General features: G+C 43.5%; 1 protein-coding gene, 2 non-coding genes and 2 pseudogenes across 3 annotated transcripts; 4 read left to right on the top strand and 1 right to left on the bottom strand.

Moving 5' to 3' along the window:
• Positions 1-32,822: 32,822 nt before the first annotated feature.
• Positions 32,823-32,897, bottom strand: Trnat-ugu (transfer RNA threonine (anticodon UGU)). Its single transcript has one exon. It is a non-coding gene; the product is annotated as a tRNA-Thr (tRNA).
• Positions 32,898-33,082: 185 nt separating this feature from the next.
• Trnai-uau (transfer RNA isoleucine (anticodon UAU)) lies at positions 33,083-33,157 on the top strand. Its single transcript has one exon. It is a non-coding gene; the product is annotated as a tRNA-Ile (tRNA).
• Positions 33,158-110,946: 77,789 nt separating this feature from the next.
• Positions 110,947-459,616, top strand: LOC126249133 (motor neuron and pancreas homeobox protein 1-like). The gene is made up of 4 exons (XM_049950786.1): positions 110,947-111,036; positions 367,364-367,530; positions 420,460-420,568; positions 459,576-459,616. Exons 1-4 carry the CDS (start codon positions 110,982-110,984, stop codon positions 459,614-459,616), a joined length of 372 nt encoding a protein of 123 aa, XP_049806743.1. The 5' UTR covers positions 110,947-110,981.
• On the top strand, positions 281,968-282,085 carry LOC126249922 (5S ribosomal RNA; annotated as a pseudogene).
• A 107,780-nt stretch (positions 459,617-567,396) lies between the features above and the next one.
• Positions 567,397-567,514, top strand: LOC126250059 (5S ribosomal RNA; annotated as a pseudogene).
• Positions 567,515-576,716: the final 9,202 nt, after the last annotated feature.

Here is a 576,716-nt window from a genome sequence, read left to right as displayed (position 1 = left end):
CTCCGACGGGGGAAGCCACCCGCACCGTGACAAGACGCCCTAGACCGCGCGGCTTGAAACTTTAAGAATGCGATTTTATGTGTGCTAACATAGACATTTGTTAGTGTGAATTGCATTGGTGAATTAATTATTCAAACAGACTGTTGCATTAACATGGACCCTATCCGACATATCTATGTCGGTTTGGGAAAAGGGCAACCCCCGTGTGTTACTGTGGCGTGGCGGAGGGAACTCCCGACCATGTGGTTTTCGAGTGCCCTCTCTTCAATGACGTCGCGACAACACTCCGAGACAGACTTCCGAACAACGACACATACAATCTACTTAGACATGAAGACACTTTTCATGCTTTGAATGCTCTGGCAGATGAGGTATCACGAAAAGTGTTAACAGACTACCTGAGGGACCAAGAATAGGTACCAATTCATAGACCAGCCGATCAAGACCTGATCCCATTCCCATACCGCCTGTGCGTGGAATGGCCGACTTCCATCAGTTGGAAACCGCCACGTACGGGATTAGGGGGGGGGGGGGGGTCAATTACACCGATTGTGGCCAAAAGCACCGATGATGACGTAGGTTAAGTTAGTATTTAGCAGGACTTAGATTAGAACACTAATATAGGAAACTGCAGCGAATACTAACTTTGGCCAGCCCAGTGCCAGGGGCATGCTCTTCGGGGTTAGCTCGAGGAGCCTGGCTATTCTAAGTAGGTTTGTATTTTACTGGCACACCTGTGATGCTGCAGGTAATAGTCATTTCTAGGTTAGATAATTAACAAAAGTAGGTTAAACTAAACTGCCCATTGTTGTAGAAAACTAACCTTACTGTAGTAACTTTAAACTGTAGTTCACTAACGTAACTGTAATATCAAGCTGCCTTATAACTCAATTCTATGTAACAATGAATGGCCCACTAATCATGTTAGGAGGTGGGTTAAATATCTATAATTAGTATTGTTGTGGTAATAAAGATTTTTTTTTTTAAAAAAAAAGCAGACTACGTTGAACTGTTTCGATATGGGGAATTTGTTCAGGTTAACGGTTTGGTGCATTGCACAATGCCATTGGCACGAGTTAAACACTGCTTGTGCAGCCACTACTTGCTCTAATAGGACTGTTATTCCAAAGTGAATTTGTTCCACTCTCAATAATATTAGTCTTTGTGCGGCCATCATTCGGTATAATTTATTTTCTTGCGACAAATAAAACTGAGAGTGAATCTTAATACTGTTGTCAGGATATATCCTTTTCACATTTGTTTGTGCTTTTCAATTTGTTCATTGACTGTTCCTTGGCTAGGCTCTCATGATTTAAAAGGTCTCGTCAGGGCACAACGCAACAGCGCACAACCAATCCCCTAGGTTAGCAGACGCGCCACTAAATTAATGTATGGTTGGGTAGTTGCATGCCGGTCGTTGGGTGGCAACAGACTGGTTTCATTTGAGGACTATTTTCAATTCATTTATATGTTGTCATATAACACTTGATATGTTGCAATTCGCGTTGCAAATAACGATTTTTTTCGCCGCTTCAGCAGTTCTGCGGAATGTTCCTTCTCGAATTTGTTGCCAAGGTGCAGTCGCAAGAATTTAACATTGTCAATCACCTCTCTCTGCTTGTCGTAATGTTATAGACATATACTGGGCGAAAACTGTTACAGGTTCTGACTACATGTACTGCCTTTTTTTAAAAAGGTTGGGAGACAAATGTTTGTCTAGGAACCATTACTGATCTTTCTAAAACTATTCTCGATTTGGTATTTACTGCAATCTTCGTATCATCTGCAAACAAAACGAACATAGCATACAGTAATGTTTCTGATAGCCAACGTGTGTCGTGTTTGTCAACAAAACGTTCCCATTGACTTCTAGCACACCCTTTGTATAATAAAGGTAAATATTCTCTTATGTTTTTGTTTCGAGGCTCGAACTCGGCCAATGGTATTACGTCAACAAGTTGTAATATCGCTGTACAGGCTTTAGGTACAAGAATCTGATGTCTGTAACTTTGCTTCAATAACATGCACAGTGGTATTTTAATATTTAGCATAGTTAATTTGTATGGCATTAGCATTATGCTAAGAGTTCCAATTAATTCACTGAACTAGATGCCAGGCTAACTGCGACAAGCCGATTAAAACGTGCTACATTCCAGAAAGAGAGATGATATGCTCACCAAACAAAATACTAGTCATCAACATAAAAGAACACACTGGTCTTTAGGCCGGCCGCTGGTGGCAGGGCGGTTCTGGCGCTACAGTCTGGAACCGCGCGACCGCTACGGTCGCAGGTTCGAATCCCGCCTCGGGCATGGATGTGTGTGTTGTCCTTAGGTTAGTTAGGTTTAAGTAGTTCTAAGTTCTAGGGGACTTATGACCTCAGCAGTTGAGTCCCATAGTGCTCAGAGCCATTTGAACCATTTGAACACTGGTCTTTATGGAGCGCTGTAGACGGTATAGGCGGACGTGCGACCCTCCATTGCGGCAATGGTGTGTTATCTACACTCCTGGAAATTGAAATAAGAACACCGTGAATTCATTGTCCCAGGAAGGGGAAACTTTATTGACACATTCCTGGGGTCAGATACATCACATGATCACACTGACAGAACCACAGGCACATAGACACAGGCAACAGAGCATGCACAATGTCGGCACTAGTACAGTGTATATCCACCTTTCGCAGCAATGCAGGCTGCTATTCTCCCATGGAGACGATCGTAGAGATGCTGGATGTAGTCCTGTGGAACGGCTTGCCATGCCATTTCCACCTGGCGCCTCAGTAGGACCAGCGTTCGTGCTGGACGTGCAGACCGCGTGAGACGACGCTTCATCCAGTCCCAAACATGCTCAATGGGGGACAGATCCGGAGATCTTGCTGGCCAGGGTAGTTGACTTACACCTTCTAGAGCACGTTGGGTGGCACGGGATACGTGCGGACGTGCATTGTCCTGTTGGAACAGCAAGTTCCCTTGCCGGTCTAGGAATGGTAGAACGATGGGTTCGATGACGGTTTGGATGTACCGTGCACTATTCAGTGTCCCCTCGACGATCACCAGTGGTGTACGGCCAGTGTAGGAGATCGCTCCCCACACCATGATGCCGGGTGTTGGCCCTGTGTGCCTCGGTCGTATGCAGTCCTGATTGTGGCGCTCACCTGCACGGCGCCAAACACGCATACGACCATCATTGGCACCAAGGCAGAAGCGACTCGCATCGCTGACGACGACACGTCTCCATTCGTCCCTCCATTCACGCCTGTCGCGACACCACTGGAGGCGGGCTGCACGATGTTGGGGCGTGAGCGGAAGACGGCCTAACGGTGTGCGGGACCGTAGCCCAGCTTCATGGAGACGGTTGCGAATGGTCCTCGCCGATACCCCAGGAGCAACAGTGTCCCTAATTTGCTGGGAAGTGGCGGTGCGGTCCCCTACGGCACTGCGTAGGATCCTACGGTCTTGGCGTGCATCCGTGCGTCGCTGCGGTCCGGTCCCAGGTCGACGGGCACGTGCACCTTCCGCCGACCACTGGCGACAACATCGATGTACTGTGGAGACCTCACGCCCCACGTGTTGAGCAATTCGGCGGTACGTCCACCCGGCCTCCCGCATGCCCACTATACGCCCTTGCTCAAAGTCCGTCAACTGCACATACGGTTCACGTCCACGCTGTCGCGGCATACTACCAGTGTTAAAGACTGCGATGGAGCTCCGTATGCCACGGCAAACTGGCTGACACTGACGGCGGCGGTGCACAAATGCTGCGCAGCTAGCGCCATTCGACGGCCAACACCGCGGTTCCTGGTGCGTCCGCTGTGCGGTGCGTGTGATCATTGCTTGTACAGCCCTCTCGCAGTGTCCGGAGCAAGTATGGTGGGTCTGACACACCGATGTCAATGTGTTCTTTTTTCCATTTCCAGGAGTGTATGTGCAGCCTGTAGTATGGAGTCAGCATTGTAAGGTGGGTTGACGCAGAGACGTGACGGAATGGGAGAAAGGGTATATCGTGTTTATACGTGGCCATAACGACATCGTGAAGGAAATTGACCGATTTGTTTGTGTATTAACGTGGACTCTTAAGTGGTCTACAGGGAATGGTGTACCACTCGCCGCCATGTAACATGCCGGCCGAAGTGGCCGTGCGGTTAAAGGCGCTGCAGTCTGGAACCGCAAGACCGCTACGGTCGCAGGTTCGAATCCTGCCTCGGGCATGGATGTTTGTGATGTCCTTAGGTTAGTTAGGTTTAACTAGTTCTAAGTTCTAGGGGACTAATGACCTCAGCAGTTGAGTCCCATAGTGCTCAGAGCCATTTGAACCATTTGAACCATGTAACATGGAGCAAGAACAATGGTTTGTAAAAAGATAGCCCGCCGCGGTGGTCTCGCGGTTCTAGGCGCGCAGTCCGGAACCGTGCGACTGCTGCGGTCGCAGGTTCGAATCCTGCCTCGGGCATGGATGTGTGTGATGTCCTTAGGTTAGTTAGGTTTAAGTAGTTCTACGTTCTAGGGGACTGATTACCACAGCAGTTGAGTCCCATAGTGCTCAGAGCCATTTGAACCATATTTTGTAAAAAGATACAAATAGAGAGCTACAGAAGACGAGTGATTCCTCTTATCAGTTACAATCGGTTACAAACCTAACAGGAATTTACAAATGCATGGTTTCGCGGCGATACTTACTGATAAAATTCTCTCGAGCTCCCAGCCGTGTCAGGTGGTTTAAAGTCCACGTACTTTCGCAGCCATTGTCGAGTGGTGACTATCACTTCGTTGCTGCTACTGTCCTCATGCAGGATAATTTTTTCCATCGTGTACAAACTCTAGGGACTGATCGATGAGAGGATATGGAATAAAAAAGGTCTAATGAACTTACGCCCGGAAATTCATGGTTTCCATCCTAGAAACCATTTAGTCAATCATACTCTGTTACATATACTGCGGTCTAATACGCGCTGTACTATGCAGCCACAGTTACAGTATGCATGGTTTCCTTCTACAGGGTGGTACTGTTCCTCATATGGCATGCCCCTAGCGCCCTCGCCTGCCAACCTGCCACAGTATTTGGTAATGCTGTGTCCGATTGACTTCTCTTGCTGACTCACCTTGAAGTGGATGTGATACAGCGATGTACACAGTGGTTCCGTATCCGAATCGACAGCTTGCCGACACGGTGTTTACTTACGGAAGGGGAAATGGCAACGGGCAGCGGACAGCAAGGTTGTATAAGGAGACCTATCCCCGCCGACAACAACCTCAGCACTCAATGTTTGCAACAATGTTTCGCCGTTTGTCTGAGACAGGGTAGTTCCAGGAAGCAGGAATCATGAAGGACGTACTCGAAATGTTCGGACAGCAGAAGAAAATGGTCAGTACCAGGCAGTTGGCCCGCCAGTACAGGGTAAGCCAGACTACCGCGTGGAACATTCTCCATGGCAACTTTTGCTATTCTTATCACTTGCAGCGTGTGCAGGTCTTACTAGCGACAGCCTTTCCACATCAGGAGCAGTTTTCTCACTGGTTTCTTCACCAGGGAACCACGATCCCGGGATTTGTGTTATCCATACTATTCACAGATGAGGCCATCTTTACGCGCAGTGATATGGTTCAAATGGCTCTGAGCACTATGGGACTTAACATCTGAGGTCATCAGTCCCCTAGAACTTAGAACTACTTAAACCTAACCAACCTAAGGACATGACACACATCCATGCCCGAGGCAGGATTCGAACCTGCGACCGTCGCGGTCTCGCGGTTTCAGACTGAAGCGCCTAGAACCGCTCGGCCACACCGGCCGGCGCGCAGTGATATCTTCAGATTTCGTAATAGACATCTGTGGCATAGCATCCAGAACCCCCCGTGGTATGGTGACAGCGAATCATCAGCATCGGTGCAGCCGGAATGTGCGGGCCGGGATAATTGGCGACCGTATTTTGGGACCAGTCTTCCTTCCACATCGCGTAACAGGCCGAAAATATTGCCATTTCTTGCGGATGACTTTGCCTCCCCTGCTGGAAGAAGTGCCATTGATGATTTGAAGGGTTATGTGGCTGCTACAAGATGGTGCTCCAGCCTACTTCGCCGTTAACATCTGGACGCATCTGAATCGCGTCTTCCCTGGTCGATGGATCGGACGAGGCGGTCCAGTTACGTTGCTTGCTCGTTCACCGGAACTCAAACCGAGGGATATCTGGTTGTGGGGTCATCTCAAAAGTATCGTGTATGGAGAGCCCATTCCAGATGTGAAGACAATGGAGCAGCGTATTCATGCTGCCTTTGACACTGTTCGGATACAACCTGACCGATGTGAACGTGTGAGACAGAACATGCTACGGCCCGTACACGCAAGCGTTGAGGCACATGGAAACAATTTTCAACACATAATATGGCTGCATGGTGCAGCGCGTACTAGACCACAGTCTCTGTAACAATGTATGATTGAACAAATGGTCTCTAGCATTGAAACCATGCATTTCCGGGCATATGTTCTAATGGGCCTAAGCACTATGGGACTTGAACACCTCAGGTCATCAGTCCCCTAGACTTAGAACTACTTAAACCTAACTAACCTAACGACATCACACACATCCATGCCCGAGGCAGGATTCGAACCTGCGACCGAAGCAGCAGCGAGGTTCCGGACCGAAGCACCTAGAACCGCTCGGCCACAGCGGCCGGCCAGGACATAAGGTTATTAAATCTATTTTGTTCCGTATCCTCTCATTGATCAGTTCCTAGAGTTTGAACACGGTGGAAGAAATTACCCTGTATAGCCGCACTGCCTGCTGTGACGTTACTTGTGCTCGCTTCAATGCCATATACGGTAATGTTTTCTTTGCTCAACCGCTGCGCCCGCTTCCATCTTCCAATGGCTGCGTCCCAAGCCGTGCTTAGCTGTAGGCCGCCGTCTTTATTGAGGGTGTTATCACAAATTTTGATCTCGATCGCTTCTTTTATTACGCTGTTAGTCCGTGTAATAACAGACGGCTCGTCGAATGTTTCAAATGGTTCAAATGGCTCTGAGCACTATGGGACTTAACATCTGAGGTCATCAGTCCCCTAGAACTTAGAACTACTTAAACCTAACTAACCTAAGGAAATCACACACATCCATGCCCGAGACAGGATTCGAACCTGCGACCGTAGCAGTCGCGCGGTTCCGGACTGAGCGCCTAGAACCGCGAGACCATCGCGGCCGGCGGCTCGTCGAATGCAGTGGGATGTTTGTTTTCTAGAGTATGCTCTGCTATCGCTAATTTCTCAGGACCTGAAAGCGAAAACATGTCTCGTATTCTACACAGCGCTGTTTAGTAGTACTCACCGTCTGTCCGACATAAAACTCTCCATATCCACACGTTATTTTATATACACGTGGCATTCAAAGGTCTTCATCGTCTCTCACAGGCCTCATCAGTTGTTGAATTTCTGCTGGAGCCCTGAAAACCGAATCGATTTTATGCCTCTTTAGGAGCCGTCTAATATTTCCCGTAACTGAGCTACAGAATGGCAGACACGCAAGCTTCTTCGAGTCCTGCTCGGGGTCTTTCTGCTTATGTGTTTTGGGAAAGGTTGATTGCGAAATCTGGCCGTTGTAACCTTTTTCCTTGAATTTTCAGCGTCTGAGACGGTCTCCGCTCCATGCACCGATCCCCTGAACACAATATTTCTGCGACGGATGGTGATAGCTCTTAGCGTGCAGATATCGGTCCGTGTAGGTGGATTTCTGGTAAACATTGTGTCTGAGACTACCATTTGCTTTACGGAAGACGAGGACGCGATGGAACGGCAAGGCACCATCTATCTCTACCTCCATTGTGAATTTGATGTTGTCATGAATATTGTTGATGTGTTCCAAGAGTTACCCAGGAATAATTCGTTAAGTCCTGAGACGTGTGAAAGACGATGAAGGCCTTAGAACGCCAGGACTACATAAAATACCGTGAGCGTGTGGACAGTTTTACCTCAGACGGACTGCGCGTACTATTGAACAGCGCAGCGTAGAACATCAGAGATGTTTTCGCCTTCGGTACCCTGAGAAATCAGCGGTAGCAGAGCATGCTCTAGATACGGACATCGTATTGCATTCGACGAGACATCTGTTATTACACGGATTAATAGTCTCCGGGATAGCGCAATAAAAGAAGCAATCGAGATAAAAATTACGTGACACCCTCAATAACGGCGGCGGCCTGCAGTTAAGTATGGCTTGGGACCCGGCCATCGGAAGACTATAGCAGGCGCGGAGGTTGCACAGTACCTTACACGGCTCTGGAGCGAGCATCAGTGGAGTCACAGAAGGCAGCGCGCCTGTATGAGGACGGTAGTAGCAACCGAAAGACACTCACCGCTCGTGGATTTGAAACCACTTGACGAGACTGGAAGCTGGAGAGAATTTTACCATCGTGAACTGCTGCTCTCTGTGAATGCAGGTCCATCCCTAGCTGTTTCCGAGCGAACACTGCGAAGTGAACGGCATACAATGGACATTTGGAGTCTGGTACCACACAAACGGCATCCCTCAATGTGGCGCATATAGCTGCACGTCTTCAATGGTCTCAAGAACACACACATCGGACAATAAATGACATAAAGCGTGTAGTATGGACCAATGAGTCGCAATTTTGACTCCCTTCAATTCTGAAAGCAGTCGAATGCACTGACGCCCGTGAGACGTTTAATTTGCAGTGTATGTTAATTTGCAGTGTAGTTAGGGCTTGAGGTGATTCTATCTTGTATCGGGGTATTTTTCGTACCATGACTTTTGGGCCAGTCATTCAGGTAACTGTGGACATGACCAACATTCTCGGTGACCAAGTCTTGCTGTATCTTTTCTTCTTCATGTTGATTACATTATGAACCCTGTAGTCTTCCAAAACGACAACAGCCATGTTCACAGAGATGCGAGCACACGTTCCTTGTTTGACGAACTCAGGCACCTTATAGCACTTCCACTGGACTGTTAAATCACCCGATCTTAACCCTACAGGAAATGTCTGGGAGTTTTTGTAACGGTAGGTAAAATATAACAATCAAAATCGCCGCAATTTGGCATGTTTATAGTATAAAATCATCAATGAGTGTCTTCATTTGTACATATTGTTGTGTTGGCAGAAGAGCCAACACCGTGTTACTAGAGGAGGCTGAAATGCACGCGTTTTAGCTCACGCAGGCTGGCCTGAGGAGGGAAGGACTATACTGACGTTAGGTCTGGAACATGACAAGGGATAAGAATTCAGAAAGCGGACGTAATTAGTTCGATACTTAACTTTAATCCATTAATGATGAACGCCGCTCTTGACGGAACATGATTCACAATATTATCTGTTCAGAATACATTCTTGAAGAATATGGCGCCTTGCTAGGTCGTAGCAAATGACGTAGCTGAAGGCTATGCTAAACTGTCGTCTCTGCAAATGAGAGCGTAAGTAGACAGTGAACCGTCGCTAGCAAAGTCGGCTGTACAACTGGGGCGAGTGCTAGGGAGTCTCTCTAGACTAGACCTGCCGTGTGGCGGCGCTCGGTCTGCAATCACTGATAGTGGCGACACGCGGGTCCGACGTATACTAACGGACCGCGGCCGATTTGAAGGCTACCACCTAGCAAGTGTGGTGTCTGGCGGTGACACCATACATATCATAGCTGAAGAAACTTATGGACTCATTTCTTTGTCAAAGTGAGGTCATTATCAACACTAGAAGCGGTGCCACACATTAGTAGCGTCATATCTCATGTGACTGATTAATTTTTAATGCGCTTTGCTTAGGGATGTGATACGGAACTATGGGGCATTGAACAGTGATACATTGACGTTGAAAGTACAGGGGGTTGAGAAAATTATGAAAATGCCAAAATCATAACACATTACCATGCTCAATATGGTATAGGAGCACCTTGGTGGTTCAAAACAGCTTCCAGTAGTATGGGTATGTATAAATACAGACACTGTATGGTTTTCAAGGCAATTTATCCTATTCTTCCTGCAAAATAGTAGCCAATTCAGGGTTCAAAATGGTTCAGATGGCTCTGAGCACTACGGGACTTAACATCTGATGTCATCAGTCCCCTAGACCTTAGAACTACTTAAACCTAACTAACCTAAGGATATCACACACAACCTTGCCCGAGGCGGGAATCGAAACTGCGACCGTAGTGGTCGCGCAGTTCCAGACTGAAGCGCCTAGAACCGCTCGGCCACACCGGACGGCCCAATTCAGGGAACGATGTTGGGTGGTGGCTAGCGATCACGCAAACTTCTCTGCAAAGTAGACCACAAAGGCACAATAATATCGAGTTCTGGTGATTGCAGGCGACAGTTCATCGTCGTGCTTACAAAACTAGCTCTGGGTGATGGGAGCTGTGTGAACAGGAGCCGGTCTTCTTGGAACACAGCATCACCATTGGTGTGCAAACACTGTTCCATGGGATGGACATGATCACATCAGCCAAGGTGCTTAGATAATCCTTGGCTCTAATGTGACCTTGCAGAGTAGCCATGGGACCTAAGGAATGCTATGGAATACCACGATATGGTTGCACAAATCATCACCGAAGACCCGCCGCGTTCCACTCTTGGGCGGTAAACTCGGCCAGAAGTCGGAAACAGTGTGAAACAAGACTTTTCTGATAAAATTACTTTCTTCCATTGCTCCACAGTTCAGGATTTGTGCCTTCGGCCCAATGTTTTCCTGTTACGGACATTTGCGTCAGTGGTGAGAGGTTTTGTAATTCCAGTTCGTTCCGCAATTCCCAGCTTATAGAGCTACATTCGTTTCTTTTCTTTTTTTGTGTGTGTGTGTGTGGGGCGGGGGGGGGGGGGGGGGGGAGGTATTGGCAAGGTTCCAGAGTGCAACATTTAGTTCTGTAGTGACATTTGCAGCTGTCTTCGTATTAGTTTCCGTCAGAATCCTCGTCAATCGCCGCCCATCACGATCACACAACGCATAATTTTGACCACGTCGTGACATACGCAAATTGTTGCAGATTTCACTGCTGGGCCATCAACAAGTGTCAGCGGCGAACCATTCAACGACACATTATTGATATGGGCTTTCGGAACCGGAGACCCACTCCTGTACCCTTGATGACTGCACGACACGAAGCTTTATGCCTCGCCTGGGCCCGTCAACATCGATATTGGTCTGTTGATGACTGGAAACATGTTGCCTGGTCGGACGAGTCTCGTTTCAAAATGTATCGAGCGGATGGACGTGTACTGGTATGGAGACAACCCCATGAACCTATGGACCCTGAATGTCAGCAGGGAAGGCTCTGTAATGGTGTGGGACGTGTGCAGTTGGAGTGATATGGGACCCTTGATAATCTAGGTACGACTCTGACAGGTGACACGTACGTAAGCATCCTGTCTGATCACGTGCATCCATTCCTGTCCATTCTGCATTCCGACGAACTTGGGCAATTCCAGCAGGACCATGCGACACCACACACGTCCAGAATTGCTACGTGGTGGCTCCAGGAACACTGTTCTGAGTTTAAACACTTCCGCTGGCCACCAAACTCCCCAGACATGAACATTATTGAGCGTATCTGTGATGCCTTGCAACGTGCTGTTCAGAAGAGATCCCCAACCCCTCATGGACAGCCCTGCAGGATTCATGGAGTCACTTCCCTCCAGCACTACTTCAGACATTATTCGAGTCCATGCCACGCGGCACTTCTGCCTGCTCGCGAGGGTCCTACACGATATTAAGCAGATGTACCAGTTTCTTTGGCAGAAGTGTAAATACTCACTTAATAAACTGAAAATAACTCCACTATATAAACACAAGGTCAGTGAAGTTGTTTTGTCTACCTATATAAGAGAAATGGAGATGAAAAGCTGTGTATAGTCTGTCTGTGTACTGGTAAGCGAGGAAGTTGCTTTTCCCGGAAGAATAGTGTCCAGGATGACTAAGAATCAATTTCCCCTGTACCAGTGTAGAACAGTGTGCAGAGAATTACATGGAAGCTGTCCATATGGTTTTCCTGCTCTTGTATTAGTAGGAATCATATATGCGTTTAGTGTACTGTTATCAAACTCTATGGAATATAAACACCTCTGTACCAACCTGTTGCACCCCAGTACATAATTTAACTCATAATCTTTTCAGATCTGAATTTTCTCTGGAGAAATGAAAATTTTCATTCCTGTGGTAGTGCTCTTCGGTGATGTTTTTAATGGCTATGAGCACTATGGGACTTAACTTCTGAGGTCATTAGTCCCCTAGAACTTAGAACTACTTAAACCCAACTAACCTAAGGACATCACACACATCTGTGCCCGAGCCAGGATTCAAACCTGCGACTGTAGCGGTCGCGCGGTTCCAGACTGTAGCGCCTAGTACCGCTCGGCCATACCGGCCGGCTTTTAATGATTTTAGATGCAGAATTTATACAAAAATATGTATCCGTTTTCAAAACATACTCTCTACACTTGGCTTCATTTTATCGACTAAAATAACTAATTACGAAATATTCTCTATTGTTATAAACTGTAGAATGATCATTTAATAATTACCATGCAAAATAACATTAACAACATTCAATAATACAGTGTAATTTAGTGAACCAACCACATCCGCATATTCTGAGGGTCACGGGCTGCAGCACAGTAAAAGTTAATCTACACAACTGAAGCCAGAGTGTCTGAAAGGGTTAATACTGTTCTACAGCACTTAGATGTGATTCACACATTTAATGTTTGTTCTTAATCCACTTCATTTAGCAATAAACATCGATTTTATACCATTAAAATACTATTTTAACAATCCGCTGTTTTTCAATCCCCTGCAGTGCGGAAACTATTAACTTCAGAGAAAAATTTAATAGGACCCTTTTTTGCAGGAAATTTAATGTACATTAATTTTGTACTTTTCGCAACGTGCCGCGGGTGTCGAGAAATTCAAGACAAACCTAAAAAAGTTATTACTACACTCCTGGAAATTGAAATAAGAACACCGTGAATTCATTGTCCCAGGAAGGGGAAACTTTATTGACACATTCCTGGGGTCAGATACATCACATGATCACACTGACAGAACCACAGGCACATAGACACAGGCAACAGAGCATGCACAATGTCGGCACTAGTACAGTGTATATCCACCTTTCGCAGCAATGCAGGCTGCTATTCTCCCATGGAGACGATCGTAGAGATGCTGGATGTAGTCCTGTGGAACGGCTTGCCATGCCATTTCCACCTGGCGCCTCAGTTGGACCAGCGTTCGTGCTGGACGTGCAGGGTCGTGAGACGACGCTTCATCCAGTCCCAAACATGCTCAATGGGGGACAGATCCGGAGATCTTGCTGGCCAGGGTAGTTGACTTACACCTTCTAGAGCACGTTGGGTGGCACGGGATACATGCGGACGTGCATTGTCCTGTTGGAACAGCAAGTTCCCTTGCCGGTCTAGGAATGGTAGAACGATGGGTTCGATGACGGTTTGGATGTACCGTGCACTATTCAGTGTCCCCTCGACGATCACCAGTGGTGTACGGCCAGTGTAGGAGATCGCTCCCCACACCATGATGCCGGGTGTTGGCCCTGTGTGCCTCGGTCGTATGCAGTCCTGATTGTGGCGCTCACCTGCACGGCGCCAAACACGCATACGACCATCATTGGCACCAAGGCAGAAGCGACTCTCATCGCTGAAGACGACACGTCTCCATTCGTCCCTCCATTCACGCCTGTCGCGACACCACTGGAGGCGGGCTGCACGATGTTGGGGCGTGAGCGGAAGACGGCCTAACGATGTGCGGGACCGTAGCCCAGCTTCATGGAGACGGTTGCGAATAGTCCTCGCCGATACCCCAGGAGCAACAGTGTCGCTAATTTGCTGGGAAGTGGCGGTGCGGTCCCCTACGGCACTGCGTAGGATCCTACGGTCTTGGCGTGCATCCGTGCGTCGCTGCGGTCCGGTGCCAGGTCGACGGGCACGTGCACCTTCCGCCGACCACTGGCGACAACATCGATGTACTGTTGAGACCTCACGCCCCACGTGTTGAGCAATTCGGCGGTACGTCCACCCGGCCTCCCGCATGCCCACTATACGCCCTTGCTCAAAGTCCGTCAACTGCACATACGGTTCACGTCCACGCTGTCGCGGCATGCTACCAGTGTTAAAGACTGCGATGGAGCTCCGTATGCCACGGCAAACTGGCTGACACTGACGGCGGCGGTGCACAAATGCTGCGCAGCTAGCGCCATTCGACGGCCAACACCGCGGTTCCTGGTGTGTCCGCTGTGCCGTGCGTGTGATCATTGCTTGTACAGCCCTCTCGCAGTGTCCGGAGCAAGTATGGTGGGTCTGACACACCGGTGTCAATGTGTTCTTTTTTCCATTTCCAGGAGTGTATATGCCCCCTCCCTCTTCCTCCCCAAGCTCACACCACACCGGCCAGGATTTTTAATATACCCCCTTATTAATGATACTCCTCCTTCTATTGTATGACCACACGAATTTTTCACCTAGTTTACAGTGTTTGGTCTTCATTGACTGGGCTAATTAGCGCACTATCAGATTCGCACATATTTCCTAGATATCTTTGGTAGTTCCATAAATCTGCGATGCTAACAGCCTATGGGACTCATATATCATGTTATCTGTTTTTATATATAAAGGTACCTGCGTATTTTTCTGTCTGTGTGTTATCGTTAATCTCAGTAACCTCTTTAGCGGTTTTGATATGGTTTTATGTAATAGATAGAATGATTCACGAGGATGGTTTATGTATGTAATTCATTGTTTATAATAATGATGATTGTGCTGTAAATCTGTTATTATCTGTTCCATTTTTAATTGACATTTGGAATGACATCTCTTGGCAATAGTTGGAGCTAAGATCTAGTCAGCTAGAGAGGAGGGAATATCTTCCAGGAAAAGCAATACATTAACAGCCGCTGCCTCGTCAGCACCCAAGTTTGAACAGAAGATCTATCGGGCATGTTGATCTAGCGGTAACGCATGAGCCTGGAATCCAACAGCTTGTGGGGTCGAATCCTAATCAGGCTATGGTTTTTTCAGTCTGTTTTTTAACCTGGCATTCATTTCTCAATAATATAGAGTGTAGCCAGAAATGACACGTAGTTCGGATTCCACATTAAACTGCAGGTCTCCTTTCCTCAGTTGAGTAACTGGGATTGGTTAGGGACACACAGATCGTCAAAGAGTGTCCAATTGCTAGGCTTGCACCAGACTACTGAGCCACACAAAACGATCAGTAAAAGAATCTTGAAATCTATACGTACCTTCTTCTTCTATGCATATTATAAATTTAAGTCCACCGATTTTTTCTGTCTGTATGTTACGTCTTATTTCAGGAACTGCTACAGGAATTCTGGTACGCTTTTCAGTAAGAGATTCAATGATTCACGAGGAAGTTTTGTGGATAAAATTCACTAACGCTACGCCAGACAAGTCGTTTGATCGTACATACTTTATGCTACCCGAGCGAAGCCTAACCAGGCCGATAGTTCTCTATACTTTGAATAAAAATATTACCAAGTACATCCGAGATGTGGTGCTTGACTGGGAATCTATAACACTACCGGCTGCTATTAAAATAATAATATGCCAATAGCGTTACCCTGTGAAAGGATGTGTAATGGAAAGGTGTCGGACTAAATTTGTTTCCCCAAAGATTTATAATGAAGGTAAACAAGTAGCAAGGTAAACGAAAATCGACGCTAGGTTCTATTAGTAATCAAGTAAACTGTAATTACATAAAAAGAAATGGACGCCATACTAATTAGGCAAAATTGTACCCAGCAATAGCATGGTTAATAAAGAAAGTTAACTATGTGGGTTGGCTTTACTTGATACTAAACTTCTGTTTAGCTGGTAATCTGCAAGACAGTAGCATAACTTAAGAAGTCATGTACCAGTGATTTGACGTCTACACCAGAGGAACATTAATGTGCTTAGGCAACAACTGGCTCTCAAAAACACTTACTATCTGTACATTGCAGTAGGAAGATAATGAAAACTATAGGTAAAATGTGTACTAATTGTGGAGCACTGCTGACTTGGACAAGAGGTTCTTTAGTCAGTTTAATTATAGGATCCACCTTTTCTATTCCCGCTTACCCAGTTCAGTTGCGGAGGGTCTTCCCTTCAAGTTTTACATGATTACAAACCTACTTTCCCTATGCATGAACCAGTAAAATATGACAGTTTTATTCTTTTGCAGCACATTACTTCTGACATAACATTCATAGATTAGTTAAAATTAAACGAATTATCATAAATAATCAATAAAACATTTACATGGACATTGAATCAGAGATCGTAGTTGTACAGAAATCAAGTTAAGTAAAAACAGAAAAAGAGGTTAGATAAGACCATTATAGGTAATGTAGATAGCTGTGTTACAAGTCGAACGCAAAATTTTACCGCGGGAGGTGGCACAGTATTTAGCACATTGGACTCGCATTCTTGAGGACCACGTTTCAAACCCGCGTCCGGGCATCCTGATTTAGGTTTCCCGTGATTTCCCTAAATCGCTTCAGGCAAATGCCGGGATGGTTCCTTTGACAGAGCACGGCTGACCTCCTTCCCCATCCTTCCCTAATCCGATGGGACGGATGACCTCGCTGTTTGGTCCCCTCCCCCAAATCAACCAACCAAAAACCCCAAAACTTTACGTTTCTCAGGCAACACTTCTCCCACTCACTTCGTATTGCCTTATTCGAAGGTAGATAAATGTCTGCATTCAGATATGAGTTAGGTACACGGTTGCAATTTATTAGCAAGGCCCATTTAAGCACGCAGCCTTCTGCAGAGACACCCATTCAAGATATCAGACTTCAACTTTGTTCTGCAGTTTCCTCGTAATTAGGCAGGTAGTTCATTATTAATTAGCTGAATTACTGGAAACAGTATCTGACAGGTCTCTCGGAGTGAATCGATACCTGCGTATTTGGTGGTTTATTTTAATTGCTCTCCCCGTACACGCTGCCGGATGAATCGTACTCCAACATTTAAAATTGTGTCAAAACACATGTGAACTCTACGCTCTGGTCTTTCGTCGTTCCGTATGATCCACATGAAGTGCACCGATCCGTCGTAAATTCCCACGAAACCCATAAAACATACTCAGCTAATAGTGCAAGAGCTACGAGGTGCATTCAAGTTCTAAGGCCTCCGATTTTTTTTCTAATTTACTCACCCGAGATCGATGAAACTGGCGTTACTTCTCGACGTAATCGCCCTGCAGACGTACACATTTTTCACAACGCTGACGCCATGATTCCATGGCAGCGGCGAAGGCTTCTTTAGGAGTCTGTTTTGACCACTGGAAAATCGCCGAGGCAATAGCAGCACGGCTGGTGAATGTGCGGCCACGGAGAGTGTCTTTCATTGTTGGAAAAAGCCAAAAGTCACTAGGAGCCAGGTCAGGTGAGTAGGGAGCATGAGGAATCACTTCAAAGTTGTTATCACGAAGAAACTGTTGCGTAACGTTAGCTCGATGTGATGAAACAGCACATGCGCAGCCCTTCCCGGACGTTTTTGTTGCAGTTCAGGAAGAAATTTGATCTTCAAAACATTTTCGTAGGATGCACCTATTACCGTAGTGCCCTTTGGAACGCAATGGGTAAGGATTACGCCCTCGCTGTCCCAGAACATGGACACCATCATTTTTTCAGCACTGGCGGTTACCCGAAATTTTTTTGGTGGCGGTGAATCTGTGTGCTTCCATTGAGCTGACTGGTGCTTTGTTTCTGGATTGAAAAATGGCATCCACGTCTGATCCATTGTCACAACCGACGAAAAGAAAGTCCCATTCATGCTGTCGTTGAGCGTCAACATTGCTTGGCAACATGCCACACGGGCAGCCATGTGGTCGTCCGTCAGCATTCGTGGCACCCATCTGGATGACACTTTTCGCATTTTCAGGTCGTCATGCAGGATTGTGTGCACAGAACCCACAGAAATGCCAACTCTGGAGGCGATCTGTTCAACAGTCATTCGGCGATCCCCCAAAACAATTCTCTCCACTTTCTCGATCATGTCGTCAGACCGGCTTGTGCGAGCTCGAGGTTGTTTCGGTTTGTTGTCACACAATGTTCTGCCTTCATTAAACTGTCGCACCCACGAACGCACTCAACACATCCATAACTCCATCACCACATGTCTCCTTCAACTGTCGATGAATTTCAATTGGTTTTACACCACGCAAATTCAGAAAACGAATGATTGCACGCTATTCAAGTAAGGAAAACGTCGCCATTTTAAGTATTTAAAACAGTTCTCATTCTCGCTGCTGGCGGTAAAATTCCATCTGCCGTACGGTGCTGCCATCTCTGGGATGTATTGACAACGAACGCGGCCTCATTTTAAAACAATGCGCATGTTTCTATCTCTTTCCAGTCCAGAGAAAAAAAATCGGAGGCCTTAGAACTTGAATGCACCTCGTATTGTTTCTCTTCACCTAAACATGTTACATTTCATGAGATTTAATTCATTACAAACATTAATCTGTACTAATAGAAGTATAAGCATCCTAATTATACTACCCAAGACACTTTCAGTTCGTCGTGTCATGGGTACCACTAGACATTGGTTTTTGATTGGAGGTCTAGCTGTTACGGACAGGTTACACACTCCATAAACTTTATGATGAATTGAGTTACAAGCGCTGAGCTGGAATCGAGAACATCTCTAATGTGTTCCTAACGGTTAATGCTGGAGACGACATTTGGAGGTCGGGCTGTCATCTGGAATTCGTTAGCATAATTCCAAAATCACTGCCGCATGCTTAAGGTATAGAAGATATTCTGGTGAAAAATACTTCACCGTGTGAGGAAGATATCACTCTAGAAGGAAAAAAAGTTGTCAATAATATTATGCACATGATTGATAGTTATTATGGTATCTTCTGTAAAACTATAGTTCTGAGCGAGGTTAAGTGGAAGTCTTCGCAGCGTAATACCTGTCCGCCGGTCTGCAACGCATGTGCTGAGCAGGCGTTCTCATAGAAAATGTCATATATTATGACTACCATTGACGTGATGCAGCAAAAAAATGCGAGTCCTCTGGCCAGTGAACACTTTTGCATTGTCCAACTATTCAGTCACCACGTTCCCGTGCTAGTATCATAGTAGCTGACAATACTGTTAATTCAACGAGGGAAAGCGTATGCGTCGTCCATTGCCGATCCCATTTTGCGGAGACACTCGATGAATGGAATGAAAATAAATAGTAGATCGTTACGCAGCATCTCACTACGGTCACAACTACACAATATACTGCCACCTGTTCAATTTTACAGGGTGAACAAGCTTCTGACCTCAGACGCTTAGACTACGCAGGATCGCTCGATACCTTCTTGTCTAGTACTTATAATAGTAGTTTCTCATTCATTCGCTCATTTCCGCGATACGCTCATATCCATAAAGTATCTGATCTTACCAAGAGAGACTGCGCAGTGGTTAAAGGCCTGGATGTGTATTTGTCACGAGAAGGGCTGGTGACATTCTCATATGCCCATTCGGATTTAAGGCTGCTCCCTGGCTTTTCCCTAAATCGATTGATGTGAATGCTAGAACGGTTCCTTTGTTCCATCCGAGCTTGTAATATGTTTCTGGTGACCCCGTCAACATAATGTTGGACGTCAATATTTGTTCTTTAACTGATTTTGGTTGGTTCAAATGGATCTGAGCACTATGGGACTTAACTTCTGAGGTCATCAGTCCCCTAGAACTTAGAACTACTTAAACCTAACTAACCTAAGGACATCACACACATCCATGCCCGAGGCAGGATTCGAACCTGCGACCGTAGCGGTCGCGCGGTTTCCGACTGAGGCGCCTAGAACCGCAGGGCACTGCGGCCGGCTAACTGATTTTCGAGACTTACCAGAAAAAAGAGAAAGAACATTGCATCAAAGCGACACTGAAAGGACTAAACCGTGGTGAGACAATACAGACGTTACATATGCGACACAACCCGCTAGATTAGCCGAGAGCGCTAACGCGCTGCTTCCTGGACTCGGGTAGGCGCGCCGACGCCGGATCGAACGCCTGGCGGATTACCGACGTCGACCGGTGTGCCGGCCAGCCTGGATGTTATTTGTAGGCGGTTTTGCACATCCCACTAGGTGAATATCGGGCTGTCCCCCTCCCCCTCCCCCGTTCTGCCCCAGTTACACGACTCGCAGACATCAGAACACGTTCTCACTATTCCATGGATTTCACTAGACGCAGACAGCTGGGGCACACTAATTCTGTCCCGGGGGGGGGGGGGGGGGGGGCGGGGGGGGGGGGGTACGGGGTGGCGGCAGGAAAGGCATCCAGCCACCCCTTAAAATTCACCTTGCCAAATCCATCCTAACCATGCTGACCCTGCGAAACTGCAGGACAAGGTACCAGGAGAAGAAGAAGAAGAAGTTACATAAGTGACACAACAGCGAGAAATTGGTTTAGAGTGACTGAAAGAACCCATTGTGCCAAATATCTTACCTAGATTGTCCTTAGTGCTCCTGGCGGAGGTTCGAGTCCTCCCTCGGGCATGGGTGTGTGTGTTTGTCCTTAGGATAATTTAGGTTAAGTAGTGTGTAAGCTTAGGGACTGATGACCTTAGCAGTTAAGTCCCATCAGATTTCACACACACGTCCGTAGTGCGCCTCCGCCTCCCCCCCCCCCTCCAAAAACCCTTCCGCTTGTGTGTGCGTGTGTGTGTGAGAGAGGGGGGGGGGGGAGAGAGAGTGTCTGGCACACGATATAGAGTTATGGCCCAATTCTATAAGTAGCACAAGTGATCTGGCTATGATGCAGGCTGTGCTCATATGCCTTGGATTTTGATATCATAGTGCTGTTATAACAAGTGATCTGGCAACCATGCAGACTGTGCTCGAACCCGCTTAGTCCCTACTATTGTGTCATTTTCTAGTTTGCTAGGCCACATAACAAAGCATTTGAGCAAAGAAAGGTCTCAATTTTCCAAAAAGATTTAAATGCATCTCTTCGTTTCTGACCCGAAAAGCCAGACAAGCATTTCTTGTTGCAATTATAATTTTTAACATCCATTTTAGTGTAATGTAGAACTTATTTATTGCTGTTATGCCTAAGATGTTGTACTTTGTATGGTAAACGCTCTCAAACACAAGACACTCTAAACTATCTAGCAATAAGAAAACGAGGAAATGAGAAACACTTGCCTTCAATGCATAACTCTAAATATGATGGTAAGTATTCATCAGTGAACCTATTAAAAAAAAAATAATTGGTTCCCTGATGCTGTCCTCATCGCTATAATATATTATGAATCACACAGAAGACAATCTGAGAAGTCTGTATTTCACATCTTCTCACACTGTTGGGCATTGTTCATACACAATATCTTTCATGCGTCCTCAAAAGAAATAATAAGGGGAGTTACATCTTGCGAGCATAGAGGACAGTCACAGGCCCACCTCTGCCGATCCAGTGACCGGAAAAAATTAAAATACGCATAACTGCTGTAGAAAAATATGCTGAACACTGAACTTGCTGCAGCAATATTAACAACTGTTTTGCTAGTGCAACGTCTTCTAACAGTTGACCTAGGCACGCTCATTCCTGGGGTAAACAGTGACCTTACAATTGTTTGGTCATAATGTTCAGGTTGAATAATATATGTCTCTGCAGAAAATACTCTGGTGTGCAAAGCTTAAGGACGAAAGTAACTTTCGTATGATGAGTAACTGCCAAGTAACATAGCTCGATGGAACTGGCACCATGCATAGAAAGAACTGCTAGAGTATGTTGCAAGAAAGAAATATGCCATGAAACGAACAGAAATGACGCTTTTATACTGTTATTTAAAGACAACAATGCCTCCGCGATTCATGATGGTCCCCTTAATATAATCTCATTTGGCAAGAGGTAGGAACACGTAATTCACCCAGGAATATTGTTGAACATGATCGCATCGACCAGTGCAGATGGGGGAGCTCTTGTAACGAGATGATATTCAGCGAATGGACTGACCTGTCCGTCAACCAACCTCCCCCTCCCCCCCCCTCCCCTCCTCCCCTCCTCCCTTCCTCACGACTTAAATACAGCTGGCCGGGATTGCCGAGTGGTTCTAGGCGCTACAGTCTGGAAGCGCGCGACCGCTACGGTCGCAGGTTCGAATCCCGCCTCGGGCATGGATGTGTGTGATGCCCTTAGGTTAGTTAGGTTTAAGTAGTTCTAAGTTCTAGGGGACTGATGACCTTAGAAGTTTAGTCCCATAGTGCTCAGAGCCATTTGAACCATTTTGAACTTAAATACACTACCGTCCGTAGTGATAACGCACCCTGTTATGAACCATGTCCTGCCTTGTGTAATGTCCAGGGGGCCATAATGAATCACGGTAAGTGTAATTATTTTCTTTGAATAAAAGTGTCGTTTCTGTTCGTCTCATTGCGCATTTTCTTTTTTACAGTTACGTTCTGTACAATACTATAGCAGTTGTTCCTAGTTATAGGCCAAGTTTCATCGAGCTATGTTACTTGGCAATGGCATATCATGCGAAAGTTAAAGTAGCCCTTAAGTTTTGTACATCACTGTATGCAATTGTTAAACCTCTTTACAAGAAAATTGACAAGAAAAACTTAAAAAATTATCGCCCACTTTTCTTACCCACGTTTTCTTCTAAAATATATACTCAAGAGTACTCTCACGTTTAAGTAGAAACAATTTATTTACAAGGGGAAGCCATGACGTTGCGATCACATATTTCCTTCAAACTTTGTGCACCTTCAATAGGCCATTAAAACAACGCAATGTGCAAGTAGTAAGGCGCACTACCCTGGTAATTCCGAGAAAATCGTAAGAAAAGTCTGTTATGTAGCCGATGTATTTGTACGTAGGTGCCAGATGTCAGAGTACATGGCGGTGAACTGGTTGGCGTTAGAGCTTCATAAGACGAACACAGATGTGAGGTGCCAGTTCGACTCCAGCTCAGAGTTACTTTTTAATCTAGGTTTCTTTTTTCAGCAGTGGTCGTATTATTTAATTTGTATGACATTTGAGAAGTAATATAATTAAAAAAATCGCGTGTATTTGCGTGAATTTTTAGTGTATTTCATGTTGTTTGACTACTTAGTATTTTTAATTAAATTTAGTTATTAGAACAAACATATTTATAACTGTCGACAAGTAAATGAAGAAATGCATAGAGTTTTCCTGAAAATTTATGCCTATCGTGATTTGCGAAATCCCTCACACATGTAATCTGTTAGGAACTATATTGCACCTCGACACTTCGAGCTACAGACAGAGGCAGGCCCCATTTGGCAGTTAACCTGTGTAGCGGTGAGATATTGCTTATGTAGCGAGAACGAATAGTGCAGCTGCAAATTTTTTGAATATCACAGAATTTACACCTGCACTACAAAAATGAAAGGTTGGGCGGGACTAGAACCGTCGCGTCGTAGACGTTCGTCTGATGAAGCTCGAACCCTAACCATTTTTTTTTTAATCTCCTTCTGTTCGTTTTCGTTCGTTGCATTTCGTTGGGGGCGGATGTCGCAAGACATCCGTTTCACTTCGTCGTTGACCCATTAACTCAGTTTTTTTTATCACAGAGGGCAGCTACCCCTCTGACCGAACACGCTGAGCTACCGTGCCGCCTATCATTTGACCACCACGAACTCTAACGACTTGACCTACAACAGATACGTAACTTACATAAAAGACGCGCAAAACTTCTCTAGAGATTTTCTCGGGATTGCCAGAGTAGCGCACCTCTACTTGCACGTTATGTTGTTTTAATGGCCGACTAAAGGTGAACAAAGTTTGAAGTAAATACGTAATTCCAACGTCGTGGCCTCCCCTTGTTAGTACATTACAGTTAAGATTTCACTGACCAAATATTACAAGTCTTAAATAAGGAAATATTGGCAGTTGGAATTCTTTGTGTTCTTTCCAAGGCGTTTGGTTGCGTAGATCATATTACTTTCTTGGAAAAACTTAAGTTTTATGAAACCGACGGAGTAACACACAACTGGTCTGAATAACGCTTAACCAAAGTAATGCAAGACATCGTGCTAAAAAATTCAAACATTGTTGAAAGAAGAGAAAATTTCAGTGACTGGGGAGAAATCACGGTTCATGTTTGGGTCCACTTCTATTCCTTATATTTGTGAGTGACCTCCCACTTAACATTCATCAAGCACAGCTGGTACTTTTTACATCAATGCTAGTGATGTAATAAATCCCATTAGAGAAGAAGGAACAGAAGAATTTGTTAATGATGTTTTTCAAAGAATTATTAAGTCATTTTCTCAAAATGGACACTACATCAATTTTGAGAAAACGCATTATATTCAGTTCTGCACACCATTTAGAGACATACAAACAGTTGATGTACCACTTGAACAGGAGTCAGTAAATAGGGTAGAATGGCTCTGAGCACTATGGGACTCAACTGCTGTGGTCATAAGTCCCCTAGAACTTAGAACTACTTAAACCTAACTAACCTAAGGACAGCACACAACACCCAGCCATCACGAGGCAGAGAAAATCCCTGACCCCGCCGGGAATCGAACCCGGGAACCCAGGCGTGGGAAGCGAGAACGCTACCGCACGACCAGGAGATGCGGGCATAGGGTAGAATGCTCCAAATTTTTTGGTGTTCGTAGTGATGGAAACTTGAACTCAAAGAAGAATATGACTGAATTGCTTAGACAGATAAGTTCAGATACTTTTGCTTTTTGTATTATTCCTGGTCTTTGAAACAAACGATCAACCTCCTGACGTATTTTTCATATTTCCACTCAATAACGTGTAATGATATAATTTTCTGAGGTAACTCACCACTTAGAAAGTACTGATTGCACAGAAGTGAGCAGTGCGAATAATATGTATTGTTCACCCACGGCAGACATGTAGGCACATAGGAGTCAGGCATTTTAACTGCATCACAACACATATAGCCACAAGTTGAGAAGAATAGTGGTGCCCATACCTACAATACTAGAGCAAAAGACTAACTTTTGTTATCCATTATTAAAGCTGTCAGTGACTGAAAAGAGTTCAGTATGCAGCAACAAAAATATTTGGTCATTTTCCCAATGCCGTAAAAGCCTGACAGGCAGGGAAGTAAGTTTTCAAAATAACCTAAAATCATTTCTTCTGAACAACTCCTTCTATTCGATGGAAAATTTTTACTTAAATCTGGAAACCTGTAACAAAAGAATTAGTTTTTGAATTTACTTGTATGATTACGACAAAAAAATTATATAGTCATTAATGTTAACACTAAACACGTATAATACATTCTACCAACTGACTGGTCCCACATCATTTCGGAAAGCTCTATCAAAAAGTCACAACCAAGGGACATTACGTTATTACACTGTAACAACACTGAAGCCTTGGTAATGGCTTAAATGTAGCGAGGAAGAGTCCAATAGTTACTTCAGGTATGCCTTATGCAGCTGATGCCACTCTCTAATGATTACATTGCGTAGAGCCACCTAACTGCGAGGATGCTGACTGCAACGTTTCATCTGCTGTTCCAAAACCACCCACTTAATTTTTAAAAGATTAGGAACCGATGATTTAGCAGACCAGTCGAGATGCGGTATATATATATATACTCCTTGAATTTAGTCACCTCTACGCAATGTAATCACCAAAGAGTAGCTACAGCTGAACATTGCATACCTGAAGTAACTACTGGACTCTTACTCGCTGCATTGAAGCGGTTACCAAGGCTACAGGCGTTGTTACACTGTAATAGTATCATGTCTCTTGGTTGTGACTTTTTGCCCGATATACAGGGTGTTTCAAAAATGACCGGTATATTTGAAACGGCAATAAAAACTAAACGAGCAGCGATAGAAATACACCGTTTGTTGCAATATGCTTGGGACAACAGTACATTTTCAGGCAGACAAACTTTCGAAATTACAGTAGTTACACTTTTCAACAACAGATGGCGCTGCGGTCTGGGAAACTCTATAGTACGATATTTTCCACATATCCACCATGCGTAGCAATAATATGGCGTAGTCTCTGAAAGAAATTACCCGAAACTTTTGACAACGTGTCTGGCGGAATGGCTTCACATGCAGATGAGATGTACTGCTTCATCTGTTCAATTGTTTCTGGATTCTGGCGGTACACCTGGTCTTTCAAGTGTCCGCACAGCAAGAAGTCACAGGGGTTCATGTCTGGCGAATAGGGAGGCCAATCCACGCCGCCTCCTGTATGTTTCGGATAGCCCAAAGCAATCACACGATCATCGAAATATTCATTCAGGAAATTAAAGACGTCGGCCGTGCGATGTGGCCGGGCACCATCTTGCATAAACCACGAGGTGTTCGCAGTGTCGTCTAAGGCAGTTTGTACCGCCACAAATTCACGAAGAATGTCCAGATAGCGTGATGCAGTAATCGTTTCGGATCTGACAAATGGGCCAATGATTCCTTTGGAAGAAATGGCGGCCCAGACCAGTACTTTTTGAGGATGCAGGGACGATGGGACTGCAACATGGGGCTTTTCGGTTCCCCATATGCGCCAGTTCTGTTTATTGACGAAGCCGTCCAGGTAAAAACAAGCTTCGTCAGTAAACCAAATGCTGCCCACATGCATATCGCCGTCATCAATCCTGTGCACTATATCGTTAGCGAATGTCTCTCGTGCAGCAATGGTAGCGGCGCTGAGGGGTTGCCGCGTTTGAATTTTGTATGGATAGAGGTGTAAACTCTGGCGCATGAGACGATACGTGGACGTTGGCGTCATTTGGACCGCAGCTGCAACACGGCGAACGGAAACCCGAGGCCGCTGTTGGATCACCTGCTGCACTAGCTGCGCGTTGCCCTCTGTGGTTGCCGTACGCGGTCGCCCTACCTTTCCAGCACGTTCATCCGTCACGTTCCCAGTCTGTTGAAATTTTTCAAACAGATCCTTTATTGTATCGCTTTTCGGTCCTTTGGTTACATTAAACCTCCGTTGAAAACTTCGTCTTGTTGCAACAACACTGTGTTCTAGGCGGTGGAATTCCAACACCAGAAAAATCCTCTGTTCTAAGGAATAAACCATGTTGTCTACAGCACACTTGCACGTTGTGAACAGCACACGCCTACAGCAGAAAGACGACGTACAGAATGGCGCACCCACAGACTGCGTTGTCTTCTATATCGTTCACATCACTTGCAGCGCCATCTGTTGTTGAAAATTGTAACTACTGTAATTTCGAAAGTTTGTCCGCCTGAAAATGTACTGTTGTCCCAAGCATATTGCAACAAACGGTGTATTTCTATCGCTGCTCGTTTAGTTTTTATTGCCGTTTCAAATATACCGGTCATTTTTGAAACACCCTGTATATGCACAGACGAGCCAATCAAACTGGTACACCTGCCTAATATCGTGTGCGACCGTCGCGAGCACCCATAAGTGCCACAACACGACGTGGCATGAACTAGATTAATCTCTGAATTAGTGCTGGAGGGAAGTGACACCATGAATCCTGTAAGGCTGTCCATAAATCCGTAAGAGTACGAGGGGGTGGAGATCTCTTCTGAACAGCACGTTGCAAGGCATCACACATATGCGAAATAATGTTAATGTTTGGGGAGTTTGGTGGCCAGTGGAAGTGTTTAAACACAGAAGAGTGTTCCTCGAACCACTCTCTACCTGTTATGGACACGTGTGGTGTCGCATGGTCCTGCTGGAATTGCCCAAGTCCATCGGAATGCAGAATGGACGTGTAATGGATGCACGTGATCACACAAAATGCTTACGTACTTGTCACCTGTCAGAGTCGTATCTACATTATCAGGGATCCCATATCAGTCCAACTGCACACGCACGACACCATTATAGAGCCTCCACCAGATCGGTCACCCGATTACATGCAGGGTCCATGGGTTCATAAGATTGTCTCCATACCCGTACACGTCCATCCGCTTGATACAATTTTAAACGAGACTCGTCCGACCAGGCAACATGTTTCGAGTCATCAACAGTCCAATGTCGGTGTTAACGGTCCCAAGCGAGGCGTAAAGCTTTGTGTCGTGCAGCCATCAAGCGTACACGAGTGGACTTTCGACTCCGAAAGCCCATATCGATGATGTTTCGTTGAATGGTTCGCACGCAGATAATTGTTGATTGCTCAGCATGGAAGTCTGCAGCAATTTGCGGAAAGTTGCACTTCTGTCACGCTGAACGATTCTCTTCAGTCGTCGTTGGTCCCCTTCTTGCTGGATCTTTTTCTGGCCGCAGTGATGTCGGCGACATGATGTTTAACCGGATTCCTGATATTCACGGTACACTCGTGAAATGGTCGTACGGGAAAATTCCCACTCCATCGCTACATGGGACACGCTGTGTGCCATTGCTCGTGCGCCGACTATAACACCACTTTCAAACTCACTTAAATCTTGATAACCTGCCATTGTAGCAGCAGTAACCGATCTAACAATTGCGCCAGACGCTTGTCTTATATTGGCGTTGCCGACCGCAGCGCCGTATTATGTCTGTTTAAATATCTTTGTATTTGAATACGCATGTCTGTACCAGTTTCTTTGGCGCTTAGTGTATACGTATGATGTTTAACGACCGTATGCGGGTTGAATTCCCACTGACCTTGCACTGTTCATACCGCGTTCGCTGCTTCCCTCGTAGTATTGCGTTGCAACGATACCGGAATATCCCTGCAATGTTCAAACAAGTACTTAGGGGAAATGTTGGGGGCGGGAGGATGCTTCACTACCGATTGACGTCACAGGAGTCTGGTAGAACTTTTATTATTGTTAATTTCTGTGCACTTTACAGGGCTGCAGTGCTCACACTGACATGGTGCGGCGCGGGAGATGTGCAGGAACATCAAATCGTATTTCTGGCTTTTTGATATAATTCACTCATTTCGTGAACTTCTACTACCTTCACGTGATGCTCACGAACGTTTGCACTTTCGTCACTATTTCACAACATTTTTGCCACCCAAGATCTCCGCGGTTTCGTCGCGTTAGACAACTAACCACACACTATTCATCACTTAGCGCTAACCGTTAACAAGACACACCAAACAAATGCAAACCAATAGCGCCACCGCACTATCGATACCAGCGATGGTAGTGTATATAACCTTACAGCCATACCAGGAACGTATGCGTCCAGCCCTATGAACACGATTTTGTCTTCTCGAAAGACGGAAGTGTCCACAGCGCACCTATAATGAAGATTCAGAAGGAACGACAACGTTAGATCACCAAGAGTGTTGAAATGAAAACGGAATCCTGAATGAGGTGGCCCAAACATCAGAGAATCACTCTACCTTGAACTACGCACACCAGACTTAGTGCTTGTAGATGTAGACAGTGGTCCTTCGGTGCACTCGACTTCTTGTGTCATCTGAAAAGAAGCAAAATGATTAATCGTTGGATGACACTGTATGATTACATTCAGCTACTGACCAGTTTGTGTGCTGTTTGGCCCATGGAAGACGTGCGGTTTTATATATCACTCTGAGTAAGAGCAGTTTTCGATTAACCCTACTCCTCGTGTACATTTCATGCAATTTCCTTAGCAATGTCCGCTCGCTAACTGGTTTAGATCCATGACAATAACAATTCCTATCCGATTTGAAATCGATTGTCATTCACAAACTCTGATACTCTTTGCCGGCCTGCCCGCATCTCGTGGTCGTGCGGTAGCGTTCTCGCTTCCCGCGCCCGGGTTCCCGGGTTCGATTCCCGGCGGGGTCAGGGATTTTCTCTGCCTCGTGATGGCTGGGTGTTGTGTGCTGTCCTTAGGTTAGTTAGGTTTAAGTAGTTCTAAGTTCTAGGGGACTTATGACCACAGCAGTTGAGTCCCATAGTGCTCAGAGCCATTTGAACCATTTTTTGCCGGCCTTTGTCAGTTAGGATCTTTGTACGACCACTGTTCTTGCGCCACGTTGTATGGCTACAAGTTGTACACCATTCCTCGTAGACACGTTGGACAGTCCTCGTTGATAGTCCGATAAATCGAGCTTCTTTATCAACGGTGTAGTTATGGACTTGTGCCTACACTATAGCTCGTTTCTGCCATCCTGTCACGTCTCCACCCAACCCATCTTATTGCGCTGATTAGATACTACTGATTAGCGCATACACACTACTTCATTGCCATGGTTTACGTCAGAGATGGACAATTACACGACCCTCTGGTATCATTGTCTACTACTTGTAAGATTTCGTGTCCAGGAACAGCGAGCGCCGGCCGAAGTGGCCGTGCGGTTAAAGGCGCTACAGTCTGGAACCGCAAGACCGCTGCGGTCGCAGGTTCGAATCCTGCCTCGGGCATGGATGTTTGTGATGTCCTTAGGTTAGTTAGGTTTAACTAGTTCTAAGTTCTAGGGGACTAATGACCTCAGCAGTTGAGTCCCATAGTGCTCAGAGCCATTTGAACCATTTTTGAACAGCGAGCAGCGTTTCACACTAGAGATATTTCCCGAAATCGCATCCACTTTTTGAGAAGTTTCTGTTAGGAAATGATTTTCTTGCTGTTTAGAATATGCTCCAGACTCTTGCAGCATAAAGACTTTAGGGATATACTTTGGATTTGGGTTTTTTAAATTCCGCCTTATGGAAAACACAACGTCTTTCTTTTTATTCACCCAGATATGTTTCGACACGTATGTGTCAGCTTCTGTGCGCACAAATTTATATCTGTGAAATATAATACAAATTTCATGGCCATTTATCTATTTTGGGCCTTAAAATTATAACATGAGCATTTTTTTATTTTTTTGGTTTACTTCAATGGTTCAAATGGCTCTGAGCACTATGGGACTTAACTGCTGAGGTCATCGGTCCCCTAGAACTTAGAACTACTTAAACCTAACTAACCTAATGACATCACACACATCCATGCCCGAGGCAGGATTCGAACCTACGACCGTAGCGGTCGCGCGGTTCCAGACTTTAGCGCCTAGAACCGCTCGGACACTCCGGCCGGCTCTTACTTCAATTGCTCACCTGAAAATTATACCACAAACTTAGTGAAAATACATTTTTACAGATCGGCTTTTTATGCCTTTTTTTCCTTTTGACAGCATGTCATCGGCAAAGTAGTCATGAATTAGTGCCTTTTTGAAATACATTTCCGCGGATAGTGATTACGTATGTTACTGTACTTATATCTTCCGTCCTGTTATGTATCTCTGCTAGGTATATCTTTGTATTGCTATTTTGCAAGCTTTTTTCGCATATTTTTTATATAATTTTACCCTCGCCTTTACTTTACACGTATTTCCCCAAAATGCCATTTGAACACTTACGTCTCCAGCTGGAAAGACTTAAGGGGGGCGGGGTGGAGAGGAAGGGAAGGAAATTGAGAGACAGATGTTTTTTGATGTTTGTTGGTGTCACATGTGCAGATGGCGGAAGTATTGTGTGAACAAGGTACGAAACGGCAGTGCATTGGCGGACCTGTCACTTGTACTCGGGTGATTCATCTGAAAAAGTTTCCGACGTGGTTATGGCGTCACGACGGGAAAAAAGACTTTGAAGCGGAGTTGTAGTTGGAGCTAGACGCATGGGACATTCCATTTCGGAAATCGTTAAGAAATTCAATATTCCGAGATCGACAGTGTCAAGAGTGTGCCAAGAATAGCAAATTTCAGGCATTGCCTCTGACCACGGACGAAGCAGTGGCCGATGGCCTTCACTTAACCACCAAGAGCAGCGGCGTTACGTGGAGTTATTAGTGCTAACAGACAAACAACACTGCGTGAAAAACCTCCGAAATCAATGTGGGACGTACGACTAACGTATCCGTTGGAACAGTGCGACGCAATTTGGCGTTAACGGGCCATGGGAGCCGACGACCGACGCGAGTGCCTTTGCTAACAGCGCGATATTGCCCGGAGCGCCTCTCCTGGTCTCATGGCCGTATCGGTTGAACCCTAGACGACTGGAAAGCAGTGGCCTCGGCAGATGAGTACCGATTTCAGTTGGTAAGAGCTGGCTGTAGGTTTCGAGTGTGGCGCAGACTCCACGAAGCCATACACCCAAGTTGTCGAAAAGGCACTGTGAAAGCAAGTGGTGATTCCATAATGGTGTGGGCTGTGCTCGCATGGAATGGACGGGCTCCTCTGGTCCTACTTAACTGATAAATGGCTATAAGTGGTTATGTTCGGCTACTTTGATACCATTTCCAGCCATTCGTGGACTTCGTGTTCCCAAACAACGATCTCATGTCACTGGCACACAATTGTTGGTGGTCGATTTGAAGAACATCCAGGACATTTTGAGCGAATGATTTGGGCACCCAGATCGCCCAACATGAATTCCATTCAACATTTGATGGGACATAATCGAGAGGTCAGTTCGTGCACAATGTCCTGCACCAGCAGTACTGTCACAATTAAGGTCGACTATAGAGGCAGCATGGCTCAGTATTACCGCAGGTGACGTCAAACGACTAGTTGAGTCTATGCCACGTCGGGTTGCTGCACTACGCCGGGCAGAAGGAGGGTCTAGACGATATTAAAAGGTATCCCATGACTTTTGCCACCTCAGCGCATAGTTCACTGAGTGCTCCAAACAGTGTTTTGTTGCATAGTGTTGTATTTTCATTCAAGAAAGTTTTTCTTTGTATCATTGCCTTTTGCATGTTGTAGTCCTCCTCTGTTACGAGTTTTTGATAGAGACTATTTATGGCTTTCTCTAAGGATCTTATGCTCAGTCTCAGTGTTTCTGGGTGGTGGCTTTCATGTAAGCGATGATCCGTGAAAGTGGTGTGTGTACTGTCACTTTTTAAGGCTCTGAGATGTTCAGAATTTCTCGTTGTAGAATTGAAATGATAATTACATAGACACCCTAGCTGCAAACAGGCGTTGATATACTTCACTGGGGACATGTTGAAAATATGTGCCCCGACCGGGACTCGAACCCGGGATCTCCTGCTTACATGGCAGATGCTCTATCCATCTGAGCCACCGAGGGCACAGAGGATAGTGCGTCTGCAGGGACTTATCCCTTGCACGCTCCCCGTGAGATCCACATTCCCAACATGTCCACACCAAACATCTATTAGGCGCACTACGAATGTAGTGGTGTGGACATGTTGGGAATGTGGATCTCACGGGGAGCGTGCAAGGGATAAGTCCCTGCAGACGCACTATCCTCTGTGCCCTCGGTGGCTCAGATGGATAGAGCGTCTGCCATATAAGCAGGAGATCCCGGGTTCGAGTCCCGGTCGGGGCACACATTTTCAACATGTCCCCAGTGAAGTATATCAACGCCTGTTTGCAGCTAGGGTGTCTATTTAATTATCATTTCATTTCTAGCAAAGCTGCATGGTCACCCACGGTATGTGTTCTTTCGGGAACAGATACTACCGTCATATATCGTTGTAGAATTTTAGCGTGTTTGGCCTATGTAGACAGATTGGCATGAACTACAGGTTAGCTGATAGATTCGAAATTGTGTAATTTACGGACGTGTTCTTAGAGTTTAGATTTTCCTGTACTGTTTTGTTGTATTGTATTGTATGGAACTGGGGACCTTGAAGTGACGGAGAGGCTTCGTCCCCGCCGTAGCCCTCAGTGGTTCACAACCCCACAACAGGCTACAGAGGTCCACTCACCCCACCGCCGTCCCACACAAAACCCAGGGCCGGCCGCCGTGGCCGAGCGGTTCTAGGCGCTACAGTCTGGAACCGCGAGACCGCTACGGTCGCAGGTTCGAATCCTGCCTCGGGAATGGGTGTGTGTGATGTCCTTAGGTTAGTTATTTTTAAGTAGTTCTAAGTTCTAGGGGACTGATGACCTCAGGAGTTAAGTCCCATAGTGCTCAGAGCCATTTGAACCGAACCCAGGGTTACTGTGCGGTTCGGCCCCCAGTGGAGCCCCCCGGGAACGTCTCACATCAGACGAGTGTAGCCTCAATGTTTACGTGATTAGTAATTATGATGTAGGCGTACGTGGAGAAAGTGTTTGCGCAGCAATCGCAGATATAGTGTAACTGAGGCAGAATAAGGGGAACCAGCCGCATTTGCCGAGGCTCATGGAAAACCTCGTTAAAAACCACTCATAGACTGGCCGGCACGCCGGACCTCGACACTAATCCGCCGGGCAGATTCGTGCCGGGGCCGGCACGCCTTCCCGCCTAGAAAGCAGTGCGTTAGCCCGCACGGCTAACAGGGCGGACTGTCTGGTTAGTGCGGAATCACATTTATAGTCCTAGTTTCTTCAGAATGTTCTTAACCTTGTGTGCGTTTTTATTGCTGTATGTTAGGACGTGACACGCTGTGTTCTTACTAAGTTGTTCCTGGTTTACTGTGTTGAGGTTATTAATTTGTAATTTTGTGCATCTTCAAGAATTATAAGCTACTTATTTCAGGAATGAACTTCCTGTAGAAAATTATATTCGAAACATACAATCTCCCAAATTCTATAAAGTCTCGAAAGCGGTTCATCGTAATACGAGTCAACGCGTGATCTGTAGACGAGATGCCACTTCATAAAGAACATTTTATATAATCGTTAGTGTCGCATTACACGTGATTGCGGCCGATAAAGTAAAAGATAAATTATTTGTTAGACCACTTCAGCTGCGAAAGGAAGTGGTTTTATCATTTATAATTTTTACAGCGCGAAGAGTAGTACGTGTAACTGCCTTGTACTGTTGTAGCAGTTGCTATGTGAGTCGACGAACGAAGGTCACCCAGAAAGTGACGGACGTTTCATCGTACAGAGATGTTTGTTATTAATACCATGGTGTGCATGCCTAAGGACGAAAGTAATGTGTCACTGTCAAGTAACATAGCTCAATGGAACTTGGACCGTACACAGAAAAAACCGTTACAGTACAGTACAGTTCAGAAGGTTTCTCGACAGAAATACATTATGAGACGAACAGAGAATACCCTTTTATCCAAAGACAATATTTACACTGAACTCACCGCGATTAATTATCGTCCCCTGCACATTAGAAACGGCGGGACATCGTTACTGATAAGGTCTCCTGTGACCAGCTAGGACGGTTGTCCGTGTTCCTCAACGTTCTCCCTTGCCGGCGACAAGGTAAAGTATTTCTTGTGCTTAGGCTGCCCGTTCCTCCACCAGTGCTGCTGACGACTGCTCGAAGGTAATTTGTGCACGTGAACGTGCTATAATACTTCCCTCCAATGCATCCCACATGTTCTCGATAAGATTTAAGGAGGAAAGAGCACACCAGTCAATTCGCGCGATATCTTCTCATTCCAAGAGCTTCTGTACCTGCGCTGTTTGCCTACAAAAATGAATTCTGGGTCGAATGCACCCGTCAAAAGGTTCAGGTGGGAAAGCAACACCGTGACACAATAGCGTTGACCACGGAGTGTATCGTGTTCAAGGCTGAAGGTCAATACACACTTGTAACATTATACAATTCTGTACATATCATTTTGAGGTTGTCCTGGTACCAGAACAATATTAGTGATTTCATGACGTGTGAAGAACGTAAACATTGAAATGACACCTTCTAATTCTACAGGGGAAGTGGCAGACATGGTATTTACACTACTGGCCATTAAATTTGCTACACCACGAGGATGACGTGCTACAGACGTGAAATTTCAACGACAGGAAGAAGATGCTGTGATATGCAAATGATTAGCTTTTCAGAGCATTCACTCAAGATTGGCGCCGATGGCGACACCTACAACGTGCTGACATCAGGGAAGTTTCCAACCTATTTCTCATACACAAACACCAGTTGACCGGCGTTACCTGGTGAAACGTTGTTGTGATGCCTCGTGTGAGGAGGAGAAATGCGTACCATCACGTTTCCGACTTTGATAAAGGTCGGATGGTAGACTATCGAGATTTCGGTTTATCGTATAACGCGTTGGTCGGTATCCAATGACTGTTAGCAGAATATGGAATCGGTGGGTTTAGGAGGGTAATACGGAACACCGTCCTGGATCCCTACGGCCTCGTATCACTAGCAGTCGAGATGAAAGACACCTTATCGGCATGGTTGTAACGGATCTTGCAGCCACGTCTCGATCCCTGAGTCAACAGATTGGGACGTTTGCAAGACAACAACCATCTGCACGAACTGTTCGACGACGTTTACAGCAGCATGGACTATCAGCTCGGAGACCCTGGCTGCGGTTACTCTTGACGCTGCATCACAGACAGGAGCGCCTGCTATGGTGTACTCGACGACGAAACTGGGTGCACGAATGGTAAAACGTCATTTTATCGGATGAATCCAGGCTCTGTTTACAGCATCATGATGATCGCATCCGTGTTTGGCGACATCGTGGTGAACGCACATTGGAAGCGTGTATTAGTCATCGTCATACTGGCGTATCACCCAGCGTGATGGTATGGGGTGCCATTGGTTACACGTCTCGGTCACCTCTTGTTCGCATTGACGGCACTTTGAACAGTGGACGTTACATTTCAGATGTGTTACGACCCGTGGCTCTACCCTTCATTCGATCCCTGCGAAACCCTACATTTCAGCAGGAAAATGCACGACCGCATGTTGCAGGTCCTGCACGAGCCTTCCTGGATACAGAAAATGTTCGACTGCTGCCCTGGCCAGCACATTCTCCAGATCTCTCTCCAACTGAAAACGTCTGTTCAATGGTGGCCGAGCAACTGGCTCGTCACAATACGCCAGTCACTACTCTTGGTGAACTGTGGTATCGTGTTGAAGCTGCATGGGCAGCTGTACCTGTACACGCCATCCAAGCTCTGTTTGACTCAATGCCCAGTCGCATCAAGGCCGTTATTACGGCCAGAGGTGGTTGTTCCGGGTACTGATTTCTCAGGATCTATGCACCCAAATTGCGTGAAAATGTAATCACATGTCAGTTCTAGTACAATATATTTGTCCAATGAATACCCGTTTATCATCTGCATTTCTTCTTGGTGTAGCAATTTTAATGGCCAATAGTGTAGCTGCGGCTTAGCTAACGGCCGTAAACGACAGGCACTTGTCATGTAATCCAAACGATGCCACATTCGAACTGAAAAGAAAATGTTCAGCGGGTTGTTCCACTGGCTGTCCTGTTAACAACCCCCAGTGAAATTTGCGCCCACAAAATATCGAGGGAAGGATCATTAATCCCCAGGCCGAACTCAGTTACTGGCAGGGAGGAGAGTCGAAGGCTGAGACGTGTGTTTGTTTCATTTTTTGAAGTACTGAAGTCTGCATGAATAGCTCATATTTGAAAAAATTGCTTGCACCAGTATTTGAAGATCTCGTTTACTCCCTCGGGCCTCCATTCCTGCTGTTCCACGCCCTGCTTTTTACCCTATTCAAATATTTGGAAGTCAGGACGCCCATGCAGCATTACGCCCCCCCTCACCCCCCCCCCACACTATCCCCCCCACGCGTCCATACACACACACACACACACACACGCACACACACACACACAACTTAACACCTGGACCACCAAAGCGATCAGGTTCGAGAAAGTTTCTGGGTTTATTATGTGTTCCAGTCTCACGCCAAATAGCGGTACGTAATGCACCGGGAACACAACCCATTTCAATCGTGATCCAGCTCATAGCTCTTATCTACTACTACATTCCATTTCAGCACGGTAAAATACACTATTAAAAATTTAAAAATCGATGAACCACCGAGAAATTCTCCGAATTTGGTGAGCACGAAGACATACAGCAGAAGCTCTCGCCGTATCCAGGCGGGTATTATCTTGCTGAAATGTAAGGCCAGGATGGGTTGCCATGAAGGGCAACAAAACGGGGCGTAGAATATTGTCGACAGCTGTGCTGTAAGCATTCCGCGGATAACAACCGAAGGGGTCCAATTGTGAATGAAATGGCATCCCAGACTATCACTCCTGGTTTTCGGGCCGTATGGCATGCGACAGTGGGGTTGGTAGTCACACCGCTGTTTGGGGCGTCTCCAGACATGTTTTCACTAGTCATCGGGGCTCAGTTTGAAGAGCGACTCGTCACTGAGGACAGTCAGTGATATTTCAGGATGAAGACATTCTCCTACTCACCAGTAAGCGCTTTGTCTGACAGTTTATGTCGAAACTAATACGCCCTTGTGTGGTTTTATGTGGTAAATCTGTTTTTAAAAGACCTTCTAGCTCGTTAAAGCCCGATATGACTAACAGTAGCGTTCCATATCATAAGTAATTTACTGGTGATGTGTCGCCTTGAGATAGCAAGAAACAGAGTCGCCGAAAATGTGTGTAAACAGAAAGATATGTTTCGGTTTCAGAGCTGGCAACATATGGAACCGTTTAGTATTGATCACTTCTCAAGTAGTCCAGCGATACATGCTGTGTGTTTGCTGTCGCACATTAATAGCTGACAGGCGCCTGATATATAAAATCTAATCCAAAAATCTGTAGAGCATCTGGCGTCTTCCACCTTGACGTCAATGTTGGGAAACTAATTTTAACGACATTAAACCACTCAGAGATAACAACTTCTCTCATATCGATAGCGACATAAATATCAGTAAATGCGTCAACAGTCTTCTCCAAGAGTGTTTTAATATATTACAATGCTGACGCAAGTTTCACGTAGATAATTTTGAAGTCCACGTACGGAAATAGGCATTTGTACCAGACCAATGTGTGCGATTTTTCTTTTTCGAGTTAGTTTATTGAAGTCCGAGCAACTCAATAAGAGACAACCATCCACTAGCTTACAGCACGCCCTTTCGCCCTGATGATGGTGGTGATGCGTCGACGGATGAATTTCCCGAGACATCGAAAGTAATGGAGAGCCACTAATACCTCGACACGTATACTGGCCGAGCTAGCACAAAGCGAGCACGTCTCTTTCGATAGCGTCCCAAAAGTTCTCAGAAGGTACGAGGTCAGCTGAACAGGTGGGGACGGAAGGCGGGGCACAGAAGCATCTTCGTGTCCATGGAATCTTCCTAAAACAATTCTGATACATTACGTAAGCTAATGGCTGGTGTGTTTTCTTGCTGGAGGCATAATGGCTCTATATAGTGTTGTAGACAACAGAAATTCTAGTCATGTGTAAAGACTTTTAGTGGCACCAAAGTTAGTGTCTAGATACTAATGAACGAGATGGGGACTGGAATTGAGGGTAGCAGAGCTAAATCAGAAACGCTGAACTTCGTTTCCAAATGTTCCTTTACAGATGTAAATCCAGGATTTCTCAGATGATACAGTTTTCTGTAATAAAGTGCAGTCAGAAAAAAAAAAAAACTGCAGATATTCGGCTGGATGTTGATAAGATTTCAGAGTGGTGCAAAAATTGGAAATTTGCTTTCATTGTTCAGGAACGCAGGAATGTAAAATTGTGCAACTCACAAAAAAACCGTAATATCCTATGACTAAAGTGTCAGCGAGCCACATAGCTGTAACAATTTGTAGGGATACGATATGGAACAACCACATAGGCTCAGTCGTAGGTGAAGTAGGTGGCAGGCTTTGGTTCATCGGTAAAATACCACGGAAATGTAATCCATCAACAAAGGAGATTGCTTACAAATCACTCCCGCGACACAACATCGAATATTGCTCATGTGTGTGGGACACGTAGAAAATAGAAGTAACAGTGGATATTGAACATACACAGAGAAGGGTGGAATGAATGGTCACTGATTTGTTTGACCTGTGAGAGAGAGTCGCAGAGATGCTGAAGAACCTGAAGTGGCAGAAATTTGAAGAGAAGCGCAAAATATCCCGAGGAAAAAGATTGCTTACAAAGTTTCAAGAAGCGAATTCAAATGATGAATCCAGCAATATGCTACAACCCTCTACGTATCACTCCTGCGGGAATCGGGAGGACAACATTAGATTAATTACAGGATGCGCGGGGTCATTTAAACAGTCTGTTGCTTAACAGATCCAGTTCCCAGATGCACATATAATTTTTTTAAATCATTAATTGGCGCAGACGGTAGAAAATCAGCTGCCTTATACCGTGTGTAACAGTCGGTACCTGGAGCACGCAAGGTGTGCCAGTGTTGCAGAAGACAGGGTGCTGCTCGTAGCCGAGTCATAATCAGGGTGTGCCAACGGTTCAGTATGACAGCACTCGGTACCCAATACCCATCCGAGCTCAGACGCTCTACGGCTTCCTAGCACTGGCGGGAAGTGCGAAGGAAAGGGGAACTGACAGTAACTGAGACACCGCGGTGAGGACAGGTCTGCTAACACCTCCGGATGAAGAGGGCAAAATGATCACATTGGAGGCCGCGAAGACTTCAAGTCCAGCTTAAATACGACCGTTTCAGGAGTCTCAGTCCCGGTGTTTGGCCATCGCATCTGCATCTCTGATTCCGACGGAACGACAATCTCGCTAGTTACTGAATAACTTTGTTGGCGAATAATGATGTGCTGCCTGCTGCCTAAGTGAAGACTTTGTCTCGGAAACCACAGCTAGCCGGCTGCAGTGGATCTTAGCCGCTACAAGCTGCCACTGCTGTTTGGTCACCACTGTGACTAACAAAAGATGTGAACGAGCCTGGGCCTTCCACTGGTGAAGGAGCATAATAAGTGACTGCAAATAGCCTCTTCAACCTGTTGGGCGAGGCACCCGAGTACTGCCTCTCTGGCTGTACGGTGTGTTGCTGATTAGAGTTCTGGGCTTCTGCCTTCACGACACCCGCTTTCCGTGATATGCTGTTGTCACCTGCTTAAGCACACATCCTTTTTCGAGAGCGCTGGAGCAGGCCGCTTTAATAGGCTTGCACCTATTCCGGCCACCTGCACGACGTCGCTCTTGGATCCTAATTAGGGCTGTTGGTAATATATCGATGTATCGATACTTTTGCCAAAGATAACGATACATATCGCCGATATTTACCGCTAGACCACACCCCTTAACTTCGACATATCGATATCGAATGGCAATATCGAACGCCGATAATTTTATTTTATATTTTTTCCGCAATTTTCGGTAATTATGTGAAACTGTTCTTTTGAAATTGTACTGGAACATAATTTTACTTTCATTGTGTGAAGGAGTCTTAATGTTTTTAGAGCTCCCATCACACCTTTCTCTTTGACTGTGTGAAGCAAGTATAGGTGGCACAAGAATGGTTAAAATGGCTCTAAGCACTATGGGACTTAACATCTGAGGTCATCAGTCCCCTAGAACTTAGAACTACTTAAACCTAACTATCGTAAGGACATCACACACAGCCATGCCCAAGGCCGGATTAGAACCTGCGACCGTAGCAGCAGCGCGGTTCCGGACTAAAGCTCCTAGAACCGCTCGGCCATAACTGCCGGCAGCACAAAGAAGAAACCGATTGCACTGGGGAGCGGCGGTGTGAATGGAATAACAAGATTTCCGATGTGGAGAAATAGCACAGTAGTATATATATATATATATATATATATATATATATATATATATATATATATATACTTTTTTTTAAGCAACTAGTGTACTATTTTTTGACATCTGCATTCTTCAAGAACAGTTTCATAATCTAAATGACAAGACAAGATTGGTTTTTCCGGTGGGCGGAGACGTGTGAGGGTATATGCTGACGTAATCGGCGCTCGCCGCTGACAGCAGAAGCTGCAAAGTTTAACTTCAGAACGCAATTTTGACGCTAGAACTGCTAGGCCGCTGACGTTTGCAGGAATGAAAAAATATGGAAGCCAGCATGAATTGTTCGAGACAAATCGGATATGTGACGAAACCGAACGATGGGCCCATCGGACACCATTTATTGTGCCACTTACGTGCAGTTACCATTGTTAGCAAAGCAGCTATCGCCAAGCGTGAACGTGCATCGTTTTCCTTTCAATTCTTGCTCTAAGAGGGATAAGCAGCTAGCTAGCTCGTTGATGTACAGAATATCTAATAATAACTCAATACTTAAATATGCAGATCTAAAACTGGCAATATGTCTACAATGTGCAGCCGATATTTTTATAAGCTGGTACGTCGTTATTTTTTTTTCTTCGATATATCGATACTCTTCTGCGATATATCTTGCTCTGGTAATGCTTTTTTTAAACATCGATATATCGAATTCAGACTAATATTCTCAACAGTTCTAGTCCTAACCTACACGCTGGCCACAGCCGACAAAGTGTTGCGTCCACATTCCTTGTTCCACTCGACTGTGCCATTCAGCGCGCTTTCCGCCGAACGAGATAAGACTATCCGTACTGTAAAGTCACAAGTAATAAATATGTTTCCAGACCATCGGGCGTATGACTACCACCCACACCAGATCCCGAGCTTGGCCTTCTGCATCTGTAGCGTCACCACCTCAACAACTCAGCTTCCACACCCACTAAAAGTGTCATTCGTCCTGTGTTGCATTCGTGAATGGAACGGGAAGAAGTCATGGGGAGGTACCATCTGCCATGTACTTAACAGTGGTTTGCATGATATAGATATAGATGTGCATAAGGGTACTGTATACGGCCAAAGTTGTCTCAAATTACGAGTGGACTTCAAAAAGTGAGCTACACAGTTCGTCTCACGCTATGGCCATTGCGCAACAAAAGTGGCGGACTGTCAAAAGAGGGTACATGCTCTAGGTTTCCTATATACACAATTCTTCGGCGTCACTGCATCACAGAGTGGGAGTGAAATGGCGTGGCAACTGGATAAATACTCCAAAATTATAGTTCCCTAGACAATACGAGTCTTGAAGGAAGAACTGCCCACAAATTCAGCGTGAAATTCTGGCAGAATATGGACCTAATGCAATGTCGCGTCCAGCCTTAATGAAAGGGTGTCAACAATTTGCCCGAGGCCACTCAGACGTGGATGATGGTGATCGGGAAGGAAGGCCATCGACATTGACCACAGAGGACAACGTGCAGATAATCGTGGAACAGGTTCGCAGGAATTTCTGATTTTACAACGGTGAGTATGTTTACACAGTGGTTCTCGAATAGCTCAGTGACCAAGGAGCAGATTCCTGTCACCGAGGAAATGAACAATTGGTAGAACGTTCCGACTGTTGTTTATGGAGACTGGTCACTATATTGAAAAATAATGTCACGAATTTGTCGCGCTTCGAATTGTATTGCAGCATTCAGTAAAGTTTAATTGGCTTGCCACAATAATGTTCAACTCAATTTTGAAGTCCCCTCATACCTAATGGTACATTGATCTACGTTCAGTTAGGGCGTCAATCCGCCCCCAAACCTTCTCTATCTGTTTCTGTTCCTTTCTGGACCACCCTCCCCCTCCCCCACCCCCACACCCCCCGGCCACCAGTGGGAAAGAGAGCCCTTTCTGGAGATTTCTATTCGCCCTCCCACCATATCACTTAGGGATTTACACCTGGGTAAGTTTTGTATTTTTCGGAACCTTTCAATAACTTCCGCAAGTTACAATGACAGACATGCTTTCCCCGCCCCCTCCCTTCGTACGCACACAAGGGCGGATTTATGACTGACGTATCATGGATTTGTGTCCTAATAACTGAAATTTTTGATATTGTAAATTTTCTATTACTTCGACACTTACGCAGGTGTTGCGTTGGGATTTTTGCGTCTCCGAGATGTAATGGCATTTTGATGGCATATTAACATAAGTCGTGAGTTCGACCTCCAGTGGTGGACGTCTTTCTCCCAAGCCAAAGACCATGGTTCATGCTACCTCAGAGATAGTATTTTCGTACCGACAGTAAGACATTTTGTACAGGTGTTGCTCAGTTCACGTTGTCTATGCTGGATGCACTACTGTCTACCTCTGTGGACAAACTGAATGCCAGCAAATGTCTTCGGAGTGCCAAGTTACTCCGGTAGTAATTGTCGAAAATCCTCATTTCGATGACAGTAGAATTGTGACGAGAGTGACAAGTCGATGCACACTGCCACATTGTTTAATGTTGTTCCTCAGTCACCTGGTGTTATGTGGACAAAGATTTTGTCTTATGCAGAAAATTTGATCAACAACAAGCACAATAGATAATAAGTCCATCTAATGCGTAGTGTATAATAAACACACTGTGCGAAGTAAACAAAAGTTGGTAGGCGTGTTTCTACATATGAAACATAATATTTATTCAGATTTCACGCCAGTCATATCAGAGTGGCGCTAGTAGCGCCCCTATGAGGATGTGCTTTAAATACACACTGTAACGATCATGAGCGTTGGTTACCTATGAGATTGGACATGACGAGTTGATGTTAGGGAATAATGCCTTCAAGGCGACAAAAACGCCATTATAAACACCTCACTGAGTTTGAGCTAGGTCATGTAGTTGGGCTACGAGAAGCTGGATATTCCTCCTGTGGTACAGTAGAAAGACTTGTCAGGAACGTAGTCACTGTATATGATTGCTGGGAGCGGTAGTCACGAGGATGTAGGATCGCAAGAAAATCCTGCTCCGGACGGCCACGTGGCTCTGCCGAGAAGGAAGACCATTGTTTTCGATGTTTCGCTCTGGCGCATCGTACTGCATCTGCAGCAGCAATTGGTACCACACTGACACAACGAACTGTTACAAATCGCTTAGTTCAAGGACAGCTGTTGAGTTTTATGATGAAAGCTCGTTCTGCCTCGGTGACAGTGATGGCGGTTAATTGATTAGAAGGAGGTTAGCTGAGGGCCTACAACCAACCTGTCTGTGTGCTAGATACACTCTGGCCATTACAATTGCTACACCACGAAGATGACGTGCTACAGACGCGAAATTTAACCCACAGGAAGAAGATGCTGTGAATGCAAATGATTAGCTTTTCAGAGCATTCACACAAGGTTGGTGCCGGTGGCGACACCTACAATGTGCTGACATGCGGAAAGTTTCCAACCGATTTCTCCTACACAAACAGCAGTTGACCAGCGTTGCCTGGTGAAACGTTGTTGTGATGCCTCGTGTAAGCAGGAGAAATGCGTACCATCACGTTTCCGACTTTGATAAAGGTCGGATTGTAGCCTATCGCGTTTACGGTTTATCGTATCGCGACATTGGTGCTCGCGATGGTCGAGATACAATGGCTGTTAGCAGAATATGGAATCGGTGGGTTTAGGAGTGTAATACGGAACGCCGTGCTGGATCCCAACGGCCTCGTATCACTAGCAGTCGACATGACAGGCATGTTACCCGCATGGCTGTAACGGATCGTGCAGCCACGTCTCGATCCCTGAGTCAACAGATGGGGACGTTTGCAAGACAACAACCATCTGCACGAACAGTTCGACGAATTTTGCACCAGCATGGACTTTCAGCTCGGAGACCATGGCTGCGGTTACCCTTGACGCTGCATCACAGACAGGAGCGCCTGCGATGGTGTACTCAACGACGAACCTGCGTGCACGAATGGCAAAACGTCATTTTATCGGATGAATCCAGGTTCTGTTAACAGCATCATGATGGTCGCATCCGTGTTTGGCGACATCACGGTGAACGCACATTGGAAGCGTGTATTCGTCATCGCCATAGTGGCTTATCACCTGGAGTGTTGGTATGGGGTGCCAATGGTTACATATCTCCGTCACCTCCTGTTCGCATTGACGGCACTTTGAACAGTGGACGTTACATTTCAGATGTGTTACGACCCGTCGTTCTACCCATCTTTCGATCCCTGCGAATCCCTACATTTCAGCAGGAAAATGCACGACCGCATGTTGCAGCTCCTGTACGGGACTTTCTGGATACAGAAAATGTTCGACTGCTGCCCGGGCCAGCACATTCTCTCACCAATTGAAAACGTCTGGCCGAGCAACTGGCTCGTCACAATACGCCAGTCACTACTCTTGATGAACTGTGGTATCGTGTTGAAGCTGCATGGGCAGATGTACCTGTACACGTCATCCAAGCTCTGTTTGACTCAATGCCCATGCGTATCAAGGCCGTTATTACGGCTAGAGGTTGTTGTTCTGGGTACTGATTTCTCAGGATCTTTGCACCCAAATTGCGTGAAAATGTAATCACATGTCAGTTCAATATATTTGTCCAATGAATTCCCGTTTATCATCTGCATTTCTTCTTGGCGTAGCAATTTTAATGGCCAGTAGTGTACATTGGACCCACACCTGGAGTTATGGTCTGTGCTGCGATGTCATATGACAGAAGGAAAACTCTCGTGGTTATACCACGCACCGTGACTGCAAATTTTTACGTCAATCTGGTGACTCGAACCAGTTGTCTTGCCATTCTTGAACAGCTTTCGAGAGGATGTTTTCTAGCAGGATAACGCTCCCCCACATACCGCTGTTGTAACCCAACAATGTGTCGACATGTTGCCTTGGCCTGCTTGGCAACCAGATCTGTCTCCAATCTAACATGTACGGGTCATCATCGCATGATAACTCCAGTGTCATGCACAAACAGCATTAATCGTTCATGTAATGACCGACCAAGTGCAATCGGCAGGGAACTCCATCCCACAAGCCGGCCGGGGTGGCCGTGCGTTTCTAGGCGCTACAGTCTGGAACCGCGAGACCGCTACGGTCGCAGATTCGAATCCTGCCTCAGGCATGGATGTGTGTGATGTCCTTAGGTTAGTTAGGTTTAAGTAGTTCTAAGTTCTAGGGGACTGATAACCTCAGAAGTTAAGTCCAATAGTGCTCGGAGCCATTTTTTTCCATCCCACAAACTGAAATCCAGCGCCTGTACAACACAATGCATGCGCCTTCACAAGCTTGCATTCAACATTCTGGCGGTTACACCAGTTAGCAGAGTACCAGCTTTCCACGTTTGCAATGGCTTATCTCGCACTTACGTTGACCTGTGACCTTGCAATGTTAATCACTTAAATATGTAACTTCGAAGGTTAGTGTCTTCCTCCCACAGCTGTGCCCTAACGAATAACAATATGTATTTCGAGAGATGCAGATGATGTCGGAAGTACCAGGCATTCTGTCTGTTCCACAGTGAACAAGTGGTGTATTTCTAAAGATAGCAGCTGTGTCGAATTTTCCTGCCACGTGCAGTCGCTTGCCAGCAAACAAAGGATGTTTTCGAAAGTTCCCTCTATCTGTCTGGCCCAGAATTTTTTTCCCTCTCACAGTAGCGTTCTGCCCCTCATCCACCTGAACCAAGCCTGCTTGAACAAAAACAAGGTAAATTATAACTTGCTGGTATGGCATTCTGAGTTTCTATTGGTACTCTGCAAAACAGAGCGTGGAATCTGAAGGTATGTAATGTCCAACCCCCACCACAAACATAATCAGTCTTTGACAATGACTAGCTGTGTCTGAGTGATTCTCGCAACATGAAACAGCCAGCCAATGGCGATACCAGTAGCACTGGTGATGGGAAACGGCCAAACTTGGGGCAACTGCCATGTAAGTGTTTGTAAAAAAACTATGAATTCAAATTGCGACAGTTATAAAATTTCATAGCAAAGTATCCTAATTTTTCGATATTGTGATACATTTTCCTAACAAGTGCAGAGGAATGTACTGGCAGAAGTAAAGCTGTGAGGAAGGGACGTTAGTCGTGCCCGGGTAGCTCAGATGGACCTGTGCCTGAGAAAGGCAAAGGACCAGAGTTCGAGTCTCGGTCCGGATACAGTTTTAATCTGCCAATAAGTTTCATATTAGAGCTCACTCCGCTGCAGAGTAAAAATCTCACTCTGGAGTATAATGCTTGTTTTACATGGTCAATCCTGGCTTGAAAAAGAAAACTTAAAGAGAATCGACAGCGCACATTCCGGTATGGATTAGGTCTTAACATTTGTGGATGTTATAACTTTGATGGTATCGAGCTTCCCGTAAATATTCCGGACATATTAAAATTTGAGGCACAAAATCCCGGAATATTGGTTCACGTTCATGGCCTGAAGAAGCAGAAAAACAAGCCTGAAGAGCAGGACAAGCATACTGTATTTGGACCACTCCATTTTACAAAATATGCGGCTGAGAGTGATCTTCGTGTAAACATGCTGCTATTCTCTCATGGTGATAATCAGCATTACATATGGATGAAAGACACGTCCTGCCTCCTTTATAGCCAAACGTCGAAAAAAGAACATAAAAAGTGTATTTACTTAGGTGTCTAAATACCTTTTCAGAAGAAAAGTATTCAAAAAGACATCTGAAGGACTGTGAATCCAATGAACCGGTATGTGATCTTAAGTATACAGAAGAAAATATTTGCGTTAAATTCAGAAGTGCTCACCACCAAGAATGATGTCCATTTGTTGTATACGCTGACTTCGAATGTCGCCTTGCGCCTATCACCTGCAGTGAAGGGAACCCCTTAGACTCACATACCAGCTTCACACCAGAACACGTACCGTATGCAGCAGCGTACCAACCTGCATGCTCATGTGATTCAAGTCTTAACTGCTATGAATCTTATGTCGGAATAATTCTGCGGTTTGGTTGCTCACTTAGTCTGAAAAACTCTCACGGGATGCTTATAGGCACTACAGCCTTTTAATGGCCAAATTGGAGGAGGATAAAAAGTTATACAATGATGCGGTTAACTGTCATATTAGTGGGCTGTCATTACATAGAAAAACTGGAACTTCCCGTAGATATAATTGTCATTTTATGTGGGAGTTCCGTGGTGCAGCTCACAATGCATGCAATTTGAGCTATAAGTTACCATGACACATAATCGTCTTCTTCCATAATTTAAGTGGGTATGATGCTCACTTTCTAGTTGATTTCGGTGTGAAGAAAGATCAGATCAGTGTCCTGCCTGACAGTGTAGATAAGAATGTCTCTTTCTCGAAACGACTGACGCCAAAAGTTAAGCCCCACGTCCTGGACTCTTTACATTTCAAACAGACTTCACTCCAGAAACTTGTTGACACTCTACCTCAGGAGGATGTTCACATCACCCAATCTGCATACCCCATTGAGGAAAAGTTTCAACTTGTGACTAGGAAAGGAGTTTTCTCTTATGAGTATCTTGATAATAAGGCAAAACTCGATGAAACCAGGCTACAGGACATATCTGCATTTACCACTACTCTCACAGGTGATGCAATAATTAGTGTAGGTTATGAGCATGCTGTGAATGTCTGGCGGGAATTCAACGTTCCCAATTCGGGTAAATATGCAACACTATACATGGACATCCACGAGCGTCCCGACTTTCATTACATGGCACCTCAGTTGCCCTTGGACGTGATGCTCAAGAAAACGAGGCGCAACATCGAACTTTTGACTTACGCTGATACGCTTCTTTTCTTTGAGCGCGGGATCCGTGGAGGACGTGCAAAAAATGGTTCAAATGGCTCTGAGCACTATGGGACTTAACTTCTGAGGTCATGAGTCCCCTAGAACTTAGACCTACTTAAACCTAACTAATCTAAGGACATCACACACATCCATGCCCGAGGCAGGATTCGAACCTGCGACCGTAGCGGTCGCGCGGTTCGAAACTGCAGCGCCTAGAACCGCTCGGCCACCTCGGCCGGCTGGAGGATGTTACTTAAAATATATAACATTAGAGTGTCAATGTAAAATAACTGAATAATTAGTACACTTTGAAACATCAGATGACTGAAAGTAAGTGGAGTGTCCATAGACGTGCCAAGACAAATACTCCACATATGGGTGCGGGGTTCAACACATCCCTTGATTCAAGTTATATTCTATATTTGGATGTGAATAACTTATACGGGTACGCCATGATGCAGCCACTGCCAGTTGCTGGGTTTCAATTCGTGCGCGAAAACGAATTAGAGTTATTAGATGGAAAAATAATGGATCTGGCAGCTGATCTAGGGTATGTGGTAGAGGAAGATCTCATATACTCTGTTAGTATGCATGAAATGACAAGCGATTGGCCATTATGTCCAGAACAACAAGTTCTGTAAAGAAACACTATCCCTAAACTGATGACCACTGTTTGACACAAGCAGAGGAACATAATTCATTGTTGTAATATCCAGCAGTGTCTCATCTTAGGGATGGAGCTACGTAGAATCACACAGGCTATCTCCTTCAATCAGTCCACCAGGCTGAAGGAGTACATTGAATTAAATGCCTAAAGGAATGGTGGGTGTGACTAGTGACTTCGGAAAAGATTTTTATAAGTTAATGACTAATTCCATTTTCGGTAAAAACATGCAGAATATAAGAAATGAACGTGATATTTTGATTAGGACAAAATGGGGTGGGCGTTGGGGCATAAGAAAGTGCACTCTGCCAGACCAGATTTTAAGCGGATCGCTATTTTCAATGAGAACTTTGTTGCTGTGGAGATGTCGAAGGTTTCAGTAGAGTTTACGAAACCTGTCTATTTGAGTATGTACATATTGGACATCTCTAAACTCTTCATGTAACACTTCCACTATGAGTTTGCTAAAACTCATTTGATGGAACCAAAGTTACTTTATGTGGAAACAGATAGCTTCAGCTATTGGGTGAAGAGCTGTGATCCATATGAAGTAACTAGGTGCCACAGTAATGAATTCGACACATAAGGATATGCAGCCGATAGTCATCATGGTACTGTTCCTCAGAACAAGAAGGTTATCGGCTTAATGAAAGATGAGGCGGATGGATTGCCGATTCTGGAATTTGTGAGTCTAAGATCCAAAATGTATGCATATCGTACAATAGGTGGAGTAGCCCAGAGCTGGGGTAAGGGTGTACAACGTGCGGCATCACGTGTCCTCATAGTCGAAGACTACTTAAAGTGCCTGTACGGTCGTGTTCGTGGTGTTCCACCGCAAACCTCTGCATATGGTAGCCTACAACAAACCAGTATTCGGTCTCGATGCCACGAGGTATACACTGTGCTGCAATCTAAAGTCGGATTGTCACCTCATGATGATAAAAGAGCCATTTGTGATGACGGGATCGAAAACCTCCTGTACTCACACTGTTTACTTGAAGCCTGAGAAGGGTTGGAGACTCTGATGGTGTGAATGAGAGAGAGGGAGTGACTGGCTGAGTGAGAGATTATATCGAATAGTATTGCTCTTATCATAGTGTAAATATGGTATGTACTTTATGTAGGTGTGACTGCATGTGTGATTGCTTTTGTGTCTGTGTGGATGCTTGTGAGTGCGTCTGAATGTGGATGCCTCTGTAAATATGTGTTCCTGTGGGTAAATGCATTCTGTTTTTCTTCTTCATAAAAAATGACATGCTATGTACGCATGAATGTATAAACATCATGTGCTGGAAAAAATATAACAATTATAAAAAGTTAAAAATATGCTATGTACACATAATAAAGTTTAAAAATTGGAATAAAATAATGAAAAAAGTTAAAAAATTGTAAATGGAGCAAATAATAGTTTTACGTCATTTTTCTCTTTTTCACTTCATGTGCATGTGTGATTGTGTGAGTGCATGTGTAACTAAAATAGTTTTTAAGTTTCAACTACGCTAGCTGTCCAAGTCGCACTAGTTTTAAATTTGAGTTCCACATAGTTCATTTTAGTGCAACTGTTTGGAACGAACATTTTAGGGCCATCCATTTCACTGTCTTATTCAATTATTTCAGGTGCTTGAGATGGAAAATGTTTATAGCCACGCAGTTCAACTTAAAAATTAAGTTTCCTGTTTGGGTCGTATTTCACTAGTAATAGCAATAGTATTACTGTAAGAAAAACTGTACCTCTGCAATAGCTGCAATCAGTAGTGCAATGTATAATAAAAATGTTTTATCAACCAGTACTATTATTTGTAAAACCAAGAACTGTGAATAAAAAAAGTCAAACAGTAACAAGAATTGTGAATTTGAAAGCATCATACGTTGTGTATTGTAAAAACAACAAGGTTTCTGAATTTAAAGCTGTGTTACTTCTGTGAATATTTATATCTGAATAAAAAATTGTTATTTGTTACGATACGTCTTTGTTGTTATTTCACAAATCCTTACCCTTACAAATGCAGATAAATGCTGCGCAAGATGTACAAGATATTAGTTTGAAGCATGAGAGAGGTAGCGTTTGTATGGGATTTTGCTTATCGTGCTGTGCTTATAGGTTTTTGGGAACAGACTGCGCCTGATCGTGTCTGCTTCCAAAGACATGTGGCATAAATGTCTGAAATTATATCACCTGTGCTTGAACGAAGCTACAGACGTAGGATCTGGGCACATATACCTACTATCTAAATGGTAGCTTTGTAGAAAGAAAGGAAAACACTGACTATGAGGTAAAAAAATTCATTTATTTTCATTAATCCGACTTAAAAGTAATTTTACATTTTCACATGCAGACACAACGCTATTTTCATACATCTTCTTGTTGGCATAATGGGTAGTTGGTCACCCATAGAATTCCAGGTCTTGAACAGATGCAAACTTGAAGATTCGTTGCATCCAAGTGATCTTCTCCTTGCCTTTGACGTTGATGATGGTATCAGGATGATAGAATATTCGAAATGATGTCATCATATCTTTATAAGGTATACCAGGATCGTCCCAGTGGAGCTCATGGAAAAAGCGTGTTAGCCACTTTGCACTCCTCCATGTTTTCGCACAATTCACATTCTTGAAAGGGCTCGGTGATGCTATGCTTACTGAGAATGTCTCTATTATACCAGCATCTTCTGCGTATGCTATGAATGCAACAACTTTAAATCTGAATTTGTGCTCTCATCATCATAGAAATCTTGAATGTTAGCAACGACGTTCACACTTCAAGTTGACTTTGTGAAAAGCACTTGCTCATTTATACAGCACGCTGCACATCAGTAAGTGGGCAATAGTTAATCACACGGTCATGTAGAACTAGATCATACGCTGCAGTGCGTTGGGGGAAATTTGATCAGGATTCAAATTCGATTCGTACATCTACTGGTCCTGATTTAATTATCTCATTCTGCTTACCACACAGTCTTTTACGATTATTGGTGCCAGTTCCTTGAATTTCCGTGGACTGAGTAGGCATCCTTCCTTTTCAACACCTTCATAGTAAGAATCATGGAACCTTGCATACATGTCAAATGCTAGACCGTGTACATTCTGGCCCCAGTGTAGCAGTAAACTGTCATAGCAATAGAATTCTAAATTCAAGTAGACTCTGGCATTAGTTAAATTACAGTTGTCAAATACGGTGGAATCGTTTGCTAAATTCCACCTTCTATGGGTCTGAAATGCAAGTATGATGAATCTCGATGTTTTCAGCTGCACGGAGGTTTTAATAGCCAATGTTTGTCTGCTTTCTGTCAGTAGCTCTGGATACTCATAAACCTCCCATGAACGGAAAGGTAATGACAGATGTGTACCGGTATTCAGAACTTTAAAAGCTTCAGACGCTCCTCGTCTGCCGCAGTGATGTGTGGCGGTTCCCAAGAAACTGTATTGATGATGATCTAATTCTTCTCTTGATCTCCTTGAATGTATGAGTTGCTACCCGTTACACTCCCTACCAGAATAAGTTCCTGTTTAACATTCATAATAATTCGCTGTATGTCATCAAAGTACCCCACAAGCATTTTTAGACGTATGCAGGCAGTAAACTGGCGGTACTCTTCTGCTCTTCTGCCCACAGGCTAGTCTATGAACCATCCCCCATTTATATCCGAGGGTGATGATGAGACACAGGTTTCAAGGGTTGATCCTATGTAAGCATCACGTGTATGATCAATCTCTACCCCATTAAGTTCATATCATATACAGGGTGTTACAAAAACGTACGGCCAAACTTTCAGGAAATATTCCTCACACATAAATAAAGAAAATATGTTATGTGGACATGTGTCCGGAAACGCTTAATTTGCATGTTAGAGCTCATTTTAGTTTCATCGGTATGTACTGTACTTCCTCGATTCACCGCCAGTTGGCCCAATTGAAGGAAGGTAATGTTGACTTCGGTGCTTGTGTTGACATGCGACTCATTGCTTTACAGTACTAGCATCAAGCACATCAGTACGTAGCATCAACAGGTTAGTGTTCATCACGAACGTGGTTTTGCAGTCAGTGCAATGTTTACAAATGCGGAGTTGGCAGATGTCCATTTGATGTATGGATTAGCACGGGGCAATAGCCGTGGCGCGGTACGTTTGTATCGAGAAAGATTTCCAGAACGAAGGTGTCCCGACAGGAAGACTTTCGAAGCAATTGATCGGCGTCTTATGGAGCACGAAACATTCCAGCCTATGGCCTAGAACGACGAGGACACCTGCAATGGACGAGGCGATTCTTCGTGCAGTTGACGATAACCCTAATGTCAGCGTCAGAGAAGTTGCTGCTGTACAAGGTAACGTTCACCACGTCACTGTATGGAGAGTGCTACGGGAGAACCAGTTGTTTCCGTACCATGTACATCGTGTGCAGGCACTGTCAGCAGCTGATTCGCCTCCACGGGTACACTTATGCGAATGGTTCATCCAACAATGTGTCAATCCTCATTTCAGTGCAAATGTTCTCTTTACGGATGAGGCTTCATTCCAACGCTGATCAAATTGTAAATTTTCACAATCAACATGTGTGGGCTGACGAGAATCCGCACGCAATTGTGCAATCACGTCATCAACACAGATTTTCTGTGAACGTTTGGGCAGGCATTGTTGGTGATTTCTTGATTGGACCCCATGTTCTCCCACCTACGCACAATGGAGCACGTTATCACGATTTCATACGGGATACTCTACCTGCATCAAACCAGTCTCAGGACTGAAGACCACAACAACAACAACAACAACTCTACCTGTGCTGCTAGAACATGTGCCTTTACAAGTACGACACAACATGTGGTTCATGCACGATGGAGCTCCTGCACAGTTTAGTCGACGTGTTCGTACGCTTCTCAACAACAGATTCGGTGACCGGTGGATTGGTAGAGGCGGACCAATTCCATGGCCTCCAGGCTCTCCTGACCTCAACCATCTTGACTTTCTTTTATGGGGCCATTTGAAAGCTCTTGTCTACGCAACCCCGGTACCAAATGTAGAGACTCTTCGTGCTCGTATTGTGGACGACTGTAATACAATACGCCATTCTTCAGGGCAGCATCAGCGCATCAGGGATTCTATGCGACGGAGGGTGGATGCATGTATCCTCGCTAACGGAGGACATTTTGAACATTTCCTGTAACAAAGTGTTTGAAGTCACTCTGGTACGTTCTGTTGCTGTGTGTTTCCATTCCATGATTAATGTGATTTGAAGAGAAGTAATAAAATGAGCTCTAACATGGAAAGTAAGCGTTTCCGGACACATGTCCACATAACATACTCTCTTTCTTTGTGTGTGAGGAATGTTTCCTGAAAGTTTGGCCGTACCTTTTTGTAACACCCTGTATAAGCTTTGATCCTACTGTATGATTTCCATCCTGTTTCTTAAATGATCCATCCAAATACGTTAAACTCTTGCCTGGAAGAGTTAGAGAGTGTTGGTGCTGGATGACAGTCCTAATTTAGATTAAAACAACTGTGGAGATCGCAATTTAAGTATACTGATGTTTACACGGAGGTCAGTCCCTTTTCCAGACTGTTTTAAAACTTCGTTTAAATAGTCAGTGTTGTATGGCTGGCGCTGCCGGCTCCTCAGTTCTTCACGTGATACCACGATCGTATCACGTCAGTATTCGCGGAGCCGCCAGCACCAGCCATAGGGTGCCTAAAAAATCTGAAGATGGCTTCAACATAAGCCAAAACCGGTAATAATAAGCAAATGCTACTGCGATCTCGAATGTTGTTTCAATCAAAGTTAGCATCGAACCACTGCGTTCCATAGACAGTAATGTATAAATTATGAATCGTAATTTCGTCGATGTTGTTAAATGTCATTGAAGCGTAAACCTTATGCGAGAAGTATTTCTGGAGAATGATTCGCTCATCATATTCCATTAGGTAAGATACACTGAGTGACGACGTCATTGCGAGGTTTCAAGCCTACTGATTAAAGAAACTCGTAGTTCGCATGTGTTATCACCTTGCGGTTCTGCTGCGACGTGCTGTGCTATGCGCTGTGTGCGCTGGTTTTATGCCTTACGCCCATGCTGTCTTAGATGTAGTCGTACAATGAATTCCTCACCGCGAAAGTCAACAAGTTGATTATTCTGGTCACAATACGCACCTGCAAGTAGTCCAGTGTCTGAACTGTCACTGGGAAGTATATAGCAGTGGTAGGAATCTCAACAATCTTACATCCTGTTCCAACCGATGGGAAGAATCCGGTCACTGAATGAATCAGTCTACCCTTGAGATATGAGATCGTTGCAATGTTACACTCGACATGGATTGCACTGACGGGAAGATTATCCACTGCCTGATCAAATCTGTAACATTTACTAGGATCCGTCTTCAAAACCTGTTCCTTTGTGAAACCCAGTAGTGGGCCTATTGAACCTTTCTGCTTATGCATTCGCCGTCCTTATTTCAGATTCAAGTGTACTGATGTCTGGACAGAGCTCAATTCCTTTTTCAGGTTGTTTTAAAACTTCGTTTAAATCGTCAATATCGTATGAGCCAGGTTCAGTTTCCACAATTTCATATTTACCATTAATTTCCAGATGCAGTTTGTTGTTAGCCTCTGTGGTATTTGGGATGGTGTTTTACGCCTCCAGTCCAAACAGTGCGATCCTCCAATCAATTCGTGGGAAGTAATTCGCACGTAATACAGACGATTGTTCTTTTAAAGTCAAAGCGTACGATATTGCACGTAAACATCAACCGGTGAATGGATGCTTAATGCCCGTCGTTATATGTCATTAGTAAATGTCAGGAGGGCCATGATTCTTAAGTGACCACACAGAAATGCATTAATCTATTCGTCGCCTCGAAAATTGTAGCACACATGTCTTCTACCTGTGAGGCATCGTTTTAGGTCTTCTGGAGGTTGCAGGTCGCCGAATGAGTACAAATAGTAGACGTTATTTGTATTTCTTTTTTTCACATATGCTACCCAGGGAGCCCAGGTCCTTCTGCTACATCTAGATTCACAATTCCGCATCATCCTGATTTCCACATATTCTTTGACAATGTATTGCGCATAAACACACCTTGGAATCTCGAAATATTGAATTTCTTCGTAACGAACTTAAGCAGATATGTATTTGTAAGCGCCCTGTCTGGTAGGACAGCTAGGGGGCTTTTTTTATTTATGAAGAGGCCCAGTCCTTTCTTGAATGGTTTGAAGTATAGTCCTTTTCCGATGGCTACTACCTCCATCATGCGGTTATGTCTTCGTGCCTCCTGCAGTTGCTTCTGAGAGTTTTGTGCAATCTTGCTGTTCTGGCGATAGCCGCAACGCCCCCAGCCAGTGAACCCACCGTCGAGAGACTGGCTAGGGCAGTAATGAGGAAGGGAATAATTCCACCCGACGTCTTAGGTATTGGTGGAACCCTGAGTGGTTTAATCGATCTTCTTTTTCTCATTCCTTTCTGCTTCAGGACGCTTGTAGCTCCACACATCGCTGTTAGGATGCAGTTTTTCATGCGCCCTTTGGCTGTCATCTTCTTCCTTAGCGCCCGACGTGCAGCGCTCATAACGTGGCTAAACTTCTACATACTCAGGCCTAACTCAACTTCACCATGCATAGTTTTTTTCAAATGATAATGCTGCAGTGCGTTGATGTATACCAGTATCCCTTCTCGCACGTATTGCCTTAGCTTTATCAGCTAAACTTCGATCGCCGGTGTGACGATCTTTATATGCTGCATATGAGATGTCATGTTCCACACAGTCTGTTTCGTCGAGCAAATTTATCCTCTTTATCACCACGTGGTTCAAATGGCTCCGAGCTCTATGGGACTCAACTGCTGAGGTCATTATTCCCCTAGAACTTAGAACTAGTTAAACCTAACTAACCTAAGGACATCACAAACATCCATGCCCGCGGCTGGATTCGAACCTGCGACCGTAGCGGTCTCGCGGTTCCAGACTGCAGCGCCTTTAACCGCACGGCCACTTCGGCCGACTGGTAGTTTATCGAGAATAACACCTCCTCTTCTAATGTGTCTCCTATCACTCATGTTGTGCTACTGATGTGGTTGTCGTCTGCTTTCACTGTTCTGTTCAGACATTCCGCAATACTCGCCTTCAGGTGGGTGAATATCGAGTAGTGACGTAATCCATACCGCTCCATCACAGTCTTGAAATATCTATTGTAAAACTCGCCGCCGTGATCTGTTTGAATGTTTTCTGGGCTTCGGTTCGTCCCCATCTGCAGCAATCGCTCAGACACATGCGCGACATCCTTCCCTGTTTTCACCTTCATGGGTAATGCCGAGGAAAATTTTGAATATGTATCATTGACCATTAAAACTTTTTAAGTGAATATTCCCTCATGTCAACAAAATCCACCTGTTGTGATTCTGCTTATTGTTTCATTCATTTTGTAGAGGAACCTCACGCATATTTCTAAGTGCGGTAATGGGAAAACTATGAGTAACACAATCTAATGCTTTCACCGTCCTAAAAAAAAAGTGGTACGTAAAGCTTCCAAATACAATTGGAACACCGCATTCCTATTAGCGCCGAGAGACTGCCATTGTTAATTTAAACGTAATCCACCAGTCGTGCGAGTTTTTAATGCTGGAGTTCAGAATCAAGCATTTCCTGATTCCCATCATCTGTCCTATTCTGTGCTTTAGCCTGCCACACCTTCTCCATATACACAGAGCAATTTCTATTGTCCCAATCTAGACTTTATTCATATTATCGAATGGTAACTGCTCTTGCTGTTTCTTAACAGAGTCCACAAAAAGTCAATAACGTGGTGCCAGTGTGATGGCTGCGGGTCCCGTGTTCTTAAACACAAAAGGGAGGTTTGGCGTCCTGTATCACTCCACTATAGAAATCGTATCTTTGAATGGCTTCGGTCTTGGCGTTTCCCAAAATATCGGCTTCCTGCGGAAGGCGGTGAGCGGCAATACTGTATCGTATGCTTGCGATGCGTCCTCTTGGAGCCAGTTTACTGCACATGTTAAAAACCCAATACAACAGCCTTCCTTCGTGTAGGACAGAAAACAGACGTTGCCACTTTGTCAGAGTTTAGTCTGCACACAATATATTGTTCCTCCTTCCCCTGACGGCGTGTGTCCTTTGACAATGCCTACAGTCCCTCTCAATGGCCCGACACTGGCTGTCCCCCCTACTCGGCTGGCCTCTGCCCAAATTGTACACAGTAAGACTGTCACCTACATTCAGACAGTCCTCCTGAGGAGAATGTAATTAGCTACCTCAGGCACTGATGTTAACTGTAATCATACTTGAAACTTCCTGGCAGATTAAAACTGTGTGCCCGACCGAGACTCGAACTCGGGACCTTTGCCTTTCGCGGGCAAGTGCTCTACCAACTGAGCTACCGAAGCACGACTCACGCCCGGTACTCACAGCTTTACTTCTGCCAGTACCTCGTCTCCTACCTTCCAAACTTTACAGAAGCTCTCCTGCGAACCAGGAGAGCTTCTGTAAAGTTTGGAAGGTAGGAGACGAGGTACTGGCAGAAGTAAAGCTGTGAGTACCGGGCGTGAGTCGTGCTTCGGTAGCTCAGTTGGTAGAGCACTTGCCCGCGAAAGGCAAAGGTCCCGAGTTCGAGTCTCGGTCGGGCACACAGTTTTAATCTGCCAGGAAGTTTCATATCAGCGCACACTCCGCTGCAGAGTGAAAATCTCATTCTGGAAACATCCCCCAGGCTGTGGCTAAGCCATGTCTCCGCAATATCCTTTCTTTCAGGAGTGCTAGTTCTGCAAGGTTCGCAGGAGAGCTTCTGTAAAGTTTGGAAGGTAGGAGACGAGGTACTGGCAGAAGTAAAGCTGTGAGTACCGGGCGTGAGTCGTGCTTCGGTAGCTCAGTTGGTAGAGCACTTGCCCGCGAAAGGCAAAGGTCCCGAGTTCGAGTCTCGGTCGGGCACACAGTTTTAATCTGCCAGGAAGTTTCATATCAGCGCACACTCCGCTGCAGAGTGAAAATCTCATTCTGTAATCATACTTGTACAGTCATTTCTAGCCTGGGGTTAATTTAGATTGGCTGTTTTCACTAATACAGGGTGTTACAAAAAGGTACGGCCAAACTTTCAGGAAACATTCCTCACACACAAATAAAGAAAAGATGTTATGTGGACATGTGTCCGGAAACGCTTAATTTCCATGTTAGAGCTCATTTTAGTTTTGTCAGTATGTACTGTACTTCCTCGATTCACCGCCATGATTTCATACGGGATACTCTACCTGTGCTGCTAGAACATGTGCCTTTACAAGTACGACACAACATGTGGTTCATGCACGATGGAGCTCTTGCACATTTCAGTCGAAGTGTTCGTACGCTTCTCAACAACAGATTCGGTGACCGATGGATTGGTAGAGGCGGACCAATTCCATGGCCTCCACGCTCTCCTGACCTCAACCATCTTGACTTTCTTTTATGGGGCCATTTGAAAGCTCTTGTCTACGCAACCCCGGTACCAAATGTAGAGACTCTTCGTGCTCGTATTGTGGACGACTGTAATACAATACGCCATTCTTCAGGGCAGCATCAGCGCATCAGGGATTCTATGCGACGGAGGGTGGATGCATGTATCCTCGCTAACGGAGGACATTTTGAACATTTCCTGTAACAAAGTGTTTGAAGTCACTCTGGTACGTTCTGTTGCTGTGTGTTTCCATTCCATGATTAATGTGATTTGAAGAGAAGTAATAAAATGAGCTCTAACATGGAAAGTAAGCGTTTCCGGACGCGTGTCCACATAACATATTTTCTTTCTTTGTGTGTGAGGAATGCTTCCTGAAAGTTTGGCCGTACCTTTTTGTAACACCCTGTATATAGTACACGGCAGTTTTGACAAAACTATCGCATAATTGGTGCGCCAAAAGTTGCACAGACCCATTGGTCAATTTCTCTCTTGTGTGTGGATTTCCCACGTCGATTACAAAAAATTACAACACTGACATTTACAAATTTTACCTGGTTATAATTAAAGTATACCTACTGAGGGAGGTCTACGGCAGCGAAACTTGCTACATATGCCTACGTGTTAATGTGGGACCAATTTGTCCTGAAAAAAATAGTTCCAATCTACATCTACATTTATACTCCGCAAGCCACCCAACGGTGTGTGGCGGAGGGCACTTTACGTGCCACTCTCATTACCTCCCTTTCCTGTTCCAGTCGCGTATGGTTCGCGGGAAGAACGACTGTCTGAAAGCCTCCGTGCGCGCTCGAATCTCTCTAATTTTACATTCGTGATCTCCTCGGGAGGTATAAGTAGGGGGAAGCAATATATTCGATACCTCATCGAGATACGCACCCTCTCGAAACCTGGCGAGCAAGCTACACCGCGATGCAGAGCGCCTCTCTTGCAGAGTCTGCCACTTGAGTTTATTAAACATCTCCGTAACGCTATCACGGTTACCAAATAACCCTGTGACGAAACGCGCCGCTCTTCTTTGGATCTTCTCTATCTCCTCCGTCAACCCGATCTGGTACGGATCCCACAATGATGAGCAATACTCAAGTATAGGTCGAACGAGTGTTTTGTAAGCCACCTCCTTTGTTGATGGACTACATTTTCTAAGCACTCTCCCAATGAATCTCAACCTGGTACCCACCTTCCCAACAATTAATTTTATATGATCATTCCACTTCAAATCGTTCCGCACGCATACTCCCAGATATTTTACAGAAGTAACTGCTACCAGTGTTTGTTCCGCTATCATATAATCATACAATAAAGGATCCTTCTTTCTATGTATTCGCAATACATTACATTTGTCTATGTTAAGGGACAGTTGCCACTCCCTGCACCAAGTGCCTATCCGCTGCAGATCTTCCTGCATTTCGCTACAATTTTCTAATGCTGCAACTTCTCTGTATACTACAGCATCATCCGCGAAAAGCCGCATGGAACTTCCGACACTATCTACTAGGTCATTTATATATATATTGTGAAAAGCAATGGTCGCATAACACTCCCTTGTGGCACGCCAGAGGTTACTTTAACGTCCGTAGACGTCTCTCCATTGATAATTTTGGCAACCAGTTGTAATTCTGACGCCTTACAGCAGGGCTTCACAACATACGTGCTCGCGGAGCAAGCTGTGAGCAGCAAGGCGCGAGCACGGAGCAGCGCGAGCACGCTACCCCCACTACCGGACCAGAGCGGAGAGTGGGGAGAGTCATGTGAGGCACACAACAGCTGCCGCCAGTCAATGTAAATCCGCGGCCACCTGCAGTGATATCACTCACGAATTATTACTGTGACAAATGAAACAAATAAAGGAGAATGTACACGTGCCACATAATTTTATTAGCTTAGTGTATGCCTCTACATTCGTATTAATTTGTGAACTGTTACACAATAAAAGGTGTCACTGAAGTGTGGGATTCTCGGTTATCTTGTACTTTTTGCCCTTTACAATTGCGTCTATGTTCGGGGTAATTGTTCTTGTGCATTGTAGGCGCAGCGTGCAGTTTAAATTCCGATCAGACAATGCGTTTCTCAGGCGCGTCTTGTTACATTTCATTGCAGAGAACAGTTGTTCACAAACATACGGGGAACCGAAATTGATGTTATTGTAGCCGCCAGTTTGTGCAAACGAGGAAATCTATCCTGAGGGAAGTATCTGTAGAATTCCAAAATGTTTTTCTTGTTCTGAAATTTGTCTCTGTATTCTCTGTCACACAGCAGGTCAATAATTTCTAGTTGCAGCTCAGGACGAATCTCTTCAATATTCGCTGAATATGGAGAGGAGAACAGATCAGAATCACTGTCTAGTGCTGTCAGATCTTGAAAGCTTTGATCAAATTCTTCCTTAAGGGCAACTAAACTATGTGAATAACGTTCACAGTCTTTGTGAACATCTTGCATGGATGATAATTTAGGAAAATGAGCTAGATTTCGGCCGTCCGTTGTGGCCGTGCGTTTCTAGGCACTTCAGTCTGGAACCGCACGACCACTACGGTCGCAGGTTCGAATCCTGCCTCGGGCATGGATGTGTGTGATGTCCTTAGGTTAGTTAGGTTTAAGTAGTTCTAAGTTCTAGGGGACTGATGACCTCAAATGTTAAGTCCCATAGTGCTCAGAGCCATTTGAACCATTTTGAGCTAGATTTCCTGTTTCCAGTTGACTCACCCAAAGTGTCAATTTTATTTTAAAAGCTCCTATTCGATCTATGAAATGTGTAATTAGCAGATATGTACCTTGTAGTGAAATGTTCAAAGCATTCAGATGGGTAGTTAAATCTGCTAAGAACGCGAGATTAAATTTCCATGAAGGCTCTTTCAATTCAGGAACACACATGTTATTTATTTCCATGAACATATTTATCTCATCTAATAGGCAAAAAAATCGATTTAATAATTCGCCACGACTAAGCCAGTGGACCTCGCTATAATAAGGCAGGCTACCATACTGGCTTTCTACATCCTCAAGAAAGCTTTTAAATTGCCTGTGTTGTAGCCCATGCTTCCTTATATAATTGGTGGTACGAACAACAACACTCATCACATTTTTAGAGTGATACTCTTTGCACATAAGTTTTCCTGGTGGATCACACAGCGAACGCCCCTTTTTTCATTCGGCACGGTCAGTTTTTACATTTTCTGCTTCAACAGCGCAACGAAACCTGATTTTTTCCCTGCCATCGCTGGTGCACCGTCTGTAGACACTGAAACTAAAGAATTCCACGACAATCCTATATTTTCAACACTTTCTTCAACACTACCTAAAATATCACCTCCGGTTGTAGTGTTCTTCATGGCTACTACATCGAGGAGCTCCTCCCTCACCTGAAGATCTCTAATAACACCTCTAATAAGTATTGCAAGCTGCGCTGTTCCAGTGATATCAACACTTTCGTCCAGAGCTAGAGAATACGCCATAAAATCTTTACAGATATTTGCAAGGTGGCTCTGGACGTCGTCTGCAATGTCCTGTATGCGACCCATAATGGTCATGTTAGATAATGGCACTATCCGAAAATGCTCAACTTGAGGTGGACACAAATGTTCCGCTGCAACTACCAAACATTCTTTTATTAAATCGCCATCAGTGAAGGGGCGCAGGGATTTTGCTAAAAGCAAAGCAATTTTGTAACTCACTCTGAGAGCTGCCTCAGTTGATTTTTCTTCGTCGTCCAGATCTTCTTCGGATAGCTTCCTTTTAAGTTTAATAACTTCCTGTGCACGATCTGGTCCATCACATTTTCCACTCCCATAGCCTTTCGCGTGGTACGACATATAATGTCGCTGCAAATGAAATTTCCTAAAAGAATTCGCCGTTTTGTGACATACTAAACATTTTGCAACACCATCTTTTTCTGTAAACAGATACAATTCCTCCCAATGGGGGTTGAACTGCGAAAGCATGGTTGGGGTTACACAACGGCGACTTGACATGATTCTTAATCAGCGAAGTGACTGTTAGAGCTGATCTTAGTACTTTAAACGTTACACAGTCGGCGCGAATTCAATAGGCACGCTGCGGCCCTATTCAAACTTGCGCGCGCATTTCCCCTCCCTCCTCTCCCTCCCTACTCCGCGACCTTGCACCAGCTCGTGAGCACGTGCCTGAGCAGACGCGAGCACTCGCGCTCAAAACCGGCCAGTTGTTAAGCCCTGCCTTACAGCATCTCATCGACGTCTCCAGTGCTCTTCTTTTTTCTTCTTCTTTTAGTGTTCAACCCAGAGGTTGGTTTGCGGCAGAGCGCCATTCCTCTCTTCTATCTGCCTTCCTCTTCATTTCCACGTATGTGTTACATCCAACGTCATTCATGATGTGTTGCATGTATGATATCCTTGGTCGCCCCCGCAGATTCCTTCCCTCAACAGCTCCTTCTGCAACTGTGCCAGTGATGTGTCGTAGGATGTGCCCTACAAGTTTCTCTCTCTTGTTTGGATGTGCCTCCGCAGAGATCTGGTTTCCTGTACTCTTCTAAGCACCTCTTCATTTGTTACTTTTTCCCTCCAGCTGATCTTCATCATCCTTCTATAGCACCACATCTCCTGGGCCTCTAGCCATCTTCTCTTTTCTCTTCCAATTGTCCAAGTTTTTCATATTTTGCTCTTGTACTGCATACCATCACTTTAGTGTTTTTCTTGTTTATTCTCATTCCATAGTGATTGCATAGAATCCTTTCCATTGTTCTGAGGACCTCCTCTAGATCTTCTTTTGTCTCTGTGACTATAGCAATATCATCTGCATAACATAGCATATCTATCTTCTGCCCATTAATTTTTTGATCCCCACCTCATAATGAACAAATTGTAAAAGTGGTGCTTAATAATTATGCCTTTCTCACTTGTTTGACCTTTTCTTACCACGTCCCATTCCTAATCCATTACATATGCGAAACATTTCTATACCTCTTTCTTGTATTAACAGCGCCAGATTTTGACTTGGTGGGCAGAACTGGATCTAATTTTTTTCCAACGTAAATCGCTTCTGCGTGTATACATTAGAATATGTATCATGTTTTGCTGCCATACGATAATTACAGCCAACACTGGACCTCTGTGGTTAGCTGCACTTTGACTATAGTCACCGGACACAAGTACATTAACAGCTATTAGACATTCACAATAGCTCTCTTATGCATCTGAAACCAATCTTTGTATAGATGTATAAGCGCCAATGTGGTGTCTGCGTCACAGTAAGCCTTATCTTGGCTGCTTCCGAGAATGCCGTCAATGATTGCAACATATGCTGTCACGCTGAAGCACACTGGGGAGTGTTGGTATAGCCGAAAATGGTGTCGAAGGAATTTCATCAGCTCTGAAAAATATCATACTCATCTTTGAAATCGGCTCTAAGAGGCGCAACTATCGAAAACTACCATTACATGAAAGCGGCAACTGTACATACTAGACATAGTCATAAAGTCTTGATTATCATCTCGAAAAAAATAAAGTTACGTAATTTTTTTTCAGAACCGTTTCAGCAGTCTTGATAAACATTTCAGTTACCGTGCCAGAGTACCGCAGCACGCCACTACAGGAGCCGAAACGAAATGGCGCAGCCCGTTGAGAAAGCAATATGTTTTCTGCATCTGAAGGGGAACAACGCTGCAACAATGCATGCTGAGTTGATGGAAGTGTACGTCAACAAGGCACCATCATATACCATAGTTATTACGCGGCGCAAACTCTTTCAGTGTGGTCAAACTCGTCTTAATGACGAAGAACGAAGTGAGGAACCTTCTATCTGTAAAGAACCGAGAACCGCTGGAGAAGTGGAGGCCCTGATTCTCAAAGACCGGCGTATTACAATAGAAATGATAGCGTAAAAAGGGAAAATCAGTCATGGATCAGTTTCAAACATATTGCGCGACATTTTTAACATAACAGAAGTCGCTGTCATCTAGGTTCCGCGACTGCTCACAATCATTCAAAAAGCTCCCCGAACAGAGATAGCAACGGAAATTTTGCAGCTGTGTCAGACAAATACAGATTATTTCTTCAACCGCCTAATCGTCATGGAGAAGAGCTGAGTGTATGAATATGAAATCAAAACAAAGCAGCAAAGCAAGCAGAGGAACCGTGGGGATTCAGCACCACAGGAAAACACGAAGACCCTACCATCGCCGGACATGGACATACTAAACTTTTTTTGGGACTACCATAATGTGAAGCTAACATTTTATCCTCGTAAAGGCGAAACCGTCATTGGAGTAACGGTAGTTTTCCTCCACGACAATGCACCAACTCATTCTGCACAGGATATAGTCATACATGCTGCTCCTTTCGACTAGCAAAATTTGCCACAACCCCGTATTCTCCTTACATGGCACCCGCTGCCATCTTTCTTCTCCTCGGATGAAGGAAACATTGCGTAGCAGGCGAATTCAGAACAATTACGAGGTGATTTTCGAGATACACTCCTGGAAATGGAAAAAAGAACACATTGACACCGGTGTGTCAGACCCACCATACTTGCTCCGGACACTGCGAGAGGGCTGTACAAGCAATGATCACACGCACGGCACAGCGGACACACCAGGAACCGCGGTGTTGGCCGTCGAATGGCGCTAGCTGCGCAGCATTTGTGCACCGCCGCCGTCAGTGTCAGCCAGTTTGCCGTGGCATACGGAGCTCCATCGCAGTCTTTAACACTGGTAGCATGCCGCGACAGCGTGGACGTGAACCGTATGTGCAGTTGACGGACTTTGAGCGAGGGCGTATAGTGGGCATGCGGGAGGCCGGGTGGACGTACCGCCGAATTGCTCAACACGTGGGGCGTGAGGTCTCCACAGTACATCGATGTTGTCGCCAGTGGTCGGCGGAAGGTGCACGTGCCCGTCGACCTGGGACCGGACCGCAGCGACGCACGGATGCACGCCAAGACCGTAGGATCCTACGCAGTGCCGTAGGGGACCGCACCGCCACTTCCCAGCAAATTAGGGACACTGTTGCTCCTGGGGTATCGGCGAGGACCATTCGCAACCGTCTCCATGAAGCTGGGCTACGGTCCCGCACACCGTTAGGCCGTCTTCCGCTCACGCCCCAACATCGTGCAGCCCGCCTCCAGTGGTGTCGCGACAGGCGTGAATGGAGGGACGAATGGAGACGTGTCGTCTTCAGCGATGAGAGTCGCTTCTGCCTTGGTGCCAATGATGGTCGTATGCGTGTTTGGCGCCGTGCAGGTGAGCGCCACAATCAGGACTGCATACGACCGAGGCACACAGGGCCAACACCCGGCATCATGGTGTGGGGAGCGATCTCCTACACTGGCCGTACACCACTGGTGATCGTCGAGGGGACACTGAATAGTGCACGGTACATCCAAACCGTCATCGAACCCATCGTTCTACCATTCCTAGACCGGCAAGGGAACTTGCTGTTCCAACAGGACAATGCACGTCCGCATGTATCCCGTGCCACCCAACGTGCTCTAGAAGGTGTAAGTCAACTACCCTGGCCAGCAAGATCTCCGGATCTGTCCCCCATTGAGCATGTTTGGGACTGGATGAAGCGTCGTCTCACGCGGTATGCACGTCCAGCACGAACGCTGGTCCAACTGAGGCGCCAGGTGGAAATGGCATGGCAAGCCGTTCCACAGGACTACATCCAGCATCTCTACGATCGTCTCCATGGGAGAATAGCAGCCTGCATTGCTGCGAAAGGTAGATATACACTGTACTAGTGCCGACATTGTGCATGCTCTGTTGCCTGTGTCTATGTGCCTGTGGTTCTGTCAGTGTGATCATGTGATGTATCTGACCCCAGGAATGTGTCAATAAAGTTTCCCCTTCCTGGGACAATGAATTCACGGTGTTCTTATTTCAATTTCCAGGAGTGTAGAATGGTTTCTGACCACTCAAAATGCAAACTTCTACAACTATTGTCTCCGCTAATTCATCCATCGTTGGGAAAATGTGTCACAATGAAGGGTGAACACGCAGAGAAGGCCGGCCGAAGTGGCCGTGCGGTTAAAGGCGCTGCAGTCTGGAACCGCAAGACCGCTACGTTCGCAGGTTCGAATCCTGCCTCGGGCATGGATGTTTGTGATGTCCTTAGGTTAGTTAGGTTTAACTAGTTCTAAGTTCTAGGGGACTAATGACCTCAGAAGTTGAGTCCCATAGTGCTCAGAGCCATTTGAACCATTTTTGAACGCAGAGAAGGACCAACGTCATCATCAATTTTCACGCCCGCAGCTTGAATCTTTCCAGGTGATAATTAATACTTTATGACTAACTCTGGTCCTTTTTCATCTTCTCTCAAAAAACAACATTCATCTACGAAGATGAAAATTTCTGATAGATCTGCGTGTCCTTATTACCTGTCTTTTTCTCTCCTCCTAAGTGGGAGGGGCTTACCAGTTCCGAGACACGACTTACAACCAAGGGAAAACTCCCGAAAACCCAGCTCAGAAACGGGGAATTGCAACCATATAACTTTATTTCTGGGACATCATCCGTTGTTGAGGATGTTGCCCCCGCCAAAAATTAAATTGTTGTGTGTGTGTAACGAGTGTAAGTGTTTTATGTGTGTGTATATAGCACTGAACACAGTCAAGTGTTGACGAGAGAATGATCACCTGTAAAAGTTCTAAGAGAGGAATTTTTGCAGAGAGAAGAAGTATCGGTATAAACAAAATATCGGTATAATAGAGCAAAAAACGCACATATTTCAATGTCCCGAATTATCGCTATAGTCCCCTCTGATTAAAATAGTTCGGCTATGATACTGAACAACAAACTTTTGCTACTGACCTGATACTGTCGCACGGCTATTCAATCCTCAGAAGTGCAGGTGTGGGATTTCAATGAAGTAATCAAAGCAAGGTGGAACAGAACAATATTCACATCTGACTTAAGCCGTTTCTTCACGTTCACCATCACTTCTGCATTCAAGTAGTCCAGTGGAGATGAGAGTTTTTTACTACTGGACAAGCCATCTTGGGATACGTACTCTTCCTGTTCTTCAAAATCATCATACCTGTCCAGAACATCTTCATGCACACTTACGTCATCCTCACCGTATCTGTGAATTATTAAGCTACGTAAGATATTCACGAATTCCATAACCTCGACCTCGATAAGAAGATTCATAGGATTAATTTGTCTCTCGATACAGACGTACACGCTTTCAAGTACTCGTCTGCCTCCGTAGCTGAGTGGTCAGCGTAGATGGCTCCCATGCGGGGGAGGGACCCCTGCCAAGGACTTTTTTCCTTGGTGGGAGGTTTGGTCCGGTGTTCACTAAGCTTCGAGTCTCCAATGCTCGTTTTGTACTGTCGCGAAATAGGGGAGATAGTGTCACAGACATGATACGTGAATTGGAGTGGCAATCATTAAAACAAAGGCGTTTTTCGTTTCGACGGGATCCTCTCATGAAATTTCAATCACCAGTTTTCTCCTCCGATTGCGAAACAATCTGTTGGCACCCACCTACATAGGGAGAAATTATCATGACGATAAAATAAGAAAAATTGGGGCTCGCACAGAAAAATTTAAGTGCTCGTTTTTCCCGCGCGCCGTTCGAGAGTGGAACGGTAGAGAGGCAGCTTGATGGTGGTTCATTAAACCCTCTGTCAGGCACTTTATTATGAATAGCAGAGTAATCACGTAGATGTAGTTGTAGATACTAGGCAGCAGGACAAATGCTGAACCGAGGTGACTGAAATACTAATCGCTTCTGCAAAAGATACTAATGTACATGTTGTATGAGTAAGAACGTCCTATCTCTAGTCGTTCGAGAGGTGTTCTGTTTTTTCTGAACATTGTGATATTCCTGACTGTAGCCGCCAGTATTTTATCTTTCTAGAAGATGGCCTTGATGCAGCTTGATACACGTGAAGTAGCACATGGTGCAAAAGTGGAGTGAGGTACAAGCACCAGATGGTACAGTATGTACCATTTCCGTAAGAGAGTCCGCCAATTGTACTCAACTTCCTTCTGATTGGTCGGCTCATTCGGGTGTTAGGCACCAAAACGCCTAACTTCTCTTATTAATTATTTATATACTTTTCATTGTATTTTACCCAGTTTTCAGTATGACAATCTCTCATGTTACCCTACGAGTCAACCGTTTTTGTTCATTAAATTTCGCTAGTTTTGAGAAATATAAAAGTAATGATATTACAACCGATGTGCTTCGGACACCTTCGGGTCGCCTTGGCGCCCCTGGGAGACGAAGTACTTCGGCTGCGCTAGTCACTCTGTTTCGGGTGTTCTTCAGAGCCGGGGGGGTATCTCTGTTTCGGACGGACATGTCGGACTCTATACCGAAAGTTATCAGAAAATTTACCGTACTTTTAAGAAAGCTATGTCGAGTGTGGTAGAAGACAATGTAAGAAGTGATGTTTTAAAATATAAACAAACAGGATACATTAATGAGAGTTGTCGCCCACCATCATTGTCAGTCCTACAGGTCTTGCCCTCTGTAGATACAGAGACTAACCTGGGCAAGTGGCAACCCACAAAAAAAGCACAAACACTGGGTCAAGTTCGAGATGAGAGCATAGCAGCCTCCGCCGAAGAAGAGCCCACTATGACAGGTTGGTGCGAAGAACGGTTAGCGACTATTATTCAATATCTACAGATCTCTCCAGCTTCCAGATCTGACTTCCAGCTCGACAACGTATAATTTATAACATTATTACTGAATCTACCTGCAAAATTATATCATTGTACGACACATAGTCGGGAGATATGGCATCTATATTTATGGACCTGAGCCAGAATGTGACCCGAACCTATATCGAAAGGACTAAATTTTACCAGGTCAGCGACAGGATCCAGAGCACCGCTTCAAAACATCCAACCAAGGCGGTTTCCGCGGAAGTCCGTTTTTTTCATTTTTTTTAACGTGGTGGGGCAGGGTCATCTCCTAACTTTCGGCGAGAAAGAGTGGGGAGCACTCTGATACGTAAAGAAGCAGCTTTGCTAGGCCTCTGGTGAAAGCTGTCGATATCATTACTGCACTGCTCAGAGCACACTAGAAAGTCTCTGCTTCCCTCACTGGCAGATTTACAGACGTACATCCACAGATACATGCTTTACAGAGTTTATCCACAGAAACGGAGGGGATATGGAGAGGGTGCTGGTTGACATACAAAATAAATAGTCACATCCTGTGTATAGTGAACAGCCTTGAATCCACTTCAGCAGCATGTGCCATCCACCACTCCACAAGGCTATGACCCAGTGTCTGTACCATGCAAATCTTTCTGCTAAGCCCATCTGCATTACCATGTTTTTTCGTTGATTTGTGAATCACTTCAAAGTCAAATTCACTCGTAAGGAAAACAAGGTAAGAGCCATCGCCCAATTTCCGAGGAACTTCTCTCAGTGGAAGAGGAGTCAAAATAAGGGAACATATGTGTTGGCTTGCCCATATATACTCGACCATTTCTGAAAGAAACGATGGTAAAAATTTTCGAGTTATTTTCGAGGTACTTTATGCGTATTTTACTATACGATATCATCATATGAAGTGGTGACACAGTAGTTAGCGTTGCTGTTTCTTAATTTTGTGCCCCATGTTCTAAACCAAATTATTACTTTTATCTTTGTTTTTCATGTATATACCCATATCTGTAGAAGGCAACTACACGAATGTTTACCGGTATATATTGATATAATGTTGTCACTGTTCATCTATTAACTGTATGTCAGATTAGGGAATTTAAAAACAATGAGAAAATATTTTGAAATAGTTTTTGGTGAAATTCCCGTAGTGTATCTTGATTCATAATCAACTACAAACGCCACTTTTCGGAAAAGTGATCCATTATACATAATTTGCCATGAAATTATTCTAATGAATGAAATATTCAGTGATGTTAACGACATTTCCTTTCCACGTGAGATTCATATGAAGAAATGTCACAGTGGCAAGCGATGCTTGTAGTTTTTGGAATATCTGTTTCAAATGTTTGTATGATTGGTACATCCAAGGTAATCCATGAAGTCTTCCTGATGAATAATCATATGAATAAGATATAAGAATTAATATAAGACTTCATGTGAGAATGAAATACCAGACCATTAGAATTTAAAAATATTGTAACGCCTTAAATACCATAAATACATGTATTATACGATAAATGTATCACACTTGTCGTGAAATCCAGTTGCAATTTTATAGTTAATATGAAGCCCTTCTATCTCCTAAATTGATAAGAAACATTCCTGTAGTAATCTTCTGTGGATGTGTAGATAAATGAAAACAATAACATATAATAAATAAAAATAATAATTGGGTTTTGAACACAGGGCACAAAATTATGAAGCCGCAGCGCTAACCACTATGCCACCATTTCATGTGAGGATATAGCATGGTAAAAAGCGCATAAAATTTCCCAAAAACACCTCAAAAACTGTGACTGTCGATTTTTCAGCAACAGTCAAGTATCTATGGATAAGACGAGATGTGTTCGCTTATTTTGACTCCTCTTCCAGTGAGCGAAGTTCCTGGGGAATCAGATGACAGATACCGTGTTCTCCTCGTAAGGTTTAATGGCCACCATGTAAGTCTGTTCGATGGATCATTTAAACTAAACTACAAGTTTAATGCCATATTATCTGTCAATACCCTGAACTTCTTACAATAAAGGTAAAATCAGAAGTGTACAGAGAATTATATCAAGCTCAACATCTCCTTCTCGGTGGTAGAGTAATTTTTCTCACCTTTGTCCAATAGCCATGAAGAGTAAGCAGCTGGGTGCCCCTTAATTCCGTTTTACAATCTGTAAAATCCACAAAATGGTCGCCGTCCTTGGACAAGCATTACAGTAGAACACATTCGTGTGATTCGAGACGTACCTGAAGGTGATCGTCGGTAGAGAGTATCAGAAATTGCAGAACAGGTCAAAATTAATTATAGAGGCTGTCAAGAGATCAAGAGATTATCAAAAATGACCTACAGTTCCTTAAAGTGTGTTCCAGATGGGTCCCTCGCCTTTTGACCGAAAATCAGAGAGGTGAGGGCTGCATATTGCCTCAAAAGATGAGACCAACCGATTCGACAGGTCCTCTTCCTATACGACAATGCCAGGCCCAATACTGCGGCTCTAATGGTCCCCAAGCAGCAGGAAACGCACTGGACTCAACTTGATCATCCTCCTTACATCCTGGACCTATCACCCTGCGATTCACATTTGTCTGGACCGCTTGAAGAATCTCTAGCAGAGCACCGATTTGAAGATGATGATGGCATGTTTTGTGTCATCTCGTTGTCACTACAGGCTTGTACCACGAAAGCAAGGAGAGGGTGTTGTTTGGTGGCCGGTACCCTCTTTCTATAACACAACTACCTGCATGTATTAGCTGGCTTCTTTATTAACATAAACAGAGAGTTACTTAAGACAGTCCAGGAGTTGTGGTACAAGCTCTTCCACATTAGCCTCACTGCAGGTGGAGCACAAGTCCCGCTATAAACAATACTCTGGTTGCTATGTGCTGCCTTATTCTGATTTAGAGGTTGAGCTAACTGCGACTGCGACTCCCACTGGGCTGAGAATGATGACTCGACTCGTTGACTCACTGAATGACTGACTTGAACTGACTGAGCCCTCCGGTCCGTGGCGGCGATCTAAATACTGGCGGACGATAGGGCGTTGTCGGCTCGTTTCTTGCGAGTCTCTATTTGCCATCTCTCCTGATATGCGCGTTGCTTGCGCCTGCTATCAATCTTTTCGCAAGCTCTTTGCCACCTGGTGTGCTGGCGACAGCTTACGCAGGCACAGCATAGAGGAATTCGTGCGCAATTGGCTACTGATGCACCACCTTCATCTTACGATGCTTTGATAAAAATCTTCCTTCCTCCTGGAAAAAATCTATTTCTAAAGCGGGAAAGTACCCTGAAGAGCCAAAGAAACTGGTACACCCACCTAATATCGTGTAGTACCCCTACGAGCATGCAGAAGTGCCGTAACACGACATGGCATGGACACGACTAATGTCTGAAGTAGTGCTGGAGGGAATTGACACCATGAATCCTGCAGGGCTGTCCATAAATCCGTAAGAGTACGAAGGGGAGGAGATCTCTTCTGAACAGCACGTTGCTAGGCATAACAGATGTGCTCCATAACGTTCATGTCTGGGGAGTTAGATGGCCAGCGGAAGTGTTTAAACTCAGAAGAGTGTTTCTGGAGCCAGTCTGTAGTAGTTCTGGACGTGTGAGGTGTCGCATTGTCCTGCTTGAATTGCCCAAGTCCGTCGGAATTCACAATGGACATGAATCAATGCAGGTGATCAGACAGAATGCTTACGTACTTGTCACCTGTCAGAGTCGTATCTAGATTATCAGGGATCCCATATCAGTCCAACTGCACACGCACGACACCATTACAGAGCCTCCACCAGATCGAACAGTCACCCGATGACATGCAGGGTCCATGGGTTCATAAGGTTGTCTCCATACCCGTACACGTCCATCCGCTCGATACAATTTTAAACGAGACTCGTCCGACCAGGCAACATGTTTCGAGTCGTCAACAGTCCAATGTCGGTGTTAACGGTCCCAAGCGAGGCGTAAAGCTTAGTGTCGTGCAGCCATCAAGCGTACACGAGTGGACCTTCGACTCCGAAAGCCCATATCGATGATGTTTCGTTGAATGGTTCGCACGCTGACACTTGTTGATGGCCCAGCATTGATATCTGCAGCAATTTGAGGAAGGGTTGCATTTCTGTCACGTCGAACGAATCTCTTCAGTCGTCATTGGTCCCATTTTTGCAGGATCTTTTTCCGGCCGCAGCGATGTCGGAGATTTGATGTTTTTTTTTTTTTTTTACCGGATTCCTCATGTTTACGGTACACTCGTGAAATGGTCGTATGGAAAAATCTCCACTTCATCACTACCTCGGAGATTTTGCGTCCCATCGCTCGTGCGCCGACTATAACCGATCTAACAACTGCGCCAGACACTTTTTGTCATAAATAGGCGCTGCCGACCGCAGCGCCGTATCTGCGTGTTCACATATCTTTGTATTTGAATATGCATGCCTATACCACTTCTTTGGCGCTTCAGTGTATATGGAAAAGTATACTGAAACTGCGTTTTGTGTTTCAATAAATGATTTTTTCAAAATAAAGTAACGTTTATATTTGCCTCCCCATCGTATCAACTTTTCAGTGGCATTCTGAAAAATTATTTACATTATCCTTAGTTATCCAGGGACTAGCACTTTCCTCAGCTGTAGCCTGTTTCAGCTGCTAGTAAATAAATTCTTCCATTATTCATTGTAAGCGATGAGGTTCCCTACATTTTTCCGATACAAAGAATGTTTATCTCCAGTCGGAATCCTGTGCAGTGTTACGGAAATTGAACTGTCAAGATCATCCTGGTGTAGAACATCTAAATTGGCAACTAATAATATTTTTGCCGAACTTACGTTGTTGGCGCCAGAGCTACCCACACTGATGGTAACGACTCATGACATCCACTTTATGTACACGTATGACGCTCCTGCGTATACAACATCATGATGCATCAACTCAGCATTCTCCCCTAGTGGTTTTAGCACACACAGTACTTCGACAGGTAATTTATTCCCACGTTTACCCGAAGTAACTTCCCTATGCGTTACAGCCCTAAGACTTTGCGCAAAGGCAATGGGTTCATCCTTCATGATGGATTAACCTTGCGCAGCATGTCATTGGCAATAGATTCCCTAGTTGGAACAATGCCCCATCGAGTTCTACCACGTACTACCGAAGAACCATTTTTGCGTGATCTTCACACAGTAAAATCCGACCCAAGGACCACAGAGCACCCTTCACCTACGTGTGAAAAAACTTCGATAGGCTCTTGGAACTATTTTGCTCCAACCTGAAAACCTAATATCTCTGAATCAAGCCACTCTAGGGCTTAACTATCCCTTCCTCAAGAGGTCCCCAGACTTGCCACCAAAACGTGTGCCCCTGTGTCTAACTATAATATATGCTCTCTACAATGTACTACTCCATTTAGGCAACACTCTACCTCAGAGTACATGTTCGTACCATCAAGCGTTACCAGAGATCATAATCTGGTGGTTATGGAATTTCTGTTGGTGTATAACAATCGATTACCAGTACTCCGTCCTTTCTCACTTTGCTTCTTACTATTACAAAGCTGCTTTAGGTGCCCCACCACTAAACTTTATTTTTACACTGTTGTTGGCAAAACTACCCCTGAATGTGACTCGGACGTCTACATCGATAACAGCTTAAATCAGAAGAGAATACACCCCAAGAATACCATAATCTTGTCAGTATATCTATCTCTTCGAGATCTCTGTCCACCATGTTGGCTCCAGCCAGGTCTTTCGACTTTTCTGGCTGTACCCTTCGTGACATATCGGGCACTAGCAGCCTTGTAAAAGCACCGAGTGCCCTATGTTCCGATTCCTACCAAATAACTTTGTGCACTTCGTCATTTCCTGTCAACTCATAGGTACTAGCTTTAATATTTCTTATTCTATCCACAAAACTTTATTCTGCCTCACTGAGCCTCTGTGATACCCAATTATCTGTTCACGAAATACTGTAGAGCTTCTTTGGTTCTTACGCCACTACAATAGCCCTTGTTCAAGTTGCTCGAATGTAAGTGCATTTTTCAAGTCTTCGTGATACAAAATGTATATCTTTGCTTTCATCTACTGCGACTGCTCATATGTCCAGAAACCCAGCCTTGCAGCTCCCCAATACGTCACCTATAAATGCCAACACATCCTCCATTGCCTTGCCCAAAAAGAGACTAACCAAACTAGCGACAGTTGAGTCTAGTGAGAAAGTAGTCAAAGCGAACGAGACTGTCTTCTTTTACTTCAGGTAGCCTAACTGCTTATGCATTTTCGTGTTATCTGCTCTCAACTGAGCTACCCGATTTAACGGAAATTCAGTCGCTCATTGTATGGTAACACCTGTGTGTCTCAGACTCAGACGTTGTGAGCCTCTAGCCAACCCACAAAAACATAACGGAAAAAGAAACAGCAAAAATACAGGCAACTGTGATATTAACACACTACGTCTAATCCTTCTGTACAATCGTGAGCCATTTTGAACAGGTACACTGATAAGCACTATGGTCACACCTAAAGCGTGTGTGGCATTTTCTGGTACTGACTCTACATATGGCTACGCTGTGATCGAACAGGTTACACTGTATGCATCTTACTGGGTGCATGCCAGCATAAACTTTTCCAGTGTTCCTACGAAACAGTGGAAGGTCAATAAGTTCCTAAGGCCTAACAATCTCCACCCTCCAGTTCCTATGGCAGTATCGTATCCCAGTTAAAAGCCTTGGACACAAACGAGAGAGGGAGAGAAGAAAACGGTCTGTTCACTCAGTCCACTGCATTCTTGGTGCTGCTAACGATGTCGTCCTTGATGTACGTGTGTGGGGCAGGAACATTTCTGACACCACTTGTAGAGGCCAGTGTTGGTTGACCTCTAGGGTAGGCGGTAGAGTTAGTTTGCTAATCGTCAGGACGGCCGTCAGCTATCCAATCGGAACGTGGTTGCAAAAGTGTGGTGGGTAGGTACCAGCTGCATGTCGGACCTCCAGTCTTGAAAACAGTAATTCCATATATCTCTTTATTTCGCAACAGAATACATAAGTCGTGAAGGGGTTAGGTGGCATTCAGTGCCCGCAAGGCAGTTTCTGGTCTCGAATCATGAAGCGTGCTCTTCAGCAGCGGCCTCTTGTCTTGTCCCGTGTGTGGCATCGTCTCCATCCAGTAGACGGCAGGTGAAGCAGCACCCGAGCGGTATAGCGCCCCAACAGCTTCCGGGCTATCAGTCTGTACTCCGTAACGACAGACATCACAAATACATTAAATGTATTCGCAATTGCGACAATGGACAGATATCAGCTGTTGAATGGAATCACAAAAATGAAAATTTGCGCTGGATCGGGACTCGAACCCGGATTTCCTACTTTACGCAGCGGTCACCGTAACCTCTTTGGGTATCCGTGCACGACTCACTGCCAGAACCAAAATTCCGTATGTCGTCGTTCATGCGTCACAACCTGCATTCGTACACATTATGTAATCCCCGCCCAGGACGAAGAAATTTTAATTGAAAGTCGCTACGTGGTATCGATGGATAAATACAATATTGCAGTGACTGTGTTGTTAAGAAGTACGATGCAAGTTTTCTGAAACATACACACTGCAATATCGCCATGATCACGGAGTCTCCGTACGAAAATGAAGTCGATGCAACGAGAGCATCTTTCCGCCCGGTTAAAAAGACTATCGAAAGACTTCAGGTCTAGGCCATAAAAAAGAGTCAAAAGAGGCTGAAGACGTGTGAGAGAAGCAGCTGTTCTGAAGACGAGAATGAAACTCCTTGTCTTCTTTGCTAAGAGACCTACTCGCCAACAAGGAAATCATATGATTGAGTAAAGTATTTAAAGTGTGAGAAGCGGACCCATGAGGATTGTATACGGTGGACTGAAGATGACTCGCGTGAATATCGGTGTTTCCCGTGCCTCAGACGGAAAATAATGCATTATTCGTTTTTGCCCCACAGAGTACTTGCTTCTAGCCCCAAGTATGGGATATAACTGTATGTTGGACAGTGTTGTGTTATATTAAATATAATTTAAACCATAAAAAACAAGATTTCATTGTTCCTACTTGTTATCCGTGCCTTGTTTGTCTTTCACTGAAATAATGTTGAAGTCCCAACAATGAAAATTGACATTGTTATCTAGCTTCCTCCTTAGCTACCCGATAATATCCCAACTTCCCCTAATGTGGTTTATTGCGTCAGTTTGCTATGACGTCTCGTGCTAAGTCGCTCACAGGATATTTTTGCTGGGACAGGAGAAGCCGTGGCGCAAGTCTTCGATATGTTGAAGCAGTGCAGGGTATGACCGTGACAGTGACAGGGTATGACAGCACATTTCGGTCAAGTCTCGTGTCAGAACTACTCTAAGATATCTAGGAGTACCTATACAGAGCAGTCTTAAGTCGACTGACAATATAAAAAAATATTAGGAAAATCAGATGCCACACACAGAGTACTAAGAAGAAACTTAAGGAAATGAACACTACTGGCCATTAAAATCGCTACACCACGAAGATGACGTGCTCCAGACGCGAAATTTAACCCACAGGAAGAAGATGCTGTGATACGCTTTTCAGAGCATTCACACAAGGTTGGCGTCGGTGGCGACACCTACAACGTGCTGACATGAGGAAAGTTTCCAACCGATTTCTCATACACAAACAGCAGTTGACCGGAGTTGCCTGGTGCAACGTCGTTGTGATGCCTCGTGTAACGAGGAGAAATGCGTACCATCACGTTTCCGACTTTGATAAAGGTCGGAATGTAGCCTATCGCGATTGCGGTTTATCGTATCGCGACGTTGCTGCTCGCGTTGGTCGAGATCCAATGACTGTTAGCAGAATATGGAATCGGTGGGTTCAGGAGGGTAATACGGAACGCCGTGCTGGATCCCAACGGCCTCGTATCACTAACAGTCGACATGACAGGCATCTTATCAGCATGGCTGTAACGGATCGTGCAGTCACGTCTCGATCCCTGAGTCAACAGATGGGGACGTTTGCAAGACAACAACCATCTGCACTAACAGTTCGACGACGTTTGCAGCAGCATGGAGACCATGGCTGCGGTTACCCTTGACGCTGCATCACAGACAGGAGAGCCTGCGATGGTGTACTCAACGACGAACCTGGGTGCACGAATGGCAAAACGTCATTTTTTCGGATGAATCCAGGTTCTGTTTACAGCATCATGATGGTCGCATCCGTGTTTGGCGACATCGCGGTGAACGCACATTGGAAGCGTGTATTCGTCATCGCCATACTGGCGTATCACCCGGTGTGATGGTATGGGGTGCCATTGGTTACACGTCTCGGTCACCTCTTGTTCGCATTCACGGCACTTTGAACAGTGGACGTTACATTTCAGATGTGTTACGACCCATGGCTCTACCCTTCATTCGATCCCTGCGAAACCCTACATTTCAGCAGGATAATGCGCGACCGCATGTTGCAGGTCCTGTACGGGCCTTTCTGGATACAGAAAATGTTCGACTGCTGCACTGGCCAGCAAATTCTCCAGATCTCTCACCAACTGAAAACGTCTGGTCAATGGTGGCCGAGCAACTGGCTCGTCACAATACGCCAGTCACTACTCTTGATGAACTGTAGTATCGAGTTGAAGCTGCATGCGCAACTGTACCTGTACACGCCATCCAAGCTCTGTTTGACTCAATGCCCAGGCGTATCAAGGCCGTTATTACGGCCAGAGGTGGTTGTTCTGGGTACTGATTTCTTAGGATCTATGCACCCAAATTGCGTGAAAATGTATTCACATGTCAGTTTTAGTGTAATATATTTATCCAATGAATACCCGTTTTCATCGGCAGTTCTTCTTGGTGTAGCTGTTTTAATCGCCAGTAGTGTAATTCATCTACCATAGAAGTGTGGCGTTTGTTCGACCGATTCTTGATATAACTAATAACCATAAAGTCAATTGTAAATGTTATTCCAGGGCCTTGCATCTTTCTTGTCATATTAATACCTAGGACAGTTGAGAATGTCCATCCGCTACAGTATTAAACCTTTGATGTGATTTATTTCTAATTTAAATTAATGTACGATTAAGATACATGACATTAATTGACTATGAAATGTCCTATTTTCTATTAGAAGTGGTAGGACTTGATGGTCTATGTATGCTATTATTTTCAATCCTCATACCAGAGTTTGAAATTTCTGTAAACTCCAAACAATGACCAACAATTTGTTTTCTGTACCTGTGTAATTCAATTCACGTTTATTAAGGCTTCTACTTGTAAGGCTATCATATTATGTTCTCCTTTTTCAGGATCCCATTTCCCTTGAAAGAATGCATAGCCTAGGCCACATTTCAATTAAAAACCTTGATTAATTTTTGGACGACTTAAAATTTTGGTTTCCAGAATAGCTCACTTAATATTATTAAATGCTTGTGCAGCACCATTGTTCCAAATCCACTTCAGTCATTGTTTCAATAGACGTAGGCATAGGCATAAAGACTCATTCGTGGATTGTCTTTTACAAAACTCCTGTAGAATTTGCTAACCCTAAAAATTAAGGCAATTGCTTACGTTTCGTGGTTCCAGGCAGTCTTTCTATCACTCGAATTCTTTTCGGATCAAGTTGTATCCCCTTAACATTCACTATATGACCAAAAACCTCCGTGCATCCCTTCTGAAATGGAACTTTGCGATTTTTATTGTTATACTTTTTCCTGTAATATTTTTTTAAGTTTTAACTAAGAACATAAATTTTCTTCCCATGTTTTGGAAATACGTGCCAAATCACCTATGAACATACACTACTGGCCATTAAAATTGCTACATCAAAAATATATGCAGATGATAAACGGGTATTCATTGGACAAATATATTATACTAAAACTGACATGTGAATACATTTTCACGCAATTTGGGTGCATAGATCCTAAGAAATCAGTACCCAGAACAACCACCTCTGGCCGTAATAACGGCCTTGATACGCCTGGGCATTGAGTCAAACAGAGCTTGGATGGCGTGTACAGGTACAGTTGCGCATGCAGCTTCAACTCGATACTACAGTTCATCAAGAGTAGTGACTGGCGTATTGTGACGAGCCAGTTGCTCGGCCACCATTGACCAGACGTTTTCAATTGGTGAGAGATCTGGAGAATTTGCTGGCCAGTGCAGCAGTCGAACATTTTCTGTATCCAGAAAGGCCCGTACAGGACCTGCAACATGCGGTCGCGCATTATCCTGCTGAAATGTAGCGTTTCGCAGGGATCGAATGAAGGGTAGAGCCATGGGTCGTAACACATCTGAAATGTAACGTCCACTGTTCAAAGTGCCGTGAATGCGAACAAGAGGTGACCGAGACGTGTAACCAATGGCACCCCATACCATCACACCGGGTGATACGCCAGTATGGCGATGACGAATACACGCTTCCAATGTGCGTTCACCGCGATGTCGCCAAACACGGATGCGACCATCATGATGCTGTAAACAGAACCTGGATTCATCCGAAAAAATGACGTTTTGCCATTCGTGCACCCAGGTTCGTCGTTGAGTACACCATCGCAGGCTCTCCTGTCTGTGATGCAGCGTCAAGGGTAACCGCAGCCATGGTCTCCATGCTGCTGCAAACGTCGTCGAACTGTTAGTGCAGAGCCGGCCGCGGTGGTCTCGCGGTTCTAGGCGCGCAGTCAGGAACCGTGCGAGTGCTACGGTCGCAGGTTCGAATCCTGCCTCGGGCATGGATGTGTGTGATGTCCTTAGGTTAGTTAGGTTTAAGTAGTTCTAAGTTCTAGGGGACTGATGACCACAGCAGTTGAGTCCCATAGTGCTCAGAGCCGCCGGCCGAAATGGCCGTGCGGTTAAAGGCGCTGCAGTCTGGAACCGCAAGACCGCTACGGTCGCAGGTTCGAATCTTGCCTCGGGCATGGATGTTTGTGATGTCCTTAGGTTAGTTAGGTTTAACTAGTTCTAAGTTCTAGGGGACTAATGACCTGAGCAGTTGAGTCCCATAGTGCTCAGAGCCATTTTTTTGCTCAGAGCCATTTGAACCATTTTTTGTTAGTGCAGATGGTTGTTGTCTTGCAAACGTCCCCATCTGTTGACTCATGGATCGAGACGTGACTGCACGATCCGTTACAGCCATGCTGATAAGATGCCTGTCATGTCGACTGTTAGTGATACGAGGCCGTTGGGATCCAGCACGGCGTTCCGTATTACCCTCCTGAACCCACCGATTCCATATTCTGCTAACAGTCGACCAACGCGAGCAGTAATGTCGTGATACGATAAACCGCAATCGCGATAGGCTACAATCCGACCTTTATCAAAGTTAGAAACGTGATGGTACGCATTTTTCCTCTTTACACGAGGCATCAGAACAACGTTTCACCAGGCAACGTCGGTCAACTGCTGAAATGAGAAATCGGTTGGAATCTTTCCTCATGTCAGCACGTTGTAGGTGTCGTCACCGGCGCCAATCTTGTGTGAATGCTCTGAATAGCTAATTATTTGCATATCACGGTATCTTCTTCCTGTCGATTAATTTTCACGTCTGTAGCACGTCATCTTCGTGGTGTAGCAATTTTAATGGCCAGTAGTGTAATTAACTCTTATACTAATTCAATACCTGAGGATCTGTCTGTTAAACACATGAAAACAGCTACAGATATATTCAAATGAAAAGGTAGTACTCGATACTGATAACATTTTCTTTCCGACAGGAATGCTGTATAAGGTATACAGTCTTCATATAAGTGCACCTTTAAATCCATGGAGCTTAAACTATAACAATAATTCCTCTATACTTTTCTTGAGTACTGGATGACCAGTACTTCTTAAAGTTGTCTTCGAAATCATTTCAAGAATTCCATCGCGAATGAGCTATTCCCTATTCAGCAACATCCCCTTTTAAGTAACTCAGGGCAAAATCAATCCCCTTGCAGTCGTCTCACCACTTCGGTAACAACTTCAAAAATACTTTTAAAAAGTGCATATGAACTTGAGTACTGTTCATCAATCTCGGCCACATACCAGGTAAGACTGATAGAAGGGATACAGAGGCCACAACGAAGAGCGGCGCGTTTCATCACGGGATCGCGTAGACCGCGCAAGGGCGTTATAGAGATACTCAACAAACTCCACCCTACTAGAAAGGTGCCGTGCATCAGGGACAGGTTTAGTACTGAAACTGCGAGAGAGTACTTTGCGGGAAGAGAGGGACAACTTATTACTTCCTCCCACAAACATCTCTCGAGATTACCACAACGTGAAAAATCGAGAGGCTGGAGCTAATACAGAGGATTACCGACAACCATTCTTCCCACACGCCTTTCACGAACGGATCAGGGAAGGGATGATCAGGTGATGGTAGCAGAAGTACCCTCCGCCACACACCTTCATGTGGCTTATGGAGTAATCATGTAGATGTAGATATAGACGACGCTATGTTACTGTATAAACGGAAAAGACGTGAGTCCTCGTTAAAACACAACTGCAGCAGACTTATTTTCCCCGGTCAGAGCTTAGGAACCACCTCTAATTACTTCGTCACCGACGGGGCTTTAAACACTGATCTTCCTTCCTTCCTTCTACTGTTGTAACATTGAGATAATTATTTTCTTTTGATGTCTATCCATGTTACAACAAAGGAAGGACGGGAGATTAAGGTTTAGCGACCCGTCGAAGACGAGGTCCTTAGAGGAGGAGCACTAGCACACATTACGGAACTTATAGGGAAGGAGATTGGCCGTGTCCTTTCAAAGGAACCATCTCGGCCTTCACTGTAAGGAATCACGGAAAATGTATATCTGAATGGCCAGATGGGAATTCGGACCTCCGTCAATTCGGATGTAGGTTCAGTGTCTGACAACTGAGCCACCTTGCCCGGTATGTACCTACATAAAAGTAAATTATATGCTGGTAAGTAAACAGTAACTGAATGATAAATTATTGCAGGTAACAGCTATTTTTCAGTTTCGCTCAAACCCATGTATTTTTCATGTATTTATTATAATGTTTATTTCTAGTCATTGTATGTAAAATAAAATTTTATTGACAGTGTTATCATCTAAGAAGCCTGAGAATCTAAAGATTGTGAAGAATGTAAAAGCTCTTGACACGGGTCTCTTCATTTCCAATGGATCCGTCAAGAGAATGACGTTGTGGCGCAATGCTGTGAACACAGCCAGTAATAATATTAACAATATTGACTAGATAACGCGTTCCCTGAGAGCCCTAAATCAGTCTGTAAACACTGTAGCTGCCAAGACAAATCGATTAAATTTCGTTTACAAAATGGACTGAGATAATAAGTTAGCTACAGTCAAGTAACAAGGAAATTTGTTACTGGAGAGCATCCACTGATCAAGAGATAGCTAAGTGACGACATACGGATGTTTTCATTCAAACTAATTCTCAGCAAGATACAGAAGATCGACGCTGAAAGGCAGACTACAACAGTAGCAGGAGTCGTAGCACATACATGTGCACCCGAATACCTAATAAAACAAACGATCGCCAAGCGGACGGAGAATTATCAGCCACCAAAACGAAGCAGCTATCAGCGTCAGAACTGCGTATCCAGTCAATGTCTCCAGACTTTGAACTGAGGTCGACACCCGGAGTGGGAGCGAAACTGAGACTGGAATCGGGACACGGGATATCTGACGAGTATTCTTGTTTTAACTGACACTGAGTGACCAGCACTAAGTGTTTTTTGAAGTGAACGTCGGAGCTAAAATCCACTAAACTCGGATACCATTGGACAATTCTGCCGATGGTCGCTTCAACAAGTCAGCTATTGCACCCTAACTGGTGAACGGAAGTGTCAGTACTACCAACAGAGTCGTCCAATTGAGGAGTGATCATCTAGAATGGGAGTATCCGCGTGTTCCAGTGTTACAGGTGTCACATCTGGGTGCGGCCGGCCGGCACGCGGTGAATCAAAAAGAACGGTTCAAATGGCTCTGAGCACTATGGAACTTAACATCTGAGGTCACCAGTCCCCTAGAACATAGAACTACTTAAACCTAACTAATCTGAGGACATCACACACACCCATGCCCGAGGCAGGATTCGAACCTGCGACCGTAGCAGTCGCGCGGTTCCGGACTGAAGCGCCTAGAACAGCATGGCCACAACGGCCGGCTCACGCGGTGAATCGGACAGGTTTGCGCGACTTTGTTGCGATGATGATAGACGCTTCGTCCAACCACTCACCGTGGTTTTGTTCCCTGTCAGGTCTCCTTAAACATTCTGAAAGCGCCAATGAATATCTGCGATGCTCTGGATTTCCGCCAAAAGAAACTCCATCACAGCTCTTCGTTGGACCGCACTTCCGTTACAGACGCCATTCTGACACGGGTTTCATCAGAAAACAGTATTGTGTCCCACTGGTGCCTAGTCCACAAAGAGTGGTTTCGTGCCCATGAAACTATAGGGTCTGCCGCGGGAATATTCAACGATGTCACGTAACAAATTCCGCATTTTTTTCAACCGAAACTGGCCGAGAAAAATGTGTTACATTACTTATTGAACGTCCCTTGTAAATCAAAAGCCGAGAAAATTCCCTATTCCCATTCATCTCTTGAGATTCCACAGGAAAACTTAACAGGAGAGCTCCAACTGCCCAATCTTATTCTTGTTAAAACGTTGCAAATGTACCGCATCACGATATATAAACTCATAGCAATATCTGTAGCATACAGAAGCAGTTTGTAAAAATAGCTTCTTGGCACTAATATACTTACTGAATCATTCATCATCCACGATAGTTTCATTTCATTTTGTGATCTACAGCACATGTATGAGTGAAGCCATAAAATGGAAGATACAGGAGAAAAATAGAAAAGGAGATTTCCCAACAGCAGTTCAAAAATAGTTCAAATGGCTCTGAGCACTATGGGACTTAACTTCTGAGGTCATCAGTCCACTAGAACTTAGAAATACTTAAACCTAACTAACCTAAGGACATCACACACATCCATGTCCGCGGCAGGATTCGAACCTGCGACCGTAGCGGTCGCGCGGTTCCAGACTGTAGCGCCTAGAACCGCTCGGCCACTCTGGCCGGCCCCAGCAGCACTTGGTCTTTAGTGTAACTATTCTTCTGTGAAAAGCTATGTGCTGTGTGACTTATTGAGTTTGTACTATCATTAACTCGTTACTGCGAGCAGCATTTCCGACTGACCTAAAGAGGTCTCGTGACTAAGTTAAGCGGCGTTCCAATTCAATGTACTGTGCTGCCATCTGCGCGGAAAGTAGTCGCGGAAAATTCTTCGCAGACAGGCACGACATCTTGCCATCAACGCCTCTCATTTTACTGACGCTCAGAAGAAGGATATTGCAACAGACAAGGAGAAAATTGTGTGAAGTTCTTGCGAAATGTTAGAATTGAGTAACTCTACGGAGTTTAAATTACGGTCCAATGTCAGTGTTGACGGGCCCAGGCGAGGCATAAAGCTTTGTGTCGTGCATTCATCAAGGGTACACAAGTTTTCCTTCGGCTCCGAAAGCCCACATCGATGATGTTTCGTTGAATGGTTCGCTCGGTGACACTTGTTCATGGCCCAGAATTGATATCTGCAGCAATTTGCGGAAAGGTTGAACGATTCTCTTCAGTCATCATTGGTCCCGTTCTTGCAGGATCTTTTTCCGGCCACAGCGATGTCAGAGATTTGATGTTTTACCGGATTCCTGACGTTCACGGTACACTCGTGAAATGGTCATACGGGAAAATCCCCATTTCATTGCCACCTTGGAGTCTACAGCAGCGCCGTTTTTTGCCTGTTTACATATATCTGTGTTTGAATACGCATGGCTAAACCAGTTTCTTTGGCGCTTCAGTGTCTTACGGACAGCCTGTGGTTATCAATCTCAGTAAACAGTGCATTGGAATATCGGAGACCAGTCTCTATAAATAACTTCAGTAAAATGGAAGTGACACACACTTCTCCCAAAGAAGTAGCATCCACCATAAAATCCTTAAAATCAAAGTATTCTAGTGGTTATGATAACATATCAAGGAACTTAATCAAAGAGTGTTCATGTGAGTTGAGTTATATCCTAAGTTAGATGTGTAATCAATTTCTTATCTGCGGAATATTTTCAGACTGGCTAAAATATGTTGAGGTTAAAGGGAGATAAAAAGATACCGTAAACTATCGACCAATTTCACTTTTGCGGGCTTTTCCAAACGTATTTGAAAAGGTTATGTTCATGCCCATTCTTAAGCATCTGACTGCAAATAACATATTGTCCAAGTCACAGTTTGGATTCCTTAAGTGTTCCGATATAGAGAAGGTTATTTATACATACAGTGAGAGTGTACTTAATTCATTAGATAACAAATTAGAAGCCACTGGCATTTTCTGTGATCTTTCAAAAGCTCTTGACTGTGTGAGTCACTGCATTCCCTTGAGTAAATTAGAATATTATGGTGTCACTAGTAGTGCTGCAAAACGGTTCGAGTCTTAGATAAGTAACAAGAACCAAAGGGTGTCGTTGCGATATCACTGTGGAATAAGCAATCAGTCTTCATCTGATTGGGAATTAATTACATGTGGTGTTCCTCAAGGTTCCATCTTGGGTACGTTGCTTTTTCTTGTGTAGATTAATGACCTCTCATCAGTTACATTACCAAATGCTAAGTTTTTTTCTTTTTTTTCAGATGATACAAATATTGCAATAAATAGCAAGTCAAGTACAGATTTAGAAATGGCTGCTAATAAAATATTCACTGACATTAATAAATGGTTTAAAGCTAATTCACTGTCATTAAACTTTGAAAAGAACCACTATATGCAGTACAGAACCTATAAGATACTTCCTTCCAGCAACTGTATAACATTTAAAGACATGCAGATGGAAGGGATTAACAGTGTTAAGTTTCTGGGATTACAACTCGATAATAAATTCAGTTTGTAAGGGCATACCTCAGAATTGCAGAAGCATGTAAACAAGTCTGTATTTGCAATGCGAATGATGTCAGATGCAGGATATATAAATATAAATAAACTTGCATACTTTGCTTACTTCTGTTATGTCATATGGGAACATATTCTGGGGTAAAGTTTTTAGAATGCTAAAGTGTGTAATAAGACTCATTTGTGGCATAAATTCAAGAACATCATATAAAAATCAGTTCAAGCAACTGGATATTCCTTAATGAAATTTGTTCCAAATAACATGTCTCTGTTGTTGTTGTGGTCTTCAGTCCTGAGACTGGTTTGATGCAGCTCTCCATGCTACTCTATCCTGTGCAAGCTTCTTCATCTCCCAGTACCTACTGCAGCCTACATCCTTCTGAATCTGCTTAGTGTATACATCTCTTGGTCTCCCTCTGCGATTTTTACCCTCCACGCTGCCCTCCAATGCTAAATTTGTGATCCCTTGATGCCTCAAAACATGTCCTACCAACCGATCCCTTCTTCTAGTCAAGTTGTGCCACAAAATTCTCTTCTCCCCAATCCTATTCAATACCTCCTCATTAGTTACGTGATCTACCCACCTTATCTTCAGCATTCTTCTGTAGCACCACATTTCGAAAGCTTCTATTCTCTTCTTGTCCAAACTAGTTATCGTCCATGTTTCACTTCCATACATGGCTACACTCCACACAAATACTTTCAGAAACGACTTCCTGACACTTAAATCTATACTCGACGTTAACAAATTTCTCTTCTTCAGAAACGATTTCCTTGCCATTGCCAGTCTACATTTTATATCCTCTCTACTTCGACCATCATCAGTTATTTTACTCCCTAAATCGCAAAACTCCTTTACTACTTTAAGTGTCTCATTTCATAATTTAATTCCCTCAGCATCACCCGATTTAATTTGACTACATTCCATTATCCTCGTTTTGCTTTTGTTGATGTTCATCTTATATCCTCCTTTCAAGACACTGTCCATTCCTTTCAACTGCTCTTCCAAGTCCTTTGCTGTCTCTGACAGAATTACAGTGTCATCGGCGAACCTCAAAGTTTTTATCTCTTCTCCATGAATTTTAATACCTACTCCAAATTTTTCTTTTGTTTCCTTTACTGCTTGCTCAATATACAGATTGAATAACATCGGGGAGAGGCTACAACCCTGTCTCACTCCTTTCCCAACCACTGCTTCCCTTTCATGCCCCTCGACTCTTATAACTGCCACCGGGTTTCTGTACACATTGTAAATAGCCTTTCGCTCCCTGTATTTTACCCCTGCCACCTTCAGAATTTGAAAGAGAGTATTCCAGTTAACGTTGTCAAAAGCTTTCTCCAAATCTACAAATGCTAGAAACGTAGGTTTGCCTTTTCTTAATCTTTCTTCTAAGATAAGTCGTAGGGTTAGTATTGGCTCACGTGTTCCAACATTTCTACGGAATCCAAACTGATCTTCCCCGAGGTACGCTTCTACCAGTTTTTCCATTCGTCTGTAAAGAATTCGCGTTAGTATTTTGCAGCTGTGACTTATTAAACTGATAGTTCGGTAATTTTCACATCTGTCAACGCCTGCTTTCTTTGGGATTGGAATTATTATATTCTTCTTGAAGTCTGAGGGTATTTCGCCTGTCTCATACATCTTGCTCACCAGATGGTAGAGTTTTGTCATGACTGGCTCTCCCAAGGCCATCAGTAGTTCTAATGGAATGTTGTCTACTCCCGGGGCCTTGTTTCGACTCAGGTCTTTCAGTGCTCTGTCAAACTCTTCACGCAGTATCTTATCTCCCATTTCGTCTTCATCTACATCCTCTTCCATTTCCATAATATTGTCAACATGTCTCTATTTTCACCCAATAGCTCAATATATAGTATCAATACTAGGAATAAGAACAATCTACATAAAGACCTAAAATAACTTACCTTGGTCCAAAAAGGGGTCTAGTCTTTAAGAACACACATTTCCAATAAATTGCCAGCAACAATTAAAAGCTTGGTTTCAGATAAAGCACAGTTTAAACAGAGTTTGAAGGGTTTTTGGTAGGTAACTCCTTCTACTCAATAGTTGAATACCTTAACAGAGACTATATACTAACTTTAGTAAAACTGTGTGATAGATTTTAGTTTTGACAGCGCTCGGTCGCAACCGTCAAGATTAGGTATTTTGTGTATGATAAATTTATTAAAAGAGCATAACTATGTTTCATTCTGACAGTGTATTAATTCTGGAAGTAATGTTACACTCACACGAAAATCAAATGTTAAAACAACAGATGATTCCTCAAACCGGGGGGCTATCAAGTACGGGGTCCCACAGGGTTCAGTCTTAGGTCCTTTACTGTTCTTGATATACATTAATGACTTACCATTCCACATTGATGAAGATGCAAAGTTAGTTCTTTTTGCTGATGATACAAGTATAGTAATAACATCCAAAAACCAAGAAGTAAGTGATGTAATTGTAAATGATATTTTCACAAAATTATTAAGTGGTTCTCAGCAAACGGACTCTCTTTAAATTTTGATAATACACAGTATATACAGTTCCGTACAGTAAATGGCACAACTCCAGTAATAAATATAGACTTTGAACAGAAGTCTGTAGCTAAGGTAGAATTTTCAAAATTTTTAGGTGTGTCCACTGATGAGAGGTTAAACTGGAAGCAACACATTGATGGTCTGCTGAAACGTCTGAGTTCAGCTACGTATGCTATTAGGGTTATTGCAAATTTTGGTGATAAGAATCTCAGTAAATTAGCTTACTATGCCTGCTTTCATTCACTGCTTTCGTATGGCATTATATTCTGGTGTAATTCATCGTTGAGTAGAAAAGTATTCATCGCTCAAAAACGCGTAATCAGAATAATTGCTGGAGCCCACCCACAGTCATCCTGCAGACATCTATTTAAGGATCTAGGGATCCTCACAGTAACCTCACAGTATATATATTCACTTATGAAATTTGTTGTTAATAATCCAACCCAGTTCAAAAGTAATAGCAGTGTGCATAGCTATAACACCAGGAGAAAGGATGATCTTCACTATGCAGGGTTAAATCTGACTTTGGCACAGAAAGGGCTAAATTATGCTGCCACAAAAGTCTTTGGTCACCTACCAAACAGCATCAAAAGCCTGACAGATAGCCAACTAACATTTAAAAATAAATTAAAGGAATTTCTAGATGACAACTCCTTCTACTCATTGGCTGAATTTTTAGATATAAATTAAGGGAAAAAAACCAACTTAAACATTAGTGACATGCAATATTTTGTGTAATGTAATATCTTGTACAGACATCTTTTATTAACCTGACACGTTCCACATCATTCATGATCTATGGAACAATTATTAATCTAATCTAATCTAATCTAATCTACTCATTTTTGGGTCTATGAACGAAAACTGAATTTGGTCTTATCTAATCTTATTTATAACGTGCGGTCGGAGGCTCCGTATAGTCAGTCTAATGGAGCACGGAATGAGACAGGCGGACATCGCAACGAATGTCACTGTGAGTCCTACTAATGTCTTTAGCATGTGGAACAAGTTAGTAGCTACAGGATCTGTGGTGTCAACATTAGACACCACTCTAGAGGTTGCGATAATCGATAACGGTCCAGCACTTGCAACCTCTTTGGACTCGCAGGCGCATGCAGCGCCGCCGCATGGCACGGACAAAGACTTGCAGATCGAACCGGCCGAGTCAGCTACAGGTCGTGAGCGAAATCAGATTAGAATAGCCTCGAGCTCGCGAGGTTCGCAGCCTCTAGTTGGCGCATCTATTACGCACGTAATACCAGAATTTTGTTATCTTACTTGTTGTATAATCTTGTTAATGTTTGTTTCAAGAAAGATAGTTGTTGTTATGTTCCTGGAGTGCAGTAGCAGCACAAAGGTAAGTAAAAGTTGTTTACTAAAGTATTCCAGTACTAATTATTACAGAATGTTCCAGATTCTTACAACCACCCCACTTGTGCTAGCCTCTCTCATCCCACTGCAAATCCCAGGGGTACCGATCGAAAGCATCCTGCACATGTGTGAGGTCATGACATGCTGCCATCGACCTTCACATCAGGATCAGTCTACGATCGTCACAGAAGTGGCCTAGAAGGAAAACAAGTCTGCATGGCCGATATCAGTGCATAGCAGCAAGCAGATCCCTCAACACAGTGCTGCCAACACCGACTCAAAGGAAGGCCTCGGCGCTTGTTGGTGACGTCACGTCAGCTAGGCACGGCGAACGCCAGGTCTGTTGCACGCAGAAACGCCTGGGCGTGCTTATCACTATAAACCTCTTATTTTTGGACAAACTGGTTGGTATTGTTTTGGATTCTGCAGTTTTATTTAGATGAAAGATTTTCTTACTATCGTAAAGCTACAAATGAAGATCATAGTTCTGTATTACTGAATCCTGTCGAAACAAACGTAGATCAATATGAGAAGATGCTTTGCCCCACTGCAAGCTTCGGAAATTTTACATTCAAGAAACTATATTTACTTGATCCATTTTGTTATCGAACCGCCTTACAATGAACTCGTTTCTTTTATTTATTTATTTATTTATTTTCGTTTGACATCGTCACTGGAAATGTGAACTAATTTACATGTGTAAATGTCCAACTGTTTCCAGTCATTAGATTACAGTCGTTTTCAACGAAAGGAATTCTAAACGGGAACAAAATAGCTTCATACATCGAAAATACTGCTGAGCTTAAACTTTTTTAAACATGCACATTAGAAAAGGTAAATATTCCCCTCCTGCAACTGAAAGGAGAAACTTTATGAGATAAAAAATTTTATTTGTTAAAACAAGTATCTCTCTTTTGCCTCTTCTTCTGTCCCCCACCCCCTCCCCCAACGTGTACAATCGCAAGATAATTCATTAACATTCAGTGCTACTCACCTCATAGTCAACCAAGATACCTAAAGAAGAGCACCAATATGTTCACAGTTTCTTGTAAAAGCAACCCAGTACAAACGTAACTTCCTCAGATTTACAAATAAGGTAAAGGAGCACGTATTCTGTTGCTGCTGGACCATGAAGTTGTTTTTGTATGCCGATCCTTAAAACGGTGAAAATTTAAGTTCAGGAGTACACTATTTGTTAAGAAGTGTAATGAATTGCACAATTAATTGATTGCAGAAATCTCTCAGAACAATGTGTGTTGGTCAACTACCGCCAATAGTTTCACATTTTCCTGTGTCAGAGAGGGAGACACCACCATTATGAGTATGCCTGCAACAGACGTGGCGTTCGCCGTGCCTAGCTGAGGCCTTCCTTTGAGTAGGTGTTGGTGCTGCACGTCTACGATGGCAGCTGTCCGCCCGGTGGCTCAGCGGTCAGCGCAGCGGATCGTTAAGCGAAGGGGCCCAGCTTCGATTCCCGGCCAGATCGGAGATTTTCTCCTCCCGCGGAATGAAAGTTGTTTTGTCCTCACGTTCGTATCGTCATAATTGACATTCAGCTATTGAGATGGCTGTATGGACACGTCACAAAAGCCAATAAAAAATACTGTGGCAATTCCAAACAGCCACAGGAGTGAAAGTCTCAACACACGTGATACGAAATAGGCTCCATGAGCGGGGATTACGTATCAGAAGACCTCTCAAGACTCCTCCTCTAAACCGGGTTCGGAGAGAGGCTTGTGTCTCATGGAAACGAATCCATTCGTTGTAGATTAGGCACCAGTGGAAGACAACGTTCTTTTCTGATGAGGCCCGTATCAGTTTCCACGATGAAAATACTGACATTTGTGTGTGGAGGCAATGATCATAACTTTTACACACTTACTCTTTTGTAGACCGCCACTCTTATCAAGGCGGTTCAGCCACATTTTGGGGTGGAATAATGTATGGCTGCAGGTTATTTCTCGAGCCAATACATCGGAGGATGACTGAAGTATCGGAACGACATCCTTTTACGCGTCATGGCTGCATTTGGTTACCATACCAGAGCAAGATTCACGCTGATGGACGACAGTTCACGTCCCCATCGTCATAACCTTGTGAATACCTTCCTAGTGGAGCATAGAATCACTCGAATGGAATGGCCTCCATAATCTCAAGATCTCAGCTGCATTAAGAATGCATGGGCTATACTAAAACGAGCGGTTTCCGATCGTCCTGTCCCAGCAGAGACCTTACTGGGCATCATAGAGGCTGTGGAGGATTGGGACAATATCCCACAGGAGTATGCCTAACCGCATTCAAAAGTATCTCCAATTACGGGGAAGATCAGTTGGTTCATAAGCAGTGTGTTAGGTGAGATGACAGTGAGACGAATCTATAGTGTTTGCAGTGGAATCTTTTGTAAAGTTTTTTTTTTCATTGTGTTTATCAAATGTAAATGTGTTTATCTTCTTCATTTTTATTTTCTTATGACTGTACCAGACAGAACAAGCTCAATTTTGTTTCCTGTTACGCCTAGTATTGACAATAAAGCAATATGCAACATTTACTTTGACCACACATCAAACAAAGTTTTGCATCACCCCAGTTCCCAGAAATCCTGAAGATAGACGTTGACTGTGGACATTGTATCACAGACACAGTCGCTTTGACTGTTCAGAGATGTCAGTAAACTCGCCCAAAGATGTAAACTACCGTGTACGAGCAGCGCCTATTAGCCGTAGGGGGTTCGACAGCCGATCAGTTCATTCGACGAGGAAAGAGGTACACGGCTCGTGTTGTGTGTAGTTCAACCATGCCTAGTTGGTCAATACCGCGATTCGATCGCGTCCGGATTGTTACTTTGTGCCAAGAAGTGTTCTCAGCAAGGGAAGTGTCCAGGCGTCTCGGAGTGAACCAAAGCGATGTTGTTCGGACATGGAGGAGATACAGAGAGACAGGAAATGTCCATGACACGCCTCGCTCAGGAGGACCAAGGCCTACTGCTGCAGTGCATAACTGCTACCTACGGATTATGGCTCGGAGGAAACCTGACAGTGACGCCACCATGTTGAATAATGCTTTACCTGCAGCCACAGAACGTCGTATTACGACTCAAACTCGCGACGTCCACGGCGAGGTTCATCGCTGACCGTTGTGGCCGAGCGGTTCTAGGCACTTCAGTTTGGACCCGCGCGACCGCTACGGTCGCAGGTTCGAATCCTGCCTCGGGCGTGGATGTGTGATGTCCTTAGGTTAGTTAGGTTTAAGCAGTTCTGAGTTCTAGGGGACTGATGACCTTAGATGTTAAGTCCCGTAGTGCTCAGAGCCATTTGAACCATTTCGAGGTCCATCTTTGCAACCACGACACCATGCAGCGCGATACAGATGGGCCCAACAACATGCCGAATGGACAGCTAGGATTGGCATCACGTTCTCTTCACCGATGAGTGTCGCATATGCCTTCAACCAGACAATTGTCGGAGACGTGTTTGGAGGCAATCCGGTCAGGATGAACGCCTTAGACACACTGTCCAGCGAGTGCAGCAAGGTGCAGATTCCCTGCTGTTTTGGGGTGGCATTATGTGGGACCAACGTACGCCGCTGGTGGTCATGGAAGGCGCCGTAACGGCTGTATGATACGTGAATGGCATCCTCCGACCGATAGTACAACCATATCGGCAGCATATTAGCGAGGCATTGGTCTTCATGGAAGACAATTGGCGACAACATCGTGTACATCTTGTGAATGACTTCCTTCAGGATAACGACATCGCTCGACTAGAGAGGCCAGCATGTTCTCCAGACATGAACAGTATCGAACATGCCTGAGATATATTGAAAAGGGCTGTTTATGGGCGACATGTCCCATCAACCACTCTGAGGGATCTACGCCGAATCACCGCTGAGGAGTGGGACAATCTGGACCAACAGTGCCTTGATGAAATTGTGGATAGTATGCCACGACAAATACAGGCATGCATCAATGCAAGAGGACGTGCTAATGTGTATTAGAGGTACCGGTGTGTACAGCAATCTGGACCACCACCTCTAAAGATCTCGCTGTATGGTGGTACAACATGAAATGTGTGGTTTTCATGAGCAATAAGAAGGGAGGAAATGATGTTTATGTTGATGTCTATTCCAGTTTTCTGTACAGGTTCCGGAACTGTCTGAACCGAGATGATGCAAAACTTTTTTGATTTGTGTAGATTAAGAAATATCGAATCAACTTCCTGCCCGGATTCAGAATTTCCTATCAGAGAGAACTCAATACGTGTTTATTAAAAGTGCAAAATCGTCGCATGTACCACGATGCAGACTGGTGCAAGAAACTTAAAAACAAAAGTAACTTTCGCGTGATGTGTCACTGTCAAGCAACATAGCCCGACGAAACTTGGATCGTGCATAGTAACAACTGCTACAGTATAGTACAGAAAATAAACGAAAGAAATACGCAATGAGACGAACAGAAATGACACTTTTATACGAAGACAAGAATTACACTGAAGTCACCGCGATTAATGACAGTTTTCTGGACATTGCAAAAGTTGGACATTGTTCTTGATAGGGTGTTTCATCACACACAGACAGCAAACAAAGGTTGTTATTTGGAAAGAGACATGTATCAAGCTGTCAGCATCATCCAACTGGGAACTAATTACATGTGGGGTCCCACAAGGTTCCATTTTAGGGCCCTTACTTTTTCTTGTGTATATCAATGACCTTTTATCAGTAACATTACCAGAAGCCAAGTTCGTTTTGTTTGCCGACGATACAAACATTGAAATAAATAGCAAATCAAGTGTAGTCTTAGAAAGGTCAGCAAATAAAATATTTGTGGACATTAATCACTGGTTCCTAGCCAATTCTTTGTCACTAAACTTTGAAAAAACACACTACAAGCAGTTCAGAACTTGTAAGGGGTGTCCCACGAGTATACGCCTAACACACGATGACAAGCAGATAGAAGAAGTGGACAGTGTTAAATTCTTGGGATTACAGCTTGATAATAAATTCAACTGGGAGCGGCACACCACAGAACTGCTGAAGCGTCTTAACAAATCTCTATTTGCAATGCGAATTGTGTCAGACACAGGGGATATAAAAATTAAAAAGCTGGCATACTATGCTTACTTTCATTCCATAACGTCATATGGGATTATTTTTTGGGGCAATTCATCAAGCCAAACTAAAGTTTTCCGGGCATAAAAACGTGCAGTAAGAGTTATATGTGGTGCGAACTCAAGAACATTTTGCAGAAGCCTGTTTAGGGAACTAGGGATACTAACTACTGCTTCCCAATATATTTATTCCTTAATGAAATTTGTCATTAAAAATATATCACTTTTTCAACCATCAACTCAATTCATGGAATCAATACTAGAAATAAGAATAACCTTCACAAGGATTTAAAGTCACTTAGTCTTGTACAAAAAGGTGTGCATTATTCAGGAACACACATTTTCAATAACTTGCCAGCAGCCATAAAAAGCTTAATAACCAATGAAATTCAGTTTAAGAGAAGCCTAAAGGATTTATTGGTGGCCAACTCCTTCTACTCCATTGATGAATTTCTCAGTAGAACCAACTGATTCGTGTGTCTATATATATACATATATAAGTAAAATATAACTTCTGCACAATTTCAGTGCAGTAATGTATTCATTGTAAATAAGTATTTAGTAGTTGTATTACACGTTTATTACCTTATTAATAAATAAAAAACATTTTTATTTTAAATTCAGTGCATTAGTATTTGTAAAATGATTCTTTCATATAGCGTTCATTAAAAAATGACGACCATGCCACTTGGGACCTGTGGAATGTTTGTTGTTGTTGTGGTCTTCAGTCCTGAGACTGGTTTGATGCAGCTCTCCATGCTACTCTATCCTGTGCAAGCTCCTTCATCTCCCAGTACCTACTGCAGCCTACATCCTTCTGAATCTGCTTAGTGTATTCATCTCTTGGTCTCTGTCTACGATTTTTACCCTCCACGCTGCCCTCCAGTACTAAATTGGTGATCCATTGATGCCTCAGAACATGTCCTACCAACCGATCCCTTCTTCTAGTCAAGTTGTGCCAGAAATTTATCTTCTCTCCAATTGTATTCAATACTCCTTCATTAGTTATGTGATCTACCCATCTAACCTTCAGCATTCTTCTGTAGCACCACATTTCGAAAGCTTCTATTCTCTTCTTGCCCAAACTATTTATCGTCCATGTTTCACTTCCAGACATGGCTACACTCCATACAAATACTTTCAGAAACGACTTCCTGACACTTAAATCTATACTCGATGTTAACAAATTTTTCTTCTTCAGAAACTCTTTCCTTGTCATTGCCAGTCTACATTTTATATCTACTCTACTTCGACCATCATCAGTTATTTTTCTCCCCAAATGGTAAAACTCATCTACTACTTTAAGTGTCTCATTTCCTAATCTAAAGTTCTCTGCATCACCCGACTTAATTCAACTACATTTTATTATCCTCGTTTTGCTTTTGTTGATGTTCATCTTATATCCTCCTTTCAAGACACTGTCCATTCCGTTCAACTGATCTTCCAGCTCCTATGTTGTCTCTGACAGAATTACAATGTCATCGGCGAACCTCAAAGTTTTTATTTCTTCTCCATGGATTTTAATACCTACTCCGAACTTTTCTTTTGTTTCCTTTACTGCCTGCTCAATATACAGATTGAATAGCATCGGGGATAGGCTACAACCCTGTCTCACTCCCTTCCCAACCACTGCTTCCCTTTCATGCCCCTCGACTCTTATAACTGCCATCTGCTTTTTATACAAATTGTAAATAGCCTTTCGCTCCCTGTATTATACCCCTGCCACCTTCAGAATTTGCTCCGCCACTTGGGCTGTTCGATGCGGTCACGCATTATCATCCATAAAAAGAAAGTCAGGCCGAATGCTCACCTGGAAAGATGCACGTGGAGAAAGGATACAGTGTCACAATAACACTGACCAGTGGGTATACCGTGTTCCAAGATTTGAAGGGATCAAGGTCTACAATGGAATGCGATTTTCACCCTGCAGCGGAGTGTGCGCTGATATGAAACTTGCTGGCAGATTAAAACTGTGTGCCGGACCGAGACTTTCAGGAGTGCTGGTTCTGCAAGGTTCGCAGGAGAGCTTCTGTAAAGTTTGGAAGGTAGGAGACGAGGTACTGGCAGAAGTAAAGCTGTGGGGAGGGGGCGTGAGTCGTGCTTGGGTAGCTCAGTTGGTAGAGCACTTGCCCGCGAAAGGCAAAGGTCCCGAGTTCGAGTCTCGGTCCGGCACACAGTTTTAATCTGCCAGGAAGTTTCAAGGTCTAGAATGGTTCTTGGTGCATTACGTGTCCCCACCTCACGCCACATGAGGGTGCGTCGAGCCGATTGTGAGACGTCGAGAGTTCATCAAACTAGCAGGGTCTACTAAAAACATGTTCTGTATACTGCCTACCCCATAAAATTATAACGTGATTTTCTACATGAAAACTTTAAGTATGAGTGCCTCTAAGCAGAGAAAGATGTTTTGAAAGTGAATCAGAAAGTTTAAGTTTGCTGGGCCTACCCTGTTTTATACGAAGCAGATGACTGAATTATAGGCAACACACCAGGCATACGTCCACTGCAGAGTGACTACGCTCTGCAGCCTTTCAGGGACATAACCAATACAAAAGTGCGTTTAGCGTCGCAGGGAAGCGCCAGTGAACATTTCGTCTCTAACAAAAGTTAGAATTATATATTAATACATTCAGCTGCTGACGGGCGTTGATATATACCAACGGGGACAGGAGAAAATGTATGCCCCGACCGGGACTCGAACCTCGGATCTCCTGCTTGCATGGCAGACGCTCTATCAATCTTTCTTTTTTTTTTAATTTGTGCTACAACCAGGACCTGAATCTTGGTCCCATAGATTTTTTTATCTCATTTTGTTCTATATTGTTGGTTGAATTTGTTCGTGGCGGACGTCCGATGACACCCGTTCAGGTTATTCGTTGATCCGTTCACTCATTTTTTTTATTATTATTACAGAGGGTAGCTAAACCCTCTGACCGAACACGCTGAGCTACCGTGCCGGCGTCCATCTAAGCCACCGAGGGCGCAGAGGATAGCGCGACTGCAGGGACTATCTCGCGCACGCCTCCCGCGAAACCCACATTCTCACACTATATTTCCACACACTACATTTGTAGTGTCCCTACCCAACACACTCATTACTCGTAGAAGACATTCTTATCAAGTTCCATAAGAGTTCGGGTAATATGTGTGCATCCGCACAGAAGAAGAAGGTCATGGCCGGTATTGCCAGAACTACCGTATATAGTTATATGGATATGGTGTCTGTTCCTTCGGACATGTCCGAAAGAACAGAAACCATATCCATATAACTAACAAAAGTTGTTCCCCATGATGAAATCTATCACCCCCGGAAATTTGATGCAAAAACTTTGATTGGCTATAAATAGTCGGAAACAGTAACAACTAGTGTATATCTACAAGGGCGGGCTGAAACATAATGACACTGAATTTTTATGTCAAAACTCTTAAAGCTTTTTAAATAAAAAAAATGGTTCAAATGGCTCTGAGCACTAAGCACTATGGGACTTAACATCTATGGACATCAGTCCCCTAGAACTTAGAACTACTTAAACCTAACTAACCTAAGGACAGCACACAACACCTAGTCATCACGAGGCAGAGAAAATCCCTGACCCCGCCGGGAATCGAACCCGGGAACCCGGGCGTGTTTTAAATAAAACAAACGTTATTAACGTTCTGTATCTTTAGTATTCATGTCTAAATATCTACTTCTCAACACAGTCTGCCTGACGACGAACACATTTCTCCCAACGAGAGACCAGTTTGTTGATACCATCGCTGTAGAACGTCTGCCTTTGTTGACGGAGCCACAGCCTTACCTTTTCTTGCACTGCTTCATCACTATCGAAGTAATCTGAAGTCGTATGGTATGAATGGCTGGGAGACCCCGAAGGCAGGCGCTACTACTAGAGCATCGAGCATCACGTAGTGAGGTTTTGTTTGTTATAAAATAACATACACTGCTAGTCACGAGTTTTCTTTATTTATTATCTGCCCGACGCGTTACGGGAAATGATTCCTATTTTCAAGTGCGTTTTCGTATATTATGAGATTTTTTGCAGCGATGTTTGCTATATGTGAGCTGTTGCATTATCTTGGTGCCTTTACTCTGATATAATCACAATCAACTACACAAGAGACGCACCTGACAGTGGGATTACTCCCGAGAAACTTTATGTAGAAAATAAATAAAGGAAAACGTGACTAGCAGAAGCAAATGTAATTTTGTAACAAATGAAAACGTTGTTTTCACAATCTCAGGCTTTCACCAAAAATGGATAAAATGACGTTACATTGTGGTTAATTGTTAAAATTCCGAGAATGTTCTAGGACTTAACCATTGGTTATTTTAAGTGGCATTAACTCGAGGTCCCACTACTAACCTGGATTTATAGATTCCCGTTTATATACTTCTCTTGTAGTTTTTGTTATCCGTGGTGCAGCCCATGGCTTCATATGTACTGTATGTTCGAGGTGATCGTACAACTTTATCAACAATAAACAAACACTTGGAATAATTTTGGTTTATTAGCTCTGCTGTTCTGCTCATAAACAACATGAGATTGATGCAATGAATAACTGAAATATACTGCTTTCCCTATGAGTCGGTGCTAGCGTCTTCTCTTTAGGCAGTGGCAATGCAGTGCCATCTCACAAACATGCGCATGGTTGTCATCTGCTAAAGGATCTGCTAAGACTCTCACCACAACGATCGCCCACACAGGGGCTACTGCCAAAAAGAGCCCCCCCCCCTTTTTTATATGAGGCTGCTGATTATCTCCAGGTGGCCAGTGACGGCAATACACAGTGCATGACGTCTATCACGACTCAAATTAAGTGTTGTGTAAATTTAATTTATGTTTGTGGTTAATAATACAGGCCGTTCAGTGCATCCAAAAGAGAATCCCTCACAAACTGGCGGTTCTGGTCACACTGAAATTGTGTTTATATTGTTTTGATTTAACCGAGCTGGAAGGGAGTAAATCAAACAAAAACAAAAACCGCTAGAAAACTGCCAAAACAAGTGATGTACATTGAACGATTTCGTCTGGTCATAGGACTACCCAACTGTAAGTGGATGTTGTCTAGACAAGGTGTTGCGAAAGTTATTGATAATTTACGTCTCTATTATTGTTTTAATTAATAAATAGTAATTAAAACATCGGATTTTAAGTGAAAATAATTGTCAGGAGAGAAGTATTTTGGGCTCCTGCTTTGACTGAAATATAGTACGCCTACATAAATAGCGTCAAAACACTTTTCTTAAATAGTGTCAAAATTGCGCTGAACCGTGCTTTCAGATCAGGCTTTGCAGTATTAGTTGATGGAAATCTTCCACTGCCAATAAGACGTGATTCTGACTGACAGTACATGTTAGTAGCTCACTCCGAACAGGTCTCGGCAGACCCAACGGCACCAGCTGTCCACCGTGTCATTCTCAGACGATAGGCGTCACTGCATGCAGATATGGGGGGCTATGTTGGCCAGCACACCGCTCTCCCGGCCATTATCAGTTTTCGTTGTAGGAGTCATTACTTATCACTCAAGTAGATCCCCAATTGCCTTCATAAGGACTTATTGCACCCCTTTTGCCAGCGGCGATCGACAGACCTGGACGGTCATCCATCCGAGTGCTAGCCGAGCCCGAAAGCGCTTAACTTCGGTAATCCGACAGGAACCGGTGTTACCACTTCGGCAAAACCTTTGTAAAATTGGAGAAAATTTCTAAAACTAAATACGAAAATTTGAGCCACGAGAAGAAAGCTGAAATAAAAGGACCAGTATGAAAAGGGACGGATAGTGCGCGACAGTGTCTGTTATGTTATATCAGAACAAACTTTTATTTCGTATAACTGACGTTATAGCGAACGAATCAGTTTTCGTCTGGAGCAAACGATCTGGAATACAGCGACTAGTGACAATCGATCTCGGGCTTCAGAAAAGCGCGGAGAGTTGAATAGATTTATATTGCAGTACATTCCAAAAATAGCCAGACAAACGTAAAACTCCCATCCACAATGAAAGTAGTAGTAACATTCAGAGAGATTTGAGCCCATAGAGAGGCACAGCAACAGTTGCTCTTCCTGCGCAGGAAGGGGCAAATCGTAGTGGCACCAAAAGAACCCTTCACCACACACCAAAAGGTGGCTCGTGGAATGTAGTTGCAGATAAATATTAGGTAGAAATTCCTCTGGCACTAAAAAGATGGTGTGCAAGATGTATCAGACTGGCGAAAATCCCCCAAACTTCAAGAAGAATATAATAACTCCAGTTGCAAAGAAAGCAGGTGCTGACAGGTGTGAATATTAACGAACCATCAGTTTAATAAGTCATGGTTGCAAAATATTAACACGAATTCCTTTATAAGAATAGGAAGACTGGAAGAAGCCTACCTCAGGGAAGATCAGTTTGGATTTCGGGGAAATCTAGGAACACGCTTGGCAATACTGACACTACGACTTCTCTTGGAAGATAGTTTGAGGAAAGGAAAACCTACGTTTGTAGAAACTGTAGACTTAGAGAAGGCTTTTGACAGTGTTGTATGGAATACTCTCTTTGAAATTGTGAAGATAGCAAGGGTAAATTACAGGAACCGAAAGGCTGTTTGCAACTTGTATAAACACCAGACGACAGTTACAAGAGTCAAGGCACGTGAAAGGGAAGCAGTGGTTGAGAAGAGAGTGAGATAGTGTTGTGGGCTATCACCGACGTTATTCAAATAGTCCATTGAGCAAAAAATAAAGGAAACTAAAAAAAAATTTGGAGTAGGAACTAAAGTCCAAACAGAAGAAATAAAAACTTTAAAACTCGCCAATGATGTGATTCCGTCAGAGAAATCAAAGGACTTGGAACAGCAGATGAACCGAATGGACAGTCTTTAAAGGAGGATATAGGCTAAGATGAACATCAACATGAAGGATAGTGAAGTGTGCCCGAATTAAATCTGGTGATGCTCATGGAATTAGGTTAGGAAACGAGACACGTAAGTAAAGTAAAGTAGCAGATGAGTTTTGCTATTTTGGCAGAAAACTAACTGTTAATGGCCGAAGTAGAGAGAATATAATATGTAGACTGGTAATTGAAAGAAATGCGTATCTGAAGAAAAGAAATTTGCTACCGTCGGATATAGATTTAGGTGAGACCTGAGTTTCTCCTGGCGTATACAACTTTCAAATAACTTCCGGGAATTCAGCCAGGTAACACTTTCAGCGACCGCCGATATTTCGGCGGGAGAACACCCCGCCATTTTCAAGGCAAACTGCAACGGACAGGCGGCGTACATGCAAATTTAATACCTCGGTTCTGCGACAGAAGCAGGAAAGATAACACACACACTGAACACTAGTGCCACCAAAGATGACCAAAGTCAGAGCTATCGATAGTGAGACTATGAATTCACAGGTGAGGCAGCATTGATTCTGTTCCTCTGTTTTTTGACAAGGGAGAGAGCCGAATTCCAAATAGAGTTTAAACAGAAACCTCCATCCCTGTTAACGAGGTTGCTCGCTAGTTTAATCTCAACTGCCTCCCTAATGACACTGTCCCAATAGCTGGACGTGCATGCCAATATCTCGGTGTTATTATATAACATGGGGTGACCAGTATCCAAGCAATGTTCGGCAATAGCAGATCTATTTGGCTGCTGTAATCGTGTGTGCCGTTTATGCTCAGTACATCTGTCCTCCACGGTCCTGATAGTTTGACCAATATATGCCATACCGCAGCTACAGGGAATACGATATACACCCGCCTTACGCAATCCAAGATCATCCTTAACGGAACTCAAAAGTGCTCTAATTTTAGATGGAGGTCGGAAAACACATTTCACATCGTATTTCCGTAAAATACGACCGATCTTATTGGACGTGTTTCCTACGTAAGGCAAAAAGGCAGTAGACTTAGGTGTTGACTCAGAATTATCATCAATCACCCGATGTACAGTTGGTCGATAGCGCAACGCACGTTCAATCTGTCTATCACTATAACCACTTTGACGAAATGTAACTTCAAGATGGGACAGCTCAGCTGGCAAAGTCTCAGCGTCAGAAACGACATGTGCCCTGTGTACCAAGGTACGAAGTACCCCTTCACGCTGAGCCGAATGGTGACAACTATTAGCTTGTAAGTACAAATCGGTGCGAGTACGTTTCCTGTAGACTGCATGTCCCAATGATCCATCATCCTTCCTCCTAACCAACACGTCGAGAAAGGGAAGGCAACCATCCTCTTCCACCTCCATCGTAAAACGAATGTTCGGGTGGATCGAGTTCAGATGTTCTAGAAAGACATTCAAATTCTCCCTACCGTGAGGCCAAACAACGAAGGTATCGTCAACGTATCTAAAGAAACAGGCGGGTTTTAAAGGCGCCGACGCCAATGCACGTTCCTCGAAGTCTTCCATAAATAAATTTGCGATCACAGGAGACAACGGACTACCCATCGCAACTCCATCTGTCTGCTCGTAATACTGGTCATTAAATAAAAAGTAAGTGGATGTCAACACATGCCTAAAGAGATTAGTTAAATCAGCACCAAACCTGGCTTCAATTAACCGCAACGAATCAGACAGAGGAGTTAGTGAGTTTCGATGTGGTCTCTCTCTTCACTCGGCGGTCGCTGAAAGTGTGACCTGGCTGAATTCCCGGAAGTTATTTGAAAATAGATTTAGGTGTCAGGAAGTCTTTTCTAAATGTATTTGTAAGAAGAGTAGCCATGTATGGAAGTGAAACATGGACGATAAACAGTTTAGACAAGAAGACAATAGAAGCTTTTGAAATGTGGTGCTACAGAAGCATGCTGAAGACTAGATGGAAAGATCACGTAACTACCGAGGTGGTACTAAACAGTATTGGAGAGAAAATAAATTGTCCCGCAACCTGATTGGAAGAATGGCTCGGTTGATAGAACGCATTCTGCGACACCAAGGGATCACCAGTTTAGTAGTAGAGGGAAGTGTGAGGAGTAAAAATCGTACCGGGAGACCAAGGGATGAATGCAGTAAACAGATTCAGAAGGATGTATGTTGCAGTAGTTACTCAGAGATGAAAAAGCTTGCACAGGATAGACTAGCATGGAGTGTTGCATCAAACCAGTTTCGGACTGAAGATCACAAAAACATCGACTATAAAAAATAACGTACAGATAATGATTTCATAGTTTTCTGGCACAGAATAGAGTTCTAGCTTCATAGCAAACTATCTTGAAAAATTGTCCTTTGTAGGAGATTCGGGTTCAAAAGTGCCAGCCCAACCGAATGATCATGTATGAACGGCGAAATATAATTTGCAAAGAGGGAATAGCAACGATAGATTCTTACGAAAAAGTTAAATAAATGAGAATGGCCAGTCGTTTATTTTGGTAAGACGCTAATTCACACACGGTGTGCATTGAAGTCAGTCTGCGAGGACTATTGTCGAACAAACGTGCCGGTGAAAATTCAGTATTGTTGTTATACTTTTCGCCCGTGATAGGGCTGCTCTTGTGATAACACAGAAGCGTGAGCTGTTGCTTTTCGTGGTGAAGAGAAGGTCAAGTGCATAGTTCGCGACAACTGGCCCTCTGAACGTGCGTTTTCGACGCACATAGTGGCGGTACGTCTCTTGTACGCCGCGGACTACAAGGTACGGCTGATCCCGCTGATGAAATGCGTGTTATTCCCATCCATTAAGCCCATTTTAACGGCCAAACTGACTCTTATACGCATTCCCGAACTTCTACCGAATTTGTAAATGTACCACCGGTCTCTCCTCTTTGATCGGCAGCCAAATGCGTACAGTGGCTAATCGATTAACGACACTGCTCCCGCGTACAAAACTTGTGCGTTACTCAGTTTTTAATGACCGCCGATAACCGTTAAAAACGAGAAATAGTCGCGGGGAGGATAATATGACAGCTGTCGTCGGAATTTCAAACGAGTTTTTCCCGTTTTATTTTAGAGTTTCTAGTCAGCGAGTTCGTCGTACCTCTGTCAGACGAGCGAATTACAATTTGAGAACTCGCCCGGAAAGTTTGACTCTAATTGAAATAACGAGCGCATTTTCTTTCTGTCCCAGCCGTGTCCTTTTCAGTGCTTCCCCGTACGTATGAAAACATCGCGTTAAGAGCGAACTGCTGCGAGTCGAAAGAAAACGGATTAATTCCCGGCTCCGTCAGCGCCTCCGTATCGTATCCGGCGCTCCTTCTCCAACTACGTTCCCAGAATAAGTGAGCCCACTTCCCCAACAAAACAGTTCCTCGGCGTTACAATGAATTAAATCAGAAACAAAGCGAAACGTTCCGTAAGTGTATTGTAATTACCTGTTAGGCGAGACAGATGTTGACGGGGGCGTGGCCGGGAGCCACGCCCCGCCGGAGGGGTGGGGAGGGGCGGAGTCAGCCAATGGGGAGCGAGCGGCGGGCCCGCGTGGCGGCGCGCCCGGCGGCGGCGCTCAGTCAGCCGCATGTCGCCGCCGCTGTCGCCGCCTGGTGAGTCCGCGGCTTCGCCATTGCCAGCGCGCGCCGCACATAACTGACAATCACATCTGGGCCAGTTATTTCAAAACCGGCGCGCTATTCAAATAATACAATGGCTGCAAATACAGAGCACGCGCTGTAAAATATTTCAAAGTTTTACCGCACGTACCGGATAATTGTTTACAATACGAGTCAGCTGTTCCGTTGAGAAGCTAAGTTTGTGTTGCTACAAATTAAAGAAATATCGCGCTTCTTCATTTTGATGGCGAATAGCTAATACAGCACTTTTATTTATTCCCGTTCTCTCTCAGTAGCTGCAAGCTTCTATAAATAAGAAAGGCATGAATGAATACATGTTCATTTGTAACCGGAGTCGTGCCACTTTCCATTTTCTCTCTGTGCTTTAGCAACTGGTAACAGATCCTAAATTTAGTAGCACTGTCGATGTAGAACAATATTTGTCGCCTCCTTCTGTAGAAATTATATGATTACCTAAATTTTAATACTGAAGGGTCTTGTTAACTGCATGAACAGTGGTAGTAGTCACTAAAAACACCTCTTTCTACGATATGTGAAAAAGTGTTGCCTTTTGATAAATATCACTAGGGTCACGTAGATATTAAGCTAACAGCTTTTTTTGTGAAGTATCCGCTTCACTGTTATTTTTAATACGTTAAATTCAGCTCTAATAAGTGCAAATAGTTTGACAGAATGAAAATGCCACTCTGCAGTGGAATTTGCGTCGCTGGTGACAGATCAAAGCTGCGGGAAATTTACTTAGAGCCTTACTTTCCGCGCGCAGCGCTCATACTATCTAAGTTACCCAGGCAACCACGGCACGCTTTGCAGCTTCCTTCTGGCATTACCTCAGCTCAGAAGCGCTCCTTAATACTTCTCGGTACTATGACTCTCGGGAGGAAGCATACTGCAGAGAACGGCGTATCCCACGGCCTGGAGCTACGGAGTGAACGCTGTTGGGCACTATCCTTCGTCCCAGAGGTGCTAGAGCAGTAAGGTCTGGAGTGTAAGGGAGAGGTATTGCCAGACCGAAATTGTGAAGTCGTGTTTCGGTTACATTACTTGTAGAAGTCGAGGAGCTAAATTCGACTCCAAGTTCAGCACACAATTTAATTTATGCCAAAGTCTCAGTCAATTTATAGCAGTTAAACGATGGTTAATTAGTAATGCGGACTAGAATACAGGGTGTTACAAAAAGGTACGGTCAAACTTTCAGGAAACATTCCTCGCACACAAATAAAGAAAAGATGTTATGTGGACATGTGTCCGGAAACGCTTAATTTCCATGTTAGAGCTCATTTTAGTTTCGTCAGTATGTACTGTACTTCCTCGATTCACCGCCAGTTGGCCCAATTGAAGGAAGGTAATGTTGACTTCGGTGCTTGTGTCATCAACACAGATTTTCTGTGAACGTTTGGGCAGGCATTTTTGGTGATGTCTTGATTGGGCCCCATGTTCTTCCACCTACGCTCAATGGAGCGCGTTATCACGATTTCATACGGGATACTCTACCTGTGCTGCTAGAACATGTGCCTTTACAAGTACGACACAACATGTGGTTCATGCACGATGGAGCTCGTGCACATTTCAGTCGAAGTGTTCGGACGCTTCTCAACAACAGATTCGGTGACCGATGGATTGGTAGAGGCGGACCAATTCCGTGGCCTCCACGCTCTCCTGACCTCAACCCTCTTGACTTTCATTTATGGGGGCATTTGAAAGCTCTTGTCTACGCAACCCCGGTACCAAATGCAGAGATTCTTCGTGCTCTATTGTGGACGGCTGTGATAAAAATACGTCATTCTCCAGGGCTGCATCAGCGCATCAGGGATTCCATGCGATGGAGGGTGGATGCATGTATCCTCGCTAACGGAGGACATTTTGAACATTTCCTGTAACAAAGTGTTTGAAGTCACGCTGGTACGTTCTGTTGCTGTGTGTTTCCATTCCATGATTAATGTGATTTGAAGAGAAGTAATCAAATTAGCTCTAACGTGGAAAGTAAGCGTTTCCGGACACATTTCGACATATATTTTCTTTCTTTGTGTGTGAGGAATGTTTCCTGAAAGTTTGGCCGTAATTTTTTGTAACACCCTGTGTACTTGTGTTTGTTAATGTATATAGGAAGGTTCTAGGGAATGAGTGGGCGTATGAAAATTTCGTGAGATAAATTGTATGTTTATATCGCAGAAGCAAAAATTCCGATCGACGGATATTAGTGAAACTTTCGTTTGCGATTGTTTCAGAATGCCGTCAGAGTGAAGTAAATAGCTGTTACAGTTCAGTGGCCGCTGTGGAGGCACGTCCGGCATCGGTCAGAACGGAAAGAGGACGGTGATCCGTAGACGAAGCCGGCGGAAGAAAACTGAGGCGAAGATCCGGCGAGGAAGACGTCGCACCGAATCGGTTTCCGGCGACGGGCCGGGAGAAGCGCTACGCAGGACTGTGTTATAAGAGGTCAGGACGGAGTGTGAAGTGTGGGCGGCAGTGAGTGTGGAGCGGCAGGGCTCGGGTGCGGGCGTATGGCGCGCTGAGCAGCGGGCGCGCGCCGGCAAGCTGGAGGTGCGCTCCGAGCCCGGCCGCGACGGCCCGCCGGCGAGCCGCGGCCGCACCAGCTTCTGCATCGAGTCGCTGCTGGCGCGCGGCGACTCGGACAGCGGCGGCACCAGCCCGCCCCCGCCGCCCCCGCAGCCGCAGCCGGCCGCCGCCGCCGCCGCCGCCGCGGCCGCCGCGCTCGTGCCGCGGCCGGGCCTGCTGTTCTCGCCGCCGCCGGCGCCGCAGCCGCCGCCGCTGCTCTACACCGTGTCCGGCTCCGCCTTCCGGCCGCCGCGCCAGGACGCGCCGCAGCCGCAGCCGCCCCCGCCGCCCCCGGGCTCCGCCTCCGCCTCGGCCGCCGCCTCCGTGTCGGCCGCCGTGGCCGCCGCCGCCGCCGCCGCCGCTGCCGCCGCCAGCGTGCCGCCCGCGCAGCACGTCCACATGGAGTGGCTGGCGCGAGCTTCGCTGCTCTACCCGCGCATCCCCGACCTCACAGGTCAGTAACCTACACTGCAACGGCTTATATACCATCAACATTTACATACGAACTACGGTCAGTGGCTGAGAGTACCTAGTACTACTCTCTGTATGCTTTCGTACGATGCCTGATAGCTTATCTTCGCGGTCCGTACGCACTATGTACGTTGGCGACAGTAGCATCGTTCTGGAGTCTTCCCCTTACGCCGGTTCTCTTAACTTTCGCAGTAGTGTTTCGCGAAAAAAAGTCGTCTGCCCTCCAGGCTTTACAAGCAAAGCTTGCGTGACATTTACTTCACACTCGAGTGTTGGTCTAACCTACAGATAAAAATCCAGTAGCACGTCTGTGAATCGCTTCGATGTCTTCCTGTAATCCGATCTGGTGGGAATCCCAAACACTAGAGCAGTACTCAAGATTGGATCTCAAACGTGTTCTGTACTCGGCCACCTTTATCGAAGAACTACATTTTCCTAGAATTTTTCCCAGTAACCCGAAGTCCACGCAATCCTTTCCTACAACCGACTTCACGTGCATACACCATTTAATGTCAACGCTACATATTTAATAAACGTGACTATGTTAAGCTGATGAAAATTTCGTCCATAAGGGACGGCATTATGAGGGCTGCGACTGTTGACAAATACAAATAAAACAGTTTCTGCGCCAGTCACTTGTTTATTTGGCCACTACGCGTTTCGATGCTTCACACCATCATCTTCAGGTGGAAAAATGGTTCAAATGGCTCTGAGCACTATGGGACTTAACATCTGAGGTCATCAGTCCCCTCATCTTCAGGTGGAGCACTGTTTATTTACATAGCTGGTGTTGATGAACAGTACAGACGTCACTTCGCAGTAGCAGACCAAGGACAGCGTAGGGTACGTTGCGGCTTTTGCAAGTGACAAAAATTGTTTGTTTAGAAAGGGCACTTTTGAGATTAAAAGCCATGAATTTCTGACGGTGAATTGGATTTACAGGAGCGGTAGAGTCGTAAAATGTGTGCGTAGCTGCTGCCTGATGCAAGTTCTCAGTAGTTATACTGATGTTTTACTACTCTACCGCTCCTGTAAATACAGTGCACTGTCAGAAATTCATGTTTTTAATCTCAAAAGTGCCTCTTCTAAATATACAGTTTTTGTTATTTGCAAAATCCCGCAACATAACCTACACCACCCTTGGTCTGCTACTGTGAAACGACGTCTGCACTCTTCACCAACACCAGCTAAACAATTCTGCACCTGACGATGATGGCGTGAAACATCGAAACGCGTAATGGAAAAATAAACAAGTGACTGACGCAGAAACTGTTTTATTTATATGTATCAAGCAACACAACACTAATACTATTTTAAAACATTATAGAACTGTTTTCTCCTATTCATCTGCATTAATTTTCATTTTTCCACAATTAGACAGCTGCTATTCAGCACACCAAATAGAAATTCTGTCTGAGTCAATCTGTACCCTCCTACATTCACTCAACGACGACATAGTTCCGTACCCAACAATATCAGCAAACAGTCGTAGGTTACTGGTCACCCTGTCCGAGAGATCACTTGCGTTTATGGGAAGAGATTTGCGCTGACAAACGAATTCGCATCCACACCGCATCGGCGAGTCTTTTACCCGCATCCACAGACATTAACATTTTGTAAGTCGTTTTAACTCGTTGTAGCTTTGACGGTCTTTGTCTTAAATATTCGTCTGCAAATTCGGACCTCGTAATTTACATATCATTGACCAAGAATGTAGAGGTCGATCATGACCACATTTTAATACAGCATAGCCTGTCGTTGTATAAGGTATTTTAAATCCGTCTGTGAACCTACAAGAAGGTGCGTATTTTTGTGACCAAACAAGTTTAGCGTGCTTGCTAAATCAAAAGACACTTAACTACAATAAATAATGAGCTTTGATTATACGTGTGGTATTTTATGTCAGATTTTCTCTCACATCGGGAAGTGTCACACACGGCTGTGAGCGAAAATCGGACAAAAAAATGCCGCAAGAAAAGTCAAACTTCAATATTTTTTGTAGCGAACTGCTTTTAGGTCTAAAAAGCAAGCTAAGTTGTAAATATATTTCATTACAAACCACTGAGGATGCTTCATATCAATAAAATATTTAAAAAAAAAACAGTGACAAAAATACGTACCTTCGTGTAGTTGCACAGACGGGTTTCAAAATACCTTTATAACTCTAAAGTAACTACGGACACTACGGCCACACAAATGATGAACAGCCTGTCATATTCTTGATTTATTCCTAAAGTTCTAACGTCCTATCATAATTATTGAAACAGATTTGTGAAATTATCTGCGAAAAACTTGGAAGTCAAATGAAGTCGTGTTACAAGTAGGCGTCACACATTGCATATTGTTTAAAAGTAATTACACAGTTCGTTTATCAAATGTGCGGAATGTGGTGCTACAGAAGAAAGGAGGAAATCAAATGAGTAGATCGAATAACTGATGAGGAGGGAATTAATCGAATTTGGGGGAAAAGAAACTAATGTCACAATCTGACTAAAAGAAAAAATTGATCGCTACGTCACATCTCGAGGCACGAATGAGTCGCCAATTTGGTAAAGAAGGGTAGTGTGCGATGGGGAATGGTTGTGAAAATTGAATTGAGGGACCAAGCAGCGAATACAGTAAGCAAGTTCAAACGGATGTAGGATGCAGTAGTTATACTGAGATAAACACACCTACACAGGATAGACTACCATGAAGAGCTGAATCAAACCAGTCTTCCGACTAAAAATCACAACAACGCGTTAATTCATTATAATGTTGAATCTTTTAAATTGCTACACTTCTCAATGTATTATTTGTGATGTATGTGTACATAAACATGAGTCAGCGTATTAAGTGAAGATTACAGTGGATGGAGTATCCTAGACGAACCTTCACGTAGCTTTGTTGCTGCTTTTGGTAACTGCATAAGTGACTGTTACCGTAGACGAAGCAGGAATGAGTCAGACGTAAAGCAGACGGAAATAGAATGCACCTGTAATTGTCCTGAAACAACTATGAAGGACATACTGCTATATATAGCCTTTTAGATGCCAACAACGAATCTACCCTTTGCAGGACACTGCGCAGTGAAGCAAATGTATTCGCGCTCCGTCCCAAATGGGAAATAATATTGACTTAAAACAATAATCATGATTTTCATCGTTTGCATGCGATGAAAATAGATGAAAATTGAAATATTGACACTGTCCTTCTACTTTTAACGACGAAGTAATTTTCACTGTAGATAGCAGTAGATGCATCCGCAACGGCGTAGGCATTTAATCGCGAAGTGAATATTAGTACGGATATTAGCGGAAATCCGTGTGCACGCAGACCTCTACCCACGTGTTATCTACCTGTGTGAAATAAGACGAACAATAATGTATTTCCGTTACATCCAGATCGAGAGTTGTACTATGAAAGCCACTCACCGTACAGTTGACGGCGAGGCGTACGTAGTCCACCAAAATAATATCCGTTCTTCCTTTTGTATTTGAGAAGAAAGCTTATGTGTATCAGCTAGAATGTCCCTTTATTTACCCACGTGATAATTACGTGACTTGTGTGGTGGTGGAAGTAATAGATTTTTTGAATCATGTCGGAACACGTGCACTCTGAATTTTGAGAGTTGGTTCTTTTCGCGCCTGTCTTGCCGACTCCCCCCTCGCATTTTGTTGAACAGTTCTGAGACGCTCCGCTCCGCACGAAACCGAGGCATAGTGCAAATCTTTCCTCTGATCCTTCTCCGTCTCATCCGTTAATCTAACTTGGCAAGGGTCCCAATTAGGCGAACAGTACTCCAGAATGCGCATTTCTTAAGCGGACTCCTTCGTGGGCAAATTACGCTTTCGTAGGATTATTCCCGAAAATTTCAGCCTGTTACTGCCTTCCCGACGAACTGATTGATGTGGTCGTTCAAGTTTAAATTTCTGCTAGGAGATACTCCAAGACACTTGACGATTGTGACTAAATCATCCGACGAATTGTCACCAGTTTAGCAAAATCGGACCTTTCTGTCTATTTATGCGCATCATAACACATGATCATCTCCAAGTGTTCCCCTAATTCGTAACACTTTTGCAATTACATTAGCTGCTCATATATTTCTGCATCGTTTGCGAAAAGCCTTAGAGAGCTATACGTGTTACTTGTTAGGTCATGCACTACTTTCGTTTCTTATTATGTGTGTTCTTAAACAACGGACTGAGTCCTCTTTCCTCGGAAGTCCAATCAGATGTCTTTTCCTATATCCGTAAGCATGTATGATATTAACTAGGCGACGGTGCGGAACGAGGAACACTGAATAAACCTGGATTTTACTATCGATACCCTTCTGTATCTTGCGAGGGAACGGGGCCCAGTTTCACACGGTCGGTCCTTGTGGAACTCGAGTTGATTCCTATAGAGGAGACTCTCGCTCTCCATAAACTTTATCATACACGAGCACAAAATGTATTCCGTAATTACCAACAAGGCGGGACATCTACAATTACATTTTTATTCCGCATGACACTGTAAGCTGTGTGACGGAGCATAAACTCACACTAGTGTGAATGTCGGTGCACTTGCCGTCACGGACATTAGGTGAAAAGTATGTGAGTTGTGGAAATGAAGACGTGGACACATCGCTACCGAAACGCTGAGAAATAATCCTCACTTGGAATGTTTTCAGACCGTAAACTTATACGCTCTACTGTTAAATGACATGGAAGCTACGTGTAACATTTCTTTAAATAAGATTTGTAACGTGCCCCATCTGAACATCCGTGAGATTTGCGTATTTGTGCGCAGTGAATGTATCGGATGTTGCACCTAAATGCATACATTTCGACCTAAATGGAGTAATCTAGTATCACCTTGCGCTAGTCCAAGTAGGTGATTAATTTAAATATGAATCGAATAGCAACGCAGACAGGACTGAGCCTTGCGCTATCCCCGTGCTCGTTTTCCTTGATCCGATGACCAACGAGATATTTTTATCAGTATTTGTCTATAAGATAGTATTTGTAGTGGGTTGTTGACGAAAGCTTTGGGCAGGCCAAGAACAGTCAGTCTGTTTGATGATACATGTAAGCGCATATTATTATATACACTCGGCAGAAATGTAAATGCAGCAGGTATTCTTTCCGTTAGAGCATTTCTCAAATAGGCCTGTATCAGGATTTCGCTGACGCTGTCCTTTTTGAAATTCGGCGCTGCCCCTTTTGAAATTCAAATTACTGTCTGGTAGCTGCTTTCATTTACCATCCATGCAGCATTTAGCACATTAACTAGACTTTTCTTTTCCTATAGCGGTAGACGGGGGATTATTTATTAACGTATGCTGGTCAGTCTAGTGCAGTGTTTCCGTACAGCAATGCTCTTTCTAATTCTAGCAACAGGAGAGGTTGTAATTTCTCTTGTCTGCTTTCTACGCTGTGTATTTCAACATCGGGATCTGTTGACGGGAGTGTCAACTTCGTGAAAATGATCTGCCGTATTCGCTTGCTCATTCTTGCATTCGTTGGTTGCTAGGGCGTTCTTTTTTTTTTTTTTTCTTTATGTAATTTTTCGTTCCATTTCTCTAGCTATAATGTGTTTGTTTACTGCAGCGCAAAGGTCTTCCCACTTGTATTTTCTTTTTTTCTATTTCAGCCGTTCTATCGCTTTGACCCCTTTGTGCTTCGGGTGCAGGTAGTAGATCCGTAAGCAGGAAGCTTTCTTATGACTAATCATAGCTTACTGATATTCTGCATGACATCAAGTAAAAGGGGTGGCGGGGGGGGGGGGGGGGGCTTCCACGGTATAGTTTTCTCTGCTGCACTTTCAGAAATCCTCGCAAGATTGTGACAATTTTCTTCGGCCTCTATAAAAGAACTCTAATATATGCCAACGTATAGTATGTTCTTTCGGTTTCTATTATTACCTAGTTGGCCTGCAAAACTAGGGCAATCTATAGAGGAATCCGTGTACGTAACACGTGTGAAATACCGAGGGCAGTTTATATTGATATATTGTTATACGATATCGTAGCTATGCGTTGTAGAAATAACAACGGTTGCATCGAACGGTTCCATCGTCTTTTGGAAATACCTGGAAATATGACAGCACTAAAACATAATATGTCTGCATATATATATTTGTAGGCTGCAGCCACCGTACGATTTGTGATTGTGCGCCAGTGAGCCAGGGGAACCAGTAAACATTTCCTACTTCCATATTTCATTCCCGACAGAATAATTGTCATATAAACCCAAACTGTGTCGTCGTAGCTATTACGTGGAATGTGTGCGTTGCTAAGTAACACATTTCTTGAACCTAGGTAGAGCCGAGGAAATATATTTCTTGTGAAATGCGTAGAGCAATCTTTAAACGGGTATTTTGTTTTCTATTTCGAGGTTCTTTTACGCGTCCTCTTCTTCCATGGCGTCATAGACGCGTTTGATAAAAAGAAAAGAAAGGCAAGCGCCGTACGATTCTTTCGAATTCTGTGATTAGCGAGGACTGTATTACTACAACTATCTAGAGATGCGGTTGTTTACTTACTGAAAGGAAAATAGAGAAATTTCTCCGTATATTCAGCCAGCTCTATTTGTTGACCCTAATAAGCCGACATGCCATCCACCTATCCAGAGCATCGATATCTAGGCGCATAGGACTAAATTTGCTGACGTCGGCACCAAGTGGTACAAATGTCACTTGCCTTTGAAATCTCCACAGGGTGAGCGCAGTTCTTTCAACATCTTCTAACATAATCGTAAAACTGGTGCACGATATACGCTTGCGTCTCTTAACAAGTCATTTATATGGATTGATCTGTCTGGGAACTAAATTTTTTGGAAGTTTTACACAGGGGGAAGCTGCAGACTCTGTTCATAGTATTTTAAAAAATCCTAGTGGCTTCTGATAGACTGTCCGATAGAAAATTTCTCTTAGATCAATGTTCCGTGTTAGCTGTGCCTTTGTATAGTAGCTTGCGAACTGCAGACGTTACAGGCCACTTCACTAAAGCAGGTATTGTTGAAATATATCGTGTGCGGCTCACACACACCTGCTTTCAAAGGAGCACAGCTTTCATATATTCAATGAATCATTTTTGTTGAGTTGGTGTTCTGGGTCATCTATGACACAGAATGCGCCATAAGTGACATAAAACAAACTGAAATAACACAAAACAGAATTACAAAACACGGAGCTATGAAATACCACAATTGAAATATCATTGAAAATAATATATGTTACAATAATTTATTTGATTTTGTAACTTTTAATAATGAGAGGGAAAGTGGAGTTCGTTCACTCTAGGAGGAATCAAATGCTTTACGGAAATCGAGTGGTTCAAAATGGTTCAAATGTCTCTGAGCACTATGCGACTTAACTTCTGAGGTCATCAGTCGCCTAGAACTTGGAACTAATTAAACCTAACTAACCTAAGAACATCACACACATCCATGCCCGAGGCAGGATTCGAACCTGCGACCGTAGCGGTCGCTCAGCTCCAGACTGTAGCGCCTAGAACCGCACGGCCACTCCGGCCGGCAAAATCGTGTGAAATACAATGCCGAGTAGCTATTCCAAGTGAACGATACTGAATATTCTTAACATGATCCAGAATCACACTTGGTAATGCGTTTTATTGTTTTACTTTTGCAATAAAAACCAAGACAGTCTTAAACACTTACATATAGATAGTATTGTCTGTTATTCCCTTCACAGAAAATTGGAACTAAGGTATCTATTTAGGAAACAGAATCTGTGTTAATCAAACCACGAAGACGTCTTTCGTAAAAAGAAGTGACGACCACAGATAACGAAGCGCAGGATCGCGCTGAGTTGCCAAGAAAACAAATTCAGTGCCTAGGCGAATTTGTTCAAGTGCGAGCTTTGTACGAGTGTTCACTCACGTCGCCTAATTTAAAACTCAAAACAGAACGGAATACTGTTATTATAATTTTTCAGTTAAATTCCGAACTATGTACCAAGCAATTCCTGGGTCGAAGCGCTATCCAACTGTGGAATTTTTGAGTTAACGTTGTTAATTAATCTATTTGCCATTACCTGTGTCTGACAGCGTTAGAAAAGGACTGCATCTCCGGCGTTTATGAAACTATAAGTGCACAATTTAACAAGAGCTATAGCCAGAGCGGGTAAATTCTGTAGTCAGAATGTTATCTTGCGCGGTTTTTAATTCACTGGATTCCATCCTGCAGGATAACCTTTTGTTGTTACTTACTGTGTGAGGGAAATACGGCGCTTTTTTTCACAATATTTCGCGTAACTTCCTGCTTCTGTCGTGTGTCTGACTTACTAACACTCCAATGTGTTGCACTCGGTTGAAGGTGCTATTCCTTATTATGGCCGGTAGTATCTCATTAGGAAGACGGAATTCTCAAGCGTAGCAGGGCACTGCAAATCGCTCTAATTTCTGCTGCTGCCTCTGACCAGTCGGCGATGCGAGGGGCGTTCCTGATATGTTTGCGCACGCGCCGCATGTTGTATCATGGCCGACGTAGGGAGCTGTTTATAATCTTCCACGCTGTTTCTCCGTTCTATCTCCTCCCGGATTATACGTATGAAGCTCACACTTGCATCCAGTAGCCTACTGTTTGCACTGATTGTACGCATCAATGACGGAGTGCTACCACCACAACAAGAGACGCACTTCCTTTGAATTATCGCTCCGCTGGCATACTAGCGACACAGGAACACTGTCTCCCTGTCTCATGGCACGCTTTCGTGGTCGGTTGTTCATTTGCAGGTCTAATTTAAAACGCCCGATTCCATTATTTATGTTGTATATGCATTAAGACACTGACAGAACTAAAAAAAACTTAAAGAGACTGAATAGCATAAAATTTTTCTTGTACGTAATTATAACAACGTTTCTCACAAGCTAAATAAAAGAAAATCATCGAAAATACTTCCTGTGCAAAACGACTTCCCGGGAATTAAGATTTTTGAAACCACGACTTTAGTTACCACCTAGATAATTCATCGTTTGTCTGGCGATGCTGTTTTTCGCATAGAAGTAGCACTTTCTACCGGTGATCTCATTCAAGCAACTTTATGCACTTAAAGGAGTACTTACAGGACGTAGACTCGCACGAACTAACAGCAAACAAGAATATACTGCTATATTTAAAAACGATGGATATCCAGTCACACGTTCTTTCTTAATGGCCGGCGGATTTGCTTTTTCTTGTCTGGTGTAGTTTACAGGCAAAAAAACAACACCACATTTATTTTGGACAGTAGCTGCCAAGGTAATTCGAGGTAATTTTTTAACCAGATATTTGATTCATATTCGTCAAAGTAATTTCACCAAACTGAAAGCTATAGTACGCCACTCAAAGCACCACCAGTGTTCCTTGTACTGTTATTTGCAAAGAGAACGCCAAGAAGGACGTATACTCAGATATTGAAAATATCTGGCAGACACTAATGGCTCCAACTGAAGAGAAAGAAATGAAATTCTATGTCATATGAAAATTAGGAGAACTGAAATTTTGATAGCAATGGTATATAACGTTAACTTCTCGATGGTAGCTTATACATACTTTTTATGTATCGAACAGAAATGACGAGTAACCTACCAAGCTAGACAGGGAGCGTTCAAAATCAAGTAAGTCAAAGAATGACATTAAAGAAATCCTGCAAGTCTTATGGAAAGAGAAAAATTGCCCTGGTCAAATCTCGATTACATTAAATATTTTAAGCCGCACGGGCAATTCGCGAAAAGACTGTAGACGAGTGCAAACTTTATTGATTCATCGTACTAAAGGTAGCTAGTATTGATGTGCACATAAACTTCCTAAATCGGACTCCGCAAGCGATGGCTTCAAATTAAGATTGAAACAGTGAGACTGGGTTAGCTTTGAGGGTAAATTGTCATAAAAACCATGTCTAGACTTTATAAAACTTATTAAGACTTTTTAAAAGTTTTTGAATATGTCTCTCTAAACTTCAGTATCGTTCAAAGGATGTATTAAAATATCTCGTTAGATTCCGCAAACTAATTCAACAGCAAAGTCTGTGTGGAATACCGTAAAGTATTAAAGATATCCATCGTATTACACGTAACCATACAGTGTCGCTTTCCTTGGTTCACTTTTCAAGAAATCCTCATCCACGATCTCGAATTTCGTTGCCTTCCACCTATAATGAAAATCACGGGTTCGAGACCCCTATCACACGTGAATGTGGATTTTAAATGTACCGTTAATGTGACTACCGCGAACACAATAACAAAGTAAATAAATGGGAAGGGTTAACAATAATATGTCATGCGTGACCACAGAAATTGACAGAACTCAAGGTAACAAGTGCACATGGCTGATTGCACGAATAACACTGCGAAAAAATGTATCAGGAACTTACTTGTTTTCCCGGCGCAATTCTAATTCTCAATATTTCAATATACCGTACATGGTTTCAATCTAAGAATCCGACTAAGCAACGTAATTTCATTTTTACTCGCCTTGTGCCGTAATTCAGGAAAATACTGCGTTCTTTCTCAATTCGTTACATACGGAACGTTAAATTTTAATAAAATGTAACATGAAAAAAACCGACGTTTCTGATGAATGCCACGATTATGGTTACTACGTGAACCACATAATAGCAGGAAACGAAAAGAATCAACTTTAAATATTTTCTTTATAATTTCGTACAGTATTATAAAGATGTGATTCGTCATAACTCCCAGACGCGAGTTATTCTCTAGAAATACAGCAGTGTCTGATCTAAAGGAGGTCAGTAAAATATTTGTGATTTCTAATTGATATTTCCCATAGTTTTTAGAAACATTTCAACTTGTCGTTAAATCCTTCAGAAGCAAACTGCGCAAAAATATCAAGCCAGTACCAACTTGCGTTAAATATTTATTACTGACGTCTTACCAGTGTGGCCGAGCGGTTCTAGGCGCTTCAGTCCGGAACCGCGCGACCGCTACGGTCGCAGGTTCGAATCCTGCCTCGGGCATGGATGTGTGTGATGTCCTTAGGTTAGTTAGGTTTAAGTAGTTCTAAGTTCTAGGGGACTGATGACCACAGCAGTTAAGTCCCATAGTGCTCAGAGCCATTTGAACCATTTTGACCTCTTAACAAATGCCATGACTGCGTTTGTGAAAGTAGATTAATTCCATTGACAGGTGACAGTTCGATATATTATTTTGATCCACGTCTTTTACTTTAAACATATCGAACTCTTGGGAAGTTATCTTCAAGCACTGCATAATTTAAGTGTATGTAGCGCTTGGAGATTCGCTCCCAATATGTGTTCAATAAATTAACGAAAACAATGTTAATCATATGTAGCTGTAGAATGAATGGAATTACTTTTTAAATACATAATATATCTATATAACCACTTACACTGCTAGGAATGTTATTTTTATTTGAACTAGATATCGAGAACATGTTGGACTAAGTGACAATAACCCAGACACCTTTTTCTGCCACATGAAAAATGAACGACACACAGCAGACCTATTGGAAAATGCTGTCGATATATTACGCACAATACCAAAAGGACCTACAGTGAATATATTGGAAAAAATTGACATATATTGACTCACAAGAAATTATCCGCATTTAATCTTCAGTCAACGAATTGACCTAAAATGTAAACAATTTCTCGAAAACTTTGTCGAAATTATCCACCAAGGTCCAGGATAAACCATAACACAACCAAGGACAAAATTTAACTTAATAACACAACACCACATATACCCATTCAATATAACTCAATAACATCGCTGGCAGAATTCTCAACAAGCAGATGTAACCATACAATATCGCTGATCATCTGACATAATTGCTGTCACGAAATTTCAACTGGTAATTAAGTTTATTTCTGACTATTATTAAAGAAATGCCAGACTAGAACATACAACTGATTACTACGTGAATAATGACTAAAGAATATAATCAGTAAACAAATAGCAACAGAAATAACAAAATCGCTGATCAACTGTCAGCTAAAGACTAAAATTTATTTCTAACCACTACTACAAGAAAAGTCAGAATATACTATAGAACTGATTATTACTGCTACAACAACGTAAAATATAATAAGTAATAAATAGACAGCTTCAGAAACAATGATACTGCATGGAAGTCATGATTTGGAAAAGTATGTAAAATCACGTTATTCAAGAGTAACTTACATGTAATGCAACAAATGCACCAACATTTACTCGATGTTCTGTTACAGTTAACCTGATGATGGTTGTAAGGCCGAAATAGGCTCATAGTTCAAATTAAAATAATGTTCATAGCAGCGTAACTGGTTATATAAATATATTACGTCCTTAAAAGGCATTTACTACGCAGCAAGCCCAGGAGTTAAAGAACAGAAATACATCTTCAATAGTAACGAGTTCGCTGTCGGCTGGATTTTAATCCTCGTGTAATACAGAGAAATGGGTACACAAACTATGAATGCTATGAGTATGGCGGGATAAAGACCAATTTTGTAAATTTGTGCACTATTTAGCTGTTTTTCACTAGTAGAGATTGCAGTGATAAGTTATTGGAATAGTGCTAATATTATGTTCAAAATTCTGGTGGCGTAAACGTTCTTGGCTTTGTTGTATGCAAAAGTAGATATTCACGCGTTGGCAGCTGGGCTCCAAGCGACCACGATTGCTTTAGTGTCAGTGAAACAGTGGACATTGAGTGAAGCAGGCGCTCTTCTGTTGAAACCAGTAAAACAGCTCAGTTTACGACGCCACAAACAGTGCACTGACGGTAACTATTGTAGTTCTCTTCCGTATCTGTCGCACTATCGGTGGTAAAGTGGACAGCTGGTATCTCTCTATCCTCTAGGTCAGTGACAGTCAACCTGGTCCCTACCACCGACTAGTGGGCGTTCCAGCTTTCGTAGTGGGTGGTAGGTGCTGGGGGCTTTAAAAAATTTTCGTTAAGGTTTTTGTAAAATTTTGACAAAGTATTTGGTAAGTAATTATTATCATAAAATGCTTTAACTTGCTGTAACTCTGCCCTATAAGTTTTATAAAGTTGCTTACCTACTTTATAAATCACCATTACTGTGGAACTGGTGAGGGGTAGGTGAAAAAGGTTCATTACCCCTGCTCTAGGCTATGTCTTGAAACTATATCCGGCTAGCAAAAAGCTGCGGAGGCACACAAGGAGCGCCGTGTAAACAGCAGATGGCTGAACACCAGTATCAGACTCGCATGTACGATTCAGGACGAGAAATAAAAAGTCTCAAGCATCATAGCTGTAGAATGTACACGTAGACATGATCTGAGCTGTAGTACACACGACAAAGATTCCTCTTTAAGTACAATTTAATTCACTTGTTGGTAGGGAAATGATTAGGGACGTACTTCCTGAGGTCGTACAGTCACCCGGGCTAGTATTTAAGTAACCACTGGGGCAGTGGCTTACTACGATGTAGGGGAACAACAGAGAATTCAAATTTGTACAGACAACAGCTCCGTGCCGCATCAGAACTCGAAGCCATATCTCTACCTAGTGACACGTTGAATATCAGTGTCATGAAGAGAGGAGAGAGGGTCAACTAGGCGTCCTCATAGCTCATTTGGTAGCGCACTGACAGCGCAGGAGGCCGGTCAGGATTCGACTCCCCGACTGGCTCACAGCTTCAACTTCGCAAATGTTTATGAGAGCGTGAAGACTGCTGAAATATAAAAGCATTACGTCTCAGTAACCACACAACATTTACATCAGGATGAAAAACATTAATTTTAACACTGCTCTAGAATACTGGCGCCATTTGAAAAATAACGTGGCTTTAACGAAACCTTTTAAAAACAAGTGGTACTGCGGGCCGATAGAGTAATGTAGTAAATTGTTGTGGAAAGAATCGGAAAGGCCTGAAACCCTGTGTACGTTGAGCCTGCAGTTTTACGGTCATCAAGATCAACAATATAAGTTAAAGTCGCCTAATGGAGAGGGAGAATTTTTGATGCTTGTTAGCTTCTTGAAATGTTAAGTCATGAGAAACATCTACATAGTTACTCCGCAAGCCACCAGATGGTGCAGGGCGGAGGTTATCTTCTACCATTTCCAAACATTCTCTTTCCCCTTCCACTCGCAAATGAAGCGAAGAGAAACGACTGTCTACACGTCTCTGTATGAACCCTAGTTCCACTTGTCTTCGTGGTCCTTACGCGAACTGTACGTTACCAGTGATTCGCCTGTATCGTGTGGATACCTCTCTAAAGCAAAGCCGATAGTGCCAGACACTTACGGAATCGTGCCACACGTTTTTCAGGATGAACAGTGATAACCTCCCATTAAATTTGCTAGTGTCTTGTTGAGATATACTAGGTTTGTTGACTCCAGAAAACAGGTTCACTAATTAAAAAATGATTCAAATGGCTCTGAGCACTATTGGACTTAACATCTGAGGTCATCAGTCCCCTAGAACTTAGAACTACTTAAACCTAACTAACCTAAGGACAGCACACAACACCCAGCCATCACGAGGCAGAGAAAATCCCTGACCCAGCCGGGAATCGAACCCGGGAACCCGGGCGTGGGAAGCGAGAACGCTACCGCACGACCACGAGATGCGGGCTAACGTACGATTCCTCTTTCTATATGAAGAATAATACTGAAATTACACCACACGTTTTATTCGACCTTGCCTCCAATTTTTCAACAAAATGAAAGGAACTTAAGCACGTTTCAGTTGCTGTACCCGCAATGTTTACGTAATTCTGGCATCAGAGTATCTTTACTTCTCTGTACTGTGTAAGAACTACAGTTTAGAAGTATAATTATTTACATTAGGAGGACATCGCATTTGTTCTTTTATCTACTCGTACATTTTGCGTACAAAAAAGCCAAGAACGGTTACATCCCAAGTATTATTGACATAAGTAGTTGCAGTTTTCCAACAACGTTTACCGAAAGAATGCAACAACAGGATCACCTTAAAAAAAATCTTACTATCGAAAGTCATTCGCCAGTTTAGATTCATGAAGCAAATAAGACATTAGTCATTAAGAATATGCCAAAAGATTTCAAAGATTAAATTAATTGGCCACCGAAAATAAAGCTGCCTCCAGTAATTTCATATATATAACGCAAGTAAAAAGGTGCAGAAAGAACTGGTTGCTTCATCTAGGCTATAGAAATATACAGTTGAAGATCGTTCTTTAGAAAGAATCAGAAGAGACATGCAGTCACATAGCCGATGAGGCTGTTAACTTCATTGACTTTATTACAGATGGAGTGGTCCTGAATGATTTGTCAACAAGGTGAAATTGGGTCGCACTGTGGAATAAACGAACCCTAGATATATTTGCTTGAAACGTGGTAGGAAAATTCTGGAAAATTGAAACAAGTGTGACCGCATCGGGAACCGAAACCCAAATAGCGTAGCAGCAGCTATGGGCCGCGCCACCTCATCAAACAATGGTCCGTGTTATTATTGCGGTCATTTAGCGGATCGCAAATATTTTGAAACAATTTTGCATGCTCTGCTGCTACAATATCGTGACTCTGAGCTATAAACGGGAAATGAATGTTTTGTACTTTACAAAAGCACATGAATTTTATAATTCTTCAGTGGTGATTTTTAAAAAATGCATATACTTTGCCATTAAAAGTTTGTGCTTACCAAAGTAAAATAGAATTTAAGAGTGAGAAGCTAATAAATTTCATTTTGTTCCACTGATATTCATTAATTAAAAACCAGATTTCGGCTTAGGTAGTAATCAGTTTCCCTGACGACGGAAAATAAAGCATTTTAGAAAATCGTCAAGCTACCTCCGAAAGATCTAATAAGCTGTAAATTGGTTTATAATAAATAACTAGTTGTGGATCAGATAGCAGTGTGTATGCTTTTCACCCTTTTAGATGAAATTATTCTACTACAAAGAGACGTTAGAATCCATTATTTTAAAATAATATTCACTAGTAAGAACATTTGTTTCTAAAACTTGAGGGACTTACAGGTAAATATCGCGATAATAAACTGAGTATTCTACTTATTACAAATCATTCATTAAATCATGATGATTTTTCTGCTGGATTGACATAATTGTTTTTTAAAGTCCCTAAAATTTATTTTTGCTTATAATGGAGCTCGTTGCCGATTGGACGGCACGCACTAATTTTAGTAGTACCAAGTCATTTATTGCAGAATTATTTTAACTCAAAACATTTTGAAAGTAACAGCGCCGTATCAGGTGATTTGAAAACTTTACATTTAATACTTCTTTCGATATTATACTCATGTTGAATGAGTACAACTACAATCCTAAATTGTTCAGTTAGAAATTTTTTATGCTACAAACTTCGTCCTATGTAGACCACTTTTTTTTTAGTAAAGCAGTTCATAGAGCCACATACAACTACCGAACATCGATGTAACAGACCCGTGAATTGCAAATAAAAAGGGAAGTATGTCTCCAGTAGTAAGAACTTCCGCTTGAAACACCTTATGCCATAATATTTTTCGAATAAATCTGATTGTTGCAGAATGCATGTTTCTTCTAATAAACGTTGAGAATATGCCGGATGTTGAAGTCATCTTTGAAGTCATTCTTATATACACTTTTCTAGAGACAGAGCTCACATTTTTTAAGCTGTATCTTTTCCAGAACCGGTTGAACGGTACGGTAGTAATTGTAGTGAAATGCTGTAAATAAGACCACAGAAGTGATTTCCCGTAAGAGCTACTGACACAGAAGCACCTTTTCTAACTAAAGCCACACGGCTAAAATCAATGTTTATTTGTGTTCTTCTTGGCATTTAAATGCCAGTGGCTGTGATGCAGGATGCAAGTTATTTGTATGACCATACTCATTTGTATAAATTTTTACACTATTTCGTATCAAATTCGTAGAGACATATTCGTTAATAAATAAAGCGTAATGGTACATGTGACAGGTTGCCACCGTGCGAATAGTGGTAATAAACTTTTTCCTTCTCGTGCGAAAGTGCAGACACGGTTAGCTTTCGAGCTTTATTTGTGCTGCCAATCCGTCCAGGTATCAGGTTAGCCGCAAAGATTTGAGCCAGTATCGTGAAGTGCGACTTATCTTACTGAAGTCCTATCTGCCGAGATAGGGCAAGTTCCTGGTACAGCTGCGCGCCAGAGTTGTATGTTTTCTCAAATAAAAAAAAAGTCGCTCGTGGATTACCAAATACTGTCTCTAGATCATTAATCAGCACAAAATTACTCGAATATTTTAATATTACGCCTGCCAATGGATCGTCTCCATCTTGTTTATATTATTATCCCTACATTTCCGTCAGCCTGTTCTTCAGGAAATACAGATATTCTTGGCATTCTGCAACATCGAGTCAGCTCTTTATAATCTCTTCGGAAATTTCGCATGCATACAGATTCACCGTTGTGCGATCTGTAAAATTGTGCCCCAGTCTTGGCTTTAAAATGCTCATACCAGTTGTTTGTTGTATATCTTCACCAGTTTAGTGACATCTATTCGATTCTGTTGTCTGATACCATGACTCTCTATTTTGCGACTGAAGACAGTTAAAATAAATTGGTTGTAGATGCTATCAGCATGGTTTCCAGCTTTAAATCAATATTTCCGCCTTCCAAAATTCCATGTCAAAAGTTATCTCATACGAAATTCATTTATTTCATTATTCGTTTAGTATCTTTAGCGGGGATCTTTCTCGCAGCAGAATATTGCTGCAATCTCAACTGCAATCTGTGTTGAAGCAATTTCTGGACTTTCGTAATACCGAATAACTCCTCAGAAGTACATCAATCTAAACAGACTACTGGACAGACACTTTTCTCCGTTTTTCCTTTCAACATTACGTAGGAGTGAATCCACCTAAAACGAACACGGACACACGTAGAGTAAATTCGCAAATTCCATAACTTCCCCTTAGGAAATATTAACAGCAGCCTTCGTCATCAACACAGCGCCTGATTCATATTTTTTATTTCATGTTTATTATTCCAGTCGCAATTACGTAGGACAATATCGTGGCATTTTTATTTCAACTTTGGAGTAAAATGTGGAAAAAGCTCCAGCAAATCCTGAATACCAGCTTCTTGGGGCAAAGAAACTGATTCATCGCAGGAGGTTATAGCGCCATACTCACATGCGGGAAGAGGGGTATTTAATCTCCTTAGATCATCCACATATAGATCAGTTTATTTAAATTCTCTGAAATGGAACGAATGGGGTGTATGTGGATTAAATCAATGAAGACTTGATGACATGAAATGACATCAGTAAAAACAGTTCAGGAATGCTGAACCTGCAGAATAATGAATATGTTATGACAAATGAACAAATGTGCCAGACTGCAAATCGAACTCGAATCTGTTGCTTGTTACAAGCAACGACGTTTACGTTTTAAGTGGTGTTTTTTTTCCTAAATAGATTACGGTGAACACAGGGGTGGTAGCTTTCAAAGGGCCGCATACAATTTCCTGTCCCATCCTTGTCCAGTCAGTCCCAATGACGTTGTCATGGACGGGACGTTAAACCAAAATATGCCTTTTTTCCCTCGGCACAAACTTATTCACTGCAGGCGTCGTAGGTCGACTACTAGCGTCTTGTGTTTGATACCGGTTTACGGTAATTCACGGCAATTCGTTTCTCTCAGAGGTGTTGCATCTGATTATCACGTCGTCAGTAGTTAAGACCATAGAGTAGGAATATCTATAGAGTGAGCATAATACTATACTGCGCATGTCGCCAACATAAAACTGGTACTGTTACGTGACTTTCGTACAACGCTGTTTGTTTATATTTGCGATGAGACCGACACCATAACATGACAGGCAATTGCTATTTTTTACACATTTCTCTACTAGTAACGGCAATGGTGAATAATTGCTGCTACTACGGATGCAAATTGAAATATGTCAGTGGAGAGAATGTTGTTTTGCGTAGATAAGTATCACAAAAGTCTAATTGTGGTTGTCATATTAGTACGTGGCGCTTTATGTGTTAAAAAATTTCTAGACACAGTGTAATAAAGTGCTGACATTGTACAGCTAATTTATGTGCCTTTACGGCCACATATTTACGAGACAAGTGATAGATAACACTGGAAGTGTGGGATTCAATCTGCAGAATGTATACTCATTTCGAGCAAAGTTCACCTGCAGATAAGCTTTAAATATGACAGTGTCAGTCATTTCCTCGAGATTATACAGATCTCCAAGCCATTGCACTTATTTTAAAGCAGTCGCAGTATGAAACTTTTCTACATGAACCTATGACGCGATGAACGATTAATATTTAGATTTCGCTAAGCATGAACGGAGACTAAATGTATGGCACCAGAAAGTGGAAACGATATACTTTCATTGCTATGTATCAGAAAGCTATTTCGCAATTCCACCGCAGTGTAATTTATTAAAACAGAGATATGATACGGTGCCGTGCAAAACCTATTACATAGAGAAGGATATCCCTTCTTTTCCCATAGCAAAAAATAGCAACATCTGAGCTGTGACACTTACCAAATACAAGCGAAATGCCTTTGCGTTTATTTCTTCAAAGTTTTAAGCCGTGTTCATTCCAGATAACGAATGGAAATTGTTAACATGTCTAAGAATGGGGTGTACAACAGCCATGATATTTCGTAAAACGATTTGTTTATGCTGGCTCTGTACTGACATTCAAAATCTGCAGGGCTGTTACCGGAAAGTCTTACACCGTACCAACGACACGTAACTTTGGAGGCACTGCATGTTGGTGGAAAAATTCCATTCTGCAAATCTGAATGTTCACTCTACAGATATTCTTGCTCTGTGGCTAAAACAACCCTGCAGAGTCTCAACGGAACACATTAATTACCTGTTATACTTAAGGAACAGTATATACGCCCAGAGTTTTGCGATAACGAGCTATTTTAACAACTTGTATGTGTAGAATGTTTTCCCAATTATTGCGTTCATGAAAGGGAGCCTTTCGTGATGTTACCATTCTTCGATATTGCGCGAAATCAGTACGTACTTTATAATTAAGAAACCGGACAACTGCTAGTAGGACACGCGCTCTGACGCTTCCTTACAGACTTGTAGATAATTATAATAATTTCATGTGGCTCAATGGCTTGGTGTAAGTCTTTCTATTGGACGCCACTTCGGCGACTTGGGTGCCCCTAACGTTATCCAAGAGGGAAAGGGGACTTACCAGGTGTTGTTTCTGGCGACTCCTCACATTCTTGAATGGAGAGGGGTAGGTTAAAACTAAGAGTGAAAAACCCGAAATCCGATCGAGATTCGGTCCCGCAACCTCTCGGTTTCCAGGCACGGGCTTTACTGCGTGCTTCTTCTCTCCGTCTTCTTCCTGTGGATGTCACACGACGCCTCTTCAAGTTGATCGTTGAATACTTCGCTGAGTATTTTTTAAATTTATTACAGAGGGCAGTCAGACCTCTGATCGAACACGCTGAGCTACCGTGCCGGCACTGACAGACCACCATGCCCGACGTGTTGTGGTGAGTGAATTTGCTAGTATCGAAATACGTGACATAGATGGCCGTATCTTTGAACTTCATTAATTTAGAAGTTTAAATGCTTTACACCGCCAAGGGACCGTAACCGTTAGTGTTTGACCCAAATTTCAACTTGACACCTCTACCCATTCCTGAGAAAAAGAGGTCTTAACGGTCGAACAGACAGATAGAAAACAAATTATATATATACATAAAAGTATAAATATAAATATATAAATAAGAAATTAACAATTTTGGACGTTTTCTTTTACTTGTAGTATGAAACCTTGATTCTTGCCGAATGTTATGATTCTAGGTCAACGGGAAGAACCTTACAGGTTTTGATGAATGAGTTTACGATTAGCGAAGTATGTGACATAATTTTGATTGCATTGATCTAGGTGCTTAAATGTTTTAGAACGCCGGGGGACCGTAAACCTCAGTACGTGGCGTAAATTTCCATTTGATACATCTACCCGTTCCTGAGAAAAACGGGTTAAGAATCGGATAGACAGACTGAAAGACAGATAGAGAAACAGACCAAAAAGGGGCATTATAAGGATCCCCTTTTTACCGATTGAGGTGCAGAATCCTAAAAATGATTGTGTTCTAGATTTCCAACACAATAATTGATTCAGTTCACGCATTTCACTCTGGAAAAACTCCGTGCTGAAAATAACTTGGCAGAAACCATCAGCGGTTCCTTAAATTATATATTAGTTCAACAGCGATGCGGGAGCAATTCTTTTTCAGCGTCTCGAAGTTTTTCGCAATAACAATCGTTCCATTGTTTTGATGAAGCTTTTTACTAAAGCGCAGGCTTAATTTTCTTCATTTATTAAAGTTGTTGCGAATCTTTCAAATCTTTATACAATACAATATCGAGCATGTGTCCGAACGCAACAGTAGAGGTGTGAGTTTAGGATCTTATGTGGCTGTCACTGTATAGGTTTCCTTATCAGTTAATGAGTACTACTTTTTTTCACTTAGGTTATGATGTCTCAAGGTCATGGGCGTACTCTTCTCCCACCCATCTTAGATCTCGCGGTATTTTTCATTTTTGCGACATCAAAATGGTTAGTTCAGTGTGAAAGTCCACCTTTTATATTGTGCTTCCAAGGAAATTTTCAGAGTAATCTTTCTATTTTCCTTCCGGCTGAAAAATACTGTATTAGCTTCATGGGCCGTCTTTCACCCACACCATTTTAGCAACTGAACTCTCAGTGGTTTTCAGGCTTTGTAGTAAGGCGACATGAGAAGATTTTCAGCTCTGAACGTTGACCAAGAAATTTCCTTCCCTATAGTTTTGGGCATATAAAAATCTTTTACGAACATTTTCTTAAATTACTAAATCTCTGTAGACTTACATCAACCTATCGGTAAACTTACTGAGACTTATCTTAAGGGGAAGGCTGTATAAACAGCAATATTCTCTCTTATTCATTTATTTTTACAGTAACATATTGTTATATTATGGTTCTTTTTATATTTTTGAAGCATAAGGTAATCACACCTTTGTCGAACTGTCTACTGACTAAACGAGATGGAGAGAATTAATTAAAATATATTAGTTCAACAGCGATGCGGGAGCAATTATTTTTCAGCGTCTCGAAGTTTTTCGCAATAATAATCGTTCCATTGTTTTGCTGAAGCTTTTTATTAAAGCGCAGGCTTAATTTTCTCCATTTATTAAATTTGTTGCGAATTACTTACTGGCAGGGATTCTTCGAGAACTACAAATCACATCTGCTGTTTATCTAAAAAAAAGGACAATATCTTCTGTTTGCTTAAATGCAAAGAACCCCTAGAAAAAAAGGAACAAAGATATTTTGAAACTGTATGTAATTTTTGTCTTAGACCAAGATATAGTTATGTGTAAAACAAATGAAATATGTAATATATTCCAGACAGTAGACAGTCTATACGATAGCTGCCCACACAATATACAGTTTTATATTTTCTGTGTGTTGGGTATTTTTAAGCGGGAAAACCACATTAGGAGGCTGTTTGACACTGATTTTTTGGGAAGAATTAATTACAATTTAATCAAATTTTGACATCATTTCATTTATATATCGAACAGTTTTTGTGAATTTTTTTGAATAATTTCAGCCAAAGTTACGCCGTGATGTCCGCTGAAGGTTGTGAATATAGCTCTCCAATTGCGTGCAGTGTAGCCGTTGCGATTATCATCTGAAATCAAAAAGGTTTTCATTTTACATTAATAACTTATTTTCTAAGAATATGAACCTCAATGCACGTGAAAATAATGAAAATTACAAATTTTGCGGGAGCTAGAACAATTTACTTCGATTTTCGCAATTTTTTTCTCTAATTATCCGAAGAAAAATACCCTTAAAATCATGATATCATCTCACAAGTTAGTTCATATAATTCCTAATTTTATAAAGAATCATACTATCAATTTTCATAATGTTAGGTTCTATACTTTTTTAGTTAGACTGCACGTAAATGTGAAAAAAAGTCATTTCGAGATAAACGCGTTTGAAAAATAAATTCTCGGAAACTAGAAATCAAAGGAAGTTAACAATAATGTAAAAAGCTTACCTATTAATCTGCGATTCCAGCTCCATAGAGTAATCTTTATTCTTCCTCAAAGGCTTCATTTTGCGCTTGCAGCAGTGCTTTCTGAGCTTTCCGACGTTCCTTCGGTTTCAATGAACTACGTCGATTCTGCCGGCTCACGCGCTGGTTATCCATTTGTTCGGCATGATTGAAGCTTTGCGTGCCTGCTACAATGCCTCTTTCATGACCATCAGAAGGGATGAATTTCCTTCATTGAATCAGCCCGCTGCAAAATACGATGCCAATTCAACGACTTTTAGTCCGGAGTGCAAGTGTTTAGGAGCTAATCGCCAAGTAGTGTAATTAAAACTTTCATTCGCATTTTGTGTGTGGCCACCTAAACATCCCTCCAGTAATTCATCCCTTGATAAATCTTCATATATTGTAAGACTTTCCTTCTGTATGTCGGTGTGCAGTGGAGTAGGGTGCGGTTCAAGGACTGTTCGTTTCTGCCACTCGCACCAGCTGTCTTCTACCTCTGGGCAATACTCGTGTCGAGGATTTTCATCCGTGGAAATCATATGACAGTATGTTGCCTGTACCCGATGTGCACTCCGTTCTACGCTCATAAAATCCAAACGAATGCGGATTTAACTTTGAAATTTTGACACGTATTCTTGGATAGTTAAGCTAACGATTTATGCACTAAAAAAGTCGGATTTTTTGAACCTCCTAATGTGGTAAAGCTTCCTTCTCCTCATGTACCAGCTTTGAAAGTTCAAATCCCCGTCCGACCATCCACATTTAGGTTTCCCGTGATTTACCTGCATCACTTAAGGTGAATGCTGGGATGGTTCGTTTCAAAAGGGTACCGCCAATTGCCTCCCCTGTCTTTACCCATTGTGAGCTCGTGCCGCCTCTTAGGTCTTGCCTTCGACAGGATCACAAAAATAAACTTTCTTCTTTCCGACTTTAAAAACTGGGAAACATCATGCTAATTTCCTCGTACATCTTCAAATGTATGTCCACCTACTGAATGATCTTCAAGTAGTGCAGAACATTTTCATTCTTAATCTGTAACACACTATAGATTTAACGATGAATAGATCAACGATAAGCTGACCAGATAGGAAATTTGTTGAGAATATGAAGGGAACCCTTAGTACGGATTAGAATAAATGGTTTTTTCACAAGTTTTGAGACTTCACACTTTGTTCAAGTATCTGAGAAGTTATCCTCTTTTAATGAATAATGTAGAATGCCGCAGTATTATTTTTTCTATGTGCTGAAAAAACAACAAGCGGGGGCATTAAAAGATAATGGACAAGTAATTAACACGAAAGATAGACATCGATAATATTCGATATTTATATAATTTTTGAGTGCATCTCGTTTATTTTGTGATACAGAATTTGCAATTTAATCTTGACGATAGGATAATAGAAAAAACACAAACGGTAATGGGGAAGTTTTAATGAACTTAGGTGGAAGAATCTACATCTAAATCTACATCCATACTCCACAAGCCACCTGATGGTGTGTGGCGGAGGGTACTTTGAGTACTTCTATCGGTTCTCCCTTCTATTCCAGTTGTTCGTGGAAAGAAATATTGTCGGTATGCCTCTGTGTGGGCTCTAATCTCTCTGATTTTATCCTCACGGTCTCTTCGCGAGATATACATAGGAGGGAGCAATATACTGCTTGGCTCCTCGGTGAAGGTATGTTCTCGAAACTTCAACAAAAGCCCGTACCGAGCTACTGAGCGTCTCTCTTGCAGGGTCTTCCACTGGAGTTTATCTATCATCTCCGTAACGCTTTCGCGATTACTAAATGATCCTGTAACGAAGCGCCCAGCTCTCCGTTGGATCTTCTCTATCTCTTCTATCAACCCTATCTGGTACGGATCCCACACTGGTGAGCAATATTCAAGCAGTGGGCGAACAAGTGTATTGTAACCTACTTCCTTTCTTTTCGGATTGCATTTCCTTAGGATTCTTCTAATGAATCTCAGTCTGGCATCTGCTTTACCGACGATCAACTTTATATTATCATTCCATTTTAAATCACTTCTAACGCGTACTCCCAGTTAATTTATGGAATTAACTGCTTCCAGTTGCTGACCTGCTATATTGTAGCTAAATGATAAAGGATCAGAGTTTAAACATCAGTAATTGGAACTCCGGTCATATTCAACAATTAAAATTGTTGTAAAGAGCTATTTTGAGAATTTTACAGTGTTAAAAGTTAAACTTTTAAAAAAAATGGTTTTAAAAATAAGGTTTCCGTTGTGAGTCACAATAAACTTTTAGTATGGAGTAAGTCTATTTCTAATTTGAAAAGGAATAGTGAAGATTAATGTCAGTACGTAAGATAAGGTAGAGTTCCGCGTTCAGGCCCTGACGGAGCAATCGGGCGCGACCATCCGCCGTGTCATCCCTTGCCAATAGCGTCATCGGATGCTGTACCTGTATGGAGACGCATGTGGTCAAGTCAAGCGTTGTCCCAGTCGTTGTCGGGTCTCTTGACCTTGAAATCGCTACGAAACGGTCGAGTAGTTCCTCATGCTGAATGCACTCCATTCCGTTCCTCCCACTTAGGACATCTCCATGACAGTACTGGGAATCGAACCCGGGACGCCCTGCGTGGCAGTCATCTACGGAAGCGGACAAATCACAAAATGTTAATTACCAGTTAACAAGGAATACAATAGTAAAATATTGTAAAAAATATTGCAGAGCATAAAGACAAAAGAATGAGGAAAAGCAAGGAATGTTGAGAAAATTTACCTAAGTATAAAAATGGTTCAAATGGCTCTGAGCACTATGCGACTTAACTTCTGAGGTCATCAGTCGCCTAGAACTTAGAACTAATTAAACCTAACTAACCTAAGGACATCACACACATCCATGCCCGAGGCAGGATTCGAACCTGCGACCGTAGCGGTCGCTCGGCTCCAGACTGTAGCGCCTAGAACCGCACGGCCACTCCGGCCGGCTTACCTAAGTATACAAATAATATCAAAGGAAGTTGCAGATGGAAGTCTATTCTCTCTTGATCATCTCCGTTGAATATATGAGAACTAAGCAAAGAAATACTGAAGTATTTTAGGAAAAGAGACGTTAACAATAGCTCCTATAACAGAAATGAAAAAAAAGTGGAAAGAGTCTATAGTCCAGGATAAAGTGCTGTGTTGAGAAGGATACTATACCAGAAGTAAGAAAGCTGATATGGTGTGGAGAGACGGAAGGAGACGGCAGAATGAGAAAAATGTGAAAAACGGCGGAAAACAATAACGGACGAAGTGGAAGTGAAGTTGGGAGAAAAATGTTCAAATGTGTGTGAAATCTTATGGGACTTAACTGCTAAGGTTATCAGTCCCTAAGCTTACACACTATTTAACCTAAATTATCCTAAGGACAAACACAGACGCCCATGCCCGAGGGAGGACTCGAACCTCCGCCGCAACCAGCCGCACATGAAGTTGGAACATGACAATTTACCTAACAGAGAACTAAAAAGCTTGTAAAAAAACTACTGTAATAAAGAGGAAGGAATATTATATTTAACGTGTCATAGATCATAAAGTCCTTAGATAATGAGCACTAGGAAGGATTTCGGCTGTATCTTTTTCAAAGAAATTATTCCAGCACACCCCTGAGTTGATTGACAAAAATCACGGAAACCTAACTCACAATGTCCAGTCAAGAATTTGATCTCAGCTCCGCCTAAATACGAGTCCAACTCCTTAACCACTGCATCATCTCGCATTATCGGACGTCACTCGATTGGGAAACAGCGGCTCAGACTTACCTGTGTCATCTTCCTTTCGTAAGTTTTACGATCCGGTGTTATCTTGACACTCCTACAATAAACCCCAAATAATTCGGCTTTAGTGGATGTACTATATGAGCTGTGAGAGACAATACTGAAGTCACTTTCTCCTTTTAGTGTCCGGTCGAATAACTGCTTCAGATAGGACAATCAATTCACCATTTTATTCTGCTAATTCACTTGACAGGTTTTTGAATTAGCGTTGCAACGAAAAATCACAATGTTTTAAAAATGTAAGCTGCTCTCAAAAAATAGATGTTCAAAAACTGCGAGTGAATTCGTGCGAATAAATACGTTCAGTGCAGCCACGATATTGATTTCCAATGATTGGTGGTTGATATGAATGCTGCTGGTTGTATTTCACATTTTATCGTCAGGTGACGATGACACGTGTTACAACCCTTGCAAACCTTTTCAGCTCCTAGTTTGCCGGAGCGCTGGAGGCTTTAAATGAGATGCATTGAGCGAACTGGGGACTGCAATGTATCAATGTCATTTTCCATTGGCCACTTATCGATCTGTGCTTATCAGAACTTATCCATCGTGATTTACCGGCAATGCGCGCGGCAAATACGCACTCTGTACGTGCGCGCACGCAAAAAGGATTGCAGACCCGACACTAATACGGCCGTGGTCAGCCATAATATATTGCTGCAGATTCTTGCCACATTTTCCATGTTATTTCACGTGTCCAAATATAATCATAAACCCTGCGGAAACGCTAGCCTCACTTTTTGCGGTTTCACAGCGCAGCTGCGCCGATTCAGCTTTTCGGGGACTTTTCCTGCATCCGTGCAAACGCACATTGACATAGCTCGGCGTTAAAGCATACAATGCGGCCCCCTCGCTTGCATCCTGGAACAACTGTATGTAGTTACTCCGTTACCATTCCTAGCCGTCTTTGGTTTCACCTCACTGGCTCGAAATCTAAGTTTGAAGTTTCTGCACAAATTTATGTTTTGACGGGTTTATTTTATCGTCTCTTGTGCAAGCAAAATTTACTATATTTATTTACTCGGTATACGTCTCACATTTTACTTCAACAGACATTATTAGTGAGTTGCAATATGAAGTAAGAAAATAACTACAGAAAGCCGTGCACAAATACAATGTAATTTCAATCTACCGATAGTGCAACTGAACATAAGAACTAAACTGCTACGGTATAAGTAAACATCGGAAACCAGACCTGTACAAAAGACGATAATGTAAACTCAGCGAATTATATGAGATTTCAAGAGGAAGGCAATAATTAAGACTTTTTATACCACAATATTCCCTCACTCTTTAAATGAAACAAAACTACCAAGAATATTAACATAATCTTCACATTAGAATTTCAGAAAATATGCACAGTAGGCAATTTTTAATTGTTTTTAGTTTTTTGTTGGGTAACGCGGATCATGTTGCAACTTAATTCTACTTCTTTCGTTGTTTCCCGCCATTTCTCGTCCTTTTTCATTCTGCTGTCTCCTTCCGTCTTTCTATACTGAACCAGATTTCTCCCTTCTGCCATCGTATCCTTCTAAGGCAATACGTTATTCTTGAATATTTCATTTCTTTTATCCAAGCTATTGTTACTTCCTCTTTTCCTGAATCTGTTCTCATGCATTCTACAAATTCAAATGGCTCTGAGCACTATGGGACTTAACATCTATGGTCATCAGTCCCCTAGAACTTAGAACTACTTAAACCTAACTAACCTAAGGACATCACACAACACCCAGTCATCACGAGGCAGAGAAAATCCCTGACCCCGCCGGGAATCGAATCCGGGAACCTGGGCGTGGGAAGCGAGAACGCTACCGCACGACCACGAGCTGCGGACTGCATTCTACAAAGACGACCGAGAAAGAAAAGTCTCGACTAGGCCATGTCATTTGATATTATTTGTACACTTAAGCAAATTTCCTCTTAATTTCTTATTTTCCATCATTCTTTTTTCTTCATATTCCGAAATTATTTTTGTATCATCACATGAGTGTTTTCCCTGTTAGCTGTGAATTAACGTATTCTAATTTATGTACGCTGTTTTTTTTGTATACTCAGTGTTTAAAATTATATGTTGGAAATTGGCATACTCCGTACCAAAAGCTTATTATCATTACCAGAATTAAAGCCATAAACAGAATTTTTGATTAATAGCGCAATTTGCAATATTTAAATTTGTAAGATTCTCAAAATTTGTTCTTTACAGTAATTATTATTACAGAGTATGAATGGTGTTTCCATTACTGGTATTTAAACTCTGATTGTTCCAAGTTAAGTAAAGAATGTACCTTTCACCTCGAAGAAAATGAAGACATTAGGGAAGGGATAACTACAGAGGTCAAGCAACGATTAACAGAAGAATCAACTTTCTTAAAGAACTGTCCCGACCGTCAGCGGGTCTGAGTTAAAGAAGCGAATGTAACGCTCAGCCTCACAGCTAATGTACAGGGGTTGGATAAAAATATGGAAACACTGCGGAAAATGCGTGCATGACCATAAAAACAGATGAAAGCCAAGCCTGCAGTTTGCGCTGTTGTATTTGACCACGAATGGTACCTGATTAATATCCTCAGTACGTTGCAAGTGTCAGCTGTGGTCAGAACAATGTTCTGTGCAGTCGTGAGTGCATTATGTCGGAGCTAAGTGAATACAAACGTGGCCAAACTGGTGGTGCTCGTATGATGTGAGCTTCCGTAACCAAAGGAGCCGCAGTGTTTAGTGTTCCAAACGCATCACATCGAAGGTTTATATCGTATACCGGGATAGCGAAGAATCGTCATCCGCTACGTCACAACGCGGACGAATGTGTGTGTTGAGTGATCGTAGCGGACGGTCATAGAAGAGGATCTTGGCGAAAAATTAGAGGACGACAGCTGCCAAACTGACTGAGGAAATGAATGTTGCACTAGTGGCCCTTGCCAGAACCGAAACAACATGAAGGGAGCTCCATAAGCTGCGAATTGCATGAAGAGCTGGAATTTCAAACACACTCATCAGTGATGCAGATGCCCGTAACAGGAAAACGTCGTCCCGAATCTATAAAAACTAAACTATGGGCCAATGGAAGAACGTTATTTGGTAGAATGAATCTTGTTTCACACTGTTTCCAACTTCTGACCGAGTTTATATCCCATGAGTGGAACATGGCTGGTGTTTGGTGACGATTTGGAAAACTATATCGTGATATTTCATGGGCCCCATGGTTACCCTGCAAGGACGATTTTCTGTCAAGGATTATGAGACATTTTTGGCCCATGCCATGATATATTTGTTCCCCAACGGTGATGTTGTGTTCCAAGACAAGCTCCCGTTCACACAGCTTGCATAACCCAGGTCTGATTTTGTGACCACGAGGAGGAAATGTTGCATCTCGCCTTGCCACCACAGTAAGGAAGGGTGAGAGATCGCTATCCACCTATGGCATCGTTACCTGAGATTTCCATTATTTTGTAGGAAGAGTGGTGTCAGATTCATTCCGAACGGACTGTAATTTGTTTTGAATGCCAACCGTTTTCTTACGCCGTATTTGGAATGTTAATTTGTTGTATTTGTGGTGTTTCCATATTAGTATCCACCCCTTGCACGTTTGGTAAGTCTGCGTTTCTTCACTGTGGTATCTTTTACTTACGTTTTACGTAGTTGTCTTTTTCGCGACTTTTGGTCGACTTGTGCCATATAGATCATTTCGAAGAGTGATTTCAGAAAGTAATCTTCTCAGAAGAGTGTTAGAAAGGCGGTATCACTGCTGCCCATTTGTCATTCGTACTAGCGCCTTGATTGTTTTAGCTAAGTTATTTAATATGAATTCCGAGTTTTGTCGTCCTCGTTTACGTTCGGACAAGCAGCATACGATGTGCTTCTGTCCAAGTTACTCTTAATTTGTTTTGATTTGTTGTCATTCATCCTTCGATAAGTTTGGTCTCTTCATCACACATTGATTTCGCAACTAAATAATTGTTTACTATTTCATATGTTCCGCTTTCCCAAACTATCAGTTACGTTCTCAGATGACTTAATTCTTCCGTGAAGCATTTCTTTGGCTTGTTTATTTTATGGTTAACTGATTTATCTGTCTCAAAGCGAATGGAACGTAGATTCTCTTAACTATATTGAATTATGATCTTCTTCTTTCCGAAGAAACTCATTTTGGATAAAGAATGATCTCGAATATGTTAATGCCACTTCCTAATATATTTGTATTTCATTGCTCCTCTCCAAGTATAATTTTCTTCTAAATTTACGGACATGCTAGATGTGTGTAGAGATGATGTCTTACAATCCATGTACAGTTTAATGTACTTGCTTTTGCTTTTTTCGCTTACATTCCACGCTACTTATTGCGAATATTTTTGGCTAGATCTACAGTGCATACTTTCAAACACGTTTAGAAGGTTTAACTAATTTCCTGTTAATAATCACATTGATCACATGACGGGTTTATGATTCAGTAAAACCTTATTGGGCGTCCAGCCGATTTGTTAAATATGTACTAGATCTCAAAGTATTAGACACATATAAAGACGACGAGAAAATGTTTGAGAAACGTATGTATCTGAAGATGGTTGCTGAGACCTCAAAATATCCCGTACAACTGCATAAAAACAACGTTATTCCTAACAGGAAGTGAAATTCACGTAATTCATCTCAGTCGACTACAATCGGAATTCATGGAAACCTTAAACAGAAACAGAACTTTGCATCCCGAGTGTACACTGAGCGTCTTAACGTTGTCTCCGCCTCGTATCATACATCTAATGTTTTATTTCATATGCGTGCAATGCAAGTATATTTTACTTTGTTTCTCAATACCAAACGGTTACATTACTCACGGATATAACGCCTTGGAGGTGGGGAATGTGGTGGCTGAATTCTTGTGCTAGCTAAAAAGCTAATCTTTTCCCTATTGCAGCTCTGACTCTTAGTTTATTGCAATATACGTAGTGTCTCAGTAATACGTCTACAAACTTTGGGAGCGGGTTCCTCACATCAAAATAAAAACAAAAGATCAAATGAACAAAAGTGTGAAAACATTTGTTTCTGGGTTGTTAACAGGAGTTTGCGTTTAACGCGTTTCGAAGCAAAATTCAAAAACAGATGTTTGCAAGCAAAAATTAAAGTTTATTTTGTTAAATGGTCTAGTGATATTGTCAACGCAAATCAGTTGCCTAATGCACCCACTGTGTCCACGACGACGATGCGTTCCTATGCAAACACATTTGTATGCACATTGAACGTTTCACATGTGTAACAGTAGTGAGTCATCTGACAATATTCTGTTCAAAAGCGACAGCATACTCATTTATTAAAATATATGGTCGCGTGAGTTGTAATAAATGTGAGGTTATACGACTTCTTCAAAACGGAATATATGGTCACGTGAATGGTAATAAATGTGAGGTTGCATGACGGATTCAAAACGCATTCCAAACAAATAAAGTCAAATCACCCAATGTTTGTCATACTTTATGGAAAAATTATTGAGAAAAGTAATGCCTATGATTTTTTATGCGAAAATCCTTAAAATTTTTCAAACAGAACAAAAGTTATTAACATTCTTAGTCTTTATTCTTCACGTCTACGTATTTATTTCTTAGCGTAGTTTCCCTGGCGACGAGCACCTTTCTTCCAACGGAGACCAGTTTGTTGATACCGTCACTGTAGAATGTTCGACTTTTTTGACGGAGCCACTACCTCATCTCTGGTTGCACCACTTCATCACTATCAAAGGGAAGTTCTCGAAGTTGTTCTTTAAGTTTTGGAAACAGATGAAGGTCGGAACTGTATGGAGGATAATCGGTGACAATGAATCCAAGGCGTCGGATTGTTGCCGATGTCGCAGCGCTCGTGTGTGGTCTTGCATTTCACGCTGAAGGAGGCGGTGCTCCATGTGTGGACGAACTCCTCGAATTCGAAACTTAGTTACTAGCACGCTGTTTCCCACCCACCGACGTAGTTACGTTGCATATCGCTGTGGTACAAACTACAATTTGGACCCCGCTAGCGGCGGAGGGCTGTAAAGATGTAGACAGGAGGAATTAAGATGTAGAATGTTAATAACGTCTGTTTTGTTTAATAAGCTTTAAGAGTTTTCACATGAAAAATTCTGAGGAATTACTTTTCAGCACTCCCTCGTATTTTCAGTGTTGTTTCAAATGGATCAACATTCGGAACAGTTGGATTACAGTATTTTCACTGCGAACACTTACAGGAACACTAATTCAGGACAGACATCAGCAGCAGTTTAAGATTAAAGTGAGAGCTGGCAATGACTGTCTAGTAGACCCATATGTTCTCGCAGCACGTGATACAGTTTCTGTGTACAAAACCTTTATTCAGAATACTTCCAGGCATGCTAAAGGTCATGCCCATGCAAATATGAGGAAGAGTTTGATTTATGCGTGATAGGGCTCCAACACATTTCAGTCACATTGTTCGATATGTACCTCATGATATTAACCACGAAAGACGATTAGTCAGAGGAGGACTAGTTTTCTATCTTGTACTTTCCCCACACTCACTGTTTGTGTTACTATTACGTAAAGAAGCTAAAAGTAACTGATCCTGATTTTTCTTTCATTTTCTAATTCTCTGGTTTCAAGTTTAAGTATTGATTTCATACGTCATATAGACTTTCGGCCATTTTTGCAGCTTTTCTCACAATTATAGGCGATTTTCTGGATATTTCTCCATTTATGCCTCAACAAACAAAAATGAAGTAGTTAAGAAGTACAGAACAGTCACACACAGTACTTGGAATTAATTGGTTAGACTGAGGTGACGTCAAGAAGATCATTCAGCTACAGATACACAATGAACAAATACTCTTCATGTTCGATCCGTGCAAAGCAAGACAATTTCGCAAAAAAATCTAAACGTAACATAATTGTCCTCTTAGGAACATACGTTTTGTCTCAATGAGACGTAATTCCTTCCCCTGTCGTCACTTTAATTTTGTATTCTACGATGACGTAAAATAGCTCTAAATAAATAGTTACGGCAAGTTAAAACTATGTGGGTGCCCATGACTCGAACCCAGATCTGAAAAGTTGAAGCATTAGGTTGGTCCGTTTGTTGTGCTTAGAAAACGCAACTGATGGCGCACTGCCAGTGGAATACACGCGGATTCGGGTTTAGATACCCGCCCAACATACAGCCTTAACTTGTGGCACATGTTAATTGCAATTCATTCCTTACAAACTAAAACTGTCATCAGCCTGAAGGTTGATCTGGACATCACTGTGCTTTACTGGGCATGGTCCTATTAGGCCTACGAATTGACCAATCCAGTCTGTTATAGGGGCACCAACAATATTACGTGCACACAGAATGACGGTGCAGCTAGACATCTTTTTCACAATAACAGTCGTTGACAGATATGAAAGAAATGGTAAGTCGCAGATAAAAATCCAAAGATTGGCCGGTGATCGAATTTCATACATCTGGATGTGCAGTCTTACACGTTAGGGATGCGAAAAAACGACCGGTTAAATTCGGTATCTGTAGCTTAGTTCTGAATAACCGGCGTTTTCCGGTATTTGTTTTGTCTCGGTTATAACAGGTGTTTTTATTTTTGACGAATGACTGGGCAAAAAAAAAGAAAAACGAAAAATCAGTTAGCCACAGTAGCAGTCACAAAATTTTTCGTTTTTAAATAAGCCTTTTTTAAGAACATTTAATTTTTACTTGTAAAATTTGCATTTCTTTGAAGTACTGCATTACTATAGAAAACGGAAAAACCGATCGGTGCTGTTTTAATAACAATGCCGACAGAAACGAGCAACAAACACATGACATAAGAATTGGTATAGCATTGCTGAGACAATTTTTTACCTGTTACCATGTGGCGTGGAAACTGTTAGATGGCACGCGTGTAAATGCGGTGTACGAGGCTTGCCCCATCTTGTCTATATGGCAGTTTTTCACCGTCGTCGTAGAACTACAGAATGACACCATCCCTAGTCTAGAAGTATTTTGCAAAGTGCGGTATCAGTGATGTAAATGCTCCATTTGCCTTAAAATATTAAAGAAGGGAAGGCCCCCAATAAACTTTTGACATAATATAAGGAGAAAACTTAAAACTTAACAGTTCATTCATAGTTTACAATAAAATAGAAAGCAGCTGATCTACTGCCTGCATCTACATGACGTGCCCATATCTACTTATAGCTCTTGAAAACGGACAAATTAACAGGAAAAATAGAGTCCTTCATCCTTTGTCTTCACCCAACGCTGACTTTGCATAGTGTCCAAATAGTGCTATGATCTCCGATTACGACACGATTTTTGAGCACAGTTTAAAAATATATAATCAGTAGTAGAATTTGGTGTTTTTTTTTGTAGTAGTCAAGGAGTTATCACCTTTCGAGGAAAACAGTGAACAGTGGACGGTCTAAGTTTTCTTTCCAACTACATCTACATCTACGTGATTACTCTGCTATTAACAATAAAGTGCCTAGCATAGGGTTCAGTGAACCGCCTTCAAGCTGTCTCTCTACCGTTCCACTCTCGAACGGCAGGCGGGAAAAACGAGCAATTAAATTTTTCTGTGCGAGCTCTGATTTTTCTTATTTTATCGTTATGGTCATTTCTCTCTATGTAGGTGGGTGCCAACAGAATGTTTTTTTCAATCGGAAGAGAAAACTGGTGATTGAAATTTCATGAGAAGATCCTGTCGTAACGAAAAACGCCCTTGTTTTAATGATTGCCACTCCAATTCACGTATCATGTCTGTGGCACTATCTCTCCTATTTCGCGACAGTACAAAACGAGCCACCCTTCTTTGAACTTTTTCGATGTCATCCGTCAGTCCCACCTGATGCGGATCCCACACAGTACTGCAATAGTCCAGAACAGTAGTCCAGAATAGTAGACTTCTTGAACCTTCTTAGTGTTCTGCCAATGAATCGCAGTCTTTGGTTTGCTCTACCCACAATATTATCTATGTGATCGTTCCAATTTAGGTTATTTGTAATTTTAATCCCTAAGTATTTAGTTGAATTTACAGCCTTAAGATTTGAGTGACTTATCGCGCAATCGAAATTTAGAGGATTTCTTTTAGTACTCATATGAATAACTTCACACTTTTCTTTATTCAGGGTCAATTGCCACTTTTCGCACCATACTGATATCTTATCTACAACATTTTGCAAATCGTTTTGGTCATCTGACGACTTTACAAGGGAGTAAATGATAGCATCATCTTCAAACAATGTAAGACGGCTACTCAGATTGTCTCCTATGTCGTTCATGTAGATCAGAAACAATAGGGGGCCTATAACACTTCCTTGGGAAACCCCGGATATTACTTCTGTTTTATTCGACGACTTTCCGTCTATTACTGCGAACTGTGACCTTTCTGACAGGAAATCACGAATCCAGTGGTACAACTGAGGCGCTATTCCATAGGCACGCAGTTTGTATAGAAGACGCTTGTGAGGAACGGTGTCGAAAGCCTTCTGGAAATCTAAAAATATGGAATCAATTTGACATCCCCTGCCGATAGCACCCATTACTTCATGAGTATAAAGAGCTAGTTGTTTTCACAAGAACGTTGCTTTCTGAATCCGTGCTGACTATGTGTCAATAAATCGTTTTCTTCGAGGTAATTCATAATGTTCGAACACAGTATATGTTCCAAAACCCTACTGCAAATCGACGTTAATGATATGGGCCTGTAATTCAGCGGATAACTCCTATTTCCCCTTTTTGGGTATTGGTGTGACTTGAACAATTTTCCAGTCTTTAGGTACGGAACTTTCTGTGAGCGAGCGGTTGTATGTAACTGCTAAATTTGGAGCTACTGTATTAGCGTGCTCTGACAGGATCCTGACTGGTATACAATCTGGACCGGAGGCCTTGCCTTTATTAAGTGATTTAAGCTGCTTTGCTACACCGAGGATATCTGTTTCTACGTTTCTCATCTTAGCAGTTGTTCTTGATTGGAATACAGGAATATTTATTTCGTCTTCTTTGGTGAAGGAGCTTCGGAAAACCGTGTTTAATAACTCTGCTTTAGTAGCACTGCCATCAGTGACCTCACCGTTGTTATCGCGCCGTAAAGGTATTTATTGCGTCGTGCCACTGGTGTGCATTATGTATGACCAAAATCTCTTTGGGTTTTCTGCCAGATTTCCCTACTTCAAAAATAGGTTTTCCGTGTCCATTGATGCAGAAACAAAAATGGTTCAAATGGCTCTGAGTACTATGGGACTTAACATCTGAGGTCATCAGTCCCCTAGAACTTAGAACTACTTAAACCTAACTAACCTAAGGACATCACACACATCCATGCCCGAGGCAGGATTCGAACCTGCGACCGTAGCGGTCTCGCGGTTCCAGACTGAAGCGCCTAGAACCGCACGGCCAGATTTCCCTACTTGATTTAATAATTTGAATCCTTGTGTCTTGGAATTGAGAGCGTAAAATTTTTCAGTCTTTGTTCGATTTCTACGTTTATTACAGGAAATAATAGTAATAAAAAAAACAAAAATAGGTTATTTCTGAAACCGGTTATTTTGAGTGGTTTTAGCAGGCCGGTTAAACTGGTGTTTTAAAAAAATAATACAGCCGAAAACCAGTTGTTTCAGCGATAACCGCATCCCTATGACACCTAACCACTGAGCCATCGAAAGCAAAAATTCTGTTTGAGTAGTAACTCGATCTCTGACAGAGAACTCCTTTCGGAGAGCTGTAGCTGGTACGTTAAAGTGCGTAGGTCATCGACTGTGTACTGTCTCAGGTTCTGCCCGAGATTTCCCTGCCGAGCGGATTTCTTGGCCGTTTGCTCACTGGCACAGGAGAGTTATATGTATCAGGCGACATCCCCGTGTAGCGCTACACCGCGAACTGTTTTATTCATAGCTGCTCGGCCGAAGTGATTCGAGCGTGTCGCGCACAATTTTATTAGGGCGTTTGCTCGCGCCGCCGGCGTATGATGCATCGGCGGTGTGTGAAGTGCTTTGTATTCATGACAGGCGGCCCTAATCTGCACGCCCCTCCCGCGGGTCCCACAGACATGCCTGCAACCGCTTTGCTAAGCTCCTCACTGATTCTTCCGCCTGCCATTACGGTAGCACTCCGTCTCAGAATCTGTAAGTGGAGCCGACGATAAGTGGGATCCTGTCAGCCATTTGCTCGCCTCGAGGGCAGTCTGGGTATCACTCAGCGTTCCCAGCTCCGATCCCCTCAAGTGCGGCCTTTGCCCCTGGCACCGGAATTATGAGCCTATCGCTGTTCTGCGAGACGATTGTGGTTGAATTTACAGATCAGAACACAAAGGAAACAATGCAATTGCCAGCTAGTCAATTGTCTTGCCTAATGCGGATAAACTAGTGGTTACCAACGTGCCGATAATTACCTCGTGGGGAGAAAACATATTCTAATGTGATGTACCCACTTTCCATCTGGTATTCTCATCCATGTTGTTCCTGCACACTTTCAGTGTGATATACGCTCCTCCCATCAGGCATACGTATTATCTATGTTGTTCCTGAACACTGTACGATTTGATCCACGTATCTTCCATCAGGTATCGTCAACCATATTTCTCCTTCACATTATCTAAAGTCGTCTACCCAAATCTATGAGATACACCTATCTAAATTGTTCTTGCACATTTTATGATGTGAGCTACCCACCTTTCAACATGTATACTCATTCGTGTTATTCGAAAATATATTGTAACCATGCTCCTCCCCCATATTTTTTATCGTGGTCTACCCACTGTCCAACGAGCATATAGTGGTGTTCCTGGATATATTCCAACATGATTTATCCACCTTGCATCACATATACTCATCCATGTTGCTCCAACATATTTTATAACTTCATCTACCCACGCCGGCCGAGGTGGCCGAGCGGTTATAGGCGCTACAGCCTGGAACCGCGCGACCGCTACGGTCGCAGGTTCGAATCCTGCCTCGGACATGGATGTGCGTGATGTCCTTAGGTTAGTTAGGTTTAAGTAGTTCTAAGTTCTAGGGGACTGATGACCTCAGAAGTTAAGTCCCATAGTGCTCAGAGCCATTTGAACCATCTACCCACCTCCCATCCTGTCTCCACAACGATGTTACGTCTCCATATTTTCTAATGTGATCTATCCACCTTCATTCATGTATCCTCATCCATGATGCTCCTGCATATTATTTTTACAATGTTTTCTATTCACCTTCCGCCAAATATCTCCAATCATGTTGCTTCTGAATACTTTTTAATGTGATCTGCCTAATTCCCTTTGAGGCATATTCATCTACGTTGTTCCTGCACATATTATGATGTGATCTATCCACTTTCTATCATTTATACTCATTCATTTTGCTCTTTCATATATTCTAAGGTGATTTTACCACTATCCATCAGGTATACTCATCCATGGTCTTCCTGCATGTATTTAATGTGATTTACCCACCTTCCATCTGGCATCATGTTCGAACGGTTCACATGGCTCTGTGGGACGTAACATCTGAGGTCATCAGTCCCCTATAACTTAGAACTACTTAATCCTAACTAATCTAAGGACATCACACACATCCATGCCCGAGGCGGGAGTCGAACCTGCGACCGTAGCAGTCGCGCGGTTCCGGACTGAAGCGCCTAGAACCGCTCTGTCACCGTGGCCGGCTGACATCATGTTGATCCCACGTATTTTCTAATGTGATTTCCTGACATTCATTCAGGTGTCCTCAGCTGAGGCACTCCTCCATATTTTCTAATCTGATCTGTGCCCCTTCCATTTGGTGGACACGTTCTTTACTTGTTTCGTGGAACCATTAAAGAACTTCATCTGGCCATCTTCCTGGCTTCATGCAGAGTCCACGTTTTTTATTCCCAGTACAGTCATAATCACGCCTTCCACTCTAGTCTCTTCCCTGACCCATTTTTTCGTTTTCCTGTCTATGTTAGTAATTTTCAGCATACATCTTACATCAGTCGCTAGAAAATTGTCAATTTTTGAATAATTGTCACATTACAAATGTATGTCTCACTGCTATAAATCGAAGCTATTAATACACCTGGATTCACAATAGAAGCATCGTTTTGGAAATTTCTTTAGTGCACCAAAATCATTTAAGACCACATATACACTTCTGAGTATTTCTTTTGCTGTCCATCCAGTATACATAGTCATTATTTGTCAATAGTAATAAACTGAAATATCATCTATTTTCCTGATTTCAAAGATCGACAACTATATATCTAGATTCTAAGGTCATTTTCAGTTAACGGAGGCATATTTCAGACACTGAAACTCGAGAGGAAGTACAGTTTCTTGGATTCTGCAGAGAAAACGCAGTTAAAACATATTCAGGTAGGAGAAAAGTAGCATTATTTTGGCCAAAGGTCGGTAGCTAGCATTCCCTATTATCGCAATGACTTTCAAGAATATTGATTTCCTTCGCCATGACTTACAGGTATGAATTTAGAATTTCAACAGCTGAAACAGTGAAAATAAAAGCGAGTACCTGAATGATCTTGGAGAATGACTTCCGATGTTCATTGGTCTACACCAGACCAAATATAAAAAATGTATTGTTAGAAAGAAGCTCTGCTAACCCCGTTATTGGCTTATAATTCCTTTATTTTGTACAAAAATTTACAAAAGCACATGAGTTTCATTTGTTTGAAAGCTAAGAAAGTACTGTTTAGCTTCATGGGTTGTGAGTGTATGTGATGTTATTGGAATGATTACCTAATTGGTCAGATTTACAAAGAAGTTGGCAATACGAGACCACTTATAAGCACGACGCTGCACGTCTTCTGGCCTGGATGGGTGCGCTGATTCCGTTGGTAAGGATTTCCATAAAGCCGTTCAATCCTCTCCTGAGGCAAGATAGCCGATAACTGTTGTAACTGAATATCCTGGATATTGACACCGGGACGGAGCTGACTTCCGATGTGTTCCCACACGTGCACTAACGGGGGCAGATCTGAATATCTTGTTGGCTACTAGAGTTTCTCAACATCACGCAGACACTTCATAGAGACAAAAGCTATGTGCGGACGGGCATTGTTCCATTGAAAAATGGCATCACGGTACTGATACATGAGAAAAAAAATGGAAATGCCGTGTGGCTAGGGCCTCCCGTCGGTTAGACCGTTCGCCTGGTGCAAGTCTTTCGAGTCGACGCCACTTCGGCGACTTGCGTGTCGGTGGGGATGAAATGATGATGAAAGACACACAACACCCAGTCATCACGAGGCAGAGAAAATCCCTGGCCCCGCCGGGAATCGAACCCGGGACCCCGTGCGCGGGAAGCGAGAACGCTACCGCAAGACCACGGGCTGCGGACTGATGCATGAGAAGTAACTCGTGAGGACCCAGGATGCACGTGACATATCGTTGTGCCGTCAACGTTCCCTCAGTCACTACCAACTGTGACCTGAAGTTATCCCCATGCCAGGTGTAACACAGCTGTTCCTCTCCAAAACATTGGACGAATGTAACCTCTCCGCCGGCGACATTCATACTACGACTGTTGATATTTTAAAAAAATATCCGATACATCAATATTTAATAATAATAATTATTGGCCTTCAATATATCGAAAAAATTCGGCTGCACATTGTAGATATACTGCCACTTTTAGAACTGTTTGTTCAAGTATTGATTTATTGTTATACACTCCTGGAAATGGAAAAAAGAACACATTGACACCGGTGTGTCAGACCCACCATACTTGCTCCGGACACTGCGAGAGGGCTGTACAAGCAATGATCACACGCACGGCACAGCGGACACACCAGGAACCGCGGTGTTGGCCGTCGAATGGCGCTAGCTGCGCAGCATTTGTGCACCGCCGCCGTCAGTGTCAGCCGGTTTGCCGTGGCAAACGGAGCTCCATCGCAGTCTTTAACACTGGTAGCATGCCGCGACAGCGTGGACGTGAACCGTATGTGCAGTTGACGGACTTTGAGCGAGGGCGTATAGTGGGCATGCGGGAGGCCGGGTGGACGTACCGCCGAATTGCTCAACACGTGGGGCGTGAGGTCTCCACAGTACATCGATGTTGTCGCCAGTGGTCGGCGGAAGGTGCACGTGCCCGTCGACCTGGGACCGGACCGCAGCGACGCACGGATGCACGCCAAGACCGTAGGATCCTACGCAGTGCCGTAGGGGACCGCACCGCCACTTCCCAGCAAATTAGGGACACTGTTGCTCCTGGGGTATCGGCGAGGACCATTCGCAACCGTCTCCATGAAGCTGGGCTACGGTCCCGCACACCGTTAGGCCGTCTTCCGCTCACGCCCCAACATCGTGCAGCCCGCCTCCAGTGGTGTCGCGACAGGCGTGAATGGAGGGACGAATGGAGACGTGTCGTCTTCAGCGATGAGAGTCGCTTCTGCCTTGGTGCCAATGATGGTCGTATGCGTGTTTGGCGCCGTGCAGGTGAGCGCCACAATCAGGACTGCATACGACCGAGGCACACAGGGCCAACACCCGGCATCATCGTGTGGGGAGCGATCTCCTACACTGGCCGTACACCACTGGTGATCGTCGAGGGGACACTGAATAGTGCACGGTACATCCAAACCGTCATCGAACCCATCGTTCTACCATTCCTAGACCGGCAACGGAACTTGCTGTTCCAACAGGACAATGCACGTCCGCATGTATCCCGTGCCACCAAACGTGCTCTAGAAGGTGTAAGTCAACTACCCTGGCCAGCAAGATCTCCGGATCTGTCCCCCATTGAGCATGTTTGGGACTGGATGAAGCGTCGTCTCACGCGGTCTGCACGTCCAGCACGAACGCTGGTCCAACTGAGGCGCCAGGTGGAAATGGCATGGCAAGCCGTTCCACAGGACTACATCCAGCATCTCTACGATCGTCTCCATGGGAGAATAGCAGCCTGCATTGCTGCGAAAGGTGGATATACACTGTACTAGTGCCGACATTGTGCATGCTCTGTTGCCTGTGTCTATGTGCCTGTGGTTCTGTCAGTGTGATCATGTGATGTATCTGACCCCAGGAATGTGTCAATAAAGTTTCCCCTTCCTGGGACAATGAATTCACGGTGTTCTTATTTCAATTTCCAGGAGTGTATATTCTGTGCATCAACAAGCTAGCAACCTGCTTGTCCCCCTCAGAGCAAGAATTGGAAGGAAAACGATGCACGTTCACGCCTGGCGATAACCACTTTACTCAAATTCAAATGTGTGTGAAATCTTATGGGACTTAACTGCTAAGGTCATCAGTCCCTAAGCTTACATACTACTTAACCTAAATTATTCTAAGGACAAACACACACACCCATGCCCGAGGGAGGAATCGAACCTCCGCCGGGACCAGCCGCACAGACCATGACTGCAGCGCCTGAGACCGCTCGGCTAATCCCGTGCGGCTAACCACTTTATTAACAAGGGTAACAGCAGGTAAGTGGCACAATAAAAGGTGTCCGATGGATCCGTCGTTCGGTTTTGTCACATATCGAATTTGTCTGGAGCACTTCATTTTGACTTCCCTGTCTTTTTCTTTTTTTCATTTCTGCAAGCGACTTAGCAGTTGCAGTGCCAAAATTGCGTGGTGAAATTAAACGTTGCAGTTTCTGCAGGTAGCGCCGAGCGCTGAATACGTCAACATTTCACCTCACACCTCTCCGAACACAGGAAAAAGTAAACTGTTTTTGAAGAATGCTGATGTGAAGAAATAGCACACTAGCTGCTTGGATAATTGTTTTCCTATTGCTTCACAGCGGTTATCTTGTTATTCCATTCACACAACCCCCCCCCCCTCACCCCACACCCCCGCTGCCACCGTGCAATCGGACTTGTTCTTTGTGCCATCTGTTCTGGCCGGCCGCGGTGGCCGTGCGGTTCTGGCGCTGCAGTCCGGAACCGCGGGACTGCTACGGTCGCAGGTTCGAATCCTGCCTCGGGCATGGGTGTGTGTGATGTCCTTAGGTTAGTTAGGTTTAAGTAGTTCTAAGTTCTAGGGGACTTATGACCTGCCGGCCGAAGTGGCCGAGCAGTTCTAGGCGCTACAGTCTGGAACCGCGTGACCGCTACGGTCGCAGGTTCGAATCCTGCCTGGGGCATGGATGTGTCTGATGTCCTTAGGTTAGTTAGGTTTAAGTAGTTCTAAGTTCTAGGGGACTGATGACCTCAGCAGTTAAGTCCCATAGTGCTCAGAGCCATTTGAACCATTTGAACTTATGACCTAAGCTGTTGAGTCCCATAGTGCTCAGAGCCATTTGAACCATTTTGCCATCTGTTCTTGCTTCACACAGTCAAAAGGAAGACTGGACTTGATGAAAGCTCAAAAAGTAGCAAGACTCCTTCACACACTGGAAATAAAATTATACTCTACTGTAATTTCAAAAGAACAACTCCAAATATTTATAGAAAAATTTCGAAAAAAATATAATATACAATAAAAGTATCGGCATTCGAAATAGCCATTTCGATATCTGTATATCGATATATCGGTGAAAAAGATATCACCGCCTATTTTTTGGAAAAATATCGATATATCTATATCACATCAACAGCCTTAGTTTACACGGGGTAGTGTAGAACTGTTATCCATCGCTGAACACATTGCGACGCCATTCATCGGCAGTCCACGCTTCCCGGTCACGGCACCTCTCCAAATGCAGCCAGTGGTGTTGTGGTGTAAACGGCCGCCGCGCGGGATTAGCCGAGCGGTCTCGGGCGCTGCAGTCACGGACTGTGCGGCTGGTCCTGGCGGAGGTTCGAGTCCTCCCTCGGGAATGGGTGTGTGTGTTTGTCCTTAGGATAATTTAGGTTAAGTAGTGTGTAAGCTTAGGGACTGATGGCCTTAGCAGTTAAGTCCCATAAGATTTCACACACATTTCAACATTTTTTGTTAACGGCCGCCTCTGCCTGAGACGGCAATTCTCTAGCCAGGCTGCTTCTTTACTCCTACCAGTGCAGGTTGACACAGGATATTGCAAGGAGTCCATTACTTGTTCTCGGATGGCAGGCGCAGATGTCAAGGGGTTATGATGTGCCTGAGTGCAGAATATGGCGATCCCCGCTTGTGGTGGTCAGAAGTGATTTACTGGAACCTTGAAGACGATTATGCCTATCCTCGCAATCCCATGCATCCCGATATCGGGTTACTATCGCCTCCGAATATCTCACAAATCTGGATATTGCACGATTCCTTCAGCCGGTCACATGGAGATCCTCAATGAGGCCCCTTTCAAACCCTTTCCCATGTTGATAACGCTGTCTCACACGACTACGTGGCATCTCCGTGTCCTTCACAGTGATTACTCGATGTCTAACGCTGTTGACTACCTTTATAAAACCCACCAGGCCCGGTACCAACGCTCAACACAAAAATACTGATGCACTCTGGTGGGAGTTCTACTTGTCAAAGAGAAATGCGATTCCAATCATTCACATACCCGCTGATGCTTATGTCTACAAAGTTGCATTGAAATTGGACCATGTTTTCTGAGTGCTTCAGTGTTTTTTTCAGGCAGTGTAATATAGTGTCCGATTCTGTAGCGAAGTAGTAAGTTTGCCCGGTAGTCATGCGGAAGAGCCTTGTGTGATTCCCGGTGGGAGAACTGAAAGAGGGTACACTCAGCCTCGTGAGAGTTGCCAAAGGACAGGTAGTCAGCATCGCGCGATCATCAGAGTCTTATCGAGAAATTAGATATTTAATAGGGCGCAGCGTGATCATTGCATGTACAGTCTGTTAAGTAAGAGTGTGCTCGGCATTACACACATATGGTAAAAGATATCTCCTTAGTTCTCTCACAGCCCAATAGAGGCAACCTTTGTCTTTCACGCAATGCCCATAAAGAATATTTGGGGGTGTTCCTCAAAACTGGGTTTCGACAATTTTCATGTGCTTTACACTTTGAATTCACAGAAGATGTTACACATTTGTCAAAGATGTTTGATACTGACTGCCATTCGTTGGTTCATCGATAAGAATGAAGACTGGATACTGTAGGAGAACAATGATCCGAAGCACCGCAGCAGGCTTTGCAGCGACTGGACAAAGGAGGAAGGTGTGCATGTACTGGATTGGCCCTCACAGTCACATGACGCTAAACCTACTGAAAATGTATAGTCTTACGTCAAAAAGAAGTTCCAAGGAAAAAATGTCTTCACTTTAAAACAGCTGTCAATGCAAATTGGACGCATTTGGAAGTCTGTTCCACACGCGCATGCAGAAAACTTGGTTTCCAGCATGCATCGGAGATGCCAAGCAATTATCGACGCTGCGGGTGACTGGACGTATTATAAACTGTGACTGCATTTTTCTTTGTTCGTATATGATGTTGTATGTGTTTTAGTTTGTTGTCAAACGCACTTTTCTACTGATTGCCCCGACCACGATCTTACTTAAGAGACTGTAAATTCTGTGTGATGAAAGATGATATTTTGTAACATTCCTCGAAAAGACACTGTTCCAATTCCTTCAGAGGTATCAGAGAATATAATCAATTGCTGCTCTAACACTAACAGCAATAGCTCGATAACATTAAAATATGGCAATCATGAACACTAGGAATACGCCTTATTTCATCCCCATGCTTACCAAAACAGTCTTCGAAGCTTTGCGTCACTTCACGTCTAAACCTACAACTAATCATATACTCCGCAAGCCTTCATCTAGTGTGCTGTGGAGAGTACTCTGCGTACCATTGTCAGTTCCTCATTTTCTAGTTAGAGTCACGACTGTTGCGCGGGAAGTACGATTGTTGGTGGGCCTCCTTGTGAGCTTAGATCTCTCTAATTTTACCTTCATGGTCTTTCCACGTGATAGGCGTAGGAGAAAGCAATATATTGACCGAGTCTTCTACGAGGATATGCTTTCGGAATTTTGGCTATGTTGTAGCGTCTGCCACTGGAGCTGGATGAACATCCCCGTGACGGTTTCACCCTTACTAAGCGAACCTGTAACGAAACGCGCTGCTCTTCTTTGTATATTCTCTATTTTATCTGTCAGTACTCTATGGTAAGGCTCCCAGACTGAAGACAGTATTCAAATACCTTTCAAACATGACGAAAAACCGAGCGAGGTGGCGCTGTGGTTAGCAACCTGGACTCGCATTCGGGAGGACGACGGTTCAATCCCGCGTCCGGCCATCCTGATTTAGGTTTTCCGCGATTTCCCTAAGTCGCTCCAGGCAAATGCCGGGATGGTTCCTTTGAAAGTGCACGGCCGACTTCCTTCTCCGTCCTTCCCTAATCCGATGAGACCGATGACTTCGCTGTTTGGTCTCCTCCCCCAAACAACCCAACCCAACCCATGACGAAAAATATATGCGCTTCTGGGAAACAATGTCTTCCCCATTGAACAGATATGGTTATTGGAAATGGAGTCATGGACGTTACCAGTTAGCGTTAGCTTCAGTCCTCGGACATGCTTCACAACAGAAGGAATACAGCTTAGATCTCACCCTTCCCTAGCGTTCTCAATAAGTAAGTTCTTTCCGTGGCATTCCACAGAGTAGAAGTTAACGTACGGACATAGTTTTCATTGGTTGGTCGTTAGGTTTTTTGAATTCCTCGCACCAGCGGAACACATTGCTTGCTTTCACCTCTTTTATAGGCGGTTTGGGAACAGCAGTTCCGACACAAATGCTTTGATTATACAGTTCCAGGGCAGTGTTTCACGTTGACAGTACCTGATATTCTCTTGTGTTTATCGGTAAGTTACGTTATCCTGCCCCGTTGTGCTTGGCAGACTAAGTTTTCTCATTGTTGGCTGGGACATCCTACGGGAAGGAGTAAAAACATTCCTTTGGACAGACTCCCGCGATGTTTCGTCTTGACATCCTCCTATAGCCTCGTTAGAAGTTTTCAGATAATACGCTCTTGTGACCGTCTGGTCCTTAGAGTATTATACACTCCTGGAAATTGAAATAAGAACACCGTGAATTCATTGTCCCAGGAAGGGGAAACTTTATTGACACATTCCTGGGGTCAGATACATCACATGATCACACTGACAGAACCACAGGCACATAGACACAGGCAACAGAGCATGCACAATGTCGGCACTAGTACAGTGTATATCCACCTTTCGCAGCAATGCAGGCTGCTATTCTCCCATGGAGACGATCGTAGAGATGCTGGATGTAGTCCTGTGGAACGGCTTGCCATGCCATTTCCACCTGGCGCCTCAGTTGGACCAGCGTTCGTGCTGGACGTGCAGACCGCGTGAGACGACGCTTCATCCAGTCCCAAACATGCTCAATGGGGGACAGATCCGGAGATCTTGCTGGCCAGGGTAGCTGACTTACACCTTCTAGAGCACGTTGGGTGGCACGGGATACATGCGGACGTGCATTGTCCTGTTGAAACAGCAAGTTCCCTTGCCGGTCTAGGAATGGTAGAACGATGGGTTCGATGACGGTTTGGATGTACCGTGCACTATTCAGTGTCCCCTCGACGATCACCAGTGGTGTACGGCCAGTGTAGGAGATCGCTCCCCACACCATCATGCCGGGTGTTGGCCCTGTGTGCCTCGGTCGTATGCAGTCCTGATTGTGGCGCTCACCTGCACGCCGCCAAACACGCATACGACCATCATTGGCACCAAGGCAGAAGCGACTCTCATCGCTGAAGACGACACGTCTCCATTCGTCCCTCCATTCACGCCTGTCGCGACACCACTGGAGGCGGGCTGCACGATGTTGGGGCGTGAGCGGAAGACGGCCTAACGGTGTGCGGGACCGTAGCCCAGCTTCATGGAGACGGTTGCGAATGGTCCTCGCCGATACCCCAGGAGCAACAGTGTCCCTAATTTGCTGGGAAGTGGCGGTGCGGTCCCCTACGGCACTGCGTAGGATCCTACGGTCTTGGCGTGCATCCGTGCGTCGCTGCGGTCCGGTCCCAGGTCGACGGGCACGTGCACCTTCCGCCGACCACTGGCGACAACATCGATGTACTGTGGAAACCTCACGCCCCACGTGTTGAGCAATTCGGCGGTACGTCCACCCGGCCTCCCGCATGCCCACTATACGCCCTCGCTCAAAGTCCGTCAACTGCACATACGGTTCACGTCCACGCTGTCGCGGCATGCTACCAGTGTTAAAGACTGCGATGGAGCTCCGTATGCCACGGCAAACTGGCTGACACTGACGGCGGCGGTGCACAAATGCTGCGCAGCTAGCGCCATTCGACGGCCAACACCGCGGTTCCTGGTGTGTCCGCTGTGCCGTGCGTGTGATCATTGCTTGTACAGCCCTCTCGCAGTGTCCGGAGCAAGTATGGTGGGTCTGACACACCGGTGTCAATGTGTTCTTTTTTCCATTTCCAGGAGTGTATGTTAAACATAACAATAGAAGTCCCAAAAAACACTCGGTATTCCATGTGGAACCTTATAAAGATTTTTGTATGCACTCAAACAAACCTTGCTTGGTTTTAGGCATGGGATGCAATCAGTGGAAAAGCTTTGGGCAAAAATAAGTGATTTTAGATCTTAAATCAGTGGTGTTCTGCCAGGCCGAGGTCTTTCTACGTTGCCCTCGTACCTCAATTAACGAAAGATGGTTCAAAAATGGCTCTGAGCACTATGGGACTTAACATCTATGGTCATCAGTCCCCTAGAACTTAGAACTACTTAAACCTAACCAACCTAAGGACATCACGCAACACCCAGTCATCACGAGGCAATTAACGAAAGATCCAGCGGGTGGAGAATGGAGAGTAGAAGGACGCTACCGTTGCCTATGTAAGGAATTATTCCAGCATTCTCCTACATGGTTAAGGAAAAACACATATATGCTACATCATGATAGCTTGAGTGGAATGTGAGCTCCGCAATGCTTCGAAGTGCCACGATGCTAGAAAGTAGCTTTGGCAGTCCATTTCCAAGCGTTCTATCCGCGTACCTTATACGGGATGGTCTTCGGGATATTTTCCAACGTTAGGTGGCGAGACAGGAGTCTTAGGTGAGTATATTTTCGACCAGGCACTATAATTCGACCTAAACCTTGTTCATAGTGTCTTTAATATTTAGCTTCACGCCTGTCCTTTGGTCTGCCTGCGCTCGTTGCACTTTGAGTGAAAATCGACTAGATGTTACTGCTGGCGGAGCTCCTTCAGCCGTGCGAGCTGGCGCCAGTGTTATTTTGTTCATGTATCGTTGAGATCGATTGTGGTTGAGCTATGCTATCTTTGCTTTTCGCGTGTCTTATCTTCCGGGTTGGCGGGCGAAGCGATTGGGTTGTTAGCCTTCGACGGGTAACCCTCGAGATCTCGGGACATTCGCTGGGAGACGAATGTCAACGGCTACCGAAAGAGCGTGATGACCGTTATATGCTGTGGTGTGAAATTGGTCGGGCGTTTTGACGATATGGGCAGCTTCGACATACAAGTTCTGTGACTTCACTGAGAACAAAATATGAAGTGAAGCGGTGGATCCCGCTCCTTCGTATAGTGTACGTGATATGATGTAAGTGGTCGTAATTGTGTTTTGTTGACAGACGCACTCAGAGGCATTTAAATTTTATTATTATGGTGGGACTTTCGTAGTCGATCTTTAAGATTGTGTGGAAGAATTCAGTTGGTCTAGTTAAATGGTGGCCGTTATTTGAAAGTTTTCTCAGAAGTTTTGCTAGTACTCTGTGTTTCTTGTAATCAAGTGATTTTATGTTGGCGTTTTCAAAGCCTGCACTCTATTAATACAGTTGTCCATGTGTAAAATGCTTAAGGTCAAAGTTGCGAATTTGTCAGTAGTGTAACGTGTTCCTTTACACGCTTACCCACATATCGAGTCAAAGGTTCTGCCAAGTGCTTCTATGTTTCAGAGTTATTGGAATGTCTTTGTGATTCGCGCTAAAACCTTTGATTGTGCCAGTGCCTTGGCGGGGAGTGAAATTTCATCCGAAGTCTAAGACTGGCAGTGTTTAAGAACCTGGTCACTACCGGGAGTTGTTCACATACCGCCTTCCAAAGTTTAGTATTTATCTTCCTTCCGTCAAGGCGGGTTAAGCTGGTATATATGTAAATATATATTGTATCTAAACTATTCTTATACAGACCTGTTTCTTTAAATATTAGCGACTGGCAACTGGCTAAACTTTAAATTGCATAACATCTGCTGAGTTCCTTGCGCAGCTGTTTCTATTAGTCTTATATTAACACGTCTGAGCAAGTGAACGTTCATTTTTAAAGATCAGTGTTTCTGTTGTAGTTTTTTTATGTAAGTGGTTCTATCATGTTATGCAATTGGATCTTAGCTTGGCACTAGTGCTGAAGTGTCATTAAGTCACCCTTTATTGGTAACTGTTTTCATTATATGTATTCTGAGGGAAATCCTATATGGGAGTTCGAATTTCTGAAGTTTGTCAGTAGTTCTGTTTTCTTAATAAGAGAAAATAAAGCGAGGGATATTAGTGCCCGGCAACGTTAAGATTGTAATTGACCCTTTCACAAGTGCTTCTTTAACGGATTGAAATAGTAAGTTTATAAGGGTATTTTAGTGAAGAAAGTTTTAAGTGTGGCCATCTTAATGTAATAACTGGTTTTAAGGAGTTTGATGAAGTGGCTATGTGAAGTAATTCATAATTGCTACGCTTAATGTTTCTATAGATGCCTCGCACATTAAGCTTTTTATAACTTTCTTTTAAGGGACTGTTTATTTGAGTACTGAGTACGTTGGGTTTCTAACTGTATTTGCAAACCTTTATCTAGTGGCTCGTCCACAATTTGTAATTGTCAAATTCTTTAAAAGGCGTAATGTCAATAAACTGTTTTAATTATAAATTGTGACTACCAACCTTGATTCCATCCCGCTTCCTCTTTTAAGGTATGTAAGATATGGTGGGTAAGTGTGGTACGAATGGGTAACCACGTACCACTCCTTACAATCGAAGTGTGGGATGGTCGATCTCTTGCACGGCTTCAACCTCATAAAAGATAAAGGAACTTTCTTATCGGATTCTACTCTTCGTCTAACGCAATAATTATTGTGGATTGCAGCGATAATTTGGTTATCCCCACATGTAGCAGTCATAACTACGAGGGTGATCATAAAGTTTTAATTGCCATTTCGACAAACTGAAGTTGCGTAATTAATTATTTCTTTGTTACGAGATACATGTCTGCAGTTCTAGCACACACTGAAATCTCCCACCTTAGTACCGTAGCACGCCACTAGAGGAGCCAAAACAAGAGCGCGTTGTCCATTGGTAAAGGAAGGTCCCGAGTAGTAATTCGTTTTCCGCATTTGAAGGGCAATAACGTTGCAACAGTCATAGCTGAACAATGAATACAAGCCGAAGCAATGAATCAAAATTGTACCGAGGCTGTGATTCGAACCCGGGCCTCGTCACTAGGCAGATGTGCTAACCACTGCGCTACCCTGGCACTGCTGCTAGCACAGCTGCTTGGGTTATCCTACTACATCTCCCTACCTAACACAAATTCCAATTGTCGTCTCAACCCACACCAGCCTTGGTACAAATTTTAATTTATTATAGTACATACAGCTGAGAGTTTATCTGTCTCTTGAATATATAACTTCATATGATCAATAATCCTAGATGAGTTGGTGGAAGTGTACGGCAACAGTGCACCGTCATATGACACAGTGTTTATATGGCGAAGACGCTTCTGTTGTGATCAGACGAGTCTGAATGACGAAGAATGACCTGGGAGACCATCTCTCTGTGATGAACCGGTAATCACAAGCCCTGGTGCTCGAAGACCTGCAAATGACAATAGAGGTGATGACACAAAAAGTGAAAGCCAGTTATGGATCTGATTTCCACTCGCTGCATAACATTTGAAACATGAAAAATACCACCGCTTGCCAGGGGTCAGTGACTGCTCGCACCCTATCGTAATTCCTACCAACCCTCCTCTGTACCCGAGATCGCTAAGGCACACCTGTGCAGTGGTGCTCGACTTAGAGGTAAGCCGGCTCGAATTCTGGTAGTTGATGAAATTTTTACAGCCAGTATTTGGCCGGCAAGTGGAGGAGATGTGGTGGCATTAACTTCTTGATCACTGGTCTTTGTGCTAATGTCCTGGATTAAGTTCCAAACCTCTCTGCAGCGTCTCTCTAAGTGGAGGCATGTGACACTTGATGGTGATCCGTCCATCGACTGGGAACGTTAAGCTCGTAGGCCTCCTTGGTGCTATTTAGGACGAGTAGACTATGGACCAGGTTTCATCCTGTCCTTTCTCTCATCATAATCATTATACAACACAAACTTAATACCACACTAAACACGCGTCCATCACACTCAGCTATCTATCTATCTATCGCTTGCGTCTGTGTCCCGCATTGGGCCCGGGGTTGGCGTGGTTAAATCGGATTAGGCATGTTAATTGGAAGGGGTGGCCGGAAGTCACCCTGTACCCCCCGGGACAGAATCAGTGTACCCCATCTGTCTGCGTCAAGTGTAAATCATGGAAAAATGCGGATGTGTTTCAAATGTCTGTGAGTCGTGTAACTAAGGCGAGACGTGACGACCAGTCCGGTATTCACCTAGAGGGATGTGGAAAACCGCCTGAAAACCATATCCAGGCTTGCCGGCACACCGGCCCTCGTCGTTAATCCGGCGGGAGGATTCGATCTGGGCCCGGCGCGCCTACCCGAGTCCAGGTAGCAGCGCATTAGCGCTCTCGGCTAACCTGGCGGGTCGTCCATCACACTCAGCTACACTCCACAAATAGACATTCGACACAACTCTCACATATCCACAAGGAAACGGGCCAGTGTGCGTGCACGGTGCAGAACACACCCCGTGTTATAGTCCATCTAACAATGCTATGAGACAGATGCAGCAGCGTTATAATTGCAGTTCTGTCAAGCCAGTTCACGTCAGTTCTTTAGCGGCCTAACCATTATGGCCGAGTGCTGGATGTATCACTATGACCTCAAGACAACAGAGCAAAGTAAGCAGCGGAAACTTGTGGATTGCCAAAAAAGGCGAAGACCCAACCACCACCGGGCATGCAATGCTGGGTGTTTTCTTGGATTTCTATTTGGGGAGGAGGAGGAGGAGATCATAGTTTAACGTCCTGTCGACAGCGATGTCATTGGAGACGGAACACAGGCTCGGGTTAGGGAACGACGGGGAATAAAATCGGCCGTGCCTTTTCAAAGGAACCATCCCGGCCTTTGCCTGAAGCGATTTAGGGAAATCATGGAGAACCTGAATCAGGAAATCTGGACACGGGTTTGAACCGCCGTCCTCCCGAATGCGAGCCCAATGTGCTAACCACAGCGCCACCTCGCTCGGTTGGGACTGCTATTGTGGGGTTCTAACGAATTGTGCTCGCAAGGAGAAAGCCGTCACAGTATCATACTACTGAAATCTCCCGATGTGGTTACAGGAGTCTGTCAGGGCGAAACAATGCAGTAATCTGTCAAAGAGCGTGTTTTTGGTCTGTAACAACGCTCCTGGTCATTCTGCAAAGAATACACATCTTGTATCTCGTCTTTCTCTTTCCTCGGACGAAGAGACCATTACGTGGCAGAGATTTCCAGAATGACAACGAAGTGAATTTCGAGGTGGAACTTTTCCTGAACAACCAACATGTAGACTTCTGCAGCCAAAGTCACCGCCATGTCATCCATCCTTGGGAAAAATGTGTCGCATTGACATGAATATGGAGGAAAGGACTAACACCTTCCTGAGTTTCATCTTCGCAGCTTAATTTTTTTCAAGGTGATAATTAAAATCTTATGTGTATGTACCGTAAGAGAAATGAGTGATACTATGTGATTTCCATTCATGAACACCGCTGCCATTCGAGATATGAGCACGGATGACACAAACATGCAGTATGCACCTTCAATGGCTCATTCACTTAGTATGACAATGCGTAGAACGTTACCAAGCAAAGTGATGCTGTCGTTTCGGCACTGGATGTAAGTTTAGACGAGAAGGTGTCAAATACCCATCTGTGCATGAAGATTTAGGTTTTCTGTGCTCTCTCTGAACTGCTGAAGATGAATTCTGATATGATTCTTTGAAAAAATCACGCCCTATTTCCCCACCATCCTTGGCCAGTTCGGCATTGTGCTCCGCCTTTAATAACCTCGTTGTCAACGGGATCGTTATCCCGAATGTATATATTTTTAATGCAAAATGATTTGTAATGGCGATGAAATTGCACAGTGTAGTTGTAGCGTGGACCGAGGAAAGGCTCAGCCACAGAAGTTTTCTACGTGTCGGCGCAATCTACAGCTGCGCGTCAACCGTAAGAATTTGAAGGAACAAGAAAGGTGAAGACTAGTTCGTCAGTTCATCGATAGAGATTCTATTTCCACAGTTTCGTAAAATTACTTGTATGATGCTGTAATGTACACTACGTAATAATTGTGTCGGACATGTTCTGTACTGTCTGTCACTGGGTGGCCTCAAACTTTATCAGTAGATCGTGCTGACTAATACCAGATATAGGAGTAGTCGATTAACTGCTAATGGAGATGCCATTAATTGCTAATTATAGCATTTTGAGTACATGAAGTGAGAAGGCCAGTACTTAGAATTACGAGATAAGGGAGTACAAATTCGAAACTAGATAGTAATCAAGATCGAATCGCCCTACTTGACAACTGGCAGCCTTCGTACATTGGCTAAACCACTGGGTAATCCCGAATCAAAGATCATCACTTTTATCGAAACACATATTTTTTTAAAGATCAAGTCAAAGTTATGCACAAATGTTCAGTAACTGTCGAAATTGTCTTTTTCATTACTCGCCGCATTTTGTCTCAATCCTGATAAATAAACTGCATAGGTTTACTTAGCACTGCAAATGCAGGACAAACTACTTAATTATATATTATATATTACGTTAAATGATGTCGACAACAGAAAATAAGAAGAAACGTCCTTTGTGCTGTACACTGCAGCAAACTTTCCGTCCCAGGTTAAATTAAGATCTGTCGAAATTATTTAGTTTGCAACGTCAAATGAAAGATTTAGGTTGTCCTTCTAGTGGTTCATTATTTCTTTGGGGTACCAACTACATTTACAAATTAGTGATCATGGAACATTAAGACTGATGGTTTCCAACATCAGGATGAATAATAACTGCTTTAGAACGTAAAACTAAACCGAAGCTTCGATGAGAAATAATACTGTATGTACTATCATGCTCAAAAGTTTCCGAGGATTTGAATTGAGTTCCACCTAATTTTCATGCTGCCCACATAACGTAACTGTCTTAGAAGTCCTCTACAAACTTTTCGGTACAGTCGTTTGACTATGCAAAATGGTTAGCACAAGTGAGCAGTACAGCAAAGTGCTCTGTACGGCAATAACTAATGATGTAAATAAATACCACGAAACAACAAATTCAGAAAACACCTTCTTACAGATGAGACAGTTCTTAAGGCTTTAAAACTCAATTTGTTTTTAGTAAATGAAGTTTCTAAAATGTTGCACTCTCATTAGCATCAGAGACAACTAATCACCGTAACAGTACATTCATAAATCATTTCGTAATCTTTACGCAGACACAAATTCAGTAGCAAATAAGAGATTTTTTAAGAATATCTGATAACGTCTATGAAAATTCGAGGTATTCTTGCTCTCTAAAAGGTTTTCCAAACGCCTATTAACCGTCATTCACTTGAAGAGTGGTTCTGAACAAGCTGGTTAATGACCTAAATGGTTATATAAACAATTATTAACAGAACAAGTGATCTATCATCACCATCAACAACGTATCACTAGTAATTTCACTATATTCATGATGGCACGTGGATACATGTGCAGTTAGAAAGTCACCTGTCGTCGTTGTTATCTGACATTATGTGGCAATAAGAATCTAAGTTATTCATTAGCAACTAGTTGTGCATTTGTTTGAATTTTAAAGAACATGTCGAGCTGTTTTGTACTTGATCTGGATTGAAACCCAGCACCTATAGGAAATGCAACTAAACAAAGTTATTATACCTGAGCGAGACTGACTACATATAAAAATATGTAATATATCTCACTTTTAATTAGTATCAGCTAGTAAGTCTGAGCTTGAAATTACATACTAAAAATCATTATACTGGACTAGGACATTTATCCATCTACTATTATTGTCCCTGGTAACTAAAGATGTTACATATGATATCAATCATAGCTACAATATTAAATAATCTTATGCTTGTCAATTTAAGTGAGGGAACATCCTTTGTAGACCATAGGGTCAAGCTGCGTAATGCCTCGCTATCACCTGGGCTGATACTGGCAGGCCGGTAGAGCAGAAATTTTCTGAGTAGGACAGACAGCCACGAGCTGTTTCACGGAAACATTTTTCCAATTTTTTACTATTACTGGCGTATTAGCAGATAATGTAAATTATCACTGAGCGTACAACAGATTGATGCTGTTAGCAGACAGACGAGATGTGGTTTATTAAATTACCGAAGAATCGGTATCAGTAGCTCATCTTTTCTTTTGTACTGCGCGACATTTACCACGAACAGGTTGTTCAACAGAGTAGCTCAATGGAAGTCCACACTTGCTGTGGAAACTCCTGTACGCTACAGTATTGGCAGTTTGGGTAGATGGCATTTACGTGATTTTATCTCAGTGATTTACATAATCAAGTCGAATGTACACATCGGGTAGCTAAAGCAACTTGTTAACGGCGATTCAATTGACCAATGAAGTGAACCTACTCAAGATGCTGTAACCCACTCCTGGCACTTAGAATACACATCACAGTATGGCGCACTTGCGTTACGACAAAATTACGCCCCTGGAGTTTGGCGGACTGGTGGATCGATACTAGGCTGATACACCTAAGCTCTGGGTTCGATTCCAACTTCATCACTGGCTCCGCAACGTGAAGAACGTACGACTGCACCGTGTTTCCCAAAATTCACATTAAACATTATGTCTCTTCACTACCGACTAGAGGTTAGGTTGGGCCACAAGAGAGGAGTAAGTCCCGGCATGCAGAAAGCATGTCACTAGTAGCCGTTTTACTCTAGTAATTTTATTTTAGTAATGGACGAAACACCATGACTGTCATAGAGCACTTACTTCGCCTTTTATTTGAGTTTGGGATATGGAGTATACTGATTCTGCACAGTTATTCGTACTCGGATCATCTCATTCGTAGTATAGGGCCCCTTGACGCTAGAGTTCCATCAATTCCTTGTTTACTCAAGATATCAAACTCCTCGACGTCTCCACGTATTTGCACGTTTTGGTTAGAATCCTTGTCCAGCCCCGAAGCCTTCATTATGTATTTTGAAGGTCTAGCATCAGAACACCTAATTGCTGGTGGAAATTAATTTTTATTTTTAACATCTCTCCATTTACTGGCAACAATAAAGATATGCGACAGTTACAACTACCACTGAGACACAGAATGTCTCGTCACATCTTTTCAAGTCCAAATATGCCACTCCTAGCTAAAGGTGATAAGAAATTACACACTTAACGTCCCTTTATGTATAGTCGAAGACAATATGTGAGGGATTCGATTCCCAATCAGCACTGAACTCTTCGTCAATTTATTTCTAGTTCAAACATGAGCACGTCTCGCTGCTGATGAAACCTACAATTAACGTCCATTAGTGGCTAGAAAACAACGACCATACAAGGTATGCTTGAATCCCGAGAAGGCATAAATTATTCATTAGTCTTGCCATTTTAGCTTCAAACATCTCACTACTGCTGAGATAATCCAGATCTAGTACAAAACAGTTCGTCATGTTCGTTAAAGTTCAAACAAATGCACAACTAGCTGCTCGTGAATAACTTAGATTTTTATTGTCACTTGGTATCAGATAACGACGGCGACAGGTGATTTTCTGACTGCACATATATCCACGTGCCGTCATGAATATAGGAAATTACTAGTGATACATTGTTGACGGTGATGGTAGACGTTTGTGCTGTTAATCATGGTTTTTATAACTGTTTAGTTTATTAACCAGCTTGTACAGAACCACTCGCCAAGTGAATGATGGTTAATAGGTGTTTGGAAACCTTTTTAGAGAGCAAGAATACTTAGAATTACCATAGACGTTTTATTCAGACATTCTTGAAAACCTCTCATTCCAAATGAATTCAGGTTTGAGGAAGGATTATGGAATGATTTTTGTGGTAGAGTTACGGGCATTTGTTGTCTCAGATATTAATGAGACTTGAAACCTATCACAAATCTCACTTATTGCAAAAAATATTGAGTTTACAAGCGTTAAGAACTGTCTCATCTTTAATAAGGTGTTTCTTGATGTTTCTGGTATGTTTGTAAATCATAATTCTCTTATTCTTCTTTCGTCACAAGCCATCTACAGACCACAATGAAGCTTTATGCATTAACAAATGCTCCTTCGTCTGTTGAGTTTTTGGTTTTTCCTCTTCGGTTCTTCAATTTCTTGTACTCTTAGGCTATTTTCTTTCATATCTTTGTGGATTTCCTCAAGTTAACTCGGTTTGCCTCTTGGTTTTCCAAAATTACGTGCAATTTTTCTGATGAGTCTGCTGAGACTCGTTCTTGCACTGAGCGAGGTGGCGTAGTGGTTAGCACATTGTACTCGCATTCTGGAGGACGACGGTTCAAACCCGCGTCCTGCCATTCTGATTTAGGTTTTCCCTGATTTCCGTAAATCACTTCAGGCAAATGTCGGGATTGTTCGTTTGACAGGGCACGGCCAATTTTCTCCCCCATCCTTCTCTGATCCAAGCTTGTGCTCCGTCTCTAATGACCTCGTTGTCAAAGGGGCGTTAAACACTAATCTCCTCCATTCTTTGAATGCGTCCTTAGAACATTAGGTTTCTTTTTTTAAATTCATCTGTAAATTATCTGCAACTACGTCTGTATTACTTCTTAGTTTAAATGGTGGTTCAAATGGCAAATGGCTCTGAGCGCTATGGGACTTAACTGCTGAGGTCATCAGTCCCCTAGAACTTAGAACTACTTAAACCTAACTAACCTAAGGACATCACACACATCCATGCCCGAGGCAGGATTCGAACCTGCGACCGTAGCGGTCGCGCGGTTCCAGACTGTAGCGCCTAGAACCGCTCGGCCACACTGACTGGCTCTAAGTTTAAATGTTTCTACTTATGAGCCTTATGCTCATATCTTCCTTTCCTTTTTTTCTGATTTTTTCATCTTCTTTTATTGGTTCCTTAATTATTTATTCTGTCGCGTATGTGCATCTTAGTGGTATCAATCACCTGTAATGATGAATTTAGGCATTTATAGAGAGTGATTTCTATAGCTTCTTTTTTTTTCCTCTTTTAGGCGTGATGATTTCAGCTAGATACTTAAATTTACCTGTTCTAATGGTAGTTCCTTACTTTGTGCTTAGTATTGAAAGTTGATTCTCGTTGTCTGTCATTGTCTTTGTTTCTTTCGAAGGAGATATGTTGTCCTGCAATCACTGCTGTTCGTTTAAATATTTTCAATACACTCTACGCCAGAATTGCTTAGTCATCTGCCAATGCTAAACAGACCACTTTGATATTATCCCATCGCCTCCCTATTGGAAAACCACTTTTGATGTTCGATTCTTTTAATTTTTTTCTCCATTCTCTGATGTGTTTTTCAAATACACAATTCAACAAGACAGGGAATAGGACACCACCTTGTCGAACTTACAACTTAGTTTCAATTGTGTCTGCCGGCCGCGTGTGGCCGAGCGGTTCTAGGCGCTTCAGTCCGGAACCGCGCGACTGCTACGGTCGCAGGTTCGAATCCTGCCTCGAGCATGGATGTGTGTGATGTACTTCGGTTAGTTATAGGGGACTGATGACCTCAGATGTTAAGTCCCATAGTGCTCATTTGAAACATTTTTTTCAATTGTGTCTGATATTGCTTCCATGAATTTTACCTTATATTTCAGCCGGCCGCGGTGGTCTAGCGGTTCTGGCGCTGCAGTCCGGAACCGCGGGACTGCTACGGTCGCAGGTTCGAATCCTGCCTCGGGCATGGGTGTGTGTGATGTCCTTAGGTTAGTTAGGTTTAAGTAGTTCTAAGTTCTAGGGGACTTATGACCTAAGATGTTGAGTCCCATAGTGCTCAGAGCCATTTGAACCATTTTACCTTATATTTCGTATTTGTTAGTGTTTCTCTTCGCTATATCCGTCTGCATTTTTTATGAATTCCATGGGAAAATTTCTTAAACCTATCTCAAAACTTATTATTCGTTCTTTCCACATTCCGCTGGCATCACATATTATCTTTTTTATTTGTGCGGAGGAGAACTGCATCATGATAATCGAACATTTCAATGAATTTCCCTTACGTAAACGCGTGAGTGATGTGCACCTTGTCACTTCAATTGCGAATAGTACACGGTTGTACCAAATTTCCTGCTACACTCTTTTAAAAGTTGTATATGAAGTTTTGTGAGGGAACATATGTTTCATAGTTTCACGTTTTAATTTTAGTGAAAATGCCAATTATTCTTACGTAGTTAATTACATAAATGTTCAATACTACTACCATTATATTCGTTGAACCAATTTTGTATGTGCAGTAAGTTATGACACTCTGTCATAAATATATTGTGTACATCCCATCATTTCTGCGGCTTTCGTAACCAGTGCAATCAGCACTTCATCTTTCCGTACAAGGACCTTGCAAGAAAGATTGCTAGGTAGCCTCACAAGAAATATTGTAACGAAGTGAAATCCGTGAACTCTGGAGACCAAACGTGTGATCCACCTCAGTCTGTCAAACTTACCAAGAATGTAGGATCGAGACAGTCTCCAATGCGAAATTTAAAATGTGATCGTGTCATACATACACTCAATGTGAGTTGCCTATTACTACATAGAAAAAGTACGTAAGATTAAAAAAAAATGGTTCAAATGGCTCTGAGCACTATGGGACTCAACTGCTGAGGTCATTAGTCCCCTAGAACTTAGAACTAGTTAAACCTAACTAACCTAAGGACATCACAAACATCCATGCCCGAGGCAGGATTCGAACCTGCGACCGTAGCGGTCTTGCGGTTCCAGACTGCAGCGCCTTTAACCGCACGGCCACTTCGGCCGGCAAAAGTACGTAAGAAAAACCGACTTAATTACAAGAGGTAAAAATGTAAGTTGAGTTTGTTATTCCTGATAACTGGAAGCTTGCCATTTATGAGTACGTGTTCCCATGTAAAAATATATCTATTATCTATTAAATCGTCCTGCAATGTGTAAACGTCTCTAGCAGGAATTGTAGAAAACACTGAAATGTGTATACTAGTATGTTGGTCGGTGATGGATAGATACCTTTCACAGCTTATATGTACTGTATTTTGTAGTGTTATGCAAATGTGTGCCATCCAAAAACTCCAGACGTCTTCAATGAATGTTTGCTTACATTATTATTACTCATAATCAGCTATCGGAATGAACGTGAAAGAGAAAATACTGTGGTTATTTGTACGTTCTCTATAAAGACATCTGTATTCCGAAAATCATTTTGCTCTATGTAATGGGCTACGATTGCTGTAAATACAATTTGTCTTTCACTCCACTTCAATTTGTGGGAAATAACTGCCTGCACAATTTTGTACACGCCCTGATATCTTATCTTGTATCTGTGTTTCTTACGTGAAAGATATGAGACATGTGTCATGATACCTGTTTGATACTGGCTATCAGATTATTTTGAGCATTCTTTTGCAAAATGTACCTGGTTTCTCTTTCACAGTTGCTCATAACAAGACATTAGTCTTCTACGTCACATTTTTGTACATAGCGGACGGGTTGTTTACAGATCGCGTAGATCACGTATGGAATCCTATAAATTGTATGCTACTCTTGAGCCGTTGGCGATCCTTAAACACTGCTCGAGAATAAACTGCTTATATATTTGTTCGACAGATCGTTTTACAAATGAGTTACTGTTTTTCTGAAATTTGGGTAGTGGACTGATATCTCAGTTTTACAGCTGTTCGGTTTGTCGACACATTTTTTGCCTGTTCACAGTTCCGTGCCGTATTAATTAGGAATGAGTACCGATCACTACACAAAGAACAATTTTTTTGTGGTCATGAGAAATAGCATTACGAATAGCAAAAGATGGAATTTCTATATATGCAGTAGCATTGCAAATAAAAATTCTACAGTACTAACTCATGCGTTCTTTCCGGAGAAACATTCATTTTAGGCGTTTTTATTTACTGCTTAGTTTCATTTTGTTTGTTTATAAATCTGAATACGACTGTAGATCATAGTTTAAACCGGCAACCTCGTAAATTACACCTGTAAATGTTATCTGGTTAAATAAAAAAGAAAATAGAAAAATCACAGAATTACTTTTTACTTCATGATTTACAGTACAGAATGACTAAAACGGCATTAAATGCAGACGACGTTCGATTTAGAATTGGACTTTGGTTGTCTCAGGAAGCGGAGCAGAATTTACTATCGCTTCAAGTTCTTTTTCTCTATTGATTTATTGGTACTGTTGTGTGTTCTTTGCTCTTTGTAATCAGGAAATACAAAGAAAATTTTAGCTTGTTACACAGGCTAGGCATAGTGCTTTAGCGAAAGACAGTTACCGTCTTGTAATGTATTATATTAAATATTTCAGCCTCAGATCATTCAAATGATATCGTTGTGGATTTTCATCAGGTTACCTGCCATTCGGAAAGTGGGTGCACTCAGCCACTGTTATGTGGCTTATAAATCATAGAGTGCAGTAATAAGTCGTCCTTTTTTAGATTTTATTACGCAAATCCAGATTTCGGCTAGTGGCTAGCTATTCTCAATGCACTGTTCTCTATTCTCGTTGCATGTAAGTCCCTGCTGTTCGGGTGTCAGTCACATTTCCATGAATACTACTGTATTGTTGTTGTTGGACTTCAGTCCAGAGACTGGTTTGATGCAGCTCCGCATGCTACTCTATCCTGTGCAAGCTTCTTCATCTCCCAGTACCTACTGCAACCTACATCCTTCCGAATCTGTTTAGTGTATTCATCTCTTGGTCTCTGTCTACGATTTTTACCCTCCACACTTCCCTCCAACACTAAATTGGTGATCCCTTGATGCCTCAAAACATGTCGTACCAACGGATCCCTTCTTCTAGTCAAGTTGTGCCACAAATTTATCTTCTCTCCAATTCTATTCAATACTCCTTCATTAGTTATGTGATCTACCCATCTAATCTTCATCATTCTTCTGTAGCACCACATTTCGAAAGCTTCTATTCTCTTCTTTCCCAAACTATTTATCGTCCATGTTTCACTTCCAGACATGGCTACACTCCATACAAATACTTTCAGAAACGACTTCCTGACACTTAAATCTATACTCGATGTTAAAAAATTTTTCTTCTTCAGAAACGCTTTCCTTGTCATTGCCAGTCTACATTTTATATCTACTCTACTTCGACCATCATCAGTTATTTTGCTCCCAAAATGGCAAAACTCATCTACTACTTTAAGTGTCTCATTTCCTAATCTAATTTCCTCGGCATCACCCGACTTAATTCGACTACATTTCATTATCCTCGTTTTGCTTTTGTTGATGTTCATCTTATATCCTCCTTTCAAGACACTGTCCATTCCGTTCAACTGATCTTCCAGCTCCTTTGTTGTCTCTGACAGAATTACAATGTCATCGGCGAACCTCAAAGTTATTATTTCTTCTCAATGGATTTTAATACCTACTCCGAATTTTTCTTTTGTTTCCTTTACTGCTTGCTCAATATAAAGATTGAATAGCATCGGGGAGAGGCTACAACCCTGTCTCACTCCCTTCCCAACCACTGCTTCCCTTTCATGCCCCACGACTCTTATAACTACCATCTGGTTTCCGTACAAATTGTAAATAGCCTTTCGCTCCCTGTATCTTACCCCTGCCACCTTTAGAATTTGAAAGAGAGTATTGCAGTCAACATTGTCAAAAGCTTTCTCTAAGTCTACAAATGCTAGAAACGTAGGTTTGCCTTTCCTTAATCTTTCTTCTAAGATAAGTCGTAGGGTCAGTATTGCCTCACGTGTTCCAACATTTCTACGGAATCCAAACTGATCTTCCCCGAGGTCGGCTTCTATCAGTTTTTCCAGTCGTCTGTAAAGAATTCGCATTAGTATTTTGCAGCTGTGACTTATTAAACTGATAGTTCGGTAATTTTCACATCTGTCAACACCTGCTTTCTTTGGGATTGGAATTATTATATTCTTCTTGAAGTCTGAGAGTATTTCGCCTGTCTGATACATCTTGCTCACCAGATGGTAGAGTTTTGTGAGGGCTGGCTCTCCCAAGGCTGTCGGTAGTTCTAATGGAATGTTGTCTACTCCCGGGGCCTTGTTTCGACTCAGGTCTTTCAGTGCTCTGTCAAACTCTTCACGCAGCATCATATCTAGTTAGTGATGATGGATGCTGAAGTCTGGAGTCAAGTCGACATTCTATCCATACCCAAGGTCTTACATTAAGTTCAGGTCGGGACTCTGAGCAGACCAGTCCACTTCAGGAACGTTTTTGTCCACAAAGCATTGACTCACAAAAGCAGTATCATGTTGATGCTAAAGATCATCGTCACCGAGCTGTTCCTCTACTGTACTTGGTACAAAATGCTATAAAATGTGCTGATATCCTTTTGCATTTATCGTTTCTTAAGCGCAATAAGGGGATCACATCTTAACCACGAAAAACACACCCGTGCCGTAGCACTATCTTCTCCGAACTTCACTGTTGGCACTACACATGATGGCAGGCAACGTACTCCAGGCATTCTCCAGAGCCCAAACACTTCCATCGGATCACCACACGGTATAGTGTGATTCATCACTCCAAATAACTCGTTTCAAGTCATCCTCTGGCCAGTCGCTTAGCACTGGCTTCAGAAATCTGTGGCTTATGAGATACTGCTCGACCTTTTACTCCATTCTTTTTAGCTACTTAAACACAGCCGTCGTGCTAACTGAACTGCTGGTAGCACTTTGGAGCTGATGAGTGATTCCTTCCGCTGATTTCATGGGACTTTCTAAAACCACCCTCCACAATGCTCGACGGTCCCTGTGCGTGAGTAAATGATGTATGACTGGTCCTGGTTTGGCTGTGGCTGTTCCTTCGCGTTTCCTCTTCGCAGTCACATGACGCGCAGTTGACTTGGGTAGCTTTAGAAGGGCTGAAATATCCCTGATGGATCTGTTACTCAGGTGACATCCAATGTCTAGTCCACGCTTTCGTGACCGACCATTCCGCTGCTCCTGCTTCTCTACTGACAACACGATATTCCTCGCCTCCTTTAATACTGGCGGGTCTACCTCTAGTGACGCCTAGTGGTCAGTTCAGCGTCAGACAGCGTATCCGGATGCTTTTAATCAGATATTATAACATAGGTTCTTTTCTTGGTTTCCTTTATATTCGCAATGAGCATGTTTGATCTAAGGAGAATTTTAAAAATACACTTAAAATGCATTTAGTATCTTGCGATACGACCGGTATCGATACCTTTTCTGTGATGTTTTCAAGGTATCGATAAGAAAATTTGGTATTGGCATCTTGAACAAATATCGTATAGAATGTGGTACTGGAACTTCCCTACGCTTAATAACTACACCCAAGTCGATCCAGTAAAATCTAGGGCACAGTTTCTATCAGAGATTGTTCCAACTGTTTATCCTACACTACTGGCCATTAAAATTGCTACACCAAGAAGATGACGTGCTACAGGCGCGAAATTTAACAGACAAGAAGAAGATGCTGTGATATGCAAGTGATTACCTTTTCAGAGCATTCACACAAGGTTGGCGCCGGTGGCGACACCTACAACGTGCTGACATGAGGAAAGTTTCCAACCCATTTCTCATACACAAACAGCAGTTGACCGGCGTTGCCTGATGAAACGTTGTTGTGATGCCTCGTGTAAGGAGGAGAAATGCGTACCATCACGTTTCCGACTTTGATAAAAGTCGGATTGTAGTCTATCGCGATTGCGGTTTATCGTATCACGACATTGCTGCTCGCGTTGGTCGAGATCCAATGACTTATAGCAGAATATGGAATCGGTGGGTTCAGGAGGGTAATACGGAACCCCGTGCTGGATCCCAACAGCCTCGTATCACTAGCAGTCGAGATGACAGACATCTTATCTGCATGGCTGTAACGGGTCGTGCAGCCACGTCTCGATCCCTGAGTCAACAGATGGGCACGTTTGCAAGACAACAACCATCTGCACGAACAGTTCGACGACGTTTGCAGCAGCATGGACTATCAGCTCGGAGACCATGGCTGCGGTTACCCTTGACGCTGCATCACAGACAGGAGCGCCTGCGATGGTGTACTCAACGACGAACCTGGGTGCACGAATGACAAAACGTCATTTGTTCGGATGAATCCAGGTTCTGTTTACAGCATCATGATGGTCGCATCCGTGTTTGGTGACAACGCTGTAAACGCGCATTGGAAGCGTGTATTCGTCATCGCCATACTGGCGTATACCGGGCGTGATGGTATGGGGTGCCATTGGTTACACGTCTAGGTCACCTCTTGTTCGCATTGACGGCACTTTGAACAGTGGACGTTACATTTCAGATGTGTTACGACCCGTGGCTCTACCCTTCATTCGATCCCTGCGAAACCCTACATTTCAGCAGGATAATGCACGGCCGCATGTTCCAGGTCCTGTACGGGCCTTTCTGGATACAGAAAATGTTCGACTGCTGCTCTGGCCATCACATTCTCCAGATCTCTCACCAACTGAAAACGTCTGGTCAATGGTGGCCGAGCAACTGGCGCGTCACAATACGCCAGTCACTACTCTTGATGAACTGTGGTATCATGTTGAAGATGCATGGTCAGCTGTACCTGTACACGCCATCCAAGCTCTGTTCGACTAAATGCCCAGGCGTATCAAGGCCGTTATTACGGCCAGAGGTGGTTGTTCCGGGTACTGATTTCTCAGGTTCTATGCACCCAAATTGCGTGAAAATGTAATCGCATGTCAGTTCTAGTATAATATATTTGTCCAATGAGTACCCGCTTATCATCTGCATTTCTTCTTGGTGTAGCCAGTAGTGTATGTCTGGCAAGGGAGCGCACTGCATGTTAATGTATACGAGGTGAACATTGGAATGAATCATCAAATTATGAAAATGTCTTAAGGTGTGCAAGCGTTTATATAATGAACTTAAGTTGGAAGAAATGCTGTTGCCATTTGTTGTTAGCTATAATGATTCTACAATTACTGGCTTTGCGTCGGACAGCGACAACACTTCCCACCGCTTACTGACGCTCGAAGGGTTTCTTCTGTGATTTACTGAAGAGGATAATAATAAAAACAGTTTTCCATTGCCCCCCTTCATCTCATTATCTGCCGCACGCTGGAAGAGTGAAAAACCCTACAGCTTAATGTTTAATGGCACTTTTTAAAACTGTCTGTAAAAGTGGAGGTTAACATTCTAATCCTTTAAGCGCTAACGTTATACGAAGATTACAGGGGAAGCACTTATTTTTTTAATGATCTCTCTTGCGTTCTTATCGTAACACATAAATCCCAAATACAGTCGCAGAAGAAACGATGTAAACTTCTCTCATCCAACTGATTTGCACCGTGAGTTATGTGGAAAGTTAGAGTAATTTCACTTTTAAGTTTACATTGTTCATTAACTTAGCTGCCCCATTCTCTGTACCGGAATCATGAATTTTGCATATTTCCATTTATTTACCTTATTTTTCTCGTCTCTAAAACGCAAAATAATCATAAAAATGAATATACTGCGTTTTAATGAGAACTTTACAAGGAAACCTTACATGGCTTTTCGAAGGAAGCAGCCAAGCATCCCTCTTAAGTGATTTAAGGCAACCACAGGAAAGCTAAGTATGGACTGCCCGATGACGATTTAAGCGTTGCCCCTCCAGAATGCAAGTCCATTGCAACATCGCTCAGTTTCCTACGAATGGGTTTGGAATGAAAGTAAAACATAGGATGAAACCCAGAGCCAGTACTTTTAAACTGAACCTAATGTCAACTCCTTTAAGGGAATCGTATCAACAGCATCGCGTGACTCCACTCCTTCATACACTACAGAAGGAAGAAAAGTTTACGGTTCTGTTCAGCCCATCAATCAGATCGTTTACGTATGTAGAGAACAAGAGTCGTTTTATCGCACTTCCATGGGGCACTCCTGATGATACCTTTGTTTCTGATGAACGCTCGCGACCTGGAATCGTACTAGGTTCTATTACCCAAAAACCGGTTACCGGTAAGTTCGATAAACACACGAGCATTACGGAAAGGCTCTGTGAATTCAAATGGAAGTCCCTGAGGGGTAGAAGACGTTTTCATGAAACAGTATTGAGGAAGTTCAGAGAACTAACATTTGCGACAGACTGCAGAATGATACTATTGTCACCAGTCTACATCTCGCGTAAGGATTGCGAAGAGGAGATATGCCTAAGAGAAAGTAGGACTCTTACGGAAGGATATAGATAGTCATTTTTCCGTCTATCCTTATGTAAGCGGAAAAGGAAAGGTAATTCCGTTATAAAAAGTTCTAGATTTGAGTCATCGAACAGTTACTTTGTGCGTTTTTGTGTGTGTATTGTGCTCATAGTACATCAAAACCAATCAAACTTATGAAACAAACCGTGGCTGGTGCTTCTCTTATCTTCGACAGAGTTGTTTGCGTTTACCTTAATACAGGGACGGTTTGTTTCAAGATAATCCAATTGCGTGAAGACAGAAAAGCAAATACCTACACGTGACAATGTAAAAACTTTGAAACTAGTTACAGTTTCACCGAATGAGAGCTTCCGTATCTGTAACTAGCTCCGGCTCTGAATCTTTTACCAAGCGATGACATACATTATTATGCAAATGGTTCAAATGGCTCTGAGCACTATGGGACTTAACTGCTGAGGTCAACAGTCCCCTAGAACTTAGAACTACTTAAACCTAACTAACCTAAGGACATCACACACATCCACGCCCGAGGCAGGATTCGAACTTGCGACCGTAGCGGTCGTGCGGTTCCAGACTGTTGCGCCTAGAACCGCTCGGCCACCCCGACCGGCCATTATTATGCAATTTGAATGTTATATAAGAAGTACAAGACGCTGACTGGACAATGACAAAGCAAAAAACTAGTCGCAGATAAAGAAACCACTAACTGGACGAAATTTTAACAGCTGCTAGGAATTCTTGCACGAATATCCGCAATTTTGTTTGTGCTTTTTATTGATGTCATGAATTTTTTCGTACACAGCATAACCACTATGTGTTTAAATAATTATTCCCTAGAGATAGTCGGCCGTTGTAGCCGTGCGGTTCTAGGCGCTTCAGTCTGGAACCGCGTGACCGCTACGGTCGCAGGTTCGAATCCTGCCTCGGGCATGGATGTGTGTGATGTCCTTAGGTTAGTTAGGTTTAAGTAGATCTAAGTTCTAGGAGACTGATGACCACAGATGTTAAGTCCCATAGTGCTCAGAGCCATTTGAACCATTTTTTTGAACCTAGAGATAATGTTTCCATTCAGTTTAAAGGGGTGTTTAGTGTACTTGATACCTATCGTTGTAGCAAGATGTAACAGTCCTTTGAGCTGTTCCTTTAAGATTTTTCTCGGGTATATATCAAATACATTCTTATATCTATGGCCAAATAATTATTTCGTTTGCACTGCAAACAGAAACATGTAAATCTCGTTTTGTAATGAAAATGTTCAGTCCCCATTAAATCCTGCTGAAAAATAAGTTTTTGTTCGCTGAAAGAAATACGTTTTCATTCAAATAAGAAAACTGTTGAAGCCCTGCTTAGTCTTTTAATCATAACGCAAAATATTTGGTGAAATCAGGACTTCTGTCTCCACATATCTCCTTGATAGCAACGTGCTGATTAAATGTTAATTTAGTCGATATTCCGAGGGTTTTTTTTTTTACTATTTTCTAATCGCATACAATCGGAGGCCACTTGAGGTATCAGACTATCGGCTTCCTTTGATACATTCAAGTACTTAATAACAATAGCGACTTGGTTAGTACTGGAAAGGAGTCAGAGGGATGAATATTTCTTCTTTTTAACGTATTGGTAAGTTCTGCATTGCTACGAGCGATCGTGCATATCATCCACGGAAGAGCAAATAATTTCATCTATAACAGACAAGTCACGGTCCAGTACATAGTGGAAGATATCTAATATCAAAATTATCCAGTCGCCTTCCATTGCATCAGCGAATGCTGTACGTCATAATAGTAAATATTCATGTATAAGAGCTGACATCTTAGTATGAAGGTCATCTGGCGGTAGCAGAACAGCACAGCCGTTTTAGTGACTATCGGGAACGCTGGCACGTGAAATTTTGTTTGCAGCCTTTTCCGGGAGGAACGCTGTCCCTCTGAAAAATTTTCCCGTCGAGTATATTTAAGTTTCCTTGTGACACATCTGTTTTCTGTAAACTTACCAGATATAAACCTGGCAGAGAATCCTTCAATCTTTCCAAATTCTCACTTCTGTAAGGTTGGTTGGTTGGTTGTTTTCGGGAGGGAGACCAGACAGCGAGGTCATCGGTCTCATCGGATTAGGGAAGGACGGGGAAGGAAGTCGGCCGTGCTCTCTGAAAGGAACCATCCCGGCATTTGCCTGGAGCGATTTAGGGAAATCACGGAAAACCTAAATCAGGATGGCCGGACGCGGGATTGAACCGTCGTCCTCCCGAATGCGAGTCCAGTGTCTAACCACTGCGCCACCTCGCTCGGTCCACTTCTGTAAGGATCCGTTTTGTGTTGTCGTCGACGCTGAAGAGTCTTGTACCATGGGAAGCAAGGATGATGATGTTTCGTTTGTGGGGCGCTCAACTGCGCGCTTATCAGCGCCCGTACAAATTCCCAACCTTTTCTCAGTCCAGTCTCGCCACGTGCATGAATGATGAGGACAACACAAACACCCAGTCATCTCGAGGCAGGTGAAAATCCCTGACCCCGCCGGGAATCGAACCCGAGACCCCGTGCTCGGGAAGCGATAACGCGACCGCGAGACCACGAGCTGCGGACAGGAAGCAAGGAAGAGGATGTTGTTTGGTGTCCGGTATCCTCTTCCTACAACACAAACTGCACACATGTATTAACAGGGTTCTTTATTAACCAGAACACAAAGTTACTTATCTTTAAGTTAGTCCATGTGTTTTGGTACAAGCCCTTCCGTAATAGTTCGCGTTAGCCTCATTGCTGGTGAAGTACAAGTCCTGCTATGTACACTACTCTGGTCGCTAGGTACCGACTGACTCTGAGCTAGAGACGGTGACTTCGACTGACTGCGACCTACTAGGTGACTGTCTGTGACTGACTGGGCCTTTCGTTCCGCAACGGCGATCTAAATACTTGCGGTCTACAGGGAGTTGGCGGCGCGTTACTTGCGAGTCTGCCTTTGGCCTCTCTCCTGATAGGTGCTCTTGCTCCAACGCTTATTATCGATCTTCTCGAAACCTCTTTGCCGAGCGGTGTGCTGGCTACAATTTACGCCAGCACGGTCCATGATGGATATACTTCGAAATGGGTTTCTAAGCGGTTTCTTTCGTGGATAGGCTCCCCAATTTAGCAAAATTCTTCCAGCGACTCAGAGACAGACACTTGCTTGGCCTACAGCTGATACGTGTGTGTATGCCTATTTACAGTATGGAGGCGTTTTTCGTGATCAGAGTGTGGCCTGCTTTTAATGCTTAAGAAAACGCTAAATGTGAAAGCATACGAACACACTTTACAGCTTTGTGTACTGCGTGCCGTAGAGGAATAGCTCGGGGACGATGGCTGCTTTTATCAACATGACAACGCACCTTGTCATAAAGCAGCAACTGTTTTAGGACAATAACATTCCTGAAGTGGACTGACCTGCACAGCGTCCTGACCTGAACACGATGGAATAACTTTGGAATTAATTAGAATGCTGACTTCGCTCCTGACCGCTGTGTCCAACATCACCACCTCCTCTGGTCTCGGGTCTTGAGGAAGAATTGAATGTCATTCCTCCAGAGACATTCCGATACATCACTGAAAGTGTCCCCAGCAGAGTTCATGCCGTCATAATGGCGAATCGCGCACACACGCCATATTAATGTCCACTAACAGGTGACCGGATACTTTTGCCCAGTTCGTGTACTGACAAAATGTTTGAATCTTTGTGTCCCTTGAATGTCGGAGTGAAGTAGCAACTACAGGGATCACTTTACCTTTGGTCAACAAATTTATTAACAATGCAGTCTAAAAACCAAAACTGAATCTTCTGAAATGACCGTTAGAAATTAGATGAGACTACCACGTCGATTCCGTTTTTCACGACCCATTCATCCGTTTAATTGAAGATGTATTACGGGAAACGGATTGGGGCCTGATACATGGCAGCTCAGTAATTATGTAAAATTTTTTCTTGAAACTAGTTTAAGAAATTGCTGTGTTTTGTGGCATCCACATGGAGCTTCAATTGATGCTGCATTGGTACTCAACAGAAGTCACAAAAATTGCTGTATTGCATATTTGCTATAAAGAGGGTTACTCATGATTCGAGTCAGGAGCATTTCTAAACAGTCAGAATATAGAGAGGGTATACGTCCATTACCACTCGTCTAAAAAAACACTGGTCATTCAGCTTTTTTAGTTAAAAGAAATGTGCCCGTGATATTAAGACGCATACTATTAGTCTCCCAGTTCTCGTTTACGCCACTCAGACATCATGATACGTCAAAATTCCGATGAATAACATACAGGTCTGCCAGAGAAGGATCATCCAGAGATTATTTGTAAGCATTATATATCTAAACTAAGAGACGCTCAGAGCGAGTTTGGAGCCAAAACATGGAGCTGGGCATAACAGATGGTAAGGATGGACCGTATGAGGTGGACGTCGGAGGTAGATAAGTAGTACCCAGGGTCAGGACGTGAGCCACGTGGTCCAATATGAAGAAATAACATTGCTCAGAGGCGCGCACAACGGATCACCGCGTGGATCAACGGCGGGGACCTTTGATGGTGCCATAATATCTCCGGTGAACGCGATGATGGTAATGATAATGACGTGACATTACAAAACTCATCGAATACCTCCCAATATCGTGTCCGACCTCCTTTTGCTCTGTGGAGTGCAGCACCTCGACGTGGCATCGACCCAACAAGTCGCTGGAAATCCGCTGCACAAATATCAGCCCTACTGCCTCTGTACCCATCCATAACTGCGAAAGCGTTGCCGGTGCAGGATGTTGTGCACGAACTGCCCTCTCGATAATGTCCCATAAATGTGCGATGGGATTCATATCGGGCGTTCTAGGTGGCCAATTCGCTCGAATTGTCCAGAATGTTCTTCAAACCAATTGCGAACAACTGTGGCCCGGTGGCATGGAACATTGTCATCCATAAAAATTCCATCGTTGTTTGGGAACATGAAGTCCACGAATGGTTGCAAATGATCTCCAAGTAGCCGAACAGAACCATTTCCAGTGAATGATCAGTTCCGTTCGACCATTCCTTGTAAACACATTCCACGCCATTATGGAGTCACCACCAGCTCGCACAGAGCCTTATTGACCAACTTCGGTCCACGGCTTTGTGACGTCAGCGCTACGCTCGAAACCTACCTTCAGCTCTTACTAACTTAATTCGAGTCTCATCTGACCATGCCACAGTTTTTCAGTCGTCTAGGATCATATCGATGTGGTCACGAACCCAGGAGAGGTGCTGCAGGCGACGTCGTGCTGTTATCAAATGCACCCGGTGCGGTCGTCTACTGCCATAGCCTATTAACGCCAAACACCGTCGCACTGTCCTAGCGGATGCGTTCGTCGTACGTCCCACATTGATTTCTGCGGTTATTTCACGCAGTGTTGCTTGCTGACAACTCTACGCAGACGCCGCTTCTCTCGGTCGTTAAATGTAGGTCGTCTTCCACTGCGTTGTCCGTGGTGAAAAGTTATGCTTGAAATTTGGTACTTTCGGTACACTCTTGACACTCTGAATCTCGGAATACTGAATGCCCTAATTTCCGAAATGAAATGCCGCCCTGCGTCTAGCTACAACTACCATTCCGCGTTCAAAATCTGTTAATTCCCATAGTGCTGCCACAATCACGACGGAAACCTTTACACATGAATAACTTGAGTAGAAATGGCAGCTCCGCCAATGCACTGCTCTTTCATACCGTGTGTAAACGATACTATCGCCATCTGTATAGGTGTACATCACTATCCCATGGCTTTTGCCACCTCAGTGTATATGAACTGCAATTTCTCTGATGTTATGCTCAAGTGCTGTACTAAGCTCTGACGCAAACGAATTATACAGGACCTAAACGATAACTGATTACAACATACCACAGTGGTGTAGGACAAGTCGAAACGAACGGACTGAGCCGGCCGCGGTGGTCTCGCGGTTCTAGGCGCGCAGTCCGGAACCGCGAGACTGCTACGGTCGCAGGTTCGAATCCTGCCTCGGGCATGGATGTGTGTGATGTCCGTAGGTTAGTTAGGTTTAACTAGTTCTAAGTTCTAGGGGACTGATGACCATAGATGTTAAGTCCCATAGTGCTCAGAGCTATTTGAACCATTTTTCGAACGGACTGATACAGGAAAATTGTCGTCAATCAAGCCAGGAAATAGCCTAAAATTTAGATACAAAAGCTACCTAAGCTACAGTGCATGTGCGCCGAGAGAAATTTTACATCATTGAAAAGACTAAGGAACAACCACAAGTAAACCTTGACCAGGAAGGCCTCACGTACTGACGCACGCGGTCCGCCGAGCTTTGTGGAGGGTGGTTGTACAACATAGCATGGAATCAGCGGCAGGAATCAATCGTGAGTTGCAAGTGCTACCATAATTCCAAGCATCACAATGACTGTGCGTAGGAAGTTAAGAGGAATGGAGTAAAATGGTCGAGTACCCATAAGCCCCACATTTTGTAGTGAATGCTAAGCGACACTTGAGATAGTGTCAAGAGTGACGCCACTGAAAAGAAGTGACACCACTGTAAGTGAATGATTTTGAGTCAAGAATCGAGTTATACCCTTTGGCAAATTGATGAAAGGGTTTCGGTTTGGCGAAAGCCTGGAAAACGTTACCTGCTGTCATGTGTAGTGCCAACAGTGAAGTACGAAGGAGGTAGTGTTACCGTACGGAAGTACTTTCCGTGCGCTGAAGAAAACGCTAAATCTCGAAGGATGTGTGCAAATTTTACAGTTTTATGTACTGCCTGCAGGAGAGGAACAGTTCGAAGACCATGACTTATTTTGTACCAGTATGACAGTGCTCCCTGTCATAAAGCTGCACTGTGAGGCAATGTTTTGTGGAGAGTAACATTCCAGAAACTGTCAGTCCACTCCCGAAGTTGAACGTAGTGGAATGATTTAGAACGTCGGCTTCACTCCAGATGGCAGCATTCAACGTCACCACCTTCTCTTGTTTCGGCTTTTGATGAAGAATGGACTACCATTCGTTCACAGACATTCAGACACCGATCTGAATGTGTCCACAGCAGAGCTCAAGCCGTCATAAGGGCCAAGTGTGGACACCCCACTGTGTCAATACCGGTTCCCGTCAGATCACCGAAGTTAAGCGCTGTCAGGCTGGGCTAGCACTTGGATGGGTGACCATCCGGTCTGCCGAGTGCTGCTAGCTAGCGAGGTGCACTCAGCCCTTGTGAGGCAAACTGAGGAGCTAGTCAATTGAGAAGTGGCGGCTCCACTGAACCTATGGGTGCCCACGCGAATGTTCCCCAGTGCCTAATGGGGCCACCGCCAGTTTGACTCCGTCCGGCAGTACGGGTGTCAAAGCGCTGTTCCCCCCTGGAAGACAACGGATTTGCGCACTCCCCCTCCCCGTCGGCACGATGAAGAAGGTATTGGGATTCATGAGACCGTGCAACACTCTGCCACTGTGCCGACGTCCAGTGCCGATGGTCACGTGCACATTTCAGCCGTAGTTGCCTATATCGTGGTGTTAACATTGGCACATGCAGGGATCGTTGGCAGCAAAATGGTTCAAATGGCTCTGAGCACTATAGGACTTAACATCTGTGGTCATCAGTCCCCTAGAACTTAAAACTACTTAAACCTAACTAACCTAAGGACATCACATACATCCATACCCGAGGCAGGATTCGAACCTGCGACCGTAGCGGTCACGCGGTTCCAGACTGAAGCGCCTAGAACCGCACGGCCACACCGGCCGACTTTGACAGCGATGGCCCATCGTTAGGAGTGTTCGGTGTACTGTGTGTTCAGACACACGTTTACCCTGCGCAGCATTAAAGTCTCATATCAGTTCACCACAGTTTGCCGCCTGTCCTTTTTTACCAGTCTACCGAGCGTACGACGTCCGACATCTGTGATGAGGTGTGGGCGCCCAACCCCAAGACGTCTGGACGTGGTTTCACCTTCGTTTCGCCACGTGTTGACTACACTCACCACAGCACTCCTCGAACACCCGGTAAGTCGTGCAGTTTCCGAAATGTTCGTGCCGAGTCTCCGTGCACCACAATATGCCCTCGGTCAATCTCAGACAGAGCGCGCTCCTTCCCTGTTCTACACATGGATACCATGCACCTTGCATGTTTCTTACTAGCAGTCATTCCTCGCTAGTTGATGCTTCTATCCCCTGGACGGGTTTATATCGATAGTAGGTCGGTAGTCATTGTGTTCTGGCTGAACAGTGTATGGGAATGAGGCCCACGGATCACCAGAGGTTGCCCATGTCTGTTTTACACTCTGTATGAAACGTTTTAACACAATATATTGCTATTGTTTTTGGACTCTTAGACATCTGTGGCTCGTTGAGCGTGAACTTGATGGGTGGTTGGTTGGCTGGTTGATTTGGGGGAGGGGACCAAACAGCGAGGTCATCGGTCTCATCAGATTAGCGAAGGATGGGGAAGGAAAGCGGCCTTGCCCTTCCAAAGGGACCATCCCAGCATTTGCCTGAAGCGATTTAGTGAGCTTTATGGCAAGTTATATGTGGAGGAAGAGAGAGCAGAATCAAATTTTGCACCCCATCCCTTCCCAGAACCGGACCGTATATCCGTGCCTGCATGATGCAGTCAAACTGAGTCACGCTGCGAAAGTCTGTACTGTTGCAGCTAAATCAGAAAGCCTAGGCGGAAATGTGAAACTCTCTCGCCCATGATCCCCCATTTATGTGCACTGTCATAAATCCTGTAAGGGTACATACGTCGATCCTACGCAGGAAGAATCAAGTCTACCCTTACGCTTCTTTGCTACAGCACAGCGGCATCGCTGATGGGTATGGCCCATAATTCTAGAAGGGAGACATTGGAAACTGGAGATCGTTGGAGCGAAGGAATGAATCAGTTTAGGCTGAGCAAACGTACAAGATAGGTCCCGGGAGCTATTGCTCCGCGTATTACGCATAAAAATGAAGTATTTTGAGGATAGAGAGAATGTCGCATCAGAGTTAAAATGCAAGCAGAGTGCGTATGAGTGTGATCAGTGTGAGATTTTTAAGCTCAGATTTTAATTTCATATCGAGGGAACTGTTACGTAATGAAAAGGCAATCGTACAGTAATGAACCGGCAATGGTAAAGCAATACAAACGCGTGATAAATAAGTGACTGCATTTATAGAGTGAGTGTAATCATAACCAGTAAGGACATGTTATACGAATTTAAAGTGTAATAAAAATAACTGTGTCGTGCAAATGTGTTCATATATTACAACTTCTTCACTGTTAATAAAAACATTTTGGTAGAGACAGAATCATAGAAAAGTGTGGGAGAATAGACAGGCCATGCGTCGTAGTCTCACAGTCAGAACTTTGAGTTACAGGTGCAGACGAGGTTTGTCCGGAAAATACGTATAAAAGTTGAATAATGTCTTTATGTTACAAGTTGCAGTCACCGCCAGGTGGGACTACTGCTGTAATCAATCCCATCAATGCTCAGTTCGAGTCAGAGCACTCTGCGTGAAGGTGGGAGTGTGCGGCAGCTTGTTGACAGTTAACCTTTTTCACCTGCCGTCGGCATGGAGCTCTCTCTGATTGAGGAACAGCGCGTCAACATCAAGTTTCTTGCAAAGCTAGGCAAGAATGGCCGTGAGATTTTTGAGTGTTTGAAACAGGTTTACGGAGACAATTCTCTGAAGAAACCAACCGTGAAGAAGTGGTTAAAAAGATCCCGGGATGGCCGAGAAGAAGTGAACGATGACCCTCGCCCAGGACGCCCGTCGACATCGAGTTCCGATGCAAATGTTGAACGAATTCGGGCTTGTGTTCTTAAAGACCGTAGATTGACAGTCAGAATGATTGCTGACGAGCTGTCAATCCCCAAAACAATCGTTCACGAAATCCTGACACAAAATCTTGAAATGAAGAAATTGTGTGCGAAAATCGTACCGAAGCTCTTGACGCCAGAACAGAGAGCAAAGAGGGTTGAGTGCTGTGAGGATTGGTTGGAAGCAGAGGAACGAGGGGACTTTCTCAACCGAGTCATCACTGAAGACGAGTTCTGGTTTTACGAATTCGATATGGAGCTTAAATCTCAAAGCAAGGAATGGAAACTAGCAGGAGAACCGAGAACAAAAAAGTCGCGAAAATCAAGGTCCAATGTGAAGACAATGTTGGTTGTTTTCTTTGATTCTACAGGCATTGTTCACAAGAAATTTGTCCCTCCCGGCCAGAGAGTGAACGGAAATTTTTATGTTGAAGTTCTGACACGTCTCAGAGCTCGTGTGGCCCGAGTTCGACCGGAGTTGGCAAAAGGGGGCAGGTGGATCCTTCATCACGACAATGCGCCCGCTCACACGTCGCTCGTTGTGCGCGAGTTTTTGGCCCGAAGCTCAAACACCGTGACAGACCACCCGCCTCATTCACCCGATTTAGCCCCGTGTGACTTCTTCATGTTCCCGAAATGCAAAATGGTGCTTCGGGGGCGGCACTTGGGAGATGTGGAAGCCATGAAGGCGGAAACGACACGGCAACTGAACAACATCACAACTGAAGACTTTCAGCAACGTTATCAACAGTGGAAACGGCGTTGGCAGACGTGTATCGCATCTCAGGGCGAGTAGTTTGAAGGAGACCATATTGTAATACCTGAATAATTGTAAAATAAAGTTATTATTCAACTTTTATACGTATTTTCCGGACAAACCTCGTATACCTAGGGAGTAAGTACGCCCTCTATAAGTGGCTATTTATTAATGTCCGATGCCTAATTTTTCCAACCAGCCAAACAACAACAAGTATCGATCATCTATAAAACGCAATAAAATATAAGGGCTACTTACAGTCTCCACACTAAGAGGGGACGGTTAGGTTACGTTACATAAGTGGAATAAGACTCTGGAATCTAGTCTCTGCCGGCACACGCATCGGATGTTGAACGCGGCAGGAGGCAGAAAACCGCCGGTCGGTAGCGAGTGATGAGGAATGGTGCCTTGGCAACGGGGTTGGCAGCGTTGCCGCGGTTCTGCCTGGGGGGTCCCGTGTCCGAAAGTAGTCGGCCAGCCAGCGTGATTGCCGCGGATTATTTCATCAGGCGGCGTAAGATCGCGTCCCCATTTGGCGTCAAATTAACGGCCGGAGCCGGCAGAGGGTGGGGGCGGCAGCGCAGTGGCCGTGGGCACCAGCCCTTTGTTTAGCGGCCGGCTCCACACAGAAAGAAGGGCCGCGCAGCCAATCAGCGACTCAGGTCGCCAGGAGGGCCCCGCCTAAAAGGATTACGCATTTGTCATTATTTCGCAGTCAAAGATCGGCCATCTCGACACAGGAAGTGTAAATAGGCAATCAGCTAATTCTGTTATTGCCTACTCTCCTTGGCGCTCCGTCCTCCTGGACAAAAAGCCGAACGGCCTTACACGCTCGCATTAACAATTTGCTCTTTGCAATCGCCGAATCCGTTTCACACTTACCGCACTTGCCGGTTGCTCCCGAGAATCCGCACCGCGGTCCGAGCACCGCCGGCTGTTTACCCAGTTCGTATTTATTTCGCTGCACAATCAGAACGGGAACCGGAAAGGATCATATCTGGCTTTGCTTCACAAGCAAATCGATTCCCATGGAAGACGGATTAAGTTAGGTGAATATCGAGCCCCCAGCTTAGACCTAGACGCGCGGCAGCGCACTGAGTCTGGGGTACTGTTAGACAACTGTAAATGTTTTCCTGCATGAAACTGTTCTCCTGCATCCTACAAGAGTTCGAATGTCCACCGCAATTCTCCAGTTTCTTCTACCTTGGTATTCGGCCCATGCAGGGACCTGTCAGCTTGGAACAAAAGCTGCGAGAGTAGCGTGGTTTGCAGAGTTCGGTTTGGGGGTGAGAAAGGGAGTTTCAAAGAGTGCAGCAGAATGAATCATTTGCATGCCGAAGAACTCTCCTGGCCATGCCATGAATAACGTCGTAGAAAAGGTATAAAACATTTCTCTGACGAGTACCTAAAAAATGTAAATGTTTCGTGGTGGTGTTGTTTGAGACATGCCCCAACGGTTCACTCGGCTACGTTCACAGCATTTTGAAAGTTATGCTCTAAGAAAAAGAAAACCTAAAAACCATCAGTACAGGGTGGTCGACGAGAAACAGTACATTTTCAATTTGTCACACCGCTAAGTTGAAGATGTGCTCTCGCCATCTATCGCAGCTTAGCTCTAAATATAGAAAAATGTAAGTTAATGCGGATGAGTAGGGAAAACACACCTGTAATGTTCAGATACAGCATTAGTAGTGTCCTGCTTGACACAGTCACATCGTTTAAATATCTGGGTGTAGTGTTGCATAGCGATATGAAATGGGACTAGCACGTGAGGACTGTAGTAGGAAAGGCGAATGGTCGACTTCGGTTTGTAACGTCCCCTTAGAAAAATTTATAAATGGCAGTGCTGGAAAACCTCTACGTTATTTGATTTTTAAACAGCTGAGCAAAACTGAACGTATTCAGGCATTTCTCTCTTTACTTATTCTGATCAACACTAAACTGACACACAAAATTTTTAGGGCAACGCAATCTGACTTTCAATAATCCCTACAAAAGAATGGCCCTGACTAACAATAACCTATACCTTTACTACTGCAACACAGCGAGCGCCAATACTGCCAGCTAAATAGAATATTCTAACTACTGAAGGCACTAACTAATGATAGGCACAGTTAGCAAATGAAAGGTTTTGAAAGAGAACAAACAATGTATTTACCTTAATAGTGTTCAAGGTTTATGACATCCAGTCTTACAAACTTCCTTTTTCTGACGGACACACGGCCAGATCGTCCGCTCTCAAAATTTTGCCATCTTTCTCCCCACATCCACCACTGCTGGCGGCTCACCTCCAACTGCGCAACGCTAAGCGGTGTTCGCATCCAACTGACCAACACTACAATAGCGACTATTTCAACAATGCCAACCAGCCATAGATTGCACACAGCACAGTCAGTGATTTTCATACAGTAAGTGTGGTTCACTTGTAAAGGACACTGCATATAGGACGCCAGTGCGACCTATTCTTGAGTACTGCTCGAGTGTTTGAGATCAGTACCAGGTCGGATTGAAGGAAGACATCGAAGCCGTTTGGAGGCAGGCTGATAGATATGTTACTGGTAGATTCTAAGAAGACGCAGGTGTTACGGAGGTACTTCGGGAACTCAAATGGGAATCCCTGGAGGGAAGGAGACACTCCTTTCGAGGAACACTACTGAGAAAATTTAGAGAACCGGCATTGGAAGCTGACTGCAGAACGATTCTGTTGCCTCCATCATACACTGCGCGTAAGGACCACGAAGATAAGATTCGAGATATCAGGGATCATACGGAGGCATATAGACAGGATGACGAGAGTGGAACAGGAAATGAAATGACTCGTAGCTGTACGGGGTACCTTCCGCCATGCGTCGTAAGGTGGACTTCGGAGCATTGAAGTAATTGGATTGGATTGTTTGGGGGAAGAGACCAAACAGCGAGGTCATCGGTCTCATCGGATTAGGGAAGGACGGGGAAGGAAGTTGGCCGTGCCCTTTCAAAGGAACCATCCCGGCATTTGCCTGGAGTGATTTAGGGAAATCAGGGAAAACCTAAATCAGGATGGCCGGACGCGAGATTTAACCGTCGTCCTCCCGAATGCGAGTCCAGCGTGCTAACCACTGCGCCACCTCGTTCGGTATTGAAGTAAATGTAGATGTAATTGTAGATATAATCGGACCCACATAGTGGGCCTTTCAGTTGAGTATGGAACGTTGGCCGGTGCAGGTGCGTATTGAAGCAGTGGATGAGTTCCGTTGTGTGCAGAGAGTTGTGGCTGTTCAGTCCACAATGCACCGTGGATGAGACCGTTATTTATGTGTTCCACACAAAAGGACAATATCCAAGTGGACAAAATAATGGAGTGATATGGGTTCTGTAACCAAAGTGAAACATAAAGATCCTGAGCTGACAGTTCGGACGCCGGAAAATATCCTACAAGTTCGTGCAAGCCTCCCAACGAAGCACACAGCGACCTGCCCGTTGTCATTCCTGAATATTACAAGTCCATTGCTGGTCTTTGTAGAGGACTGTGAAAACAGGATTTAGTTTCATCCTTATAAGCTACAAGTGACTCAACAGTTACAGCCGTGAGATAAAGTGAATAGTCGTGATTTCTGCACAACATTACCGGACAGAACTGCTCAGGACGACGCATTTCTAACAAATCTCTTGTTGTCTGACGTGGTAACGTTTCTCGAGAATGGGTATGTCAATAAATTAAAATTACGGTATTAGCTGGAAAAATCCCGTACCTCATTGATTCGTCGATGAAAAGGCCTATAGAAGTCCAAAGGTCGTCGTCGTTGTCTGGTGTGTTACTGGATAATCGATTAGAATTGTTGGACCACAGGGTAGACTGGGACAATGATACCCATGAACACTTTTCTGTTTTTCCGTTCTTCTTTTCCTGTTACATGACAATGAAAATTGTACATAATACACTTAGGACCCTACTTTACACAATTCCATAAGTTCAAGATTACTTGTATGATGTATGCAAGTTGTATTTAACAAAATGTTGCAAATAAAAGAAATGGATCTATGCCCCAGGTCTGGGGATCATATTAAACATCAGAACATCACACCAACATATCAGTAATTTAAATACAAAACGTTTTAACACAAGAAAACACATTGTATGATGAGGATGACGATTATTATTAGTAGGCCTTTTCTTGATACCTTTTCTGCAGTTTTTCCGGTACAGTCTGTATTCCTGTTTCGTCTTCATTATAGACTCTATGGAGTGGAAAATTATATTTAGATTTCAAAGTTTCCAAGTTGCTGAAAAAGAGTTTCATTTCTGTTTTACTGAACTCCATTATCCTCCAAATACTGATGTTCTATTGTTGCTTCAAACGTAAATTATGACGAGCGATGAACGAGCGATCCTAGCCTTTCCCTGCCATTTGGGTTTCTTTATTAAGCGGTTGCTTTACGCCATTACTTACGAAAAACTGATATGCTAAATGTCGGAACTGTTTAAACATAAGGGCTTAGAACATAGACTCCAGATTGATGCAGTGCTCCACCAATTCAGTTTTCTCTGTCTCAGAAAATACTCCCTTGGAACACTCCAATGATGCCACACGATAGCGAGCTTTAAGTCTTTTAAGTAATGTGGTTTCATTACAGCCAAGCGTTTTAGCTGCATGGAGGACGTTTTCTCTCGTAGTTTCTGTAACATGAAGCTGAACTAGTTTAATTAATACTGAATCACTCGATGTGAAATAGTAAACTATAAATTAAGCTCCACTAAATACGTTAAACAAACATAAGTGTTCAGTATTAAAACCGAAGAAAGGGAAGACAAACGTTTTGGGGCAAAGGTGTGTATGTGGACACTTACCCCAGATAGTTCGTATGATCTTTGCCTCCTGGCGCTAATTTGTGAACTTCTGATATCAGCTGATATATAATGAAACGTGTTAAACTGATAAGTAAGTTGAAGGTGTAAGTTAGGTTATGTACACTCTTTGACATAAAACTTGACCGGCGGCCGGCCGCTTCAGAGGCTAAGTCCGCGCCGATCGCGACATGGGACAAAAAAACTGGCCAACTCGCTAATTCTCTAAGTCCGGTTATCTGCACAATCTGGCAACACTGTAGACTGCGGCACTTCCTGGAGGAAAACTTGTCCCATGATAGAGAAATTCTAGCCTGATTACGCCTGTGGTCTAGCGGTAGCGTGCGTTGTTTCTGTTAATAATGTCAGTGGATCGAGAGCAGCTGGCATAAATATTTTTATAGCCTCTTCTGTCTGAATGCTGAAGACGTGAATGTAATGGTAGCGCAGATTCAATCTATTTCGCTTTGTGACACACCGATATCAAAATTTTATCCAGTAACGATTTTGCGGCAGATTTCCTGCAGACTGTCCTCCTCTGGACGCCGTATGCGGCAAAGCTCCGGGATCCATTTGCTGGCTACTGGCAGCGGCCGTGGCGACAGCAGCGGCGCTGTACTCCCCCGTTCTTTATCGAAAGCGCCTGCTACCGCTCATCGCTTTTGATGATTTAAAACGCTTTATTATTAAATGTTGCTCCACAGAAAATTTCTACAATTTCCATTCACGCTCAAAAGCAACGGAGACAGACGCCCTGATTAGTAGGCGGGTATTATATTACATTACTCGGCAACAGCTGAGTATGGCCCGAAATAATTTTATACACTGGGACGAAATTAAACCACCTCACTACATTCGATGAATTTATAAATGCTTCATACCTCGTTTCTTTTCCTTTCAAACTCAATTATTTGTGCAACTTTTGGTCAATGTTTGGATGTTTTCGTCAAGCCAGAGTGAGCGTCTGTGGTGTAAAGTGTATTACAGTTCTTGTTTCATTCCTTATGGTAAGTCTGTGCGATAAAGTGTGTGAATACCTTGCAATGCATGCTCTGTAGCAGTGCAGGAACACTGCACATTTGGAGTTCCATGTATGGGTTCACGAAGTATTTATTGTTGATCGGAAGTGATAGTTAAGGTCATCAGATTTAAACCAGAAAAATTTGTCGTTTTGAAGGTTTCAGAGAACGGAAAGGAATTGCTAACGCCGGTGTTAGAAAACGTCTACAGTTAAATGCTATTGCAAAAATTTAGAAGAAGGGAACTACATTAATGAACATGTGCACTTCATAAACAACCTTCTGACATGTTAGACCTATATGACGAACAAAGCTCCAATTTATATCGTTGACAGTCGGTTTGAATCTTTTCAGGGTCTATTTTACAGTGAAGCACCTTGGAATTTGCAAAGCAGAAATCCATGATATTAACTTAATTTACTAAGTCGAAATCGGACGAAGATTGATGTTTAAAGGCATTCTTCAGATTTCGCATAAGAAATTTTTACTAGCAGTTTGCAACTCCATTAATTAAAATGGAAAATAAAAGGTTGTAGTCAGCGGCTTCTACCGTGATTCGAACTGCTATGTCTTACAGTACAAGCACTGCAACGCACAAGGGAACCTCTGAGCTAACGACACACTGGCGGCTAGAGGCGGAATATAGTCACTGCGATGTTGCCTGAGCCTCAAAACTCAACCTTAAACACACGAACAGAGGAGGTGGAGATTACTGTTTTAACGTCCCGTCGACAACGATGTCTTTAGAGACGGAGCACAAGCTCGGATTAGGGAAGGATGCGGAAGGAAATCGGCCGTGCCCTTCCTAAGGAACCATCCCAGCATTTGCCTGAAGCGATTTAGGGAAATCATTGAAAACCTAAATCAGGATGGCCGGGCGCGGGATTGCACCGTCGTCCTCCCGAATGCACACACAAACAGGTGGTACTTATGTGAAGAACGCCGTTCTTGGAGTCCAGAAATTAAATATACTTTGTAATTGTGTCATCTTGCAGTGGATTATATCGTACGAGTCTTCGATGTGGAAAACGAATGTCAAGTGAATTTAGCGAGGTAACGCCGACCTACACCCGGAAGTAAATGCACTATCAGAGTGTTGACAAATACTTGCTACGACGCTGCCATTTCTAGGCTCTCTGACGAGGCAGCTCTTCAGCGAAATGCTTGACGTGATTCTCCGATACGGTTCTTCAGAGTGGAGACGCGCGCGCACGTTTGGTTTTTATGCGGCGTTCTCCCCTGATGGTTTCTGACGTCGCCTTGTGGGCTATGTATACATATGAGACATTCAATTATCATTAATCCAAAATGATACAAGTTTCAGCTTCCGGCGTGGAAGAAGGCTGTTGACGCCGACATTATATCATTTCAACGTAGGGAAAGCAAAACGGATCATTCAGTGTTTCTCATTCAACATAAAGCATGTGAGATAATTTTCCGTAACGTTCATAATCATCTAAAAATACAAACGAAGTAAAAATACACCGGAAGCTTATTCGAATTGAATATAACGCTTTGCACCTCGATATCGAATTTGTCCACTTGCAATCTTTTGCAGCATACACATAGAATGTCATGATTACCACGAGAATGAAGAAATATGTTGGTAAGGATGGAAGCAAGAAGAGACGCAGTCAACAAATATTCTATTCCTCATGGCATTCATTTCATTTGACACGTAAGAAGAGGTAAAGCGGGAATTTACTTTCGTTAACACGAAAGATATGCCGCACATATTGATAACGAGGAAGTCTGCGTCTTCATACGTTTCCTCCTTGAAATCTGTATGCTCTATTATATACTAAGTAGCCCGATCATTGTTTCAGTAATGTTACCCTCTTGTTTGACCCCGTAACGATGAACAGATTCCAAATGCATGTCTCCCTTCCTGGGTTGTTTTTTGTGTTTTATTGCTTGGAATTCCTGAAGCAGACCACTGTGCCTTCCCCCCTCGTGGGTTAGGTCTCAAAACTAAACCGCTTTGTATCCAATGGCATAATTTATTCAGACAGCATCAGCATAAGACTATCAAACAAAGCCTTCCATTTCCAGTTGCAGCACTCTAACCAGCACTGACCAAAGTGTAATCCACGGTCATGGTCCTAAATTACCAGCTGTCTGCTACTGTGGCAAAGTCCGTACTACACTGTCGATTCCGCAGCACCATTTTATCTGGTAACACTGTGTAGTTGCACAGTTGTGCTACCAGGTCTGTCCTCACACTGTCAACTTTATGTATCTCACTTCTCCTGTAGCGTAGATCACGAGGAGCCGAAGTAAATGAGTGTATTCTGCATGACGTAACATTCAGTATTCCCTTCTTTCATATCCACTCTTCATGTGCATCGATACCAAATAGGAATGCGAAAACTCTTGCGAGTGAGAGAATGACAATAACAATCGTAACAAGAACAAGCAAATAATGAATGATGTTTATTCCAACGCAGAACGAGAATGGCTTTAAATATAAAAATCTGTATCTATATCTATATCCATATCTATTGATCTTTGAGTTGGCACAATGCAAATATATTCTTAGCATTTAGTTACTGAATTTAGTTCTGGATGTTTGCAGAGAAAAGGAAAAGTCGGTACTTCTCGCTAGTGTAATATAATGTGAACCAGCAACTACCCTTTCCTTAGAACACGACTCAAGCAGGTCCTCAAGTAGGTAGCAAGGCACTGCTGCATTCTGTTCCCTGACATTGCTCTGATGACGGTTAATGCAGATAGTTCCGATTATGAAATACAAAACGTATTGCAGGTTAGTTCCTAGGATAGTAACATTAAATTTGCGTTGTAGACGGCATATGAACGTGACGACTATCCATATTACTCATCAATATAAAAAGACAATATTTTGGTAATTTAGCAGGATTACTCAAAATGAATTCTGAAATTGGGTGACTGACTGCACAGGTGCTAAACGTCGTCAAGAGTATACGATGTCCTAATCGCATTAGGAATATGAAGAACGTCTTCGACAGCTCGCAACTTGCACATTGCTATCTCCACCCTACTCCAGACAGCCCTCGGTGGAGTTGCACTACGTTGCCGATGTTATGGAAGGCCTTCAAACCGACAACAGACCACATATTGAAAAATACAAGCGAATTCTCTTGCAGCGTAAGCTTATTGTAACTAATCTAAAAATTATTGGAGAGGAACATTGTCCTATTCAAAAAAAGTAAAATGTTACACACTGTTGACGTCAAACGGACATTATCTATGTCCTGTCTTGTGTCCTACTCATCTATAATATCAAGTGTACTATGAAAATGATTATATATAATGGATGATAGGGTAATGCATTGATACCAGATGGTGGGGGCCGGCCGGTGTGGCCGTGCGGTTCTAGGCGCTTCAGTCTGGAACCGCGTGACCGCTACGGTCGCAGGTTCGAATCCTGCCTCGGGCATGGATGTGAGTGATGTCCTTAGGTTAGTTAGGTTTAAGTAGTTCTAAGTTCTAGGGGACTGATGACCTTAGAAGTTAAGTCCCATAGTGCTCAGAGCCATTTGAACCATTTGAACTATTTAACACAAAATGACATTAAAAATTAAAGTTATTCACGAGCAGCTAGTTGAGAATATGTATGAACATTAAATGACACGACGAACTGAAATAATATGACGAAGAGTTCAGCGCTCACTGGGAATAGAGCCCCACACATATCGTTGTTGACTACACACAAAGAGACGTCAGCTACCGAATTTTTCTCCACCAGCTGCTCAGAATAGCATCTTGAACTTACAGTCATCTCGCAAATAGTTCTGTGTCTCACTGGGAGTTAAAAACGTCAGATATCGTTAGTGTTGACAACGAATGAAAATACATTAAAAATCAAAATTATTATCCACCAGCAGATAGGTGTTCTCATGATAGAGCTTGATAATACATAATTAAATCTTTAGTGCCGGGCCAGGATTCGATCCCATTCACACGTAATATGTGAAGGTGTTGAGGAATCTGCAGTTTTGAACAAACAACAAATTGTAGCCGAGCTGTATTGCCACGAAGGGATCAAATTCCGCGTTAAGGGCGGTCTGAGTTGCATTCCCAGTTTAGAACCAATTTTGTCGACATACAGAAGCTCAAATAAAAGATGGAATAAGTGTCCTGTGACCATACATAGCGTTTGTGTCGTCACTTGAAATAAATAACTAGTATAAGAAAGGTTACTGGTGATAGAGTTTCTACATGTCGCCACTCCAGACTTTATTGTGGTTCAACCTACCGTCTACTTGGTAAAGAAGGAATATCATCTTTAATGGGAATTTTCAGACCACGCAGCCATTGTATCTCCTTCACTTGGTGTAGCCAGGAGAGAATGGAATCTGTCTCTCCCTATCTAAAATCATTGATGGAAGTGGGAATCGAACCCAGACCATAGGTATAACAACCTACCATCCGTCCAACAGACCACGAAATCCTCTTCTCTGCGAGTCATTTTTCTATCGTAACGCAGTTGCGCCACACTGGATGAGAATTCTGACACACAGGCTCCCTGTAGTAATTTGCAGCATGTTCAGTAAATTCATTTACTTGGTTGACCGAATCACCATGAACTAGCTGCCTCGGCTACCCAGTGCATACATTCGACTATTTTGTAATCACAGAAATAAAATCACGTAACCGCCACCTACACACAACTGCCAACAGTGTAGGATGCAGAAGTTTAAATAGGAAGTGTTCCTTTCCACTTGAGCTATTCTATTGCGCTATCTGTTACTAGAAAACGTCGTTCAGTCCAAAAGAAAAGCTGTAACTGTTTGTCTCTCAGAAGTCAAGACCTGGCCATATGCATAATCTCACAGTGCTGTGGAATCCAAAAGTTCTGGAGGAATAGTTGCCGAGCTCTGGAGCTGCTGTAGCTACGTGTCAGCTTGTAGCATAGATAAGATGTCGCGAGTTCGAATACATTCAGTGCTACATTTTTTAAAACGCAATTCTGCTCTCTGCTGAAGGTATCAATCTAATGGAACTTTGAACATAATTCCCTTCACTTCTCAACCCAAAGTAGTCGCATGTGGAAAAAGGGCTAACTACTGTGACATTTTGTTCTATTCAGGTTTAATAGACAGCAGGCAGCAGATGCATCTCGAAGATGTGCAGGGAGAGCGCATCGTGCCATAATATGTCAGAAAAGTATTTTCTACATTAGCCGTCGTGTGGTAGTGATATTTTATTCTTCTTCAAACTTTGTTTGACAGCTTTAACTCAGAACAAGTTTTCTACATGCATGTAATCAATAAACTGCATGTGCATTGTCAGACTGTCATAGGTAACATCTGAGAATTCGCATATATCGTTGATGATTAATTTCTCTCTCATGTTTATTATTGTTTTAACAACACTAAAGGAAACCTTACGAAAATTGTGCACTGTATTATAAGAAATGAAATAAAACTAACCATGATAACCTTACGACGAAAGTATCTGTACACAAGCATGCCTCTATCGACACGAATTAGTAAAATACTACTCACTTAGATTTTGATTGGGTCTGTGTTTAATTGGTATGCTGTGTCATACTCAAGAGGTATGCAAATGTGGCATTTCATAAATATAGTTACGTATTCCTAGAAACCCAAAATTCGCTTGTCAGCAGCGGAAAGAGGCCTTACCTGTTGTGCAGCATTGTAAGTTTTTCAACATTGCACTATGAGCTGAAAGCATTTTCTTGCGATTTCCGTATTGATGTTTCATCTGACTGCTTGTAGCTCTTTCACAGAAGGGATAAAAACGTTACAGTCAGTGAGACTGGAACCGCGAACCGTAACAGACGCTTTTCCACAGGTCAGCACGTTACCACAGAGCTGGCGAGGAGGTATGGGTCTTAGCTTCCTATTACGAGGGCAATAGTAACTAGAACTCGTAAACCGCTATTTGAAGGTCGAGATTAGTTGCGGTTTCCACCTGCAACGACTTTCCTGGGCTGAAAATCGTAAATTTTCAATCTTTTGTTACCCTTCAAGCGATAATAACTCAGGTTATTCAATGGAAATGACAGGTAAAATCAAGTGAACTTTGAGGCTTAATTCCGTGCACACCAGGAAGTAACTCGTCGATCACAGAGTTGCCAAACATACGTTGCCTTGTTGCCAAATCTCAGTTACAGTACCAGCAGGAAGAAGACGAACCGATGTGATCCTACAGCGGTCTGGAAAGTGACCATAGCTGGTGTCTCCAAGTCACGGCTGCTACGGCCTGGAATACGTAATGCGTCTGATTCGCTTTCTGTAACTAGGTTTAGGGACTGGAGCGTAGTTACTCATAATACTCAGAACTGACTGCAAACTGAGCATCATAAATCAGTAACTCTCATTGTTGTTTTTATATTTCTTTCGTAAGTGTACTCAAAACTAAGAAAGTCATTCACAGGCGTTTTCGTGCCTCGCCGATAGTCGAGCACAACATACAAATAAAAATAAAAAAGAATGTGTGTGTGTGTGTGTGTGTGTGTGTGTGTGTGTGTGAGAGAGAGAGAGAGAGAGAGATAAATAAAAAGCAATGAGAGAGAGTGTAAAAAATTTTTGTAAAGAAATTGAATCATGGTATTTAAAGAAATCTTTCATTAAAATGACACGTTCCACATCATTACGAAATGTCGTATTCATGATCTATGGAACAAGAGTTAATCTAATGTAATCTAATCTAATCACATCATATTGATGATTAGCCATGAAGAGTCATGAATTACCGAAATTTTGGCCGTACCAGTAACCAAATCTAAACTTGAAAATAAAAGACGACAGTTTTTGTAATAAACCGTGACTCCTATCAAGACCCTTTCGTCCCTGTTATCTAACCACGAAAGATGTCTGATATACCTCCATTCTGAAGTAACAAAGTGTGCATGCATTTAAAGATGAAGTGCATGATGTGAAGTTCTGTGACGGAGATACGAACCCAACACGTAATCCGATTGTTAACTAAGAAAAATCAAATGTTACGTACCGGTTTTTCTTACGAGCCGCTAGGTGTCTGAATCTAAAATAAGGATACAAACTTTTGTGCCTAAGCGACAATCGAACTGCACACCTACCGTGCATCCACGAATATAGCTTAAGTATCAGTTGCTTACTCATGAACAGTAAGATGTGTGCGTGTTTGACCAGAAATAACGACACCTGTTGCGATTGTTGGAAACACATGAACAGACATTGAAATTGCGCGTTAATTTTCACTAGCAGGTGGGTGTGCACTTGATAAAGCTAGAAATGAAATTATGAATATTTTTGTACTGGATCAGGTTTCAGACCCACATACTTACCTTTGGAGGAGACCTAGAGAAGATTGCAGTCTTGGGAAAAGGAACGAAATGACTGAACTATACTGTTCCGAGAGATTCAGATCCTTGAAAGAGGAGATACGAATTCGAATCACAGTCCAGCACCAAATTTTTAAACGTCTCTAGTTCAATCAAGTACAAGTAAAATAAGAGCCCTGTCCCTTTAAATGGCTATCGGTTTATCAAATAAAATAAAATTTTCTAATGTAAGTAAGCTTACTGGCGACTGTATTTCTGTTTACCATGACTTCCGCTGTGTCATTTCCCAACGTAAACCGGCTCTGCCCAGTTGGTAATGAAGGAACGTGATGTTTAATGCGGATTCTGGATTATAACGTCTTTCTCTTGAGGTTACCAGAGGTAAAATAAATCTGTTTGTGCCTCTTAAAAGTAAATGCCTGAACCCACGCATTGCACCTGTGATAGCTCGTTCCACCATACCATTGTGGCCACATTACCCAGCCCCAAGAGTGTGCTGTAACGGATGATGTGCTTAGCTTACAAAATTAGTCACGGTGGAAAAAATGCGAGTCTATTAAATGGTCAAGTAGAAGCAAGCTTCTGACGCAGAGATTATGCTATTCTCATGTCAGCAGGATGTAAAGACTCTTCTAGGCATCATAGGCTGGATGTGAAGCCATTTTGATTTTTCACAAATTCAGCAAATTTCTTAGTTCGAGAAAATCCACTGTGAAGTGGGTCTTCAGCGTGCCATATGTGTTGTAGATACAGTCTCAGACCAAAAAATTGACCGCTGAGTCGTTCACGTAAGGTGGACAATACAGTCGTGCTCCTCTCAGAATTCTATGTCTGGCAATATGCTCGATCTAGCAACATGTAGACTGCGGCACTTCCCAGAGGAAGTCTTGACTCCAGTCTTAGTACATTACTCTTGACTACGACCGTAGTCTTGAGGTAAAACGCGAGACCAGCTAATATGATATTGTAGATTCGCTTGAATTACACTCATAGCTTCAGCACCGAGAGGAAAGGGGCGATAAATATTTTGTCGATATGTGCTTTCGGTCGCCAGACGGCATATTAGCTGGTCTCGCGTTTTACGTGAAGACTACGGTCGTGTTCCAGCAGCGGTATGAATAAAATGATAGTAATAATAACAGTAATAATCGAATTATCCGGTAACTTCACACTTCACAGTGGATTTTCTCGAACTAAGAAATTTGCTGAATTTGTGAAAAATCAAAATGGCTTCACATCCAGCCTATGATGCCTAGAAGAGTCTTTACATCCTGCTGACATGAGAATAGCATAATCTCTGCGTCAGAAGCTTGCTTCTACTTGACCATTTAATAGACTCGCATTTTTTCCACCGTGACTAATTTTGTAAGCTAAGCACATCATCCGTTACAGCACACTCTTGGGGCTGGGTAATGTGGCCACAATGGTATGGTGGAACGAGCTATCACAGGTGCAATGCGTGGGTTCAGGCATTTACTTTTAAGAGGCACAAACAGATTTATTTTACCTCTGGTAACCTCAAGAGAAAGACGTTATAATCCAGAATCCGCATTAAACATCACGTTCCTTCATTACCAACTGGGCAGAGCCGGTTTACGTTGGGAAATGACACAGCGGAAGTCATGGTAAACAGAAATACAGTCGCCAGTAAGCTTACTTACATTAGAAAATTTTATTTTATTTGATAAACCGATAGCCATTTAAAGGGACAGGGCTCTTATTTTACTTGTACTTGATTGAACTAGAGACGTTTAAAAATTTGGTGCTGGACTGTGATTCGAATTCGTATCTCCTCTTTCGAGGATCTGAATCTCTCGGAACGGTATAGTTCAGTCATTTCGTTCCTTTTCCCAAGACTGCAATCTTCTCTAGGTCTCCTCCAAAGGTAAGTATGTGGGTCTGAAACCTGATCCAGTACAAAAATATTCATAATTTCATTTCTAGCTTTATCAAGTGCACACCCACCTGCTAGTGAAAATTAACGCGCAATTTCAATGTCTGTTCATGTGTTTCCAACAATCGCAACAGGTGTCGTTATTTCTGGTCAAACACGCACACATCTTACTGTTCATGAGTAAGCAACTGATACTTAAGCTATATTCGTGGATGCACGGTAGGTGTGCAGTTCGATTGTCGCTTAGGCACAAAAGTTTGTATCCTTATTTTAGATTCAGACACCTAGCGGCTCGTAAGAAAAACCGGTACGTAACATTTGATTTTTCTTAGTTAACAATCGGATTACGTGTTGGGTTCGTATCTCCGTCACAGAACTTCACATCATGCACTTCATCTTTAAATGCATGCACACTTTGTTACTTCAGAATGGAGGTATATCAGACATCTTTCGTGGTTAGATAACAGGGACGAAAGGGTCTTGATAGGAGTCACGGTTTATTACAAAAACTGTCGTCTTTTATTTTCAAGTTTAGATTTGGTTACTGGTACGGCCAAAATTTCGGTAATTCATGACTCTTCATGGCTAATCATCAATATGATGTGATTAGATTAGATTACATTAGATTAACTCTTGTTCCATAGATCATGAATACGACATTTCGTAATGATGTGGAACGTGTCATTTTAATGAAAGATTTCTTTAAATACCATGATTCAATTTCTTTACAAAAATTTTTTACACTCTCTCTCATTGCTTTTTATTTATCTCTCTCTCTCTCTCTCTCTCTCACACACACACACACACACACACACACACACACACATTCTTTTTTATTTTTATTTGTATGTTGTGCTCGACTATCGGCGAGGCACGAAAACGCCTGTGAATGACTTTCTTAGTTTTGAGTACACTTACGAAAGAAATATAAAAACAACAATGAGAGTTACTGATTTATGATGCTCAGTTTGCAGTCAGTTCTGAGTATTATGAGTAACTACGCTCCAGTCCCTAAACCTAGTTACAGAAAGCGAATCAGACGCATTACGTATTCCAGGCCGTAGCAGCCGTGACTTGGAGACACCAGCTATGGTCACTTTCCAGACCGCTGTAGGATCACATCGGTTCGTCTTCTTCCTGCTGGTACTGTAACTGAGATTTGGCAACAAGGCAACGTATGTTTGGCAACTCTGTGATCGACGAGTTACTTCCTGGTGTGCACGGAATTAAGCCTCAAAGTTCACTTGATTTTACCTGTCATTTCCATTGAATAACCTGAGTTATTATCGCTTGAAGGGTAACAAAAGATTGAAAATTTACGATTTTCAGCCCAGGAAAGTCGTTGCAGGTGGAAACCGCAACTAATCTCGACCTTCAAATAGCGGTTTACGAGTTCTAGTTACTATTGCCCTCGTAATAGGAAGCTAAGACCCATACCTCCTCGCCAGCTCTGTGGTAACGTGCTGACCTGTGGAAAAGCGTCTGTTACGGTTCGCGGTTCCAGTCTCACTGACTGTAACGTTTTTATCCCTTCTGTGAAAGAGCTACAAGCAGTCAGATGAAACATCAATACGGAAATCGCAAGAAAATGCTTTCAGCTCATAGTGCAATGTTGAAAAACTTACAATGCTGCACAACAGGTAAGGCCTCTTTACGCTGCTGACAAGCGAATTTTGGGTTTCTAGGAATACGTAACTATATTTATGAAATGCCACATTTGCATACCTCTTGAGTATGACACAGCATACCAATTAAACACAGACCCAATCAAAATCTAAGTGAGTAGTATTTTACTAATTCGTGTCGATAGAGGCATGCTTGTGTACAGATACTTTCGTCGTAAGGTTATCATGGTTAGTTTTATTTCATTTCTTATAATACAGTGCACAATTTTCGTAAGGTTTCCTTTAGTGTTGTTAAAACAATAATAAACATGAGAGAGAAATTAATCATCAACGATATATGCGAATTCTCAGATGTTACCTATGACAGTCTGACAATGCACATGCAGTTTATTGATTACATGCATGTAGAAAACTTGTTCTGAGTTAAAGCTGTCAAACAAAGTTTGAAGAAGAATAAAATATCACTACCACACGACGGCTAATGTAGAAAATACTTTTCTGACATATTATGGCACGATGCGCTCTCCCTGCACATCTTCGAGATGCATCTGCTGCCTGCTGTCTATTAAACCTGAATAGAACAAAATGTCACAGTAGTTAGCCCTTTTTCCACATGCGACTACTTTGGGTTGAGAAGTGAAGGGAATTATGTTCAAAGTTCCATTAGATTGATACCTTCAGCAGAGAGCAGAATTGCGTTTTAAAAAATGTAGCACTGAATGTATTCGAACTCGCGACATCTTATCTATGCTACAAGCTGACACGTAGCTACAGCAGCTCCAGAGCTCGGCAACTATTCCTCCAGAACTTTTGGATTCCACAGCACTGTGAGATTATGCATATGGCCAGGTCTTGACTTCTGAGAGACAAACAGTTACAGCTTTTCTTTTGGACTGAACGACGTTTTCTAGTAACAGATAGCGCAATAGAATAGCTCAAGTGGAAAGGAACACTTCCTATTTAAACTTCTGCATCCTACACTGTTGGCAGTTGTGTGTAGGTGGCAGTTACGTGATTTTATTTCTGTGATTACAAAATAGTCGAATGTATGCACTGGGTAGCCGAGGCAGCTAGTTCATGGTGATTCGGTCAACCAAGTAAATGAATTTACTGAACATGCTGCAAATTACTACAGGGAGCCTGTGTGTCAGAATTCTCATCCAGTGTGGCGCAACTGCGTTACGATAGAAAAATGACTCGCAGAGAAGAGGATTTCGTGGTCTGTTGGACGGATGGTAGGTTGTTATACCTATGGTCTGGGTTCGATTCCCACTTCCATCAATGATTTTAGATAGGGAGAGACAGATTCCATTCTCTCCTGGCTACACCAAGTGAAGGAGATACAATGGCTGCGTGGTCTGAAAATTCCCATTAAAGATGATATTCCTTCTTTACCAAGTAGACGGTAGGTTGAACCACAATAAAGTCTGGAGTGGCGACGTGTAGAAACTCTATCACCAGTAACCTTTCTTATACTAGTTATTTATTTCAAGTGACGACACAAACGCTATGTATGGTCACAGGACACTTATTCCATCTTTTATTTGAGCTTCTGTATGTCGACAAAATTGGTTCTAAACTGGGAATGCAACTCAGACCGCCCTTAACGCGGAATTTGATCCCTTCGTGGCAATACAGCTCGGCTACAATTTGTTGTTTGTTCAAAACTGCAGATTCCTCAACACCTTCACATATTACGTGTGAATGGGATCGAATCCTGGCCCGGCACTAAAGATTTAATTATGTATTATCAAGCTCTATCATGAGAACACCTATCTGCTGGTGGATAATAATTTTGATTTTTAATGTATTTTCATTCGTTGTCAACACTAACGATATCTGACGTTTTTAACTCCCAGTGAGACACAGAACTATTTGCGAGATGACTGTAAGTTCAAGATGCTATTCTGAGCAGCTGGTGGAGAAAAATTCGGTAGCTGACGTCTCTTTGTGTGTAGTCAACAACGATATGTGTGGGGCTCTATTCCCAGTGAGCGCTGAACTCTTCGTCATATTATTTCAGTTCGTCGTGTCATTTAATGTTCATACATATTCTCAACTAGCTGCTCGTGAATAACTTTAATTTTTAATGTCATTTTGTGTTAAATAGTTCAAATGGTTCAAATGGCTCTGAGCACTATGGGACTTAACTTCTAAGGTCATCAGTCCCCTAGAACTTAGAACTACTTAAACCTAACTAACCTAAGGACATCACTCACATCCATGCCCGAGGCAGGATTCGAACCTGCGACCGTAGCGGTCACGCGGTTCCAGACTGAAGCGCCTAGAACCGCACGGCCACACCGGCCGGCCCCCACCATCTGGTATCAATGCATTACCCTATCATCCATTATATATAATCATTTTCATAGTACACTTGATATTATAGATGAGTAGGACACAAGACAGGACATAGATAATGTCCGTTTGACGTCAACAGTGTGTAACATTTTACTTTTTTTGAATAGGACAATGTTCCTCTCCAATAATTTTTAGATTAGTTACAATAAGCTTACGCTGCAAGAGAATTCGCTTGTATTTTTCAATATGTGGTCTGTTGTCGGTTTGAAGGCCTTCCATAACATCGGCAACGTAGTGCAACTCCACCGAGGGCTGTCTGGAGTAGGGTGGAGATAGCAATGTGCAAGTTGCGAGCTGTCGAAGACGTTCTTCATATTCCTAATGCGATTAGGACATCGTATACTCTTGACGACGTTTAGCACCTGTGCAGTCAGTCACCCAATTTCAGAATTCATTTTGAGTAATCCTGCTAAATTACCAAAATATTGTCTTTTTATATTGATGAGTAATATGGATAGTCGTCACGTTCATATGCCGTCTACAACGCAAATTTAATGTTACTATCCTAGGAACTAACCTGCAATACGTTTTGTATTTCATAATCGGAACTATCTGCATTAACCGTCATCAGAGCAATGTCAGGGAACAGAATGCAGCAGTGCCTTGCTACCTACTTGAGGACCTGCTTGAGTCGTGTTCTAAGGAAAGGGTAGTTGCTGGTTCACATTATATTACACTAGCGAGAAGTACCGACTTTTCCTTTTCTCTGCAAACATCCAGAACTAAATTCAGTAACTAAATGCTAAGAATATATTTGCATTGTGCCAACTCAAAGATCAATAGATATGGATATAGATATAGATACAGATTTTTATATTTAAAGCCATTCTCGTTCTGCGTTGGAATAAACATCATTCATTATTTGCTTGTTCTTGTTACGATTGTTATTGTCATTCTCTCACTCGCAAGAGTTTTCGCATTCCTATTTGGTATCGATACACATGAAGAGTGGATATGAAAGAAGGGAATACTGAATGTTACGTCATGCAGAATACACTCATTTACTTCGGCTCCTCGTGATCTACGCTACAGGAGAAGTGAGATACATAAAGTTGACAGTGTGAGGACAGACCTGGTAGCACAACTGTGCAACTACACAGTGTTACCAGATAAAATGGTGCTGCGGAATCGACAGTGTAGTACGGACTTTGCCACAGTAGCAGACAGCTGGTAATTTAGGACCATGACCGTGGATTACACTTTGGTCAGTGCTGGTTAGAGTGCTGCAACTGGAAATGGAAGGCTTTGTTTGATAGTCTTATGCTGATGCTGTCTGAATAAATTATGCCATTGGATACAAAGCGGTTTAGTTTTGAGACCTAACCCACGAGGGGGGAAGGCACAGTGGTCTGCTTCAGGAATTCCAAGCAATAAAACACAAAAAACAACCCAGGAAGGGAGACATGCATTTGGAATCTGTTCATCGTTACGGGGTCAAACAAGAGGGTAACATTACTGAAACAATGATCGGGCTACTTAGTATATAATAGAGCATACAGATTTCAAGGAGGAAACGTATGAAGACGCAGACTTCCTCGTTATCAATATGTGCGGCATATCTTTCGTGTTAACGAAAGTAAATTCCCGCTTTACCTCTTCTTACGTGTCAAATGAAATGAATGCCATGAGGAATAGAATATTTGTTGACTGCGTCTCTTCTTGCTTCCATCCTTACCAACATATTTCTTCATTCTCGTGGTAATCATGACATTCTATGTGTATGCTGCAAAAGATTGCAAGTGGACAAATTCGACATCGAGGTGCAAAGCGTTATATTCAATTCGAATAAGCTTCCGGTGTATTTTTACTTCGTTTGTATTTTTAGATGATTATGAACGTTACGGAAAATTATCTCACATGCTTTATGTTGAATGAGAAACACTGAATGATCCGTTTTGCTTTCCCTACGTTGAAATGATATAATGTCGGCGTCAACAGCCTTCTTCCACGCCGGAAGCTGAAACTTGTATCATTCTGGATTAATGATGATTGAATGTCTCATATGTATACATAGCCCACAAGGCGACGTCAGAAACCATCAGGGGAGAACGCCGCATAAAAACCAAACGTGCGCGCGCGTCTCCACTCTGAAGAACCGTATCGGAGAATCACGTCAAGCATTTCGCTGAAGAGCTGCCTCGTCAGAGAGCCTAGAAATGGCAGCGTCGTAGCAAGTATTTGTCAACACTCTGATAGTGCATTTACTTCCGGGTGTAGGTCGGCGTTACCTCGCTAAATTCACTTGACATTCGTTTTCCACATCGAAGACTCGTACGATATAATCCACTGCAAGATGACACAATTACAAAGTATATTTAATTTCTGGACTCCAAGAACGGCGTTCTTCACATAAGTAACACCTGTTTGTGTGTGCATTCGGGAGGACGACGGTGCAATCCCGCGCCCGGCCATCCTGATTTAGGTTTTCAATGATTTCCCTAAATCGCTTCAGGCAAATGCCGGGATGGTTCCTTAGGAAGGGCACGGCCGATTTCCTTCCGCATCCTTCCCTAATCCGAGCTTGTGCTCCGTCTCTAATGACATCATTGTCGACGGGACGTTAAAACAGTAATCTCCACCTCCTCTGTTCGTGTGTTTAAGGTTGAGTTTTGAGGCTCAGGCAACATCGCAGTGACTATATTCCGCCTCTAGCCGCCAGTGTGTCGTTAGTTCAGAGGTTCCCTTGTGCGTTGCAGTGCTTGTACTGTAAGACATAGCAGTTCGAATCACGGTAGAAGCCGCTGACTACGACCTTTTATTTTCCATTTTAATTAATGGAGTTGCAAACTGCTAGTAAAAATTTCTTATGCGAAATCTGAAGAATGCCTTTAAACATCAATCTTCGTCCGATTTCGACTTAGTAAATTAAGTTAATATCATGGATTTCTGCTTTGCAAATTCCAAGGTGCTTCACTGTAAAATAGACCCTGAAAAGATTCAAACCGACTGTCAACGATATAAATTTGAGCTTTGTTCGTCATGTAGGTCTAACATGTCAGAAGGTTGTTTATGAAGTGCACATGTTCATTAATGTAGTTCCCTTCTTCTAAATTTTTGCAATAGCATTTAACTGTAGACGTTTTCTAACACCGGCGTTAGAAATTCCTTTCCGTTCTCTGAAACCTTCAAAACGACAAATTTTTCTGGTTTAAATCTGATGACCTTAACTATCACTTCCGATCAACAATAAATACTTCATGAACCCATACATGGAACTCCAAATGTGCAGTGTTCCTGCACTGCTACAGAGCATGCATTGCAAGGTATTCACACACTTTATCGCACAGACTTACCATAAGGAATGAAACAAGAACTGTAATACACTTTACACCACAGACGCTCACTCTGGCTTGACGAAAACATCCAAACATTGACCAAAAGTTGCACAAATAATTGAGTTTGAAAGGAAAAGAAACGAGGTATGAAGCATTTATAAATTCATCGAATGTAGTGAGGTGGTTTAATTTCGTCCCAGTTTATAAAATTAATTTCGGGCCATACTCAGCTGTTGCCGAGTAATGTAATATAATACCCGCCTACTAATCAGGGCGTCTGTCTCCGTTGCTTTTGAGCGTGAATGGAAATTGTAGAAATTTTCTGTGGAGCAACATTTAATAATAAAGCGTTTTAAATCATCAAAAGCGATGAGCGGTAGCAGGCGCTTTCGATAAAGAACGGGGCAGTGCAGCGCCGCTGCTGTCCCACGGCCGCTGCCAGTAGCCAGCAAATGGATCCCGGAGCTTTGCCGCATACGGCGTCCAGAGGAGGACAGTCTGCAGGAAATCTGCCGCAAAATCGTTACTGGATAAAATTTTGATATCGGTGTGTCACAAAGCGAAATAGATTGAATCTGCGCTACCATTACATTCACGTCTTCAGCATTCAGACAGAAGAGGCTATAAAAATATTTATGCCAGCTGTTCTCGATCCACTGACATTATGAACAGAAACAACGCACGCTACCGCTAGACCACAGGCGTAATCAGGCTAGAATTTCTCTATCATGGGACAAGTTTTCCTCCAGGAAGTGCCGCAGTCTACAGTGTTGCCAGATTGTGCAGATAAACGGACTTAGAGAATTAGCGAGTTGGCCAGTTTTTTTGTCCCATGTCCAGATCGGCGCGGACTTAGCCTCTGAAGCGGCCGGCCGCCGGTCAAGTTTTATGTCAAAGAGTGTACTTACCTACGAGTTATTCGTAGATGGCTCTGAGCACTATAGGACTTAACAGCTGAGGTCATCACTCCCCTAGAACTTAGAACTACTTAAACCTAACTAACCTAAGGACATCACACTCATCCATGCCCGAGGCAGGATTCGAACCTGCGACCGTAGCGGTCGCGCGGTTCCAGACTGAAGCAGCTAGAACCGCTCGGCCACACCGGCCGGCTATTCGTAAATCTTCGAGATTATGTTACAGAGAACAGCCATCAATTACAGGGTAAATACTTAGAAAGTTCCAAAAAACTAACTCGCCTCATGTCTCGAAAGCTTCAAAGCGCAAACCAGTAACACAACACACCTGATTCTTCCACCATAAAAGCTCTCAACTGAAGATGCAAGGCTTCCGCACTACACTCATAAGTAGGAAGAACTCTAGATTCGGATTTTCACCCCATGCGCACATTTGTCCCCGCCTGCCCTATGTTTTTGACGACAACAGCGGGCGCCAGTGGTTGTGAATCCCTAGCGGTATGCAGCCACTATTAACAATTTCCTTATTCCACACCTGCAGGGTCATTGCCTTATAAAGTGCTACGTTTACAGCAAGATGGAGCTACAGCCCATACGGTCCGCAATTCAATGACCGAGCCGTCATTTTCCACATCGATTACTCTCACGAATCGGCCATATCCTGTGCTCCGTGAGGTCACCCGATGTTTCAGCCTCTGATTCTTCTACTGTGGGGTCATCTCAAGAGTGAAGAAATATTTTCACGGTTACTCCACAATAATGCTGAGTTGAAAGCCACAATCGGGGTAGAGACAGAGGCCATTGCTCAAGAAATGATTTAGAACGTAATGAGGAGATTCCACGAACGTCTTCAGCAACGCAATATCATTAAGTGATGGCTCTGAGCGCTATGGGACTTAACTTCTGATGTCATCAGTCCCCTAGAACTTAGAACTACTTAAACCTAACTAACCTAAGGACATCACACACATTCATGCTCGAGGCAGGATTCGAACCTGCGACCGTAGTGGTCGCGCAGTTCCAGACTGTAGCGCCTATGCTCGGCCACCACGGCCGGCAGTATCACTAAGTATGGAAACCATTTGTGTTGTGTACTTTTTAAGAAATAAACTTGCTTTGGCTTTCAAGTAATGGCAGTGCTTGGAGAACAATTATCTATAAGTTATATTGATGTAAATAGCCCATATGCTGAACCTCATAACAACCAAATGAATATGTACTTCTTCCCGTGGATTACCCTGTAAAATATTCTGTTGGATTTTTTCAAATTCCTTATTTCAACCTCGGGTCGCATAAGTGGTATCTTTGACTTAACAACAAGTTATCATCAGATGATTTGGAGACGTCATATAGTAATACATCAATTTTTGAAGACGGTTACTCTATTTCCCTAACGCAGTAAGCGTAGTCAGTGTATTCTGTTAGGAGCAGACTCTCGCAATTGCTCATACTCACCCTGTCTGCTTATCACGGGGAGCTTGTTGACAGCTGTTTTTATAACGACACTTTATTCTGACACGCGGGTTACGCCTGTAACCGCTGGCGAACATTCGCCCGTACCTGCAGGCTAGTACTGCGCGCGCCGTTCCAGACCACTTAAGTGGATTGCTGCACTTACACGTAAACGGTCTCCAAATGTGCGGGGAATGTGTCGCTGCTAACTCGGCCGGGACGAAATATGTTGTAGCCTTTGATAGGGGCCATTCTGATGATAAAAGCTGACAGTATTGATTTACGGAAGGCGAACGGTGAGACTAATAGTAGCAGCTGGGGGCTAATGGACCAACTGTCGCTAATGCGATGTTTGCGCACTTGTTCAGTGGAGTGGAGCATACACTTGTTCCCCGGCTGATAACGCTGCACGCGCGTTGCAGCCAGCCGCTCGCAGTGCCCCGTGAGGGGATACCGGGCTGTCGTGCTGTCTTTCTTAATAACTCTAACCTATTACGTGTGTCGTTACTCTTACACTTTCTTGTCGAAACACATTCTGCTGTCACCATCTTGAGAGTAAAATTTCTCGAGAGGTTAAAACTTTGAGCCAGACTGGGCCTCGGACCCGAGCCCTTTCCTTTCACGGGGAAATGCTCCTCCAGACAGAGCCGTTCAACGACTCATTGCCCTTCAACAGCTTCAGCTCTGCCTAGGTTCCGAACTCGCCATGGCTTTGCCTGATTAAAACCGTGTACCGGACCATCTTTGGACGTGAGATCTTTGTCTTCTGTGGGCAGGTGCCCTACAAGCTGAGCTATCCAAACACGCCTAACGACCCGTGTTCACACCTGTACTTCCCCCAGTACGTCATCTCCTATCTTCCAAACTTCACAGAAGTTCTCTTGCATACCTTGTGTGATTAACACTCCAGTCTCTGAAATATCCTTCCAGGAATTCTAGTCCTTCGGGGTATGCAGGAGAACTTCTGTGAAGTTTGGAAAGTGGAATCTGAGGTACTGGCTGAAGAAGAGCTGTGAGGAGGGTGTTCTGAGTTGTGCTTGGATAGTGCAGTAGGAAAGGACCGTCAGTTCAAGTCTCGGTCCGTCACATACAGTTTTAATCTTTCAGGAAATTTCTAAGCAGTCTACACTCGGCTGCAGAGTGAAAATTGATTCAGGTCGCCCAGCACTCCCCACCTGGCGGAAGCTTTACTCTGTCAAGAAATTTCATTACAGCGCACAATAAAACTGCAGAGCGAAGTATTCATTCCGGAATCATTCCCTAGGCTGCAGCTGATCCATTTCTCCTCCACATCCTTTCTCCCAGAAGTGAGGTCTGACCTAAGTACGTGGAGGTTGAATAGTAAGATAGAGGTACTGATAGACTTGAACCTACGAAGGCGTTTCACGAGGCTATCTTGGGTTTGGCTTATCTACCGTTTTCCTCGATAAGATAAGGGTTGGTGGCCCATTGAAAAGACTCCGACCTGTTTTCTATTACAAAATAGCCAAATCAGAGCTTGTATTTCACCTCTAGTGTTCTTGTCATTATCACGTCGTAAGATTCTAATCTTGTTCCCTTTCTACACAGCAAATATTGTGGTATACTGCTGAGTGGACGGCTCATATTGAAATGTTATAAAACGAGTCAACAATTCTGGATGTAGTGTGTTGACAGTACGACCTGAATGATATGTAGGTGACGCATTGGTTATGGAACCGGAGCGGTATTTGGGACGAAAGGGTTTCCACTATCCTTGTGACTATCCTAATTTTGATTTTCAGCAATGACTTCAAAAAATACCATGATGGTTTTCATTAGAGACGGCTGGTTCCTATTTCTTGTAGTATTCTTGGCCAGTCGGAGAGACTGTAATGAACGAAACTATCTTGTCAAGACACCACTACATAATGCGGAACTGACCATTAGATGTCACGATCGGCAGACATCTCCAGTCAGACAGCTGTCAGTTATCAGTAGTGAATCAGTAATAGTAGAATGGCTCCGTCAGAAGAGCTCACAGACTTCGAATGTGGCCTAAACATTGGATAGAAGTAGTAGGGGTTCTCCACTAAATTAGAGGCCCAAATCAACAACGTCGTTATGCAACAGAATTTTGGAACATATATTGTCTTCGATCATTATGAATTACCTCGTAGAGACCGTCTCTTGATACACAAAAAAATGGTTCAAATGGCTCTGAGCACTATGGGACTTAACATCTATGGTCATCAGTCCCCTAGAACCTAGAACTACTTAAACCTATCTAACCTAAGGACATCACACAACACCCAGTCATCATGAGGCAGAGAAAATCCCTGACCCCGCCGGGAATCGAACCCGGGAACTCGGGCGCGCGAAGCGAGAACGCTACCGCACGACCACGAGCTGCGGACACTTGATACACAGTCAACACGGATTTAGGGAACATTTTTCTTGTGAAACACAATTAGCTCTCTACACACACGAAGTGTTGAGTGCTATTGGCAAGGGATTTCAAATTCATTCTGTATTTCTGGACTTCCGAAAGGCTTTTGGCACTGTACCACACAAGCGGCTTGTAGTGAAATTGCGTCCTGATGGAATGTCGTCTAAGTTATGTGACTGGATTCGTGATTTCCTGTCATAGAGGTCACAGTTCATAGTAATTGACCGAAAGTCATCGAGTAAAACATAAGTGATTTCTGGCGTTCCCGAAGGTAGTGATATGGGCCCTCTGCAGTTCCTTATCTATATAAACAATTTAGGAGACAATATGAGCAGCCGTCATAGTTTGTTTGCAGATGATGCTGTCGTTTACCGTCTTGTAACTTCATCAGAAGATCAAAAAAAATTGTAAAACGATTTAGAAAATATATCTGAATGGTGCGAAAATTGGCAGTTGGTCCCAAATAATGAAAAGTGTGAGGTCATCCACTTGACTGCTAAAAGAAATCCGTTACACGATAAACCAGTCTAATTTAAAGGCCGTAAATTCAAATAAATACCTAATAATTACAATTACGAACAGTTTAAATTGGAAAGAATACACAGAAAATTATGTGGGGAAGGCAAACCAAAGACTGCGTTTTATTGGCAGAACACTTAAAAAATGTAACAGATCTGCTAATGAGGCAGCCTACCATACACTTGCCCGTCCCCTTTTGGAGTACTGCCGCGAGGTGTAGGATCATTACCAGATAGGATTAACGGACTACATCGGGAAAGTTCAAAGAAGAGAGGCACGTTTGGTATTATCGCGAAATAGGGAGATAGTTTCACGGACATGATACATGATTTGGGACGGACACCATTAAAATAATGGCGTTTTTCGCTGCGGCGGAATTTTCTCACAAAATTTCAATCACCAACTTTCTCCTCCGAATGTGAAAATATTTTGTTGACGCCGACCCAGATGAGGAGAAACGATCATCATAATGTTGTTGTGAAACGTCCCCTTTGAACAATTATACATGACTGTGCTTAAACTGACACACAATATTATTTTAGCGCAACGCAATCTGACTTTCAATAATCCCTACAAAAGAATGGCCCTGACTAACATTAACCTATACCTTTCACAAATCACTTACCTCACAAAAATCTTCGTTACTCGAACTACTGCAATACAGCGAGCGCCACTACTGCCAGCTAAATAAAAGATTCAAACTACGGAAGGCACTAACTACTGATAGGCATAGTTAGCAAATGAAAGATTTTAATAGAGAACAAACAATGTATTTACCTTAATAGTCATAATATATATAGCAGTTCATGACATCCAGTCTTACAAATTTCAAAACTCCGCCATCTCTCTCCCCACATCCACCACTGCTGGCGGCTCACCTCCAACTGCGCAACGCTACGCGCTGTTACCAGCCAACTGCCCAACACTACAATGGCAGACAACAATGCAAACTAGCCACAGACTGCACACAGCACAGCCAGTGATTTTCATACAGAGCGCTACGTGGCGTTACCAATAAGAAAACCTAAACAGCCTACTTACAGTTGTTATGGTCTTCAGTCCAGAGACTTTTTTGATGCAGCTCTGCATGCTACTCTATCCTGTGCAACCTTCTTCATCTCCCAGTACCTACTGCAACCTACATCCTTCTGAATCTGCTTAGTGTATTCATCTCTTCGTCTCCCTCTACGATTTTTACCCTCCACGCTGCCCTCTAATACTAAATTGGTGATCCCTTGGTCCCTCAGAAAAGGTCCTACCAACCGATCCCTTCATCTAGTCAATTTGTGCCACAAATTTCTCTTCTCCCAATTATATTCAATAATACCTCCTCATTGGTTATGTGATCTACCCATCTAATCTTCGGCATTCTACTGTAGCACCAAATTTCGAAAGCTTCTATTCTCTTCTTGTCCAAACTGTTTATCGTCCATGTTCCACTTCCATACATGGCTACACTCCATACAAATACTTTCAGAAACTACTTCCAGACATTTAAATCTATACTCGATGTTCACAAATTTCTGTTCTTCAGAAATGCTTTCCTTGCCATTGCCAGTCTACATTTTATATCCTCTCTACTTCGACCATCATCAATTATTTTGCTCCCCAAGTAGTGAAACTCCTTTACTACTTTAAGTGTCTCATTTCCTAATCTAATTCCCTCAGTATCACCATACTTAATTCAACTACATTCCATTATCCTCGTTTAGCTTTTGTTGATGTTCATCATATATCCTCCTTTCAAGACACTGTCCATTCCGTTCAACTGCTCTTCCAGGTCCTTTGCTGTGTCTGACAGAATTACAATGTCATCGGCGAACCTCAAAGTTTTTATTTCTTCTCTATGGATTTCAATTCCTACTCCGAATTTTTCTTTTGTTTCCTTTACTGATTGCTCAATATACAGATTGAATAAAATCGGAGATAGGCTACAACCCCGTCTCACTCCCTTCCCAACCACTGCTTCCCTTTCATGCCCCTCGACTCTTATAAAGCCATCTGGTTTCTGTAGAAATTGTATATAGCCTTTCGCTCCCTGTATTTTACCCCTGCCACCTCCAGAATTTGAAAGAGAGTATTCCAGTCAACATTGTCAAAAGCTTTCTCTAAGTCTACAAATGCTAGAAACATAGGTTTGCCTTTGCTTAATCCATCTTCTAAGATAAGTCGTAGGGTCAGTATTGCCTCACGTGTTCCAACATTTCTACGGAATCCAAACTGATCTTCCCCTAGCTAGGCTTCTACCAGTTTTTCAATTCGTTTGTAAAGAATTCGTGTTAGTATTTTGCAGCCGTGACTTATTAAAGTGATATACTGTAGTTCGGTAATTTTCACATCTGTCAACACCTGCATTCTTTGTGACTGGAATTATTATATTCTTCTTGAAGTCTGAGGGTATTTCGCCTGTCTTACATATCTTCCTCACCAGATGGTCTTGTGAGGGATGGTTCTTCCAAGGCTATCAGTAGTTCTAATGGAATGTTGTCTTCGCCCGGGACCTTGTTTCGACTTAGGATCTTTCTGTGCCCTGTCAAACTGTTCACGCAGTATCATATCTCCCATTTCATCTTCATATCATCATCATAAAATAAGGAAAATCAGAGCTCGCACGGAAAGATGTAAGTGTTCCTTTCTTCCGCCCGCTTTTCGGCAGTGGAATAATAGAGAATTATTGCGAAAGTGGTTCGATGAATCCTCTGCCAGGCACTTAAGTGTGACTTGCAGAGTGTCCATGTAGATGTAAATGAGATGTGGAGATAGAGATGCATCAGGGACATGTCAACGTATATAAAGGTGTCCATGTCGACTGTTGGTGATGTGACTGTGAAGTGGAAACGCGAAGGAACAATCACAGAAAAACCAATACTAGGAACACCTCATGTACTTACGGTGGGGGATTGTAGAGCATTGAGGTGAGTTGCTGTAAAAAGATGCATGAAATCAGCGGAAGGAATCACTTGTGAGTTCGAAAGTGCTACTAGACACTAGCTAGCACAACGACAGTGCGAAGCGAGTGAAAGAAGAATCGAGTGTGATCGGCAGTGCCTCATAAGCCACACATTTCTGTAGGTAATTGGCCATCACGTGTAGTACCAACCGTAAATGAAGGAGGAAGAGGTTTAACGGTATGGGCTTGTTTTTTGTGGTTAGGGTGTGGTCCATTGCGCTTAAGAAAACGCTAAACGCAAAAATATATGACCACATTTTACTGCGTACAGTAGAGGAACAGTTCAGAGATGATGATTGTTGGTATGAGCTTGACAACGCAAAAAAAAAAAAAAAAAAACTACTTAAGCCTAACTAACCTAAGGACATCACACACATCCATGCCCGAGGCAGGATTCGAACCTGCGACCGTAGCAGTCGCGCGGTTCCGGACTGCAGCGCCTAGAACGGCGTGGTCACAGCGGTCGGCCTTGACAATCCACCCTGTCATAAAGCAGCATCTGTTAGGCAATATTTTGTGGACAAGAACTTTCCTGAAATGGACTGGCCTGCCCAGAGTTCCGAGATGAACTCAAAAGTACCATATTTTGGAACGAGTTAGAAAGTTGACTTCGCTCCAGACCTCCCCGTCCAACGTAACTAACTTGTGTGGTTTCGGGTCTTGAGAAAGAATGGCATTGAGACACATAACTGGAATGTCACCAGCAGAGTTCAAGCCGTCATAAAGGCGGTTGTCTGCACACTTTTGACGGGTTGTTAATCGATAAACTTACATTCTTTCATTCGTTCATAAATGTTTAGAAATTTTATCGAATAAGACCTTGTGACATACTTGTAACCGAGGAGCAGCGAGACACGCAGCCTATTATATCCCGTGTCGTGCAGTACAATAACTTCTCATATAAAGACCCCCTAGACCGTCCTCTGACTGCCCAAACATCTCCATTTGTTTGACGTCCAGTTTTAGCTCGTGCGGAATGATTCTGTGTGTGCTTATTGATTTCCATGTTCATGAGCTTAAACAGGTGGAAAGCTCAGAGAATACCAGTTTTATAGAACACAGTAAAACTCCTAGCAGCATCAAGTTTTCTCCAGAAGAGCTCTTGTTAAATTCATTTTTTAATCCCCCTCGTAAAACGGTAACTCGGAAACCCTTGCTGTTTTCTTTGCACTGTTGTATTTTTTTTGTTCTGTACCAATCACACTCGTGTTTTCAAGTAGCCAGTCCCTCATTTAGAAGTGAGTAGCAGCATTCCTTCATCAATCATTATGAGGAACTTGACAATTATCTATTTGACACATCGCACCGAACGGGGTTGCACAGTGGTAGGACATTGGGAGGACGGCGGCTCAAATTACCGTACCTCCGTACACATTTATGTTTTCCGTGGTTTCCCTAAGTTTCTGATGGCGAATGCGCGGGATTGTTGCTTTGACAGGGCACGGCACACTTCCTTTCTCATCCTTCCACATTCAGAGATTGAGCTCCGCCTCTAATGACCTTGCATCGAGGTGTTCCTTTCTTTTCTTTTTCGAAAATTCTTGGCTGCTATAAATTCTGCCATTTTATAACAACTGAGATTGCCACAGGAGGTCGGACGTATTTGTGCATCCGTACTGAAGAAGGCGGATCCATTGCCCAGCTAGGCCAATCAAATTATATGAAGGTGTGGTGTCTGATCTTTCTCTGACGTAATGGCTGAAAGGAGCTATCGTGTTTGGAGGTGCCCGTAACCAGACCATGAATGAAATTGTCGAATTTGTTGGTGTATCAACACGGACTGTCCACGTGTCTACGAAGAATGGTGTACCAATCGCAGCTACGTAACACAGCGTAAGGGCAGTGGTCGTAAAAAGATTCTACCCGACTGGGGTCAAAGAGGAACGTCATACCATGTCAAAGACAACTGGTTTTATATCCAACAGGAATTGCTGCTGTCTGTGAGCGCAGGTCCATCTCAACCAGTTCCCGGCGAAACTTTGTGAATGGAACTATATGCGATGGATCTTTGGAGCTGAGTACCTTGCAAAAGGCCGTTGTTCACGACGTTGTTCACAGCTCCACGTCTTCAATTGATCAAACAACACCGAAACTGGACTGTAGCTGACCGGAGGCGTGTAGTATGGTCCGCCAAATCGCGATTTTGCCTCTTCTCGAATTATGTAAAGCGTCAAGCACACCGATGGCCTAATGAGGAATTCAATCCACAGTGTGTGGAGGGTGTATTTCCGGCCAGAGGTGTTTCAGTAATGTTTCGGGGGTATTTTTCTCATCTTGTTTTAGCTCCGTTCATTTAGGTTCCTGGGAACATGAGCGGGGATTAATAAAATCTTCTCGGGCTTCCAGTCACGTCAGGTGGTTAAAATGCCACGAGCTTTCGACCGAGCTCTCCTCTTCCATGTCAAGTGGCCAAACAGCACGTACTGTGGAGCAACGCTGGACGAAACACGACAGGCGCTTACGCCTATGCTAACGGGGAAAATCGCCAGTTGCAGAACAGAAAATCGACACCGAATTCTGTTGAACGAAACGATTGTCATTATTAGGACGAAGGGATAACGTTATGAAAGGAGCCACAGAAATAGAAATATCTGAGAATATCATCAATAAAGACGGTGGTTTGCAGCTCAGCACAGACTGGGACGCTGCCATGGCGCGGTTGATGCAGGGCTGTGACGGATGAGGGACGAAAAATTACCATGTTTGGCGAGGAAAGGAGCATCAGTGACGTCACAGCCAACAGAGCGGCTATATAACGCCGAGGCCACGGCGACAAGGCAGTCATTTACCACTTGACAATGGCGAGGAGAGCTCGATCGAAAGCTAGTGGGATTTTAACCACCTGCGCAACTGGAAGCCCGAGGAGATTTTATTAAGTCATGTCGCCAGGAGACCATGCATTTATACATGAACCGGAATGTTTAGTTCAACATTTTCGGTGACCAAATGTTGCCCTTTCGTCTACATCTTCATTATGAGTATGCTGTGGGCACGTTCGTCTCACAGGATGACAATAGCCACGTTCATAGGGCTGCACGCATAGCTTTCTGGTTTGACGAGAACTCTGAAACATTATGGAACCTCAAATGGCTCGCTGAATCACCCGATCTTAATCACACAGAAAAGTCTTCAAATTATTTGGACCAGCTTAGCTATTAATTTCCATAATTTACTTGCTCTACGGGAACTAATCAACACTGAGTGGGTTCAGCTGGATGCGACATATCTCGAGAAACTTGTGGACTAACTTCATCGCTGAACTGAGGCCATTATGCAGGTCAGACGTGCTGTTTCACCGCATCAGTGGGATGATTGTTGGTCCAGCGTGGTTATCAAGCATGAAAAATAAGAGATAAAATTAAAACCTTAACCAATTAAGATCGTTAAGTAGTGTTGTTGAAGTAGTATACGCGCACTGTGGAGTAGTTTTTATTTCTGAGCTGTGCACTTACAACAAACCAACATTCTAAGAATTTCACTTGCTTTCATCTCGATTTCCAAGATATTCTGTCGCGTCGATAAAACGATAAAAATGTCTGTAAGGAAATCATGTACATAATTCATATTTCTGATTAACACAATCTTGAGGGGCACCACATGTTGTACTATGTACCAAGAACTGGTCCTACGTAAAAGAGCTAATAGGGTCTAGAGCTTCCATTCAGTCTCTTGTTGACCAGTCTGTTGTGGCAGTTAAAGATAGCAAAACGAAAGCCGAAGTTTTAAATTTCACATTCAACAAATCGTTCACACAGGAGAATCGTACAAACATACCGTCATTTGACCATCGGACAGACTTGCGTATGAACGATATAGTAATAAGCACTCCTGGCGTAAAGAAACAACTGAAATATTTGAAAACAAATAAATCAGCAGGTAGGGATGGAATCCCAGTTTGGTTTTACAAAGAGTACTCTACGGCACTGACCAATTACCTAACTTGCATTTATTGTGGATCTCTCGCCCAGCTCAAAATTCCAGGCGACTGGGAGAAAGCGCAGGTGACTCCAGTATACAAGAAGGGTAAAAGAACGGACCGGCAAAATTACGGACCAGTGTTCGATTTGCTGCAGAATCCTTGAACATATTCTCAGATCGACTATAATAAACCTTATTGAGACTGGGAAGCTATGTCCACGAATCAGCATGGTTTTAAAAAGCATCGCTCGTGCGAAACTCAAACTGCCCTTTTCTCACATGATATATTGCTAACTATGGATGAAGGGCAATAGGCAGATTCCATATTTCTAGATTTCCGGCAAGCATATGACACGGTGCTCCATTTCGGGCTGTTAACGAAGGTACGAGCATATGGAATAAGTTCACAAACATGTGAGTGGCTCGAAGACTTCTTAAGTAACAGAACACAGTATGTTGTGGTTGACAGCGAATGTTCATCAGAGACAAGTACATCCTCTGTAGTGCCCAGCGAAGTGTGATAGGACCGCTGTTGTTCCCTGCACAAATAAATGAGAGGGTGGGCATCAATCTGCGGTGTACGGTAAGATGTCGAAGTTAAGTAACTGTAGGAAGGTAGAACACGACTTAGGCAAAATTTCCAGTTGGTGTGATGAATGGCAGCTAGCACTAAATGTGGAAAAAATGTAAGTTAATGTGGATGAGTAGGAAGAGCAAATATGTAATGTATTGTATCGCTAGCGTCCTGCTTAACTCAGTCTACATCTACATCTACATCTATACTCCGCAACCTAACGGTGTGTGGCGGAGGGCACTTTACGTGCCACTGTCATTACCTCCCTTTCCTTTCCAGTCGCGTATGGTTCGCGGGAAGAACGACTGCTGGAAAGCCTCGGTGCGCGCTCGAATCTCTCTAATTTTACAGTCGTGATCTCCTCGGGAGGTATAAGTAGGGGGAAGCAATATATTCGATACCTCATCCAGAAACGCACCCTCTCGAAACTTGGACAGCAAGCTACACCGCGATGCAGAGCCTCTCTTGCAGAGTCTGCCACCTGAGTTTGCTAAACATCTCCGTAACGCTATCACGCTTACCAAATTACGAAACGCGCCGCTCTTCTTTGGATCTTCTATATCCCCTCAGTCAACCCTACCTGGTACGCATCCCACACTGATGAGCCATACTCAAGTATAGGTCGAACGAGTGTTTTGTAAGGCACCTCCTTTGTTCAAAAATGTTAAAATGTGTGTGAAATCTTATGAGACTTAACTGCTAAGGTCATCAGTCCCTACGCATACCCACTACTTATCCTAAACTATCTTAAGGACAAACACACACACCCATGCCGGAGGGAGGACTCGAACCTCCGCCGTGACCAGCCGCAGAGTCCATGACTGCAGCGCCTAAGACCGCTCGGCTACCTCCTTTGTTGATGGACTACATTTTCTAAGGACTCTCCCAATGAATCTCAACCTGGCACCCGCCTTACCAACAATTAATTTTATATGATCATTCCACTTCAAATCGTTCCGTCCGCATACTCCCAGGTATTTTACAGAAGTAACTGCTACCAATGTTTGTTCCGCTATCATATAATCATACAATAAAGGCTCCAGCTTTCTATGTATTTGCTGTACATTACATTTGTCTATGTTAAGGGTCAGTTGCCACTCCCTGCGCCAAGTGCCTATCCGCATCTTCCTGCATTTCGCTGCAATTTTCTAATGCTGCAACTTCTCTGTATACTACAGCATCATCCGCGAAAAGCCGCATGGAACTTCCGACACTATCTACTAGGTCATACATATATATATATATATATATATATATATATATATATATATATATATCGTTCAGTAACGTTGTAAAGCGATATGAAATGGAAGGAGCACGTGAAAACTGTGGGGAAGGCGAATGGTCGCCTTCGGTTTATTGGGATAATTTTAGGAAAGAGTGGTTCACCTGCAAAGGAGACCGCATATAGGACGCTGTTGCGACCTATTCTTGAGTACTGCTTGAGTGTTTGAGATCCGTACCAGGTCGGATTGAATGAAGGCATCGAAGCAATTCAGACGCGGGCTGCTAGATTTGTTACCGGTAGGTTCGAACAACACGTAAGTGATACGGAGGTGCTTCGGGAGATCAAATGGGAGTTCCTGGAGGAAAGACGACATTCTTTTCGAGAACCACTATTGACAAAGTTTAGAGAACCGGGATTTGAAGCTGAAGGACGAACGATTCTACTGCCGCCAACATACAATGCGCCGAAAGACCGCGAAGATAAGATTCCAGAAACTAGGGCTCATACAGAGTCATATAGATAGTCGTTTTTCCCTAGCTCTATTTGGGAGAGGAACAGGAAAGGAAGTGGCTAGTAGTGGTACAGGGTAATCCTCGCCACGCTCCGTACGGTGGCTTGCGGTGTATCTATGTAGATGTAGATCTAGATGTAGAATAAGGAAAACTGAGCTGTGTCAGTTTCTTTGGTTATCTTGACATCTCAGCAGTTCTCTATAATGCGCTCTACGGATCTTCTTTGGTTCTGCTACTTCACCTTTTTTAATAGTACTCATAATTATACTACCAAGAAATTAGGCTGTTTCAGATGAAGCTGGACGCACAAAGAATAAATGATACTAGCGTACGTGCTGTCACGCTAGTATCGGTTAAAATATTTACAAGTTCACGGCAGATAACGTTATCATGAACTCTTGCGCCATTGAGGTTGTTTGTCTACAGCTTAATTGAATTTATCGCAACGCGGCTCGAAACAAAGAAATCGCAGGGAAACACGATCACATCGACTCTTGTATCAGCAATCATTTCCTACTCAGACATCACTTAAGGCAGATAATATCAAAAGAACGAGGTGTGTAAACGCTTAATCACAGATGTCACTTGTTACCAGCGCTCTGATGGCAGTATAATGGATATCGTGGTGGGATACACACATTCCATATTAAGCCTCTGGTTGCGATGAGAATTCAGGAACAACAGTCCTTTCCTGCCAAGCTCATATTGCAACAATTTTCCGAAGCTTGCCTCGGACTGCCTAATTTAATGTTCTCGCAGGGAATCGAACACGGGATGGTCAGTTGTAAATCAGGAATGTTCTCATCAGAATTTGTATTTGTGTGTTTTTCCAGAGATTTCATTTACTCTACTATGAGGGATTATAGAATTATCTTGATATGAAGAGAATAAATAGACTGGAACCTATGTAAGAAAGTCGCACAATATTAAGCTGAAATGATTCGCAGAAAAAGTGGAAACGCAAAATTACATCTACATCTACATCTACATCTACATGATTACTCCGCAATTCACATTTAAGTGCTTGGCAGAGGGTTCATCGAACCACAATCATACTATCTCTCTACCATTCCACTCCCGAACAGCGCGTGGGAAAAACGAACACCTAAACCTTTCTGTTCGAACTCTGATTTCTCTTATTTTATTTTGATGATCATTCCTACCTATGTAGGTTGGGCTCAACAAAATATTTTCGCATTCGGAAGAGAAAGTTGGTGACTGAAATTTCGTAAATAGATCTCGCCGCGACGAAAAACGTCTTTCCTTTAATTACTTCCATCCCAACTCGCGTATCATATCTGCCTCTCTCCCCTATTACGTGATAATACAAAACGAGCTGCCCTCTTTTGCACCCTTTCGATGTCCTCCGTCAATCCCACCTGGTAAGGATCCCACACCGCGCAGCAATATTCTAACAGAGGACGAACGAGTGTAGTGTAAGCTGTCTCTTTAGTGGACTTGTTGCATCTTCTAAGTGTCCTGCCAATGACACAATCACGAGATCGAAATATAAATGACTGTTCTCCAAACTTGAAGTTACGGAGGCGGGAAACATTTCCTCGTCCGAATTATGCTGGAAAGGGGTATAAATGATCTAAAGATCATTGTTTTTATGCAGCGCTTTGGCGTCATCAGTCAAATCCCAGACCTGTTTGCAGTATCTTCAGAAGTGAAGATGTATGACTACATTTGTAGTGCTGTGTCTCTGTTTCGTTATTTTTCGCAGTTCCCGGGTTGATTTTTCATCGTCAATTTGATAGCAGCGTGCTGTACTCCAGCTTTTCCTTTCATTTCTATACCCATCCGTAACAAACCAAACACATTGCAGGGAACGCAGTATATTCATCATTTCCTTCTAAAGTACACGGTTACATACACACCATTCGTACCAGTCGAAGATATAATCATTAGTGCCTTGGCTATGAAATAAAGTAGGAGAGAGTCTATGAAGTTTTATGCAATGTTCCTTCGGAAGAGCGTGAATGTCCGAAGGAACAGACACTGCTGAGAATTTATAGAGGTTTAAACCATGAAATGTATTCGCAGTTTGCGAATACGTCACCATCACAGCTATACAATATACTGGAAACAAATCAAAATTTTGGCCATACTGGACTTGAACCCAGATTTTCCGTTTTACGCGAGCGGTCGCCGTAACAGCTTCGGCTATCCAATGACGCTTCACGGACAGACCCCTACTTCCGTATGTCTCAGTGTCCCCTTCCCATAGTGCTCGCACAATTATGTGATTATCGCATAGGGAGAGACTTTTTTAGTTTTCTCGTTATACATACATGCAGGCACTGGGAGTTATGGAAGCTTGGATATGTCCGTGAAGCGTACTCCGCTAGCTAAAGTGGTTAAGGCAACCACTGACGTAAATCGGGAGGTCCGGTTTCGAGTCCCAGACTGGCACAAATTTTCATTTGTTTCCAGTACATTGTATGACAGTGGTGGTACAGTATTCGCAGTTTGCGAATACATTTCATGGCTTATATCACCCACTCACCGCATTTTCTCTCTCTACTTTTTAAAGGATATGTTTCCACGCACTAGTGCCTCAGTACAGCGTTTAGGTAAACTCAGACATTGATATAGAGGAATGGTGGATCGATTTTCCTTGCAGCGCGTGTTAACATCCCGAGAGGAATTCAGTTGCGTACTTGTGCCACATACACAAAATTAAAATTGTTAAAAACACACAGAATATTTCTAACAGCGCCCGTGGGCTCTTGAGGCAAACGTTGTGGACTATCTCTCCACCGCTCCTTCCCTTGCTTCGTAGTCAACATATAACTAAGTCACTTCCGTGCGAAAATAATTTCGAAACGCATATGATAAATAGCCAGGTCGTATGGCGATATGACTAAGGTCATAGACAATGTGTAGCCTTCACCATAAGCCAATAAAACTTCACTAATGTGGACTATTATTTCAAGTAGTTATTTTTTCAGTTTCAGCTAATACCGCCTTTTGTGTAATCGAACAGAAATGGATCTCTCCCTCCATTTGTAGGTGCTAGATATCATCTTGGGAGGCAGTGTTCCACTCTACTTAATCTTGTTGCCTCTTCTAGTAAAAAGATGTGGACTGGATGCCATTTCATAATTACCAACACATGCTTCATGTGGACGGGTCTAATGGTAGTGCTGATAAGAAAAGTTTTCGTACGTCTTGTCGAGAGCTTTGCATAAAGAAAGGATTTTTTGAGCAGATATTGTCTTGCTAGGAAATCACATTTTCCTGGCGTTGTAAGGACAGCAATACAGCGTACAGGAAGATGTTGAGTGTGTTTCTCGTAATGTTCTTTATACTTTCAACAAACAGGAAAGGTGCAAAATCACACTGAGCTGCAATTCAAAATTGATTACGTCAAAACGAGTGCTGTGTGTATTTGCCTAATATATTCAAGCAATTGTCGCTATCCTGGTCGACGCTGGACTCGTAAACAATCATAACTGACGCCAAAGCAGAATCTGTTTTCACCGCAAGCCATTGGTAATGAGCTGCACGGTTATGGCATTTGACAGAAAAATTGGCGAGTGACATACTTGATCGTAGCCCAACTTCCTGACAGTCTTGCCGTGTGAGGTGGATCTGTGGTCAGCACACTGCACTTGTCGCATTCGGGAAAACAGTTGTTCAAATTCCCGCCTGGCCTTTCGCATTCAAATTTTCCTCGATTTCCTTAAATTTTGTTAAGCTCTGGTTCCATTAAAAATGAATACGGCCGATTTCTTTTTCCACCCCTCCACCTTCCGAGCTTGTGCTCAGTCTACAATGATCTTTTGTCGACAGGATGTGAAACCTAATCTTCCTTGCTCATAGTCATTGCTAAAATTGTCAGTGGAATATTGATTCTAATTTGTGCTGCAGTCACCGGGCCTCCTCAAGGTCAACTATATGGAAATACTGAGATGTTGAAATAGCACAATGATAGAAACAACAGACCGTCCTTTGAGCAAGTCACACGTAACTGTTAAAAACTCGCGTGCAGTATGTGGTTTTTACTTCGTCGACAACTCAGTGCTGTGAATCATCTCCCGTGCTGCTCTCCATCGCTGTCCCATGAGAATATGTCACCTTTTTCGTATCCACTTTTGGGTATTAAGACGAGAGAAAAAATAAAATTCGTATGCCATTGTGCAAGAGCAGTTTGGACAGATATGTCTGGGTTTTTTTCCGGTATACTTGCCGTTTCTTAAAGGAAATGACCTTATCGATCAACGTCAATTGCATAGTGATTAGAGACAGAGCTCTTGTCAACTGGACAAGGTTGTAGAAGAAAATAGACTGTGGCTGGTCTGGGAGAATCGTTCTGGAATTCGTCTCAAGTAATCTATGGAAACTACGTAATACTTACATCATCAGCTCTAGACAGGATCTGAATGCCACTGCTCTCGTACTCTAACTCCACCAATTAATCAAAAAAAAAAAAAAAAAAAAAGGTTCAAATGGCTCTGAGCACTATGGGACTCAACATCTTAGATCATAAGTCCCCTAGAACTTAGAACTACTTAAACCTAACTAACCTAAGGACATCACACACACCCATGCCCGAGGCAGGATTCGAACCTGCGACCGTAGCAGTCCCGCGGTTCCGGACTGCAGCGCTAGAACCGCTAGACCACCGCGGCCGGCACCAATTAATCGATTGCGCCACCCCAATCGATTGTCGTATTAGCAATCGTTGATACGACAGACACATCATACAGCAGACATCTTGTTTACTCTGTAGAGAAGCGCATCAGTTAAGACAATGGACCCGCAATCGATAGGACGACTGTTTAAATCCTCAACAGGCCACTCAGATTTGGATTTTACAATGGTTTCCTAAACCGCTTAACCCAAATTCTGAGTTGGTTCCTTTGAAACGTGCACGCCCGATTTTGCTCCTCGTCCCTCCGCCATCCGAGCTCGTGCTCGATGTCTAACGACATCGTCGTGTACTAAACACTATCTTATTTTATTTATTTATCGTATGGCTAATACAGACATATGACGAAATTAAATTACATACACATATGTACATATTGACACACAAGAAACTTAAGTTTGTCTTTACAACTGAATATCCAGTCCTTCAATCCAGCGCACTGCATCTGGAGTTGCTAACAGGAAGTCCTCTTTGGCGCCGTGATAGGCTCGAATCCTGCATTCACTGACAATGTGGTGGACAGTCTGGTATGGAGCGCCGCAGTCACATGCTGGAGCAGGCAGCTTCTTCCACTTAAAGAGAGCATACCTGCATCGGCCATGGCCAGTACGGATTCTGTTGAGAGCAGTCCAGGTCTTGCGTAGTAGGTCGAATCCACTTGGAAGTTTAGCACCTGAGAAGATGTTATGCAGGTGCACATCTGTCACTGCTTCCCACCGACCTTTCCATTCTTCAATAGGCTTGAAATCCTTAGCAACCATGTCAGCAGCATATCACAGAGTTGGATGGCGTGATTTCAGTCTCTTACGATTTAAAAGTGACAGGTCGCTATGCACGGGTAGGTTAGAATTCCTGAAGATCTTGTGGAATTCTCTCATAAGGGCAGCACATCTGCGTAGATCAGGAGGCATTATACCGGTTGACAGTGGAAGCCAATAAACTGGAGTAGATCTGATTGCACCAGATATTATGCGCATTGTCGTATTCAGCTGGTTATCAACAAGCCTTGTATGATGACTGTTCATCCAAACAGGTGCACAATACTCAGCACTTGAGTACACCAAGCCCAGAGCTGAAGATCGCAGGATGGTTGCTGAAGATACCCATGTAGTTCCGCATAGCTTATGGAGGATGTTGTTTCTAGTACTCAACTTTCGAGCTAAGTTAAGAAGGTGTTGTTTGAAGCATAGTGTACGATCCAGGATGACACCAAGATATTTTGGGTTCCAATTATGACGAAGAATTCTGCCTCTGAAACTTACTTCCAGTTTTACGTTCGCCAACCGGTTATTCAGACGGAAACAACACACTTCTGTTTTACTCAGAATTATCTAATCAAAAGCATCTGGACATCTATTAGTGGACATTAATACTGGATCTGTCCACCCTTCGCCTTTATAATACCTTGAATTCTGCTGAGGGCCGGTAAGTGAGGTGTCTGAATGTCTGTAGTGGAATGACTGCATTCTTCCTCAAGATCCGAAATCCGAGAAGGTAGTGGTGGTGTCGCTGAAGTCTCGAATGAACTCGACGTTCTGACCCATCTCGAAGACTTTCCATTAGGTTGCCACAGGGTACAGCGTGAGTCACCACTCTAAATCACTCGGTTCCGGTCATGCACTATCCAGTGGCGTAGCTCTTTATCCCACTTCAAGTGTAGCGTTAACTATGGAAATGTGTAGCTTATGAGCAGCTGGTTAACCATTGTATCGCACCATTTTTAATTTCTTACGCACAGTCATTCTGTAGCTGGACTTTGGAACTACAAGTGATTCCTTCCGCTGATTTCAAGCGATTTTTAGAGCGATCCTCAGCAATGCCCGAAGGACCCTGTCTGTCATTTCAAATAGTTCAAATGGCTCTGAGCACTATGGGACTTAACTTCTGAGGTCATCGTCCCCTAGAACTTAGAACTACTTAAACCTAACTAAGCGAAGGACATCACACACATCCATGCCCGAGGCAGGATTCGAACCTGCGACCGTAGAGGTTGCGCGGTTCCAGACTGTAGCGCCTAGAACCGCTCGGCCCACTCGGCCGGCTGTCTGTCAGTACATGACAGTCCCTGCTCTTGGTTTAGCTGTATTTGTTCCTTCGCATTTCCACTTCACAATCACACCACCAACAGTCGACGTGGGCACCTTTAGAAAGACTGAAATGTCCCTGATGGATGTGTTACTCGGGTGACATCCAGTGGCCAGTCCGCGTTCAAAATCAGTGAGTTCTCATGATTGATGTATTCTGCTATTACTGCTTCTCTACTGACAACACAATACTCTTCGCCTCCGGTTATACTGGCAGGTTTGCTCTGGTGACATCTAGTAGACAATTTCGCATGATAAAGTGGTGTTCCGACACTTTTGATCAGATAGTGTACGTAATCTTCTTTCCTTCGTTTGAAATGTTAATTTTTCCACAAAAATAATGTTCAACATTTACATCTGAAGCAACATGTAGGTCACCACCAGCGTCACAGCTAGCCCTGCTTAAAATAGGTATATGCAAATGAAACTTGCTATTGAAAAAAAAGTACGGAAAACAGTTGCTTGGGTTGTAACGAATTGTAAATGACACCAGTAGGTGATAGGCCGTAGTACAACTTAGAGGCTAGCCTCTGAGAAAATAAAGATTTCGAGAGAATAAGTTCAAAAATGGTTCAAATGGCTCTGAGCACTATGGGACTTAACATCTGAGGTCATCAGTCCCGTAGAACTTAGAACTACTTAAACCTAACCAACCTAAGGACATCACACACATCCATGCCCGAGGCAGGATTCGAAGCTGCGACCGTAGCGGTCGCGCGGTTCCAGACTGAAGTGCCTAGAACCGCTCGGCCACTCCGGCCGGCCAGAGAATAAGTCACACCTGTTTGCTCAATATGTTAAATCCTGTATTTCAGGCCACCCGAGGCAACTGTGTCCGTCAGGGTGATATGAGTCTATAATTCAGCGGATTAATTTCATTTCCTTTATTGGGGATCGGAATGAGCTGTGCAATATTCCAGTTTCCAGACTTTAGGTGCGCATCTTTCATCGAGCGTGCGGCTGTATATGATTGCAAAAAATGGAAACAATCTATACCGGAGTACTTGGTTCTATTGAATGACCAAGTCGCTTCGCGAAATCGAGGAACCTATTTATAAACAGCCGTTCTTTATTCGAATTGTGGAATATTTGCTCACGTTCTTTGGTAAATAAATTCCGGAAAATCGTGTCCAGTTCAAATGGCTCTGAGCACTATGGGACTTACAGCTATGGTCATCAGTCCCCTAGAACTTAGAACTACCCAAACCTAACTAACCTAAGGACATCACACAACACCCAGTCCGTGTCCAGTAACTTCACGTTAGTGACGCTGTCATTGGTAACATTACTGTCATCGCACAGTGAAGGTATTGCTTATTTCTTGCCGCTGGTGCATTTTACATACGGCCAGAATCTCTTTGGATTTCCTGCCGGATTTCGATACAAAGTTTCGTTGTCGAAACTGTTAAAAGCATTTCGCGCTGAAGTCCACAAAATCGCACTATATTTCGAGCTTCTGTAAAACACTGACAATCTTGGAGATTTTGAGTCTTTTAAATATGGCATGCTTTTTTCATGTCTTCTATAACAGTGTTCTGGCCTATTTTGTGTGCAATGGGGGATCTGTTACGTCTCTTATTAATTTACTTGGTATGAATCTCTCAACTGCCGTCAACATTATTTCTTTGTATGTAAGCCACATCTGATCGTCGACAGCATAATTAGTTTAGGAGGAATGGAGACTGTCTCATAGGAATGCCTCAAACAAATTTCTGTCGGATTTTTTAAATAAATATCCTCTGCGTTTATTTGTAGCTGATTTGGAATTAAAAGTATCCAGTCTCACTACAACGAGCTTGTAGTAACTAATCCCTGTATCCATCATGACGCTTTGTATTTTCTCAGCATTGTCTCTTGTTAAGAGGTTAAGTATGTTATATCAATCATTTACACTTCGTATGGGCTCACGAACTAATTCCTCAAAATAATTTTCAGACAAAGCATTTAGTACAATTTCGGACGATGTTTCTATGCCTACCGCTGACTTTAAATATGTACTTTTCACCAACATATCGAGAGTAGATTGAAGTCACCACCAACTGTAATGGTATGATTAGGATACCTACTAGTATTTGAAATGAAACTCAAATTTTCCTTGAGGACGTAGAAGCAAAAAACAGTGACAGACCATACCTTCGTGTGGTGCCATGGTTTAATGACGATAAAGTTTTCGCCGTGTCCTGCTTTTCAATTAGAGACAACTACTACTTTTCAAAGAAGTAAAAGTCTTTCATATTTTGCCTTAGTGCGACTTTCTTAAACGCAGCCAATTATAGTAACGTTTATGTAAGAATCAGATGGTACCACTGTACACACAACCTCAACTAAATACAGGTATACAGCCGTCAGCGGGAACTTGAGCCGTCTGCTCTAGTAACAACGCCTTCACAGCCTTCAGTGATGTCCACAGTGTAGAAGATATATGTAAAGGCAGCTCGCAATTCGTATATCAAGCGGTGAGATAAGACTTTATGTTATTTCAGTTTAACTTGGTGGTCTGATTAAATGAGTGGGTTGTTAAAGCAGTACTCCAACCCTATGTTAGGCGTGCGATTCTGTCAAGTAGTTCTTTCAACAGATGTTTGTTGAAGTGACCTCTAGTGCGTTATACATAACAGAACTGTTTTTACTGCAATATAATGACACTCTCTTCTCCTCTCTCTCTCTCTCTCTCTCTCTCTCTCTCTTTCTCTTTCTCTTGACCAGCCCATCAACTAGACATTCGAGTCAACAGTTATACGCTAGATTATTTAAGTCCGTAAATTTGCGGGACAGCTTGCGGTATCGTGGTATCACAGGCCTTGTTTGTGAACTCGCTAATCATGTCGCATAACGATAATAACTGCTGATGGCAACAAAATTATTTTAAATTGCTCTTATTTCTTATCTCTCGTTGAAGTAAGCCGACGCCTTTGTAGATTGCATCACCTCTTTCTCTCGTATCAAGCGAGATGTCTCATTATCAGCTGACGCTGTACTGACAATTTAAGTTTTCCACTTCGTAACATTTAAATATTGACAAGCGTCATCTCCTTGCTCCGGAATGGCTTACGAGTAGTAAAATTTTAAATAAACTAAGAGATAGTGGTTCTGCGCTATAATGTAGTTTTGTACCATGCACTACTTATAAAACTGTGAGATGATATCTTCTGTAAGAGCTTTATAAGACGCATCTGCCTATAACTTTTCACTCCGCAGCGTACCATGCGAGTCGCGTCTTTGGGAAACACATGACTGTAGATTTTATAAAGAAGTACGGAAGAATCAGGAACATTAGCTCGGCCTGGATTATGATGGGGCAAGAAATCAGCTCTGTCTTTTTCAGTGAAGACATCCCGACATTCACTTTAAACCACGCAAAGTCCAAGTCTATATGAGCGATAGGGGCCTTGAATTCGCGGTCCTTCCGAGTGAGAATTCAATGTCTTAACTACTGCTGTACCTTGTCGTGTGTTTTAGGAATAGAGACTGAGTGTGTCCCTCAGTGAGTCACCAAAGACTTGATTGAATTGTTTGGACGATGGGGGCAATCATTTCTACTGTTACTGCAAATCACTTGACATGCATACCAGAATACACTACTGGCCATTAAAATTGCTACACCAAGAAGAAATGCAGATGATAAACGGGTATTCATTGGACAAATATATTATACTAGAACTGACATGTAATTACATTTTCACGCAATTTGAGTGCTACGATCCTGAGAAATCGGTACCCAGAACAACCACCTCTGGCCGTAATAACGGCCTTCATACGCCTAGGCATTGAGTCAAACAGAGCTTTGATGGCGTGTACAGGTACAGCTGCCCATGCAGCTTCAACACGATACCACACTTCATCAAGAGTAGTGACTGGCGTATTGTGACGAGCCAGTTGCTCGGCCACCATTGACCAGACGTTTCCAATTGGTGAGAGATCTGGAGAATGTGCTGACCAGGGCAGCAGTCGAACATTCTCTGTATCCAGAAAGGCCCGTACAGCACCTATAACATGCGGTCGTGCATTGTCGTGCTGAAATGTAGGGTTTCGCAGGGATCGAGTGAATGGCAGAGCCACGGGTCGTAACACATCTGAACTGTAACGTCCACTGTTCAAAGCGCCGTTAATGCGAACAAGAGGTGACCGAAACGTGTAACCAGTGGCAACCCATACCGTCACGCCGGGTGATACACCAGTACGGCGATGACGAATACACACTTCCAATGTGCGTTCACCGCGATGTTGCCAAACACGGATGCGACCATCATGATGCTGTAAACAGACTTGAATTCATCCGAAAAAATGACGTTTTTCCATTCGTGCACCCAGGTTCGTCGATGAGTACACCATCGCAGGCGCTCCTGTCTGTGATGCAGCGTCAAGGGTAACCGCAGCCATGGTCTCCGAACTGATAGTCCATGCTGATGCAAACGTCGTCGAACTGTTCGTGCAGATGGTTGTTGTCTTGCAAACGTCCCCATCTGTTGATTCAGGGATCGAGACGTGGCTGCACGATCCGTTACAGCCATGCGGATAAGTTGCCTGTCATCTCGACTGCTAGTGATACGAGGCCGTTGGGATCCAGCACGGCGGTCCGTATTACCCTCCTGAACCCACCGACTCCATATTCTGCTAACAGTCATTGGATCTCGACCAACGCGAGCAGCAATGTCGCGATACGATAAACCGCAATCGCGATAGGCTACAATCCGATCTTTATCAAAGTCGGAAACGTGATGGTACGCATTTCTCCTCCTTACACGAGGCATCACAACAACGTTTCACCAGGCAACGCCGGTCAACTGCTGTTTGTGTATGAGAAATCGGTTGGAAACTTTCCTCATGTCAGCACGTTGTAGGTGTCGCCTCCGGCGCCAACCCTGTGTGAATGCTCTCAAAAGGTAATCATTTGCATAACACAGCATCTTGTACATGTCGGTTAAATTTCGCGTCTGTAGCACGTCATGTTCGTGGCGTAGGAATTTTAATGGCCAGTAATTTACTTACACGAGACAATGGGGGATTGGTCTTTCAGAACTCGTCGAAGCTCGCCAGCCGCTGAGTCTTTATTCATCGCTCTGTCGACGCAACATCGGACTCGACAGAAAAGTTATTGATTTATTTGATGTTTACAATATTACTGAAAAATTGTCGATAATGATTAAGTTTCTAGTGCCTATTACAAACGGTGTTTCATCAAATCTATAGTCGTTGTACGGGAAGTTTCTTTAAGCAAATTACAGCTCAGGCAGTGCCTTCTGATTTGCCATTATCTATTAGGCTAATAACACAGATCTGCCTGGCAGATAATGTCGTTTATACATTGGCCGTAGTGGCTGACAGATATTGGGTGTATCGTCTCTCATCCGCCACTAACGCCGTTGTATAAACCACATTGTCTATACTGCTTCGTTCAATCAGTTCCGAGATAAATTTTTGTTTCTGTGTTATTATTCCATCCCCAGAGGTGAGAGTGGGGTGTCAGGAACCGTTATCTTCCATCACTCTCACTTGTGATGCTTGAAGGAGGAGAAAAAATTACAGTTTCCATGCTTTTAACGAAAAATAAACGTTGACTGCTTCTACTAAGTTTTATTTAGGGCCAATAATTTGCAGAATTCAAGAACTCTAACATGAGTTAGTCGAATTATAAGAGGAATTGTATTAGATCAAGTTCGATGCAGTAAGGTTATGTTAGTGGAATTGCAAGAGGAATTTTATTAGATTCGATGCAGTAAGGTTATCAGGAATGAAGCGAAAAATGAAGACTAAATAGAATTGAAATCAGAATACACGTTTTATTAGAGAGAATCTTAGCAGGAAGGAAATAAATGTGTAGGTCTTTATTGTAAATAATAAAATTGAAATCAATGTAGCAGATATTATAGGAAACTAAGACAAAATACCAAGACTAATTGATTAGTCATTACTTACAAAATCTGATAAATAACAGCAAAACACACTACGAAATGACAGTAGAAGATTCAATGCGAAAGTAGAACAAAAACTAACGAACGATTGTTCAGTAGGGAAATTCAGATCTGGTTATCAGATGGCAGAGGTCGTACGCTAGTACTACTTGCCGATAACAGCAACACGTTTGTCCTTCACACATTCTTGCAGAACAAAATAAATAGCGAACTGACTTGGCAGTGACCAAATGGAAATAAAAACGCAGTTAACAATGTTTTCTTAAATAATAAGGAATTTTACGTTATGCAACGATCCTAAAGCTCTATAGAATTTCAAGTGATCATAGACTATTAGACTGCAGAGAAAAAATAGATACAAAGCTGCAAAGATATAAACTCATCAAGGAGAAAGGCACAAAGGTACATTGTGAGAAGAATGTGGAGGTATACCAGATTAAATTAAGAAGAAAGTTCAGCATCTTAGAATATGACAATCGAACAGGCTAAGACAAATGTGACATTATTTAACAGAAGTAGTAAGATGAGAGACGACACAATAACTAACAACAGAGAGAGAATGATTCAAACATTCCAAAACTTTTCCAGATGCTTGCGTAGCAAAAGTAATGAGGCAGAAATACCGGCAGTCAATAGTGATAAGACTGACATCCTATAATTTGGTCATTCAAGGTATGAAGAAACGATCAGCACACGTGACAAAGAAATGGTGAAAACTGCAGGACAAGAGTAGTACAGAAGGAATTGCAAATTCGTTTAAAGAATATCTACGAAAGAAGATAATTCTACAAAACTGGAAAAATATTGTAAATATTCTACTTCATAAAACATAAGTCAGTGAAGACATAAAAAAGCTTATAACTATTGGCCTCCTCTCTGTAATGTATGAGATATCTCATAAGCTTTGATCAACCGCATGGAGAAAATATTAGATTTCAAACAATCAAAGGAAGAAGTACGGCTTATAAATGAGTGTGGTACAAAGGTCTATTATCAAATGGTGAACGAAATACTGGAACGGAGCAGAGAGTGTGAATTAACACTTTGTATGGGATTCATAGACTCTGAGGAAGTTTATCACCCTGTTTCATAGAAATAAGTCCTAACAATCATTGAGAAACAAGGCACTGATTCCAAATATGTTAATATATTAAAGTATATTTAAATAACTGGGACAGGCTCTCCTAAATTTCCTCGAGGGAATGGAAATTCGAGACCTGAAATAAGATTCATGCAAGTACCTGCATATCAGTAAACTATTCTATAAAGCACTATAGGAAGTTTTTAGGTACCTAAACTGGGAGAAAAACGTGTTGCTGGGACATATCTGACACGTCTTCGTTTTGCTGATGCCATATTGTTCACCGATAGTGTAGGTAAACTTCAACAAGGAATTGTAGTACGCAATGGAGCTAGTTTTAAACCAGTCTCGAAAATCAGTTGAGTCAAGATTTAAAGGTACAATCAACACATCAAAAGGGGGGACGACAAAGGGTTCTTATATGAACGAGGGCGTGCTGAGAAGTAATGCCTCCGAATTTTTTATTCTGTTCTCTGTACGTGTCATGCATGCTTCTCGCTCCTCGACATTCTCGCGTCGCTGGCGTAAGTTGCAAACCTTTGCTGCTAGAGGGCTAAGCACTGTAACTTGTGAGGTGGCGGTGTGTAACGTAACTACACTGCTGGCCACCGTAAATGCAACACCCTGAAGGAAGCATCCGAATCAAGTGAAATTTACACCATAGGTTTGCAGCGATGAGATATGCAACTGATTAGAATTTCAGCGCAGACGCACATCACGCGCGCCTGTGGCGCCACCTCATAGCGCCATTTAAGGCTTGGCGATTTCGACGAGTGTACGTTCGGCACGTGTGTTCACCTTGTGGTTGTTTCACAAGACGATCAGTTATGCCTCGTAGACAACAGCGAACATCGTTTGGTCAAGTATCCGAGTTCGACAGAGGAAGGATAGTGGCTTACCGAGATTGTGGATTATCATACAGAGAAATCGCTAGTCGTGTTGGACGAAACCAAACAACTGTAATGCGGATATGTGACCGTTGGATGCAGGAGGGTACGACGGACCGACGTTGTCGATCGCATTCAGCTCGGTGCACCACTGCACCTGCTGATAGGCAAATTGTGCGCATGGCAGTGACGGATCGCTCAGTGACATCCCGAACAATAGCACAGCACATTGCGTCTGTAGCGCATCATCCAGTGTCTGCGCGTACCATTCGACGCCGTTTACAGCAGAGTGGTCTGTCCGCAAGACGTCCATTGCTTCATCTACCATTGACGCAAAACCACAGACGTCTCCGTCGCCAATGGTGTGATGACAGACGGATGTGGACGGCAGAATGGAATGACGTTGTCTTTACTGACGAGGCACGCTTCTGTCTGCAGCACCACGATGGTCGGATTCGAGTGTGGAGACACCGTGGAGAGAGGATGCTGGACAGCTGCATTATGCACCGCCACACTGGTCTTGCACCGGGTATTATGGTATGGGGCGGTATTGGATATTACTCTCGCACGCCTCTAGTACGCATTGCCGGTACTTTAAATAGCCGGTGCTACATATCCGAGGTGGTGGAGCCAGTTGTCCTTCCTTACCTTCAGGGCTCGGCCACAGCCATATTTCAACAGGATAATGCGCGACCACACGTGGCACGCATTGTCCAAAGGTTCTTCATCAATAACCAGATTGAATTGCTTCCCTGGCCGGCTCGCTCTCCGGATCTTTCGCCGATAGAAAACATGTGGTCCATGCTTGCTCAACGAGTGACCCAGATTACATCCCCAGCTGCCACACCAGATGATCTTTGGCAACGTGTGGAAGCTGCTTGTGCTGCTGTACCCCAGGAACACATCCAACGTCTCTTTGACTCAATGCCGAGACGTGTGGCAGCGGTGATCTCCAACAATGGCGGCTACTCTGGCTAATGATTCTGGCAGGAACCACATGTCACAGACGTCTGTAAACGTAATCATTTGATACTTGGTCAACATGTTATCTACAAAATAAATTTTGTTGTGCTACCTCTTGTCTTTCTTGGTGTTGCATTTACGGTGGCCAGCAGTGTATGTCGGTGCGTGAGAAACAGCGTGCTGTAATCGAGTTTCTAATTGCAGAAGAGTTCGTCCACACGTGGAGCACCCTCTCTTTCCGCACGAAAATGCCAGACGACACACAAGCACCGAAACATCTGCAAGCAATCCGACGCATTGGGATCACTGTCATCGATTATCCATACAGTCCCGACTCGACCCCATCCTATTTTCATCTGTTCCCGAAACTTAGAGAACACCTTCGAGGACTTCACTTTGATAGTGATGAAGCGGTGCAAGTAGATGGTTCAAATGGCTCTGACAAGGGCCCCCATCGCACCCCCCTCGGCCTTGAAAAACTGAACACAGATCAATCGAGAAAACAGGAAGAAGTTGTGTGGGACTATGAAAAAAATAAGCAAAATATACAAACTGAGTAGTCCATGCGCATGATAGGCGACATCAAGGATATTGTGAGCTGAGGAGCGCCGTGGTCCCGTGGTTACCGTGAGCAGCTGCGGAATGAGAGGTTCTTCGTTCAAGTCTTCCCTCGAGTGAAAAGTTTACATTATTTTTTTCGCAAAGTTATGATCTGTCCGTTCGTTCATTGACGTCTCTGTTCACTGTAATAAGTTTAGTGTCTGTGTTTTGCGACCGCACCGCAAAACCGTGCGATTAGTAGACGAAAGGACGTGCCTCTCCAATGGGAACCGAAAACATATGATCGCAAGGTCATAAAAATGGTTCAAATGGCTCTGAGCACTATGGGACTCAACTGCTGTGGTTATCAGTCCCCTAGAACTTAGAACTACTTAAACCTAACTAACCTAAGGACATCACACACATCCATGCCCGAGGCAGGATTCGAACCTGCGACCGTAGCAGTCCCACGGTTCCGGACTGCGCGCCTAGAACCGCGAGACCACCGCGGCCGGCGCGCAAGGTCATAGGTCAACCGATTCCTCCACAGTCAAACACGTCTGATATATTCTATACGACACTGGTGACGGCATGTGCGTCACATGACAGGAATATATTGTCGACCCACCTAACTTGTACACTTGGCGAATGGGTAAAAAGATTCTCCTATCTTGCCCGATTTAGGTTTTCTTGTGGATGTGATAATCACTCAAAAAAAGTGATCGCATCGGACGGACGGACGGACAGATAATAATTGTCTGAAAATAAAAAACTAAACTTTTTACTTTTTTTAACGTAATAAACTTTTATTTACAAAATAACAAATACAGTGTTGAGATTCGAAGGTACTTTCAATTTCTATTTCTGTTAGTTATCGAGTCTTTTTCTTTTCTTTTCTGATATGTAGCTTTGCTGCAATTGTCTGTTTCGTTATATGTTGTACGTTTGCAGGTTGATTTACACTGTTGCACTGATTTGTAAGTCAGAGGAGCAAAAATATTTAATTTTTTTCAGTTTTGTTTGCATTTTTGTTAATTTTTTGGGTTGTTGATTCAAACACTTCTAAGTTCTTGACTTTAGGTAGAGTTATTGGTCTGGTGCCATTATGTGGCATGTATCTATTTGTAGAGTTGTCTTATTGGCTAAGGCTTACATCTAGGAAACAAAGGACAGTGACAAATATGTATGACTGAATATTATATATATATATATATATATATATATATATATATATATATATATATATATATATATATATAGCGAGGTGTCCACGGGATGCTGGTTGAGGGGAAGAGAGAGAGAGAGAGAGAGAGAGAGAGAGAGAGAGAGAGAGAGAGAGAGAGAGAGGGCGATAAGGAACACATTTGAGACATAATTAAATAAAAATTCTATAAGTGGACAAACATATTCTAGGTAAGCTTAACATGATTAGATAGGAATTGCAGAGAGATGTTTCTTTTGTTAGTGTACTCACATAGTCATCTTCGGCGTAGCGAGTGATGTTTCGCACGTTTGTATGAACGCTACCTGGTTATGCGCTATATGTGTAGCCGTAGCACTCATCTAATAATATTTACACTTTAATATATTAACATATTTGGAATCAGTCCTTCCGAACAGTTCGATGGTTCCAGTTAAATTGCACTGTCATTTTGAAGGTACTCACCCGGATTTCGAGGCTAAAGACATAGATTTTTTCAAAAGGAAGGATGCTGAACTAGCTGTTTCTCAGCATTGCATGAAAACTCATGCAAAAACAATTAATAAAAATTCATTGAAAGCTTCTTTCTTGGTTAGTTATCGAGTGGCAAAAACAGGCAAAGCTCATAGCATTGCAGAAAATCTCATAAAGTCTTGTGTTAATGATATTGTTTCTTGCATGCTACCCTTCAGTCCGGAAACGCACGACCGCTACGGTCGCAGGTTCGAATCCTGCCTCGGGCATGGATGTGTGTGATGTACTTAGGTTAGTTAGGTTTAAGTAGTTCTAAGTTCAATGGGACTGATAACCTCAGATGTTAAGTCCCATAGTGCTCAGAGCCATTTGAACAATTTTCTTGCATGCTAGACGAATTGGGAACATGGCACGTGCATTAAGAAGCTTTCAGTTCCCGTGGGTTTCGCTCTGAAATTTAAAGTTACTGTGCTCTTGACTGACGAGGGATCCGCCATGGATTTTCGACTGAAGAAGGGGTCCGCCAGCTGAAAAGGTTGGGAAGCCCTGCAGTATCATACAAACCAATGTCACTACACATTAGCGATCCATTCCATTTGCTAAGAATTGCAGTGGTGTGTTTACATCGACATTCCTTTTCACCATTATGTGCAGTATGTTTACTACCGTGAACTGTGCATGCGCGGGATGTGCACTGAAAAGTTTGCGGTGCGGAGCTGCGCAACATAATGTGCCGCACGTGAACGCCGGCTGTCGCGTCTGAGGAGGCGTGCGGGGCTAACCGTGTTAACGTCCGCATCACGCTTCACGCCCCTGCATAAACAAAAAAACTCAACTGCAGCCCAGGCCGCAGTAATTGGCAGCCACACGCCTCTTTTTATTCTCTGCACAGCAAACGTATCGCTAAACCAGAATGTATTAATCTGTCCAGTCAATATTGGATTTTGAGTTTGTGGCGAAGATTTGTGCCAAACAAACATAATGATTTATTACTGCCGAGCCAAAACTTAGGAAGCAAATATCCTGCATTGTAGCTCTGAATTTTAGCAACACGTTTCGTATGAATGACCAAAATATAACGTAGCTCGGTTATTCCTTAAGCGTTCTGTGCAGGGAAATTTATCTTGTAGCTAGATTAGTGCTAGAAATAGTACGGGTAGAATGTGGAGTGTAATGTCTGTTTCGTTATTTGGAAAACGCTGACACAAGCAACATTTTATTCCAGCACATATTATGGCTTCAATTATAAGCCGGGTAGCCGTACGGTCTAAGGCGCCTTGCCACAGTTCGTGCGGCTCCTCCCGTAGGAGGTTCGAGTCCTCTCTTTGGCATGAGTGTGTGTGCAAAACAAGTCACAAGTGTCGTGCAAAACAAGTCACAAAAAATGGTTCAAATGAGCTGATTTGTGAACTTCTGATATCAGCTGATATATAATGAAACTTGTTAAACTAATAAGTAAGTTGAAGTTGTGAGTTAGGTTATGTACTTACCTACGAGTTATTCGTAAATGGCTCTGAGCACTATGCGACTTAACTTCTGGGGTCATCAGTCGCCTAGAACTTAGAACTAATTAAACCTAACTAACCTAAGGACATCACACACATCCATGCCCGAGGCAGGATTCGAACCTGTGACCGGAGCGGTCGCTCGGCTCCAGACTGTAGCGTCTAGAACCGCACGGCCACTCCGGCCGGCGTCCTTAGCGTAAATTAATTTAAGTTAAATTAAGTAGTGTGTAAGCCTAGGGACCGATGACCTCAGCAGTTTGGTCCCATAGAACTTACCACAAATTTCCAATTCCAAATTATAAGCCGAGGGTTGTAGTTTCTATACGAGCGGCGTTCAAACCCCTGCAGAACCAGCTTAATTTAGTTTTCGCGTGGTTTGCTTAAACAGTTTAAGACGAACGTCGAAGTTGTGCCTTTGACAAAAACACGGTCGATTTACTTCTCTTTCCGTGCCTACCACAGCTTGCCTCTGATGGCATTGTCGTCGACAGAACGTGAAACAGTGATCTATCTTCCTTCCTTCTCTGCAAACTTAATCTAATTTTCCAGATAAGTCAAAAAAAATGGTTCAGATGGCTCTGAGCACTATGCGACTTAACTTCTGAGGTCATCAGTCGCCTAGAACTTAGAACTAATTAAACCTAACTAACCTAAGGACATCACACACATCCATGCCCGAGGCAGGATTCGAACCTGCGACCGTAGCGGTCGCTCGGCTCCAGACTATAGCGCCTAGAACCGCACGGCCATTCCGGGCGGCCCAGATAATTCACTTATCGTAATTATGGATGAACGTCTGTAGAACGTCTTCGTAAAACTCCATGGTCAATGACTTCATTAAAATTTGATAGTGTGCTGGAACTTCTCATTACTTGTGAACTGTCTTTTCATGATGAGAATGACATGGTAATCACTATCATTATGAGTCGAATCAGTGCTGTACAGAGGCTGTTCAAATCGCAACCATTTGAAAATTTGTAAAACTTTCTCAGATTGCCTTGGAGACATGTGGAGGAGCGTAATCGAGCAGCAAACCCAACATTCAACATCTTTCTCTTTTTTTTTAATTTCTTTCCATAGCTTCTGTAAGTTTCATTCTACATTTCAGAGCTTTGTTTCTTCTTCCGTAACGTGAAACAGCCGTACGCCTTTCCTAAAATCAAACTGACTCTAAGCACTATTGGACTTAACATCTGAGGTCGTCAGTCCTCTTGCCTTAGAACTACTTCAACGTAACTAACCTAAGGACATCATACACATCTGTGCCCGACGCAGGATTCGAACCTGCGACCGTAGCAGCAGCGCGGTTCCGGACTGAAACGCCTACAAGCGCTCGGCCACAGCGGTCGGCAAGCTTTTCCTCCTCCAACAGAGTATGACTTCGACCAAAGCGGCATGCGGAATTTCACTAGCTTTCCTGGTGTACTGGGGTGATTCCACTTACTAGATCGCGGTTTTCTTCTGACTTAAACATACATCATCCATCTCTAATTATCTGAAAAAAATATGATCGAGATAACTATAGCGGTTGGCTCTTAACCACTTATAGTGGGTCTCACTGCGTCAGAAAGAAATTTGGGTGTCAGTGAACGTAAAACATGCGGTAGCCTACTCTATCAGTTACCGCATTGTACAGAATAGTTTGTCAGACAAAGGAAGGTCCGATAGTTCCTATATTCTCCAAATTTTGTATGCAAATGGAAGATGTTTTTCTGTTACTCCAGTATTACATGTAGTTTATGAACCGTAAGTGATTTCCTATTCGTCGTCAGCCGAGATATGTCAAACAACTATAAATCATGGTTGCCATCTTTGTCATATATGTTTCACTAAACATGAAGCGTGCTACTTTATTAACGCAAAATATAATATTATACGTATTATTAGTTGTAACAGGTTATAATCTTACCCTCCCACGCATCACCATTAAAGTTCTTATTCTTTGCACAAATTTTGAAGACTTCGAGAGGAATAAGTTTACAAAAGAAGAACTTTTTTTTAATTATCTTGATTATCTCGTTGTCGTTGTTTTTGCTGGCTCAAAACCTTGTTGTTTCTAGGAGTATATTCTTGGTTGGTTCAAATGGCTCTGAGCACTATGGGACTCAACTTCTGAGGTCATTAGTCCCCTAGAACTTAGAACTAGTTAAACCTAACTAACCTAAGGCCATCACACACATCCATGCCCGAGGCAGGATTCGAACCTGCGACCGTAGCGGTCTCGCGGTTCCACACTGCAGCTCCTAGAACCGCACGGCCACTTCGGCCGGCGGAGTATATTCTTCCTACTGAAAATTTTGATTTGACGTTGCGGGTTCTTGAATACAAAATAATTGATGAAGAGTTGCCTGTTGCTATGAATATCTATGTGTTTTATACCATTCTTCTGAATCACACCATCTTTATAATTTCCACATTCAAAAAACCAATAGTTACATTGTTGGTCACAAACTTATAAAAACGTCTACTTCCATCTGAGGCTGCCCTTTACTACTTACAATCTGCAGTGCTCACAATTTCCAAAGAGTTTACGAAGCAAAAAAGTTTACAAACTTTCTCGACAGGAGAGGAATCTTTACCAAATTATATCATTATTTCATAAATAAATCTAGAAGTTTGGAAGGTAGGAGACGAGGTACTGGCAGAAGTAAAGCTGTGAGTACCGGGCCTGAGTCGTGCTTCGGTAGCTCAGTTGGTAGAGCACTTGCCCGCGAAAGGCAAAGGTCCCGAGTTCGAGTCTCGGTCGGGCACACAGTTTTAATCTGCCAGGAAGTTTCAAATCTAGAAATGTTTTGCACAATTAATAATATGAATTTTAAGTATTCCAGAACTTTTGCATTTTCAATTACTCTTAAAAGAGGAGTAACATTAACTGTTAGCACATAACGATTGCAGAAGATTAATTTCTTTTTTATACATTTTAGCCTGAAATATAATACATGGTATACAAAATAACACGAATTCTTTTCATGAAACTACTGAGATAATGTTAACCTATGCGAGAATCGATAATATACATGGTATCGGTTATCTCTATTAAAAAAAGTAACGTTAGATGAGGATGATTCATTATAAAATCTTTACAACATATTATGACAACTACTTCATTGAAAAATTCGTTTTATAATACGACTTTTCGTACTTCATTGAACATTTCACTGCACTTCAGTTCTGTTCCCAGTTGCATCATCTGCTCCTATAGGACAGTGGGCAGCCCCGTATCGGATACTCGCGCAGTTTGAGTGCTCACTGGTGTGGTGCACTAGCCAGCCCAAGTGCGGTTTTCTCCCAGTTTCCCACACTATCCCGATAAACATGAAAACACACAGACTTTTAGACAATGAAGGTCATATGTCGTATTTTACTCCTCTTCCCATTGGAGTTTCAGTGACGATGAGCTGACACAAATTATATACAACCATAGAAGTGGACGATTGACATCACGGCCATAGTGGAAACGACAAGACAGGAGATTAGCTTGCAAACCAAAGTCCACTATGTGATCAAAAGAGTCCGGACACCAGGCTCAAAATGACTTACAAGTTCGTGGTGCCCTCCATAGGTACTGCTGGAATTCAATATGGTGTTGGCCCACCCTTAGCCTTGATGACAGCTTCCACTCTCGCAGGCATACGTTCAATCAGGTGCTGGAAGGTTTCTTGGCGAATGGCAGCCCATTCTTCACGGAGAACTGCACTGAGGAGAGGTATCGATGTCGGTCGGTGAGGTCTAGCACGAAGTCGGCGTTCAAAAACATCCCAAAGGTGTTCTATAGGATTCAGGTCAGGACTCTGTGCAGGCCAGTCCATTACAGGGATGTTATTGTCGTGTAACCACTCCGCCAGATGCAGTGCAATGTGAACACGTGCTCGATCGTATTGAAAGATGCAAACGCCATCCCCGAATTGCTCTTCAACAGTGGGAAGCAAGAAGGTGCCTAAAATATCAATGTAGGCCTGTGCTGTGATACTGCCACGCAAAACAAAAAGGGGTGCAAACCCACTCAGGAATAACAAGACCATACCATTACACCACCGCCTCCAAATTTTACTGTTGGCAAGACACACTCTGGCAGATGACGTTCACTGGGCGTTCATCATACCCACATCCTGCCATCGGATAACCACATTGTGTACCGTGATTCGTCACTCCACACAACGTTTTTCCACTGTTCATAGACCAATGTTTGCGCTTCTTACACCAAGCGGGGCATCGTTTGGTATTTGCCGGCGTGATGTGTGACATCACCCCCCCCTTGAACCATGGACCTTGCCGTTGGTGTGGAGGCTTGCGTGCCTCAGCGATACAGATGGCCGTACCGTTGGTGCAACCACAACGGAGGGGTATCTGTTGAGAGGCCAGACAAACATGTGGTTCCTGAAGAGGGGCAGCAGCCTTTTCAGTAGTTGCAGGGGCAACAGTCTGGACGATTGACTGATCTGGCCTTGTAACATTAACCAAAACGGCCTTGCTGTGCTGGTACTGCGAACGGCTGAAATCAAGGCGAAACTACAGCCGTAATTTTTCCCGAGGAAATGCAGCTTTACTGTATGATTAAATGATAATGGCGTCCTCTTGGGTAAAATATTCCGGAGGTAAAATAGTCCCCCATTCGGATCTCCGGGCGAGGACTACTCAAGAGGACGTCGTTATCAGGAGAAAGAAAACTGGTGTTCTACGGATCGGAGCGTGGAATGTCAGATCCCTTAATCGGGCAGGTAGGTTAGAAAATTTAAAAAGGGAAATGGATAGGTTAAAGTTAGATATAGTGGGAGTTAGTGAAGTTCGGTGGCAGGAGGAACAAGACTTTTGGTCAGGTGATTACAGGGTTATAAATACAAAATCAAATAGGGGTAATGCAGGAGTAGGTTTAATAATGAATAAGAAAATAGGAGTGCGCGTTAGCTACTACAAACAGCATAGTGAACGCATTATTGTGGCCAAGATAGACACAAAGCCCATGCCTACTACAGTAGTACAAGTTTATATGCCAACTAGCTCTGCAGATGATGAAGAAATAGATGAAATGTATGACGAGATAAAAGAAATTATTCTGGTAGTGAAGGGAGACGAAAATTTAATAGTCACGGGTGACTGGAATTCGTCAGTAGGAAAACGGAGAGAAGGAAACGTAGTAGGTGAATATGGATTGGGGGGAAGAAATGAAAGAGGAAGCCGCCTTGTAGAATTTTGCACAGAGCATAACTTAATCATAGCTAACACTTGGTTCAAGAATCATGAAAGGAGGCTGTATGCATGGAAGAAGCCAGGAGATACTGACAGGTTTCAGATAGATTATATAATGGTAAGACAGAGATTTAGGAACCAGGTTTTAAATTGTAAGACATTTCCAGGGGCAGATGTGGATTCTGACCACAATCTACTGGTTATGAACTGCAGATTGAAACTGAAGAAACTGCAAAAAGGTGGGAATTTAAGGAGATGGGACTTGGATAAACTGAAAGAACCAGAGGTTGTAGAGAGTTTCAGGGAGAGCATAAGGGAACAATTGACAGGAATGGGGGAAAGAAATACAGTAGAAGAAGAATGGGTAGCTCTGAGGGATGAAGTAGTGAAGGCAGCAGACGATCAAGTAGGTAAAAAGACGAGGGCTAATAGAAATCCTTGGGTAACAGAAGAAATATTGAATTTAATTGATGAAAGGAGAAAATATAAAAATGCAGTAAATGAAGCAGGCAAAAAGGAATACAAACGTCTCAAAAATGAGATCGACAGGAAGTGCAAAATGGCTAAGCAGGGGTGGCTAGAGGACAAATGTAAGGATGTAGAGGCTTGTCTCACTAGGGGTAAGATAGATACTGCCTACAGGAAAATTAAAGAGACCTTTGGAGAGAAGAGAACCACTTGTATGAATATCAAGAACTCAGATGGCAACCCAGTTCTAAGCAAAGAAGGGAAGGCAGAAAGGTGGAAGGAGTATATAGAGTGTTTATATAAGGGCGATGTGCTTGAGGACAATATTATGGAAATGGAAGAGGATGTAGATGAAGACGAAATGGGAGATAAGATACTGCGTGAAGAGTTTGACAGAGCACTGAAAGACCTGAGTCGAAACAAGGCCCCGGGAGTAGACAACATTCCATTAGATCTACTGATGGCCTTGGGAGAGCCAGTCATGACAAAACTCTACCATCTGGTGAGCAAGATGTATGAGACAGGCGAAATACCATCAGACTTCAAGAAGAATATAATAATTCCAATCCCAAACAAAGCAGGTGTTGACAGATGTGGAAATTACCGAACTATCAGTTTAATAAGTCACAGCTGCAAAATACTAACGCGAATTCTTTACAGACGAATGGAAAAACTGGTAGAAGCGGACCTCGGCGAAGATCAGTTTGGATTCCGTACAAATGTTGGAACACGTGAGGCAATACTAACCTTACGACTTATCTTAGAAGAAAGATTAAGAAAAGGCAAACCTACGTTTCTAGCATTTGTAGACTTAGAGAAAGCTTTTGACAATGTTAAGTGGAATACTCTCTTTCAAATTCTGAAGGTGGCAGGGGTAAAATACAGGGAGCGAAAGGCTATTTACAATTTGTACAGAAACCATATGGCAGTTATAAGAGTCGAGGGGCATGAAAGGGAAGCAGTGGTTGGGAAAGGAGTGAGACAGGGTTGTAGCCTCTCCCCGATGTTATTCAATCTGTATATTGAGCAAGCAGTAAAGGAAACAAAAGAAAAATTCGGAGTAGGTATTAAAATTCATGGAGAAGAAGTAAAAACTTTGAGGTTCGCCGATGACATCGTAATTCTGTCAGAGAGAGCAAAGGACTTGGAAGAGCAGTTGAACGGAATGGACAGTGTCTTGAAAGGAGGATATAAGATGAACATCAACAAAAGCAAAACGAGGATAATGGAATGTAGTCAAATTAAATCGGGTGATGCTGAGGGAATTAGATTAGGAAATGAGACACTTAAAGTAGTAAAGGAGTTTTGCTATTTAGGGAGTAAAATAACTGATGATGGTCGAAGTAGAGAGGATATAAAATGTAGACTGGCAATGGCAAGGAAATCGTTTCTGAAGAAGAGAAATTTGTTAACGTCGAGTATAGATTTAAGTGTCAGGAAGTCGTTTCTGAAAGTATTTGTATGGAGTGTAGCCATGTATGGAAGTGAAACATGGACGATAACTAGTTTGGACAAGAAGAGAATAGAAGCTTTCGAAATGTGGTGCTACAGAAGAATGCTGAAGATAAGGTGGGTAGATCACGTAACTAATGAGGAGGTATTGAATAGGATTGGGGAGAAGAGAAGTTTGTGGCACAACTTGACTAGAAGAAGGGATCGGTTGGTAGTACATGTTTTGAGGCATCAAGGGATCACAAATTTAGCATTGGAGGGCAGCGTGGAGGGTAAAAATCGTAGAGGGAGACCAAGAGATGAATACACTAAGCAGATTCAGAAGGATGTAGGTTGCAGTAGGTACTGGGAGATGAAGAAGCTTGCACAGGATAGAGTAGCATGGAGAGCTGCATCAAACCAGTCTCAGGACTGAAGACCACAACAACAACAATGTGTGACATGTGCAGCCGCCCGACCATGAAATCCAAGTTTTCTCACCTCCCGCCTAACTGTCATAGTACTTGCAGTGGGTCCTGATGCAGTTTGGAATTCCTGTGTCATGGTCTGGATAGATGTCTGCCTATTACACATTACGACCCTCTTCTACTGTCGGCGGTCTCTATCAGTCAACAGACGAGGTCGGCCTGTACGCTTTTGCGCTGTGCGTGTCCCTTCGCGTTTCCACTTCACTGTCACAATGGAAACATTGGCAGTCAACAGACGAGGTCGGCCTGTTCGCTTTTCTGCTGTGCGTGTCCCTTCACGTTTCCACTTCACTGTCACATTGGAAACAGTGGACCTAGGGATGTTTAGGAGTGTGGAAATATCGCGTACAGACGTATGACACAAGTGACACCCAATCACGTGACCACTTTCGAAATACGTGAGTCCCTCAGAGCGCCCCATTCTACTCTCTCACGACTTCTAATAACTACTAAGGTCGCTGATTTGGAGTACCTGGCAGTAGGTGGCATCACAATGCCACTAATATGAAAAACGTATGTTTTTGGAGGTGTCTGGATACTTTTGATCACATAGTGTATTTACCAAATACAGGATGAGATCATGAAAACGAAATTGAAAACAATGAAAAGAGTGAGAGAGGGAATGGGGCTGTTTCTAATGAACACGACGTTGATGAGACGCCAATTTCCAATTTTTCTTAACTTTACTTTCATAGGTTCGTAACTGATTATCTGCTACGGACTTGGTTGCACTCTCTTATTGTCCGCTAAATGATGTCCTATATTCTTACTACGTTAGTTCAATATTCTTGTACGTTAGATGATTGGTAAAATTATCTGATGTTGAGTTATCCGAAAGAAAGGATGTTCAACGTACAAGAATTGTCAAGCACATAAACTCTAAATTAAATTTCCACTTCCTCGTGAGTATAAAATTCATACTGTGTCGAAAGAACTTAGCTAAAGGAGTTGCTAGACTAGGCAGACAAATGTATGTACTTAAATGCATTACTGCGACACCTCAACACCGTAAAAAATGAGGAGGATAGAAATACAGTGATATGTTTAAAACAGACCCGTTTGTTTCCAGTGCCCATGCGAACGGTAGAATGAGAGCACTAAATTAGTACATCGATCGAAATAAGTCCATCGTATTGTAGCTAGAGCACAATATAAACGAAGCCTTTCGTGTAAATCATAGCGCACTAGAACTGAAAACGAAAACACTTCCAAGAACCTGAGCCTGAAAGTTCATTTATTCGTGCGAGAAATACAGACGAAAGTTTGTACATAATTGTTCACATTGATTATACTAACATTATAATGATGGCTCAAGGCTCAAGATAAACTGAAAAGAAATGACTATTATTAAATGACCACAAGGAAAAAATCAAAGAACCGTATATAAAGATGCAGTAAACGTGTCTGAATTAACCGGGAATGAGACAATACAAAACAAGGAGGAATAGCACTATATTAAACTACACGATCAATGATATTCAACCTGTAACGTGTCACATCTACAACGTTTTACTTGCTAACGAGGATTCGCTTTGAGTATACGCTGAGGTCCACTGAGCACAGTGGAACGTGTCAGAGGTAGTCTGTCTTTCACACTCACAAAATAATGAATCTATAGAAAAATCTGTTTGGTCAATACGACAGCTCGCAATAAAGTGGAACAGAGACTATCTGGAAGCTGTTGCTTGATTCCTCACTCGAGGAAATCGATGAGCAGGTACTGGATGAAATCCATGTATATCAATCTTAGCCCATTCCTTCTAGGTAATGTTTTCAGTAGTTCTGAAGAGGAGTGCCACTGAGAAAGTTTATGAAATATTTGAGACTCAAATAATTAATAGATAGACGAAAGAGTTGATGACTGCAAGAAACGTAAAACATTTCAAGCAAATTGGCAAATAGAATAGGCTCTTTCAAATCAATATCGGTATGCATGTGGCAGTATCCGTACCTAATTCGTTCCAAAACGTCGCAGAGAAAAACGGGATTTTCCGGTGCTCATACCTCGGATTCCTTTGGTAGGGGCAAGTGCATTGGATAGCCTTTTGACTGGGGATCACTTGTAACAGAAGGATCGTCCGTAGAACACAAGGTCAAAGTATGAATATTAAACACTTCCTCCTGCTTAAGGAAATGGTTCTTTTTGCGTTTGACGTGGTCTACGGTGGTCTTGCTGGGACTTATGGAGGCACCATTAATGTATGGACGGTTCCTCGGAGAACCCCCAAAAAAGTTTTTTTACCGTATTTTCGCCGTCACCAAGGGGCTAAAAGCCAGCCGAGGATTCCAAGACGGCTATGGACAGAAAATATCTCAAATGTTTGCAATATATTCCTAAGATCCGGATCTGTAACGACCTTAAAATTTTTCTTGATATCTTTATCCGTTTCCAAGATACAGAGGTGCAAAGTTACTCTACTTCTACACGTAAAATCCGGTATGAGGTGACATCTAAATAACAAAGAACCGCAGAAAATTGCTAAAATTTAACGGTATATTCTCTAGGCAGTTATATGGAAGAGCCATCTGCCCATTTTCAAAAACCTTTATCAGATATCGAGATAGACCTCGAAAACTTGTTTTTTGGGCACAGAAACCCAGCCATACATTCCGAGACGGCTCAGCACAGCAAATGGCTGTGATTTTTGCGGTGTACTCCTCAGATCCGATCTCGAATAACCTTCAAAATTTTCTTCATGCATTTATGCTTTTCCGAGATACAGACGTTGAAAGTCACTCTACTTGCAAATGTAAAATGCAAACGTAAAATCCAGTTTGAGGGGAGAACGTAATTCATAAAGTGATGCAGCATGGAGAAATATGCTGTTATCATCAGGGAACCCGTTGTTGTACTTCTGAAGCAAATGTTTGTTTGCTTTTTTTTTTTTTTTTTTTTTTTTTTTTTTTTTTTTTTTTTGCGCGTAAAATCAGGTCTGAGGTGCAAATTTAATTTTGCGTTACTTCGATTTCATATAAGTAAATTGTATAAAGCCCGCCTGGCTAGGCGACTTAACGCCCTGCTTCCCGAGTGAGAAGGTGGTCACCGGCACGAATCCGCCCGGCGGATTAGTGTCAAAGTCCGGTGTGCCGGCCATCATGTGGATGGTTTTTAAGGCGGTTTTCCATCTGCCTCGGCGAATGCGGGCTGGTTCCCCTTATTCCGCCTCAGTTACACTATGTCGCCGATTGCTGCACAAACACTGTCTCCAAGTACGCGTACACGGTAATTACTCTACCATGCAAACATTTGGGGTTACACTCGTCTGGTATAAGACGTTCCCGGGGTGGTCCACTGGAGGCCGAAGCGCACAATAATCCTGGGTTCGGTGTGGGACTATGAACCACTGAGGACTACGGCGGGACGAAGCCTCTCCGTCGTTTCTAGGTCCCCGGTTCAATACACACACAAACTGTATAAATTTTAATGACCAATACGTTTCTTTTCATATGAGTTATATCGAAAAATGCCCTTATTGGAGCACAAAAAATGCGAATATGTCCATGGTTATTTAAAATACTCTGACTGGAAAGTGGAGTACCAGCTGTCTCATTCTACCTTTCTCAGCACCTTCAAAAATACCCAAAAATTTTAGCATATTCGCGCGTTTTATGATGAAAGAGAAGGCAGTGGCAGTGGCAAAGAGACGGAAAAGAAATAAATACTGCAACATAATAGACAGTGGTTGTGTTATAGAAAGAGCGAAGGAGACAGTGTGAGAGAAAGAGAGGTACACAGTGGCAATGAAACATAGCTGACAGTGACAAAACAGTGCTAGGAAAAAATTGAAAGAGAAAGTGCCAGGGGTAGGGGGGACGAATAAAGACATGGTGGAAATGGATGAGAGCCAGTGATAACGAGACGGAGTGTAAGACAATGACAACGAGAAAGAGCGAGAGAGTGACTGTGAGAAGAGAGAGTAGCAGCAGGAAGGAAGGAATGAGATATTAACAGTAAGAAAGAACAAGAAGCAGACAGTGACAACGAGATGAGGCTGTCATGGTAGGACAGAACGAAGGGGACTGTGGCTGTGACACAGGAGACAGAGACAGAGAGACACAAAGAGATAACTGTTGACTTGTTTTGCCGGCCGGTATGGCCGAACGGTTCTAGACGCTTCAGTCTGGAACCGCGCGACCGCTACGGTCGCAGGTTCGAATCCTGCCTCGGGCATGGATGTGTGTGATGTCCTTAGCTTAGTTATGTTTAAGTAGTTCTAAGTTCTAGGGGACTGATGACCTCAGATGTTAAGTCCCATAGTGCTCAGAGCCATTTGAACCATTTTTTGTGACTTGTTTTGCACGCTGTGTGGTTCTTTAATGGATGCAGGAGCGAGGAACAGATGCCGTTCATGAACATAGAATTGTCATATTCATTTATTCTACATGTAATATCAAACAGTAAAAATAATTCATAACTTTGTCGCAGCGTCAACTGCTAACAATGGATTTGAGTGTAGAAATATATACAGATACAAAAGATTTCTAAATCTGTCACTCTTCAATACAATGTCTATTCAGAAGACGTCGAGCCCTGGCCACTATGAAAGTCTGTACATGTTATTCAACTGACAAAGACACAAAATTGGATCAGAGCATGGATGTTCGAACTCTGATCGCTGGTGGAGATTCGTAGAGGGGATGCTTGCATCTCTTTGGCAGCGGCGGCGGCTGTTGGAAACGCGGCGGCGTAACTGGCGGCGCGCATATTTGAAAGTGCAGCACACTGGGTACTGACCGATATCGCCATAATGACAGCAAGAGTGAGAAATGACAGCTGGGAGCGGATAGGTATGAACGACTTACAGCGAATGAAGTGAGCTACAAAAGCACGGACATGTTCTTATGCTAAAAGTTTTGGTAAAATTTTTAAAGGTGGTGAGAAAGGCAGAATGAGACAGCCGGTAACCCACTTTTCACTCATAATCTTTTAAGTTATCACCAATATTTTCGCATTTTTTGTGCTCAGATAGGAGCATTTTTCCGCTGGTGTCCGTATGACCTTTTGTGCTCTTTATTCCCCCAGGGTTCGTTTCGTTTTTCCCCATTCAGCAAAATCAGGCTGTCTCTGTGACGCTCTGGCACTGACTACAAACACGTGTAACGAAAGACACAGCTGTTCACTGAATCCTTTCCATCTCCTCGATGACCCCAAACTACACTACTGGCCATTAAAACTGCTACACCACGAAGATGACGTGCTACAGACACGAAATTTAACCGACAGGAAAAAGATGCTGTGATATGCAAATGATTACCTTTTCAGAGCATTCACACAAGGTTGGCGTCGGTGGCGACACCTACAACGTGTTGACACGAGGAAAGTTTCCAACCGATTTCTCATACGCAAACAGCAGTTGACTGGCGTTGCCTGGTGAAACGTTGTTGTGATGTCTCGTGTAAGAAGGAGAAATGCGTACCATCACGTTTCCGACTTTGATAAAGGTCGGATGGTAGACTATCGAGATTTCGGTTTATCGTATAACGCGTTGGTCGATATCCAATGACTGTTAGCAGAATATGGAATCGGTGGGTTCAGAAGGGTAATACGGAACGCCGTGCTGGATTCCAACTGGCTCGTATCACTAGCAGTCGAGATGACAGGCATCTTATCCGCATGGCTGTAACGGATCGTGCAGCCACGTCTCGATCCCTGAGTTAACAGATGGGGACGTTTGCAAGACAACAACCATCTGCACGAACTGTTCGACGACGTTTGCAGCAGCATGGACTATCAGCTCGGAGACCATGGCTGCGGTTACCCTTGACGCTGCATCACAGACAGGAGCGCCTGCGATGGTGTACTCAACGACGAACCTGGGTGCACGAATGGCGAAACGTCATTTTTTTCGGATGAATCCAGGTTCTGTTTACAGCATCATGATGGTCGCATCCGTGTTTGGCGACATCGCGGTGAACGCACATTGGAAGCGTGTATTCGTCATCGCCATACTGGTGTATCACCCGGCGTGATGGTATGGGGTGCCATTGGTTACACGTCTCGGTCACCTCTTGTTCGCATTGACGGCACTTTGAACTGTGGACGTTACATTTCAGATGTGTTACGACCTGTGGCTCTACCCTTCATTCGATCCCTACGAAAACCTACATTTCAGCAGGATAGTGCACGACCGCATGTTTCAGTTCCTGTACGGGCCTTTCTGGATACAAAAAATGTTTGACTGCTGCCCTGGCCAGCACATTCTCCAAATCTCTCACCAATTGAAAACGTCTGGTCAATGGTGGCCGAGCAACTGGCTCGTCACAGTACGCAAGTCACTACTCTTGATGAACTGTAGTATCGTGTTGAAGCAGCATGAGCAGCTGTACGTGTACACGCCATCCAAGCTCTGTTTGACTCAATGCCCAGGCGTATGAAGGCCGTTATTACGGCCAGAGGTGGTTGTTCTGGGCACTGATTTCTCAGGATCTATGAACCCAAATTGCGTGAAAATGTAATCACATGTCAGTTCTAGTATAATATATTTGTCCAATGAATATCCGTTTATCATCTGCATTTATTCTTGGTGTAGCAATTTTAATGGCCAGTAGTGTAGTAACGGTCCCAGACTGACGAGCAATACTCAGGAATCGATCAAACGAGGGTTTCGTAAATTATTCCTTTGTAGGCGAATTAATTTTTTTTTTTTTTTTTTTTTTTTTTTTTTTTTTTTTTTTTTTTTTTAGAATTCTATGTTTGGCGTCTTCCTGACTAGATTTACGTGATCGCGACACTTTGAATCGCTTCGGACACATACTCCTAAGTGTTTTAAGGCTGAAGTTTTTCTTCGTAGCCACCGCGACACTTGAGATACGGGCCTGGGCTCCACAGCACCTTTAACTCAATAGCTCGCTGGTGTGGTCCGTAATGAGCTCGGCATTGCGCCAATTAAAAGTTGCGCGAGCTGTGGCCACATTAGTGATGATGCATTGCCGCTTATGCCCCCCTTACACTTAGCCGTATTTACTGGGATTAGCCGCCGGCGCGCGCCGCCGCGTTCAACTGTGTCGAGGTTGCTGCAGGTCAGTGCTGTTGACTGAGGATTTCCGCGACCACCCCAAGCACCTCGTACCAGATTCATTTGTAAATGGGATTGTGGATTACTCATCTCCTGGCAAAGCTACAATGGCAGACCACAGCCGATAGGAATGATTCCCTTAAGGAAAGGAAAATTCTAATGCCGTATTTAATAACCAAATATACTGTAGCTTTACTATAAAATACGGAATGTTAGTGGCATATATGTGCAAGCAGTATGCGACGAGACAAATCGCACCCGTGCTACAACTCAAAAATTTTCATTTTTTGTTTTTTAATTCTACGGAGCTGAAGAAATGATACCAGATCAGTCATCAAATGTGCGTTTCTATAATTTCATAATTTGACCGTTAGAGAACAGTTGTGTCACTTTAATTGTCTGGAGCGGGAGTGTAGTCCATCAACAAAGCAGATGGCTTACAAAACACTCGTTCCAACCTATACTTGAGTATTGCTCATCAGTGTGGGATCCTTACCAGGTCGGGTTGACAGAGGAAATAGAGAAGATCCAAAGAAGAGTGGCGCGTTTCGTCACAGGGATATCTGGTAAGCGTGATAGCGTTACGGAGATGTTTAGCAAACTCAAGTGGCAGACTCTGCAAGAGAGGCGCTCTGCATCGAGGTGTAGCTTGGAGTCCAGGTTTCGAGAGGGTGCGTTTCTGGATGAGGTATCGAATATATTGCTTTCCCCCTACTTATACTCCCCGAGGAGGTCACGAATGTAAAATTAGAGATTCGAGCGCGCACGGAGGCTTTCCGGCAGTCGTTCTTCCCGCGAACCATACGCGACTGGAAACGGAGGTAATGACAGTGGCACGTAAAGTGCCCTCCGCCACACACCATTGGGTGGCTTCGGAGAATAAGTGTAGATGTAGATATAGATGTAGATGTACTCATAACAAGAGGAGCATTGCATTGTTTGTTGAGTAGTGAATTCCATAACGAACAAATCGTTGTTAAGAAGTTCAAAACAGTGTTATTTTGTGTTGTGTCGTTCTTTTGGACTGAAGTCGCAAAAAAGCGGAGTGAAATTTCTATTTGTATCACTTTACTCGGCCATGGTAAGCGTAGAAACGTTAAATACTATGTATTGTGCCCATTTTGAAGTATCATTTCACGAAATTTTGTGTTTTAAAGAATAAACATGAATAAACTGGAAGGTTCCATGTCTGTGCTTTGACCACAAAAAGTTTCTAATTTTCTGATTTAACCATTGTTAGCTCTCCAAGTACACACGATATTTTTGACTATAGTATGAATTGTATTCTATGTGATGTATTGTTGACATTTTGAGTTGCTTCACATTGGATGTGTTTACTATTTTCTAACGTTCTTAGTCGTGTCGGTTTTGAAGAAGTAGATTGGAATATTTTGATTTTTGTCGCTTTTTAAGAGTATATTCACACATTTCCTTTTCTGTTCGCATTTCATGTAGAAGAATTATTCTGTCACTAACGTCCGTCAGTCATATTGCACGTTAATACAGAGGATGGACAGCTAACTAATGTGGAATGTATTCATGGGAAAGAAGCCCATGTAACAAATCTAAGTGATGAAGCACCAAAGGAAGAACATAATAAAATACTCCATGAGCTACATTCATCCATAATGAAATCTTATAATGAAATAGCTTCAGTTCTTACTGCTACCGTTTCTGAAGAAGACAGAAGTAGCATTTATACTGTTTCATGTAGGTCAGAAAGTATATTTGTTAAAGCTTATTCTAAAGAATTTCCGCTGCTTGTAAACATCAAGAAGATATTATTATTCTTATTATAAAGACGTTCTGAGTATTTGTTGAATATTTTAGTGTTAATAACTGTTACGCTTTCATAACGCTAAGTTACACTGTCATTTGACCTATACATCTGAGTTTGTGAAAGATTTTGTTAAATATGTCCTATCTGCAGAAACGTAATGTTTCTGCATCCGTGCGGTTCTAGGCGCTTCAGTTTGGAACCGCGTGACCGCTACGGTCGCAGGTTCGAATCCTGCCTCGGGCATGGATGTGTGTGATGTCCTTAGGTTAGTTAGGTTTAAGTAGTTCTAAGTTCTAGGGGACTGATGACCACAGATGTTGAGTCCCATAGTGCTCAGAGCCATTTGAACCATTTTTGTTTCTGCATCAATGGACACGGAAAACCTATTACTCAAAATCTATTCTACGCAATGTGCGGCTTAATTAGAAACAAAACATTATTGATAGGTGTAAATTGAATATCAAAAGTGACTTTATATGTTTTATTCTAGACAAGTGTCAACGCTCCAAATAATCAACAGCTATATGTCTGATCGAGACAATAAAAGTGACGTAACTAAAACAAAGGGTAGTTCTTTGATGTTAATATTAGAAATGACGGAAACAGCTTTTGGTCCTGGTGTTATATCATTCTCGTTAGTGCTGATAAATACTTTGTATTTATAATGTTTCATTATTGTCGAAAAGGTTTTACGTCATTTATGGAAAACCTGACACTTTGCGTTGTGTCACTTTTGTAGCAAATGGTTCAAAATGGCTCTGAGCACTGTGCGACTTAACTTCTGAGGTCATCAGTCGCCTAGAACTTAGAACTAATTAAACCTAACTAACCTAAGAACATCATACACATCCATCCCCCGAGGCAGGATTCGAACCTGCGACCGCAGCGGTCGCTCGGCTCTAGACTGCAGCGCCTAGAACCGCACGGCCACTCCGGCCGGCACTTCTGTAGCAAGAGTGCGACATATCAATATCTAGCTTTACTCTGTACAGTTAGTTAACCAGAGAATGTAGTAAGCAAAGTAGCTATAATATGCAACGGACAGGCTTGTAGGGTTCTATCTGTTGTCTGTGTCCTCTAAAACAAATTCGACAAATATTCTCCATTTGAATTCATCTGTCACTGAAGAACACCATCAAGCTGGTTGCTGCTCAGAATCAGGGGCGTATCACACTCTTCTCAGTTGGGAAGGGATCTTGGAGATTCACGAAACAACATGTGGTATAACGATAATGTGTGCACTTAGAGGGCGCAATGGAAACTTTGTCAAACGTAAAGCATAGATAGGAAGATAAGGTATACTCGAAACCCAGCAATGGGCCGTGGGGCTCACTGTACGGTGTGTCCTTCCGCCGATGATACGCAGAACATTAGTACGACACTACAGGATGCGGAACGTCCCTCCATACTATGGATCAGTACTGCGAGCATGATTTGCACTAAGGCCTCTCATTGCTGAGCAAGCAACATCTGAAGGTCAGCAACGCCCCATGGTGGGTATGTCAAGGCTCCAAGCCACCGGCCTAGAGTGTCCTACGCGTGGTCAATCTGGCTGATATTTGAGCTTTTAGCACGTGGTATTCTCATGTGGTAGATACCTATCCACCAAGCCGACGGTGTGGTGGACATTTTTGTTCATCAGATGGAGCCCAGGTCCGAATCTCGGAAAAGGAGCAAGTACCATTTCAGGTTGTCACCCGTGTAAACTATTACTTAGAGAAAACATGGAAAACGTTAATGTAGATATCTTTACGGACATCAGAGCCTCCCTATTACCCTGGATACTAATGTCGTCTAAAATACCCCGCTTCATGCCTCGGTGAAAACACGTTCCATAAATATTTCGTATTTTTAAACACAATGAAATGAAACGGATTATCCATCTCTATTCGAACGACTGACGTCTCTTTTAGTTACCGCCTCTCATCAGTAACCAAATATACACTGCTTGTGAGAAGTCCACAGGACAGAATCTGAGCAACCATTATATCGAACGACTCGTAATCTTTGTTAAAAAGTGTTATGAAAGCTACTGTGTTATTTATTGTGAGTTTGAGTATTTAACACTGAACAGCAGAGCGTTTCGCCATATCCACAATGACATTACAATAACAAGTTACTGCCTCGTAAGTGTGAAGGAGATATTCCTAGGAAATACGTAATTACATCTACATATACGAGGTGTGGCTAGAAAAAAACCGGACTAGTACTGGTGAAACAATAAAACGAATGCAATAAGGCTGAAAGTCGCGTGGCCTGTCACGTGACTCTCGCTCCGCCTACTGCTCGAGTTTCATCTGCCTCCTGCACTCAGTCTGCCCGTGGCGTCTGTTTTAAGTAGTTGACGTTTTGTCTGTGCGTCGGAAAATGTTGAGTGTACAGAAAGAACAGCGTGTTAACATTAAATTTTGTTTCAAACTAGGAAAATCTGCAAGTGAAACGTTTATAATGTTACAACAAGTGTACGGCGATGATTGTTTATCGCGAACACAAGTGTTTGAGTGGTTTAAACGATTTAAAGATGGCCGCGAAGACACCAGTGATGACACTCGCACTGGCAGACCATTGTCAGCAAAAACTGATGCAAACATTGAAAAAATCGGTAAACTTGTTCGACACTTTCCTTGTCAACTCCTGTTAACTCAGACACTGCTCTGATTGTTAAACGGCGATCTTGTCGAACAAGTTTATCGATTTTTTCAATGTTTGCATCAGTTTTTGCTGACAATGGTCTGCCAGTGCGAGTGTCATCACTGGTGTCTTCGCGGCCATCTTTAAATCGTTTAAACCACTCAAACACTTGTGTTCGCGATAAACAATCATCGCCGTACACTTGTTGTAACATTACAAACGTTTCACTTGCAGATTTTCCTAGTTTGAAACAAAATTTGATGTTAACACGCTGTTCTTTCTGTACACTCAACATTTTCCGACGCACAGACAAAACGTCAACTACTTAAAACAGACGCCACGGGCAGACTGAGTGCAGGAGGCAGATGAAACTCGAGCAGTAGGCGGAGCGAGTCACGTGACAGGCCACGCGACTTTCAGCCTTATTGCATTCGTTTTATTGTTTCACCAGTACTAGTCCGGTTTTTTTCTAGCCACACCTCGTATACTCCTCGAACCAACTTATGGTGTAACGCAGAGGTTACAAAAACCTTCTTTGGAAAGTAACTAGAACAGATGATTCGCCACTCTACCCATAATGGAAAAATACTAGTCTTGACAGCAAACAGACCCGAGCTTGTGGGGACGTTCACATAGAGACTAGGATCAGTAATCACGGTGAAGTTACAGCAACAATGAGCACCAAGGTACAAAGGGCAGGAAAAGTATGCAGAGAGGTCTGCATGTTCAGAAAAACGGGTAAGTAGAAGATTACATTATTTCTCAAAAAGGATCTAGAGTTATTAGACTTCCTCTGTTTCAGACGAACAGCCGACCACGCTTTAGAAAAACAGGTACCTAGTTCAGTAATTAAACATGGTGGAGATATACAGACAAAATCAGGAAGCTTCTTAAGAAACAGCGCCTGCTGTATAATAGATACAAAACACATAGTAAATCCACAGATTGAGTAATGTTAAATGGCTACCAGACAAGCAATGGGTGAAGTCTTAAGAAGGCAAAATATTATGACAGGACCTGACCGAAAAGTTCAGGAAATATTGGACATATATTAATGCTGTAGGCGACACAAAAATCTCTCGACACTTTTGGACGTGACAGGATCCGAAATAGGAAATACCGAAACGAAAGCCGTAGAATTCTGTGTTAAAATGTTCCTCTCACGAAGAGAAATCAAGGAATTCTGCTATTATTCGAAAGCCGTACCACTGCTAAAATGAGAGACATAATAACCAGTATTCGTAATGTTGAAAAGCAGCTTAAATCCCTAAAACTCAGTCAAACATCTGGGCCTGATGGAATCTCTGTCAAGTTCTACGAAGATTATGAGAGTGAATAATCATCAGTTTCGGCCATAATTTATCGCAAATTACTTCAGCTGAGCTATATTTCCCGTATCTGGAAACGACAAGCAAGTTGATAGGAGTAATTCCATTTACCTCTCTACATTCTGTATATAAAAATAAGATTACAAATCGGATTTCTCATTCATAAATCGCATTGGAATATTCGTTGTATGTGATGAGATCGTGTTACGCCTCACGTAAGAACGGGCAACATTTACTAGCGCGTGTTGGAATTCGACATCGATAACAACAGAATCGTAGCGTATCGAGACTGCAATTTATCGTTCTGCAGTATTGCTGCTCGCATTGATCGGAATCCCACATGGAGATGTAACAAGGGGAGACATGACGCAACAGACTTACGCGGTACGTTAACTTTGAAGTCGGTGCCGCCATGTTAGATGCGCCATGACATTAACAGCCTACTAACTACGTATTCTGCTTATTCTACAGTGGGCATTCTACAGTAGTTTTAAGTAGAAGGTATAACCGTACTTTTGTGAATAATACGCCGTCGGAATGGCATTTTCAGATTTTTTATTGCCGTAAATTTATATCTAATCCGGTAATACGACGTATTTCGTCGCATTAATGTAACTACTTTTTTGTTATACCTTTCGAATAACCAAGAAGAGGAGAGGGTGACGTGAAAAGCCTGTTTTCATAATCGATCATATTTCTTAATAAGTACTGAGGAAACTGATGTTCGGTCTATGTCCTCTTCCCGAAAATGCTGAGAACATATTTTGCTGTTTGACAGGTTTCCAATCTTTTCTCCTCGCAGTGTTGACTTAGAGAGCTCTTCGAGTTGGGCTGATCGGAAATCTAAAGTCAAATAACAGAAATAAAAAACGCTATATTAAATGTAGACAGCGTTACCAAAATTTATGTATAGCATACAGTGTGTTCCAGATTTCGAGGAATTGTAGAGGCTGTCTTGAGGAGCAAATTGAGGATAGGAACCTGTGACCGGAAACCTCATCCAACGATGCTACAGAGTGTCCAGGTTATAGGCGTCAGAGCTTACCCCTGGACCACCCCTTCGGCAGAAATCGTGACTTTGTAAGCTGACGGACCGTACACGGAATGTCTCGCAATGTTGTTTGCTGATTGCCGCGATCGCCACTGCAGAAGAGAGAGCTAGCTGCTGCGTAGAAAGGCATGTCTTCCACGAATGCTATACTCTGTGCCTTCGGTGGATGACTGTTTCGGAGAAGGTTTTCCAACCGCAGTTTATTTTTCTCCTGGAACACCGTCTGAAACCGTAATCCTCCAGGGCAACAGAGCACCGCATTCATAGGAGCAGCAGCTAGTTCCATCTTCTCCACTGGCGATCGCGGTAATCAATAGCAAACACTGAATAGCCGGGCGGTGTGTCCGAGCGGTTCTAGGCGCTTCAGTCTGGAACCGCGTGACCACTACGGTCGCAGGTTCGAATCCTTCGGTTAGTTAGATTTAAGTAGTTCTATGTTCTAGGGGACTGATGACCTCACAAGGGAACCTCCCCATCGCACCCCCATCAGATTTAGTTGTAAGTTGGCACAGTGGCTAGGCCTTGAAAAACTGAACAAAGATCAATCGAGAAAACAGGAAGAAGTTGTGTGGAACTATGAAAAAATAAGCAAAATATACAAACAGAGTAGTCCATGTCCAACATAAGCAATATCAATGAGAGTATAGGCACAGTATCGCCGTGGTCCCATGGTTAGCGTGAGCAGCTACGGAGCAAGAGGTCCCTGGTTAAAGTCATCCCTCGAGCGAAAAATTTACTTTCTTTATTTTAGCAAAGTTATGATCTGTCCGTTCGTTCATTGACGTCACTGTTCACTGTAATAAGTTTAGTGTCTCTGTTTTGCGACCGCATCGCAAAACCGTGCGATTAGTAGGCGAAAGGACGTGCCTCTCCAATGGGAACCGAAAACATTTGATCGCAAGGTCATAGGTGAACCGATTCCTCCACGGAAAAACACGTCTGATATATTCTATACGACACTGGTGACGGCATGTGCGTCACATGACAAGAATTTGTTGTCGACCCACCTAACTTATACACTTGGCGAATGGGTAAAAAGATTCTTCTACCTTGCCCGATTTAGGTTTTCTTGTGAATGTGATAATCACTCCCAAAAAACTGATGAAAACATAGTAGTTTGTCACATAAACTGAAAATAAAAAATTAAAATTTTCACTCCAGGGAAGACTTGAACCAAGGACCACTCGTTCCGCAGCTGCTCACGCTAACCACGCGACCACGGCGCTCCTGAGGTCACGCTAGCCTTGATGTTAAATATCTTCCTCATGGACTACTAAGTTTATATATTTTGCTCATTTTTTCATATTACCACACAACTTCTTCCTGTTTTCTCGATTGATGTGTGTTCAGTTTTTCAAGGCCTATCCACTGTGCCAACTTATAACTAAATCTGAGGGGGGTGCGATGGGGAGGTTCCCTTGTCAGATGTTAAGTCCCATAGTGCTCAGAGCCATTTGAACCATTTTGAACACTGAATAACAAACAACATTGCGATATTTTCTGCCTATGGTCCGCCACCGTACAAAGTCACGTTTGCTGCCGAAGGGGTGGCCTGCTGGCAAACACCAGTGCCTGTAATTTGGACGCTCTGTGGCGTCGTTGGATGACGTTTCCGGGCATGGCTTCCTAATCTCGATTTGTTCCTCAAGATATCCTCTACAACCACTTGAAGTCTGTCGCAACATTTTTGGGACACCCTGCATGAAAGAATAAATCAATTACGGCTGAAATCTGATTCCCTCACACTTTCGACTATTATCAGAATGATTAGCACACTCGTAAATGACTCAAGTTGACAGTTTTGATCAAAACACTTCCACCAGAAGATAATGTTTGGGGAAACTAATACAGGGTGACACAGAATAACGGGAATGTTTGAAATGAGTAGTGGCAACGGTGGGCAGGTGGCAGCACTGCGGGTTCGTGACAGTTAGCGAGTAAACAGTCCGCCATTTCAGTGATCATGGGTCAGTGGAACAGACAACAGCGTGCGTAAGCCATAAAAATGTTTTATAAAAACAATGATATTTTGGTAGCGACGCAGAGGGAGTTTCGACGTTTCTATAATTTAGGACGTCATGATGCTGTTCCGTCGAAATACGCGATAAAATGTTGGATTAATAACTTTGAAGAGACTGGATCTGCCCTCAAGAAGAAACCAACTGGACGACCAAGAAGAGTTCGTTCTCCAACGAACATTGATGTTGACAAACTGCCTATTGGCTTCTGTCTCGGGTTCTTCGGCCGACGTTCATCTAATGATTTTTCTGACGTTTCGCCAGCACGAGTGGCTGGCATTGTCAAAGCTTCACCCTCCATTGCCGGTGGTGAACTGGAGCCGAGCTCGCGGGCGCAGGCTATATGTACAGTCGTGGACAAAACGAGCGAGACCCCTCGCCTTTTCGTTATGCTAATCCGCACAGCTTTGAAGTCTGCTACACAGCATAATACGCAAGGCGACGAAGTGATACCAACATACTATGCACAGGCGTGAAATTGGAAAACTATCTGAAATTTGTCAGACTGTTTTCAATCATGTGAAAGACTATATTAATGCTGATTAGTCTGTTAACCGCAACACCTAAATGTAAGATATAAATGAAAGAAGAAACGCTAATTAGTGTGAACTTTACTAGAAAAAATGAATTTCAGCTTATCGAGATAACATAACTGTTTTAGTAAGACAAAGTACCCCAGATCGCTACGAATTAGCAAAATATTATGCGCATTCGGCCGCGAAATGGTCTGTGACAACGTTCAGACCCGTCATACTGGATGGTTGCTGACTTACCATGAAAGTGTGCAAATTTAGCAATGCGTGAAGATTCATAACGAAATTCAGTTAAAAATCATTCAGAGCCACACTTAATTCAACTATTGACAGAAGCGGAAAAAGTAGGCAGTAACAAATATGAATGATTCAAATGGCTCTGAGCACTACGGGACTTAACTTCTGAGGTCATCAGTCCCCTAGAACGTAGAACTACTTAAACCTAACTAACCTAAGGACATAACAAACAGCCATGCCCGAGGCAGGATTCGAACCTGCAACCGTAGCAGTCGCGCGGTTCCAGTCTGTAGCGCCTAGAACCGCTCGGCCACTCCGGCCGGCTAACAAGTAGAGTTTCTTTTGAATACATTATGGGAAAGGTCTTACAAATACTTACTATTAAAAACAGTCTTGATCACGATTTATTTATCAAGGTGACCGGTTTCGACCACTACTGTGGTCATCTTCAAAAAATGCTTCAAATGTCTCTGAGCACTATGGGACTTAACATCTATGGTCATCAGTCCCCTAGAACTTACAAGGGAACCTCCCCATCGCACCCCCCTCAGATTTAGTTATAAGTTGGCACATGGATAGGCCATGAAAAACTGAACACAGATCAATCGAGAAAACAGGAAGAAGTTGTATGGCACTATGAAAAAAATAAGCAAAATATACAAACTGAGTAGTCCGTGTGCAAGATATATCACATTAAGGTACCTGTTCACTGAGGAGCACCGTGGTCCCGTGGTTACCGTGAGCAGCTATGGAAAGGAAGGTCCCTGGTTCAACCCTCCCTCGAGTGAAAAGTTTTAATTTTTTATTTTCAGACAATTATCAAAGTTCATGCACTCAGACATGATCAACTTTGCTCTCCAAAATTCCAGGACATGTTCAGATTTGCTTGGACACACGCAGGATTTGACGGTCTACACACGGAAAAACTTGAAAACGTTAAAAACGTTTGTTTTGACAGAGCACAGGGAAAACTGTGCGACTGTGAAACTGTTGCATTCATTTGTTGCCGTTTATGCGACAAACTCAATGTTCTCATCACTTTTTTGGGAGTGATTATCACATCCACAAGAAAACCTAAATCGGGCAAGGTAGAAGAATCTTTTTACCCATTCGCCAAGTGTGCAAGTTAGGTGGGTCGACAACATATTCCTGTAATGTGACGCACATGCCGTCATCAGTGTCTTATAGAATATTTCAGACGTGTTTTCTTGTGGAGGAATCGGTTGACCTATGAATTTGCGATCAAATGTTTTCGGTTCCTATTGGAGAGGCACGTCCTTTCGTCTACTAATCGCACGGTTTTGTGGTGCGGTCGCAAAACACAGACACTAAACTTATTACAGTGAACAGGGACGTCAATGAATGAACGGTCAGATCGTAACTTTGCGAAAATAAAGTAAGTAAAATTTTTGCTCGAGGGAGGACTCGAATCAAGGACCTCTCGTTTCGCAGTTGCTCACTCTAACCACGGGACCACGGCGCTCTTCGTGTACATAGTCCTAGATGTTGGATATGTTACACTTGGACTACTCAGTTTGTATATTTTGTTTATTTTTTCCTGTTTTCTCGATTTATCTGTGTTCAGTTTTTCAAGGCCTATCCACTGTGTCAATTTATAACTAAATCTGAGGGGGGTGCGATGGGGAGGTTCCCTTGTTAGAACTACTTAAACCTAACTAACCTAAGGACATCACACACATCCATGCCCGAGGCAGGATTCGAACCTGCGACCGTAGCAGTCGGTCACCTTCAGACCATTGAGTAGGAACCTCTTTCTGTTGGAGAATCACTACTGATCACTAGTGATTCTCCAACAGAAAGAGGTTCCTACTCAATGGTCTGAAGGTGACCACAGTAGTGGTCGAAACCGGTCACCTTGATAATAGATCGTGATCAAGACTGTTTTTAATAGTAAATATAAGTAGAGTTTCATATCGACATCCACAGGGCGCCGGTACAGAATACAGGTAGCAATAAAACGTATTGGGGCGCGAGAATTTCTTAAAATTCCTTTACTGATAGTCTATCTGACACCATCGAGCTTAGAACCGAAAACAAACCAGACCTCTCTTGCAGTAGCAAACACCATTCACTACGCTAGCAGACAACCCAAGTAAACAGCCCTCTATTATTACCCCAGACTTGAATAAGCCGGCAATTTCGCAATGAAAATGGAAAAATGATCTGCAGTTTCTGTTGTATAGAGCTTTCTGGACTCAAAAACATGAATTGTCTACCTTTATGTCACCGCTTATGTGACAATCATTCGGGATGTTTATCGAAATAACAAAAATTTTTTAGTAGCGAGTAAATTTAGTAGGATAATTCTGAACCACCCCAGGAAATAAACGGCGACGTAGCTGCCAAACGTATTCTACCATGTTTCGAATTCTCCATTAGACGTGCCACAGCCAGAAAACGTTCATTAGCCGAAGTGTTCCTTAAGGTAGCTGGTAATGGGAATGCGCGCACATCTAAAACGCGTTGGCATTAATAGTGGGATCTGAATTACCACGTGTATAGGCAAATGGATTCTATTTGCATTCCTGTAAACTTGATTTGGATCGAAAGCGTATCTACGATTAATATGCTGATTTATCGACTCAGCTGGAACACTTCGAATAAAGAGTAGGGGAAATTATTATGCAGCCGTCATCTTCAATAACTGTGGTAGCTATTTTCGTTGTTAGGATGTCACGTAAATCGGTAAAAACGGAACCCTACAAGTCTCGCTTTATTGACCATCCATCTGTCTACCCAACCCTTAAAACCCGTTTACCTCGAGTTCGGGTGGACACAATAAGCGGAAATGTATCGCACTTCCTGCGGTATACGGTCCCCTGGTGGTGTAAAAAAATGAGCAATGCCAACGCAATCTAAAGATACGGCCGTTTATGTAAAGAAAATTTACGCGAAAGGTCAAAAACTGGCTCTAAGAACTATGCCACCAAACTGCTTAGGTCATCAGTCCCCTAGATCTAGAACTACTTCAACCTACCTAACCTAACACACAACCATGCCCGGAGAAGGATTCGAACTGACGGCGCAAGCAGCCGCGCGGTCCGCGATATGACGCCGTTGAGCGCACGGCTAAACCGCGCCGGCAAACTGTTAATATCATCTGGTGTTACTAAAAAGTGATTTTCTGCGCAGTTCAGTTAAAAAAGAATAACTACAATATATTTGATGTTACGGAAGGGGAACGACGCCTAATTCATTTCCCCTTGTCTTTATTCGTGATGTTAGGTTCGCAATCTGAGCATACGTACTATCCATAACCACACTTTAGATCCAAGTCATAGTCACAGATATGCGAATACAACACATCGGCTTATACTTGAGGTATTAGTTTCCCACGAAGTGGTGGCAGACGATGCTGTGGCGTCTCCGAAGCGCGAGTTTCTCCGGTGCTAGCTATCTCAGCACATCAGCTGAGCGAACTTGCATAGTATGTTGGTAGCACTTCGTCGCCTTGCCTGTTATGCTGTGTAGCAGACTTTAAAGCTGTGCGGATCAGCATAACGAAAAGGCGAGGGGTCTCGCTCGTTTTGTCCACGACTGTACCTGACGCGCCAACGTCCGAGGGCTTCTCCGCGGTCATTTCCGGTGCGGTTCTCCTCTTGCTACCTGCGACGGTCGTTCGCTGCAGTACGGGAAGCCAGGATCCGTTGACCTTAAGGCTTTCCTCTTTCTTGTTCAAACTGTTCGCGTGTTTTTGTATTTCTACAGCTTCTCTGAACAAGCGCGTGTGATAGTGCTTCTCTACAGCCAGAACTTCCGTGTCGGCGAATTTAATTACATGGTCGGTCTCATTCAGTGCGTGCTCTGCCACGGCCGATTTCTCCACCTGCCCCAACCTGCAATGTCGCTTATGCTCTTTGATCCTGGTGTTAATGGATCGTCCAGTCATTCCGACATAAACTTTTCCGCATGTGCATGGTATGCGGTATATTCCCGACATTGCAAGTGGGTCTCTTTTCTCCTTCGCCGATCTAAGACACTCTTTGATCTTCCTTGTCGGTTTGAAAATCGTCTTTACGCCATGTTTGCGCAATATACGGCCGATTCTGTCCGTCACTCTGGGAATGTATGGCAGAAAGGCCGTACCCGACAATTCTTTTTCCGGTTCCTTACTTCGCCGAGGGTTGGGCTCTGTTACACTTCTAATATAATTTGTGGAGTAACCATTGCTCCTCAGGACAGTTTCCAGGTGTTGCATTTCTCGTTTGAGGTGTTGCGGCTCACATATTCGTCCTGCTCTCGTTACGAGCGTACTAATCATGCCTCTTTTCTGGCTCGGGTGGTGGTTTGACAGTTTGTGCAGGTATCGGTCCGTGTGAGTCGGTTTTCGATACACGCTGTGTCCCAGATCTTCGCCGTCCCTTGTGACCAGAACATCTAGAAATGGCAGTTTCTTGTCCTTTTCTACTTCCATGGTAAATGTTATGTTGGCATGGAGGCTGTTCAAGTGTCTTAGGAAGTCACTGAGCTGTTCTTCACCATGGCTCCACACCACAAAAGTATCATCTACGTACCTGTACCACACCTTAGGTTTGCAAGTCGCCGAGTCCAGTGCCTGTGCTTCGAATTGTTCCATGAAGAAGTTGGCCACCACTGGACTGAGAGGACTACCCATGGCGACGCAACGTATCACACGGAATACGAATCGGTTAATCAAGGCGTCTTCTCTGCCGGCGGACATACAGAGAAACCTGCGCAACACAGAAGCCCTACCACCTCGGCTGTATGGATTACCCAAGATCCATAAGAACAACGTTCCACTGAGACCGATCGTTAGCGCTCCTGGATCACCGACATATAAACTGGCAAAACACTTGGCCTCTCTGCTCCAGCCACACGTGGGGAAGACCGACACATACATTAAGGACTCAGGACATTTCATTGAGAAGCTGAAGAAACTGAAACTTGCACCAAACGACATCCTGGTCAACTTTGATGGTGTTTCGTTATTTACGAAAGTGCCACTCAGTGTCGCTCTGGAGCACATCGGTTCCATTTTTCCGCTAGACATCAGAAAGCTCTTCCACGCATGTCTCACCACGAGCTATTTCACGTGGAATGGCGGTTTCTACGAACAGCTGGAAGGCGTCGCCATGGGTAGTCCTCTCAGTCCAGTGGTGGCCAACTTCTTCATGGAACAATTCGAAGCACAGGCACTGGACTCGGCGACTTGCAAACCTAAGGTGTGGTACAGGTACGTAGATGATACTTTCGTGGTGTGGAGCCATGGTGAAGAACAGCTCAGTGACTTCCTAAGACACTTGAACAGCCTCCATGCCAACATAACATTTACCATGGAAGTAGAAAAGGACAAGAAACTGCCATTTCTAGATGTTCTGGTCACAAGGGACGGCGAAGATCTGGGACACAGCGTGTATCGAAAACCGACTCACACGGACCGATACCTGCACAAACTGTCAAACCACCACCCGAGCCAGAAAAGAGGCATGATTAGTACGCTCGTAACGAGAGCAGGACGAATATGTGAGCCGCAACACCTCAAACGAGAAATGCAACACCTGGAAACTGTCCTGAGGAGCAATGGTTACTCCACAAATTATATTAGAGGTGTAACAGAGCCCAACCCTCGGCGAAGTAAGGAACCGGAAAAAGAATTGTCGGGTACGGCCTTTCTGTCATACATTCCCAGAGTGACGGACAGAATCGGCCGTATATTGCGCAAACATGGCGTAAAGACGATTTTCAAACCGACAAGGAAGATCAAAGAGTGTCTTAGATCGGCGAAGGAGAAAAGAGACCCACTTGCAATGTCGGGAATATACCGCATACCATGCACATGCGGAAAAGTTTATGTCGGAATGACTGGACGATCCATTAACACCAGGATCAAAGAGCATAAGCGACATTGCAGGTTGGGGCAGGTGGAGAAATCGGCCGTGGCAGAGCACGCACTGAATGAGACCGACCATGTAATTAAATTCGCCGACACGGAAGTTCTGGCTGTAGAGAAGCACTATCACACGCGCTTGTTCAGAGAATCTGTAGAAATACAAAAACACGCGAACAGTTTGAACAAGAAAGAGGAAAGCCTTAAGGTCAACGGATCCTGGCTTCCCGTACTGCAGCGAACGACCGTCGCAGGTAGCAAGAGGAGAACCGCACCGGAAATGACCGCGGAGAAGCCCTCGGACGTTGGCGCGTCAGGTACATATAGCCTGCGCCCGCGAGCTCGGCTCCAGTTCACCACCGGCAATGGAGGGTGAAGCTTTGACAATGCCAGCCACTCGTGCTGGCGAAACGTCAGAAAAATCATTAGATGAACGTCGGCCGAAGAACCCGAGACAGAAGCCAATAGGCAGTTTGTCAACAAGTGGCCACGAAAGCCTCAACAATTTTGTAACATTGATGTTGTACGCGAGTCTGTCTTACGGAGCCCACGATGTTCAATTCGTAAGCAAGCAGCAGTGGTTGGAAGGTGCCGGGAGAGTGTTCGCAGAATTCTTCATCTTGATTTAAAATTTCGTCCGTACAAACTACAGATGGTACAACAATTGAAGGACAACGATTACCGGCTACGACTAGGATTCTGTCAACAAATGATAGCAAAAATAAACAATGACGATGAGTTTCTAAACAAGTTTTGGATGTCAGATGAGGCACATTTTCATCTCACAGGTTATGTGAATAAACAGAACTATCGTTACTGGGCAAACACAAATCCCAATGACGTTCGTGAGCGCCATTTACACGCTCGTAAAGTGACAGTATGGTGTGGTGTTTTACCACATGGGATTATCGGACCGTATTTTTTTCGCAAATGAACAGGTAAACACAATAACTGTCATTGCCGATCGTTACGTGGAGATGCTACGAATTTTCGTTACACCTGCATTGAACAACTTTCCAAACGTTCAAGAAGCCTGGTTTCAACAGGACGGCGCGACATCACACACAGCACGGCAGTCAATGGCATATGTGCGAGAATTGTTGGGCAACTGTGTGACCTCACGATTCGGTGACATCCCCGGGCCCCCTAGATAGCCAGATTATCCGTTTGTGATTTTTTCTTGTGGGGCTACCTCAAGAGCAAAGTCTACACGACTCGACCAAGAACCCTGGATGAGTTAAAACACAAAATACGGGATGCAATTCACAGTATTCCAGGTGAGATGTTGCAGCGGTCAATGAGGAATCTCAACTGCAGATTTCACGAATGTATTCGTACAGGAGGACGCCATCTACAGGACATAATTTAAAAAATGATAAATGCCATCAATGTTTCGTAAACGACAAAGTGTTAATGTTTCAATTACTATGAATGCAATTTCTTTCCTTCATCATTTGTAGTTTTATAAAATGGTTCAAATGGCTCTGAGCACTATGGGACTTAACATCTGTGGTCATCAGTCCCCTAGAACTTAGAACTACTTAAACCTAACTAACCTAAGGACATCACACACATCCATGCCCGAGGCAGGATTCGAACCTGCGACCGTAGCAGTCGCGCGGTTCCGGACTGCGCGCCTAGAACCGCTAGACCACCGCGGCCGGCGTAGTTTTATAGGATTGTGGAAATGTTACCGTTTTTATGTTTCACCCTGTATAACGCATGTTGGCTTCAAGTTTGCGACGTCACGAAAACTTCCCTCATTATACCTCCACGGACTGTGGTCCAAATGTGGGCTCTGTGAGTTCAGGTAGAGAAGCCTCAGTGTCATGCAGGATTTCAGTGGCGTCGTACGGTAGTGCCCAAGAGGACAACATATCGTTCTCTCGGCCGTGCGGGATTGTATAGCCAAACACATTGAGTCAGATAATGGATTGGCTTACAGCAAGACATGTATTCAAGCGGGCAGTGCGACGGCGACTGGAGCACCGAGAACTATCGAGCGGCGACTATTGTTGCCGCTTCCCTCGACACGGAAGCTCTGAGTAGGTCGCCGACTGTGATGCCCCCAACTAAACCGCTGGACAAGACTACCACCACGTCGTTTTTCCAGAGGAGTCGCTGTTATCTGTACAGCATCACGATAGGAGTGTCCGTGTGTACAGAAGAATTCGTCATCATCATACGAGTTCAGCACCTCACGTTATGGTGTGTGGCGACAGTAAGTACACAACACGATCATCTCTAATTCGTTTTGGTGGTAACTGGGACAGTAGCCGTTACATTTCTGACGTGTCAACAGCCTTGTGTGTGTCTTGCCTCCGAGGTCTCAATGACATTACCTTCAACAAGATAACACGAGACCGCGTGTTTCCTGTGCTGCTTTGACCTACCTTGATAGAGAAGGAGTTTGACTGTTGCCCTGGATAGCGCATCTCCATATCTCTCACCCACTGAAAACATCTGGGCACTGTTTGCCGAAATATTGTCCAGCCACTACGTCTGGAACAGAGTAGAGGCAACAAGGAGCGACGTGACTGTATGTGTCATCCAAGCTCAATTGGAGTCGAGCCCGGCCAGGTTATAGCCGTTTTTGCTGTCTACTAAATTTCGCATCCTATACACTCCCAACTGAATTAAGTAATCATATATTCTTCCTACTACAATTAATATAACTAAAAGACTGTCGTGGAACCCTGAAACTAGGAGGAACTAGTTGCAAGTTGCCTTTCTAACGGCTTCCAGGAGAAACAAAAATTTTACTTTTAATATATCGCGTAATTATTGACCTAATTAAAAATTTGATATGTTGTCATAATCTACTCTTTAAAAGGTACAATTTTATGTTAAAAGTTTAACACAATAAGACACATATTTCATAAGCAACTGTGCATTCGGTTTGAGGTAGCGTAGCTGACCTCGCGAAATATCTGGATTTATACATCCAGTATTTGTTAATGAGAGCACTTACCGACTTCCAACATACTCTACACATAATTTCAAACCTTTTCGAAACTTTTTCTCGTTGACACCTCTCACAAAACTATAACAGGAAAAGGTTTATCGATTATTACATTGTCTAATGCGCTGCAGTCATGGACTGTGCGGCTGGTCCCGCCGGAGGTTCGATTCCTCCCTCGGGCATGGGTGTGTGTGTTTATCCTTAGGATAATTTAGGTTAAGTAGTGTGCAACCTTAGGGATTGATGACCTTAGCAGTTAAGTCCCATAAGATTTCACACACATTTGAACTTTTTTTTATTACATTGCCGGCCGTTGTGGCCGAGCAGTTCAGTGCCGGAACGGTAGCTCAGTGTGTTCGGTCAGAGGGCTAGCTGCCCTCTGTAATAAAAAAACTGAGTTAATCGATCAACGACGAACTTCAACGGAGTCTTACGACGTCCGCCCCGAACAGATGCAACGAACGAAAGAAAAGCCGCCACGGTAGCTCAGCGTGTTCGGTCAGAGGCTTTAGCTACCCTCTGTAATAAAAAAAGCTGAGTGAACGGATCAACGAATAACCTGAACGCATGTCATTGGACGTCCGCCACGAACAAATTCAAGGAACAAGATAGAACAAAATGAGATAAAAGAAATGCCGTTCTAGGCGCTTTAGTCTGGAACCGCTCGACCGCTACAGTCGCAGGTTCGAATCCTGCCTCGGGCATGGATGTGTGTGATGTCCTTAGGTCAGTGAAGCTTAGGTTGTGCTAAGTTCAAGGGGACTGATGACCTCAGATGTTAAGTCCCATAGTGCTCAGAGCCATTTGAACAATTTTTTTGATTATTGCAGTTTTGCTGTTCATGAAGTGAAACTTGAGCGTCAGACCTTTCGTTTAATTTACGAGGGCTATCCACAAAGTACATTACGTTTTGGAATTAAAAATAAATAAAGTATTGGAAATTTTTTTTATTATATACAGATCAAAGCCACACTTAAATACTACTTTTCTACATAGGTGCCATTTAAATTAAGGCACTTATCGTAGCGATGGACGAGCTTGGAAATTCCTTCGTCGTAAAATTCGGCCGCCTGCGCCTTCAACCACGTGGTTACCTCTTCTTGAAGCTGTGCGTCGTCATCAAAACGCTGCATAGCCAACCACTTCTTCATTGCTGGGAATAAGTGGAAGTCGTTCGGTGCCAGGTCGGGACTGTACGGCGGATGAGGAAACAACTCCCACTTAAAATATTCGAGAACTTCACGAGTCGCATTTGCTGTGTGGGCCCGGGCGTTGTCGTGAATCAGCAAGATCTTTGAGCCCAACTTTCCCCTGCGCTTGTTTTGTATTGCTCTTCTGAGGTTGTGCAGAGTTTGGCAATACCTTTGAGAGTTTATTGTAGTGCCTCTTTCCAGGAAATCCACAAAAATCACACCTTTTCTGTCCCAAAACAAGAGGTAGCCACGTGGTTGAAGGCGCAGGCGGCCGAATTTTACGACGAAGGAATTTCCAAGCTCGTCCATCGCTACGGTAAGTGCCTTAATTTAAATGGCAACTATGTAGAAAAGTAGTATTTAAGTGTGGCTTTCATCTGAATATAATAAAAAAAATTTCCAATACTTTATTTATTTTTAATTCCAAAACGTAATGTACTTTGTGGATAGCCCTCGTATTACATCTTTGCTACCAACTCTATTCACAAAACAGTTTCCAGACAGTATCCGCATACAGGGGCTGGACAACAGTGTGCAAACTTCAAAAGTGCAACACATTACCACGCCTAATACCGTGTAGGGAACTGATTGGTATTGCGAACAGCTTCCAGTCGTCTCGGAATGGATAAATATGGGCCCTGTATGTTTTTCAAGGCAATCTTATACCATTCTTCCCGCAAAACAGTGGCAAGTTCAGGTAACGATCACGCACACTTCTTTCCAAAGAAGATCACAATGGCTCAATAATATTGATATCTGGTGACTGCGCTGGCCAGAGGAGATGCAAAAATTCATCCTCGTCCTCACAACACCAGTCCTGGACGAAGCGAGCTGTGAGAACAGGTGCACAGTAGTTTTGGAACACAGCATCACCATTGTCGAACAAACACTGTACCATTTGATGGTCTGATCACCCAAAGTCGTCACACACTGTAATCCTTGTGGCAGAGTAACCATAGGGCCAATAGAATACCACGATGTGGTTGCCCAAATCATCACCGAACACCCGTCACGTTTCACTATTAGGACGTAAACTCGGCCAGAAGTTGAAACAATGTGAAAGAAGACTTACCAGATTAATTTCTTACATTGCCCCATAGTCCGGCAACGGCCTTGCCGCAGTGGATACACCGGTTCCAGTGAAATCACCGAAGTTAAGCGCTGTCGGGCGTGGTCGGCACTTGAATGGGTGACCATCCGGGCCGCCATGTGCTGTTGCCATTTTTCGGGGTGCACTCAGCCTCGTGATGCCAATTGAGGAGCTACTCGACCGAATAGTAGCGGCTTCGGTCAAGAATACCATTATAACGGCCGGGAGAGCGGTGTGCTGACCCCACGCCCCTCCTATCCGCATCCTCCTCTGAGGATGACAAGGCGGTCGGATGGTCCCGGTAGGCCACTCGTGGCCTGAAGATGGAGTGAGTGCCCCATAGTCCAGATTTTATTGCAACGGCACCACGTGTTTTCTGCTACGGGGATTTGCATCACTGATGAGTGATTTTCTAATTCCACCCCACCTTGCGATTCCCTGCTTATGGAGCTCCCTTCGTGTTGTTTTGGTACTGACAGGGTTCACTAGTGCGACATTCAGTCCCGTAGTGACTTTTGCGCCCGTCGTCCTCTTATTTTTCGTCACAATTCTCTTCAATGACCGTTCGTCACGATCACTCAACACACACTTTCCTCCGCGTTGTGACTTAGCGGACGGTGATTTCCTGCTTTCCCTGTATCTTCGATGATAGATCGCGCGCCTTTCCCATGGTACCCACAGACAGCAAGATCACTGATACTACATGCTCCGTGCGTGTGTCTTGCTAGCAGTCAAAAAAATGGTTCAAATGGTTCTGAGCATTATGGGACTCAACTGATGAGGTCATAAGTCCCCTAGAACTTACAAGGGAACCTCCCCATCGCACCCCCCTCAGATTTAGTTATACGTTGGCATAGTCGATAGGCCTTGATAAACTGAACACAGATCAATTGAGAAAACAGGAAGAAGTTGTGTGGAACTGTGAAAAAATAAGCAAAATATACAAACTGAGTAGTCCATGGGCCAGATAAGCCCCATAATTGACATTGGGGGCTTAGGAGCGCCGTGGTCCCGTGGTAGCGTGAGCAGCTGCGGAACGAGAGGTCCTTCGTTCAAATCTTCCCTCGACTGAAAATTTTACTTTCTTTGTTTTTGCATAGTTATTATCTGTCCGTTCGTTCATTGACATCTCTGTTCACTGTAATAAGTTTAGTGTCTGTGTTTAGCGACCGCATCGCAAAACCGTGCGATTAGTAGGCGAAAGGACGTGCCTCTCCAATGGGAACCGAAAACATTTGATCGCAAGGTCATAGGTGAACCGATTCCTCCACAGGAAAACACGTCTGATATATTCTATATGACACTGGTGACGCCATGTGAGTCACATGACAGGAATATGTTCCCGACCCACCTAACTTGTACACTTGGCGAATGGGTAAAAAGATTCTTCTACCTTGCCCGATTTAGGTTTTCTTGTGGATGTGATAATCACTCCCAAAAAAGTGATGAAAACATAAGAGTTTGTCACATAAACTGAAAATAAAAAATTAAACTTTTCACTCGATGGAAGGTTTGAACCAAGGACCTCCCGTTTCGTAGCTGCTCACGTTACCGCGAGACCACGGCGCTCCTGCGCTCCCATCGTCCTTAATGTTGCCTATCTTCCATTGAACTACTCAGTTTGTATATTTTGCTTGTTTTTTCACAGTTCCACACAACTTCTTCCTGTTTTCGCAACTGATCTGTGTCCAATTTTTCGAGGCCTATCCACTGTGGCAACTTATAACTAAATCTGAGGGGGGTGCGATGGGGAGGTTCCCTTGTTAGAACTACTTAAACCTAACTAACCTAAGGACAACACACACATCCATGCCCGAGGCAGGATTCGAACCTGCGACCGTAGCGGTCGCGCGGTTCCAGACTGTAGCGCCAGAAGCTAGCAGTCATTCCTCACCAAGTGACACTACTATTGCCTGGACGGGCTTATATCGGTAGTAGGTCTGTGGTCATAATGTTTGGCTGTTAAGTGTATATAGAGAACAACAGCGGTCCTGTCACACTCCTCTGGAGCGCCCGTGACGATACACTTGTGTCTGACGAACACTTGCCTTCGAGGACAACATATTGGTCTCTGTAAGTTAAGAAGTCTTGGAGTCACTCACGTATCTGTGAACCTGTTCCATAAGCTCGGACTTTCGTAACAGCCTGGAATGGGTCACCGTGTCAAATACTTTCCGAAAGTCCAGAAGTATGCATTCTACCTGTCGCCCTTCATCCATAGTTCGCAGCATATCATGTGAGAAAAGGGCAAGCTGAGTTTCGCAAGAGCGATGTTGTGTCAAACCATGCTGATTCGTGGAGATAAGCTTCTCGGTCTCAAGAAAATTTATTGTATTCGAACCGAGAATATATTCAAGGATTCTGCAGCAAATCGAAGACAGGAATATTGGTTGTAGTTTCGCGGGTCCGTTCTTTTACCCTTCTTATGTACCGGAGCCACCCGTGCTTTTTTCTAGTCGCCTGGGACTTTGCGCGGACTCGGGAGAAAAGAAATTATGGCAGTTTGACTAAAAGAAGTAATCGGTAGAAAGTATACTTCCAGAGGAACCAAGGAATTGTCAGTTTGGTAATGGGGGGTTGATTGGTTGGTTGGTTGGTTTGATTTGGGGAGGGGACCAAACAACGAGATCATCGGTCCCATCGGATTAGGGAAGGATGGGGAAGGAAGTCGAGCGTACCCTTTCAAAGGAACCATACCGCCATATGCAAAAAGCAATTTAGGGAAATCACGGAATACCTAATTCAGGATGGCCGGACACGGGTTTGAACAGTCATCCTCCCGAATGCGAGTCCAGTGTGCTAACCACTGCGCCACCTCGCTCTGACGTAAAGGAGGGAAGTGGGGGTGGGGTTTAAAAATTATAGAGGGGGAACCAAGGGTAGACTACTGCAAGCGGGTCAAATGGGTGCAAGTTGCAGTAGCTATGTAAAGATGAGGAGGCTTGCACAGGATAGACTGACGTGGAGAGCTACACCAAACTAGTCTTCGGATTGTAGACTACAACAAGAACCAAACATGGCAATGTACACTGCTGGCCACCGTAAATGCAACACCAAGAAAGACAAGAGGTAGCACAACAAAATTTATTTTGTAGATAACATTTTGACCAAGTATCAAATGATTACGTTTACAGACGTCTGTGACATGTGGTTCCTGCCAGAATCAGTAGCCAGAGAAGCCGCCATTGTTGGAGATCACCGCTGCCACACGTCTCGGCATTGAGTCAAAGAGACGTTGGATGTGTTCCTGGGGTACAGCAGCCCAAACAGCTTCCACACGTTGCCAAAGATCATCTGGTGTGGCAGCAGGGGATGTAATCTGGGTCACTCGTTGAGCAACCATGGACCACATGTTTTCTATCGGCGAAAGATCCGGAGAGCGAGCCAGCCAGGGAAGCAATTCAATCTGGTTATTGACAGAGAACCTTTGGACAATGCTTGCCACGTGTGGTCGCGCATTATCCTGTTGAAATATGGCTGTGGCCGAGCCCTGAAGGTAAGGAAGGACAATTGGCTCCAGCACCTCGGATATGTAGCGCCGGCTATTTAAAGTACCGGCAATGCGTACTAGAGGCGTGCGAGAGTAATATCCAATACCGCCCCATACCATAATACCCGGTGCAAGACCAGTGTGGCGGTGCATAATGCAGCTGTCCAGCATCCTCTCTCCACGGTGTCTCCACACTCGAATCCGACCATCGTGGTGCTGCAGACAGAAGCGTGCCTCGTCAGTAAAGACAACGTCATTCCATTCTGCCGTCCACATCCGTCTGTCATCACACCATTGGCGACGGAGACGTCTGTGGTTCTGCGTCAATGGTAGACGAAGCAATGGACGTCTTGCGGACAGACCACTCTGCTGTAAACGGCGTCGAATGGTACGCGCAGACACTGGATGATGCGTTACAGACGCAATGTGCTGTGCTATGGTTCGGAATGTCACTGAGCGATCCGTCACTGCCATGCGCACAATTTGCCTATCACCACGTGCAGTGGTGCACCGAGGTGAATGCGATCGACCACGTCGGTCCGTCGTACCCTCCTGCATCCAACGGTCACATATCCGCATTACAGTTGTTTGGTTTCGCCCAACACGACTAGCGATTTCTCTGTATGATAATCCACAATCTCGGTAAGCCACTATCCTTCCTCTGTCGAACTCGGATACTTGATCAAACGATGTTCGCTGTTGTCTACGAGGCATAACTGATCGTCTTGTGAAACAACCACAAGGTAAACACACGTGCCGAACGTACACTCGTCGAAATCGCCAAGCCTTAAATGGCGCTATGAGGTGGCGCCACAGGCGCGCGTGATGTGCGTCTGCGCTGAAATTCTAATCAGTTACATATCTCATCGCTGCAAACCCATGGTGTAAATTTCACTTGATTCGGATGCTTCCTTCAGGGTGTTGCATTTACGGTGGCCAGCAGTGTAGATCTTAATGTCACCCATATGGAGGCTTACGTTGACGAATGTATATATGAAGTACTTGACGGTCAGAGTTAATTTCTCGAAATGTACAGATGTTAATATAACATTATGATTGGCTACTGATGTCTATTTGTTTTTCACACTGCATTATATCTTTTCTTGCAGACAGAAACATTAACTAATTTAAAGCACGTGTGAAAGATGGCGTTCATCTTACAAGTTTCGAGCAGAGCGGTGGTGTTGCAGGAGAGCGTCTTTTCTCGAAGCTGTCCACGAGGTCGTGGGCGGGCGGTCCGCGTTTTATAGCCGGTTGCAGGAGTACCCCTTTACCAGACCCTGTTGGCCAATGCTGGTGAGTGGTCTCCCGCCCAAGCTGCTGTGTATTTATGAGCCTTCCAGCCTACACCAGCGGACACTTACTGAGTAGTTCCAGGTGGCCGTGACATTCCGTGCTGCCAGTAAAGCATGAGGAAGCTGTAGTGCCTACTTTCTTTCTTTTCTGCAAGTTTAATGTTGCCCGTTGACGGCGAGCGAGTTCATCAGTGTTAGTACAGCAGCTCAGAACATCCGTGCGTGGGAGGGAATCAGCTTTCTCATTGTATAAGGAAATGTTGCAGTGTTTTCCTTCACTGTTTGAGGAGACCTGTGAAGAATGTACAGTCAGGAGGCGGGACAACTTGGCAGTGCAGTAGCTGGACACGTCCCAGTGACACGTGCGAAGACCACAGCCCCGCCGATACAGTCACGTTTGGTTTCGATGATATTCGTGTACAATAACAGGCACGTATCTTCTGTGGTAGATTCCTTAGAAACTCAAGATCGTTAAGTATCGGCCATTTTATGTTAAGTACATCTACATATACAGGGTTTATTAGAATTAGCAGCGAAGACTAAATGGACGAAAGTGAACAATGGCAAAAATAAAAACGTTCTAGTAAAAATGGGTTCCGAAACGAAACGTTTACGCAATAATTGCGAATGTATGATTGCGATCCGCCTCTGGTGTCACTATGAAAAATTGCCCAGTTTAGTATAAATGTATTTGGAATGTACTTTTAAATTAAACTGGCATCTAACTGGGCATTCATGAATGTTTGTGGTTGTTCTCCTTTCGCAACATTGCGGAATTTGGTATATGCATATTGAGGCACAAGAACATTTCGCTGCTGATGTAAGACGACATGGAAAGCGGCACGATGACCCGAGAGGGGATAGGTAGAACAGGCCCTCTACCTTTGCTTTCAACATCCCCTGAACTCAATCCTCTGGCTTTTTCTGTCTGGGGTCATCTCAGAAGTGAAATTTACAGCACTCGCCTTTATACGGTTAAAGCACTGGAGCAAGGAATTATACCACACTGTCAAAATTTACGAGATCGCCGAGGGTTTTCGCAAAAATTCGTACCGCACTGCAGAGAGGAATGCAATAGTGCATCAAAATGCGAGGAAAACACATGGCTGGTGCATTGTCGTGATGAAAAAGGACTTTTTTGCGGTCCAATCTCCTGCGTTTCTCTTGCAGCTCGGTTTTCAAACGGCCCAATAACGTTGAATAATATGCTCCTGTAATAGTTTTATCCTTTTCCAGATAGTCGATGAGGATTATCCCTTGCGAATCCCAAAAGACAGTCGCCATAACCTTTCCGACCGGAGGAATGGTCTTCGCCTTTTTTAGTGCAGATTCTCCCTTGGTAACCCATTGTTTAGATTGTTGTTTGGTCTCAGAAGTATAGTAATGTATCCATGTTTCATCCACAGTGACGAAACGACGCTTAAAGTCATGCGGATTCTTCCTGAACAGCTGCAAACCATCCTTGCAACACTTCACACGATTCTGTTTTTGGTCAAGCGTGAGCAATCGCGGAACCCATCTTGCGGATAGTTTTCTCATGTCCAAATGTTTATGCAAAATATCATGTACTCATTCATTCGAGATGCCCACAGCACTAGCAGTCCCACGCACCTTAACTCTTCTGTCATCCATCATCATATCATGGATTTTATCAATGATTTCTGGAGTCGTGACCTCCACAGGACGTCCAGAACATTCAGCATCACTTGTGCCCAAATGGCCCGTCCGAAAATTTTGAAACCACTTATAAACTGTTCTAGTCGAAGATGTATAGTCACCGAAATGTTTATCAAGCTTCTCTTTAGTCTCGTGAGGCGTTTTGCGTTTCATAAAGTAATGTTTAATCACCACACGAAATTCTTTTTCATCGGTTTTTTGACAATCACTCGACTTCCTTAATTCACACGAATACCAAACACAAAGAAATAGACCAATATGGCTGAAACTTGGTGTGCGTTCTTTCCAAAGATGCTACTTCCAAACATGACCGCGATACGCAATGGCGGTGCCATCTCTCGGACTTTGCTCGGACTTTTCAAACGCCCCTCGTACACGTAAGATTGATAGAAGGAGGTCGAGTAATTGGCTGTTGTGAATGTATGGCGGAGTTTAAATATGCCCAGTAACACACAGCTACTCATCCGTCCAGACCCTGCGATCAGAACTTTGATCAAACTGGTTTATTATTATTGATTTGGATATTTCTCTTCAGAAGAGTGTGAATCATTTAAGGTATCGATTTAAAAGTCCCTGAAACACATGTAGCTTTGATCGTCCTCCAGGAGATGTGCAACCCATATGTGGAACCCTTCATCTCCGCTTACCGTCCCTTTCAGTTGAATGTATTCGATAGGGAATAAGGTATCGCTGATGCCCTACTACATTCGTCGTTAATAGCCAATGTTGCGTAAGGATTATCTCCACTGCTACTCCGTGATATGTTCTTGGCCGACTGTAAGATAAGTTCCTTTGTTAAACAAGTAAATATTCATTCATCCACTTTGAGTGAGTGGAATTTCATGATCGTCAACTTCGAACCCTGCGGCTGTCAATTAAATCAAAGATGCTGGAATGTTAAGGATGAAAACTGTGCCTCTAAATTTATTTGACTAGTATATTTCGATCAGCATGAATGGCAGAATTGTTTTTAATATCCAAAGAAATATACCAACATTTGGTGACGCATTTCGCATGGGACAATAGGTTATTGTGTGGCAAGTATGGCAGGGAAATTTCAAATATGTGTCCTGGCTCAATTCTCGGAAGCTGTTCGCTATCTGGAACATTGTAGTGTACATTTCAGCCCGGCGCAAATCAAGCGCACACCTTGTCACTAACGTTGCAGCTTTCTTTCCGTCAAGCAGCCGATAAGTGCTGTAGCCGTCAAAATCTATCGCAACAATCTTCGCGACTGCTATCTCGACGAGGCGCGCCTATGTCTTGACATAAGTGGCTTTCAGCTTGAAAAGTCGTTCGATGCTTTTTGGACTAAGCATCTAGTTTTCCAAATATCGTTGGAGTTTGTCAGTTTATAAACCAGTTTTGTGCTTCTGTTTAAAGCCAAAGATGTAATTAACGTGGATAATAGAGACGTTATTTACCAAATACGTACCATCAGTAAAGGGCATCGATAACCATAAGCAACTCATAGGTGCATGTTGACATGAAAGTGGTCAGTACTTTAGCTTGTAATGTGCAGGTTTTAAATATGAATAAATACTTCGCTAATCCAAGACCCGAAGCTTAAAAGCTGCATCGTGTGCTATGAAAATTTACTCGAGTCTCTTTTGAGAATGTACTGAATTTATTTATCTCTCAATACCTTTTCCTTTTACATAAGTTCAAACAGTAACTGTATTTCATTAAACCGATATTGAGCAAACCATTAGTGTCAGTTGTATCCCTTATGACAAACTGTTAAACTACTGTTTGAGATTTTACCTCTCGAACCTGTAATACTGTTAGCCTTCCTGCTTCAAAGTTTAACCACTGTTTAATATGTTCATTCCATTCTTACCAGTAAAATTCTCGGTGCACCTTCCTTATTTCAAGTCCGTCACTCAAGCGACATTTTTCGAAACTCATTATGTAGCAATGGAGACTCTTCATGGGGACAGGCCTTGTTCTGCAAACTGACGTACAATAGGTCGTTCGCGTGGCAAAGTGAGTGTCAGTGCAGCCTGCAATGTTGCCATATCTCCTCTGCTCCCACCACCGATCACACCTACCCTCCCCCACTCCTCTAGGTCAGTTGCCTTACGTATAAATGGCAGGAAGTTCAAAAATCCGTGATATCCGTTGCCCAGTTGGCTGAGGCATGTAACTACAGCCTGCATGGTTGCCAGATTTCTTATGTATATTTAGGATCCTTATCACTATACTTTATGACCCAAGATGGCTACCACTATATTTCACTATAACATATCACCCAGTAAGGTTGTAGATGGTTTTCCAAGATAGTCTCATCTTAATTACTGATGACACACTGCCATCACCATATGACATGACTGTCTAAGACTTCGAAAACACACTACAACATCACCAGCACTGTGCTATGTATAAAATAGCAGAAATGCAAGATAGTTTGCTCATTAAAAGTAATTACTGCTATGTTTTAGTGCATTATAATTTTTTAGCGTTTTAAATCATGAATCAGGAACTTGTTATTCACAATTATGTCTGGTTCACTTTATACGCAGAAAACAATAAACAAAGTACACTCTTGCTATATGACAATCACATTGTGGAAGAACAAGGTTCATTTAACACACTCTTGGTATGTAACAACAACAGTGTGGAGGTGCATAAACAAATTACACTAATAGCCGATGGCTACATGTCTAAGAATTACCACAGGTGTTTCTTATGCGGCTACACCGTACCACCCAATGCAGTAGGAAGGGAAGGAGCACTTACATTTTTACTTAAAACAAAGAAAAAGAGGAAAGAGATCTCCAGCAGTCCAGATGTACATAGACCCCTCTGGTGGCATATTCGTAAGTGCTGTTCCTATCAAAATTCTCCTTTATCAGGTTCAACTTAGTTTTACTGTAACCTTTAAAAGGATGAAACTCTTGCACAGTAACCACATAAGGGCTGCAATTACCACATACCTTTCTCCGATATTTGATCGATATCTGGATTATATATATAATCCTAGGATTTGTTCTCTATTAAAGTACTGTATGTACAGCGTGAGTGTGTGATGATGTTACAAACTTTCACGGAAGATGGAGAAGAGTAAAAGTATCAATCTGATGTATGGGATTCTGGTCTGAAAACGACCGAGTCGAAATTTGTAAGTGAAAATCGTTCTGATAACTCTGATAGTGGAATAAAAGGCTACTATCAGAGGTGGTTGTATGTTCCAAAACAAGAAAAAACGTACAGTAAACATGTGCTCTAAAATACGTAACCTAAGAGCTATGAATAGTTGTTCATCTCCGATACTGTAAAACACATCTCTTCTACTGCAAGCACTTTGCTTCCATATTTTTGGAAGAGGCAGTATGGGCCAAAATAAAAAAAGTGTCCCGTAAATATGTGCTCTAAGAGGCTTCCTTTAAGAGTTATGGACCCTTGATCATGTATTTCACAGTAGTGACGATGAGGAACTGCTCATAGCTCTTAAGGTATGCATTTTGGAACTCATATTTACTGGACTTTTTTTTGTGGATTGTAAGGTAACTTCCATCGTTTATGTCAGTAATAATTACATGTTTATATAGCATCTTTACATAAGCAGATCCAGAGAACTATCATAATCATCCTCTACAACAATGTTTAGATTGTGTGGAAGGGTGAACCGAATAATGCGTTTTATTCCCAGAAGACAGCATATGTAGCAGATTTGTATTAAAAGAGATTACTGACACTATGCCTTTCAGTCTCTCCTTTGGTAGTATTGCTGTGCAGTATAGGATTCTTACCAGAGAGTATTGATTGTTCCTTAGAGAGAAGGACCGACCTATTCATCTCCCCATCCTTACCTAGCCCGCACATAGGAACAAACTACTGTTTACAATAGACATTGTATACACTCTCGGTAAAGCTTTTCACAAACGATTCTATCGTCTTTGTAAAGACTGCACCGAAATTCAGATGCCTAACATCTGCTTGCTACCTTTCGGTGTGTAGCTGAGGGTACTTCCATCATTTAAGTCCTCTCCCTGTTAGTCGAGAGTAGAATGGTCGATATGGCTGACTTTAGTATTAGTTTATGACTACTGGTAGTGTATACCTCATGCCATTTTGGCAGTGCACATGAGCAAAATTTCTCCCCTATTAGTTGCTTGTAGTGTGCTGTGAAATCTGTATTATGCATATGCTGTGTGATCAAAAGTATCTAGACATTGATTTGGGGTGTATTTACTGGTAGAAATGCACGCCGTATTTAAACAGAAAATCGTGATTGGCAGTAGAAAAATGTGGTTTTATAAATAAAGCTATTTCTTACATTTCGTTCTGGAGATGGAACCAAGTCTCGCTGGTTAACGAATTGCAGGTTAGAGCCTGTAGGATGCGTCCAAGGTGTAATTAAATCATCATGCATTACGTTTAACATAGATTTCTCCATTTCCTTGATCCATAAAGCTTTTGTCAGAGGATTTTATTGTCTATACAAAGGCTGTGTAGAAAATCAGATGTTTGGCACAAGCATATTATCTAAGGGTGTGTGCTGGAGTGGACTTCAGGTACATTCATCATTTAGTCCCAGTCCCAGTTCCATTGTCAGTAAATGGTTGTCAGTAAACCCCTGTATTAGCTCTAATTTCCCGAATTTTTTCCTTGAGGCCATTTTGTGTGACGTATGTGGGATGAAGTAAGTTGCCACACAACTCTTCCTGGAATGTGTTCTCTCAGATTTTCATCACGACCTACCTAATATTAACTCTGAAAGGAAAGAGGGAATGGCTGGCGGATTTCTTTTTCAAAGTCATGCATCTCCCGTTGCTATATAGTCCATGTTTAAAATAGAAAATCGTGACTTGCAGTAGATAAAAGTTAGTTGATAAACACATCAGTTACTTACATTTCGTTCCGAAGATGTAATTTCTGCTATTTTTTATCCCCTGTTTCTGTTCCACTTGCGAATGGTGCATGGAAAGAATGATTGTCAATAAATCTCAATCTTAGTTCTAAGTCCCTGGTCATTTTGCGATACGTATGTGGGTGGAAGTGATATGTTACCCAACTCTTCCCAGAACGTACTCTCTCGGGTTCTTTTTTTTTTCTCCCAACAGTAAACCTCCTCGTGACGAACAGTGCTTCTATTGAAGTGTCTATCACTGGAGATTGTTCTGATAAGCAGTACTCAGAAATCTCCCGTATAAGTGTTTCTAAGCCACTTCTTTCATGGATTGGTTATATTTCTTTAAGATTTCTCCAGTGAATCTGAGCCTGGCATCTACGTTTCCTACATTCTGTTTTATGTAGTCATTCCACTTTACATTGCTCTGGATGGTTACTTTCAGGTATTTTACGACTCTTACTATTATGCGTGATTTGTCATCAACAGTGTAATCATACAGTATTGCATGTCTTGGCCTATTTAGTGAACTACATCACATTTACTTACATTCAGTATGAATTCCTAATCCCTGTAACGATCATGAATCCACTGCAGGACTTCCTGCAATTCGCTACAGTCTTCTGGAATTTCTGTTTTCTTATACAGGGCGGGGCAAATAAAAGTGGGCCAGAGAACATAGTTCCAAACCACCATGAAACACAGCAGAGGAAAGGAACTACAGCACTAACCTGACTGTAGAAGACGTTGGAAGTGACCACCACTCATCTCTTGCCACTTTTGGGTCCTAGTCAACAAGTTCCCGGAAGGCGGCTCAAGGCTGAACTGCTGGAATTCCTGCAGTCATATCTGAAAAGTTCCGCTGCAGTTCTTGAAGCCTTTGCGCTACACCTTAGACTTGAGGGCTTCCCCCGCAAAGTAATCGTACACTGACAGATAAATGCGCTCCAAGATTCGGCCGGCTGTATGGGCAGTTTCTCCATCCTGCTGGAACTGACTGTAGGTCTTTTCCTCCTACGTTAATGCTGCCACAAATGGTTTCAAAACGTGCCGAAGTCAGCGTCTGACGAAAGCAGATGGAACGAGTAATGCAGTCTGCAGACACTGCACACCAAACCCCAACCTTCTGATCATGCAGTTATGTTTCTCCGCTGCCCAGAACCTGTGATTCTGTGAGTTGACATAGCCACTCAGTTGAAATCAGGCTTCATCAAACATAAAGACATATCGATTGTTATCTCATTGAACAGACTGGAGCAGCCTCAGTGAGACTGGAATAGAAGGGAGAACCGATAGAGGTACTCAACGTACCCTCCGCCACACACGGTCAGGTGGCTTGCAGAGCATGGATGTAGATGTAGAACAGCCGCCCTCAAAACTGGAGCCGCTGAGGAGTATCTGCTGGTTTGAATGCATGAACAACAGACACTTGGTAGGGATGCATCTGCAGGTCCAGCTGGAGTATTCGTCGGCATGATCGACGTGAGATGACGGTCTCTTGCGCCAGGTGTCGGTTTGATTTGGTAGGGCTCTGAAGCATTTTCTGGTGAACTGCAGCCACATTTTTCTGGTGTGGGGGAACGTTTCGGAATGTTTTTTGACTTTTTCAAAAAAGACCCTGACTGACGCCATTTTCGGACTAAGCGTTGCATGGCACTCTTTGCTGGCACTTTGACATCATTAAACTTCTCAGCAAACAACTGACCACACCCTTTTCCATGACTTTGTTGTCACGCAACTTCCCACGACGAACACCCGCTGCTCCACTGTGAGTACCATCGTCCCCTTTCTACTGCTCCACTCACACTGACACAGCCCGCACTACACTCTGAACCAGTGTGGATCACATGGCGGGCGTACACGTGGTGTGCGCTTCACGGGATGTGGTTATATGAATACATTCACGCCGAATCGTATCCACTCGTTCTCCTTTTATTTGCCCCACTCTGTGGATAGCCTTATGAACTGTGCCCAGCCTCATGGAGCCACTGACATTTTTCGCAGGATCATTTATATTGGTGCAGCCATTGGTCTGCCACAACCAATCAATCACACAACGTGATTTTATCAGTAGTGCCGATATGTGATCCATGCAAATTTGCTTATCATTGCCACAGAACTATTAAGTAATGGCAGTAGTGCCTGGTTGGTTTTATGCCTGAAATATTATATGTTTTCCTAAATAATAATATAGTCTGTTTTATTTTGACACAATATCGATTTTTTTCATTCACGATAAGAGAGCTGTAATCATACTTGAATATTATTATAGAGAACCTCTATGCATTTTGTACATATACTGTGGGAGAGGCCGTCCTCACTGTATTGTTTGTTTTCAAAAAATGGCTCTGAGCACTATGGGACTCAACTGCTGAGGTTATTAGTCCCCTAGAACTTAGAACTAGTTAAACCTAACCAACCTAAGGACATCACAAACATCGATGCCCGAGGCAGGATTCGAACCTGCGACCGTAGCGGTCTTGCGGTTCCAGACTGCAGCGCCTTTAACCGCACGGCCACTTCGGCCGGCTGTATTGTTTGTTTTAAATAAAGATGTAGTTGTTCTCTTCCTTCGTACTGCAACGGGTGGTACAGCGCGACCACATAAAAAATGTGTGTGGTAGTTGTTAAATGTGGAAACGTTGGCTATCACTGTAATTTGTTTATGCACCTCCATAGTGTAATTGTTACATACAAAGAGTGTACTAAATGAACACTGATGCTCCATAACATGGTTGTTACGTAGCAAGAATGTTCTTCGTTTATATGCATTGGACTTAATATAATTTTAAATAATGAGTTCTTGATTAATGATTACCGAAGCTGAAACCTTATAACGCACTAAACACATTAATAATTGTGTTTGACAAGCAAACTGTCTTGGGTTTTGTGTTGCTTCATACTTAGCAGTGTGCTGGTATGTTTTTAACGCCCAGAGAGACATGTTTGATCTGATGTCATAGCAATTCATAAAAAAAACATTTATTAAGATAATACTATCTTGGAAAAAGTATTGGCAGTCATATTGGGTTGTTAGTTATAGTGATATAGATAAAGATGACATAAATATAGTGGCAGCCACCCTGAGTCATAAACTATAGCGATAAGATTCCTAAATATACATAAGAAATCTAGCAGCTATGCAGGCAGCACCTGTATGCTTCAGGCACTAGAGCATCACCATATCTTCAGTTTTTGAATTTCCCGCCGTTTTTCATTCAGGTGATAGACCTGCACAGATACAGATAGCGGTAGTATTGAATACGCAAGGTATGGAACGGCAATGCATTGGCGGAGCTGTTATTTGCACGCAGGTGATCCATGTGAAAAAGTGTTCAACACTGAACCGATCATTGACTGGAAATGGTTATTTTGAGCTGCTTGGAGACCATTTGCAGCCATTCATCGACTTCATGTTCCCAAACATGTTACTGAGCCACAATTGTTCGCAATTGATTTGAATAATATTCTCGACAATTTGAGCGAATGATTTGGCATCCAGATCACCTGACATGAATCCCATCAACTATTTATGGGACATACTCGAGAGGTCAATTTGAGCACAAAATCCTGCACCAGCGACGCTTTCGCAATTATGGACGACTATAGAGGCAGCGTGGCTCTGTATTTCTACAGGTGACTTCCAACGACTTCCTGAGTCCGTGCCACATCGACTTGCTACACTACGGTGGGCAAAATGATGTCCGACACGATATCAGGAGGTATCTCATGACTTTTGTCACCTCAGTGTACTAAGGCAACTGACCTAGAGGAGTGGGGGAAGGGGTGGGGGGATGTGTGAAGATCTGGTAGCAGTGCAGGCTGTGCTGATACTCTCTTTGATCCACTGCTTTGGTTGTGTTTCACAGCACGTGCACATCATTAGGTTGATTTATACAGGGTGATTCAAAAAGAATACCACAACTTTAAAAATGTGTATTTAATGAAAGATACATAATATAACCTTCTGTTATACATCATTACAAAGAGTATTTAAAAAGGTTTTTTTTCACTCAAAAACAAGTTCAGAGATGTTCAATATGGCCCCCTCCAGACACACGAGCAATATCAACCCGATACTCCAACTCGTTCCACACTCTCTGTAGCATATCAGGCGCAACAGTTTGGATAGCTGCTGTCATTTCTCGTTTTAAATCATCAATGGTGGCTGGGAGAGGTGGCCGAAACACCATATCCTTAACATACCCCCATAAGAAATAATCGCAGGGGGTAAGATCAGGGCTTCTTGGAGGCCAGTGATGAAGTGCTCTGTCACGGGCTGCCTGGCGGCCGATCCATCGCCTCGGGTAGTTGACGTTCAGGTAGTTACGGACAGATAAGTGCCAATGTGGTGGCGCTCCATCCTGCTGAAATATGAATTGTTGTGCTTCTTGTTCGAGCTGAGGGAACAGCCAATTCTCTAACATCTCCAGATACTGTAGTCCAGTTACAGTAGCACCTTCGAAGAAAAAGGGACCAAAAACTTTATTGGCTGAAATGGCACAGAAAACGTTCACCTTAGGCGAGTCACGTTCATACTGAGTTGTTTCCCGCGGATTCTCAGTGCCCCATATACAGACATTGTGACGGTTGACTTTCCCGTTAGTGTGGAAAGTTGCTTCATCACTAAACACAATCTTTGAAACGAAAGATTCATCTGTTTCCATTTGAGCAAGGATAAAATCGCAGAAATCGATTCTTTTAATCTTATCAGCTGCAGACAGTGCTTGAACCAATTTCAGACGATAAGGTTTCATAACTTACCTTTTTCGTAGGACTCTCCATACAGTTGATTGTGGAATTTGCAGCTCTCTGCTAGCTCTGCGAGTCGATTTTCCTGGGCTGCGAACAAATGCTTGCTGGATGCGTGCTACATTTTCATCACTCGTTCTCGGCCGTCCAGAACTTTTCCCTTTGCACAAACACCCATCCTCTGTAAGCTGTTTATACCAACGTTTAATACACCACCTATCAGGAGGTTTAACACCATACTTCGTTCGAAATGCACGCTGAACAACTGTCGTCGATTCACTTCTGCCGTACTCAATAACGCAAAAAGCTTTCTGTTGAGCGGTCGCCATCTTAGCATCAACTGACGCTGACGCCTAGTCAACAGCGCCTCAAGCGAACAAATGTACAAATAAATGAAACTTTATAGCTCCCTTAATTCGCCGACAGATAGTGCTTAGCTCTGCCTTTTGTCGTTGCAGGGTTTTAAATTCCTAAAGTTGTGGTATTCTTTTTGAATCACCCTGTATAGTGGTATGTTTTTAATTTTCGTTACGTAGGACGCTGGAGCCGCAATATGGGTGAGTACGATATAAATCCCTGTCCATATTTGAATTTTCGTAGTTTGCGTAAACAAAGTAATGCAATTTTGGTGGATTGTTCCTTTCAAAAAGACGCGGTCGATTTCCATCTCTATTCTTGCTCAGTCTTAGCTTGTGCTCCGCCTGTAATGGAATTGTCGTCATATCCAGTCTTCCTTTTCTGTATGTTTTGGCTTTATGTGTGTTATTACTGTTTTATCGTCCATTATCTCTTACATATACATTATAGACATCTTTGATGCATATTGTTTTCTGATAATATAGCATTTGATCATTAAGCACCACATATTTCCTTCGGAGGTCTTCTGGGAGGTAATCTGTACGTGATTCTTTGCTGTAAATCAGTCACAGATGCTCGATAGTACTCAGGTCAGCTGACTGGAAGGAACCCAGGAGATGGAAATGTTGCGTACGTTCTTAAAACGACGGCTCAAAAGCGGTATCGATAGGTATCGGGTCATTTTCATTTCGTAAAAAGCGTGCTTATCAGGAAAAGTAAACATGTACAATAGGATACATTTATCTGCAACAGTGCCTGCGTTATCTACAAAGCTGATTATTTCGGGTACAGCGAGCAGAACTGCATTGGCATTTTAAACTACGAGAATCTAAACTTATTTTGAAGGATAGTCACGGACGTTCCTTAACATCTGGTAGATAATACAGCTAGACGCGGTGTAACTGCTTACATGCAATGATGGTGAAACTTCACTTCGAAGTTCGAAGTTTAGAATCCGAATCTTCGTGAAAGCAAGTTAAATTGGCTGGTCTTGATCATCACCTGCTTTTTATTCGGATTTTATAAACGCTAAAGAGAAATGTGAAACAGTTTATGGTTCAAATGGCTCTGAGCACTATGGGACTTAACATCTGAGGTCATCTAACTAACCTAATGACATCACACACATCCATGCCCGAGGAAGGATTCGAACCTGCGACCGTAGCGGTCGCACGGTTCCAGACTGAAGCGCCTAGAAACGCTCGGCCACACCGGCCGGCGAAACATTTTATATTTAGAAAAGAACTCAATTAAAGTACAGAAACTTATTCTTAGTTACAATAACATACATATAAATTAGATCCGATCGTGGTCGGATTCCAGACCTGTGGGTCATCATTAATTAGCTGAATACTTAACACACCATCGAACAGAGGTATCAGCATTGATTTTCTACCTATGAGGATCATCACCTTAATTATCAGAACAATTTCCTGAAATATAAAATGAAATTTGAACTCATGTTTCACGGTGGGACTCAGGAGTGTGTGCTCGGTTACTCACATCCCCTACTGTTTTCAGGTGACACAACATACACGAGTTCGATTTATGTACGACAATTTTACAATATATACCAAATCATTTTCTTCTTGAACATTAAGACAGTTGTCTAATTACTTTTACCTTATCAAAGTCATTTTTCAGAAATGCGTGGCCTATGAGGTACGCTTAGTTTCATCGTACTTTTAATGTATTTCATTCCATAGATACAGAAACATATAGGTGTTTATCTTTACTTTTTTGCAAGTTTCTTCAACTGGATGTCGTAAGAGTTAATATTAGATTTTGGAACGTTTCTCGATATTATAAGGACCAATAAAATGAAAACGAGACAGATCGAAAACAAGTGAGTAGTTTACTGACCTACATTATTTCAAAAGTAATCCCGGTAACTGTTAATACATTTATCCCACTGCGAGACAAGAAGGTCAATGCCTACAGGGAAAAATGTTTGCGATATAATATAATGTACAGTTCGTACCTGTATAGTGCTGTGACAAATAAAGCTGGCAACTGGCACTAGAAACCCACGTTGAATGTATGAATAATATGATATTCCTTAGTCAGGCTAGTGGTGAGTCACTTAAACTAGTTTTAGAGCAGAGTATAGAAAAATATTTCTGATTAAAAACTCGAAGGGCTGGGAGGGTATGGTATGTTATTTCGCTGATTACAAAATCTAGCAAAATTTATAAATAACTTGGCAGTATGACCCCATTTATCATGTCGAGTCCCGGCACAGGTGCTATCACCAGCTTGGAAGAATATGTGGCCTACGTAGCGCATTTTTATCGTGGGGTGAGATCCAGTATGTCACTTTTAAAGGCGTGATGGGGAGAAAGTCTCCTAGCCTGCTTAGCGCAGGTGATTCTGGAACGGAGAGGAGGAGCTATGATTCGTAGGAAGTGATTGAGAGTGCAATCACTAAAATATTCAGTTCAGAAACAATTTATTTTCGCAGCAGCTTAACTTTACTCGGAGTGGTGTCTTAAAGCGGATGAAATTGTTTGCAAAACAATGAAAACACCCTACCACTACGTGTGTTAGACCTATCCGGTAACAACTGGTTCCTGAGTTCTACCTTCTGGTATTAGAGACGAGCTCTCTGCTTGTAACTCTTTTCGACAATACACAACCAAATACATTAACCACAACAGGAGACAAGTGTGAGACTGTGCTTGTTCCTCCCTATACTATTGAAGATAGAAAATATCACTGGTGACTATACGTTATGGTACACTTTATTCACTACGGGAAACAAGTGCAAGACAGCACTTATTTCTCCCTACATTCTGACAAACAGATAATATGAAATACTACTCGTTGCAACTAGAGACAGACCTTTTCTACTCTAACAGGCAGAAAACACATGATATAAACTGTTGCTGGATACTTATCGGAAACTCAGTTATCATCCTCAACTGTGTAAGAATATCTCGGTGCAGCATCATCTGTAGTGACTTCGAGGCTCAGCTGTGGTACTGCTCCAGACGACCACCAACTGCGACAGCTTCCTTGTAATGACTGCTTCTAACTCATAAACAACTCTGCTCTCTGTACTGAACACTTATGTACTGATTTTTCAGGGCTCTCGAAGGAGTTTCCCTAGTAACTCGTAACTAGTAGATACACCAGTCCAATACTCTAAATCATATACTCTGTGCCCCATTTGCAATGTTTTTGACCATTGTAAAGCAGCTGGAGTGTCTTTCAAGCATTCTAAGTCTTTCTGAATTACGATACGATTATGAGGTTAATGAGAATTACAGGAAGACAGGCCGTTTGTTTCAAATTCATCGAAGGATAGCTAAAAGCTATAATTTTTAAAAGGCGCCAAATGATATGGAGGAGTGATGAATACTCGAATTTAGGAGGAGAAAGATTCAAAAGCCACGTTTGACCATGCTAATTTATGTTTTCAAAAATTTATACAAATCGATCAGGTGCAACCTGTGATATTTTATCGAACAGTAGTGGTTCATTATCTCTTCCAGTCATGTCCACCTTAGATACTGCTTCATGTATAACAATGCGACCTGCAATTTCTGGTCGTCCTTTCGTCTAGTGAATCTTCTTAAAAGCTAAGCTAAAGTGTGTCATTACAGGTCAAATCCTGCTGTTACTTTAAAGATAGCGTCTCCACTTCTGTAATATAAATTTGTCGATACATATCATGACAGCCGTCATTCACAATCTGGCGACAAAATTTCTGGTAAAGAGTGTGCAGACTGTAGTAAGGAAACTACATTTATTATTATGACGTGTGTAATCTAGACGCTTCTGCGCAAAAATTGCAGCGTGTAGCTGGGGTAATGGTCGCATGTTTGTTACGGGGAACGTTTAGTTTCGCGTCAAGCGAGCGAGGTGTTGGGCCAGTATCAGTGTGACGCGCCACGTGTCCTAAGTGGCAGAATGCGAGAACACATGGCGTTTAATTTTACTGTGATGGGATTATGTTTATGTGTGGAGTTAATACGTCGATAAATACGGCCGCGTAGATTAAACGAGGGGGCGCAGGGCAGGGCGTGCGGTGTAGGCCGTAGGGTCGCGCAGGGGTGTCCAGGGCGCTCGCCCGCACAGGCCACGCCTGGCCCGCTTTGCAAACAAGGGGTCCAGCCAGCAGCTATGCCGCAGTGTCACTCCTACGCGATAACTTCGAAACTCATATATCACATACATTCTATTCGCAGCAGTGTTACTCACTGGCAAAATTTTCCCCCGTTCTCCATACTTCGATGGTTAGAGCTGGTTTTTTTTATCAAGGAAAATAACTGCATATTCGTTGTTATAAAGTGAAGGCAGATATACATGTATTACAGAAACATACGTACACTCCAGCGTCTCGACATGAAACCTCACTTCACCCGACAAACAGCCATCCACAGTCTTCCGCAATCCTATTTTCACTTGTTTATTATGTTCAAGAAATAGCCATGAAGACGGATTTGCCTCGGATAATGAAGTCGATGAACCTCAACAAAAAATAGTTCAAGGTGCCTGCTGTTAACATGAGTGTTGTACAATGCGGCTACGACCTCAGCGCGGGGTGTAACTGTTCATGATCGTCTGAATGTACTGCATAATAATAAACAATCTTGGTTTTCGTCATGACACGTCGTTTCGGCACATTTATTTAGACTTTTACAAGACGCTGAAGTAATTTGACTTTCGCGTCACACGTATCATCATTCAGAATTTTTCCGTCGTATCAAATACGGCGAAATCATTTGTGTTGTACAGTGAGTTAGTTGCATTTTAATCTGGCTGAAGTTGCTGGTAACTGGAAGGTACAATAATCGTTAAGAGAGACACATTGCACCAGTTTGCTGCACATTACACTAGGCTCCATGTTTTGTGCACAAGCAAGAGGTCGATTAGCAGTTAGGCTTTCAGCAAGCTGGTGTTCATCAAAAATATCCATATTAAAGCGTTAATGCTGATTGTGCTAAATTCATCATGGGTGGATTACTTTTTAATCAAATGTGGAAAATATATTTAAATATTTTAAGTCTTTTTGGTAACGGTAAATGTATTAGCCGAAATGACATGGTATATCAGTTTACCAAGGTCCATTTAAGTAATTCTTCCCGAAAAAGCAGTAGTTATAACGCAACAGTAAACTTCATTTTTTCTAATGACCGTAAACTCACAGTTGCTTGTGCACTACACAAATCAGTGTATTGTGTAGATTATACATTTCAAAAACTAAGTAGCAAAAATAAAATTTCAAGGGATAAATTGTAAATTAGAAGGTAAGTTTAATTCATGTATATATATTACGCAACCTCGGAGCTAAGCATTTAACACTAACGTGCCTTCTTGAAAACAGCGTTTACGAATCCACGTTTTGCATATAATAGCAGTGATGTTTCAACGAATCCTGTCACTGTGTATTCGAAATAACGCACGTCTCACTTTAGGCACTTGAAGTTAATTTCTCCTATCTAAGTGTATCTGTTCCCACTTCTGAAAACACTTTGGTTGACATTAGGAACTCATCTGTTGAAGTATTTCCATTGTTATTTTGCGTTGAACGCTACAAAATACAAAATATAAGAAAAGAAACCTAAAATAAAACATGTATCCTAAATATAGCACACAGAAAATCTCTCTAGAAAGTGGCTACAACACATCTCTCTTCAATGTCTCGGGCCAAATCATTTATTGTGATTTCGACAAGGAAGAGATGAAACTAATACAAATATTGGTTACTTGTCTATTCGCCCAAAGATCATATTGTAGTGACATTAGACGTGTCACCTTAATGCAAAGAGAAACATAATTAAAACATGGCTAATACATACACCCGGCTTCCAATCTCCTACAGGTCTAGATTAACATGGACGACGTGCAGAGGGTGGACAGAAATATGGAAACATCAAAAACACAGGCCTAATACCGTGTAAGAAAAGCGTTGCCATTCAAAACATTTTCAAGTGGTCTCGGAATGCATAAATACAGGTCCTGCATGGTTTACAAGGAAACCTTATACCATTCTTCCTGCAAAATAGTGTTAACTTCATGTAACGAAGATAGAGGTGAATAGCGGTCACGCATCCTTCCCTCCGAAGTAGACCACAAAGACCTAACAATATTAAGAACTGGTGACAGTGGTGGCCGGGGGAGATGGAACAATTCATCCTCGTGCTCAGAAAACCGGGCATGGATGATGCGAACTGTGTAAACAGGGTCCCTGTCGACTTACAGCGCAGCATCACCATTGGGTAACAAACATTGTACCACAGGATGGACCTAATTAGTCTAAATGGTCACACAATCCGTGGGAGTAATATGAGCTTGCAGAGTAACCATGGGGCCCATCGAATACCATGATATTGCTGCCCAGACCATCATCGAATCACCGCCATGTTTCACTCTTGAGACCTAAACTCGGCCAGTTGGAAACAGTGTGAAACAAGACTCATCGGACAAAATTACTTTCCTCCATTGCCACATAGTCCAGGTTTCATGGCTTTGGCACCACGATTCCTCGATGCGGGCATTGGTATCACTGATGAGTGATTTTTTGAACTGCAGCTCGTCCTGCTATTCGCTGCATCTGGAGCTCCCTTGGCATGTCCTGTGTTGCTTTGGTGCCGACGGCGTTGCGAGTGTGACATTCCGTTCTGCAGTGGCCTTTGCATCTATCGTCCTCTTATTTTTCGTTACAGTTCTCTTCAGTGAACGTCTCTCATGATCACGCAACATATACTTCCGTCCGCCCGCATCTCGTGGTCGTGCGGTAGCGTTCTCGCTTCCCACGCCCGGGTTCCCGGGTTCGATTCCCGGCGGGGTCAGGGATTTTCTCTGCCTCGTGATGGCTGGGTGTTGTGTGCTGTCCTTAGGTTAGTTAGGTTTAAGTAGTTCTAAGTTCTAGGGGACTTATGACCACAGCAGTTGAGTCCCATAGTGCTCAGAGCCATTTGAACCAACTTCCGTCCACGTTGGACTTAGCAGATGATGTTTTTCGGCTTTCTGTGTCTTCTTCTTCTTTTGCTTGTGCCTTTCTCCCGCGGTTTCACAGGGTCGGCATGGTTAGTGTCTGATTTGGCAAGGTTAATGTTAACGGGTGGCCAAATGCCCTTCCTGTCGCCACCCCATACCCCCCAGGATGGAATTAGTGTACCCCAGCTGTCTGCGTCTAGTGTAAACCATGGAATAGTGCGAACGTGTTCAGATGTCTGCGAGTCGTGTAACTGAGGCGGGACGTGGGAACCAGCCCGGTATTCACCTAGTGGGATGTGGAAAACCGCCTAAAACCAACATCCAGGTCGGCCGGCCCACCAGCCTTCGTCGGTAATGCGCCGGACGGATTCGATCCGGGGCCAGCGCGCCTACCCGAGTCCAGGAAGCAGCGCATTAGCGCTCTCGGCTAAGCCGGCTGGTATTTTCGGCCTTCTGTGTATGCGGTATAAATCTTTGATACTGAGCCTATTGAAACACCAAACAGCTCAGCCATCTGCGTTATGGCAGCACTCACCATACAAGCATTAACGATTTGCCCACGTTCGAATCCACTTAGCACCGTTATTTGCACTCACAACTACTCAGTACACAGTTCTGAACGTGACTGTCACTTGCAATCTGTTGAAGACATTGCACAGCTGACGATCGTGATCAAATACAACGCAACCTGCAGGTTTGGCTAGATTCTGCAATTATATTCAAGCATGCCTTTCTCGTGGTGCGTCCATATTTTTGTCCAAACCCTGTAGGAAGGTATTGCTGTGTGGGTAATCCTTTAGTATGTACAATTTGTTAGTTTGTAACACTGAATTAACACACCTCCATAATGAATGATAATTATTTTCGATGTGCGTTGTACTTTGCAGTTCATCGCAGTCACGACAGTACGATTGGTTTCCCAGTTAGCTCCAGTTCTTGGGATTGTCCTTTGTTCTGACTTCAATTAACGTTCTCAGGATGGAGATTTATGACAACACTTCAACAATCCAGAAGTGTTGAAGTATTCCACAAGATTGTCACTCTCAAAAAACGGAAGAGAACTTTAATTGCTGTAATAGTGTAGGAGATTACTACGAGAAACATTCTTTCTGTTCATGCTAGTTTTCATTACGATAAGAGTCGTGGAAGGCTGAGAAAGTAACCTAAGTTCTGCCATCCCCTAAACATAGTAATAATAATAATATTCACCATCATCATAATAATCATAATAATAATATTGGAAGTCACGCCCTTAGTGTGTAACCACCTTTCATTTCTGCATCTTTTGAAATACTCTTCAGGTGAGAAGCTAAATGTACTGCAGCTGTTTCAAGAGTTACACAATGCGAAGTGCTGCGTAGTTATCGAGAATGATGCTGCTGCCACCATTGTATTTACTTTCTTAAGTCTGTCAGTAATTCTCCTTTCAAAACTCCGCTGAAACACTCACTAATCATTTATTTCACCAGTTACTCATTCATGCGATGGAATCAAACGAAGGAGCGTTGAAACTAATCTTGATTTATTATCTACCATTAGTGGGTAGCTCATCAGCATAAATTGTCAGAAGTTGTCAAAAGGCAACGCCAGATCACATACTGTAAATGTTCAGTCATAGTGAACGGTCAATCACGGAATAAGCAATCTGTCATACTGCTCAGAAGCTTCAGACATTCTGCGTAATATGTCGCTGGCATTAGTCCTATCGGAATACAGGGGCAGGAATGTGTTGGAGGAGTAGAATGCATTCGGCTCCTGTAGCTGTTGGGAAAACATGGAAACGCATGTTCGGGTGTGGCGCTCACCACTCTTCATTGCGAATATACACAATGACAATCGAATTAGTAAGTAGTTATCTTTCCAAAGGAGTCCTGTTTTAACCTATTTTGTGTTGATGGTGACGTACTGTACGTATTAGTCCACAAACAGTGAATGACGTTCCGTTTCGATTCATTTCGAGTCTGTACATTCAAAACAGAAGTATGTATGACTCGTCTTGTCAAATGGTTCAAATGGCTCTGAGCACTATGGGACTCAACTGCTGAGGTCATTAGTCCCCTAGAACTTAGAACTAGTTAAACCTAACTAACCTAAGGACATCACAAACATCCATGCCCGAGGCAGGATTCGAACCTGCGACCGTAGCGGTCTTGCGGTTCCAGACTGCAGCGCCTTTAACCGCACGGCCACTTCGGCCGGCTTCGTCTTGTCACATTTTACATTTTTTAAAATTTTATTTCAGTCATTTCAGCCAAGTTAATCACTTCTTATGGTGTACAAGCGCCAGGACATGTTTCCCACATTACCTTAACCCTCCTGTGTCATTTGTTGCAGATTCCGTACAGACCTGAGTGTATGTGGTGGGGCCAGAGCATGAGGACGCATACGGGTGTTCCCCATGTTATATGACACATGATGTGAAACATTTTCTTACGAGAGTTCCATGGCAAGGGCCAAACTAAAAATAGCTAACTTCACACACTGGACAGAAAATTATTCAACCCCCAGCATCACTCTAATACCGTCTAACAACGCTCCCAGCGTACATAATGGTCTCAGTTCGTCGAGGTAAGCTACACCCAGATGAAGAAACTCACTGATGTTTAGACACCGTAGGGGCAGTAGGGTGCATATATGTCCGTCAAAGCAGGATCGTATGTGTGGTGTCACCGCCAGACACCACACTTGCTAGGTGGTAGCTTTAAATCGGCCGCGGTCCATTAGTACATGTCGGACCCGCGTGTCGCCACTGTCAGTGATCGCAGACCGAGCGCCACCACACGGCAGGTCTCGAGAGACTTACTAGCACTCGCCCCAGTTGTACGGACGACGTAGCTAGCGATGCACACTGACGAAGCCTCGCTCATTTGCAGAGCAGATAGTTAGAATAGCCTTCAGCTAAGTCAATGGCTACGACCTAGCAAGGCGCCATTAGCATTACATAGCTTGTATCTAAAGAGTCTCACTTGTATCGTCAAGAGCGATGTACCACAAGGATGGATTAAAGTTAAGTATTCCAGGAGCTACGTACTTTTCTTTATAGCATTCATTACGTATCCTGTTTCAGACCTATCTACTAGCCTGCGTGAGTTAACGCGTGCCTTTCGGCTACTTCCGAGTGGCGTGGCTGTCTTGTTACGCCACAACAGTATGCGTGCAATCCTGTGCACAGAGCTATTGTCCTCTTTGAAGACGGAAGTGTCCACAGTATATTCATCATGAAGTAGAATAGGTAGGGCAAGACGTAGTCACCGAGAATGTTCTCCACTCACTGCGGGCTAAGTGCCCTACTGGGCGCCGGTGAAGTCGAAGCCTTTCTTAAAAGAGGCAAAATCGCGACTCATAGAGCGTAATGCTGTACAGCCCCATTGAGTATCATCGACTATCTCGACTTCTACGAATTGCAGATAGCTTCAAAAAATTTTTCGTAGGAGAGCTGTAGATACTGCAATACTACACTTCCTTTCGTGTACTATCATTCTAAGAAAACGCCACAGAAATAATTGCTGAAAAATTCCCTACCCCTTTTACCCAGCTTCCTCTTCACAAAATGAGTAGCTCTTCAGGACACTGTAACTGATCCACGGAAATTCTCACCTCCCACTACCACCCTCCTGCCCCACTACCCTCCGACTAGATATGCGGTTAAAATCAACCCGTGGGTTACACATCTCTCTGGTTCACTTTCATGTGGGGTAGTATTAGTAGCCTCACAAAATAATGATGTTGTTCTGGTAATTGATAACTGTCTGAGGTTATGGTTGTTCTTCGCTGTTATTAAGAGTGGATTTATTTTTTTCCCTATGTGACTCCCGTATGTTGTCTTGATTTTCGTAAGAGTGGATGTATCGTTAAATCCTACAGGCGATATAATATGCAGATATGTTCGATTGGTTTTCCAGATACTACCAATTCTTTGGATTATCATTTGTTCTGGCCTCCTCCCACCTCCCTCCCTTTGGATGAAATGTTTATATAGAAATGAAGGAAGCAAGAAATGTTGAGTTTATCGTCCCATCGACGTCGGAGGAGGCGCCCTACGTTGGTTCGAGAAGCATGCGAGAGGGTCTTGCGCATGGTCTTTCTAGAAAATTTGTACTGGTATGAGTCTAAAGTGATTCAAGATAACGTAAATCTGAATGGCCCAAAAGGGACTTGCTCCCAGCTGCTCCCGAATAGCAGTCCAATGTCTGAACGACTATGCCGCTTCATTCTATATGTCAGGAAGGAGGCGAGATAATCGTAGGAGACTTCTAGTTAGTCCTTTTTTAAAGGTTTCACACTGAATATTTGAAACCAGATGGCCGGCTTATTATAAACCCACACAGTCACTAATGTGATACGGAGCAATCAACAGCTCAATGAGTCAAGGATGTACATCACGTTGACTAGTCCTACTTATCTCTCTGTCTACGTAAATGATTTAACGGAACATACAAACAATGGAAAACGATACCAATAATCTGTGGAGGCTTTACTGCATCTGCAGGTTTTCAATAAAATCATTCCTTCTAAATGAGACCGTGGTATGGGCCAGGATTCTGATGCTCTCTTTCATTATTTTGATGCTCCCCCATCCCCTTTCTACCAGTCCCTTAGTCGTACCATTTGCTTCATTAGTGGAGTGTAAGTCGGTATCCATCACAGGAGTTCTGAAACACTGATTTTGAATATGGATTTCACTCTAATGTTGGTGTGTGTGATGTTACATAGCCGGCCGCTGTGGCCGAGCAGTTCTAGGCGCTTCAGTCCAGAACCACGCTGCTGCTACGGTCGCAGATTCGAATCCTGCCTCGGGCATGGATGTGTGTGATGACCTTAGGTTAGTTAGGTTTAAGTAGTTCTAAGTCTATGGGACTGATGATCTCAGATGTTAAGTCCCATAGTGCTTAGAGCCATTTGAACCACAGCTACATAACACAGCATTCGTAGATGAATGCCACTTACTTCATAAAAACCAGGTGGCGTATTTTAAGATGGCGTCAGTCATACTTATCAGTCACGTCTCGTATTGGCTGATCATACGAAAACGTCAAAAGAATGTAACGATCTGTTATCAAATTGCTTCTGCTTGGTAGAAATACAGACGGAGCCTACTCTAAAGCACGACAGTACTCATGTCCACACAGTTCACAACCGTGATTTGGCTCTAAGAGATGTTAAATCTATTTTTTCATCCCGCGGGTCCAGTGGAGTAATCATATATTCCTTGATATGTGAACATCTCGGTTGTACTCGCAGCTGAAGAAACTTTTAGGAAATGGAGAGACCACGGTCAGTCGCCAGCAATAGAACGGCTGTCTCTGTGCATCTATTTATGCTGCTACAAAAGCTTTGCACGATGAATTTCAAATGGTTCAAATGGCTCTGAGCACTATGGGACTTAACATCTATGATCATCAGTCCCCTAGAACTTAGACCTACTTAAACCCAACTAACATAAGGACATCACACAACACCCAGTCATCACGAGGCAGAGAAAATCCTGACCCCGCCGGGAATCGAACCCGGGAACCCGGGCGCGGGAAGCGAGAACGCTACCGCACGACCACGAGCTGCGGATGAAACGATGAATTTCGGAACAAAGCTTACGATCCCTATGTTAAAATGCCCGACTACATCGTTTCGTGGGTAATTGAGAATTCATCCTTTGTAAATTTCAGACAAAGTTTGTTTTACCTAAACAAAAATTACTCTTCTTTGTCATGTGACATAACGGCTGTGTTCGGTTAATACCGTTACTAATGCACAACTCAGCAATTTTCAGAGACGTATGAGGAGTTCCTGGCCACAGTCTTTCCTTGTCGTGTCACTGTACACTCTGATGCTACCTCGTTTGGGCAGTAGCACGGCATCGTCCCTGGCACGGCTGCTTTATTAGCAAAGGTAGAGCAGATATGCCAATATGGCCTTTTCGATTAATATGTTAATTTGTTTAGTCTGGGTGTGTTTTCAGCTATAAATTCATTTCAGTTATCAAATTAGTTAACAGAGTACAAAAAATTCGTTTCACTTCGCGTAATAGAGTTTGAATCAGTAATTCTTTCACACTTACGAACGATGTTAGCTAAATAGGTGCAACAGCTTCTTAATAGAATTGTAATGTGACATGAGGAAATTTTGAACTAATGCACTTAAAGCCTATTTTATATGTGGAGTGTTTCAAAAAGTATTCAAAGTGTTGAAACGGAAATAAGTTCTCTGCTTGAAGGACATACTAACTTGTTTCTAGTCCATTCTTGAACCACTACAGGCAGGAGGAAGTAGATCGCTTACTGAGTAGCTTCTGTAGCATGTTAAAAGGAGTCAAAAAAAGAGTAATTAGTTTGTGTGTTTATCAAACGATACGAGTGGGTCACTGAAAGTAAGACGGATGGAACTGATGTTTCCATTCGCGTAATCTCAGATGACACACAGCACTCGCCTTTTTTTATGCAGTTCATACGGCTCTTGGTCAATACAGCATGATTGACAGTTTCGATCAGTGGTAGTCAACGTGGTCCCTACAGCCCACTAGTGGGCGTTCCAGCTTTCATTGTGGGCAGTAGGCGGTAGGGGTTTTTAAAAACATCTTCATTAGAATTTCACATAACTCTGACATAAAGTGTTTGGGAGGTAATTATTATTATAAGCTTTAACTTGATGTAACTCTGCTTTATAAATTTTGTAGAGTAAAGTTACTTTCCTACTTTATAAATGACCGTTACTGTGGAACCTGTGAGTGGTTAGAAAATTTTTCCACTAACAGAGATACAAAAGTATGCTGTAAGTAACAAAGGTTGACTACCCTGGTTTAGATGATCTTCCGACGATTCAGAATTGCTGACGGTGATGATAATCTTTCCCTCATCTTCCAAAACCTAGCTTCTTTGATTGCCGAGGTACTAAGCACCCCCATTAGCGTACAAGCACATATCTGTTAACGGATGTGCCCAGTGGTCCCTAGAGTACACCGATCAACGCAATCGTTAAAGTCAAATGCAATTTCGGGATTGCCGCAGTGCTTTTGCACAGACAGGAAAGGTTCGTGCTGAGGAAAGGAAGTGCGAGATTATAGCGGGCGGTGAGTCACCAGTGGGAGCTCAGCGGAAACGGAGCACAGTTCGGCAACAGCGTTAATTTGCAGTTCGCTCTTAAAAAGTACATTGATGAAGGGACAAATTACCTCATATTCTCTTCATCTCTTATGGCAAGACTGAACTGCTTAACGTATCCGCAGAATGCCGTTAAATACAATTTCTTATTAAGTCACCTCATATTCTCTTCATCTCTTATGGCAGGACTGAACTGCTTAACGTATCCGCAAAATGCCGTTAAATACAATTTCTTATTAAGTCGGTCGATGACACATGTATTGACTATGTATTCTCGAGCATATTGTTTAGACCGTAACTCATCACTGTAAATGTTTGTTGTAAAAATCTTTGTGCTTCATTTTGCTTTTTTGCTAAGATGTATATGAAGAAACTGCGGACAATAAAATAGCTCCTCATACGCTATGTTCTAAGAGCCATGGATATAGTCAGTGAGTCAAAACTTGTAGTGGTGGGTTTAATACGCTTCTCTAACATTGATTTTTAAAATGCCGAGTGTAATGGTTGTGCGCGGCTTCATAGGTACCTCAACAACCAATCCCGCGGAAATTTCTAACACAATCACTAAAAAGTGGCCTCTTCATAAAACTTTTTAAAAAAAGTCTGTCGAAATATTTAGGGATCGAGATATCTATGCTACAAAGTGAGAACGACGAAACCGCATCAGACGAAGCTGATGAGGGCAGGACGTTGTTATACAGGGTGATTCAAAAAGAATACCACAACTTTAGGAATTTAAAACTATGCAACGACAAAAGGCAGAGCTAAGCACTATCTGTCGGCGAATTAAGGGAGCTATAAAGTTTCATTGAGTTGTACATTTGTTCGCTTGAGGCGCTGTTGACTAGGCGTCAGCGTCAGTTGATGCTAAGATGGCGACCGCTCAACAGAAAGCTTTTTGTGTTATTGAGTACGGCAGAAGTGAATCGACGACAGTTGTTCAGCGTGCATTTCGAACGAAGTATGGTGTTAAACCTCCTGATAGGTGGTGTATTAAACGTTGGTATAAACAGTTTACAGAGAATGGGTGTTTGTGCAAAGGGAAAAGTTCAGGACGGCCGAGAACGAGTGATGAAAATGTAGCACGCATCCAGCAAGCATCTGTTCGCAGCCCAGGAAAATCGACTCGCAGAGCTAGCAGAGAGCTGCAAATTCCACAATCAACTGTATGGAGAGTCATACGAAAAAGGTTGGTTATGAAACCTGAACGTCAACTACCCGAGGCGATGGATCGGCCGCCAGGCAGCCCGTGACAGAGCACTTCATCACTGGCCTCCAAGAAGCCCTGATCTTACCCCCTGCGATTATTTCTTATGGGGGTATGTTAAGGATATGGTGTTTTGGCCACCTCTCCCAGCCACCATTGATGATTTGAAACGAGAAATAACAGCAGCTATCCAAACTGTTACGCCTGATATGCTACAGAGAGTGTGGAACGAGTTGGAGTATCGGGTTGATATTGCTCGTGTGTCTGGAGGGGGCCATATTGAACATCTCTGAACTTGTTTTTGAGTGAAAAAAAACCTTTTTAAATACTCTTTGTAATGATGTATAACAGAAGGTTATATTATGTTTCTTTCATTAAATACACATTTTTAAAGTTGTGGTATTCTTTTTGAATCACCCTGTATTGAGACCGCTAGGCAAACGTATTTTTTTTATTTTCGAGAGTAGATTCAGTTTTTTAACGCAATTCTCCAATAATGAATCACCTAAAATCATTGGAAGGAATGAGGATTTCAGCTTAGGGACTTAACCATAGAATCATTGGAAACAGAACAGCAGTTCAGTTGGAGAAGGAAAGCGTGGCTGTGACACCTACGAGACACAATCTCGGGATTCGCCTGTAATAATTTGAGGAAACAGTGCCAGTCGTTAAATAGGTTGGACGAACGTGGTTTTGAACCATGCTGCTGCCGAATACGTGTTCAGTGTCTTAACCACTATGTTCGGTAATTGGCTCCACATACCAAATTTCTCACTCAGTAATCCACTGCCCATGAAAAATTCTTTAATTTTACCGTAGAGATAACGTCAGTACTGTAACGGAAAAACTAGTTGAGCACTTCTGTAAACTCCGATAGCTCCACACCAGATGTCAATTTCCATCCTTTTGTGTCTGAGTGAAACAGAATAAACATTTTTTGAAGACGATCGCCAACAGTTGTTAAGTACTTTACGAAATACGTGATACGCACTGTCTGTATCATTTATTATTTACTATGAATTCGTTCTTTTGTTCTTCTACAGTTCAGATGGGTCAATATTAATAACACTGCCATATTGGTACGACATGATACGTAAATAATACAATAACTCTTACACTGCGATGATGGTGATTAACCGAAACCTGTAGTGATAATAAAGTACAGATATAAAACTGCCTATCATGCATTCATAAAATGAAACGGAATAGCTTATGTACTTTCTTCCATCAGTCTAGCTAAAGGTCAGGAAACACGCAACACGGCCTTAAAAGCGCAAGTGGCAGTTGTGGTTCAGCGGGTAGAGGACTCACCTCCGACCTTTGAGGTTCAGGATAGGAACGGGCATTCTTCGTCATTCCAACCGCTGTAGAACGGCCCCACGTCCACCCAACCTACTATCAAATGAATATTGAGGTTCGTCCCAGGGATAAAAGGTGACTCGCCACCCTTCCCTCCTAGTGAAGCGGGGAAGAAAGGTTGCAATCTGCCCGAACTCAGGCCAATAGCACGGTAATGAGCGTGTGTCGTTGATTTTTTTAAATGAAGAAACTAAAAAAATGTAAGCAATGTTTTGCCCGTTCACGACCACTTAATTCATCATGCTGAAAGTACTGCTTTAATCAGTTTTTTCTATAAGTAATGCTAACGAAGGGACTTAGGAGCAAACAAAGGTGTTCAAAATCTCCAGAAAATGGATTATATGAAGTTAAGTCAAGCACTTCAACCGTTTTGTCGCGACGTTTTGCTTTTCCAGCCGCAAAAGTAGAAAGATCCTACACTATTCAATGAATTCGGATAAAAATTCATGTAAGTGCTGGAGGAAATGTACTATTACACACAAATTACTAAAATTGCAACAAAATTTGAAAATCTAAATCGGAATACGCTACTTAGTTACCAAAACCAACAGTGGAGACAGCCCAGAAGGAGGGCCACTTCTCTGCGACGTCAAAACTGCGTAGATTACTTATCTACACACGCTTAGTGGCCCGCACAGTCTAGTTGAACCTGAGATATTCGTTCCATTATTGAGACTCTGTGTTCCGTCACTCCGCATTTCCTATACGAGGGCAAGGTGAAACAGTCTCGTCCACGCATAGAGATGTTGTGGATATCAATAAAATGTTAATTTGGTTGGTATATGTTGCGCTTGTTTTTATACCTACACTACTGGCCATTAAAATTGCTACACCACGAGGATGACGTGCTACAGACGCGAAATTTAACCGAGAGGAAGAAGATGCTGTGATATGCAAATGATTAGCTTTTCAGAGCATTCACACAAGGTTGGCGCCGGTGGCGAAACCTACAACGTGCTGACATGAGGAGAGTTTCAAACCGATTTCTCATACACAAACAGCAGTTGACCGGCGTTGCCTGGTGAAACGTTGTTGTCATGCCTCGTGTAAGGAGGAGAAATGCGTACCATCACGTTCCCGACTTTGACAAAGGTCGGATTGTAGCCTATCGCGATTGCGGTTTATCGTATCGCGACATTGCTGTTCGCGTTGGTCGAGATCCAATGACTGTCAGCAGAATATCGAATCGGTGGGTTCAGGAGGGTAATACGGAACGCCGTGCTGGATCCCAACGGCCTCGTATCACTAGCTGTCGAGATGACAGGCACCTTATCCGCATGGCTGTAACGGATCGTCCAGCCATGTCTCGGTCCCTGAGTCAACAGATGGGGACGTTTGCAAGACAACAACCATCTGCACGAACAGTTAGACGACGTTTGCAGCAGCATGGACTATCAGCTCGGAGACCATGGCTGCGGCTACCCTTGACGCTGCATCACAGACAGGAGCGCCTGCGATGGTGTTCTCAACGACGACCCTGGGTGCACGAATGGCAAAACGTCATTTTTTCTGATGAATCCAGGTTGTATTTACAGCATCATGATGGTCGCATCCGTCTTTTGGCGACATCGCAGTGAACGCACATTGGAAGCGTGTATTTGTCATAGCCATACCGGCGTATCACCCAGCGCGATGGTATGGGGTGCCATTGGTTACACGTCTCGTGTCACCTCTTGTTCGCATTGACGGCACTTTGAACAGTGGACGTTACATTTTAGATGTGTTACGACCCGTGACTCTACCCTTCATTCGATCCCTGCGAAACCCTACATTTCAGCAGGATAATGCACGACCACATGTTGCAGGTCCTGTACGGGCCTTTCTGGATACAGAAAATGTTCGACTGCTGCCCTGGCCAGCACATTCTCCAGGTCTCTCACCAATTGAAAACGTCTGGTCAATGGTGGCCGAGCAACTGTCTCGTCACAATACGCCAGTCACTACTCTTGATGAACTGCGGTAACGTGTTGAAGCTGCATGAGCAGCTGTACCTGTACACGCCATCCAAGCTCTGTTTGACTCAATGCCCAGGCGTATCAAGACCGTTATTACGGCCAGAGGTGGTTGTTCTGGGTACTGATTTCTCAGGATCTATGCACCCAAATTGCGTGAAAATGTAATCACATGTCAGTTCTAGTATAATAGATCTGTTCAAAAATGGTTCAAATGGCTCTGAGCACTATGGGACTTAACAGCTGTGGTCATCAGTCCCCTAGAACTTAGAACTACTTAAACCTAACTAACCTAAGAACATCACACACATCCACGCCCGAGGCAGGATTCGAACCTGCGACCGTAGCAGTCGCACGGTTCCGGACTGCGCGCCTAGAACCGCGAGACCACCGCGGCCGGCAATAGATCTGTCCAATGAATCGTTTATCATCTGCATTTTGTTCTTAGTGTAGCAATTTTAATGGCCAATTGTGTATTTCAACTATTGGGATGCAGTAGGGATTCGTCTTACTGGTTACTTTGCAAAGTCAAAATGATAATTGGCCCATATTATGTGTGATAATAACTGCTCTGTGGAATACACAGATATACTAGTTATTTTATTTTTGACTATCGATTTCGGTCGATTTCACACCATTCCCGGGTCATAGAACCTACTCAACTGTGTGCTTCACAACTCCAATGCCTAATCAATCTTAAATCTTCTACTGCAGTATATCACAGCATATCATGTGTTATACCCAAAACGTCCTTTGTTTTAGAATGTATTCTGGATCAACTGAATAAAAAAGTGAAATGTGAGGGCGTTGCTAAGCTTCTGGGCCGGGCGTCAGAGGTGTCCTGATAGAGGGAAAATTAAGAGATTTCCAGTAATAATTGTTGAAACACCCACACTATTCACCAGTTTTGGCGCTCTATGTCTGTTCTTATTTCTAGAGTTAAAAAATTTTCAGCTGAAAATGATTCTCTGCCCGATAGTTATGGGATCCTTATATCGAATCTACGAGTATTTTACCCAAAAGGTCGCACTCACTCCGATTTACGCAAATCGTCTGAAAATGCGCAGTCAACTGTGCGGAGCGACTTTAACGTCTATTTTGACAGAAGGTGTCAGAAGTGAAAGCGATATTTCTCGCGGCGGCAGTTAGGGCCATATTGTCGCTAAACGGGAGCTGTCGTCGCTAACACATTTGTAATGAGGAACGGCGGGGGGCGGAGCCACTCGCGGGGTGCTGTTTGCGGCTGCCGGCCGGCCCCCTTCGGGGGGGCTCCACCCCTCGCCTTGACAATATAATCAGCCGTTGATTGTGAAACCCGAGGAGATTTAACGCCTCGATTGGCGTGTACACAGCGTGCGGACAAATCTGTTATTCACACAAGCGAGTTTTTCTTTATCGCTGCTGGAGGAAAAATGCACAGAAATGGGTGGCGGGCGTCGCGAAATTGGCTTAGCGCCGGCAGGCCATCTGGCAGCCAGCGATACCCGCCTTGCCACCTGTGCTACAGCGCCTTCCCAGTTCCAGTATCAGACAGGAGTGCCAGCCGGGCTAGGGCGATAGGGGAGCCGGTAGACTTAGTACAACTTCCCCCGAGTGTGATGGACAGACGACGCTCGCATCCCGGATGACCCAGATAACGAAAGGTGCGATTCGCTACTGGACACGGTCCTTGTTCCACCCTCCTACACCGAACAGGGAAACAGGCAGTAGCTCTCTGTGATTGAAGAGGAATAGGGGCGCATGACCATGTTGTGTTCATTTGTTGCACCAAACTAGCGATTCGTCCCAGCTTCGCACAAGTAGCATTGAATACGAGGGGTGTTCAATAAGTAATGGAACACATTTTCTAAGGACTCTCCCAATGAATCTCAACCTGGCACCCGCCTTGCCAACAATTAATTTTATATGATCATTCCACTTCAAATCGTTCCGTCCGCATACTCCCAGATATTTTACAGAAGTAACTACTACCAGTGTTTGTTCCGCTATCATGTAATCATACAATAAAGGATCCTTCTTTCTATGTAGTCGCAATACATTACATTTGTCTATGTTAAGGGTCAGTTGCCACACCCTGCACCAAGTGCCTATCCGCTGCAGATCTTCCTGCATTTCGCTGCAATTTTCTAATGCTGCAACTTCTCTGTATACTACAGCATCATCCGCGAAAAGCCGCATGGAACTTCCGACACTATCTAGTAGGTCATTTATATATATTTTGAAAAGCAATGGTCCCATAACACTTCCCTGTGGCACGCCAGAGGTTACTTTAACGTCTGTAGACGTCTCATGATGTTCCAATAGGTGGCGGCGCTATACCTAGCCTTTAATATGGTGTCTGTAACAGAGAGCTGCGTTTCAAGCAGTGAGCTGTCATTGACTTTCTTTTGCCGGAAATCCAGGGCATCACATATATATTCATAGGTGCTTGCAGAATATCGACGGAAACCTGGCAGTGAACAAAAGCACGGTGAGTTGTTGGGCGAGACGTCTGTCATCATCGCCACAAAGTCGAGCAAACCTGCCCGATCTCCCAAGTGCTGGTCGGCCGAACACAACTGTGACTCCTGCAGTGTTGGAACGTGCGGATACTCTCATTCGAGGTGATCGACGGATCACAATCAAACACCTCGCTGTTCAATTGGATGTCTCTGTTGGTAGTGCTGACACACTCGTCCCCCAGTTGGGGGACTCAAAGGTGCTTGCCCACTGGGGTACTCGCCGCCTAACGGAAGACCATAAAAAGCAACGGACAGGCTGCGCGGAATTGCTTACACGTTACGAGGCTGGTAGTGACAAATTTTTGTCTAACATCGTTACAGACGATAAAGCATAGGTTCATCACTTTGAACCGGAAAAAACGGCAATCCATAGAGTGGCACCACACCACCTCCCCTCCGAAGAAAAAGTTCAAAGCCATACTCTCAGACAGTAAAGTCTCGGCGACGGTCTTCTGAAGGGGTTATTCGGTTTGATGTCCACTTTCACGGTGCAACAGTCCACTCTAAAGTGTATTGTGCTACCCTCTGGAAACTGAAAAAGCGAGTTCAGCGTGTTCGTCACCACAAAAATTCAAACGAGCTTCTCCTTCTCCATGACGAAGTAAGGCCTCACACAAGTATGCGCACCTGAGAGTAGCTCCTAAAACTTCACTGGACTGCTCTTCCTCATCCATCCTACAGCCGTATCTCCCACCTACCGACTCCTATCTGTTTGGCCCAATGAAGGATGCACTCCGCTGAAGTAATATGTAGATGATGGGGAGCTTATTGTTGCAGCAAGACGTTGGCTCCGTCGTCGACCAGTACATTGGTACCATGCAAGCATTTAGGCCCTCCCTGTAAGGTAGAGTAAGACCGTCACATTTAACGGAGATTATGTTGAAAAATACCGTTTTGTAGCTAAAAGAGTCGGAAATAATATGTTTATTGGAATGATAATATTCTTCTTGGGTGTGCAGCCGGATCATAACGTCATCTTGACACAATATTTCAGCGGTCCAGCTGGCCGCCAACTTCAGGTGAGAGTGCTGGTACACAATCTCGCCGGAACTGACTTCTCAGCGCTTTTGTTTTCTTTATTGTGATTTCATTCCCCTGCCCTATATGGGCAGGGGAGGGCTGTCAGCGGCACAATCCGCCGCTCTTCAGCCGAGTGACACTACAACTAAAACAAGAATAAAATGATACATACATAAGGAGATAAAAAAGGGGAACATAAAACAGAGTAAGGGGAGAAAATGGAGGTAAAATATACACTGACATGGAGACGTTCATGGGGGACAGTTAAAAAAGTCACCAGAAAGTTAAAAACACAGTTGGCGATTCTTAAAAACACAGAGAAGACACTGAATGCGCAGGCACAGGTTAAGAGTCGGCCACAGTAGTAAAAACACTCCAGATCAACACACTTAAAACTCACTTGGAGCACACACGACGAAGAATAAAACTGCCAGGTGGGACCTGCTGAGGGAAAAGGTCAGAGAGGATGGAAAAGGAGGGGAGAGCATGGGGCAGCTGGGGAAGCAGCGGGATGAAGAGAGGAGGGGCATCAGTGGGTTCATGAAGAGGCAGGAGACACGTGGGGTGGGAGAGGAAGAGGGAAGACAGGGCAGGAGGGAGCGCAGAGACACTGAAAGGAGGCACAAGAGATGGAGGGGGAGTAGGAGGGGGAAGCCGCTTAGGAGGAGGGAGGGGGAGGAGAGGGAGCCCTGAGGAGGAGGCAGGAAGAGGGGGTTAGAGTTGGTAGGAAGGGTAGATGTCAGGGCGAAGCTCATCATTCGGGAGGGGTAGACGGTGGAAGTTGTGTTGGGAAAGGAGATGGAGGGTGTGGAGATGGAGAGAGGGTGGGACACAACGGGAAAAGTGCGGCAACTGGTTGGGGGTGGAGGGGATGGGGAAACCAGGGGGTGAGGGGGATCAAGGCGGCGGACAATATATAGCGTGCGGATGTGTTCAAGGAAAAGGAGAAGGTGGGGGAAGGGGATGAGGTCGTAGAAGATGCGCGTGGGGGAGGGAAGGTGGATGCGGAAGGCGAGGCGGAGTGCATGGCGTTCGAGGATTTGGAGGGCATTATAGAACCAGGGAGGGGCGGAAATCCAAGCGACGCTGGAATAACAGAGGATGGCGGGGATCAAGGATTTGTAGGTGTGAAGGATGGTGGAAGGATGCAGACCCCACGTCCGGCCGGACAGAAGTTTCAGGAGGCGAAGGCGGTTGTGAGCTTTGTTTTGGACGGTAAGGAGATGGCGAGTCCAGGTGAGGTGGCGGTCGAGTGTGAGGCCAAGGTATTTGAGGGTAGGAGTGAGGTGGATAGGACGGCCATAAATTGTTAGGTAGAAATCATGGAGGCGAAAGGAGCGGGTGGTGCGGCCTATGATGATCGCCTGGGTCTTGGAGGGACTAACACGGAGGAACCACTGGTTGCACCAAGCGGTGAATTGGTCAGGGTGGGTTTGGAGGGTACGTTGGGACCGTTGAAGGGTAGGATAAAGGGCTAGGAAGGCGGCGTCATCAGCGAACTGAACAGGAGGGGGAGGTTTGGACTTCTCAGCGCAAGCGGCGGCCCCTATATAGGCCGCAGAAGGCCCAAAACGCGTGCGCGAGAAGGTGCCGTAACTGCGCTCTAGCACAAGTGAACATACAGCGCCCCAGTGGTGGAAACAGGCGGAATCGAGATATCACTATAAAAAATCAAACATTTTTCCGACGATCGAAACACAGACCGTTGTTTTTTAATGTCTGATAACACCGGGTTCCAAGTCTTACTTAGAAGGTAACCCTTGTCTCTATTAATAAGATTATCAGATACTCGAGTCTCTATGGATTCTTTTAATTGGAATCCTAAATAAAACTAACCTCCTTTCAGAAAAAAATGTTTTGCATTAGGTACTTATTGAACACCCCTCGCATCTGCGGCCGGACGACGTGGTAAATTTGTTTACTAGCCATTGCGTAGAGCTATACATAGAATTCTGAAAACAATATTAGGTAATTTAAAATCATCAGTTTCATCGAACTGAAATGATTTAAGCAGCAGACGCCGGTAAACGTGAACAGGAGACATGAATGTTATCTGTAATTGGCGTTTGGAGTGACATCTCGAGGCAGTGAACGGAGCACGTCATGATTTATGTCATATGTGTACAACCAATGTAAATATACTATGAGAATCATAGGGGTGAGTGTGTGTGTGTGTGTGTGTGTGTGTGTGCGTGGATGTTGTGTGATTGGACATGTTTTCGAATTTGTAGCATATGTATCTAAGGATGGCTGAGTGGATCACGTCCGAAGATCACAAATTAAGGAAAAAGAAATAGAAAGAAACGTGCCTGATGTAGATATGTAACCCGTGTCAGCACTCTTCTTACGAATCTTAGTAATCACTGATTCATTTTTCAGACTCATTGCCGAAATTATTTATCGCCAACTCTTTGTGACAGACTTATTCGTCTTGCCGCGCAAACAATCGTGGTCTCGTCTATGTTTGATTGAAGGGAAGCAGTAAGCTGAAAGTTGAGTCATCTGTTTCGCTTCTGAAATAAACTTCCTTTATGTAAACGAATGAAAGGGGGATCCCTTGCTGAAGAAGTTTTTGGGAAAAAATGTTTTACTTTTTGCATACAAAATTAAAAACCACAGACTTTGCACTCGCATGTTTCTTCGCTATGCAATAATTCTCAAACCATTGTTTCGATACTTCAAAGTTAAGTAGCTCGCTGCTGGTTGTTTGAAGAACGTGCAGTGAATTAACAGAGCGAATAGCGACTGGAAATGTGAGGGAAGCAGAAACTGACAAATTGAAATTGTTGTCTTTTTCTACATGCGTCCCCCAGCCATCCGTAGAAGTCTTTCGAAATTTTCTCATGGTATCCTATAGGAGTTTCTGATTCACATTCCATCCTCTATTTTTAAGGTGACAAGAAGTTCGTTCCCATGTCTGTTTCCTTCTTTAGGGACCTGCCAAATCCACCAGCGTTTATGAGAATTCCCCTTCTGGTGCACTTTGTGTTACTGAGTGACTTACGTACATTTCCCCGAGTGTGATGACCAGACGACGCTCGCACCCTGGATGACCAAGCAGACGAAAGGTGCGATTCGCTACTGGACACTGTCCTTGTTCCACCCTCCTACACCAAACAGGGAAACAGGCAGCAACCCTCTGTGATTGAAGAGGAATAGGGGCGCATGACCATGTTGTGCTCATTTGTTACACCAAACTAATGATTCGTCCCAGCTTTGCACAAGTAGCATTTTTCTCGGCCAATTTCGGTTGAAACAATGCAGAATTTCTTGTGGGTCATCATGGAATGTTCCCGCTACAGCCTCTATAGTTTCATGCAGTTCCAACAGGTGGTGGCACTATACCTGGCCTTCAATATGGGGTCTGCTTAATTTTAACGTTTCCAAACAAATAATATCTGAATAAGTTAAGTTGCAAACACACTGACCGCACCGAGCGAAACACGTTCCTTTTGTTGTCGGTACATAAAAAGAAGGAAGGCGTTCGCGCACACTCCATGTAGCCGTGTCTACATCGCACTGTACAGAACCGTGGATCAGAGGAGTTCAGCCGTTCACCGCTATATGGCAATTGCCTCGTTTTCATAGCGGCAGCTGACAAATTCTTCATAAATCAGTCTATCTATTAGTAAAAACAGTATCAAAATCCCTACAGTAATTCCCGAGATTAGCCCGAATATACAGAAAGAACCGAACAGGGTTGTTATACGTATATATGCAGAGAAGAAGAATAAGAAGAAGAAGAGGGTAGAAGAGATTGAAGGGGAGACGGAACTGGAAAAATCCAACCTGGACAGGAATGGTCAAGATACGGAAGGGTGGGAGTTACTTAACATTGCTACCAATGGAATATCAGAAGACTGCAGTAGTACTTTTATAATAGGAAACACAGGGCTGTCGATGGCGAGATACGGGGCAATGTACATGATAACCAATGGAACAAGATTAAAGAGGTTCGGAGTGAATGCGTGCAAGGTGAATCGTAGCAGTGGAATTACTCTGAGAAGGAGTACAATAATGAAACGATGAGATGGAAAGCTCATCGGACATTCTCAGTTCAGATAAATATGATGGTGATGAGTCAGAATGTGATACTGATGACAGGTGTGCCAATTACTGCTATAATATGTTCGAGATCACAGTTACTTAACTCTGTTTCATCTGTAGCGAACCAGTGATTTAGCCACTGTAGTCATTCAGAGTTACTATTGTTTTAAGGAGAATATACTAATGTGCGTTTTGAGGTAACGCATCAACAAAATTTTAGCCATATGAACCCAAATGATAACTCGAAGGCTCGAGTACTGCTGACGCATGCATTGTTCATTTGGTAGTAGTTTACTCTAGTGGCCGGCCGCGGTGGTCTAGCGGTTCTAGGCGCTCAGTCCGGAACCGCGCGACTGCTACGGTCGCAGGTTCGAATCCTGCCTCGGGCATGGATGTGTGTTATGTCCTTAGGTTAGTTAGGTTTAAGTAGTTCTAAGTTCTAGGGGACTGATGACCACAGATGTTAAGTCCCATAGTGCTTAGAGCCATTTGAACCATTTACTCTAGTGCTACAAGTAGATGTTGAGAACTTGAATATCAAACATCTTGGGCAATTACAAGATTGCTGACTAGAATTGCAACGGAATAGTGACAGACGGTCTTTTGGTGGAGGGTTTCTCTATAACATCTACTTCCTTCATCTCTCTTTCTGTCATTTTTACATTTTTCTGTTAATACAGCTGTAGACTATAGCCTTACTTGACCCTGCATGTGTTGTCAAAACAGATTGGCGAATTGTATCACAGTCTTCCTGCAATATCAGTTACCTAAATTTATCCAACAGGGATTTATGCGAACGAAATCCAACTGTGTTCCGAGGGCATCTGTGTTACACTTTCGAAAAGACTATTCCGACCTGTTACGTTCTTAGCAGCGTGTCTCTACTTTCGTACGAGGGCTCCTGTCATTCCTGCTTAGTAGAGACTCCAAACGTTGTAGCACTGCTCTGTAATCAATCGAACTAACTTCTTGTGAGGAGTTTCTGCTACAGATGTGTTGCCCTTTCCCACAACTCCTTCAACACATCTGCTTAGATTTTACATGTTCTTCTCAGTTCATATCGCTTCTTAGTCTTAGCCTTAAGTTGTTACACTAAGTGAAGGTTCCCAGAAGTTTACCGCTATTCTTGTAATCGGAGACTATTGATATCTTTTCCTTATTGTGAGAATTATGTTGCATATACCCACACTCAAAGTGAGTTGATGACAGTTTTACCAAGCGAGAATTCTCTCCAGTTCATTCATGATTTCTTTACCATTATTCAACGATGATACTTCCCTGCTGAAAACAGTATTCTCAATGAAAAATATGATAACGCTGCTTACCCAACGTGATAAATCGTTTATGTATAATGAGAACATTAGTAGTCCTATAAATTTTCCTTGCGTCACACCCTGATAACATTAATTTCATTTCTTTTGAACATTTACCGGCCAGTATAACGTACTGGAGTCTGTTATTGTAAAATACTTCGAACCACTATAGTGTCTGTGGAGACACTCCTTGATCCTATCTTGGGTATCGGTCGAAAATGTTGAACAGCCTATAGAATAAGGTTCACATATAAGAAGGGAATAACCTCTCTGTCGCCTTCTGATAACAGCCTCTTTGGACATTAGTATGAAAGGTCATGTATTTAGTATACATCCCTTCCAGAAAGTAATTTCCAACGTGAAACCACTACTTCTCCTACAAACACTTCCTTATTTATACTCATAAGACTGAAAACACACTTTTAGGCAATTCTCACCAAAGGAAATTTCTTCCCAGTATTGTCAGCCGAACCAGTGTCTTATGCGTGGCAATCACGCACGCTGACGTGTCAGTTACCGGGAAAACCAGAATACGATGCCTGTGTAGCTCACCACTGGCGATTTCCATGGTGTAAGAAAGTAGGATAAAAAGGAAAGAAATGGACCATTGTGCAGTAACTATAAAGTGAAAAAGGTATTAACGTGTTGTGTCGTTCCTGTAAAAAGTTTTTGTTCCCCTTGGTTGTCCTTTCCGATATTTCGCTCCACTGCGCATTCACACACATTTGATGTCCGTGGGTACCTGCCGATCACCGGCGACGAGACAGTGAGAAAAACAACGTTAAATTTTCGAAACGCATTGAATCACTGCAAAATTAAATAAAAGCCACAATTCATCCCACTGGACCAAAATAAACAGGTTACCTGTCAAGAATTATCGAATGAAGAATTAATTATATTGTTATGGATTATTCGGGCTCAATTCTGCAAAAGTCGACAACAATTGCGTGATGCACTGTTTGAATTACAGTAATCCATTTTTCTGTCACGTTGCGTGTATTGATATTTGCGTAGTGGAGAGCGACACTACACGCGCCGCTGTGGCGGACATTTTAGCTCTGGTTTTGTACTGTAGCCGCGTACTTGCAGTCACAGAATAGCTGATAACTGCGTTATTTCTTTGAAGTTAGAGACGTCTTTATTGTCTGACGGCTTCGTCTGCAGCATTTCGTGGCTCGCATTGAGGAAACTGTGTTGCGAGAGACTTGAAGCAATGAGGAACGCTTAAAAAGTTCAATGCGCAGGAGGGGATGCGCTCGCAGCTAATTGGATCGACCCGGAGAGTGAAGTACAATCAGCAGACAGCGCATGGTTGGCTGTGACGCGGGGGGGAAGCACAAGTGCGCCCTTCCTATTTATTTAATGCTACCATATTTCTGCTGTAATGTTTCGCCGGCTTGAAGCCATCCGACAAATTTTATCGCTCGTGATTTGGCGTTATGCCCGACTTTTCAATACTAAAAAGAATTAATGCATCGGATCGGATGTCGGGGAGGAAAATACTTGATTTATGGGAGTTTGCGTAGGCGGGCGCGGCGCTGCCAGGCGCGTGTCAGACCCTAACAAGGAAACCAGCCGCGATTTATCGCCCGCCACAGACAAATCTTCGTCCCGCCTCTAATATTTCCCGGATTTTTACGTCGTCCGCATAACGAGTGTTCCTCTCCAGGGTATCACACGTAGCCCCGACGTTAAATAAAGAGCCACTGACGTTTACAGTGATAGTAAACACTGCGAAAGCCGACGCTGCTTCTGCTCTGTTACAAGGTACGGCTGTCGTACTCTAGTTGCACAACGCATCTTGCGAGTAAAGTATTTTATTTGTACTTGTGATATGTCTTTTCTGGTCTGAAAACAATGAGGCACCTGATAACTCACGTCCGTTAAGCTTGTTACTAATCAGATCTGGCTTTCACATTTCATTCATTATCCCTGTAGCTTGTGCCCTGCAACTAACTAATTCTAGAGATAGTTTATACAAATTTGAGAGATTATCACGGATCATTATTGTTAAGACGTTTCTTACACACACCCACTGTCAAATACTGTACTGAAATTTATCTTAAAACAATGATTATTATTACAATAATAATAAGAAGAAGAGGAAGAAGAAGAAGAACAGTAATAATAATAACAGTAATAATAATACGACACTGTCGTACTCCCGGAGTCACTGTAGGCCTATGCATCTGAAACAACACAAATAAGTGGGCAAACTAAAATCAAAGAAATAGAGAAACAAGAAAGCAAAATTCTCAGGAAAATTTTTGCCCGATACAAGAGCAAGGAATCTGGAAGAAGAGACCAACATCAGAGTTATATAAATACACAGACATGATTACGGATACAATAAGGAAAAGAAGAATGCAGTTCTACGGACATCCACAGGATGAATGAAAACAGAATTTCAAAGCTAATTCTTAAAGTCATCAACTCAGGCAGGGGAAAAACAAAATGGATAAAAGAAGTTGAAGAGGACCTCAGACAAGCACACATAACAGTAAACGATGCAGAAAATAGAACTGAATTCAGGAACATCATCAAAAATCATAAATTTGACACCACAACACAGAAGAGACCAGGATGCAAATGGACAGCGGAGCGAAAGAAACAACCCAGTGAACACATGAAGAAAATTTGGGCTTAGTAAAAAAACATAAACAATCATCATAAAGGAATTCAAGTTCAAAAGCTCTCTTTAAACGGGAATAATCGAAAATAATAATAATAATAATAATAATAAACGCGCAGTTTATGAATTTACTTTATTTTCCAAGTCTTAATAATCGACATGGGAAGGAAAAGGTGTCGGCCATTCCCTATCGGCAGGAACTATACCAGCATTTACCTGGAATTACCCTGAAAAACATGGAAAATACTAATTAGAACGACTCGATCAGTTAAACAAGCCTGAACCCTCTGCAGATGAACAGATTGCGTACTTCCAAATGAATTACAGTGAGTTATCAATTACAAGAACACAATAAATGGTTCAAATGGCATCTGTGGTCATCAGTCCCCTAGAACTTAGAACTACTTAAACCTAACTAACCTAAGGACATCACACACATCCATGCCCGAGGCAGGATTCGAACCTGCGACCGTAGCAGTCGCGCGGTTCCGGACTGAGCGAAAAAATGGTTCAAATGGCTCTGAGCACTATGGGACTTAACATCTGTGTTCATCAGTCCCCTAGAACTTAGAACTACTTAAACCTAACTAACCTAAGGACATCACACACATCCATGCCCGAGGCAGGATTCGAACCTGCGACCGTAGCGGCCGCGTGGTTCCAGACTGTAGCGCCTTTAACCGCTTGGCCACCACGGCCGGCCCGGACTGAGCGCCTTAACCGCGAGACTACCGCGGCCGGCAAGAACACAATAACACAGACCTAAAGCACAACAGTGTTTTCAACTATTCCACTCATTTCAATGCAATATATCATAAAAACAGAACAGATATATTATCTGTGGACTGCTCATATCATACATCTCGACAACATGGAGAAAAAGTGCTGTACAATGTATTATTCCGTATGTTGGCTATAAAATGTTGTTAGTACCGGTATAGATGTCTGTGTCTCTGAATAATACATCGGAAAGTTTGTGATTTGTTGCTAATAGAGCTGTCATACATTTTGCAACTGATGACCAAACTTCTTGGCTGGAATACTCCCTTTCAAATTCTGAAGGTGGCAGGGGTAAAATACAGGGAGCGAAAGGCTATTTACAATTTCTACAGAAACCAGATGGCAGTTAGTTATAAGAGTAGAGGGACATCAAAAGGGAAGCAGTGGTTGGGAAGGGAGTGAGACAGGGTTGTAGCCTACCCCCGATGTTATTCAATCTGTATATTGAGCAAGCAGTAAAGGAAATAAAAGAAAAATTCGGAGTAGGAATTAAAATCCATGGAGAAGAAATAAAAACTTTGAGGTTCGCCGATGACATTGTAATTCTGTCAGAGACAGCAAAGGACTTGGGAAAGCAGCCCAACGGAATGGACAGTGTCTTGAAAGGATAATATAAGATGAACATCAACAAAAGGAAAACGAGAATAATGGAGTGTAGTCGAATTAAATCGGGTGATGCTGAGGGTATTAGATTAGGAAATGAGACGCTGTAAAGTAGTAAATGAGTTTTGCTATTTGGGGAGCAAAATAACTGATGATGGTCGAAGTAGAGAGGATATAAAATGTAGACTGGCAATGGCAAGGAAAGCGTTTCCGAAGAAGAGAAATTTGTTAACATCGAGTATAGATTTAAGTGTCAGGAAGTCGTTTCTGAAAGTATTTGTATGGAGTGTGGCCTTTTATGGAAGTGAAACGTGGACGATAAATAGTTGGGAGAAGAAGAAAATAGCTCTGAGGACTATGGGACTTAACATCCGAGGTCATCAGTCCCCTTGAACTTAGAACTACTTAAACCTAACTAACCTAAGGACATCACACACATCCATGCCCGAGGCAGGATTCGAACCTGCGACTGTAGCGGTCGCGCGGTTCCGCACTGAAGCGCCTAGAACCGCTCGGCCACCGCGGCCGGCTGGACAAGAAGAGAATAGAAGCTTTCGAAATGTGATGCTACAGAACAATGCTGAAGATTAGATGGGTAGATCACATAACTAATGAGGAGGTATTGAATAGAATTAGGGAGAAGACAAATTTGTGGCACACCTTGACTAGAAGAAGGTATCGGTTGGTAGGACATGTTCTGATGCATCAAGGGATCACCAATTTAGTATTGGAGGGCAGTGTGGAGGGTAAAATTGGTAGAGGGAGACCAAGAAAAAAATGGTTATTAGCACTATGGGAGTTAACATCTATGGTCAGCAGTCCCCTAGAACTTAGAACTACTTGAATCTAACTAACCTAAGGACATCACACAACACCCAGTCATCACGAGGCAGAGTAAATCCCTGACCCCGCCGGGAATCGAACCCGGGAACCCGGGCGTGGGAAGCGAGAACGCTACCGCACGACCACGAGCTGCGGACGGGAGACCAAGAGATGAATACACTAAGCAGATTCAGAAGGATGTAGGTTGCAATAGGTACTGGGAGATGAAGAAGCTTGCCCAGGATAGAGTAGCATAGAGAGATGCATCAAACCAGTCTCTGGACTGAAGACCACAACAACAACAACAACAACAACCAAACTTCAAATTTTCGTTTAAGAGGAATACCCCACTACGACGCGCCCAGGACATCAAACATCCTCTTCTTCTTCACAAGTCCAGAACTCTGTATCTGTAATGAGAAGCCTGTGTAGATGTTTGTGGAAATAGCGTAGCATTCTGAATTAATTCTACGTTTGCTGTCAGATTTACCTGATAAGGGAGTCGCTTGCTGGAACACTACTCTAGAACTGATCGCACTAGCGTATTGTATGTGGTCTCCTTAACAGATGCACTGCACACGCGCGGAATCTTCCCAACAAGTTTTTCATTCGCATTTCCTATTGATTTCAACTGTTCACTTCATTTAAGATAGCTTCGTAGTATTGCCCCTAGGTATTAATACTATCCAATAGAACCAGTAAGGTTAGCACGAAATTTTTAATCGGGTGATGTAGGGATAGTTCTTTTATTTGTCAGCATTATCTTGTATTTATTCATGATTACTGATAACTACCATGCAGTACAAGAAATGAAGGAAACCACTATAGCAAATGAACGAGAGCAGAAAACAAACGCACAAACACATACCGTTATTTTTGTGGAAAACTGTATTCAACTATCGGCTCGAGGACAGGTTGGAAAACTATTGACATAAAGTAAGTACGATAATGATCGTTAAAATTGCAGCAGCAAGGAGGATAGCAGATAACGAAATTTTACTTATTATGAGTAAACAGTGTACAGTAAGAAGAATACATGACTGAGTTTGTGGGGAATATGGGGTATACAAGGTGTAAAATTTAATACAGAGCTCCCATTTATGGTAGCAACATTTGTGTGCCGTCCGAGCATGACACAGCCAGGGCAAAAGCACCACAGGCGCAAAGATGCGAGCTGCTGCCAGTGCCATAGAGATTCGCCACTTGCGCGAATTCCACCAGCGCCACGGGCGGCGCTAAGGATGAAGATATCGACTTCGCCTCGGCCAATTGCCGACCGAGTACAATCCGCCAATGACCGGACGGCAACGGACAGAAGCCTACTCGCAAGAAAGAAGAGCAGATCTCGCCCAGTTGGTTGCAGATCATCGTGCAGGGCTGACTTAGACAGGAAACGTCGTTTAGTGAATACTTAGAAGTGAAAAACAGTTGTAAATTTACTATGTACTATGAAGCTGACCTACGATTATTTGCACTTAGCCATTGAGGGCCTTTCTTTGTGTTATATTACAAGCAGTGTGCAGGCTCCCTTATTCAACAAGTCACAAACTTTTAACTCATTTGTGTGATTTTGTTACAGATTTTTTGGAGTGTTGTAAAACCTTCGTTCTCCTGTCCTGTTACCCGACCCTGTGGCATATCTGTGCAATAGTGGCACGAAGAAATCGTCTTAACGGTGGCCGGCCGGGGTGGCCGAGCGGTTCTAGGCGCTACAGTCTGGAACCGCGCGACCGCTACGGTCGAAGGTTAGAATCCTGCCTCGGGCATGGATGTGTGTGATGTCCTTAGGTTAGTTAGGTCTAAGTAGTCCTAAGTTCTAGGGAACTGATGACCTCAGAAGTTAAGTCCTATAGTGCTCAGAGTCATTTGAACCATTTGTTAACGGTGTACTGCACCAGAAGCTGTTTCACGAACCCACAAACTCGCCTCCACAGCAGTAGCGACGAAACCTTTAGAAAACTGGCGACAAGGGTTTACAAAACTTTGGCTCCATTCATACTGCGCATCGAGTCGAACTGATCTTGGATTAGAAATGTGGATACGTCATGCACGCTCCTTGACCTCTATGCCAGAGTTTGTCAATCGTACTAGCTGGCGAATGGTGGCATGCCAACCTGTCGTCAAACCATGTCGAGAAGTTTACAAGAGGCGAGAGATCAAGAGAACGTGCTGGACAGGGCAGCATTCAAATCTCCTGTATATCGATGTACGTCAGGACAGCACGGATAATATACGGTATTGTGTTATTTTGTCGAAAAAAATCTTCACAGAAATCTCGTAGATAGAGCACAGCCACTGGCCTTATCACCTCAGAAATGTAACCCCTGGCGTCCAAATAACCAGTCACTGAAACCGAAAGTGAAGCGAACAGTCTGTCTGTCCTCTCAGGCGCCAGTCGCGTGAGGCTGCTGAGGTAGTGCACGGGGTTGATTATAGTCTCTCCTCAATTCATCGACTTCATATTCGCGTGACAGTCGCGGGAATGCCACCGACACGAGCAGCAATATCGCAGAACGATAAATCGCAGTGTCAGTAGCCCACGGTCCTGCTGCTATCGAATTCCGACTCGCACTGGTAAACGATCCACTTTCTTAGACTAGGCACAACACGATCTTCCCCCCCCCCCCCCCAAAAAAAAAATCAATGAGAAATACGATGTATAATCTTTCATTGTGTACAGAACGTAGATAGCATTGCTCCTAGTGTGCAGTAGGGCTACAAATGTTAATTTTTGCCAGTCCAAGCATGTAGCATGCCAATTTGACGTTTGTTGCATACCGCCTTCATTGTGTTGCAGTTAAAGTTACTAGTAGTGTAATTTCTACATCTCGTAACACAGACGTGGTTTGTGACTACAGTCGTCAGCCGTCATCGTTAACTGGAAGAAACCGAGAGGAGAACCAGAAGCGCGAACTGTTACGGATGAACGAACAGCAGAAATGCAAACGCTTTTTCTATGGCTGCCATCGACTACTACTCCAGCCCAGGAACTCGCGGGAGCCGCTGAAGACGTCTGTTGCCTTTAACGATGCGCCCATGTTGGTCACGTCGAGGTTCCCAGAGTCACAGTTATATCAGGCCTTCTCTGAGCACGTGGTTGTCAGCTTCCACTCATGCGTTGTCAAAACCCAGCATTCTTCTAGGCTGGAGAACGTTGAGAAAAGGCATTCAGGCTAGAAGTTCCCACTCCGGCAAAGGAAAAGTGACAACACCCAAACCTGCCCTCACCAAATGCCATACTTACGACAACCGAAATATTCAAAATATCCACGGGTGTACTGCCGGTCTACAGTGTCCAACTGAGCTCAGTCCGTCAGTTCGCCTGATGATGGCGACATGTATGATCGCCGAAATATTGTGCCCGTTGGACACTGTAGACCGGCAGTACACCCGTGGATATTTTGATTATCAAATACGCCGGGAGAAACTCAAGAATCAAACCGAAATATTATTTATACCAAAAAAGGTAAGGAAGCCTCGCTCGCAGCGATACACGGAGGCGAGCACACTTCGGTTAGTTCCGTGATGCTATGGGAAATCCGTAAAGCAAGATTGGCCTCCTGTCCCCACCTCAGCGCAAGGCAGAGAAAGAAATTCTAGTTATAAAACCCCAATTAGCACTGGCAGTAGTGTTACGATACGTCACGTAGTACTCACTTTTTTCAGCAGTTATTTTCCACATCTTACGTACCTCCTGTATAGTTGCTTATGCTTAAAGACAGACAAAACGTACCTAGTCAAATGCAGAGCTGGTTCATTGAGATTTCCCTTTTTCTGAAGATTTCCTCAATTAGCTGAGTCCAATACAGGTGTCTCTACCGTAGGGCACAAGCCAACCTTTATTTTCGGTGTTAACCTTACAGCAGAGAGGTGCTGACTCCTCACAGCGCCTGAAGATGGCACATAAATCTTCTGGTCACAACAACCTGTGAAGTATTTCTGAAAACTTCCTGTAAGACATAAGTAGACGTGGCACTCGAAGTGCTACATATCAGATGTACAGCACTTGGAGAAAACTGTGGAAACACCGCAAGAAATGCATGCTTGAACATAAATGCAGATTCTGTCCAAACTATCCAAGTTTTCGCTGTTGTATTTGACCGCGAACAGCACCTGTGCAATGTCTTCGTGCAATGTCTTCAGTACGTTGCAAGTATTATTCGTGGTCAGAACAGTGTCCTGTGTGGCTGTAAGTGAATTCCAACGCGGGGATATTGTTGGTGATCGTATGTTCTGTGGTTCCATAACCAAGGTAGCCGAAATGTTTGGTGTTTCAAGAGGCACCCTATAGAAGATTTATATCACGTACAGGGAAAGCATACAAACATCATTTGCCAAGTCAAAACGCGGACAACTGTGTGTTGAGTGAATGTGACAGACGGTAACTGAAGAGGATTGTGACAAAAAAATACGAGGACGACAGCTATAAAACGTTTTCCAGAACTGAATGTCGCACTCGTGAACCCTGTTAGCACCAAAACAACACGAAGGGAGCTCCAGATATACGGAACAGTCGAGCTCACGTCCCAAAAGTGAAACATGGCGGAGGTTCAGCGATGATTTCGGCAGATGTATCTTGGTATTCCATAGATCCCATGGTTATTCTGCCAAGCAATATGTGAAAATTTTGGCTGATCAGGTCCATCCCATGGTACAATGTTTGCTCCCTGAAGGTGATGTAGTATTCGAAGATGACAGGAAAAACTTGGGAAATTTGTGGTAAGGTCTTGTGGGACCAAAATGCTGAGGTCATCGGTGCCTAGGCTTACACACTACTTAATCTAACTTAAACTAACTGACGCTAAGGAAAACACACACACCCATGCCCGACAGAGGACTCGAACCTCCGGCGGGAGGGGCCGCGCAATCCGCGACATGAGGCCTAAGATCGCACGACCACTCAGCGGGGCTGAACACAAGTCTCTTACTTCACTAGGCAGATGCCCTAGTTAACGACGAATAAAACTCTGTAGCAAGGCCGGTATTCGAACCTGGGTCTCCTTATTGAATCACTGCGGTCTACTTTGAAGAGTTGTTGTTGTTGTTGTGGTTTTCAGTCTAGAGACTGGTTTGATGCAGCTCTCCATGCTACACTATCCTGTGCAAGCTTCTTCATCTCCGAGTAACTACTGCAACCTACATCCTTCTGAATCTGTTCAGTGTATACATGCCTTAGTCTCCCTCTGCGATTCTTAATCTCCGCGCTTCCCTCTACTACTAAACTGATGATGCCTTGATACCTCAGAATGTGTCCTACCAACCGATCCCTTCATCTAGTCAAGTTGTGCCACAAATTCTTCTTCTCCCCAATTCTATTCAGTACCTTCTCATTAGTTACGTGATCTACCCATCTAGTCTTCAGCATTCATCTGTAGCACCGCATTTCGAAAGCTTCTATTTTCTTATTGTCTAAACTATTTATCGTCCATGTTTCACTTCCATACATGACTACACTCCTCACAAATACTTTCAGAAAAGACTCTCTGGCACTTAAATCTATACTCGATGTTAACAAATTTCTCTTCTTTAGAAACGCTTTCCTTGCCTTTGCCAGTCTACATTTTGCATCTATCCTCTCTACTTCGACCATCTTCAGTTATTTTGCTGCCCAAATAGCAAAACTCATCTACTACCTTAAGTGTCTCATTTCCTAAAATAATTCCCTCAGGATCACCTGATTTAATTCGACTACATTACATTATCCTCGTTTTGCTTTTGTTCGTGTTAATCTTATGTCCTCCTTTCAAGACACTGTCCATTCCATTCAACTGTTCTTCCATGTCCTTTGCTGTCTCTGACAGAATTACAATGTCGTCGGCAGACCTCAAGGTTTTTATTTCTTCTCCAGGGATTTTAATTCTTACTCCGAACTTACTCCGAATTTTTCTTTTGTTTCCTTTACTGCTTGCTCAATATACAGATTGAATAACATCAGGGGTAGACCACAACCTTGTCTGACTCCCTTCTCAACCACTACTTCCCTTTCGTGTCATCTGGTTTCTGTACAAATTGTAAACAGCCTTTCACTCCACGTATTTGACCACTGCTATCTTCAGAATTTGAAAGAGGGTATTCCAATCAACATTGTCCAAACCTTTCTCTAAGTCTACAATTGCTAGAAACATAGGTTTGCCTTTCCCTAATCTATCTTCTAAGATAAGTCGTAGGGTCAATATTGCCTCGCGTGTTCCAACATTTCTACGCAATCCAAACTGATCTTCCCCGAGGTCGGCTTCTACCAGTTTTTCCACTCGTATGTACAGAATGTGTGTTAGTATTTTGCAGCAGTGACTTATTAAATTGATAGTTCGGTCATTTTCACACCTTCAAGACTTGCTTTCTTTGTGATTGGAATTATTATATTCTTCTTGAAATCTGAGGGTATTTCGCCTGTCTCATACATCTTGCTCACCAGTTGGTAGACTTTTCTCAGGGCTGGCTCTCCCAAGGCTATCAGCATTTCTAATGGAATGTTGTCTACTCCCGGGGTATCATATCTCCAATTTCATCTTCATCTACGTCCTGTTCCATTTCAATAATATTGCCCTCAAGTACATCGCCCTTGTATAGACCCTGTATATGCTCCTTCCACCTTTCTGCCTTCCCTTCTTAGTTTAGAACTGGTTTTCCTCTGAGCTCTTGATATTCATGCAAGTGATTCTCTTTTCTCCAAAGGTCTCTTTAATCTTCCTGTAGGCAATATCTATCTTATCGCTAGTGATACATGTCTCTACATCCTTCATTTATCCAGTAGCCATCCGTGCTTAGCCTTTTTGCACTTCCTGTCGATCTCATTATTGAGACGTTTGTATTCCTTTTCACCTGCTTCATTTACTGCATTTTTCTCCCTTCATCAATTAAATTAAATATCTCTACTGTTACCCAAGGATTTCTGCTAGCCCTCGTCTTTTTACCTACTCTGGTGCCTTCACCATGTCACCCCTTAAAGCTACCCATTCTTCTTCTACTGTATTTCTTTCCCCCGTTCTTGTCAATCGTTACCTAATGGTCTCTCTGAAACTCCCTACAACCTCTAGTTCTTTCAGTTTATCCAGGTCCCATCTTGTTAAATTTCCACCTTTTTGCAGTTTCTCGGTTTTAATCTACAAGACATAACACATAGATTGTGGTCAGAGTCGACATCAGCCCTTGGAAATGTCTTACAATTTAAAACCTAGTTCCTAAATATCTGTCTTATCATTATATAATTTATCTGAAACCTTCAAGTGTCTCCAGGCGTCTTCCACATATAGAACATCCTTCATGATTCTTAAACTAAGTGTTAGGTATGATTAAGTTGTGTTCTGTGCAAAATTCAACCAGGTGGCATTCTCTTTTCTTTCCTTACCACCAACTACTTTTCCTTCTCTTCCTTTTCCTACTATCGAATTCCATTCGCCCATGACTATTAAATTTTCGTCTCCCTTCACTATCTGAATCGTTTCTTTTATCTGATCATACATTTCTTCAATCTCTTTATCATCTGCGGAGCTACTTGGCATATAAACTTGTACTACTGTGGTAGGCGTGGGCTTCGTGTCTATCTTTGCTACAATAATTCGTTCACTATGCTGTTCGCAGTAGTTTACCCGCGCTCCTATTTTTTTATTCATTATTAAACCTACTCCTGCATTACCCCTATTTGATTTTGTATTTATAACCCTGTAATCACCTGACCAAAAGTCTTGTTCCTCCTGCAACTGAACTTCACAAATTCCCACTATATCTAGCTTTAATCTATCCATTTCCCTTTTTAAAGTGTCTAACCTATCTGCCCGATTAAGGAATCTGACATTCCACGCTCCGATCCGTAGAACGCCAGTTTTCTTTCTCCGGATAATGACGTCCTCTTGACTAGTTCCAGCCCGGAGATCCGAATGGAGGACTATTTTACCTCCGGAATATTTTACACAAGAGGACGCCATCATCATTTAACCATACAATAAAGCTGTATGCCATCGGGAAAAATTACGGCTGTAGTTTCCCCTTGCTTCAAGCCGTTCACAGTACCAGCACAGCAAGGCCGTTTTGGTTAATGTTACAAGGCCAGATCAGTCAATTATCCAGACTGTTGCTCCTGCAATTACTGAAAAGGCTGCTGCCCCTCTTCAGGAACCACACGTTTGTCTGGCCTCTCAACATATACCCCTCCGTTGTGGTTGCACCTACGGTACGGCTATCTGTACCGCTGATGCACGCAAGCCTCCCCACCAACATCAAGGTCCATGGTTCACTGAAGGAGGCTTTAAAGAGTAGGATGCTTGATCGCTATCGACCTCCTTCATCGTTACCCGGACTTTTCAGGAGGAATGGTATTACAACCTTTGAAAATAGTACAGCACCTGTATTCGTCCACTCCAAGACGACTGGAAACTGTTTGAAATGCCAGCGATTTTCCTACGCCTTGTTATAAACTGTAATGTGTAATGATTGAAGTATTTCAGTATTTTTGTGCAACCCCTGCACGTCGATGTTTGGCTTTCTGATGACACGAAAGAAATTCCAGTTGGCGTGACAGGTATCTGTCCATTTCAAATTACAGACAACGCAAGTTCGTTTTTTTTCTCTGCCTCAGAGGATGAACCATTATGGGAAAAGAAACTAACATTGTCGGATGGAGAGCGATCATTTAATTCAAAAATGTTAAGAAAGTTTATGATATGAAGTTTCCTTTGTCGAATGCATATACACTGTATTACTAGTTTCGACAGGACTAAGTTGCTATCTTCAGAACAATAGAGTACAGTTTATGAAATCATGTTGCGCCGTAACCCACACGTTTGTTTTCGTACTATCGTAACGGACTCGTAATAGAAAGAAAGTAGAACGTTAAAAAATAGAGCTCTTTCTTCATGGCAAGACAGAGTCGCACCAGTGTGGCATATCAATAAGTGCTGCATATGTCTGGGTTGGCTGCTGGCTACAAAGGTCACACCAATATTCAAGAAAGGCAACAGGAGTAATTCACTAAATTACAGGCCCATGTCATTAACGTCGATATGCAGCAGGAATCTGGAACATATATTGTGTTCGAACATTATTAATTACGTCAAAGAGACACACAGTCAACATGGATTTAAAGAACATCGTTCTTGTGAAAAACAACTAGCTCTTTACTCACACGAAGTGTTGAATGCTATCGACTAGGGATTTCAAATTCATTCCGTATTTCTAGATTCCCAGAAGGCTTTTGACACCATACCTGACAAGTGGCTTATAATCAAATTGCGTGCTTGTAGAATATGGTCTCAGTTACGCTACTGGATTCGTGATTTCCTGTCAGAGCGGTCACAGTTCGTAGTAACTGACTGGAAGACATCGAGTGAAACAGAAATGATTTCTGGCGTCCCCCAAGGTAGTGTTATAGACCCTCTGCTGTTCCTTATCTATATAAAAGATTTAGGAGACAATTTGAGCAGCAGACTTAGGTTGTTTGCAGATGATGCTGTCGTTTATCATCTAGTAAAGTCATCAGAAGATCAAAACAAACTGGAAAACGATTTAGGAAAGATATTTGCATGGTGCGAAAATTGTCAATTGACCCTAAATAATGAAAAGTGTGATGCAATCCACATTAGTGATAAAAGGAATCTGTTAAACTTCAGTTACACGATAAATCAGTCTGAGCTAAAGGCCGTAAATTCAACTAAATATAATTACGAACAACTTAAATTTGAAAGAACATATAGAAAATGTTGTGGGGTACACGGAAAACAGACTGCGTTTTATTGGCAGAACGCTTAGAAGATGCAACACGATTGTGTACTACCCATGCCCGTCCTCTTTTGGAGTACTGCTGCGCGGATAGGATTAACGGAGTGCATCGAGAGAGTTCAAAGAAGAGCAGCACGTTTTGTATTATCAAGAAATAAGGGAGAGAGTGTTACGGACATGATACAGGATTTGAGGTGAACATCATTAAAACAAAGGCGTTTCTCGTTGCGGCGGGGTCTCCTCACGAAATTTCGATCACCAACTGTCTCTCGTCCGCAGCTCGTGGTCGTGCGGTAGCGTTCTCGCTTGCCGCGTCCGGGTTCCCGGGTTCGACTCCCGGCGGGGTCAGGGATTTTCTCTGCCTCGTGATGACTGGGTGTTGTGTGATGTCCTTAGGTTAGTTAGGTTTAAGTAGTTCTAAGTTCTAGGGGACTGATGACCATAGATGTTAAGTCCCATAGTGCTCAGAGCAATTTGAACCATTTTTGAACCAACTGTCTCCTTCGAATGCGAAAATATTTTGTTGACACCGACTACAGAGGGAGAAACGATCGTCATAATAAAATAAGGGAAATCAGAGCTTTCACGGAAAGATATAGATGTTCGCTTGTTGATGGCGCTGTTCGAGAGTGGAACAATAGAGAATTATTGTAAATGTTGTTCGATGAACGCTCTGCAATGCACTCAAGCGTAATTTGCACAGTATCCACGTACACTACTGGTCATTAGAATTGCTACACCAAGAAGAAATGCAGATGATAAACGGGTATTCATTGGACAAATATATTGTACTAGAACTGACATGTGATGTGGGTGCATAGATCCGGAGAAATCAGTACCCAGAACAACCACGTCTGGCCGTAATAACGGCCTTGATACGCCTGAGCATTGAGTCAGACAGAGCTTGGATGGAGTGTACAGGTACAGCTAGCTGCCCATGCAGCTTCAACACGATACCACAGTTCATCAAGAGTAGTGACTGGCGTATTGTGACGAGCCAGTTGCTCGGCCACCATTGACCAGACGTTTTCAATTGGAGAGAAATCTCGAGATTGTGCTGTCCAGGGCAGCAGTCGAACATGTTCTGTATCCAGAAAGGCCCGTACAGGACCTGGAACATGCGGTCGTGCATTATCTTGCTGAAATGTAGGGTTTCGCAGGGATCGAATGAAGGGTAGAGCCACGGGTCGTAACACATCTGAAATGTAACGTCCACTGTTCATTGTGCCGTCAATGCGAACAAGAGGTGACTGAGACGTGTAACGAATGCCACCCCACACCATCACGTCGGGTGATACGCCAGTATGGCGATGACGAATACACGCTTCCAATGTAGGGTTTCGCAGGGATCGAATGAAGGGTAGAGCCAAGGGTCGTAACACATCGCAATGTCGCCAAACACGGATGCGACGATGATGATGCTGTAAATAGAACCTGGATTCATCCGAGAAAATGACGTTTTGCCATTCGTGCACCCAGGTTCGTCGTCGAGTACACCATCGCACGCGACCCTGTCTGTGATGCAGCGTCTAGGGTAACCGCAGTCATGGTCTCCGAGCTGATAGTCCATGCTGCTGCAAACGTCGTCGAACTGTTCGTGCAGATGGTTGTTGTCTTGCAAACGTCCCCATCTGTTAACTCAGGGATCGAGACGTGACTGGACGATCCGTTACAGCCATGCGGATAAGATGCCTGTCATCTCGACTGCTAGTGAGACGAGGCCGTTGGGATCCAGCACGGCGTTCCGTATTACCTTCCTCAACCAGCCGATTCCATATTCTGCTAACGGTCATTGGATCTCGACCAACGCGAGCAGCAATGTCGCGATACGATAAACCGCAGTCGCGATAGGCTACAATCCGACCTTTATCAAAGTCGGAAACGTGATGGTACGCATTTCTCCTCCTTACATGAGGCATCACATCAACGTTTCACCAGGCAACGCCGGTCAACTGCTGTGTGTGTATGAGAAATCGGTTGGAAACTTTCCTCATGTCAGCACGTTGTAGGTGTTACCACCGGCGCCAACCTTGTGTGAATGCTCTGAAAACCTAATCATTTGCATATCACAGCATCTTCTTCCTGTCGGTTAAATGTCGCGTCTGCAGCACGTCGTCTTCGTTGTGTAGCAATTTTAATGGCCAGTAGTGTAGATGTAGTTGTGGATGAAGATGTAGTTGTAGCTGTGAGCCAACCCAGACACATGCGGGACTTCTTGATGTGCCGCACTTGGATGAATTTGTCTTGCCATGAAGAAACAGCTATTTATTTATTTAATGTTTCTACTCTCTTTTTTTATTAAGAGTCCGTTACGATGGTACGGTTTGTCGCAAAGAATGATTTCATAACTTGTACTCTGTGGATCTGAAGAGAGCAACTTAGTCCTGTTTAAACTGGTAATCCAGTGTACATATATGCGATTAAGGCAATAAAAAGCTTCATATCAGAAGCTTTCTTTACATGACATTGTGAAAATTCTAGCAAGCGGAATAATGTGGTGATAGGCTGGTGGACAGTGGGCAGAGCCGGGATAAAGAAGTGAAAGGGGTGGAGGACGGGGCGGCGCCGGGCGCTGGGTGCTGGGGTGGTCGCTAATTATTTGCGGAGTGACGCGCCGGGGGGAGCGGCCGCTGTTTGGCGCGCCATTAGCCGCCAAGTTGCCGACAGAAGGCGCACACTTGCCTATTCATCGGCGCACCCTCAATACCAGATATTAAATTATCATGACAATCGTGACTGGCGGTCGAGTTTTATTTATTAGCTTGAACAGTGTAACGCAGTCGGTGTTTGCCCGCACACGGCCGTGAAATATTGCAGGGACAGTCGGTGGCTGCGGGCGCGCATCTGCCCGGCCATGCATTATTCAGGCAGATTTCGCATTACACTAACGCGGCCTTATTTCCCTGGAAGGAGCCCGCCGGGCCCACTCGTGGCGCCAGCCATTTGGCTGCCGGGCGGTCCGCTCGGCCCGCCTCCTCCGCTGCTCCCGGCTGGCTCGGCTCTCGTCATTTCACGCGGACGTCGTCGATGAATTATTTGGCGCACTTTGCGGTAAACAGCTTCCGTGTGTCACATTCACTAAATATGCGGCAAAATACACGAAGTCGTCTCTCATAAAGCTACGTTATTCTGAATGTCCGAGGCATTTCGAGCCAACACTTCTTGAGTAGCGCATTGTGGGCAAATTGTATCAGGAATTGGGACAAAGTTGCAAAAAAATTCACAACGATCCAGGAAACTGCATATGTACGAGGGGCGTTCAGTACGTAATGCAACACACTTTTTTCTCACCCAATTTCGATTCAAAAAGTGCGGAATTACTTGTGCGACATCGTGGAATATTGCCGCTTCAGTCCCTGTAATTCCATCAAGTTCCGATAGCCTTCAAAGTGGGGTCTGTAACGTAGATGCGTTCCAAGCAGAGAACTATCATTGACTTTCTTTTGGAGGAAAACCAGAGCATCACGAGAAGTCATAGGCACTTGCAGAATATCTGCACTACTGGCCATTAAAATTGCTACAACAAGAAGAAATGCAGATGATATTGGACAAATATATTATACTGGAACTGACATGTGATTACATTTTCACGCAATTTGGGTGCATAGATCTGGAGAAATCAGTATCCAGAACAACCATCTCTGGCCGTAATAACGGCCTTGATGCGCCTGGGCATTGAGTCAAACAGAGCTCGGATGGCGTGTACAGGTACAGCTGCCCATGCAGCTTCAACACTATCCTACAGTTCATCAAGAGTAGTGACTGGCGTATTGTGACAAGCCAGTTGCTCGGCCACCATTGACCAGACGTTTTCATTTGGTGAGAGGTCTGGAGAATGTGCTGGCCAGGGCAGCAGTTGAACATTTTCTCTACCCAGAAAGGTCCGTACAGGACCTGCAACATGCGGTCGCGCATTATCCTGCTGAAATGTAGGGTTTCGCAGGGATCGAATGAAGGGTAGAGCCACGGGTCGTAACACATCTGAAATGTAACGTCCACTGTTAAAAATGCCGTCAATGCGGACAAGAGGTGACCGAGACGTGTAACCAATGGCACCCCATACCATCACGCCGGGTGATACGCCAGTATGGTGATGACGAATACACGCTTCCAATGTGTGTTCACCGAGATGTCGCTAAACACGGATGCGACCATCATGATGCTGTAAACAGAACCTGGATTCATTCGAAAAAATGACGTTTTGCCATTCGTGCACCCAGGTTCCTCGTTGATTACACCGTCGCCGGCGCTCCTGTCTGTGATGCAGCGTCAAGGGTAACCGCAGCGATGGTATCCGAGCTGATAGTCCATGCTGCTGCAAACGTCGTCGAACTGTTCATGCAGATGGTTGTTGTCTTGCAAACGTCCCCATCTGTTGACTCAGGGATCGAGACGTGGCTGCACGATCCGTTACAGCCATGCGGATAAGGTGCCTGTCATCTCGACAGCTAGTGATTCGAGGCCGTTGGGATCCAGCACGGCGTTCCGTATTACCCTCCTGAACTCACCGATTCGATATTGTGCTAACAGTCATTGGATCTCGAACAACGCTAGCAGCAATGTCGCGATACGATAAACCGCAATCGCGTTAGGCTACAATCCGACCTTTATCAAAGTGGGAAACGTGATTGTAATCATTTCTCCTCCTTACACGAGGCATCACAACAACGTTTCACCAGGCAACGCCGGTCAACTGCTGTGTGTGTATGAGAAATCGGTTGGAAACTTTCCTCATGTCAGCACGTTGTACGTGTCGCCACCGGCGCTAACCTTGTGTGAATGCTCTGAAAAGCTAATCATTTGCATATCACAGCATCTTCTTCCTGTCGGTTAAATTTCGCGTCTGTAGCACGTCATCTTCGTGTTGTAGCAATTTTAATGGCTAGTAGTACTTCGACCTTGCAGTGAACAAAAGCACTGTGAGTCGTTGGGCGAGGCATCTGTCATCATCGCAATGAGGTCGCACGAACCTGATTGATCTCCCACGTGCCGGCCGGTCGCACACAACTTTGACTCCTGCAGCGTTGGAACGTGCTGACACTCTCATTCGAGGCGACTGACGGATCAAAATCAAACACCTCGCTGTTCAACTGGACGTTTCCCTTCGGTTGTGCTGACACACTCGTCCACCAGTTGGGGTACTCAGTCACGTGAGTCCGCTGAGCTCCTCGCCGCTTAACAGAGGATCATACAGAGCAACAAAGAACCACCTGTGCGGAATTGGTTGCGCGTTATGAGGCAGATCATGAAAATTTTTTGTGGAACATCATCCCAGGGGAAGAAACAAGGGTTGATCACTTCGAAGAAAAAGCCGGTAAAGTCATGGCAAAGGTCTTCCGGGACTCTGAAGAGCTTATTCTGTTCGATGTCCTCCCTCTTGGTGCAACGATCAACTCTGAAGTGTGTTGTGCTATCCTCAGGAAATTGAAGAAACGACTTCAGCGAGTTCGTCGCCACAGAAAGGCAACCTCTCTTTCTCCACGACAAAATAAGGCATCACACAAGTATGCGTATCCGAGAGAATTGGACTGTTCTTCCGCATCCACCGTACATCCCGGATCTCGTATCTTCCAACTTCCATGTGTTTGGCCCAATGAAGTACGCACTCCGCAAGAAGCAGTACGTGAATGATGGGGAGGCTATTGATGCAGCAAGACGTTGGCTTCTACTTCGACGAGTAGAGTGGTACCTCGCGCTCATACAGGACCTCCCATTATCGAACGGTGGGGAATAATATAGTGTATTGGAATCCCCAATAAAACCATCCTGCTTTCACAAAAAAAGTGTTGCATTACTTGCTGAACGCCCCTCATATCTATTCCAGTTTGGGACTACAATCTTATACAATAGGTGAATAATTTCAGTGTATGATCAGCATCTTTAAGACCTAAAAAATAGAATAGAAGCATCATCCGTTGAATATGGCTACATTCAAAGGGCACTAAAGTTACAAAAAAGAGTAATCACAAATCGTAATTTATATGTAAATAGCATGTTCTCATACCTGAGCATAAACGCTTATCCTACCTCGTCGCGCCAACATATGTAAGTATGATACAGTCAGGAAATAATAAGCCCGAAAATCTTCGTCGTTTCAAGTAAAATTGTAAGAGTAGTCATTTAGATGCAGATGAATCCATTCATTGATGTTTACATTCCATAGAGCTACAGAATTGCGGGTATGTTGATTGCTACGTTTCATCTGTCATTCCTGATAGACCAGACATTTTGCACATGATTAAGAACGGTTTCTAGTATGGGACAGTCGATGTGCGACAGGGGATCGTCAAACCGGGAACATACGTGTTCAGACCTGTGCACATGGTTGCTGGAATCTCGGGAGAAGGGAGTATTCGAAGCATACTCATCAGAATATGTAATGTGCACAGTCAAACCGTTGATCCACAGCACCGCTCATGAAAGGACACCAGTTCTGCAGCTGAATACTGAGGGTAGCGCTTCGTGAGTGGTGCTGTGGAGTCCCTGGTTTGACAGGACAGTTGACGATAGCAAGACGTGGTCCTAATACAAACATACCATACGTCGATTTGATGTATTAGTAGTAGGTGCATCTGAGGATGGGGCTAGAAGTTTCGAAATCCATCGTCTATACATTTATATAAAGTCCTGCGCCGCATTTTTTTTGTCTGTATGTTCGGGCTAATTCCAGAAACTACTGTAGACAATTTGATACTGGTTTCACTAATAGATAGATTGATTCACCAGGAAGGTTTATCTATACAGTTCACAACCTCAACGCCGGACATGTCGTTCGACCGTAGATAATTAGCGCTACCGATTCGAAGCCAGGAGCGGGTCGCTAGTGTTAATGTAAAATGGAAGTTCATTTAACTGCAATCTGAGGCAAATTCATTCTTAGTCTCAAACAGCTTAATAAACGCTAATAATGACGCACGTACGGATATTTGAACGGCATCCTTCAGAGGCGTTGACTAGTCGTCACACCGGGCGAGTCAGCTTACTTTGACGTACACGCGGACGGGATATCCAAAGTCACGAGACCCAACAGTGTTGACACACGGGACGTGCAGATTAACGTGTTTCTGCGCTCTCAGCGCTCTCCAGCGGCAGTTGTAGGCTTTATGTAGCTTGCAAGCCGTATAGTTTGTTCACGAAAATGGACAGGCTCAAGTTTCCTACTTTAGCTCTACTAAAGCACACATTTCCTCCATTGTTCATATGCTAGCCGTGTCGTTCTATCTGTCGTATACGTAAATAAAAACTTCATTATTCCTGAACATGTAATATGACAAAATGGAAGGATACATGTCCAGTCAGTAAGGACATCGGCGTATAAAAGTTCACAAATTCGAAGAAACTCACTTTTGACAACGAGCGGGCTTATGCTTACATAACTTCAAATATCGCAGAAGTTATTTCTGTTAATTTTATCAGAAAGTCCCACATCGTTTTAGAAAACGCGTAACTGAAAAAAATGGATACAGAGGGACGCGAACCCTTCTACATTAGAACCATGCTATTTCATACCAACCCCCTACCCCCCCCCTACCACCCCCCTCCGTTAACTATCCTATACTCGACCTTGTATTCTATGTTACGGTCTGCTGACAGTGTTACTCACCGGTATGTTATTAATTGACATTTTATTATAACTCATCCTAAAGAGAACGACATGTTTTTCATGAATCTTCAGTCCGCTGTTGTCTTAAACCAGCTTATTTTCTTAACATGCGAGTTACAACACGAAAATAACTAAAAACGAAAATTCTTTAACCACCAAAGTGACGTTTCTCGTAATTTTATTACAATAAATCGTAGCAGTAACGACGCTTTCTCGAGACATTCAGTGTGCTGGTCCTTAGAAACAGCATACATTCATACTGTGTAAGACATAAAACCCACATAATATGAGCTTCTAATGAACACTACAAATACAATGTGGCGTTTCCCATGTTCTGCTTGTGGTGTAGGGAGCGTTCTAGCTTCTTATAGGTTCGTTCTTTAAGTGACGCTGAAAGGTCTCTGTTGGATTCCTTTCATGTTAATTTCTTAAATATGTTGTCATTTACGGCATAAACTCCTCTTCTAAATTTACTGTGGTGTTTCTGACTCCATCTGGGAGGAGACTGAGTAGTGGAACGTGTTACTTTTACACATAAACAAGAACGATCTGTCACACTACTACACTTTAAAACACAGTTTACATGTAATTCATGTCACACAGTCTCATACGGAACCTACATCCGCTTTCTTTTATATACTGTATATGATAAGACACTGTCATCCCCTGTCCCTTCTGTGTGAAAGGATGAATGAGCAAATGTATTTCTAGTTGCATGCTTGATGGTAGCAGACAAGCCTGTCTGCTAGAGAACAGTAGGACCAACGTCGGAACAGGTAGCTACGCTTTCTATTCTTAGTATGGTCCTGTCCGTCCCTTGTCATGTTGGTATAGGAAGCTGCCTCTGTGGTCACTTCCGTTGGTATCTGTTAAGCACCCTCGGTAGGGGCCCAGGCAGTCTGTCCGCGGCGAGCGTCTGAAGTGGTAAGATCTTCGGCTGAGCGCGTGTCTGCTAAGTCCATAGGACAATGGATTCTTAAGTTCAGCCTAACTGAAAATTTAATCACCTTTATTTCAGGTTTAGCTCTAAAATATCTAATGTTATCTTACATTGCAACGCAGTGTAATTCGAGTGTGAAGTTCAGAATATCTTCCGGTAGTTGCTTTGTCACTACTTTGTGAGTAAAGTGGAACCACGTGTTGATCAGTAACTCTAATTAAGATCATCAATCTTAAATGCGAATGTGCGTGAGATTATAACGTCTCTTCTTGACAATATTTTTCAATACAGCAACTTTTCTTTATGTTCAACCCACGTGGGGTGTACTTTGTGAGACCAGTAGCACGTGCTTATACAATTGTTTGACCCATCAGGTTAATAGTAAGACGATAGTAACCAGTTCGAGGTTTTTCTTTTGTAAATTGCGTTTCGAAGTAATTTATTTTAATTATCAAAATTATTGTGGAGTTACACTCTTTGTATAAACCAAGTTGGCCACGTGAAGCATGTGGTGTAAGCATCAAAGTAGCCCTCAGCTATTCTTTTTGAGAAGATTTCACAGAGAGTTAGTATGAATTTAGTATACCAGTGTGTGGTAATTTCATGACGGACAGGATTGCGCTACGAACGTAACTTCTTTGGGTGAAAATTGAATCGGTTGGTTGTGGTTAATTTCCTCTTGGATATGTTTCAACGTTCTTCGTGTGTTGTGTTATGAATGCAGTGTTGTATGTAGTCTCCCAATCTTGGCTCCCTATTTGATGTCTTCCGTAAGATTACAAACTCACATTTTCACAATCATAAATAAGGCACCAGTTTAGTTATGAATCAAGTTTGATATGCTGAAATTTTAACGGAACAATGATCAGTGTTAAAATAAACGTCCAAATATAAACTGATTTATTTCTTTTTATTTAAATTGTCTTTTTATATATATATCACCGGTTATCGTAAGATGAGTACTAAAAGATTATGATTAATGTTAGTCTGGTTGGGAATTTGGTAAGCTAGACTGGATACCTGGTGAAACAGTTGCGCAGTAGTGCAAGGTTAACTTTCTCAGATAGCTCACAGCTTTTAACCCAATTTTATGGTCTTGAATATCAGCACCGCTTTCAGAACAAATTAATGCAACAACATTACAACGCTTTGCCGAAATCTCACAGAACTTATTTTGTGTTTCATGTGACGAAAAGGCGCCTCGACACGAAACAGCAGGAAGTGACGTCACAAAACTCGTGGAGCGCCGCGTTAACGTTACCTAACTCGACGGGTCGAGGCAGTGCGTGAGCCACGCAGCTCGGCCGGGTGGCAGAAGGCGAGCAAATGCGCTGAAGTGTCGTTGCGGACTGGGGGACTAGAACTATAGAACTAGCTGCTAAGCGCCGTCCCATCCGCGCCCTCGCCCTCTGCGCTGCCTTAATGGAGTCCTTTCAATTAGCAGCATATTGCGGGGCTAAGCGGCCGCCACGCGCCGCAGATGGCCGCAGCTTTTTATGGCCTTCTCTCACCGCACCGCACTTTCACACCGCCAGCTGAGAGCTCCCTCATGGTGGGACAACACAATTGCTGACGGTAAACGCCGCTCGAAGTGCCTAAGCAAGGTCGCGGGAGACTCACGCGCGCTTTAGTCGTTTCGGATTCCCAGATCCAAGTTGTAGTTATATAAGAACTTTAATAAAAGCTCTAGTATCTGTGGTGGTTCAGTATGACTGGAAGAGGACGGAGGTCACTCTACATCTACATGGATACTCTGCAAATCACATTTAAGTGCCTGGCAGAGGGTTCATCGAACCACCTTCACAATTCTCTATTATTCCAATCTCGTATACCGCGCGGAAAGAATGAACACCTATACAGGGTGTTACAAAAAGGTACGGCCAAACTTTCAGGAAACATTCCTCACACTAAAATAAAGAAAAGATGTTATGTGGACATGTGTCCGGAAACGCTTAATTTCCATGTTAGAGCTCATTTTAGTTTCGTCAGTATGTACTGTACTTTCTCGATTCTGATGATCAAATTGTAAATTTTCACAATCAACATGTATGGGCTGACGAGAATCCGCACGCAATTGTGCAATCACGTCATCAACACAGATTTTCTGTGAACGTTTGGGCAGGCATTGTTGGTGATGTCTTGGTTGGGCCCTATGTTCTTCCACCTACGCTCAATGGAGCACGTTATCATGATTTCATACGGGATACTCTACCTGTGCTGCTAGAACATGTGCCTTTACAAGTGCGACACAACATGTGGTTCATGCACGATGGAGCTCCTGCACATTTCAGTCGAAGTGTTCGTACGCTTCTCAACAACAGATTCGGTCACCGATGGATTGGTAGAGGCGGACCAATTCCGTGACCTCCACGCTCTCCTGACCTCAACCCTCTTGACTTTCATTTACGGGGGCATTTGAAAGCTCTTGTCTACGCAACCCCGGTACCAAATGTAGAGACTCTTCGTGCTCGTATTGTGGACGGCTGTGATACAATACGCCATTCTCCAGGGTTGCATCAGCGCATCAGGGATTCCATGCGACGGAGGGTGGATGAAAGTATCCTCACTAACGGAGGACATTTTGAACATTTCCTGTAACACAGTGTTTGAAGTCACGCTGGTACGTTCTGTTGCTGTGTGTTTCCATTCCATGATTAATGTGATTTGAAGAGAAGTAATAAAATGAGCTCTAACATGGAAAGTAAGCGTCTCCGGACACATATCCACATAACATATTTTCTTTCTTTGTGTGTGAGGAATGTTTCCTGAAAGTTTGGCCGTACCTTTTTGTAACACACTGTATCTTTCCGTACGAGCTCTGATTTCCCTTATTTTATCGTGGTGATCGTTCCGCCCTATGTAGGTCGGTGGCAACAAAATATTTTCGCATTCGGAGGAGAAAGTTGGTGATTGGAATTTCGTGACAGGATTCCGTCGCAACGCAAACGCCTTTCTTTTAATGATTTCCAGTCCAAATCCTGTATCATTTCTGGGACACTCTCTCACATATTTCTCGATAATATAAAACGTGCTGCCTTTCTTTCAACTTTTTCGATGTACTCCGTCAGTCCTACCTGGTAAGGGTCCCACACCGCGCAGCTGTATTCTAAAAGGGGATGGACAAGCGTAGTGTAGGCAGTCTCCTTAGTAGGTCTGTTACATTTTCGAAGTGTCCTGCCAATAAAACGCAGCCTTTGGTTAGCCTTCCCCACAACATTTTCTATGTGTTCTTAGTTGTTCGTAATTGCAATACCTAGGTATTTAGATTAATTTACGGCTTTTAGATTAGACTGATTTATGGTATAACCGAAGTTTAACGAGTTCCTTTTAGCACTCATGTGGATGACCTCACACTTTTCGTTATTTAGAACCAACTGCCTCTTTTCGCACCATTCAGATATTTTTTCTAAATCGTTTTGCAGTTTGTTTTGATCCTCTGATGACTTTATTAGTCGATAAACGACAGCGTCATCTGCAAACAACCGAAGACGGCTGCTCAGATTGTCTCCCAAATCGTTTATATAGATAAGGAACAGCAAAGGGTCTATAACACTACCTTGGAGAACGCCTGAAATCACTTCTGTTTTGCTCGATGACTTACCGTCAGTTACTATGAACTGTGACCTCCCTGACAGGAAATCGCAAATTCAGTCACATAACTTAGACGATATTCCATAAGCACGCAATTTTACTACGAGCCGCTTGTGTGGTACAGTATTAAAAGCCTTCCGGAAATCCAGGCATACTAGACAGACGTTGGGTGTCACGGACAGTGTGACTTTTAAAACTCCGGTAAGCTTACGATTCAAGATCAGTCAGTCGGCGCATTGTTTCCTCACACATGCGTCTTAAGAAATCTTCACGACGAGAAAGTCAGAGAAATTAGAGTTCATACGGAGTTTATTGACAATCGTTCTTGTGGTGTCACAGCCAGACACCACACTTGCTAGGTGGTAGCCTTTAAATCCGCCGCGGTCCGTTGGTACACGTCGGACCCGCGTGTCGCCACTATCAGTGATTGCAGACCGAACGCCGCCACACGGCAGGTCTAGAGAGACTTCCTAGCACTGGCCCCAGTTGTACAACCGACTTTGCTAGCGATGGTTCACTGACAAAATACGCTCTCATTTGCCGAGACGATAGTTTAACATTGCCTTCAGCTACGTCATTTGCTACGACCTAGCAAGGCGCCATTATCAGTTACTATTGATATTGAATCATGCGCCGTCAAGACCGACGTTCACCATTAACGGATTAAAGTTATGTATTCCACCAGCTACGTCCGTTTTTCAAAATTCTAATTTCCTTGTCCTGTTCCAGACCTCACGCCAGCCTGCGTGAGCTAAAGCGCGTGCCTTTCGGCCTCCTTCTAGTAACACGGTGTTGGCTCTCCTGCCAACCAAAATAGTTCTTAACACGCATCATTCGAGAAATCAACAGGAAAGGAGGAAACTTAGAGAGGCACTAGAAGCACTCTCTGCCGCATACCTCAAGGTGGCTTCCTGAATATAGATGTAGACACAGAAACTCAAACAGTTAGCTCGGATTCAGAAAACACCACCCGTGTGTAACAGATGTTGCCGAGCGGTTCTAGGCGCTTCAGTCCGGAACCGCGCTACTGCTACGGTCGCAGGTTCGAATCCTGCCTCGGGCATGGATGTGTGTGATGTCCTTAGGTTAGTTAGGTAGTTCTAAGTCTAGGCGACTGATGACCTCAGATGTTAAGTCCCATAGTGCTTAGAGTCATTTGAACCATTTCGTGTATAACACAACTCACTTTTCTCAAACGCTACACCTTGCAAATACGCTATATGATCAAAAGTGTCCGGACACCCCAATGTGATGCGGAATTTGTGGTGTCACCGCCAGACACCACACTTGCTAGGTGGTAGCCTTTAAATCGGCCGCGGTCCGTTAGTATACGTCGGACCCGCGTGTCGCCACTGTCAGTGATAGCAGACCGAGCGCCACCACACGGCAGGTCTAGAGAGACGTCCTGGCACTCGCCCCAGTTGTACAGCCGACTTTGCCTGAGATGGATTACTGACAAATACGCTCTCATTTGCCGAGACGATAGTTATCATAGCCTTCAGCTACATTTGCTACGACCTAGCAAGGCGCCGTATTCAATTGATATTGAGATTCTATTAATGTATCATCAAGAGCGATGTTCTACAAATGTGGATTAAAGTTAAGTATTCCAGAAGCTACGTACTTTTCTTTATAGCATTCATTACGTATCCTGTTTCAGACCTCACGCCAGCCTGCGTGAGTTTAAGCGCGTGCCTTTCGGCTTCCTCTCATTGTGTCTAGGCTGTCTTGTCTAGACACAAGAGAATTGATCACTGCATGTCACGTGAGGCGGATGCGCCAGGATAAAAGAAGGCGAGGAGTATTGCGCTGTCAGTAGGTAAGCAGTAACAGCAGGGTTGGTCGGTCAAGAGAGATAGAGGACTTCGAACGTGTACTAGTCACTCGATGTCACCAAAGAACGAATCAATCAGGGACATTTGAAATCTTCTAAAATCTTGGACTGGGTGTTTGTGTTGTCCTCATCATCATAATTCGTGACAGTGGCTCGACTGGTCTGTGTAAAAAATTGGACTGTCTAATACTTGGGACTTCGTACGGGCGCTGATGACCGCGCAGTAGAGCGCCCTACAAACCAGACATCATCATCATCAACCCTTCTAAATCAACTCACATCAACTGTTGGTGAGACCTCACGTATTGACAGGCATGGATCGTCGAGCATTGTGGAGAGTGTTTGTAAGCATGGGATCAGCGGAAGCAATCACTCGTCAGTTTCAGATTGCTACCAGCAGTCCAGGTAGCACAATGACTGTTCGTAAGTAGCTAAAAAGAATGGGATGCAATGGCCGAGAAGTTTCTCATAAGCCACAGATTTCTGTAACCGATGCTAAGCGACGCTTGACGTGATGTAAAGCGGGAAGCCACTGGAAGGACTTAGAGCTTAGTGCCACTTGGAGTACTGAAAGGCAAACAATGAAAACAAACACCGTCCGAACAGGCCTTGAAGGTCCAACGGTTCCGACCGACCGCCGTGTCATCCTCAGACCTTAGATGCCATCGGATGCAGATACAGTAGGGCATGTCGTCAGCACACCGCTCTCCAGGCCGTTGTCAGTTTTCGTGAAGGGTGCCACTGCTTCTGAATGAAGTACCTCCTCAATTTGCCTTACAAGTGTTGAGTGCACCCCGCTTGTCAACAGACCTCGACAGACCCGGGCAGTGACCGTGCAAGCGCTAGCCAAGCCCTACAATACTTAACTTCAAAGGTTTGACGGGAACCGGTGTTACCATTGCGGTAAGGCCGTTGGCACAGTACGGAAAGGCAGCTCTCTATAAATGTGGAGAAACTCAAGATAATCGGATAAGACAATGGGAATATTCATTTAAAAGATTGTTGGTTAACTCCTAATGGAGGTAAAGCTACGAACATATATGAAACTGACTGAATACGTGAAATTAGTAGGAGGGAAGGCCTGTAGAAGATTTAGATATGTTGAGAGTGTTCTGGGACAGTGAAGAGAATAAAACGCATACAGAACACTAGTGAGACAAAGTATAAAGGACTGTTCCAATATTGAGGTCATATCAAACAGACCTGACAGGATATATCTAAAGAATTCAGCGATGTGCTGCTATTATCGTAACGGGTCTCTGAAGTCTTTAGAAAAGTGTAACGGAGATGCTTGGAGAACTTAAATTGGAATCTTCGGAATACAGATGTTGTAAATTGGTGCTTGAAGTGTACTGTGAGACAGTTCTGCTGCCTACATCGTTTATCTCGGGCGGGGATCGCGATAATAAGATAACACTGATCAAGACGCATGCTTTCAGTTTTTCGACGTGCAGTGTGCGAATATTACAGAAAGAAGACTGACATCTACGAGGGCGTGCTGAAAACTAGCGCTTCCGAATTTTTTATGTGAAAACTCTTAAATCTTTTTAAATAAAACGAACTTTATTAACAATCTAAATATTTATTTTTCGTGTCTACATATTTATTTCTCACTGTAGTCACCATGACAACGAACACGTTTCTCCCAACGACAGATCAGTTTGTTGATACCGTCACTGTAGAATGTTTCACATTGTTGACGGAGCCACAGCCTCATCTCTGTTTGCACAGCTTCATCGCCATCAAGGTGAAGTCCTCTAGCGGGACTGCTACGGTCGCAGGTTCGAATCCTGCCTCGGGCATGGGTGTGTGTGATGTCCTTAGGTTAGTTAGGTTTAAGTAGTTCTAAGTTCTAGGGGACTTATGACCTAATATGTTGAGTCCCATAGTGCTCAGAGCCATTTGAACCATTTTTTGAAGTCCTCTAAGGTGTTCTTTAAGTTTTGGAAACAGATGAAAATCGGATGGGGCCAAGTCGAGACTGTACCGAGAATGATCGACTACAGTGAACCCAAGATGTCGAATTGTGAAAGATGTCGCAGCGCTCGTGTGTGGTCTGGCATTATCATGCTGAATTCGAAACTCGATTATAAGCACGTTATTTCTAGCGCACCGACATAGTTACGTTCACACTGACATGTTACAAGCGACGATTCGGAGCCCTCTAGTGGCAGAAGGCTGCAAATATAGGTGTAGAATGTTAATAACGTTTGTTTTATTTAAGAAGCTTTAAGAGTTGTCACATAAAATGGTATTTCTTTTCAGCACGTCCATGTGTTTTACAGATTACCCTCCGCTACGGACTGTGCAGTAACTTGCGGAACACATATGCGGAGGTAGACTCAGAGGCATTTGCCTCCATCTCTGACAACGCATAAAGTCTAATTTTCCTTCTATTAACAGTAGGAACTTCTTCTGTTCCATGGCTGCAGAGGCACGGAAAACAGATACTAGGATTACTTAATGTGAGATAGGAAAGTTGAACGCCCTGCTCGGTAGGCGGAGCACTAGCTATTTTGTATAATATTTAGGACCGAAGTCGGCAATGGCCTTGTTTAAGGACCAATCCGCCATTAACCTGAACAAAATCTGGGAAAAACGGAAAACATAATTTAGCATGGCTGGTTGTTGATTTGAACCTCGCTACGGCCGGACATAATCCAATGTCTTAACTACTGCATCACTTTGTTCGGTAACGTGAAACAATATTGTAAGTAGTATCAAGAGCAGGAGCGTGGTTTTGCGGCTTGTAAGTCATATATGGGAAGAGTAAGCTAGAGACCACCTAAACGGGTGCATTCAGACAGTCGCTAGGAAAATCCAGAAAAGTGAAAGTATGTAACGAAGAGGTTCGATAACGAATGGATGTAGGAGGATCTTTAACAACTGACATCGAACAGAAACAGTTAATATGGTATGGTCATGTACAACGGATGGATGAATCCACGTTACCTAAGAATACTCAGCCGTGGATACCACCCAACTGCAGAAAGCGTGGATATAAAAAGTTATTTCCATAAGCTTTCAAGCACAGTGGCGGAGGGGAGACTGGGTTAAAGCTTAGGAAAATGTTTATGTGCCTCTGAGGTGAAGTTGTGTCGTATGAGGAGTCATTGAACGACTGGGAATACAATTCGTGATAGCTGCAGAGCAGCAAGTATCACTGGTATCAGACGTAAAAGTCGGCTGAGACGGTTCGTGGAGGCCAACAGGTGTTACATTCTGGGAAATGTTTTTGCGGCATTCTGTAGGACCATTAATATATGCAGGGACTACTGTCGAGCAATAGGATTAAAAATTCCTGCTTGGATATCACATTCACGCATACACTGTGAGTGTCTTTCGTAAGAAGAGCGGGATCCTTCAGTAAGATAATACGCCTCACGTTGCTACTTCAAACTACATCCGTGACCCAGCTGAACGACTATGTGAACGTGTCGGTCATCGTTTCCGATGCGTGAATACTCGAACATACACTCCTGGAAATGGAAAAAAGAACACATTGACACCGGTGTGTCAGACCCACCATACTTGCTCCGGACACTGCGAGAGGGCTGTACAAGCAATGATCACACGCACGGCACAGCGGACACACCAGGAACCGCGGTGTTGGCCGTCTAATGGCGCTAGCTGCGCAGCATTTGTGCACCGCCGCCGTCAGTGTCAGCCAGTTTGCCGTGGCATACGGAGCTCCATCGCAGTCTTTAACACTGGTAGCATGCCGCGACAGCGTGGACGTGAACCGTATGTGCAGTTGACGGACTTTGAGCGAGGGCGTATAGTGGGCATGCGGGAGGCCGGGTGGACGTACCGCCGAATTGCTCAACACGTGGGGCGTGAGGTCTCCACAGTACATCGATGTTGTCGCCAGTGGTCGGCGGAAGGTGCACGTGCCCGTCGACCTGGGACCGGACCGCAGCGACGCACGGATGCACGCCAAGACCGTAGGATCCTACGCAGTGCCGTAGGGGACCGCACCGCCACTTCCCAGCAAATTAGGGACACTGTTGCTCCTGGGGTATCGGCGAGGACCATTCGCAACCGTCTCCATGAAGCTGGGCTACGGTCCCGCACACCGTTAGGCCGTCTTCCGCTCACGCCCCAACATCGTGCAGCCCGCCTCCAGTGGTGTCGCGACAGGCGTGAATGGAGGGACGAATGGAGACGTGTCGTCTTCAGCGATGAGAGTCGCTTCTGCCTTGGTGCCAATGATGGTCGTATGCGCGTTTGGCGCCGTGCAGGTGAGCGCCACAATCAGGACTGCATACGACCGAGGCACACAGGGCCAACACCCGGCATCATGGTGTGGGGAGCGATCTCCTACACTGGCCGTACACCACTGGTGATCGTCGAGGGGACACTGAATAGTGCACGGTACATCCAAACCGTCATCGAACCCATCGTTCTACCATTCCTGGACCGGCAAGGGAACTTGCTGTTCCAACAGGACAATGCACGTCCGCATGTATCCCGTGCCACCCAACGTGCTCTAGAAGGTGTAAGTCAACTACCCTGGCCAGCAAGATCTCCGGATCTGTCCCCCATTGAGCATGTTTTGGACTGGATGAAGCGTCGTCTCACGCGGTCTGCACGTCCAGCACGAACGCTGGTCCAACTGAGGCGCCAGGTGGAAATGGCATGGCAAGCCGTTCCACAGGACTACATCCAGCATCTCTACCATCGTCTCCATGGGAGAATAGCAGCCTGCATTGCTGCGAAAGGTGGACATACACTGTACTAGTGCCGACATTGTGCATGCTCTGTTGCCTGTGTCTATGTGCCTGTGGTTCTGTCAGTGTGATCATGTGATGTATCTGACCCCAGGAATGTGTCAATAAAGTTTCCCCTTCCTGGGACAATGAATTCACGGTGTTCTTATTTCAATTTCCAGGAGTGTATATCGGTCAACAGCGGTGGAAGACACTGCAGGAAGCATTCCATGGCTCCAGATAGCCCTGGGGTCCTATCGCCAACAGAGTCCTCCACTGTCAGTTTATCTAGCTCTTGTGTGTGCTGCAAAGGAGCTCTACTCCGGATACTTCCAAAAGTGTCGTAATATCGTGACTTGACAACTAGTTGTCAGCATAAATCTTAGATTCTGTTTGTGGACAGAAGCAAGGTAAACAATTCATAGAACCTGCCTTAAGAAGGAAGATAAAATGTTCTCTCGGTGACGAGGTCATTAGAGATGGAGCAAAAGCTGGACTGGGTGAGAATAAAGAATGAAATCGTTCATGACATTTTCAATGTCATCATCCTCGCATTTGCCTAGAGCGGTTTAGGGGAACCAAGGAAAATTTAAATCTGGATGGCCGGATGGGATACTGAACACGAGTTCTGCGAAATGCAAGTCTGGTGTCATAAGAACTACGCACCTCATGCGATCAGAATCACTTCAATACCTGCGCAGTTGAGAGTGCAGAAGTTTCTCAGAATCTGTCCCTTGGTGACCGGCTCTTTGAAAACTTAATGCAGCTAGGTGCCGGAATAGAGGCGTTGTTCTGCACGTTCAGGTCTATCGGAGGAGTCGGCACTCAGTAATGCAACGGGACTCTGCCGGGTTGTACACTCGCAACGCAGAAGAGATGAAATAGCTCCGTATGCGTTAGTGGGCATCGCAGCTGCTGTTAATGTAGATGTTGATCTTTCTTACACTCCGAAGACGTTTAATTTTTCCTGTCAAGCTATAATGTTGCGCAAATATTTTCACAATCCTACTAAAGTTGTCGACCGGGCGCGCTGCCAGCAGCCATTACTTTGCGTCGGTAGGAGGTGACACGTGCAAATGTGACACTAAACAAGCATCGCTGGTGCTGCCTACGCACTTCATCTCCGAAAAAATAACGTAGTTATTAGCATATTTAGTTGGAAGAATGTCTCACTTCTGCACTCTCGAAAAGTGGAACACGCTTTTTCCTATTCTGAGTGCGATGAATCACTGTCGGCAAGCGTCTGTATAGCCTCGAATTTTTCTGATTTTATTGTCATGGTCATATCGCGAGATATGAAATAATACACTCCTGGAAATGGAAAAAAGAACACATTGACACCGGTGTGTCAGACCCACCATACTTGCTCCGGACACTGCGAGAGGGCTGTACAAGCAATGATCACACGCACGGCACAGCGGACACACCAGGAACCGCGGTGTTGGCCATCAAATGGCGCTAGCTGCGCAGCATTTGTGCACCGCCGCCGTCAGTGTCAGCCAGTTTGCCGTGGCATACGGAGCTCCATCGCAGTCTTTAACACTGGTAGCATGCCGCGACAGCGTGGACGTGAACCGTATGTGCAGTTGACGGACTTTGAGCGAGGGCGTATAGTGGGCATGCGGGAGGCCGGGTGGACGTACCGCCGAATTGCTCAACACGTGGGGCGTTAGGTCTCCACAGTACATCGATGTTGTCGCCAGTGGTCGGCGGAAGGTGCACGTGCCCGTCGACCTGGGACCGGACCGCAGCGACGCACGGATGCACGCCAAGACCGTAGGATCCTACGCAGTGCCGTAGGGGACCGCACCGCCACTTCCCAGCAAATTAGGGACACTGTTGCTCCTGGGGTATCGGCGAGGACCATTCGCAACCGTCTCCATGAAGCTGGGCTACGGTCCCGCACACCGTTAAGCCGTCTTCCACTCACGCCCCAACATCGTGCAGCCCGCCTCCAGTGGTGTCGCGACAGGCGTGAATGGAGGGACGAATGGAGACGTGTCGTCTTCAGCGATGAGAGTCGCTTCTGCCTTGGTGCCAATGATGGTCATATGCGTGTTTGGCGCCGTGCAGGTGAGCGCCACAATCAGGACTGCATACGACCGAGGCACACAGGGCCAACACCCGGCATCATGGTGTGGGGAGCGATCTCCTACACTGGCCGTACACGACTGGTGATCGTCGAGGGAACACTGAATAGTGCACGGTACATCCAAACCGTCATCGAACCCATCGTTCTACCATTCCTAGACCGGCAAGGGAACTTGCTGTTCCAACAGGACAATGCACGTCCGCATGTATCCCGTGCCACCCAACGTGCTCTAGAAGGTGTAAGTCAACTACCCTGGCCAGCAAGATCTCCGGATCTGTCCCCCATTGAGCATGTTTTGGACTGGATGAAGCGTCGTCTCACGTGGTCTGAACGTCCAGCACGAACGCTGGTCCAACTGAGGCGCCAGGTGGAAATGGCATGGCAAGCCGTTCCACAGGACTACATCCAGCATCTCTACGATCGTCTCCATAGGAGAATAGCAGCCTGCATTGCTGCGAAAGGTGGATATACACTGTACTAGTGCCGACATTGTGCATGCTCTGTTGCCTGTGTCTATGTGCCTGTGGTTCTGTCAGTGTGATCATGTGATGTATCTGACCCCAGGAATGTGTCAATAAAGTTTCCCCTTCCTGGGACAATGAATTCACGGTGTTCTTATTTCAATTTCCAGGAGTGTATGTTGCTTGACTCTTCCTGGACGCGGAAGTTTACTAATAAACCCGTCCGAAGTGCACAACGTGACCAACCTGGATAGCGGCGCGCGTTACTACACCGCTTTCGGGATTCGGGGAGACGCGCCGGAAACCAATGCCGCCGTGCGGATTAACGAAGACAGCCGGTGTGTCGGCCAGCCTAGATGTGGTTTTTAGGCGGCTTCCCACATTTGCCTAGGTGAATACCGGGCTGGTACCAATGTTCCACCTCAGTTACACGATTCGCAGATATCTCCATAACATTCTCACACTTTCACACAGGATAAAACTACGCGCAGATAGATGGGGTACACAAATTTCTGTCCCGGGGGGAACGTGGTGACGACAGGTAGGGTATCCGGCCACTGCCAGATCAAGATTAACACGCCAATTCCTTGAAGATACGAGTTAAAACCAGGAAAAGTGCAACTTTCGTCAGCGAAGCGGGAAAGTCGCGCGACTGCTACGGTCGCAGGTTCTAATCCTGCCTCGGGCATGGATGTGTGTGATGTCCGTAGGTTAGTTAGGTTTAAGTAGTTCTAAGTTCTAGGGGACTGATGACCACAGATGTTAAGTCCCATAGTGCTCAGAGCCATTTGAACCATTCGAACCGGGAAAGTCGACCGACTAATATGCATGAGACGCAATACCTCAACCAATATTGAGAACAGAATAAAAATGTTCGGAGGCATTACTTTACAGCAAGCCCTCGTTCGTTCGCAAAGATTTTCGTGCTGTAGAATTCACATATCGATGTCAATTATAATGACAGTGCATTACGACTGTTGTGTTGTCGCGTTTACTCACTGTCCAGAGAAATAAAATCCTAGACAGAAAAAAATGCAGCACCACCGAAAAATCCCCAGTAAAGCAACAAATATACGACACACATGAGTACTCTGAAAACAAATAACCGATTTAAAAGTAAGAAAAATACATCCACACTTTTTCCATACAAAGTATATTTTATAGGAACCTAACCATTAGGAATGTTTCTACATTATTACTTGCTAATTCTCTTTCCACCAGACTTGAAACTGCGCAGTCACCGACGTCTTATAACTACTTTTAGGTCAATTATCAAGTGACCTTAACCCTCAAATTAGCCTTGGAGAAGTCTATATGTGAGAACTAGTGAATGAGTTTCAAAAGTTTGCACATGAAGTTGTCGCGTTGAAATATACACCATAGAATGTGTTGAAATATTGATGTAAATTAGAGCTCTACAAGTTCCTAGACGTAGCAGTTGCTGTTAAGTCTCTGGCAGTTATTCTAATTATTATTACTTTTGATATTCAGCGCACACCACATCATCACGACTCTCATTCGTTGATAAGACCCGAAGTGCAATAAGAAAGTAGAAGTCACACTCTGTACAAAACTTTAACCAAAGGTAAGTAAGTTATATATGACGACGTTTTCTGAAGCAGACTTTCACGGCGTATTCATGGATTTTCTGTAACAAAACACTTCGTTGTTTTAGAGCGATCGTAAAACAGATCGTTCGAGTTCTACTACATAAACAATGGTGTTGATACGAGAAGAAAGAGGAGATTAGTGTTTAACGTCCCGTCGACGACTATTTTAGTAGAGATAGAGCATATTCTCGTACTGTGGAAAGATGTGAAGCGAGTCGGCCATTCCAAAAGGCGTATCCCGGCATTTGCGACAAGCGATTTAGGAAAATCACGGAGAACCCAATCGTAGAAGGACAGACTGAGATTTAACCACCGTGCTCCTGAACGTGCTTCCAGTGTCTGATCACGGCACCACTTCAGTCAGTTTGATACTAGAGGGAGCCATGAGCTTTCACAGACGTGAACAACTGCGCGGATTTCGGGTACTGTAATCAGTCACTTATATTTAAAGAGTGCCATCTTTTTCCTTCATCATACAAACCACTAGCGCAAGTCCCAAAAACATGCCGAACTGAAGTCTGTATTGATACAGACGTCGATATACTTCCTACATATCGAATCTTGCCCTTACTCGTCTCTGCCGTTGCAGCCCACAGGTGGCGCGGAATGCCCCATCATTCGAGTATAGGAGCCTGTCGACTAGGCGCGCCCTAGTTGGTCTGAGGAAGTCTGCTGAGTTAGCCGCAGGCGAGCGCGGTGTACACAGTCACGAATCGGAGAGCGGAAAGTTTGCATGAACACTAATAACTGTTGATCACGTTAGTTTTGGATGAAATAATAGACTACAACATTGACCCGCCAGCGTAGACGAGAGCGCTAATGCGCTGCTTCCAGGACTCGGGTAGGCGCTCCGGCCACGGATCAAATCCGCCCGGTGGATTAATGACGAGGGCCGGTGTGCCGGCCAGCCTAGATGTAGTTTTTAGGCGGTTTTCTACATACCCCTAGGTGAATACCGGGCTGGTCCCTACGTCCCGCCTGAGTTACACGACTCGCAGACTATTTCATGATTTACACTAGACGCAGACAGCTGGGGTACAATGTTTCCGTCCCGGGGGTGGCGGCAGGAAGGGCATCCGGCAACCCCTTCAAACTAACCATGCCGAACCTGCCAATACGACGGAAAGGCACAAGTAAAAGAAGAAGAACAGGCTAAAACATGTAATATTTTACGGCGACCGGAAACGTGTAAATGCTACTGCGACCGCTACGGTTCAGGTTCGAATCCTGCCTCGGGCATGGATGTATGTGATGTCCTTAGGTTACTTAGGTTTAAGTAGTTCTAAGTTCTAGGGGACTGATGACCTCAGATGTTAAGTTCCATAGTGCTCAGAGCCAAATGCTACTGCAATGTAAACAACGCCGTAAGGCCTTTCCTATGAACTTGAAGTATAATAATTACAGTGTATAGCAGGAACTGTTCTGATTGCAAGAGACTTTTCTCGTCATTTTTTTTGTTTGTTACTGACTTAATTATATAGAGAAGTAAGAATAGGAGTTTGATAAGGAACATGTCACTGTGGCATATGGTTAGGAACTTTATTACCGTGGTATGTGTACCTTCACAGTAACGCTTTCTACCAATTCTGTCAAGATCAAGGGTCCGATGACAAATCAAGCCGACAGAAAACTAAAGAACACAGGATTCAAGAAGCAATATTAATCTAAAACCGTTGTGGCGCTTACGTCTTATTTACAGTGCAACAGGAAATGCTTACAGTTCTTGCGCAATTCATGGCCCAGGCTCGACATCGCTTTACAGTTGTGCAGCTGTTAGCCTATCAGTCGTCCCGATTAACTCGAGGAAAGGAAGAAAATTTGTAAACCTAGTAGTGAAAGATTACGTTTTGTAGTCTATGCTATTTTGTCGAAAACTGACATTTTGAGGTCGTGGCTGTATACAAAATACAGGTTGATTCTTACAAAGAAGAAAACAGCAACCAGTCGCTATTGTAAACGCTATTTATTTACAAAAATGTCACCGTTACCGGTTCAGAACCGGCACGTTCGTCTTCAGACGGCTTTTCATGTCTAAATACACATTCTTTTATTTTTACCCAAGTTCCTGTTCTTTATTACCCCTTGTAGTGAAGGCCTCTAGGTGTAGTGGTGCCCTATAGCAAACAACGATGTCAGAAACGATATATTTGAATGCAACTATTTGACAGAATACATTGACAACCAATATTAAGGTTGAGTTATTGTAGTTATATTTACTTACGTCGAAAATCCCGCTTCATTCATTTTGTTTGCTTGTGTGCAGGTTATATAAAGCACTTATTTGATGCATATATAGCCACATGGTGTAAAGCACCACACAACGCGCACCTAAAAGTTTTTGCCACATGGGAAACTTATACAGAGATGGCGATATCGCAAATACAAGAGTGTCAAAGAATTTCTCTCACACAGATATTGCAATATTTTACATGATGTGGCAGTGGAAATTTACAAAGTGAAAGCGTTTCATGACATGGAATTTGCATTCAGAGAACATTTATTACATATAACGTGTTTTTGGAATACTGCCTACGACCAACTTAGAGCACGAAACGGTGAAATTTCCTTCAGAAACCACCCATAATTCTGCAGGACAATGCTCGGGTGCATATGGCGCAAGTTGTGACTCATTTGTTCGATAGATGGGGCTGGGAAGTGCTGTACCATCCACCACACTCCACGGATTTAAGCCCTCGTGAGTGCACTTGATGCCTAAGATGAAGGAAGCTCCTCATGGCATTCGCTTTAGAACTGTTACAGAGATTCGCTGGGCAATACGCCGCTCCATTCGTAACTATCAACACAATAGGCGCTTATAAGGGTATCCTACGACTTCCACATCGCTAACAACGGGTTATATACTTTCAATGCCGGCCGGTGTGGCCGAGCGGTTCTAGGTGCTTCAGTCCGGAACCGTGCGACCGCTACGGTCGCAGGTTCGAATCCTGCGTTGGGCATGGATGTGTGTGATGTCCTTAGGTTAGCTAGGTTTAAGTAGTTCTAAGTTCTACTGGACTGATGACCTCAGCTGTTAAGTCCCATATTGCTCAGTGCCAAGAGCCATTTGAACCATTTTTATACTTTCAAGAAGAGTAAAACTTTGAAATATGTGGCTATTTTGTATACGTTGTAAAAAAACAGTTGCCACTACTATAGTTTCAAACCTCGTATTCCTCATACAACATACCTGTGATACAACATAGCGCACTCTCGAGTGCTGCTGGCTCTATGATCGCCAAACGGAAGGAGGAGAAAATATTTTTGGTTATTTTAAAGCTCTTTTAAAATTTTTATAATAATATCCTCATCTACATTTCATTTGTTACATATAGGAACATCTTTTACGTATTATGTCAGTCAACAGAGTGTACTTCCGAGTGCTATAAACTTTGCACCAGTTAGGATCGCTATGAAATAATTATTTACAAAATTTTGATAATTGTTCTATAAAATTCTTTTAAAATATTTTAATGTTATTAAATTCGACGTCAGTGATTTACGCTACACTTATCAGCATTTCTTATGAATTGCAGAGGTAGAGGGTGCTTTTCAGAGCTGTAGGTGTTGCACCAATCAGGTTTCAAATATATATATATATATATATATATATATATATATATATATATATATATATATATATATATATATATATATATATTAAAAAACGCAGCAGGCTAATGCATGGATAGTTATGACAGTGAACTCTCAGTCCAAAATCGACAGGTTACTTTGTAACTATAACAAATTATATGTTGCAGAGATTTGTATTATAAGTAAATTCTTAAGGATCTTGAAGCTTTATAAACTTATTTTTTAAACCATTTGTAATTTGAACCCATTTTGATTATTATATAATATTTCGCAATAGATTTGAAGAAGGGCAACTGGCCCGACAACAGTCATATGGAAATAAAGGCAAGGGATCTGGAGACTTATTCTGGACACTTTTTTATGAGTAACGATTGCAGTAACTCCATCAAGACGAGTACGTCCAATTTTGATGAAAATTAAAACTTTACGATTATCCCCGTGTAGTACAAATGGAACTGTAATTACCTGATATGCCTGTATGTTAGTTTGCCGAGGGTGTAAAGCATGTGCCAGTTTGCGAGGCGGTGGCGGCGGCTGAGCGAGTGCGTGTGTGTTGGTGTGCGTAGGATGCGGCGGGCCGCAGCACGCACTGCTGGGGAAGACGCGCCGGCCGCGCACCGCCTTCACGTCGCAGCAGCTGCTGGAGCTGGAGAAGCAGTTCCGCCAGAACAAGTACCTGTCCAGGCCCAAGCGCTTCGAGGTCGCGACCAACCTCATGCTCACCGAGACGCAGGTCAGTCCACTCACCAGGATGCCTCAGCACACACAGAGCATCGATTATCCGAAACAAATGGATGTGAGGTGTTCTGATGGTAGATTATTAGGAAAACCCATGACTTCAATCATAGGAATATAAAACGAAGAAACACTGAACCAAACGTACTTTTTCGTCATATGTCTTACAAATAACAAAGTGAACTGACTACACAGTCCTGCTAGAAAAGTTCAGTTTGGCTTTTAAATCGGGGCTACAGCTTACATTACAAATGTAATGTATTGCGAATACATAGAAAGAAGGATCCTTTATTGTATGATCATATGGTAGCGGAACAAACACTGGTAGCAGTTACTTCTGTAAAATATCTGGGAGTATGCGTACGGAACGATTTGAAGTGGAAAGATCATATAAAATTAATTGTTGGTAAGGCGGGTGCCAGGTTGAGATTCATTGGGAGAGTCCTTAGAAAATGAAGTCCCTCAACAAAGGAGGTGGCTTACAAAACACTCGTTCGACCTATACTTGAGTATTGCTCATCGGTGTGGGATCCGTACCAGGTCGGGTTGACAGACGAGATAGAGAAGATCTAAAGAAGAGCGGCGCCTTTCGTCACAGGGTTATTTGGTAAGCGTGATAGCGTTACGGAGATGTTTAGCAAACTCAAGTGGCAGACTCTGCAAGAGAGGCGCTCTGCATCGCGATGTAGCTTGCTGTCCAGGTTTCGAGAGGGTGCGTTTCTGGATGAAGTATCGAATATATTGCTTCCCCTTACTTATACCACCCGAGGAGGTAATGAATGTAAAATTAGAGAGATCGAGCGTGCGCGGAGGCTTTCCGGCAGTCGTTCTTCCCGCGAACCGTACGCAACTGGAACAGGACAGGGAGGTAATGACAGTGGCACGTAAAGTGCCCTCCGCCACACACCGTTGGGTGGCTTCCGGAGTATAAATGTAGATGTAGATGTAGATGAAAGAAAATACAAAATTTGTCATAGCAGAGATTCGTTTTTTGGTGCTAAATCTCGTAGTTGTTTTAAAGACAGCGACTGGACAGCATCTTATTCTTGTTGTTGTAAGCACTTCATAGTCGCCTCATCGCAGTGGAATGCGTCATCACTAGATGCTCTCTGTACAGAATGGTCGTTGTCTCTAGGTACTTGGTACCGCAGTGGTCTTGGTCCAGTTATTTCATCCTCTGTCAATATTTTATAGCCACGGTCATCAATGTCACATTCGAACCAGCCTTGAACCTTTTCCTGATCGCGTTCTTCTAATCTTGAAGATTCTTTAATTGGCCCAGCCAGTTAGATACAAATTGGCTGCTCGGTGGGTTGTCAGGTGCTGTGATAGAACCGTCTGAAGAGAGGAGCTCATTGCAAGATATTGTTAGCGCGGAGTCCTTGTCAGTAGCCCAAGCTTCATCTGTCGTATACACAGCGTTCTTCTAGTCAATTACTTTGTACAGTTGCTCAATTGTTTGTTTATATTCTTCCCAGATCATTATCATACGCAGTAATGCCTTTCTCTAATAACGTTTCAAACTTACAACACCGCCGTGGTACATCGGTTGGAGTACTGTAGTAACATTAGGAGGAAAAAAAAGCAACGTCAAAACTTCCGTTTTCACTATCAAGTTGAAGAATGTCTTGGGGAGTTAACAATCAATAGCAAAATATTTACAGAAATATCAGCTTCAGGCTGATGCTTTTTGACTTCAGAGATAAGTTCAGTGTCGTACCACTCTGCAAAAATTATTGTTTCAATCCGTGACTTCTTTTGCTTTTTGCAGGTAACTAACAATTTTTATTCTCTTAAAGCGTCGCGCAATTATAGACTTCTTTTTGATTATCGAATGCAGCCTGTGTGTTTCAGTGTTTCAATTTACCGACTGTAATGCTTTCGGCTCACCGATATTTCAGTTGGTCGGTATATGGATAATCGATGCTCTACTGTACATTACTTATAATTTAATAACTAACTGTACAAAGGTGCCACGTATCATGTTTGTGGAATTTGAGACATTACAATAAAAAGATGCAATGTGATAAGGTCCAATACACGCCACAAAGTCAACGTGTAGTGATGCCTCTGAACCAGATGGATCGAGGTCAATTCCCGTGACTGGCACCTGAGAAATGTTCAGTGTGCCCTTCATTTGTCTGTCAGTTTTTCTTTCTGGTGTGTGCAGATTAAAATAATGTCATTTTTCTTTATGAATTATTAGAAAGAAAGATACAACGATATCTTGTCGGTGGTGATAGCTTTCTCTCTCATGACTGATATTGTCTTGCAGCGAGATGAAATACCTTCAAGAAAAGCATTTATACTGATCGACTTGTCTAAAATGGAGGTGGAGTCTAATGTTGTTAAACCACTTGATGTAACCCATATACACGGTAATTTTTTTTTTTTTTTTCAGTTTCGAGTTTTGGCTGGCGACAGATGCAAAGAATACGAACATTTCCAAACCTCTCACAATTCTGCAGTGTTAGTAGTATAGTGTACCAGGAGATAAAAGAGACCATACGAACCTCTAGGGCATATGTAGACTTAGCCTACGCGATGCTACAGGAATTCCGCACCGTGAACGGACACAGAACAGCGTGAAACAGAGAGCGGCCTTCGGAACTACACTGTGTAATCTTACCCTCCCACACATCACCATTAAAGTTCTCATTATTTACACAAATTTTTGAAAATTACGACAGGAGTAAGATTACAAAAGAAGAACTTTCTACTTATCTTGATTATCGCGTTGTTGTTGTCGATGGAGTCTTATGGAGGAGTACTTTCTTGCAGCTGGAAATATCGATTTCTTAGGTTCATGATGACAAAATAACTGTTGAAGGGTTGCCTGTTGCTATGAATATCTTTTTATTTTATCCCATTCTTCTAAATCACACTGACTTTACGATTTCCACGTTCAAAAAACCAATAATTACATTGTTGTTGACAAGTTTAGAAAAATGCGTGCGTTTCCATCAGAGGCATGCCAACCGCTACTTACATTATGCGGTACCCACATTATTTCAAAGAGTTTACAAAGCAAAAGAGTGTTCAAAACAAAAGACGAATAATCGCTAAAATATATCTTTATTTTATAAATTAATCCAGAAATGAATTTAATAATTAGTGTTAGATTGCGCAATTAATAATATGAATTTTAAGAATGCCGCAGATTTTGTAATTTCAAATATTTTTAAAAGAAGAGTAACACATTAATTTCTTTTTTATACATTTTAGCCTGAAATCATATGAATTCATTTAACAAAACAGCTGAGATAATTTTAAACTATGCGATATTCGAGATTATAAATGGTAATTTTAGAGGAGGATGATTCATTACAACTGCCTGACAAAAAAGTCAAACATCCAGAAAGGAGGCTGAAATAAAATGATTCATCATAGTTTGAAAGGGTATTTGCTGTTATATCAGTGATCACAAAATCGATCCAAATTTAAAGAGAACTTGGGAGTATGAGCCCACGTATCAGTATGACGTCACAACCTCTCTGGCCTGGACGCAGCACCGGTGTCATAAAAGACGATGTGTCCTGTCTCGAGGCAAGTTGTTGTACCTGGTCCTTGATATTCTGGATACTGGCGCTGGGCAAAGTCCACGTCACAGCTGGTCCCACACCTGTTCTATCAGAGACAGGTCTGGAGATCTTGCTGGCCACTGGAGTAACTCGAGCAACCAACTCACAGACACACGTGCCATGTGTTGACGAGCTTCGTCTTGTTGAAAAATGGCACCACGGTACTGTCGAATGAGACGTAACACACGAGGACGCAGGGTGTTCGTGACGTACCGATGTGCCGTTGTGTCCTTAGACTCCTCTCAGTCACTACTGGCCGTGACCTGATGTCATATCCGACGGCTCCACACGCCGTGACGTCAGGAGTAAAACCTCTGTGCCTCTCAAAAACAATGCAACAGTGGGAACTCCCTACAGGTCGCCGCCATCACTGACGATGGTCATGCGGGATAGCGCAGAGCCGCGATTCATCGCCGAGTACAATGTAGCGCCATTTGTGAGCACTCGAAGATTCCCGATCACGGCACCACTCCACATGCAGCCTTTTGTGTTGTGATTTTAGCGATAACGGTAGCCGACGCATGGGATGGTAATTCCCTGCTGCTAGTCTCCTACCAATGGTGCGGGGTGGCACACGATGTTGTTCTCGGGTAACAGGCCCATTTGTGAAGGGTTTACAGTGTGCTCGGTGCACAAGCGGCGATCCTCTTGTGGTGGTCAGATGAGGTCGACCGGAACCTTGGGCTGTTCTCACGTTCCCATGCAGTCCAACATGCGGCCACTGTCACATCCGAATGCCCCACAATTCTGGATATTGTACGATTCGACCAGCTGGCCATGTGGAGACCCAAACTGAGGCTCCTTTTACACTCTGTCAGCTGCTGACATCGCTGTCTCATAAGAGTACGCGGCATCTCTATGTCCTTTACATCGATCACACTGCTGTTGACGATGTTCGCGCTCCTCATGTACCCTACTAGGCGTGGAAACAACACTAAACATGAAAAAATACTAATTCACTTTTGGTGGCCATTCTATCTGTGACAGAGAGCTGCATCTTTATTCATTTACATTGACAGTCGACCATGTCTTCCAGGTGCTTCCCTTTTTATTTGGCAGACAGAGTATGCAGTGTGATGACAAGAGGTACGATTTCCCATGCATGCTGACATAACAATTAGAATCATATCCGTCACCAATAGAAAGGAATGGCACATTTGTCATAACACTGAGTAGTAGTTCTGTGTACTTCTCCCTATACATCCCCGAATGCGGTTATCAATCCCAAAGAATCCGAAACGACTGAGGACGCGCAGTGGTAAGTCTACTACTCTCGCATTGGCCGGGAGAATGTTTCCAATAATTTACTGTCATTTTCAGGTTTTCCGGGGCGTTCCTTACAAGGGAACCTCCCCATCGCACCCCCCTCAGATTTAGTTATAAGTTGGCACAGTGGACAGGCCTTGAAAAACTGAACACAGATCAATCGAGAAAACAGGAAGAAATTGTGTGGAACTATGAAAAAAATAAGCAAAATATACAAACTGAGTAGTCCACGCGCAAGATAAGCAACAACAAGGAGCAAATGAGCTCAGGAGCGCCGTGGTCTCGTGGTTAGCGTGAGTAGCTGCGGAAGGAGAGGTCCTTGGTTCAAGTCTTCCCTTGACTGGAAATTTTACTTTCCTTATTTTCGCAAAGTTATGATTTGTCCGTTCGTTCGTTGACGTCTCTATTCACTGTAATAAGTTTAGTGTCTGTGTTTTGCGACTGCACCGCAAAACCGTGCGATTAGTAGACGAAAGGACGTGCCTCTCCAATGGGAACCGAAAACATTTGATCGCAAGGTCATATGTCAACCGATTCCTCCACAGGAAAACACGTCTGATATATTCTACACGACACTGGTGACGGCATGTGCGTCACATGACAGGAATATGTTGTCGACCCACCTAACTTGTACACTTAGCGAATGGGTAAAAAGATTCTTCTACCTTGCCCGATTTAGGTTTTCTTGTGGATGTGATAATCACTCCCAAAAAAGTGATGAAAACATAAGAGTTTGTCACATAAACTGAAAATTAAAAATTAATTGGAGGGAATTCTTGGAGGGAAGACTTGAACCTAGGACCTCTCATTCCGCAGCTGCTCTCGCTAACCACGGGACCACGGCGCTCCATAACGCTTGTTGTCAATGATGTTGCATATCTTCGCATGGACTACTCAGTTTGTATATTTTACTTATTTTTTTCATAGTTCCACACACTTTCTTCCTGTTTTCTCGATTGATCTGTGTTCAGTTTTTCAAGGCCTATCCACTGTGCCAACTTATAACTAAATCTGAGGGGGCGCGATGGGGAGTTTTCCTTGTTAGTAACCTTAGGAGCATGTGTGAATAGTTTGTGGAAGTAGACTAGGCCCAATTCCTTTCCCTATCTTTGTGCGATTCGAGCTATCCCTCATCTCTTATCGCCAAGTTGTACACAGTTCATTAAAATAGGCACTTCCTTCATTCCTTCTTGAGTAGTCCAAGGTGACTGCAGCCTTTCCAAACCAGTCTCCCAAAAATGTCACACGAATATCACATGGTACTCAGATCCGATGAATCAGCGAATCACTACATGCGTGCGATGTCCCTACGCCAGTGTCGCAGAAACTTTGGGTCTCTATGCGGACCGGCGTTGTCCATCAAAATAAAGTAAAGGCTCATCACACCATAGGAATATCGGTCATATGTCCGCACTATCAGTCTCATCACCGTTCTCTTCTTATAGGCTCTGCTGCAAAGATATGCATACAGTGGTCCTCTGGAAATGAACGTCGTATCTACGCAGGTCATAACGCCACGTTCATAACAATTCTCACGTCCCTATATACATGGCACGGAAACGCATTGTTCAACTGCAATGCGGACGAAGCTTGGCAGGATGTAGATTTGTGTTTATACACGTTCATGCAAGATATCTAAACAAGTTTGTCACACTGTCGGAAACATTTTGACACGTACAATGCAGCAGATCTTCCTGGCTAGGCACTGTACATTCTACTCCAGAAACACGAAGAATTTCCTGTGTGCCATGGACAAATGCCACGGATCCGTTCCTGTTCATGTTATACAATATAGTCAAAGCGGATAATATTAATAAAAATCACAGATATTTCGCAAATTATGCAGTTATCTAAGAGGAAGCATTGTCCTACGAACACTGCAGAAATATCCAGTCATGTCATAATAAAAAATCACCGACGTGCAAAGGTTGGAAATTAGCTTTTAATATAGCGATGTATAAAGTGAGGACTAAACTAAAGGAAAGACGGCAGCAGCCTTATGCTACATATGGATGACTCGTAACTCGAATCAATAATCTCATATAAAAACTCTGAGTAAAATATGAAATAGCGAGGCCATCAAAGACTAAACTTCGTGAAAAGTAGGTAATAAGATTCGGTATAATGGTAGGGTATTGAAAATAGAAATCTGCTTACGAAGCAGATTGCTTATAGATCACTTGTGCGACATGCAATGGAATACCACTCAAGTGTATAGAGTCCATTACAAATAAGAGTAACAGAGATAATCTATAAAATGGCCCGCATCTCGTGGTCGTGCGGTAGCGTTCTCGCTTCCCACGCCCGAGTTCCCGGGTTCGATTCCCGGCGGGGTCAGGGATTTTCTCTGCCTCGTGATGGCTGGGTGTTGTGTGCTGTCCTTAGGTTAGTTAGGTTTAAGTAGTTCTAAGTTCTAGGGGACTTATGACCACAGCAGTTGAGTCCCATAGTGCTCAGAGCCATTTGAACCATTTCTATAAAATGCAAAGAAGTGTTATATTGATGCAGAGCAACGTTCAGATCCTGTTTAGCCCCTCTGATTTAATTTTCCATAATTTCCCTAAAACACGGTAAGGTTGTTTATTCCTCCCCATACTTGTCCATTTAAGGTCTCTAATGCCTTCAACGTCGGCGACCCTTTACAGTCAACCGTTTCTTCCGTTTTTCCCTAGGGATAGCGTTCTCGATGAGTCTCGAGTCCCACTTGCCTTGACATACTGTTACAACAAAGTATGCGTGCCATCCGAAGAAACAGCCGAATCGAGCGAAGCAGCACTCATATGTCATGTTTTGTGGTCTCTCCATAACACTCCGGAGGGCTTCCGAAATACGAGCATGCTGATTGCTCCATCATTCTCGTTAAAACTGAGATATTGCAATCAAAGTTATATATAATTCAAATATTTTGCCCAATGTATGAACTTGCTCAGGGTTGGGTTTATAAGTAACGTTCTACAGGTCGATTTTCATCTAGCTGCTATAATTTAGCTTAGCTTACTTACACATCAAGATGTAAATTTGCATATGACTCAAACCATACGTTTCATTATAGTACGGCCTATGTACAGCAGGTTGGCTGAAGATAAGGTGACTTAATAATACTGTAGAAGAGCTGTTAGCTTCACAGCGGAAATATGAGGAGAAAGATGCATTCATTTCGAATGTGACCAGGTGAACAATCCAGAGAGACACTACATCTTTATGGCACACGAGTTTACTTAGTTCTCGCGAAAAGGCACCTAAAGAGCAATTAACGTTTCTTTGCAGTACAATTTTTTTTTATTCAAACCCTGCTTACGACGACTCAGCAGGAACAGTCATTAACGTCAGGTCGTGACGAGCAGAAACTGTGATGATATAGAGCTGTATTAAACTTGAATGCCTCATGCAACGTGTTGCACTATTAGTCGGTACATACGCACTCGGATTACCATTCAGCGACCCACATTACGCATACGACATGGGAATGTACACAATCGAGATTTAGGTGCTTAAATTATGCAAATGATTCGTTTCATTGCACGGCAGTTAGAGGGCATGCGTGGGGTAGCACCGCACGAATTTGCATCTCACTAACCAGAACACGTCTTTACGTGGAATATCATAACTGCAATATGTTCCTTCACGCGTATTAGCACTTGCTGTGTGGGATACTAGAATACTACTCTACTCGGACATATTATATCTTCTCTTGAGTTAAATGAATTCCAGCATGTTACGAGTCTCACTTAGCGTAACCCAACGGTGCAACTTCCGAGACTGGACTCCTCTGAATCCGATAACTTTCTGCTTTTGTGATGAACCGTTTTGGACAAAATACGAGGGCGTGATGAAAAGTAATGCCTTCGAATTTTTAATGTGAAAACTCAAAGTTTTTTTTAAATAAAACACATGTCATTAACAGTCTACATTTTTCTTCTGCATGACTACATATGTACTTCCCGACATAGTCCCCCTTTCACATTTCTCCCAAAGAGATACCAATTTGTTGATGCCGTTACTGTAGAATGTTCAACTTTCTTGAGGGAGCCATAAACTCAACTATACTTGCACCGCTTCATCAGTATCCAAGTGGATCCCTCGAAGGTGTTGTTTAAGTATTGGAAACAGATGAAAATCGGATGGTACCAAGTCGGGATTGTATGGAGGACGATCGATCACAGTGAATTCAGAGCGTCGGATTGTTACAGAGGTCTCAGCGCTCGTCTGTGATGTGGCATTGTCATGCTGAAGGTCCGGCCTTGGTGGCGCTTCAGTCCGAAACCGCGCAACTGCTACGGTCGCAGGTTCGAATCCTGCCTCGGGCATGGATATGTGTGATGTCCTTAGGTTAGTTAGGTGTAAGTAGTTCTAAGTCTAGGGGACTGATGATCTCAGATGTTAAGTCCCATAGCGCTCAGAGACATTTGAACCATGCTGAAGGAGAGGTTGCTCCATGCGTGGAATAACTCTACACACCGCCATGTCACAGGCTGCAATTTGAAGCCGTCTTGCGACAGAGGGCTGCAAATGTGTAGAAATGAAGAATAAAGATGTAAAATGTTAATAACGTTTTATTATTTAAAAACTTTAAGAGTTTTCACATAAAAAAATTCGGAGATACTACTTTTCAGCACGCCCTAAAACACCAGTATTGTACCAGTAATCAAAGGGAAATATTTTATTAAACCTCATGGTGAGCTTACAAAATAGACCAAATCTCATACTGATAGATGTAAAAGAATTATACCAGTTTTCGAGCCAGGAAACGGAGCATCACCCGCCATTTCATTCTATATTTTAGATTTTCTTTATAGTTTCATCAATCTGACGATTAAGAGACGAATAAAAGCTTACTTTAGTAACAATTCTATTTTATTGGGGGCCCAATGAGTTTATCTTAAGATCCTGCTTGCAGTCATAATATTGGATTTTGGTCATTTCTTCGTTTATCCTGGAAATATTCAACATTACTACATTTTTGATATCCCTTTAAAAGATACTTCAGGAGTCTTCAAAGTTTCCCACTGCAGTCTCTCTATCGCTGGACGCTGACTTTCGTATTCCGGTGTGAATGACTAACGGCCTTGACAAAAGAAGTGTGACGTTTGCGTTCTTATGAACCCATATGACAAGGAATTAAAACAAAGCTTTCTGCCTAGACACGTTCTTCTTCTCTCGAAATGCGCCGTCCAGCAGGGATTTCCTGACCATTGTGACAAACTGCGCTGGGGCGTTACTTGTACCACGGACGTAGCGACCAGGGTGTCATGTGAGAGATCGTCAACCACTACAACTGTTTCACGTCCCAGTACCAACCACTTCGCCCGCATCTCGTGGTCGTGCGGTAGCGTTCTCGCTTCCCACGCCCGGGTTCCCGGGTTCGTTTCCCGGCGGGGTCAGGGATTTTCTCTGCCTCGTGATGGCTGGGTGTTGTGTGCTGTCTTTAGGTTACTTAGGTTTAAGTAGTTCTAAGTTCTAGGGGACTTATGACCACAGCAGTTGAGTCCCATAGTGCTCAGAGCCATTTGAACCATTTTTGAACCAACCACTTCCAGTACGAAAGTTCATCCTTCTTTCCCACTGTCGGTGATGGGCTTGCCGCTCCTTTCCAGCTTACGAGTCAAATTTGACAAAGAACAGCTTCTCATGCTTTATCGATAATATGACCGCAATTAAGTACTTAATTCATCATGGTCACGAACAAGGGGCTTCAAGAAGTGACGCATGTCGTTCGATGCTGAGTGGAGTATTGCCAGAAGAGAAAATTTGTTCTGTGCTTCCTGCAGACATAGTTCTGCTGCAGTACGGTTAACAAGTGCTTCACAGTACTGGAGAGTAATAACTCCGCTACTGGAAACGTGCTCCAGAGATGAAATTAGTAGGACGGTACGATTCCTGTGGAGAAAACATAAAAAATTCGCACAGATTCACCGTGAAGTTCTGAAGCTGTATAGACCAAATACAGCGTCGAGTCCAGCCATAGTGAAATCGTGCCAACAGTTTTGACCAAGGCCGCACAGACGTCAGTGATGATGGTCGGGAAGGAAGGCTATCAACATCGACTACAGATTTCCCGACGATGAGGACGTTCCCACGGCGGTTGACCAATAGTTCCGTGACCAATGATTATTTCCATCGTCGAGATGACTGAACGATTGTTAGAACGTTCCGACCGTTGTTAACAGACACTTTGCTGACTATGTTGAGAAATAGTGTCACGCATCTGTGTCACTTGGAAGTGTAGTGCAGCATTCAGTAAAAGTACTTGGCCAACCGTAATGAGATGTAACTTACTTTTTGAAGTCCTCTCGTAGTTAATGTTGATGATGGGTAAATTAAAAGCGATAACGGGAAAGACTAACAATTTTTCACCCTCTTTAAAGTAAGTATATGAAACAATTTTCGTGACATCAACATTCCTGTGGAGTTACAGAGCCTCCAAAATTGCTCTGAGCACTATGGGACTTAATATCTATGGTCATCAGTCCCCTAGAACTTAGAACTACGTATATCTAACTAACCTAAGGACATCTCACAACACTCAGTCATCATGAGGCAGAGAAACAGAGCCTCCCCATATATCAGAAGCACGTACGGTTTAACATTACTCAAGAAGTTTTAGGTTCATGAACTTTGGAGACAAGCAACTCAAAGTCGGTCCTGGGAGAAATCACATATCCACTAACAAAAATTTGTCTGAGCTCTACTACATCAGTGTCAGGGTAACTGCAGAATGTGGAACTTCAGGACTCGTACATAGTGTAAATGTCCTCTATCCTCTATGGAATGACTTATTTTGCCTGTGATTCATGGAGCTACGGCTAACCTTTGGCACCAGAGGAAGTTAGTTACCTAACAGTGACTGGCATCATCAATTTCCGTGCTTCGGAGTCGTATATCCAAGGGTCGGCTTCACAAAAAGAAAACGAGGTTTGAAAAATACTGTTTTATTATTTTTATTTATTAGTGTATCCATTTTGAAAATAACACATTTAGTAAAATAAATTTCAAGCATTTTCCTGATTGAAGTTGGGTTGGGGTTGGGTTGTTTTGGGGAAGAGACCAAACAGCTAGGTCCTCGGTCTCATTGGATTAGGGAAGGACGGGGAAGGAAGTCGGCCGTGCCCTTTCAATGGAACCATCCCGGCATTTGCCTGGAGCGATTTAGGGAAATCACGGAAAACGTAAATCAGGATGGCCGAACGCGAGATTTAACCGTCGTCCTTTCGAATGCTAGTCCAGTGTGCTGCGCAAAAATGGTTCACTTGTTTTGTAAACCGTATAAAGTTAGGTAATATCTGAGTGGTGACAGCTGATAGCTGTTATCGCATTTTTATTATTAGCAGCTGAACTCTGGTCGGTTTATTGATGGTTATTCTACAGATCATGTTCTTACAGGTAGCGTACAAATGACTATATAGAAGTTGTACGAATACGATCTTAACTATAATGACTCACTATACTCTTGTCATAAACCTGGTTCAACATGTGGGAAAAGTTTTTCTAAAGTTTCTTGAAATGTATAAAACCGTGTAAGAACGAGGGGCGTTCAGAAAGTAAGCTCCGATCGGTCGCGAAATGGAAACGACTATGAAAATCCGATAAAGCTTTGCAGATGTGTTGGGTAGTGTCTCTAGTATAACCCCAGTTAGCATCACGTCGCTCTTCTCATTTCCGAGCTCGCGGTGAGTGCGTAAAGATGTCTGGAAAATAGTGTCTGCCGCCAAGTACGAGGGCCTGGTGAGAAATTTCGCCTGAAGCTATGCAGCTAACATTACATAACTGTCGTGCTGTTTCTTCTTCAAGACAATTCTCAGCCGCATTCTGCAGGGGCAATGAAGATGCTCCTGCATCGTTTTCAAATGGAAATGTGAGATTACCCACCATACAGTCCGCAATTGTCTCCCCCTGAGTTTCATCTCTGGTCACATGAACCGCTGTCTTTGAAGACAACATTTTGACACAGACAACGAGGTGTAGGCCAGCGTGGAGAATTGGCGGAAAGCACTGGCGGCTGCCTTCTATGATGAGGCTATTGAAAAGTTGGTACAACGCTATGACAAAAGTCTAAGTCAGAACGGCGACTACGTAGAGAAGTAGCTGAAAGGTGTAGCTAATTGTTACAAGTAAAACATTTCTGATGTTCACTGTGGTTTCAATTTGGCAATCAATCGGAGCTTACTTTCTGAACAGGCCTCGTATATTGTGATTTAAATGTGTTTCTCCTACGAGTCGAGAATGTGAAACTGAGTAGCTAGTTTCAGCCTTGCATAAAAATCCAACTTAGGACTTTAATGTTGCCAATCATATCCTCTATTTGTTGTAGCGGAACATATGCCTAGTCCAGGAGGCCTCAAGTAGCCTTATAGAACTGCAGTTTCTAAGAAGCTTTTCCTCTGATTCATGGTACTTATCGTCTTGAGTAACTGCGACTGCTTCGCAAATCGAGCGTAATTTGATAAAGATAATTTACTGCAGAAAGAATGGTAATGTAGGTAAATTGGTTAAGTGAGAGCCTTTCTATCGATGACTTGTGAAGAAACGGTTCAGTAAAGCATACTGTCAAATATCTCTAAAACATTTTTTCGTTAATACTATAGTTGGGTTAAATGTACATTCGTGTCAAATTAACCCCTTAATACCTGAATAAATTTCTAGATGAAAGATAAAGATAAAAAATCGTGGTGCTTTAGAGGTACCCGAAATACTCATGAGAATGCACCACCTGTCAGAAGCGTTGGAACTTTCATCCAGAATCAGCAGCTACCGGCACTACTGATCAAAAACAGGTAACCTTCCAGTTATTAGCACAGCACTGCTGCGATGCGAATTCGCAACACTCGGCATTAAGGGGTTATGGTTCAAATGGTTCAAATGGCTCTGAGCACTATGCGACTTAACGTCTGAGGTCATGAGTCGCCTAGAACTTAGAACTAATTAAACCTAACTAACCTAAGGACATCACACACATCCATGCCCGAGACAGGATTCGAACCTGCGACTGTAGCGGTCGCTCGGTTCCAGACTGTAGCGCCCAGAACCGCACGGCCACTCCGGCCGGCATTAAGGGGTTAAAATTACATGCCGGAGCGAACCCGAATTGCGGCTATCTGCTGGTATCTCATGGAATGTTGAAAGCTTTAACTTGCCACTAGTTTCCTCTCCATCTTTCCAATGTAGACAAAAGGTCTCTCCCTATTTTGAGGAGCTAGAAACCCTAGGTACCACAAATGTGCTTGTCACAAATCTCTACCAGCATACATTCCGCTACAGGGCAAGGGAGAGTGTTCTATACTTTCCACAATTTCGCCTCTAGCCTACAACAGAGTTGTTAATACAATTTCTTATTCCCTTTTTAAATGACAGCATTCACTTTATGTGCGCGGAAGTCTTTTTCTGAAACTACGAAAATTGCACCGAAAATTTAAGGTTTCTCCAAATGTCAAAAATTGTTTCAAGGTACAACGTGGTCGTGTACTTAGGAACAACAATTCTTGCCAGATTTAAAAGTGTTGCAAAGAGAAAATCTTCACAATACTGTATCTTATAGTACATGTGTTACATTATTAATCAGTAAGACATTTTATCAACAACGAGCTCCAAATTAAAAACAGTTTGAAATAGAAGCTACTGACAACAAACATAAAGTTCAATTTTCAAGGCAGGGAAAATTGTCAAGACATTAACGAAAGTCATTTCATTTGGAAATTACCATGTGTTCCATGGTACAAGACCTTCAGTTTCAAGGTACAAGAGGACGCATAACTGACGAATTATGCCTTAACCGTTCACACGTTATTTAATTAGTTTCAAAAATTACAGGATTTTCCTCTCCATTACACTCAATACCCAAAGAATTAAAGATATCCTCCTAACAGCTTTGATGTATTATACACTACTTACATATGCAGAACTCTTAATATTTACCAACCCTGCAGAAAATGCCTGACACTGCTTCTCCTTTCTACTCATTAAAAGTTCAATAACAATTTCTAGTTGATTGACAGGAAATCTGAGGTGTGCAGCTAATCAGGAAGAATCTAATACTGCGGAGTAGAGTTTACTCTGTTGTTGTGAGCTCAAGGTGTTTAACGAAGTCCTAAGTTTATAATCGTAAAACGTTGAAGTAGTCACTGGCAATCGAAGCTGGGATCTTCGCAACAGTAAATAGTAACGCTGATCACAATACTGCGGAGATAATGTATCCTATTTCCCTTTCTTTCCGTGTGTCTCATATTCTGGGCGTTATTTCAGCGGCCTGTGAGTTCCATCTGTCCAAAATGTAGCTACGAAGTGTTGGTGACCTACCAGTGGGTTGTACAATGTGATGTTGTGTGGGCGTGGTTTATGGTGTACACGGGAAACAGAAATCTATGGAGGCCTATTATTTTCGAGAAGCACCAAGGGGGCCGCCGAGAGTAAGGTTTAAACCTGGTAACCGAATATTTAAAGGAGAAAGTCAAAAGAAAGTGAGAAGGACTTGATCAAAGGAGTCTGTTTGACTTTTGACTTCCTCATCAGTCGATAATTTCATCATCTACATCTGAATTTTAACAAAGATTCCCTCTCCCTCCCTCCACCCCGCCTTTCTCTCTCTCTCTCTCTCTCTCTGAGCTGCATCCGGCTATATTAAAATCCATTGTGATCGTGCTAGAATCTTTGTACGCCCGGAAGCCACACACTGGCTGAGACAGAGAGAGGGAACAACTTTATTGAAATTGATATGTAGATGATGATAGTAAATTGACAGATGAGGAAGTGTAAAAGATTCCTTTCAACAACAGCAATAACAGCGTTGTATAGTAGCATTTTACGGTAAATTTTCATCGATAGCAAAGGTAAGTAACATGCTGCATGTTGGCTTTCGTCTTAAGAGCTTTGGCAGATAATTGTTTCGTGATTTTCCTGTTGTTTCGCCAACAAGAGGAGCTGCCATTGTCAGTCATTCGCCGTCCATTGCCCATCGTGGACTGGACGCTGAAGTATGACAATGTCAGCCACTCGTGCTGGCGAAACGTCAGAAAATCAATTAACATACGTCGGCAAAGATCGCGAGACGGAAACCAGCGGCCGGCCGAAGCGGCCGTGCGGTTAAAGGCGCTGCAGTCTGGAACCGCAAGACCGCTACGGTCGCAGGTTCGAATCCTGCCTCGGGCATGGATGTTTGTGATGTCCTTAGGTTAGTTAGGTTTAACTAGTTCTAAGTTCTAGGGGACTAATGACCTCAGCAGTTGAGTCCCATAGTGCTCAGAGCCATTTGAACGGAAACCAGCTGGCAACACATCGACAAAAAGCCAGGGAAGCCTCAACAATTTTGTAAAGGTGAATAGTTTGGTGATCAGAACCACATATCTCCAACTCTCCTCCCCTTACAGTTTAATTTGCCGAACAAAACTTCTTTTATCACTATTGTTCCTGTAGAGCCGCGCTACAGTAAAGAGTAAGTTGTACCAAATATCGTGCTTTAGCAAAAGCGTGTCTTGGCATTCCATGTTTTACCTGTATTCTAGAAAAAATAGTAATTATGCTTATCCATTACGGATATTTTAGAACCGTGACTGTATATTGAATGTCAATAAGTTATACACAACTGCAACCAGTCACTTTTTTGAATAATAATGCTTTGCGTGTGAAATCTTATGGGACTTAACTGCTAAGGTCATCAGTCCCTAAGCTTACACACTACTTGACCTAAATTATCCTAAGGACAAACACACACACCCATGCCCGAGGGAGGACTCGAACCTCCGCCGGGACCAGCCGCACAGTCTATGACTAATAATGCTTTATTCCATAAACCGGTTTTCAAACCTTTTCAGGTCCATCTTCAGATGGTTTCGGGAGGATCCGGGAAGTTACATCATTACTGGTAGTAGCATAATGCTGGGTGCCGGTTTGTGACAGTATAGGCGGCTTTTTTCGGATATGTCTGCGTCCATTTTGATGTCTAGAACACTTTCACACGAACGAAACCAGCACCCAGCATTATGCTACTACCAGTAATGATGTAACTTCCCGGATCCTCCCGAAACCATCTGAAGATGAACCTGAAAAGGTTTGAAAACCGGTTTATGGAATAAATCATTATTATTCAAAAAAGTGACTGGTTGCAGTTGTGTATAACTTATTTACAAAAAATAGTAATTATTTTCAGAAGAATACTCAAAACAGTTATCATTATATAATTTTATCGTGAGTACAATTTATATGAAAATTCTTTGATGCAACTGATAAAAGATTTACGTATAGACACTTCGGTCAATTATTTTAAAATTTGTGCCATTACAAGTTTCGAGCAAAACTCATTACCAGATATAGTGCGCTTCTGATTTATGTCTACAGGTATGATGATGCACTTTTCTCGAAATCGTTAGTGACAAAAGCAAATTTTTTCTAAGCTTACTGCTGCACAAATACCTTAATATATTTTCATTGTCTTCCCTGGATGAAAAGTCAGTTGCATGTTAGATTTTAGAACCTCATTTTTTATTTCATTTCGAGCGACAAAAGCTCCGCGCAATTACTGGACTCTAATCTGCTGTTTATCATTTCGTAATAGTAGTTCTCTACTAACAGAAGGACAAGAGTGCGTACTGATACAGTTTAATGTGTAATTTTCGTCAACTCTAAAGCCTCTTGCTCTTCCTCGTTGGCAGAGAGATTGTGATGATGCCGCGCCTTGGCACAGTCATCTGTGACGCCGTTAACACAGATATGAATCACAGCGTCCTTAACCTGTTAATACGTGTTGATCCTGACGAAGGAATGGCGTCGCAAAAATTTAGGGGTGCACAGGTGTTCAAGCAGAGCGGAACGCGTAAAAAGCAAATTGGAGATTGAGCAGCTTTGCTAAATCCCGTTATCAAATCTGAATAATGTTCCATTTGGAGCGCGCCGCCATCCATCTGCGTAACGAGCGGGCAGCTGGCGTCTCAGCGAGAGCAAACAGCGCGCACATCGTCCCTCATTTGTCCCTGCTCGTTTCTTCCCTGGCTGTCCACGTTAGCTGCTCGCCTGCTATCGTCTCCACATCGCGCTGCTGCATTAACGCGGTATGAGTTCAACGCCCTGCCGGAGCGCTGACTGTCGTAGTTCACTGTACACTGCAGTCAGCCAGTGAGGTACTGCGGTCATTTAAACGCTGCTCTCGTATTCTGCACACCTTCTGGCTGTCCTGATGTTAGCTTTCTGTGGTTTCCCTTCTATGGATTTACTTTAGGCAAATATCGGAATGGGTCCATAATCAATCCACGACCGCTTCCATCACCATCACCGACGGCTCTGCCTCTAATAACCTCCACGTTAACAAATCGATTAATAACCATCGTTCCTGCAAACTACCTACGAAAGTACTAGAGTAAAAATTCGATAACTTCTTACTTTCCAACGGATGTCAGTATTTTCAGTATAGACTGAGAAAGAACACTAATGATGCCACAGTAGTGGGTGAACATGTTATGATTAAATCTTTGTTTTGCGTAAGACGGGTCTAACATTAACAAAAAATGGTTCAAATTGTTCTGAGCACTATCGGACTTAACTTCTGAGGTCATCAGTCCCCTAGAACTTAGAACTACTTAAACGTAACTAACCTAAGGACATCACACACATCCATGCCCGAGGCAGGATTCGAACCTGCGACCGTAGCGGTCGCGCGGTTCCAGACTGTAGCGCCTAGAACCGCTCGGCCACTCCGGCCAGCTCTAACATTAACACACAATCATGTACAGACGTAGAGAGAAAACAGTTCTTCAATTATTAAGTTAAGCACCGCATTTCTGGTCACAGGGACCGACCGACCGCCTTGTCATCCTTCACCAATGGCGTCATGTGGTTGCAGTGTGGAGGGGTGAGGTCAGCACAACTCCCGACCGTTGTTTTTTCCTGGAGTCGGTATTGCTTTGTTGCTTACCACCTCAGAAGTTATGATGCTGAGCGCGCCCCATTCCATACCACCCAACGAGAAAAAATTTCTAGCAGTAACGAGAATCGAACCCGACTCTCCCATATGGCACCCAGTCACGCGGTGGAGGACGACGGGTTCAAATATCGCTACTTCAAATATATAGCTTACGGGTAGGTCCGCCAGATGCCAACGGCTGTCTTAAATATTTCCCAAGAGAATGTATGAATGATTTTTGCTGCACTGTGGGGGCTGAATATTAGGGTTTCACACCATTCTATTACACATAAGATATAAATCTCCTTGGATACTACCAAACAAAGTGAACACTTAGTGTCTGCAATTACTGTGCTACATAAATTTCTAGTATACAACAAAAGACAGTGGTTGGAAAAAACTGTTCGTGACATGTCCGCCAGAAACGCACAAGCCTGTCTGAGAGTTACATCGTCACGTACTGTTGCCCATCACTCCGTAAAGCCTTCTCCCATTGTTACGCAGACAAGCGATGTGGCAATATGCACTACTCTCAAGCAACGTCACCCATTCATTACTTGAAGAAATACAGTTACCAACCACTTTCTGTGTAGCTTTATTTACGCCAAGACGAGTTTAGGACTTTCCAACAACTTCAGTTGAGCTAATACATAAATGTCAATTGAGCTGAAGCTCCGTGGCATAAATGAGGCCTCAGAAAAAATGGATAGCTGATGTATTTCTTCAAGTCAATCAATGCATAATCACGGAGCTCAAACACCATTCGCATGGATAAGCTGATGTAGCCGTGGCTTCTAGCCCGCAGATCAACTCGAAACCCGAACCACAATAACTCTTGATTCATCGTTATATCCCGTACATCTGTACTTCAACTGGAAAGAAAATCCTCTTCAGTATTTGACACCCGACAGCAGATCCATACAGTACTCGTTAGATACCTATTAATTTCTTAGACCTTACTGAATAACAGGTCACAGGAATTTCGCGTGTGCAGTCTCCTTAGCAGATGAGCAATGACTCCTTGCTACAGATCGAAACGTCCATTTTCCCTCTCAATGGCCGATGTCATATCTTTATGGCCGTAAATACTCGTGTAACTCAACAGCGTTTCTCGTACATAATCGGTCGATATGACAGATTCTATATATTTACTTCTTTTACTTTCATTTGTGTCTACGGCACTTTTATCTTCATTTTATGTACGTTTATGTACGTAAGCTAGATGATATCGACATTTAAAGCAAGCTATAGTGAAATACACCAAGCTGAAATTCCTTCCAATCCCTGCCGGAATCGCTTGTAATTACTGAGCAATATGGTTTTCTATAGACAACTAAAACGTTCGCGAAGGCTGTACGAGGAAGCGGAATTTGCATGTCCTTCTCTGTTTGCAAAATGTCACACTGAAGAGACTGAGCTGCGTTTCAAATGAATGATGCTACCCTACCTATGCTTTAATTTCTTCCAATCATTGAAGAGCGTTTTAGGCACTTTCACCTTGTCGCCAGATTAAGCTACAGAGAATAAAGTTTTACAATTTCGACGTTACCTTCAACGATATAAATTTCAAAAGGTAGTAGGTTCCATCCACTTCTCTTCCCGCCCGCAAAAAAATTAAGGCTTTACTTTACGTACTAGCATATTGCCACAAATATGTTTCCAAGTTCAATGTAAATTACTAATAGCCACGATGGTCGCAGAGTGTTAAATCTCAAGCTGTTATTTTACTCTGATCTGTCTCGCTTGAGTGTGTGGCAGATACTGAAAGAAGAAAAAAAAATCACAAAAATTACAATGACTCGAAAGGTTATCTGTCGTATGTGATGAAAGGTAGCCAATATACAGAACAAATTAAAAGAACATAGGCAGAAAAAAAGAGCACAGCTTCAGAAAATGATTTTTTTTTTCGAGCTTAGATCATATTGATCTATACTAAATGGATGTCAGTCTGATATGACACATCTGAAAGTAGGGAAACTTAAAAGGTATGCCTATACCGTGCCACACGCAGATGCTGCCTCGCTCTAATGCATTTCTTCCAGAAATGTCTGTGGATCTGTTTCCGGCTTGATCCTATTTCAAAACAAGTCTTCCGTCATTCTATTTAAGCTGTAAGTGATTTGTGGACAGAAGGGTTCCCCGTTGGGCTACAGTCTCGTGTAAATGTTGACATACTCCATACGAAAGCTACTACCTACGACAAGTATTAGACGTATGAAATGTTTAACTGGTATGACTAAAAAAGAGCCATGCAGCGAGAAAGTAATTATAGACTTTGTAACTGTAGAAACACAGATACTGAATTGCCGTACACTCCGCGCCAAATACCTGAAAGCATGTTTGACGTCACGGAGAGAACTGCCGCGCAGCTCGGCACAAGCGTATACGCGCTGAACAGAAAACATTGACTCTCAGTACTCGCCTTCAGTTACTGTCAAGCAGCACAGTTGCTTCTTCCAGTTCTTCATCATCTTCAGAGTGAGAATCACAGTAACTGCTTTCGCTATCACTATCTGCGCCACCGAAGTGTATGATTATTGTATATATTTCATCGTCGAATGTGATTTTTTGAAGTATGTATTCTCGCTCAATTTTTTAACATGTTCGATCAACGGAATCCAATCTTCTTTAAACATTCAATTACATTTCTCCTGGCACAAATGCTTGACATACATTAAGTTGCAGAGAACGTTCCTAGAAATAACCCAACCTTTCAAATAGGCCAAACATTCTCTGTTGCATTTAATTCCGGGTGGTAAGGAGGAATAAGTAATGTGACCAGCAGCTTTTGGCATCTTATCGACGGAATATTCAACGGTAGTTGTCTTGGTACTTTGAACATGTTCATATACAACAGCTTTCAGGATGTCATCTGAGAACGGGATATGTTCCTTTATTAGCCGCTTTCTGATATCGTCTTTAGTAATATTAGGCGTTGGAGCTTTTTTTTATTTTAACATTGTGAAATGGAGCATTTTCGAGAATTAGTAGGGAGCTAAGTTTTAAACAGGCATCACTTTCTCTGTCAATCACTTTTCATAATTTTGTTGGTTCATATGGTTGTGGTAATCTCCTGCTGCTTGATTAGATGTCCATATGACAAGAGCATTGGCAATAAAGCCATTTACACCACCTGCATGAGTTATTATTGGGGGTTTCCATTTAATACAGGTTTGAGGACAGTGTGACATGTAGTATCGCTCCATGATTTCCCACTTACATGTTGTAAACTTACCCTCCCACACATCACCACTAAATTTCTCTTAGTCTCTTCATTATTTTCAAAAGCTTCGAGAGGCGTAAGATATACAAAAGAAAACGTTTTTACTTATCTTCATTTTCTCTTCTTGTTGTCGGCTCCAAGTCTTGCGTCTAGAGGTACATTCTTGAGGCTGAAATTTTGATTTATAGCGTTGTGGGATTCTGCTGACTAAATAACTGATGAATATTTGTCTGTTTTATTCTTGAATTTTATTATTTGTCACATTTTACAATATCACACCGTCTTTACAATTTCCACTTCATATTCCAAATTACATTGTTAGTGTCGCTCATATAAATACGTCTGTCTCCATCACAGACATGCCCACTACTCATAACATTCTACGATACTCACAATATTCCAAAGAGTTTACAAAACAAAAGCGTTTACATACTTTCTTGACAAAAGAAGAATCATCACCAAGTTATAAAATTATTTTATAAATGAATCCAGAAATAAATTAAATAATTGGTTGTGCAATTAATAATATGAATTTTAAGCATGCCAGATGTTTCTAAAAGAAAAATAATTTCAGCTGTATCGATTGCAGCAACTTAATTTCTTTTTATACAGTCTTGTCTGAAACACAATACATCGTATACAAAATCAAATGAAATTCCTTCAGTGAAACAGTCGAGAATCTTCACCTATAATAGAAGGCAGATTTCAGACTACCTAACAGATCAAAACGAAAATTTCTGTTCCGACACTGACAATGTTGAGTGTTTATGGAAAAAGTTCAAGGCAATCGTAAAATGCGTTTTAGACAGGTACGTGCCGAGTAAAACTGTGAGGGACGGGAAAAACCCACTGTGGTACAACAACAAAGTTAGGAAACTATTGCGAAAGCAAAGAGAGCTTCACTCCAAGTTTAAAGGTAGCCAAAACCTCTCAGACAAACAGAAGCTAAACGATGTCAAAGTTAGCGTAAGGAGGGCTATGCGTGAAGCGTTCAGTGAATTCGAAAGTAAGATTCTATGTACCGACTTGACAGAAAATCCTAGGAAGTTCTGGTCTTACGTTAAATCAGTAAGTGGCTCGAAACAGCATATCCAGACACTCCGGGATGATGATGGCATTGAAACAGAGGATGACACGCGTAAAGCTGAAATACTAAACACCTTTTTCCAAAGCTGTTTCACAGAGGAAGACCGCACTGCAGTTCCTTCTCTAAATCCTCGCACAAACGAAAAAATGGCTGACATTGAAATAAGTGTCCAAGGAATAGAAAAGCAACTGGAATCACTCAACAGAGGAAAGTCCACTGGACCTGACGGGATACCAATTCGACTCTACACAGAGTACGCGAAAGAACTTGCACCCTTTCTAACAGCCGCGTACCGCAAGTCTCTAGAGGAACGGAGGGTTCCAAATGATTGGAAAAGAGCACAGGTAGTCCCAGTCTTCAAGAAGGGTCGTCGAGCAGATGCGCAAAACTATAGACCTATATCTCTGACGTCGATCTGTTGTAGAATTTTAGAACATGTTTTTTGCTCGAGTATCATGTCGTATTTGGAAACCCAGAATCTACTGTGTAGGAATCAACATGGATTCCGTAAACAGCGATCGTGTGAGACCCAACTCGCTTTATTTGTTCACGAGACCCAGAAAATATTAGATACCGGCTCCCAGGTAGATGCTATTTTTCTTGACTTCCGGAAGGCGTTCGATACAGTTCCGCACTGTCGCCTGATAAACAAAGTAAGAGCCTACGGAATATCAGACCAGCTGTGTGGCTGGAATGAAGAGTTTTTAGCAAACAGAACACAGCATGTTGTTGTCAATGGAGAGACGTCTACAGACGTTAAAGTAACCTCTGGCGTGCCACAGGGGAGTGTTATGGGACCATTGCTTTTCACAATATACACTCCTGGAAATGGAAAAAAGAACACATTGACACCGGTGTGTCAGACTCACCATACTTGCTCCGGACACTGCGAGAGGGCTGTACAAGCAATGATCACACGCACGGCACAGCGGACACACCAGGAACCGCGGTGTTGGCCGTCGAATGGCGCTAGCTGCGCAGCATTTGTGCACCGCCGCCGTCAGTGTCAGCCAGTTTGCCGTGGCATACGGAGCTCCATCGCAGTCTTTAACACTGGTAGCATGCCGCGACAGCGTGGACGTGAACCGTATGTGCAGTTGACGGACTTTGAGCGAGGGCGTATAGTGGGCATGCGGGAGGCCGGGTGGACGTACCGCCGAATTGCTCAACACGTGGGGCGTGAGGTCTCCACAGTACATCGATGTTGTCGCCAGTGGTCGGCGGAAGGTGCACGGGACCGGACCGCAGCGACGCACGGATGCACGCCAAGACCGTAGGATCCTACGCAGTGCCGTAGGGGACCGCACCGCCACTTCCCAGCAAATTAGGGACACTGTTGCTCCTGGGGTATCGGCGAGGACCATTCGCAACCGTCTCCATGAAGCTGGGCTACGGTCCCGCACACCGTTAGGCCGTCTTCCGCTCACGCCCCAACATCGTGCAGCCCGCCTCCAGTGGTGTCGCGACAGGCGTGAATGGAGGGACGAATGGAGACGTGTCGTCTTCAGCGATGAGAGTCGCTTCTGCCTTGGTGCCAATGATGGTCGTATGCGTGTTTGGCGCCGTGCAGGTGAGCGCCACAATCAGGACTGCATACGACCGAGGCACACAGGGCCAACACCCGGCATCATGGTGTGGGGAGCGATCTCCTACACTGGCCGTACACCACTGGTGATCGTCGAGGGGACACTGAATAGTGCACGGTACATCCAAACCGTCATCGAACCCATCGTTCTACCATTCCTACACCGGCAAGGGAACTTGCTGTTCCAACAGGACAATGCACGTCCGCATGTATCCCGTGCCACCCAACGTGCTCTAGAAGGTGTAAGTCAACTACCCTGGCCAGCAAGATCTCCGGATCTGTCCCCCATTGAGCATGTTTGGGACTGGATGAAGCGTCGTCTCACGCGGTCTGCACGTCCAGCACGAACGCTGGTCCAACTAAGGCGCCAGGTGGAAATGGCATGGCAAGCCGTTCCACAGGACTACATCCAGCATCTCTACGATCGTCTCCATGGGAGAATAGCAGCCTGCATTGCTGCGAAAGGTGGATATACACTGTACTAGTGCCGACATTGTGCATGCTCTGTTGCCTGTGTCTATGTGCCTGTGGTTCTGTCAGTGTGATCATGTGATGTATCTGATCCCAGGAATGTGTCAATAAAGTTTCCCCTTCCTGGGACAATGAATTCACGGTGTTCTTATTTCAATTTCCAGGAGTGTATATAAATGACCTAGTAGATAGTGTCGGAAGTTCCATGCGGCTTTTCGCGGATCATGCAGTAGTATACAGAGAAGTTGCAGCGTTAGAAAATTGTAGCGAAATGCAGGAAGATCTGCAGCGGATAGGCACTTGGTGCAGGGAGTGGCAACTGTCCCTTAACATAGACAAATGTAATGTATTGCAAATACATAGAAAGAAGGATCCTTTATTGTATGATTATATGATAGCGGAACAAACACTGGTAGCAGTTACTTCTGTAAAATATCTGGGAGTATGCGTGCGGAACGATTTGAAGTGGAATGATCATATAAAATTAATTGTTGGTAAGGCGGGTACCAGGTTGAGATTCATTGGGAGAGTGCTTAGAAAATGTAGTCCATCAACAAAGGAGGTGGCTTACAAAACACTCGTTCGACCTACACTTGAGTATTGCTCATCAGTGTGGGATCCGTACCAGATCGGGTTGACGGAGGAGATAGAGAAGATCCAAAGAAGAGCGGCGCGTTTCGTCACAGGGTTATTTGGTAACCGTGATAGCGTTACGGAGATGTTTAATAAACTCAAGTGGCAGACTCTGCAAGAGAGGCGCTCTGCATCGCGGTGTAGCTTGCTCGCCAGGTTTCGAGAGGGTGCGTTTCTGGATGAGGTATCGAATATATTGCTTCCCCCTACTTATACCTCCCGAGGAGATCACGAATGTAAAATTAGAGAGATTAGAGCGCGCACGGAGGCTTTCAGACAGTCGTTCTTCCCGCGAACCATACGCGACTGGAACAGGAAAGGGACGTAATGACAGTGGCACGTAAAGTGCCCTCCGCCACACACCGTTGGGTGGCTTGCGCAGTATAAATGTAGATGTAGATGTAGAACCGATAATATACATGGTATCATTTATTTCTATAAAAAATGTAGTGTTAAAGGAAGGTGTCCCATTGCAACGTGATGATAAAAATGAAAGTCTCATCAACGTAAACAGTGTCTTTGTTTTCCACCCTACATTTTTTTAATTGCCTAAGATACGGAAATCTTTTTTCTCGGATGTTGCTACTCTCTGACAACATAAGCCTGCTTGATTTTTTTCCAGCGCAGACCCAATTTCTTTCATAACCGCCTTACACTAGTGTTGCTACCTTGGATGTCTATAGCTTTTTTCCACTTCTGGTTAATTCTTTCCACTGTAGATACTCGTTTTTTGGTCGGATAAATGCTGTAAACAATTCTCCTGACAACTGCCTCATCAAAACTATCAATGTCTATAACTGTTTTGCGTTTACTTTTTTTATATGGAGTTGTAAATTTTCTTCCTTCGCCACATTTCGATAGCCTGCTTTCCCTTTTAATTATCTGTATAGTACTACGCGGAATTCCCATGGCCACTTTGGGTCTCAGCTGAGCTTGCTTCACCGAAACGCCCCTTCCCTGAGAAGACTCATCTCCCATAACATTAAAACGTTGTGTTCAATCTTCCGAGATCGACTATTTAGTTTCCTACCTTTCAATTTTGAAGTACTTTTGGAAATCTGTGGTAAGTTCCTGTGGGACCAAACTGCTGAGGTCATCGGTCCCTAGGCTTACACACTACTGAACCCAACTTAAACTAACTTACGCTACGGACAACACAGAGACCCATGCCCGAGGGAGGACTCGAACCTCTGACGGGGGGGGGGGGGGGGGCGGGGGGGCGTGAGAACCGCGACAAGGCGCCTGAGACCACGCGGCTACCCCGCGCCGCTTTGCAGGACTAATAGGCGTCATAAAAAAATGGTTCAAGTGGCTCTGAGCACTATGGGACTTAACATCTGTGGCCATCAGTCCCCTAGAACTTAGAACTACTTAAACCTAACTAACCTAAGGACATCACACACATCCATGCCCGTGGCAGGATTCGAACCTGCGACCGTAGCGGTCACGCGGTTCCAGACTGAAGCACCTAGAACCGCACGGTCACACTGGCCGGCAATAGGCGTCATAATTTCAATCTGAAGTCACTGCGCACTAGTAATACAAATCCGGAAAAAAATGACAATCGAACTTATACTGTACACACAATGCACACACGTGTAAACTGAAGGCAGCTACCTGCATTAGCGAAGAACAGTAGCTCCCAGCACATGCACAGTGGTCGCCCGGCAGTTATGTTGTTAACGGTCGCGTAGCTTTCAAATACTTGGCGCGAAGTGCAATGTGACTCTGATCGCACGTCTTTATTGAAATATCATAGCAACAAGGTAATATGGAAGCAATGCCCTTGCAGCAACACTTAAAAAAAGAAATTATGACACTAAAGACATCTGACACATAAAGGAAAGAATGATAAGATACTTTTATCAAAAATGCAAGACGCTGATAAGGAATACATCTTAAACTCTAAAATTAGCAGACATTAATAAGACCATATACTGATGATTGTGCGCTAAGGTTAATCTGACTAATTTCTCACTTTCTTATGTTAGCTTTTGAATTTCGTTGGCCGTGGAATCATACAACATTTGCGACTCAAAATAGAATTTCAAGCCTTAATCTCATAAACAGTAAACATTAATAACATACACGAGAAACAATATACGAGGTGCGGCTAGAAAAAAACTGATGCTGGAAAAAACATTTATTTACAATTATTTACAATTTCATGTTATCTCCTTCAATGTACTCTCCTCCTCGGTCTCTACACCGCTCCATACGAATTTTCCACTGTTCATAGCAATGCTGCAGATCATTTTCGGTAAGTCCATACATTACTTCCGTCGCTTTTTCTTTTACTGCTTCTACAGTCTCAAATCTAGTTCCTTTCAAAGCTGACTTGACTTTAGGGAAAAGAAAAAAGTCGCAGGGGGCCAAATCAGGTGAGTAGGGTGGATGATCTAAGATGGGAATGTTGTGTTTTGCCAAAAACGTCTTCACTGACAACGCACTGTGAGCTGGGGCATTGTCTTGGTGAAGGATCCATGACTTTTTTCTCCACAAATCGTTCCGTTTTCTCCGTACTCGCTCACGTAGGGTAGCCAGGACGCTAATGTAGTAATGCTGATTCACTGTTTGTCCCTCTGGTACCCAATCAATGTGCACAATCCCTTTGATGTCAAAAAAAAACAATCATCATTGCCTTGAATTTCGATTTTGACATTCGTGCTTTTTTTTGTCGTGGAGAACCAGGAGTTTTCCAACGCATCGATTGGCGTTTAGTTTCGGGATCGTAAGTAAAAAACCACGATTCATCGCAAGTAATAACATTTTGTAAGAAGGTGGGATCACTTTCAATGTTTTGCAGGATGTCAGAACAAATCATTCTTCGGCGTTCCTTCTGTTCAATTGTGAGACACTTTGGAACCATTTTTGAACACACTTTGTTCATGTTGAAACTTTCCTTGTCAACTCCTGTTAACTCAGACACTGCTCTGATTATTAAACGGCGATCTTGTCGAACAAGTTTACCGATTTTTTCAATATTTGCATCAGTTTTTGCTGGCAATGGTCTGCCAGTGCGAGTGTAATCACTGGTGTCTTCGCGGCCATCTTTAAATCGTTTAAACCACTCAAACACTTGTGTTCGCGATAAAAAATCATCGCCGTACACTTGTTGTAACATTACAAACGTTTCACTTGCAGATTTTCCTAGTTTGAAACAAAATTTGATGTTAACACGCTGTTCTTTCTGTACACTCAACATTTTCCGACGCACAGACAAAACGTCAACTACTTTAAACAGACGCCACGGGCAGACTGAGTGCAGGAGGCAGATGAAACTCGAGCAGTAGGCGGAGCGAGAGTCACGCGACAGGCCACGCGACTTTCAGCCTTATTGGATTCGTTTTATTGTTTCACCAGTACTAGTCCGGTTTTTTTCTAGCAACACCTCGTATGAATATGCAACGTAGTTTTATAAAAAATAAAATAAGTTCTGATATTCCCTTTAGAAACTGTACAGTTCTTGGAGTGAGCTGTAGAAGGATAGATAACAACTTATTTTCTTCCTTACGCAATCCAGCGAGTTGCACTCAGTAGTAAAAAATTGGACTCGCACTCCAGAGAACAGTGATCAAATCCCAGTCCGGCCACCAGATTCAGATTTTCCGTTCTTTCCCTAAATTACTTGAGGCAAATGCCAGGATGGTTCCTTTGAGAAGAATACGGCCAATCTGCTTCTCCATTCTTTCTCAAACCGAACTTGTGCTCCATGCCTGACGACCTCATCGTCGACGGGACTTTAAGCCCCAGTGTTCCTTCTTTGTTTCTTCTTCCTAACTCTGACCACATGGACTATCTACCTCGCAAATGCCATATTTCATTTCCATTGATATAAGTTGTGCTTCATTTATCTAAAACTAGTTTTCATGTAACTTCCTTTAACACTTCGTTTTTATAGACTTATATAAAACGAAAAGTGAACACCTTCAGCAGCAGTCTCACGTGGTTCAAATTTATTCACATGTTGTTCATGTTGTTGGCATACTTGCTCGTAATCTGGGGGTTATATACTTTTGGATAGGTTGTCTGTGCCATCAGTTTGAGTATCGTGTAGAGCCTCAATTATCTACAGTGAACGACGGCCTCAAGAACCGTGTGGCGACAGCTCTCCGATATCGGCCTGTAGTGTGCGCGGCGTTAACGCCCTTAAATGAAATGCATTTACCTCTCAACTACGGCAAACGTCGATGCTATTCCAGATGTAACAGTTTTATCAGAATGTTAAATACACTTTATCCACGACAGTGTGTGCTTACGGTAATATCAAAATCGGGGACCAGATAAACAGGGTGACTTTTTTACCGTGTACAGACTCTATGGGTTGATTGATGAGAAGCCCCGTAACCAGAAATCGCAAGGATTGGGATCCGGTGAACGAGCAGGCCATGCAACTGGACCCACTCGTACGAACCATCGACCATGGAAGACACGACTGAGATGCATCCGGACGTTAACGGCGAAGTGGGCTGGAGCACCATCATGTAGCTGCTAGAGCATGACATATGAGGAACAGTACAACCCTCTAGGAGGAAACCATGCATTCTGTAACTGTGATTGCATGGTACAGCGCGAATTAGACTGCAGTCTCTGTAACAAAGTATGATTGAACAAATGGTTTCTAGCATGGAAACCATGCATTTCCGGACATATGTTCGTTAGACCTTTTTTGTTCCGTATCCTCTCATCGATCAATCCATAGAGTTTGTACACGGTAGAAAAATCACCATGAAGACAAACTGAAGGAAATCTGATACCTTGGAAGAAAAATAATGTATGTCGGGCGAAGCAACAAGAAGCCGACTAGCACAGGTAAAGATGGAATTCCTCACTGAAGGACGCATATTAGTATTAAATATACGCCTTAATCTTAGGAAGAAATTTCTGAGAATGTGCATGTGGGACACATGTTAGTGAAACATTGGCTGTGGGAAAACGGAGAAAGAAGAGAATTGAAGAGTTTGAGATGAGGTCTTACTGAAGGACACTGAAAATTAACTGGACTGATAAGAAAGTAAATAAAGCCGTCCTCCGCAGAATCGGCATGTGAACAAGTATGTACCGACTAGATCAAGGTTAAAAAAAAGGCTCTGAGCGCTATGGGACTTAACATCTGAGGTCATCAGTCCCCTAGAACTTAGCACTCCTTAAACCGAACCAACCTAAGGACATCACACATTCACACATATCCATGCCCGAGGAAGGATTCGAACCTGTGACCGTAGCGGTCGCGCGGTTCCAGACTGTAGAGCCTAGAACCGATTTTTTCTCTTTTTTTTTAACCTCATTTTGTTCGTTGCATCTGCTCGGGGCGGACGTCGTAAGACATCCGTTTAAGTTCGTTGTTGATCGATTAACTCTGTTTTTTTTTATTACAGAGGGCAGTTAACCCTCTGACCGAATACGCTGAGCTACCGTGCCGGCTTTCGCTCGGCCGGCCTAGATCAAGGGATATGGTGATAAGACATGTGGTGATGCATAAAGGAGTAGAGGGAGCCACAGAGAGCAATAATTGTAGGGGAGGACAAAGATTGGAATATATACAACAAGTACTTTAGGACGATGTGTGTACATGCTATTCTGAAATGGTTAGATTAATACGGGAGAGAAAGTCGTGGTGGACCGCATCAAACCAGTCAGGAGACTGACGACCAAAAGTCAGCACCACAAAAAGTGTACACCGTTATCTGTATGAAATAAGACACTATTATAAATATATGTTTTCATGAAAACACATGTTATTACTATTTCCGCAATTACCTAATAGTTAATCCAATCATCGCCATTAACGATCATAGCTCGGCACCTTAGCCCTCTCTCCGGTAAATCACCCACGTCTCCAACCTCTAAATATCGTTTGACCCACTTCGCAACGAATGTCTTTGAGTTCTAAGAATTTTAGCAGAGCTCCATATGAAAGCTTTGGTCCCTTTGGATGATTTACAAGAACACTGCCTCGTGACGCTTCAGATATTTTGCACTCATTTTAAACTGCAACCGACAAAACAAACCATTCAACTCTCACGCAGTTTATCTATACACTGTGCAAAAGTGCATTGTTTACAAAATCGAGACCACTACCAGAGATGTTGCTGCGGATGTTACATTTAAAATTATGACGTACACTTTCTTGTGAAACTGACTGTATGCACCAACACGCGTCAGACGTAAAGTAGACAGCACTGACATATTTTGAAATGATATCTGTAAATCATGAGCTCACGCTTTAATCAGTACCGAAATTCCGAAATAACCTTGTCGGTAATTATAACGTAGCCTACTAATTTAGTTTCAAAAGCCGAGTCATTACACTAATCTACGTATTTTTTAAAAAATTTTGACTCATTTCATCAAAATAATTGAGAAATAGTGCAGTAATTTTTCATCACAAAAGATGAGAAGAGTGGTTTTTTCACATAGAAAGGGGAAATAACTATCAACTAGCTGTAGAAAGTGATGTAGCTTTGTTTAATTTACATACAGGTGTTTTTACTGAACTGAAATCAGAAAAATCTTGTTTTCATGTACTGTTACCAGCTGCACACCGTAGACGCTTCACGAGAATCGCTCGTTATTGCGCTCGCCGTGGACATGAGGCGCACTTCGATAATCGCAGCCGCCAGCCAAATTATAGGAATTGTACAGGAGATAGGGAAAATAGTGTGAACAGTGGTAGGAGTGGGATGACGGTCAACAGCGCAGGTAATGCACGTGTCGCGCTGGACTGTGTATGTTCAGTACGGACTAGGCATCAGTGCATGTCGTTTACGAGTAGTGCACACTTCAAAAATGGCTCCGAGCACTATGGGACTCAGCTGCTGTGGTCATAAGTCCCCTAGAACTTAGAACTTAGAACTACTTAAACCTAACTAACCTAAGGACATCACACACATCCATGCCCGAGGCAGGATTCGAACCTGCGACCGTAGCAGTCGCACGGTTCCGGACTGCGCGCCTAGAACCGCGAGACCACCGCGGCCGGCAGTGCACACTTCGTATTGGCATTCAGAGGCCGAGGTCGACGTGCAATGAAAGACCTAACAAAATTCCAAAGAGGGCAGATTGTGGGGGCCCGAGTAGCTGGAGCATCAGTAAACAAGACGGCCAACTTATTGAATGTTTCAAGAGTAACTGTTTCAACAGTCATGACAGCCTATACAAAACATGGAAAACGTAACAGTGGGCGCAAATCTAAATTAAATGACAGAGATCGTCGTACTCTAACACGAATTGTGTCAAAACAACACAAAACCACGGCAGCTAAAGTGACTGCAGAACTTAATAGCCATCTTCGAGACGCCATATCTATCGACACTGTCCTCCGAGAACACCATAAATCGAATATTCATGGACGAGCTGCTGTACCGAAACCATTAGTGACGACAACCACACAAATACGCGAAAACATGGTGTCAGGAGCGTAAATCCTGGATGGTTGACCAGTGGAAGCACGTCATATGGTCTGACGAGTTAACGTTTCCGTATTTCCAACTTCGGGCCTGGTTTTGCGTCAGGAGAACGTCAAAAGAAGCCTACAGTGTTGATTGCTTGGTTCCAACGGTTAAGCATGGAGGTGGAAGTGTGATGGTGAAGGCAGCCATATCATGGTATGCTGCTGGCCCCATCGCTGATTTCGAAGGCAGTGTCACAGCAACAATTATCTGAACATTTTAGGTGATCATGTGTACCCCCATGATTCAAATGTTGTTCCCCAACAATGATACCATATTTCATGACGATAAGGCACACATTCACACAACCTGGACAGTACAATCGTGGTATGAGAAGCATGCAACTGAACTGCAGCGTCTGCCCTGGCCAACACAGTCCCCGGACTTGACGTTATAGAACACTTGTGCGCGGTATTGGAACGCAGACTCCGGAACAGATTTCCGCCTGCCTGGTCACTACAGGAGCTAGAAGAAGTTCCGATCTAAGAGTGGCATAACATTCCACTGGAGACTGTACAATCATTGTATGCCAGTATTCCAAGAAGAATCGCAACTCTATTACGGACAAATGTGGCTCCAACCCCCTATTAATAAACCATTTCCAAGAAAGTATAGGTATTCACATTATTTTTCCTATCCTCTCTAACTTAATGTAGAGTGAAAATTCTGGTTACGCAGTTTGGCCTGCAAGAGTTCAATATTAGGCACAACTGGTGACGTGCTGGTCTGGGGTGTTCATTAACATCCAAGAAAGAATGTTGATTAACGTGATATGTGTGTGCACAGTCATTGTTAACGTGGAAGAGGAACGTCAAAACGTCAAACCGTCATCTTCTTTCCTTAAAATACTTTATATTTGGCTTATTCACACAGTAAATTCTGAAGTTATATGCGAGATGCAATGTAACTTTTACACTGATGTTGCATAATTGTTCTAGTTCACTGAATCGTTCCACATCGCCTTCTGTCTTCCTCGGGATCATTACACTCGCTCTAATCCAGTTTTAGATGAAACAGACGCATATCTAAATAACACTGATTCATGCAAAAATTGAATGTGAACGATATGGGAACAAGGACGGTTACAAATTTGCTATCGGCACGAAAAGACAGGATTAAAGTACGAGGGTGAGTCAAATGAAAACCTTAAAATTGTAATAACAAATCGAAATTTCGCGCCGTTATCATGTAAGTTGGTAAGCGTGCTACAAACAACGTGCAGAATGGCCTGTAGGTGGCAGCATAGTGCAGATGCACACATACCGTCGCAGTATCAGTATAAAGATGGCCGCCCCACTTGTGAGTTGCACCAGGGAAGAACAGCGTTCTGTTATTCGGTTTTTGCGAGGTGCAGGTGTGAAACCTATTGAAATTCATCGACGAATGAAGGTTCAGTTCGGTGATGTTTGTCACAGCAGCAAGTTGTAAGTAGGCTGTTTAGGTTTTTTTATTGGTAACGCCACCTCAGTATGAAAAACACCGGCTGTGCCGTGTGCAGTCTGTGGCTGCTTTGCATTGTTGTAATACTCAACCATTGTAGTGTTAGGCAGCTGGCTGTGAACAGCGCGTAACGTTGCGCAGTTGGAGGTGAGCCGCCAGCAGTGGTGGATGTGGGGAGAGAGATGGCGGAGTTTTGTAATTTGTCATGAACTGCTATATATATGATGATATCAAGGTAAATACATTGTTTGTTCTCTATTAATATCTTTCATTTGCTAACTATCCCTATCAGTAGTTAGTGCCTTCCATAGTTTGTATCTTTTATTTAGCTGGCAGTAGTGGCGCTCGCTGTATTGCAGTAGCTTGAGCAGCGAAGATTTTTGTGAGGTAAGTGATTTGTGAAAGGGATAGTTTAATGTTAGTCAGGGCCATTCTTTTGTAGGGAATCTTGAAAGTCAGATTGCGTTGCGCTAAAAAATATTGTGTATCAGGTTAAGCACAGTCGTATGTATAAACGTTTTAAAGGGGACGTTTCATAAAGTCTACAAATGGAGTAGGAAGTTCGCAAATGGTGTGACTTCAGTGGAAGATGCTCCTCGTCCAGGTAGGGCACAACGAGTTGTGACCACAGAACATTGCAGCAGTTGAGGCCATAGTGAAGGAAAACCGCCGAGTGACACTGAATGACATTGCAGCATGTCTACAGATTATTCATGGGTCAGCACACCACATTGTGCATGATGTGCTCCAGTTTCACAAAGTGTCTGCAAGATGGGTGCCACGGCAGCTGACTCCTGAAATGAGAGAAAGACGTGTTGATACTTATGAAGAACTTCTTCGGCGCTTTGAACGAGAAGGTGATGGCTTCCTTGCAAGAATCGTTACTGGGGACTAAAAAAATGGCTCTGAGCACTATGGGACTCATCATCTTAGGTCATCAGTCCCCCAGAACTTAGAACTACTTAAACCTAACTAACCTAAGGACATCACACACATCCATGCCCGAGGCAGGATTCGAACCTGCGACCGTAGCAGTCCCGCGGTTCCGGACTGAAGCGCCTAGAACCGCACGGCCACCGCGGCCGGCTACTGGGGACTAAACCTGGGTTCACTTCCACCAACCGGAAACGAAGAGAGCGAGCAACCCACACCTTGCCCCAAGTGATTTCCATGTGTTTGGACCACTCAAAGACTCAATGGGAGGAAACAAGTTCCGTTCTGATGAAGGGGTACGCCACGCGGTGCATGAGTGATTGCGCGGACTACCAAAAGAATTTTTTTCTAAAGGAATTTATGCACTTTGTAAGCGCTGGAGGACTTGCATTGAGCGCGGGGGAGATTATGTTGAAAAGTGATGCAGCTCTGTACCACTTCTGCACATTAAATTATACTTAAAAATATTTAAGGTTTTCATTTGACTCACCCTCGTATCTTCGTTGAACTAAATATCGACATCATTAGTGATTAGCTGTACGTCGAATGCCGACATTATTTCATTACCCTCATCTATCACACCCCTTGGAGTCACTAAGAAACTATAGAGGCACTGGGTTGTGAGAAATAATTGAAGTGATTTAATCTTATCGTTTAGGTCTGTTTTCTTTTTCACAGATATTGCGGAAATTTACAGAGACCCCAAGAAACATTAAAAATGTATTCTTTTTCTTTTCTTTGTAGCAACTTCTGCTTATTTCCATCAGTACGCAGTAGTTAACTGCTAGCGCAGATGGCGACAAATGCAATCACTGTGTTCGATTAGTACAACGACACTGACAATGGGATTTCACAAGTGAAAATTGCTTTCGGCGGCAATACGTACAGCTGACAGCCACAGGCTATTTAAGTAGCAGGAAAGCGACGAGCCGGCCAACAGTGATTGAAGAATGGTTGAGCACTTACAGACGAGTTTTCTACGTAGCGTGTAGAAGTCGACGAACAAGTAGCTGGACATTCGGCAACTGGCCATTAGGAAGGTCTTAAGGAAACATTTAAAACATAACCATAACGCCGGCCGGAGTGGCGGTGCGGTTCTAGGCGCTACAGTCTGGAACCGCGAGACCGCTACGGTCGCAGTTTCGAATCCTGCCTCGGGCATGGATGTGTGTGATGTCCTTAGGTTAGTTAGGTTTAAGTAGTTCTAGGGGACTGATGACCTCAGAAGTTGAGTCCCATAGTGCTCAGAGCCATTTGAACCATAACCATAACGGCATTCTATTGCTACAAGCTGTGACGCCCGATCGCAAAGCGAATCGCTTTGAAATTTCTACACATGAGACAGCAGTGACATTACCATTTGTAATAGAACATCGGAAGATGATACAATAATGTCCAGAGCTCTTTCTCGCAATTTTTTTGGGGGAAGTGTGGACATCATCTGGAAACATGATGGTTCCTACTCGAATTCCAACTCGATGTTCATGAATCGTGAAGCATAACACGAAGAGCAATGACAATAAACTTCTTGCACTGACTGTGGAATGAACCTGATTACAGACTCGATACTTGTAAAATGCGGAAACAGTAAATGTTCTTTTGAACGGCGAGCAGCGATTCACGCTAAATGCTCGAACAAACAGACGATACTGTTTGTCGTCTCATGTTCCTTTGCTGTGCAAACGGCAGCCGCTTGGACAGTTGACTATCTGGAAGGCAGTGCATACTTATCTCGTTTGCTTTTGATAACGTCGCACTTGCTACAACTAAAGTACACTTTCAACCTGTTAAAAACCGCTATCTGTATCAACCTGTCTGTCGCTTGACTAAAGCCCGACCTTACGTGTTTCCTCGTAGGATTACAGCTTACCGTCATGATTTTGTTCTACAAAAGACTCGAAATCAACAGGTTCTCAGAGTTGCTCCATCTATTCAAATATAAAAATAAGTGCCCTTGTCATACTCATGACTGATTGCCTTTTTAATCTTGAACCATCAGTTAGCAAACGTAGCACAAAGCTATGAGTGATGTCTGTTCTGTTGGGTGTGTCCAACAGAACGGACATGTCCGACAGACAGACACCCCTCGTATCTGTAATTCTGTAGGCGCTACAACTATGTGATGAAAAAGGTTTTTAGTACGGATGGACAACCAACGTCCTAACTCCTACGTAAATCGGAAATCTGCGAATAGGGGGTTAACTGGAGGGGTCGTGGCTGTGCGACGATCGAGTATTTGGCAATTTTGATCTGACGGAAAGCGCTTCCATATGGTTAAGGCAACCATTCTAGAGAAGCGGAACATTAGGCTTCGAGTCCCAGTCCGGCACAAATTTCCAACTCTCTCCGTTGCGGAACAATATCAACAGATGTAGAGGTAATATCCGGAGTACCACAGGGAAGTGTGATAGGACCGTTGCTGTTTACAATATATATAAATGATCTAGTAGGAAGCGTCGTATACTCTTTAAGGCTATTCGCAGATGATACAGTTGTCTGTACCAAAGAATCAATGCCAGAAAATAGTAAGAATTTGCAGAACGATATGCAGAGAATTGATGAATGGTGCAGGCTCTGGCATTTGAGCCCGAACGTAAATAAGTGTAACATATTGCGCACACATAGGAAAAGAAATCCACTACTGTACAGCTACACTATTGATGACAAACAGCTGGAGACAGCGTCTGCCGTAAAATATCAATGCGTTAACTATCCAGAGTGACCTTAAGTGGAATGGCCACATAAAACTGATAGTGAGAAGAGTAGATACCAGACTCAGATTCATCGGAAGAATCTTAAGGAAATGTAACTCATCCTCTATTGAGTATTATCCAGCTATCTGGGATCCCCATCAGGTAGGACTGATATAGGAGATAGAGAAGATCCAACGAAGAGCGGTGCGTTTCGTCACGGGATCGTTTAGCTGGTGAGAGAGCGTTACGGAGATGCTAAACAAACTCCACTGGCAGACGTTACAAGAGAGGCGTTGTGTGTCACGGAAAGATTTACTATTGAAATTTCGGGACAACACTTTTCAGGAGGAGCGGACAACATGTTATTTCTGCCCACATACATCTCGCGTATTGACCACGAAAAGAAAATTCGAAAAATTAGAGGCAATACAGAGGCTTACCGACAATCATTCTTCCCACGCACTACTCGCGAGTGGAAGAGGGTTGGAGGGATCAGATAGTGGAACAGAAAGTACCCTCCTCCACACACCATTAGGTGGCTTGCACAGTATGATGTAGATGTAGATGTTGCATTGCCGTAATGGCTTGAACGGCTAGAAGTCATTGTTTCTTTCCCATCCCGTTTGCTTTCTATTCCTTTCATCCTAATTATTCATGTACTTCAAAGTATTACACTAGACTAATTTTCACAAATAATGAAACTTACTTACATTATGCTGCTTAATTAAAGAAACTTGGATGAATGGGTAATGCCAAAGGGCAATTAATTATGTATAAAAAACGTTAAAGAAACGTCTAACATACTAGTGCGCCTAGAATTTGGAGAACTTTTCGAACACACTAAATTACACTACTGGCCATTAAAATTGCTACACCACGAAGACGACGTGCTACAGGCGCGTAATTTAACCGACAGGAAAAGGTGCTGTGATATGCAAATGATTAGCTTTTCAAAGCATTCACACAAGGTTGGTGCCGGTGGCGACACATACAACGTGCAGACATGGGGAAAGTTTCCAACCGATTTCTCATACACAAACAGCAGTTGACCGGCGTTGCCTGTTGAAACGTTGTTGTGATGCCTCCTGTAAGGAGGAGAAATGCGTACCATCACGTTTCCGACTTTGATAAAGGTCGGATTGTAACCTATCGCGATTACGGTTTATCGTATCGCGACATTTCTGCTCGCGTTGGTCGAGATCCAATGACTGTTAGCAGAATATGGAATCGGTGCGTTTAGGAGGGCAATACGGAACGCCGTGCTGGATCCCAACGGCCTCGTATCACTACCAGTCGAGATGACAGGCATCTTATCCGCATGGTTGTAACGGATCGTGCAGCAACGTCTCCATCCCTCAGTCAACAGATGGGGACGTTTGCAAGACAACAACCATCTGCACGAACAGTTCGACGACGTTTGCAGCTGCATGCACTATCAGCTCGGAGACCATGGCTGCTGTTACCCTTGATGCTGCATCACAGACAGGAGCGCCTGCGATGGTGTACTCAACGACGAACCTGGGAGCACGAATGGCAAAACGTCATTTTTTCAGATGATTCCAAGTTCTGTTTACAGCATCATGATGGTCGCATCCGTGTTTGGCGACATCGCGGTGAACTCACATTGGAAGCGTGTATTCGTCATCGCCATACTGGCGTATCACCCGGCGTGATGGTATGGGGTGCCATTGGTTACACGTCTCGGTCACCTTTTGTTCGCATTGACGGCACTTTGAACAGTGGACGTTACATTTCAGATGTGTTACGACCCATGGCTCTACCCTCCGTTCGATCCCTGCGAAACCCTACATTTCAGCAGGATAATGCACGACCGCATGTTGCAGGTCCTGTACGGGCCTTTCTGGATACAGAAAATGTTCGACTGTTGCCCTGGCCAGCACATTCTCTAGATCTCTCACCAATTGAAAACGCCTGGTCAATGGTGGCCGAGCAACTGGCTCGTCACAACACGCCAGTCACTACTCTTGATGAACTGTGATATCGTGTTGAAGCTGCATGGGCAGCTGTACCTGTACACGCCATCCAAGGTCTCAATGCCCAGGCGTATCAAGGCCGTTATTACGACCAGAGGTGGTTGTTCTGGGTACTGATTTCTCAGGATCTATGCACCCAAATTGCGTGAAAATGTAATGACATGTCAGTTCTAGTATAATATATTCGTCCAATGAATACCCGTTTATCATCTGCATTTCTTCTTGGTGTAGCAATTTTAATGGCCAGTAGTGTAAATTTATGACGTAACGATCCATTAAGTTTTAAACGTGCAACCGTAATAACTGACCCTAGCACCATATACCATTCGTACAGCTCGCCTTTGTGTGTAGCTAAGAGACGCTCAACGACGACGTTATCAGTGAATCTGCCTTTTGGGGTAAAAACATTTTTTATGCCTGAAATGCCTTGCCCCGAAACCAAGAGACATAAAGAAACGAAATTATGCAAAGTAAACTAGTTTCAGCGTGCATTTGCTCGTGAAACAGGACAATATTTAATCAAAACTAGAAGGACTGTATCACTATACGCCTACGACCACTGATGGTTCTTTAACGGTTCAGTACATCAGTACGTGACTCTACTGCAAATCCGTCTGCCACTCACAAATTCTCGTATTTTTTCTTATTATTTCCTAAAATATTATCACCAGTGCATCTTGTTCTGTTAACCCATTAGGAGCTTCTTGAAAATAGCGGGGGCGGGACTCACCTAGGCTTAAACCACTAGAAACCCCAACGTGATAAAATGAGGAAAGATCGTTTGAGAATTATTCTCTTCCAAAAAACTGTCCATTCGACGTGCTTTGTGTTTGGTTTTGGAAAAAGACTCTGTTCTCTGTAGAGGTGATCAGAGAAGGAACCAAACTCATTTTGGGGAAGATGGGGAACGAAATCAGCCTCCTTGCCCTTTTAAAAGGGGGCATACCGATATTTGACTTACATGATTTAGGGAAAATACGGGAAGCGTAAATCTTCATGTCCGGACGGGGATTTGAACCACCGACTTCCTGAATGCTGTTCCTGGAAGAAATGGATTGAGATGTTGTTCTCTATAAAAGATTTCGTCTAAAAAACGTACACCTTCACCCTCATATCAATCTCTTTCAGTGATACTGGTTAGATGGCACTTTCTGTGCAACCCACCCATCATTTTGCACGACAATGCGTAGGCGCATACAGCGCAAGCTGTGGCTGCTCTGTTCGGTCGATGCGAGTGGGAAGCCACTGTACCATCCACCATACTCCCCGAACTTAAGTCATTGTGACTTTGATTTGATTCCGAAGATGAAGGAACCACTTCGTGGCATTAGCTTCAGAACTGTTCCAGAGATTCGACAGGTAGTAGACCGCTTAATTCGCACCATCAACAGAACAGGCTCTGCTAACGGTATACTACGCCTTCTACGTCGCTGGCAACGGTTCTACACAACGTTGGTGACTACTTTGAAGGACAGTAATAGGTGAAAACATGTAACTCTTTTGTATCGGTTGTGAATAAATAGTTGCCACTATTTAAGTTCCAACCCTCGTATAATACTACCTGCCGACAGTCTTACTGCAGTGCTGTTCCTGCAGTATAACTTATTATCTCAACTGATAAATGGCATTGCAGTATTTTTACTGGATGTGATTCACACTGAAGCGCCAAAGAAACTGATATAGGCACACATATTCAAATACGGAGATATGTAAATAGGAAGAATACGGAGCTGCGATCGGCAACGCCTGTGTAAGACAAGAAGTGTCTGGCACTGTTGTTAGATCGGTTACTGCTGCTACAATGGCAGCGTATCAAGATTTAAGTGAGTGTGAATGTGGTGTTATACACTCCTGGAAATTGAAATAAGAACACCGTGAATTCATTGTCCCAGGAAGGGGAAACTTTATTGACACATTCTTGGGGTCAGATACATCACATGATCACACTGACAGAACCACAGGCACATAGACACAGGCAACAGAGCATGCACAATGTCGGCACTAGTACAGTGTATATCCACCTTTCGCAGCAATGCAGGCTGCTATTCTCCCACGGAGACGATGGTTCAAATGGCTCTGAGCACTATGGGACTCAACTGCTGAGGTCATTAGTCCCCTAAAACTTAGAACTAGTTAAACCTAACTAACCTAAGGACATCACAAACATCCATGCCCGAGGCAGGATTCGAACCTGCGACCGTAGCGGTCTTGCGGTTCCAGACTGCAGCGCCTTTAACCGCACGGCCACTTCGGCCGGCCATGGAGACGATCGTAGAGATGCTGGATGTAGTCCTGTGGAACGGCTTGCCATGCCATTTCCACCTGGCGCCTCAGTTGGACCAGCGTTCGTGCTGGACGTGCAGACCGCGTGAGACGACGCTTCATCCAGTCCCAAACATGCTCAATGGGGGACAGATCCGGAGATCTTGCTGGCCAGGGTAGTTGACTTACACCTTCTAGAGCACGTTGGGTGGCACGGGATACATGCGGACGTGCATTGTCCTGTTGGAACAGCAAGTTCCCTTGCCGGTCCAGGAATGGTAGAACGATGGGTTCGATGACGGTTTGGATGTACCGTGCACTATTCAGTGTCCCCTCGACGATCACCAGTGGTGTACGGCCAGTGTAGGAGATCGCTCCCCACACCATGATGCCGGGTGTTGGCCCTGTGTGCCTCGGTCGTATGCAGTCCTGATTGTGGCGCTCACCTGCACGGCGCCAAACACGCATACGACCATCATTGGCACCAAGGCAGAAGCGACTCTCATCGCTGAAGACGACACGTCTCCATTCGTCCCTCCATTCACGCCTGTCGCGACACCACTGGAGGCGGGCTGCACGATGTTGGGGCGTGAGCGGAAGACGGCCTAACGGTGTGCGGGACCGTAGCCCAGCTTCATGGAGACGGTTGCGAATGGTCCTCGCCGATACCCCAGGAGCAACAGTGTCCCTAATTTGCTGGGAAGTGGCGGTGCGGTCCCCTACGGCACTGCGTAGGATCCTACGGTCTTGGCGTGCATCCGTGCGTCGCTGCGGTCCGGTCCCAGGTCGACGGGCACGTGCACCTTCCGCCGACCACTGGCGACAACATCGATGTACTGTGGAGACCTCACGCCCCACGTGTTGAGCAATTCGGCGGTACGTCCACCCGGCCTCCCGCATGCCCACTATACGCCCTCGCTCAGAGTCCGTCAACTGCACATACGGTTCACGTCCACGCTGTCGCGGCATGCTACCAGTGTTAAAGACTGCGATGGAGCTCCGTATGCAACGGCAAACTGGCTGACACTGACGGCGGCGGTGCACAAATGCTGCGCAGCTAGCGCCATTCGACGGCCAACACCGCGGGTCCTGGTGTGTCCGCTGTGCCGTGCGTGTGATCATTGCTTGTACAGCCCTCTCGCAGTGTCCGGAGCAAGTATGGTGGGTCTGACACACCGGTGTCAATGTGTTCTTTTTTCCATTTCCAGGAGAGTAGTTGGCGCACGAGCCATGGGACACAGCATCTCCGAGGTAGCGCTGAAGTGGGGATTTTCCAGTACGACCATTTCATGAGTGTACTGTGAATATCAGGAATCCAGTAAAAAAAAACATCAAATCTCCGACATCGCTGCGGCCGGAATAATATTCTGTAACAACGGGACCAACGACGACTGAAGAAAATCGTTCAGCGTGACGTAAAAGCAACATTTCTCCAAACTGCTGCAGGTTTCAATGCTGGACTACCAACAAGTTTCAGCGTGGTTATTCAACGAAACGTCATCGATATGGGCTTTCGAAGCCGAAGGCCCATTCGTGTATCCTTGATGACTACACGACACGAAGCTTTACGCCTCACCTGGGCCCGTCAACACTGACATTGGACTGTTGATGACTGGAAACATGTTGCCTGGTCGGACGAGTCTCGTTTCAAACTGTATCGAGCGGATGGACGTGTACGGGTATGGAGACAACCTCATGAATCCATGTACCCTGCATGTTAGCAGGAGACTGTTCTACCTGTTGGAGGCTGTGTAATGGTGTGGGGCGTGTGCAGTTGAGTGATATGAGGCCTCTGATACATCTAGATAAAATCCTGGCAGGTGACACGTACGTAAGCATCCTGTCTATCACTTGCATCCATTCGTGTCAACTGTGCATTCCGACGGACTTGGGCAATTCCATCAGGACAACGCGACACCGCAAACGTCCAGAATTGCTACAGAGTGGCTCCACGAACATTCTTCTGAGTTTAAACACTTCGGCTGGCCACCAAACTCCCCAGACATGAACATTATTGAGCATATCTGGGATGATTTGCAACGTGCTGTTCAGAAGAGATCTCCACTCCCTGGTACAGCCCTGCAGGATTTATGATGTCATTTTCCTGCAGCACTACCTCAGACGTTAGTCGAGTACATGTCACGTCGTGTTGCGGCACTTCTGCGTGTTCGCGGGGGCACTACACGATGTTAGGCAGGTGTACAAATTTCTTTGGTTCTTCAGTCTAGTACTCATGCTCTATTCAGTAAACATTGTAGTGTAATCAGTCATGGATAGCAATTTAAAGTTTCCCTATCTTTGACTGTTAAACTGAGACTATTATCTTCAGCATATTTGATTAGTAACTGCCTTCTTTAGAGAAACGGGTATTAGCTGGGGCAAGTTAATTTATATGCACAGACTTCTGCGGGTTCGTAGCCTTAGCTCAACAACTGTGTATTTCTGAGCTATGCTTATCTGGAATATTTTTCTCGATTCTTCTCTTACGCTTCACAGGCCTTCAAATTTGTCTTTCTCCACCCTGTAAGTGGAAATGCATAACAACATCGCTCGGTGGTGTAGTTAATGTTTGTAATTGAACCTAGTGCGAGACGACACCTTCCCTTCCCGTCCCGTCACTGGGTACATCATGTGGGGGGATTTCGCAAACGCAGTCCGAAATGTAAAACAGAACAAAACCCACCTGATGATGGTACATTTATTTAAATGGTTCAAATGGCTCTGAGCACTATGGGACTTAACAGCTATGGTCATCAGTCCCCTAGAACTTAGAACTACTTAAACCTAACTAACCTAAGGACATCACACAACACCCAGCCATCACGAGGCAGAGAAAATCCCTGACCCCGCCGGGAATCGAACCCGGGAACCCGGGCGTGGGAAGCGAGAACGCTACCGCACGACCACGAGATGCGGGCGTACATTTATTTACTTATTTATCACCTGATGATGGTACATTTATTTACTTATTTATCAGGTCCTGTGCTTTTGAAAGAAAGGTACTTCGAAAGATCTATGGAGCCGTCTACAATAACATGGAAGGTAAATGGGAAAGAAGAAAGAAAGAAGACCTAAACCAGGGGTTTGGGAAGCCACTCATTGGACGAACATTGGGACACATCGTCTCAGTTGTGTGACTGGATTCGTGATTTCCTGTCACAAAGGTCACAGTTCGTAGTAATAGACCGAAAGTCATCGAGTAAAACAGAGGTAATATCCGTCGTTCCCCAAGGATGTGTTATAGGCCCTCTATTATTCCTGATCTGTATTAACGATATAGGAGACAATCGTAGTAGCCGTCTTAGATTGTTTCCAGGTGATGCTGTCATTTATCGTCTTTTAAGTTCATCAGATGACCAAAACGAATTGTAAAATGATTTAGATAAGATATCTGTATGGTGCAAAAAGTGGCAATTGACCCTGAATAAAGAAAAGTGTGAATTTTTTGACATGAGTACTAAAAGAAATCCACCCTATTTCGATTACGCGATAAGTCACACAAATCTGAAGGCTGTAAATTCAACTAAATACTTAGGGATTACAATCACAAATAAAATAAATTGTAACGATCACATAGATAATGTTGTGGGTAGAGCAAACCAAAGACTGTGATTCATTGGCAGATCACAGGTCTACCAAAGGACTGCTTACACCACGCTTGTCCGCCCTATTCTGGGATATTGCTGTGCGGTTGGGCTCCGCATCAGGTGGGACTCACGGATGACGTCGAAAAAGTACAAAGAAGGGCGGCTCGTTTTGTATTATCGCGAAATAGGGGAGATAGTGTCACAGACATAATACGTGAAATGGAGTGGCAGTCATTATAACAAAGGCGTTTTTCGTTGCGACGGGATGTTCTCATAAAATTTCAATCACCAGTTTTCTCCTTCGATTGCGAAAACATTCTGTTGGCACCCATCTACATAGGGAGAAATTGTCACCACGATAAAATAAGAGAAATCAGGGCTCGCACAGAAAAATTTACGTGCTCGTTTTTCCCGCGCGCCGTTCGAGAGTGGAACGGTAGAGAGACAGCTTGAAGGTGGTTCAAATCAAATGGTTCAAATGGCTCTGAGCACTATGGGACTTGACTTCTGAGGTCATCAGTCCCCTAGAACTTAGAACTACTTAAACCTAACTAACATAAGGACATCACACACATCCATGCCCGAGGCAGGATTCGAACCTGCGACCGTGGCAGTCACGCGGTTCCGGACTGAGCGCCTAGAACCGCTAGACCACCGCGGCCGGCACTTTATTGTGAATAGCAGAGTTATCATGTAGATGTATATGTAGCTGTAGATATAATGTTTTCTTTTCCTGTTGTTCTTCTGCTGTAGGCCTCAAAGGCCCGTTAATGCAATAAATGATGATGATGATGATCAGGTCCTGTGGGACCATACCTGCCACAGCTGCTCGTTCATGGAAGAAGTAGATACATATTTGAATAAAATAATTTTGAGTGTCAGGCCGCGCCATTATGAACACAAAAGGAACTAAATTGCCATCGTTTCCACCGACTTGCTGCGGTGCTCCTCAGGGTGGTTAGCTAAAAAAAATTTTTTTTTAAATTACACTGGCCGTGTAAGTCTACGAACTTATAAGTCAGTACATAGTTTACAGAATGTTGATTAACAGATTTATCAACCAAAGAACTACAGATTTCATAAAACACAAAAAATATGATGAACAAATAAATATATGAAGACAGTAACTGTTCTCGAAAAACAGATTACTGTTGATGACCGTGCAGCCTTTCCCTGGAATAAATGATGACTAGCTGAAACTCTCAGCTGCTGACAGGTATTGTTGATATACCTCGATGTGGAGAGCTGAAAATGTGTGCCATGTAAGCAGGAGATCCCGGGTTCGAGTCCCGGTCGGGGCACACATTTTCAGCTGTCCACATCGAGGTATATCAACAACACCTGTCAGCAGCTGAGGGTTTCAGTTAGTCATCATTTAAAACAAATAAATGACACATTACAGAGAAAAGTTCTCAACTACTGCGAAGAACTCAAAAAATGGTTCAAATGGCTCTGAGCACTATGCGACTTAAATTCTGAGATCATCAGTCACCTAGAACTTAGAAATAATTAAACCTAACTAACCTATGGACATTACACACATCCATGCCCGAGGCAGGATTCGAACCTGCGACCGTAGCGGTCGCTCGGTTCCAGACTGTAGCGCCTAGAACCGCACGGCCACTCCGGCCGGCGAAGAACTCACGTGCGGAATAAGAATGAGCCACAAGAAAACAGTCCGACTTTAATTTGAATACTTCGGGTTTATCGCTCAGGTTTCTTTCCCCTACTTACTAGTCCATACCTTTCTGTGTGCCGCTTAAGACACTGTTGTTCAAGTGCATGACGATTTCCCGTTTAGTGTTTACTGAATGAATGATTCAGCTTCTTGTGAAAGTGTCAATATTGTCAACACCAAATCCTTTGGTGAGATATAGTGCAGAGATAGCTGAGTCAGCATTCCGAGGCACCTGACTAACGGCTCACACGAAGTTCGTGAACCGACTCCGCAGAACAGTGTGAAAACTCTTTTATAGGCTAAGAATATTATTAAAAAAAATGGCTCTGAGCACTATGGGACTTAACATCTGTGGTCAAAAATGGATCAAAAGGCTCTGAGCACTATGGGACTTAACATCTATGGTCATCAGTCCCCTAGAACTTAGAACTACTTAAACCTAACTAACCTAAGGACATCACACACATCCATGCCCGAGGCAGGATTCGAACCTGCGACCGTAGCGGTCGCGCGGTTCCAGACTGTAGCGCCTAGAACCGCTCGGCCACCCCGGCCGGCAAGAATATTATAGGTAATTGCAAAGAGTTCCCCAAAATATAGCACTGTACGAGTTAATAGAATGAAAAAAAGCAAAGTAAACAAGCGTTTGCGTTTCAGTACCAGAGATTTTTATACTGAAGATATCGGCATTCCGTTTCTGCACAAGGCACTGAATGTGTTACTGTCGAAAAAGCCTTCCATCCACCCACAGTCTTAAGAATTTAAAATGGTTGAATCACTGACTGCTTGACCAATTTGTAACGCTAAAATTTCTCTTTTATTAGAGTTCTTTGTCATAAACTGCTTTGCGTTTAGTTGCAGTTAAGGGTTAATCTTTTCTCTGAAAGCCACATGCTTCTGATGCTACATCATTTGTATTACGTTCCACGTCTTTCACAGTAACACTTGAGTCATCTGTAAAGAGAAAAATTATTGATTCATCTGTCATGATTACTGGAATATCACTATTGTATAGAGTATTCCAAAATTATCTTTACAACTTTGATTTTTAGAATTTTGATCACGCATACTTCAGAAATGGGGATTGATAGAAAGGCACGGTTTGCGACATAATGTTCACACACAGCTAAATATTTAGTATCCGTTTAACAGCGTTCAATATGTACGTGAGCTGTTGCACGCAGGATGCCTAAGCGAGATTCCAGTTCCTCCCATCTAGCATGACCTCCTTAACTTGTGCAATTGCTGCTCTGATGCGAGCTCGCGCTTCCTGGAGGTCCCACACAGTGGCCTGGTAGACTGCATCCTTCATAAATCTGTAAACCAAAAAAATCTAATCTGGTTATGGTCTCCGAGAGAAGGAGATGGGAGGCACTGTTGTCAAAAGCTAAGCTAAAGAAAATTTTAAGTGTGTGTGAACATTATGCCAAATGTCACATCTTTCTACGTATCCCCATTTCTAAAATGTTATGACCAGACGAAACTACAATCACCCAGCCATAACTGTGATTTCTTTGACCGTTTTGGGAGATGGCTCATCTGAACTACAACATATGAAACATTAGTTCTCTTTATTATACGAATGACTGAAAGATCAACTTAACTTGGTACACTGCTTTGCCACAGGAGTGCTTAATAATTTACGACTGTCACTGAGTATTAAAGCATCACTTGATGCACTAAGTAACGGACTGTTATCTAGAAGTAGAATGTTCAACATTTACAAAAGTACATTTCCATCTGAGACTTGAATAACTCTTTATTCCTACTCGATGCTGACTGCTTCAGCTGAGGTCACGAACAGGGGCAGAGCGATTCAATGCTCGGCTCTATATTGACCTCCGTGCCAGGACACTGTTGCGCTGAGCGAGAGGACGTGCCTTCTTCAGCCTTTCGCATTCGTCGTTGTGGGTTGCAGCGACACATCGTTAATGTCTGCGTTATTGATGCACATATCCGACTCTGGTGTGGCTCCGCGATCTTTCGACGATAACTCATAAAATATAGTGATGAGCCAAAACATTATGACCACCTGCTTAATACCTTGTTTGTCCGCCTTTGGAATGAAATACATCACTGATTCCGCGTATCAGCGATCCGACAGTTTGTTAGTAGATTTGTGGAGGTACGTGACCTTACAAAATAACTGGCCTCTGATCTGTGTACATGGTGATGACTTCCGATAGAAACTCAGATGGTTTCCATAGGATTTACATCCGACGAACCTGCTGACCGAAACATCAACATGAGTTCACTATAATGCTCCTCGACCGCCCGGTTAGCCGAGCGATCTAACGCACGACTTTCAGAAGTGGGAAGGAGCGCCTGGTCCCCGGCACGAATCTGCCCGGCGGACATGTGTCGAGGTCCAGTGAGCCGCCCGGTCTGTGGATGGGTTTTAGGCGGTTTTCCATCTGCCTGGGCGAATGCGGGCTGGTTCCCCTTATTTCGCCTCAGCTACGCTATGTCGGCGATTTCTGTGCAAACAAGTTCTCCACGTACGCGTACACCACCATTACTCTACCACGCAAACATAGGGTTTCAGTCATCTGGTGTGAGACGTTCCCTTAAGGGGGTCCACCGGGGGCCGAACCGCACCCGCACAATAACTCTGGGTTCGGTGTGGGGCGGCAGAGGGGTGAAATGGGCTGCGGTAGTCGTCGTGGGGTTGTCGACCACTGCGGCTGCGGCGGGGACGGAGCCTCTCCGTCGTTTCTAGGTCCCCGGTTAACATACAATACAATACATACAATAATGATCCTCAAACCACTGTAGCAACGTTCTGGCTCCGATACACGGACAATTATACAGCTGAAAGATGACATCGACGTCAGGGAAGATAGTAAACATGAAGGGGTGCAGGTGGTTTGCAGCTGTAAGCGTGTCTTCGATTAGTACCACGGGTTCCATACAAGCGTAGGGGAATGTCTCCCTTAGCATAATACTGCGCTCATCAGCCTGCGTCCGTGGCGCGTGGCACGTTTGAGACGCCGTTCACCACGATGACGGCGTTTGTGGAGACGACCATAGAAGTATTTTAGCAAAAATATGATTCACCCGAAGAGTCGACACGTTTCCATTGATCTACGGTAAAATCCCGATAGTCACGTGCCCATTGCAATCGTAATTGACCATGTCGTTGGGTCGAAATGTCAACACGTAGGACTGGTCTGCTGCGGAGCTCCGTGTTCAACAGTGTACGATGAATGGTGTGCTCCGAAACACTCGTGCGTGCACCAGATTTATGCTCTTTCGACAGAGATGCCACAGATCACCATCTATTCTACGTCTTCACATTCTGTGAAGAGGGGTGGACGTCCAACCGTTTAGTGCCTAGAGGTAGTTTTCACTGTCCTTGTATCTCTTTCCGGAGATGCTCGCGACAGTAGCACGTGAAGATCCGACCAGCTTCACCGTTTTCGAGTTACGTGTTCACAGGTTTTGCGTAATAATAATCTGCTCTTTGGTCAAAGTCGCTTACCTCAGTGGAATTCCCGACTTGTAGCCCATAGGGTGATCTCTCGTCCGCGACTGCTCCGCTTACATACGTTTCTTACCGTGTCACGTGCCAGCAACGCAACCAGGCAGCATCCAATGTCGCGATGGCCAGTGGCCATAATGTTTTGGATCGTCAGTGTATATTTGATCGAAGTTATAAAGATCATGAAACTTTCTGGCAGATTAAAACTGTGTGCCGGACCGAGACTCGAACTCGGGACCTTTGCCTTTCGCGGGCAAGTGCTCTACCATCTGAGCTACCCAAGCACGACTCACGCCCCGTCCTCACACCTTTACTTCTGCCAGTACCTCGTCTCCTACCTTCCAAACTTTACAGAAGCTCTCCTGCGAACCTTGCAGAACTAGCAGTCCTGAAAGAAAGGATATTGCGGAGACATGGCTTAGCCGCAGCCTGGGGGATGTTTCCAGAATGCGATTTTCACCCTGCAGCGGAGTGTGCGCATATATGAAACATCCTAGCAGATTAAAACTGAGTGCCGGACCGAGACTCGAACTCGGGACCTTTGCCTTTCGCGGGCAAGTGCTAAAAATCATTTTGGAACACCCTGTATGTCAAGAGAAGAAGATCCACAGAACAGAGCCCTGTGGCGGCCCCCAGTTCACACGACCCCTGTCAGATTCAAAACTTTTTCTTTTTTGTTGATACATGTGGTGTGCGTACTGTAAGACCTTCGGTACACACACCATCAGATTATTTGACTCGTCGCTCTAACGAAGTAGGCGAGTGTCAGCAATGTGTCTCGTGGTCTTATCGTGGCATGTTTATCTTCTGCCGTTAGGTCAGACGATAGAAATGCCACTAGCACGCTTAGAGTAGCAGATTGACGGTGACCAACTTTAAACAGAACATGATTAATTTTCACACGCATTTATTAAATTAATAACAAGTATAAACCTTACTTAACTTGATTCTGGATGCTATTTACAATTGACAATCTGAAGTTCCTTTGGTCTTGTTACGTTAATCTTATTCTCACATATCTCTGATACTTGACAAAGTGTCTATACATTTATCTTCATGGCTATGTACAGGAATATGGTAATCTTATTAGGCGCAGACTGAAACTTGACTATAGACTGGTGCAGACTAATGCAGACTGACTAATCGGAGGTCTGTACACTCGTTGTAATACCTCGAGCGTTCAGGTATCACTGCGCGAGTGTGATCCGCGAGGAGAAAAGGTTCTACGTTAGCAGCAATCTCATTGGCTGCGTTACATATTAATACGCGGATCGGCGGAAGCAGAATTTGGTCCGTCTCTAAGACAGCGCCATCTCGTAGTGCGGAGACGGACGAGCGCTGCGCCTGCGCTGTTGTGCTTAGCGGGGCGCGCTCTAGTGGGAAAGTTGTGTACGCGGAACTATGTACACAACAATATAGGAGGACAACCTTCTGCTTTCTACTTACCAGTTATGAAATTAACCATTGTTGAGCTAATCCCATTATATTCCAACTCACGCAAAAGAATTGCATGATCAACACTGAAACGTTTGGTGAACGCAAATAAAAAGCGAATGGCGAGTAAAACTCTAACGGCAGTGGTGCTATTATCACTGCCTAAGCGGGCTGCCGATGTTTTACGTGTTAACGGAATTAAAGCAATGAGAAGGCGGTCATTTGAGAAACTCTGTCTGTTCGCAGGTGAAGATCTGGTTCCAAAACCGGCGCATGAAGTGGAAGCGCAGCAAGAAGGCGCAGCAGGAGGCGAAGCTGAAGGAAGAGTGCGAGAAGCGGAAGGCGGAGCCCGAGGGTGGCGGCGGCGGCGGCGGCGGCGGCGGCGGCGGCGGCGGCGGAGGTGGTGGGGGTGGCGGCGGCGCGGCGGGGGCGGGTGCGGGGGCGGGCGGCGCGACGGCGGACGCGCTGCTGCAGCGCCACCAGCGCCGGCTGGCGCTGCAGGACGGCGCGGAGCCGCTGTACCGGCCGTACGTGGTCTGACTGGCGGGCCCCAGCGGACGGGGCTCCGCGCACACGGCCGCTCGTATGTCCGTGTGATCTCCCTCCTTACGCTGACCGACAGCTTAGGGCTATTAACTCTAATGGTTCGTAGATATTTGCCTCAACTGCTCAGTTACCGGTTCGTCATATATAATTAGCATTTTTGGTATTTATTTATATCGTATTTATATTATATAGCAATTTTAAGAGTCTGTAGAATACCTGAAAGTCGTGTTACTTGATCTTCAATAAAGCACTCTATAACATAAAAGTGTCGTTCTCTGTTTCCTGCTCTCACCCGCACCTCTGGACTCACGTCTCTAATAAACTATAAATAATGTTAGTAGTACTGACAACACCTAGCTCTGTTAAACATTTCATACACAGGGTGATTCTGAACAGTGAGTAGAAACTGCAGGAATACCTGCGAAGGCAAATAAGGTCTAACTGTAATCTGTTCATTACTTCCGTTTAAAGATTTATAATTTAAGCAACATTCGGCCACAAGTATGTTTTTAAGATGTTTATTTAACTCAAACCATTATCGTTTCGGATCGATTAAAAATCCATCTTCAGGTGGCTCTTACAGATTTAATTTTAATTTTAATAATCAGCAGCATCAGTTGTACCGTTTACATAGAATTTACCTAGGTTTCAGTGGGGATAACACAACCTTCTTCAGAATAACAGTAACTACCGTTTGTCCATAGTGGACATCGTCAAGCTAAAATCACAAATCCATAAATTATCGTGAGACTGTAAAAACTTATCTGATACTGCCTCGGTCCCATTTCGCGACCGCGACTTGAGTTCCAGTACAGCACTTGTGGCTGCCGCATCGCGGTCGCGAAGTTGGACTGAGGCAGTTTCAGATAAGTTTTTATAGTCTGAAGATAATTTATGGATTTGTAGTTCTAGCTTAACGATCTCCACTATGGACAAACGGTAGTTACTGTTATTCTGAAAAAGGTTGTGTTATCCCGACTGAAACCTAGGTAAATTCTAGGTAAACGGTGCAACTGAGGCTGTTGATTATTAAAATTAAAATTAATATTCATACAGTTGCTGACAGGGCCGCCAAATGTTGAAGATATTTAAGTTCTTACAGATTTTATTTCTTTCTTTCCCGCTGGGTCTTGGTTTTGAATTAATTACTAGTGTCGTGCAGTGGTGAGTGTTTCAGTACGGCGAATTCGTCCCGTATCTGTGTTATTCATTAAAAAGTTAACATATTTTTGTACATGTACTATAGTTTCAAACACATCCGAATAAGAATAAATCATTTAAACTATTGTTTTTGTCGTTCGTGTGGCGTCAGGCCACGTTTTGTAAATGTTGAATGTGTGTGTTGACATAAAACATAAAATGTTGTATGTTATAGCAGTTTTCAGTGAATGAAACGGCACTTACATAGAGCATTTGCAAAAGTAAGTTAATTTTATAATGAATAACACAAATGGCCGAGCGGTTCTAGGCGCTTCAGTCCGGAACCGCACTGCTGCTACGGTCGCAGGTACGAATCCTGCCTCGGGCATGGATGTGTGTGATGTCCTTAGGTTAGTTACGTTTAAGTATTTCTAAGTCTAGGGGAATGATGATCTCAGATGTTAAGTCCCATAGCGCTTAGAGCCATTTGAACCAACAACACAAATACGGGATGAATTCGACGTACTGAAACCCTCACCGCTGCACGACGCCAGTAACGAATGCAAAATGAAGCTCCAGCAGGAAAGAAGGGAAAGCGATAAGACCCATCTGAAGATGGATTTGTAATAAATCAGAAACCACTAACGGTTTGAGTTAAATAAACTCTTTTAAACCACATTTGTGGCTGGTTTCTGCTTAAATTATAGAACTTTTAACTGTACTGCAGCCACGTTCCTCGATATGTCTACGTTAACAAGACAGTATTTTGTTTTTATTTGACACTTGTGCCTAACTACATATTAGACCAATGTGTGGTAACTGTAGTTCAATACAGCCCACGTGAAGGTTGATACAGGGTAAACCAGAACTTCACCGACAAAATTTTAGAGGTTTATCTGGTACATTTTCTGAGTACTTCGGTATAACTGACCCGTGGTCTCCAGTGGCTCGTTACAGAGTAATTTCGCTTCATATGAGCTCTTACCTTCACTTGTGATGCCCTGGAATCATCTTCACAACAGAGCGAATGTCGACGATGTGCGCTGTGTGTCTTGTTTAGAAACAAACCTGTTCCGCTCACTCACAGCACTACCCGACCATGATATTATTGAACTTCGCCTCCCGCAAACGTTATGAAAAACACAAGGTGACGAAATAGTAAAAAAGTACAGTGGTGATTAAGGAAAGCGCGTCACACCGTGAATGATTTCAAGACAGTTGTGCATATAGTATCAAGTGGTTCAGCGTGTACTCGTGAAATATCAGGATAAAAACTGACGACAATCCGACCGAAGCGACCTCACTTCAGGTGCAATATTACTGTGGTCGACTAATACTTGTTATTATTGACAACAATACTCTCCACATTCAAGCTTGCATTCAGAACTACACTCCTGGAAATGGAAAAAAGAACACATTGACACCGGTGTGTCAGACCCACCATACTTGCTCCGGACACTGCGAGAGGGCTGTACAAGCAATGATCACACGCACGGCACAGCGGACACACCAGGAACCGCGGTGTTGGCCGTCGAATGGCGCTAGCTGCGCAGCATTTGTGCACCGCCGCCGTCAGTGTCAGCCAGTTTGCCGTGGCATACGGAGCTCCATCGCAGTCTTTAACACTGGTAGCATGCCGCGACAGCGTGGACGTGAACCGTATGTGCAGTTGACGGACTTTGAGCGAGGGCGTATAGTGGGCATGCGGGAGGCCGGGTGGACGTACCGCCGAATTGCTCAACACGTGGGGCGTGAGGTCTCCACAGTACATCGATGTTGTCGCCAGTGGTCGGCGGAAGGTGCACGTGCCCGTCGACCTGGGACCGGACCGCAGCGACGCACGGATGCACGCCAAGACCGTAGGATCCTACGCAGTGCCGTAGGGGACCGCACCGCCACTTCCCAGCAAATTAGGGACACTGTTGCTCCTGGGGTATCGGCGAGGACCATTCGCAACCGTCTCCATGAAGCTGGGCTACGGTCCCGCACACCGTTAGGCCGTCTTCCGCTCACGCCCCAACATCGTGCAGCCCGCCTCCAGTGGTGTCGCGACAGGCGTGAAAGGAGGGACGAATGGAGACGTGTCGTCTTCAGCGATGAGAGTCGCTTCTGCCTTGGTGCCAATGATGGTCGTATGCGTGTTTGGCGCCGTGCAGGTGAGCGCCACAATCAGGACTGCATGCGACCGAGGCACACAGGGCCAACACCCGGCATCATGGTGTGGGGAGCGATCTCCTACACTGGCCGTACACCACTGGTGATCGTCGAGGGGACACTGAATAGTGCACGGTACATCCAAACCGTCATCGAACCCATCGTTCTACCATTCCTAGACCGGCAAGGGAACTTGCTGTTCCAACAGGACAATGCACGTCCGCATGTATCCCGTGCCACCCAACGTGCTCTAGAAGGTGTAAGTCAACTACCCTGGCCAGCAAGATCTCCGGATCTGTCCACCATTGAGCATGTTTGGGACTGGATGAAGCGTCGTCTCACGCGGTCTGCACGTCCAGCACGAACGCTGGTCCAACTGAGGCGCCAGGTGGAAATGGCATGGCAAGCCGTTCCACAGGACTACATCCAGCATCTCTACGATCGTCTCCATGGGAGAATAGCAGCCTGCATTGCTGCGAAAGGTGGATATACACTGTACTAGTGCCGACATTGTGCATGCTCTGTTGCCTGTGTCTATGTGCCTGTGGTTCTGTCAGTGTGATCATGTGATGTATCTGACCCCAGGAATGTGTCAATAAAGTTTCCCCTTCTTGGGACAATGAATTCACGGTGTTCTTATTTCAATTTCCAGGAGTGTACTTAGTTCTGTCTCGGACTTGATTTCCCGGCAGAGTTAAATGTGCATCAACAGTGATGCATAGCAGAATGGATAGATTTACTGGCTAAGAGTTGGCCAACGTGCATTTCGTGTATGGATTCACTGAATGCAATGCAGAAGTGGCACAACTGCGCTATGCCGAGTTGTTCCCTCAGAGGCGGTTGCCACATCACAGTCTTTTCGCAGACGGGTGTTGTCGCAGTGCTGCATTTTTTGTATTCTACGTTCTAGTGATTACATATCAAAGGTTTTTTTCACTGTTGTGAATGTATTTTCATAGAAACAAAGGTAAATGTGGTAACAAACTGAATAAATCATAATCGCTTTATTGCTCTATAACGAGTCGTCAGTGACTCCCTTAACGAGCGAGCTGGCGCAGTGGTTAGCACACTGGACCCGCATTCGGGAGAACGATGGTTCAATCCCACGTCCGGCCATCCTGATTTAGGTTTCCGGTGATTTCTCTAAATCGCTTCAGGCAAATGCAGGGATGGTTCCTTTGAAAGGGTACGGCCTACTTCCTTCCCTAATCCGATGAGACCGATGACCTCACAGTTTGGTCTCCTCCCCCCAAATCAACCCAACCGGACACTCCCTTATTTCAAAATACTCAGAAAATACTCCTGAACAAGCACCGAAATCTTTTGGTTGGAGTTATGGTTCACGCTGTTTCTCACTCTCTCTCTCGGATGGCTCATTGATTTTAACAGTACATACAGAGATAAAATAACGATAACGTAATATAGTCGCAGTTGTACCAAGGTAGAACTGATCAAATTATCTGACAACACACCACCTACAGAACTGTATGCAGCTTCACAACATCAGGTACTGAAGAATTAACTACGCTGTGCAAGCAGGCGCTGCAGTCTCATTAAAGAGTAATTCATTTACAGTCAAGTTAAAGCAACTTGTAACACTAATGCATCAGGAAACATTTTTCTGAAGTACTAGGCAGATACCATCGTTTGAATGCATTATGGGAACAGCAGTGATCAATGTCTTATAAATAATTACTATTAAAAACAGTCTAGATCACGATTTATTTAACAAGGTGACCGGTTTCGACCACTACTGTGGTCATGATTCTCCACCAGAAAGAGGTTCCTACTCAATCGTCTGAAGATGACCACAGTAGTGGTCGAAACCGGTCACCTTGTTAAATAAATCGTGATCAAGACTGTTTTTAATAGTAATTAGATACCATCGTCTTAGTGCAAAGGTCTCCTCGTGATGCGTGAATTACTTGGCTACATGTACTGACAAAACGTCGTAGACTGACATCACATAAGGTCCATCACAGGTGTGATCTGGCATTCCAGCGTCTCTGGTTTACTTTTGGACTGAAGCTTCCTTATGGTACAGCTTCTACCAGCAGGGTAGAAATATCTATGGAGCAAGCAACCATATATACACAACATGTTGTTAGTCCACATACATTGCATTCCAATTCACGTCTGCAACTAATAAATAAATGAGATAAAACGGGATAAATGTGTGCGGTATTAAAGTTTCAGTCTTAGCGCAATAGTTCAACAAGCGGCGTTAGGCTGCAGGCACTTGATAATTCCGATTTGATGCTAGCGACATACGGAGTACACTATAGTCTCTTCACAGATATTGCTACTCTCTGCTTCTATAAAACTTAATTATTCAACGAAGTTAAAGTACCACAGCCATCATTGCCGTTATAGCTCCATTGGATACACAACCGTTACATCGCTAATGAGAAGTAAATCCTTTACAAAAGCCACATAGAAATTAGCTGCCCCCCTTCCCCCCATAGATTTTGAGCACAAATCTATGTAGGGCCAACTTAAACGTTAGGTTTCCGAAGAAGCGGCGTTCCGACAGTGTATCATTTTCTGTAGCAGGTAAGTTGTCCTACATCCAGTTAAATTTCTATCCAGTGTTAACATTAAAGATGGTGCTGAGAAATTTAGTCGCCGTCTCAAATACGTGGTAACACAAACAAAAATGATAATGCATTTTACATGCAACTAACTGTACAGTATAGTCCAGTGAATGAAATCAATCTCCACGGCATCCATATGTCGGCTGCACAAAATACCCATGGCATGGTGGGCATGAAACACTAATTACAGATCGCCCTCAACCTGTAGACAGAAACCACTGCCCACCGTTTCGTAGGGTCGGCTCTCCCTCCGCGACCCTCACAAGCAAGGCGTGGCTGCACTTTCCGCAGGACAAGCTGTCTCCCCAGCCTTTTTCTAAAACAAACAAAAAAAACCAAAAAAAAACATTGTAGCAGTAGGAGGGGTCGTGTGGCTGCTACGCAATAGACCTCCAGCGCACTTCCGTGTTCCAGTAGAGAGGATCGTCCACATCTCGCCCGATGTAGCAACCAGACGATGTAGTCAATTGGCATTGCCCAACGGGTCACTCTTCGTATTTCTACTTGTGGGACCAAGCTAAAGCCGTAGGGTCTGCGGAGCACGTTAGGTAAGTGAAGATACTGGAACAGCGAATTCTTGATGCCTATGATGCCAATCAAATGCGAGCATGTGATTTGAAAGAACGTAGTAGCCCAATTTTTGCAAAAAGGAAAGGAAGTTTAGGATTTAACAACCATTCGACGACGGGATCATTAGAGATAGGACGCAAGTTCCGAAGATGTGGGGAAGAAAATAACTCCTATCATTTTCAAAAGAGTCATCCTGATCCTTGTCTTACGTTACTTAGGAAAGTCACGGAAAACCAAATTGTCTTAATCGCTGAGCCACACCGCTCGGCCCCATGTTACAGGATGTGAGAGATCCGTGGTGCCCACTTCGAAACGGCCTCTGAGCCAAATGGTAGTGTATAGCCTAATGTAATGAATTGTACAGAGTTTTCGTGGTGTGAAGAAAAAGACATCTGTCACGTAAACCAGGTATTTGGATACCAATGTTCTTTAGACGCAATTGTTTCTTTATCCTCGCAGAGATAGCATTCTGCAGTCCTCCGTTGTTCAGTCTTCCTGTACATCTCTACACATGAAATTTATTGGAAACGTAATCAGGTCCTGGAAATAAAATAATACTCTCTTTCTTTCATAGAACAAGCTGTATTTAGAACATCTTCGAAATCTGCAGCATTAGTATTTTAGCAACATACACTTTTCAGAGATAAAAATCGTTAACTTATAATCGCTGGGCACAGATACATCTCGACGCTACACTTGGAGTGCAGGAGCCATCGCAGTCCCAAGGTAAGATAGCGATATTGCGGTAAAAATGAACACTAGATAAAAATGGAACTTAACTGTCAATTTTATTGAAATCTAACAACTGAAATTCACGTACATTGAAGGTTGGTTTCGATAAGATGTTCTACAAGTAATTCGTGTAACTGAAGGGAAAAAAATTCTCAGTTCAATCACGAAAATACGCTGCCTGAAAAAACAGAAGGGGATTACGAAATGAAATGTAACTTTATGGGTTGAGAGGATATGTGATGTTGTTGCTGTGATTACAAACAAATGGTTCAAATGGATCTGAGCACTATGGGACTTAACGGCTGAGGTCATCAGTCCCCTAGAACTACCTAAACCTAACTAACCTAAGGACATCACACACATCCATGCCCGAGGCAGGATTCGAACCTGCGATCGTAGAGGTCGCGCGGTTCCAGACTGTAGCGCCTAGAACCGCTCGGCCACCAGGCCGGCGCTGTGATTACAAATTCGAGTCAAATTTACACAGAATTTGGCAGTATTATCCCACCTATCAGTATGACATGACCTATCCTGGATACCTGCACCGATTCGGCTCGGCAGTTAGTCACAGAGCCGTTGTATCCCCTGAAGCAAGTTGGCCAACAACTGTTGAAAGTGGGCTTTTATATCCTGTATACTGGCAGTGGGACAAAGTTCACATCCGATCTGGTCTTACATATGTTCTATGTGGGACATATCACGCTATGGGAGTACCTCAGCGTCACACAGGAAGGTCATAGAGATACGTGCCACGTGTGGACGAGCACTGCCCGTTGAATAATGGAACCACGATACTGTCGCAGTAGAGGCAACACATGAAGAAGCAGGATAGACAAACCACTGTGCCACCAGAATTCCCTCAGTCACTACCACTCATGACCTAAAGTGATAGCCTACAACTCTGCACGCCATGACACCAGGTCTATCACCACTGTGACTCTCCAAAATATTGAAATAATGGGACTCCTCCTCAGGTCACTACCATACTTGCCAATGATAGTCATCCAGGGTAAAGCAGAACCGTGATAATGGTGGAACAGTACCAGTGTGGCCCACTTTGCATTGCTACCAAAGGGAGAGATGGAGATCTGGCACCAATGTAGAATAGGTTATATTGGCTGGGAGAATAAGTTCAGTCTACATGCTAGCAACATTTACTTCCCTCCTCCACTACTCTAACAAGGGAACCTCCCCATCGCACCCCCCTCAGATTTAGTTAAAAGTTGGCACAGGGATAGGCCTTGAAAAACTGAACACAGATCAATCGAGAAAACAGGAAGAAGTTTTGTGGAACTATGAAAAAAAAATAAGCAAAATATACAAACTGAGTAGGCCATGCGCAAGGTTGGCAACATCTAGGAGAGTGTCAGCTTGCGAGCGCCATGGTCCTGTGGTTAGCGTGAGCAACTGCGGAACGAGAGGTCTTTGGTTTAAATCTTCTCTCGAGTGAAAAGTTTAATTTTTTATTTTCAGACAATTATTGAAGTTCAGGCACTCACACATAATCAACTTCGCTCTCCAAAATTCCAGGACATGTTTAGATTTGCTTGGACATATGCAGGATTTGACGGTCTACACACGGAAACATTTGAAAACGTAAAAAACGTATGTTTTGACAGAGCACAGGGAAAACTGTGCGACTGTGAAACTGTTGCATTCATTTGTTGCAGTTTATGTGACAAACTCTTATGTTTTCATCACTTTTTTGGGGGTGATTATCACATCCACAAGAAAACCTAAATCGGGCAAGGTAGAAGAATCTTTTTACCCATTCGCCAAGTGTGCAAGTTAGGTGGGTCGACAACATATTCCTGTCATGTGACGCACATGCCGTCACTAGTGTGGTATAGAATATATCGGACGTGTTTTCCTGTGGAGGAATTGGTTGACCTATGACCTTGCGATCAAATGTTTTCGGTTCCTATTGGAGAGGCACGTCCTTTCGTCTACTAATCGCACGGTTTTGCGGTGCGGTCGCAAAACACAGACACTAAACTTACTACAGTGAACAGAGACGTCAATGAATGAACGGACAGCCGGCCGAAGTGGCCGTGCGGTTAAAGGCGCTGCAGTCTGGAACCGCAAGACCGCTACGGTCGCAGGTTCGAATCCTGCCTCGGGCATGGATGTTTGTGATGTCCTTAGGTTAGTTAGGTTTAACTAGTTCTAAGTTCTAGGGGACTAATGACCTCAGCAGTTGAGTCCCATAGTGCTCAGAGCCATTTGAACCATTGAATGAACGGACAGATCGTAACTTTGCGAAAATAAAGAAAATAAAATTTCCACTCGAGGGAGGACTCGAACCAAGGACCTCTCGTTCCTCAGCTGTTCACTCTAACCACGGGACCACGGCACTCCTCAGCTCACATTGTCCTTGATGTTGCATATCTTACGCATGGACTACTCAGTTTGTATATTTTGCTTATTTTTTCATAGTTTCACACAACTTCTTCCTGTTTTCTCGATTGATCTGTGTTCAGTTTTTCAAGGCCTATCCACTGCGTCAATTTATAACTAAATCTGAGGGGGGTGCGATGGGGAGGTTCCTTTGTAAGACTCCTATTGATACCCTCCCCCCCATCTCTCTCTGGGCCAATTGCGTGTCTCGTCACTTGTGTTCTGGACGCCGTAGTGGAAGGATCAGCCAAACCCCCCCCCCCCCCCCCCGCAATGGGAAAGCCTTATTTTATGTTGTGTCTACAATTGCCCCTTTCATACATGAGGCGAGATAGCCTACTGATTTTTAAAGCAAGTATCTACAATCACCACAAACCTGAAGCAAGGAGCTTACACACTGCCTACACGCACAAAACCCTGTGTGTAACATACCAAATACACAACAGATCACAAACAACACATCACTAAAATTATGCACATAGCCCCTAGTTACATGTGACAGGCGCTTCCTATCCAGTAGCTCTGCACGTAGGGTGTCGTAGATAGGAAGTAATAAGTCAGCGACGGCGATGGGAATGTTCCCATGCATAACAGACTTGTTCACATTCATGTTTGCTTACATTAAATAAGTAACGAGGGAAGGTCTCATCGGCTGTGTCCATAGGTGTGACCACCACACCGAACGCCATAGAGCACACACCATGCTGCACGGTGCCTCGCACTGCTCCATTGACTGTGGCTGCAGTCGAACTACTAAGAGCTCCTAGAGACAACCTCCTATCCACACAGCCTCCACAATCCCCCATCCCTCCCCGTCCCTCGACAGATGCTGCATTTTTTTCTTTTTGTTTCATAATTTCACACACATACCATCTGCATATGCAGCCACCAGTCATAAGCCAAAGTCAACAAAAACTGCTGCTCCTAAAACGAAAGTACAATGCACAGTGCCCTGCAGTGGTTGTGGCGGAATTCTATTGTACCATATAGTAAAACTTGTCATCACCCTCACCTTATACTGTACACATTTATAGGTACCATAATTATCCCTGGGTACAGCAAGTAGCTCTCGAGTGATGTAGAAAGACGACAATCTCCCGATAGAGAGAGCAAATATTTCTGTGTTCATGCATGACGCTAACCCTAGGTACGTTTCACGGGATATGTGGAATCAAATGTTTACGAAATTCCTGTGAACTACGGTCACAAACCTAATGTCCGACAGCGTCACAGATGTATTCAGATCATATGAATTTGGTGGCCAACAAACAGGGAATAAAATGCCTCAACTACTAACTTTAAATGTCACACTTCTACCCAGTTTCATCTACTTTACACGATCTCCATCCAAAGACATGGTAACAAGTATGCTTTAAGCCGTAAGTTAGGTCAGCCGTAGCATCATGCAACGTCCATTTGTTTTGAACAAACTTAAGTTCTTTCCATTCAGCTCTTCCTCATTTCCCAGTATCCTTAGCTGGAGAGTCTCCTTACGCTTCGTTTCCCCGGAATTCGCTATTTCAGGCAACATACACTCCTGGAAATTGAAATAAGAACACCGTGAATTCATTGTCCCAGGAAGGGGAAACTTTATTGACACATTCCTGGGGTCAGATACATCACATGATCACACTGACAGAACCACAGGCACATAGACACAGGCAACAGAGCATGCACAATGTCGGCACTAGTACAGTGTATATACACCTTTCGCAGCAATGCAGGCTGCTATTCTCCCATGGAGACGATCGTAGAGATGCTGCATGTAGTCCTGTGGAACGGCTTGCCATGCCATTTCCACCTGGCGCCTCAGTTGGACCAGCGTTCGTGCTGGACGTGCAGACCGCGTGAGACGACGCTTCATCCAGTCCCAAACATGCTCAATGGGGGACAGATCCGGAGATCTTGCTGGCCAGGGTAGTTGACTTACACCTTCTAGAGCACGTTGGGTGGCACGGGATACATGCGGTCGTGCATTGTCCTGTTGGAACAGCAAGTTCCCTTGCCGGTCTAGGAATGGTAGAACGATGGGTTCGATGACGGTTTGGATGTACCGTGCACTATTCAGTGTCCCCTCGACGATCACCAGTGGTGTACGGCCAGTGTAGGAGATCGCTCCCCACACCATGATGCCGGGTGTTGGCCCTGTGTGCCTCGGTCGTATGCAGTCCTGATTGTGGCGCTCACCTGCACGGCGCCAAACACGCATGCGACCATCATTGGCACCAAGGCAGAAGCGACTCTCATCGCTGAAGACGACACGTCTCCATTCGTCCCTCCATTCACGCCTGTCGCGACACCACTGGAGGCGGGCTGCACGATGTTGGGGCGTGAGCGGAAGACGGCCTAACGGTGTGCGGGACCGTAGCCCAGCTTCATGGAGACAGTTGCGAATGGTCCTCGCCGATACCCCAGGAGCAACAGTGTCCCTAATTTGCTGGGAAGTGGCGGTGCGGTCCCCTACGGCACTGCGTAGGATCCTACGGTCTTGGCGTGCATCCGTGCGTCGCTGCGGTCCGGTCCCAGGTCGACGGGCACGTGCACCTTCCGCCGACCACTGGCGACAACATCGATGTACTGTGGAGACCTCACGCCCCACGTGTTGAGCAATTCGGCGGTACGTCCACCCGGCCTCCCGCATGCCCACTATACGCCCTCGCTCAAAGTCCGTCAACTGCACATACGGTTCACGTCCACGCTGTCGCGGCATGCTACCAGTGTTAAAGACTGCGATGGAGCTCCGTATGCCACGGCAAACTGGCTGACACTGACGGCGGCGGTGCACAAATGCTGCGCAGCTAGCGCCATTCGACGGCCAACACCGCGGTTCCTGGTGTGTCCGCTGTGCCGTGCGTGTGATCATTGCTTGTACAGCCCTCTCGCAGTGTCCGGAGCAAATATGGTGGGTCTGACACACCGGTGTCAATGTGTTCTTTTTTCCATTTCCAGGAGTGTATATCTTGAACACCAATAATTTCTTGTTAAATTTGTCACTATCATTATTGTTATTTCCGCCATTATTATTATCATTATCACTATCATTTTATCATTATTAGTGGCAGAAACTGCAGTAGTACAAGTACTGCCAGTATTAACTTTATTAGGGCATAGTCAGTGTTATTTACTCATATTGCCATTTCAGACACTCAAATAATTTTAATGTTATTTGTCATTTTAAAATTGTTATTTCTGAGGTAACTATGACGTAAAAAAGGTACCGTATGTGTGATACTCTGGTCTGATGCAAGAGAAGGCCTGGTGGCCCGAAGCAGATCAGGTTAAATAGATAAATAAAATAAAAAATAAGATGTGACACCTGTGTCAACCACTTTAAATTACTCTGCCACCAGTCCAAAATAGTTATATCAAGTTTAAAACGGTATAAAATTTATAAAAATATATGCAAGTTAGCTAATTGGTTTTATAGATTTCAAACAGTGGTCTCACAATCACATTCATTCTATGTATTATTACAATTCACACTGTAGCTCACTTTGGCAATTACACTGGTTGGATGATGTGCCACACCATTTCTATGATATATTATCCAAAAATGGCGGGTAAGCCCAAATTTATCTTTTATCACCACCATTTCTGCCATGACTGCCTGGTATACATGTCACTACAATTTAGTAAGGGCTCTATAATTTTCCAAGAAATTTCCTATGTACATTTTCAACATAATTTACCACACTTATTTATTTAAAGAAGTAGAGCTTCGCTTTGAAAACACTGTTATCGAGTCTTGCTCAGGTCAACCACTGAGACACATGGGGCAACTGCCGCTACTCGACACAGAGGCCTGCTGGATTCTATTAGCCTACTGTAATTGTCACTGGACCATACCCAAATGGTTCAAATGGATCTGAGCACTATGGGACTTAACAGCTGTGGTCATCAGTCCCCTAGAACTTAGAACTACTTAAACCTAACTAACCTGAGGACATCACACAAATCCATGCCCGAGGCGGGATTCGAACCTGCGACCGTAGCAGTCGCGCGGTTCCGGACTGCGCGCCTAGAACCGCGAGACCACCGCGGCCGGCAGTACAGGTGTTATTTAAAAAAGTGGTGTGATAAACTAAGTGTGTAGTAACATACAGTAGTAATTAGGAAGTGAACATGGAGGAAAACAACGAGGTATTTTGAAGGTAAAACATTGTTTTGATTGCTGTAAAGCCTCCATATTAGCTTTAATTCCCCAGTTTTATAATCATTGTGATCATTGTGCGAGATGTGTATTACCTGTAACGTAATCTTAAATTTCACGTCAAAGGGTGAGCCAAAGATGGCGTGTTATCGACACAAAACTTAGAGATAAATTTACTAAACAAACAGTGTCCACGATGTGCCTGTCAATCCTCTTCTATAGTGTTGTATTTTATGGAATCTCTGTCAGATACGACTGATGACTCTTTAGATATAAATACACAAGTGATTTAACTCTCAGTCCTAATCACATTGTAGTTTCTTCATTCAGCATATCGCGCCGTTTGAACTATCATGTACAGTCATGCTCAAAAGTATCCGAACGACCCGAATTGTGTTTCGCCTGATTCGAATGCAAGCCACATAGCGCAGCTGTCTAGAAGGTCCTCTAATCGCCCTCGGTACAGTCGTTTGACTATTGAAAATGGTCCCAACAAGTCACCACTAGAAAACACTACTCTGCATCGCAATAACTCAAGATGTAAAGTAATACCAAGGTACTACAAATATCAGGGAACATCTTACATCTACATCTACATCTACATCTATACTCCGCGAGCCACCTTACGGTGTGTGGCGGAGGGTACTTATTGTACCACTATCTGATCCCCCCTTCCCTGTTCCATTCACGAATTGTGCGTGGGAAGAACGACCGCTTGTAAGTCTCCGTATTTGCTCTAATTTCTCGGATCTTTTCGTTGTGATCATTACGCGAGATATATGTGGGCGGTAGTAATATGTTGCCCATCTCTTCCCGGAATGTGCTCTCTCGTAACTTCGATAATAAACCTCTCCGTATTGCGTAACGCCTTTCTTGAAGTGTCCGCCACTGGAGCTTGTTCAGCATCTCCGTAACGCTCTCGCGCTGACTAAATGTCCCCATGACGAATCGCGCTGCTTTTCGCTGGATCATGTCTATCTCTTCTATTAATCCAACCTGGTAAGGGTCCCATACTGATGAGCAATACTCAAGAATCGGACGAACAAGCGTTTTGTAAGCTACTTCTTTCGTCGATGAGTCACATTTTCTTAGAATTCTTCCTATGAATCTCAACCTGGCGCCTGCTTTTCCCACTATTTGTTTTATGTGATCATTCCACTTCAGATCGCTCCGGATAGTAACTCCTAAGTATTTTACGGTCGTTACCGCTTCCAATGATTTACCACCTATGGCATAATCGTACTGGAATGGATTTCTGCCCCTATGTATGCGCATTATATTACATTTATCTACGTTTAGGGAAAGCTGCCAGCTGTCGCACCATTCATTAATCCTCTGCAGGTCTTCCTGGAGTACGTACGAGTCTTCTGATGTTGCTACTTTCTTGTAGACAACCGTGTCATCTGCAAATAGCCTCACGGAGCTACCGATGTTGTCAACTAAGTCATTTATGTATATTGTAAACAATAAGGGTCCTATCACGCTTCCTTGCGGTACTCCCGAAATTACCTCTACATCTGCAGATTTTGAACCGTTAAGAATGACATGTTGTGTTCTTTCTTCTAGGAAATCCTGAATCCAATCACAAACCTGGTCCGATATTCCGTAAGCACGTATTTTTTTCACTAAACGTAAGTGCGGAACCGTATCAAATGCCTTCCTGAAGTCCAGGAATACGGCATCAATCTGCTCGCCAGTGTCTACGGCACTGTGAATTTCTTGGGCAAATAGGGCGAGCTGGGTTTCACATGATCTCTGTTTGCGGAATCCATGTTGGTTATGATGAAGGAGATTTGTATTATCTAAGAACGTCATAATACGAGAACACAAAACATGTTCCATTATTCTACAACAGATTGACGTAAGTGAAATAGGCCTATAATTATTCGCATCTGATTTATGACCCTTCTTGAAAATGGGAACGACCTGTGCTTTCTTCCAGTCGCTAGGTACTTTACGTTCTTCCAGAGATCTACGATAAATTGCTGATAGAAAGGGGGCAAGTTCTTTAGCATAATCACTGTAGAATCTTAAGGGTATCTCGTCTGGTCCGGATGCTTTCCCGCTACTAAGTGATAGCAGTTGTTTTTCAATTCCGATATCGTTTATTTCAATATTTTCCATTTTGGCGTCCGTGCGACGGCTGAAGTCAGGGACCGTGTTACGATTTTCCGCAGTGAAACAGTTTCGGAACACTGAATTCAGTATTTCCGCCTTTCTTCGGTCGTCCTTTGTTTCGGTGCCATCGTGGTCAACGAGTGACTGAATAGGGGATTTAGATCCGCTTACCGATTTTACATATGACCAAAACTTTTTAGGGTTCTTGTTTAGATTGTTTGCCAATGTTTTATGTTCGAATTCGTTGAATGCTTCTCTCATTGCTCTCTTATCACAGATAAGACGGTTCTTCAGGTTTGTAAGCTCACATTTATTACAATAAATGACATACATGAAATGTTACCACTCTCATTATTACGTCAGATAGGTAATTCACGTAGTAAGTTCGTCGTATTCATGATTTCCTCTTCCAAATAACATAACGTGCTTATTATTTAACACAAAATGACATTAAAAATTTAAGTTATTCACGAGCAGCTAGTTGAGAATATGTATGAACTTCAAATGACACGACGAACCGTCTCGTTCTGCATATGGACTCAAACCCAGGTCATGCAGACTTAGCAAAGACTTCGTGACTGACGCAAACTAACAGTCATTCCTGACTAAGCATACAGAGAGTGATATACCTCGATTTTAGACAGTATCAGTTAGCAAATATCAACTTTAAATTACATAACGTAAACATTGTTCATGGACGCGAATTCCTACCCAGCATCTATTGTCCTTCTTAACGAACTAGAAGAGATGATAAATATTCCAGAATGAGATTTTCACTCTGCAGCGGAGTGTGCGCTGATATGAAACTTCCTGGCAGATTAAAACTGTGTGCCCGACCGAGACTCGAACTCGGGACCTTTGCCTTTCGCGGGCAAGCGCTCTACCATCTGAGCTACCGAAGCACGACTCACGCCCGGTCTCATTCTGGAAACATCCCCCAGGCTGTGGCTAAGCCATGTCTGCGCAATATCCTTTCTTTCAGGAGTGCTAGTCCTGCAAGGTTCGCAGGAGAGCTTCTGTAAAGTTTGGAAGGTAGGAGACGAGATACTGGCAGAAGTAAAGCTGTGAGACCGGGCGTGAGTCGTGCTTCGGTAGCTCAGATGGTAGAGCGCTTGCCCGCGAAAGGCAAACGTCCCGAGTTCGAGTCTCGGTCGGGCACACAGTTTTAATCTGCCAGGAAGTTTCATGTTAAATATTGCTTCTTCACAAGTAACTTACTTGAAATGCCGCGAGGTAAAGCTTTGTGTTGGACAGGGATTCGAACCCAGAACCTAATTGGATTGTCATCGAAGCACAATCAACTGTGACATATCGGATTTTCTCGGCAGTAGCTAGATGTTTTAACTGAAATGACGAGACGAAACAATAATTTTTTCTTTCCCAGGACTCCAACCTGGCACCTACAGCTGCTATATTCTAGAGAAAACGAACGTTAAAAATGGGTTTGTTACACCAGCAGCGACATGTGAGCATGTTTGAACTAGAAATAATATGACGAAGAGTTCAGTGCTGACTGGGAATCGAGCCCCACACATATCGTTGTTGACTGCACACAAAGAGACGTCAGCTACCGAATTTTTATCCACCAGCAGCTCGGAAAAACATCCTTGAATTTACAATGATTTCGCAAACAGTTCTGTATCTCACTGGGATTCAAAAACGTCAGATACCGTTAGTGTTGACAACGAATGAAAATACATTAAAAATCAAAATTATTGCCCACCAGCAGATAGGTGTTCTCATGCTAGAGCTTCATAATACATAATGAAAGCTTTAGTGCCAGGCCAGGATTCGAACCCTTTCACGCGCAGTATGTGGAGATGTTGAGGAATCTGCAGTTTTCAACAAACAGCAAATTGCAGTGAAAAACTTACAATGCTGCACAACAGGTAACCCCTCTTTCCGCTGCTGACAAACAAATTTTGGGTTTCTAGGAATACATAACTTTATTTATGAAATGCCACATTTGCATACCACTTGAGTATGACACAGCATACCAGTCGAACACAAACCCAATCGAAATCTAAGTGATTAGTATTTTACTAATTCGTGCTGATAGAGGCACGCTTCTGTACAGATACTCAGTTTTATTGAAACAGACTTTCGTCGTAAAGTTGTCGTGGGTAGTTTTATTTCATGCACAATTTTCGTACGGTTTCTTTTAGTGTTGTTAAAACATTGGTTACCATGAGAGAGAAATTAATCATCAACGATATATGCGAATCCTCTTATGTTATCTATAACAATCTGACAATGCACATGCAGTTTATTGATTACGTGCATGTAGAAAACTTGTTCTGAGTTAAAGCTGTCAAACAAGGTTTTATGAAGAATGAAATGCCACTGCCACACGACAGCTAATGTAGAAAATACTTTTCTGACGTATTTTGGCACGATGCGCTCTACCCATACATAATACAAAAGTTTCGAGATGCATCTGCAGCCTGGCCATCTATTAAACCTGAAAAGAACAAAATGTCGCATAAGTTAGCCCTTTTTCCACATGGGACTATTTGGGGTTGAGAAGTGAAGGGAATTATGTTCAAATTTCCATTAGCTCGATAACTTCAGCAGAAAGCAGTATGGCATTTTTAAAAATTGTAGCAGTGAATGTACCCAAACTCGCGACGTCTTATCAATATTGCGCGACGCTTACCGTTACGCTACTAACGGACACATAGCTGCATCACCTCCAGAAGTCAACAACAATTCCTCCAGAACTTGCGCATTGCACGGTGCTGTGAGATAATGCATATGGCCGGATCTAGACTTGTGAGAGACAGACATTTACAGCTTTTCTTTTGCACTGCACGACGTTTTTAACAAACAGATAGCGCAATAGAGTAGCTCAAGTCGAAAGGAACACTTCCTGTTTAAATTTCTGCATCCTACACTGTTGGCAGTTCTGTGTAGGTGTCAGTTACGTGATTTTATTTCAGTGATTACAAAATAGAGTCGAATGTATGCACTGGGTAGTCGAGCAGATACTTCATGGCGATTCGGTCAACCAAGTAAATGAATGTACTGACCATGCTGCAAACCACTACAGGGAGTCTGAGTGTCAGAATTCTCATCCACTGTGGCGCAACATTGTTATGATAGAAAAATGAGTGATACGGAAGAAAATTTGGTTGTCTCTTGGATTGATGCTAGGTTCGTATACTTATGGTCTGGGTTCGATTCCAACTTCTGCTGATGATCTTTGATAAGGAGAGACAGATTCTGTTCTCTTCTGGCTACGCCAAGTAAAGAAGGTATAATGGCATTGTAGTCTGACATTCATGTTAAACATGATATTCCTTCTCTACCAAGTAGACGTTAGGTTGAACCACAATAAAGTCAGAAGTCGCGACACGTAGAAACTCCATCAACAGTAACCTTTCTTATACTAATTTATTTCTAGTGACGAAACAAACGCTATTTAGGGGCACAGGACACTTATTCCATCTTTTATTTGAGCTTCTGTATGTCGATAAAATTGGTTCTGATCTGGGAATGCAACTCAGACCGCCCTTAACGCGGAATTTGATCCCTTCGTGACAATGCAGCTCGACTGCAATTTGCTGTTTGTTCAAAACTGCAGATTCCTCAACATCTCCACATACTGCGCGTGAAAGGGTTCGAATCCTGGCCTGGCACTAAAGCTTTCATTATGTATTTGAAGCTCTAGCATGAGAACACCTATCTGCTGGTGGGCAATAATTTTGATTTTTAATGTATTTTCATTCGTTGTCAACACTAACGGTATCTGACGTTTTTGAATCCCAGTGAGATACAGAACTGTTTGCGAAATCATTGTAAATTCAAGGATGTTTTTCCGAGCTGCTGGTGGATAAAAATTCGGTAGCTGACGTCTCTTTGTGTGCAGTCAACAACGATATGTGTGGGGCTCGATTCCCAGTCAGCACTGAACTCTTCGTCATATTATTTCTAGTTCAAACATGCTCACATGTCGCTGCTGGTGTAACAAACCCATTTTTAACGTTCGTTTTCTCTAGAATATAACAGCTATAGGTGCCAGGTTGGAGTCCTGGGAAAGAAAAAATTAATGTTTCGTCTCGTCATTTCAGTTAAAACATCTAGCTACTGCCGAGAAAATCCGATATGTCACAGTTGATTGTGCTTCGATGACAATCCAATTAGGTTCTGGGTTCGAATCCCTGTCCAACACAAAGCTTTACCTCGCGGCATTTCAAGTAAGTTACTTGTGAAGAAGCAATATTTAACATCTCTCGTAGTTCGTTAACAAGGACAATAGATGCTGGGTAGGAATTCGCGTCCATTAACAATGTTTACGTTATGTAATTTAAAGTTGATCTTTGCTAACTGATACTGTCTAAAATCGAGGTATATCACTCTCTGTATCCTTAGTCAGGAATGACTGTTAGTTTGCGTCAGTCACGAAGTCTTTGCTTAGTCTGCATGACCTGGGTTTGAATCCATATGCAGAACGAGACGGTTCGTCGTGTCATTTGAAGTTCATACATATTCTCAACTAGCTGCTCGTGAATAACTTAAATTTTTAATGTCATTTTGTGTTAAATAATAAGCACGGTATGTTATTTTGAAGAGGAAATCATGAATACGACGAACTTACTACGTGAATTACCTATCTGACGGAATAATGAGAGTGGTAACATTTCATGTATGTCATTTATTGTAATAAATGTGAGCTTACAAGCCTGAAGAACCGTCTTATCTGTGATAAGATATTTCCTGATATTTGTAGTACCTTGGTATTACTTTACATCTTGAGTTATTGCGATGCAGAGTAGTGTTTTCTAGTGGTGACTTGTTGGAACCATTTTCAATAGTCAAACGACTGTACCGAGGGGCTGCTAGACAGCTGCGCTATGTGGCTTTCATTCGAATCAGGCGAAATGCAATTCAGGTCGTTCGGATACTTTTGAGCACGACTGTACATGCCACTGTGCTCTGGATCTCATCTACCTCTTTCATTAATGCGACTAGAAACTGACGAGCAATAATAGCCCGGCATTTGCTTTTCCCTACATTCTGTTTATGTAGTCGTACCATTTTTAGGTCGCTCCGGGTGGTTACTTACAAATATTGCTATTGCTTCTACTGATTTGTTGTCGATAGCATAATCGTACAGCACTAGATTTCTCGGTCTCTCTTTGCACGCCACGCAACACTTATTTGCGTACCGTCCTCGACATACCATATGGCAGACCCCTCCACTAGAGAAGCATCTGAGGCCACGTGTCACGCCTCACGATAATGTACGAGGTCTGTTCAAAAAATTCCGGAACATTCGTAATTTCGCGTCAATGGTTCTGTTCGTGTGAAATGCAGTTAGCATCCCTGCACACGCCTGTGTTTCATGTACGAGGGGCGTTCAGAAAGTAAGCTCCGATCGGTCGCGAAATGGAAACGACTATGAAAATCCGATAAAGCTTTGCACAGATGTGTTGGGTAGTGTCTCTAGTATAGCCCCAGTTAGCATCACGTCGCTCTTCTCATTTCTGAGCTCGCAGTGAGTGCGTAACGATGTCTAGAAAATAGTGTCTGCCGCCAAGTACGAGGGCCTGGTGAGAAATTTCGCCTGAAGCTATGCAGCTAACATTACATAACTGTCGTGCTGTTTCTTCTTCAAGACAATTCTCAGCCGCATTCTGCAGGGGCAATGAAGATGCTCCTGCATCGTTTTCAAATGGAAATGTTAGATTACCCACAATACAGTCCGCAATTGTCTCCCCCTGAGTTTCATCTCTGGTCACATGAACCGCTGTCTTTGAAGACAACATTTTGACACAGACAACGAGGTGTAGGCCAGCGTGGAGAATTGGCGGAAAGCACTGGCGGCTGCCTTCTATGATGAGGCTATTGAAAAGTTGGTACAACGCTATGACAAACGTCTAAGTCAGAACGGCGACTACGTAGAGAAGTAGCTGAAAGGTGTAGCTAATTGTTACAAGTAAAACATTTCTGATGTTCACTGTGGTTTCAATTTGGCAATCAATCGGAGCTTACTTTCTGAACAGGCCTCGTATAACTGCCAGAAGTTTCATTGTTGTATGTCTGTTAGTTATTGTTCAGTGCTGAATTGAGTAGGACGTTGTGTCGAACAGCTGGCTAATTTCGAGATGGCAGAGTTGGAGGAGCAACGCGTCTGCGGTAAATTTTGCGTGAAACTCAAGAAAATCTTTAGAGAGACACACCAAATGACGCAGAAAGCCTGCGTTGATGCGAGTTTATGCTGTACTCGGTATTACGAATGGTTCACACGGTTTAAAAATGGCCGGACGGAAGTTAACGATGACCATCGTCCAGGACGTCCTTCGACGTCTACCGACCACGCTCATCTCAGGAGCGTCCACGAAACTGTGCGTGCCAATCGAAGAAGGACTATCCGAGAGATTTCAGAAGAACGTAAAACTTCAGTTAGACCATGTCATGAAATCCTGACACAGCACCTTCGAATGCATCGTGTTACCGCCAAGTTCGTCACACGGCTCACGAGTCAAAACCAGAAAGACTTCGCCTCTCAATCTGTGAAGAGCTTTTGGATCCGCAATTGAGAACGAGGTGGTCCTTAAGAGCATCATAACTCTTTTATTTCCAAAGCTGAAACCCCCGTTGAAAGGATGAAGATTTTCAATGATAGACGAGGTAAAAGAAAATTCGTAGACAGCGTTTCGCGCCATGCAAAAAGAGGCGTACCAAGACCGCTTCCGGAAGTAGAAACGGCGTTGGGAGCGGTGTATCAATTGTGGAGGAGAGCATTTAGAGGAAAACCATGCGAAATAAGTAAAAGGTAAGAGTAGAAAAATTTTGTTGACAAAGTTCCGGAATTTTTTGAACAGATCTCGTATCTGAATTCATTGCCCTCATTTTATCAATACAGCTTTCCACTAGCCAGAGAAATGATCTACTTCACGTGTTCTCTGGGTAAGTGCACTGCTGGTCATGAAAATTACAATACCTAGAAGAAGGATAGCAATAGAGTAAAGTAGGAATAATGCATCATTGTTAGTTGTAGGTGATTCGAGGGCTCTGGCTCTGAGCACTATGCGACTTAACTTCTGAGGTCATCAGTCGCTTAGAACTTAGAACTAATTAAACATAACTAACCTAAGGACATCACACATATCCATGCCCGAGGCAGGATTCGAACCTGCGACCGTAACGGTTGCTCGGTTCCAGACTGTAGCGCCTAGAACCGCACGGCCACTCCGGCCGGCGATTCGAGGGTAATGTATCATTTTTATTTGTAGGTGATTGGAGGGTACAGATGTGTGAACATACACTATACAGTGTGTATCACCTTAGGGCGAATACAGACTACTCTGACGCGACGTGGAAACACATGGGCTCACGTCATAACGCGCGTGATGTAAAAATCCAACACAGGGTTTTCTGCGCTTATGTTTATATTGAGCTGACGTGACGTGGGAATGCGTTGGATGATGCAATCTGACGCTACACGCCTTATGACGCGTGGGAAGAATGTCTAAAGTTCTAGATTTTCGTCAGTCGTGGGAAGGCGTCAGAAGTGTGGTTTCTCCTCTACCGTTTGTAGTTATTGTTTGAAGATGGAGGAGATGTTGAATGAATACGTTCGGTCAAATTCGGTGCTGTATGACCCTACAAACCGGGAGTATCGTAACCAGCATTCAAGGAAAGAGGCTTGGGACGAAATAGGAGAAAAACTCGTCATTACAGGTTAGTGAAAACAGTTACTTTTTCTATCATCGGACCAACCAAGCTCAGGAGATGGTAGAATTCAGTTTTTGTCATTCTGTAATACCACTTAAACCGCTCTTCATCTTCTATTAGTTGAGGCATTAAATTTTGGAACCCCCCGAATTCGTCTCGCCCCATATTGATAGGATGCATCCATTCTCTAGACGAGCAAATGGATGCAATACACAGAGTGGCCATTTCTTCTTCTTCTTCTTCCAGCATGTCAAAAAAACGCAGTACATTCATGGTTGCAGGTTCAAAACAAACTGTCGGAAAATACAATGCAGACGAAGTAGTTGTTTCATGCTGCGGTACGTCAGGCCAATCTGAACACAGCTTCATGTCTGACGTGGTCCCACGCTGCCTGACGTGACGTGGGAACACGTCACGTCAGAGTAGTCTGTGTTCACCTTTAACTCTGCCACGTCATATATTAGCGAAATGAAACAAATGATGAAAAATGCAGTTGGCCAGGGATAAACCTACGAGTATGTCAGGGACTCATAAAATGGACAGGAGTGCATACACCCTAAAGCTGAACGAAATCACTTTTGACACAAAGCTAGGGTTTTTTTTAATGGCACATGTATGTTTTCTCTACAGAAATGAAAAGTAGAGGTACAATTCGTGATGACAGACTTGGTTTCACTGTTCTAGCCCTCATACACTCATGCTCATAAATTAAGAATAATTGCAGAATGTGGTGTAACACAACGTGGATCTACACAAAACTGGCGCTAATAGCATAGGCACATAGGTAACACACACGACACAGATCTGTAAGTCCACAGTATTGCTGACAAGTTGAGAAAACCGTCCAGAAACATGTGCTACAAAACGCCATTGTTTCCTGCGCATGTACCCCGACATTAATATGGGTATGATTACCATGCACACGTACACAAGCCGCACAACGGATTGGCATACTCTGGATCAGGTGGTCGAGCAGCTGCTGGGGTATAGCCTCCCATTCTTGCACCAGTGCCTCTCGGAGTTCCTGAAGTGTCCTAGGGGTTTGAAGACGTGCAGAGATACGTCTACCGAGAGCATTCCAGACGTGCTCGATGGGGTTTAGGTCTGGAGAACAGGCAGGCCACTCAATTCGCTTGATATCTTCCGCTCCAAGGTACTCCTCCACGATGGCAACTCGAGCGTTATCATCCATCAGGAGGAGGGTGGGACCCACTGCACCTCTGAAAAGATGGACATACTGTTGCAAAATGACTTCCCGATACACCTGACCTGTTACAGTTCCTCTGTCAAAGACATACAGGGGTGAACGTGCACCAATCATAATCCCACCCCACACCATCAAACCATGACCTCCATACAGGTCCCTTTCAAGGACATTAAGGGGTTGGTATCTGGTTCCTGGTTCACGCCAGATGAAAACCCGGCTAGAATCACAGTTCACACTATACCTGGACTCCTCCGTGAACATAACCTGGGACCACTATTCCAATGACCATGTACTGTGTTCTTGACACCAGGGTTTACGGGCTCTCCTGTGACCAGGGGTCAGTGGAATGCACCTTGCAGGTCTCCGGGCGAATAAACCATGTCTGTTCAGTCGTCTGTAGACTGTGTCTGGAGACAACTGTTCCATTGGCTGCAGTAAGGTCCCAAGCAAGGCTACCTGCAGTACTCCGTGGTCGTCTGCGGGCACTGATGGTGAGATGTCGGTCTTCTTGTGGTGTTGTACACTGTGGACGTCCCGAACTGTACCGCCGGGACACGTTTCTTGTCTGCTGAAATCGTTACCGTAATCTTGAGATCACACTTTGTGGCACACGGAGGGCCCGTGCTACGACCTGCTGTGTTTGACCAGCCTCCAGTCGCCTTAGTATTCTACCCCTCATAACGTCATCAGTATGTGTTCTTTGAGCCATTTTCAACACACAGTCACCATAGCACGTCTGAAAGCGTCTGCAGACTTACTTGCTGCACCGTACTCTGACATGCACCAACACACCTCTGCGTATGTGGACTGCTACCAGCGCCACCGTGCGACGACCGCAAGTCAAATGCACCGCATGGTCATACCCCGAGGTGATTTAAACCCGCAAACCGCCCACCAGAGCATTGTTTCACCATGTATTAGCATTATCCTTAATTTATGAGCATGAGTGTGCATTATGAAATATCAGATTTTAAAGATGACAACGGCGCTTTGGTTTCTGCCGTAATGCGCAGGCAGTCGCTGTTTGCACTGTCTTGGAGCCTGCTGTCATGGGTGTCACACAATGGTCAGAAATGCAGTCTATAAAAGTAAACGAACATCACTTTCAACACATAGTTACGTTTATTTAAATGGCACATGTATGTTTCTTTTTACAGAAATGAAAATTATAGGAACACTCAGTTCATATTCACTTACTATGTTTCCTTCTCTTCCTTTTACTAATATCGAATTCCAGTCACCTATCACTATTAAACTGTCGTCTTCCTTAACTATCTGAATAATTTCTTTTATCTCATCATACATTTCTTCATTCTCTTCATCATCTGCCGTGCTAGTTGGCATATCAACTTGTACGGCTGTGGTGGGTGTGGGATTCGTATCTATTTTGGCTACAATAATGCGCTCACTATGCTGTTCATAGGGGCTTGCATGCATTTCTGTTTTCTTTTTCATTATTAAAGCTACTCCTGCATTACCCACATTTGATTTTGTATTTATAGCCCTGTCCTGTTCGGCCGGCCGCGTGGCCGAGCGGTTCTAGGCGCTACAGTCTGGAACTGCGCGACCGCTGCGGTCACAGGTTCGAATCCTGCCTCGGGCATGGATGTGTGTGATGTCCTTAGGTTAGTTAGGTTTAAGTAGTTCTAAGTTCTAGGGGACTGATGACCACAGATGTTAAGTCCCATAGTGCTCAGAGCCATTTGAACCATTTTGAAGCTGTCTTGTTCCACCTGCCCGCGAACTTCACTAATTTCCACATCTAACTTTAACCTTTTAATTTCCTTTTTAAATTTTCTAACCTACCTGCCCCATTAAGGGATCTAACGCTCCACGAACCGATCCGTGGAACGCCTGTTTTGTTTCCTCCTGAATGTTCCTTACCGAAAGATCCAAATAGGGAACTATTTTACCTCAGAAATATTTAACCCACGACGATTCCATCATTATTTTACCACATAGTAGAGCTGTAGACCCTCAGGAAAAATTATGGCTGTATTTTCCCATTGCTTTTAGCAGTTCGCAGTACCAGCGCAGCAATGCCATTTTGGTTGATGTTACAAGGTCATATCAGTCAATTATCCAGATTGTTACCCCTGCAATTACTGTAAAGGCTGCTACCCTTCCTCAGGAATCATACGTACTATGTCTGACCTCTCAACAGATACTCCTCCGTTGTAGTTGCACCTACGGTACGGCTATATGTATCACTGAGACACGCAAGCCTCCACATCAACGGAAATGTCCGTAGTTCATGCAGAGGAATTACTTACTATGACTGAAAATAATAAAATGCAGTTATACATTTTGCATGTCCATACTATTAGCCGATAACGAATTTATTATTTCACAAATGCTCTTGCTGTAACATAACCAGCAACATGCCTGCATGAAAGAAAGAGCACCCCCAACTTTTCCTGGAAGTAAATTTTACACAGACGAGCATTGTTGAAAGCCCTCTTACTCAAACGATGCTTTCGGGATAACTACATTTCCAGCCATATTTGATGGACTGGTCCCGGCGGAGGTTCGAATCCTCCCTCCGGCATGGGTGTGTGTGTTTGTCCTTAGGATAATTTAGGTTAAGTTGTGTGTAAGCTTAGGGACTGATGACCTTAGCAGTTAAGTCCCTTAAGATTTCACACACATTTGAACATTTGAATTTGATGAACATTGAATATTAGTTGCATATCCTTTGCAGTCATTTTTGCGTCTTTGAACTGACAAATAACATTTACACATTCTTCACCCTACGCAATAATCACAAACAAACACTTGGAAGACTACATAACACGTTCAGCCCATGAATTGTGCATTTATTCCCAACCTCTCAACCCTCCACTACAATGGGAACACATGGTTAGATTTCCAACTTCATTTTCCAGACATTGTTTAGTAGTTAACGATCAGCTATCAAACGATCCTAGCTGCGTCTCAAATGTTCTATGTTTTTGGTGAGCTAACCCAGTGTGTTGCATATCATGTATTGAACTGCACAATGAGACCGATTCAAGAGATGACTGCAGATATAGTTCAGTGCTGTATAGGCTACAAGTATTGAACAAAAAAATTTCGACTCACCACAGATCTACTTTCACAGGTGTACCTCCCCAGCACCCCAGATATCCACTACGTTAGAGAGAAAGAGAGAGAGATTTGCTTTCTGAGCTACTTATATAACACAAAAATCCAACATCGTGATACATATGGTCATGTGATCATTTAGTCTCTTCTGGTCACGCCTTCTACATTTGCTTGTAGATGCAATCAAATAATAAACAACTACACCAACTGCATTATTTTGTGCATATGTTGCGTTTTGACCTAAGACTATCACGCTGCATCTTCCTAACGTAACAATCAACTAGTTGTAATTATACAGAAATAGTTCAGTGTAGTAAATACATTCATGCTTACAATACACTTCAAAAGCAACAAAGTATTCGGACTCTGTAAATCAGTCTTCCATTGCTGGACCATGTCTTCCAATCGTGAACACCATCGTAATCATCCTCTTCTTCTTCTTCCTCAATGTAATCATCATCTTCGTCTCCACCTTCTACTTTCATAAATACATTTTTTTGACGTATTCTTCCTGAGTTCTCTTTCTCTTTTGGAATAGTTGTTACAATATCTGCAGTGGTTGAAAAGCTGACGTACATGATTTTTGAATCACCTCTCCAAACACACTGTAGCTTCAGGTGTTTTAACTTGGCATGCACGTTTCCTTCCTAAGTTCAGGCCTGATTCATTTTCACTCTTTATTCTGATTTGCCGTGTGTTAAAAGGTTTCTCAAAATTCTCGGCAGCTCTTATAATCAATAAACGTTCAGCAAATGTTTGTTTTCCATTTTCAAAACGTCCACAGCCCACTTTCCACCCATACGAAAAAAAATTGATTTCATTATTATCAGTGGATAATGATGACCAGTTGGTAATGATGGTCAGTGGATAACAATGGTCAATGGAGAGTTATAGTCAGTGGATAATGATTGTCAGTTGAGAATGATGATCAATATGGTCAGTGGTGAATGATGGTCACTGTAGAATTATGCTCAGTGTAGAACGATGGTCAGTGGAGAATAATACTCAGTGGAGAATTATGATCAATATGGTCAATGGAGAATTATGATCAGCAGATAATTATTGTCAGTGGAGAATAATAGCCAGTGGGGTATGATGGTCAAAGAAAAAGATGGTAACTACAGAATGATGGTCAACTGAGAATGACAGCCAAAGTAGAATTATTGTCAGTGGAGATCGGTGCTTAATGTGTAATGATGGTCATTGGAGAATTATTTCATTGAATTGTGGTCAGTGGAGAATTATGGTCATGGAGAATAATGGTCAGTGTAGAATTATGGTCAATGTAGAATGATGGTCAGTAGAGTGATAGTCAGTGGGTAATGATAGTCAACAGAGAATTATGGTCAATGGAGAATTACAATCATTAGAAAATGATAATCAATGGAGAATGATGTTCAATTGATAACAATGGTCAATGTAGAATTATAGCCAATGAAAAATTATAGTCTGTGGGAAATGATGATCAGTGGAGTATTACGGCTGACGGAAATTGATGGTCAGTAGACAATGACACTGAGTGGAGAATGATGGTCATTGTAGAATTATGGTCACTTGACAGTGTGACTGACATTATTCTATTATATTTCTTACACCAAGCACTCTTCTCACTCTACATCCAAACAAAAACTGAGAAGATCACTCACATTATGCCTCTAAAACATAGTTGCAGTTCCTCAGGAAGATCCATCCGTGTTAGATGCAGGGTTGGGTCTGGAGGCTCCTACCACAAACCCATACATATACAAAATAACGTAATTGGGCTCATGTTTCCAATTGACTTGCATCTACAAGCAAATATAGAAGGCATGACGGAAGTGACATCGTGATCATGTGACCAGAAATGTCACAATCCTGGATCTTTGAAAGTAAATCTCCCTCTCTAACATAGTGGATGTCTGGGGTGTTGCGGAGGTAAACCTGAGAAATTGGGTCTATGATGAGATGAACTCTTTGTAGTATGATACTTGTAGTCTGTACAGAATAATTCTGCATTCATCTCCTGAATCAGTATACCTCATGATATGCAAGACAGTGGGTTACCTTGCCCTAAATATAGTACTTATGAGGTGGAGTTAGCATCCTTCGATGTTGGGCGATTAGTTATTGAACAATGCGCAGACATACTATGTGAAACTCGACTCTTTTATACTAGTAACAGATATCATATCATGTGTTTCCATTGTGCTGGGGGATTGAGAATTTGGAAAGAATTACACTATCGTTAGGCTGAATATGGTGTGTGGGTTTCCAAGTGCTTGTTTCTGATTCTTGCGTAAAGGTAAATATTATGTAGATGATATTTGTCAGTTCAAAGATACAAAAATTACCGCAAACGATGCAACAAATATTAACCTTCTATCATATCTTCAGAAAGCTGGCAATATTGTTATCTTGAAACCAGTTTCAGAATACCATGTGACTGAGAGAACTTTCAACACTGCTTTCCTGAGTACAGTTTACTTCCAGGACGAGGTGGTTGCGCTATTTCTAATATGCAGACATATTGCTGCTTGCATCATATGGATACCTGCCCTCTCCTCCTGTGCTATGTATTGGAAATGTACTTCAGCTACAGTAAGAATATTCTTGACATATTAAATTCGGTATCAGCTAATAATTTTGACAAATAAAATCTTTAACTGCATGATTCTTATTTTCATTCATAGTGAGTAATATCTGTGTTGTTGAACACAATGGGAACTCCACAATTTGTAGCAGAAATTTTCTGTATTACTTAAACTGAATATGAGAGATGGAGACTATCACACATATAAACGAAATAATAAGCAATCAGGTCCATAAAAGGAATTTAATTTCTTTACCAGTTTCAGGCACTTAGTGCCCTTCTTCAGAAGGTTGTGAAGGAAAAAAAAACACAAATAAGTAGATGTCACATAAGAATACTAAAATTAGGGATGAAATGCTTAAAGATTTTAAAAATTAAAAGATAAAAAATGGTACATACTTATGTCTATCGCATTATTTGTAAGTGTCAACAGTAAGATGCACACAGCAAAATGCCATAATCCTGTACAGCTACAGTTTCTGAGGATGGATAAAATACTAAACCTAAGATCAAGCCAGATGCAAAGAGCCATCTACCTGTACCAGAAATATAAACTGAAGGTTGTGAAGATCTCCAACCACATTAATTTTATTAAAGGAAGTGTCGCTAATAATGTAACATCTCAATATGTTTCTGCTTACGTGAAAGTGCCTACAAATGGTCACTATGACTGGTGGACTTGGAAACTTGAAAAGTGTGTCGTTAGCAATTCGATAAAATGTTTATTCACAGTAAAAGGCAAACTAAGTATTAGTGCTTACAGTTTATACGACGACATAACTAGTGTTTTACATAATTTGCAATTAGACAGTGTTTGTTTCCATATTGATGAATGGCTAGAGAAACAAAAAGAGTTAATACAAAAAGAACATGTTAGAAGTTAGAGTGCCTTATGTCTAAGCAAGTTAAATCAAGTCGTGCTTACGTATCTACTTCAAACTTTGAATTTTATAGTACAAATATTAATAAAATTGACATTTTATTTTAATCATAGAGAATCTGATTGCTTCATAAAGGTTTAAAATATAATATAAAACCAACAATCAATCAAAAAGCTGTTGTAGAACTGATTTCTATTGTTAAATTATGGCTAGATTCACTTAAAATGGATACAAAAGAACACACTAAAGTGGCATGCAAAAGACTGATACTATTGATAGGAATGTGGATTCCAGAGATAAGAATATCTCTACTGACTAGAGTATTTAGAATGAAATCAATAAGAAACTTAAAAATAATGATGCACTAGTATACAAAGCAGACAAGGGCAACACAGCAGTGATTATGTATAAAGAGGGTTGTAGCAAAAACAGAAGAATTTTTAATGCTATCAACATTAAATTAGCTAACAATAATTTGGTGGATGCTTCTAACAAAGAAATTATGGGGAGCAATTAATGCTAGTGAGCACCTATTTCACCCTAAAGAAAAACATAAACTTATTTACATCAGTCCTAAAACTCCTTCACTCAGAGGGCAAGTCAAGATTCAAAAACAACATTGGCCCATTAGACCAATAGTCAATTCTACTGGCACCACTGCTTATCAGCTATGTAAAAACTAAATGTTTTACTACACGTATTTTATAAAAACGAAAATACTTCTACAACCTAAAATGGTAAATGATTTATCAATGCTCTTAGCAACATTAAACAGCCCAACAACTTTATCTCACTATCATTTGATATTGAAAACTTGTATACCCATGTACCTGTTGTAGAAAGCATCCAAACCATTGAGAATAGTGTTAAACCACAAAATACTCTCTAAAATGATGAAACAGATTAATTTAATGGTTTATTTCACACCGCACCAAAATAAAATATTTTCCCCTTTAATACTAAGTTACACTACCGGCCATTAAAATTGCTACACCAAGAAGAAATGCAGATGATAAACGGGTATTCATTGGACAAATATATTATACTAGAACTGACATGTGATTACATTTTCACGCAGTTTGGGTGCACAGAACAACCACCTCTGGCCGTAATAACGGCCTTGATACGCCTGGGCATTGAGTCAAACAGAGCTTGGATGGCGTGTACAGGTACAGCTGCCCAAGCAGCTTCAACACGATACCACACTTCATCAAGAGTAGTGACTGGCGTATTGTGACGAGCCAGTTGCTCGTTTGTTTTCAATTGGTGAGAGATCTGGAGAATGTGCTGGCCAGGGCAGCAGTCGAACATTTTCTGTATCCAGAATGGCCCGTACAGGACCTGCAACATGCGGTCGTGAATTATCCTGCTGAAATGTAGGGTTTCGCAGGGACGAATGAAGGGTAGAGCCAAGCGTCGTAACACATCTGAAATGTAACGTCCACTCTTCAAAGTGTCGTCAATGCGAACAAGAGGTGACCGAGACGTGTAACCAATGGCATCCCATACCATCACGCCGGGTGATACGCCAGTATGGCGATGACGAATACACGCTTCCAATGAGCGTTCACCGCGATGTCGCTAAACACGGATGCGACCATCATGATGCTGTAAACAGAACCTGGATTCATCCGAAAAATTGACGTTTTGCCATTCGTGCACCCAGGTTCGTCGTTGAGTACACCATCGCTGGCGCTCCTGTCTGTGATGCAGCGTCAAGGGTAACCGCAGCCATGGTCTCCGAGCTGATAGTGCATGCTGCTGCAAACGTCATCTAACTGTTCGTGCAGATGGTCGTTCTCTTGCAAACGTCCCCATCTGTTGACTCAGGGATCGAGACGTGGCTGCACGATCCTTTACAGCCATGCGGATAAGATGCCTGTCATCTCGACTGCTAGTGACACGAGGCCGTTGGGATCCAGCACTGCGTTCCGTATTACGCTCCTGAACCCATCGATTCCATATTCTGCTAACAGTCATTGGATCTCAACCAACGCGAGCAGGAATGTCGCGATACGATAAACCGCAATCGCGATAGGCTACAATCCGACCTATATCAAAGTCGGAAACGTGATGGTACGCATTTTTCCTCCTTACACGAGGCATCACAACAACGTTTCACCAGGCAACGCCGGTCAACTGCTGTTTGTGTACGAGAAATGGGTTGGAAACTTTCCTCATGTCAGTACGTTGTAGGTGTCGCCACCGGCGCCAACCTTGTGTGAATGCTCTGAAAAGCTAATCGTTTGCATATCACAGCATCTTCTTCGTGTCGGTTAAATTTCGCGTCCGTTGCAATGCACCTTCGTGGTGTAGCAATTTTAATGGCCAGTAATGTATTAATGAATTCAGTATTGTATTACTTATTGCTCTTGTATATTTTTAGGACACGGCATTTTGCCCTACGTGTCTTATTGTTGACACTCGCAAATAATGCGATAGGTATAAGCATGAACCATTATTTATTCTTAAAAATTTTTTAACTTTTCGTCATTGATTCTAAAATTCTACCTGCTCTGCCAAATGCTCTGCATCATACGAAGTGTCTTAAGGCAACAGCACAGAGAAGTTGTAAATGTCGGATTTATACTATGTCTCAGTTTATAAATTCGGTAATACATCTGATTTTATTATGATGGTCTTCTCTCCCTGTGCAGGCGAGAGATTCGAATATCGTTAAAAGATATCGCCGCAACGAGGGAAAAAAAAAACCGCTGAGTCAAGAATCGTATCTTTGTGCCCTAGCCATCGCCTGCACCCGCCAGGTGCTATGTCACTGATACAAACGGATAATCTAAATAATTAAATTGAGAGCCAGTTCACATGGCGAGAAATTTTTCAGTGATCGGAGTACACTGACTGGGTAGTTCAAATGGGAATCCCTGGAGGGAAGACGATGTTCTTTTCGTCGAACACTATTGCGAACCGACATTAGAAGCTGACTACAGAAGGACTCTACCGCCAGCGGCATATTTTTCGCATGACAGCGCTATTAAAAACTCGATCACGATGACTATGTTACTTTCACCTTTCATAAAAAGCTGTTTGGGTTCTACAGACACACTGATAGTGTTACGCTTTCTGCTGTCTGTGATTTTGAATCAAGTCTATCCATTCAACCGCATACATGCGTTGGATCCTATGGAGACGCCTTTTAATGATTACGGCCACCGGTGAATCATATTCGTGCTACTCTCACATCTCGAAACGCGTCGTCTTTTTCGAATTTATCTGCTAAGGATCCCGTACAGAAAAACTCCAGCGTGGTTTTTTAGACAGTCCCTCGGCATCTTGTAACTGTTCCTCAGTCTCTACCCCGCCCTCACTGCAGCTTTGTCCATGCGATCGTTCCAATTTAAGTCAGAACCGAAAGGAAGTCAGAGAGTTCTATATCTAAGACCTTATGCACCCCATGGAGAAACAGTGTGAGCTGAGTCAATGCCACAGGCCCATGTTTTGACCGGTCGGGCCGGCCGGGTGGCCGAGCGGTTCTAGGCGCTACAGTCTGGAACCGCGCGACCGCTACGGTCGCAGGTTGGAATCCTGCCTCGGGCATGGATGTATGTGATGTCCTTAGGTTAGTTAGGTTTAAGTATTTCTAAGTTCTAGGGGACTGATGACCTGAGAAGTTAAGTCCCATAGTGCTCAGAGCCATTTGAACCATTTTTGACCGGTCGGTGGAAATGGGACTATGTTGTCATAGCTCAGTCAACCTTGTACAGTGTGTAAGGCCAGCACCAAACTAAGCTTTCTCCTAATCGACAACGCCGGCCGAAGTGGCCGCGCGGTTCTGGCGCTGCAGTCTGGAACCGTGAGACCGCTACGGTCGCAGGTTCGAATCCTGCCTCGGGCATGGATGTGTGTGATGTCCTTAGGTTAGTTAGGTTTAACTAGTTCTAAGTTCTAGGGGACTAATGACCTCAGCAGTTGAGTCCCATAGTGCTCAGAGCCATTTGAACCATTTGAGCCTAATCGACAACATATTTCTATCATCCAGTTCGTACCGAATATGATTCCAACACTCAAAAACGGAGTAACAAAAACTGCTCAAAATCTTCTACAAAAACTCATATTTAAACAGAACTTGTTTTCTGATTGGCATGCTTCGATTCCAAACTGTAGTTATAACTGTTAATCCTCTTAGCGGAAAAATAGGCATCTTTACTTGATCATTGTGCTCTTGACATAACGTCTCTGTTTTTCGGGTCGCCTCCAAGTCAGGATCCAATAAAATATCAACATCAACTCCTCAAACTACTGCTGTAAAAATCGGTTTAATGACACCCTTAGTACACTGTACGTCTTCCCTTAATAAGTTGCCCATAAAGTCACTACCAAACTCGTTAGAATTTGAGTTAACTAAATCTGTCATATATGTCATTCCAGCAATCTTTAGACAAAATTAAATATTTTTATGAACAAGATATTTTGAGACAATATCTAGACTCCTAAGGTTCTATGTCAGTTCGAAGTGTTTCTGCTCTTGAAAAGCTTTTCCCATACCCGTGAAACGTCGTTTCTCGTACGAGTGGTTTCTCATAAGCTCGGTGTTGAACTAACCAGTTGAAAGCAACACGATTAACAGCGGCAAGCGCTCTATGGAAACCTCAAAATTAACATTGTACCACCAGTGATATCTCTCTACTCGTGATTGAGCAATTACTTGTCCACATGCCTGAACTTAAAACGACATGACGAAATTTTTTGTTCTAGAACTGGATTGAAATCAAGTACCGATAGCCACTGTAACTAAGCAAAGCTTTCGTGCTTGATCGAGACTAGATCACAGTAACATTCGTCGCTGGTGACTGGGCCTAAAGGGTCGTAAAATATCGAAGTTTTTACCAGTACCAGTTAGGAAATCATAACTTGATTTTTTTTCCTCTGCCTGGAATCCTATCAAGTCCCCTTATCTTCCTGTTAGTTAACCAAAAAAAAAACGTTTAATATAATTTCAAGTGACAAAGTTTCTACTTATTTAAAACAAAGCGCCATAATTTAAAGTTTTGTGACGGGAGCTCGAAACCAGAACGTAATTAAATTGTGAACTAAGTAAAATCAGATGTTATATATCGAATTTTTTTTCACCAGCAGCGAGATGTTTAAATTCGAACTTTTCTTCCTGACCAGGAATCGAAGCCGGCCCCTACCGCCGTTGATTTCTGTCTACGAACTGTTTGCTCCCCAGTAGTGAGATGTGTGCATGTTTGACTAGAAATTATGCCACCTATCGTTATTGTTGATAACACGTGAAGATACATTAAAAATAAAAATTATTTATCACTAGTACTTCGGTGTGCATATACGGGGGCTAGAAATGAAGCCATGAATATTTTTGTGCTGGACCAGGATTCTAACCCACATATGTGCCTTTCGTGGAGACCTAGAGGAGCTCGCAGTCTTGGGAAAAACAACCAAACGATCGGACTATATCGTTCCGTGTGAGTCAGGTACCACGAAAGAGGAGATCCGAATTCGAATCCCGGTCCAACACCAAATTTCTCAACATCTCAAGTTCAAGTAAAATAAGAGCTCTGTGACCTGAATTGACCAGTGGATCATTACATGAAATGAGATTTATAGTGTAAGGAAGCTCACTGGCGACAGAGTTTCTGCTTGCCGCAACTCCTGCCTCTGCTATGGCCCAACCTAAACCGGCTCTGCCCCAGTTGGTAGCCAAGGGTATGATGTCTATTATGCGGATGCTGAACTACGATGTAACCTGACTCTCTTCACTTGGCATTACTAGACGAGAAGGAGACGTGCTGGTGTTAAAATACATCAAGGAAGTGGGAATCAAACCCATACCTAACAACTAAAAACCTAGGAATATTCCACGAGACAAGTGTAGTCGCCTGTGCTGCATTCATAATTGTATCGTAACGTATGATGCGCTTAGGTTACAAATTAGTCACGATGAAAAAAAATTCAGTTATCTATTTACTGGTTAATTGGCAGCAGGCTTCTGAATCGTAAATTATTATAGTCTCATGTCAGCGGCATGTGAAGACGCTTTCAGCCATCATAGCCTCGGTTCGAAGCAGTTTTGAAATTTTCACTATTCCGAGAAAATTCTTAGATCGAGAAAGACCATTGCAGTCTATGAAGTTACCAAATGCTTCGATTATTACTACCATTATCGCTACTAACTTCCTCGTTCTGCTACTGCTACACGCGTGCTTGAAGGAAGCATTTGGTCATTTTCCGAAGCAGTTGCCCAAAAACCGGTAAATATTTAGTTCACAGCAAACGGTTACGGCGTTCTGTGGCAAGTGGATCGTAACAAGTGGTTATTTAGTTCTTGCCATTTTTAGGGAATACTTTTCAAGTTAATATCGGACATCTCCAATTATTCGTAGATTACATTAAAACCTGACTGACTGATGAAGACGTTACTTCATAAAAGAAACTGCCTTCCACTACTTTATTTATTTGCACTTAGCAACGACGCTTGTAAAATACTAAAACTGGCGGTAAACACCAGTTTCAAAGCCAGAGGATGTTAATGTCTTCTGTTAAATGTCATGATCATTCTCTCCAGGTGACTTTGTCGACATCACCTATTTCGGGTAGTTTAAGGAAGAAAATAGTGCAGAAGATCAACTGTTTTCCATCACAATAAACTTATTTTACGTAGTTCAAGTTCACATTTTTGGGAAATTACTCTAACTGTAGTTTCCACTTCAACAATGTAGAAAAATTGTTCAACGTTGCAAAACTGACATCCGATCCAGAGGCCTTACACTTAGTCGCCAAGCAGAAATTCTAGCTCTGTGGAACACGTTTCACTAAACTGATATGGCGAAAATTGTTCACCACTGTTCTTTCTCACCGGGAAATACGCAGTTGATTTCTTAGGCTCTATAACTATATTGCGTCAGTAGTATCGCGTGCAAGCAATTCATGCAACTTCAGAATTTACTAGTATCGTGGCTTCCAGTTCTGTATATTCCTGATCTAAACTGGCTCATCATCATTTCAAGCTCCAGGTACTACAAAGTCATACTAACACCAACAGTTTGCTCGTACTGCCTGTCACAAAGGTCTAGACATTACTGCAAACAATCTTCACAAACAAGCACACAATGTTCATTGAATACGTTGTTAGAACAGTTTGAACGACAATTTTCCTTTCTAATTCTTGTGGGCACCAAAAGTATCTTCTTCTGGGCTTTTTTATCTGGCGAATGGCATCCATTTACTGGTTCCTTTAGACTCTACATTTAGCAAAAGCTTGTAGGACATTTGTCTGTAAATTTGGAGTTTTCGTTCTGCATCCCAGATGTGGACAAATAAGTTCTAGGGCCAAGTGTTTCAAGAAAATCCTCCTCATATGCCATTTTCCATTATGATATTCTGGATACTGAGTTGTGAATAAACAGAAAGAATTCATAGTTGCAACATCCATTACATTAGCCTATAAAGAAATGGGCATATCCTTGTCTGTCTTTTGTAAGTGTAAGTACGTACTTTTTGGTCAAGAGAATCTACACCTTATTCTGTTTTGTTATAAAATATAATCATTCTTTTCTTCTTTCAGTGGGTCTTATCAACTGTGGTGTCGTGATGCATGGAACTTAGTGGCACACACTTATTCTTCTTCGGTACATAACTCACAATAGTCGAATCATGCCTGAATCCAAACTTTGAAGATAGCACCGCCCGTGTCTTAAATGGTTTCATTTCATGTGGAATTTGCGGTTTGATATGGCGAAGAGTATCGAGACCGATGTAATTTTATCCTTCAAGAAATCTTGAAACAGGGAAACACTGGTAAAGTAATTGTCCATCGTGATATTGGTTTAGCTTCCTCTAATCGTCTTTGCCACGGTCTTTACCAAATGAGCTGCAACATTAGCTTGGCGAGAGTGATCTGGATTCTTTTCTGACTACACTAGCCCATCTATAGTGTATGATGCCAAAGAGCTGCAGAGCCAGAATATCTTTATTCTGTGTTTTCCTGGCTTGCTTGGGATAAATTGTAGAAATCTGCAACGATCTCTGAAAAACACTAGCTGCTCACCTGTTGTGGAGTTCTCTCTTGGATGAAATTTTTGTCTGCGGTTGTTTAGGACGAGTTCCCACACATTGCTGAAAGCTGCCATATGATCATTTTGTCTCCTAGCTTGTCAGGTGCATGCATCGTCGAACCTTATGACGCTCCATATTTCTTCAGACATGTTTATAGAAAAAGTTGCCATATAAACAGGGCTACCACTAGAGTCGTGAAATAATTCTCTTATAGTAACATACTGGCTTCTGTAACAGCCAGTTAATAGGAGAATTCCAAAAAATGCATTGATTTCCATGTTTGTGACATTACGCCATGTTTGATCTTTTATAACTGCTGAGTTTCGTCCTCCCAGATCTGTGGAATGAACTGTTTCATCCACATATTATTTGTGATGAAGTAGCTCCAAGTGTCTTTTGGCGTTTGTGTATTTGTTCCGCTAACAGGTCCTGGAAAAACTCACATCATACAGGGTGTCCTATTTACCTTCCTCACCCAAAATAACTTTTTTTCTGATGCGTTAAATGTAAAACGGTTTCAACAAATGATTTTTAACATCATTGTATAGTTGTTGCTGAGGGTATACGTTTCATGTATCCCCACATATGCAAGAGATACGGGGTTAAATTTTTTAAATGGAACCATGTACATTTTATTCAGGAATACACTTACCCTCTCTAAGAGCTATTCAAAAATGTATCAGACTGAACCATTTTTGTCAATGAAACGTAGATGTGCAAAGGATAAAAAGTACACAGGTTGTGAAGAAACCGAGCTCTTTACTGCCTTGATTGTACATATTACGTACCAAATGTAGTGCTGAAGTAGAGGTGTGGGTTTTGTTTATGATTTCTGAATTCATGTAAACACAAGTACTCCTCTGCCCCCAGTGCACGTCATTTGTTATTGCTTTAGCTCACAGTACACTGCATACCAGTGTAGTCGTGCGTAAGAGTAACTTAGTAGTTGCGTAGCGGTAGTACAAATTGTGAATACAGTTTTTGTTGTGTAAAGATGTATGATGTACACGCGTTACGATAATGTAGAAACGCTTCTGATCTACAGAGAAAGTTCATTCACCGGAAATAATTCCGTAACTTGCATTTTATGATTATTATGTTATTGTGTTTTGTGATTATTATGTTATTATTTCTATCTTGTACTCGATTGTATATACCTACACTGTAATTTGCTGTAGGCACGCGGAATCCCAGACAAGCCATCGCCTGCTATCTCGTTATTTGGTCGTCTCATTTCTCGTCTACGTGAAACGGGAAGATTAAATGCACGACCTCGAAATCGTCGTAGAACGCGAACAGACGAAGCTCGCTGTGCTCGCTGCCGTATCCGTGAATACTCAAGTCAGCAAACGACGAAGTCAATATGAAGTCAGTGTCTCAAAAACAAGTGCACATCGCATTCTGCAACATACTGCAACGTATATATATATATATAGGGCTACCACTAGAGTCGTGAAATAATTCTCTTATAGTAACATACTGGCTTCTGTAACAGCCAGTTAATAGGAGAATTCCAAAAAATGCATTGATTTCCATGTTTGTCACATTACGCCATGTTTGACCTTTTATAACTGCTGAGCGTCGTCCTCCCAGATCTGTGCAATGAACTGTTTCATCCACATATTATTTGTGATGAAGTAGCTCCAAGTATATATATATATATATATATATATATATATATATATATTCTTATCATGTTCATTTGCACCAAGAACTTTATGAAAATGACTTCAACAATAGGGTTCAATTTTATTAGTAGGCTCAGCAACAGCGTCTGACTAATCCTAATTTCTTGTCAGATGTTCTTTTTACCGACGAGGCGTCATCCTCCAGCAAAGGAACTTTTAGTATGAAGAATATGTATAATTGATCCATCTACAATCTACGATGGTTCCGACAGATAGAGCCTCAACGTTCCTTGAACGCTAATGTATAGTGCGGAACTATTGGAGATACCATTATTGGACCTCTCTTTGTAAATGACATCCAAAATGGAAGACAATATGCCTGCTTTTTAAGACACACTCTTGAACGCCGTACCTCTGAATCAGAGGATGTTCTTGTGGTATCAGCACGATGGCTGCCCCACACATAACGCCTTACGAGCACGAATTCTGAACCGTTAATATCCTGGTAGGTGTATTTGACGTGGTGGGTTATTTAGTCTGCCTGCCCAATATCCGGAACTTATACCACTCAATTTTTTTTTCTGTCGCAAGCAGTCAAGGATACTGTCTACCAAAATGTTCCAACAACACCATAGGACATGTAGCAATGCATTACTGATGCTTGTATAGCCATCACAGAGGAAGTAGTAGCACGATGTAGGGCTTCCTTCATCCACAGATTGACCCTATACACGAATGCCAATGGTCACAATTTTTTGAGCATTTGATGTAAACGCTGTTTTTCATGTAGTGGTACAACCACAGCAAAAGTTACTACAAAAGGCTGTGTGACTTCTGCGTTGTCATAAGTACTGAGTTTCGTGGACAAAATGGTACAGTGTGAAACATTTTTTAATATCTCTTGGAGAGGGTGACATTATTCTTGAATAAAACGAATATAGTTCCATTTAAAAGATTTAACCTCTACCCGTATATCCTACATTTGTGGTGATACATAGAATGTATGCTATTAACGAAACAGCGGTTGAAGCAATGTTTCATGTAACGCATCAGAAAAAAGTTATTTTGGGTGAGGAAGACAAATGAGACACCCTGTATTATGAGTAAGCGTTATACTAGAAGGAGGTGGTGTTTTGCTCCACTGAATACGAGTCCGATAAAAAAGTTTGCAGGCTGAGCTGGACTTGTCACATTATTTGTGTTTCCAGGCTGTGTTCTGCTTGTTATATTATTTGTATTTTCAAGCTGTGGTGCACTTGCTACATTATTTGAATTTTCAGGCTGCGCTTTATTAGCAGGCCACGCTATCCTTGGTAAACTTACATTATTTACATCCCAGGCTGCATCACTACTTTTTATGATTCTGAGTTGTCCGACATAGGTCTATATGTAGGATGAATTTCGTCTTCAGAAGCAATACTAGATTCACATTCGTCCAACCATTCAACAATAATCGCTGAAGCATTTGGATCATCTACATTTATAGTATAGGTAGACTGTCTTTTTCGAGAAGTACTAGATGATTCCACACTACAAGAAACGAACGTTTCTTGGTTAGAAAGAAAATCTAAATAGTGACTTTGTCAGACAAATAGAGAAGCAATAAAGACAGAGAGAATAACAAACATTATTACTTACATCGACTATGAGAGCAACATCTTTCTCTACAGAGGTCAACTTCAAAAATGTTGCTAGAGTCTAGCACGTGCGACACTTGCCAGAATAAAAATATCACAGGTACCAACAATCACAGACTGGCAGAAAATCGTTTGCTAAAGCATTATATTACAATAGGCCTGAAAAACCCCTTTCATGCATTATGTGCATAGTATTTAAAAAAAAGGTTTAGTACGATCTTTGCTACATTAAATACAATTTTTTCCTAAACCTAGGCGTTCTTTATTTAAGGGTCACATAAAACAGGGAGCAATTATATATGATTCTAATATGATTAACGGGATAATTAATTCACTCTCGGACCTGAAAGGTCCCCATCAAGCATCCAAGGATTAACTACAGTATCCATTTCAACAATGCAGAAAAATATTTCAGCGTTTCAAAACTGACATCCGGCTCAGAGGCCTTACACTTAATCATAAACCTGAAATATTAACTATGTGGAACACCAGTTTCACTAAACCGATGTAGCGAAGACCGTTTACCGCTGCTCTTTCTCACCAGGAAATACGCAGTTGACTTCTTGGGTTCTATTTCGTGTGCAAGCAGTGCATACGAACTGCAGAATTGACCAGTTCATGGCTTCCAGTTCTATATATTCCTGACCTAACCTGCCTCAGCATCATTTCAGGTCCCAGGAACACCAACAGTGTGCCCGTACTGCCAACTCCATTGTCTGTTCCAGTTTATTTTGCAGTCACTGAAATAAAAGTCACATGACGTACTAAAATGAGACGTTTCAGTTCCTTCCTCATTTCCTTCTGGGACCTTAGTTTTCTGGTCAGTAAGGTTTTGCTCTTCTATACAGTGAAATTCGGCCTAATGCGGTCGGTAATCGCTTGACAAACCGCTATTTCGTGCTGTTTAGAAGAATTCTTTTAACGTAGTCGTAGGTAAAGGAATTTAGTTTAATCTTAAAATATCTTAAGCAGCAACGTTCAAAAAATTAACCAAATAAGAAAAGTTTATGGTCCAGGTAGGAAAAGGTTTAAAAACAAAGCCTGCACAGTCTGAGCTAGGTCGATCTTTTCGTCTGATACCACTGCATTTTAGTTTGCCTAAGAGGTATCATGTAGCTGTCGAAATCATTAGTTGAAACCGAGTTTAACATTGAAGAGTATGGTACTGCTAAAAATACAAAACGATTAACGTTCAAAGGCTGAAGTCATCCTCAAACTGAGATGTATTTATAATAGGAAAACCAGTGGAGACCGTTTGTCCTCTCCTTACTCCAAACAGCACTGGATGCTACATACACAAATATTTACAATAGTACGAGTAATTTGAACATTAAATTTACGTTGTCCTCCTAAGCTAACACTACTTTGTTTACAACGAATTAAGAAGAGATGACAAACTCACCACTTTACCTACCCCGCTATCCTCCCAAATGTATGAAGTACTGTTACAGACTCCTGTGGTGTAATATCTAAGGTAACACAGTCGACTAAAATACGATAGCCAGAGCAACATGACCTGCATCACAGCCTGAGTCTAAATATTATACCTATGGTCTCTGAAAATGGACTCATTATTATTACAACGTATGATGTTTAGAGACAAAATATGTTTACACGACACTCTAAACAATACTCACAAGGAAATAAATTATTAAATCTTTTTTTTAAAGCAGGTAATCGGGAATGAATTTCACTTCCGAGGCGAAGGAAGTACTCTCCACCTTGTATCGCACTTCGCTTCCTCCTGCCTTTGTCAGTAGATCCTTACCTGAGAAATGCCAAGGCTCAAGGAATTTGATAAAGCACGCATACTATATTAGCGCCATTTTCCGTGTCCTAGAATATAGAAAATCTACGATACATCTCTAGATGAAGAGGATCGCTGAGGAAGCCACGGTAACCGCCGTCGTCGTCCTGAACGTCCACGGACCTCCACAAAGGATCAGGATCATAGTACATTCCACTGCAGTGATGAAGACGCTTCCAGGACTAGCACAGAAATGACGAACTCCTCCAGATAAGTGTGAGCAGGTCGACCATTCGTAGCCTTTTCGGCTGCCAGATCAGACTTCGCACTGGCGTACTGAAGGAAAGCTCTTTCGTACTGGGATCAAGTTATATTTGCGGTGGAGAAGGTGTTTTCTAGTGTACCAAATATTTCATTCCCTGTATATCGACCAAGTGGATAGAGATTCGCCAGCAAATATGTCCATCGCAGGCAAAGGTGTGACCGAGTCCACTACATCCTCGGTTATGTACTTATGAATTCTTTAAAATTACGAATACATAATAATTCTCGTTGTCCTCCTAAACTAATAACACTTACCACTAATTAAAATTCGTGGAAGTGATAGGATTCGAACCCCCTACCTGCGGAATATGCACTAACCGCCTTCACGGCTACGCCATTTTACCAATCGCGTACGTTATACTTACGAAATAGTATGATATGGTCTGTGATGTCACACCTTTTCCATGAAAAAAAGTGATGTACCGAGTGAAAGCAGCTCATTGAGTCTTCAACGGAATTGCAGACTGTCCATTTGAATACAAATTTCATGAAGCGAAATTACGAATAACATGGGCTAACTGAAAGTGACACAGTAGATATTCAGCTAAGTTTTATCAGCTTTTCCTGTTCTGGAGATGGCGTGTGTGGCAGAGTATGGGAATGTAAGAGCTGCTGATTTAAGTGTCATAAAATTTTGACATAGTAATGACAAAATTACTTACATTATGTGATCAAAAGTATCCGGACTGGCTGAAAATGACTTACAAGTTCGTGGCGCCCTTCATTGGTCATGCTGGAATTCAATATGGTGCTGGACCACCCTTAATCTTGATTACAGCTTCCACTCTCACAGGCATACGTTCAGTCAGGCGCTGAAAGGTTTTTTTGGGAATGGAAGACTATTCTTCATGGAGTGCTGTACTAAGGAGAGGTATCGATGACGGTCGGTGAGGCCTGGCACGGCGTTCCAAAACATCCCAAAGGTGTTCTATAGGATTAAGGTCAGTATTCTATGTAGGCCAGTCCATTACAGGGATGTTATTGTCGTGTAAACACTCCGCCACAGGCCGTGCAATATAAACAGGTGCTCGATCGTGTTGAAAGATGCAATCGCCATCCCCGAATTGCTCTTCAACATTGCGAAGCAAGAAGGTGCTTAAAACATCAATGTAGGGCTGTGCTGTCATAGTGTCACGCAAAACAACAAGGGGTGCAAGCCTTCTCCATGAAAAACACGACCACACCATAACACCACCGCCTCCGAATTTTACTGTTGGCACTACACACGCTGGTTGATGACATTCACCGGGCATTCGCCATACCGGAACCCTGCCGCCACATTATTTACCGTGATTTGTTACTCCACACAACATTTTTCCACTGTTCAATCGTCCTATGTCTAAGCCCCTTACACCAAGCGAGGCGTCGTTTGGTATTTACCAGCGCGATGTGTGGCTTATGAGCAGCCGCTCGACCATGAAATCAAAGTTTTCTCACCTCCCGCCTAACTGTCATAGTACTTGCAGTGGATCCTGATGGAGTTTGGAATTCCTATGTAATGGTCTGGATAGATGTCTGCCTATTACACATTACGACCCTCTCATCCTTGCATCACCATATTCAACTTGGATACTTATAACTAAGTGGGAATGGCTATTTGGACCATATTAGAAATATTGGAGCTTGTAAGAAGTGAGAATACTGTGAACATGTACAAGAATCACTCATTATAAGACGTTAAATGAAAGAAAAAAAAGGATGTGTATTGTATTAGTGTGCCCACGTTTGTAAGGGCAGCTGTCATAACTAAAATTAAGGGAACCTAGAGCGTGACTGAACGAATCGACCATCCGTGACACCAAGCGACCGCATGAATGCATCGGCTATCCAAGTTGACTATGGTGATGCTAGGATGTTTTAGTCACATTCATTCCAAGTCCGACCTCTGGCTTAAAATTAGGAAATAAATCCTAAACTTTTTTGAAAATAGTGAAGTGACGTTGTACGTCTCTTCACGCATATACACATAACTTTGCATACCATTCTGGTAACACCTGATAGAACTAATCACTTTGACCTCTGTCGGTTAATAGATAATATGGGCGATGAAAGCGACGTTGTGTGTCCTTCCACTGATGTATATTAAGCCCGTTACATTATTTAACCTCTCACGCCAACAGCTATTAGAACATAAAGGTAGTTTTTATGTTCCACGCTACATGCATTCACAGACCTCACTTGATTAAGCTTCATGGTTCAATTACCTTAGCCGGCCGGTGTGGCCTAGCGGTTCTAGGCGCTTCGGTCTGGAACCGCGCGACCGCTACGGTCGCAGGTTCGAATCCTGCCTCGGGCATAGATATGTGTGATGTCCTTAGGTTATTTAGGTTTAAGTAGTTCTAAGTTCTAGGGGGCGGATGACCTGAGATGTTAAGTCCCACAGTGCTCAGAGCCATTTGAACCATTTTTTCAGTATCTTAAGTACCTCATTTTAAGAAAATAGTTTAGCTTTAGGTTATTTTTACACTGTTTTGGTACATAAGCAACAGCACTATTGAAAATGACCTCTGTCGGTCATTAGATATTCAAGGCGATGAAGGCGACGTTATACGTCCTTTCACGCAATTACATTAAGCCTATCATACTAATTTGACCCTTTTCTCGTCAATAGCACTTAGAATTTAATACAGTAACTTTACACGCTTACCCAAGCGTAGTCATCAAATACTATCACCTACCCCAAGTAACTGAAAAGTGGGTTGTTCGTCCTCCATATTTTTCGTCTGCTTCTAGCTGATAGTATTTTGTCTGTCCTGCGTGCATGCACTTTGACCATCCGTGGAATTTGCTATCCCACATATATAGTATCAGCCTATCCACGTTCTATAGTTCTATAAAATCGTCCTCGAGCTACGACATTATATATACACACGCATTAACTTCCTGCGCTTTCGACCCGGTCATCGGTTCACTTTCGCAACACATTTTTTGCCAGTCACGTGGAAGAAGACGATTTCTCAATTTGCGTATGCGCGTTCCTTTCTGACATTCTCACAGCCAGCTGTCGGTGCCACCTCGGTTTACCTGAGAGCCCGCGGCCCACCGAACGTTGGCTGGGGTGAGGAAGCACTCTTCTGGCGTTTGAGCTAAGTACAGGTATTGACATGGTACACACGTACCGTTTATTTTACGTTTTATGCGAGTCTACATCTACATCTACATCTACATACACACTGCGCAATCCACCATACGGTGCGTGGCGGAGGGTACCTCGTACCACAACTAGCATCTTCTCTCCCTGTTCCACTCCCAAACAGAACGAGGGAAAAATTACTGCCGATATGCCTCTGTTCGAGCCCTAATCTCTCTTATCTTATCTTTGTGGTCTTTGGCGGCAGTAAAATTGTACTGCAGTCAGCCTCAAATGCTGGTTCTCTAAATTTCCTCAGTAGCGATTCACGAAAAGAACGCCTCCTTTCCTCTAGAGACTCCCACCCGAGTTTCTGAAGCATTTCCGTAACACTCGCGTGATGATCAAACCTACCAGTAACAAATCTAGCAGCCCGCCTCTGAATTGCTTCTATATCCTCCCTCAATCCGACCTGATATGGATCCCAAACGCTCGAGCAGTACTCAAGAATAGGTCGTATTAGTGTTTTATAAGTGGTCTCCTTTGCAGATGAACCACATCTTCCCAAAATTCTACCAATGAACCGAAGACGACTATCCGCCTTCCCCACAACTGCTATTACATGCTTGTCCCACTTCATATCGCTCTGCAATGTTACGCCCAAATATTTAATCGACGTGACTGTGTCAAGCGCTACACTACTACTGGAGTATTCAAACATTACAGGATTCTTTTTCCTATACATCTGCATTAATTTACATTTATCTATATTTAGAGTTAGCTGCCATTCTTTACACCAATCACAAATCCTGTCCAAGTCGCCTTGTGTCCTCCTACAGTCACTCAACGACGACACCTTCCCGTACACCACAGCATCATCAGGAAACAGCCGCACGTTGCTATCCACCCTACCCAAAAGATCATTTATGTAGATAGAAAACAACAGCGGACCTACCACACTTCCCTGGGGCACCCCAGATGATACCCTCACCTCCGATGAACACTCACCATCGAGGACAACGTACTGGATTCTATTACTTAAAAAATTGTACTGCAGTCAGCCTCAAATGCTGGTTCTCTAAATTTCCTCAGTAGCGATTCACGAAAAGAACGCCTCCTTTCCTCTAGAGACTCCCACCCGAGTTCCTGAAGCATTTCCGCAACACACGCGGATTCTTTATAATCACTAAATTATTCACGATTGCTGACGCGCTGCAATGTTAAAAGTTCTCATATCAGTAACATTTGCATGCTGACTGAACCTACCGGTAACAAATTTAGCAGCTCGCCTCTGAGTTGCTTCGATGTCTTCTTTCAATCCGACCTGGTACGGGGCCCGAACACTTGAGCAGTACTCAAGAACAGGTCGCACTAGCGTCCTACATGTAGTCTGCTTTACAGGAGCTTCTCATCGTTACCGCCAGATATTCAAACGACGTGACTATGTCAAGCAGGATACTACTAATGCTGTATCCGAACATTACGGGTTTTTGGTTCCTATTCAACCACATTAATTTATATTTTTCTATATTAAGAGCCAGCTGCCATTCACCACACCAACTAGAAATTTTTTCTAGGTCATCTGGTATCAACCTACAGTCACTAATCTTAGACATCTTCCTGTACGCCACAGCATCATCAGCGAACAACGGCAGACTGCTGCCCACCTCATCTGCCAGATCATTAATGTATATCGATAATAGCAACGGTCCTATTACACTTCTCTGGGTCACTCCTGATGTTACAGTTGCCTCCGATGAACACTGGCCGTCGAGGACAATACACTGGGTTCTATTACTTAGCCCTCATGGCAAGCTTTTCTGGGCTTATATTTCAGCAACTTTCTTCGTGCCTGCCGGACCCTGCTTCGGTCAGCAGTGTCGCCTGATCTACTCCCAATTGAGAGCGTCTTCAGCATTATGGGCAGGGCCCTCCAATCAGTTCAGGATTTTGACGATCTAACACGCCAGTTGAACAGAGTTTGGCACGATATCTCAGGAGGACATCCAGCAACTCTGTCAATTAGTGCTACGCCGAATAACTACCTGCATAAGGGCCAGAAGTTGACTAACATGTGACTGACTTGCTCAATTTGCGAAGCTCTTTTACTTGAATACATATTCCAATTTTTTCTGAAATTGTAACCATTTGTTTGTCTGTACATGTACATCACATCTACCGATTTCAGTCCGATTCATATAATTGCTTCGTGGCCCATCGGTTTTCTTTTTATCCTTTTTTTTCTTAGAGTGTATTTCAACACGTCATCGGTGTCGTGGACAGCAGTAGTACTATCCGCGCCAGCAATATATCTGTATTTATGCAAGATAATGAGACGTTTTTGGGTAGGAACACATATTTCTTCTGTACAGCGATTTATGCCTAATGAAGCTTTCACTGCAAAGTTAAGTACCGCGCATAATAAACTCAATATGTGCACCAGTGCTGTCAAACTGGCATCTTCGTTCTCTTCCAGTTGAGTTCACAAAATAATTTATTTTGGTGCCGTATCTTCGTATTTAATGTCTCCACATAAATCCACACACCGAAAGCCATTTAAAAGTGTGTAATGGCGGGTACTTCTGGTACCCATACGCCTTTCCCCATCTTTCCCTATTCAATTTGCGAGTGGTTCGTGGGAAGAATTTCTCTCTCGTCGTCGTCATTTCGTGAAACAAGTGTGGGGTGAAGCAATATGTTGCCTGAATCTTGTAGGAATGTACCCTCTCGGAATTTCGACAGTAAATCTCTCCGTGAAGCCTCTGCTGTAATGTTCGCCAGTGGAGTTTGTTGGGCATCTCCATAACGGTCCCGTGCCGTGACGGATTAACGAAATACGCCGCTCTTCGTTGGTGGTGGTGGTGGTGGTTAGTGTTTAACGTCCCGTCGACAACGAGGTCATTAGAGAGCGCAGGCTCGGGTTAGGGAAGGATTGGGAAGGAAATCGGCCGTGCCCTTTCAAAGGAACCATCCCGGCATTTGCCTGAAACGATTCAGGGAAATCACGGAAAACCTAAATCAGAATGGCCGGAGACGGGATTGAACCGTCGTCCCCCCGAATGCGAGTCCAGTGTGCTAACCACTGCGTCTTCGTTGGAGAACACGTGTCTCTCATACCACAATTCTCAGAAAACCACCCTGAACAAACCCCGGAATGTTTGTCGTGTATTCTGTTAACAGCAACGCCCTTACATTTCCTTGAGAAATTTCGAAATTACCTTTACGTATGATGATTTTGTTCCATTAGGAACGACGTGTTGAGTTCTGTCGGCAAGAAAGTCCTGAGTCTAATCACAAATCTGGTCCGATACTCGGCAATGTTGTATTTCGTTCACTAAACGAGTGTCTGTAATGCCTTCCGAAAGTAGAGAAACGCAACAACAACTGGGCGCCATAGTCTACGGAGCTCTGGATCTCGTGGATGACATAACCCAGAAGCCTCCAAAAAGGGATCGTGCAATTGTGTGCATTCTCCTTATGGCATCTACCATCCGTAATTTGTAAATAGCGATTACCAGCTGGAGTACTGACCACAGGCGATCAGTACTAGGCAGAAATTTCAATATTTTGTGACTCGCGATAGCGGATGAATGTTCCGATGGCGTCGCTGCCATGTGTGTCAACTGAGCAGGCAACTTACTGTGGTGCCAACCCGTCTTCACGTAATGTGAAAATACACACACGGTTTAAGCTTCAAATTGCCCTTCGAAGCATGGTGACAGACTGAACAGTTACACAGACCGCATTGCCACTTTCAGGCTTGGGAACACCGTTACAATCTCACTTTCATTATACAGGTGGTTACACGTAGTGATTTCCTGTGGAAAAAGAGTATCGAAAAAGACATTACGGCAAAAATAAGTATGTAATTTAAGAGGGAGGTGCAAAACGTGTTTTGAGTAGTTTTTATTGTGTAGTTTATTACAGTGAGGTTGAAATAGCGGACGAAATACAATATGACACAAAAAAAAAAAAACGCAGCTGAAGGTAGTACAATTATTATGAAACGTTACTGTGACGCACCAGTATCCAGATGTGCGACTTATTTAATTTTAAAAAACGTAACATGTTTAGGGGAGGACATGATCACGTAATCAAGTTCACCAAACAAAGAAAACATAAAACATAATCTCGCATTATTTGACATACAATGCACTTAATAGAAATCTGTCTCTATTTTCCATGTATTATTACGTACCTTAAAAGTGTTGTGCCATTAGGTAGAACTCAAAAATAAGTAAGCAACAAACAAGCATTGCCAGACGTACAAGACTGTGCGTTACTCATACCATGCTTAACACTCTCACAGAATTCTGATTATTAACTAAAGCCAACTGCCAATCTCTTACCAAAGATTGTAATGCAGTGTCGTCAATGATACGGCTAAAACAGAAAACTTTGAACATTTGTGTGTCTATGTCATAGCAAATGTGCATATGTTAAATGATACATGATTTAAGTTTAGCCTCTTATTTCTGTGGAGAGAATATGGAGAAAGGAGGAGTTCCCACACTTGTCAGAAACTGTTTTAATTTCAAGAATATTGATATTAATACATTTTTCTCAGAGCAGCACTGTATAGCTTGTGCACCAGAAGCAGTATTTCATAATAAGTCCTTTATAATAGTAAATATATACAGCGAACATTCAGGAAACTTTAACCTTTTCGTAAAAAATCTGGAATGTCTGTTGTCCCATCTTATAGTGAAAAACGAGGAAATAGTAGTTGTTGGTGATTTTAATGTGGCTTCATTAAAAACCTCTGTCAGCGAACAATTATCGCAATTAGTAACACAGTCGTTCAGTTTAATTCCTGCGCTGAACTTTGCAACTACGGTATTTACATGCTCTGATACCGCTACTGATAATATCTTTGTAGACAAATCTAGGATGGCTTGTCATATCACAAAACAGTAAATGGGCTATCTGATCATGACATTCAGCAACTTATGGTCAATGTTGAATTCGTCTATAAAGTTACTTCCTCATTTGAAAATTATTTTCCCCTAAAGGTAACTCAAATCAAACAGAGGTCTAAAAATAAACCATGGATTACACAATGAATAAAGGCATCATGTGAGACAAAAAGGAAACTTTATCTACTATCTATGAACAGTCCCAATGTTAGCATTGTAATGCAATACAAAGAATACTGCAAACATAAGGCAACAAAATAAAAATTATATGGGATATAATGAAGACAGAGACAGTTGGTCCAAAAGGAAGAGGAACAGATACCTCTAAAAATAAATAAGGCATTTAGTGTTACAAACCTCTTAAACTAGTACTTTGTTTCTGTTACTGACAGCTTGGGGTTATCAAGTTCAGTAAACAGGACAATGGAATATCTAAGGCCAGTGTCTACAAATAATTTCAGCAAAATGAAAATGACATTCACTTCTCCCAAAGAAGTAACATCCATCATAAAATCCATAAATCAAAGTATTCTAGTGGTTATGATAACATATCAACAAAGTTAATTAATGAGTGTTCGTGTGAGTTGAGTTCTATCTTAAGTTATTTGTATAATCAATCTCTACTTAGCAGAATAATTCCAGACTGGCTAAAATATGCTGAAGTTAAGCCTATTTACAAAAAGGGGGATAAAGAGATACCATAAAACTATCAAACATATTTGAAGAAGTTGTGTCCAAATGTCTACTTAGCAATTAATATATTGTCCAAGTTAGTTTGGGTTACTTAAGGGTTCCGATATAGAGAAGGCTATTTACACATGCAGTGAGAATGTACTCAATTCATTGCATAACAAATTAGAGGCTACTGGCATTTTCTGTGACCTGTTAAAAGCCTTTGACTGTGTGAATCACAGTATTCTCTTAAGTAAATTAGAATATTATGATGTAACTGTTAGTGCTTCAAAATGGTTCGAATCTTACGTAACTAGTGGAGAACAAACGGTGACGTTGCAAAATACCTGTCGAGTAAGCAATCAATCTTCACTTGATTGGAAATTAATTACATGTAGTGTTCCTCAAGGTTCCATCTTGGGTCTGTTGCTTTTTTGTGTACATTAATGACCTCTCGTCCCTTACATTGCCAGATGCTACGTTTCTTTAGCTTGCATATGATAAAAACATTGCAATAAATAGCATGTCAAATACAGAACGGAAATGACTGCTAATCACATTTTCACTGACATTAACATACGGTTTGAAGCTAATTCACCGTAATTAAAGTTTGAAAAGACACACTATATGCAGTTCAGGACCTGTAAGAATGTGTATAGTATATGAAGACATGCAGATAGAAGAGGTTGGCAGTGTTAAATTTCTGGAATTACAAATCGATAGTAAATTTAGTTGGGAAGGGCACACCACAGAATTGCTGAAGCGCCTAAACAAGTTTGTTCTTGCAGTGCGAGTGATGTCAGATGTAGGCGATACAAATGTTTAAAGAAACTTGCATACATTGCTTACTTTTATTTCGTCATATTATATCATATTTTGGAGTAATTCATCAAACAGAGCAAAAATTTTTAGAGTGCAAAAGCGTGTAAAAAGGCTCAGTTGTGTTGTAAATTCAAGAACATCGCGTAGAAACCTGTTCAAGGAACTGGGTATTCTAAGCAATGCTTCTCAGAATATTTGTTCCTTAATGAAATTTGTTGCAAATAATATGTCCTATTTCCAACAAAAAGATCAATACATAATATCAATACTTACCTTGGTCCAAAAAGCGGTCCAATACTCAGGGGTACACATTTTCAATAAATTGCCAGAAACTATTAAAAACTTGCTTTCAGATAAAGAACACTTTAAACAGAGTTTGAAATACTTTTTGGTAGGCAACTCCTTCCACTATAAAGATGAATGTCTTAACAGGGATTGTTAGACCAGCTTAAGTAAAAATGTCTGTTAGATTTCAGTTTTAACAGCACTTGATCACAACAGTCAAGATTAGATATTTTGTGTACGATAAATTTATTAAAAGTGCATAACTGTGTTTTATCCTGGTAGTGTATTAATTCTATAAATGTTAGCAGTTGAGTTTACTGTAATGCATTCGTGTGTTTGACAATCGATCAGGGAAGTGGATTTATATTCAGATGTTCTATATTTTTTATGTTACACTTTCTGACATGTTCCACACCCACGAGAATCATCTCATTTTTGGGCCTATGAAAGGAAAACTGAATCGAATCTAATGGAATCTAATCTAAAAACAATCTTACCCGAACGTTACAGTGTTAGCATCTACTGAAATTAGAGAGGCCACAATATTCACTGGTACATCATACGACATGCGCAGCCCTTGCCAACCACCTCCGTAGCGATTTCTGGATACAATTGCTCTATAGCTTCACAACGGATAATAGTCGTGAAACGTGTTTAGGTTAGGACAAGCAGACATTGTGCTCTCCCACCAAGGCGGATAACAATAATCAGCTACCTCGGAAACCGAGTTAAGATTCCATAAGGTTATAGCAACAAATGTAAGACATATATTAATAATAACACAACGACTGCGCGTCGCTCTTTATGAAGTCTTCAAAGACTTCTGCTCTAGACAGATGCAGTTAAGGTACGAGTTTACTCTTAATTGTTCCTAAAAGATCTTACATGTTTGTGGGTATGAGTAACTCCATCTGGCGACCGCACAGTGCTTAGAGGTTTCGGAGCCATTAATAGCAATCTAGTCTTAATGTTAATGCTTCTTAACACAAAGTAAAGTAAATGAAAACCACTCGTGGATTATACCTTAGGTCTGTTCCGATTGGCCGTGCCCCACAAGGCAGTAGGACGTGAGGTCAGCATGTCGATAAATCCCTCCAGCCGTTACTGCCAGTAGATGAGTTATAATGGTGCAGCTGCTTTCTTAGTAAAGCAGCACCTCATTTGGCCTCACAAGACCTGAGAGGAACCCGAACTCAACCTCATAACTGAAGAGGTACCAGGAATCGAACGCGGGTCCTTCCAGACGAATGGCAGTGACGTTAACCGGTCGGCTGCTGCGACCTGTTACAGCTAGCTTATCTACTCATTAGGTTGTCTGATTTCCACCGTCCATTTTCTTGCTGTCTGCGCTGAGCACAAAAGTATTTTCACCGGCAGTGCCAGCCACTAGCAGTTTTCCAAGCGTCGGATACAGGCGTCCAGGCAGCAGCGGTGTTGCGCGAATCGCTGAAACGACACGGTTCGGTCGATGACGGCTGCAAGTCTGAAAACTGGTGTTTTCACATCGGCGGGCATTACTACACGCGTAAGAGGATTAGCGACGGATCGCCGTGCTTGTCACTGGCGCTATGAATCACCGACGCTCGTGTACACTCGCCTTCAGTTTTCACATTTCCGTTAATTTCTTTTCGCCCCTACCCGCCTGCGCTGGACTGCACACTACGTCGCCGTCTCGATATTTTCAGCTCTGCGAAATTATGTTTGAGTGCTGCGGAAAGGGGCGCTCCACGTCTGTCACACGGACCTTCAAAAAAAGAAAAATGCTATGGCTTCGACAATATACTTCTTACTTACTGGCGTTTCCGCTCTGTGGCTAATCCCCTATTATATTGCTTTTGGTGCGACACGGTAACTCGTGGATCATGCGATGCAGAGGAAAGTAACACATTACTCCTTCCTACGTCTGATACCTGTACATCCCAGAAACAGTAAAACAGAACTGTGAATCATGTCGGATCAAATGTAACAAGAAGCAGTCACAACCAAGTTACGTACTAAATCCTTTGTTTGTCCTTTTTAGTTTTATTTTCTCTTTAGTTGCGATCGACAACCGCTTCAACCGGGACATGTTAAAACAACCTCTTTTCCACCAGAAAAATAGAACTTTCTGCTGGTGGCAACTGTCGGATTTTTATTTACGTTTGGCGTATTACTTCGTATTTAGTTAGTTAGCATCATCTTTTCCAATTACGACACGTAGGCTCGTTGTTAACTAACCCCACCATTTATGGATGAGTGTACAGAATAATAAGTACACCCCATATTTAATAAAAGAACACTCAGTGTTTTGTATCACATATTTTACTGATTTCAGACCAAAAACTATGAACGAAATACGATTAATCAAAAGAGCACAGACCCAAATCAATCATGTAAACTGTTTTGTTAGTTTTTCAAATCTTTTATCAATTCTATAACGGTCTGCGCAAGGAAGCAAACCAAGACTTCTATGTTTCGTTGAAGTCGAGATAATTACACATGAACAATTAGTATAGTAGCCACCGAGGTGGCGTATGATTAACATACAGTTTTGGCTGATTATTAAATCTAGATTCAGGTTTCCTGTGGGTTTCTTTAATCACTACAGGTAAAAGCTGCTTTGGTTCCCTTCCCCAAACTTGTTTAACAAGAAGCTGTGATCCATCTACAATGATGTGATGTTAAATACTAATCTTTTATCTTCGTGACTAAATAAGTCACAACTGGGAGAGAAAACTAACCATGGTTTTGCTTAAGGGATAAATTTAGCACTCTTACAAAGTGGTATTAGGGCCAAGGGGCTTCGTCATAGGTCTATGGATGGAAAAACAGACAGTAGATACCTGACAAATTATAAAAGTTGTAATGAAGAAACTTCAGTAATACCTAACGTAAGGTGGCAGGTAAGATGGTAATGGCCCATCGACATCGAGGAAACTGAAGACGCATTTAACAAGGATGGGGAAATAAGATTATTGGCTGTCAATTTGTTCAAAAAAATCATCCCAGCAGTCCACTGAAAACTAAAAATAAAGATGGCTGGAGGGGAATTTTTAGCTTCGTTCCTTCTTAATACAACTTCGTTATCTGATCACTACTCCATTTCTTTTACTCTATATGCTATTTCTTTCGATGCTACTAAATGGTTGAAATAGCTCTAAGCACTATGGGACTTAACATCTGAGGTCATCAGTCCCCTAGACTTCGAACAACTTAAACCTAACTAACCTAAGGACATCACACACATCCATGCCCGAGGCAGGATTCGAACCTGCGACCGTAGCAGCAGCGTGGTCCCAGACTGAAGCGCCTAGAACCGTTCGGCCACAACGGCCGCCTCGATGTTACTACAACAATGAAAATATTATTACCTTCATATTCGAAGTTTACATGTGACGATATTTATTTAAATTTGGGATAAGTTAATAAACAGATGGTAACGTCCAAACGTTTGCTCTGTAGTTTGTCTGAGATAATGGTTTACTCAACATAGGTTTTGTAAACAAAATACCAAACTTCAAACAGAAATCGTGCCTTGCTTCCAGACCGAGAAACAGTTGGTTTTCCTCCTCACCTCGGACTCTTGCGACATTCTGTGTGGATTGGACACAGCCCAGAACCACGAGTATCCTCCTTTGAAGCAAATCTCAGCCAATCAGAAGTCACCCAGACCGAAATGACGAGGAAACTCGCTCAGTTTTACGTTATTCTAACAATGAATCTATGATACCTGCTGCATGTAATGATCAGAGAGGACGATATCCTGCTTCGTGCACTGTGCTTTTTGAAAGAACTTCCTTGTCCTTATACGGTAACGTTTGCTTCTTTAAACTAATAATTCGAAGAACTGCTTGTAAATCGGTACCATTCGGCCCTGTGACTACTGTAACCTCCGCCCAACTTTCCTAGTCTGCTATAGGCTTCATAAGATATTCACAAAGCTAGTGTTTAACTAAGCAAACAAATAGAGCTCCTATTTTCTAAATGAATTTTCACCAAAAAAATACAGGAAGCGTGTACGTTCTTCCAGTACATAAAATCACTCCAAAAATCAAAATCCGCACCAAATAACTTACTTACTAGGGTAGCACAGGGGGTTTTGGAACAGCAAAGGCAGCACTTTCCCTGTCAGGTTACAGCTGAGGCAATTGTTCTTGTTATCTTCAAGGTCACCCCTCCAATCTATTTTCCATCCTTTTCTCCTCCATTTCCTGTCTTCCTCCTTCCCCATCTCACTCCCCTCCCCACCCCCTCCCCAACTTTGCTCTCGGATAATCGAGCGGCTACATCATCATGCTCTCGGTAAAGAGGAATTATTCAAGGTCTGTGCTCTTTAGTGAGAGGACCATAATTAACTTGACCAATTGTGTGCCACCAAACCCGGAAATTTGTAGGATAGGTTGTAAAATCGGCAGATTGGTGCGATAGGCCAAAAAAATAGCACACTGGACTCGCATTCGGGAGGACGACGGTTCAATCCCGTCTCCGGCCATCCTGATTTAGGTTTTCCGTGATTTCCCTAAATCGCTTCAGGCAAATGCCGGGATGGTTCCTTTGAAAGGGCACGGCCGATTTCCTTCCTCATCCTTCCCTCACCCGAGCTTGCGCTCCGTCTCTAATGACCTCGTTGTCGACGGGACGTTAAACACTAATATCCTCCTCCTCCTCCAAAAAAATAGCACACTGTTATTTGTTACAAAAAATAAATTACTGTTATTATTCTTTCAATTACATGAAGTTCACCGTTCGACGTCTGTGCAGTGTAGCTATAAAGACCATCAGTAACAGAATTATTCTGCTTAGAAATGGCGACAAATATCACCATAATTTATGACATAAGATATTTTGACAGTACATAAATTAATGACGTCATAGCATATTCAACAAAATGACGGTAAATATTAATGTAAGATATTCTGAAGTTACACTATGTGATTGAGTCACCACTATTATATGACGCCATTGTATATCCATAAATTGGTAGGATAGGTCATAATATTTCCAAATTGATAGTACAAGCCATAAAACTGGCAGAAAATTATTAGGACAAGCCATAAAATCGGCAGAAAATTAGTAGGACAGACCACAAAATTGGCACATTTTCAGGATATGTCATGAAATTGACAGTAAATTGGTAGGCTAGACCACAAAATTGGGGTACTGGCAGGTTAGGTAAAAATGACTTAAATAACACCTGGGCATCTGGGAAAGACTTGTCGCTCACGGTCTGTGAAGGGTTATTGCGTGAGCATCGTCTGATGTGTCCACGGCAGGTCCAGCTCACTTTTGAGCTGCCACACACACATCCGAGGGAACCCCGACGTGATCAGTGGCAGCGCCCCCCCCCCCCTATCTGCCCATCGTCCAGATAAGATAACACAAGTCTCATCAGGGCTTTTGGTGGCTACAGAGCTCTTCCTCTTCTTCATGTAGTGCACCAACGTAGTTATAAAAACTTATTCAACAATCTGCTTTCATTCTAGCAATATGCAAACCAAATAAACCTCATATTATCAAAAGTATCCTGTCATTAATAGAAGATCTGTCTACTGGTGTGTGTAAACCAGTAAATGATGAGTATGATAGCCAGGGTGCTCTGGCTCTTAAACAAAAAAATGGGTTCAAATGGCTCTGAGCACTATGCGACTTAACTTCTGAGGTCATCAGTCGCCTAGAACTTAGAACTAATTAAACCTAACTAACCTAAGGACATCACACACATCCATGCCCGAGGCAGGATTCGAAACTGCGACCGTAGCGGTCGCTCGGCTCCAGGCTGTAGCGCCTAGAAACGCACGGCCACTCCGGCCGGCGTTCTTAAACATAGTAGCCTCATTACCATCCCACCTTTTCATTTAATATGGGTTAGATTTAAGTGTCAAGAAGTCGTTTCTGAAAGTATTTGTATGGAGTGTAGCCATGTATGGAAGTGAAACGTGGACGATAAATAGTTAAGACAAGAACAGAACAGAAGCTTTCGAAATGTGGTGCTACAGAAGAATGCTGAAGATTAGATGGGTAGATCACATAACTAATGAGGAAGTATTGAATAGAATTGGAGAGAAGAGAAATTTGTGGCACAACTTGACTAGAAGAAGGGGTCGGTTGGTGGGGCATACTCTGAGGCATCAAGGGATCACCAATTTAGTATTGGAGGGCAGCGTCGAGGGTAAAAATCGTACAGGGTGACCAAGAGATGAATACACTAAACAGATTCAGAAGGATGTGGGTTGCAGCAGGTACTGAGAGATGAAGAAGCTTGCACAGGATAGAGTAACAGGGAGAGCTGCATCAAACCAGTCTCTGGACTGAAGACCACAACAACAACATGGGTTAAGAGATTATTAAGATGTGTGCTCAACGTATCTCAGTGTATAAGGTAGCTGATCAATAAACACAGGCTTATACATGCATGGAGCAGAATTGTCCCAATCAGCATTATCCCACCGACTGACTGAACTACATTGACCACACATTTTTGTAAGAAGAAGACGTGTATATTAGAAAATTATTTTATTTGTTCCTTATATATTTCTCACAGTATAGTTTAATAGTAGTAGGTCCATGAATTGGACACTGTGCACTTATATCATAGTGTTTACAGCAACATTCATATTTAGAAATAAGCACATCACTCTTAACCCCCTTGAAATTTGTGTGAAATATAATATAACGTTGTTATAAGTTGAGTAGGAAATAAATAATAGTCTACTGCATTCAAACTACAACTTCTTTCAGTAAGTTTTTCATAAATTTTAAGGAGCGCCTTACATTCAGCAAATGAAAGAGGTAATAGGCATTAACATGAGCCTCTCGTTCTTCTTTCTCATCGAAACCGTAATTCTGCAGCTGAATCACCGGGAGGTATTTGGAGACAATTAGTTCCAGAATATCTAGGACATATAAGCTAAGCAGGTTTCTTGAATACACTGATGTTGTGCAGTCAGCATTCTCTTTAACAGCGAATTAATGGACATGTTCAGAGTAAAGGCACATGCATTAATGGTCATAACGTTCAGCATATGTTCATTGCCATCAAATGGCTCTGAGCACTATGGGACTTAACATCTGAGGTCATCAGTCTCCTAGAACGTAGAACTACTTAAACCTAACTAACCTAAGGATATCACACATATCCATGCCCGAGGCAGGATTCGAACCTGCGACCGTAGCGGTCGCGCGGTTCCAGACTGTAGCGCCTAGAACCGCTCGGCCACCCAGGCCGGCTCATTGTCATCACCCAAGTTTACAGCGAGAACTGTCACCCTGCATTTATCTGGTTTAGCATCAAAGATTGTAGCGGTGTTCAGTTTTGGATGACCGACAGCTCAGAGTATTGATTCTTTTATACTGAAGCCAAAGATGACACAAATTTTTGATTTAACGTGGTAACGTTTTGCACACAGGTTTGTGGGGCTTATGAAAAACTGTCTTCACAATTATCGATGATACGTCTTTCTCAAAGCTCTGATATGACTGGTATGATTTCATTCGCCGGCCGCTGAGGCCGAGCGGTTCTAGGCGCTTCAGTCCGGAACTTCGCTGCTGCTACTGTCGCAGGTTCGAATGCTGACTCGGGCATGGATGTGTGTGATGTCCTTAGGTTAGTTAGGTTTAAGTATTCCTAATTCTAGGGGACTGATGACCTCAGATGTTAAGTCCAATAGTGCTTAGAGCCATTTTAACTATTTGTTATTTCATTCAGGGCCATCGTATTACATATACTCCACAGATAGACTGTTCATTATTTTAGGGTGAATGTCAATACCCTTAAGTTTTTCATGACATCCTTAAGTCAGACCTTTTCAATCCCATCTTGACGATCCAAGTCAGGTACTACAATATTCTTGTATTTCTTACTTTTTGGGCTTTTTATTTGTCGATTTGGGGTGTTATTTTGCGTCACTCAAACATAATATTTCAGTATATGTTTGTATCTCTTTCGGATGATACTTACCCGTGTTCGAACATTTTAAGAACATCAGATCCAACAAATATTGTGTGCTTTTAAATTCCTTATTCCCAACCTGTATTGCATGCTTGATTAAACCTATAGTGTGCTTACCCAGCATGTACGAGTGTCATTCAGTAATTAAAGAGACAAATTGGTCTGAGGAAAAAACTGATAGTAGGGCAAGTTTGGTACTTTTATGACTTTAAGTTGGCATCACTGGGCTGATGGGGTGAGCCCTGGTCAGCTGATGTATCATCATCGTTTTGTTTATAACCTCAAAAATACATTTCAAGATGTCGAGTCTGGTTGAAACGTCCTCATTAGTTGAACAACGTTCTGTTATTCGTTTTTTACTTGCTGAAGGCGAGAAACCAGTGAATATATACTGCAGAATATCTAAAGTTTATGGTGAAGGTTGTACAAATCGTGAAAATTTTTACAAGTTGGTAGAGCAGTTAAAAAATGGTCAGCACTCAGTGACTGACGACCACCATTCTGGACGACCAGTTGCAGTTTCAACTTCCTCACTTGAAAGTCGAATTGATGACACTATTCGTGCCGACCGCAATGTGACTGTGGAAATGATAGTTGATAAGGTGCAAGTTAGTACTGGTACAGTTCATAATATTATCTGTAACAACCTAATGTACGGCAAAACACGTGCAAGATGGGTCCCAAAGGAGTAGACGCGGCTACACAAGGAAACAAGGTTGAGAGTGTGCACAGAGCTACGGGAACGTTGTGAAAGAGAAGGTGAGCACTTCCTCAACAAAATTTTAACTTGTGATGAAACTTGGGTTCCCTATAACGAGCCAGAATCAAAAAGACAAAGCACGGAGTGGAAGTACACCAACTAACCTGTCAAGAAAAAATTCAGAACCCAAGTATCGGCAGGAAAAGTCACGTTGATGGTGTTTTGGGATGCTGAAGGTACAGTTTTTCGCAATACAATGAACAGCCAATGCTACTCGGATTTGCTTTTAAACAAGGTGAGAGAGACGTCGTGGATCTCAGAGGAGAGGCGTGATTCTCCAGCAAGGCAACGCACGTCCTCTTATTTCCCAAGTACCCCTGAAACCATCGACAAAATGGGCTGGAAAGTACTGCCTCATCCTCCTTACAGTCCTGATTTAGCACCTAGTGATTTCCTTTTGTTTGGTGCACTGAAGGAGGCATTACGTGGAAGGAGGTTCCAGGACAACGAGGACGTGAAAAAGTTTGTGGGAAATTGGTTCAAACATCAAGACAAAGAGTTATTTGCAGCTGAAATAAAAAATGTTGTAGTCCGTTGGAACAAGTGCGTAAATGTTCAAGGGGATTATGTTGAAAAGTAGAGAAAGTATTGTTTTGTAAAAATAAACGCTTTTTTCTCCAGACTAATTTTTCTCGAACCTCGTATGTTCTGTCTCACTATCACTGTGATCGTTAATGAAATCGATAACAACGTATTCTCCTTCTTCTGCTTCTGCTTCTCCATCTATTCTTCCTCTATCTGTAGTGTGTGAGAGTCTTTTCAGAGTTTCAGTTACTGGTTTAACGTTTCTAAGAGAGAATGATCTCATTGCAACTACCCTCATTCTAACAATCACAGTTTATGGCGAATAGCCTTCCGTGCATCGATAAGTTTACATTCTGTCGACAGGCTGTTGTATCTTAAATTGGTTTTGAAATAGCATACAACTTATTTATACTCTGAAACTTCTAGTGGCGATGGTACTCAAGTTTCATAGTTATTGCTTGAATGAACCTAAGTATATCCATTAGTCTCACACTGACTTTGTAAGTATTTACATTGACAGATAAGTTCATGTTGGTGAATTCTCTCTTTCCACTGCTCAGACATCTCACTTTTTCTAACTACTTCCTTTATAAAACTATCAAAATCCGTTAATTTAGTGTTAACTGCTTCTATTCTCGTTGTGTTCTCCTTTTGTACACGCAGGTGGACAAAAAGAACTGTCTATTGAAATGCCACTCATAGTCAAACAGCACAGCTCCTAATTTAATGCTGAAATACACTTATATTTATAGTTCTCCACTGCTGTGACTGACGAGAACAAATGTGGAACTGTTGTTGTTGTTGTGGTCTTCAGTCCTGAGACTGGTTTGCTGCAGCTCTCCATGCTACTCTATCCTGTGCAAGCTTCTTCATCTCCCAGTACCTACTACAGCCTACATCCTTCTGAATCTGCTTAGTGTATTTATCTCTTGGTCTCCCTCAACGATTTTTACCCTCTACGCTGCCCTCCAATACTAAATTGGTGATCCCTCGATGTCTCAGAACATGTCCTACAAACCGATCCCTTCTTCTAGTCAAGTTGTGCCACATGCTCCTCTCCTCCCCAATTCTATTCAATACCTCCTCATTAGTTATGTGATCTACCCATCTAATCTTCAGCATTCTTCTGTAGCACCACATTTCAAAAGCTTTTATTCTCTTCTTCTCGACACTATTTATCGTCCACGTTTCACTTCCATACATGGCTACACTCCGTAGATATACTTTCAGAAACGACTTCCTGACATTTAAATCTATACTCGATGTTAACAAATTTTTCTTCTTCAGAAACGCTTTCCTTGCCATTGCCAGTCTACATTTTATATCCTCTCTACTTCGACCATCATCAGTTATTTTGCTCCCCAAGTAGCAAAACTCCTTTACTACTTTAAGAGTCTCATTTCCTAATCTAATTCCCTCAGCATCACCCGACTTAATTCGACTACATTCCATTATCCTCGTTTTGGTTTTGTTGATGTTCATCTTATACCCTTCTTTCAAGACACTGTCCATTCCGTTCAACTGCTCTTCCAAGTCCTTTGCTGTCTCTGACAGAATTACAATGTCATCGGCGAACCTCAAAGTTTTTATTTCTTCTCCATGGATTTTAATACCGACTCCGAACTTTTCTTTTGTTTCCTTTATTGCTTGTTCTATATACAGATTGAATAAGATCGGGGATAGGCTACAACCCTGTCTCACTCCCTTCCCAACCACTGCTTCCCTTTCGTACCCCTCGACTCTTATAACTGCCATCTGCTATCTGTACAAATTGTAAATAGCCTTTCGCTCCCTGTATTTTACCCCTGCCACCTTCAGAATTTGAAAGAGAGTATTCCAATCAACATTGTCAAAAGCTTCCTCTAAGTCTACAAATGCTAGAAACGTAGGTTTGCCTTTCCTTAATCTTTCTTCTAAGATAAGTCGTAGTGTCAGTATTGCCTCACGTGTTCCTACATTTCTACGGAATCCAAACTGATCTTCCCCGAGGTCGGCTTCTATCAGTTTTTCCAGTCGTCTGTAAAGAATTCGCATTAGTATTTTGCAGCTGTGACTTATTAAACTGATAGTTCCGTAATTTTCACATCTGTCAACACCTGCTTTCTTTGGGATTGGAATAATTATATTTTTCTTGAAGTCTGAGGGTATTTCGCCTGTCTCATACATATTGCTCACCAGATGGTAGAGTTTTGTCAGGACTGGTTCTCCCAAGGCTGTCAGTAGTTCTAATGGAATGTTGTCTACTCCGGGGGCCTTGTTTCGACTCAGGTCTTTCAGTGGAACTATTCAAACAAATATGGCTGTTAATTTCCACAGTAAACAAAGAGGCAAACAAAAACACTGAGCTGCGTGATAAGGCAAATTTGAAGATCTCGCACTCTAAATCTTCTAGGTGTACTTACTACATACTCTGCCTATTAGAGACAGTTAAACAACAATCTGTATATATAAGTGTGACATAAGCTTGACAGAGCTATGAAGCTCCGACTGTCCACTTGAACAAGAAGCAGAACTCGAACTGCACTGCACATGGAATTGCCTTGCTTGTCCCTTGTGGCGACATTTCCTAACCGTTGCTAGGTGGCAGCGCCTCGCAACTCCCGGGAGGTGTGGCTCGAGCCTCGTCTGGATTGTCGCCACTGGAGACGCTGCGTGGATATGCAGCTCCTTTGCGGAGGTCGACTCCTGGTGTGACATTATTACTAATTGGCGACACCGCAGTTTTTGTATTCCAGTGCAAGAAGTTTCAGCTAACACCTAAAATCTTCCACTACTAAAGCAGAACATTACTGCATGTAGCATAAGCTAATTGTAGCCCGCACATCCTCAAGAATACTCTAAAAAACGGATCATACGATCGCACTAACATTACCAACTAGCCCACACTGTCCCAGCCCCCATTTTCCCAACTGACGTTCGGAAATTTATCCTGTCTGCCAGTCCATTATGTCTTAGGAAGTCTCAGTAAGACAAGAAAATGGTTCAAATGGTTCTGAGCACTATGAGACTTAACTTCTAAGGTCATCAGTCCCCTAGAACTTAGAACTACTTAATCCGAACTAACCTAAGAACATCATACAAATCCATACCCGAGGCAGGATTCGAACCTACGACCGTAGCGGTCTCGCGGTTCCAGACTGTAGCGCCTAGAACCGCTCGGCCACCCTGGCCGGCCTCAGTAAGACAGATATCATTACTAGGCAGTTCACTAGTATACACTCCTATTTCAATCCTTTAATGTCCTACTAGTGTGGACAGTGGGCACACGTTCTAACGGTGCATTTTAAAGCAACACTCATGCCCGTCAGAGACTCCAACTTATGACCTCTAGATTGCTATACAACGGCCGGCCGAGCGGTCCTAGGCGCTTCAGTCTGGAACCGCTACGGTCGCAGGTTCGAATCCTGCCTCGGGCATGGATGTGTGTGATGTCCTTAGGTTAGTTAGGTTTGAGTAGTTCTAAGTTATAGGGGACTGATGACCTCAGATGTTAAGTCCCATAGTGCTCAGAGATATTTTTTTGCTATACAACGGAGTCTATGTGACTCCTCAGGGATATAATTTAAAAAGTAATATATTCTGCTTTAGACTTTTTACCAAATCCATATAGCACTTTAAGTAACGCTAGAGTGTTGTAACATTTGTAATTACCGGTTAATATCTTGTCGTAAAACGATATGCGTCACGACGTACTTTGGAAGCTGATGCTCAGATCAGAGGTGAAGTGTAATTTTTGATCATCCGTTGCTTGGTGCAAGAGCGGCAGCGTGCAGGGATGAAAAGGCGACAGGGTCAAGCTGAGATTTTCATGTCTCGATGGTTGGAGACAATACGAGGTGCATAAAAGTTCTAAGGCCTCCGATTTTTTTTCTAATTAACTACTCACCCGAAATCGATGAAACTGGCGTTACTTCTCGACGTAATCGCCCTGCAGACGTACACATTTTTCACAACGCTGACGCCATGATTCCATGGCAGCGGCGAAGGCTTCTTTAGGAGTCTGTTTCGACCACTGGAAAATCGCTGAGGCAATAGCTGAACGGCTGGTGAATGTGCGGCCACGGAGAGTGGTTCAAAAATGGTTCAAATGGCTCTGAGCACTATGGGACTCAACTGCTGTGGTCATAAGTCCCCTAGAACTTAGAACTACTTAAACCTAACTAACATAAGGACAGCACACAACATACAGCCATCACGAGGCAGAGAAAATCCCTGACCCCGCTGGGAATCGAACCCGGGAACCCGGGCGTGGGAAGCGAGAACGCTATCGCACGACCACGAGATGCGGGCCACGGAGAGTGTCTTTCATTGTTGGAAAAAGCCAAAAGTCACTAGGAGCCAGGTCAGGTGAGTAGGGAGCATGAGGAATCACTTCAAAGTTGTTATCACGAAGAAACTGTTGCGTAACGTTAGCTCGATGTGCGGGTGCGTTGTCTTGGTGAAACAGCACACGCGCAGCCCTTCCCGGACGTTTTTGTTGCAGTGCAGGAAGGAATTTGTTCTTCAAAACATTTTCGTAGGATGCACCTGTTACCGTAGTGCCCTTTGGAACGCAATGGGTAAGGATTACGCCCTCGCTGTCCCAGAACATGGACACCATCATTTTTTCAGCACTGGCGGTTACCCGAAATTTTTTTGGTGGCGGTGAATCTGTGTGCTTCCATTGAGCTGACTGGCGCTTTGTTTCTGGATTGAAAAATGGCATCCACGTCTCATTCATTGTCCCAACCGACGAAAAGAAAGTCCCATTCATGCTGTCGTTGCGGGTCAACATTGCTTGGCAACATGCCACACGGGCAGCCATGTGGTCGTCCGTCAGCATTCGTGGCACCCACCTGGATGACACTTTTCGCATTTTCTGGTCGTCATGCAGGTTTGTGTGCACAGAACCCACAGAAATGCCAACTCTGGAGGCGATCTGTTCAACAGTCATTCGGCGATCCCCCAAAACAATTCTCTTCACTTTCTCGATCATGTCGTCAGACCGGCTTGTGGGAGCCCGAGGTTGTTTCAGTTTGTTGTCACACGATGTTCTGCCTTCATTAAACTGCCGCACCCACGAACGCACTTTCGACACATCCATAACTCCATCACCACATGTCTCCTTCAACTGTCGATGAATTTCAGTTGGTTTCACATCACGCAAATTCAGAAAACGAATGATTGCTCGCTGTTCAAGTAAGGAAAACGTCGCCATTTTAAGTATTTAAAACATTCTCGCCGTTGGCGGTAAAATTCCATCTCCCGTACGGTGCTGCCATCTCTGGGACGTATTGACAATGAACGCGGCCTCATTTTAAAACAATGTGCGTGTTTCTATCTCTTTCCAGTCCGGAGAAAAAAAATCGGAGGCCTTAGAACTTGCATGCACCTCGTACATTATTACTCGGACTTCAGGCTAAGGCGGGGTTGCTCAACCCTCGACCGCGATCGACCGGTCGATCGATATGTATTTGAGTTTGTCCGAAATCAGTTTAAATGAGCTGTTTTCTCTAAGTATCGGTTTGTTGATAGTGAGTGTTTCGCATGGTATTTGTAGGGGGTAAATCTGACAACACTGACTCTACCTCTTTCGGCTTGATCTGCATTTCGCCACCTTTAACGCTCGCGCCAAGCAACAGTCGTTCCTCCAGCATGGTGAGGTTACTAGTCGCGAACTGTATTTTCTCGCGCTATGAGCGAGGGTCATAGTGAGTGGGGAGAGAGCTTAGGGTTTGCTGCGAGATGTGGTACAGTGTGCAGTGCGGGAGGAAAAAGCTCTGCCTCCAGTTGGCAACACAGATCTGTGTTTTTTCGAGCTTCCACGAAACAACAATGTGGAAGGTAATGATCAGTTAAATAATTAGTGTTACCCAAACTAAGATTGCTGTTTGTATTGACACTTCAAATAGCCGTCTCGTCAGTTATTTCCGACATAATCGCCATCAAAATAGCGCAGCAATAGAAAGCACAGACACAGGACAGCTCAGCGACAGCGCAGTCAACACCGTCGAATAATATGCTGCGCAGCTGACGACGAATACCCCCAAACCACCACTTCTATGGTGAGCGGGAAGAACAGTTTCTTGTTAAATGGTTAAATGGCTCCAAGCACTATGGGACTCGACATCTGAGGTCATCAGTCCCCTTGACTTAGAACTACTTAAACCTAACTAACCTAAGGACATCACACACATCCATGTCCGAGACAGGATTCGAACCTGCGACCGTAGCAGCAGCGCGGTCCCGGACTGAAGCGCTTACAACCTTTCGGCCGCAGCGGCCGGCCTTCTTGTTACCATGCATAAAGATAGGTGTATGATATGTAATGCTACTTTAGCCATACCTAAAAACGGAAATATAGAACGTCACCATTTCACAACAGTTAACAAAGACTTGGAATCGAAAGCAGCTGTTAGTATTAAGTTGAGGAGTGAGTTCTTGTTTGCCACATTTAAAAATAAGCCGGAGATAATATCAGCCATCAGAGACATGCCTCTGTCAATACCTGCTGTAACAATAAAAATGGAATTAATGGCGGAAAATGGAAAATATAAAAGATCAACTAATAACAGATTTGCAGTCCTGATTGTATTTCTCATTGCAGCTAGATGAGTCAGTAGATGGAATCGATTCACCTCAAGTTACGATTTGTGGCAGTGATATTTTTATATTTCAGTTTAAAAGAAAATTTCGTAACATTTTTGACCTTGAAAGACACTACACGTGAAGAAGATTTTTACAATGCATTTAAATCCTTCATTTCTGAATATTCTTTGCCAGTTCTGAAACTTGCGTCTATGACTACAAATCGGACGTCTTGCGCGGCAGGCAAACACGAAGAATTTGTTACCATGTGTGCGAACGACGAATCTTTAAGTGTCATCGTATCATGTATCAGCAAGTGCTTTGTGGACATATTTTGAAAATGGCACGTGGCTATGGTCACAAAAATTGTGAATTCACTTCGCTCGCAATCACTACAGAAAAAAAAAAGATTAGAGACCTGCTACTGCACACCGACGTTCAGTGACCGAGTAGGGGTATGGGCTCTAAAGAGATTTAGAGCACTTCTGCCAGTGATAAAATCTTTTTTGTCACAAAGAGAGGAAGATTACTCACAGCTGTACGATCTGAGGTGGTTGTTGCATCCGCCGTTTGTAAATGATATGACAACTGAACTAAATGAGTTAAACAACTTTAAGGAAAAAACCAAACCGTCATAATTCGTATGTCTTCTATAAAGAGTTTCATGCAAAACTTAACCTTTTACAGAAATAAAATTTGAAACACTTTCCTCAAATAGGGTCAGAACTGTAAACGTAGGCTTCCGCGGCCGTTGTCACAGTCAACAAAATTCTTCTGGACTTGTGACCGCATTGTCAAATATGAAATTCCGACGTTTCGGTGACTATTGCAAGACGCCATCCTTAGGTGTATTGCTAACTGCTGAATGGGCGCTGGTTTAATTACTTATATACTCCTCCATAGTATATAAGTAATTAAACCAGCGCCCATTCAGCAGTTAGTAATACTTCCTGAGGAAGGCGTCTTGCAATAGTCGCCGAAACTTCGGAATTTCATAGATGACAATGCGGTCACAAACCCAGAAGAATTTTACTGACGACGATCAGAACTGTTGGATAACAAACATCATTTGATCAAGAAGCTGCAAAGGAGTATAGCGCACTGAAGACAGAGTTTACAAACCGGTTTTCCGGTTTCAAGGCAAGGGAACCCGTCCTACCTTTCATAACTCATCTATTCCAAAAAACTGATGTGGAAGGTATTTCAAGTAAGATGAGTACTGTACTCGACTAAACTTGACGTAACTCGATTTCAAAAGTGACATTGCCTTCAAATTGGAAAACCATGAAGATAACTTTTGGAAATTAATGAGTGCAAAAACCTACCTTAACATCATAAAAATGGCATCGTATATTTTAGCGTTTTTGGATCGATTTATCTATGTGAGGCAGCGTTTACAACGAGGAACATAGTGCAATCTAAGTATAAAAATAAACTGACTGATTCTCATCTTTTAAATTATGTAACTGATAAATTATTCGCCAGATTATAATAAATTTGCCAATGATATACAATGCCAAGTATCTCGCTAAACTTTTCTCAACATTTATGATGGTGTGTATTTTAATTTTTCACACGTGTAATATCTTGAAAATTGAGAAGTATGCCTACATCTATTGATGGGGAGAAAATATCTTTTATGTATTTTGTGTAATTAAAATGGTTAATTTAGGTTACAGTGTTGTTTCGAGTTTGAACCTTTATGAATTTTTACGCCAGTAGAGCTCTAAATGGACTAAATTGTATGTACTAGATCTCAAGCCTAAAATGATTGAGCACCCCTGGGCTCATGAGAGAGATGTGGTGATAATAGGGGAAATAAGACCGTGGGTTGCCTTACTGGTCTGATTTATGTTCCTTTTTCTCGTGTTAGCAAGGAACACGCAGAATAGCACAGACGCTGGTTTATAAAAACATAAATGAGACTAGATTCTCCAACCAATTACCAGAACCTACCCTGGCCTATAACTTTACACCGTAATGCGTGGTACTACAGAGCACGCACAGTGTACGGCGGGGCGGTTTGCTCTCTCACTATCCTTTAAACAATCTGTCCACCTACCTGTATAGGCTTCAGGTTGTTTGCCCCTTCACTCTGCGATGGAAGCTACTGGTTTAGCCGACAAAAGCAGCGTTGACAAAAATTCAACTAAATACCTACCACGCAAAGGCCACAAAATTCAAGTCCATGGGCAGTAGCTGAAAGTTAGTTAGACCGTCGAGTGTTCGGGTTTCCTGCATGGTTTGTTTTAAAAAATGTCTAAAATTTCCTTTCAGTTGCTTTATTGTCTCTAGAACAAGAAAAATGGCTATCAAGTCCGTATTTAATATCCCGACAGTAATTATGCAAAGTTACTGTAACAAGTTCACATTCAAAAGCAGCCAGAAGATACTTAGTCCGACCCGATATTTTAAACGTCCTAAACAGTCACTGACACATGACTATTTGCGAGTTAACACAGTCAGTCGTTCAGTAGTCTTCTTGTACAGGAGTGCTCGCCATAATATCTCGTAATTTGCACGAAACACACCACGAGGAGTTTATGTACGACTCGAAATGTTCACACGAGAAATCTTCTAAAATAAATCACTTACAAAGCTCAAACTTTCCAAAAATATCCAACACGTCACTTTTCATTGACTACACGAGAACCGATCAAACATGCAAGTTGCTTCATTTTGGTACAAATTTGATCAGCGTGATTTAACATACGTTGTTTGCTAGAAGACGGCTCCCGAGCGATTATCTCGACTCATAGAGCTGAGGCACAAAGCCTTACTCAAACGTGAGAGAAATGCTGAACTTCTATTGGCTAGTATGTTAAGCAGTCAATCAGATAATCTCGAGCACTTCTATACTCGCGGCATTTCTTATGTCAGCCAATCAGATTACCACACGTAATTTGGACTAGAAATTTCGTAATTCCGAAACTAGATAAAATTTAATGAAAACAAAATACGATTCCTTTTCACAAAATAAGTTAATAATAGATTTAATACTCAACGCCCCTTCTGGCTGCCCTTTACAAAATCAAGCTCACTCGGACATACGTCACAAATTCCCCTATTACACAACTTTCTCACGCTTACATTTACATAGTTTTAATAAAATATCACATTGTCAGTTTACGTATGTCCTCCATTCACTATCTCAGTCTCTCCAAAACACTCACGCAACCAATTCCCAATGAAATAATAATTTTCCAATGTACTGTCAACTACGTCAGAAATATGTGGCAACGAAACTAAAGAAAGTTCCAGTAAATTAGATTATATGAACCAATTCTCATGGCTGTAGTTTCAATTGATACTATAGATGAATACATTACAGTCTCTACCCGGTTTCACAATGCAAGCACGATTATTATGTGTTTTAGGTAAAGATTTTTAACTCCAAACGTATTAAAGTTATTGATTTGAAATTTTAGGTGTATGGTTCTGTTATCCATAGCATTTGGTACACTAAGTATGAAAAATATCGATTAATATTTAGTAGTAATTCTTCAAATTCATGGAAATTGTGTGTAACGTATTGCACGCAGAGTTAGTCAAGGACACCGCTCGCCCGCCCAGTAGCCAATGTCAGCTGTGCTGACAGTGAGACCGGCGAATATGCCGACAGGAGGAGACCAGTGAAACTCGTTGGGCAACGTGTCCATACCGTCATCTGGGAGCTGATAAATAGGGCGCGAGCTCTATCCGGCACGTGAAACAGACCTATCCCACCTCTTTCACGGGTAAGAGTAAGGGTTGCATAGTTAACTTTGAACAACAGCCCAGAGCTGACGAAAGATGCCATCGCTGCCAACATGCGACGTGCCACAGTAAGCGGAAAAGGTAGAACTTGTGCTACATGGGGAACTCGGGATGCGATATATATATATTTACATATCGAGCTCGTTGGAGAATATCTAGGGATCGAAGGCGGTGGTCCATAAGACCTGCTCTGATCATTAAAAGGAGGCGTCGGCAGTTGATGGTGGCTGAACGCCGGAGATCAGATGAAAAATCTATGCCCAAACAGCGAATGGTATCAACGGTGGTGAGAGGTGTAACGCACTCCACGGGAAGTCCCGTGCCAATGAACATAACTTGTGACTTACGTACGTTGAAAGAGCTACCCGATGCCTCACCATAAGTCGCTACCCACGTCAAAACAGCGCGAACCTCGTCGGCATTACGTAAACAGATGACTACATCGTCAGCATAGGCCGTGCAACAGAATCGGTAGCGATCCATGGACAACCCTACCAAACGTTGTCTTAGTCCACCTAGCAAGGATTCCAAGGAAAAGTACAAAATCGCTGATAGAGGGCAACCTTGACGTACGGATCGACCTATTTTTATCGGAGGAGTGAGTCTGCCATTGTACATAATCCTGGATGAGGCACCCCGCAGAAGGCGCATCACTACCGTGATAACGGCGACCGGGAAACCCATATGGTGGAGAACGGCCGTAAGGAAAGAATGGTCAACCCTATCAAAAGCTTGACTAAAGTCCAAAGACGCAAGTGCCCCAGACAGGCGTTGTGCTGGGTAACGGCGATCATATCCCTGTAGCGGCATAAAGTTGTGCGGATATTATTAACCTCCCAAAGATGCTTGGTCTGGCGACACAACATATCGGGCAACGTTTTTAAGTCGTGCCGCGAAAAGGCGAGTGAAGATTTTCATATCACTGTTAAGGAGGGTGATGGGCCGATAATCACTGATATTGTTGCCACCATGTGGTTTATGTGCAGGAATAATAATTCCTTCCATGAAAGCGTCCGGCACAGGTACTTCCGGAGACATCAGTTCCCGACAGATGGAGGTGAAGGTGGACTCTAACAAATCACGGAAGGTGCGATAAAATTCGAGGGGAAGACCGTCGGGTCCTGGGGAGCGATTGATGGTTCCTGCCCGGATCGCATCGCGGACTTCATCATCAGTCACCTCTGACATCAAATCAATCGCCGCATCTTCTGAGATACCACCGAAGTTGAGCTGTGAGACTTTCTCGATCAACTCTGGGGAATGTGGAATTGCGGCGTAGAGCTGTTGGTAGTGGGCGTAAAGCACATTCCCTATTGCAGATTGGGTTACGTAGCGACGCCCTTCTTGGTCTGTTAGGACGTCAATCAAATTTTGGGCGTCGATTTTGGCATTCTTGGATGATATGGTACATCGACGGATGTTCATGAGGCATGCGATCAGCAGTACGAGATCGTACTATCGCTCCTTCCAAATGCCTCCGCATGAGATTGGAGATTTGTGCCTTAGCATGGTTCATCCTTGTATGACGGTCAGTGGAGGCTGGCATCGTGGAGCATTCTCGTAGGATCCTGTAGTAAAAGTTCATAGTGCTCTTCCTCCAGGCTACAACATCTTTGCCATACCGGATCAAAGTTTTTCGAAGAGCAGGTTTTGCACACTGGATCCACCAGGATATGGTAGACGAATACGTGGGACGACGTCTATTACATGTGATCCAAGTGTCTTCTATTAGAAGTCGACAGTCAGGTGAATTAAGAAGTGCCGTGTTCAGTTTCCATAAACCACGTCCGTGCCGTACTGCCTGTCTTGTGAGAAAAACATCACAGAAGTAAGCCTCATGATCGGAGAAAGCTACAGGCCAGATTTCAGCCTGTCGAGTGTGTTGAATTAGGGATCGCGAGATGTAGATGCGATCCAGTTGGCTAGAGGAGTGCGCAGTGTAGTACGTAAAGCCCATAAGATCACCGTGAACATGTCTCCACGTGTCGACAAATTGTAGCCGCGTGACGACTGTTTCCAGAGCTGCGCATGGTGAGTGACGCGGCAATTGATCCTGAGGTCGCTGGGTGCAGTTGAAGTCTTCACCCATGACCAAGTCATCGTGTGGTCCCATAAAAAAGGGGCGTAACTTCATTCGCGAAGAAGGCATTGCGTTCACGACGGTAGCTGGAACCCGACGGCGCATAAATGTTGACGATGTGTACACCAAAGAGAGTAAGGGCCATACCTCTGCCGTTGGGGAGGTATAGGACATCTTCGGCAGGAAGACCTTCTCGTAAGTTGATGGCAACACCACTACCGGTGTCCGAAGCGGATGGCAACACCACTACCGGTGTCCGAAGCGGGAGAAAGACGCACCGTGAAGCCATGTGGTGGTGAAAAATCGGCGACATGCACTTCCAGAAAAAGCGCAATATCTACGTCCGCATCATAAATCGTATCGTGGAGCAGCGCTAGTTTGTGGGGCGCACGAATGGTTGTGAGGTGAATCGTTGCGACACGATAATGCTGGTGTTTGAGTCCCAGAGGCACAGGTGGGGCTCCTTCTTCAGGAGCGAGAGGTCGCCGATCTTGCGAGTCCGCTGAAGAGGTTGCTATTGTGGAGAGTTTGCGGGCGCGGGCGCAACCGGTGGGGGCGCCCCATCATCAGCACCGTCCACCCCAGTCCCTTCGATCTCCACGTCGTCTGCCCAGGAGACTGATACTGCGGTAGGGCATCGGCTGTGCACATCATCCACGTGGAGAGGAGACGTAGTTTTCGGCTCAGCGGATAGGCTCTCTTCAACGTCGACCTGTGGGGGCGGCGGCGCCAGTAAGGAGGGGTGTTCGTCGCCAGTGGTCGCCTGTGGCGGGTCGTTCGCATCAGACTTTTGGTCATCAAAGAGCGGTTTGTCGTCCATATTCGGGTCTGCATCCCTGGTATCCATACGTAGAATGGATTCATCAGGGGGTGTACGGCTACATTTCTTTCTCTTTCGTGTCGACCCTTGTTTTCGAACATGTCGTTCAGAGTCTGATTGCGGGTGGCTTTCGTCTGACTCCGGACCAGTCTGAAGGATAGCACAAGTAGGTACCACTCCCGAATCAACGTCAATCTCACTAGCAGTTTCAGTCACAGTGCTGCAAAGATTCGGCAGGTCAGGATCTGGCGTCTGTGGCACCTCAGAAGGAATCTCAGTAGCGGTTGCATCTACCTGATCAGACGACGTCAGCGGAGCCGGAAGATCCTGTGTAGAGGTGCTACCTTCCTTGGCAACCTTGGCATATGTGACAGGGATCTGAGTGATCACCGCTGGGGACGCTTCCTCGCCGACCGGCGTCTGGATCAGGCGGCGTCGCATGCAGGCGGATCTGACGTGGCCTTCTTGTCCACAACCCGCACATGTTCGGGGTTGGCCGTCGTACATGAACATGGCTCGCACCCCGCCTATTGTCAGGTACGATGGTATATGTTTTTTTTTTTTTAGTTCAATTTTGACCTGACGCACACCATTAAGGACATGGTAGGTCGTGAAGGTCTGCCATTTTTCCTCTACATAAACGATGACGTTACCGAATGGTTGTAACGCAGAGACAACTTCGTCCTTCGGCACTTCAAAAGGTAGTTCAAACACCCTAATCGTGCGTTGACCGTACTCTGCGAGTTCAAGTGTTACAGCTCCGACGTGACCATCAGAGTATTTGAACTTAAGTCCAGTGGATTGGCGGCGTATAACATCTTCACACACCTCGGTGTTTGTCATTTTAATATAAACGACACTACTCGTGATCGAAAAATGGATTCCGATAACGTGGTTATGATCTAAACGAACTTCTTCACGTATGAACGTTTCAACTTCATGTGCACGAGGTCGAGCATGTTCAGCTGGGAAGGAAACTTTAAGGGTCTCACGGCGGTAAGCGCTCGACATGTTGTTCACGGTGGACGGACACAAGCCTTAAAGCTACGACGCGGAAGTAAACAACGCCTGCAGCGGAGCACTGGCCGGCGCGCGAAGCCGTCCCCACGCTGCCACGGCTGAGAGCCGCCTGAGTTAGTCAAGGACACCGCTCGCCCGCCCAGTAGCCAATGTCAGCTGTGCGAACTTGAGAACCAAAATCTCCTCTCTTCCCGGCTCCACGGCAAGCTACGTTTTCAATGCAAGGTACAACTCGTAATAATTTGCTACGTTTCAAATGGAAGTGTCAGATTCCCTCGTGCTAATTGAGCCCTTACGTTCAAGTACTCGTCACAATGTAGTGACTTACAACCATAGGTACATGTAGACAAATGTACGCTGCAAAGCAATAACCCTAGCCTAGAGGTATGCACAGACAAGCATCGCAAGTTCTCCTTAGCGCACGAAGTTAATTGACTTGCTCACTTATATTGTATTTTCTGTAACCTTGTCCATGCGGCGCCGCCATCGCTCGCTGTAATTCCCGAACTCTACCGAACTCTCCCTTCCTTGGCGTTTCAGGGCTTCTATATACGCCGTTTGAGGCTGTTTGCTTATAGATGATACGTGACTGCGCCGCTTTTTACGTCCAATTCGCAAACGGCGCGAGTGAAATCAGGGTTGTCTCAATGCGTATGCCCCCATATTGGACCGACGAAAGTGGCTCGCACTGTGCACCTCTACCTAAGTTACAAGACTTACTGTTAATATTCATATTTGGATTATTTTTTCTTTTTTTTCTGGCCACCTTTCGTGATTCGGGCATTACACCCTCGAATATTAGACACAAAAGTGCGTTTAAAACAAGTTGCGAGTTGCGACTTTTGACAGTTTACGCAGCGAGTGGAGGGAAGCGTAGTTGCCAGCGTGTGCAAGGGCGCGTCAGCAGGTGGCCGCATTATAACGCCAGGCTTTCTCGGCGTGGCGCTTGCCTCTGTGAACAGCAAGTCGGCCGAACAGCGATCTTTCTCGAACGATTTTAATGAAACTACTAGGTAATAAATTTTCATTCTCGCACGTCTTATAGTTTAATTCGTTAGCTTCATGATAAACCGCATACCATTTCGTTAACGGTCATAGTTATTGTGATATTTCGATAGTAGCTCACCTACTGCAAGAAATTCTTAGTTTGCAGTGAAAAATAGGTATCGCTTTGAATTTGTGTTTGGTGCATGTTAGGTTACGCGTTGCTTTTAAATTTGGATAATACAATGAATTATTTGTTTAATTTGGAAGGATAAACTCGTGTGTTAGCGAAAACTAGAGTGAAATATTCATAAATCCCTCGTGCCTCATAAATGGTTTGAGATATCGAAACATGATTCTGGAAAACGACAGTGCGTACAGATGAGAGTGTTTTGTCATATGATTAATATGCGAAACTTCCATATCTACTGCGACATTCAAGCGACTACAGATTTTTTCAGTGAAATAATGTAATTACTGAGAGCCATCGATAGCTGATGAAACGAGAACTGCTGTGCGTTTTGTAACAATATAAGCGAGAAGTTACAAGTTTATTTTTATACTGACAATGGACTGTTTCATAAACTACTGACATGACTTGCACTCAGTTGTTAGTTTAATATTACGCTATTTCAGGATTCTGTCACAGTTTCAACTGAATTAGAATGTTACTGAGATGAATATTTCTAAACTCTGCTGTGTTAATCATACAATTTAGGGTTTCACGGCCGGTACTGCCTTCACTTAAAAATTCCGGGTTGATAGGCCGTGGTCGATGTATAAAACTCTCGTCTCCGACTGAGGGAATATGTCTCCCGCAGTCGGAGACGAAACGTCAGGAGAGAGTTTTATACATCGACTATGGCCAATCAGATCGGAAGTTATAAGTGAAGTCTGCTGTGTTAAGTTGCATATTCGTCAAAACCCGTCACAGTCCTTCATGAATCGGTGTCTCCTTACCTACCTTCTTAGTATGGGTGACAACTCAAGATGGATCCTCTCGTGTAACATTTACAGTGGCTTCTTTTGTCGGAGGGCCCGATTAATATGTTTCCTTTACCGTTAGCCAGTTCGTCGACCTGGTAGTGTGAAGTGTAGGCTTGTACAGCACTACAAGTTCCATTAACTTTGCCTTATACAGGTTCAACTACACTGCTGGCCACCGTAAATGCAACACCAAGAAAGACAAGAGGTAGCACAACAAAATTTATTTTGTAGATAACATGTTGACCAAGTATCAAATGATTACTTTTACAAACGTCTGTGACATGTGGTTCCTGCCAGAATCAGTAGCCAGAGTAGCCGCCATTGTTGGAGATCACCGCTGCCACACGTCTCGGCATTGAGTCAAAGAGACGTTGGATGTGTTCCTGGGGTACAGCAGCCCAAGCAGCTTCCACACGTTGCCAAATATCATCTGGTGTGGCAGCTGGGGATGTAATCTGGGTCACTCGTTGAGCAACCATGGACCACATGTTTTCTATCAGCGAAAGATGCGGAGAGCGAGCCGGCCAGGGAAGCAATTCAATCTGGTTATTGACGAAGAACCTTTGGACAGTGCGTGTCACGTGTGGTCGCGCATTATCCTGTTGAAATACGGCTGTGGCCGAGCCCTGAAGGTAAGGAAGGACAACTGGCTCCAGCACCTCGGATATGTAGCGCCGGCTATTTAAAGTACCGGCAACGCGTACTAGAGGCGTGCGAGAATAATATCCAATACCGCCCCATACCATAATACCCGGTGCAAGATCAGTGTGGCGGTGCATAATGCAGCTGTCCAGCATCCTCTCTCCACGGTGTCTCCACACTCGAATCCGACCATCGTGGTGCTGCAGACAGAAGCGTGCCTCGTCAGTAAAGACAACGTCATTCCATTCTGCCGTCCACAGCCGTCTGTCATCACACCATTGGCGACGGAGACGTCTGTGGTTCTGCGTCAATGGTAGACGAAGCAATGGACGTCTTGCGGACAGACCACTCTGCTGTAAACGGCGTCTAATGGTACGCGCAGACACTGAATGATGCGTTACAGACGCAATGTGCTGTGCTATGGCTCGGGATGTCACTGAGCGATCCGTCACTGCCATGCGCACAATTTGCCTATCAGCACGTGCAGTGGTGCATCGAGGTGAATGCGATCGACCACGTCGGTCCGTCGTACCCTCCTGCATCCAACGGTCACATATCCGCATTACAGTTGTTTGGTTTCGTCCAACACGACTAGCGATTTCTCTGTATGATAATCCACAATCTCGGTAAGCCACTATCCTTCCTCTGTCGAACTCGGATACTTGATCAAAAGATGTTCACTGTTGTCTACGAGACATAACTGATCGTCTTTTGAAACAACCACAAGGTAAACACAAGTGCCGAACGTACACTCGTCGAAATCGCCAAACCTTAAATGGCGCTATGAGGTGGCGCCACAGGCGCGCGTGATGTGCGTCTGCGCTGAAATTCTAATCAGTTGCATATCTCATCGCTGCAAATTCATGGTGTAAATTTCACTTGATTCGGATGCTTCCTTCAGGGTGTTGCATTTACGGTGGCCAGCAGTGTATTTCATGGAACATTTCTTTGTACCCAGAACAAAATATCCGCTTTTCTCCATTGCATTGTTGGAGATTTATGCATCACAAGAGGGTGGTATGGCGTTTTGTCTTCCCAGCCGGCGAACGTGTTCTTGGACGACACTTTCATTCCAGATTTCGTATTCAGCTATACTGCACTCTTGTAATTAATGCGACGCCAACACAGAACACTTGTTCACAATGCTTGACGACCACAGAACACTTCAACGCCAGAAAATACTATTTTAAGAGAGCTGTCGAACGTTGATTCATCTAATGCGTGACACTACGTGGTACTGTTTACTGATGGTGTGGCAGCAGGAGCGCTTAACCCGCCGAGCCGCTGGCGGCGTGGCAGGAAAGCCGGCTCGCTATTTGCGTTGCCTGGGCAACGGCGTCACGTCGCCCTCTGGCCAGCCAAACGCAAAAGCAACTAATTTTAAACGCACTATAATTTTACACTTCTTTCTTGCACAAGTTACGTTGATGTGTACATCTACATACATAAATACACGAGTTCTCTTTTCTTTTTACATACAAATATACATACATAGGTTTTTGCGCAGCTTTACTGTATGAGTAAATGATGATGGCGTCCTCTTGGGTAAAATATTCCGGAGGTAAAATAGTCCCCCATTCGGATATCCGGGCGGGGACTACACAAGAGGACGTCGTTATCAGGAGAAAGAAAACTGGCGTTCTACGGATCGGAGCGTGGAATGTCAGATCCCTTAATCGGGCAGGTAGGTTAGAAAATTTAATAAGGGAAATGGATAGGTTAAAGTTAGATATAGTGGGAATTAGTGAAGTTCGGTGGCAGGAGGAACAAGACTTTTGGTCAGGTGATTACAGGGTTATAAATACAAAATCAAATAGGGGTAATGCAGGAGTAGGTTTAATAATGAATAAAAAATAGGAGTGCGGGTAAGCTACTACAAACAGCATAGTGAACGCTTTATTGTGGCCAAGATAGACACAAAGCCCATGCCCACTACAGTAGTACAAGTTTACATGCCAACTAGCTCTGCAGATGATGAAGAAATTGATGAAATGTATGACGAGATAAAAGAAAGTATTCAGGTAGTGAAAGGAGACGAAAATTTAATAGTCATGGGTGACTGGAATTCGTCAGTAGGAAAAGGGAGAGAAGGAAACATAGTAGGTGAATATGGATTGGGAGGAAGAAATGAAAGAGGAAGCCGCCTTGTAGAATTTTGCACAGAGCATAACTTAATCATAGCTAACACTTGGTTCAAGAATCATAAAAGAAGGTTGTATACCTGGAAGAAACCTGGAGATACTAAAAGGTATCAGATTATATAATGGTAAGACAGAGATTTAGGAACCAGGTTTTAAATTGTAAGACTTTTCCAGGGGCAGATGTGGATTGTGACCACAATCTATTCGTTATGAACTGCAGATTGAAACTGAAGAAACTGCAAAAAGGTGGGAATTTAAGGAGATGGGACCTGGATAAACTGAAAGAACCAGAGGTTGTAGAGAGTTTGAGGGAGAGCATAAGGGAACAATTGACAGGAATGGGGGAAAGAAATACAGTAGAAGAAGAATGGGTAGCTCTGAAGGATGAAGTAGTGAAGGCAGCAGACGATCAAGTAGGTAAAAAGACGAGGGCTAATAGAAATCCTTGGGTAACAGAAGAAATATTGAATTTAATTGATGAAAGGAGAAAATATAAAAATGCAGTAAATGAAGCAGGCAAAAGGGAATACAAACGTCTCAAAAATGAGATCGACAGGAAGTGCAAAATGGCTAAGCAGGGATGGCTAGAGGACAAATGTAAGAATGTAGAGGCTTGTCTCACTAGGGGTAAGATAGATACTGCCTACAGGAAAATTAAAGAGACCTTTGGAGAGAAGAGAACCACTTGTATGAATATCAAGAGCTCAGATGTCAACCCAGTTCTAAGCAAAGAAGGGAAGGCAGAAAGGTGGAAGGAGTATATAGAGGGTTTATACAAGGGCGATGTACTTGAGGACAATATTATGGAAATGGAAGAGGATGTAGATGAAGACGAAATGGGAGATAAGATACTGCGTGAAGAGTTTGACAGAGCACTGAAAGACCTGAGTCGAAACAAGGCCCCGGGAGTAGACAACATTCCATTAGAACTACTGATGGCCTTGGGAGAGCCAGTCATGACAAAACTCTACCATCTGGTGAGCAAGATGTATGAGACAGGCGAAATACCCTCAGACTTCAAGAAGAATATAATAATTCCAATCCCAAAGAAAGCAGGTGTTGACAGATGTGAAAATTACCGAACTATCAGTTTAATAAGTCACAGCTGCAAAATACTAACGCGAATTCTTTACAGACGAATGGAAAAACTGGTAGAAGCGGACCTCGGGGAAGATCAGTTTGGATTCCGTAGAAATGTTGGAACACGTGAGGCAATACTAACCTTACGACTTATCTTAGAAGAAAGATTAAGAAAAGGCAAATCTACGTTTCTAGCATTTGTAGACTTAGAGAAAGCTTTTGACAATGTTAACTGGAATACTCTCTTTCAAATTCTGAAGGTGGCAGGGGTAAAATACAGGGAGCGAAAGGCTATTTACAATTTGTACAGAAACCAGATGACAGTTATAAGAGTCGAGGGGTATGAAAGGGAAGCTGTGGTTGGGAATGGAGTGAGACAGGGTTGTAGCCTCTCCCCGATGTTATTCAACCTGTATATTGAGCAAGCAGTGAAGGAAACAAAAGAAAAATTCGGAGTAGGAATTAAAATTCATGGAGAAGAAGTAAAAACTTTCAGGTTCGCTGATGACGTTGTAATTCTGTCAGAGACAGCAAAGGACTTGGAAGAGCAGTTGAACGGAATGAACAGTGTCTTGAAGGGAGGATATAAGATGAACATCAACAAAAGCAAAACAAGGATAATGGAATGTAGTAAAATTAAATCGGGTGATGCTGCGGTAATTAGATTAGGAAATGAGACACTTAAAGTAGTAAAGGAGTTTTGCTATTTGGGGAGCAAAATAACTGATGATGGTCGAAGTAGAGAGGAAATAAAATGTAGACTGGCAATGGCAAGGAAATCGTTTCTCAAGAAGAGAAATTTGTTAACATCGAGTATAGATTTAAGTGTCAGGAAGTCGTTTCTGAAAGTATTTGTATGGAGTGTAGCCATGTATGGAAGTGAAACATGGACGATAACTAGTTTGGACAAGAAGAGAATAGAAGCTTTCGAAATGTGGTGCTACAGAAGAATGCTGAAGATAAGGTGGGTAGATCACGTAACTAATGAGGAGGTATTGAATAGGATTGGGGAGAAGAGAAGTTTGTGGCACAACTTGACTAGAAGAAGGGAACGGTTGGTAGGACATGTTTTGAGGCATCAAGGGATCACAAATTTAGCATTGGAGGGCAGCGTGGAGGGTAAAAATCGTAGAGGGAGACCAAGAGATGAATACACTAAGCAGATTCAGAAGGATGTAGGTTGCAGTAGGTACTGGGAGATGAAGAAGCTTGCACAGGATAGAGTAGCATGGAGAGCTGCATCAAACCAGTCTCAGGACTGAAGACCACAACAACAACAACAATTAATACATCTTTGAAACACAAATACATAAAATAAGTAATCACAACTTCTATATTCTTCATCTGCGATCTTATGTATCCGGAGACGAAGCAATGGCGTTAGCAATAATTTCAGTTAGAAGATGCATTTCTTGTCTGATTTTTCCATGAGTTGGATCACATTTCACATGCACATGGTCGTAACACTTCTCTTCTTTCCATTTTCTGCACTTGATGCAGCGTCTCAGATGTCTAAAGATGCGTTTACACTTGTACGACTTTTCGTATGCATCAGACGCATGCAACCGTTGCACGAAGAGGCAAGGAGGCGCATGCGCCGGAACAAAGTCGCGCATGCCTCTGAATTGTGCGCACGGGGGCATAGCAGACGGGGAGACATGTGCTTCTACTCGTGCGTGGGGCAAACACAGCCACACGACGAGTAGCCGCAAGGCGCATGGACAGGTGTGGACGCACCTTAAGCATCACTCCTACGGTTACGAAGGTGGTGGTGGTGGTGGTCACTAACACATAAACGGAAATGTGTGTTTTATGTGGTGTCACCGCCAGACACCACACTTGCTAGGTGGTAGCCTTTAAATCGGCCGCGGTCCGTTAGTATACGTCGGACCCGCGTGTCGCCACTATCAGTAACTGCAGACCGAGCGCCGCCACACGGCAGGTCTAGTCTAGAGAGACTCCCTAGAACTCGCCCCCGTTGTACAGCCGACTTTGCTAGCGATGGTTCACTGTCTACATACGCTGTCATTTGCAGAGACGACAGTTTAGCACAGCCTTCAGCTACGTCATTTGCTACGACCTAGCAAGGCGCCATAATCAGTTACTATAATTACTCTCTTTAAGAATGTATTCTAAACAGATAATATTGTGAATCATATACCGTCAAGAGCGACGTTCATCATTAATGGATTAAAGTTAAGTATCAAACTAATTACGTCCGCTTTCTGAATTCTAATTCCTTGTCGTGTTCCAGGCCTCACGTCAGTATAGTTCTTCCCTCCTCACGCCAGCCTGCGTGAGCTAAAACGCGTGCATTTCGGCCTCCTCTAGTAACACGGTGTTGGCTCTTCTGCTAACACAACATTTTACAGTTGGATCTCGCAGTCTCTGCTACTCTTTGATTTAACCCTAACTTCTTACTAATTCATGCAAACACGGTCCTATCCGTTTTGCTTGCTACTGCTGGCAGGGTTAGACTAACAGAGGCAAAGTGACAGGGGGTCGTCCAGTCTCCGAAGACCGGTCACTATGTCGCCCTCACCTATACCTTTTAACTTCACATACATAGGTCCTTCTTTAATCAATTTTATGATGCAATTTAGCCTGTTCTTTCTCCTTTATATTTCAAAATATATCAACTCAACTTTATTACATCCTCAAATGTCTAAAGTTAACTGAACTGCTTTAATCTGTTCGTGTGCACGGTTATGAACTTCTTATTAGTTAATTCGAGCATTACATTTAGTCCACCAGTCCTTACAACAGGAAAAGGTCCTCTTCTTTGGCTTGTTAACTCATTTGACCACCCTCTTCTCACCCTTTCGTCATGTCCCCTGCCTTGAATTGCCGGCCGGTGTGGCCGAGCGGCTCTAGGCGCTACAGTCTGGAACCGCGTGGCAACGGTCGCAGGTTCGAATCCTGCCTCGGGCTTGGATTTGATATGTCCTTAGGTTAGTTAGGTTTAAGTAGTTCTAAGTTCTAGGGGACTGATGACCTCCGAAGTTAAGTCCCAAAGTGCTCAGAGCCATTTGAACCACTTTTTTGAACCTGCCTTGAATTTCTTGGTTTTTTGCGTGCGATGATAACACTCCTTATTCTTCTTCTTCCTTGTGGCGCATTCCTTCCTTTATTTCCGTTATGTAACCATCTTAGTTGTATAGTACATTAGCCAGTTCCCGCTTTAGGATCTCAGGTACGTTTCATATTCTCCCGAAAAGTAACTTGACTGAGGTGGACCCATTTGATAAATGTAATGTGGCATTATACAGTATACAAAAGTGGAAAACGTATCCATTCATTCCAGTTTTCCTGCTTGATTCCCACATAATGACGTAGATATTGTTAGCGCTCGATGTATGCTTTTGAGTGCTCCTTTCGTTTGTGGATGGTGTGCATAATATTGAATCTTCTCAATCTTCATTACATGACAAATCCTCTTTAAGATATCAATAGGAAGCTGGTTCCTTGGTCGCTCAGTAGCAGGGTGCGATTTGTGCTTTTACCAGTGGGGGGGGGGGGGGGGGATGTCTTAGGGGGTTAGTAGAATTATATATGTTACTAGCTTGGACCGTGGCGTTACGCATGGCTAAACAGCTATTTATCAATAGTTGTTAATGCCGAAACTCAGTATTCACGCGTATGCACTATCAGAAAAGCCATCCCTTGTTATATCTTTAAAAGTACATTATAGGTAAAGCTTGTTTACAAAATCATCTACATACGGGTACAGATATACGAGGAGAATTCAAAAAGTAGAGGCACAGTTGTGAAACGTTGTACTTATTCCGATGATAGAAAACTGAAACATGTTAATAGTATTAATAGTAAGACTTATTAAAAACTTTCAGTGTTCGGTTCCACAAATTTAAATTATATGTAAAGTTTTACTCCAGTGCGTGGGAAATAAACATCCCAAGTTGGGATGCATGAACTAAAACCAGAGGAGGGGATGGTCTGATGCAGAGGGGGGGAAATCTCCCCCCCCCCCCAATCCCCCCTGCAAATCGCACACTGCTCAGTAGTAATGACAGTTTTCATAATTGCAAATTATTCTCTGTACTAAGACTTGTGCTAATGTGTCAGCATCCCGTTGTGCTATAGGCACTGCTGCAGCGAATTTCGTTAGGGCATCCTGTTCCCTTACCCTGTTGTCTCCAGTGGTCCGACACTAAGGGCATCTTCACTTTACTCTGTATAATATTGTTCTTCGTACAACTCTCGAAACTTTGAATGTACTCTTCTATGTCTTTGTTCATACCTATTCATGATTTACATCATTTAACATGTCGTATGTGTAGCTCATTCCTTGGAGTCCACCCATTGCTGAATTGTGAAATTGCTTCAGAATGGCTCGTTTCTTGTTTTCACTAATCACTGTTTGCTGGTCATCTTGTTCCTCCTCATTGATCTCTTCTACGTTTCTAATGACTGCAGCTGGACCTTCTGGCATCTGTGACAGTTCATTTGCTATTGTGTTTTGCGATCCTTTCTTGTATATTATCTCAAAGTCGTAATCTGCAAGTTTGATCCTGAATTTCATTAATCTTGACGACGGATCACGTATATCCGCCAACCATCTCAAGGCGGGAGATCGGAAGCGCTTCATTGCCCACACTATGGCCAAGAGTTCTCGCTCGATCCTACTATATCGTCTCCGGTTCAGTGTTCTGGATACAAAGGCTACTGGCAAATCCTGTCCTAATTCTCCTTGGATCAGTATGGCGCCAATCGACTGCTTGCAACGTCCACTGTAATTATGAACAGCTTTGTAAAATCGGGATTCACGAAAATCAACTTCATGATAAATTTGATCGATAATTTTAAGTGATAATTTTGATTCCTATAGTAGAATGTGATCTATAGGCTAGCAGTTTAATGTAACAGTTGTACCATGATGAACTATAAATTCCGATATGGTGCCTAGTTTTGCTACCCGTCTTGGGCCAATAGTAATCAATAAAAATCGTTAACTGTGCCAACATAAACTGAAATTCATTCTTAGTGGTACTAAATGGTAATGAGATGTAAAATTAAAAACGCTAGAAAGTAACCATTCCAGACCAGCGTCACTTAATTCCGCATACGTTTCGAAGATGTTTTATGTGTCATCATCGTTGGCAACACAAAGAAAGGTGTGCGTAAATAATCTGACCATCACCTTCAATCGACAGTTTTTTTCCTATGGTGGCATGCGCCTAAAGATACATCTCCCTAGCCAAGGTCACAAATGCATGCTACTGCAGAGATTTTCAACTCATAGGTAGCCTTATACGAACCCTGATGGGAAAAGACATTTTCAGCAACTATTGAACTCATGATTAAAAGACTGAGTGCCAATGTATTTGGTTGATTCTGGACTTCTTGTCAGTGTGTTTTGCGCTGGAGACATGTGACACTGTTGTTGGTGATTAGTCCGTTGTATTGGTACATTGCTCTCTGTAGCCCCTTCGTAGTGTTCAAGAGGAATAGACTATATGCCGTCACTGTATTTCACTTTCTCTTTTAATTTATCTTCTGCTACCATCAATAACAATATAAATGCAGCCACTCATCACGGTTACAAATATAGATTTCACACACTATACTGAGGAAAGAGACACTACGTGAGTATCGCTCTATGCCCCATGAAAATCCATGCTGATAGATCGCAACGTACTGGTTCGTACTAATGGTTACACATCTTCATACGTCATCAGTAACATTCGAACGGTAATTTTTTACGAGTTCTTTTTATTCATTCACAATGTAGTACCAGAAAGTTTTCCTCCCTTGTGTACATTTACAGGGTGTTTCAAAAATGACCGGTGTATTTGAAACGGCGATACAAACTAAACGAGCAGCGATAGAAATACACCGTTTGTTGCAATATGCTTGGGACAACAGTACATTTTTAGGCAGACAAACTTTCGAAATTACAGTAGTTACAATTGTCAACAACATATGGCGCTGCGGTCTGGGAAACTCTATAGTACGATATTTTCCACATATCCACCATGCGTAGCAATAATATGGCGTAGTCTCTGAATGAAATTACCCGAAACCTTTGACAACGTGTCTGGCGGAATGGCTTCACATGCAGATGAGATGTACTGCTTCAGCTGTTCAATTGTTTCTGGATTCTGGCGGTACACCTGGTCTTTCAAGTGTCCCCACAGAAAGAAGTCACAGGGGTTCATGTCTGGCGAATAGGGAGGCCAATCCACGCCGCCTCCTGTATGTTTCGGATAGCCCAAAGCAATCACACGATCATCGAAATATTCATTCAGGAAATTAAAGACGTCGGCCGTGCGATGTGGCCGGGCACCATCTTGCATAAGCCACGAGGTGTTCGCAGTGTCGTCTAAGGCAGTTTGTACCGCCACAAATTCACGAAGAATGTCCAGATAGCGTGATGCAGTAATCGTTTCGGATCTGAAAAATGGGCCAATGATTCCCTTGGAAGAAATGGCGGCCCAGACCAGTACTTTTTGAGGATGCAGGGACGATGGGACTGCAACATGGGGCTTTTCGGTTCCCCATATGCGCCAGTTCTGTTTATTGACGAAGCCGTCCAGGTAAAAATAAGCTTCGTCAGTAAACCAAATGCTGCCCACATGCATATCGCCGTCATCAATCCTGTGCACTATATCGTTTGCGAATGTCTCTCGTGCAGCAATGGTAGCGGCGCTGAGGGGTTGCCACGTTTGAATTTTGTATGGATAGAGGTGTAAACTCTGGCGCATGAGACGATACGTCGACGTTGGCGTCATTTGGACCGCAGCTGCAACACGGCGAACGGAAACCCGAGGCCGCTGTTGGATCACCTGCTGCACTAGCTGCGCGTTGCCCTCTGTGGTTGCCGTACGCGGTCGCCCTACCTTTCCAGCACGTTCATCCGTCACGTTCCCAGTCCGTTGAAATTTTGCAAACAGATCCTTTATTGTATTGCTTTTCGGTCCTTTGGTTACATTAAAACTCCGTTGAAAACTTCGTCTTGTTGCAACAACACTGTGTTCTAGGCGGTGGAATTCCAACACCAGAAAAATCCTCTGTTCTAAGGAATAAACCATGTTGTCTACAGCACACTTGCACGTTGTGAACAGCACACGCTTACAGCAGAAAGACGACGTACAGAATGGCGCACCCACAGACTGCGTTGTCTTCTATATCTTTCACATCACTTGCAGCGCCATCTGTTGTTGAAAATTGTAACTACTGTAATTTCGAAAGTTTGTCTGCCTGAAAATGTACTGTTGTCCCAAGCATATTGCAACAAACGGTGTATTTCTATCGCTGCTCGTTTAGTTTTTATTGCCGTTTCAAATATACCAGTCATTTTTGAAACACCCTGTACTTTGGCAGTCGATTTTTCAAACAGAATCGATTTTTCCACATAGAAAGCAATCATGTTAAGTGGAAACAGCCACTGTTCAAAATAAAGTACACTCAATAAGGAAGGAATCCTTAGAAACTAACGGTACGCAATTTCAATTTTTACCACAAGCAATAAACTGTGTTGAATTACGAAATCATACCCCCGCTTACTTTTGTCACTTTATATGATATTTCAATTCCAAGGACGAGCGAATTGTGTAAAACCATCAAATATGCCATTTTCTAGAGGTTAGGAATAATTTTTATGACACTGTGTGATTCTTATTCTTTTACAGACGGCAATAATCTTGTCTTGAAACTCTTCCATCGGTCCATGTTTGCATAAAAAACAACAATATGGGATTGTAGGTCCGCCTACACTTTTGTTATTTATCTATTTATTCCCAAACAAATTGCAGCGACAGTATCGCCATCATCAGTGTTTTGCATCAAGGCGGATCCACAATCCCATATTCTTTGTTTTCTATGGATGATTTCTATATGCCAAGAGTAAGTGCTGAAATATAGATTTGAAATTGTTGTCGTACGAGAAACAGTTTTACAAATCGTCGTATACTATAGCAAATCACTGAATTAGTGATCAGAGATTTTTGGAAACAAAAGCTATTTACAAGTCTCGAAATCACTTGGTGACGGTTTCCGTCCTGTGTAGATGTTACTTGCATCAACAACATTGGAAGGAAATGGCAGTTATTACTGAAATTCTAAAGATGATGCTTCTCCTATGCTAAAGCTCACATCATGTAGCGACATTAGCCAGGAGACTACGAATCTAATGATCAATCGGGTGAAACACAAATAAAATAATTTAAGAACCAAACGAAGTCTCAGTTTTTAAATTGATGATTAAGCAGTTAGAGGTGTAGCTGTGTTATGCAGTCTAATACCTTCATAGCAACAAATGTGGGATACCTTTTACCTTCAGTGTTTACGTGCCAAGAACAGTAAAATAAACAACGTATCCGTTTAAGTATTGACCAGTAACAATTTTACGCCAGTTGATACCAAGTTACCAAGAAACTGTCCCTTCTGTTCAAAGTGTACGAACAGTAATACGGTACACCGGTAGTTAAGTATTGTTGATTCACTCCACTAAAATGCATTTAAGGATAATCTCCAGCATTTAACTTCACGTTATATAAGTGGGAGGAGGGCTACACTCGAAGATTCGCTCATTTACATTCTGAAAATGTGAACACATTATCTTCGAACGAAATAGTGCAATATGTTTATCAGACTACCCGTGGGTGACTTGTGTGAATAAGCTGTGTCATATTTGGAGTTATACGTAATCCCAAAAGGTGATGCACAATTCTTTCCTACATGATGTAACCGAAAGGTAATCATAGTACTACATACATGTGTGATATGAATATAAAGAAACAAATCGGAAAGATTTGTAGCAGCATGTGTCAATGTAGTTATACCTGTAGTGGTGGAACGTGATGTGAAACTGAATAGCAAAAGAAATATACAGAGTGATTCATAGTGAGAAAAACATACGTTATCTTCCGGATACAGCCACAAAAACAAACAGAAAAGTCTGCATGGGTATGATGCATCCCATCCCACGTTGCTTTAGACTTGTTACGTGGCCCATGTTGCTTTCTGACCAAGTCACCACGTATGTTGTGTGTTGGAACTACTTTGTCACTTCTTCTACATTCTCCGCCAAGACGAGGTTTTCTGTATGCCAGAGGGACGGTAGTGTACAAACTTTTTTTTATTTCTACATACTTACACGCCTATATAGCGATACCATGCTCGGTATCACGCCGCGCGGGGTAGCCGAGCGGTCTAGGGCGCCTTGTCACGGTTCTTGCGGCTCCCCCCTTCAGAGGTTCGAGTCCTCCCTCGGGTATACGTGTGTATTGTCCTTAGCGTAAGTAAATATAAGTTTGATTAAGTAGTGTGTAAGCTTAGGGACCGATGACCTCAGCAGTTTGGTCCCATAAGACCTTACCAAAAATTTCCAAATTTTTTCCTCGATGTCACACGAATAGATGATTAAGTGTCGTGTTTGTGGCACAGTAATTTATCTTCTGAACAAGATCACTGTGTCCTGTCCTAGATGCGGAAAGTTTATTTAGTCAAACCAGGAAACGGTAGATGAGCACTAAACGTATGGCGCTGAGCACTAAACGTATGGCGCTAACGAGCGTAACGCTGCTAATACAACGTGGCTGCTAGCCGTCTCCTACAGGTAAGAAAACATTCCAGCAGTTACATGAACAACACAGTAGACTACCAAATGGATTGCGTTCGGAAACGTAAGATCGAATAGCGGTTTTTAATGCACACTGAAGGAATTTATGATACTGATACCCGAAAATCAGCAGCAGCAAAGAATGTGTCACAAATGACGGCGAGGAGAGTGGAATGACAGGAATGCTCACGACAACTAATTTTGCAGAAGTCAGATTTTGCACAATTTTTTTTCAGATTTGTGTTTCAGGTCCGTATTTAATCAAATGTGCATTGTCTACAGAGTAATACAGTAGATTCACCTGTTATAAAATTCATAGTTTCCTTAATATTCATAATAGGCTGCAGAAAGTTCACATATAACCTACCTATCATCCGAAAATCATTGCGTGCTATTGTAGACGAAAACTACTTGCAAAATACGGTGTGTCCAAGGAGTAATGGTCAGTATTCATGGATGTGACAGGAAACAAATGAATCCAGTAAACATGGGCTTTAAAATGCTTACCGTAAGGGATATGAGCACTTGTTCAGTAGAACAGATGTGTTAGCTTAGGGACCGATGACCTCAGCAGTTTGGTCAGATAAGAATGGTCTTTTCGAGAAATGTTCACACGCGGTGGTTAACTGTTACGTAACGAAAACTATGCCCTGCTAGAAAAACGCATCTGTTGATCTTAGCCGGCCGCGGTGGTCTAGCGGTTCTAGGCGCTCAGTCCGGAACCGCGGGACTGCTACGGTCGCAGGTTCGAATCCTGCCTCGGGCATGGATGTGTATGATGTCCTTAGGTTAGTTAGGTTTAAGTAGTTCTAAGTTCTAGGGGACTGATGACCACAGATGTTAAGTCCCATAGTGCTCAGAGCCATTTGAACCATTTTTGTATATCTTACATGAAATTTTGGCAATGAAAACTGTTTTTAATATTCTTTCAAAGTTTCGTTTAGGTCCTACAATTGTCTCTTACCTTGACAAACTCGACTCTGCTCTGTCCACGCTGCAGAAATGATGAGCTGCAATAAATCACTGCGTGACAGTTAGCCTTTTTATCTTATTAATTAAGCTGCAGAAAATGGCTTTTTTGTCCTCTTTCAAAAATACTAATCAGTGTTTACGCAATGGTGCAAGGCGTGACAGTGCAGCGTTCTACCAAACTCATTTTTCATTTAACCAGTGAGGATAAACTTCAGTGAAATATTTACAAGTGAATAGGAAAGTATTCTGAATTTATATTCGATCATTTTAATGACACAAAGGCAAACTCGAACTAATATGAACAATTACTGTTTATCAGCATTGCCTTTCTCAACATTGTCATACACCATAAATTTTGCTTTTACACAATATTTAGATTACGTAAGATTTACACTCTACATTCCTAATGAAACAGCTTTTAACTAATCTTGGTGGGGGAAAGCTAATTCGAATATTGAGCACATGACTGATAGTTCATCCTGAATACCAACACGTAGATGTTATTAGATACAATGAAATATTTACGTTACAATAATTGCTCCTCTCGCGCTTGCTGCAAAATAGACTCGATACAATGACCTTTCTCCTAATGAGCCGTCTCTCTTTACAGTCATATTAAATCATTCCCTATCCTCAGTTATGCAACATGGAACATCTCAAATAAAGATCTCTCTGCAGAACATCCGCCATCCAAGTTCCTCACTCTGCCGTGGCCGGCCGAAGTGGCCGTGCGGTTAAAGGCGCTGCAGTCTGGAACCGCAAGACCGCTACGGTCGCAGGTTCGAATCCTGCCTCGGGCATGGATGTTTGTGATGTCCTTAGGTTAGTTAGGTTTAACTAGTTCTAAGTTCTAGGGGACTAATGACCTCAGCAGTTGAGTCCCATAGTGCTCAGAGCCACTCTGCCGTGACACAACACTCTCTCTCGCTATCTGGTCGACAATGCCTTCCGACTCCTTCGCTCGCCCGAGCTCTACTCATTAACACTACAACCTCTGCTACCAAAGAATACGTATGACTGATGTGTTCGGCATGCAAAGATGCTCAAAGGGGTGAGCATTCCAAATAAACTGCCAAATACACCAAACAAATCAACATTTCTCACGATGTATACATCTTTCATAACCATTTCTCCTAATATTATGTATACTCTTCACTACGACTTGGGTCCAGTCATTCTGGTTGCCGAGAACGTGAACTAGCATGTTTATTTCAGCATTCTCGGTGACCAAGAGTTGCCCTGCCTCCTATACCTTCATGATGAGTGTGTTGTGGACTATCCTGTCTTCTTAAGATATAAACAGCAGTGTTCACGAGGTTCCATGCATACGTTCGAGGTTTGACGAACTGTTAGGCACCCTATAGCACCTCGGGTGGCATGAAGAGCAGATGAAACGCAGTGTCCAACATTCCCACAATTTGGTAACTCAACTGCACCTAATCTTCATATGGTATACCTGAAGAAACTTGTGGAACCTCTTCCTTGCCGAATTGAGGTCATTATCAAGGCTAGATGCGATATCACACGGTCTCCTGGGGCTGAATAATTTTTTTGTCCGTGTGCTAATGCTGTTGGATGCTGTGAGTGCATATGCTTCTGAAGTCACTAACATCTAAAGTGCCACTAATGTGCCAAACGCATAATATGGAAGTACTAATAACTACGACGTTGACTAACAACTGTTAACGTGTAAAAAATCGAAATATGTTCGTAATAAACGTGATAAATATAATGTGAAAACGACAGCGTTATTCCAACTATACACTGATGAGCTTAAATACAGGGTGATTCAAAAAGAATACCACAACTTTAAAAATGTGTATTTAATGAAAGAAACATAATATAACCTTCTGTTATACATCATTACAAAGAGTATTTAAAAAGGTTTTTTTTCACTCAAAAACAAGTTCAGAGATGTTCAATATGGCCCCCTCCAGACACTCGAGCAATATCAACCCGATACTCCAACTCGTTCCACACTCTCTGTAGCATATCAGGCGTAACAGTTTGGATAGCTGCTGTTATTTCTCGTTTCAAATCATCAATGGTGGCTGGGAGAGGTGGCCGAAACACCATATCCTTAACATACCCCCATAAGAAAAAATCGCAGGGGGTAAGATCAGGGCTTCTTGGAGGCCAGTGATGAAGTGCTCTGTCACGGGCTGCCTGGCGGCCGATCCATCGCCTCGGGTAGTTGACGTTCATGTAGTTACGGACAGATAAGTGCCAATGTGGTGGCGCTCCATCCTGCTGAAATATGAATTGTTGTGCTTCTTGTTCGAGCTGAGGGAACAGCCAATTCTCTAACATCTCCAGATACTGTAGTCCAGTTACAGTAGCACCTTCGAAGAAAAAGGGACCAAAAACTTTATTGGCTGAAATACCAACGTTTAATACACCAACTATCAGGAGGTTTAACACCATACTTCGTTCGAAATGCACGCTGAACAACTGTCGTCGATTCACTTCTGCCGTACTCAATAACACAAAAAGCTTTCTGTTGAGCGGTCGCCATCTTAGCATCAACTGACGCTGACGCCTAGTCAACAGCGCCTCAAGCGAACAAATGTACAACTAAATGAAACTTTATAGCTCCCTTAATTCGCCGACAGATAGTGCTTAGCTCTGCCTTTTGTCGTTGCAGAGTTTTAAATTCCTAAAGTTGTGGTATTCTTTTTGAATCACCCTGTATTATGACCACTGTCCATCGCGCGGTTGAATGCGTCTTGGTGGTGTTGCGGATACGTGACGCAGTAAGGAAAGAATGTAAGCGGAAGAGAGACGAATGGCCAGCCATTATACCGAAGATACGGGGCGCAAATGCGGAAATCCACTGATTAAGAGCACATTGTCGTGGCGCTGCGGCTGGCAACGAGAATGTCTGAACGGCGAAACTGGTCCCCTGTTGGCGTACTACTATCATGAGCACCCATGGAAAGTGGCTGAAGGTTGGTGGAATAGCGCGTAGGCCGTATGGCACTGGACGTTCATGTCTCATCACAAAACGTAGAGTTCGGAGGACCCCCCCTCCCCCCCCCCCCCACTGTGTAATCCAGGATAGGCAGCGATCTGTGGCAGGTGTGACGTCAGAGTACAATGCTAGTGCAGGCGCAAGTGTTTCAGAGCACACCGTTCAAAGGCCATTGTTGAACATGGAGTTCCACATCCCACGAACCCAATGTGTTCCCGCGTTGATCCATCGAAATTGTCAGTTACGATTGCAGTGGGCACAGCATCACTGAGTTTTCGCCGTGATCAATAGAAACTTGTCGCCTGTCGAATGAATCGCATTTTTTGTAACACCAGACCGACTGTCGGGTCCTTACACTGCGTCATCCAGGCGAATGGTTGCATGAAACATGCACCGATCCACAGATGCAGGTCAGTGAGAGCAGAATTCTGCTATGGGGTGCACTGAGTGGGGCTTCTACAGGACCTATGGTAGTACTCGGAGACGCCATGACAGCAGTAAACTACGGGAAAATTATTGCGGACCACCTGCATCCCTTCATGGTTGAAGTCTTCTCTGACGGCGATGATATCTTCCAGCAACATCGTTGCAGTGGTTTGTCGAGCATGATAGTGAACTTACATTGATGTCTTAGCCAGGAAATGCTCCTGATCTGTACCCACTGGAACACATATCGTGAGCCAGCTGTGTGCCCACAAACCACCGTCCCGTAATTTGCGAGAATTTGGTGGACCAACACGCTATTAAACACGTTGTTATAATGTTCTGGAACATTCCTGTATGTAAGTATAAAAATAGTTTTCAGGACGTATCGTTTAGTCGTTTCCAGTTGTGTGTATTTAGTCATTACATTATTTGTCTTTTATTTTAACAGTGAACCCTAGTATTGAGTATGGAAACATGTAAATGAATGTAAACAACATGAACATGGGCACAAGCCAGAAATTGGTCGTACGTTAAATAAAATCCCCTTCTATTGTGACTGGTAACGGTTATTATCTTACACCCTATAAAGGAAAAGTCACAGAGACCAACTGCATACATTATGGATAAAATTCAGTTAACGATGTTTATACAATGACGGAAGAAAATCACAACACTAAAAATACTTAATGTAGAGTAATGAATTTTCGGGAATACATTTGACTAGGTAGCGTATATTGACAAGTTAATGTAAGCGCGAGATAAGCCATTGAAAATGTGAAATGCAGGTACAATTATAACGGGTGTAGCCACCAGAATGTAGAATGCAAGCATACAAACGTGCATGTATTGCGCTGTACAGCTGCTGGGTGTCAGTTTGTGGGAATGCCTTTTGGGCTTGGTCGGTCACTACAGGGACGGTTTGTGGTGTCACCGCCAGACACCACACTTGCTAGGTGGTAGCGTTTCAATCGGCCGCGGTACGTTAGTGTACGTCGGACCCGCGTGTCGCCACTATCAGTGATTGCAGACCGAGCGCCGCCACACGGCAGGTCTAGTCTAGAGAGACTCCCTAGAACTCGCCCCCGTTGTACAGCCGACTTTGCTAGCGATGGTTCACTGTCTACATACGCTCTCATTTGCAGAGACGACAGTTTAGCACAGCTTTCAGCTACGTCATTTGCTACGACCTAGCAAGGCGCCATATTCAGTTACTATAATTACTCTCTTTAAGAATGTATTCTGAACAGATAATATTGTGAATCATGTACCGTCAAGAGCGACGTTCATATTTAGTAAGTATCAAACTACACTCCTGGAAATTGAAATAAGAACACCGTGAATTCATTGTCCCAGGAAGGGGAAACTTTATTGACACATTCCCGGGGTCAGATACATCACATGATCACACTGACAGAACCACAGGCACATAGACACAGGCAACAGAGCATGCACAATGTCGGCACTAGTACAGTGTATATCCACCTTTCGCAGCAATGCAGGCTGCTATTCTCCCATGGAGACGATCGTAGAGATGCTGGATGTAGTCCTGTGGAACGGCTTGCCATGCCATTTCCACCTGGCGCCTCAGTTGGACCAGCGTTCGTGCTGGACGTGCAGACCGCGTGAGACGACGCTTCATCCAGTCCCAAACATGCTCAATGGGGGACAGATCCGGAGATCTTGCTGGCCAGGGTAGTTGACTTACACCTTCTAGAGCACGTTGGGTGGCACGGGATACATGCGGACGTGTATTGTCCTGTTGGAACAGCAAGTTCCCTTGCCGGTCTAGGAATGGTAGAACGATGGGTTCGATGACGGTTTGGATGTACCGTGCACTATTCAGTGTCCCCTCGACGATCACCAGTGGTGTACGGCCAGTGTAGGAGATCGCTCCCCACACCATGATGCCGGGTGTTGGCCCTGTGTGCCTCGGTCGTATGCAGTCCTGATTGTGGCGCTCACCTGCACGGCGCCAAACACGCATACGACCATCATTGGCACCAAGGCAGAAGCGATTCTCATCGCTGAAGACGACGCGTCCCCATTCGTCCCTCCATTCACGCCTGTCGCGACACCACTGGAGGCGGGCTGCACGATGTTGGGGCGTGAGCGGAAGACGGCCTAACGGTATGCGGGACCGTAGCCCAGCTTCATGGAGACGGTTGCGAATGGTCCTCGCCGATACCCCAGGAGCAACAGTGTCCCTAATTTGCTGGGAAGTGGCGGTGCGGTCCCCTACGGCACTGCGTAGGATCCTACGGTCTTGGCGTGCATCCGTGCGTCGCTGCGGTCCGGTCCCAGGTCGACGGGCACGTGCACCTTCCGCCGACCACTGGCGACAACATCGATGTACTGTGGAGAACTCACGCCCCACGTGTTGAGCAATTCGGCGGTACGTCCACCCGGCCTCCCGCATGCCCACTATACGCCCTCGCTCAAAGTCCGTCAACTGCACATACGGTTCACGTCCACGCTGTCGCGGCATGCTACCAGTGTTAAAGACTGCGATGGAGCTCCGTATGCCACGGCAAACTGGCTGACACTGACGGCGGCGGTGCACAAATGCTGCGCAGCTAGCGCCATTCGACGGCCAACACCGCGGTTCCTGGTGTGTCCGCTGTGCCGTGCGTGTGATCATTGCTTGTACAGCCCTCTCGCAGTGTCCGGAGCAAGTATGGTGGGTCTGACACACCGGTGTCAATGTGTTCTTTTTTCCATTTCCAGGAGTGTAATTACGTCCGCTTTTGAATTCTCATTCCTTGTCGTGTTCCAGGCCTCACGTCAGCATAGTGCTTCCCTCCTCACGCCAGCCTGCGTGAGCTAAAACGCGTGCATTTCGGCCTCCACTCGTAACACGGTGTTGGCTCTTCTCCTAACACAAAACGGTTAATACTGGCTGTGGGTGACTCTGGAGTTGAAGTCCCAGGGTGTGTCATATGTGCTCGACTGGAGACAGAGCTGCCACCGAGCAGGCCGTGTTAACATGTCGACAGTCTGTAGAGCATGCTGGATTACAACAGTGATATGTGGGAGAGCGTTATCCTGTTGGAAAACACTCCCTCAAATGCTGTTCATGAATGGCAGCATGCGCCCGGGTTCCCGGGTTCGATTCCTGGCGGGGTCAGGGATTTCCTCTGCCTCGTGATGACTGGGTGTTGTGTGCTGTCCTTAGGTTAGTTAGGTTTAAGTAGTTCTAAGTTCTAGGGGACTGATGACCATAGATGTTAAGTCCCATAGTGCTCAGAGCCATTTTTTTGAATGGCAGCACAACAGGTCGAATCACCAGACTGGCGTATAAATTTGCAGTCAGAGTGGGTGGGATGAACACGAGAGTGCTCCTGCTGTCGTACATAATCGCACCCCAGACCATAACTCCAGGTGTCGGTGCAGTGTGGCTCAAAATGGCTCTGAGCACTATGGGACTCAACTGCTGAGGTCATTAGTCCCCTAGAACTTAGAACTAATTAAACCTAACTAACCTAAGGACATCACAAACATCCATGCCCGAGGCAGGATTCGAACCTGCGACCGTAGCGGCCTTGCGGTTCCAGACTGCAGCGCCTTTAACCGCACGGCCACTTCGGCCGGCGGTCCAGTGTGTCTACCACGCAAACTGGTTGGCTGCAGGCCCTCAACTGACCTTCTGACCAACACACGGCCATCACTGACACCGAGGCAGATCAGAAAACACAACACCTCAACGCTGCCCTCCAACAGGCTCTCGCTTGATACCACTGAAATCACAAATGGCGGTGGTTTGAGGTCAGTGGAATACACGCTACAGGGCGCCTTGGCTCCGAGTTGTCCTTGAAGTGACCGATTTGTTACAGTTCGCTGTGTCACTTGTGGTGCCAGTTACTGCTCAAATCGCTGCTGCAAATGCAGTACGATGTCCCAGAGGCACATGCCGCAAACGATTGTCTTCCCTTCCGGTAGAGTTACGTGGCCGACTGGTGCTCGGTCTTCTTGCGACTCTTCATTTCATGACCACCGCTGCCAGCAATCATGTACAGTCGCTACGTTCCTGCCAAGTCTTTCTGTATTATCGCAGAAGGAACATCCATCTCCTCGTAGCCCCCTTACACGACCTCGTTCATACTCAGTCAGGTGTTGATAATGGCGTCTTTGTTGCCTTAAAGGCATTCTTGACTAACATCAACTTACCACGTCCAGTCTCAAAGGAAACTAACGCTTACGACCGTTACAGCTTGTATTTAAAGCAATCATGACTTGCAACTTCATAGTGGCGTTACTAGCACCAGTCTCATGCGACTGGCACGAAATTTTAATAGAGATCATCTTTCTGGTGTAGAAACACGCCTACCGACTTTCGTTTATGTCGCACAACTCCTTCTTGATGTTGCGATTTTTTTCTTCGTGATTGTATATTAGATCTATAACTTTGCTTCCACGGTTTTGCAATAGATGGCAGTAGCGGCAAGTGGTGGTTCAGGTAGTAGGCCGTCTCATACAATAAGTTTATTCATTTGTAAACATAACGCCATGAAAATATTAATCGATTTGTGACTGTATCATAAAGTTATTATCGATTGAATATATCAGCTTACAAGCCCAGTTCTCGTCATTTGCGGAAAGTTTTAATTTTCTGTTTTAACATGAAGAAATCTAAGGCGGAGGCTCATAAAATGCAGCAAAGACCTATGGCGAGACACCTCTTGGTCAAATAATGTGCAGAGAATTGTTTCAACGTTTCAAGAACGGTGATTTTGTCGTCGAAGACCGGCATGGTGGTGGAAGAGCGAAGTTTTTCAAAAATGGTTCAAATGGCTCTGAGCACTTTGGGACTTAACATCGGAGGTCATCAGTCCCCTAGAACTTAGAACTACCCAGACCTAACCAACCTAAGGACACCACACACATCCATGTCCGAGGCAGGATTCGAAAATGCGGCCGTAGCGGTCGCGCAGTTCCAGACTGATGCGCCTAGAACCGCTCGGCCACTTAGGCCGGCCGAAGTTTTTCGGAGGTACTGCAAAACCAATCACGGGAGACTGTTATCCACAATACAGCTGTAGTCATGAAAAGGTGATTTTGCAGTATGACAGTGTTCGACCCCATGTCACAAAACCAGTTAAAATATACTTCGACACGTTGAAATGGGAAGTCGCACCCCACCCGCCGTATTCTCCATACATGAATGGATCCCTCTGACTACCACCTTTTTCGATCAATGGCGCACGGCCTGGCACACCAGCACCTCCGATCACATGAACAATTGCAAAATTGGATCGGTTCATGGATCTCCTCAAAAGACGCCCAGTTCTTACGCCACGTTATTCATATGTTGCCCGAAAGAACGGAGAAGATAATGACCAGCGATGGCCAGTACTTTGAATCATAAATATTTTCCAAGGCTGCAAAAAAAGTTTCGAATTCGAGAAAAAAAAACGGCGGAAGCAAAATTGTGAATGTAATATGGTTGGACAGTTCCATATTTTAGTTAAGTACTCGGAGATGTCGGAAACGAATGATAATTTAACGTAGGGTTGGGCACGCGGGTCCCTGTTGATTTCTGTAAACCATTTCATGCATATCAACCATTTAATTACAAGACGTTTTGAACTGTGACTGGAGATTTTTCATGCTGATATATTCAGTTTTTCAAGTCAAAGTTAAAATGATAGCAAATTGCAAAGCGAAAACGTATCATCAAGCTCTTGCCTCTGCAGTTTTTCGTAAATATTGACGGTTTACCGGTTTCTTAACATTGTCCTCATCAACTGGGAATGAGTACTTTCGCACCAGCTCTTGGCTGTTCAGCACATAATCTCTCTTATGTGATACGTTATGGAATTAAAATTGTTCCAAATTAAGTTGCCACGTTTTCCTGTTATAAATGTCATCGGTTCTAACATTCTGTGAGTTTATTTTATTTACTTCATTTATAAAATCTCATTTACCTGGCACTTTGACCCCTTTCTTCCTAAATTTGCTTCTTCGAAATTAATAGTTTGTTGCATAAGTTCTTAGTGGTTTTGTTTTACATGTTCGTATTCCGGTTGCTAGGGTTTACATGTCAATTGACTTTTTTATTTGTGTACCACTGTTGCTATTTGAGTTAACATATCGTCATTTTGTTACTTGGAGATTAGTGAGTGGAGTTGTGATAGGCTAGGCAATCGAGTTCCAAGTGCAGAAATCGGAACATTTCCAATATATTCTTCTGTTTGAGGTCGGCAGAGGGGTGACAACAGCGGAGGCAACCAGAAAGATTTTCGCCGTGTGTGGAGATAATATCACTGAACAGTGTACGGCAAGAAAATGGCTTTTCGTGTTAAGGAGGATCGTTTTGACATTCGTGATTCTCCTCGATCAGGAAGACCTTCGTTGTTTAATGAAGATCGTTTAAACTCATTAATCAACGATTATCAACGCCAGTACTCTCGATAACTGGTAAATGTGATGAACTGTGATCAGTCCACCATCGTGCGACATATGCATGCAATGGAGAAGGTTCAAAAATCGGGTATATGGGTACAGCATGCTCTAAGCCAAAATCACAAAAATTAGCCATATATGCATCTCTGCTTTGGTTCGTGAATGACACCGATCTTTCCTGTCCTGTATTCTTGCTGGTAACGGGAAATAGTGTCTTTTGCTAATATAAGGAAAAGAAAGGAATGGCTGAGTCCAGACAACGCTCCAACTCCTCGTACAAAAACTGCGCGAACTCTCAAAAGATAATGCTATGCATCTGCTGAAACAGCGACGGTGTGGTGTACACTACTGGCCATTAAAATTGCTACACCAAAAAGAAATACAGATGATAAACGGCTATTCATTGGACAAATATATTATACTAGAACTGACATGTGATTACATTTTCACGCAATTTGGGTGCATAGATCCTGAGAAATCAGTACCCAGAACAACCACCTCTGGCCGTAATAACGGCCTTGATACGCCGGGGCATTGAGTCAAACAGAGCTTGGATGGTGTGTACAGGTACAGCTGCCCATGCAGCTTCAATACGATACCACAGTTCATCAAGAGTAGTGACTGGCGTATTGTGACGAGCCAGTAGCTCGGCCACCATTGACCAGACGTTTTCAATTGCTGAGAGATCTGGAGAATGTGCTGGCCAGGACAGCAGTCGAACATTTTCTGTATCCAGAAAGGCTCGTACAGGACCTGCAACATGCGGTCGTGCATTATCCTGCTGAAATGTAGGGTTTCGCAGGGATCGAATGAAGGGTAGAGTCACGGGTCGTAAAACATCTGAAATTTAACGCCCACAGTTCAAAGTGCCGTCAATGCGAACAAGAGGTGACCGAGACGTGTAACCAATGGCACCCCATACCATCACGCCTGGTTATGCGCCAGTATGGCGATGACGAACACTCGCTTCCAATGTGCGTTCACCGTGATGTCGCCAAACACGGATGCGACCATCATGATGCTGTAAACAGAACCTGGATTCATCCGAAAAAATGACGTTTTGCCATGCGTGCACCTAGGTTCGTCGTTGAGTACACCATTGCAGGCGCTCCTGTCTGTGATGCAGCGTCAAGGGTAACCGCAGCCATGGTCTCCGAGCTGATAATCCATGCTGCTGCAAACGTCGTCGAACTGTTCGTGCAGATGGTTGTTGTCTTGCAAACGTCCCCATCTGTTGACTCAGGGATCGTGGATGCACGATCCGTTACTACCATACGGATAAGATGCCTGTCATCTCGACTGCTAGTGAAACGAGGCCGTTGGGATCCAACACGGCGTTCCGTATTACCCTCCTGAACCCACCGATTCCATATTCTGCTAACAGTCATTGTATCTCGACCGGCGCGAGCAGCAATGTCGCGATACGATAAACCGCAATCGCGATAGGCTACAATCCGACCTCCATCTAAGTCGGAAACGTAATGGTACGCATTTCTCCTCCTTACACTAGGCATCACAACAACGTTTCACCAGGCAACGCCGGTCAACTGCTGTTTGTGTATGAGAAATCGGTTGGAAACCTTCCTCATCTCAGCACGTTGTAGGTGTCGCCACTGGCGCCAACCTTGTGTGAATGCTCTGAAAAGCTAATCATTTGCACATCACAGCATCTTCTTCCTGTCTGTTACATTTCGCGTCCGTAGCACGTCATCTTTGTGGTGTAGCAATTTTAATGGCCAGTAGTGTACTATTCATTGCTTCCCATCACTCCTGAAATTTATTGTTAACGTCTGCGGCATTTTGCAGACGCTGTCCAACAACAGCGACCAGGAAGACTGCGTGAAGAGATGCTACTCCACGATAATGCCCTCCCGCATTCTGCTGGACTGACAAAAAACACTATACCGGAGCTGATTTGGGAAGTCATTCCCCATCCGCTTTATTTACCTGATCTTGCACCCTCAAATTTTCACCGTTTCCGCTTTCTATCAAACTACCTTCAAGGAACTTCCTTTCCGGATAAAAATGCGCTCCGAACATGGCTCGACGATTTCTTAGCCTCAAAACCACGTCATTTCTGCAGTCGCGGAATTGAAAAGTTAACCCAAGGTTGATTATTGATGACTAAAGTCTCTGTTATACACTGAAGAGCCAAAGAAACTGGTATACCTGCTTAATATTGCGTAGGGCCCCGGCGAGCACGCACAAGTGCCGCAACACGACGTGGCATCGACCGACTAATGTCTGAAGTTGAGCCGGAGGGAACTGACACCATGAATCCTGCAATAAATCTGTAAGATTGCGAGGGAGTGGAAATCTCTTCTGAATAGCATTTGCAAGGTATCCCAGATACGCTCAATAATGTTCATGTCTGGGGAGCTTTGTGGCCAGCGTAAGTGTTTAAACTCAAAAAAGTATTCCTGGAGCCACTCTGTAGCGATTCTGTACGTATGGGGTGTCACATTGTTCTGCTGGAATTGCCCAAATCCGTCGTAATGCACAGTATACGTGAATGGATGCACGTGTTTAGACAGAGTCGTATCTAGACGTATCAGGGGTTCCATATCACTCCACCTGCACACGCCCCACACCATTAAAGAGCCTCCACCAGCCTGAACAACCTCTGCTGACATACATTCATGAGGTTGTCTACATACCCGAATACGTCCATCCTCTCGAGACAGTTTGGAATGCGACTAGTCTGACGAGGCAACATCTTTCTAGTCATCAACAGTCCAATGTCGGAGTTGACGGACCCAGGCGAGACTTAAAGCTTTGTGTCGTGCAGTCATCAGAGATACACGATTGGGCCTTCGGTTCAAAAGCCCATATCGATGATATTTTGTGAATGGTTCGCACGCTGAGACTTGTTGCTGACCCAGCATTGAAATCTGCAGCAATTTGCGAAAGAGTTGCACTTCTGTAACGTTGAACGATTCTCTTCAGTCGTCGTTGGTCCCGTTCTTGCAGGATCTTTTTCCGGCGGCAGTGATGTCGATGATTTGATGTTTTACCGGATTTCTGATATTCACGGTGCAGTCGTGAAATGGTCGTACGGGAAAATCCCCACTTCAGCGCTACCTTTAGAGATGCTGTGTCCCGTCGCTCGTGCGCCGACTATAGCATCACGTTCAAACTCACTTAATTCTTAATAACTTGCAATTGTAGCAGCAGTAACCGATCTAACTGCGCCTGACACTTTAGTTGTCTTATGTAGGTGCTGCCGACCGCAGCGCCGTATTCTGCCTGTTTGCGTATCTCTGTATTTGAATAAGCATGCCCGTACCAGATTCTTTGGCGCTTCAGTGTATGTATCTGGTGTGTTTATTAAACTTTTGAAGAAATGCTACAAACTTATGCCCAACCTAGTACATTGACACTCACGTGTGATTGTTTTCTAACTAATCTTCCCACCCCCTTTTCCCGGATCATCGCATATGTCATAAATCGAATGGCTCTGAGCACTATGGGACTTAACATCTGTGGTCATCAGTCCCCTAGAACTTAGAACTACTTAAACCTAACTAACCTAAGGACGTCACACAACACCCAGTCATCACGAGGCAGAGAAAATCCCTGACCCCGCCCGGAATCGAACCCGGGACCCCGTGCTCGGGAAGCGAGAACGCGACCGCGAGACCACGAGCTGCGGACATGTCATAAATCACAACCCGTTATGTGTGAACGGAAAATTCCTGTTATCGTTACTGACGGCAGTTTATGTGTCTTTCTGCTTTACTTTTGTGCTCAATAAGTAAGTTCCCGACACATAGTACAGATCTTCCTTTAATGTTTCCTATATGAAGGGCTTATTTCAATAGTACCACAAGTCCACTTCTGTTCATTCTGAGATACAGAGTCCTAAAGTTAAATGAACGCTGAAAAATCTGCAGTTGAGATACCAGAAATATTCAAGCATATGGCTTATTAGTAGAGATGAACCTTTCTTTCTGTTTGTTTGGACCATTAATGTCAGAAGCGTTATAGACAGAAAAGTGGAGGTAATGGACTTGTACCACTATTGAAATAAGCCCTTCATATCTTGCGTTCATAAATTTTGCAACGATTCTCAGACCGACGGATAATACAAAAAAATCGTTCGAACGACAGTTTGGAAGAAACATCCTTGGCGAATGAATTACGTTTGCATACCATTCTCCCGTAAATGCATCTGACGTCTGTCTTCCTCGCAGCTACACTGATTCGAATAACTTAAGTTAGAGATAGATAAAATAATATGTCATATTAACTACTCTGTGAGAGTGAATGAAAATGCCAGACGTCTCCAACTCTTGCACAGAAGGCTGGACGTCACATGGCGTGAAGTCAGCATTACTGTAGCGCGAAATGGACTTGGCCTCGCAACATGAGGTAGGTAAAAGAACGGGAAAAGACAGTGTGTGTCAATCAGCGAGCAGTTACTATTCACTGTGATGGTGATCTTCATTACGACATAGTCCGTCTGGACGCCTTCACACGGAAAAAATCATCGGGAAACTGAAAGAAAGACGAAATGTGACGAGTGTAGTGAAGTGGCCGACCACGGTCAACTATAGGAGCACATGACCCTTACATTGTGCAGTGGGCATGAAGGGACCCTCAGCAAAAGACGGGTGCAATCGCAACCACATTTAACAGTACTGCCAGGCACCCAATCTCACGTTTCATTATGGCAATGCGATTGCGTCGGTGTGCTCTCTATGTTCGAGCACCAGTAAGTTGTATTCCGTTGGCACAGGGACATTGGCGGCACCGTTTGCAGTGGTGTCACAAGCGTAAGGAGTAGACCAACGAGGAGTCGGCTAGCGTGCTCTTCTCGGGTGGGAGCAGTTTCAGTTTGGGAGGTGATTCTGTACGTACCCTTATATGGCGAGAGGTGGGAACAGGTATACTACTTCCAGAGGCATAGTCGAACATTATTATTCCAACGGTCCAAATGAAAATGATGTGGAGAGGCAAACTGAGGCAAAATCTTGAAACACAGTACAATCACAAGTCAACGTTATTGTGACACTGTACTCCTATTACAGCAGCGTCTTTTCAGGGGTACCTTTGGTCCTAACATCATTTTTACGGATGACAATGTGCGACCGCATCGGACAGCGTAAGTGGATGAGCTCTTGGAACGAGAGGATATTTGGCGAATGGACTGGCCTGTCCGTTCCGCCGACTTAAATCCCATCGAGCGCGTGTGGGATGCGTTGGGAAGACGTATTGCAGCACACCCACATGCACCAACTGCCATCCAGCAGTTACCAACCCCGCTGGTGGATATGGCACAGATGAATGCTGAGCTCGTTACCAGCCGGCCGCTATGACCGAGCGGTTCTAGGCGCTTCAGTCCGGAACCACGCTGCTGCTATGGTCGCAGGTTCGAATCCTGCCTCGGGCATTGATGTGTGTGATGTCCTTAGGTTAGTTGAGTTTAAGTAGTTCTAAGTCTAGGGGACTGATGACCTCAGATGTTAAGTCTCATAGTGCTTAGAGCCATTTGAACCATTAGCTCCTTACCAAGCATGTGGCCAGCTTTGAACAGAAACAATGTTCAAATGTGTGTGAAATCTTATGGGATTTAACTGCTAAGGTCATCAGTCCCTAAGCTTACACACTACCTAACCTAAATTATCCTAAGGACAAACACACACACACACACACACACACATACACACACACACATGCCCGAGGGAGGACTCGAACGTCCACCGGGAGGCTTTGAACACAAGTGTTATTTCTATTCTTCACATTGTGTACTTCTTTCAGCTATACTGTAGTAGTTCTTTCTATGTATGGTCCAAGTGTCATAGAGCTACGTTGTCTGGCAGTGACACATCGTGCGGAAGTTATTTTCGTCTTTACGTTTTGCATGTCAGTGTAGATGTGTAATCTCATTTCACATTAATTCGTCCTAGCTGGATACAGCTCGATATTTGCCGACTTTCTCTGACTCCAATGATTTACCAACAATGGTAACGGCACCGAGCAAGGTGATGCAGTGGCTAGCACACTGGACTCGCATTCGGGAGGACGACAGTTCAAATCCCCATCTGAAAACCCCGATTTCGGTTTTTCGTAATTTTTTTAAATCACTTCAGGCAAATGCCGGGTTGCTTCCTTTCAAAGGTCACGACCGTTTTTCTTACCCATCCGTAACTAATCCGAGCTTGTGCTCCGTCTCTAATGACCTCATTGTCGACAGGATGTTGAAAACTAATCTTCCTTCCTGCCTCCAAAAACGTCAGGCCGTTGCACCTGCTCAAGCATGTTGTATTATATACACTCCTGGAAATGGAAAAAAGAACACATTGACACCGGTGTGTCAGACCCACCATACTTGCTCCGGACACTGCGAGAGGGCTGTACAAGCAATGATCACACGCACGGCACAGCGGACACACCAGGAACCGCGGTGTTGGCCGTCGAATGGCGCTAGCTGCGCAGCATTTGTGCACCGCCGCCGTCAGTGTCAGCCAGTTTGCCGTGGCATACGGAGCTCCATCGCAGTCTTTAACACTGGTAGCATGCCGCGACAGCGTGGACGTGAACCGTATGTGCAGTTGACGGACTTTGAGCGAGGGCGTATAGTGGGCATGCGGGAGGCCGGGTGGACGTACCGCCGAATTGCTCAACACGTAGGGCGTGAGGTCTCCACAGTACATCGATGTTGTCGCCAGTGGTCGGCGGAAAGTGCACGTGCCCGTCGACCTGGGACCGGACCGCAGCGACGCACGGATGCACGCCAAGACCGTAGGATCCTACGCAGTGCCGTAGGGGACCGCACCGCCACTTCCCAGCAAATTAGGGACACTGTTGCTCCTGGGGTATCGGCGAGGACCATTCGCAACCGTCTCCATGAAGCTGGGCTACGGTCCCGCACACCGTTAGGCCGTCTTCCGCTCACGCCCCAACATCGTGCAGCCCGCCTCCAGTGGTGTCGCGACAGGCGTGAATGGAGGGACGAATGGAGACGTGTCGTCTTCAGCGATGAGAGTCGCTTCTGCCTTGGTGCCAATGATGGTCGTATGCGTGTTTGGCGCCGTGCAGGTGAGCGCCACAATCAGGACTGCATACGACCGAGGCACACAGGGCCAACACCCGGCATCATGGTGTGGGGAGCGATCTCCTACACTGGCCGTACACCACTGGTGATCGTCGAGGGGACACTGAATAGTGCACGGTACATCCAAACCGTCATCGAACCCATCGTTCTACCATTCCTAGACCGGCAAGGGAACTTGCTGTTCCAACAGGACAATGCACGTCCGCATGTATCCCGTGCCACCCAACGTGCTCTAGAAGGTGTAAGTCAACTACCCTGGCCAGCAAGATCTCCGGATCTGTCCCCCATTGAGCATGTTTGGGACTGGATGAAGCGTCGTCTCACGCGGTCTGCACGTCCAGCACGAACGCTGGTCCAACTGAGGCGCCAGGTGGAAATGGCATGGCAAGCCGTTCCACAGGACTACATCCAGCATCTCTACGATCGTCTCGATGGGAGAATAGCAGCCTGCATTGCTGCGAAAGGTGGATATACACTGTACTAGTGCCGACATTGTGCATGCTCTGTTGCCTGTGTCTATGTGCCTGTGGTTCTGTCAGTGTGATCATGTGATGTATCTGACCCCAGGAATGTGTCAATAAAGTTTCCCCTTCCTGGGACAATGAATTCACGGTGTTCTTATTTCAATTTCCAGGAGTGTAGAATGATTCCAGAAAAATGTTCCAAACTTCCAAGGACGAAGGAAAAATTTTTGGTAAGTTCCTATGGGACCAAACTGCTAAGGTCATCGGTCCCTAGGCTTACACACTACTTAATCTAACTGAAACTAACTTACACTAACGACAACACACACACCCATGCCCCAAGGAGGACTCGAACCTCCGACCGTGGCATTGCGCCCAGACCGCATGGCTACCCCGAGCGGGCCAAGGTCGACGGAGAACGGTAAATGTAACAGTCTAGGGCCAGGGGCCCTGCTCCGATAACGACTGAGTCGAAAGTTGCAATCGTTCCTGTGCCTCTGACAGTGGAATGCAGGCACTGGTACTGTTGTTGCTAAGATTGTAGTGTAGTCAACTCTCAGAGGTTATAGTATCGACCAAAACAACAACAAAATATCTATTAAACACGTGCTCTGAACTGCGTGCCTTAAGAGCTATGAACGCTTATCTTCGCTACTGTGAAACGTATCTCTTCCACTGAACAAGTGGCCGTAGCTCTTAAGTTATGCATTTTAGAGTCCATGTTCACTAGATATTTTTTTTTTTGTTCATTTGGCCCATACTACCACCCCTGAAAGTTGCCGTCCGTACATTCTTAGCGTCAACAGTATCGATACATGTATTCCGCTGTCAGAGGTTATCAGACCGGTTGTCGCTTATAATTTTCGACTCGGTAGGTTCCAGATCAGGATCCCTTGCCTCAAATTGATACATTTACCGTTATCTACCATCCCTGAAAGTGTGTACAATCATTATGGCATCACCCTGTAGTTGCTTACGCAGATTGTGTGACATTTGTTTAAGTTATAGTGGTGCAGTTCGAGTGAATTGTTGGCTGGCCCTTTTAATTATAATATCCCTGTTACTGTCGTCATTATAAAAGTTAAATTGAATGAGATATTAATTAGTCTTTTCTGACTGTATTTGTCCGCAGTGTAGACTTGAAACGAAACGTTTTTGATAAACAGTACAGTTGAGGAGAGGATAGAGGCTTTTTATATGCCTCAGAAGACTGATGCAGATTAGATGGGCCCGCATCTCTTGGTCGTGCGGTAGCGTTCTCGTTTCCCACGCCCGGGTTCCCGGGTTCGATTCCCGGCGGGGTCAGGGATTTTCTCTGCCTCGTGATGGCTGGGTGTTGTGTGATGTCCTTAGGTTAGTTAGGTTTACGTAGTTCTAAGTTCTAGGGGACTGATGACCATAGATGTTAAGTCCCATAGTGCTCGGAGCCATTTGAACCATTTTTTAGATTAGATGGATATATCGGATAACTAATCAAGAAGCTCTGAATCTAATCGGGGAGAAAAATTGACAGTACAGCTTGAATAAAAGGAGGGATCGGTTGATAAGACACATTCTCATACACCAAGAAACAGTTGCATTGGTAACTGAGGAAAGTGGGGATGGGAGGGAGGGTCTAACATTCTGCGTGGTTTCTGTTTGTTCTAAGTCGTGTCTCCCTACCACTTTCGCGCAACGACGCTCTGAGCGTGTTTTTTACGGAATTGACTAGTTTGAACCTGGGACCTGTTGCTGGTAAGGGGACGCCAGACCACACATGACATGTAGAGTTCAGAAGAGTTAAGTGAGACTAGCGATGATATAATCAAATCCTTAATGATTTCAGTGTCAGCTCCACTGCACTCCCTGTAAAAGAATCTTAATATTAACTAAATTTAGTGGAAGGGGTTCAAGACTTTCCTATTTTTAGTTAGCTGGTAAAATAAGTTCGAAAAAGCAGTTAAGTTTACCATTGGAATTTTTATTCTACTCACAAAACATTGTTTATAAATTGCACTATTGATAAAAGGAAATATTTTAATACAGGATGATAAAAACCAACTGCGTTCAACAAAAATGTGAACGAATAATCCCTGTATGGGTTTCCAAGTTCTACAGTGGATCGAAGGATGACCTATGCCATATCACATCTATAATCTAGATTTAAGTTAAGCTTCATAAAAGAGAAAACTATCAAAATGGTCTACAGTGACCCTCAATTATCTTTAAATACTTATTTAACTTGTCGTAAAGTACAGTGGCTGATGTGGTTTCTCAATAATTATATAACAGAAAAATCATCGCGTTTCAGATTTTTACTTCACGTAGCAAATGTGAATACCATGAGCTTTAATTGACGATCGACACTAGTATTACGCAAAACGGGGATGTAACAGATGAGACTTCCGCAGTTCTGAGTGAAGCCTTATTTGCTCAAAAATTCGGCATCGCGTGCGTTCATTACCTTGTCGTTGGTTAAGCAGCGTCAGAGGGCAGCGGGCGACGCAGCTCCATACAGCTCGCCGTCTCGGAAGCAACTCTCCCCTAACTTCTCCTTACTACAATTTACCGAAGTTGGTTTTAAAAAAACTATCTGGCTGTGTTTTCATCTGACCAATCAGGGTCTCAATGTTAACCTTAAGCTCTGCCTACAAAAATTCTGTCTATCCAATGAGAAACGTTATACTTTTCGTGGTGGGGGAATGTTTTTAAAGTTTTCAACGTAACAGAGACGCAAAAAAGTCTCACGCTAAAACTTGCAGCTGGTGTGGCCCTTTTAGTGTTATCGTAAGATCTATACTGTTCTTCTGGAGGGCTCTATCTTTTAACATGGGCTGGGGGGTGGTCCTGGCGGTTACTTTTCCTGGTGGGGCAATGTTTTTAACGTTTGCAACCTAACAGAGATGCGAAAAATTCTCACGCTAAACCTTGCGGCTGGTGTGGCCCTTTTAGTGTTATCGTAAGATCTATACTGTTCTTCTTGAGGGCTCTAGCTTTTAACATGGGCTGGGGGGATGGTCCTGGCGGTTAGCTGGCGACGTGGGTGTCTGTCCCTTATCGTAGGGCCTTCTAGCTTAACACGGTTCAGCTCTCGGCTTCTGTTCTCGTTTCTCCCCTCGGAACTGCGTCTGTCTCACGGTGGGAAGGTATGACATGCATTTGGGCATTCTTGTGTTAGTCTGTGGTATTCCATTTGCTCACTCGTTACTCGTATTACTTTGGTTAATTTAATGTCACGATTTATTCGGAGCTATGTAACATACTACTGGATTTGCTTATCATGTCAAGGTTTTCATGGAAGGTGTTGGATTTGCCTGACACCTTACAAGGGATGGGGGGAGGAAAATTGTAGAGAAAGGGAAAATCTTGAATGCAGCAGGAGGTTCAAGTGGATGTAGGACTAATCAATATGCAGAGATGAAGAGCCGTGCACGAGATAGACTCTCGCGAAAAACAGAATCAAACCAGTCTTCGGACTGAAGGTCACAACGAAACGTATTCCTCGAGCCACTGCATAGTACATGCAGGAGGGTGCCTTGTTCCATCGTTAGTCATCCCCATTCCTGTTCCACTTGCAAACAGAACAGGGGGAAAATGTCTGGCTGTATGCCTTTGCTTCAGAGGTAAACGTATGTGGCAGCAGAATGATTTTTTAGTCTGTCATAATGCTGGTTCTCTAAAATTTCTCAACAATGCTTCGCGAGAGAAGATTGTCTTGTTCCTTCCAAGGATTTTCGTCTAAGCTCACAAACCATTTCCGTAACGCTCTCTTACGGATCGACCCGTCCGATAACAAATCTAGTAGCACGCCTCTTAACTGCTTCGATGTTTTCCTTTAATCCGACCTGAGAAGGACGTACAAAACACTCGACTAGTACCCAAGCGTTTTGCACGTGATCTCCCTCACAGGTGCGCTATACTTCCCAAGAACGTTTCCAGTTAACGGTAACTTTTTCTTAATTTACACGCGTCAGCGGTTCAGTGTCATTTAGAAACGGGCACGCCCTTTTACTCAATTTGCCTGCCCTTCCCGGAACATCGCCCTCTGCGGGCTGCTTACTGACCATCTTCCTGCCGACTTACTAGACCACGACTGTTGCACTGGTACAATGACCAGCGACAACGCCGTTTATTCGTGCATCTCTTCCTGCTATTAAACCATTAAAATTTCACGAAGTCTGACTCTGTCATGACATCGTGACGTAATATTAGTGTGATGTAATATTAGTTACATTCGTAGCTAATTTCATATATATGTTGAACATTTGAGAGTTACTTCATTGTGGTATCATGTAAAAAAGAAATGAACAAAATTAGCAGATACTCTTTTCTAGTGCGTTGACATTGTCTATTTTAAATGATATTGAAACATTTGAGCTAAAAAAAATTTCTTTGTGTCATAGTCAATCAGTTGTAGGCACGTATCGTTTTCCAAAACTTCGATGCCAAATTTCTTCAAGTAAGTGCAAGAGAATAAATATTTGAGCGGATATAGGCAAAGACCAATTTCTTATGCTCCTTATCTCATAATATCGATGGTCTGTTCCAGTTTTTACGCCATTCATTGATAATCTTTAGGGTCTCATTCATTTTGTAATAATCACCTAATGATTCGACATTGTAAGACGCTGTTACCTAGTAAATATCCCCCGTAGTTGAATGGTCAGCTCGCTGACTCCTATGCGGAGATTCCCCGTTCAATTTCTTGTACTGCCAGGGACTTTTCGTAGGTGGGATGACTAGAACGGGATCTACAGAGCCTCGCGATGCCAATTGAGAAGGAGTAGCGATTCCAATGTTTTCAAAGCCGACAACGGCGTAATGAGCGGTGTGTTGACCCCACGACCTTCTATAGTGCATCCGCGTGACGCCGTTTTTGGCACAGAATGACACAGCGGCCGGCTCTGTCCTCTGGGCCTGACTGGAAAGTTCTTTAGAGTGTGCACAGTAACAGTTCCTTGAGGATGAGGTACAGCTGTTAGTACAATCACTTTGGATTTTGTCTTCCTACTGAGCAATGGGAAGAATTCCGAAACAGTCTGCATTTCAGTCACATCAGCGATCTCATAGTAACCACGTGTACGACACGACGGCCGTGGCAGCACTGTCGCGATCCTGCTGATCGGAGAATGATGAGGCCACTTTAGGTCCATATCAAGAATGCAGTACACAAAAGTCTACTGCTGGGATGAAAAGCTGAGATCCACTGAAGCTGATGGAAATACTTAGACGTTATGGGAAGTGATGAAGCTGCAGAAGAAATCCTCCAGTGTAGTAAAGCCACCAACAGCCTGACCGATCTAGCTTTCTTCTTTTTCGTGTTAGCGTTAACCCTGTCCAGTAAGGGCTCCGCGCCGGCCGGGGTGGCCGAGCGGTTCTAGGCGCTACAGTCTGGAACCGCGAGACCGCTACGGTCGCAGGTTCGAATCCTGCCTCGGGCATGGATGTGTGTAATGTCCTTAGGTTAGTTAGGTTTAAGTAGTTCTAAGTTCTAGGGGACTGATGACCTTAGAAGTTAAGTCCCATAGCGCTCAGAGCCATTTGAACCATTAAGGGCTCCGCTGTACTTAAGATCTGGCAAATTTATTTAATTTAACTTTGCGGCAAGACATCTTTCCTATCAACACAGTCGCCATTTGTCTAAGGGAGAGAAGCCGTGTGCGCCGCCTATCTGTGAGTTGTGTAAACTTTTCTCTGCATGTAACAGTATTTTAACTTTTTGTGTATTCACTGAGGCGCAAATTGGAAAACTGCCCAGCATTTGCCTAAACGAGCTTGGAAAACCGCAGACGACACAAAACAGACCATTTGCTGTACCACCACACGTCCGACCACCCTGCATGGATCGCAATGTCCTCAATTGCTGCCAACAGGCATTTAACACTTCTAGAAAGTCTAAAAAAATAGATTATTTCGAGTCATACATTCAGCACACACTATAACAGACACTAAAGGGAGTCACCAAACTACCACACCACCTAGCAAAAATCTGTACAATTTTATGCTAAAAAAACCTCTTCCCTGATAATCTCACAATTTCATTAGGCCAAGGACCTCCAAATAACACTGACGGAAAAAGAGTCGCAACACCAAAAAATAATTCATGTAGAGTAATTAAATAAAAAAATGTAAATGTCGTGTGACTTAGAGTGATGAAATTTCTGGAATACATCTGTCTAGGTAACGCGTTTAAGTAATTAACATCACAGCTTAATGTAAGCGAGAGATGAGCCATTGTAAATGTGAAATGCTGCTAGATTAATAACCAGTGTAATTGCCAGAATGTTGAATGCAAGCATACAGACCTGCATGCCTTGCGTTGTACAGGTGAAGGATTTCAGTTTGTAGGATGGAGTTTTTTTTGCCGGTTGCACTTGGTCAGTCAATCGAGGGACGGTTAATGGTGATCGTGGATGACGCTGAAGTTGTCGTCCGATGATGTCCCGTATAAGCTCGATTGGAGACAGGTCTGATTATCGAGCAGGCCAAGCCAACATGTCGACATTCTGTAGAGCATGTTGGGTTGCAACAGCGGTGTGTGAGCGAGCGTTATCCTGTTGGAAAACACCCCCTGGAATGCTGTTCATGAATGGCAGTACAACAGGTCGAATCACCAGACTCACATACAAATTTGCTGTCAGGGTGCGCGGGAAAACCACGAGAGTGCTCTTGCTGTCACGAAATCACACCCAGACCATAGCTCCAGTTGTGGGCCCAGTGTATCTATCACGCAGACAGCTTGCTTGCAGGTCCTCAACTGGTCTCCTTCTAACCGACACACAGCCATCACTGGCGACGAGGCAGAACTAGCTTTCATCAGAAAATACAGGGTGATTCAAAAAGAATACCACAAATTTAGGAATTTAAAACTCTGCAACGACAAAAGGCAGAGCTAAGCACTATCTGTCGGCGAATTAAGGGAGCTATGAAGTTTCATTTAGTTGTACATTTGTTCGCTTGAGGCGCTGTTGACTAGGCGTCAGCGTCAGTTGATGCTAAGATGGCGACCGCTCAACAGAAAGCTTTTTGTGTTATTGAGTACGGTAGAAGTGAATCGACGACAGTTGTTCAGCGTGCATTTCGAACGAAGTATGGTGTTAAACCTCCTGATAGGTGGTGTATTAAACGTTGGTATAAACAGTTTACAGAGGATGGGTGTTTGTGCAAAGGGAAAAGTTCTGGACGGCCGAGAACGAGTGATGAAAATGTAGCACGCATCCAGCAAGCATTTGTTCGCAGCCCAGGAAAATCGACTCGTAGAGCTAGCAGAGAGCTGCAAATTCCACAATCAACTGTATGGAGAGTCCTACGAAAAAGGTTAGTTATGAAACCTTATCGTCTGAAATTGGTTCAAGCACTGTCTGCAGCTGATAAGATTAAAAGAATCGATTTCTGTGATTTTATCCTTGCTCAAATGGAAACAGATGAATCTTTCGTTTAAAAGATTGTGTTTAGTGATGAAGCAACTTTCCACACTAACGGGAAAGTCAACCGTCACAATGTCTGTATATGGGGCACTGAGAATCCGCGGGAAACAACTCAGTATGAACGTGACTCGCCTAAGGTGAACGTTTTCTGTGCCACTTCAGCCAATAAAGTTTTCGGTCCCTTTTTCTTCGAAGGTGCTACTGTAACTGGACTACAGTATCTGGAGATGTTAGAGAATTGGCTGTTTCCTCAGCTCGAACAAGAAGCAAAACAATTCATATTTCAGCAGGATGGAGCGCCACCACATTGGCATCTGTCCGTAACTACCTGAACGTCAACTACCCGAGGCGATGGATCGGCCGCCAGGCAGCCCGTGACAGAGCACTTCATCACTGGCCTCCAAGAAGCCCTGATCTTACCCCCTGCGATTATTTCTTATGGGGGTATGTTAAGGATATGGTGTTTCGGCCACCTCTACCAGCCACAATTGATGATTTGAAACGAGAAATAACAGCAGCTATCCAAACTGTTACGCCTGATATGCTACAGAGAGTGTGGAACGAGTTGGAGTATCGGGTTGATATTGCTCGAGTGTCTGGAGGGGGCCATATTGAACATCTCTGAACTTGTTTTTGAGTGAAAAAAAACCTTTTTAAATACTCTTTGTAATGATGTATAACAGAAGGTTATATTATGTTTCTTTCATTAAATACACATTTTTAAAGTTGTGGTATTCTTTTTGAATCACCCTATACAATATACCTCCACTCTGACCTCCAAAGAGCTCTCGCTTGATGCCACTGCAGTCGCAAACGGTGGTTGTTTGGGGTCAGTGGAATGCGTGCTGCATGATGCCTGGCTCGGAGCTGTCCTGGAAGTAACCGATTAGTAACTGTTCGCTGTGTCATTGTGGTGCCAGCTGCTGCTCACACTGCTGCTGGAGATGCGGTACAATGCTCCAGAGCCATACGCCGAAAACGATTACCGTCCCTTTCGGTAGTGCCACGTGGCCGTCCGGAGCGCGGTCTCATTGCGAGCGTACTTTCTCGTGACCGCTGCCAGAAATCATGCACAGTGGCTACATTCATGCCAAGACTTTTTGCTATTCGCAAAAGGATCATCCAGCTTCTTGTAGCCATCTTGCACGACATCGTTCAAACTCAGTGAGGTGTTAAGAATGGAATCTTTGCTGCCTTGAGTAACATCAGCTCATTGCGTCCAGCCTCGAAGGCACGACCGTTACAGCGTGTATTTAAGCAAACATGATTTCTACCCTATAGTGGCGCTACTAGCATCACTCTCATGCAACTGGCGCGAAATCTGAATGAACATCATCTTGCAGATATAGAAACACGCCTATCATCTTTCGTTCATATCGCACGACTCCTTATTGGCGCTGTGATATTCTTTCCGTCAGTGTATTTTCATAAAAGATCCAAGATAATCCTCACACAGTGCTTTAGGGACTGCTATAAATTTTAAAACTACACAAACAGTGACACTACAACACACATCACACTGAGTCATATTGCTAATCATCCGTAGGACTGTCAGAAATCATGCTGCACAATGCCCAGTGCAGCCACCTTTCACAATGTCAAGCGCAGCTGAGCTAGCTTGCGCACCGTTTGCCGCCTCTGCCTTCGCCGCTAATGTTTGAAGTCATCAGAACCGCGCAGGGGCATCTTATCCTTTACACCATTCGCACCACAACTATCGCCACTGATTCAATATCGTGCTGTTTGCCTCAGCTTACCTAAATTTGTTGTAGCGTATTTACTGTCTTCACATTTTCGGTATTGCGCTTCTTTAATTTAAAATCAAATAAAAACGCTGAGCAGGTGTGAATAGAACTCAGGCACTGAGGGTTCCGTACAAACTTAATTATGTATATAGACATTTCATCCACTCCGGGAATCGAGAATCTCAATAGTTTTGCCTGTTATCACGTTGATAATGGCAAGGTATCGGTTCCAGGGGTTCCAGGATTTTCGAGGATGTTTTAATTTCAGTGATATAAATGTGACATAAAGCTGACTGACAAAAAATAGTTCAAATGGCTCTGAGCACTATGCGACTTAACTTCTGAGGTCATCAGTCGCCTAGAACTTAGAACTAATTAAACCTAACTAACCAAAGGACATCACACACATTCATGCCCGAGGCAGGATTCGAACCTGCGACCGTAGCGGTCGCGGTTCCAGACTGAAGCGCCTAGAACCGCACGGCCACACCGACCGGCGTTGACTGACAAACCGGCACATTTCTCTTATACACTCCTGGAAACTGAAATAAGAACACCGTGAATTCATTGTCCCAGGAAGGGGAAACTTTATTGACACATTTCTGGGGTCAGATACATCACATGATCACAATGACAGAACCACAGGCACATAGACACAGGCAACAGAGCATGCACAATGTCGGCACTAGTACAGTGTATATCCACCTTTCGCAGCAATGCAGGCTGCTATTCTCCCATGGAGACGATCGTAGAGATGCTGGATGTAGTCCTGTGGAACGGCTTGCCATGCCATTTCCACCTGGCGCCTCAGTTGGACCAGCGTTCGTGCTGGACGTGCAGACCGCGTGAGACGACGCTTCATCCAGTCCCAAACATGCTCAATGGGGGACAGATCCGGAGATCTTGCTGGCCAGGGTAGTTGACTTACACCTTCTAGAGCACGTTGGGTGGCACGGGATACATGCGGACGTGCATTGTCCTGTTGGAACAGCAAGTTCCCTTGCCGGTCTAGGAATGGTAGAACGATGGGTTCGATGACGGTTTGGATGTACCGTGCACTATTCAGTGTCCCCTCGACGATCACCAGTGGTGTACGGCCAGTGTAGGAGATCGCTCCCCACACCATGATGCCGGGTGTTGGCCCTGTGTGCCTCAGTCGTATGCAGTCCTGATTGTGGCGCTCACCTGCACGGCGCCAAACACGCATACGACCATCATTGGCACCAAGGCAGAAGCGACTCTCATCGCTGAAGACGACACGTCTCCATTCGTTCCTCCATTCACGCCTGTCGCGACACCACTGGAGGCGGGCTGCACGATGTTGGGGCGTGAGCGGAAGACGGCCTAACGGTGTGCGGGACCGTAGCCCAGCTTCATGGAGACGGTTGCGAATGGTCCTCGCCGATACCCCAGGAGCAACAGTGTCCCTAATTTGCTGGGAAGTGGCGGTGCGGTCCCCTACGGCACTGCGTAGGATCCTACGGTCTTGGCGTGCATCCGTGCGTCGCTGCGGTCCGGTCCCAGGTCGACGGGCACGTGCACCTTCCGCCGACCACTGGCGACAACATCGATGTACTGTGGAGACCTCACGCCCCACGTGTTGAGCAATTCGGCGGTACGTCCACCCGGCCTCCCGCATGCCCACTATACGCCCTCGCTCAAAGTCCGTCAACTGCACATACGGTTCACGTCCACGCTGTCGCGGCATGCTGCCAGTGTTAAAGACTGCGGTGGAGCTCCGTATGCCACGGCAAACTGGCTGACACTGACGGCGGCGGTGTACAAATGCTGCGCAGCTAGCGCCATTCGACGGCCAACACCGCGGTTCCTGGTGTGTCCGCTGTGCCGTGCGTGTGATCATTGCTTGTACAGCCCTCTCGCAGTGTCCGGAGCAAGTATGGTGGGTCTGACACACCGGTGTCAATGTGTTCTTTTTTCCATTTCCAGGAGTGTATTATGTGATCAAAAGTATCCGGAAACCTGTCTGAAAATGACTACAAGTTCGTGGCGCCCTCCTTCTGTAACGCTGGAATTCAGTATGGTGTTGGCACACCCTTAGCCTTGATGACAGCTTCTACTCTCGCAGGCATACGTTCAATCAGCTTCTGGAAGATTTCTTGGGGAATGGCGAACCATTCTTCACGGAGTGCTGTACTGAGGAGAGGTATCGATGTCGGTCGGTGAGGCCTGGCACGAAGTCGACGTTCCAAAGCATCCCAAAGGTGTTCTATAGGATTCAGGTCAGGACTCTGTGCAGGCCAGTCCATTACAGGGATGTTACTGACGTGTAACCACTCCGCCACAGGCGGTGCATTATGAACAGGTGTTCGATCGTGTTGAAAGATGCAATCGCCATCACCGAATTGCTCTTCAACAATGGGAAGCAAGGAGGTGCTTAAAACATCAATGCAGGCCTGTGCTGTGATAGTGCCACTCAAAACACCAAGGGTGCAAGCCCCCCTCCATGAAAAACGCGACCACACCATGACACCTTCACCTCCGAATTTTACAGTTGGCACTACAGACGCTGGCAGATGACGTTCACCGAACATTCGCCATACCCATACCCTGCCATCGGTTCATCACATTGTGTACCGTGATTCGTCACTCCTCACAACATTTTTCCACTGTTCAATCGTCCAATGTTTACGCTCCTTACACTAAGCGAGGCTCGTTTGACATTTACCGTTGCGATGTATGGCTTATGACCGGCCGCTCGACCATGAAATCCAAATTTTCTCACCTCCCGCCTAACTGTTACAGTACTTTCAGTGGATCCTGATGCAGTTCGGAATTCCTGTGTGATGGTCTGGATAGATGTCTGCCTATTACGCATTACGACCCTCTTCAGCTGTCGGCGGTGTCAGTCAACAGACGAGGTCGGCCTGTACGCTTTTGTGCTGTACGTGTCCCTTCACGTTTCCACTTCACTATCACATCGGAAACGGTGAACCTAGGGATGTTTACGAGTGTGGAAATCTCGTGTACAGGCGTATGACACAAGTGACACTCAATCACCTGACGACGTTCGAAGTCGGTGAGTTCCTCGGAGCGTCCCATTCTGCTCTCTCATGATGTCTAATGAATACTGAGATTGTTGATATGGAATACCTGGCGGTAGATGACAGCACAATCCACCTAATATGAAAAACGTATTGTAGTGTTAGCAGTTAGCCAACACTACGCACACTACTTGGTTGAGGAGGCCGAATGCTCGCGTTAACTCACGCAGGCTGGCGTGAGGTCTGAAACAGGATACGTAATGAATGCTATAAAGAAAAGTACGTAGCTGCTGGAATACTTAACTTTAATCCATCATTGTTGTACATCGCTCTTGACGATACAAGTGAGACTCTGTAGATACATGCAATGTAATGCTAATGGCGCCTTCCTAGGTCGTAGCCATTGACTTAGCTGAAGGCTATTCTATCTGCTCTGCAAATGAGCGAGGCTTCGTCAGTGTGCATCGCTAGCTAAGTCGTCCGTACAACTGGGGCGAGTGCTAGTCCGTCTCTCGAGACCTGCCGTGTGGTGGCGCTCGGTCTGCGATCACTGACAGTGGCGACACGCGGGTCCGACATGTACTAATGGACCGCGACCGATTTAAAGCTACCACTTAGCAAGTGTGGTGTCTGGCGGTGACACCACACGTATGTCTTTTGGGGTGGCCCGATACTTTTGATCACATAGTGTAAACTGACTAAAGCAGAAACCTGGTCAAACCGAGACTCTTCTCGTGAACTTAAAAAAGTGAAAGATGCGAGCAAACAGCTCCTTTTAGTAGGGAGATTGCGAACCGCTGCAGCGAGCCACTTACTATAGGAGAAAAGTGGCAGCAGCTTCTCTGCAGCTCCTCTGCCCAGGCACCTCAAATAACAGCGGTCTTTCAGTCAGTGAGCCACACGTGGAAGAAGTAGCTGCTGTTGCGGCTGCGAGTGTACTAAAAAAAAAGGAGGAGGATGAGAAGAAAATTGCGGAGTCGCCACATTACTGTCACAAGACTGTGTAGGTTGTAGCTAAATGAAAGAGTTAATGCAAAGGTACATTTATGGTTTTGCCGGTCAACTGCACTCGGAAGTACCAAATTTACGATGCACAGATTTAAACAGTTTTGATAAACTAGTAGGCCTAAGCGTATTTTTACATTTCTTTTCCAAAAACAAAGGACACCTAACTAATCATACGGGCTCAACTTCTCAGATTCCAATGTGGCTGTCTAGAAGCATTGCAGACAGTTATCTGTTATCCCAATAGTACGGAATTTAGAACTGGCATTATTCCTTTCGTGTTAACAATTATTGCGCTTCTGTACCAGCGCATTCATATTTGTGGACCTACTCACATAGTAGACGGTCTACATTGCAATATGTGATCAGTCGACTACAAGTTTGTCCGTCGTGTGTAGCGTGAGCAGGCGATTCGCTTTACAGCTGGCAAGTCAGCTGTAGAGCTGAATCCTTGCCTGAAGCGCGCTCGTCTGAACGCTTTCATTTGGCTCACAATCGGCTTACTGAGCATCGCTTCAGTTAAATGCAATCGCTCCGCATTCTCTCGCGTAAAAGGACCCAAAGCTGCATTCAACTGATTTAGTGAAATACGTAAATCACAGTTAGTATTACGTTTAATTAATTTAATAAAACCATAAAAAGAACATTATAGTAATAATACTTGTGACAACATAATAAATCACCCAGCTACTTTCTTAACTTCTTTACATAGTGATACACAAAACTAAACACTTAAATATGTTGAAATACAAAGTTTCGGTTGTATACAACTAAAAAAATTCCATTTTCATTTTTCTGCTCTCTTCTATATTTGGTATTTATCAGACTTCTGAGCTTTAGAGAAATGATCCTGCAGCTGAATGACGTAATCATAAAAGTCAGAGCAGCTTCTTTCATAACTAAAAACACATTTTACTATTGTCTTCCCTGTTGATACTTGTAATCCACGAGGCTAAGTCAATTATTATCCGCAAAGTAGTTATAAAATTTTATTGTAATCAAATAGGAAGTTACAAGAGCATTATTTTTCGACATAGTCTCATTGCGTTTCAACGCATTTGGTTCGTCGTTGTACAAACTTCTTGATGCCCTCATAAAAGGTTCTCGGTTGAGCTGCGACCCAGGAATGCACTGCTTTTTTCACTGCTTCGTCCGAGGCAAATCGACGGCGCCTTAATGCCTGTTTGAATGGACTAAACAAGTGATATTCAGAAGGAGCAAGATGGAGACTATATGGAGGATGATTCAGTACTTCAAATTTGAGTTTCTGGAGCGTTTCAGCAGAGTGGGCAGTAATATGCGGACGGGCATTTTCGTGCAACAACACAACACCTTTTGACAGCAATCCTCGGCGTTTGCTTCGAATTGCAGGCTTTAGCCTGGCGGTAAGCATCTCACTGTAAAGTACACTGTTTATTGTTGTGCCCCTTTCCCCATAATGTTCCAGTATTGGACGTTGCCCGTCCCCAAAAACCGTAAGCATCATTTTTCCTGCGGAGAGTTGGGTCTTGAACTTTTTCTTGCGCGGCGAATTAGAATGTTTCCATTCTATACTCTGCCGTTTACTCTCCAGCTCGTAATGACGGATCCATGTTTCGTCACCAGTAATGATCCTGTCCAAGAAGTTGTCCCCTTCGTTACCATAGCGATCCAAATGTATTTTTCAGATGTCCAAGCGCGTTTGTTTATGCAACTGTGTGAGTTGTTTTGGGACCCATCTTGCACAAACTTTATGAAACCGAAGTTCGTTGTGGATGATGTAGTGTCAGTGTCAGTGTCGTTGTAACTGCCGTCCGCTTCACGTCTGCTGTGCAGCGAGCTACCTTAATTTAAGTATTAACTGTATTTTTCTTACTTGTCACTTCTTCTTCCGTGTGTTTTTGCTTTTAGGTAGCTTTAATTGTCGAGTGCTAGTAATAGTGTTCCACAGATTTCGTGTTTGTTTTGAATACAGTCAGAGAGAGTCCCTTTAGTCAACCATAGTGCCAGTAGTGCTAGTGTTTGTTTTCAATACAGTCCAGAGACAGGTAGTGCTATTTTCATTGTTTTCTACAACAAGTGGCTAGCAATCACAGTTTAGTCAATAGTCAGCCGCCTTTAGTGAATAAGCAGTCTAGTTAAAAGTTGATTAACTCTCTACAGTAAATTGATCTCTCAGGATGGATAGGATGTGTGACTGCTGTGTACGGACGCAGGAGGAGCTGGCTACTGTTCGCGAACAGCTGAACGTGTTGATGGCCGCAGTCAGCTGTCTTCAGGCTGCTGCCTCGGAGTGTAGCGGCAGTGGGGAGTCTGGTGCGTCGCATGGTACACCCCAGGTGTTACATGCTTCACCCACTGTCTCTGCTGTCGAGACATCTTCGCGGGTACCGGGCGCGGTTGGGCCACCCTCTCCCCAAGGGGAGTGGTGGGTTCAGCGGAGTTCCCGGCGCACGAGGCGGAGGGTCAATGTGGAGGCTGGCCGTGTGGCATCGCCCGCTCTGCCTGTGAGTGGACATGTGGCCGCTCCTTCAGCAAGGTCCGAGCAGGCACACGAGGGGAGGGGTTTATTAGTTATTGGGAGCTCCAACGTTAGGCGGGTGATGAAGCCCCTTAGGGAAATAGCGGAAAGGTCGGGGAAGAAGGCCAGTGTTCACTCTGTCTGCTTCCCGGGCGGTCTCATCCGAGATGTGGAGGAGGCCCTGCCGGCGGCGATAGAGAGCACTGGGTGCACCCGACTGCAAATTGTTGCTCATGTCGGCACCAGTGACTCCTGCCGTCTGGGTTCAGAGGTCATCCTCAGTTCGTACAGGCGGTTGGCGGAATTGGTGAAGGCGGAAAGCCTCGCTCGCGGGGTGGAATCAGAACTAACTATTTGTAGTATCGTTCCCAGAACCGATCGCGGTCCTCTGGTTTGGAGCCGAGTGGAAGGCTTAAACCAGAGGCTCAGACGATTCTGCGGAGATCTGGGGTGCAAATTTCTCGACGTCCGCTATCGGGTGGAGAAATGTAGGGTCCCCCTGAATAGGTCAGGCGTGCACTACACGTCGGAAGCGGCTACAAGGGTAGCGGAGTACGTGTGGAGTGCACATGTGGGATTTTTAGGTTAGAGAATTCACTCCCTAGGCCCGACAAGACGCCTCCTGAGACATAGCAAGGTAGGAGTAGGCAAAATGCAGCAGGGAATAACAATATTAATGTGCTAATAGTAAACTGCAGGAGCGTCTATAGAAAGGTCCCAGAACTGCTCTCATTAATAAACGGTCACAACGCCCATATAGTACTAGGGACAGAAAGTTGGCTGAAACCAGACGTAAACAGTAATGAAATCCTAAACTCAGATTGGAATGTATACCGCAGAGACAGGCTGGACAGTGAAGGGGGAGGCGTGTCTATAGCGATAAGAAGTGCAATAGTATCGAAGGAAATTGACGGAGATCCGAAATGTGAAATAATTTGGGTGAAGGTCACGGTTAAAGCAGGCCCAGACATGGTAATTGGATGTCTCTATAGGCCCCCTGGCTCAGCAGCTGTTGCGGCTGAGCACCTGAAGGATAATTTGAATAATATTTCGAGTAGATTTCTCCACCATGTTATAGTTCTGGGTGGAGGTTTTAATTTGCCGGATATAGACTGGGAGACTCAAACGTTCATAACGGGTGGCAGGGACAAAGAATCCAGTGAAATTTTTTTAAGTGCTTTATCTGAAAACTACCTTGAGCAGTTAAACAGAGAACCGACTCGTGGCGATAACATATTAGACCTTCTGGTGACAAACAGACCCGAACTATTTGAAACAGTTAACGCAGAACAGGGAATCAGCGATCATAAAGCGGTTACTGCATCGATGATTTCAGCCGTAAATAGAAATATTAAAAAAGGTAGGAAGATATTTCTGTTTAGCAAAAGTGACAAAAAGCAGATTTCAGAGTACCTGACGGCTCAACACAAAAGTTTTGTCTCAAGTACAGATAGTGTTGAGGATCAGTGGACAAAGTTCAAAACCATCGTACAATATGCGTTAGATGAGTATGTGCCAAGCAGGATCGTAAGAGATGGAAAAGAGCCACCGTGGTACAACAACTGAGTTAGTAAACTGCTGCGGAAGCAAAGGGAACTTCACAGCAAACATAAACATAGCCAAAGCCTCGGAGACAAACAAAAATTACGCGAAGCGTAATGTAGTGTGAGGAGGGCTATGCGAGAGGCGTTCAATGAATTCGAAAGTAAAGTTCTATGTACTGACTTGGCAGAAAATCCTAAGAAATTTTGGTCTTATGTCAAAGCGGTAGGTGGCTCAAAACAAAATGTCCAGACACTCTGTGACCAAAATGGTACTGAAACAGAGGATGACAGACTAAAGGCCGAAATAACAAATGTCATTTTCCAAAGCTGTTTCACAGAGGAAGACTGCACTGTAGTTCCTTCTCTAGATTGTCGCACAGATAACAAAATGGTAGATATCGAAATAGACGACAGAGGGATAGAGAAACAATTAAAATCGCTCAAAAGAGGAAAGGCCGCTGGACCTGATGAGATACCAGTTCGATTTTACACAGAGTACGCGAAGGAACTTGCCCTCTTCTTGCAGCGGTGTACCGTAGGTCTCTAGAAGAGCGTAGCGTTCCAAAGGATTGGAAAAGGGCACAGGTCATCCCCGTTTTCAAGAAGGGACGTCGAACAGATGTGCAGAACTATAGACCTATATCTCTAACGTCGATCAGTTGTAGAATTTTGGAACACGTATTATGTTCGAGTATAATAACTTTTCTGGAGACTAGAAATCTACTCTGTAGGAATCAGCATGGGTTTCGAAAAAGACGGTCGTGTGAAACCCAGCTCGCGCTATTCGTCCACGAGACTCAGAGAGCCATAGACACGGGTTCACAGGTAGATGCCGTGTTTCTTAACTTCCGCAAGGCGTTCGATACACTTCCCCACAGACGTTTAATGAACAAAGTAAGAGCATATGGACTATCAGACCAATTGTGTGATTGGATTGAAGAGTTCCTAGATAACAGAACGCAGCATGTCATTCTCAATGGAGAGAAGTCTTCCGAAGTAAGAGTGATTTCAGGTGTGCCGCAGGGGAGTGTCATAGGACCGTTGCTATTCACAATATACATAAATGACCTTGTGGATGACATCGGAAGTTCACTGAGGCTTTTTGCAGATGATGCTGTGGTGTATCGAGAGGTTGTAACAATGGAAAATTGTATTGAAATGCAGGAGGATCTGCAGCGAATTGACGCATGGTGCAGGGAATGGCAATTGAATCTCAATGTAGACAAGTGTAATGTGCTGCGAATACATAGAAAGATAGATCCCTTATCATTTAGCTACAAAATAGCAGGTCAGCAACTGGAAGCAGTTAATTCCATAAATTATCTGGGAGTACGCATTAGGAGTGATTTAAAATGGAATGATCATATAAAGTTGATCGTCGGTAAAGCAGATGCCAGACTGAGATTCATTGGAAGAATCCTAAGGAAATGCAATCCGAAAACAAAGGAAGTAGGTTACAGTACGCTTGTTCGCCCACTGCTTGAATAATGCTCAACAGTGTGGGATCCGTACCAGATAGGATTGATAGAAGAGATATAGAAGATCCAACGGAGAGCAGCGCGCTTCGTTACAGGATTATTTAATAATCGCGAAAGCGTTACGGAGATGATAGATAAACTCCAGTGGAAGACTCTGCAGGAGAGACGCTCAGTAGCTCGGTACGGGCTTTTGTTAAAGTTTCGAGAACATACCTTCACAGAAGTGTCAAGCAGTATATTGCTCCCTCCTACGTATATCTCGCGAAGGGACCATGAGGATAAAATCAGAGAGATTAGAGCACACACAGAAGCATACCGACAATCCTTCTTTCCACGAACAATACGAGACTGGAATAGAAGGGAGAACCGATAGAGGTACTCAGGGTACCCTCCGCCACACACCGTCAGGTGGCTTGCGGAGTATGGATGCAGATGTAGATGTAGATTTCGTAGGCAGAACCATGACTAATTTACAGACGATGTGCCACATCGTCAATAGTTAATCGCCTGTCTAAGAGAATCATTTCACGTGAACACTCAATGATTTCTTAATTTGTGGCGGTAAACGGTCGTCCGGCTCTTTCATCGTGAGTGACACTTGTGCGACCATTTCGGAATTTTTCAATCCATTTGTAGACACTCCGTTGTGGCAAAACACTGTTCTCCTACGGTACCGAATGTCTTCGATGAATTTCGGCCCTTGATACGCCTTCCGACCACAAAAAACGGATCACTGAACGTTACTCTTCTTTGGTGCAAATAGACAGCGAAACAGCCATGATTAACAGCACGGCAGCGATAACGAAACTAACCTAGCAGCTTGAAAATTGCAAAGATATAACAGCAAATAAACAAAGCATGCGTCATCAACGTAAAACGACAGTACTACCAAAATTACAAAAATATAACTAAATTGCCGATAATAATTGACTTACCCTCGTATTTCGTTCCTCAGTCCACTGGAAATTCATGAGAGAGTTGCCCTTACATGTTAGCACTGTGACATGGAACACTTAAGATGAATTCGTACAGATGTAAGTGCCAATACTGCTCTACGAGTCCACACTGTTGAAGGAAATTGGTCCATTCCTGCTCACACGAGTTACTAGACCCATTATCGTTATTCCTGATAAGTTGTGTTACACTGAACTGGTTGAGGAAAGAAAACTGGTCAAACAATGCCCTATCGTGTATTGGTAATCCTCCATCTTGCAAAAATATTACTGTCCTTGTCTTCCAAACAGACTCTGAGTCCAGCAACATCCTCTTGAAAATGGAAAATTCTTTCAAGTTCGTTGACCATTTTTAAAATAATCCGCACATGCTTCGTAAAACTGTTTAACATCAGAATGAAATTTCCCAATATCTCTAGCTGATGCAACCTCTGTTTTCTGCAAGATAGATGTAACTTTGAGTGGAACAAATTTTTCCTCTTTACCCCTTCTGCTCATTCCGACGTCTTCCAAAATCCTACCTATTTATATAATACTGCTATCTGCATTTCGAGTTTAAGTATTGGTCTTTGAAATATACTCCTCTGACAGAGCGGAAACCATAAATGTGGCTCAGCCAGCGGATTCTGAAATAGAGCTGTCAGAAATTCACGTAATTCTTCCTCTAAGGGGAAGAATGACTTAAGAGCTTAATACAATTTCGGTACTCTATCTACTACAAAAAACAAAGATAAACACCTTATTTTTGTATGTGACAGCAATGCATGATACTCCACGTAAGAAAACTCACAAAGTTCTTTAAGATGCTCCATTCATGCTGTCTACATGGAGAAGTAATTGAAAAGTTTAATTACAAATGTTTTCGCATCAAAACTTATCAAACCAGAGGCTGCCTGTGTCGCAATATGTAATATGCGTACGGGGCATCCAACTTCTACAAGATTTTCATTTGCTTCACTTTTCAGTTTCGCGAACACATTGTTTGTACCAGCTTAGTGTTGGCTTTCCCACCGCAAAACGGTATGCACTTGCTTTTATCAGTTTTGTTCTCCTTTAAGGCAGTAACGATAAACCTACTTATTACAGACGCAGTTTCATTTGGCAGAAAAGTTAATTTAAGTATTTCACTCGACGGGCATTCTTCGGTGTAAAATACTGAACAGTTAATGGAAATATTTTCTCGTATTTGTGATTATTAGTCTGTAGCTATACTAACATAACGGACCTTTGAAAGATCATCGCATATTTGACAATGTGAGTCGCTAACATTGATTTCACAATTGCTGTTGATTTTGTTCTGTCTAGCGTCAGATATTTTACTGTTTACGAATCATTAAAAAGTTTGGAGCTTAGCCTAGAAGTACAGTCCACTGATTTCCGTGATATATGATAGTTAACGCTATGATGGCACATTGCTAATTCTGTTGAGCTTGCTAATTTGCCCTGTTTACATGAATTTGAAACAAATTATCTGTCCATTTTCAAGTGTCTGCAGAGTACACGACTGATTTATGCCTGACGCTAGTTAAATTATTCTTAATATCTATTCTTCCCTCATATGCAATCTGTAGATACGAGTATAAAAGGCAGTGTCCTGAGTGACTGACTGACTGATTGACCCACTCATCATCGCTCAGCCCGACCGCTAGGGTGGAAATTTCAAATTTGGAGAGAGGTGTGGATCTTACATTGTAGGCGTCGTTTAAGAAGGGTTTTTCGAAATTCCAACTCTAGGGGTATGAAATAGGGAATGATGTTTTTTTTTATAAAAATACCGTAAGCAACACAATTTTAAAGCTAGACATACGAATACTGATATTTCGTTTCTCGGTCAAAAATAAAGAAATAAAGGGTTTCACCATTTTTGGAAATTTAACCGTATGGGGTGAAGTAGTGGGTGAAAGTCTTTTTAAATATATAATAATTAAAGAACTACTAAAGTATTTTTAAAGCTACATCTATGAACATTGGTATTTGACTCCTCGGTTACAAACAAAAACAAATACGTGAGCCAGTGTTTTTGGAAATTGAACCACTAATGCGGTGAAATAGGGGATGAGATTTTGTATGAACATATTTTTTTGTGAAGGCATTTTTAAAGTTAAATCTATGAAAATTTAAATTTGACTTCCCAGTTAGAAATAAAAAATACTTGTTTCATTGTTTTTGGAAATTCAACCCCTATGGGGCTGAAGCGGGGGATGATAGTTTTTATGGAAATATTTTGTTGTGCAAGCATTTTTGAAGCTAAATCTATGAAAATTTGTATTTGGCTTCTCCGATAGAAACAAAATATACGCATGGAAATTCAACCCCTAAGATGGCGATGCTGTAGGCATCGTTTAGGAAGGGATTGTCCAAAATTCCACTCTCAAGGGGAGTGAAAGAGAGGATGAACGGCTTTTTGAAAGTACATCGCTATTAAGGGAATTTTGAAGCTACAACTACGAAAACTGGTATTGGGTTTCTCAGTCAGCAAATAAGAAATACATGTTTCACAACTTTTGGAAACTGAACCACTAAGGGGTAAAATAGTGGGTGAAAGATTTTTGTAAATAAATAATTGCTAAAGAACTTTAAGATTTTTAAGGCTACATCTATGACAACTGGTAGTTGACTTATCGGTTAGAAATAAAAAATTACGTGTTTCATTGTTTCTGGGAATTTAGTCCCTAAGGGAGTGCAATCGGTATTAAAATTTTTAAGAAAATATTTCGTTACTTTAAAAAAATTTAAAGTTAAATTTTGAAAACTTTTCGGTTACATATAAAGAAATATTTGTTAGGGGATGAAAGTTGCTATGGAAGTATCTCCACATGAACGCAAAAGGCTTGAATAACAAAAACTTTGGACTCCAACTACCAGAATCGCTTTACGGTCAGAAGTAAATTCGGAAAAGACCATGCTTCCATGGTCTTAATTAGAATGAAAAGTTTTGAATGTGTTGCAGTTTGTGAACATAAATATTCGATTAAATAAAAACAAAAATAAAACTCTGTACCATACAGTCTACGCGAGCGAAGCAGCAGACGCTAAGCCAGTGGAAATATGTATAACATTTATAAATTACACATTCTACTTCATAGTCTCTTCTCCCTCGTTTCATGAACCATTCTTCTAAAAAAATTTTTTGTAGTTAACACTTTTTTTTTTAATTTTGAGTTCACCAGAAATAAACACTTTAACAACAAATTAATCGCGATGCGACTCAGAATGAGAAACAGAGAATGACGTTGCTGCAAATATTAAGCTGATCTGAGATAAGGGACAATAATTGGAATCTGCAGCGTCACAACGCAATAGTACTCCTTATGGGACTCAGTCAGCTGCGCTAATAAAAATTTTGGTTATTTAGCTTATCAGCTGAAGTTGAAATATACGTCCATGCAAGAATTTGAAGAAAAGATAGATAGTACGGGAATACTTCTGTGAAATCCGCAATCCGGGACAAACTGCCGTCCCGAATATATTTTTTTGGACACCGATTTCTTTTATCTGAAGTCGGGATTGTCCCCGAAATCCGTTACTGTGCCGGAAACCAGCGACATCTGGCAATCCTACATAAAGTCGTGGAGGAGGCAGGATACCTTTATCACAATAATCAGTAATTCTGCATTCAGGTTGACTGGATACCAATGGTAAAAGTTAAACGTCAGGCAAGGAACGCCTGTATAGCTTATATAACGCTTTTGGGAATTCATCATCTGATATCCAGGAGCACTTATTGCACGTGCGACTTTTACCACTACGATGTAGTCAGCCTGAATGCAGAACTACTGACGGCTTTAATTTCAAGTTTCACGATGGATAACAAATGACAAAAGAAATATTTTTTCGTGTGATATAACTACAAATTTACGGTTTTCGGATTTTTTCCTTTGTTTGTCCTGTTAAATCTTACTTCTTGCCAAATTGCATGATTCTTGGTCAACAGAAAGTACAGTATAGGTTTTGATTAGTGAGTTTGCGCGTATCAAAATATTTGACACAAATGGCCATACCTTTTGATTGCACTGACTTGAAAGCTAACGTACCGGCAAGGGAAAATATAACTTAGTATGTGACATAAATTTCAACTTGATACGTGTACTCATTCTTGAAAGAAAAAAGGGGTCTTAGCAGACGGACGGACAAACAGTATGATAACAAATGAAAGAAAAAAATTCGTGTGATATAATCACAAATTTACGGTTTTCGGATTTTTTCCTTTGGTTGTATCGTGAAATCTTGTTTCTTGCCAAACTGCTTGATTCTAGGTCAACGACAAGTACCCTATACGTTTTGATGAGTGAGTTCTCGAGTGTCAAAATTTATGACATAAATCGCCCTATCTTTGCACTGCATTGACTTAGAAGCTTCAGCGTTTTACACCGCCAAGGGACCACTGACCTCAGTATGTGACAAATCTTAACTTGATACTCATGCACGTTCCAGAGAATAAGGGTTTTTAACAGTCGTACATAGAAACAGACAGACAAGCGGGGACGGACGGACAACAAAGCTATACTACGAGTATCACGTTTTTACCGATTGAGGTAGGGTACCATAAAAAGGTTTTTCTTCTCTTCATCGCCTTTTTCCAGTGTATATTTTTAGATAATATATGCGCTCTCTTTTACTTCTGTAAATTTAAGAAAATATCGTTGTTGATTCGGAAAATGTTAGTTTTGCGAGGTTCCATTGTAATGAATCCAAATCACTTGGCCATTTGAAAGGCACTGGTGACTTTGATATGTAAATAAACTGAAGAGTCCACATCATGGCTACATTTCGATTATACGATCAGATAAATTTATATTCATGTCCTAGCGCCTGTGTTGGCAAACTATCACAAAAAGATGTCACCTGGAGTTAATTTGTTCAAATAAATCAAAATGTGTCAAGGTCTGTGAATTCTTCAGTTTAACAATATTGCAGCTTACCTTCGTCCGTTGCTGTCCAACCACCGTGGACTGATTAACGTGTAGAACAACTTTGTATACGGTGTTTTGTGTTTCTAGATGTTACGGTTGTAGAGCCGTTGGTGTATATTCCACAGACTACTACTGTACTGTTCCAGTTCTGTCTCACCGATAATGACATATTCGTTGATTTGCAAACTTTGCAGACATAAACTCGTTCCATAATATCGGGTTTATAAATTACGCTCAGCTCCGCAACAGTTTTGTAATTCTAATGACGCAGCTAGATCCGATTTAAATGACTGTATAACATCTGCTGTCGCGACATTGTACAATGTGTAATTTGATCCCACGCAATAATGTACGAGCTCAGTACGATGGAAAAATGCAACACGAGGTTAGATTGTGAAGATTATTTAGTGAAAATTACAGATTAGCAGTCCGGCGTAGATACGATTTCTGGCTCAAGCGCTTAATAACGACAGCACGAGTGCAAATAGCGTTCTGACAGGTTCAGATAAACTGACATTATCTCATACATTTCAGGGCTTTGACTCACAATCTTGCAACATGTTCTTTTGCCTTTAATCAATAACTCATTTAGCACAAAACAGCATCAAGTATCCGTCAAAAGATATATCAAACCGTGTTCGAAGAACGGATATGTTTTATCGTCATGTTTCATACACGAGCGTCACTTACGCTAGTGAAATGTCATGATTAATAAACTGACTCTAATTACACACTGTAATCGTTTATTACCACGCACTTAGCGTTGATTACAGATTGTATCTACCGAGTATCCCACACAACTGAATTTAAAAATGTAGTACATCTGTCTTATAATAAATGTTTTACCTTTCTAGATTAATCGTCTAGCATTACGAAACCACATAGCCTCGCATGAACAATATGTGCTGTTATTTACGACCTAGCCCCACATATTCGATACAATACCGTTAAGAAATAGCCCCTTAAAATAAGAAGTTGATGGAACATTCGACAAACTAAATTAAACTAGAATGAGATTTTCACTCTGCAGCGGAGTGTGCGCTGATATGAAACTTCCTGGCAGATTAAACTGTGTGCCCGACCGAGACTCGAACTCGGGACCTTTGCCTTTCGCGGGCAAGTGTTCTACCATCTGAGCTACCGAAGCACGACTCACGGCCGGTACTCACAGCTTTACTTCTGCCAGTATCTCGTCTCCTACCTTCCAAACTTTACAGAAGCTCTCCTGCGAGATACTGGCAGAAGTAAAGCTGTGAGTACCAAGCGTGAATCGTGCTTCGGTAGCTCAGATGGTAGAGCACTTGCTCGCGAAAGGCAAAGGTCCCGAGTTCGAGTCTCGGTCGGGCATACAGTTTTAACCTGCCAGGAAGTTTCATAAATTAAACTAACTTGTCATTACTAACTGATTTTCATCTCTGTTATGAAAAGTGCAAGCGCTAGCCACTTGTCATCATATTTGCATATTGTATATCAGTAAACTCATTATTTGGCCACTGTGTACAATGGAAAACCAACAAATAGAAAACATCAACTTATAGTACACCTGGTTACATTTTTAATAAGGATCGCCCAACCATGGCAGAAGTAGTAAGAATAGGTTTTACCAATGGAAGTCGATTTCACAATTTCCAAAATTTTATTCAGTTTCAAAAACCAGCATAAAATATTACAGCAATGGTACTCCTAGAAAACAAAAACACAGAAAATTAACATGAAAAATAGAAGCTAATTTTGTGGGACTCTGTCTTAAGTCGTTAGGAAGACGGAAGGAAGAAAGAATAAAACTTGCAATTTCTAATTAACAACAGAAATAACAGAATGAACTTCTCATCCTAGAGCCGGCCGGTGTGGCCGTGCGGTTCTAGGCGCTTCAGTGTGGAACCGCGTGACCGCTACGGTCGCAGGTTCGAATCCTGCCTCGGGCATGGCTGTATGTAATGTCCTTAGGTTAGTTAGGTTTAAGTAGTTCTAAGTTCTAGGGGACTGATGACCACAGATATTAAGTCCCATAGTGCTCAGAGCCATTTGAACCATTTTTCTCATCCTAGATGCACAAATGAATAAGTTACATGCGAACTGCTCAAGATATAAACACTGAAATGTAACTAACAACATGCTATCTGCGGTTCTGCAAAAGCAACCCTTACATTTTCAAACTCCACGGACACCACGGGATGAAAGCCAATAAGCAAATGCATACCAAATTCCCTGCGCTCCCTACCGAGCAGAACACAATGGGCAAACTCTTTTGGAGGGCCACAACATGCTTGTTGCCAATGTGAAATTGTGAATATGCCTTGGAGCTTAAAACTGAGGGGAACGCAGCAAAAATTACTCTGGCATGGCGTACAAATACGTACTTTTGTACCACCTGATTGGTGCCGAGTCTGAACAATATTTTACAATTGGTGGACATAGTAGGAGGGTCAATACACTGGATATGACAGACAGAAACACTGTGGGGGCGGAACCATTTTCTCACGCTGAAAGGGAAACGAAAAGGCGGAGTTCTTGTTGGCATCGATGCTGAATAGGTACTTCTCACAGCTCACGTGGACAGCTGAGGCTTAGGTTCTCCTATAGCCGTATACAGTGATATATGCCAGAATACGGAAAGCGTATTACCCCGGCTTGCTGTGGCAGCCTCCCATGTCTGCCATACATGTCTTGAGGAAAGCTGTACTCCCACAGCTGACAACGTTCAACCACCTCCCAAGAGTTTGTACTTACAGCTTTTATATAAGAAATAAATATAACTGAACTGATACAGAGTCGTGAAGCTACATGCACCTGTGATGTTACAAGGGATGCAAATAAACAATTAAACTTTCAAACCAGTACAACGTTAGTGACAACTTAACAGCTACAGATTTCGCGAAGTGGTCGTGATCGGATATGAGAATTTTCCTATGGTGTGGAATATAATCAGATAGACGCTGTATGTATTCATGGAGTGTCTTCAGCTTAACTGCCTTTAACTGTGTCCAATATTTATTGGTTCTGAGTGTATGAATACCATTTTGCTTTAGGTTCCTGGTAAACATATCCATCAAGTCTTCAGATGTTGACAAGAATGGGGAAAGAGAACGCCAGAAAACCGTGGTATTCATTGGACCATGAGCAGGGTTTCAGTTTCCTTATGGAATGCAGTGGCGCGTTGTCTTGCTGGAAAATAGGTCCAGGAGTGGGGTCTTGCGATAGTTGTTTTGTTAACACATTCACGACTTATAACATGTCATATAATTTACAGTTCTCTACGTTGCTACGCACAATAGCGTCTGTATTTTCTGCGTTTTGATCCTGCAGAATGCATGTTAATATCTGTACGCCGTAGTTTTAGCATGCAGTTCGTACTAAGCCATTGCAGTGCTCCGTTTTAAATCGGGATTCGTTGTGAATATACAGCCAGATATTAGTACCTGACGCTCCTGTGGCCGAAAGTAAACCGAACGCTTAATAAAGAAAGACAAATCTTTTCCTCGTGAGACACCGTTGAGTCATGTTGCAGAAAATGACTTGTTTTTAAGCGCATTTTTAGAAACACTTCACAAACATTCATATACACAATTTCCCGGCCATTAGAATCTGCCTTTGAAGATAACACAGAAGATGGTAAAACATGCACAGAAAAATTTGAAAAATGAATGAAGGTGCATGCATAAAATGGAATTTATATAAAAAAAGTTTTCCTTGCGAACATGGGAACCTAAGTGAGGTACAGCATTCAAAGAATGACTGTCATATCAAAGTTATAAGTATTGCATGAAATAGCGCATGGCACAGCTGCACAGACATGACATGGCTGTCACTGTGTGAAGTCCATATCCTTTCCGCCATCGGTAGGTGGAACATCATGTAAACGTTGAAATTCGACGATTAGAATTTTGTCGATAAGAAATTGATAGCTGGTGAGGAAATTCATTCATACAGTTCAGAGGTGAAGCTGTGTTGATACGTTCAAAATGGTTCAAATGGCTCTGAGCACTATGGGACTTAACATCTGAGGTCATCAGTCCCCTAGAACTTAGAACTACTTAAACCTAACTAACCTAAGGACATCACACACATCCATGCCGGAGGCAGGATTCGAACCTGCGACCGTAGCAGTCGCGCGGTTCCAGACTGAAGCACCTAGAACCGCTCGGCCACACCGGCCGGCGGTTGATACGTGACGGCATCGAAAGGAGCCGTAAATGGCATTGATGTTACGACAGAAATCCAAATATCAGCGTGGGGCCATATTTCAAAGATCATCTCTCTGTAAATGTGCGGTATGGTATGAGACTATCTGAAAAATGAACTTTCATTGTTATTGGAAGAGTTCACCAATAAATTGTTACAGTAGCTTGTTTCAGCGTGAGGGGGCGGGAGAGGAAAACTGACGTTTGACGATGCGTGGAGAACGTGGACATTACACTGAAATATTGTAAGCGGGGTTTGCGTGAAGTTGAGTAAAAAAGTCACCCATGTTCTCTTGAAACCCTCGCAGCATTACCCTCACCAATTTATGGAAACGACAGAAAATCTGGATTGCCCAGAGTTCGAAATCTGTTCCTCTCAAATATGAATCCAGAACCTAAAATGCTGTCTGTTAGATGGTATGCTAATCAAAATATGAACAGTACTAGTATACGAGAGATATTAATTATTCACTCGCATTATTAACTCTCAGTTCCCGCCAATCTGGTGTGTCAGTACAGAGTGTAAAACAGGACATTTTGTACTTATTTTGCACGTGAGGTGTTGATTTACGGGAGGAGACCAAACGGTGAGGTCATCGGTCTCATCGGATTAGGGAACGATGGGGAAGGAAGTCGGTGGTGCCCTTTCGAAGGAACCATCCTGGCATTTGCCTGAAGCGACTTCGGGAAATCACGGAAAACCTAAATCAGGAATGCCGGACACGGGATTGAACCGTTCTCCTCCCGAATGCAAGTCCAGTGCGCTGACCACTGCGCCACCTCGCTCGGTTGCACGTGAGGTATAGTTGGAGATCCTATTGTTCAAAAATGGCTCTGAGCACTATGCGACTTAACTTCTAAGGTCATCAGTCGCCTAGAACTTAGAACTAATTAAACCGAACTAACCTAAGGACATCACACACATCCATGCCCGAGACAGGATTCGAACCTGCGACCGTAGAGGTCGCTCGGCTCCAGACTGTAGCGCCCAGAACCGCACGGCCACTCCGGCCGGCTATAAATTATGACTTTCTTCAAATAAAATATGGAGCAGTAAAATTTAGGATGGTTTAGTAACAATGTAACGCTTTCTCCCTTTAGTATTCTATGTTTAACAGCACTACCCTCATAAAATTCGTCAGAGATATCCTCAGAAGTGCTGCACGTAACCTAACAAAGATAGGTCATCAGTATTTTGAAGCTGAATGTATATTCCTTTATAATTTAATTTGTAACCATTACAGATTCTTCTTGAATTTTTTGATGGCTAAATTATTTGTGCCCTCTTGACGATTTTTGTGAAATTTCTCTTGTATCTAACATTCAGACAGTTGTAACATTACAAGAGCTGCAAACTCGACAAATTCAAAAATGGTTCAAATGGCTCAGAGCACTATGGGACTTAACTGCTGAGGTCATCAGTCCCCTAGAACTTAGAACTACTTAAACCTAACTAACCTAAGGACATCACACTCATCCATGCCCGAGGCAGGATTCGAACCTACGACCGTAGCGAGCGCGCAGTTCCAGACTCTAGCGCCTAGAACCGCTCGGCCACCTCGGCCGGCTCGACATATTGTAACTCAAAATGTACATATTACTGTACCCTTACGATTCTGTATAACACACATTCCTTGCTCACGTTCCTTCCGACCATCATGCCACGCGTTAGTGTAGTCCACATTTCTGCTTACACGAAAAAACAAAAGCGATAAGGAGGAAAAAAAAGGATGGCAGTTAATTCGAAGGCATTCTGTCATTTGTCAGCGGGTCTCTAAACAATGTTTGCACATTACGTCACCAGGTATACGTGCTCTCAGCGTACTTTCGTACAATGACGTAATTCAAGAAATCTGTAAGCCAGCGGATTACTTAGCAGCGTACCATCCCATAACAGAACGCTGATTTTACAGCATGTAACAAGATAAATATGCACACATTAGCCGGTGCTCCTTATAGTCTTCTCAGCAGACCGTAATGTGACTAAACGCCTAAACAAAATGCCACTACTCATCTCACAACACGAGTCCTGTTAGAAAAGAAAGAGGAAGACTGGTCCCTTGCAGGGCGTGTGTTTGTAGAGCAGTAATTAATTCTGAAAAACTGGTAGAGCCGGCGCTGGCGGGCATGTGTTGACAAGGCTGGGCCGCGCGTCCAGATGCGACGCGACGGCTGCTGGACACTTACACGCTGTCCAGCGAGCCAACACGCTCTTAATGGGAAAGTGAACTGGCCGCCTATACATGGCACACACGCTTTCCCGTCCCGAGACGAGTGTTGTCTTAACCCGACCTTAAAAGATTTCTCATCTGCACGTAATAGTTCCCGTGTTTGCGCTGGCTAGTTAGTGAGTACACAAATAAACAGGTAAATTAAAAACACTCTAATAGCTCTAAGTGAAACTAAACATCCGTAATATGTTGTTTTGAGGCTAGACAAACAGGAAAGCACAGGTTCGTTAGCGTGAGCTAGCACGCGGCGAGTAAATGAGTCGTCTTGTCGAGGCGGGGCACGTCGCGTAGCGCTGAGCTGTGCCGTGCTGTGTGAACTGCAGCGTTGCCCTGCGTGACATCGCACTTTGCGCCGGTCGTAGGCTTCGGAGTCACGGCCTTGTACGGCTCCGCGATCTCGAATGAGATGCGTGACAAGAAGTAACCGCAACTGAATATATGCGTGATTTTGGTCATTCTAGGAACACAGATGTCTCAAATATTTTTCCGCCGCCCTCTGGTTCGCTTTGTTTCCGGGTCCACTGCCGATTTCCAGACGTGTTCTCTAATACAGGGTGTCCGAAAAGACTTTCCCTGATTACATAATTTGATAACTCAGGCTAGAAGTAAGATACAAATATGAAACTTGTGTCGAATTGTTTACAACTATCAAAGTTTTTTTCTGTTGTAGGTTCGCAGTACGTAAGTAGTGGATGAGGTGCAGTGCCCAAGAAGCCATGTTAACTAATCAGGACAAGACACAGTGTGTCCTGTGGTACCATGAGACACGATCACCAACCACAGTGCAGAGACACTTCCAGACAACATTTGGAAGGTTCATGTTGTGTTGGCAGAAGAGCCAACACCGTGTTAGGAATGGAGGCCGAAATGCACGCGTCTTAGCTCACGCAGGCTGGCGTGAGGAGGGAAGAACTATACTGACGTGAGGTCTGGAACATGACAAGGAATGAGTATTCAGAAAGCGGACGTAATTAGTTTCATACTTAACTTTAATCCATTGATGATGAACAGCGCTAATGACGGTACATGGTTCACAATATTATCAGTTCAGAACACATTCTTGAAGAATATGGCGCCTTGTTAGGTCGTAGCAAATGCCGTAGCTGAAGGCTATGCTAAACTGTCGTCTCGGCAAATGAGAGCGTTTGTAGACAGTGAACCATCGCTAGCAAAGTCGGCTGTACAACTGGGGTGAATGCTAGGGAGTCTCGCTAGACTAGACCTGCCGTGTGGCGGCGCTCGGTCTACAATCACTGATAGTGGCGACACACGGGTCCGACGTATACTAACGGACCGAGGCCGATTTAAAGGCACCCACCTAGCAAGTGTGGTGTCTGGCGGTGACACCACAGTTCAAATGGTTCAAATGGCTCTGAGCACTATGCGACTTAACTTGTGAGGTCATCAGTCGCCTAGAACTTAGAACTAATTAAACCTAACTAACCTAAGGACATCACACACATCCATGCGCGAGGCAGGATTCGAACCTGCGACCGTAGCGGTCACTCGGTTCCAGACTGTAGCGCCTAGAACCGCACGGCCTCTCCGGCTGGCAACATTTGGAAGGAAGCCACCTGATGTCAAGAGCATTAAAGCCTGGTATGAGAAGTTCAAGAACACAGGATCGGTTGCTGACCTTCCGAGGTCTGGTCGACCAAGGACCTCAGCAGACACCGTTCCTCACAAGCGACTTCTAATCAAGCTGCGGGCTTATGGGGTATCGTCTCAGTTGTGCGACTGGATTCGTGATTTCCTGTCAGGAAGGTCGCAGTTCGTAGTAATAGACGGCAAATCATCGAGTAAAACTGAAGTGATATCAGGTGTTCCCCAGGGAAGCGCCCTGGGACCTCTGCTGTTCCTGATCTATATGAATGACCTGGGTGACAATCTGAGCAGTTCTCTTAGGTTGTTCGCAGATGATGCTGTAATTTACCGTCTAGTAAGGTCATCCGAAGACCAGTATCAGTTGCAAAGCGATTTAGAAAAGATTGCTGTATGGTGTGGCAGGTGCAGTTGACGCTAAATAACGAAAAGTGTGAGGTGATCCACATGAGTCCCAAAAGAAATTCGTTGGACTTCGATTACTCGATAAATAGTACAATTCTCAAGGCTGTCAATTCAACTAGGTACCTGGGTGTTAAAATTACGAACAACTTCAGTTGGAAAGACCACATAGATAATACTGTTAGGAAGGCGAGCCAAAGATTGCGTTTCATTGGCAGGACACTTAGGAGATGCAACAAGTCCACTAAAGGGACAGCTTACACTACACTCGTTCGTCCTCTGTTAGAATATTGCTGCGTGGTGTGGGATGCTTACCAGGTGGGATTGACGAGGACATCGAAATGGTGCAAAAAAGGGCAGCTTGTTTTGTATTATCACGTAATAGGGGAGAGAGTGTGGCAGATATGATACGCGTGTTGGGATGGAAGTCATTAAAGCAAAGACGTTTTTCTTCGCGGCGAGATCTATTTACGAAATTCCTGTCACCAACCTGCTCTTCCTAATGCGAAAATATTTTGTTGAGCCCAACCTACATAGGTAGGAATGATCATCAAAATAAAATAGGAGAAATCAGAGCTCGAACAGAAAGGTTTAGGTGTTCGTTTTTCCCGCGCGCTGTTCGGGAGTGAAATGGTAGAGAGATAGTATGATTGTGGTTCGATTAACCCTTTGTCAAGCACTTAAATATGAATTGCAGAGTAATCATGTAGATGTAGATGTAGATGTAGACAGGGTGGAAGCTGTAAGGCAGCATTTTCTGCGAAGTCCGAAGAAATCGGTGCGCAGGGCCTCACGTGAATTACAGATGCCAAAAAGCTCACTCCATGACATTTTACACAAAAGTTTATTGTTTCGTGGATACAAAGTGCAAATCGTTCAGGCCTTGTTGCCCAATGACAGTACACGTCGATATGACTTTGCGGTAGAAATGCTATCACGTATTGAGGACGATGATGGTTATCTCAGACGAATTGCCTTTTCCGACGAAGCGACCTTCTTTGTCAGTGGAGTAGTGAATCGCCATAATGTGCGCATTTGGGGTTCACAACCCCCTGTCGAGGTCATGGAGTGCACCAGAGACAGTCCAAAGGTGAATGTTTGGCTCTGAGCACTATGCGACTTAACTTCTGAGGTCATCAGTCGCCTAGAACTTAGAACTAATTAAACCTAACTAACCTAAGGACATCACACACATCCATGCCCGAGGCAGGATTCGAACCTGCGATCGTAGCGGTCACGCGGTTCCAGACTGAAGCGCCTAGAACCGCACGGCCACACCGGCCGGCAAAGGTGAATGTTTGGTGCGCGCTATTGCACGATCGAATTATCGGGCCATTCTTCTTCTCTGAGGCTACCATCACATCTGCAGTGTATCTGGACATGTTGCAACTGTATGCTGTTCCTCAGATGCTTCAGAATCACCCCGATGTCTTGTTTCAGCAAGACGGTGCACCGCCTCATTGGGGTTTGAACGTCCGTGCCAATCTCGATATGACCTTTCCTGGGCGCTGGATTGGTCGTGATGGGCCAACGGTTTGGCCTCCACGCTCTCCTGACATAACCCCATTAGACTTCTTTTTATGGGGTTATGTCAAGGACAAGGTCTACCGAACACGTGTACCAGATCTTGAAACCCTGCGGCAACGGATAACCACAGTCGTTGAATCGATCTCTCCAGTGATGTTGGCTCAGGTGTGGACGGAAATTGAATATCATCTAGATGTGCTACGTGCTACCAAGGGTGCTCATGTGTAAGTTGACTGATGTGTGAAAAAAACTTTGATAGTTTGTAAACAATTAGACACCAGCTTCATATTTGTATCTTACTTCTAGCCTGAGTTATCAATTTATGTAATCATGAAAAGACTTTTCGGACACCCTGTATATTCTGTAGTGTGAATAGTTTTATACCATTGAATTGTCTCAGTATAGGTGATAGTGATGAAAAATTATTGACTAACTGCTGCACGAAATACATTCTAAGTCACAAAAAAACGACACACCACAAAGGATTTTAGAATGAGATGAAAATCGGTAGATGTGATGTACATGTACAGACAAAAAAATGATTACACTTTCAATAATTTTGATGATTTATTCAAGAGAAGGGGCAACGGCCTTGCCGCAGTGGATCCACCGGTTCCCGTCAGATCACCGAAGTTAAGCGCTGTCGGGTGTGGCCGGCACTTGGATGGGTGACCATCCGGGCCACCATGCGCTGTTGCCGTTTTTCGGGGTGCACTCAGCCTCGTGATGCCAATTGTGGAGCTACTCGACCGAATAGTAGCGGCTCCGGTCACAGAAAACCATCTTAACGACCGGGAGAGCGGTGTGCTGACCACACGCCCCTCCTATCTGCATCCTCAGCTGAGGATGACACGGCAGTCGGATGGTCCCGATGGGCCACTTGTGGCCCGAAGACGGAGTGTTTATTCAATAGAAAGGGCTTCCGAAATTGGACAAGTCAATAACGCGTTGGTCTACTTCTGGTCCCCGTGCAAGTAGTTATTCGGCATGACATTGACTGATAAAGTTGTTGGATGTCCTGCTGAGGGCTTTAGTGCTAAGTTCTGTCCAATTGGCGCTTCAGATCGTCAAAATACCGAGCTGGTTGGAGTGCCCTGACCGTAATTCTCCTAATGTTCTCAAGTGGGGAGAGATCCAGCGACCTTGCTGGCCAAGGTAAGGTTTGGCAAGAACTAGGACAAGCAGTAGAAACTTTGGGCGTGTGCGGGCGGGCATTATCTTGCTGAAATGTAAGCCCAGGATGGCTTGCCATGAGGAGCAACAAAACTGGATGTAGAATATCGTCGATGTACCGCTGTCCTTTAAGGGGTGCTGTGAATGACAACTAAAGGGTTCCTGCTATGAAATCAAACGGCACCCCAGACCATCAATGCCGTTTGTCGGTCCGTATGGGAGGCAAGTCAGGTTGGTATCTCACCCCTATCTGGGAAGTGTCCAGACACGTCTTCACTGGTCATTAGGGCTCAGTTCGAAGTGGGGCTCTTCGTTGAAGACAATTCTACTCCATTCTAGGAAATCAAAGGCCGAATCTCAGCACCCTTTCTGTCAGCCGCATATTAATGATCCTTGTGGTCACTGAAGCACTAGTTGAACGTCGGATCGATGATAATGATGAATCCGGGGCTCTGAACGCCTCTCTGACGACTGCTCGGACCCTCACGTTCCTTCGTCTCTCTAGACCGACCGCTTCCTACTTGACTCTGTGTTCGGCCATGGTTAACCCATTCCTGCCAACATCGACGAATAGTACCGTCGTCCTATTCAAATGTCGAGCGATTCGCCGATTACTCCAGTTGGCTACACTGTGCCCAGCTACTCAACTGCCGACACCTGCAGTTGGCGAGGCTTATTTATTGTCAAACTGAGTACACGAAATGAAATTCGTAAAGATTTTATGCTCTGGTATCGACAAGTCCCCTGTTTACTATCCTTGCCCACAGGGATCAATGTGTGACCCATTTTCTGGGACATGAGCACTAAGTCATACCTACAGGTAATGGACGCCGACAATAGAACTGATGGTATAGTTGCCTACGCTGATGATTTACTTGTGGTAATTTCAGCAGAGACAACATTATAGGCCAGTAGGGCCAGTAGTGCACTATCAACAGTTTTACAATGGTGCAACCAACACAAACTCACGATAGCAAAAAACAAAACCACATACATTTTAATGAAAAGTTCTTTGGAGAGGACCCTTCCATTAAACTTCTGGACACCAGCATCAAAAGATCAAGTCACACGATACCTGGGGTTGCACGTTGATGAACAACAGAACTTTAATGACCGTATCAATATTGGAACACAAAAAGCAGAAAATTTTTTCACAAACTAGCACGAATTAATACAGAACAATACCAATTCTCACTAAAGACAACAAAAACTTATCACTCTGTCCTCTTTGACTCGATACTAAGCTTTACAGCCAGCACATGGGTACATCGTCTGTCCGTTGTCACGAACAAAACAGCCATCCCAAGCGGGCAAGGGAGTGTTCTACCTGAAGCATTTAGTACCACTTCAGTAGATGTTCTATGTGTGGTGCTAGTTATTTACCCCATAGGCACCACCATTGAATTTCGAGCTACGATGTACTGACTTAAGATAACTGCAATAACAGGTGCACCAGTCCAAGAGAAGCACCAACTAAAACGGTGGCGGATTGACTCTTGGAAACTAGAATAGGAATCAACTGACAAGGAGCGACGGGTATATAAAATATTCCCCAGAATCAGGGAGAGTCTAAGGATGAACCACATATACCCAACTCGTTGAATGGTTCATTTCTTGATTGGGCATGATCTGTATCCAACACATCTACATCGCATGAGCTAAAGTCAGACAACAACATGCACATTTGGGCAAGAAGAATCCCCAGAGCATTTGGTTCTACAGTGTAGAAATTACAAGGACACAAGACAGGAGAATGTCAACTTACCTGCAGACCAAAGATTATACAATATAGTCAGACACACTGAAAACTGGCGAACATTAAACACTCTAACAGACATTATCTCAAAGTTGACACTTGAAGATTTTCGGCAACGTAGACCAACAACGAATGACCAGAATAGATGGCCGGTCGTTATGGAAGAGCGGTTTAGGCGCTTCAGTCTGGAACTGCGCGACCGCTACGGTCGCAGGTTCGAATCCTGCCTCGGGCATGGATGTGTGTGATGTTCTTAGGTTATTTAGGTTTAAGTAGTTCTAAGTTCTAGGGGACTGATGACCTCAGCAGTTAAGTCCCATAGTGCTGAGAGCCATTTGAACCATTTTGATCCCAGAACACCGTCACCGGCTGAAGGTACGTAATACATTGACTTAATGAACTTCATGACAAATTATAACACTTGTTCAGAGAATAAATTTGCTCGATTTACTTGTCTTCTCTGAAACATTGCTGTAATTTGTCATGTAGTTCATTTATAAAATGTTATATATTTCATTTTCTCGAAATAGTTTTACTTCACCGTTTCTTGGAAATAATTCTTCTCACTTTAGGCTTATGTCGAATTTCAATAACTGTCATATTTGACAGCCATTTGAGAGATTTTTTGATGATCAAGATTAAAGTTTTGGAGCTCACAAAAATTTATAGTCATACATATTTATCGTCGTATCTAATGGTGGCCTAGCAGCCTAAAACCAGTTGGTTAACTAATACATACTGTAGAATATTACATAAATTTCGTATGTTTCCCATTCATATTAACTGTTATTTGACATTAACCGAACCGCTATCTAGGATTGGACGCATCCTCGGAGGTTTAACGGAATACAGCACTACAGCAATACAGATTACGCTCATGGTCTTCACAGATTCATCTTATAGTAAGGAACATGGACGAAGTCTATTCTGTACCGCAAATGTTATAATATATCAATCCGATGAGCACGTCCATCTTCTACACTTACAACAACTAGTGTCCAGCAACAACCCCACTACAGCTGACGAAAAACCTGAGTTCTCATAGGGTACTAATTTTATTCTGACTTTGCTACATTTCTAGGTCGTTTTCTACCCAGTGCGGTATCAGAACCGCTGAACTGACTATTTTGTGAACAGCGAATAATGCTGTAAAGATTTTATCGCTAAGCGCAAAACAACCATATCATGAATGTTGCTATCAAATGGCTCTGGGCACTATGGGACTTAACTTCTGAGGTCATCAGTCCCCTAGAACTTAGAACTACTTAAACCTAACTAACCTAAGGACATCACACACATCCACGCCCGAGGAAGGATTCGAACCTGCGACCGTAGCGGTCACGCGGTTCCAAACTGAAGCGCTTAGAACCGCACGGCCACACCGGCCGGCCAATGTTGCTATCCAACGAAGCGTCATGTAACAGAATCTGCCCTGTTCCTTAGTAATGTAAAACGCTTCGCACTTCAAGCCATTTGTACGATACTAACCTGTGTGTGAATCGGTGACTGTTACTACAACGGTAAACTATTGCCACGTCACAACCGCCCTCCATCACTCTGTGAAATCTGTTTCTAAGTAATCAGACGCGGCCTCTTATTATTACACCAATACCGATTAGGATTTTCCTTCATTGGCATTTGACGAGATGAACTCGCTGAGAAACTGTAGTAACAGCCTTCGTCTGTGCTCGGTGATATTTAATATGAAATATTTACATATTTGACTCGTCACAATGAAAATAAGCACACTTCAGAGATGTGTCAAACGTACACGAGACCTAGAACGCATGCTCCTTGAATCAAACGAGTCATATATAAGGAAATTCTGGTTAATCCATGACACCTTGGAACACAGTTTGCCCTCTGCTGTCAGAAATGCTCCCAAGTGATTTGCTTCATCATGCAGCATCATACAAAATCTTAGGATCTGACTAACTACCTCTCCTGTGAAACTAAGTTTGCACGAAGAATTGTAAACTATAAATAAAACCGTTAAAAGTGTGTATCACGATGTGGGGAAAGTGTTCGCACTATCCTAATTTCTCATGTGAAATACTGTTGGATTTATACACTTTCTGACAGTTTCTAGAAGTAGCTGAAAATACGCGAGAAAATGTGCTGCTAAGAACTCTTCTGTTATCAAGGATAAATCAAGTTTATCGTATTGTAAGGCGTGACGACATGCCAGCCTGGTGCTGTCCCATAATTTAACTCACAACAGTCATCGAAAACAATCACCATAAGATCATAATGAAATTCGAAAAATGACACGGTTTTATGAAACTTCCGCTGGGCATTATTGGTTACCCGAGTCATGATCTCCATGGGCAGAGCTATAGCCTTGCAAGCAGTATATTGGTCCAGTTTAACAGAATCCAGACAAACAGCGGCAGATGTTGTGACTCACTGCGCAAACAGAGACAGCGCGAGAGGTAGCGAGCCACAGGCTACCATGCACGTAACTTCCAGGGCCTGCACACGGGAAGCCCGTCTATCTGAGAGCGTCTGCAGCATCTGAATGGTGCTGCAATTTCTCTGAGAATTCGAACAAACATAGACGATTTGTATCCACCTCCAGGCCATCTACCCAGTAGCCTACTGGTCAGCACCATAATATTTTAAAATACTAGAGTGTCCTGGAAAGTAACGCCAGCGATTTATCGACGCCAAAAATCTTAAAACTTTTTTGAATAAAACCAATTTTATTAATTCTACATCTATATTCTTTATGGCTACATATTTCCAGCCATCTGCCGCCAGAGGGCTCCGAACTGTAGCTGGTAATATGGCGGTGTGTAACGTAACTACACTACTGGCCATTAAAATTGCTACACCACGAAGATGACGTGCTACAGACGCGAAATTTAGCCGACAGCAAGATGATGCTGTGATATGCAAATGATTAGCTTTTCAGAGCATTCACACAAGGTTGGCGTCGGCGGCGACACCTACAACGTGCTGACATGAGGAGAGCTTCCAATCGATTTCTCATACACAAACAGCAGTTGACCGGCGTTGCCTGGTGAAACGTTGTTGTGATGCCTCGTGTAAGGAGTAGAAATGGGTACCATCACGTTTCCGACTTTGATAAAGGTCGGATTGTAGCCTATCGCGATTGCGGTTTATCGTATCGCGACATTGCTGCTCGCGTTGGTCGAGATCAAATTACTGTTAGCAGAATAGGAAATCGGTGGGTTCAGTAGGGTAATACGGAACGCCGTGCTGGATCCCAACGGCCTCTTATCACTAGCAGTCGAGATGACAGGCATCTTACCGGCATGGCTGTAACGGATCGTGCAGCCACGTCTCGATCCCTGAGTTAACAGATGGGGACGTTTGCAAGACAACAACCATCTACACAAACAGTTCGACGACGTTTGCAGCAGCATGGACTATCAGCTCGGAGACCATGGCTCCGGTTACCCTTGACGCTGCATCACAGACAGGAGCGCCTGCGATGGTGTACTCAACGACGAACCTGGGTGCACGAATGGCAAAACGTCATTTTTTCGGATGAATCCAAGTTCTGTTTACAGCATCGTGATGGTCGCATCCGTCTTTGGCGACATCGCGGTGAACGCACATTGGAAGTGAGTGTTCGTCATTGCCATACTGCCGTATCACCCGGCGTGATGGTATGGGGTGCCATTAGTTACACGTCTCGGTCACCTCTTGTTCGCATTGACGGCACTTTGAACAGTGGACGTTACATTTCAGATGTGTTACGACCCGTGACTCTACCCTTCATTCGATCCCTGCGAAACCCTACATTTCAGCAGGATAATGCACGCCCGCATGTTGCAGGTCCTGTACGGGCCTTTCTGGATACAGAAAATGGTCGATTGCTGCACTGGCCAGCACATTCTCCAGATCTCTCACCAGTTGAAAATGTCTGGTCAATGGTGGTCGAGCAACTGGCTCGTCAGAATACGCCAGTCACTACTCTTGATGAACTTTGGTATCGTGTTGAAACTGCATGGGCAGCTGTACATGTACACGCCATGCAAGCTCTGTTTGACTCAATGCCTAGGCGTATCAAGACCGTTATTACGGCTAGAGGTGGTTGTTCTGGGTACTGTTTTCTCAGGATCTATGCACCCAAATTGCGTGAAAATGTAATCACATGTCAGTTCTAGTATAATATATTTGTCCAATGAATACCCGTTTATCAACTGCATTTCTTCTGGGTGTAGCAATTTTAATGGCCAGTAGTGTACATCGGTGCATGAGAAACAGCGTTCTGTTATCGAGTTTAGAATTCGAAGAGCTCTTCCATACATGGAGCGTCTTCTCCTTCAGCATGACAATGCCGGACCACACATGAGTGCTGCTCCACCTGCAACAATCCGACGCCTTGGGTTCACTGACATCGATCGTTCTCCATACAGACCCGACTTGGCCCCATCCGATTTCCTTATGTTTGCAAAACTTAAACGACACCCTCGCGGACTTCATTTTGGTAGTGATGATGCGATGCAAGCAGAAGTGAAGTTGTGGCTCCTTCAAGAAAGGCAAATATTCTATACTGCCGGTATCAACAAACTGATCTCGCGTTCGGAGAAATGTGTTCGTCGCCAGTATGACTGTTGAGAAATAAATACATAGACACGAAGAATGAAGATGCAGAATGTTTGTAAGGTTCGTTTTATTTAAAAAGCTTGAAGAGTTTTAACGCAACTAGAAAAAGCGTTATACTTACCAAGACATTATAGAAAAATTTATTGCGGATGGAATATTGTCATCACTTACAACCAGATGTCACTTGATAACGGCAATGAACCGAAAAATTGCCTCTCATGTAAAATATTAAAAAACATTATCGCAACTAGTTCTGGAGTATTCATCTTCATTATATATTATACTCATGTATAAGGTAAGGTGGGGTAAATCCGATCTAGTAACTTCTTGTGGCTATAAAACGCTTATCTGAGATCGGAACTTAACGTTATAGACGTTAAATTATAGGTAATATAAAGGAGCAACTTTCTGCAAAATATTTTTGATATACCATGAATAGTTTTGGAGATATTTGTATTTCAAGAAACGTCCATTTTTGCCATTTCCAAAAGATGGTGGGGTAAAACCGACCCCTTATTTGTTTGGCTGATTTTGCACAGGAATAGTACTATATGAACGGTTTTTTGGGAAAAATTATAAGTAATTATGTTTTTACACAAATTAACAAAATTTATTAAAAAAGTTAACAATGTTTAGAGTACTAAATGTACTGAAAGTTAAATGTATGTAAATTTTTATTGAAAGAAAACTATTTCATTGTACGGCGGTGCAACAGCAATGTCGATCTCGGAATGTTAAAATCACGAGTGACAGCTCGTAAAGACATTCCCATTTGCATTGAGGCAACTTCTCGGCGAGTATCATTTCGATTGCATTTTGTCTTTTTTCGTTTGTGATGTCGTACCATTTTCCTAAAAATAAACAAAAATTCAGTTTGTTTACATAAATAAATAATTCCATAAACATAAACGAAAAAAAATAAGCTGTTGGATTTACCCCACCATTTAGCATTTGGATGTACACCACCATGCCATTTTTCACTTAATACACATAGAAACAATTTACACGAAATTTCGAACTAAAACGATACATACACTGAATAGGTCACTAAATGCATTACAAAAATCACTTACCGTTTGTTTTGCGATTGTTTTATTTAATAAGGTAAATCTAGTGATGCAATTTGCACAAACATTAAATTGAAACAATCACAAACAGACTAGTTGTCGTTTGAGTGTCTAAATGTTAAATGTGGCAAAGCCGTCAAAGTGACACTTTCGTTACGTCGAATACTCTGTATTGTAACACTAATGTGAAATCGCTCCACTTTGCCATTTCTCAAAAATAGAAGGCGCTCGGGTTTACCTACCCCATCGGATTTACCCCACCTTACCCTACTATTCTATGTAACCAATGAAGATGTACAAGAAATTTACTAAAAGAAAATGGTAAGAAAATTTATAATACAGATCTTCAAGAAAAAATATGAAATTAATCACTATTCAACTTTTACAGAATTAAAGGGTTAAGTTGTTGAGAGATATAATAGAACATTAAAAGAAAATATATGGAAACAATTAATTCTTCAAGGTAGTTATAGATGGGCTGACTTAGTTGTAATACTAGATGATGAATATAATAACACAACACATGCAACAAATAAAATGAAACAATAGGAGTTAATCGAAAAAAATATGAAAGAGTTTGTAGTATATAATAACAAACAAAGATACAAAATATGAGACAAAGTTTGGATCAACAAATAAAAGGAATTTTTGAAAAAGACTTCACGTCGAATTTGTCAACAGAAATTTTTGAAATTGAAAATATTATGTATTCATATCCAATTATATATAAATTAAAAGATGTAAAAGTAAATTTTTATGAACAAGAACTACAATAAGCAAAATTTCCATTTGTAATCTTGTAGAAATATTTATAACAGAGAAAGATGATAAAGTTTTTGTTGAATAGTTTGGTTTTTGTAATTCTTATAATAGTTAGGGTATCAAAAAAATGTTACAACATAGTTTTCACAAATATATCTAAAATTTTTCTTCTTTATAAATGAGAAAGACTGGCACCTATCAATTTTATTCTTTACCAGTGAATGAGAAAAGGAAAAAGAATTTAAATATTCCTACCAAAAATACTGAAATTAAGATATATATATATATTGGTGATGGCAGGACTGATCCATATCATGCTTAATCATGTATGAGATTTAAAATTATTAAAGCTGAAGAATCAGATTACTCTACATATGATGGAAAATCTTATAAGAAATTAACTGATAACTATATTGCAAAATTATTTGATTTTTAATTAGAAAAAGGTGATAATAACATATCAAGAAAAAACATCCCTTCATTCCTTCATCAGTTTTATTAAATTTAACTTCATCTCTAGCTGATAAAACTTATATGGAAAGACATATACTTAATAATGGCGAAAA

The sequence above is a fragment of the Schistocerca nitens genome, chromosome 3 (genome assembly GCF_023898315.1).
Source record: "Schistocerca nitens isolate TAMUIC-IGC-003100 chromosome 3, iqSchNite1.1, whole genome shotgun sequence".
In the NCBI taxonomy this organism is placed as follows: Eukaryota; Metazoa; Arthropoda; class Insecta; order Orthoptera; family Acrididae; genus Schistocerca; species Schistocerca nitens.
Note: the sequence above shows the minus strand (reverse complement) of the source record. Positions and strands in the feature narration are given on the sequence as shown.

Excerpts from the sequence above, each read along its gene's own strand:
- LOC126249133 (XM_049950786.1), top strand. The coding sequence starts at position 110,982 with ATGGAGTGGCTGGCGCGAGCTTCGCTGCTCTACCCGCGCATCCCCGAC. Across the intron at positions 111,037-367,363 it reads GCGCATCCCCGACCTCACAG|GATGCGGCGGGCCGCAGCAC; the intron begins GTCAGTAACCTA and ends TGGTGTGCGTAG. Across the intron at positions 420,569-459,575 it reads GCGGAAGGCGGAGCCCGAGG|TGGGTCTTATCAACTGTGGT; the intron begins GTGGCGGCGGCG and ends TTCTTCTTTCAG.